The sequence below is a fragment of the Phaenicophaeus curvirostris genome, chromosome 13, assembly GCF_032191515.1.
Source record: "Phaenicophaeus curvirostris isolate KB17595 chromosome 13, BPBGC_Pcur_1.0, whole genome shotgun sequence".
Classification (NCBI taxonomy): domain Eukaryota; kingdom Metazoa; phylum Chordata; class Aves; order Cuculiformes; family Cuculidae; genus Phaenicophaeus; species Phaenicophaeus curvirostris.
The window spans coordinates 14,790,144-15,226,633 of NC_091404.1; the positions used below are offsets into that span (position 1 = coordinate 14,790,144).

At 43.7% G+C, this 436,490-nt stretch overlaps 9 protein-coding genes and 1 non-coding gene across 17 annotated transcripts; 7 read left to right on the plus strand and 3 right to left on the minus strand.

Moving 5' to 3' along the window:
* Nucleotides 1–30,300: 30,300 nt before the first annotated feature.
* On the plus strand, nucleotides 30,301–46,744 carry ADGRG4 (adhesion G protein-coupled receptor G4). Its single transcript, XM_069867955.1, has 17 exons — nucleotides 30,301–30,804; nucleotides 32,003–32,151; nucleotides 32,976–33,108; nucleotides 33,251–33,369; nucleotides 34,429–34,639; nucleotides 34,811–34,976; nucleotides 35,100–35,249; nucleotides 36,067–36,189; nucleotides 37,912–37,957; nucleotides 38,825–38,928; nucleotides 40,088–40,209; nucleotides 41,009–41,277; nucleotides 42,194–42,287; nucleotides 43,342–43,631; nucleotides 43,831–43,932; nucleotides 44,434–44,589; nucleotides 45,238–46,744. The coding sequence occupies exons 1-17, from the start codon at nucleotides 30,779–30,781 to the stop codon at nucleotides 45,363–45,365; spliced, it is 2,388 nt and encodes a 795-aa protein (XP_069724056.1). The 5' UTR covers nucleotides 30,301–30,778; the 3' UTR covers nucleotides 45,366–46,744.
* Nucleotides 46,745–53,915: 7,171 nt separating this feature from the next.
* Nucleotides 53,916–58,660, plus strand: BRS3 (bombesin receptor subtype 3). Its single transcript, XM_069867956.1, has 3 exons — nucleotides 53,916–54,535; nucleotides 57,216–57,567; nucleotides 58,148–58,660. Exons 1-3 carry the CDS (start codon nucleotides 54,105–54,107, stop codon nucleotides 58,553–58,555), a joined length of 1,191 nt encoding a protein of 396 aa, XP_069724057.1. The 5' UTR covers nucleotides 53,916–54,104; the 3' UTR covers nucleotides 58,556–58,660.
* A 5,090-nt stretch (nucleotides 58,661–63,750) lies between these two features.
* HTATSF1 (HIV-1 Tat specific factor 1) lies at nucleotides 63,751–76,547 on the plus strand. The gene is made up of 9 exons (XM_069867318.1): nucleotides 63,751–63,983; nucleotides 67,687–67,891; nucleotides 68,157–68,204; nucleotides 69,157–69,311; nucleotides 69,652–69,815; nucleotides 71,383–71,482; nucleotides 71,924–72,013; nucleotides 72,460–72,597; nucleotides 72,989–76,547. The coding sequence occupies exons 1-9, from the start codon at nucleotides 63,810–63,812 to the stop codon at nucleotides 73,265–73,267; spliced, it is 1,353 nt and encodes a 450-aa protein (XP_069723419.1). The 5' UTR covers nucleotides 63,751–63,809; the 3' UTR covers nucleotides 73,268–76,547.
* A 1,904-nt stretch (nucleotides 76,548–78,451) lies between these two features.
* Nucleotides 78,452–86,677, plus strand: VGLL1 (vestigial like family member 1). Of its 2 annotated transcripts, none has more exons than XM_069867375.1 (6): nucleotides 78,452–78,652; nucleotides 81,143–81,206; nucleotides 82,357–82,586; nucleotides 83,129–83,548; nucleotides 85,386–85,445; nucleotides 85,885–86,677. In XM_069867375.1, exons 3-6 carry the CDS (start codon nucleotides 82,376–82,378, stop codon nucleotides 85,923–85,925), a joined length of 732 nt encoding a protein of 243 aa, XP_069723476.1. In that variant the 5' UTR covers nucleotides 78,452–78,652; nucleotides 81,143–81,206; nucleotides 82,357–82,375; the 3' UTR covers nucleotides 85,926–86,677. The 2 variants fall into 2 exon arrangements, with proteins under 2 accessions (XP_069723476.1, XP_069723477.1); XM_069867376.1 differs by having other exon boundaries at nucleotides 78,463–78,652; nucleotides 83,132–83,548.
* Nucleotides 86,678–99,633: 12,956 nt separating this feature from the next.
* On the plus strand, nucleotides 99,634–108,599 carry CD40LG (CD40 ligand). Of its 3 annotated transcripts, XM_069867680.1 has the most exons (8): nucleotides 99,634–99,967; nucleotides 100,245–100,337; nucleotides 102,458–103,199; nucleotides 104,965–105,102; nucleotides 106,030–106,075; nucleotides 106,364–106,420; nucleotides 106,723–106,785; nucleotides 107,930–108,599. In XM_069867680.1, the coding sequence occupies exons 3-8, from the start codon at nucleotides 103,044–103,046 to the stop codon at nucleotides 108,298–108,300; spliced, it is 831 nt and encodes a 276-aa protein (XP_069723781.1). In that variant the 5' UTR covers nucleotides 99,634–99,967; nucleotides 100,245–100,337; nucleotides 102,458–103,043; the 3' UTR covers nucleotides 108,301–108,599. The 3 variants fall into 3 exon arrangements, with proteins under 3 accessions (XP_069723781.1, XP_069723782.1, XP_069723780.1); XM_069867681.1 differs by lacking the exon at nucleotides 102,458–103,199 and having other exon boundaries at nucleotides 99,634–100,337; XM_069867679.1 differs by lacking the exons at nucleotides 99,634–99,967; nucleotides 100,245–100,337 and having other exon boundaries at nucleotides 102,156–103,199.
* Nucleotides 108,600–112,741: 4,142 nt separating this feature from the next.
* Nucleotides 112,742–150,333, minus strand: ARHGEF6 (Rac/Cdc42 guanine nucleotide exchange factor 6). 3 transcript variants are annotated; one of them, XM_069868016.1, is made up of 22 exons: nucleotides 150,027–150,332; nucleotides 148,904–148,987; nucleotides 140,556–140,640; nucleotides 135,574–135,701; nucleotides 134,961–135,162; nucleotides 132,314–132,384; nucleotides 130,804–130,898; nucleotides 129,192–129,287; nucleotides 128,196–128,318; nucleotides 126,723–126,861; nucleotides 124,736–124,795; nucleotides 123,014–123,160; nucleotides 122,344–122,430; nucleotides 121,285–121,363; nucleotides 120,454–120,587; nucleotides 120,033–120,158; nucleotides 117,276–117,296; nucleotides 116,381–116,474; nucleotides 115,341–115,430; nucleotides 114,458–114,557; nucleotides 113,514–113,568; nucleotides 112,742–113,218 (listed from the first exon to the last, which is right to left on the minus strand). In XM_069868016.1, the coding sequence occupies exons 1-22, from the start codon at nucleotides 150,189–150,191 to the stop codon at nucleotides 113,078–113,080; spliced, it is 2,322 nt and encodes a 773-aa protein (XP_069724117.1). In that variant the 5' UTR covers nucleotides 150,192–150,332; the 3' UTR covers nucleotides 112,742–113,077. The 3 variants fall into 3 exon arrangements, with proteins under 3 accessions (XP_069724117.1, XP_069724118.1, XP_069724119.1); XM_069868017.1 differs by lacking the exon at nucleotides 117,276–117,296 and having other exon boundaries at nucleotides 150,027–150,333; XM_069868018.1 differs by lacking the exons at nucleotides 148,904–148,987; nucleotides 150,027–150,332.
* A 6,986-nt stretch (nucleotides 150,334–157,319) lies between these two features.
* RBMX (RNA binding motif protein X-linked) lies at nucleotides 157,320–409,380 on the minus strand. 3 transcript variants are annotated; one of them, XM_069867958.1, is made up of 9 exons: nucleotides 409,377–409,380; nucleotides 167,346–167,472; nucleotides 167,055–167,161; nucleotides 161,565–161,736; nucleotides 160,370–160,486; nucleotides 158,870–158,984; nucleotides 158,625–158,750; nucleotides 158,443–158,549; nucleotides 157,320–157,946 (listed from the first exon to the last, which is right to left on the minus strand). In XM_069867958.1, the coding sequence occupies exons 2-9, from the start codon at nucleotides 167,452–167,454 to the stop codon at nucleotides 157,639–157,641; spliced, it is 1,161 nt and encodes a 386-aa protein (XP_069724059.1). In that variant the 5' UTR covers nucleotides 167,455–167,472; nucleotides 409,377–409,380; the 3' UTR covers nucleotides 157,320–157,638. The 3 variants fall into 3 exon arrangements, with proteins under 3 accessions (XP_069724059.1, XP_069724060.1, XP_069724058.1); XM_069867959.1 differs by lacking the exon at nucleotides 409,377–409,380 and adding an exon at nucleotides 168,671–168,750 and having other exon boundaries at nucleotides 158,443–158,534; XM_069867957.1 differs by lacking the exon at nucleotides 409,377–409,380 and adding an exon at nucleotides 168,671–168,743.
* LOC138726393 (small nucleolar RNA SNORD61) lies at nucleotides 167,236–167,308 on the minus strand. The gene has a single exon (XR_011338437.1). It is a non-coding gene; the product is annotated as a small nucleolar RNA SNORD61 (small nucleolar RNA).
* LOC138726376 (transmembrane 9 superfamily member 2-like) lies at nucleotides 172,943–199,130 on the plus strand. The gene is made up of 17 exons (XM_069868090.1): nucleotides 172,943–173,152; nucleotides 173,972–174,039; nucleotides 174,933–175,026; nucleotides 176,723–176,850; nucleotides 177,073–177,202; nucleotides 178,231–178,358; nucleotides 179,781–179,892; nucleotides 181,952–182,031; nucleotides 182,955–183,063; nucleotides 185,115–185,247; nucleotides 186,717–186,836; nucleotides 187,006–187,063; nucleotides 188,831–188,990; nucleotides 189,497–189,648; nucleotides 190,434–190,545; nucleotides 190,961–191,132; nucleotides 198,515–199,130. Exons 1-17 carry the CDS (start codon nucleotides 173,036–173,038, stop codon nucleotides 198,580–198,582), a joined length of 1,941 nt encoding a protein of 646 aa, XP_069724191.1. The 5' UTR covers nucleotides 172,943–173,035; the 3' UTR covers nucleotides 198,583–199,130.
* ZIC3 (Zic family member 3) lies at nucleotides 314,718–317,719 on the plus strand. The gene is made up of 3 exons (XM_069867402.1): nucleotides 314,718–315,832; nucleotides 316,316–316,479; nucleotides 316,638–317,719. Exons 1-3 carry the CDS (start codon nucleotides 314,776–314,778, stop codon nucleotides 316,818–316,820), a joined length of 1,404 nt encoding a protein of 467 aa, XP_069723503.1. The 5' UTR covers nucleotides 314,718–314,775; the 3' UTR covers nucleotides 316,821–317,719.
* Nucleotides 409,381–436,490: the final 27,110 nt, after the last annotated feature.

Here is a 436,490-nt window from a genome sequence, read left to right on the forward strand (position 1 = left end):
CTAACAGTGAAATGTTCGTGTGTATTCAACCTCACTTATGTGCAAGTCTTGCTAAGAGCTAAAAAAAGAAAACAGGAAAATTAGATGTATCTGTATACTTACATCCATGCACAGAATTTTGAAATCTTATGAAAAAGTATTTTAAAATAGTCTAAATCCAAAAGTGTAAGGCATATATTGTGGCAGATTACAGTGGGTTTCCTGTGGTGAATGTAACTGCCATGGCCAATGGAGAGAAAATTGGTGGCATGAAAACTACTGTAGCTGTCCAACCGTCTTTCCAAATGGGCTTTAACTGCACATTCTTGTTTATTACTCCCCTGCTGGGACAAGTACCTGCAACAATCTGTGTCACTAGTACATCTATACCAAAAGGACCTCGTTTCTCAGTTTTGGCTCAAGCTGGCTTGTATTTATCTGTGTGAGTAACTCCTTAGATGTAAAGTTATTAGGCTATATTGCTTAATATAAGACATACAGAATGAATCCTTTTCTTTGTCCTCGGACCAGTATGTTTATTAGTTCCCTGGATGATGGAATGGAAAGCATCCTTATAACATTTGTAAACACTGTTAGAGGATAAGCTCAGAATTCAAAATGATCTGGAAAGCTAGAAATGTAGTCCAGAAGAAAATGAGGAAAAATGGGAACTAATGCAAGATAAAACATTTAGACAGGCATAATTAATTGCAGAAAGACAAGACAGAGAACGGCTTGCTAAATAGCAGATAGAGCAGAAAATAATCTTGGATGTCACAAGCTGAGGATGAGTCAGTGGTGGCATGGTATTGTGAAAAGGGAAGTGCCCTGCCTGAGAGCAGGGACAGAAGTGCAGCCTCTCGGACATACAGCAGTCCTCCACTCAGCTCAGCTATGGGAAGGCATCAGCAAGACTTCTGCTGGGGCACTGCACTAGGAGATACAAGCCACTTGGAGAAGATCTAGAGGAAGACAACAAAAATAATGAGAAGATGAATGAGGAAAGTTAAAGAATGGGGATTTTTTTTGTTTTAGTTTGAAGAAGCGGCAAATGAAGCCTTCTTTGACAGAAGGAGAGAGAATAAAAGGCAATAGTTGAATGCTTCATTTTAAGGAAAACATTGTCAGATAGGGATGGGGAAGCACAGTGGGATAGATCACTGAGGAAATGGTAAAGCTCTAGTGCTGGAGATCTGTGCTGCATAAGTATCGACCCAGAAAGGCAGGTCTTATCAGAGGGAGGACTGCATGACCTCTTGAGGTCTCTTCCAGCTCAGTGTTTCTGTGGATCTACAATTTCTGCTTGTGTGTTTGGAGCTATTGGCCAGAACAAGGATTATTCAATGCAAGGATTGCAGAACTGCCTTCTAAATTTAGATAGAGCATACTAGGCAGTGACAAAAGATAAATGAGTTCAAGGGAAGGCACCGTGATCATGTGGCTGCCTTGGACAGCTGGCGGAAAAGGTTTGATGCTTCAGTGCATGACAGCAGTTCTGTATCTTAGATCATCCTTAGCTCATATCTTAGCTCTACAACAGTTTTGTAAGGACTGGAGACCAATTTATACAGAAAGGGACAAAGTGAGAAAGAACATACACATGTAATACAAGTGGAAAAAGGTCCAGTCTTTTCCTGTCTGTAGTCCCCTGCATGCCCACTCGTTCTCATTTCATAGAATAGCACCTACGTGTTGCCTTACCATACATATTCCCCAGGAAATCAATATTTTCGTTGTTGCTGGCGTCAAAATAGGGCTGTAGAAGTCTGACCTCACCATCTTTTGCCTTTTCAGCATTTATGTATCTTATTTATTCTATGGCTTTGCTCTCTCTGAGTTTGACAGTTGTGTGTGTGTGTGTCTGGTAAGTTGAGAACACTGGAGACAGTAAACAAGTACCGGTAAATAATGAAAGTTAAGTTTTTGGGCCAATTTAATGAAAGTGACTGCCTAAACAGTGAGTGTAAAAGCTGCATCTGTTCAACTAAACCGAGCTGCTCTGCTCTCAAGTGCTCACTGCATGTGTAAACACCTAATGCTGTCATCACCAGCTATTTATTTGTATTGCCACGGTGTCTAGGAGCTTGCAGTAATAGTGGTTAAACAGAGGCAGCAGTTGGCTACTCCCTGCCCTAAAGAGCCCAAAACTGGCCCAGAATTTATTGCAGAATCTTTGGAGAAGCTGTCTAGTTTTTAAAATAAATCTCTTACTTGCTTCTTTCTTGTCCTGCTCTGATTTGGAGCTCTACACTTCCCAAAGAAACGATTAAGGTGAATCAGCTTGGTCATTTTTCTTAAAGTACAAATCCCATCACACTGAGTCATTGAGCAAATGCTGCACTGGCTGTGTAGATTCCAGAATTTCACTCTGCCTGCAGCATAATCTGGTAATTATTAGTGAATCATTTGAAATTATCTAGAATTTTGATGTGATTACTGTCAATGGCACTAAGTAATACAATTCCAGCAAGCTAAACACTGATATGGTAATCCTTATCACTTCTAAGACCAAACAATTTAATCTTATCTTCATGTGCTGATGAGATAATGTATTCCAGCAGTGACTTTTTAGGAATATTGTGTTGTTCCAAGTGGTGTTGAGATAAAACACTGTTGTGGAGAGTTACAATATTATCCTAAGAGTGCTGCATGTCTGACTGAGAGGACCTTTTTTGAAGACTCTTAGATGACTAGAAGATTCCTCAAATCTATGTAATGATCTAAAAATCCTGCTGATTGACCCCTGCCTAGAAGCAAGTACTTACGGGAAATTTGAGAATACAGAATAATATCTATTATCTGAGTATGAAAATATTTCTGAGACTCAACGCTGCTTAGATGTTTTCTTTTCTAACAGCTCAAAGGTAGATTCTTTTGAAGATCAGTTTTCAAAGAGATCTCCTTGGACAAAAAAGAAAGACAGTCAGTCATGCTAATTCTGTTATGTGCAAAGCACCTTGGCAGAGCAGAGGAGAGTCCCTGATAACTGCCTCACTGCTTTTGGTGAAAGCAGAAATGAGGAGCAGGTTGTAGTGAGGATGAGGAAGGTTCTTATCTACCTGAGAATCCCTCCTTGAACCCAGTGCCATCTAGCTACCATTCCAAGCAGCTTGGAAGGGGAAGCTCCCCTGTGCCTGTGAGCGGGCACTAACAAGTGGTGTTTTAGGATGACTGCGTCCAATATGTTTTCCTCTCTGTTGGAGGCCAAAGATGCTTTTGGTGTGAGATGGATGCTGTGAGGGCTGCACGATAAAAGACCATATGCGTGTCTGGCATGGATAGGTGCTGGCTGCGTTCACAGCATTGAGAAGCTGTGGTTCCTTTTCTTGTCTGGGAGTTAAAATCTGTTAGTTCTGCTGCTGAATCTGCCTCTTCCCATTTGATTAAGCCAAACTTACCAAGCTCAATATGGGGTAAAAACCCTGGGTCCAATTCAGCAAGAAAGATTTTAGCTCTTGGATTACTTAAGCGGTTTTGAAAGTCCAATCACATACTGAAATAATGTTTAGGCAAACACAGAGTAGTTCCTTTTTGTAGGAAAAGCGTTTAGAGAAGAGGCTTTAGCAGGATAGCTGTTACTGAAATCTACAGTGTTCCTTCCTGTTTTGGCTTGGAAATTGCTGCTTTGGCAATTCCTACTGGCTTCTTGCATGGCTTGGAAAAACCCTGGGCCACAGGCTGCTTTTCCATAGACCCTGCCTTGTCCTGCCATGAAATGGACCCGCTACTCCTGACCAGCTGAACGGACTGAAGCGGGATTCTGCAGATGAGCTCGGCAGGGCCAGCGGGTTAGACTGTAACACTGTGAAGCTCCTGTATTCCAGCACGAAAAAAAAGAGGGCAAGGAGATAAATGACTCCAGTGTTTGTTTGTTTGTTTTGCCTCAAGAAGCTTCTTTGTAAGCGTATTCCACATGAGTATTCTTCTGTCCACGTAAAATAGATCCCTTGTGTCTGAATTTAAGTCTCTGTATATTGTTACTTGTGCAATGGCTTGGAAATACTTTGGAGGCATTATCTAGGAGCTGTTATGACTTCTCTCACATATTTCCTCTGCCTCCCTGCACCCACACATCCATGCACACATAGTGAAAAAGGCACGTTCAGATTCTGATCAGACTTCTGCTCGTTTTGCACAAATAAAACTCTCTTTTTACACATTTTTTTTCTGAATTTAAACCAAAAGTGATTTTTGGACCCATTAGACAGCCACTGGTAAACACTAGTCCAACAAGAGTCATGCTGCTGAGGAAATCAGGACCTCAAACTCTGGAAGGAGTGATAAGTGGCTAGATTTGGAGCCGAGAGCCTTGAAACACAAGCATCAGTCCATTTGTGGCCAGTTTCCCTACCTGGGAGGGTTGTTTTGTGAAATTGCTGCTACAGAATCACAGTAGTGCCATTTATTCTGGAAACTGGATTGCATTAAGAAAACATTAACATTTGTCATAAATGCATTTCATGCTTTCCTATTTGGATTACTCTTCATTTAAGGTTCTGAATAGAGACATGGAGCAGGAAAAGAAAGCCCAGATGTTTCTCCTGGATCATTTTCTAATTGTCTCTTCTCCAGAAGTTAACCATTCCATGATTCCTTTGGCTTCACATCTGTATTTGACTTCAGTTTTGGGAATTCTTCAAGGTTAAAATTTCAGCATTTCAGCTTCGAAGCAATAAACCAAGGAGGGCTGCACTGCTTGACGAATCACCGAGCACTAGGGAATGTGCATGCAGAGTATTCCTAGCAGAAATCATTTTCAAAGTATGGCTGTGAGCTGTAATAGCAGGAGGCTTTCCACCGCAGAAAAGGGATATGTGCTGCATTTATGAAAAAGGAAATTAATTAATTAAAATGACTGTTATAAAATGATCAGGTTTTAACAGGCAGCTAACAAGATGTCACTGACTGGAATATGTGAAGGTGGTATATGCGAGGCATGTCCACAGTAACTAGAGTTTTCTAAATGAGAGATGCAGATCATGTAGATGCTGAAAGTATGCCAGTTCCACTTTGCATGCACAGCCAATCAGTTATTGCACCCCCGTCTAATGTAATTAGTGGTGTGCTCTGCAATTAGGCCTCCAGTGTAGCTGTCTGTAATGAACACCGGCTCAGTTCTTTGTAGCACTGTGAGGGTAAAATAACAGGTAAGTGCATCATGATGAGTAAATTGATGCTGTGGGTAGTGGATTCAGCAACACGAACAATTGCAGCCCCCCAAGAAGTCCACTCTATCCAGTCTGTCACCCTCTAATGTCACATTTATTTACATCTTTGCAAAGTACAGACAGATTTCTTTCTTCTAGAAGTTTAAGGGTCAAACTAGCAAGATTTCTGTAAATGAGACATAACATGTCTGAACAGGAATAACGTGGGAATTCTTTAGATACATTTTGTGGTGATGCTGGTTCATCATATAAGTGGTATTAACTCCAGGATTGCCCTGCAGAGTACTCACTGTAATTCTCTCCCATACCCATGCACAGCAAGCCACGCACAGCAGCAGCCACCAACTGTCCCAACACCCAGTAGGCAGCGAAACAGCTTCAGTAGAGCAATGAACGCATAATCTAGTCAGCTTTTCAGCACCTTCTTCAGTTTTGGTACTCTCCAAACCTCTTACCCTGTTAACAGAAACTTCTATGGCTCTCGTTTTCTGGGAGTTAATGGCTTTCAGAATGAGTGCTGTTAGCACAGATCATGGGGTTGCTAACAGAGTTATTACTAGCTTATTTGCCGTGACTTCTGCTTTCACCTGTGAAGGTTTCTGGCTTGGAATCCTGTAGTAAGTAAGTGGCCTATTAAAAATTACTGTGAACACAGTGTGATAATACCTGGATGTGTATAAACTCTGTTGCAACTGTGTTTTTGAGGTTGCATGGTTTGCCTGGTGAAGAAGAAAGAGGGAGAAAAGTTTGAAAAGCCCTGGAGATTCTCCTTTGCCTTACTGTGGTGGTGCAGCACCTACTTTGGTATCTGAGATTCCCAGTTTCAAGGTGTTTTAGCACTGCATCAAGCAGGTGGCTCACACAGAGGCCCCTTGAAGCTTCCTCTGCTATGGGAAATGGAAAAGAAACACCCAATGCCTTGGTAGGTCTGCATGTGAGGTGCTTGCTTTCCACCAGCAATTCTGGTTCTTCTTAGTATGACAACAACCTGCTCAGTCTACTAGGTCTGCAGCCTGATCTTGGGGGATTCCCAAGGGCATGATTTTCAGAAAGCCTGGACCCCACTGACTCATGGTGGTATCGGGGCTGTGTAACTTGTGGAAAGGAGTTGTGAAAAGTTCTGCGATGGTAGCACTTTAGCTGTGCAACTTTTGCTGTGCAGCTTTTGCTGGTAAGTGGGTGGAAGGGTGGATGGGGGTTTCCATTTGAAGTTTCCATTTAAATACCGACATTTTCTAGTTATTACTGTGCAGCAGCATCTGAACAAACTCATTATTTTACTGTCCCACACCTGGAAAAATAGCTACTGTAGTTCAGACCTCAGGGTAATAAGCATTGGCTGCTACTTACTTTTCAGTGGTAGTTCCTTATCTGCTTAAAGGGGGTGCCATGAAGCTCAATTAGTAAGTGGTTATTCAGCACTTTGAAATTCTGAGACACTACCTACCTTTTAAGTATTATAATGTTTCTATAACATATTGTAACAAGTACATGCTTCAGTTCACAGCAGTGCCCTCAGCTGCAGGCCAGAAATGCTTCATAAGTGAAATAATCTGGGATTTTGTGTCCAAATGACACAAGGAAAGCAAGGAAAATCTTCATCAGTCCTAAATTTACCATGTACGCATCTTGAGCATGTTGACAGTCCAGCTAAAAAAAGCAAGCACAGTACAAATAGCTGTCAAATATGAGTGGTGGGTGTACTGCAAAAACCTGTGTACAATCCAGTCAGACAGCAGAGTGCTTTGTAGAGTGGGAGCAAAGGAGGAAGGAACAGGCACAACCTCTTCTACTTCCAATTATTTCCTTCAGCGCCCAGCCCAGGAGCTCATGGTTGCTCTGAGCATGACCATGCAGTGCTATAGATGAGTTTGTTTATTTTGAAACATGGGAGTCAAGGATGAATCTGATTTCCTCATTTTGCTCTTCATCCAATGCTGCCAGTTGTAAATAAAATCCATTGCTAAATTAATAAGTCATAACATTTTTGGGCTTGGGCCACTAAGCTGTCTCTCTCTGCTTTGCATGCGAGTATGGGAGATATGTTTGCCTGGGGATAGAGTAACAGCTCCAAAAGGCTGCAGTGAAATGCAATCTGGTTCTGACACAATGCAGCCAGTCAGGCCATCTGTGGGAAGCAGCACCCAAAAAGGTAACTGGGGAAGCTTGATAATCCCCAACTGAGCCTCGAAAACTCAAAGCACCCGGCCAAGCTTCAATTTGCAAATTTGAGATTTGTAACTGTGGCACTAAAGTTTTCCAGTGATGGCAATAGGTTAGGGATAAGGATAGTTAGTTTATATTTCTTGGCCAGGGTGCACTTTTCGTCCTGGGTCTTTCCCTGATTCATCAAATCAGTGTTTGTGTGCAGGTTAGCCAGAGCTGTCATGGAGCAGGATCCTCTGGTGTGGTGTGACCACCTGGCTGTGCAGCCTCACGGCTCAAAGGAAAGGGTGCCCCAGCCATGCGGTACCTGCCCTTCAGTGTCTCTGTTTCTGCAGGGTTAAATCAGCAGCAAATTGACCCTGTGGAAGGAATCTGAGCAGTGGCTTGGGCAAGGCCGGGTGGATGGTGTGAGGTGTGGGTAGGACAGCAGGGGTGGGAGGGGGGGCTCGTCAGTGATACTCGGGTGCAGCGAGGCACCGGTTTGCCTCAGCTGTGATCCCACACTCACTCATGCCACTGGCTCCTGGCCAGTCTTCCCCCTGGCTGGGGCTATCTGTGCCTCACACCTCGATTCCCATTGCAGTCCCGGAGACAACAAAGATTGATGGGTGGTACGTGGGGTCCCAGAGCCAGGGAGAGGCCGTGTGCTGTGCAGCCACTGAGAATGTGCAGCTGAGCAGGCTAGTTAGCTACAAGAGCCTCTGTGCAGCGCAGTACAACAATCTTCCCTCCAAACGTCCTTATAATGTGGTTTCTCTGCCCTATTTGCGTGCTTTGTATTGCACAGGTACCATCGTTCCTCCCCTTGTGACCTTCGTTCCTCTCCTCGACTAATGTCAGTGTGAGGTTTTGATCAAGCTACAGCAAAGCAGGTTTCACTGTGACACTTCTGCACCTGCTGAGTGACACATCCCAGCTGCTGTGATGTTCCTTGGCTGGGGAAGTACTTCTTGTGGAGATTAAGTGTTAGGTGTGCAGCAGAGGGCTGCAACCACCTAGGGATGAGGATCAAACCAGACCCTGTTACTTTGGTTATGCATCATTCTAGTATCTGGGTTGTGAGATGGGAAGGATTGGTAGCATAGCATAGAGAACATCTTTTAGCTATTCAAAATAGCTTTAAAGGAACAAATCTGTCTCAGAACTAAATGCTTGGTGCCATCTGCAGAAATAAAGACAGAACTACTCATGCTGGTTGGCTGCTTTTCTATGACAAATACCTCATTTCCGGAGAGAAGTGGTACAAGCACAAAACTGTGTTCTGCATTCAGATTTCATCCTGCTTCCATGGGACAATTTTCCTTAAAAGCCTTTGATGCAGTACAGCCCTTGAGAAACCAACAACTCACTTGAAGACACTACACTGTTTAACACTAGAAATTAAGTAAAGTGCATGCATATGTTGAGTAACTAAATGTAAGATGCACCACTGAAGGATGCTCTGTAGCATCTGATCTGGGATTCATCTCTAGCAGGCTGTGGGAGAACAGAATAAATCAGGAATTATGACTTCTTCTTGCTGTGGAGGATGCATGAACTACAGAGTTGGTTAAAGCTGGTGGTTCACTTACCACTGTGCTCTTGGAAATAGAATAGAAAGACCTAATTCTGTAATTAAATACTCCTATTTACTACCTATTTCTGTAATGGCAGCTAAGTGTCCATGTTTTTCTTTGGTTTCCTAGCCAAAGAGATAGGCTGCATGTCAAAGCTTGTACTTGCAAAGGTAGAGACTGGAGGATTTGAAGCAAGCCGGATGGTTTGTGTGTCAGTGAGAAAAGGAGTCATCTAATGTTCTCCTGAAATAACAGGAGGACAGACTGCCTTGGGCATAGGCCTAGCCAATGATCCTGATTTAGAAGCAGTAAATAGGAGAAACCCTGCTTGGTTTTCTTCTCCTGGTTCAAGGAAACAAAGCTCAGTATTGTAAATATCTGACTTGTGGTTTTAACCTCTCAGCCCAATGGGAACAACCCAGGGAGATCCTAGTTATTCCCTGCTATAAATCAGCTGAAAATACACACTCTTGTCTTGAGCAGGGTCTCCTCCCTTTCAACTCACTCCTCTTCATGTACAAAGATTAAAGCAAAATTCAATTAGAAATGAGCTGGGAGAGTTCAATTAAAATCTAGCTCCAGCTCCCAAACACCCTGAGCAGAGCAGATGCAATGTTCTGAGGGGCTGCAAAGGTACGTTCCTTCAGCAAAGTTCAGAATGAGGTTGAGATTTGAGCCTCTCCTGGGCCCCAGGAGTTCCAGAGACACTTGTGGCAGGGACAGGCTGAATGTGATGCTCCTGGAAGAGATGCTTCCTTGACCATTCCTGCGTGGGTTTGTGTGTATTAGAGTTTCGGTATCTCTTTATAGCAAAATATTAACTCTGCATTAGGATAGTTCTAAGTGACGATGTAAACTAGAGTAGAAGAGTGCATTGAAAACCAGTCTATCCTGCAGGCACCTGGGGAAAATACAATGGCAAAAAGCTTTCATCCCTTATGTCTGTTTTTCCTACTCTGGCAAGACTGTTAATGTCAGTATTATTTCAGAAGTATTTCAAAGCATAACACTGAATTATATTGAACAAGCTTAATGGATCATAAAGAATTTTTTTTCTGGACTACTAAGATGCATCCCTTTTCTTGCCTCAAGACTTTACAGTAATTGTACAACTGAAAATGGGAAGATTCTGAGAAAGGGCTTGAGAAGATCTCTGGGTGGTAGAATTGATTTTCCAAACACACGGTGCAAGCCTGTTGCTATTTTTAATGGCCTGCCTCAGCTAAAAAAGGAAAGATATCAGAAGATGTAGAAAATGCAAAGAGGAAGTACTGCCGAGTGAACCCAGGGGGCTGCTTAGAGAGGAAATGAGTCAGGCAGTTGCTAAGTAAAGACAGTTGCCTATTTACAGAGGGATTAAAAGAGTTAAAAGGCTGTATTATGAAATTCCCAATCAAAATTTTCCGAACAGAGTGCGGATGGCATGAGGATGCACTTAGAATAAACACGTATGGATCAAACCACTGAATTGCCTGAGGTTTGCCTGGTTCTAGCAGACACAAACCAGCCGTGGACAGGAGTCAGAAGGCACAGGGCAAACCCATTTCTGCCCTCAGCAAAGACTGGAGATGTGAGCACTGTTGTGACTGTAGTCTGGTCATCGTGGGGAGGGAAGGAAGACCTCTGGTAGCCAGGACCTCAGCCCTCCTGCTGACCACCCCCTGGGCCCCTTTGCCCTGCAGGATGGTGAGCGTGGGTTGAGATACAGCTGGAGGATGACCAACTCCCAGGCCTTCATCCACTCATCCTGCAGCAGGGCACCACTTCTTTTTTTGCTTTGCAGATCACTTGCAGCCCCAGCCTAGAGAAAATTCTGGTGGGAAGGGATAGGTACGACTCATTTTTTCGACTCATGAAATAAGGAGTCACCGGGATCTGCAGTTTATATGTTTGATGCACACTACCTGCCAAAATCACCAGCATCAAGGCAAACCGCAGAGCAATGTTTCCATCTACCTGTCTCTACCTCTGCCTGACTGTTTTTCCTTCTCACCAGCTACATGTGGTTAACTAGCTGGAATGGAGTGAAAACAAAAACTTGTCCTCCCACACACATCTAGGACCCGTAATTAAGGGGAGAAATACATTTCTACTTGTTAAGCAAGAGGCTAAGTAAAAAGAATCCCAGCATTGCTTGGCAACAAAATAAGTTCTAGTAATAAATCCTAGCCTATAAGACACGTTACAGAGAAGAGTTGTTGCCTCTTAGCAGCTCAGTCTGTCCTGGGGGAACCAAAGCCTGATGTGACAGTCTGTGTTTTGGGTCCCTGACTGCACAACCACATCTAGTGTAAACAGAGGGACAAATTACATCCACTTCTTTGAGATGTGAATCTCACCTTCCTGTGATTAACCACAAAGCTTTTACAGGTTTTTGGTTCACATCTAGTGAAAATGTTATCACTTTAAGAAATTCCCCAGTCACAGGGAATGAGAAAAACAGTGATGATGTGTCACAGTGAATTCAGGCTGTGGAAAAACTCTTGGCTATGGCTCTTATCTGTTTGAGTTTCTGTGTCATCCCTGCTTTCTGAGCAGAGTAATTCGCATAGCTCAGGCAGCTCCATCTCCCCAGCTGGATACAGTGGCTATGGAGGAAATCCTGCCACTAATTTTTAGGAAAAAATTCTTTACAGAAAGGGTCATTGGGCACTGGCAGAGGCTGCCCAGGGAGGGAGTTGAGTCACCTTCCCTGGAGGGGTTTAAGGCACAGGTGGACGAGGTGCTGAGGGATATGGTTTAGTGTTTGATAGGAATGGTTGGACTCGATGATCCGGTGGGTCTCTTCCGACCTGGTTATTCTGTGATTCTGTGATTCTGTGATTCTGTAATGTGCTGCTTTCTTTCATGTTTGCAGCCCATGAGCTATTATGGAACAAGATTGTCTGGTTTTGGCCCCAGCTGACTCTGAAATACTTAGTCTGTTATCAGTCCTGAACTGCCCAGTTTTGGTGGCTCTCGGGATAACTGGAGCTTTCATATTTTTGACCAGCAGCATCACAACAACACTGGAAAATTTGAGTTGTGAACAGTAAGTTTCCAGCCTTTAGGTGACTTCTAAATGTGCGTGCGTGTATCGGGAAACTTGGGACCAGGTTTTCCTCTGTTCACATGCAGCGAGGGAAGCTGCAAATACAGGAGAATTCAGGAATGCCAGCGGGATCCCTGTTTAGGAATACTGCTGATCAGAAATGTCATTCTGCACAGTTGGTGGAGCAGTCTGAATGAAAGGAGCAGGAGGGAAAGTCCCTTTGCATGTGTAGAGGAACAGTCAGAAAGCAGGTCCAGGGCATGTTTCCAGTGCAAATGGTCCAATGCAAAAGTCAGAGCAGGAAATCGTTTTTCCACAACCAACAGGCATGAAAAAGTCAAAGAGAAGAATCAGACCTCAGTAACTTGAAGGAAGATACTTGTGCAGTATTGTGGAGGTCATTGTCTTTCTGAACTCCTGCCTGGGCAGCGGTGTTTGGCTCAGAAGAGAACCTTTACTCCATCATATTTACATGAATATCACTAAGATTTTACCAAGGAAGAGGGGATTTAAAGTGTAACCTGGCACAGATTAAAGGCACAGGGCAAATCTCTGGTTTGTAATTTTGGTGGTCTTGTTCAAGAGGGACTCTACCTCACTGGCACAAATGGTAACTTTAAAGGTAAACTTTAAAGGTAACTTTAAGAAATATCTGAGCCCAGCTTACAGTTCTTATTTTTCTTCCAGGGGGTGTTTCTGGCTTGTGGAAGAATGGCAGTGGAAATTATTAACCATGGGACAGTGCTTTTGTTACATTTGATTTCCTGGTTTTGTTCCTGCACTGTACATATGCCCAGGATCTGGACAGGAGCATATTTAAAAAGGGGCTGAAGGAGAGGTGGAGGACTAACCGATGCTGCAGATCAGCTCTCCTGTTCCACAGATGGATTACAGTATACTGCGAGCTGTGCTTAACAGCCTTTTCAGTCTCTTGGGCTCATACATTAAGTGGTAATGCATAGCTGACAGGGATGCAATCCGCGCCTCATTCCAGCATGTGTCAGCTTGGCACACGATGCCTTCTGCAGGGCTGTCTGTGTGTCCGTCTGGGCTCTGAACTGATGCTGCTGTAAACCCCAAGGAGATGAGCTTATGTCACCCTGAGTGGACGGCAATGAACCCTAAGCAAAATTCACTCCCTGTTTCTTGCAATTCTTCTCTTTCTTTTTAATGCTGCTTTTGAAGTATAAGCAGCTTGCTTCTTTTTGTATTGCTTTTCCTCTTGCTTCAAGGACAGCATTTTCTTTGGAAGAGCCACCTGCTGTGTGCCCAGGAAAAGGCCCACCAGCAAAACTTGTGTGGGGCAACAGTGACATCCAGTGGTCCCAACTCAGCCCATGATTTGTAAACCTTCTCATGCATCAGTCTGCCAGGGCTCAGCTCTGACTGTGATGAGCAAACTGGATCTCCACCGAAGTCAGTGGATGCTTGTCAATTCTTTTTAGAGTAATTAAATTAAGTTCTTTAAATTTTACCAGGTGTAATAAAGACTTTCCATGCCTTGCCCGGGCTGTAACATGATCGCACCCTTGAAACTGGAAGGACAAGAACTTGTTCAGAATAAGATATAAATGAAATACTACAAGAATTGTTTCCTCCTATGTAGCACGAATACTTTAAAAAAGAAAAGCTGTATCAGTAGCTTATCTGCATAACCATTCTTGTATGCGACTTTGTGTCCTTCTGTGGTCACCTAGTAGGAGATCTAGTAAGGCTGAACCTTTACTTTAATGACCCATTCTTCATGCTTCTCAAGCCAAAGTTTAAAGTCACAGAGTTCTGCAGGTAAAAATTGTTTTGGGATGTATTCAATTAAGTTTCTTTTGCAGCAGAAAGAACCACTACTACTTCTTATTGCCTCATAGGCAGATGCCTAGGATTGAGATTCCAGCGGGGAAAATTGAAGAGGTCAGAAAAAGTAGGGAATATTCCCTCCATCTCACCAAGTCCAAAGCCCTGTGCCCATCAGTCTGCTCCCCAGGATAATTTGTGTGTGTATGTCTATAAGCATCCCCTTCTCCTGGTGAGGTGGGGGAAGCATCTGAGGCAAAGCTGCCTTCATCAAGGGCAGCTAAATGCAATCAAGCACTTTACAGTGGTGAAGACTGCTGTGATAGAGGTGAAGGGATTTGATCAGAGTCCCTATTAGGGGCTCACATTAGTCTTTTGGATATGCTTGGGACTTCTGATCTGTCCTGTGCTCCAGGCAGAAATGGGGTAAATCAGCTTGTGTCGAGCAGTGCAACTGAACTGCCTCTTTCAGAACAGACCAGGTGTCTTTAATTGTACCATGTTGTGCAGACAAGCCAGGTTTCAAGAGGTCATTTTAGAATCTGTCTTTTCATTTCACACCAGTTTTGCTACAAATCTGTCAATCATTTAAACATTCACTCATATCTACCTCCGCTTTCCTTCTCGTTCCTCTTTCATTACTTAAATGTTCCATAACATGAGACTAATACGATGTTAACCACTCAAGCCATAAAGGTCCCGTTCCAAAGTCTCATAACATCAAATTACTTTAAAGGCAATTTTCATAATCCATAATTCCAGAGGACTAGGAGGTGATGCTACTAATAAAATCAGTTATGAGATTGACATTGCAATTTGTGCCTGTCTCTGTGCTGCAGTCACTCTGAGGCCAGTAAGCCAGGGTGTGGAGTGTAGGTGCGTTGCATGGAAGCAGCACTTTCCGTCCCAGCAATTATGTGTTGTGTCTGTAACAGCAATAACTGACTGGATCGATGAACCACCTGTTAGGTGCTGCAGAGAGATTCATGGGTTGTGCAGAAGGTTCTCGGCTTTATTTGCTTTGAGAAACGTTGGTGAGGCTTGATCTTGGGGGGTAATGCAGTATTTTTTGACAGATGAAAGCCCAGATGATGAGCCACTGCAGCTGACAGGAGCCATCAGGAGCTTCCCATGAGATGCAGCGTGCTGTGGCCATGCCCTGGCACAAACGCCTGGAAAGATATGTGGCTGAGGGGAGAGGAATAGTCCTGAGCTCAGTGCCTGGACACTAGCTGGAGATCCCTTACATTGCGGGACCTGGGAGGGTTTCAGGGGTGGAGCAAGATACAATTTTCCAGATATAATTTTCACAGTTGTGCCTTTCGTGGTCATGGAGAAAAAAATATGGGCTGCTAAGAGACTGCTCATGTGTGGTTACATGAGCTGGTACATGCAGGCTGCTGCACCCAGTGCTCCAGCTGTAATACCTGGTGAGCAAAGTGGTCGCAGTATCTCAGTAATCGCATGGGGATGTGCTGGATGCAAGTGGATAAACAACTGGGATGTATTCTTCCTAGTGAGGGCTACACAGGTAGGCATTCAAGAGCCCATGCCCAGGGAATTTGGCTAAAAATCAGTAGGGAGTGAAGACGAGCAGCTGTGATCCCGTTGTACATCGTGTTCTGGAGGTTCACCCAGCGTTTCTGCTGTGTTGAAAGGCAACGTGAGGTGATGGCACAGCAGACTGCAACAAAGAAAGCGCAGAATGTTTGCTGACACTAGGCTTCTTTTAGGAGCCCTTCATAACTGCGTAGGGGAGGAACAGGATTTTGATTTCAATAAAATATCTACTACTTCTCACGTTGAAACGTAACCAAGAGAGAAAAAGGAAAACGTGTTTCAGAACATGTTCTTTTAGGTCACTTGTTCCAATTTGTATTTTAAAAGTATAAGACTTTTAAAATAAAACATGCGTGTAGAAATTTTGTTATATTTTTTCCTTCTAAAAATATCTGCTTGGGATATGTACGTCATTCTAGAATCAGCCTGTAGCAAAGCACCCAAGTAAATCTGAAGGTGTGATTGTATTCTTTAAGGTATATTTCTTGAATGCCTACACCTAAATACCTACTACAGGATTCAATAAATCACGTTGAAAAATGTTTTCTCCTAGCTTTGAAATTAAAAGGGAATGAAAAAAGTCAACTTTAATTCAAAAACGATTTGTAACCTAGAAGTTTGTACGCGCTAGCTGTCAGCTGTCTCAAAAAATACTGTAGTATTTATGTCTTTCAAGGTTTTTGAAAGAGAAGATTAACACCCTGCTAATCTTATCCTGCCCTTGTTTAGTGAATTAATCTAATATTTCACAATAACATTCGCAGGATTATGGGTTATGACTAAGCATGTTATAGAGGTCAGTGTCCAGAGGGCAGTTCCAGCCCCGTGCAGCCAGGTCTTTGTGCTGTGGCCGTGCAAGGTGTCCTGATGCTTCTGTTCTGAAGAAAAAAAAGATAAAAATCGTGACTTGAAACACTACACTGGTTCCTTTTGCTATTAAATATTTTATACTCTTCATTTTGAACAATGGTGGTCTGAATGCTTCTGATTCAAAGGATTTATATTTTGTGTTTAACTCTCTTTTAACAGCGTGTTATCACAGGGGAGCTGTGCAGAACTGGATAGATCTGTAGACTAGAAAATGCAGAGGTTATTTGTACAGCTTCTGTGTTCTCAGCACTCAGTGACAACTGAAGTAAATAACAAAAGCTGAGGAAATGCAAAATACTCCTGTCACTATGCGTGTTTCAGTTTAGGGACCAAATTTAAATGTCCAGTGATATAAAGAAAGCTCAGTCCAACTGGGAGCTAAACATCCTCTAAATAACCTTTGCTGATGCATAATGCAGGGCTGAGGTGTTCTGAAAAGGAAGCCTTTCAGTTAAAAGTAAGATCTTAGGAGGATGGCAGCCAGTGAGGCCAGAAGGTTTCATAGAAACTGTAAGCAGCTGTTAAAAGCACAAGTATATGAATCTTTTTGTTTTGTTTTAGAATAAAAATGGCTGGTTGAAAAACATCCTAAAGAGTCAGCCACCCACATTCTTCCTCTAAAGAATCAAAGATTCCCAGCTCACAGGCTTTGAGATGTAATTACAGTATGAGGAGGTTTGGGAGAGCTGAAGAGTCACCATAGCAACCTCCTGGCAAAAATCTTTGCACATCCAAAGTAAAGCAAAATTCCTTTTTATCTGAACGGCCCCAGTGAGTCTGAGTTCGTTCTGTCTTCATATTTTGCTTCTGTTCATTTCATTGTAGTCTTTAATCACAGAGGATTTTCCTACTCTGAGTTCTAGGTGTCCTCTTCTAAAACTTACCAGGAAAGCTTTGACCAGAAATGGATGCAGGATGCTAGTTACTATGTCAGGATCTGCCAGTGTTAAAGAGGAGACACCCTCACATGGCCTTCCATACCCTTCGCAATGATCTCTAGCAAAGAAGACAAACAGCTTGCACTGAATAATTAAAAACATCAAACAGTTGCAGTAATAAGTCCTTCCATACCATGGTGCCCTGACACTGGTTTACTGGGTCTGAAATGTTGGCAGGTAGAAAAAGATGAATTCCGAAGCACCCGCCCTTGAAAAGTCCTGTTCAGTCCCATGCTTGCAGAAAGGCTCTCCATGCAAGGTAACTGAGCTCCTGGGAAACACTGCCAAAATATTTAAGATGACACTTCTGCAGGAGACAGGAGCAAGCCTTCCAGGGGCCTGCAAAAAAAAAAAAAATTGCTCCAGACCTAGCTTACAAAATTCAAGACTCGGCCTCCAGCTAAGGTGCCAGTGCTGCTGCTCATTGCTCACTCTTAACTTACAAAGTCTTTCTCAGCAACAAGCAATATCTGATATTTTCTTAACTTGGCAATGACTGATTAATATCTTGCAGGAAGGAAGGAAGATACTGTTTGTTCTTTACATTATAGCACTGCATAATACGAATAAAGGCTAGACAGCTGTTGTGGGAAAACTACAGTGTCTGTTCTTCAGAGCAGTCACTTTTGAATCAGAAACAAGTGGAACTCTGCAGTTCAGTTGTTCTTTCTAATTTGTGTTTTATAATGCTCTTGTGTTCTGGACTTTGCACTGGACAAAACTTAATACAACCCTGTGACGTACCTCAGGCTGGAAGCATAATGATTTGTTTCTTAAATGTTATTGCAAAACTCGACAAATCATTATTGGAGCAATAAAAGAGAATGTCGGGAGCAGAGATTTGTTATCACAACAGGTTTTCCAGGACCTAAGAAATGTTGTTTCAGAACAGAAATCAGTTGCTTTTCATTGCCTGACCCACTGAAAACATCACAACATCCCACCTGATTTTCTCTTCATATTTCTCTTCACTGGTCTTTTGGCATCTGACGGAGGAAGCAGTGTGGAGCACTCGGCAAAAATCTACCTTGATTTCTGTGCTACACGGTGAGGTGAGTTTTTAGGAGAAAATATGAATCACCTGAAATAGGTAAGAAGTCCTATTTACGTACCAGAGGCTGGAAGCATAATGATTTGTTCTTTAAATGTTACTGCAAAAGTAAATCACTGCTGGAGTAATAAAGGAGAGGGCTGGGAGAAGAGTTTTGTTGTCACAGCAATGAATGGAAAGCTGGATGAAATTTCCTAACGTTGTAAGTTTGGTGAAGTTCAGTTTTAAAAGGAAATTGGGAAAGTTGTTATTAACTAAGGCTTTAAACACTTTCCTAATGTTTATTTTACATGTCTGAACACAAAGGGACAATTTCCATTTTGCTGGTGGTCAGACTGTAGTAACACTCACTGGGGAGCCCCGGGCAGGGGTTGTGTCTGATGTGAAGCCAGGTGACTCAACCGAATGGAGTTTGGCCGACTGGGACAATCTGATGATCTTGTCCATCCCTTACAGCCATTCTGTACACATTATTATTAGTTGAAGATTTAATCCAGCATGGTCCTAAAACAAGAATAAGCCCTTGTCTTTGATGCTCAGGAAAGAGTGAAGCAAGTAGAGAAAGGAAAGCACTGCAGGGGAGCGTGCAAGGCACTAGGAGTGAGCCTGGGGCTCTCGGGCATCGAGCCTATCTGTCCACTCAGCTGCTCTGTTTTAACTACAGTTGTCCTTGGAGCAAATTTATTCAAACTGAAGCATAAAATAGGACAAAATCCTTCTGATTTAGAGTGACACATTTGGATTTAGCTTTAAGCGTTCAATATATGTTTACAGCCCAGAACCAGCCTTTGCTCAATTATGACTATGTCCACAGGGCTCAATTACACTGATGAAAGTTTGTTTGTAGACAAAGCCCAGCAGTGAGAATAAATAGTTTGTTTGATTGTGCTGTCTGTGAGCAGCCCTATGTCCTGCTTCTCTGCGTGCTCCTCTGCTGCTCTGCGGTCTCCCATACCATGAGAGTCCGTGGGGTGTAGATGTGTAAGCACATCTAGCTGAACTACACTGGAAGGGCTTTCTCTTCTTGTTTCCCCCACATTTGTAGGAACTTCACCACTTTAGACACAGACTCTTTTCATCAAAGCACACTGAAAGTTCCTAACAGGTCTGCAGAGCTGCTACAGATGGACAAAACATGCACAGAGAATATGATTGTGTAGACCTCAACTCTTTTAGAAACAAGCAGAAACTGGAGGGTTTGTATGGCTGTGACCTTTCTAGAGATTACTGATCTAATCACTCAGCTCAGTCACAGGGAGTGAGGACTTCTGGGCTCCTGTGGTGTGAATGCCACTGCAGCAATCACAGAAAGCAGTTTGAATTTCTCAGCTGAGTGTGTGGTAAGGGAGTGATCACTGACATCTTTCTTTCAGAACATGCCTAAAGAATGAAGAGGTTCACATGTGGCCCTGGACAGCACTCTTCTTACAAGGCTCTTTGTACCTTGGTGGTTGCTGCTTGTCTTTTCCTCCTGGCAGGTACAGTAATTCCCCTCAGGATTAAGCATAGGGATGCATCCCCCAGCCCAGGGCACATCTGCTGCTTTCCTGGCTTGTACACACACAGTACACCTGTGCAGGAGCCCTCTTCCCTCTTGTTCTGCCCCAGTGCAGTAGTTATTCCAGACCTCCCCCTTCTCACTGCAACTGGTGCTAGATTCTTGTCCATCCCTAAGAACACGTTGGCCTGCAGACCTACACATCTGGAAAAGATGCACACCCCCTCCTGGGATGCTGCTTCAGTCTGGGCCACAGATGAGTCAGTAGAAATGAGAAAAGGAGTGAAATGTCAGGTTTTGGTTGCATCACAACTGTTGTCCATATCTGGAGGTGAACAATCTCTTGTTTTTATCATTATTTACTTGTTTCCTTTATGGGTGTCTTCCTGCATTTCTGTATGGTTTTTTCTAGTTTTACTTTGATCACTGTAAAATAAAAGCTGTGCATTTACTTGCTTCATGTTATTCTGGGAAAAGCCCAAAGGTACTGGCAGAACTAAATTCCCTAATAATAATTACGGCTCTGATTCAAACATAGTAAGGTGTCCTTCACACACTCAGCACCCTTTTGCTCTGCTGTAAATCCCAGCAAAACAATAATTCGCTCTATGTTGGGTTTTGTATTTCTTTCTTGACTTCTCCTCAAGAACAATGCAGGGCACACAGATAACTCATGCTTCCAAAATGTGCCCTGTTGCACTGAGGTCACCTCCAGCACACAGTGCAGTCAAGAAAGAGATGAACTCTTTCCAAGTAAAGCCTCCATAATAAAAAGCTACGTCTTGCCAAATTTATCCACCTTCTCTCAGTTTTGGCCAGAAGCTCCTAGTGTATCTACTGTGAGACTCAGGTGCTCTGGTCACTCATGGGATGGGCACCGTTCTCCCAACCGTACATCCCACAAGTGTTTCCATCTCTTGGACAAATCCATGGGAAGTGGTTTCTTAACCTTTTAGGCCCTAGAGCTGCAGAGAAGCACAGCTGAAGACGGCTGCTGCATTTTCTTGTGCTGTAATGAATTACTCACCCCTTGAGCTGTAATTGAGTACCTACACCCACCTCTCTGCATACCCTAAAGCTCCACCATGGATCTGCTCCTGTAGCCCCTGCACTAGCCTTGTGATTTCATGCATAAGTGCTTGCTCCCACTAAGGCAGAGGCTGTTGTGTTAGTACAGAGGTGCTAAACTCCTACCCCACCTAGGAGCCCCCGCTATACTGCTGTTACACTGCTGTTTTGAGTCCTAAGTGCTTCCACTCAAGAGGAAAATAATTATCTTGGGCACAAAAAACTGTCTTAGCTGAGCTGCAGTGGGAAGCTAAAACCAGGATGTGGGTGCATGCTCCATGACACACTGAGGTGTTCAGTGATTTTAGAGCCAAGACAGGCAGAGAAGATAGCAGAGCACTGTAATGAAGAAAAACCATGCCCAAACAAATTCTATGGAGGCTGAGAAAAGGACAGTTCTTATGGTTTTTATTTTTAGCAGAAACCTTGACCTAAAACCTGAAGGCTGGGGGTGTGATATGTCAGCTGGAAGTGAAAGCTGCAAACAAATCTTTCCCCAGAGTGTGCCAACCAAAGCTTTTGCACTGGACATCCGTGATACTGGATGACATGTACCCTAGACCTCAATTGTGTGTTGATTCCCATCTGGCATTTCTCGAGGACTTAAACTTTTCCTTTGCAGAATTAAACTTACCTTCTCTTTACTGGTAGTGTGGGTGGTCTCAAAATTAAATTTCAGAGGCAGCAGAAACCAGAAATGGAAGAAAACTAACTTTTTAAAATCATCATTCAGGAAAGTACCCAAATGAGGTGATATTGCAGCTTTTTCCCTTGGGTGTGACTCTTTATTTACCTTCTTTACCCTCTTTCCTAATGATGTTTGCTTAAAGAAACGCGTTATCTGCATGGAGAAAGACTGGATTTACTGGGAAGGACCGATAAGTATGTGTCTCTGATCAACTACAGCATCCCTCAGCTCTGTCAGTTCACTGTCTGCATCGATCTAAACCGGACAGCTAACGTCAGCTCTTGGGCAGCATTTTCATATGACACTAATGCCACCTCCGCTGATATAAATGACCTAGAGCTTGGACTGTCTGGAGAAAACAAGCAGTTGAGACTGTACCTTTTTGGCACCAGATGGGACATTGAGATTGATCCAGGCCTTTTTGAGTGGTATAGCGTGTGCTGCTTGTGGGACAGCAGTAAACAACTCCTGGAGGTCTACTGCAATGGTAATCATGTGTATATGGAAAACGTGAGCACTGCTGAGTGCCTGAAACCCAACGGTAGCCTGGTGTTGGGTCATCTGCACAAAAGAAAGGATGGCTTTATTGTTGGGCTAAGCAACAGCTTCATTGGCAGCTTGTACTACTTCCAAATGTGGGACCGAGTGATGGGTCAAGAAGAGCTGCTGAACTGTACCATGGGCAATATTGTCAGCTGGAAGGAAGAGTACTGGAGCTTCAGCAGCATCCTTCCCATTGCAGACCGTCACCTGCGCTGTGGTGAGTCTCTGCAATATTTTCTCTCCTTGGGGCTTGTGTTTTGCTGGGTATCACACAGAGAGAACAGGGAACCCTCCCCTGCTCAGGACTCAGGGATTATCTAATAGCCTTCCAGTCACTGCTACTGTGATTGAGACCACAAGCACACAGTGCTGTAGCCATGCACATGACATTGCCTAATCACTCCACGCAGGCTTTTCTTGAAGCAGATACAGAGGTGGTGGGTGAGGGAAAGCTGGCAGCTGCAGGCTCTGCCACAAAAATCCCCTGGGGGCTCCTGGCAGGCGACATCTTTTAGATGAACCTTCTAGTGGTTCATCCTTCTGCTGGGGTACCACCCTGCTACTCAGCTGGCCTGGCACTGAGTGAGGTAGGTTGGACACAGGAATTTTCTTCTGATATGCTTGACAATATTTAGCTAGAGCCATTAGTTAGATAATAATAATCACTTTTACGCAAGACTCCTGTCTGTTTTGTGCCCTAGGCGGATGTTTCTTCATTGAAAACCACTCTAGCAGTGGTTTGTGTTATCTCATTGTTTGATTTTGACATCTGTGTGTATTTAAATGGCACTGTATTAAAACAGAGGACTGAGATTGACTAATTGACTGATTGACTAACTTACATGCAGCTAACGACATGCCATTTATTAATTGCTCTGCAAGAATAACAAATGCATCCTTACTTATCCTCTGCAAGCTGATAGCTTCACAAGAAAAGCAGAGTCACAGGCAGAAGTGATTGGTCATTTTTAGTGTTCAGTTTGAGAATCCAAGGAGCATCCCATCAGACAGCACATCTCCATCACGTGCAGCGCTCATTGACTTCAATACATTCCCACTGCACTTGCCCTTCTGCTCCAGGTTTCATGGAACCAGGGCCCAAGGCAGTGAGAAAAGCATGAGGAAATCACTGACTACTGCTGAAACTTGTGCTCAGAGGGATTTCCCCCACCTCTCTCATTGTACACACACACATACCCCTGCTCCACACCAAAGAACGTGGGTAGCAATAACAATTGCTGTGAATGACAACCTTCCCATCTGTTTCTTGGCTCCCTGCCCCGCTGCCTTTATCTAGACAGTCCTCTCCCTGCACTGCCCGTTGCTGGAGTTATTTCCTTACTTGTGTCCCTGACTGGAGGAGGGACACGATCTGATAAGGATGGAGGAAGAAGGCTCAGTTTCCTTTTTCCAATGAAGACCTCTGCCCTTGGGCCCGTTTGCTCTGTGGGAAAGGTGTGTGCTTGGCTTGGCAAGGAGTTGTGAGAAGCTTAATCATATTTGCTGATGAAAAGTTTAGCACTTAAAATCAAGGCCTTTGTTCACTGTTCCTGGACTTTGATTTTTCAAAAAAACCCAACCTGGATGAGTTTGAGCAGCTTTTTAGTGAGACAAAGCACATTAGAGAGGGGCTTTCAATGGCCAAAGCATTTTTTCCCTCCAAAGCAGTCCCAAGAACCAGACGATTTCCTCTAGATAGGATTCTCCAGTGCAGCCTGAATTGGACATCCAGGCTGGAAAACGCTGGCCCAAATATTCAAGGATTATCAGCAAGGACAAAGAGCAGCGTGTCTCACAAATGATAAACTACACCAACAGGTACTGAGGTCCATCTTGCCTGTGCTGGATCCACACTGAGAGAAGGGTTATTGGGGTCTGACATTTTTCACAAAAGCAATAATTAAGACGACTGTTGTGAAGTCCTAGTTATAGAGATGTTCATAAAATTAAATCGTGTTTAAGAATCTGTCGTGTGTCAGATCACAGTAAGACCTTTGCTTCCACCATAGATTTTCTCCTTACTTTAATTAACTGATTATGAGCTAGCTGTTGCATAGAGATATACTGATTGTATACTAGATAGGGATAACAGTGAGCGGTATGAATATATACTGAGCTTTATGTCCTGTTTGTCAGAGAGGGGAAGCTGCACTTGGCTGTAGTTTGTATGGACTGTCCATTTGGGATCATGTGTACTGAGTATATGTGACAACATCTGAAGCATCTGTAAAAGAAATAGCTTTGCCAAAGTGTTGCTATTTAATGAGATATCACAGGGAAGAGCCATTTAAATGCTGATGTTCCAACTCAAATTATGCCTTATGCCCTGTGACAATTACTAGCTGCAAGGTTTGCTTCTTGTGTTTACATATGGTGCTTATAGACCTGAGCATTTCTTCAGTTTGTAGGGTTTGATTCATCTTGATGGTAGGCAGTTTATGCCATTGTGCTGGGAAGTTAGGCAACCTGTTTTGTTTTGAAAATCCTGTATTAGTTTTGGAAAGCCAGGGCTTGTGTAGGCAAAATGAGTGGAACTTCTCATATCAATGCATCAGGAAGCAGCCTTAAGAAGGTGTGTTGACTTCTCATGAGTGATAGAGCTATCATAGCAATTGCACCAGGTTTCCTTTACAGCAGGAATAAAGTTCTGCCTTCGTTTTTTTCCCAGAGGTCTTGAAGATGCTTCTTTACTTTTCCAGCCCAGCTGGGACTTTGCTCTTTGTTAAAAGTGTAGAAGTAAGAGTGTGAGTTCTTATCCTCTCAATGACTCACAGTCTTCATCTCTTCTTCCCCCTACCCCACCCACACACCGATTTCTGATTTTCTTCTTAGTTTTAAATAACTTGGGAGAGGGATGAATATACAATATATGGAAATGACTGCTAATAATACAGAAATATATTTATTGCAGTTCTCTTGTCGGCTGGTCTATTTTTTGCTGCTCTTCTATTGGAAACAATACATATTTACTGGATACTGAATAAACCATTTATTAAATTATCAAATCAGAATCCATGACTAGGATTTTAAAAATGTCAGTGGTACAGTATTTTTCTGCTTCAGATCACATCTGTCATCATGTCTTGGCCCTCATTTCCTAAATGGAATTACATGCGGGCTAATTAAAGCAAATGAGGTTACAGGATGCAGGTGGTTAGTCCCACACCTGCCTGCTAGTAATGAACCTTGACACATGAGAGTAAACAGAATTTTTTCTTCTTCAGGTGATAATGAGAAAGAGAAAGAAAGAAATTTAAATCTGTGAAACTGTAACTATGCTTCATTTGTCAGGAGATGAAAATGGCATTGTGAGTTACGTTCCTGGTTAGAATGGCTTTGAGTTTTGCCTGGCCTCTTCTCTGTTATTTTTCTTTCCTTAGCAGATATTTCTGATTCATTCTGGCTGACACTGGGTGATATCATACATTAACCTCGAGGCAATGGGTTTAGAAACATGACACTGATAACAGGAACAGAGTGGAGCCTGTAATCACCCAGGTATATGCAGATTCCTCCTATCTGGAGAGGATCTGCAGTGCTCTAACATTCAGGATCACAAGTTAAACCCTAGGTGTACAAACAATTTGGCTTACGGCTTGATGCATCATAGTCTAATATCATGTCTGGTTTTCTGTAAGGAAAGAAATAAGTATTAATTCCAGTGATAGGGCACGTCTGCCCAGCATTGGCCCTTCTAAGTTCTCATGCACCTCCTCTGTGACAGCAGTTCTTAAAAAAAAGCTTATAATGAGACATTTTTCATCAGCTTGAAACCAGGGACTACTTGTAGCATCACACCGGGGCTCACGGAACCCACCTCTGTGGCTTCATACCACAGGAAGGCATACAAGTTTCCCCTAGAAATTTAAGCTGTGGGATTAAAGTCACTGGGGATGCTGGAATAGCTGCCACTCTGCAGCACTGGGGGTCAGGTACTCTGGGTTTTTCTCTTCATATTCTCATGGTATTGTGTTGTGAGGATGGGGAGGGCTTGGTGTGTGCAGGCGCTGAAGGAAAAAGCACATTCCCTGTTTCAGGTCCTGTTTTCTTTAGAGGAGTTGTTTTCCTTTGTCTCCAGGGATTTACCTTTAATTCAATAGGTATTTCTAGTTACTTGCTTTCTGCGTATTCATGTGTACATCAAACAGAGTTAGTGGCTATTGGTAGGAGGTTTGTGTGTTGAAAATCTAGATCTGTCTTGCAGCTAGATGATCTAACCCTGCGGATCATTTCCAAATAAAAATCAGCAAATACCCATTATGTCAGGTCATGTTTCTGATCTGCTGCAGGCAAAGGATATGAAATGGCAGTGTGGCAGCTTTCTCATGGACTTGCTAGTGTTTTAGTGGAAAAGTAAAGCAGAGTAAATTAGTCCTCTTTTTTTTTTTTTTTCTCCAGCAGTTTAGTACTATCTCAGAAGAAAACAGCCTGAGTAAAGAGGAGAGATGTCCAAATTAATGTCTAAGGTTTATCAAGCATCATAGGAAAAGCAGGCTTGCTATTTTTACGTCTTTCTGTACCCTCTGGGAGCAGCAGGGACTGTGCTACAAAGAGCACTGCTCTGCAAAAGCAGGTTGCTGGACATTTTGATCTCTGGAGCAGGCAAATGCATCTTTCCTGCTCCCCATCCCACTACCTCTGAGCATGCTGCTTCTGCTGATGATACTACAGGGGCTGAAACTGCTGTTTTCTAGATCATGAGATGACACCAAAACACAGACTGGCACTGCTGAGGAGCATTTGGAGGCTGAAGGTCTGTGCTGAAATCTAAAGGGTCTGAGCTCGTTCTGCAAGAGCCAATCTGGACAACTCAGAGCTGGAATTTCAATAGTCTTATTGCCCTCTCGTTCATGAGCTGGAACTCAGAAATTGCTCTGGTTTTACTTTGTGCTGAGTGCACAGCCTGTGGCTTAATGCAAAGGGTGGAATTGCTCGTTTGTCTAGGAAGTAGAAGCTTGTGTAGTGTTGCGTGCCTGTTCAGAAGGTGCTTTTGACTTCAGTTGTCGTTTCAACTTCTCCAAATAATTTGAAGCTATTCAGGATAATAATAGGAGGCCTCAAGTTTTTAACAGCTCCTGTTTCTGTTATTGTCCATGGAGCTATTGGCATTGATCTGAATGGGTCAGAGATGGAGTTACATTTTAAGCATGAGTGATTCTCCTTACCCTGGACTACAGAAGAGAAAACAATGTTTTATGATGTTTGAATGGTTGGACTCGATGATCCGGTGTGTCTCTTCCAACCTGGTTATTCTATGATTCTACGATCATGGCCTTATCCTGCTTATTGCTGATCACACTCCTTATTCATAGACGTTTGGCTTTGTATTCATCTGTTAAGTTTATCTCTATTAGTCAGAGCTATTATCGAATGTCAAGTCTCTGACAGTCATGTGAGTGAAGAAAAAATTACCAGCATAGCAAGGAAGCGGTACCTCTAGAGCAAAATGTTGTGATCCTGCTTTTGTTTCATCACTAAGGCCTGTAATGTTACACGGTGATTCGGATCACTGCAATTTTCTGTAGTACGTGTGACGAGCATCACTTGTTTTGTCCCTGTCTGTCGGGTGATGTGGCAGATTGCGTGTGAAATGCAAAAACCGTATTGGGTTTGACAAGGTGATTCACTTCAAGGAAAATTAGCTACGGACGAATTCTTGGAATTCTTTTCTTTGAGGACAACAGACAGGATGGCCAGCAGTTATAGCGATAATCCTTATGCCAGGTTATCATTAAACCACAGACCATGAATATCAATGTTCATCTCAAAGCGTTACTGCGTGTTAACCCATTAGCACTCGATGTCCGACAAATGCCTTTTCCTGAAGGCTGGCACAGGTTACAGGAGCAAAAAGGGAACAGAGAGGTAACTGCTCTTCAACACAAACAATGAAAAAGATAATGTTGCATAAACTCTGGTCTTCCTTGTGATCTAAACTCTGCAAATCCCATTTTCTCCCTTTTTATGCTGTAGTCACCTCTGAGGAAATTAAAAACCCCACGCACAGGTGTATTTTCCCTCCTTTGCCTTTCCTGCACAGGTGTGTGGGACAACAGCAGCTCTTTGTTATGAGGACCTTTGCTGAAAGACTCGTACCCCTCTCTCACTCGGACTATGTTCTTCCTTATTTTTTTGCCGCTGCGGGTTCTTAGGCTTTTTGATGTTCTTTTCAGCTGGCTTGAGCGAAGCATCTTCAACAAGGGCTCCTACGCTGTCCCCATTGCCTCCGACCGGTAGTACCAATGGTACCATTCCACGTAAGTGCTAAACGAGGCCATTTTAAATGCTGATGTGATCATTACTGACACCTACACCAAACACGTGACAATTTAAGACTCAGTCAGATGTTGAAGCTATTCCTCCTTACCCAGGTGCTCTATGTCAGCAGATCCTCCTATCTCTTCTTAGTAGGCAGTAAAAGCCACCTTACTGCACCCACAGGTGTGAACCATGGCTTGTTTGTTAAGCTGTGATATCTTGACCATGTGTTTGGGCCCTTAGGCTCTTTAATAAAATCTGTAGCGATGCAGCAGTAATCCAGACTCAGACACGCAGAGTGTGGGATTTCCCAAAGAGCTTTGGTGAATGGGAAAAACAATTATAGTGGAATGGAAGAGTCAGTAGATTGGAAGGGGTGTAGGCACCTTTCTCTGCAGACTACAGGATGCACCTCACTTATGTTCTCATTTTACAGTCAGCTTCTTTAACATCAACATGAACTTTTCTCTTGTCTACAAGACTGAGAGAGCTCCTGATTACTACGAGGCAAGGAGGCTTCTTGAAAACTGGGTAAGTAGCTTTCTTTTCTCATTCTCATGTATTTCTAGCAAGTATCAGATGATGAGGACAGCTGGTAGGGAATGCAAACTTATGGGACAGCGCAGAAATTAGTATCCATGTAACAATGTTATGGCGTTTCAGCATCATGTTATCCAACGCCTTTTTAACAAGATAAAATTAAATTCAGAAGGAAAGGCAAAGCGTTGACATCTTGCAAGAATTTTTAGCTGTTTTCATCAGGATTTAGAATTTTTGTGACAATTTTAAATTTAAAAGCAGGTCTTGATAAAGTACTGATAAATCAAGTTAACAAAAATGTTACTGTTTTCTTTCCAGTTTAGTATCATATTTACTGGAGAAGAATTCATCGTGACAAACTTTAAAGTCAGGTAAGCCTCTGGCTGCAGAGTGGTGGCATTACCTTGACCCTCTGTCCTTTAAGCTAATTTGCTGCCAGGTTCCAAATACCCATTTCACAAGTGGCCAGGCCCGTGACAATGGTGTAAACCAAAGCCCCTGGTCTGTATAACTGCAACCATGGGGAACACCCACAGTTTGTTCACTGGTCTCGTTCACCTGGAAATATATATCTTGCCTAAAGCACAGTAAATAGTTGCTGCCAAACTGAGATGTCATCTTTGGCCATGTAAATTGGTTCACGATGAAGATGAAGCCTTTGCTGCCTCTGCAGTGTGTGAGCAATGCTTCATGTGGGCTGATATATCTGGTATGTTATCCTGGCAATTCAAATAGTACAGAAATTGGTACTTGTGGGAGATGAAAAGTAGAGCAGAGTGCTGGTACCTGTAGGGTTCATCCACATTAGTACCGCTGAAGCCCTGTTTCAGCCATTGCACCTGAGTGTAAAGGAGTTTAAGGGTCACATCCATCCACAGAGTGAGGGTCACAGACCCATGGGGGCTGTCTAGTTTGTGTAAGTAGGTACACGCTGGCGCTTGTGTGGCAGTGTCCAATGAAACGATATTATAATTACAAACTCCTGCTCAGAAACAATGCTTTTTGCCCAAGACTACTCTGTTTCATACCTTTTAGCCCAATCCAGCTGTATTCATATTTGAACTGTGAGCAGCTGAGAGGGATATTTAGCAATTCCTAGAAGTATCACTTGTACAGACATGGAGATTTATCATTTTACGCATATTTCAAATTCCTACTTTCTTCTCTGACTTCCAGAGTTACTGCATACTTTGCAAATGACAATACAATAACGCCCTGCACTCTTTACATCAGGTAAATCCAACTCAGAAAACTGTAAGAGAAGAAGAGTAGGTGCCATTCTGGAAGAAGCAGGTTTTGCCAGGGTGCATACCTGTTACAGCACTTTTCATTGTGATTTATGTACATGCACCTTTGCTGAATTCAAGATGACTTCTGTGGCAGAGTCTGGCTCATTGTGGTCATAAGATATTTTCTGTGTGATAGCAGAATAAGGAGTGTTATATATAAATACTTACTATGAAATAACAATTCTAATCTGTTTCATTTGCAGGGGTAATTATCCACAAAGGAGCATCTGTAAGAGGGTTCATGTATGTAATCTGTTATTTTCTCATTTAAAAACTTACTTTTTCTTATCCCTGTGTAGAGGATATAGATGTTGCATGGTCTCAATGCAGATATTGTCGTGTATTGTTGAAATTATTAAATATTGACCTTCAGCCTGGTAGGTGTACCCCATGTAAATAGTTGGAGAGTCACTGTGTCTCAATAGATATCTATGTTCTGCACAGACAGAGGAATGCTGGGTGCACCCAGCACTACTTGTAAGCAGTCTCCTTTGCAATAGCTTTCTGGTGAGCACGCTCACTGAGCAGCGTTAGGTGTAGCTATGCTCTGCTCTCTCCATGAGGCAGGATCAACGTACTATGATGCTCTGTTTTATCCTGATGTACCTCTAGAAATACCGCTAGACAAAGGCTACTCTAGAGAGTAAGTTTTGAATAACATTTAAAGCAATAGGCTCTGTTTTAATAAGCATGCTGAATTTCTGCTATTTGCTTTCCTTAAATCTAATTTGCAGTTGGTTTTAACCAGCTTCTAACTTTTTGTGTCCTTCTATGCAAACTGAAGATGAAGGTAAAGCAGATGTCGCAAAGGTAAGACCCATGGTTATGAAATGGGCTTCCATAGTTCATGCTGATTTTGGTTTTAGTATGAGGATTAATCATAACCCACCTCAGCTGTTTTAGTTTCAGAGCAACTGTGGAACCTTTAGTTGCCTAAAACAGAAAAGCACATGTCAAGTCAGATCCACAATAATGCTTGATTTGGGGAAATATATATGAGCATTCAAGGTTCCCCTTTCATACCCTGTATTTTGGGAGCTTCGAAATACTTTCATGGCAAGCCAGGAGGTTTGTACTGCACTGACTGTGAGCAGTGTCCTTCACTGGCATCAGAAGAGTGAGTGGACATTGCCCAAGAAAGCTGCCAGGAAGAATCCTGCACCTCTTCTGCAGGAAATCCTAATTACCTTCTGATCTCAGGCCAGAAGTGGAAGGAGAGCTGGGTTCCCATCACCTTCAAGGGGTTGCAAGTGGTTTACAAAAGCCATGCTGAGTCGGGGACAGCTGTGTAGAAACAGGAGTGAGCTGGAAGCACTTGAAACATCCCAGACCAAAGGAAATCCCACTCATTAGCCCTCAGTTAAACAAGAGGTCCATTTAGGTGACCCACCTACAACTGAAAGATGGCTTCTTGCTTTCTTCTGCTGTGTCTGAAGCCACTCAAAGATTGAGACACAGTCTGTCCAAACCTCCTAAAGTCAGCAAACGTAGTTATCCAGAAAAATAGCTGTTTTGAGGAGAAAAAAGCTGAAATCCAGCTGAGCCACTGGAAGCACTTAATTAAACGTCAGTTTTCCAGGAAGCCTTGGAGTCTCCCACCTGTGTTTCGACACAGAGGTACCCAAGTACCTCATTGTTGTATAACTGGCTCACTCCAAACTTTAAAACATGATTGACAAATGGTTACTTGTGACAGAGATGTTCCTTTGCCAAGATAATGCGATTAGGAAATCTTATGAGGTATTTACTATGAAACTATAAATAGATTCTTGTACCCTTTTTCCCAATAATTTGTACTTTACAAAGCGTTTCCAGCTGTAAGGTACTAGTGTACATCAGAAGTGGCATTTGGTTACACTTACTATAGGACTGCGCTTATGATGAACAAAATACGCATATAAATTACCCAAATCAATATTATTTGCTGAATTACTCCTTAATTTTGTGACCATTTATAATTGTAAAATGTTACTAATATGGTAGCCTTGTTTGTATATTATATCTATAGCTATGCTTGTAAGGCCATTATAAAAGCTGCATCACTTGAAAAGCAAGAAATGCTAAGTCTCAAGATCAAAGAGTTGTTGAATGGCACTTATGAAGAGGGACCGTTGTCCTTATATGTGAAACCTGAAGATGCGGCTGTCAAGCCTATAGGTAATAATTCATTAAAACCTCATTGAAATCTCATGCTTTGCAATTCTGGTTGCAAGTGTTTAATCTAATTGGAACTCTGGGGAAAGCTTAGGGCTAGAAAACATCCCTACAAGTAGCCACATTGACCTCGTCTGATGCACAAGCTGTAGAACATCATACAATGACACCAAGATCAAAACCTTAAGTTCTAGACAAACAGGGGTAAGCTCAAACTGAAATCCTGGTGCCAAGATGGGTCTGAAACCAAACCCATTGCTGACATTTGCTTAATGCCAGTGCTTATTGATCAAGCCTCAAAGGGCAAATAATCTCTTTGTTGGTTTGGTGACAATATCCATTTCTCCTTAAAATGCAGAAGCAAACCCGAGAGAAGAGCTGACAGACTGTACCTGAAATTCAAACCCACATTTTATACCAAAGACATACAAAAGATTAGCTGCAGACAATAAAAACTACAAGCCCAAAGGAAAGACATTGATGGGATAATGAGGGGCAGTGTGAAAGCACCTTCAGATAGATTAGAGAAGCCTGCAGGATGTGCTGTCATTAGATACAGTTTGTGATGCTGAGAAACTAGCACTTTACCTGAGAACTGACCTTGTCAAACAAAAGAGAAAAAGAGTTGTAGAAGAACAGGTGAAATATTAAAACAAAAGGATTTCTTGCAGCCAATAAACCTGTAAAATACTTCAGTCTGCATGCTACAACTCAGCCCTGTCAGGAAAGGAGGCCCTGAGAACAGCTGGGTCCCCCCTGGGTGTCAGCAGGGTCTTCTTTTTGACTACTAAATCTTTTTAAAGAGCTTTTATGCGTTTCTTCCACAGCACTAATGGATTGTCCAGAAAGCTTTACACAGACAACTGGCAAGGGGAATTATTTCTGGCCACTAACAAGTCCAGCTGCCGAAGCAGAGGTCAGCTGCAGGAAAAACCCTCTGCAGTCTGCTCGAAGGAGCTGGTGAGTGATGAGATTAGCTCATTTCAGTTCTTGCATGGGAAACAGGAGGGAGCACCAGGCTTTGTGTGACGGGGAGCTAGATGGTAGTCTGCCGTGTCACATATTTTTTCTTGTAATAATGTACACTGTTTCCATTTTTCAGTGCAATCAATATTGAACTTGAGCAAGCCTTCTGGAAGAAACCAATCATGACTGAATGTAATTTACTGGAAGACCTTCCAGATAACATTTTAGACCTCCATGATATCACGATAACAGAAGGTGAGGCATCAGATGCTTCAGTGCCACAGTAAACCAAAGTAAAAATAGCTGTACTCGGATGATGCTTATGTTGGACATCTGAAGAACTGGAGTGATAAGGTTGTTTAATGTGCATCCTACTCATCTGGTCATCTTAAAGAGTTTCTAGTGTAGATGAATTTTGCAGATGCTTCGAAATTCTCTAGCTGTCAATTTGAAGCCTTGTCTCAAATCCTACACTTAGATTTAGAACAAAGTAAATAACCAGTGAATAATGTGGCAGGTTTTGCCTGTCTATACTGTCTCTATTACCACAACAAAGTAGTTTGTAGTTCATGTTCTGCAGATCTCATACAAAGAAGCACAAATCAGTGTACGGAACTGAAAAGTTTGTGCTGTGATTCATGTAAGCTAGAAAGTGACTGTTACCACCTGATTCTATCTTTATTTTAAGCTATACCAAACAGTGCAAATTGTCTCAATGATGAACAAAACCAGTACCATAGCTTATTCACCTGCTCAGCAGTGACATCAAATAATTATCATTGAAAGTCATCTACAGTTGTACACATTCTTCCTGACTCCCAGGGTGTAAAACTCTGCTTCTATAAAAAAAAAACACATAGAAGGATGATGAGATGATGAATGGCAATCACAACTTTCCAAACTTGCTTTTGCTTCTATATCAGTTAAGCATTATTTGGGGGGAGGGGTGGATGTTGTGTAATTTTCAGTTCACAAACGCTTGTAAATGTGACTAAAGTTAAACCCAAATATTACCTACAGATCATCATTATAATCCAGAAGCAGACCATAATATTCTTATGAAAAGTACATTGTTTTCTTATTTTAAAGTACAACTGGAGATATCCAGTTTCAAGTTTTTGCCAGTTTCATTGACATGATGAGAGCATATTGACTTATTTGTGGGTGATAATTTTGTAGTAGACCAGAAGCATTAAGGCCATATGGAAGGAGAGGAGAAGCAGATGAACTTCTTGCTTTTACACAGAGACATGTAGCTCTATAGCTAGACATGTCACTATTCCACAGACATTATCTATACTTTCTTTTTTTCAGAGAATGCACAAGATGTCGTACAGCATATTTTACACCTCTTGCCAGATGCAGCGCTGCATATGGAAGAATTAGAAATCATTGCAATTAAAATTTCTGATATTGTAAGGCTTGCAGATATAAGCATGACACTTGCAGAGAACGTGTTGTCTATACTAAACTACATTTTGCTGCAAGAAATAGAAGATCAGAACATTAGAAAAATGACCAATAGGTAAGTAAGATAACTTGCACAGAAGTGGCCCATTCTGCTCTAGTGATTGCTGTTTGTGATGATAAATTAGAACAATTTTTATCTGATTGTCTCCTGACTGCGTATTATGAAGCCAGGAGAGCGTTTCAAGAGATGTATCTTTTCTTTTCCATGCTGTTGCTGTTGGTGAAGTTTCCTGAAGACAGCTGAGGAGATTGGCTATAAAGTGACTTATACAGGAAAAAATACGTCGGTCATAACCAGTTCCCTGGCTTTGTTGGTGACGCGTCCAGATCCCAGCATGTTTGGAGGACTGGCCTTTGGCATTACCACCTACGACAGAGGCGTGGATCTCAAGGTGAGAGCAGAGTATCACTTCTGGGGCCATGGACTAAACCAGACAATCCTCCTGCTAATTGTACCGTTGTATATTTGACCTGAGGAAGCAGCCCTGAGCACGTCCCCTCTCTCTCTCCTGCAGATCAATGTTCAAGAAGACCCTTTCCAAAAGGCCTTGGCCTCAGTGTTTTTGCCAACAACCCTGAAGGAATTCCTTGGGATTGAGCACACTGACCCAGAGAAGCATTCGAAGATCCAGTTTAATTTTTTTGGCACTACTTCCCTCTTTGTGGTAACTAGGACTCCTAACAAATGCTAACAGGGCAGCAATCGGTTCCGTGTAAAAGAAAAATCCTGATAGCATCCTGTGTTCTGGGCACGTTTTGCATCAGACTGATGGAGTACTATGAAATGTGCAGGGAAAATGTATCCAGGCAGCAAACCCTTCTCTGTAGCAGTGGTGCTCTGAGAGTTTCTGCAGACCTTAGACTTTTTATTCATTTTCTATAGCAGATATTATTCTAATGCTTCGCTCCTGCAGTAGAAGAACATACCATGATTTTCCTCTAAAAGTAAGCTCTTGCTTAAGGAACATGTGTAGTACATGTCAAATATCATGAAAATAATTTCAAGATTTACATCTCCACTAAAATAAGAGGAACATTGATATCCAGCATTTAGAACTGTTCTAGTACTTGCCTCATTTTCTTAACTCGGGGGTGTGGGTGACTGTAATTTAAAGGGAGACGTTTCTCTTGGTATAGTGGAGCATACAGTGTGCTCAGCAATGCTTTCTCACAGAATCAACATTCACAATTGTGTCTACTGTCTAATGAGCTTAATGATGTACAACTGGATATTTTGATGTACTGAAACGATTATACAGCTTTCTCAATCCAGCTGATGCGACTGAAACTCTGTACTGCTTCAGCTGGTGTCGAGACTGTCCCTGAATTTGCACCTAACTGCATTTTCTAATGAAGTCACAAGTAGCTAAATTACATCAGGCATCTCATGGTATTTAGCTGATTGTCATTTCCAAGTAATGCAATTTATTATAAAATATGGAGCTTGGAACTTTTTGGCATGTGTGTATTTTTCCACTGCAGGATGACAGTTTAACGAAGGAGAGATTGAATACTTATGTTGTGGGTGCCAGTATTGAAAATGCATCAATTCAGAACCTTAATGAGCCTGTGACCATTACTCTTCAGCATATAGACCAAAATACGGTAGGATTTGTTCATTTCATCAGGGGATTGTTGAAGCAGAGCCTATTTCACTTACCCTTACAATAAATTGGCAAGAGGACAAATAAACTTCAAAATGTTTTGCTGCCTGACCTCTCCATGATACATCAACCTAAACACTGTCAGACCACACAGATCTCGGTGTTTAATTCCTACACATTAGTAAAGCCTATGTGTCCACTCTATATCCATGCTTAGTAGCAAAGGACCTTTTCTATATTTCCTTGTTTTGACCTAGACTATTTTTTTCAAGGAAGAGTTTGCTAAAAAAAATTGTCAGGTTTTGGATTTCACTGAAATCATTTACAGTTGCTCCAAATTCAACAAACTGTTTTAGTCACCAAAAAGTTAAATTTCAAAAAAAGCAAAACATTGCATAGATGTTTTAAAAATTAATTTGCTTTGTTTTGTTTAAAAATGATGCTTCAAAACTAGATCGTGCCTTAAATTCTTTTTCAGTTGGCGTGGGTCAAACTTGCACCTTTGCATTTTTGTGTTGCAAATGTTTATGGTCCACCCTCCACAATAATTTGTTGCAAACCCAGGGCAAAACAAAATTATTCAAGAAGATTAATTTGGTTAAAGTTCAGGTTAATGAGAGCTTGAAAACACTGTGTTTATGGCAATATGCTCTTTCCATTCTAGCAATTAATATATACCCAGAAATTTCATCTAGATATCATCTCTTTTCCATCCTTTTTGTGCCACCAGGCCATCTGGCACCTCTCAGATTTTTTAACTTGACCTTTTAAAAATATCCTTATTAAATATTTAATGAGATACCATCCTAACCTACATCTTTGGCTCTGTGCCTACTTATATTTGACAGCCTACAGATCAAATATCTTATCAGCTTATCTGTTAGGGTGGCTTCCTGTAAACACTGTGCTTTATTAAAATTTATTAATAATAAAAGAAAATGAATCTGTGCCTTGGGAAAGTTTGCTGCAGCATTACAAGTAACAAACTAGAATGTCCCCAAGAGAAAACATTGCATTGAAAACCGACTTAAATCTGTTCAGCTGTTTGCAATATGCAGGCAAGCTTTCTTTTCTCTAAGGTGTCTTCCCTGCCTGGTTTCAGAGGGAGAGAGGAAAAAAACCATTGACATTCTAAAACAGAGATTTCCTTGTGTAGAGAATTGATAGAGGGTTTTTTTTTTTTATTATATAAAATCTCAGGTTGTTATTCTAGGTCTGACTCATAACTTTTGAGTTTCACCAGTAATTCACTATGACATCTCAGATCCCACGTGAAGCCAATGAGATCAGACATGGGAATCAGTCTAAGCCGGACAATTTGTCTGATTGTCTTCTGTCCTTAAAAGACAGCAAAAGATACAGAATAACTGGTGAGACTGAGAAAATCACTGACTCCTAGGACTTCCCTAGGGGAAGGCAAAAACTGGGTCTTCCTTCTGGTTTTCAGTGCCGTGGATGACATGGCTGATATCCCAGCTGATTCTCAATGGCCAAGTGTCCAGCTCCCCTGAACTGCCGGCATCTCCAGCGACCTATTGCGGCACCACCATGCAATAATCACAGCGATGAGCGGGCTTCCTTGTAGAGCAGTGCAGAGGAAATGAAATCAAGCAACTGCCTTAATTATAAACCCTGATTACAAGCAAGATAAACCATTTGTGAGTGCAGGCAGTGTCCAGATGTAAAAAATAAATATCACAGCCTCTTTTTTCTCTGCTTTTAGGGCAATGCAGCAGTGCACTGTGCTTTTTGGGACTTTCAGAGGAACAGTAAGTGTTATTTACAGTGCTGCCATATTTGGCTCTCTCACTGACCTCACAGAGCCTTTGGCACCTTGACATTCTGGCTTGAAGTTTGACACTGTCCTGTTGGGTCTGTGTTGCTGGTTTCCATTGACGTTGATGCCACAGTAATCAGTGTTACTACTAGAGCTTACATATCCAGCATTGTATAATGGTGCATCTCCATGTATAAGAAGACAGTGTAAGAAAAAAGCAGAAATGCAATGAAATGTCAGATGACTTCTCACAGTTACTTCAGGGAAGTCAGTGGGGGCTTTGCTGTGCTCAGGTCTTGAATATGGCTCAGTCAACAGACAAAGAAAGGTAACTCTGTGTTGAGTTATCTCAGCTCACGTGAGAGAAGTTTTCTCTGCGATTGTTGGTGTTAGAGTGTATGTATTTTAAGTCAGAAGCTTAGCTTCTGAATATGTCTTGCATGGCACATAAACAGGGTCATAAGTTTCATCTTATGGGGGTAGATCTGAGTTTTTCAATGCCACATTCTGCCTAAACAAACCCTCTGCCTTGTAAATGTTTCTTGCCTTCTGTGTTTCCACACCCTGTAGTGTAATCTAGTCCAGTGCACTTTTCCTTACCTTCCTGCTTTCTCTGTGTGCAGGCATATAACTGACTTTAAATATTTCTTCCTTCCACCGAAGGCTTTCATCCAAGTTTTGATGTTCTCAGGCAGTATATAAGATGTGTTCCTGTGTGAAATCTCACTTCTGTGCTGCTAAATGACCCTGCAATCTGTACTAACTTGAGCTCATATTCACACATTCTGTATGATGCAGAGCTATAAATGACTGAGCATGACTAACTCTGCTTAAAAATCTCTTTTTCTCTATTACACAGATGGACTGGGTGGTTGGAATACATCAGGGTGTGAAATAGAATATACAGATATGAATTACACAATCTGTTTTTGTAACCATCTTACCCATTTTGGAGTCCTACTGGTAAGCACTCTGTGAATCATCTCCAAAAAAGTCCCAAGGCACTAAACAAAGTCATCAGTAGTTTTGGGGAGAAATGGGAGATTCGTATCTATACGAGCTGTTGGATATCTGCAATTTTGCCAAAATCAGTAATAACAAACAAAAAAGTTATAATAATTTTTATGGTATAAAGTTCTCTAAATGTCACTTGCTTCAAGGCAAATTCATTTTACAGATGTGGTTTGTACTTCTTTGCAATGTAACTTAATCAACGTTAATGTGCTCTTTGCTGCGGTGGAAATACTGTATTAAATCTATTGCCTGCCAGTGGCGACTTATGACATTACATCTTTCTGGAAGTTTTATCAACAACCCATCAGAAAGAGAGTTTAATATAAATATGGGAGATGGTATTAACTATGGTCTCTTATTTATAGGGCAGAAAAGGCAGCCAGTATTTTAATACAGAGAGAACTGCCTCTAAAAGATGAATATCAGAAAGTGAGAGTGCAGAGATGACCGAGATTGCCATTGTAGCAGCCTGAGAATTCAGTTTGAATTTAGGATCATGCCTCTTCTGCACTGCCACTTTTGTACTCAGCACGGTTATTTAACAGCCCAAAGTCACTTTTACGCTGGCTACTAGACATAGGCTACTAGCCTGAGGTTCAAAGTTTCACCAGACTGTGGTAGGGAACAACAAAATGCTCTCATGTCACTCCTGGCAGCAGCTGTAGAGAAGCAGAGCCCAGCATCCCACCTGAGTTTTGCACTGTGATGTTTTCTGGATGTGAAGGGTCCTCCCACTCTCTAAGATGTTTAGTAGGTTTGTGTGGTTCCCAAGCGTGGCAACTGCCGTTGGAATAAAGCAGAGTTTCTTCTACAAAGAGAGCTCCCAGTGGAATAACTTTGGCAACATACTTGAATCCTTGTTGAACTGGTGACTTCTCAAGTAATGGTTCACAACTGAACACTGGGTGCTTAAAATACTGTGTATTTTTACTAGGTTGGATATTCTAGAGGACTATGCAATAGAAACATGTAAAAATATTAAAGGAAACCCTCCAGAATCAGCAGTAAGCAGAAGAGAAATTGATTTCTTTATGAATGTGAAAGTGTGGAAAGCAATTTTCTTCATCTATTATGGCAAACAACAGTGATTCTTTACCTTGTAACACAGGACTTGTCCCGGACAGAGATAGATCCCACAAACGATCGTATATTAACTCTGATAAGCTATGCAGGATGTGGTGCTTCTTCCATTTTTTTGGGTGTAACACTGGTGACATACCTAGCCCTTGAGTAAGTCCAATCTTTTTCTTATAACATTTCATATTTTAGCAATAATTAATTTGCAGCAACGATTAGAATGTTTGGTAATATTTAATGCTGTGATGCAGAGCTGACAGCGTCAATATTGCTTTATTTTAACCTGTGACTGTGGTGAAGTAAGAGGATTCAAATACTCATGCTTCAGTACGAGTGCTGGTCTGAACTGTTCAGCAACTTCTATATTCCTACATTTCTGTTGTTTTATGAAATTATCCATGGATGTGGGTAAGATAGCAGGTCAGAAGTATGGGGTATTCCATGTATATATGTGTGTGTAGACTATACATCGGATGTTATCAGCAATCTGGAATACTCCGTTTATATAGACTGTACGTTGGATGGTATCAACAGTAAAAGAGAGAAACGTTTTTTCTTTCTGGTGTTGTTCCCTTTTGGATAGATTTCCTTTTATACTGCACATACCAGTAGCTGCTTGGGTAACTGTGAATGCTTTGATAATCCAGTAATATTGCAATAACGATCTTGCTTGATGCAGTAGTAAAAATGTTGCTAAGTCTGTCTCTCCCCAGCCAAGTGTGAAAAACCTGGCAGGTCTCCATGTATGTAGAAGCTCTGCTTTTTAAGGCTGAGAGCTGTGCTTCAAAAACACATTAGTGACATGCTATAAAACACTAAAGAAGATACAACTCATACCACGAGAAGCCAATCGATAATACGACAAAGACACATTTGTGGTACTTTGCATTAGTGAATGCACCCAGCACAACTCACGCAATGATAACCTTGTGGACTTTCCCCTTCTCTTTAGAAAGCTGAGGAGAGACAACCCTTCAAAAATCCTGCTCAATCTTTGTGCTGCACTGCTGATGCTGAACATGGCCTTCCTCATCAATTCCTGGCTGTCCTCGTTCAACCAGCCAGGTCTCTGTATCTCTGTGGCCGTGCTCCTTCACTATTTCCTTCTTGCGGCTTTCACGTGGATGTGCCTGGAGTCTGTCCACTTGTACTTGGCTCTTGTCAAAGTTTTCAATGTTTATGTCCCCAAGTACATCCTAAAATGCTGCATTGCAGGCTGGGGTAAGCAGATTTCTTCTCCACTTCAGTGTTTGTTAACTTCTCTAAGCTAGGGGCATATTTGCTAAAGTAAGTTAAGACACTGAGCTAGCAGAAATGTGGTGCACCTCCTGAGCTGTAAAGATGGATTTGACTTTCATTCATAGTTCTCCTGAGGACTTCGCTGACTCACCTTTCCTCCAGGCTCTGAGCATCAGAGACTTGTTTGGGAGTAATATAACAAGAAGGACCCAAAATAAATGCTGGCTCAGCTGTTAGAAAACGTTTTATCAGAGGCACTGACTCAGAGCAGAATTTGGCCTGTATTTTTTGGGTCACCATTAGATGCTGTTTTAAAGTGGGTTTTTTTAGGCTTTTGAATAGTGTACAGTGCATCATCATCTCTGTCCTGAGACTTGATGTTGCACACAATTGTTCTCAGGGGCAGCCATCCATGATGATGTTTGTGGCATCTGTTCTCAATAGAAAAGCCAGAACTGAAAGAAATATGGGAAATGAGAAATGAATGGAAAGGAAGACTGATAAAACACTGGCTGGAAAATGTCTGTCTCTATCAGATCTTAGCATAAAATGCTGTGGTCTGCTTATCTTTTGACACTATGCTCGTTGGAGTAATCAGTTGGTTTTATTTTACCAGATTGGATCCCTTCTGGAGATGTTTGAACATTCACAAACATTTTGCAAACACAAATATTTTTATGCCTACTCATTTGTAATTTACATAAATAATAAGATTAAAAACCTGCTATGCCACACATTTAATTACACTCGTTTTGGAAGGAGCTTTAGGGGTACAGTTTGAACCTAAGATGTATGTGTCTGCTGTAATTATTCACCAGAGATTATCTGACATCTCTTCATACTCTCCATTTTTTCTTTTTAATCTAAATATCTCTTTTTCTCTTCCCTTTCCTATTAGGAATACCAGCTATTGTAATTACTATCGTGCTCATTATAAACAAAGATTTCTATGGCAATGGATCACATTCAGAGAACAATCCGTTCAGCAATTTGTAAGTATAATACTTTAAGCTTCTTGATGGTCACCAGGGCATCTTAAAAATACAAGAAATAATGAGAAGACAACTTCTTTCTTGCTTTTGTCTTTTCTCCCCCATCTTAACCCTCTCCTTCTACTGTTTCTGGTTCAGTGACTCATTTTGGATGTATGGCTACTACGTGGAATAACTCTCACATCAGTGGGGTGGGTTTGGGGACCAGGAGGGCCTCTGCCAGTCAACTCTGTATCTACTTTCTGGAAAATCGCTTTCTTTACCTGACATGAACTAAGACTAATTTTTATATGCTCCTGCATGTTCTAGTTTTCTGGTAAAACCTAAAGGCAGAATAATTGCTCTGGTATTTTGCACATTTGCTACTTTTTTTTTTTTTTATGTCAATTCACACCCTTCTCTCTTCCTCATTTCAAATTCTTTTATTCAATTCATCTTTAGCTCCTCTCTTTTCCAGTGGGAAAACACTGCACTCTTCCATCCTTTTTTAAATAAAGGGTTTTATAGCAAAGAATGCTTCCTCCTTTTTTTTTCCACCTGCTTTCTGTTTACCACAACCTGATCACTTGTTGGTGAAGATTACCTGGAATATTTGAATTCTATCCTGTCAGAGAGGCAGCACACACCCATGACGCCTCAGAGGGAAAACTATTACCCGTCTTTATCAATAGGCAGGAAAACTCACTAAGATGTCTGAGGAAAAGCTAACCAGTGCCTACCTCTGTTCTATACTGTTATTTTGACTCCTAATTAAGACATATTTAACCCATTTTCCTCAAGTCAGTGTGTCTTTGTGTGCATTATTAAGTTTTGAAACAATTCTTAGGTTTATTTGAATGTGACAGAAATAGTAAAATCTCAAGTTAATAACATCCATAAAAAGGCAAGTGGAGAGATTCATTGAATGTCCTCACTGAGGGAAAGTTATGGGGGTTAGGTAATGCCCCTTATGAGGTATTGTAGAGCCATATGGGAGACTTACTTTGGATACCAGGTTTCATTCATTTCATGCTTGCAAAACTCCCTATTAAATATATCCTTCCTTTTCTTGCAGCTGCTGGATTCAAGAGAACTTAGTGTTTTACACCTCTGTTGTGGCCTATGTGTTCTTAATATTTTTGATGAATACAGCCATATTCATCACTGTCCTCCTGCAAATCCAGTCCATGAAATCAAGGACACGAGAGAGATCAACGTGCTGGAAAAGAGGTTTTCTCCAAGACCTCAAAAGTGCTTTCAGCTTGATGTTCCTTTTAGGCTTAACTTGGGGCTTTGTCTTTTTTGCCTGGGGAGCAGTAAGGATATTCTTCTTGTATCTCTTCAGCATTTTTAACACCTTGCAAGGTAATTTCTTAATGGATATTGCTATAAATACAGTACTTTAGGGCTGTGGAATATAAATAAATTTGTAACGTCATGTAAAGCAAGCAAGGGGGAAGAGGAGTGCTCATGGAGCTTTTGTGTTAGAGTGTTTAGCTACTTTAATAGGAAAGCTCTGGAGAACTCACCTGAAAACTATGAATTTCTCTTCCTACTTCTTTAGGGCTCTTCATCTTTGTGTTTCATTGCCTAATGAAGGAAGAAGTAGTGAAGCAGTGCCGAATACACTTTTGCTGTGGAAGATTTCGTCTGAGTAATTATTCTGGTAAGCATCGAAGAGTTTTGTTTAGCTTGACTCATAAGTATTTGCCTGCTACTTCACCTGTTACTGGTGTCACATTTGTTCTACATTAAGAAACAAGGCTCCTCTCAACAAGCCTTTCTGTATGGCATTGGATAAATGTTCCATAACAGGTCTTTATCTTTCTCTATTAACTGTTTATATTATATGACGATGGGGTGAGACCATGCAGAAAAAAAATAGATTTGCAAAACAGATTTGGTCTCTAATTCTATTCTCATGTGCCATTCAGTATGAGATTACATGAGCTATGGTTTTGGTGGCCTTCCAGTCTCCAAAAAGGAGAGATTCAGAAATGTATGTAGGATATTGGACATACTATAAGCTATTTTTTATGCTCAGGAGCTGGGTTTGCTCAGCCTAATCCAAGAAGCAAGCACAGATCTTTCTTCTCAGTCTCCAGTAGTGTGAGATGTGACACTTGTACAGAATTTTATTCCTGTGCCTTCCACTGTCTGATTTCAGACTGGAGTGGGTCAGGTGCAACTTCTGATTCTACACCAAGGAATTCAAGCCACAAATCACCATCCCAGGCTTTGTGGAATCTAAATTATAATGGAACAAGTTCAACTTTCAATGGTTCAGATTTCCCCTCCAGGACTCCTCTGGATTTTAGGACTGGTAAGAAAAACAGTATGAGCTGCATAGACTAGAATGTAATAGGTTCCATATGGTGACTGTCAAATCCCAAACAATGGAAATGGATGGGAAATCTTTCACTGCTTTGCCTGTACCAGGCCAATCTGGGGTTAGTGGCCATGTTACAGATGGGTTTTGCTGTACTAAGGAGAGTAAGAAAGCCCTTAAGATCCTGGTATGGTTCACCAGAAAAAGGGAACTCTCTGCTCAGCTTCCTTCTTAGGCACCTGAGAGATATTCTACCCTGGGCCAGCTGGCTTCATTCTCACAGGAGCCAATTGCAGTTAGGGAACATTATAGTCCATCATCTCGTGCATTCCCAAAAGAGCAAAGATCTGAGGCTTACTGGAACCTGAACAGGACCTGCTGTGAGACTGTTTAACCCAGAAGAATCCCAGCAAGAGGTTTTTCCTTCCAAGATGAAGAATTCTTGCAGACCCATATTCTGAAAAAGGAACACCTTTGTAGGAATTCTGACCTCAGCACCAAACATTCGTAGGTGTTTCTGGAAATGTGCTGATTTATGTTATTTCCCCAAAGAATTTAAATCAATGTGTTATGCAGGTTTCTTCCTAGATGTATTTAAAAAAATTCTTATCATGGAAATTATTCCCTAATTCTTTTCCATAGCTGAAGTTCATTACAACCCCAGTGCTGTTACTCCAGAAGATGATGAGACCAAACATCCTTGTTCACGAAGAATACTGCCCATGGAGACAGGGCTGCACTCTCCGCAGAAAGCAAGAGTTTTTCGTTGATAATGGATCTATTTTCTTCTGATTGTCTAATGTTGGTTCTCTTTTGTGGCATGCAGAAATAAACATTGATCTAGATAATTACTTCTAAAGCACAATTATTACTCTGAACTCAATTATAGAGCTAAAACATCCCATGATTTCACTCTAAGCTTCAGTGGAGTGAAGGTGCTGACTACATAAGGATTTTGTGTTTCCACAATTAGCCCTCACATGCAACAGAGACTGGAAACATTGTCTTTCTCATCCTTAGACCTTCTCATAGTTTGTCCTCTTTTTTTAATCTTTACACCCTCCTGCCATCCCTCTGTTCTTTCTTCATCTGATACTTATCCTCAGAACCTAATACCCACTATACTGTTTTTCAAGTTTTTGAGCCTGTTGGCTGACTGTTTCGGGCATGGATGTCTAAGTTCCGCAGTCAATACCTCTCCTTAATTTTTCTGAGATGGACTTTGATCAACTTATTCATTCAGAAATTGGAGCCAGCTTTCCAAGATATTCCTTTCAGTTTTAAGGTTTTATTTTCAGGTGTGCTGGCACTGCTGACTTGGACTTGGATCTCTAATAAGACGTAAATGCATGTTTAAGTGTTTGAAAATGTTGCCCAGTACCTTCAAAGGGCATGTGGAAACAAGGAAAAAATTAAATCCCACCTATTATGGGTACCCATCTGTATGACATAGGGTTCAAATTATCTCTCCTGCAAAACAAAAACGACCTAGAACACCAGCAGATAAAATCCTACTGCCTTTGGAGGTGGTGATTAAGAAGTTTGCCCTTTAGTAAAACTTACCTGTGAATACAGAAAGAGGTAAACTCCATTTCATAACACCACAAGAGAGATTTAACTTTCCTCTCCTACTAAAGAGGGGCTTCCTTTCAGCAAACGTTTGAATTGGTAAGTTGTCTGCTCAACTGAAACCTAGCTTGAGTTTTGAATGCCTTTCTCTGTGTCATTCAAGCAAAGATTTTTTGATGATTACTAATACAGTAAGATGCTAACCTGAACTGATGACAGAGAAGTAAAAAATGTAATAGCGATGTCTTACAGCTGGTACGTACAATAGCAACTACAAAAGGTTCTTTCATTCTGTGAATAACTCCCACACAGCAATTAGTGGGAAAAGATGAATATTCCAATGTACAGTAGCTACAACCAGCCTACTTGAAATTAGACAGATCACCTTCAGTGCCTTGGCTTTTTGGGAGAAATGTTAGCATTGAAAACATGCAAACAAGTTCCACCTCATACCTACTTCTAACTTGAAACTGCTTTCAATGGGAAAGAAACGTAATACAAAATATAGTGCAGTATGTCATACACTCGAGCTATCATTTTCTGCTGTATTCTTCATTTTCATTAGTAACCTCTTTGTTCTACAATCTCCTGCTGAATACGAGTTCTCCCTGTGGTGCAATGTGAAACAGGACATGCTGTGCTGTAGTGCTGGAGGGGTAAAGCTTTGCCTGGCTCCTCCTGCACCTCTAACCTGGCTGCTGGTCCTGGGAGAGGAAGGAACAAAGCTGAGGAGGAACTGGAGGTTTAGTCCTCCCTCGAGTCCCTTTTTCATCAGTTTGTCTCTGCTATGACACTGATAAGCCTACGTGGATGGACAGCGACCCTGTCTCCTTGACTACCCTGCTTTGAACCTCATCATCTTCCTTTGTGCAGTAATCCTTTCTGCGTATACTCTGTAGGACAGAAGCTAATAGGCCTAGATTTAAACTAGGCATTAGGTATCAATTTCTAATTTTAAGGAACATGGAATTGCCGTCGTTGCAGGTCTTAAAAAACCCTCACGGTGATAAGACGAATATCTGCCAGAATTGGTATAAGTAAGTTGAATTTACCTTAGTGCAAAAGATGGACTGGAAAACGTGTTGAAAGTCCTCCCAAGTCTATTTTCTACTGCTGTAATTTAAAATAAAAATGCAATTAAAGATAATCAATATGAGAGCAACAGGAGACTGGCCATGTCTCCATAGCATAGACCTTAACTGTCATGTTACATTCCTGATAAAAGATGAAACATGCCTTGATTTTTCCAAAGTTTTTGTTAAATGCCCTCATAATATTTTTAAATTATTAAGAGCAACAAAGATTTTCATAAAAGCTGGACAAGTAGCAAGAAAAGTGCTGGAATACTTAAGACTTCTCAGGTTGCCCGGAAATGGCTGGAAATGTCAACGCGTTTCCTGCTTTGGAGGTGTAACAGCAGAAGAGCAAACTGCACCGTGCAGTGATGTCAGGTTCCCATTCTTTCTTTTGTTTCTTTTTCTATTCCAAAAGCAAAATCTGTAGGTAAATTTTTAAAAACCTGTCAACTTGCTCATGTAAAATGCAAAGCGCTATTTGTTCTAGGAAGGCGGTTAGCTCACTTCCACTCTCCATCATATGCCTAATGGCTTTTCCACCTAACCAGTGTATCATTTGTGTTTCAAGTGTGGCATTGTTTAGGTTGTCAGCCAGAATGAAGATCTGTAATTTTCTTTGCACTGAAGCATTATCTTCCGCACCAGCACCATTTCATTTGCTCCTCTCCGACATATCTGCGCTGGCATTCTGTCACGGAATTGTGCATTGATGGTTTTCACAGTGAGAGGATATGCACAAAGACAGATCCAATAAAAAATTGCTATTTGCTTGTGATTCACATCCTAATAATTTTAAGTGATGGGAACAGCTTCGGCAGCTCTGGCTTGAACGTGACCTGATGGGCAGAGGTGAGTTACTGATATGAACGCCCCCTCCTCCCTGTGGTTTTGATTGTACCAGTTGACTCTGCTTGCTCTCTGAGAAAGCAGCAATCGAAAAGCTCCTTTGATTTCTAAGTCATTCTCATCTACTCCTAGATTACTTATTTTTAGCAATGCATACACCAGGAGATGTGTGCTCTATTTTAAACCAACGAAAGAAGAATTTCTGGAAGTATATTTATCTATGAAGACAATTATTTGATGTCAGATCTCAGTGGGTTGTTAACAATAGATTAAACAATGCAAAAGAAATAATAAGTGATAGTAAAATCACTGCAGCAGTGACTTGGGCAAAACTCTCCTCACTCCCATGCTGCTAGTTAGACTGGCACAAACCTCCCTCACCCTTCGTACCAAGTAAACCATTGGATGCACATCCAAGGTCCCTGCAGAGTTTTAATGTCTCCATGTGCACAAGTGGCTAAAGCTGCCTCTTAGCTCAGCGCCTACACAGCTCTTTGATTACCACGTGGTAGATCAGAGAATGACAGTTAAAGGTCAGGGCAACTTGTTAAAGTTTTCTTCTGACAGTTTATGAACCTACAATACTGGCTAGCAATACAAGTTAGCAATACTTATGCCCCAAGGTGTATAATTCATTCCAAATTTAGCAGGCAGCTATTATTGGGACGACGAAAGAAATGTCATCGTGGGAAATGATTTGAGATTAAGAATCAAAATACTGGCAAGATAATTACCTGTTGCGTAAGGCGATTGTTAAGCCTTAATGCACAATACTCCGTGCTTTTAGGTATCAGAAAGTATTTAGCATGTAATGGCACTGTAATGGTTCTAAATTAAATGTATCATTAAGAGTTTCAAGGATGCCCAAAGGAATATATTACTTCATTGCCTGATTGTTCCTGTAATGGAAGAAATTCAAGGATACATTTGAGTGTTTATTTTTCTTTCTTTTCTGAGAAGTAACACTGGTATTTCTCAGGCCACTCCCATACTGAAACTGGCTGAGGAAACTCTTGGAAAAGGAGGTTGGAAGGGATGCAAGAATGGTGAAACAGGATAAAAGGTATCTGGAGCCATTGATTAATGACGGCATTTGAGATCTTATGGCAGGCAGACTAAGTCCACTGGATAGTCTCGATTTAGACATTGTAACCAAATCAGAAGCTATTTTCTTAGACTTTAAGCAAGCAGATATCCCTTCTGCTGCTGTATTACTGAACGCTGCTCCTGACAGCTCATGTGAACTGCCCTTTGTAACACTGAGGGCTTGGATGGCGTTAGTTTTGCTCCTAGGCGTAGTGGTAAGTCTTGAGGTAACCTGCCTCCCCATTGCCTGACACTTGCAGCTCTGAAATGGATGCCTGGCAAGATGGGGAAGTGATATTCTCTCTGTTTAGGGAGGGACTCAGGTTTAGCACAGCAATCGCTCATTCTGGTTCTTGTAGAAGGACAGAGCAGAACTGGAAACAGCCTTGAATGTGCTAGTAATTTGCTCTAAATGTGGACCACTGCCTCTGACACCAACACTCACTCCAGGTGTGCATTCAGGCTTTCTTATTTAATACCTGCCTGTTGGAATACTAGAAAATGGACTGGAAACAGCGACACAAGTCATACAGCCCCTTAAATGACTGTTCGATAAAAGCTTCATTCTTACTATTGACGTGAGTTATGGTGCTCTTTATCTCCTCATCTTGTGATTGTTTGTCCTGCTGTTGGCAATTTCAATTTAAAGAGAAGATACCAAAGCTGCAATACAGATGCAAGTCAGAAACGAGAGAATTACATGCATCCACCCCTGAGAATGCTACCTCCGGAGCAGGGAATCCTCTCAACACAAAGGTGGCAAAGCCAGCTCAGAAAACATTGCGAAGAAAATTATATTTCAGGTAACATAATTCTAGTTCTAACTGCAGAGCCTAGCTTATAAGTGGGAGTCGTTCAAGGACTCCAGGTGGGGACTGCTTGTTAGAGGAGCAAAAAACCTTCATAGAATCACAAATTATCATAGAATCACCAGGTTGGAAGAGACCCACCGGATCATCGAGTCCAACCATTCCCACCAATCTCTAAACCATGTCCCTCAGCACCTCATCCACCCGCACCTTAAACCCCTCCAGGGAAGGCGAGTCAACCCCCTCCCTGGGCAGACCGTTCCATTGCCTAATGACCTTCATCTTTATGTTAAAAGAAGGTGACCTAAAAGGAAGGCTACTGAGACTTGCTGGAACAGAAAGATTTACATTTATTTGGGCAGACTGCTAGACTTCACTCCAGGTAGGAGCAAGAGGAATGTGCCTGTGGTGACCCAGCAGCAGAGTCCTGCTCTGTGCTGAGCAACAATCAGGCTTGTCTGTAGAAGAGAACTTGACCTGATAAAAGCCTTTTGTAAGAGAGGATGCCGCAACAGAGTCTACCAAAATTAGAGACTAGGAGAGACAAGCTCTTCGGTATCTCTCTACCGTTAATACTTGAAGAACATAAACGTCAGTTCACTCAGCAGAGAGACAGAAAAGATACACCAGCCAGAAACAAACAGATGGCAAAATTGCTACGAGAGACAATTAAAGAAGGGGCTGAAAATCAGTGTGTGGCATAAAATAAGAATTAAGACAACCAAATAGTTCTATGTAGAAATTATAGAAATAAGGACCTAAGAAAGGAAGTTGAAATAATCCTAAAAAAAACCCAGGCTAGCTAATACAGCCATAGTTCATGCTTATCAGTTTCCTACCACTCCAGCCACATGGGATTTTGACCTATTTGTATAACTAACAATCAAGGTTGTAGGACCAATGTATACTGAAATAACAAAAATACACTATACAAAATAATTACAGTCTTGGAAAATCAACGTCTTTAATGGGAGTTGAGATTTTGGCTGATTTCTCCATGTTTTGGCTTGGTGCAGAACGAATGGTTCTGAAAGAGATTCTTCTGAGTGGGTGACACTATGCAGCACATGGAAATGACTTTAGTCACCAGTCACACTGCATTAAAACAGAAAATTTGCATTAAAAATACAGCTAAATGATACAGTCTTGAGTATTTTACTTCGGGTTCTTTTTCAGCATGGAGTTCAAAAGGAACATTCATTTTCTGTGAATGTTTTGTGTGTTTTCCAGTATTTTATCAATTGTCAGAATTACCCAAATTGCTTTTCTCTTAGAACCAGAAGACAGAGCTCTAAAATAACACCTTGGAGTTGTTTACTGTTTGAGATAATGAAGCCATTCTCTTCCTTTTCAGCTGGATTTCCAAAACTGAAAGCTATCAGAATCTGTGTTAAAAACGCGGTGTGTTTTCTCCTGCCTGGTTTCCACCCAGGACACCAATGAAGGGCACACAAAACTAACAAACAGAAACACTGAAATTCTACTGTTGTAAACAAATCCCTTATTGTATGTTTACTACCTGTCCTCCAGGCTCTTATTTGGTGTAGAGAATGTTATTTTGTGTGCTTCAAAACAATATTTTTCACCTTCTAATGAGCAATCAAGACTATGTTACGATCTATAAAAAGAGAACCTGGCCAAAACCTGCAGTAATACAAGGACTGCAGGAAGAATTGTGAGAAATGAAGGAGCTTCCTTCTGCTAGATTCCCCAAAGGAGGCAGAAAGCTGGGGAAAAAATACAACCTCTCAGCAGAAAGAGAAAACCAAGTAGAATGCTGCTGTGAGCTGGGTTAGGTATTGAGAGAAAGCAGAGAAAATGTGTCTGTGTTTCCAGGTAATGTGCACTTCTGAAGAGCAAAGCATCAGTCTGAGCATCCAAGTTCAGATGAATGAATTCAGGGCCAGTTTGAAACAAACAGGACATGAAACACCAGGAGTAAACAGAATTTTAAGCCTTTAATGCTTTCCGGAATTGCCTTCATCTGTGGCACAGGTTGATGTCCTCAAGAGTTGTAAATATGGGTTGTCACCTTTTTCTTCATACCTCAGTCATCCCTCAAACCAACTGCTGGTAGCATCTCATAACTCAAGAGTCTCCAGTCCTATTGAACAGCTCTTACACAGAGGGCTATCAGTCCAGGTCCTCTCTCTTACTGTACAAAATGATTGAGTGGCAGAATGAACCAAAGCCTCAGATTTCAGGTTGCCAGCCCTAATCTCTCAGATGGCTCTGAAAGCTCTGGGACTGTAAGAGGTTGGATCTACAATGCTACGTGAACTTCGGTGCATCAGTCAACCTTTAGTGCAACTCAAAGCAAGTAACAAGTGTCTCTTGGCTAAATTCCGATTTCAGCTAAACACCTAATGTTTCATTCAGATGATGCCCTTTAGTATTCAGCACTTGGTGGATCACAATTAGTTCCTCTTGTTTGGTGATGCCCTACTTCTTCTGTACCGGAAATCTAAACATTTTATGTAACTATCTGACATTAAGCTGTCACAATCCGTTACAGTTGCTGAACTCTGTATTAAATATAATGCACGGTACCACGCCAGTGTGGGTGGACAACATAATCTGGCATCCTCCAAGGCACCTAAATCTGTGAGCAACCTACATACTGTGCCTGCATAAAAGGACATATTATGGTTGATCGTGACAAGAACTTCTCTTCTAAAAGCACTTTCAAAAAACGTAATTGAAATTTTTAACCCATGCATCAATTTTGTATCAATGGCTCCTTCTTCCAGCTGGCCACAGCACTGGTTTTCCATCTGATCTACTGTCTGGTCTGTTGCCATCTGATATCCATGGCACAGTTGTGCTTGCAAGGATTGGGAGTGGGAAAATTAGAATTTTCAGGTGTAGTACTTAGAGGAGGTTTTTTTTTGAATAAATGAAACAAACCTGATTTTGTGTTTCTGTGTGTGTGCAGATAAAGAGAAAGGGATTTGGCTACAAGATTGCTTTTGTGATTTGAGCAGGGTACTTTTTCTACTTGAACATCTCAACTGAAGAGCCATCTGGAGGAAAAAATACTGCAGCTACTGATCTTCATTTTCAAGGCATAAAGCTCAGTCTTTTGATATCCTTTCCATTTCCATTATTTAGAAACGAGATCTTGGGTTTCATCATGTCAGGAGATTTAATGTGCACGTTCCTCGTACCTTAGTTTACATTAAAGTTAGCCAGGGGTGCATCACAGAGCAGTTTCAGATTTGACTGTTGACTAATCTAAAGATAAAAAACCCTATAATATTAACATGTTTGATTGATAGCATCGTGAAAAGTTATTTTTCTCCCAGAAGTTCTGAATGATCAGTTGTACCATACAAAGCAAATAACTACATGGGATATTGAAGGGAGAGCCGGTTTCTGTACTGTATCAATCTATAAACCTGTTCAAACTTCAGCATAAGTTGTGGGTTTGATGGCAAAGGGACCATTTCAAGGGACAAACCTAAGCTTTAACATAAATGTTCATAAGATTATGGCCATAAGTTTCTGTCCTCTCTTTCCTTTTGGATGGTCTCTGCCTTTCTGTGATAAATTAATCAGAGCAGACAGGCACAGGCTGTCCCCATGGCTTTTTTAGCAAATACTACCTGAAGTATACTGTAGTTTTATATTAAATCAGTATATTCTATGCTTACCTGTACTATTGAGGAAACAATTTCAGGTTTTCATCTTATTTCCTTTTTTTAGAATATTTTGAAAACTTTTAACAACCATTTGCTAGGTCATATGCAAACCCTAATGCTACAGTGATTACAGTACAATATTTACTTGCCAGCTACCTCCGAGAAAAACACTCATCATACCTAATATGCCAATATCTTTAAAGAAGCCTCTTTTCCTCCTCCCTCTCTGCTCCACTAGCTGAAAAGCCAGTAAAAAAATTCTCCACCTCCTACACAGTTCAGAAGAAGATCTGTGTGCGTTTCTCCTAGGCATGTTTTGAGACCCAGAAGGGGATGAATGTTTTTAATGTGCAATGGGAATCTTAATTTCAGACACAAATTTGTATCTTTTTATTCACCTCACTGATATGCTTCAAGCTAAATACTAAGCATTTTTTTTGATCAATTTAAGTCCAGCCTGGGGAGAAGAAATAGTTAAAGAAATGTCTCAAATATATTTGCCTTCAGCTAATCAGACTTTGCGTGAAACTACAAATGGTACAGAATTGAAATCAGTCATTGATAATGAAACCATAAATGAAAAATGGACCGAAGACTCCTTTCCAGGATTAGAAATACTGTGCACAATTTACGTTACGTATGCTGTGATCATTTCTGTGGGTCTCCTTGGAAATGCTATACTCATCAAAGTCTTTTTCAAGATTAAATCAATGCAGACGGTTCCAAACATCTTCATCACCAGCCTGGCATTTGGAGACCTAGTGCTTTTATTAACTTGTGTGCCTGTAGATGCAACACGCTACATTGTGGATACCTGGCTCTTCGGAAGAATCGGGTGCAAGCTGCTGTCTTTTATCCAGTTAACCTCAGTTGGAGTATCAGTGTTTACCTTGACTGTTCTCAGTGCTGACAGGTGGGTCTGATGCGACTGCTTTGCTAGGAGATACTGCAGGTGTGAAGGTAGAAATGAATAAAAGAGTAGAAATGTTCATTTTGCACAATATTAAATGCATTGCACATTGTAACAGATGAAAAAAACTTATTGAGCCAACGACTCATTTAATTTCAAGATGCATGTTAAAAAATTGGAGCAGTTCATTTTAATGTAGTGAAGCGAGAAAGACTCTAAGTCTTTTGACCTTCTATTAGCTTGAAGTACAGTACAAGGGTTTTTTTCTCAGTTGCACAGAAAACGAATTGCTGAAGGCAGGGAAAAGACAGTGCATTGGTGCTATCTAGTGGTGCACTACAGCAGTCAGGGAAGATGAAAAATAAAACTGAAAATGACTGAGTGGAAATCCTTTATCATATGCACTCGGTGAGGCTCTAAAATCCTGGAATGCAAGAGACTGGCACGTAAGTAAAAAAGCAAAAAACCCACCATAGAACAGACTGGGGGACAAACAAATTAGTTTTGTGATTTGATTGTTACTGCAATACTGTAGTAATTTTCAGGGTGTTAAGTGCTTAGCGTGACATGACGCAATTTGAATAGTTTTTCTTATATCTTTTCCAGAGATATTTTAGCCCAGAGGTCCTGAAATTAAACTCAAATTACAATGGCAGCACTGTTAGTAGGGATCAGTGCTCCCATCTGACTGCTGTCAGGAGTTGCTGAACAATCAGTTTTCCATGCACTTTTATGAATGAATAAAACAAAAATGAGATTTTGGGTTGATCAGCATAAGCGTGTCAAGGAGCAGAAAAATCCAAATTATTTTTAGTATTAAGAGAGAAAATTCTGCTCACCTTGTATGTCAGCAATTGTGAATTGTATGCAATAACAAGTAGATTGTGTGTCCAGAGTTTAATCAATGATGCTGTTACTGTACTAAAAAAAAAATTAGCCAATAAAGGAATGGCCACACTGGGTCCATGGAGACAAAAAACAGCCTCCAGCAGTGGCAGCATAAGGACAAGAAAAGACATACAGGAAGAATAAAACCCATTATCCAACACACTCCTCCTATCCTAAGCCTTTAGATGACCTCCTGAGCAGACGTGGTTTTAATTACCTCAATGGATTTCTCTCCTTGTTCAGTCTCTTCTTGAACTTGTTTAACAATGACTTTCACTGTTGCATGAACAAGTCCTTTGTTTTTCGCTTTGCACGTGGCTTCATTTGATGGTCCCAGCTCTTGTGCTGGAAGATAGTGTTTCCTATCCATCTCTGCCTATTCATGTTAGTTCCCATCCTTAGTATGTTGTTCTTTTTTTTAAAATTAAGCTATGCAGACCCACACATGGTGTTCAAGAGTTGCACAAACCAGAGATACATATAATTGCACAACAGTTTCTTTTGCTCTCCATTGTTTTCCTAGTAATTCCTAATATTGTGCTTTTTCGGTTGTGGGGGTTTTTTTTTAGGGTTTGCTATGGATTTTTTGCTATTGATGAATATTAAGCTGATGTTTTCACTGTTCCATCTCTCATAGCTCCAAGATCTTGGTCCTGTATTTTGTCAATTCAGAATCCATCATGGACTAGATAGCCTTTAAAGGTCCCTTACAACCCCAACTAGTCCATGATTCTGTGATTTAGACATTCTTCTGCATTTAATTCTTCATGGTAGCTATAACATAAACACTCCATTCTACATTTTCACAGGGTAACTATATTGTAAACTTACTGAGAAAACTCAGTCTGTGCAATGCCAGGCTATCATGCTCCAGTATGCTAGAAGAGCTCAAAGTCAATAAAAATGGTATTTATTTGACAAATAGCAGTCCAGCTTGTGGCTTTCTATTTAAATTTGCCTAGAGAAGAAAAAGACTAGATCCCCAGGTTGGTACAGCTACTCTGTCTTGTCCTCTGGATCCTTTTCACTGCCTTGCCTTTCCTGCCACTCTTGTGCCCCCCAGAAGGGTCTCTTGTTTCTTCATTTTCTCAGGAATCCATGACACTTTGCGAGCAGCGTATACTGTGCTTCATCCGCTTTCACAGAATCACAGAATTGTTTAGGTTGGAAAAGACCTGTTGGTCCTTTCACCACGTACCATTTCCACACAGAGTTTTACTGATCTATAGATTTTCCCAGATTTTTCTCATAGGTCTGACTCAGTCCACGTGCTGTGGAATCACAGCTACTAAATCAACAGCAGTGTTAGCTCCTGTTTTATAAACATGAATGAATACCAGAGCATTATTTTGAGTTAGACCGCTCTGCTCAGCTGGGTTCTTAAGAGTGCAGAAGAAAGGAGGCGCGTACATGTTGATTTCATGTATTTGTAAAATAGCTAACCTGTTTCCCACGTTATTGCATACTAATTCCCTCATTTACCTTTCTAGGCAGTGCCATAGGAATAGGAGAAATGACTGCCCTTACTGATCCTAATCCAAACAGCAGAAGACGTCTTTACTTATGAAGGTTTAATGACAAGTCCTGCCAGCCAGTTCATTAAAATTCATGCTTAGAATTAACTGTTACATTTCCATCTTAATTAGAAAGAGCTAGAATCTGTCATCATTTCCAAGACGATTCTACCACCCCTAGTTTAGTGAGAACAGAGATGGCTTTATCCTCTATAAGTTTGCATTGTAAGCACTGGCATTATTTCTCTCTTTATTCTGACAGTGATGTCGGTTGGTTTTAGGTACAGAGCCATCGTTAAGCCCTTGGAACTGCAGACTTCGGATGCGCTCCTGAAGACATGCTGTAAAGCTGGCTGTGTTTGGATTGTCTCCATGATACTGGCTATCCCAGAGGCTGTTTTTTCAGATTTGTATTCTTTCAGCAATCCTGAGAAAAATGTAACTTTTGAGGCATGTGCCCCCTACCCTGTATCTGAGAAGATCCTGCAAGAAGCTCACTCCCTGGTTTGCTTCTTGGTGTTCTATATTGTACCCTTAGCTGTCATTTCTGTCTACTATTTTCTTATCGCCAGAACTTTATATAGAAGTACATCCAACATGCCAGCAGAAGAACATGGCCATGCCCGTAAGCAGGTAAGCTACGACCATGCACTGAAGAGTCAAATTTTCCAAAATCTATCACGCTGATGAAGTCTGAATCCTTGACTGCAAAACCTTCACCTGACAATAGAGTAAAAAGCTCCATGAACTCAGCCCATATTAGCAATCCAAATTCAGCTACACACTTAAGCACATGCTCATGACTCATTAACTTAACTGTGAGTGTGCATGTTTCCTAAAGAGGGATGAGGTTTGTTTTGTTTTGTTACTACCCTATTAAACTTAGGAGTGAATTGTAGACACTGAGACCTCATCCATGTGAGCTGTCACATTAACTATTGTACTTTTAAATCCTGGTCTAGATGAGATCACTACGTGACTTATAACAGAAAGGGAATGTGCTCTGCACTGGAAATACCTTGTTAAAACACTATGAAACAGATTTATTTTTCTATTGGTTTCTTGTTTAGTTTGGTTTGGGTTTTCTTTCCATTTTGTTTTTTTTGGTTACTAATGCATTTAGACTTTTAGACCCCTTTGAAAATCAGCCCAAACTACATAAACCTGTGTTACTAATTGCTATTAATACCAGAAATGCATTATTTTCTCGTAGATTGAATCCCGCAAGAGAGTTGCAAAAACAGTGCTGGTGCTTGTTGCTCTGTTTGCCTTTTGCTGGTTGCCTAACCACATCCTCTACCTATACCGCTCTTTCACGTACCACGCTTCTGTAGATGCTTCCACCTTTCATCTGATAGCTACTATTTTTTCCCGTGCCTTGGCCTTCAGCAATTCCTGCATCAATCCTTTTGCTCTTTATTGGCTGAGTAAAAGTTTCCGGCAACATTTTAAAAAGCAAGTCTCGTGCTGCAAGGCAAAATTTCGTACAAAGCCTCCCAGTGCTCCCCCCAGTACTACGCCTACCAGAGCCCTGTCAGTCACGGGCAGCACACATGGTTCAGAAATCAGTGTTACGCTGCTGACAGATTATAGTATCACAAAAGAAGAGGAAAGCGTTTAGCCTGCCTGGGATGAAAAAGGACAGAAACTGAGCCTTTGCAATTAAGTCACTATTACTGCGATTCTGGAAAGAGGTGCCTTGCCTTGCCCTGCCTGTGAAAGAGTTTTCATCCTAATTTTTTAAAAATATACAATGAGGAAATCAATCTGTGTGGGAGAAGAAGCTGCAAAAGCTGACCTTCCAGCATAAACTCAAGGGGATTGTTCACGTTCCCAAGCATAAGCACAGATCCCCAGCCAGAATTCCTGGACTGGGCAGGACAGGAGTCAGCAGACTTGGTGCAAGAATTGTCTGAGTGTGGTTTTGTTCTTGGTGACTTCTTTGACTTGTGACCGCGAGCTGCTTCTGTCAAGAACTGCATCTACAGCAAGCAAGCGAAACCACAGATTTTCATAACACTGCCAACCAGGCAGATTTTGGATTTATTTCTTTTCTTGTTCCAAATATTAAAAATGGGTAAACATATCAGAAATCATGGTAAAATGAAAGAAAGGGCTGTAGTATGGTGAAGTAAAAAAGGAAAAAGTATTATGGATCAGATCCACACTAGCTTTTGCTCTGTCAGTGACTTTCTCTGAAGCTCTGGGTAAGAGCTGACTGCTGTGTGGAGAGATGCTCTCCTCAGTTCCTAAGGAAGCCAAGGCAACCTGCGGGTCATCATCTCTCTTAAAAAGCTGTAATCACCTTTAACCACACTTGTAAAATTCTTTGCCACCTATGGGTAAACTATCTCCACAATGCAGAATCTTTGATTATTACAGTGATATAACATCATGAAATTGGGATGGATCTGTATTAGAGTTCTATTTTGGATTTACTATGCACTTTTGAAGATAACTGCTTGATCGTCCCTTCCTGCCTTACTTTGCTTTGCCTCCCAGAGTGGTCTTGAGTGCACAACCTGGATTTCTCTCAGATTTCTGTGTCCCCCATTCATGGAAGTGAATTTGAAGTATAAGCCCCCAGAAGTGTACAACGTGGGGTGTCAGACCAACCGTTGCCCTCCACAGATCCCCTCCTGCTGTAGCGTACGTGGTCTTATCCATACAGTCTGTACATTTTCAAGCATGCTGGGAGAGGTGGATTTTTCTTTTGCACTAATTTTCTATTCTTTGAGTTACTCACATAAAATTCCTTGTTAATATTGAGGTGGATTGTCTTTATGAGACGGGCCTTCTAATCTCAAAGCCACTGATTTTATGACTGCATGGAGAGGCATGTCAGTGACAGCCTGTGCATCCCTGCAAAGCTCAGCAGCACTGCCGGCAGGGACCATCTTCCCATTGGGACATACAAGCAGTAAGTCTTCCTACCCCACGTTACAAAAATGTTGAATGACACTTACTTTTATGAAGTTTGTGTACCCCGAATGAAAATTTTGTTCTGTGGGAGTTGGTGATAGAAAACACAATAGATTTTCCCGTGCTTAAAACAAGGGAGTCCTAGCTCAAAAAAAAGCATTTCTGTGTTCAAGTATAGAAGGTTGCAACTATTTAAATTAAACAAAATAGTGCTCTCAGTCACAGAAGTCTGAGTTTTAATTAACCCTTGAAGACACAAGGCCCCCTTCAGCTACACAGAGCCCCTGACAACACATGGCTGGAAATCCATCCATCCGTGCACCATTACTGGAGTTCATTATGAGATGAGAAAAATGTATTCGCAGTCTCTCTCTGTTGACCGCCCCAGTCAGAATAATAAAACCAAACTATAAATACCAAGGGCATTGAAATACAATTTGTCGTCATTTTGAACCACTTTAATGACAGTCCATTTTAATCCCATCAGGCCTGACCTTATTTTACTACACTCATCATGTTACAAGCTGCAAGGCTAGAAGCACTAATTTTCAAATGGATTCTCCCTTTTATTGTACCAGTTGTACACCAGGATAGGATGACTGAAATCAATGGAAATGTAATTGCACAGAAACGCAATTTATGGCAAAATACACCAGGACAGGACCACTGAAATAAACAGAAATACAACAGCACAGAAATGTAATTTATGGCAAAGCAGACTCCAGAGACCTTATTGTACTCTTTGTCTCAATATAACACATTCCCTGGTAGTGAATTACATGCGAATGTAATTTTTCCCTTAATGGAGCTGCAAGGTGAGACTGAAATGGGTAAATAAGCCTACACACTTATGAGCCTACCTTTATCTTCCTGGATCTTACTGTAGGGAATTCTAAATGAAGGAAAAATTAATGAACATTACAGTTCCTTACAGTATTCTTTATTCTAGCTTATGAAAGCCATTGAAAAACAAATTTGCCACATGTTTCTAGACCTCACAATTTGTCTTTGGTGGAGACCAAATCTCCCATGGCAAAATCCTTGGGTACACCTCACAGTAGCCCTTAAAACCCACAATCTCCTATTTCACCATTTTCCTTGCTTTGCATGCAGCTACTTTTTGCGTGTGTAACTCCTCTAAGTGGATGATCTATTGCTACTATATCCTGTTACAAAATTGATGGGTTTGCTGTATGCTGCACATGTTTTTGTTAAAGACTGGCTATATTTCAAGTCATCATTTAACTATTCTGCGTGCTTTACGTTTTTATAATTCTGTACTTTCAAATCTTCATGGCATGTTGTATTGGAGTGATATATTGGTCAACATTTATTTTTATCTAAACAATCTCCTGTTATTGATCCAATCCATTCCCCCGATTATGTATACAATGTCTCCACACGACCATAACTGGATTTAGGGAAAATTTGTTGTTTCCTTTGCAATCTTTTCTCAGTGTTCCAAAACCCAGTTCTTTTACCTGTAGGTAATACAAATGTAATTCTATAAGAGTGTGCGGGAATAACATCTATTTATAGAAGTACTGAGTGTTATTTAGCAAAACAAAAAAAAAGATTTAGGTACTTTACATTTAGGTAGGTGGTATCTCTAGACCAACAATCAGCTCTGATGAACCAAGGTTGCCTTTCATCCCACAGAAGAGTCAGACACAGATGCAAAATCACCATGCGAATCCCTTCTTTTAATATTTATTTTGAGACATTTTCGTAGAAACATAGAATCATCAGGTTAGAAAAGACCCATCAGATCATCGAGTCAGGATCATTTTGTCGGGACGTAAAATGCCATTTATTGATAGCTTTGATCTGAGCTATGTTAACACTCCAGCTCTTTGCACCATCCCCAGAACAAGCAGCTTGAAGCAGCAGTGGATATGCAGCCACAAATTCTATCATTTCCAGGATGTGATGAAGAAGAAAGCTGTCTTGACCCTTGTTTCCAGCGGAATCAGCTCTCTGAGCTGGCTCACTGTGCTGTCTTTACTGAAGAGGGATAGAACAGATGGTGTTGATGGGGTAAGAAGCTGTGCTGCAGTAGCTGCTGTCACGCATGCTGTTATCAGCGCAAAGTGAGAGGGAATTTCAGGTAGTTTGTCCTCATAGCTACATTCCAGTGTGCAGATTTACCATGCACTAACATATACCCAATTCCCATTTTATAACTGACCACAGTTTATGACAAGCCTCTCATGCTCCTCACCAAAATCCAATGCCTATTTGAGAGCTAATACAAATATCTGGTAAGCTGTCAGTTTATAAGTGACCATAAAACAATCCTTGGACAACTAACAGAATAGCCCTCCCAAGAGAAAATTTTTGAAGCATGAAAGATGTTGTTAACTAGGCTTGGTGTTCTTTGTGTAACAGCCAAAGGTTACTAGAAGTCTGTATTTATATCCTCAGCAATTTCATCTGACCAGCCAGTGAGCTGATGTTGGTGTCTCTTACAGAGCTTTACAAGCTCAGGATTGTGTCTCCAATTTTATTTTCATTCCAGCCTGTATGACAGCAAAGATATATTTGTTCCAGGAATACTAATTTCCAGAAAACGTCTGTACTGACTATCACTTTCATTTCGGAGTGAAAAGATGGCTTTGCCACTGGCAACCAGCCACTGCCAGCTTTGATGGGCTGTCCAGCTAAATTTTCATTTAAAACATGTGCACTGTTTTAATACCTGGGTTTTATAGCTTTAGGTTAAATTTTGCAAAACAGTGTGCTGCTGCATCTTGTAAATAAAACTACTTTTAAATACATACTTTAGCAATTATATTTGGTTTTGATGTAATGCTATCTGGTTTACACTGTGAAAAACACTAGTTGGCCCCAAATGAAGGTCTTTTAAAAGAACTGATTTGAATGAGAGAATGTTATTTAGAACGTTTCAGGCATTCACAGATGGAATACTACACCAATGAATAACTAATTGCAGACTTCATTAGTGCAAACTAAATCAAAACTTTGAAGACAAGCCTCATCCTTTCCATTGTGCCAATGCACCAGCCCTTTCTGCTAAGAGCACAACAGCTGTAGCTGGCCACCCTCCGCCCATCACACCTCATCCCATGGAAAACAGGTACCTGTGCCACTTGGGCAGATCTGATGCTTAATTGTCCAGACCATTTGCACGGCAAAAGAGGAGACCAAGAACTGGTATGATCATCAAGTCCAACTGTACCTGAACCGTATCCCTCAGTGCCCCATCTACCCGTCCTTTAAACACCTCCAGGGACGGTGACTCAGCCCCTTCCACAGTGCCCAAGAACACTTTAAGTGAAGAAATTGTTCCCAGTATCTAATGTGAAACTCTCCTGGCACAAGTTGAGGCCAATTCCTCTCATCCTATCGCTCGTTACTTGGGAGAAGAGACCAACATCTTCCTCGCTACGACCTCTCTCAGGGCTGGCCAGCCTCATGGCCTCACGTGCTAAAACAGAGCTGCAGCCTGAGGGAAAGGAGCGAGACAGGTCTGGAGCAGGCAGGAGGCCAACTCCCAGTTCAACTGCCTCTATTCCAGCTCCAACTCCAGCTCCAGCTCCAGCTCCAGCTCCAGCTCCAGCTCCAGCTCCAGCTCCAGGCCTACCCCTGGCCCTGCCCCCCACAACAATGGCTGCACCCCTCGCCCCGCCCAGAGGCGGGACTCAAGCCCCGCCCCACAGCAAACCCCGCCCCCTCCATCGAGGCCCCGCCCCTTCCTCCATCCCATTGGCTCCTCCGCTCACCACGTGACCGGCGGGCCCGCGGTTCCTTGGCTGCGGCGCGGGAGGGGGCGCTTCCGCTTCCGGTCCTGCGCGGCGCGGGGGCTGCGCGGTGGCCGCGTGAAGCCGGCGGGGGGGGCCGCGCGCTCCCGGCGCCGCCGAGAGGGGCGGGACGAGGCCGGGCCCGCAGCGGGCGTCTGCCCCGCCACCCCCCGCCCCGCCGAACGGGCCAGGATGAGCGGCGAGGACGGCAACGAGGAGTTCTACCGGCAGCTGCAGCTGCAGCAGCAGTGTGAGGCCGAGGCCGAGCCCGGCGGCGAGGGCCAGGCCGACCCCTTCACCTACGTAGACCCGGCCGACGGGGCCGCCTACGAGTGGGACCGGGAGAAGAAGGCCTGGTTCCCCAAGGTGGGTGTGAGGGGAGCGGCGCTTCCCTGTGCGGCGGCTGCCCCCTTCGTGGAGGTGTCCGAGGTTGGATGGGGCTTGGGTGTCCCTGCCCGTGGCAGAGGTGGAACTGGATGGGCTTTGAGGTCCTTTCCAACCCAAACCGTCCCGTTGTTTACCACGGGGGTGATTCGGCCAGGCAGGTGTGTGCTGCAAAGGCTCTGACACCGAAACAACCCTGTTTTACAGGCAAGTGCGCGGCAGCTGGCTGGTCTCTGTAACCCTGCTGGCTGCTCTTTTGTTGTGAATAGCTGTGGGTTGGCTTTTCTCCTTGGCTCTGAATCTGTGGAATTACTCAGGCCTGGTGTGAAGTCATGGTTATATTTGGGATCTTGATGAGTTGATACTGCCTTTGACATGTTTGGGCTGCTTTTTCACAGTGGCTGTGGTGATCTTGGCCTTTCTGTTGGCAGTGAAGAAGTGAACTAGTCTGTTAGGAGTTTGAGAGGAAAATGGAATAGCATCTTTTCTCTTTTATTATTATCCGAAAGTAGTGCACACATAAAGATGAATTTTCCCATCTCCTTAGATCTTGGAAATACACTTGAAAATTAAATGTGTTTGGTTTAGAGGCATTCCACAGAATGGAAATGTAGTGCAGTTTTTCATTTTGGCTTTTTTAATTAAATAGTTGTAATATGCAAAACGAACTTGGAGTAACAATGTGGCTCTTCAAGATGAGGGGCAACATAGATTCAATGTGTTGAGCTGGTCTGCTGATCTGCAAAAGAAATAGCTTTGTCAGTATATAATAATAGCGTAGTTACTTAATTTGGATGTACTATAACACTTTATATTCTATACTTGATAAATCTAGTATTGCAGTTCTTGTGACTCTGAGTTCATTGCAATTCAGAGGATCTGAGTGAGAACCAAGCCTGTAGTGACAAGTTTGTGTGTGAGCCTAGTAAGGTGTCCATCTAACAGATGGCTTACGGAGGGGTAAAAACATGTGACAAATACAGTGGAGCTGTGGAGAACTGAGTTTCCCTGTCTCCCTGTGGAATCCTATATCCAGTAAGCACAGTAACTTTTAATGGAATTCTTCCTTTTTCCCCCCCTTATCCTACCCCTCTTTCTCACCTTTCTTTAAATTTATCTCTTCTTTTCAGGAGAATTGGTCTTTTCTAAACACCTTTCTTGTCTAAACTGCTGCCTTGGAGAGGAGATAACATTAAGAGTTGGATAGATTATATAGGAACAGGAACGTTCACTGGTGAATATGGTGTGTAGTAGGAGTTGGTAAGGAATCATGAAGCACTGTTTCATAGATAGATCACCAAGCTAGAGATCATAATATCTCAGGTTACTTCGTTTAGCTGATGGTTATTCAACAGAATGTTTTATCAAAATAGATCTAAGAGTCTGCAGGAGCCAGAAGTTGTTTTTATATTACTGCTCATGGAGTAGAGAAATTCCTGGCCTCTGTTCTCTGTCAAAACACTAAAATACTCTGACTGGTCTAAGTAATCATCTACAGACAAGTATTGCACTGCTGCTTTGCTTTGAGAATGGAGTGTCTGCTGAACTTCTACTGAAGCATATTTCAAAGCAGTGCAAAAAGTTAATGATATTAACTGTCAGAATTCCTCTGAAAAATTTTGAGACAGATATTTAATAAAAGTGATTGCAGCTTTCTGTATTATTTAATGATTTTTTTCTTTCAATGGTACTGTATTGATGGATACCAACCTTTTATAGTGCTTCCCAGACATAGCACAAAATTGCATGCTGAATTCCTCTGTCTTCCTTCATAAATTGCTATGAAAAGGCAGATGCTGGTTGTCTTCCGTAAGGGTACAGTATTGGTTCTTCATTTGGTTAATCTATTCCTTTCCATTTCGGTCTAACTGGTAGTTAATTACATGCTAGCATGTCCTGTAGTTTTGTATTTCTTTTCCTATAAGATGAGTTGCCTCAAACTATACAGCTGTGTGGGTATGGGGATAGAACTGACCTCTTTCTGTGTCCTCTATCAGAACTGGATTGACACCCCAAATAAGAAATTGTGGTGGTTTCTTTTCCATACAAGCGTGGTATGACATAAATTCCAATAAAAGCACTTATACTTGTATAATTTTCCTTATGCTTGCAAAAGCTCATTTTAAATTGAAGTAGTTGTAATGGTATATATGGTGGGATGATAGCTTATTATGGGGTTAAAGTCTTTGTTATTGACTGGCAAAATTTGATGGTCCGTGGTAGGAAATTTGCTAAGAATAAATTTAGCTTTACCTGAGAACATGGTTCCTCTTGAAGCTGAAAAACAATACTGCTGCAGGAAGGTGGCTAGTTGTTGCAGGTTTAATTACTAATTTATCAGTAGATTCTCTGATGAAAATGAATAATACTGTTCACCAGAAAGTTTAAAAGCTGCTTAATTCTCTGGATGTCATCAACTGTGAAACTTGAGGATTTGCGAAGAATGCATGTGTCAAATACAATGAACACAATTAGAAAGTACAGCTTTTTCTTTGCTAAAGGTGGTTGTGCTCTTCTTGTCTCTTGATGTTGTGTTATGTCACGTCTGCAGGAGCAGCTCCTTACATTCCTGATTGAGGTTGTTTAGTGTAGGATCTGTTTCATGCTAAAGTTTTAAGTTATGTGGGTTTCCACAGCATCTTGTGTTATTCATGAGAGGGCTGTCACTGTCAGTTCTGTATTTGTCATAATAAAAGCTTAGAGCTGAAACATCAAGTCTCACAACCCTACAGAAGATAGGAGGTTGCATTATCATCATTGACGCGTATTCTGTCTGTTGTGCCACTCTCTTAGAATAGCTTAATGAGATGAAGTTTTATTCCCCTTTGAATACAGATAAGCAAGTGCAGCACAGGTCAGAGCTGGGTAAAATTTTCAGCGGCAAAGGCTCAGCTTTGGGAATAAATCAGTGTGTGTAACTTCAGAAAATCCTTCATGGTGCAGTGATGCTAGCAAAAGATGCTATGATGTATTACCTCTTTGCATTTTATTGCTAGTGGCTAGCATCAAAATGTATCCTGCTGGAAATACTGGATGTAATTTGTAAAGTGTTTTTTGTTTTGTTTTCCAAAAGACAGACATTAGCCAGTCTTGTATTTTACTCAAATATAGTCAGTCTCTAGAAGAGAGCCAGCTAATTATTAACCTATGAATAGGGTATAAAGTAGAGTGTACAGCCGTATAATCATTGTGTTAAAATACATCTCTGTCTAAGTGCAATATTTATTGTCTGTCAACACAAATACATGTCATGTCTGAAAATGTTTCTGTGAAAAGGCAGATGCCTACAAATGTCAGTCATTGATCATCTGTGGGAAGTTGTTGGCTTACCTTCAGCGTCATTTTCTCTCTTCAACATGGTTAGGACCACTTGGTTTCTGCCCTTCAGGCAAGTCCAATTTGTGTGGAAAGCAGAAAGCTTTGCTTGAAAAAATGCAGAACTTGTGAAAAGTTTGTTTAAAAACTTTGTGTGCTGAGTGGAATTAGTCTAGTTCAGGTAATGTCTGAACTGCTTGTTCTTCTTGTGCATATGGCTTTACAAAGGTGATTTTAAAACAGTTTTAAAATACTCTTATTCCCTGTGTTGCCAGATTAGAAAATGACCATTGTCTAACATTAAAATGCTGATAAATGTAGATTTGTACTTCTTCAAAATTTTGGATTAACATTCTGAATTTCTTTTTAGATAACAGAAGATTTCCTGGCAACGTATCATGCCAATTATGGCTTCCACGCAGACGATACAGACAGTTCATCTGCTTCTGCCACAGCAACTGAAAGTAAGCAAGCAGTAAGCTCTAAGACATCAGGAACACAACCATCAGCAAGTGAGAAAGGACCACAACAAACAGATCCAAAACAAAAAGGGGAAAAGAGGAAGCTTGAGCCAGGTAAGTGACAAAGTGTTTTCCTCTGTGTAGGCTGCAACCTGTACTGAGTGGAAGCAGAGTTATGGAGTGTTGTGAAAATTTCCAGAATGGTTTTGAAATTGTGTGGTACTTGAGAGGTATCCTCTTAAGTCTGTATACAAAGTGGGGAAAAAAAAACAAATTAAGGGATGTTCAGAGCTGTTCCTGTGTGCAAGCAAACATTCTTAGAAGTCTTATGCTCCCGTGTTTAGTATATTGGCATAACTAAATTAAAACTCTGTTTTAGGATGGTTTCATGTGGAAGAAGACAGAAACACGAATGTTTATGTGACTGGTAAGTAATACCATTTATGTATATGCTTTGAGCTAAAGACAGTAAAAGACTCATGTTTGTCCTGCTGACTTCCAGTGTGCTGCTTGCAAGCTATTTAATGTTGTGTTCCTGACTGCATAATGTATTTGACCTTTAAATTGCAGATGTGCCAACATAATGTAGGGCATGTATTCTGTGCTTCTGTCTTTTAAAAGTGCTATTCTGTGAGTGGTGTCAGGCAAGCCAGTATTTTCTTTAAGTAAGCTATAGCCAAGAAAAACATTTCTCCAAACTCCTACGGAATTACATAGTGAGAACAAGTTTATAATAAGAGGGTGTGTTGACTATATGTATCACCTAATGTTTTAATCTTTAATTTTTATTTTATAAGTACATAAATTATTAGATGAGAAGGCAGAAACAATAACTACAAAAAAAAAAAAACAAACTGGGAATGGAATGAACAAGTGATAGGGAAGCTCAAATCAAAGTTCAGGCTTTAAAAACTCCATACACTAGCAGTTGTTTTTTTTACTGAATTTGGGTGGAATTAATGGTCATCTGTTTAGGGACTGGGTTGGTTTTCTTTTTTTTGGTCTCTAGTCCCTAGAGGTGCACTGGAACTTAAAGCTTGGGCAGGATAGTTACATTCACATGGGCCACTGTATCCACTGCAATATCAATATCATGTGTAGCACTAAAGCTCTAGGTCTGCGTATTAGGAAGCAGAAGGATGTTGCTCTATGTTATGCTTATTAAAAAGTAGAAGCATTTTCAGAATGCCAGAATGAAGTAGCGTTTAAAAGATAATAGCAAAAATATTGGTCCCAAGGGCCAATATTTTTTACAGAGTATGTAAAATTTTGTTCTTAAATTTGATATCTGTCATTTAAGGAAACACTGTGGAGTTTGTTCTAATGAGGATGTTCAGGTTTTAAAAACCTCAAGCCTTCTGTTTTAATTTATTTTGCAGGTTTACCTCCAGACATTACAAAAGATGAATTTGTACAAGTCATGTCAAAATGTGGTATCATTATGCGAGATCCTCAGACAGAAGAACACAAAATCAAGCTGTACAAAGATAAGGAGGGAAATCTTAAAGGAGATGGCCTCTGTTGCTATCTAAAGGTCAGTGGTACAGTGAAATGCAGTTTTCCTTCCCGTTGAAGATGCTTGTAGCCACTGTTTCAGAATCATGTTCAGAAGACTCTTGGAATATCTTAAGTATGACTTAGAATGTAGGTATATCTTCTAAAGATTTGTTTCAGAAATGCCCACTTACCTGCTTATGCGCTTTGTTTGGTTCTTCTTATCCACCCCCCACCGCAGCCCTGAAAATAGTGTATGGCATTATGGTTTTCAGTGACAGGGAGTTGATTCTTAGCACAATATTCATAATTAAATGTTTTGGAATAATTTGACCGTGCCATGTGCTTTAAAGCTTGTGTTCTGTTTTGTCTTCAAATAGAGAGAATCAGTCCAACTTGCATTGAGACTTCTGGATGAGGCAGAGATTAGAGGCTATAAATTGCATGTTGAAGTTGCAAAGTTTCAACTGAAGGGGGAGTATGATGCAAGCAAAAAAAGGAAGAAATGTAAAGACTACAAGAAGAAATTGTCTCAACAGCAGAAGTTTGTATTTTTTATTTCAGTAAACCATTGCTTGAATTCTAAGTGCTACTAGTAATACACTGCTTTCTTTCAAATGTAAAGCTAAGATTTGTGGAAAAAATCAAAGTCTTATCTGACAGTGAAATAGCTTAAATGATACACACTTGGAGGGGAGGGAGCTCCTAGATTAAATGTTGACAACGAACTACTTTGTGATTGATACATTACTATAATACATAGGGAACCAAGTCCTTCTAGTTGTAGAAGAAAATATTACAACTCTGGGGAAAGAAAAGACTTTTTCTCAGTGTATGAGAGTGTACAAGTCCTGTTACCATATATAGGCTTAATTTTATAGGGTAATAACACTCTGGCTCTCCACATACTGTTTATATCGTACTTTACTGGTAGCAAAGGGCAAGAGATACTAGCTTCTGTAGGAGCCAATACTAAAATATCTCTGCAGATTCCCTCAGATGTCTCTCTGATATAAAGTTAACTAGTTGTATGTAAATCATGGCTTCTGTCACTTAAAAACTGTTTTTCTGCTTTTTGGAACCAAGAAGATGCAGATTAAAGAAGAAAGAAGTTTGAGTATATAGCAGTCAATATTTGAATTAAAGTAGTATTCCACTAAAAGTTTCAAACAGTAATGCAGAAGTATTTTGCCATAATTAAAGGGAACAAAGACTGCTTGACATCTTACCAGTTAAAAGTAGTTTGAAATTTATCTGCCTCAGACATATATTGCCAGTTCTTGCTATAAGAAGTCTCCAGTGTGATGAGAGAAGTATGAAAACAGTGAACTTGCATTTGAAAGCAGTTTGTGTGAATAAACTATCTTCAGTTGGTGTTCCTTTTGAATTGAAGAGTGTAATTTACTTGCTACTGTCTTCATTGGAAATCCATGTTCTCTTCAGCTGTAGTAGCAGAAGCATGAAGGAACATAAAAGATTTTTTTTTTACCCCCTACAGATACAAGATTTTGAGATTTAGAAGTGTAAGTGAATGTGTCCTTTTTTTGTAATAGGATATGAAGTAGGCATTTTTATGAAAAGTAACATTTTTCCTCAGAAGGCAAAGTCATAGAATGGATGTCCTGAGTCATCTTGTGAGTCTGTGGCAGTGGCTCTGCACACTGTGGAGCAAAATACGTCTTGTAGCAATCTCTGAGTAAGACTTGAGGTGTTCTTGCATGTTTATTTACATAAATGTAGTTACATTTTACCAAAGGGAATAGTGGATCTCCCTTTTACAAATAAGTTAGGAAGAGATGGTAAAATATTGACATTCATGTTATACTTGGCAGCAACTGATTCCTGTATCTGAGCAGATATTAGAAAGGCATGAAACTTTGAAGATGAATTTTTCAGTGTTTAAGAAAATGCTTTGTTTTTTGAGGTAATTTACATTCCCTCTGTGAGCATTTAAGTACCTTAAAAGAGAAACTTAACCCTTTGTGTCAAAATACATGTTGTAGTTGATATTTTGCAAGAAATGCCAAATTAATGATTTTTTTTCAACAAATACTTGTAGAAACTGAAGAGAGCCGCAACAATATCTTCTTACTGTTGCTTCATTTCATTAGACAGCTGGATTGGAGGCCTGAGAAGAAAGATGGTGTAACTCGAATGCGACATGAGCGCATCGTTATTATCAGGAATATGTTTCACCCAAAAGACTTTGAGGTAGGAAGGTGCAGTTTGGTAGTGTGATTTGTGCTGTTATATTTAACATTGTCTGAGCTTTCTGCCACAGGAATTTTAGTAAAATTCTAAGCAGATGAGTACAAAATTAAACTTAATGTTTGGGCTGGCTGTTTTCCTGTGTCAAGAATCTGCTTAAAATTCATTCATCTGTTTCCAAAATGCAAGACAAAGGGGTTTGTATCTGTTTTTCAAATTGGCCTTTTTTAGTGTGTATCCTGACAATAATTCTTTTTTTGGGATGGAAGGAGGAGGAGTCTTATAAATAAGTAGCATTTATTAAATTCCAATAAAGGCTGTCTGTCAGCTCCCAGGGGGCTCTGAAAATGGAGTACAACACTTAATTTATGAACTTCTAATAGACTGGCAGGCGCTGAGAGAAGTAAGTGCTTCTATTTAATTTAACCTGTGATTGCATTGCAGGAGGATCCCTTAGTGCTAAATGAGATCAGAGAAGATCTGCGGACAGAGTGTGAAAAATTCGGTCAAGTAAAGAAGGTTCTCATATTTGATGTAAGTATGTTTTTGAAGCTTGTGTTGGTGGAATTGATGCAGTGTGTGCAAAATATTCAGGATGTTTTAAATAGGGGTGGAGCATTTATTTGGTTTTGTATATTTATTACATGGAAACTTGACCTAATCTTCACTATTTTAAAAACAACTGTTTCAGAAATTGTTATAAGCACTTATGTACTTTGGTGTTTGTGAAGGCAGACTAGCTCTTCCCAGTAACTTGGGTACTTGTCACAAGTGTGAAAGTTGGATTTGTTTGTAGCTAAACTAGCTGAAACGTTTGTTTAGTGTTCAAAAAGTCTATGTACCAGTAGAACAAAAAGTGTACATAATTATGTATGATCAGGATAGAGCTATATCCTGATTGATTTTGTAAGACAATCTAAAATATGTTGGAATAAAAACACTGTTCAGAAAACTATTAAATGAAATTTGTCTCCTTACAGCGACACCCTGATGGTGTGGCTTCTGTGTCATTTAAAGAAGCAACAGAAGCTGATCTCTGCAAGCAAACTCTAAATGGAAGGTGGTTTGGTGGACGTCAGCTCAGTGCTGAAACATGGGATGGTGTAACAGATTATCAGGTAGCTTTTCATGGTCCAATTTCATGGAATATTTCTTCCAAACTGTGAATCTGTCTCAATTTGAGAAGTGCTTGATGTTCCCATCCCCATACCTTCTCCTGTCCCATCCTGCTTCTCCTCAAAGTACTAGAATGTCTACAAAAATCATCTTTAGTTATTCTATTTAGCAAAAATTTCAAGGATCCGTTTGATATTAACAAGCTTTTTGTGTTGGAGATGTAAATTTAAAGGACCAGTCAGTGGATGCATATATAGATCAGTGGTTCACAGTTAACGGGGCCTAGTGAAGTCCTGAGGTATTGCTGCAATAGAAATGTTGATATTATTTTGTTTGTGTAAATATTCATTTTACAAGACTTTAAAATTATGAGTATAAACATATCTTTAATAGGTGGAGGAGACTGCAAGGGAAAGGGAAGAAAGGCTCAAGGTGTGGGGATCATTTTTGGAGGATCCTGATGCAAAGGAGCAGCAAACTACATCTGATTCGGCCACAAGCAGCATTAAACTGCCTGAGGGCAGACAACCTTCAGAAGTAAATGATGCATCTAAGGAGGATGTAAATGATGAAGCCACTAAGAGGGAGAATAATGGTGAGGGCATTAACGAAGATGGTGCTCCATCGACAGACAGCAGCCTTGCAGGCAGTGATGCTGAAACAGATACATAACATCTTTGCTTTATGAAAGCATGTGTGTTTAGGGTGGTGTTTGAGTTTATCCCCTTCTTCAGGGTGACTGCAGACAGTGTTCATATGAATATATGCATATTGAAATGTCGTCAACTCTGTGCTTTGAAGTTTTCATTAAAAGCAGTATTTAATGAAGTTCTGGAAGTTTGTATTAATTGGCTATTCAGGTAAAGTAACTCAAGTTGCCAAGAACGTGGTAAAACTCATCAGGCTTCTTTTGTTCTAACTATGCTCGTCAGTGTTTCATTATGTAAGTGTGAAATAAGTTCCAACCCTTACATTTATGTAACTCTCTGTAACTTAAGTAATGCAAAGCTATTACAAGATTTGTGGATTTTAATGCAAATTTTCCTGTACCCCTTGGAACTTGGTATCTCATCCTTACAAGTTCCTCTTGTTCTGAGTACTTTGGATCATTTTATGGAACAGATGCTGTGATATTTATGGGGTGAATGCATTGGGTATGTTGCTACGCACAGTGTAGCAAGTCATACCAAGTCACAAACTGAAAGGAAGTTGAAAACAAACAAGGTTGCCATAGCCAACATAAGGCAAACTGAATGAAGGTAGATTATTAAATCACAGCATTCAGTAAATTGTTTTTCTTCCCCCATTTAGATTTTCCGTTGAGGCTGGAATTATGTCAAGGAGACTAGAAGTGCATGAGCACATGCATTCTAGGCCATAATGAAATAAGACTGATCTTAATCTCTGATGGTGTGGTGGAGTATGTGTGCAAAATGGACTTTTGATTGATGGGTTGACTTTTAGCTTTTTGCTTTAGTAACAGAGATTTTTGTTGAACTTTATTAGAATGGTGAGTGTGAGTTCTCTTCAACAGTTTAGCCTTACGTGCTCTTCAAAGTGGGGATCTCCTGTGCTTCGTAAAAATATAAAGGCTTTTGGCAACTTGAACTACAGTTCGTTGTGCAAAAGTTAGAGTACTTCAAAACAGGCTTTCAAATAATATTCTTTTATATGGATAAAGCAAATGCTAGCCCTCCTAGAAATATTTCCAAAACCAAGTATTTAGAAGACATTCTATCTTTAGATATCTTAAGTGGCAGGCTTTAAAAAAATGACTTGGGGGAGCCGTTTGGGGAATAGTAATTCTTAATTTAGAATATTGTAATTTTGATATCTAAGGATAGAAGACCTTTTCCTCATCTTTCAAAGTGTGTGATTTGTATGTTTCTGCAAAAGAGATGTTTGAACAGTTCAGGGAATCTGAAACACTGCCTGGTTTGTAGCTGCACATGGGGACATAGTCAGATGACATCTGAGTTTTGTTGGTTCTACCATAGTTATTTTTATTGGTGATAAGCACCACAGACCTTTGATGGCTGAAAGTTTTGTTGTATGAGGAGTGTAATCTAGTGTGGTGAGTATGGCTTTCAGTGCTCCTTTTTTTCTTCCAGCTTCTAGACTCCAGGCTTTAGATCTGTCAGACTATTGTGTTTTGTTAGATTTTTATTTTAAAAAAGCCTAATCATATAATACTCTTTAGAGTTAAATCATCTGTTTTACAGTGGAATTGCTTGATAAAAGAAAACTGCTGACAAATGTGTAAACATTGTACAGTTCTATGAAGCCTTACCATGGTGTCGGATATAAAAAAATAAGGTTAGTGTTAGTGTTTGAAAAAAGACTTCGAAAAATAAAGCATTGTTATATGTGCAGTAACCTTCCTCTCTCCAATTGATGTACTAATTTGATTGGCTTGCTTCAAAAGTCAAACGTGATGTTACTCTGCTTACTGTTTCCTCTAGACTTCACACTGAAGTACAACACCAACAAAAGACTGAGACCAAATGCTTCACTGGCTTTCTTATTAACTAGGATTCTTAAGAAAATAAAAGCTTTTTCCATGAAAATATGTTGTTCTGAAGTATGGCGTTACACCCAAACTGATATTTTCCTTTTGTCTACCTCTGTTATTCCCCAGTAAAATGTAAAAATATATTTTTATAAACTACTTTCTGAGTTCTTGCAGCATTTAATAGTCTATGGAGAGGTTAACGCAGCAATGACTTTCTTTTCAGCAGACCTTCATTGAGACTGAATTCTTTTGATGTTTTCCTTAAATAATGCAAATTTTTATAAATTAATCTGAACACAAATTCTTTCACAAAAGTTAAAATTACTATTTTGAAATGTTATTATAGAACTATTGTAGGATAGAGCAGTAATGTTTACCCAAATTTTAGCAATCTGAACAAGCAGAGTTGCTTTTTAAACTTTTTTTTTTTTCTGACTAAGCAACATCATGAATGATAAGAAGTTAAAACCCCATTTCAGTATGTTTATTCCTTAACTGAAGTGCTTTATAATGACTTACCTTGCTCATTAGATGTGACAAAATCAAACTTTTTGCTTGATTTCTAATTGTTCTTAAGCTCCACTGAAGCGTTGCAGTATAATGCATGTTCCTTTATCCCTAGCCTTTCAGCTAGAGGTTAGTTTTAAGAAAGCCTGTCTTCTTCCCTCTGTATGAGTACAATAACTAGTAGCAGGTTGAAACAATTTGTGGGTAATCATTGTTGCTCATTTTTGAACTAGAGAAATATCTGTTTCTACTAATTCACAGTGTGTCAAAGTGGATGTGAAGCCACTTAAATATGAGTATTGGCTAACTGGAAGTAATTTACCATAGATAATCACTTTCTTAACCATGCAATACAGAATCACTTGCTTAGCTTCAAGATGTTGGTAGTTTGCTTTACAATCACATACCATTTAGTGGTTTGTTGGCAAGGTAATTGTATGGAGTTCCAAGTATCCATCAGAGATTATATGGTTTGAGGAGCGTGGCCAAGGTAGACAAAACAAAAAGCCCCAAAAGAAAAGGCATGTAAGTAGTAGCAGGTTCTTGAATGTTTATATGCAGCTGTAAAGAGAGAATTAGTTTCATTTTGCATCAAAATGTTTATCTGTTTCTCCTGATGACTTTTTTAAATTACTTTTTTAATTGAATTTCAGTCCATTGTACAACTTACATTTTGTATAAGGATTGCAATTCACTTAAAATCATTAGTATGTTAAATGCAGTGCATTTCTAGCTAGAACATGTCCTAGACATTATTCAGTTAAGATTAACCTATTTACAATTACAAATACTTAGCTTGATTCACTTAAGAAAATGCAAAGTTATAGGATGCTTCATAGAAACCCAAACTTTTGTTTAAATTTTCCAGTAAAATCAGTAGCTGTACCCTAAATTCTTGAACTGTATAAACTAACCCAATTCTTAAAAACAAAATCAATCCACAAAGCATAGCCACAGATTTTAATTGGATTTTAAATTCTTATTTTAATTTCTGAATTTGAGGAAGCATACTGCGGTGTGGTAACTGAATTTTGTAAGTTGTGTTCTGGTGTTGATTTGACTTGTGTGTATTTCATTAAACGAGGCTTCAAGTCTTGCTGTCAGGATGCTCTGAAAGTTCTGTAAAATATAGAATTATGAAATCTTTTGCAGCAAATTGTTTTTTGCTCATTCTGTAATATGGAAGTATATTGTTAGATTAAACTTTTCGGTAAGATGACTTGGAATTTTTCTGGCAGGTTATTTTCTTTCCATAAGTGGGATTGATCATTTTCCTTTATCCTTTAGAAAACAGATACTAAAAAAAAAGAAAAAAAAAAGTCGTATTTGAATAGTATCCAGACTTGTGGCAGCATCTGGGAATCCCTTGATTTGTCTTCAGTTTTGTTTCTTAAAGGGGTTGTGTTTTATACTACCTTTTTAATAAACAAATTCGTGAACAAAACCAAGTCTATTCTGATTAGTTTGAGATAATTTATTTGCCTGATTTTTTTTCCTTAGTAAAAGATACCATAGCATTTGGTGCACAGCGAGTTCCATTTATACAGAGTATGTGTTAACATGCCAGAGCTTTTCCAGCTGGGAATCCAGTACTTGTTGCTAGAACTGTATTTACTGGGGACATGGCATTTGTTCCCTCTTTGCGCTTTGTCTCAGGCTTCATCCTGGCTTGGTGTGTGGATGGGACCTTGTGTGAAGACAATAGGAGGAGGAGCAGTTATAATGGAGACTGGGGGGGGGTGTTTTGTTTGTTAAGGACAAGCACAATTTAAATTTTTATTCTTGGAAATGAAGTTTAAACTTTGTTGAAAAAGCACTGGAAATCAGTTCTTTCAATTCCTGTACTGCAAAGGATGAAGAATAATCCCATTGTTACCCAGTAGTTCTCTGAGGTGTTCATCTGGGAGATTTAAACTAATGCCATCTACCAACCTTACCAGTGCTTCAACTGCCAACCTGAGAAGAAACTCTTGAATGAGGTCTTGAAAAGCTTCAGCAGAGGAAATCTCTGCTATAGAAAAGGGGATCACAGAGGGAGTGACTGAGATGAGCACCGGCTCTGCTGATAGCCCAGAACCCAGTCTGTCTTGCAATAAAAACATGCTTATGTGAAGAGTGTGTCAATAAAAGACTAAGCACCCTCCCGGGAAATCTTACAGCCTGGTAGTTAAGTTGTTCTGGGAGATGGCAGAGGGTGGATTCATACATTATTAGGCAGAGGGAATTGGATTGTGCTCTCTGCTTTCTGGGTGAGTAAACAACCTCTTAAGTTATTGCATAAAAGACATAATGTCACCAGTTTAGCGGCTCCAGTTCCCCAGTGCATTTTTCCAGCTGAGAGTGGCACATTTGACCCCAAATCAGCATTTCTGGTATTACTGTAATTTGGTAAACTTACCCCAACCGAACCCAAACCAAGCTGTTTCTTGTTGTGACCCTTACAGAACAAGAATGGCATTTTTACTTTTTGAAGATTTCTGTAGTAATTTAAATAGACCCAGCAAAGGAGAGAGAGAAAACTGTTTATCCAGTTTATCTGGGATGGAGACAGGTGATCTTTTCCTCCTTATAGGTGTCTGTACTTACCCACTTAACACTGAATATGCTAGACCCTCGTGTAGAAAAGTCCTTTATGATCCTGGCCAAGTTTGGTTCCCTATCATAACTTATCACCCTACTCTAAACTCTTCTGAAGTCCAGAGCTGTCATCTTTATTGTGTACACATTGTCATTAAAAAAAAAAAAGGTCTGCTTACAATCCTATTTTCCTCATTCCTGAAACCTCCTAACCTGGTTGACTTGTTGGAGTGCATTTCACGCATTCCTAGCAGATAGGCTGAAGGAAACGCCTAGTTCACTGGCAGCTGGAGGCTAGAAAGCATGTAGGGAGTTCATGAACAGAGCTTGTCTCCTTCCTCAGTGATAGCAGCCGTGCTCCCAGCCTGCTGGGAGAAGGATCCCAAACTGCTGGACACAGCATGACCCTCTGCAGCTGGAAAATCTTACTGGTGCGACACCACTCATGACAGTGAGTTAAGGTAGGAGAATTCAGTGATCGTTTCAACATATGTTCACTGACATGTTCAAATGTTCCCTTGTTTGAAAGGTACTTGATGAAAAATAATGCCTGCTTGTTAAATTATTGCTTAATACTTGGGAAGCGGATTTTTTTTTTATTATTGTATGGATTTTTAAAACTGGTTTGGGCTGTGTGAAATGGAGACCAGATTACCCTGGGAAATGAATGGTGCTGGTAAGGGTGGGGAATGTGCAAAATAGTGTAAAGTATTGTCACTTGTAAGCGGTCAACAACCGTGTCTCTTGAGCCTCTGTTGACCATGTGCCCTTGTCCATCTGAAGGACAAATAACTTGAACAATTACATGCATTATTTTGCCATAATTAACCCCTTCTGAGTGGTGTGGGGTGAGCCAAGAGTTTCATCTTCCTGCTGGAAGACAGAAGAATGGGGCTTTCAGGTAATGAAGACCACAGTACTGCAAATCCAAGTCCTGACTATCAGGATATTAAGTTCCTCACGTCCACTGAAAGGACTGTGATATAATCTAGATTATATCCAGCCTCTTTGTGACTGCTTGTTGAAAAGCACAAGAGGTTTTTAAGAGAAATGGGGAAAAAAACGGATAATTGATCATTCTTTCTTTAAGAAAACTTTTTTTTCTTGCACTGTAACTACTGTGGATTCACACGAGCCTAACAGCTGCCGCACGCAGATAAATGGTGCTAAAGGAGCTTACAATTAACGTCACAAGCAAGTTGAACGTGTTAATAAAGAGGTTCAAAGGTGCAGTGGCTGGTTTGCACCTAGAGAAGAACAGGAAAATAGACCTCTGGGCCAGAGCTAATGCTTTTTAAATTGTATGTTGATGTCTAGTGGTGGAGCGGTGTAGGAAGAGCTGGTTTGCTGCTTGCTGTCGAAGTGACCTGGTAAAGTCCTTTCTCAAGCCTTATGGTTGCTGAGGACTTCGCCAAGCTCGCACCGCTTGAGTTGGAATTTTCAATGGCAAGAATTGGCCTCCAGCTAAGCAACCAGAAAGTTTAAGCAACCCACTGTTTAGGTTTCCAAAACAAGACTGTGGAAAAAAATAGTGTCTCTTCCTGTACTCAAATTTCTTCCAGTTATTTGGTGAGATTGTGCTAGGTCCAGCTTCCCTCATGGGCTTTGGGAAGTCACCTGTAAATTAGGAAGGTTTTCAATTAGTTTTCTGTGTTTGGGAAAGGTTTTGGGTTTTATTTTTCAGTTTTAAAGTTCTAAATGCTTGTTTTGAATCAGAACTGAATCAGACAACAGTTACAGAGCATCCCTAACTGGTGACCAGCCTGTGTGTGTCCCATCCCTAGCACTGTGTTTAAGGTTATTAAGGCTGGAGCTGGGGAAAGGATATAAAAAGGGCAAAGCAATAGAAATCCTAAGATGAGGATTGAGGAACTCCTGAGTTTGAACATAAATTGGTAGTTGATGACAGGGGATCAGGGCTAGCTGAGCAAGGGACCGTGGCGGAGAGAATCGAACAGAGAATGTGGGGAAGGTAAAAGGTAACAAGCAAAACACGACATAGAAGCAAGTAGTAAACATGGACAAGAAGATTGCAGATGAAGGCTTAAGCATAAAAGGGGGATGGATTATGGCTGGATAACCTTAATCCTCCAATTTCTTAATGTCCAAGTACTTGGTTTTGCAGCCTGAACAGTCTTTTCATGTGTAAGACATACTGAGAGGCTGTTTGAAGGCAGCCTTTGCAAATACTTCAGAACAACTTTTGAGACATAGATGAGGACAATGTTTATTAGGAAGCTTCTGAGTGCTGGAGGGCTTATGATTAGAAAAGAATCCGATAAATGTATTGGAATAGATTAAGCAACACTGTAATGTAGGGTGAGTTGGATGGAAAGACATATCTAATAATTCATTAAGTTTTATGTGATATAATTGACTATCAGCCAAAGTTTTCCCTGGTCTCAAACTAACAGCAGCCTTTTTGCTACCAAGGTAATTCTGTTATGCAGCATCAGGAGCTGACAATGAGACATAAAAAATTGAATAGAAACAGAAGGCACTTCTCACTGCATTCATAGGCTGAGCAGAGCTAAATATGATTTTGATTACAGCAGAACGTATGAGCTCTGGTTGTAGAACAAGCTCCCCTGCGGCCAGAAACTGCACAAATGCATAAAAATGATGCTTCTCCAGGGCAAGCAGTGACATTCCTTGTCCTACTCTTACCATATCTGGCAGCAGAGATTTTTAAGGAGAATGAAAAGAAGACTCACATTCTTCTTTTGACTTCCTGAAAACTATTTTAGAGTAATTACTGCCTTAAAACCATAACTTCTGCTTGAGCTACAGTGTGTGTTTTAGCAGTCTTTCTAACAAAGTTTAAAGCAATTGGCAGACCTACAACGTGCCTAGGTAAGTTGTTTCAAACAAAAAAAGGTCTTTTGTTTGCTTATTTGAATTTGACATAATTTGTATTTCCAATAATTTAGTCTTGGTGTCTTTTCTAACAGGGGAAGCAGCTAACTACTCTCAGAAGTCTTTTCCTTGTGGGTCTCTGTGCTGACAGTGATTAAGGTACTTTGAACTTTACCTTTTCTAAAGTTGTTATTTTACGCCCCGGTTAGTATTTGTTCTCTCTTTCCTGCACTGAGTCAGTATGTTTTTTGAGCAATACAAACCCCAGAATTGATCAAAGCATTTTGATAAGTTCATGTGAGCTTCACCTAGGGCTAACGCCACCTCTGTGTTGTCTGAATTTTGTCCAAGTGCTTCAATTCTGTAGCATATTCCATCCCCAGGGTATGTTTGCATCATGCTGGGTCCTAAGCCCAGGGTTAGAAAGACTTCTGAAGGCAGGAGTGAGAAATTTCAGCTAGAGGATAAATATGCCCACTTTATTCTTCAGGAGGCTGAGTGGAGACCTCATTGCTCTCTACAACTACCTGAAAGGAGGTTGTAGAGAGGAGGGTGCTGGCCTCTTCTCCCAAGTGACAGGGGACAGGACAAGAGGGAATGGCCTCAAGCTCTGCCAGGGGAGATTTAGGCTGGACATTAGGAAAAAATTCTTCACGGAAAGGGTCATTGGGCACTGGCAGAGGCTGCCCAGGGAGGGGGTTGAGTCACCTTCCCTGGAGGTGTTTAAGGCATGGGTGGACGAGGTGTTGAGGGGCATGGTTTAGTGTTTGATAGGAATGGTTGGACTCGATGATCCGGTGGTCTCTTCCAACCTGGTTGTTCTATGATTCTATGAATAGAGCCAAAGCTATGGCATTGATAAGGAGCTCGTACAAGGTTGGTATCCGTCAGGGCCTCGGAATCTCTGAGCCGTTCACTGCTCTCAGGATGTAGGATCTCTTACTAACTTGGAATATTGTACAGTTATATGACTTAGAGCCTGCATGCAAAAGATACTGCATGGAACGAGTTGGACTAATGGGATTCAATTTGTCAGACTGGGAAAAATGGACTCCCATCACAACTCTGAAAAACATTGTACATACGTATTGAAGACTTTCTCCTTTTGTTTTGTATGTAAATATTTCACATTAGAAGTACAGAATAAGGAAATGGGTAGAGAAAAAGTGTATGGAAGAAGCAGAAACACAGAAAAAGAATCTAATCTTACTGGTAACGGTTCTTCTGGCCCTACCAGTTTCAGGAGGAAGGCAGGCTCTGCACTTAAAGTTTAACAGTATTTCTTTGACTGGTCTATTTTTTTTGGCAGGGGCTGTCGGTTATTGAAAATGGAAGAAACAAGGAGGCTCTCCCCAAAGCCATGTAAAAGCAAAGAACCTGTGAAAACAGAATGGGGATCTCAGAGTGTTGTATTTACGTATTTCCAAGGGGATATTAACAGCGTGGTAGATGAACATTTTTCTAGAGCTCTAAGCAATGCGAAGAACCCACAAGATCTGAGTGTAAAGCAGAAGGGTGAGACAGTTGTCCTGAAGAACGGTGAGCCGCTGTGATCATGGTGTTGGACGGGGGTGACTAGCTTTCGCTAACAAATTTAAAATGCAGCGTGCTTAGACTTGGAATTGTGTGCAAATGGAAAGCAAGAAAATCATTGCTTGCAAAGCCGTGTATTATATAGCTGGGACTTCCTGCGTAAATCCCTGTGTTCACTGAGGTGCTTTCCAAGCCCTGCCTGGGCCTGTTGGCAGGACCAGGTCCTCGTTTTCCAGCCAAGAGCCTCTATCACTGTCAGATATATTAAGTGCATTACAAATTAATTTGTTGTCTTTGCAAAAATACATTTGTCTAAGTTTGCAACTGTTAAAACGTGTAATATTTATTTGCAAGTACTGGTGGTGGTTTAGACTGCTTTTAGTATGAATTTGTTGTTGATTTTTAAGATAAACAGCACTAAAGTGAATGTAATTTCTTTTAAAAATGCACGGGCAATCTGGTAGCATTCCTTTAGAAGTCTGTTGGAATTTACCTTGGAAAAAAAAAAGAATTGATGAGACTTCAGACGCTTTCTTTCTCTTTTAAAGTAGATAGCATGTCTCCCCATCAGTGGAATTTCTCTTCACATTGCTCCAAACCATATCCGTCATCTTCTGCTACGAGCATGTCAAATTCTGGCCTGAATTTTTCTGCCGCTGGTGTGGCAGGTCAATACCAGCCATCAGCTCTGCGGAGTCATCCAACTCAGCCTGCAGATTTATGGCCTTTCCCTTCGCTTGGGACTCCCAGTCTTACCAGTTCGGTGTATCATCATGACTTGCCTGACCTGCACGCGGTAGATGAGCCGATCTCTGACAGGAAATACGGTTCTCTTCTTGGTCTTCTGCAACAGGAAAGGTGCCTAGCGTCCATGCAAGAATGTACCATGAAGCAACACTTAAGTTCTGCTTGTGTGACTGGACCGGCTAGGTTACAAAATATAAGCCAAAGTTCAGCTCCTGGGGGAGGTAAGAAAATACTATCACTTTATTCTTTGATAGCATCTTATGCAAAGAGACAAAACAACACAGGCTGCTCCGAAGGTTCTCAAATTGGAGCCATCTTCAGCCCAGCTCATAGATTATTTTTTTTTTTTCAATGACTGACCCATGCTGTGTACTGTGGTACTCGGGGTTTATTAGAATTATAGAATCCCCAGGTTGGAAAAGACCCACCGGATCACCGAGACCAACCATTCATAGAATCATAGAATAACCAGGTTGAAAGAGACCCACTGGATCATCGAGTCCAACCATTCCTATCAAACACTAAACCATGTCCCTCAGCACCTCGTCCACCCATGCCTTAAACTCCTTCAGGGAATATGACTCAACCACCTCCCTGGGCAGCCTCTGCCAGTGCCCAATGACCCTTTCTGTGAAAATTAGTAGGAATTCTAACTCTAGGTACCACCAGCATGCAGAATAAACATGGCTGGTGGGTGAAGTCCCTTTCCCAGGAGCTTAAGTCCCCATAGCTTCTAGGTCTGCTGGATAAAATTGCTCCTTAGTGAGTAATTTCTGCCTTTGAGAAGTTCTCTGGGACCAAGCCTCCTGGCCAGAACCTGATGCCCTGTTAGGGTACGCCTGCATTGCTGTTCCTGGGCGTTACCCAGATAGTCAACTTGGCACTGGCCTCCAAGAAAAAGGGTTGTGAAATTGTTTAGGGAGTCTGCTGGAAAATACAGAGTGTCCTGCCCGGTGCTTCTAGATAAAATAGACCAGACATGAAGAAGCAATCCTGAGTCTTAGGTTTTGGAAAATAACCAGCTGTGAAATATCTCCTGGTTACCCAGTTTTTAATCTGCAACAGCAGGAATTTGGCTGAACATGGGCTAAAACTATCACTCATATCTGCAGGGAGCCTTATCCACAGGTCCTCTTTTGGGGTTGTATGGAAGCTGTGCTGCTATGAAGCCCCCAGCTGTAGGTGGTTTGCTAACTTCTTCCTGCTAGTGTCTAATGCCTGTCTGTGTCTGTGCATGGAAAGGGCAAGTCTGTATGTCTGCAGCTGGAATGCAAACTTTCTGCTCATGCTACATGGGCTGAGCTGAGATGGTGTGTCTGTGCTGCACAGGCAGGCACCCTAGTCTTTTTGCAGCTAGTAAATGACAGTCTAATTACTTTAAAGACACTGGACTTCTAGGATTTAAGAATGAGATTAGATGCCCTCTTCTCCCAAGGGGGAATGTGAGCCTATCGAGGCTTGGGAGCTGCAGAACCGAGTCCTTCAAAAAAGATGTTTCATGAAACAGGTCTTGGGATTGAGAAAGGAAAGCAGTGCTAACACCAACTGAGTTTTGTTCAAAATGTCAGAAAGAAAAGGAGTGGGGAAAAATTGAAAAGGAAATGAAACAGCTCCATGTTCCCCAGGCATCTCCAATTAAAGCCTTTTCCATCAGGATGTTTCCAGGGCCTCTCTGAATGTTTGTGGAGCTTCATAACACAACATGTAGTGCTGTGCATGTGCTTATCAAGCAAAAAGAACAGAAAAGAAATGACTGGCCTGTGTTCCCAGTGAGGCTTTGGCAAGTCCCTAGGATGTGTGCATCTAGTCTGGCTGTGGGAGTCCCTGCTTCTTGGCGCTATCTGTTAAATATACTTCTCGTTGTGTTGTGTCATGTTTAAGAACAGCTGATGTTTATATTTATGGAAGTGTATATTGCTGTGCCAGACAGCACAGAGCTCCTCAGCACCTGTGCTATAGGCTAGGCTGCAAAAGCACAAGGTTTCTGCAGGAACTACTGCTTATTTTTAGTTCTGTGTTGAATCTATGCTCATCTCCAGTATTTTATTTCTTTTTAAGAGAGGAAAGCAAGCTCTTACCAAGGCTCAGAAAATCCCAGTGTAAGCCATGCCACTGCAGGTAAGTAATGAAGCAGGAGGTTTGAAACAAATTAATACTCGCCTATGAGGGATAGCTGCCTTGCACGTGCACGCAGAATTAAAGATGCTCCCTTGCTTACTTCCAGACTGTATTTGAAAAGTTTGCTTTTCCCCAAATGTACACACCCTCTCCCATAACTACAACAAACCCACCTCACTGCTGACAGAGCTCTTCTAAGACGTTATTCCCAAAGTATTCAGGATTCCATGTTTTTATTAGTCTCTTGACACCGTGTCATACCCTGGTGTTGGTTCTTTGATGTGCAATGTTTTGGGGCTACTTTGGATGGGTCATTCTGGTTGTTCTAGTATGGGGCCCTCTTGCATCAGACCCAAAGGTGCAATTTTGTTTGCACAACATCTTAAGGGATTGCATGGACTCTGCTCTTTGACTGTCCTGATACTGCTGTGTCTTCCAGGTATTCAGATTCACGACAGAAGACAAGATTTGTACTTTTAGCAACTGGATGTTTCTACTGCTTCTGAAAGTTCCTGCTGTGAACTTCTATTCTTTACAACTGTGAATCAAGAAGGAATGAACTGCAGATATTCTGTGCTTTTTCTCTCAGCTGGAAGAATACTTGTACTATTTACTATTTGAGGAAAGAAAAATGATCTTTTTCTATTGAGTAAATAATTTCTAATAGTTGCATATTAAACCTGAGAGTATATTTGTTGTGAAGAAATACTCTCTACTTGGGGCTTTTCAAGTAGCCCTTTTGAAAGGACTATTAGCACTTTTTAATCTTTCTGTGTTTATTCATTTACCATCTCTTCATAAGAAGCACAAGTCTTGCCAATGCAGCTTATAACTGGTAAATGCAGGGATGCAGTTAGCATAAAATCAGTGCTGTAGCTTCTTAGCTTGTTTTGATATCTCCATATTGTTCAAAATAGTCTTAGACCACGGGCAAGAGACTTCAAGATAACCACAGGTCAGCAGAGAGTGTTATCAGATTTATGTTTTGGAAGTACAGTAATTTATAACCATACTTGCAATTCACGGGATCTCTTCAGAACCTATACAATATGCATATGGCCAAGGTCTCTGTTTTGCCCTCTTATAATGTATAATTATCCTCTAGAAAACAGTGAATTAACACTATACCTAGGAGAAAGTCTGGATCTTCACTAGGTGCAATTAAAACAGCATTGATCCAAAAGCTGGAGGTGGAAATGGTCTATTTTCACAACCTCTCTGCAGATGTAAAAGTTTTTCTTCCTGAATCAATCCTGCTGGGTTGAATTTTTAATTATTGAGCTCGAAGTTCTTGGCCACCACTAGGGAAAAATCAGTCCTGTCTTGGTAGCTGCATCCCTCGGAGCGGCTGAACTGGAGGGGACCCTGATTCTCCACCGTGCACAGTTCAGAGCTGCCACTTCTGCAGCATCGACACTGCGCCTTGCTTCACCCCTCACCCTTGGCAAATCTGTTTGCTGAAGCTACTGTGAGTAAAAACTCATGTGACTGGTGTTTAGGTTTGTGTATGTATTCCCCATAGTAAGAGAGACTGCTTAGCCTTTATTGTAAATCCGAAGGATAAAAATTATTTGGGTTTATTTTTTCCTTCTTCATTAGCTATACATTAATTTAATACAAAGGAGCACAATTAATGCAGTTGCTTAAGGAAATTTGACCTTTGAGATCTGGAGCTTGTGATTTATAGGGCAAAATCATTAGCTGATGCATTTGTGGCTCTGTTTACACCAGATATCTATGTTGCCACTGGTCTACTTCACTTACAACGCTGTGTAATTTTATAAATAAATTGAGTTCAGCAATTTTAGATGTTTATGGTACTAATTTAAAAAATTCCAGTTTGTATCCCACAAGTTTGATCTAGAATATGCATGAGTTAGACTATCCTGAGATCACGGGCAGAGAGAACATTTTATCTAAATTGAAAGGTAGCCCAACATCCTGTCTCCCTGTCCATCAGCGCAGAAAAATCACTCATATTAATTTTTTCTACAAAGTTGCCTTTCTTCTCTTTCAACTCTAGGAATACCTCTCAAAGTATTTTGATTTTGTCATCCCAAATCGCTTAGTTCCCTGATTTTTAAGGCTATGTGGCAATATAATCTGGCTTCCTCTATGAGCCAAAGCAAAGATTTCCAAGCTGTGCTCTCTACATCTGTCTTACTAACACGTGCTGTGAATTCCAGTGAAGTTACAGCTTCAGAATAGTGAAGTATTATTTTTGTCTTCCTCTACCATCCAACCTGAAAGAAAACGCTTCAATAATTTCCCTCTAAGGTCTGAAAAGATGGGGGATCGAGGCTCTGCTGTTCTGTTGATTTGCCTTGCACACTGTGTTGACGTGCACCAGAGCACCCCTGGGTTTATAAGCACCTTTTCTTCTGCAATAAACATAGTTAATCTATCAGTGCAATCTGCCTTTAATGATTTAGTATTAATAGAGGTTTGAACATTTTGCAGCAGTTCTCTGCAAGAGGTAGGCTTTTATATACACATGTATGTAATATATACACACATGTATATACACACATATATAAATATGCATATATACTCTTTTTATAGTATTGTTGGCCCAGGATGGAGTGTTTCTTGCTTTTCTACTCAGGCTAGCGCCGTGTTCCTGCTGCTGCCATACCGCGGTCGTGCTTCGATGATGGCATCTTCATTCCCATTCAGTACGTGCGCTCTTTTGCTGGGAAGGATTTGGCAGTCAGCGCGCTGCACTCAGCAGCTGCCATCTGGTACTTCCCACGGTTATTTTCAGTTCCTTCTCTGAAGGCAGTAATGATAGTGGTGACGGGAGGAGAAGGTGTGCGGGATGTACCCATTGCAGCAGTTTCTGACTCTCCAAATCCTAGTGCATCTCTTCAGAGAGTGCTCCAAAGGACGGGAGGACAAACATGGGCTGGGTGTGACGTTTTCTGGTAATTTACTGACCCTGCGGGAATCTGCTGTTTGTCTTCGTTTGAGCACCATTTCTAAAGCTCTGTCTAGTCTAGGAATAACTTCTTTGCACAGACAAGTTTTCTCATCTTTTCCTGATGGGCAGCAGAGATGCTCTGTGAGCTCTGTTCAGAGATCAATGCAGAGAAAAATACTCAAGCGTTTGTGCCTACCCCGTGAGGAGTCTGGGTTTTTATTTAATAAGCCACAGGAACTGTTGTACATTTTTTCACCATGCCTGTTCCTGGAGACAGACTTTTTCTTCTGCATGTCTCGTGTTTGCTGGTGCCACTTTCTGCCTTCTCATGCAGGATGGCCCTGGTCCAGTTCCTCCTCTGATGGTCAGATAAGCCTTGTGGGTGGCTGGGAGCAGCGTGCCTGGCTTAGCTACTCCACCCCATTTTAGTCATTCATTAGCAATGTTAAAAATAGTCCCGGACTCCAGTGACAAACAAGAGAAATTCTTCTGCTATTAAAAAACCCCTAAAGGTTAAAAAACAAGGGCAGGAATGCTATGTCACCTAGGAAAATGATATAGCTAGTGACCCTCACCCTGAATCTGATACCACTCCATCCCTTCAAAGAAGGGAACTCAAGCTGCTGTTGCTTTAATTTTTATTCAGGTGGGCCAATTTGCCTCATCACAGGTGGGAAAGGAACACCTTGTGTACCCAGGTGGTATGTAGCCTCCTCATCTCTTGTGTTTTCCGCATCTCTTTCTCCTCCTGTCAAACGCTAGATACAACACAGGGCTATATAAATATTATCAGGTGGTATTTCATACTGAAATACAGCAGTATTTCATCTCCTGCTCGCTACCTTTCCACCTGAGACAGGGATAAAGTAACAGCTCTCTCCCATGCAATGTGATTAAGATAATTTTCTACACTCAGCATTATAAATCGATCAATTGGCTCCTAAAACTGGGTATTTACCCGAGAGAAGTGTCACTCCAGGTAAATCCTTCTGACAAATGGAAAAACAAATTGAGCGGATGGAAGGAAATTTATATACTGAACATCCAAAGGACACATCTCTGACAACTGAGCACAGGCTGAAATAATCCTTTTCGGGCTGCCTGTCTCACGCTGTGTCCCTGTGCCTGGATGGCTGTGAGCGACTCCATCAGCAGCGAAGAAGCACCCATGCAGACGTGGGCTGCTTCTGCTGCTCCTTATTTGTAGGTTCAGAGGTGACACAAGTCTTGCAGATACCACTGAATGATGTAGACAAGAGACAATTATTTGTTTAGGTTTTGTGGAGATTAACCATTTCTTGGTCTTTTAAGGATCGGCTGCCATCAAAGACTTGACAGTCTGTTTGTCTCAAAGTTTTGTGGACTCCATCCAGCCACTGACCCCAAAGAGCACCCCCCACACCTGTCTGGGTCTAGTTGTGGCTCTGGAAACCAGAACCTCTGGATATGCGGAGGCTGTAGAGCAGTACAGACTGATTCAGAAAAGCTGGGCTCTCAGGAGGGCAGGGAGGAAAGATGCTGCTTCTTAGGAACTACCCAAAATGTCATCAAGTCTTATGTGTGTGCCGGATAAATGATATTTAACAAAAGTCAGCATGTGCAGCTCACTAATGTGAGGAACATCGTGTGCAATCTGGGTACTGGACTCAAATCACTCCAGAGAAAAACACTAATTAAAAGTGATGGGCAATTAGGAAAGTCCTCCAGCTGGGCTTCTTGATGCACAAAGGAGTTGGATTTTTAAAGGTACAATAAGTAGATTTTAAAGAATATCTCCTGGCTTTAGTCAAGCTGTCACAGAATAAAGACATTGGAGATGTGATGCTATCATCCTTCCATCTACCACGCATTGTTTGTTGGTGCTGGATTTATGCCATGTTTTCAGAAAAGATTAATGTCAAAATACTCTTCTTTTCCCTGCCTGAGTTTGCACCAGAGACTGTTGATCATGAGTGTGCAAAGAGCAGCCAGGAATTATTTTGCTTGCAAATCATAAAGTAACTTTGCTAGAACAACAGCATCAAGACTGCACCGTGCTGCAGATCTACAGCACCCGAGGTCTGTGTAGCATGAAGGTGAGTGATTTACTCTGAATAAAAGACCTGGGGCAGGAGGGGAAGGGTCTTTTTTTCTACTCTGCTCCGTGCAGGATCTAAGCACCCTCTCCATGATCTCCGTATTTGCTGACAGACCGTGAAATGATTGCCCATCACTTGCCCTGGGCAACTTGAACTGTTTTTCTGGGTTTGTCTAAATATATAAGACCAGAATCATGGTTGCACCATTTATCCTGTTTCTTGAAAAAAAACCAAAAAAAATATTGATGATTCAGTTTATTAGATGGATTTGAGGTGTAAAATCTCTATGTGTTATCTATAAGATAGCATACTGGACAAAGCTGGTCAGCGTGAGACTAACAACTTCCTGCAGGTGCAGGGCTGGAGGATAAGCCAGGTCTGAGGGGGAGGTTTCTGGGTCTGTCATTCAAAACATGCTGTTACAGACCTCTTGCCTCACAGGAACACCCTCAGGATAGCGTTATACTGGGGAAGATCAGGAGGCAAAGCCACGCTGGAGCTCACAGCCATGGGCAGAGTGCAAGTTGAGGGATGCACCATGTATCGTCATCATGCAAGGCAGCACCCTCCCAGCACAGGCACAAGCAGTGACCCCGTCCCTGCAAAGAAATCTGCCCACAGATTGTGTAGTGACATCCCCAAAAGCATCTTTTTAAAAAAATTATTACTTTCCTTGCTTACACAGGAAAGCAGCCTGGAAATGCTGGTGAGAAATGGCAGTTTGGGACGTAGCCCTGGCATCGTCCCACAGCAGCTGCCAGACTGGTCTTATTTATTCTAGGCATATTTCCCAGGCTGGCAGGCTCTAGGGCACAAAACCACGGTGTAATAATGACTAAGGAAAATTACTGCCCATCTCTATGCAGAAACGCTAAGAAAGTGAGGGGGTTTCAGGGAAATAGAATCTTCTTTACTGGTTCTTCCTTGCCTGGGAAAAATGTGGCTTTGCAAACTGGGGAGTGCAAGGAACCAAGAGCCGGGTTTATTCTTCTATGCGTATCCACCCCTGTTGTCTCTCACATACATAGCTGCAGCAGGCAGAGAAATTTGCTTTAATGCAGACTGAAAACCCAAGGATCTTCTGGCTTTTATGCTAAGAAGACAGCTGCACGCTTCCCCGCATGCAGCGCTGCATCAGGAGCGCAAGCAGCAGCTGCCCTGCCTGTGCCACACAGTGTTTGTGTCAATAAGAGCAGAAATGTTGTGCATCTCTGCAGGCACAACCAAAGGGAAAAATTAGTGCATCTAGTCAATCTGACTCAGTTTGAGCAGTTCTGGGATTGTGTTCTGAATTTTTTTTATCAATCTTGAAAGGAGGGAGAGAAATCTGTAATTAAATCAATGCATATGGAAACAAGCATCTGCCACAGAGGCAGTTTAACTTCTTTGTGTTTAATATGTATTGCTGTTGGCACGTTATTTGTGACATATTCTTTGTATATAAGGGCGTTATTAAATTGGGTTTGTGCTTGATTTAAGTAATTAAATGAGTCAAGTTATTTGAAGGATTTTTTTTAAGCTGTTATATTGGCTCTTGAGGTGCATTCTTGAAACTGCCTCTCAGCTGACAGCTACCTTTATCATTTACGATTATTCAGAAGTAGGTTTGGGTAAATCATGCAGCTGATAAACTGTCAGTGTTCAGGTTTTCACTGACCAAATGTGAAACTAAAAGCCCTTCTTGTAAAGCTGCATTTGGATTTGGTTTGGGTTTTTAGGTACTTCTTTAAGAGCCCTTCTGAAACCTCAGTATCTTCAATCTAATTCTTTGGTGGATTTAAACTCAAGTAGCTCTATTTCAGCCGTCTGGCACACGGTAAAAATGCTGAGGGCCTGAAGTTTTTATAGCATGAAAGAAGATATTGTTATTTTCCATGCAGGAAATTAGTCTGGTCTTGCATTTCCTGAATGCTCAGCGCTCCCATTTACTCCCTGGATAAGACAAACACGATCCATTATTCTTTGTTTCTTTTCAGACCCTGGTTCAGAGCTTAGACCTCCCTAAATCTCTCTTAATATATATATATTTATAGCTGTTGTCTTTGAAAAAAAACCATCACAGTGGTGATTTTGCTGTCTGTGATCATTCATTCTGCAGGGACGTTCCACCGTGTACAGGGCTTGTGCATTGGACTTGAATGCTTGCTGCCATGTGGGTGGCAAGGTCAGAGGATGAGCATCTCTTCTTCCTGAGGTGTACACTCATTTCTTCTTGAACTGGGAAATCCAGCTGTGTCAATATGGCTCAATCAGGAAGGATGCTTGGTTCTGGCATCATTACATGTATATTTTTGGCTGCAGAGGGTTTTCACCATGTGTGTAGAGTCCTCTGAGTCTTTGCAAATTACAGGATATTATATCCTGCTTTGTGTTGCTTCTAGTGCTGCAGCTGAAGAGGCAAATGAGAGCAGATCAAACAGCAAGGGTCACCTTTGGCTGCTTTTGTGTATTATAGCACTTTGTGATTAGTGCTATTAGTGCTACTTTACATGCCTGAGGACATGTAATGTGTTTGCACCTATGCAATTAAGTTTGTCACTTGTTTGTGGGTGGATTCATCAGGCTGCTGGTGATTGCAATAGATAAGTGGTGCAGCTCCTGCATGACAAATGCCATGTCACAATGCTAGTCTAGTAATTTCAGGAGGCTCCATCAGGACAAGGCTCATCTGCTGTGTAGATGCCCAGAATGAAATGATGCTCCCTGATCCCAAAGACTTAACATTTGTCACACTCTGCTTCTGCTGCAGTCTTTGAGCATTACGTTTGCTGTATAGACATCCACTGTCTAATGTTAATCCAGACATGGCCCTTCCATGTGATTCTTAAGGCTCTGTGGACCTCAGTTTTCAACCTCCTGGGAGATGCCCATCATCCTTGCCATGCAGGGATGGAAACTTGCTTCACATTTTCCCCCTTTGAGTTCAGGCATGTGAGGGACGGTGGTATGAGAGCTCTGGGTTTCTACCGCAAGTGTTTTAAGTACTTGCAGGATTTTCTGAAGACTGATGCTCGTTCTTAGAGACCTGAATAATGTGCTTCTGCCCTCTAGGACAAGCTTAGTGGTTTTTCTGGCAACAGCAGATCAGGAGGTATTTTCTACCATGAAACTATTCTGACCCTTTTTTTTCAGCAGCAGCCAGTGCTCAGAAAATGAGCCTGATAAACATTAGAAGATGATTGTGTAACTGCCTGGTTTTGTGGTTCTTTATCATTTTGCAGGGGTGGGCACTGTGGTGTGAACCTACTTTCAGTTCAATTGATGTTCTCACCTTGCAAAACTTAAGAAAAGAACCGAGTCCCCTTTTCAAAGATCCTGATGACCACCCTAGAGAAGTCACACTCTGCTATCATTTCATGTACCACAGGAAGGAATTTAGGGGAATTCTAATTTCTGCACCAAATCAAGGCTGTCACTTAGAAACTGCCTCTACTTTGTGTGGCACTGCCAGACGTCTTCACAATCCAGGAGGCTGGTTAGTAGAGAGGGGGTGGGAGGTAGGGCTGGGACTCGATGCTGCACTATGTAATTATCAGCTGTAGTGATTCAGCTCGGTTCCATGAAAATAATGGTGAATTCACTGGTCAGAAGCCAGGAAAAGCAGCGATGCTCCACAGCAATTTCATTGCAGAGTGGGAACCAAACAGGGATGCGGGAGGGATAGGGTCTTGTGATGGGTTGACCTTGGCTGGCTCCCAGATGGAGATCTAGATCTCTCCACCTGGCAGAAGGAAAGATGAAAACCTGGGAAGGATGAAAACAGCAGACACACTCAGTGTGCTTCCTGGGGGGTTTCGCCATCACTGCTTGAGCATGGTGGGACAGGAGCTATCACAGAGCTCCCACATCACAAACCAGTCCTGTGAGAGGGACCAGGGCGGGCGTGGGACTCCTAGCACTGCAGCCTCTCTGCAGGAGCTGTCTGGGTGCCTGCCTGGCCTCTGTGGTAAAAGTGAGATGAGCTGAGTCTCTCAGCCCTCTGCAAACAGGCTGCAGGATCCGAGAAGCACCGTGCATCTGCCAGTAAGTGTGACTTGTACCTAGAAACTGCAGTGGATTTGCTGTCAGCTTCAGCGGGATGCAGGACCTGGGGCTGCAGCATCTTCTGCTTGCTTGTTCCTTGAAGGATGGGAGATGCCCTACTCATGCATTGGGCTTGTGGTTTAACTGGGCTGGAGCTGCTTCTTGGAAAGGCCTTTTCTCTGGGCTGAAAAGGGTGGAGGGGAGTGCTGAAGATGGCATGTCCAATGTCATACCACCACCTGGCACTATGCACGGCCACTTCTATGAACCTCATTACTGATTTTCGAGTGTGCAGCTGGAAAAGATGCATAGCACAGGCAGCTCAGCAAAGTGTTTGGAGACCTGCGTGTCCCTGAGCAGTCACTAAGAAAAGTTCAAAGTGGGTCTTCCTGGTGACAAGTGTGTCCGGCTCTGGTGAGTGGGCAGGAAAGCTTGAGCCTTTTGCCACTGATACCTGTGTTGAAAAGGAAATATCTCCCTTGGGAAAATAAAGTGTGGAACAGCTTATCTACACAGTGACCATGGTTTTAGCTTTCTCACTCTTTAGAAAGAGAAATATTTGTGATCATGCTGCTGCCACCATTTTCCTCTACAGAAGCCCCCCGAGCTGCCGGGACCACTGGTGTGGAGGTGGGAGCCTGGGTGTGAGGCTGTGGAACTCCCATCATGGTGCGCTGGCCCACCAGCCACCTCTGGCCACGGAGGTCCTATATGCATGGTACATCCCAGGGCTCCACTTCAGGGGAAAACCAGAGAGACAAATTAATTCCTGGTGTGTTTAAACACTCCCACTTATTACATACAGCTGCCTCTGCAATGCTTAGGCATGAACTTAGACAGGTGTGAGATGAGGCTGGGGTACCAGTGATTTCCTTGTCCTTATGGCTGGATGTCTCCTCAGTTTCTGTAGCCAAACCTCCTTCATAATCATAGAATCACAGAATCACCAGGTTGGAAGAGACCCACCGGATCATCGAGTCCAACTATTCCTATCAACCACTAAACCATGTCCCTCAGCACCTCGTCCACCCGTCCCTTAAACACCTTCAGGGAAGGTGACTCGACCACCTCCCTGGGCAGAGGGATCTGCCTCAGTAGCCAGGATTTATCCAGGGAGGTGCCATCCTGCATTGGCAGGTCCCCATAGCACCTGGGGCATTCTCCTATTTCCCCTTCTATGTGTGTTTTTTCATTTTAATTTTACTAGTGAGGTGGCATGGAGCTGATCTTGCTGCTTCTCAGGTTTCTGCACACAGGTGGAAGTTCCTACAAAAGGAACTACTGCTTGGCTGCAGGGCTTCTCCTTGGCCCCGCATCCCATCGCAGAGACCCTTCATTTTTAGCAACAACTTTCCAGGTAAGTGAGCAGCAGGGATGGACAGGGCAGGGTGGGGGAGACAGAGGAGTCAGTAGATGGCAGAGTTGTTTAGCGTCTGCTCTCTGCCATGTCTCTTGCAGGCTCACAACGATTTTATGGTGGATTTGTTAGTAAGGTGATGCCCCAAAGCTCAAGCCATTGCAGCCTGGCCCAGCAGCAAGCTGAGCCTGGGGCTGCTGCAAACCAACTGTTGGAGCAGATGTTCCTGCTGTGGGGAGCTGGCACTGAGCAGGGAGAGGGCTCCTTGCAACACCCACGTGCCTGGCTCAGCATCATGGTTTATGCCGAGACAAAGGACTGTGGGTTGTTGTTGCATTATCTATTAAAGGCTGTGCTGCTCTGCCTCTGCATCACTTTGCAAGCGATTCAATATCCGTTTTGCTGCCTCCAGTTGTGTGCGCATCATCTTGGTCAGGATTTCCACCTCAGCACAGACCCTTCCTACCCCAGGAGCTGCCTTCTCCATGGAGATGGTTTCTCCTGGACAGGGGCTGAGGATTTTCTCCCCAAAGCCCTCAGGTCAGGGCAGTATTCCCTGTCTGCCCCTTACCCTTTCGGTGGCTCACCCTTGCTGCCTGAGCTCCTGCCAGCAGCATCACTTTCTTGTGCTCACCTTGGGGCTGTGCATGACCCAAAGCGAGAGCCCAGTGATCCTGGGGGATGAGCACAGCATCCCAGGCACTTCAGAGGTCAACAGAGAGAAAGGAGAGAAATGACAGTCAAGACTGAAAGGGGATGCAGTGAAGAGCTGTGGAAGTGATTCTAGTACTGGTGAAGAAAGCCCTCTTGATGAGAGTGTTGTGGAGGTCGCTGTGTGTAAGGTTTTGAAAGAGATGAGTAATTTGCATTAATATTGTCTTGGCAGGGGGAGCGTCGTTTACTGCAGGAGTGAAAGGCAGAAGATTAAATTAGTGGTTGCCAAATCAGCGCTGGAAGATTGCCCATCTCTCGGTAATTTCCAATCAGGGTACAGATAATTTGCTGCGAGACATGTCAGTGCCATGCAGCCCCGAGGGGTAACCAGGGCCAGCCTGGGGCTCAGGCAGCACGAGGGCTCCCTACAGACCTCTGGCTATGGAAGGAAAGGTTGTGCAGGGTAGCAGCTGATCCCGGTTGCATCTCACCCGTTACAGGACCCCCCAAAATCCTTGGGGTCCTATCCAGCCCAGGGCTGCACGTGGCATCCCCTCCTGAACATTGGCCCAGAGCAGTGAAAAACTCCGTAGGGGCTCTACGCAAACCTTGACCTACAGGCGTTTCCCACCCACGTCGCTGGGGAGCCTCGTGGCATGGTGGGAGCTGGTGTTTGGGTGGCCCTGCTGTGACAAGGCAAGGGCTTGGAGCCTGCAGTGTAGGGAGGAACGGTGGCATCCGCCTTCTCCTCCTTTTGTTTTGTTCGTGAGGATGCAGAAGATGCAGTCCTGACTGAATCTCGTCCTGACAGGGCAGGTGGGGGAGGAAGGAGCGATGCAAACGTGATGTTGGGACCCTCCCCACCCACCTCCTCGTGCCGTGCTGGGGGAGGCAGCCTCGCAGCCTCCCGCGCCTTCTGCTTTTCCCTGCTTCTGCCCTCTCCCTTTGCAACATGAAAGGGCAGAGCCTCACTGGGCTGTTTCGCTGCAGCTTTGATGGTTGCAGGCCCCCGCACCCTGTGCCGCTTTCAGCATCCAGCCAAGTGCGGGGGAACACACGGGATGCTCCCGCTCCCACCTGCTGTGACTCAAGCAGCAGGGGCTTGTTTGCCTGAGCAGGGGCTGCGATGCTCCCCGTGCCAGGATCTATTTTTAGGAGGCCGGGAGAAGTAGGTACGGCTGCCCCAGCAAGAAGTTTCTAGTGCGATTTGCGGTTTCACAGCTTCAGAAAGGCTTAGCATCAGCACGGCTTAGCATCAGCACTTTAGAGTCTGGGTGCTCTCTGTGCCTCAGCACAGCAAGGCTGGCATCGCCCCCAAGATGTGGTGCAAGAGCCCTTCCTTCATCATCTGTGGCACCGCTGGGGCTTGTTGGTCTGCCTTTCCCTGCTCGCCACCCACCTCCATCGCCTTTGGAAAGGCTGGCTCGGGACGCATCCATGGGTGGTACAGCACGGCAGTTCAGAGGGACAGCAGCAGTTCAGTGTCATCCCCTGCAGCTGCCTCCCGTTGCTTTTTGCTGCTCTGGAGGGTGGTGGAGAAGGGGCAGGCGTCCCTTTGCATCTCTGAGGAAAACGCAGTTGAGATGGTGCTCTATACCCTGCTCTGATCTCCCTGCTGGGCAGCAGGAGCCTGAGGCATCTGCTGGAGATTGAAACTTCTGCTGATGCCTGCATGGCTGGACTCGATGATCTGGTGGGTCTCTTCCAACCTGGTTATTCTATTATTCTATGGATGTCTCAATGGCTGATGGCCATGGCAAGCAATGGGACTGAATCCTGCTGTTACCATAGTGGCTACAACAACCATCTTCTGTTCTTTTCTTCCACAGAGAGATGTGGCCATCACAAATATTGGCAACTTATTCTATGCCTGAGGCTGCTTCTTGCTGCTCTGGACTTCAAGAGCTTTCTCTCATTCATATCAACGTAAAAATGAACGGAAACTGCAACGCAACTTTTCCTTCTCCGGATGCTGGTGATGTTTTCTGTGGTGTTCTGGCTGTGTCTCTTGTCTCTTCCTCTCTGGTGATGGGGTTGTCCCGGAGATACAAAAGCTCAGAGGATGCATGAGAGGGAAAAATCAAAAGAAGTGAAAAAGCAAATGGTGGAAAAGCTTGAATTTCCTTTCTGCCCCTGGCCCTGTGCTGAAGGGACTTAATATAGCTTTCTCTCATAGGTTCCCTTCTGCATCCCTCCCATAGCATCACAGGTAAACTCTTTGTGACTCAGAATAATATCTTCTTTTTATTGTATTTACTGTATCATTCTTAGTACTGCACAGCACCCAGCTTTTGTTAATTGTAAAGAGCATGTGGGGTAAGCAGCACATTTTAAAGAGCTAGTCATGAAACCACAGCAGGCACCCAAAAATATTCACTCTCTTCTCATCAGCTTTCACCTTGCTGCCTTCAGAAATTCTCCCAGCCTTTGACAGATCACCCGGGCAGGCAACCGGATATTTTCTCAGTAAACAAAACTCTGAACACTGAGTACAAATGGAGACAATTTGCTGATCAGCGGAAATACCACAACTAGGTCAATAGGAATGCAAGTGATGGATCACATTTTCCCATTGTCTTACCCGAGGGTTATCTGGCTGAAGGAACAGTGCCAGGTTGGGTTCACAAATACATGGTCATAGTTGGGTTTAGAAGATTTAGAGGTGTTAAAGAAAACCCTGTTGGTTTCCCGTTGGTGGGTTCGTCACCAGGTGAAGATGTGGCTTCACCTTCCCTAGGGTTATCCCATACAGGCAGACTCTCCTCTCTGGTGCTGTGTCCTCCCTTCCTTGCCCATCATTCCCCTTTCCCCAGGGTTGTGTCCACCCTCTGCTTTGCCCCCTTCCATGTTCCTTCAGCTGCTAAGTGGTCAAAGATGTGCAGCCATGGTCCTGGCAGGGGATAATGTGTGTTGAGGATTTCGAGTCTTTCTCCCAACCACGTGAAGCCATGAGTGGGCAACAGGCTATGTCCCTGTGGGTCACCACCACTGCACACCCTGTGGCAACTCTGTCCATCTTCTTGGCTCTGAACAGCAAGGGTGAGGTGGCCTGATGGGGCTCTGCCTTCCCCAGAGCTCAACTGGTGTCTCTTGGTGCTACTACTATCAATTCCTGGCTTGAGCTGGAGAACCCACAGAACCTGGTGGTGTTGGGGTGGAGGAAACAGCTCCCGAGGGCTTTCTCCTTGTCAGCCAGGGCAGTAAGGGTCCAGATTACTGTGGAGCAATGGTTTCCTGAAAAGGAGCTGCCAGCCTGCCCTCCCCACTGATGAACCTCTGCCAGGATTCCTGCTGTCATATTTTCCACACGGTTTCTCCCGTTACGGTGCCGGTGACTAGTGACTCTCAGTTTCCTGGTTTGCAGCACACGTTGGCCAGCCCTATGGTGATGTTTTATGTTGGGTACCCAAAACTGGAGCCTTTCCCCATTCTCCTCATCGAATTGGGCAGCCCCGCCGAGGCTGCCGCCAGCTCCAGCTTCCCCGGCAAGGTACGTGTGACGGGGCTGGTGATGCACTTGGGGTTTCCGGCATTACCTGCAGGTTCTTCTCATTTCAGCGAAATGGTGACGAGTGGCTATTTCAGAAATGGCTTTGAAAAGGTTTCATCTGCCGGGGACAGCCAGGGCTCGGGAATAGTTGTGCAAAACCTCACTTGCTGCTCTCTGCAATGCTCATCGTTGCAGTTTCATGTTGCCTCTCAGTCCCGACACTCAGGATTCGGGGAAAGTGTGAAGTGACGACTTCTCATGTTGTTTTGTTTCTCAGGTAGAGGCTACCCCCAACGTGACTGTTACATTCAGAGGAAACTCTGAAAAGCCCTGAAAAATGATGGTGAGCACCATGGGGTTGAGGCATGAGGTGAGGATATCGGGGAGCAGGTGCCGTGCCCTGCCGCGGCCTCATGGCCTTCAACTATATAGAATCATAGAATCATAGAATAACCAGGTTGGAAGAGACCCACCGGATCATCGAGTCCAACCATTCCTATCAAACACTAAACCATGTCCCTCAGCACCTCGTCCACCCGTGCCTTAAACACCTCCAGGGAAGGTGAATCAACCCCCTCCCTGGGCAGCCTCTGCCAGTGCCCAATGATCCTTTCTGTGAAAAATTTTTTCCTAATGTTAAGCCTGAACCTCCCCTGGCAGAGCTTGAGGCCATTCCCTCTGTCCTGTCCCCTGTCCCTTGGGAGAAGAGGCCAGCTCCCTCCTCTCCACAACCTCCTTTCAGGTAGTTGTAGAGAGCAATGAGGTCTCCCCTCAGCCTCCTCTTCTCCAGGCTAAACACCCCCAGCTCTCTCAGCCGTTCCTTATTAGGCCTGTTCTCCAGCCCCTTCCCCAGCTTTGTTGCTCTTCTCTGGACTCGCTCCAGAGCCTCAACATCCTTCTTGTGGTGAGGGGCCCAGAACTGACCCCAGGATTCGAGGAGCAGTCTCACCAGTGCCGAGTACAGAGGGAGAAGAACCTCCCTGGACCTGCTGGTCACGCCGTTTCTGATACAAGCCAAGAGATGTCCCTCACAAAATGACTTTTTTGCCTGTGACAAGCTCACCATGGCAGGGATGCTGTGTAGGAACTCAGCGTGAAACCTGTTGAGGAGGCCAGGACTGGCCTTTCTACAGATAATGCAAATTTTAAGATGAAAAGGAATAAAAGCAGTGGCTTGGCTGTGCCCCTAGGCTGAACGTGGGCTTGGTCCGTGTCCAAATCCCTGCTGATGCCAGGGAACTCCCTTTTGCCAGTCAACTCGGCACATCCCCAGCACCATTTGGGTCACACCGCTCCTGCCAGGAGGATGCTCCTGTGGGGGCTGGGAAGCCCCAGTGACATGAAGAACCTTTGGATGGCAAGGGTGTGGGCTGCCATCAGGGCACAGGCACCCAGGGGCAGAGATCCCAGGGACCATTCGCTCCTCTAGAAGGCAGAAGTGACACTGAGGGGTTGGTCTTGGAGCTGACTGCTCTGTCCCACATCTCCTCTTGTCACAGAAGGGTTATGTGGCTCCAAGGTAGCAGCAAAGCCTCAGCCCTGGGCTGTCTGTCCTCTGCCCGGCTGCTGAATTGCTGCCCACGAAGGCCCTGGTGCCATCCCACACTTGTGACTTGGATGCTATATTTAGGAACAGTGCGACCTGCCGAGGTCAGACACTTAACTTGGTTGCAGAGATGTTCATGTTTTGTTATCAGCTTTTGCATTTGCAGCTCACAGCGCCCTAACCACACAGGACAGGATGCAAGAGTGGGTAGAGAGCAAAAGCGAATGCTGGACTCCATCCTGCAGTGCTCTGAGCAGGGTGCTGCTCAGCACCCTGCTGCTTCTAGCAGGATCCAGCCTTTTATTTGCTTCGTGCACATCTGATAAGAGCATTACCTTTGGCATGCTACTTTCAAAACAACTTTACTTGATGATTGCCTTCAAAACAGCTCTTCAGCCCTCCTCACAGTACATCGTCACAGTCCTTCTCCTCTGCACCCCAGCAGAAACCCAGATTTATTCTCTTTACATGGAGAAAAGGAGGTCTGTTACAAGCAGTGAGGACTCCTCTACTTTTACCCTAAATTATTTTATTGGCAATGCATAACTGCCCATGTATCAGATGCATGAAGAGCTTAGGGGCAGCCCCAGCCTCCCTGCTTGAGAGACATGGGGGCATGGAGGGGACGTGGGCTGCCAAAGTTACTCAAAGGTGACTCTGGTAGGTCAGCAGCTGGCAGGAGCACCCAGAATCCCCAACAACCCTCTTCGTACCCAGATATGTAGAGGTAGGTATCGTGGGCAAGTGGGCTCAAGGTCTGAGATGGCTTGTGCCCTTGGGTACCCAGTGAGAGTCTCACCAGGGTACCAAGAAAACCGTTTAAAACTTGTCTCTCAAAAATGGCGGCCAAGCACCAAGACCCAAAGTCCTTCTGTCTGTCAAGGACAATGAAATCTGTGCTCACACTGGGGTTGCAGAGCCCGTAGAGATGGTCCTTTCTCCAGGACCTAGGCAGAGACTTCACCAATAGGGAGCACAAGGTAAGGTCAGAAAACAGCACAACTTGCCTACCTCAGCCAAGTGCCTCCACTGCCAAATCATCCTTCTCATGAAGGAAACAGAGGACAAAAAGCATTTCTTCCCCTTTTGAGAGGCAACTGACTTTCAGAGTGCTTCCTAGCCCTTAGTAGCCCACAGTGCTGTTCAACATCTCTGTCCGTATAGTCATGATCTTCATTTCTTTGAAGACAGCTCACCATTAAACTTTAATCCACAGCAGGGAAAAAAACACTGGGGCGTAGTTTGGAGGGTTTTGTGGGCAAATATGAATATATGGAATAAGAACCTCTCTCTGCTTCTGGTAGAACGGTAGGAAAAAGCATGGAAGTGCACTAGAGAAGAAAGTCTAAGCAATCTTTTTTTTTTGTTGTGGGAGACGGTAGTGAACAAACCTACCCACTATGAAGAGTTTTTTCCAGGAAGTGTAGGTTGCTGCAACCTGTATCCCTTGAGCAGCGGGTGCTCAGGCAATAGTTCTCATGCTACTTGCAAGCAGCGCATTTGACGGAGACCCAGCAACGTGCACAGAGGATGGACGAACCCTATAGCCCTGCAACACCCCGACCCATCAGTAGCACCTCTCCCAGCACCATGAAAATGCTCATAGGCTTCCTCGCTGTATTTATTTTAGCACAGACAATTGGGACCGTACTCTTCTGTTTGTATCTTCACATGAAGATGGATAAGGTAAGTGGAGAAATAAGGTTATCTCCGCCAGATTGGTATTGAGATTTGCCTCCAGCCGTGGTGAGATGTGCTCACCAAATGGATGAATGGATGAACATGGTAGAAGATGGTGCTGGCCACTGGATGGATGCAAGAGTGGTATTTATTACACCTATGTTCTCATTTCTGTTTTAATTTGCCACTAAGATGTACGCTGAGGAAGAGATCTGTTCCCTTCACTAACAAAACGAGAATGGATCAATCAAGAAGGGTTGTTAATAGCAACCCTGGCAGCTGGTGGTCAGTCTGGGGAGTAGAGAGTGTAGCTTAAACACACAAGTGGCTATTTTAGGCTTGGTGGTGGTTTTTCTGTTGCTATAGCACTTCGCCGCACTGTGACACTAATCGTGAGGGTGGAGAGTCCAGAAATTAGAATCTTTTTAGTGTTTGCATGTATGAACTTTACCAGCCTCTCACTTTAGATGCTGCCTTTCTGTTCAGGGAAGAAAAGAGTGAATCTTAGTATTTGTCTTTTTTTCTGAAGAGACAAAGTGCCAGTGATCCTGTGCTGTACTTGGAGTGATATTTGCCAAAAAATTAAAGATTGAAAAGCTTGTTTTGGGGTTGTTGTGACTGCAGCCACATTGCACAAGGCTTGAAATCACTGATCTAAAGTTACTTTCCTGCAAAGCAGAAAAGACCACAAGCTAAAGAAGTAAAACATGTCTCAACCCCAGAATACGTTATCCTTACCAGATACAGTGATAAGATCATCACTACTGATTTTTAAGCATGTTGTCTCAACTTAAATCGAAATTTAATTGACTTCTGACTTTAAAGCGTGGAGAGCAAACCTGAGCTAGATGGGCTTAAAAGTCAGAAGGAGGGAAGGGGACTCTGCTTCATGGAGGTTGCAGCCTGGGGAGAAGGGGGGAGCAGAAAGTTCCTGGCAGAGCAAAACACAACTGCATGGGACGGTGGCAGAGGCTCAGGGGCAGCTAAAACGCAGTCACTGGTGACAGAAGAATTTCAGCTGCCTCTAGAGCTCACAGCAGGGCTTCAGCCCTGACCCTCCACATCAGTGCTCTGCTAGGCTATGTCCTCACGTCCATCTGCACTACCCTTTACTGTTTAGCCAAATGTTAGGTTTTTACAAAAAAAAAACAGGTGTGATTTTCTTTAAAAAAAAAAGTATTTTTATCTATGTATATTTACACTTATTGTTTTTTATGGTTTTCTGACTTTTTTTAATCTGAAGCTTTTGGCAGAATTCAGACCTGACCCACAAGTCATTTTGGTCTCTTGGCAGCTCTATTACTCAATAAGCTGGCCAAAAAAATGAAAAGCCATCCTGCACGGGCACAGCAGCTCGGGTCTGAGTGAGCACATCAGCTCTTTGGCTACCGGGGCAGCAACAGTGAGCCCTGAGCCACTTGCTGAGACTTCTGTCTTGCTGCCTGTAAATGCAGGCAGGTGGATATTTGCCTTTTGGAAAAGGCAGAGCGGGAAATCTCAATTCATCGTCAAGATGATAGAAAATGGGGAGGGATCCTGAGCAGTCCTCCTCTCATCCAGCGTTGCCAGCCAGGGTCAGCCCATGGATGCGATTCCTGCTGGCTGCTGGGAGCGCTTGGTACCTGCAGCTCATCCCGATGCTGAACAAGCAACATTGGGCTCTGCAGGCTGCAATTCATTACTGGCAGGAAAAGAGCGTGGCTCTGCTGCCAGTCATCCCAGGTTTCCAACTAACATTCCAGTCACTCTCTTTTCTCTACCCCACCGGCAGATGGAAGAAGTGCTAAGCTTCAATGAAGATTACGTCTTCCTGAAGAAAGTACAGAAGTGTCAGACAGCAGAAGGTCAGAAGTCAACGTTATTGGACTGTGAAAAGATTTTAAAGGGCTTCCAGGACATCCAGTGCAAGGTACACTGCTGTTAGGTGGATAAAAACCCTGCTGAAGGTGGAGGGGGGCTCTCAGGTGCACACACAGCTTCAGCCCAGGGGTTGTTTAAAACCATGGATGTCTTTTACCTTGGGGCTGCACAGCACATGCCTTTTTTTTTTACACTATATTCTTTTTACACTGTCTTTTTACATTATATTGATATCATTGAAAAAGAAGTCATCCAGCTTGGGCCAGGCGGCATGGTTCCTGGCAGCCAGAGAGGAGGAGGAGGATGCTGTGCAAGCGTCACCCCGCGGGCTCTGGGATGGCACCTCCAGCTGGATGTGTTTGTGTGCAAAAGAGCCAATCTACTCTGCAATGTCCTGCTGGCGTGTCTGAGAGCTGCCCAGCCAGGGATGAGGTGCTCACAGCCTGCTCAGCCCTTGAATTCCCTGTTTAGGAGGGGCTGTGCTGGTTAGGGCAGGTAGGAGAGGGATATTTCGTCCTTGTCATCAGTGCCCAATGATCCAAATGCCTCAGCTAAACCTTCGGCTTTGCATCAATATGCAATGACACCCGAAAATTGTGTCTGAGACAGACTCTGCTCAGCAGTCCTGAAAATCTCTTCTTGCCGGGGCAGGGACTTGCCTGGCTTGCTGGGCAGCATCTACAGCAAGGCAAGAGAAGGGTTTCTCCTGGGTTTGTTTTGATGGTTTTTCCAAATAATCATTTTAATTGAGTAAAACTGAACATAAACTCTACAGAACTCCTCCTGCAAACAGCCTGTTAGCTGTATACGATGCTGGGAAGGTACCTGGGAGGGCTCTGGGGTGTCAGGTACCCTCTGCTGAGAGCTGACAGGGCTGTAGGGGCAAACCAGTGCCAAACCAAGCTGTGACTTTACACAGAAGCTTTCAAACCCATTGATTTGTACATCGTAACGATATTTTTTGCTGTCTTTTCAGGATGAGGGAGCCAGAAAGGGGCAGCCCAAGTTCGAAATGCAGAAAGGTGAGTTTCCTGGTGTTACCAGTGCACCTTCAGATTTGCTGGGGACAGGAGGAGTAGCTTGGTCTGGGAAGGGGTTTCCTTCACCCTACAACAGCCCCCTGCAAGGCACAGGGTCAGGGAATGAGCTCAGGGTCTGGAGCATCCCCATGGCTGTAGGAGTGTGCACAGTGTGGGGCTGGCAAGGGGGGGACACGAAGCATGGCAGTTTCAGGTGGCCCTGGGTGCTACACTGCTTGAAGTAAATTAAAATGAATCCAAAATTAAATACGTGGCCTTTTCACATTGCAGGCCACAAGCACCATGAGCCTCTCCATCTGATGCACAAGAATGAAACACCAGCGGAAGGTAAGAAGAGGGCACATCCAGGTCTGTCGCCACGGTGGGCAAGGGTACAGTCTCCTCCATGGGCTTAATCCCTCAGAGGCTACACCCTGAAAGCCACTGAGCATCTTTGTTGAGCAGAGGCCAGACCCTGCCTCGCTCAGAGCTGTGGGGGGGACTATGGAGGCTGTGTCTCCAAGCTGGATTTGGCCCATGAAGAAATACCAAGGGTGTGAGATGCTGCGGTCCCTGCGGAGGGGCTGTGCTGCCCAGGGCAGGACAGAGGGTGCCGAGGCGTGGGTAACACCGACCTTTCCAAATTGCAGCAGAGAAGAGGCAGCCGATTGCAGCCCACCTGGCAGGTCTGGATCGCAACAAGACAGTCTCAGGTAAGCCATACACGCTCGACACTGCTAGAGGGCCAGCAGGACGCAGCCGTGCGCGCCCCCCGGCTGGACCCTGAAATCCTGCCCCACGGCTCTGTAAGGGAAGGGACCGGGATAATACAACTCCAGCACAAAATTGAGTCCTCAAAGCACAGCAAACCTGCCAGCCGTCACGTCACCACAGGCACCTGTGCCTCACAGGATCTGGACATCCCATGCCAGCTCTCCTCATTAGCCTTCCTAGGAATTCACCACAATGGCTTAATCTTTATGGTGTTTTTTATGAGGGGAAAACTATTTCTCTTTATATTTAAGGAAACCAGCCTCTCGCTTTCCTTTTGCACTCAAAACACGATGCTTTTGCTCTCCTGGCCATGCCTTGCTGGGATGGCTTCTGCAGGAAGGCTGTGCTGGCATGTTGTGTCTGCTGACACAATAATCATCTCAACAGCAGCGTTACTGCTAGCAATGCGGGGTGACAGCCTTACAGTCACAACGTAGATGGGTGCAAACTGTTTTCAAGATGTCATACTTATTCACAGCCATGGCTCTGTTAGGCCTGAGGAACGTACGTGACCTATTCTATTTGCATTTGTGCATCCCGTGATTGCTCTCATGGTTGCGTCCCCCAGTGTAGCTCGAGCTAAGGGACATCCTGCAAGAGCAAGGAAGAACCTGCAAGGTTGGTCTCTCAAGGATTTCATAATCTGAGAACGTTTGATTTAATTCTGGAGCCACTGCCAGTAATCGGCAACTGCTCTTTCCATCTCTGACGCAGCATTTCACCCAGAGCTCAGTCTACCTATGGAAAGCTTAGTGTTAGATAAGATCAAAGAAGTGAGAAGATCACTGCATTTTAAAACTCCCTGCTTAAGCATTTGTTGAGTTTATAAAGCAGGTTGAAATTGCCCAGAGAGGAGCAGCTGCCTGGAGCTTGGCTCTGCACCCCAGCAGTGGGGAACAGAGGAAATGTTCCCGTGGGATGCGTGGACCTGATGACCCTGTTCCCCTGGGCTGAGGATGTTGTCTTGGGTGGGCAGGATCCACCCCCGAATCCCACATCAGACAGAGGCTGCAATGCCCAAAATCAGGCTGACAAACTGGACGCGTCCTCCTCGCAGCTCACCTGCCGTGCTTTCCCCTACAGTGCTAGAGTGGAAGACAACAATGTACGGCCCCATGAACAACAGCTGGATATCCTACCATGAGGGGAAACTGAAGGTGAAGGAAGCAGGGCTCTACTACATCTACTCCCAAGTCAGCTTCTGCACCAAGGCAGCAAATTCGGCACCCTTCACCCTCTATATTTATTTGTATCTCCCCATGGAAGAGGACCGACTCTTGCTGAAGGGACTAGACACACACAGCACGTCCACGTCTCACTGTGACCTCCAGTCCATCCGGGAGGGAGGTGTCTTCAAGCTCCGGGAGGGTGACATGGTCTTTGTTAACGTGACAGACTCTACACGAGTGAACTACAACCCCGGCAGCACCTACTTCGGCATCTTCAAGCTGTAGTGAGGAGGGGGCCACCCCAAGCTGGGGATCCAGCCCACCTTTGTTGAGCAAAGTGGCTTTCCCTGTTTCCCCTATTTATGTTCCTCTGCCTCTTCGGTTTTCTTGTTTCTTAATTTGTATATTTTGTTATTTATTGATGAGGGCCAAAGGGTCCTGAGAACACAAATGGAACTAAGTTTGAAGCTGTTGTCTGTTTCAGTTTGGTTTTTTTTCTTTGGTTGCCAATGGTTTGGCATGTGCTGCTCTTGTGTGTCTGGATCCACCTTGCCCTGCGCTGCCAGGGTTCTTGTCCCCATTATGTCACAAAACTTTTGTTTAGCAAACTCTACCATCAACGTTTCTTTCCTAACAACGTAGGCTGGCTGAGGGCACTCCATACGTATCTCCTGTACCAATCTGCTCACAAAACATCAGTGGAAAAAAAACATTAAAAGGCTTAGGAACATCTCATCTAAAGGAATCAATCAGCCAAGCGCTCTCCTTATGTGCTAGCAGGTGGTGATGCATCCTTGCCACCCTAACTGTTCGTTTTATCTTGAGAACCCCTTTTTATTCCACCTATTCCTCTCTATCACCCTCAAGCAGCCTTGGCTGGGTTCACACTTGGTGACAATCACCCTGCATCAGAGTTGGCCCCTCGATCAGCGGCCGGGGGGCACTGCTGATTCAAGCCAGCAGTGCTCTGCTCTCAGTGACTCGAATCCACTGGCCGTGCTCCTCCTCCCACCTCTGCAGGTAGGGGCCCATGTGCCTGTGGACTGTTTCCCTTCCCTGTGGAACGAGCCACCAGCATCAATTCTGCACCTGCAAACTGGTCTGAGGAAGGAAAAAGCTGTCTGGGAGCAGGTGGATGGGGAGAGGTGCAAGAGGAAGCGCATGGCTTTTCTCAGGTGCCCAAAACTTTCAGGGGAAGAAACACTGTCTCACAGGTGAGGTGAAATCATAATTGGTGCTCAGCCCTGAAACCCCTCACAGCCTCCCAGTTCAAGTGGCCAGGACCACCAGCTTGAGGGTTTGGGCTTGGCTGCAATTCCCAGCCCAAATCACCAAGAGGGGATCCACGAGCTGAAAGATGCATGAAGAAATAGATCTTCATGCATGGCTGGGGAAGCAAATAAAGAGGGGAGGAAAAAATAGGCGTGAAACAACTCAATAAATTCTGCAGCAAAAGCAGCCGATGCCAACAACCGCCTTCCCTGCCCACAGGCTGCCTGCTCGGTCCCAGCCCCCTGCCTGCGTTGCTGTCTTTTGCGGGGCTTTTGTTTCTTGCCTCTGTTTCTTCACGTGCCAAAAATAGCCTGTAGGATTCAGACGTGAGGTTGTGCGTGGGAAGGGAGGAGATGTGATTGCTGCCATCCAGCTGTGGCCTTCTCCTGGGCGCCTTTGTTCTCCTGCCTGGCCCCTGCCTGGTCCCGCAACGCGCGCAGGTTTCTTTTCTGTGTGGAAAGTTTGAAGGTCATCAATACATTGATTTTTCCCTTCACGTGGGACCTCTCTGTCACTCCTTGGGCTGTGGATCTTACGTTTTTTGAACTGATTTTTGTTCTTCTTTCTGAGTAAAGGAGGGAAGAGGGGAAGAGAGGGTAATGAGTACATGGGGCACATCAGCAGGACTGGCGCAGGGGGCCACGGATGAGCAGCAGCAGAGGGAAGGAGCAGCACGGTCACCTGCTGGGAGAGGGGCTTGCATGGCTCTAGACACACTGAGTTCATCGGAGACTATATTTTTGTATTTGCTTACTATAAGAAATGAGATTTTGTGTTTTGGGGTTTTTTTTCCCTGAAAAAATGTTTGGATACCAGTCCCCAAGTGGGGTCTCGTAAGCTCGTGCCTGAGCTCAGAGCTGCCAGGCAGCAGGAGCTGGAGGATATCTGTCCATGACTTCTCAAAGCACCACCTGGGTTCAAGGAAGCTCCCTTGCAAACTTCAGTGGTTTTCCACAATGTGCCAAAGACCACTATTTCTTTTTCATTTGTTTTTTTTTCCCCATTCCAACTGCTGTGTTTGGGGACGGGGAGTCAGGGTCCAGCCCTCCTGCCCTCGATCCTCCAGCTTGGGCTGCACATTGAGCGCAGCACGTCTCTACCAAAGAGTTAAAAATACCAAGTGTGCAGGAGAGGTCTTGTCCAAGCGGTAGACCAAAGGAAATCCTGTCACCACACCTAATCTCCAGGAAAAAAAACCCAACAAAAACCAAACATGCACCAACAAAAAAAAAAATCTCAAACAGGCAGGAAGTCATTTATCTACAGCAACCTGATAATGCAGCAGAGAACAGCTAGTTCTCCATAAAGTATCCTTGTTAATGGAGTGCAAACACAGCTTGAGGGATGGAAATGCATCTCCTTCCCCTAGGACCAAGTGCCCTCCCTGTCACAGGGCCAGCTGATGATGGGAGCAACAGCCCAAGTGCCAGCACCACTATTTAAACCAGTATCCCCACCAGCGTTCTATAAATCAGAGGGTGGATGATGCAGCCAGGGGCATTTTGAGCAAATCAGGGATGCCCAGAGCAAGGACTGGCTTCGCTTTCGCAGTGGAAACTAAGGAAGCAGCACCAAGAGCTAAGAAGCAATTTTTATCCTCCTTTATTTGTTGAAAATGTTAAAAAACTGTTCAAAATAAAAACATGTTAGAAAAGTGGAACTTGCATAAGTAGTTACAGTAAATAAACTTACATGACAAAGATAAACTGGAAGGCAGCTGACACAACATCCATCTAAAGACAGACTCACTGGAACCTATTTACAAAGCACTGTAAACAAAGTAAATATGGAAACATTGCTGTCCATCCGGCATGGCTTCTTTTCCTTTTTATTTTATTTTCTTGTCTTTTTTGGCGTCTAGCTCTTGACAAATGCTTAATCCAAAACGTCCCAGTGTGCCCCCTCATCACATTACTTCTTACAAACATGCATATGTACACAGCACAGGTTTCAACTAAATCGAAGGGCATCAGGGAAACAATTCTACCCTCTTCTCAGAGTGTAAATGGCTCTTGGTTTGCTTCCTTGCACTGGCTGCACTTCACAAGCTCACTCCCCAGCCCATCTTTGGGCCGGCAGCTGGCCCGGACAGTGCTGGGGTGTCTGGGCACGGCCTTCCAGAACAGCGGCATGAGCTGCTCAGCGTGCAGCAAAGGTTGTTATCCTGGAAAACAACTAACCTGCACAGCAGGGCCTGACTGCCGACCACAGCGCTCAGCTGCTCACCTGGGCAGGGATGGGGAGAGCTGCCACCCAGCTGGGATGCGCTGCAGATGGCAAATGTAGCCAGTACAAAAAAGACCTCTATTTTGTCCTGTAAAGAACTTAAAGTTTCTTTTTCTTTTTACACTCTTTTTGACGTTTTTGAGTCTAGCTCTCCCCATACACCATTTGCTACGTTCTGGCTAAACTTCAGTTGCAAGGACGGAGTTTTAAGTATTGCCTTTGTGATGTCCTTCATGACCAACATAACAGCTGTACCGAGCTGCAGTGTGTCCGCACACCCTGGGACCACGCTGCCCTGTGAGATATGTGAGACTTATCATTACCTTTAACAGAAGTTTACTTTTATAATGCTACTAAGGAAGGAAAACATCAGTTCTAAACTAGGATATAACACCAAATAAGATGAAGATAGCTGATACATATGCATGTTGCCTGCGTGCTGTGTTCGAGGAGCTGTGCAGGGATCTGCAAGGGTGTTGCATGTCCTTGCCCCAGAAGCGTTCTAGCTCTTGTCAAATGTCTATGCTTATAAACATAAATACATTTCCTATCCCAAGAGAAAGTTCCTTTCTCCTATCTGAAAGCCCCTTCGGGGCAATGGAGGGAGAACTGGCCATTGGTTACGTTCCTAGTCCTTGGGAAGGAGCGACAGAGAGTCTAACGTGGGCAAAAGGGAGCAGGGAACCAGCACACTTGGGGGTTGTTCTTGTTGTCAAGCAGTGCTTACATTTCATACAGAGAAGAGCATGTCCTGCAAGGGGAAGCACAGCAAAACTATAAACTTATACGATACCTGGACGCTCAATGTGAAAACAAAGCAGGTGGTAGGAGTCATGCATAAGAAAAGGGATGGGGGCAGAACAGCAGTTACCTGTTGTGCTGATCATGAGCTGTCAGGAGGCAGTACTGTGCAACATACCTTCCCATGCGCTCTGACAGGTGCTCCAGATCTGACTTCCCCAAGGAGTTCAAATGTCTTCATGTTAATTGCACATTTTAATCAGTATCAAGGCCACACGGGAACCACAGTATTGCTGGGCTCTAGTTCGCTACAGTCAATTAAAGGGGAAAAAGCAGGTGGATGGAAAAGCTTCCCCAGTTGTGATTATCTGAAGAGAGGAGCATGGTGCTTTTTGGTTTCTGCTCAATGCCACCTCAATAATGTTTTCATTCAATAAATAGGTACCGGTGCTTTTGAAAAGAATGAAAGCATTAAAAAGTGCTTAAGCTTCCTCTAGGAAACTGCTGCCAGACCCTTTGTGAGCAGCAATCACTAGCAGAGTTTGTATTTGCTCCCAGTAGCAGGTACGATGAGGTATTAGTTGCTGCAGATGAATTGTGAATCGTGGACCGCTCGCTTACTGGTTTTTGTGATTGATTGTTTCTGGTTTATTTCCTTACTGGATGGAAGAAAAACTATTTTTTTTTCTCTATGACTTATTGTTTTTGGTAACAAAATTCCCCAAACCAACAAAATAAGGAGCAAGAAGAGGCAAAGGATCCAGTTCCGCTTCCCCAAAAACACCTGAGTTCACACACAACTGCCAGCAGCTTCTGCCCATATTCAGGCAATCAAGGACGACTTGCGCCCCGTGTCCTCCCGACCACACTCGTCCGTTTGCTTTAGCAGCCTTCTAACCAGCTTCTCCAAGTCCTTCCTGGATTTAAGCTCTTCCTCCAAACACTGTTTCATCCTTTTGTTCTCCTGTGAAGTGAAAAATACAGGAATAAAGATGCAGTTAATGCCCAGGCACTTTATGCAATGAGGTGTTTCCACAGGCCTGGCTGCCTGATGGCTCAGAAATGATGAAATACCAGGGACATGTAATGTGTCAGCTTGTGAGGACAAATAACATGGGTTACTCGTGGTTTGATCTGCTCAAGCAGACCCCTACTACCTTACAAATCTCCATGAAAGTCCAAGTGACTTTGAGCAGGCAGAAGCATCCACCTGGGAATCTAACTTTAGCCAAAGCTGGAGGGCTCTTTTCTCAAATTACCTGCTTCAGTTCTTTGACTTCATCTTTCAGTGCGTATACCGTGTCAACAAGGCTCCTGAAAAACATAATGTAATAAAAAGAGCTGGAGAGCAGCAAAACAGCAACAGCATGGGAGCTTTTGGGAGGGAGGCACTGGTGGGGAAGTTTCTTCCAGTTTCTGCTTTGCTCTGCTGCCCACTGCAAGTATCAGGCTGCAGCTGTTGCTGCTCGCCTGGGAAGGGACCCTGGAAACACAGCCCAGGAGCATTTAGAGGCCATCAGTCCAAAATTCAGGGCTCGTTTCTCAAAACTCAAGAAAAATACCTTGTTCTGCAATCTTTATGTTATCAACAAAGGTCTGTGGCTTTGGTTTCCTTGTTTATGCTACTGCAATAAATAACGATGATTTTAAAACTGGAAATGCCTAAGCATCTTTTGTAAATTGGCCTTGATTCCTTGAAGTTATGCTGAAGAAAAACAAACAGGAAAGGAATGCACTGTCTGGGTTAGAAAAGGAGGGGAACAACACAGTCATCCAGACATTGAAGCTATGTAACAGGCTGGGAGCACTCACAGACAGGGTGCCAGACAGGCTCCCGAGGGGTAGCAGCTGCCCAGTATGTTGGTAGTTAAAAAGCCCAAAAGCACCACTTATTTGGTTCTGTCCTCCCTGACCCCATTAACTACATCCGGATAAACTCTGGGACTCGATCTGCCGGCTCGCAGACACAGCACACAGACTCCCAGAGGACTAGAGCCACAACAGAGCAGCTGGGAAAGTGACTCTGTTCTTAAAAAGAGACAAAATAGCAACTGAAATAGCCCAGGGTTCTTGCCAGGACTAAGGCAGCAGTTGGTGACCTGAGCCGTGCTCCTCTCCAGAGATGCAGAAGGGAAGTGCTTTAGTTTTTAGTGTCCTTCCAAAAAGCAACAAAGGAATCTAAGTGGAGAGCAGCTGTGCTTACTTTTCCTCCGTGACAGTCTGGCCGTTGCTTCGTGTTTCCTCTACGATGATTTTCTCTTCCTCGGGAAGAAGGACTTGGGGGATGGAGTCTTTACGGGAGCCTGTGCACAAGAATTACTCATCAGGAGGAAAAAGGGAGACCTCCGATTCTCACATCACTCTGGAGATAACAGCCCTTCTTTTCCCTGCTCTTACGCAAGCCTGGGACTGGCTGGGGTCACGGGGCCTTGAGCAGCCACTGACTACCTGCCACAGTTCAATACGGGCTAACCCGGAGCTAAGGCAGCAAGTGGAAAGTTTTCAAGAGTGCTCATTGCACCTAAAGCTACATCATGACTTATAAATGAAATAATTTGATTAGGGTCAAGAGCTCTCAGAAGAAACGTGGCCTCCCTTATTTAAATGCACCATTATTTGATAATTCAATTATTGAATTCATGTCACCAATAACGATAAATAGTTATATTTCCAGAGTTGAAGATGTTAAATAGGTTCTTACGAAGCAGCTTGTTCTTAAACAGGCAGCTGATTGAGAGATAATATTCATGCTTCCTTTCTAAAGCTATACGCAACCTGAGATTACCATCAGGTTTTCAGTACTGACAGCCACAGGCACTGACTAAGGTTGCTTAATTCCTAACAAGTGCTGGTGAAGTAGCTGTGTCTCATCTGCCCTCCTACCTGCTGCATTCTCTGTGTTTAGAAGAAAAACAATGACAACTAAACCACTAGGCAGATGAAGCTCCCTTATCTTGAAGATTGAACACCACACAGTTTCCTAGCATGAGTCTCGTTGCTATATGATGCAACCATCTGTTGTTTCCCAGAGAGGTTATCAGTGTTGCAGGCAGAATAAGAATTAAATAATCTGGTTACGTGCCCACCTGAGCTGAGAGCTTGCTGGAAGCCTGCCCCGGTACAGTATGCCTCGATCACCTTCAGGATCTGGGCATCTTCTTCCAGCGCAGCGGTACCTGTAAACATTGCAGACAACAGCTATCAAGCAAAGCGCTTTGGCTTCACCTCTCACAGCCTTTGCCCCAAATCCCTTCAGAGAAGGGTGTGCTCTTTCCTTGACTGATATGGGCTCTGGAACTTTGCCTAATTCCCTTTTGAGGTCCTTTACAATGTCCTGTGGCATTGAGTACCATGACTAAATGGCAAAAAAAAGCACTTCTAACTGCTCAGCTCAGCAAAACTCAGGGCATGATGCCTGACTTCAGGTATGGGCAACACCAGGAGATGGGCAGGCAGAGCAGCCCTTCTAGGAGCGGTTTGGTACAGCTGCATCAGAGCACGACTCAGAAACATAAAGTTTTCATTTCCAGCCTTAGCTCAGTGTTGTCTTCTAGAGGGAGACAACTGACCTTCAAGCCGGTCACCACCAATGGGTGACCGTGGCCTTTCCTGTGAAAGCAGCCCTGAGGAGTGCCCCAAGTGGACTTCACGGAGCTGTCAGTACATTCCTCTTGGCAGGTGAACACTGCTGCAGGGATAGGGCCTTTTTTTGTTCCCTGATACCCCATGGAAACAGTTCCAGGACCTGCTGACCAGGTAAGGGGTACGTGCCAGCTCAGACATATTTTGGTGACTGTTGATGTGCGGTTTTACTGCAGCTTTAACTACTTGGAAGTAGTTCCTTGGCTTCATACGCAGAACAAGACCACCCACAACCTGTGACCTTGTGCTAGCAATCACGAGGAAGGTGGCAGCATGTCTGGCAGTCATAAGTGGGAAGGGATCTGTTGGAGGCTGAGGACTGGCACACTTCCAGAAGCCTCCTGTGCTCAGCAGCACATAGCCTTGCTCACAATGTGAGCATCCTTTTCCAGTCTGCATTGTAAGAAAGGCTGTTCTCAAAGTCCCGTGGAGATCACCGAGTACACAGAAACCTCCAAAAATAAGAGAAAAATACAGCACTTACTTTTCCGAATAACAAACTCTTCATCAGATGGTTTTCTCTCAGTTTTTCTTTTTGGAAGAAATTTCTTCATTGTTTTTGGACTTTTGCTGGAATCCTACAGAGAAACAGACTCTTGTGTTTAACCAGAACCAAAAGCAGCACAAACAGCAGAACAGCGCAGCTGAATGCAGCTGTGTTATGCACAACACAAGAGAGAACTACAAAGCAGACAACGACAAAGTTGGGGAAAATGATGCATTTTGCCTTCCCACACGCTACTCCGCTGCTCCCTGAAACAGCACTGGGAATGGCACATGTAGGTCTGGGCCAGGACAAGCTCCTCTAGCAAATTCAACGCTTGGCAAAGATCCTTCAGCCAAAGAATTCAAACACACTCACAGCACTTTAGTCTGCTTACCAGCTCTAGGGTCTTTGTTAGAAAACCCTATAATGTTTTTTATTTCCTTGACTTAATTTGATTTCTAATATGAAACAGTTGGCAAATGACATGGTTTTCAAATATTTCGAAAGTATAAATCCCCTCTTTCCCCCCCACCCTGAGAACAAACAAATACACACAAAGTTAGTGTTTGCTATGACTTCAAAAGTAAGAAACACAAGCTTTTATCTTCTTCAAAGAGTTACAAGTCTTGCTGATTTGGAGAGAATTAGTGTATTAGTAGGTTACATGCAATATGGATTTTAAGCAGGAGAAGAGGTGTGCCAGGAAGTTTAAGTACCATAACACTAAATCCTTCTCAAGAGTTATCTCAAAACATATTTGCCAGTTGCTGTTGACTCTCACGATAAGTTACTGACACAGCCAGGCGAAATTGGGGTCATGCAAGCACGAGAAGCACGAACAGGAACAAGCATTCTCTGCCACGATAAGCCAAAGAGATGTATCTACCCTTACCTTTAAGATATAAGACATCCTCTACAATGAATATGCAAAGAAAGAGAAGATGAGTGTAAGAGATTGATGATTTTATTGACCAAGTCCATTAAATTCACAATTCTAAACCACATTTAAATGTTAGTCTTGTGATTAATGTGGCACACCCTCTGTACTGATTTTAGAGCACTATCAACATGCAAAGGAGCATGGTGTCATGCAACATTGAAAAAATTACTTGTGAAATGCATGGTAAGTGGGCATTAATACACTCTGAACACATCAGAATAGAGAACATGCCTCCTTTGTTAGTAGCAGGTTTCTGTAGATGTTGCTTGTCTAAGAGAACAGTGCTTAAAAACGCAGCATCCCTTGGTGCTAGACAAAGCTGCAGCCACCCCGTGCGCCTGGCTGTCTAAGCCCCAGGTAGCAGCTCGGGGTCTGGCAAAAGTCCTGAATCCTGATGCTATAAAACCCTTCACCTAAGGCAAAGCAGGTAGCTTAAAAAAAAGAAAAAAAAAAGGTAGAAGAAATCATCCGTAAATCACTTTGCTAATCTGGATCCGGACATAGCACTTTACCCACAGCACCTGCTCTGTCATTTGAAATGATTACTGGAAACAGAACAAGGAAAATGACCCAATTTAAATGGAAATAACAAGAGTGCTGTGCAGTACGCAAGCAGGTTCTGGGGTTTCCTGAGCACAGCTAGGTATGAGGAAACACACAAGACTGTGCCATCCCTTCCTACACTACTAGAAGCCAATTAAAGTAACATTGGATGTCTGAAAATCTCTAATCTTTTAATCAAACTCCCCCATTCCCTTCCCTGCAAATAACCTTTGAAATTTGTATTCCTTCATTATATCTTCATTATAAAGAGATGATTTGCACTGCACTCTCAGCGTAGGTTATTTTATGCCCTACTTTTAATTAAAAAAAAAAAAAGAATACAGTGAAATAGGAGTTCTGCTTAGTGGCTGTGCGCCCTGGAGGGAGGGACAAGGCAGATGCAGATTTGTTTGGGCCAACAAGCAAATTTACTTCATATTTGCCATTGCAGGCTCATGTCCATGAGTCCATCCCCTGAGAGGGGAGCTGCCCCCTAGCACAGGCTGGACTGACTGGGTACCAGGCTGTGCCTGCTTGATTCTGCTCCAGCTCTGGTGAACCCATTGGCCCTTAGGTTTCCATCGACATGGCCAGCACAGCCCCATCAAGTAGCGGCTGGTCCCAGTGAGCCTCCTCATCCATCACACTTTCAGCTGCGAGGGGTTTGCCATGGCCAAGCCCTGAGGTGACACTAAGCTTCTCTGCAATTGTCCCAGGTCTGGTCCTACCAGCTGCCTCTGTATCAAAGCAACCACACTTCCACACCTAACACAGGGACATGGCCTGATAAGTTTTTCACTGTCTGAGGACTTTCTAGCCTCCGCAGTGCCTTTGAATGAAGGCTTCTTTCAGTGCTTTTAGTGGCCCTGTGTTTCCACTGTTCCTGGGAAAACCACATTTTTGGCCCTTTAACACCTTGCACGCTACCGTCCCGCCTGCAGCATCATCCCGCCCCTTGGGGCTCCCTGCCTGCTCGGCCTCTAGGGCGAAAACCTCTCTTCCAGTTGGACCGTGGTATTAATGATATCGCTCCATCTGTGGTTTTGGTCTACCTTATGAACAAATATCAGCTTTGCACTATCACACAGAAAAATTTGTCCTCTAATTCTAATCTTTTCCTGTATTTTAATTCACCATGCAAGCAAGAAATGGTTTAATCTACATTAAGGATCTGGATCATGCAAAGATTAAGGGTCATTTCCAGTCTGCTTTGTTGGTTCAATGATTTAATTCCCAAACCAAAATGTGTTGTTTTACAAATTTTAAGAAATAAATGTTAAGAAAATGCCATGAGGCTACCTAAAATCTCTGCCTGGAGTAGCGGACCCACAGCCCCTACAGCGGCTAGGCTTTCCATCCCTGAGGGCTGGGAGGGTGCAAGCCCCCTCCTCATCCCCATCCCTCCCGGGCGGCAATGACACTCCCAGAGCTGCTGTACCAAGAAGGGCAGCTGACTCAGAACCGGAGTGCTCGTTCAGTAAAAGGAAAGTTACCCGTGTTACCGGTGAGTAATCCCAAAAGCTTAATGTGAGATAGGGAAGGAGAACACTGCAGTTACAGCAAGGGGTGAGAATCGGAGCTGGGTTGTATTTTGGGTTTCCCCACGCTGCTTGCTACCTCCCAGGCTTGGGGTTTCTGCAGGGAGAGCAATTCTTGGGGCTTGTGCCTCCCATCAGGGTGCAGGTATGTCAAACACTCAGGCAGGTGGCAAAGGAAGGTTGAGTCCCACACCTGCTGCAGGGAGCCCTGCTCCAGCCACCAAAACACAGGGTGGGAGACACAAGCCCAGCTCCCACCCACAGGTCAGACTAAAGCAGTAGGAGGAGGAGGAGGAGAAGGGGAGGCAGCTTCACCGCTGCACCAATGGGATACGCAAGGCTGTGGGACACCCCACTGCAGGACCAGTGACATCCAGCAGCCACGGGCACCGGCTACAGCAGCCAAGAGCAAACGTTGAGCCTGCCAATACACATGCTTGTGCTTCACTTGCAGCACAAAGCCAAACGCAGCAACAAGCACCCATTGTAGAATCGAGACAGAGTCAGTTCTCTCAACACCCCCACTAACCTAAGCTTCCGTGCCCTCACGATGGGATAATAACCCCAGACACGAGCACTAGGGATTGCCATGAAACCACAGTTCTCTGCAGGCAGGCAGGATGATTACCTCTTTGTAACTCAGTGCTGCTGATGGTCTGAGCGGAGGAGCAGGACGGAGGCAGCTCAAGCTCCAAGGCTTGAGGATTTTGGGAGGTTCCAGAGGCCCACGTATCTGTCCAGCTGAACTAAACGTCTGAGAAAGTAAACGAGATGCAAATGAAGACAGTTAGCCACTAAAAAATGTAGAGAAGCAGAGGGGGATGGACAAGGGTTCACTGTGAAATCCTTTGAGATTTCTAGGTTGCATCAAAAATAAGGCAGGAAACAAGTAAAATGGTACAACCATGACATGGTCAAAAGCAAAACTGCAGGATGGTCCTACAGCTGCACAGATCAGCTCAATAGCAAGGTGCATTGCTGAAACAGAGATATTAGAGAGTGCTGAGGAACCCTGGGCAGCAGAGAGGCTGAGGAGGTGAGACACTTACTGAATGAGCACTCCAGGACTGTGTTTTGGAAACAGTGTTGCACGTCCCTTTGGTCAGCCTTTGCAAGTGGTCAAGCCATTCGTGCAAGTCCTGGCTGGTGCTGCAGGACACTGTGATCCGCTCCATCATGTTCCCTGTGGCAGAGGGGTAAAGAACCATCTTTAGCAAGCAGCAGAGACACAGGTGGAGGATCAAGTGAGCTCAACTCAGCACAGCAGCAAGTGGCTCCTCAGTTTGCACAGTCCAGTGGCTCTGAAAAGGCCAGGGGACAGGTGAGATGAATGTGTGAGGAATTCTTTAACGTTGGAAGTAAGCAAATGCAACATTTCCATGATTAACAGGACACAAAATACCACCTCACACAAATAGCTGCACTGCAGCCAAAGAGCACTGAGCATGAACTGAGTGTGTATAGCTACAAGTAACGAGACAAACTGAAGTGCAAAACTGGAAGGAACATTAGGAAAACTACCTGATGACCAGAGCCAATAATCTGTCAATAAAGGAGGGTGCTCACAACTGCACCTGACAGAACCAGGGCATACACGGCACACAGTGGTGCTACTGGGACCACAACCATCCCTGGCAGGAGATTTGTCCCATATAGAACACTCCAGCCTCCCAAAAGCAGCCCAGCACCAGAAACAGAGCTCAAAGGAGCTGGGAGGAGGTTGCCTCAACCACGAAGGAGATGCTCAGGAACTCCAACCACACACAGTAAAATTAAAAAGAAAAGTGTGGTGCAGTAGTTGGGAGAAAGGAGGACCAGTACCTCCAGTAGCAGCTGCTGTTTGGACTTGGTGGATGGCTTCAGGCAAGGACCACACTAACCTGCGATTTCAAACACGTGCTCATTCCCTTCAGCATCTTCCAGCTTTGTCAGTGTCATTCCTGTTAAAGGCAGCTTTCCCTAGGAGAATTGATGAGGAGTCAGTGTCTGCATCTGCTTCCCAGCAGGCATTGTTCTGCTTGTTTCTGCTGATCCCTTTCTCTTTGGGAATTGCCATTAAAAACTAATTTATGAAGGCTTCAGACTGCAGGAAGAGTCTCCTTTAATGTATGGGTCTAGATTTCCCCGCACAACTAGGGAGAGAAGCCTCTCTGAGAAGAGGCTCCTGTGACAACTGAGTCATCCCTGGCTCATATTCTGCCCTTTCCTTCACTAGGTGCAAACTCTTTTTACAATCAAGTCAGGAGAATGAACTTCCTCTGTTTTTTTCTGAGAGCTTTCCCCATCCCTCCATGTTGCATGCTCACCTCACTCCTGCTGACTGGGTAAAATCTAAAAACCCAGCCAAATCCTTCCAAATCTTTCCTGTCTCCCTCATCACCCTTGTCTACTACAAATGACACATTAGTACGAGAGCATCTTTTCCTGGACAGTACTTACAGTTTCAGACAACTGGAAAAAAGCCAAGCTCTGAACAGTCTGATTACAACCATTCAAATGGTAAAACACAAGAAATGCAGTGTTTTGGGGGGCCTCATGGAGCGGAAATTTTGGCCTCTTTACAGTGGGCTTTATAAAAGTGAAATATTTTCCCGAGATGGCCCAACCCCGAGAGCCAGCTGGTTGGTTGTGTGGGGCAAAACCCTACAGCTGGGTCAGGACACCTTACACATACACACAAAAGTCTTGCGGACAACATGTTCTGAGGGCTGGTTTGTTTTTTTCCACAGCATTCATACTTACCAAATGCTGCTTAGTGAGGTGGCAGGGATAAAGACGCCAAGTATTCTGGCATCCATGGTAAAACCAAGGCCTGGCTGCCAGCCTAGGGCATTTGCATCATAACAGGTGTAAGAGCATAGAGGATTTGAATTTGGTAAGCGTTATCTGATTTCCTTTCTCACACCTAACCTTTGCAACTTCAAATTAAGGATGCCTACCTGATAGATGAACCCACTCATCCGTGGGCTTGCAGACAGCATCAGCAAAACATTTGAAAACAACAAGAAATATCGTTCTTCTTTCTCCTGTGGGGATAAGAATTTAGGTCAGTCCAGTTTGCAATGCGTCACAAGAACTTTTCTCCAGCAAATTTAACCTGGTGCAGCTGGAATCACAGCTTGCAAGAGAACACCTGCAAACCTATTATTTTGGCTTTTTTTTTCTTTACTGCATCTAATTTCTGTACTAGTTTTTCCTGCACACATTTACGTCTGCATCCTGCTAATCCTAACATTACTTACTTCCTCTTCCGATCACTTCGGAATGTCTCAGAAGACTAAGACCTTGCATGCCCCAGCGGTTCACATCCCAAACAAGACTTGAGGAATAGACTCTATAGGGCTTTGTTTTACAGGTCTTCCCTCTCCCCAGAAAAGCTGCTACATCTAGCAAGCAGGTCAGTGGTAGCAGGCATTTTCCTGCATGGCAAACACCAACCATGGCTTTAACACCACATTGCATGTGCACAGTGCTCAGCTCATCTCCGGGTAAAATTATTTATCAGCATTATTTGCGGTGAGAGTAGCTGCTGCCTTGCATCACTGATTCCATAAGGAAGGAGGTATTTGGACACTAAGCCTCTGCCAGGAGAGGGACCATCACACTTACCTCACTTCCCCCAAACTGTACCATAACCTGGGACATGTAGATGATGTTTCCCATAGTTTTTATATCCTCTCCTTCCCAGCGCTGGATGGATTCAGAAAGGATCTGCAGTTCGAGTTGTTTCCTCTTCCTCAGCTCCTGGCATTGCGACTGGGAATTACAACAAAGATCAAGAGCTGAAGAGCAGGCGCAAACTCAAACTGCCCCAATGAAGATGGTTTCACCATTAATGCTCCCACAGCCACGTAGGCTCAGGGCTGGTCACATCAAGGGACCAGCAAGAACTCAGTTTTCACCAGCTGTTTGTTTTATCCAGACCCCTGTTTCTGACAGAAAATTTCCTCCTTTCCAGCTCTTTGACTATCCCTGTCTTCAAAGCGAGAGGCTGCACTGGGTCTAATCTGAAAACACATAATTTTGAACAAGACTGTGTAAGCTTCCTTTGGTTTTGCAACTATTGTGTGATTTGATGGCTCCCTGGGTGTCCAAATTCAATGTTCCCAGGATGTAAATCCATATAAAATCCACTGCAATCCATCAAAACCTGTGCAGAGGCGCCACTGCAAATGACAGCAGCTCCATACTTCCTGCCCTGCTGCCACTCGGGAGCCTCCCTGATCCCACCATGGGGCCACAAATCCATTGCAAGGGGCATCTCTGCCCACCTAACCTCAAATCGGCACCAAACCTTACATCGTGATGACATCAAATTGCTCAGCACCCAAGTACACATTCCAAGTGAAACCATTCATCACTTACGAGCATTCCTAAAGATAAATGACACCCTGTAATTTAACTGAATCATTCCCCTATTATCTACCAGAATAAATGGAAAGGGAGCTGAGTTTCTAAGTAAATGTAACATGATCGCCCCTTCCTGTTTTCTATGAACTTTCTCCTCCTCATCTTTTATCTTCACTGCTAAGCACCGAAAACTTGCATCTGCTGTGCTAAGGAAGGAAGCTGGACCACATCTGGAGTGGTTTTAGTGAAAGGTATTCAGTGGCTACAAAGCGAGAAAGACTATAGCTTTTTGAATAACTGAAAAAAGTTTTTCTGGGTAAAACCTCTGCACATGTGGATGGCTTTTCCCCCTTCATTTTAATCTCACTGCAGGAGGACTTTAAAGGGCGTAGGTAACGGAGCTCACAGAAATAGGTTTGTTACCTCTGACTCATCCCTTCACTGCCTCTTGCTCCGTTCCCCACCGATGGCTGTGGCACCCGGTGCCACAAATTATCTGCAATGCAGTCAAAGCCTCCTGATGCCCGAGGAGAAAATCTCAACAAAATCAAGAGCTGCTCAACAGGATCAGTGGGGTTGAGGCAAGATGCCTAGGTTAAACTTTCACAGATCATGTGAATGAGTAAGGGGTGGTCCCGACTCAGGTGGCAAATGATTAGGGTATGGAGGCAAAAGGAGATAAAAGGAATTCTGACACCACCACTACCCACATGTGGTTTTTACAGTGGAGAAGAAAGCCAGGTACTCTGTTTCTGCTGCTGAGACCACAAAGCCAGCACGTAACGGCTGAAACACGCAGCCAGTGGGACAGCTCTAGCCTTGAAACTTGAAAATAAGATTCTCTATAACCCATCTTTTCCATTCCAAAAGGCCTTTCTTTTTTTTTTTTTTTCTAATGAGGAGAAAAATGTCAGGCTTGACTCATTCTTCAAGAAATGCAGCTCTGAAATGGAGTGCTCTATTTTAAGAACTGCCACCTACCACAAGGGACTTGAAGGATGTGATGGCTTTCAAAACCTCTTCGTGATCCGCATGCGCCTCCTAGTGAAGGGAGAGAAAAATCCTTCAGCCAGCAGCAGCACTGGGCAGCACCCACTGTCCCATCGCACCCAGGGCTGCAGAGCTGGCAGGGTGCTGGGGGATATTGGGCTCAGGCAGCATGGGCTGCAGGAGAGGGACAAACCCCCCAGGTATCTTGCCCACCACCCTGTTCAGTGTGACATGGTTTAAAGCAGCGACACAATTCTTCGATACCAATTTAACGAGTGTAAAGGGGCCACAGCGAAAGCAGATATGATTTTACTTTGAAAAATTCAGCTTGCAAAGGAAATAAATCAAAACAGGCAGAGGTGCGGGGTGGATTTCTGGTTTCACCTTCAGGAAGGTGAAGGAGATGGCATTGGCATGCAAAGTATTCCAACTACTGTCCCATTTAGGGTGCAGTTTCCATGAGCATCAATGGGAGATTCAGCTCTGAGTTTAAGGGAGGGCACGGCTGACCACAGAGCTCTTAGGCCCGGGAGTGGAAACAGGATGCTGCCCCTTATCTCTGACTGTAGCTGCTTTCTGCTGCTCTCCCAGCACCTCCTTCTGGGCATCTAAGGCCCTGCATCATAAGATCTTCATCATCCAGACCCCGTGTCAAACAAATCCTAAGGTGCCCAGGTTGTGATGGAGCTGTCCCTGCGGCTGTCTGGGATCGCTCACCTCTGAATCTAGGACAAGGGCTGCCCTAAACACACCTGTCCCATCACCAGCCATACAGCAGTGCAGGGAATGCTCTGGTATACACCCACACTGCATCAATCTACCTTGCATACATCCATACTCTTCCCACGGCATCGCAACTTAAACCTCAGCCCTTCTGTTTCATGCAACAAAACCCCCCCACTCAGCTTACAAACTAGAAGAAACAGCTGATGTGTGTGTTCCCAGATCCACTGCAGACCACATACAGCATCCAGCAAAGAGCACGCTGTCTCAGTACGGGCATGGTGGCTGCAGCCAAGCTCAGCTCAGTCCCTGCAGCTCAGCTACGCCAGGTGACAGCAGGACAGGGGCACCTCAGGTCTGCAGTGCACCTAGAGGGCAGGCTCTTACACCCTCTCCTACGCAGAAAAAAACCCTGGCTCAAGCACAGAGGTTTTAATCCTCTGGCTGGGATGCGGATTTGAATGCTCATGGCTAAGCATGCTGAGTAATTAACTGGTAATCAATACTGGAAGAAGGGAAAAGCAAACCTGCTTAAAAATAGACCTTTACTTCTGTTTTCTTCACCTTCTTGCATCACCCCCGAGGTCCGCATCCCCGTGGCTGGAGTGCACCAGCAAGTGAGTAGCAGAGCTCCAGCAGCAGAGCTCTTTAGAGTCCCCAGGTGGAGAAATGTCCTAAAGCAGATCTGCCACTCACCAAGGAAATCTCTATCCCCTTTCACCACTCTCCCTGCTCACAAGCACTTGCTCCTCTGCCCCCATGTCTGCTGGCTGCCAGATCGAGGTCTGCCTGTGTGGCTCTGCCTCCACCCAGGAGCATAAGCTGTGTGTGAGGGGTGGGGATGGGCCTGCAAACTGCAGGAGTGAGCAGCAAGGGATGGGAATCTCACAAAGTAATAATAAAAATACTGATTTTAAAAATACTTGCTGTGCAAATAAATACTGCTTGTAGTCAGACCCCGAACTCAGCTTTTATAAAGCTTGTGCTGAAACTGGCCCGTCTTCGAGGAAGGGCTGTGGTAAAGAGCAGGCAAAGCCTTCCCACAACATCCTCCAGATTCCACCGCTTTCCCACACTTTATCTGAAAAGCTGATAATGTCCCATGGAAGCGAACACCTCCTTGGATCGGTGGCAAGTACTTTTAGCAATGTGGTGCTCAAATACCAAGGGGCAGAGGTACCTCTTGCAGCTCAGGGGGGCAGCTCTTGCAGCACCAAGGGGCACAGCCTGCCCAGCAGTCTCGCATCCCACCTACCTCCATGTGCCGCTCCAGCTCTTGCAGCAGCGTCACATATTTATCCAGCCTCAGGAAGGGTTTGCTAAGGCTCGTGGTTAAGATGAGGATGCCTGGGTTTGCCGCACCCTGGCTCTCCATGAACTTCTCCAGCTCATCACTATAAATAGAGACAACAACAACAACAAGGGCTCGCCACCGCTGAGGGCTGTGTTTTGATGCCTCCCACGCTCTCCTGACGGCTGCTCCAAGCCATGCTGCTTTTAAGGCAGCTCAGCCTCCCCTCCCAGCACCCGCTGCTGCGAATCCAGCAAGGCAGGCAGGGAGCTGTGAGCTTCCAGCTGATCCAGACCCCGCTCCCCTGGTGATGCAGGGGAAGCTGCTGCGTGGTGGTGGGTGTTGGTGTGCGCAGCCTCTGGAGAGCACAGCAGGTGCCACTGGTGCCAGCAGCTAGTCCCCCCGCACAAGCAGGTGGCACAGGGCCAGGTGTCTAGTGGACAACGTGGGCTGCAGAGGCTGGTGCTGTGTTGGAGGATGCTGCAGCAACACAGCAGGACCTTGCTGGGAGCTGCGACGCAGGTGTGAGTGAGTACATCACTCCAGAAAACACGGTTTGTGTGTGTCAGCACATTTGCCAAAGCCGATTCTTTGCTTGATTTAAGAAAAGGGGTCAGACTGAAGAACCACATGAATGAGTCGTTTACAGGAGCCAGGCTTTTTGTTAGCCTGAATTAAAGCTGGATTTCAGCAGGTAAGTAAATATATTGTGAGTTCCTACTACAGAATGGGAAGATCTAAAGAGTATGGCCAGGGTCCTGGCTTTCCCATCACTGCAAGGAGGACACCTGAACTGCACTGGGAATGACACAGTTGTAGCCTTTTGGCTTGGCATGCTCTTTAGCATGACCTTACACAGATTCAGATGTCTACTCAAGCAGAACATGTAAAAGGAAGATGTTATTATTGTGACCTACCAGCAGCCCTGCACATCCACCATTTGGTTGAATGGCAGCTCAATTATTAAATTAGGTAACTCCAGGTGACTTGACAACCACCCTCTTGCAACGATGTGCCCCACACTGCAGTGCCTCAGGGGAACCCACTCCTATCTGCCATTGTGTGAGCATTTTGAAAGCGGGTCTGAACCAGCATGTGGGTCCTTCAGCAAATAACAATCATAGGAGATGCTACTGCTGAGATGCCTCTGTTTTACCCAAGGGAAGAGTCCTGTGAGACAGGACCTGTGAGACCAGCTCTGAAGGCAAGCAGCATGATTTGTCTTCATGCTGGAGCTGAGAGGCTACGTTGAAGAGCCCAAGGCCCCAGCAGTTTTAACAACAGCAGAATCCTATGTTATCTCCTTGCTCTATTGTAAAAAAAACATGTCAAAAGCCACGCTAAACCAGATATTAATAATAAAATTAATAATATTAATAATAAAAATAACTTTTTAAAGGAGGGATTTTAGTCTCAATCTCCTTCTCCATCACTCACCTGTGTTGCGTGAGGACGTTGACTGCAGATGGGTGGTTAGCACAGTACATCAGGTACAGGGACCTGAACTGGGGCATCAGGTTCATGAAACAGCCTCCCACGCGCTGCTGGTTCTCGGGGAGCCTATGAATGCCAACACATCAGCCACAATGTTAAACCCCTCAATCTGCATCTGCAGCTACGGCTCTCTCAAGCATCTACCCAGGAACCACCTGCTGCACGGGGACATTCCCAGGACACTGCATAACTGCAGCACCAAACAAAATACCCACGCCTACCACTTGGGGAGGAGAAAGAAGGATGTTCTCAGATGGGACTGGGTTTCCGTGGTGCATACAGTCAGTATCACAACCTGTTATCAGCCTGGAATAAGGTGTGACCCATCATGTCCTGTCCCACCAGTGGAGCTGCAGTTGGGACGCCGTATCCCACTGCAGCTGATGAGGACGTGTCAGAAAGCATTGGGAGCAACGGAGGGGTGGTATCGCTGTCTGGGCTGCCCATGAATATGAGTCAAGAGACAAAGGGAGAAAGGGAAGCCACAGCCTGAATACATTTCCAGTATCCAGTCTTCTTACCATCTCTTTTCAGCCTTCCAAAGGAGAGGCTGGGCTAAGGCTGAAAATGAGTGCCAGCCTCCCTGTGGGAAATGATTACCTCTAATAATCTGCTGTTTGCTCCCTGGCAATCCACATGTTAATGTCTGCCAGACCTCCTACCCTACATGTGTCTACATCTTTGGTCTAGTGAGACTTTTATGTCAGGTATAGTGACACACTCATTCAGCAGATGCCTTAGCAGTAGAAATGTCAGAGTTTCTTCCACCTCCCCTCCTACCAAAGCACTACCTGCTGCCTTCCTCCAATCCTGTTATTTTCTTCTATATTTAACCAGTCTAAGACAGCAGCCAGGAGGAGCATTAATGAATGTGTCTTTCTCTTATTTTTAGCTGCAGTTTAATCGCTTAACATCCTCAATGCTATGACACGAGCTTACTTTGCAACTTCTTCCAGGGCTTGGTTCAGTGTTTGCTGAAACGCAGAGATTTCTTCCACATTTCCCAGCAAGGATGCGATGTCCACAGCGCTGAGCCTAGAAGAGTCAAATTATCATTTAACATCAAAGAAATGTTGATCTCTGTTGGTCCTTCCAAAAAGGCCCAAGAATTTCTCTTTCACCAGGTGCAACATCCAGACAAGGGAAAACACAAAATCCATGATCTGTGAGCTACACGCCACAGCCTCATGGAGATGTCTGCTGTCAAGGATTATCTTAATTGGATTTTAATCACTTAATCATACTAATCTTCTCCAATCTTTAGCTGTCTAATAGACACAGACAGATGGGATTTCAGCCAGGAGTGGGGAGGAAGGTGCGTGCTCAGGCACAGAGACAGCTTTGTCCTCAGGGATTCATGCTGTGGGTTCTCCTATGGGAGGAAGGTCCTACAGAGCGGCCCCTTGAGCACAGTTGAATTTTCCAAAACTAGCCAAAACTAACACGTCTGCTTCTGTGATCCTCAGAGTCATTTTTGTACCACCCTCATTTAAGCCATTTTCCACCCTCAAGGCTGAGAGCATGAGAAATTTTCACAGCTGAATACATGCGATGGGAAGATAGAGGGAAGGAAGGAAAGAATTAAAATACAAGGACCTTAAAACATAGCTCTCCCATCTCTCCAGACTGCTCAATGCCTAAATATCTGCCCTCTGCCTCTGATGCCCGGCAGCTGCCCAATCCTCCCGCAGCGTTCTCAGCCAGAGGGACCTTGGCCCCTAATGCTGCCACACAGATGGAGTCACCGAACTAGCACTGTTTGAAAGAGGTAACTGAAAAGCTGAAGCAATAAGCAGAAGGCAAAGTGAACTGCACTGGGTCTTTTATGCAGGGTGAAACTATCAATAGGAATCTGCTGATAGGCACCAGCACCCTGCCAGCCACTGCCTGGATAAGGACAGGATGGCATGTGATGCCTTTGCACCACACAGACCAGTACAGATGAGAAACACATCAGCTTATTTCCACAGGTAAGACCTGGCAACACACCCCAGTCTCCCTGGTGTTGCTCGGGCTGTAAGGGATGGCAGCACGCTCTTCCTGAGCATGGAGGCACTCAGTGCCGATGGTCGCAGGGACGGGGAGATGTCTAGGGCAGTCATTTCTTGCTCAGCAGTAGTTTGGATTTAGCAAGAGGCAATTTAACCGCAGAGAATACGTGTCATGTGAAATGAAGAGATGACAAGGAGATGCCGCTTGAGGCTTAGAAGTCACAACAAAGCAAATTGCAAAGGAAGAAGCCATGCAAGGCATTCCGCTGGGAAACATGCATGCCAGGACAGCCACACAAGAGCTTGCAGATGGGTTGTAACAGCCAGCCCTCTACCAGATGGAAATGCCCATCTCTAACACAGCCCAGTGCCTGCATAATCACTGAGGAATAGGAAAGAGCAGAAACCTGTACAAAATAGGATGTTTTTTCTGGTTCACAGAAGCTGTGAGGCTTTACAAGAAGAGCAGTACCAGTCCCTAAACATTCAAAAGCAGGAAAGTAATGAACTATGGTCAATTTTACAGGGTTCTCTCCACCTCTGATGCCCTTATATCTTACTTATCATAAGACTGGAGGGGTCTTAAGTAAGTTCCCAGAAGTGACTGTAGTTCCTTCGCATAATCTCGTTCTGTTTCCAGAATATTTTGCAACACCTAGGGTAAGAGACAGAGCACTGAGTAGATCTTAGTACTAGTGACTAGTCAAAGGAACATGACATCAGCTTCCAAATGTTGAAAAGCATGGAAGTGTATTTTAAGTCCATAAATTACATTTGCTAATGCAGAACGCTCAAGAAAGCCTGGGGGGGTCCAATTTTGAGATTTTACTTTGCAAACTGAGGGAGGCCTGGAGAGCAGGTGTTAAGGGCTGCTTCTTCTTCTCTGGCAAAGCATGAAGACAATGTCAGTTCAGACCCGAGTTTAATATTCGACCCCTGAGAGGCTCATGTCTAACCCTGCATGCATAACTGGCTGCCAAGGTATGCAAACAAATTATTTGTGCATGCATCCTGGGAGCACTGTTTGCACGAAGGCAGGCAACAATTTAAATGCAACAGTGGCCGGATCAAGAACGGCTCCTGCAGCAGCTCAAGCCAGGGCAGAGCTCACTTGCCATTTTGAGGATGTGCCAAGTTGGGTTTGGTCCTGCTAATCCACTTGAGTAGCCAATTTGTCTCCAGCAGCAGGGTAGGCAAAGCCACTGCCTGCGCAGTCCCAGTTAGCATTCAAGTTTCTTTGTGTAGAAGAGCTTTGGAGACAGTGGAAGTGGTTCCCAGCTCCCTGGACATATTATTTCTGTTTTGCTTTGCTTGAAATATATTTACACATGCTGATGAGCGCATTTCACCTCTGGCACCAAGAGCCAGTGACGTTCACATGCAGGCATTTTAACTATCTTACATCTCAGGGCTCACTCTGGCCTGGACACAGCAGGAAGGTACTTGCCCCTCTTCACCAGACATCACCACTCTCGTAGCAAGATGGTAGAGGAGGTGATGTTTCTCCACCCCTCCTGCAGCCACAGTTCATAGCCTGGCAGGCTGACCTGCTCCAAAGCCAAGCCAAATTAACACGTCAGGCTGTGAGCTGCAGTGGCTTCCTCTTCTCTGAGGGTTACAGCTGCTGACAAGGGCATACAGCAGGCAACTCAGGGTGCAGCACCTCTAGCCAAACCCAAGGAAGGGATCACGGATCCTAATTTGTCTTGCTTCACAGCATGACATTATCATCCCATCTTTGTCAAAGAGAGAGAACTGGCAGTCAATGGCAAGGACTGGACACAGACATCATGCCTTATTCCCAACACTGATCTCAAAGCTGCCACCTTTGCTATGGTATCTCGGTTGCCTACTTTGAGTGTCTCCTTTTGACATCTTCCAGCAACTCCCATTTGTGGTTTAGTGTCTCAACAGCCCTGAATTAAGGAAACGGCAACAGCTGCATTTAAATACAGAGTCACATCCCCAATTGTTACAAATTGCTTCAATGATTTCTAAGGGAATGAGCCAGTTCAGAAGATTAATAACATGCTAGTTATTAAAATGTATGATCAGCACTTTAAAACTTACCACAGGGTAATAATTCTTTGTCAGCTGAGTGCTTTCAAGTCCTTTTAATGCTTTGGGAGAGAGTGGTTTATCTGTACAAAAAAATACATGAATAAATTACAGTGCACAGCTCTCATTATTCCAGCAGGAAAAGTCATTACAGCATCATGTCCAGTAAACCTAACTTCACCCTTGTGAACACAAAATTTCAATTGTAGGGTTTGTTTGCCTGCTTCAGAAAAATACAGGAGCAAACTGAAGGCGTGCACGACACCGAAGGCAGCTGAGCAAGTTGCACCAGAAGCACCACACAACCTCTGCCAACTAACTTAGAGGCTTGCTCTGAAATCCCTGGCAGCAGCCCAGTGTTTGGCACTGTTTGGAGCTACAGTGTGGCTCCACCCAGCTCACAAAATTTGGGTTTTAAAACTCAGTGTCTACCAGAAATGCTGGATACAGCGATTTTTTCCAGGTGATTCACAAGGCACTTGAAGCCAACGTCAATCAATATGCTGAACCTCAACCCTCACAGCTATCCGGAATGTAAAACCCTTCCCTAAATGAAGGTAGATTTGCATAAAAAGCTCACACAAACCTGGAAGTCAATTTTCATCATCTTCTGAGTTTGCTAAATCCCTGTGGATGCCTCCAGCATGGTGAATGTATACACACACGCATAAGTGTCTGCTCCATTCTTCCTTGCCCAGAGAAGCCCACTCCCCGCCAGCAACACGGCTTTGCCAGCTCTCCCGGCACCACAGCAGGATTTTCACCCCTCCACACCGGGACAGGTCAGCAGTGCTGCCCACTCCACACACCTCATACTGAAATGCCTCTGTGCTGTGAAGAGCAGCCCATCTCTGTTATCTCCCTGCAGTCACTCACAGAAGGCAATTACTTCCACACTAATAGCAGGGGAGATACTTGAAATTGATAAATTTAGCTCCTGGAAACCGCGGCTTGATGAATTGTCTAATTATTGCCCTTGTAGAGTTCCTTGTCACTTCCAGCCAGGAGCTCTGAACCTCATTTAAAGGCTTGGAGGAGCATTACTTCACACAGCTAGTTACTTCCACCCAAAGGATACACTTAGGACACAGTGGAAGTACAGACACTGCTGAGAAACAAGTAACTCCATTGAGAATGACAAGTCTTGCACTTTGGGAGTGAGGAAAACAGCTCCTGCTGCTTGGCGAGCAGCCTCCAGACAATGTTTCTGGGGCAGGAGAGGGCTACCCAGTGGTCCCTGCACCCATCCATTTGCATCTAGCCATGTGTCCTGAGCAAACAGAGACCAGAGGGATGAACCCACCCTCCCACTGAAATAGGTTCTGAAGGGAGGATTTGGAGGGAAAAGCTCTACAGATAAAAAAATCGGATGGGCTCCTACATCAGAATCAATAGGAGACTCTCTTTCCCTTCATTTCAATAAGGAGCTATTACTTTATGCAGCTCCCATCTCGTTTTCCCCACAGAACTGAAGTTTGCTCTCCTTTTTTAAAAAAACATTTCTCTTCTCCACTCACTGACTTAATTAGTGACTCCTGGGTTGTGACAGACAAGCCTACAATCCCTGCTACTGTGTCCTACTCCACCTCAGACATCATTTCCCAGAGGGAAATGAGACATCCGAACAATGAGGTTTTCTTTTAAAATTAAATAAAAATTGGCCTGATTCTGAACACTCGCTCATTAATTTTATTCTCCCCTCCTTTGCTTTTCTGCTTGCAAGTCTAACGGGAGTTGTACACTTTGCAGCCACTTTGCAGACCATCCTGGATGTCTCACAGCATTTAAGGCCAGGGCTGATCCTAAGCCCTAAAATCAGCACTGAGCACACAAGAGGGCTCTCTCTAAGGTAAGTCCTCTAGGCACATTAAGGAATTAAAGTTGGATTTTGTAAAAAAACAAGTCTACTGTCTCACACTGGCCTTGGAAGCACAAAGGAATGAGCTGCTTGGATGGGTATATAGCACTACAGGGCAGGTAGCCAGGGCCGTGCTTCATGTCATCACCACCCCACATCTGGTTAAAATCCCACCACAGAAAATGTTAAGGACACTCAAGACAAAGCTCAATAAAGGCAGATGTCATGAGATGGATCGTCCTCTTCCTTACTCAATATTGCCTGTAGCTTCACAGCAGAAGATGCATCTTGGAGGAAATGTGCTGTGTGAAATCAGCCATCGCTACAGACAAAAACGAGGGACTGTTCCCTGTGGCCATACAGGTTTTGTTGGTTTCCGGACTGAGATCATGAGCATCCACCACCGCCAGGATCATACACAAATATATCACCGAGGTCACTAACAAAAAGCTAATCTTGTGCTCAGACACTGGAACAACCTGGCAGCTCCCCAGGACAAAGAGGACCCACGCAGCCATCTCTGTCCTCACCCTCCGGCGACATCCCCACTTCTGCGCTGCTGGGGCTTGGGGGAGCAATAGAAAGGCACAATGCACTGGGGAAGAGGGAGAAGCAGCTCTCAAACAAGTCATGTGAAAGACTAGGCTTTACCCTTCTGGCCTCGCTCATCCTTCCATTAGCCCTGCTGCTTTAACAACACAAACGGTCCTTAATAAATAGCTGCAATCTCCCAAAGGCACAAGGATCTACAGTGCATTATACCGCTGTCATCCGATCAGCCTTTGAAAGCAATTTGCTTACCGGTGGATTTGATTTCTCTGACGTAGTTGCTTGGGAACCAGCCTGTTTTTCCATTCAAGGTCCCTTCCCACCAGCCCCCTTCTTCAACCCGAGTGACATAAATAATGTCTCCTTTGTTAACAGAGAGTTCATCCTCATTGGTCTGCTTAAAATTGAACTTGGCCTTTACCACCAGCTGATGACTGCCATTCTCGGTCATCTCCTAAGGAAAGAAACATGGAAAAACATCAGTAAATAGTCCAAAAAAGCAAAGCCACTGGGACAAGTCTATTGTTCTTTGTTGCAACAGCTGTTTTTTCAGTATTGCTCTTTATAACAGCAATCATGTCTTGCTTTTGTGTGAGCACTCCTGCAGAAGGACCACAAGATCCCTTCCAAGCATTAATTTAGTCTCACAGTGCAATGGAGGGCAGATAAGAATCATTCTTCTCATGTCACAGGGAGGAGCATCATGGTTTGAAGAAGCCACAAGACGTTCACCAGCCAGGGCAGCAAAGCCCTGCTGGAGACCAGGGGAGAACAAGCCCCTATGGTGTGCTCAACCCAGAGCTACCACTCATATCCTCTACTCCTAGAGCAATCAAACCCTTGAAGTGACGTTAAATAAACGTACCACAGGCTTGGACTGCCTCCTTAGCACCCTTGCTGGCTGCGAAGCTGTGCCGTTGGAGTCAGTGTGGGGACCTCCAGCCACAGAGCTAAGAGACGACAGATGCGAGCATGGCCCTTTTGATGGCTGATCTGGTGAGACAAAAGCAACATCTGAATTTTACCCAGCTGCCCACCATCCCTCTGCATCACAACAAAGCAAAGAGTAAAGCCTATAAAGAAAATAAGAACATAGAACAACAGCTGAAGGAGCATCTATCAGAGCAGAAGAACAAGTGCACTGCATCTCCTGTGTGGGTACTTCTAGTCAACAGTGAGGATGCTTTTGCTGGGCTGGGTTAACCCTTCCAAGATGGAAGAAGTTGAATTACACCCCAAGGCCCTCCTAGGTTGTGCCAGCTCTGCAGCCATACATCCAATCACAGTATTTTTTTTTTAAATCTCCCCTAGAATTGTTGAAAAATAGGATAATACTCAGCCCGATGCTGCCCAGCTGGGAACGCTTCTGGGATCCAAGTAAACACTGTTGAAGGTGTTTCAAAGTTTTGCTCTCAAGTGAGTGCTCTTACATCACCTCCGCAGCTGCAGCGTGGGCTTTCCCGCTGAGTGGGGAAGAATGCTGAACAGCTGGTCAACACAATTGCACCCCTATTTAGAGAAGTCCTTCTGGGTTCATTATACAGCTGAAAGAGGCTAGGCACTATTTTGATTACTGTTCGTGGACTGCTGCCATTAGCCATGTGAGGGGGATTCGGTCCACACGGAGGAAGGACAGAAGTCACCTCTAGGAAAGGCTCAGACCATCCCAGCAGCTCTTGGAGTTGCCTCCTTCACATGCTCAAAGCTCATCATTTTGCAAACTTGTCTCTGGGCTTATTCCTGCCACCATCTATCTGTTGCTGGAAATAATGCTGCTGCTCAGAGACCTGTTTTTCACAATTAGTGATTTGCTTCTACATTGACAGCAAAAAACTTGCCAGAGGGTAAAAGTTTCCTGGTCACAACTGCCCTGTGCTCAGATTGAGTCAGTGGCCTCATCACCAAGAGCAGTTCTTGCTCCTGCAGGACCTGGAAGTGCTCAGCCCCAGAATCCTGCCTGGATGCTGTAGAGCAGTAAAACTAACGATTCAAGCCATCCAGTAATTTCCAGTACTTCTCTGCTACTGTACCACATACCACACCACGGGAGAACACTCAGATCACCTCCTTTCTATGTGCCATGATGCTCAAATGAAGTAACAGCAGACATTGCCATTTCAGTAAACTGTGGAGTACTTTTGAGATTTGCCTTGCAGCTTCTTTTCAGATTGAAGAACACTTCTGTATCTCAGAACTGTTTTCCACCTGTGGTGTGGACCTAGCATGTCCATGGATCTCAAAAGAAGGACAGAGAAGAGCAGTCTGCAGGCGTCGCTTTCCTGGGTGTGTAAGTTCCCTGGACAATGTTTGGAGTTCTTCTTCGAAAACACTGCGAGAAGGTGATCAAGCCACCGAGTGTGTGCAGGAATCGGAACACACAAACTCCAAGGCTGCTGTTTCCCCATTCTTCTCCAGTCTGAATGTCAACATGGAAAAAATAATTCGGAAGGGGAAGTTTGGTGGGAGCTACAGGAACTCAGCTGGGCTTTTACTCTCCCCAGAGGATTTTTTTTTTAATAGGAAAACACCTCATCCTTAGCTTGGACTTGGAGCAACACATACTGTAAGCTCTTGGAGAACGGACTTGCTTTGTCTTTCTCCAGTGCCTTGCACAATGGGGACCGGGTCCATGCCTACAATTTCGAGGCGCCACGGCCTTACAAAACCCCAACCAGACCATACACATGCACCAGTTCACCCAATCCATGCCCCAGCGATGGACAACATTCACAGTGAATCTTGTGTGCTGTCAGTGAGTCTGTTTTCTCTCTTGCCCTGCTCGTTACACAACTGCCTGATGACCACACAGTGAATTCCCAGCTCCCTGGGCTGCAGCAACAGCAAAACCCCTCTGCAAGGAAACCCACTTTGCAAACACAGAGTGGTTTTTTGTTGTGGTTTTTTTTCCTCCGAAGCATTATGGTATTCGAGCAGGAGCAGTTTCGGCTGCCCCCAGCAACTCACAGGCCAGGAGGGGTGGCTGGCTGCCAGCATGGGATGTTCTTCCCCTGACTCCTTCTAAAAAGGGAGGGTGTAAACCGCGAGTTCAGTCTTCTCTGCCTGTTCAAACCATCAGCAACAACCTCATGGAAATGACTCGGTTACTGTAGATTTTATGCTTCTCCCTGCCCCTCCCAATCTTCCAAAGCTTTTATAAATATCTGCAGCAACCCAGAAACAAATGTAAAACTGACTTTGACAGTTTGGCAGGAAAGTGTATCATTTATATTGCATCATGACAGCATCTCATTTTATGCCTGGTCCAGCATGGAACACTGCTGCCATATGTTGCTTAAACTACGGTTAAAATAGCTGGGTTTTCTGCTCACATTCCTACACTATTTTTGGCAGAGGAGCCTCATCTGATCCAGCGCAGCTGGTTTTCCTCCCCTGCCCTGTCTTTCAGATAAAAGCATCAAGCTCTGTATTGCTGTTATTTGATGGACAACTGCTGAACTCTGAATTTATCCACTACAAATGATGCATCAAGTTATTTGCATAACAAAGATCCACAAAGACACAAGGATTTGGACATCAAATGGATGTTCAGAAACACCTTCTCACAGTGTTTCCTTAGCCGTCACCTCCTTCCCTCTGCCTCTGACAGGGGTGTGAGGATGCAGCAACTCTGTGGGTGTCGGGATGCGCAGGCAAGCCAGAGCCCTGACCATAGCAGGAGTTGCCGTAGCTGGTACCAGGCTTGGCCTGATGTTCCTTTCAGCCCTTGGCCTCTGGCAAGACAAACAAACCGGACCATCTGCAGCGGCGGTTTGTAGGACACAGGCTCTTGCTTCTCAGGAACTTGGCCAAGCCGCCAAAAAGCAAACATTTTAGACATGTATTTATTTTACCCTGTATTTTTCCCAAGGGTGCTCTCTGCCTGAACGGCTAATTATATCGCAGGCATTGCGCTTTTTAACATTTAAACAGAAAAAGCATATGTTCAAACAGACGCTGGCCATGAAACCAAGAGGATCTCAGCTTCCCTACAGCCCTGTGGTGATGTGTAATAGAAACTATTCCCCAGCAAAGCCACATCCAGAGCCTCACCCAGCGACTGCACAGCTGAGCTGGGACATGGGTGGCTGCAAGAACTAAGTTGGGCCTGTAAATAAGGGGACTGCAGAGGCAACAGCTCTGTGTCCTCGTCAGCCCTTCCACACACACCCCACCTCAACCCTCTGGTCCAGCAACTGGCAAGCACAGAGGCAGGAAAGCTTCTCACTCGTTTTACTTTTAGAATAATGAAGCTAACATCAATCATAATGACAGCATTTAGCAAAGGTTGCTCCTGGCTGAGGAAACCTGCATTTTATATCCCTGATCACATTGAACCACAAGAGCTTTCTACATGGGGTCAGCGAGTGCTGACATTTAATGGAGCGGTAAGAGGCTGTAAGGAGACATGCTGAGGCTGAGTTACCGTTCCCTCACTTCTAGGGAGCAAGCTAGCAGCAGAGCTGAATGTTGGCTGCAGAGAGGCAGTCTAAGAACCTGAATTTCTTCAGAATAGCATTATACATGCGTACACGTACATACTATTGTTATATACTATTATACATTATATACTATTACATTATTGTGTGTATATAGACATCTTGTGGCTTATATAATATATACATGATAATTTATATAACACTTTATATAATATATAAATTTAGTATATACATTTATATGTATATATATGATTTTATAAACCCTTGCATCAGAACAGAACAAAAAAAGAGGAAAAAGGGAGGAGCGGGTCCAGTCTCAGCCAAGAGATCGCTTCATTGAAGACCTGAACAGCTTCTGTACTAGCAGAAGGGAACCCAAAAGCAAAATCTCAGTTGAAAGCAAAGCAAAACAACTGAGAAAACCAATGCAAATCAAACCTATGAAAAATGGAGTAGGCCAACAGAAAAACCTTCCTATGAAAGGAAAATCTTGGGCTTGGGGTGTTAATTTTTCTTCTTTTAACCACCTAAAAGATGATCTGCAACAGGGAAATTGAACTCTGCTCCTGGTGCTGGACTTCAGTGGTTGTGCAGGACTCCCTGTGCTAAAGTGCTTGCATGAAAGGGAGCCATAAGGGCTTTCCACCCCACAAACTCTTCCAAGCTCCTTGCAGACCTGCTCTCCAATCCCCTCTGAAAAGAGACACTGGTCCTTCAGCCCTCCCTAGAGCACCAAGCTGTCATCGTCCGCCTGTTGAACTTCTCCTTTCACAGCCCATGTGACTGAGCACCAGTCTAAAGCAGCCTGGGAGGAACAGCTACATATTTGGGACCAAAACAAGTGGAGCTGATTTGCTTCACTTCAGCAGCCCCCTACTGCACCCAAGGAGGCAGGACAAGACATCAGCTTGATTGGCAAATCCAGGAGCCTTCTCCACAGACCCAGCAAGAGGATAAACATCAATAACAATTGACTGAGCATTTGGCAAGGGTGGTTGGTTTGACATTCAGTAAAGATACTACGCAGATGGATCTGGTTTTCTCTTCAGCTTTAAAACATGCTCTTTAAAATCTTGAGAATTTGTATTTGGGGAGGCGCACGCTCATTTACATCAAGGCTCCTTTATAATGACCTACTTTGAGGTCCCTTAATACTATCAAAATTGATCAGAGGTCCCTTAGTGTGAACCGATAATCAAGCTCTGCAGAGTGCACGCACAACTCTGAAATGCCACACTTAAACTCGGAGTTGGTAGAAGCACAAAATGTCAATCCCACCGTCCAGCATCAAGCATCAGAGCTGGCAGAAATCATCATAAACTAGGAATCATCAAAAAAACCCAAACCACATCCCAGTGCACATATGAGACAGAATTTGAAAAGATGAAAGAAAAAAAAACCTTTTTCTTACCTTCAGTAGCTCTATTTACAGCTGTTAATGTACTCAGGACCTTGGAGAACTGTTCTCCGGTGTACAAATCATGTGGATCAAACACCTGCAAAAAAAAGGAACCTAGTTGAGCCTGAAATCTCTCACTCCAGCTGCCTGGGCAGCCCACGTAGAGGCTGACAGTGAGGATTAAGCAGTCCATGTGTTTCTGTAGGGGAAGGGTGTTTATTCAGGGCTGCCAAGTCCTATTTCCTTTACAGCGACTGAATTCCTGGGGCATCGGTGGCAGGTGGCATGGGAAGGGCAGGGGGACCCAGCAGCAGTCAGAGCGGAACGGTGGGGACAGGGAAGGGAGAAATCAGTGCTGTCTGTAGAGAAGGGACTGTGAAAATTATGGGGAAGGTTACTGCTTGCCTTGGGGGAAGGAAAGATTTTGCTGCTATTTTTGCTACCGAATGCTGAAGAGATTGAGGCTGTACATAGATCTGTGTATAAACATGCACATATTTGCCACAGCAGAAAAAACAAATATACAGAATTTTCTGCTATGGCAATATGGCATACATAATACTTTTTTTAAAAATTATTATTATTTTTTACAGGAAGCCAAGCCCCATTATTTTATGTGCAAAAATTCCACTCTGAAGAATTTTGTGTTTCTAAGACTCAACGGCAAAACAGTTTGCAAGGGTTTATTTTCCATGACTGGTAACCTGGACCCTGAACATGCAGCCCTTCAGAAACCACCCTGAGCACAACAAGGGGCAATGCAAGTTATCAAAACACTGCAGTCCCTTCTAAAGCTTGAGAAATGCCCTCGAGTTCATACAGACTGTACAAATCCTACCATTAATGAGGCAAACATGAATGATACAAAAAGTCCCCGTTAGTGGTACCACCAAGGCACCATCTGCTAACCCCCAAACACACGTTGTGATGCAGATGGAGACGATAGCCCATAAACCCAACGAACGAGAAAGATAATTTTCAAGGTTTCCTTGCAGGCACCATCTACTTACAAACACTTCCAATGGACTAAAAAGTGTATCTGCTAAATAAGTACACAAGCCTTAACCACTTTTAGGGTAGTCCTGACCTTTAACGTGGCCCCTTCTTGCTTCCCACATACAGCTTCTTGATTATGTTTGGCATATTTCAAATAGGAAGGAGACTGGGACTGGCCTGGAAGCTCACCACGGCATCTCTTCCTCTCAACAGACACATCAATGCAGCAACAAAGTCCAACACGGGCAGTACAAAGGCTGCTCTTTGTTGAGAATATATTTCAAAATTGACTCAGCTACTCAATACTGGGAGAAAGGCTTTACCCTAAAGAAATATAATCTATGCTCAGAAAGGGAACAGCTTGCCATTGTTACAAATATTAACATCAGCAGCTCCACTTGCATCTATGGCTCTGCACATTTCGGGGACAAACGACACCTACCTTGGGCTGATCTACCGCCCAGGCTCGCTTGGGTCCCATCCTTTGGACCACACAGATCCCCATCCCCTCTGCCAACTGGGGCGTGAACTAGTTTTTGCTGCCTCGCAGTTGCAGGCAGCGCTATCTGAGCATTGCCTGCAGCCCTACGCAGCGACGGCAGCGTCTCGGTGGAAATGGAGATGGTAACAGAGAGCCTGGGTGTGCGCTGACCCTGCTGGCAGCCCTGGAGGACACAACATGACAGGAACATGCCTTCACCCTCCTGCCAAGCACCAGAGGAAAGGAAACAGCGAGGCTGGGATGCTTGCGTGCGTCTCTCTGGTGTGTCATTTTCTCAGTCATACCCTTTTTCTTCCACTTCAGTAAGTCCAGAAAAACAAGTCCTGCCTTGAATGAACAGCTTTTTTTTTTTTTTCCAAACAACTGAAGTGGTTGTTTAGCCTGGAGAAGAGGAGGCTGAGGGGAGACCTCATTGCTCTCTACAACTACCTGAAAGGAGGTTGTGGAGAGGAGGGAGCTGGGCTCTTCTCCCAAGTGACAGGGGACAGGATGAGAGGGAATGGCCTCAAGCGCCACCAGGGGAGGTTTAGGCTGGACATTAGGAAAAAATTTTTCACAGAAAGGGTCATTGGGCACTGGCAGAGGCTGCCCAGGGAGGGGGTTGAGTCACCTTCCCTGGAGGTGTTTAAGGGACGGGTGGATGAGGTGCTGAGGGACATGGTTTAGTGTTTGATAGGAATGGTTGGACTCGATGATCCGGTGGGTCTCTTCCAACCTGGTTATTCTATGATTCTATGATCCCTGATCCTTCAATGCACAGAACGATGCTGTAAGTTCGGAGTTACCACACTGACAAAGTCCAGAGGAAAACAGTGGTGGGAGGGATACGCAAAAAACCACGAGCACAAAAGCAAGCAATAACTTCTAGCACTTTTCTTCACGGAGAAATTGCCTGGAAAAGCTACTGTGAAACAACGGTGATGTGGAACACTCTTCTGGATGAGCTACCGCAACGTAAATAGACTGTACAGCTTGTGCCAGAACAAATTAATCAAACACGAAGTCCTCATTTCATCTAAAAGTTACTTTTCCCAGCACAATCCATGCATAATTCTGTTCCTTCCTAAAAGACAAGCTGCCAGGCTAGAAGAAAAAGAGGGAGAAAAAGGCTCTTTCACCCTCAGCACGCAGGAGGTAAATAAAACCCCGCTTAAAGCCACGGCTGCCGCCGTTAAGAGGCTTTTCCCACAACCGGGACCGCGGGCGGCGGCGGCTCCGCCGGGCTCCGAGCGGGCGAGGACGAACCCGCGCCGAGCAGCCGCTCCCGGAGCCCCCGGCGGGCCGGGAAGGACGGAAAACCAACCCCGGGCAGCGCAGCCCGAGCCCCGCGCCCCGGCCGGCACCCCCCGTACTCACGGCGGCGGCGGCAGCGCTGACCCGGAGCCGATCGCGGAGCGGGGACGGACGGAGGGAGGAGGGAGGGGAACGGGAAGTGACAGGAGGAGCCCGGGCCCGCCCCGCCCCGCAGGCCCTGAGGGAACAGCGCCCCCCGGCGGAGGCCCGGGGAACGGGGAGGGAGAAAAGGAGAGAGGAGGGGAAAGGGAAGAGAAAGGAGAAAAGGGGAAGGGAAAGGGAAAAGAAAAAGGGCAAAGGAAAAAGGAAAAAGGAAAGGAAAAAGGAAAAAGGAAAGGGAAAAAGGAAAAAGGAAAGGGAAAAAGGAAAAAGGAAAGGGAGAAAAGGAGAGAGGAGGGGAAAGGGGAGAGAAAGGAGAAAAGGGGAAGGGAAAGGGAAAAGAAAAAGGGCAAAGGGAAAGGAAAAAGGAAAGGAAAAAGGAAAGGGAAAAAGGGAGAAGGAAAGGGAAAAAGGAAAAAGGAAAGGGAGAAAAGGAGAGAGGAGGGGAAAGGGAAGAGAAAGGAGGAAAGGGGAAGGGAAAGGGAAAAGAAAAAGGGCAAAGGGAAAAGGAAAGGAAAAAGGAAAAAGGAAAGGGAAAGAGGAAAAAGGAAAGGGAGAAAAGGAGAGAGGAGGGGAAAGGGAAGAGAAAGGAGAAAAGGGGAAGGGAAAGGGAAAAGAAAAACGGCAAAGGGAAAGGGAAAAGAAAAACGGCAAAGGGAAAGGAAAAAGGAAAGGAAAAAGGAAAGGGAAAAAGGGAGAAGGAAAGGGAAAGGGAAAGGGAAAGGGAAAGGGAAAGGGAAAGGGAAAGGGAAAGGGAAAGGGAAGAGGGAAAGGGAAGAGGGAGAAGGGAAGAGGGAGAAGGGAAGAGGGAGAAGGGAAGAGGGAGAAGGGAAGAGGGAGAAGGGAAGAGGGAGAAGGGAAGAGGGAGAAGGGAAGAGGGAGAAGGGAAGAGGGAGAAGGGAAGAGGGAGAAGGGAAGAGGGAGAAGGGAAGAGGGAGAAGGGAAGAGGGAGAAGGGAAGAGGGAGAAGGGAAGGGTAAAGGACAAGGGAAATGGGAAAGGGAGAGGGAAGGAGAAAAGGAAAGAGGGAAAGAGGGAAAGATGGAAAAGGGAAAGATGGAAAAAGGACCGGGAGAATGGGAGGGAAAGGATAGGAAAAGAAAGGAAAATTCAGGCTGTTGAAATGGTAATTGTAGTGGTTTTGCACTGCTGAAAAGCGAAACGCTGCAGAAGGGCCTGCAGATAAGGCACAGTTCCGTGGAGGCAGTGAATTCTCAGAGACAGCATGTCCCTCTGCCGTGTGCCTCCATCTGTTGAGGGAACACTCCTACAGCGAGTGTGCAAATCCCCGGACGCTTCAACGCAACAGCAGCCTGGAGCATGGAGAGGGAACAAAGCACTGTACCGTCATCCAGGGTGCAGCCCAGCTGTAGGACTCAAACCCCATGCAGGGATGCCCTGCAGTGTCTCTGGGACACTTGGTCACTCTGAATTCAGACATACTCACTGCCCAGTGATTGCACTGCTCTGGTCTGGAGCTTTCACTTTTGACATCACCCAGCCAGGAAACCAAGAGGGAAGCCAAAGCAGAACAGGCTTGGAGAGCACGTGAATGAGTTCATGATTTTTCGTTTGCCTTCCCAAGACCTCCATCCAAGTATGAACAGATTGGTGAAGGTTGCAGGCGCCTCCAACTGCAGAAACAGCTTCAGTTCTGGCTGCGGTGGCAACAACGCACTGCACACTCTATGATCATTCTGTACAGTCAGGTTTAATCCAACTATTGATTTGTCTTGCAGATACCATTCTTAGTTCACAAAATTCAGCTCCTTGCCAGAAGTTTTGTGGTTTTATTAGCAATAAAATGCTGCTGAATGAAGATCTTGCACTTCTTCAGCACTAAGTGATGGTCAGCTATTGAGCAGCCTTGCCAATATGCACAGTGGTGTTAACAGCAAAAGCATAGGCTAACAGTTCCCATTTGTGCCCTTTATAACAAGCCAGGCCAGGAGCTTCCTATCTGAATTATCTCTCCCCATGACCTTTTTCTTGTATGTTCTGAACTAGACTCCACTTGGCCACCGGGCCTGAGCCTCTTGCCTTCCACTTTCCACCACAACATGCTTGCGCCCAGCTGTCACTGCCCTAGCACTACTCACTCAACTGGGCCGGGTATTGGGTTGCGTACACAGCTCGTATGTGTAAGACTCAGAGTAAATAAAGCACAACCAGGTTATCTGCACTGTTCCTCATTCCAAACCACCAAAGAATCCTCTAAGGAAAATTAAGTTCCAAAGGGGTGACCACGTCCTCTACCCAGTCTTTTGTTGCAGCAGACTTACGACATTCTTATGACTTGGATCAAATTCTAGTGCTGAAAAGCAGTCAGGAAATTTTACACACAGTCTCATTTGTTTCACCTAATTACGCCACTTGTATAGTTAGGAGAAGGTGTTGATTCCCCTTCTTTTTTAGGACTAAAACATTTGAAGTGGCAGATCTTTGCAGGCTTCGGTCCTGGACTGAAGCTAAGCAAGAGTTTGGTAGTTTATACCCTGCAATGAGATGAACTCTTCCAGCTCACATCAGCAGCCTGTAGAGCTGTTGCAGCTTAACAGAGCCACCTCAAAGCAGGAAGGTCACAGAGTGTCCTTCTCCCTCCCTTCCGTTATATCTAAGTCTTTCACAGTTCCTGTAAAATGGGAGAAGGTGCTTTTTGCCTTGCTGCGTCTTTCCTCCATTTCCCAAGACTGAGTTACCAGGACGACAAAGAGGAAGGGTAGGAGGGAAGCGCACATATGTAACTCTGCAGGAGTAACCTCTTCGCATGTCCTCCCACTGGAAGAGATTGGCAAGCAGTATCCATTCAGTGGAAGGTGGGACTTGGGTTTCAACTGAATGCTGTTGGAAACTCTGCCTTCCACCCTGATCACCTGCCCCCTGCGTACTAGCAATGCCCAAGTGAAGGGGTATGTTCAGCTCCAGATGGCAGCTGTACAAATGTCTATGACAAAACCAAATTCCAGGCACTGTATGAAGGCAGCTGCTGCTTTGGCAAAGTACAATGACACTATGGGATGCGAGCATGGGATACTAATACCATGTATGAAGATTTTCATGCTTAATATTCCCCAGAATGAGGCCCTTTTGTACAAGTCAGTGTCCAGAGTAGAAATTGTGAGATCTGAATTTCCCCAGAACATCCTCTTTTGCTCACATCTGCAACAGGAACAGAATCTCTGACCTCAACGTGCACTTTGTCAGTCTCAAGACAGATCCAGTCCCAAGCGACTTCTTCATATCTCTGTGGCATTTGGAGAAGGGCAGAATTTGACAGAATTGTTAGGGTTTTACTGTCAAATCCCAAGTCTGGGTAAGCAGCAGTCAGGGAATTCAAACTTATTAAGCCAGAAGCTTTACTGATGTTATTCTTTTCTCCAATTAGGTTACTGGAGCAGAACAGATTTTCTATCCTATGCTCCTCTTCCATAAACATAACACCATATCACTGCAACTTCTTTGCTGACAGATCTTGGAAGCAGAAGCCTCTTCTGATGCTTCAAACGTGCTTTCAGAATAAATGTGCTGCAGAGACCCCCTCTGAGGTGCCTTGCCCTTCCCAAGGCAAACTAAGCATCAGGCATGAGTAAGGACCACCTACACGTATGCTTCTTAAGAGTAACTTTGCCAAGAAGATCCAAACAGGGCAGCATATAGAAGGAACAGATGGCAGAGGGTTTTCATGTGTCCTCTGGCTTTGCCTTCAGAGCACACAGAAAAGCTGGCAATATGGGTGAAGAAGAGCCAGAGGGAAGGATAAGCACTCTGACTTGTGTCATGTCTTGCCCACCATCTCAGCTGTCCTAGATCGAGAGCGTTCCTCTACCCGAGGCTACGAAGATGAACCAGAAAGAAGCAAAATTCCTGTCTTGATGTTCTAATATGACTCCATATTTTGCAAAAAAAAATAAGAAAGAATAATTTTCATTTCACTGCCAAATTTAAACACAAAGGTGAGAGATTTGAGCTTTTATTCAGCTTTTGAGGTCAACTTTCACAGCAGCAAAGACAAGGGCAACCACATGAACATTAGGGAACTTACTGAAGAGTCAGAATATTTCAAAGATCAAGGAGGCCATAAATCAGCAGCCAGAAACCTTTCCTTAAATTAAAACCAAAGAAGAAAAGGCACAGGGAGGATCAGAGCAACATCCAGAGCAGGGCACACGATATTGCTAGTTCCTAGTATCTGAAAATCGCGGAGCATGCCTGCAGCACTACAGAACTGCCAGAGCTATGAGATGTTACAGCACAACAGCTGAGGGCTCTTCCCTTGTCCTATGTTTTAGCTGTTTAAGACTGTTATTTTAAAATATTTTGCACCACAACCATTATGATTAGTTTTCAAATAGAAAAATAAACCTTCTGAAAAATGGAGAAAATCACATGGTCAGTACCAGGAGACAGGCAACAACTGATTTCTGATGTGATAGGCCTTCAGTGGTTCTATATATATATATCTGCTCTCAAAACTGGGCTGCTGCAGCAGGCTCCGAGAAATGCATTACTGGGAAACAACAGGTTAGTGAAACCAGTCTGGAACAAGTGAATTTTCATGCTGGTTAGCGGAAAAGCTCTAAAGACAAGAAAGGCTTTTTGCTTGTCTAGACCTTCAAAGGAAGAGTGTGGAACTGAGCTACCACGGACTCAACTTCTCTCACTGTGGTGAATGAATATTCCGTGTAATGCCCAAGGATGCTGTCCCTGCTTCAGGCAGAATTTTTCTTCAGAGTATGTTTTTTTTTCCCACAATGTTAAGCTTATTTCAAATGAGATAGTGATGACTCTTAGTTACAGGTTTCTTTTTTTACTGTAGAAGTTTAAGTGTGATACAAAAGTCTTCACATTTTAAATCCGCAGGCACTTAATAAAAAATTGGATGACCAAACTAGACAGACTCTTGATTCGTTTAGACTCTGATTATGCAAGTATGAGCTATGCTTAAGAACCAGCATATAGACAGGATCAGGAATAGCCACTGAAAAGGTGTATTTTTGTTTTCATTAGGATTATTTTTATGTGTAAGGATCTATTTAATATCATGTGTTTGTCAGAATCTCACACAACTGTTGCAAGAGGATGAAAAATTACCACAATATTAAGATTTCACCTTCATATTAAAGCAAGGCTCAAACCTGCAACTCTCTTTCTCTCCAATAATGAAAAAAATCTAAACAGATCCACACTGCTTCACTCTGTTTAGACAGACTTGTTATTTCTCCACATAGTTCCACCTGACCACTTTGGTTTGTCTCAGAAGATGAGAAGGAATCTGTTCAGTTCACAGTACTACACTCTGTCTCCAAATTCTCCAGAGAGAATAAGAAATTACTCATGCTCTGATTTATGTTATTAATACAAAAGATGAGGAATGACTACTGATATTGTCCCTCTGGTATCTGGCTTCCTTTCAGAAGGCTGATTAAACAAGCATGTTATGACAATAAAAGAAAGGATCCAAGCTGACTTACCTCCACTTTCAGGAGAGCACAGCCTTTCAGGAACTCTTGAATGTTACTGATGCAATCAGCTTCATTTTTAGGCTCCAGGCAATACTAAAGAAAGAAAATCCACTGAGATCATTGCACTACCTTCCGTGTAGCCTCTGTTCAGAAGGCCTGCAAGAATATTGACATGTGCGTTTTATACTGAATTAGGGAAGCTTCTTGAGGGGGCGGATGGGGGTGGCAGGCAAGCTGTTGAGGCAGGAAGAAAGAGCCACTGGAGGAAGTGATGCACACATCGAAATGGTCGGCATCTTGTTTTGAATGTCAACATATGACAGTGACAGTGGGAAATCAATGACCTTTAAGAACACACTGCCCTCAACAAGCAAAAGATAAGAAGCTAGAAAAACTGATTTATGCATAATAAGTAAAGGTTCCTGTACTACAGGATGGAGAACCTGTTTTGTTTGGGTTTTTTTTTTTAAATTGAACAGCTTCTCTTCTGTGATGCCATTTTGTATCTCTCATTGGACTCCTTCCCTTTTTTCTCTTGCAGCTACTTAACAGTTTTGGACTGCCTGAATACACGCCTCATAAATCTGCAACAGGAGCTACTCACATAGCTTAAATGGCTTCAAAACCAACGGATTTGCAGCTATGGGACAGTTTGAAATGGCATGAATGCAAGGTTTATTATTTATTCCTAACCTAATCTGCTTCTCTAGCGTATTTCCCAAGTAACAAAGTACATTACAGTAAGAGTTCGGAAAGAGTAAATATATTCACAGTTGTAATTGATAATAATTACATACAGACAAATTGCATATCCTTCTATTAAAACCCAAGATATTTTGATCTCTGGTAGGGCCAGTATTTCCTGCCGCTGATGAACACGTGTAACTCAGCCAGCTGCAACCTTTCGGGGTTCTTTTATGGATGTAGAGACAAAATCAAATAACTAAACCTACAACTGTACTTTGCCCACCATTAGATATGACAAGTAACCAAAATGTAAAACATTCATCTGATGGTACTCACTCATTTATCTTCCCACAGAAACCCAGACCTCAAAATGCCCAGGGCAGGATTTCACAGAGCAGCACTACCAAAAGTTTCAAGCTACCAAAATACATCTTAGGAGAGTTACCTTTTCTACAGCTCCCGGAAGAAGTCGATTAATGAGTTTACAAAGCACAGTTCCATCTTTCAGAGAAGTTTTCAGGAACTCCTCTGGATCATCTACTATTTTCTTCGGGGAATTTAGAACTCCTAATGAAATAAGCCACGTTACGGTTTGTTCTTCTGGATTCATCGCGAAGGGTTGTCCTGCCAGCGCAGTTCTCCTGTGCAGCAGCTTGCTGGAACCCACATCCGTGATTACATCTTCCTGCCTCTGCTGCTGCTCGCACAGCTCATGTGTGAAACTACTTTTTTTTTTTCACTCTGCACAGAAACTCAGCAAATCTGAAGAAGCAGAAGTACTGTTAACCTAAGGTAAGCCTTTTTTTTTTTAAATAAAAGTTTCTAGTGCTGTTCCTTTAAAGGCTGACTGTGAAAGCAGACCTTTAACTACACATTTTCAACATAAACGAGAATAGAAGTATGTTATGTGGATATTTACTCCAGCAAAAAGCCTTCCTCCTTGTGGCAGCTGACATCCTACCATCTAGTAAAGTTGGCTTTCACCTGCAGCTATTGCCCAAACAAGTAAAAGCAAATTTGTCTTTAACAGTGTAATGAGGTCTTTACAGTATTAAGCTTCACCCTAAAAAATGGAACATCACACTAACTTTAAATAAACATTTTTCAACTTTATGTGGCAAACATAGTTACCAAATTATCTTTCATAGTAGCTTTCTACTTTGAAGATCTGGTTTTTGAAAATAAATTGTTCCTGTGCTTAACGTAGAAAAAAAAGACTTTATAATTTTCCAAAAATCCATTTTGGATTACATGTGGTCTTTTACAAAGTATTTGATAATCTCTGAAAACAAACATCCTGGAGAGAAGTTAAAGAATTTAAGTCATCTGTAATTGAGACTGAAACTTTCTAACTACTTTACTTGTCCTATTAAAATCTCCCTTTCTACCAGCTCTTCAGGATCCATAGTATGAAAACAGAATAGTATCAGGAACTTCTCACCCTACTCTGGGACAGCATTAACCATTGCTATTAGTCATACTAATTTAGAAAAGTCCAGTCATCTTACAGTTTTCTTATCATTTCTAATTGTTCTTTCACCACAACAGATGGAAAACAAAGCAATTTTCTCAGTTGATGATGCCAAAGTTAGCTAGAGCATCATGGATTGTAGCAATAAAACAGGAACAATTACCCAAGACCAGAATTTCTCAGCGACAACATTCTGAGCCAATTCCTAACCCTGGCACCTGAAGCAACCGTTTTCAAGACGTCAGCACTCTCGAACTGCTTAGGCTAGTAACTTAAAGAGTAGGGAGAATAGCGAAAAGATAAATAGCACACAATAAATATGCATGGGTTTGGGTCTCCACTTCCCTGGTTTTATGATTGGTTCTGAGACTTCGGTAAGAATCATTGCCTTTTTAGGGTTAGACAGACTTTTGACCTTTAGAAGGACACAGGGATGAGTTCCAGTTCCCTGTTGTGTGGAAATAGAGAGCTGCAGCCAGTGTGAATGATGAAGCTGGCTGAAGCTATATCACAAAACTCATCACTGCCATCTGTTGAAGTACACCTACAACTACCCATATGTGTGCAAAACATTTCAAATTTATGACTGATTACAAGAACTTTGGTGGAGTTTTATTCTTTTTCTACATCTCATGAGCGCTACTATTTTGTGTGAGTACTTGCAATCTGCCTATTTATACCTTGCTTTTTCTTTTCCCAAACCTGTATTAGGGAAGGCAACTGGCAATGCTCATTCACCTACTGGGGACAGCCATTTGTGTATGGAAGTCCACTTCAATCATCTAATCAGAGCACATTGATTTCTGACATAAAGAGAAATATTTCAGCACAAGCAAAATAACACATCTGCTTCACTAAACTCAGTGTTACAAACCCTAACACAAGAGCATTTCATCCTTTTCCTCCTCTAAAGCAAACCTTTTTTGGGCAGGTGGCCAGGTTGTTTCATGACTTTCACTTGCGGCTCGTGCACCCAAGTAGATGGTAATGGTTGCAACAACTAAACCACCTCCCTCCCCTTTTTGAACACTTGGGAAAAGCTTGAAAGACTGACCTGGAGACATGGAGAATTCAGAAAGCCAAAAATTTAAGGCATTTCTAATTAGCCACCTGAAGGCCAATCTTACACTTTGCAGAAATGACACAGCTAAATATATTCCAGCTTGTTCACCTACCTACATTAACCCAGAGTTTGAAGGTAGAGCCATCAGGCGAGGAAGTTTCTCGTCTGGTCTTTGGAAAACACTTCAACTTTGGTTATTTGTTGACAGGGATCAATCAAATGAATTGTCAATCATCTGTTGACAGTCAACCTCCATCCCCAAGTTACAAACACACCTTAATTTGCCAATTGATTTACACTGGTGGTGACTATATAGAATCATAGAATCACCAGGTTGTATAGCACAGTATTATTTTAAAAGTAACAAAAGGGAGGTGGGGGCAGTCCATACACAATTACCAAAGGACTGGGGTGGCACATGCATCAGTCGCACCACGGCAACAGCGCATACTGCAAACAGCCTTCACATGTTCAGATAACACTCTAGATTCTCCTCAGCATCACACACCAATGGAGTATTTTTCTGATGCAGAATCTACTGATGCTTTGAGTCAACACAAGCCAATTTACACTAGCGGTACATTCTCATTATTTAGCATTTTAGGCAGGTATACGTCTTTCATATGGTAGGTCATATGCTGGCATTAGATTTTAGTTAAGGATGATCTGGTCTAGCCTGAACAGCAGTACCTACACTATAAGCTGCTGCTGAAAAAGCAATCTCCTAATATTACAGCATGTTCTTTCTTGTAGAAGATGCACTCTCAGAGACCACTTTCTAACAATAAACCTCCATCAATACATAACTCTAGTTATCCTTTCCACCATCCAATAGCTGCTAAGTAACCAGTGTTTTATTTTAACTTTAAAAAAAAACAAAACAAAACTCAATGATTTTTTTAACAGTAAGTTTATTAGCTTGGGGAAATACTGCAATGCTACCCATCTGCTACCTACAGGCAGACTTACACCTTCAATCTGCTCTCCGTTACTCAATTGATATTCTTATCCCAAAGCCCAAACATCATTTTAAACCCCTACACAAAGTATGCATGCTTTTTCTTCTTCAGCTACTCATTATAAACTGTTAGTTGTTTAAATTACATCAGTTTATGTCTCCCACAGAAGTCAACATAAACTTTATTAGCTGTAATTGCTTAAGTATTTCTGTCAATCTGAAGCTAGTTTTCTACAGGAAATACTGGTGCCTGAGAAGTCCTCTCTCACAGGTTGGCACATCAATATATGTTAACATAAAAATGTATCAAAACCATGGCAAAGTTTTGAGAAAGCATCTTGTTGCAAGAAACGCATTGCTGTCTGCAGTTTTGCAAGAAGCTTGTAGAGAAAACACTAATTATTCTAGGGATTTATTACCAATATTGTCTCAGTACATCAGCATTTACTACCTTTCATCAAACAACCAGCGTCTATAACAATTTAGTTCTCTGTATTTCAGAGGTTAAAACTCACTTTTATACAAAACTTGCTCTTTTTTCAGCTTAAACAGAAAGCACCCCATGTGAAGGGCAACCTCGGAGTATTTTCCTGCTGCAGAATCTGCTGATGCATACACACTGACCAAAAAAAGGCTCACTCTTTGCTCTTGGAAGATGTTTGCTACGGCAGACAGCAACTGACTTTCACCAGAGAGTATTTTTTATATCCAAGAGATCAGTAGTGCTACTTTCAAAGGCAATTCCTGAATCATAACACAACCCTCTAAAACAAACACTGTGTGTAACACCACACTCAAAAGCCAAGCTTTATCAGTTGCAATTTGTTATCCTTCAATTTTCCAATGCATATCCACTGCTGCACTGCCACCTTGTAGCCACCAGGACTGGAAAAAAGGAAATACAAGTTAGTACAGTCTCAAAAACCAAGAGACAGACAAAACAGCTAAATTATCCTTGAACTGGTTTTTTTTTAATATATATGATGCATAGATTTGGACTATATTCAATTTGTCCCAACAGTATAAAAATACATCAATAGCTAAACTACAATAATCTAAGGACTACTTGCATTAATGCGCACTTCTAGAACAGTGTCTCCAGAGCAAGTACTAAATAAAGCCTCTGTAATTCCTGTGCACGTGCCCCTCCAATCTCTTGCCTACCACAAAACCCCACCAGCTCTTGATCATCTCAGCATGATACTGAGGAATCCTGTAATAAACTGGTGTATACACTGGTACAACTCTGTAAATAATGACGTGCTATAAATTAAGTAAAGAGATCTCGTGATCAAGAGAAGGAGAACAGCTTGCTGAATCTGCACAATTACATTCCTTATTTTTAACGAAGTTACCTTTCCTGGCATACAGTCAGTTTAGTTCTATTTACTGCTCTCTAGATTAACACTGGCACCATATCTATTAAGTATTTGGAAATGTTTATAAGCTGCAGAGTGGGCTGAGAAGGAGTGCTTTTACCTTTAATAGCTTTATTAATTACAACACGGCCCACCACCACCGAGGTTACAGTAGCAATTTATCAGGGGTATTTACAAAATATTACTGTCATATTCTGACAAAAGCATTACAGATATTTTCAGACTCTAAAAAAAATTAACTTTAAACCAACTGAGATTACCAACATCACACAATAGGCAACAGAAGCTATTCTTCACGCAAAATGGAACTTCTTGAAATCAGTGACCAGGTGTCAGATGAACACTACCACCTGCAGCTTTCTCTTCTCGCTATTTGGAAGCTAGCTCTCAAAAGCAGTATTTGAAACAGCACAATACCTTACAGACTACTTTGAAAACCAGTTAAAACATTACATAAAAAGTACACAGACTTCTTACATAAATATTTCCCTTAGAAAAGGGATTCATCCTTATCCTTCACTCTGCAGTATATTTTAACACATGGTGCACGTATCAGAAGTTTCCTAAAGTTTTTAAATAGCAATTATTTAATAAAAAAGTTTTCCAAAAAGCTGTATTAGCATGATAGCCACTACCACTTCCCCCTGACAGAGTTATCAGAGAAACAGAAGAGTAGGTCACTCTTCCCCATCAAGTCAGAAAAGATGCTACTACATCTATTTGAAAAATAATTTCAATAGGGTAGGCTTCAAAGTCATGAAAAACAACTGACATACAAAGCTTTCAACCACTGTGGGGATGCCTGGGAGTCTGCAATTTAATCCAATGGCCTCTGAAGAGATTAATTCCTAATCAAAAAACATACTCAGCATAATCATTAAATCCCATGTTCTGCACATCTAACAAGACTGAGTAAGTGTCTGTACTGACACAAATTATTCCTATTCAGATTTCTGCATTCTGGTCTTACAAAGATTCCTAGGCCAAGTATTCTGCAGTATGATTCAAAGTGCATTTATAATTGCAGCTTATGTTTAGCCATACCCAAACTGGACCAATTTCTGCAGATGAGAAATCTCTTTCTGTCTAGACTTAAGAAGCCTACTTAAACCTCCTCCTCCAAAATTTAAATAGGAAGTTGAAAATACAATTTAGCCAGTGAAAAAGTCCATCCAAATCTAGAAACACAGAACTACCAGAAAGCTTCCTTCCAGCTATTACACTAGTACAATATTTACCTTATCTATTGGGCAGGTCACACAGCACGGCACTCATCTCTGACATCAACACAGATGAACCACCATTACTTCAATATTGTCTTCCAGAAGTTATCATCCTGCAACTGAAAGATAAAACAAATTGAGAAAAGTAGATTTTACAGCACAAGTCAATCTACAGTGCTTCCCTCCCATTTCAAGTCAGAAGCTTGGGTTTGCAGATTATTCTGTTGCAAGTTTTACTACTTCTCTTTAAGTGGTGGAGTATTCACTGGCTTGGAATGGACTGGAATGGCTTAGTGATAGGTTGCATGGCTTATGGACGCTCATTCCTTTTCAATGGTGCACTGCCACGTTAAATCCGTTAAGTTGAACGACACAACTTACTGCAGACTAACAGTAGTATAAAGTTTTTGGGTTTGTGCTTGTGTTTTGGTTTTTTTAGTTGGAGGTCTTCTATATTCAAGAGCATCATTTTGAACTTCATGGCTTTACCTGAGTCATAACAGTTTGCCACAGGTTCTGCCACACATGCTAGACATCCCTCTAATGCAGCATAAAACTAAATAGAGTCAGGCATCCAACTAAACAGCATGTTTGCAATGGCTTGCTTCAAAGTCCCAATTGCCGAGCTGGTATTTGTCAATCTAAAGCAATTCCTGATTTCACAAGGCTTTAATGTTGTTTAATATAGTATAAGCAGCCTTGTTAAGCATCTTCACTGAAAGACACTGGGTACAAAATAACCCCCTCCCAACCTTACTTGGCAACATTCTCTCTACAGTGAGCTGGCATTAGGTCCTTAGTTCCAAAATTGGTACCGTAAATGCTCTTATCCAAGAAGAAATGTTGAATTTGGAGAACTTCTAATACACTGAAGTATTTATTTTCTTTTTTTTTTTTAAATTTAGACAGCACTTCCATTGCCATAGTGTGCAGCTTGTCTTATGGTACTAGAAGAAGATAACTTGGTTCAATTTTCACTTAGACTGAAAAACTAGTTTGCTTTGCTTACCATCTTTGCTGTTTCACAGGCATTTGATGCTTTAAAGCAGCTGTGGAATGCTGAAAGATTCACTTGTTTTTATGAAGCCATAAGCCTTTGAGAAGTTGGAGAGAAAGACTTCTTTGCTTATCTTATTTTCTCCTTTGGAATCAAAGATGTTCCTTTAAAAGTGAAACACTACAGAGTTGCAAAAATTTGAAACAGTGTGAGTAAGCATCCTTTTGCAGCTTCTTTGATGGAATTGGTCATTTTTTGTTTTTAATTTACAAAAGGTATTCTTGTAGCTGACTTACACGTACATGACCTATTTGGAAGGGAGATTTTTTTTTCAAACTCCCCATAAAACAGTAGGAAGGCAGAAAATAGTAATATCCACTTGCTTTTTTCAGGTTAAGTGAATGATATCCTCTTTTTCTTTACACAATTATCTGAAGGCATTTTGTACTGGCAACACCGTGACTTCAGATTCTACGCAAAACTGAACTTCGTGTGGAATATCCCCACCACCCTCCAAATCACAAGCAACACTTCGTTCAAGAATGAAATGCTGAACATGTAGAACAATCCACCTCCCTGACAGATGGTTGGATGTCGTGTGGAAGATCTTAAGAACCGCTTGTTCCATTCATGAGGAAAATCAGATGGAAGTGTGGCATTTCAGGGAAACTTTACTTTGAAAATTACAACACTAGTACACAGCTCAAGTTTTATACATTTAACATCTGCTTTTTGAAAGAAATGTTAACAATTTTGAAATGAAATTAAACATTGGTTTAACTTTTCCTCACAAAAGCATAAAAGTCATGGAGGGGAAAACTAAACAGGCAACAATAAAAAAAAAGGTGAAAACAACTTTTTCTTTTAGTAGTCCTCTGGTAGTAAAGATAGAACAACTTCCACTTCTCTTTTTTTTTTTTTTTTTTGAAAAGTAATCTGTCTTGGTCCAAAAGTTTAAGAGTGTTTTTAGTATCTGCTTCTGCCTCCACCTCTATCGGATCTGCTTCCGCCACGGCCACCACCTCTGGGCGCTCCGCGGCTTGAACTACTGTAAGAATCACGAGGAGGTGGATAGCCCCTTTCCATGGATGGGGGAAGACCCCTGTCTTGTCTTCCAACACGATCACGGCCACTTGAGTAGACATCACTTCTGCTGCTTGAGTAACTTTCTCGGCTTCCATATCCATCTCGTGTGCTGCCGTAATCATCATACCGACTGCTTCCACCATAAGATGGCGGGGGCCCTCGTGCAGGTGGAGCACTACGTGAGTTACCTGCAGGGTCAATGGTCAGGTAATATGGCAACACCATAAGTTATATATAACAATGTCATTCTGAATTTATAGAATTGCTGTATTAAATGTTTACTGCTACTCTTTTGTATGCACTGAGATGTTCTTAATATAATCTGCCACCCTAATGGTATTTAAAATGGGAATTGCATATCAGGCAGTGAGTGGATTTAAAGACTCTGAAGGAATGAAGACGGTGTTTATTCAGGAAGGCGCTCTACTGGGTATTCCAGAACAGCTTGTTATTTTAGAGAAGAAACTCAGCCATATTTTCCAGACAGCTGCAATTCTGGAGACTTTGCTTCTTTAGGTTATACCTTATTTAACAAGATGATCAAATGATAACCAAACAACTGTACGTTCACTGTAAGGGGTGGGGGGAAGTGTGCCATTTCCCCCTAAAACTTGAACAACCTAGTAAAAGTCAGGTTTTACTGACTGTAAAAATTATTAGATAATCCTCAAAATGGAGTCTTACCGTAACTCTCATACGAATCTCTGTAGGAGCCTCCACCACTGGGATGATCTGAGTAGTCTCTGTCCCGCCCACCACCGTATCCATCACGATCACTATAGGAGGAAAGACTACTAAGACTTAGTACAAATCAGTAAGATCACAGCAAGGATAAAATGACAGCAGAAAAATCCAACAGTAGGTACCTGTATCCCCTAGAGGGGTATTCATCACGTGAACTGGAATGACCATAATCACGATATGCGTAGTCTCGTGGAGGTGGTGCATAGTCCCGCGTATCCCTGGAACTGGGATAATCTCTGCTTGAGTACCTATAAAGAAGAAGAATTCAGATATTAGCTCTTTGACACGCTTCGAAAAAACACAGATCAAAATCTTACTCCAAACACACACACAAAAAAGAAAAAACTAAAATAGTAAAAGAATTTACCCATCTTTAGTGCTATAGCCATCATCTCTTGGTGACATGTAGACATCTCTTCTTGATGGCATTGGTTCTCTGCGGGGGGGACCACCGTAACTGTCTCTTCCACGTGACACAGGAGCTTAAGAGAAACAGTTAAATTTTTTTAACTTTAGTCACACAGAAGACTCCTCAAGGCAAGTATCAGCACACTGTTGATACCTATTTAAACATCTCTGTAGCCTGTATTTATAGTATTAGGTAGGTGCAAAAATAGCTGGTTTTAAGAATCAACTTTAAAGCAGTGTATCTCAGTAAAATTTATGAAGCAAAATAATAACAATGCATGTTTGCCAACAAGAAACAAGTCTATTTATTCTGTCAGCATAGAGTTCTAGAGCCCTGGAACAGATTACCTCTTTGAAGGCGCTCTGAGCTGCTGCTTGGTTGTGGAAAAACATCTCTTGCAGAAAGCAGAGATGTTTGAAAATGCTATCAGTGGGAGAGAGGTCTGCCAAATCAGCTGGGTGAAGTAGTTTTGTAGCCCAGTGTGCAGCTTCTGCACAGTCATTTGAGAGACACGCAGTTGTGCATTGTCATAGACAAGAGTTGAACCTTTTCAAATGGCCAATGTTATCGACACTACAGTTCTTGGTGCATTTTTTCCATTTCCCAGCAGTATTTCTCTGCTGTGATGGTTCCACCAGGATCCAGCAAGTTGTAATGGATGATTCTGCTTGCCAGCCAATAGTGACCACAGCCGCCTTCTGATGCAGCTTTGGTTTGAGGAACTGCTTTGGTGCTTTGCCTCAGCCCAGCCACTGCAGAACTGACACTGACTACATAGAATTAATTTTTTGTCAATGTCACAATGTGATCAAGAAATGGATCATTTATGTGGTGCAAAAGAGTAGCAGAGCAGAATCTAGTATCGACTTGTTTTCATTCAGCTCATGCAGTACCCATTTGTCAAGCTTTTTAATTTTCCAAATTGATGTAAACTGCTGAATTGACAACATTCAGTTCTAGAACCTTCCGAGCTGTTTTGGGTGGGTCCACTTCAATACTGGCCCTCATATGGTTGTTACCTATTGCAGAAGGACTTCTGCAACCCTCATCTTCAAGGCTCTTGTTTCCATTATGAAAAAAATTTGGAACCAATGTCAAGCTGGCCAAACGCTGGGTTGTTCCTGCTAGCAGTTTCTGCTGCTTTATATCCCCTTTTGAACTCGGAAAACAACACTGCTCAAATTCACTCTTTTCTTCTTTTATATGACAGTGTAAAATAGAAAAGATTGAACAGTGAAAACAAATAAGAGGGAATTTTCCTAATACTTCAAACTTCTACTTTTACAGTTTTAAAGCAGCACTGGAAGCAACATATTCAAATGGCGAGATTAGAAAAAAAACCCCAATATACTATTCCACCACAGACTTAAGTTAGGAACAATGACTTGCAACAGTTCCTGAAGAAAGGCTAAGGTGCTTCAGTTGACTAAGCAACAAAATAATTCATGAAGTCCTTACCTCTTCCTCCCATACTACTGCTGCGCACTGGTCCTGAAGGTGCGGATCTTTTTGGTGGAGGGCCCCCACTTCGTGGAGGTGGACCTCTTTTCATGGGAAGTGGACCTCGTGAAGACCCTAGAAGGATAAGACATGAAACAGCCTGTTATTTCTGTGATATTCACCTGTATGCCCCTACAGCCTAACTACTATAACCTAGGCACTATTACTACTATGTGATCAACCGTAAACCTTTAAAACTACACCTCAAAGCCTTCTCTTGTGTTTTGGCCATGACTAGATGATACTGGCAGAACTGAGAACCCAGCAAGTTAACTTTCACAGCCTAAATTGCTGTCAAGAACTGTATTCTAGAACTTATCCAAAAGCCACAATGTGACACAAGGGAGAAATCTGATATATGTATTCAGTCACAGCTTAAATGCTCAACAAGTTACTGTTCTCCAAAGACAAGAGCCATCTAGGAGGATATACTGGAGAAGATCCTACAGAGAGGCAACAGAGACACTGCAGTCTGTAGAACCTACTACAACAGACTCTTGAAGACAGGAGTTTTCACCACTTCCATCTTTTTTCTGCATTGCAGCTTTTACTGTTCTACCTCAGGCGCTACTTGCTTTTTCTTTCAGGTAACAGTTTTGATACTGAAAAGGCTGACTAAATAGCTGTATCTAAAACTAAAGAACATCCAGTATCAAGTAATGTGCCATCCTTCCACTTCAGAAAGCTTCAACTCAACACACTATTTTATAACAACAAACAAGTCTTAGCCTCTCTAACTCTCTCTACAATCTGCAAGGATCATTCCTAGAATTTATTAAGTTTAGATCTCTTGATAGTAAGAATGAAAGGCAGTTCCCTTTCCCTGGTGGAAGAGAATCGCTTTTTCAACTTCAATATCAGAAAGCTTCCTTTCTCACATGGAAGACAGGAGTTTTGCTTTTCTTTCACAGCCAAAAGTCAAGTGGAGTGTTAGTTGTAGAAGGGAATCTTCACATTGGAAAGCCTTCTCTTAAGGCGTACTTGCCTAATAAAAAATTGACTAAACTGCAGAGATCATATTTCATCATTTTAATAAGGAACAAGGAGTGCACTATTCGGCTGTTTGACTTTTTTCCAGTAGGATTACTGTCATCTTCCAATGGCATTGTCTTGTATGTTGTCCGAGTATATAATGAGAGAGGTAAATACATACCCAAGTGACTCCCTCTTGAAGGTGGTCCTCTCACGCCACTTCCGCCTCTTCCACCTCTAAGGCCCCTGGGAGGACCTCTGCTTCGTGGAGGGGGTGGCGGCCCACGCCTGCCACCACTTTCAAAGGATGGCTTGGTTGCTTGTTCCACTTTAATTGCCTTCCCATCTAATGACTAAAGAAGAAGCTGCTTTACTTACTGCTCAGTCATGTTTGTATTTCTTAAATTAAGCCCCTCTTGCTTCACTAATACGGGGCTTCCATTTTATAAAGTTAGAGCAACTCTAGAACTGATTTCAGTCTTCAGTATTAGTCCCCATGTACTCAGCAGCATGTTGGGCCTAACTTCTACAGCACTTCATTCTTGTGGTATTGATGAAAAAAAACAGAGCAGCATCAGAAAAGACTTTCAGTGAAAATACAAGTGTCCAATGATTACGGCAGCCCCATGTCATTTATTCTGTAAATGAAATATGATTTATGGTCTCCAATTTACTTTCAATTGCCATGGACTTTTGTACAAAACTAGGACCGCACCAGGAGTTACAGGGTTAAGCTGAAGATATCTTAGCTTCAGTTGGGGTTTCTGGCAATGGGGAGGCCGTTTAGTACATTTTCTTGATGTCCTGATAAAACGGTGATCACTGAAGTATTTAGAAGTAATTTCAGCATCTACAAAGCAGAACGAGTATGATAATTCACCCCTCCTTTCTACTGTTTCAAGACGGGTTTTCAACAAAGGTGAGTGTCACAATTTACTCTCATTACTTGCTTTTCCAGAGGTGAGGTGCTTTGTGATGTGGGGTTTTATTTGTGGAAAAAAGTGGAAGCTTTTTCTGGAATATAGGCCTGCAGTAACAGAAACTCTACAGCCAACTACTGTACCTCAAACATGAGCAGGTGGTTAAGACATATAGAGTACCTCAACCTAATTAATCAAATTTCTGTGTAATCTTTCAGACATCACACATTTGGTAGTTACAGCAGAGCCAAGATCTCAAGCTCCACTGAAGTCAGGTTACTGTGCATTTATCCTGGCAAACATGGTTTACGTGCCTTTTATAGCAGTTTAGTGTTAAACTCTGCTATGACAACTCATGAATTATACAGGCAGGAAGCGTTGTTTATTGCACCACTCCACTGCAAAAAATGAGCATGAACGTGACTTAGTGACTACCAACTCTGAACTGGTGATATGCTGTTTATTGAGGTACTGAGTCTTTTCGTTCTCCACTGAAATCTAGCCTTCTCTTAATTTATCCACCACAGTAGCTCATGTACTCTGTCACCATATGTAGTAGCAGCTACTGTTCGAAAAAACAATGTTTATATCCACAGGTTCAACTTGATCCATTGTGAGGAAAAAAGAAATACTAGCAGAACCATTTTGATCTTGGCTTTGACTTCATGAAAACATTTTACTTACGGAAGGTTCTTCAAAAAGCCTTTTAGCAGGACTAGCCAAAACATTCCAAGTTTGAGCATTAGTACCTCTCATTACTGAAACTTCTCAGTTTGCATCATTATTTTGCCATCATCACCATTGCCCTGTCTCAGCCATCCTTCTCAAAACAGGAACAGTGAGCTTGAAGCCTTTAGCTTTGCCATCATGACCACTGCTGTCAGTTTCATGGCAGATTCCCAACAGCTTATTTCAAGTTTAGAAACCACACACCATCCTGCTAGCATGGGTTCTGAACACTTGCATGCTAGGTCCAAGCTCTTTCTTTTTTATGTAGGAGGTAGGAGGAGAAATAAGGCAAACTATTTCCTTCTGCCTCACACTATAGGCGTTTTACCTAGGCAAAAGACAGGTTTCAATAGAAAGGGCTTTATACAAGTGGTCTTAAATAGCTACGCCCAAGGTCAAAAAAAGATGTTTCATGAAGTCAAAGAAGATTCTTTTTTGTTAACCAGAAGATATTTGTCAAAGTTTGTCATATTTTAAAGCAGAGGGGACAATTTTATAGAATCTTAAGTCAAAGAAGTGTCTCATCTCACTGAACAGATAAAATTCACACAAGCCATCCCAGAATAAGGATTTTTGTAAACGAGCCCGAAGCACCAGTTGTCAATACACTCATCAGTTGGTGTTTATAACCTTGATTCAGAGTGTAAACAGTAGCACTTTTACTATTATATGGGCACCATAAAGTGGAGTCACCTTGGTGCTAAAAAGTAGCAAAGTCATTTAAGGATAATAGACTGGCAATCAAAAACTCTTGTACGTGGAATGAGCCAGGGAACCTTAACCAAAGGGAATTACACAACCATCCTGCACACTGTTCCACATTCCAACAGAATAGATAAATTAAGTTCTTTGGAAGTTCTTGGTGCGGGGCAGCCATAAAGTATTTCAAGGACACTTACAGAAACTTGAATGGAACTGCAACCTAAGATCACAGAGGGCTTTCCTCTCACACGGATCATTTTACTGTTGATATTGCAGTGACTCCACCATTCCTGCTTCTTCCCTGATGGCATATCAAGTGGGCTTCCATATTCAGGAACTGAAGGTCATTTCTTATCACGCTGAGATCCTATGTATTGTGTCACTTCTTCACCAGAAGAACTAAAAACTCTTTCTGTTGATTAAAGGAAGACAGTCTTCTGTAGCGCTGAGTACAGTTTAAGACTGCTGTCCAGATTGTAATATTTGCTTCCAACTTCATAAGACAGTCCAGATGTCTGGGCAGGTCTACATTGCAATTCAATCTTTGGCTTGTCCCAGATGTTTCCTTTAATGCCACATTCTCTCTTTAGTTATCCATTTTGTCATCATGAGTTAGAGCCAAAAGATGATGAAAACAGCCTACTGCACAGAATGACCACTACAGACTTGGGAACAATCGCAGCCGCATCCAGGTAAGCACATGCATTTCATGATATCACGATGTAGACTTGGCCACCATGCAATTAAGGTTCTTCTTTAAGAAGGTTAATTATTTCTTACAATAAAGCACTTGTAACATTTCTTCAGTGATGCTCAGATTCACAAACAGGAAGATTCTGCAGATCAAGTAATTTAAGTGAAAAATCTCCACCCCTGTTCCAAATTTATTATCTCCTGACCTCCTTCTGCAGAATTGAAATTAATCTTCAACGAGCAAGCCTAGACTAGTCCATGCTTGTCCCATTTTAGAAGTGTAATTTACCCTCTTCCTCCCACCTAGAAAGGAGGGATATACATTTTTTATAAACGTTTGCAAAGCAAAAAAAAACAAGTCCAAGTTTACTCTTGCAGAATCCAAGTCAGCCTCTTCTACTGGCTGCAACTTTGAATTCTTCTGGAATGACAGAATGAGCAACACATAGGTGATGCAGAAGTCTTCCCCCTGGCTAGATAGGTCAAACTCCTTACAGACTCCTTGAACTATTGTCTGCACAGAGCTTCCGCTGCTTCTTAAGTGCCTGTAATTCTCATGAGCGCTCTGATCCATCATTTCCAAATGAAAAGAAAAATTTGGGAGTTCTGATGTGTTACAGTGATCTCTTCTCACAGCACGGCTCAAGCATCGTTTCTCTAGACTAGAGGAGCCTTTGAGGTAAGAGCAGTACTACTTGTCCAGAACTTTTTGAAGATGAGGACAAGAGCACACCTCATGAACATCATCCACATCCATCACTGAACCAAGCTAGGCCAGTACAGAACGAAAACTGTACACAGCAGCAGCACCAAATGGTCTACGTTAAGGTAGCATTCTAGGCCAAATCCCAAGTGAGAATGTCCTTTTCATACACTATTTGTTGTTCAAATTTCAAAGCAGATGATGACATTTTTAGATTTGTAGCGTTGAAGACAAACCAAGAGAATGATGAAGCAGTATTTTCTAGCACTTCTCGACTATGATGCAGATGGTGCATTCCATAACATGTAGACATTACCTCAGCCACAAACATTCAATCTCATTTAGCTACCACACTAAGCAATACTTTCCTAAATGTTTCCAACGTGACCAAACACATGCCACAACATTCGAGATTTAGAACAGCTGGTGATTATTTTCAGAGGGATTTTCATCTGCACGTTGCACTCCACAAACACTTACGATCAGTGACCAAACTCCTTTGTCTGATAATTAGCTGTTTGTGCAAAGTTACCTTAGAAGGTTCAGCGCATAAGTACTTGAGAGGAAATTAAGCGTTTAAGAACTGTGGTAAACAAGTCTTCAGAACTGCAGCAAACTACACAACAGAGAAACCGATTAAATGAAAAGAGCACCTTTAAGGATGTTCAGGCTGGTACAGAACAGACATTATCTGATTTGTCACTCTCTGCCTTGACAGATACTACTCACTTGTTCAAGAAGGAAGCAGGTCTCCAGAGAAACACTAACTGCATGAGGTTGTCCTGAAGCACCCAGAAACCAGGCAAACAGAAGAAAGCCTACTGCACAAATCAAGGACATTTCGCTATGTGTTCACTGAGAACACTATGAGCTCATTTTCTTATTTCTGAAGTGCAAACATTCATCATGTTTTACTTACTGACAGCAATGACTGACATTTTTCCTTCATGCCCACATCTTATACCAATAAGACATACAGCTATCAAGTTCCCAAGCATCAATCACAATCAATGGAGGCTTCTTCACCTTACCCATATGGCATCTCAGACACCACTCAAAGAGACCGATGCACTGTGACCTTAACACAACCATTCAGATTACACATGAAAGATAAGTCTGAAATCCAAGTTAACTGAGAAGACAGCTTTCACTGCCCAAGGAGACAGCACCACTATGAAGACAAGCGGCTGCTGACCATTAAGTTGCAAACCTGAATCTAGCTTTTCACGCATGTGCTGGAACAGACACAGGTGACAAGAGCCTACAATCCTTTGACAAACCATTCTGGTATTTATCTCAGAATTTTTGCTCCAAATTCTCAGGTTTTTCTTTTTGAAGACATTATATATGCATTCAATTTTTACTTCCCCTTGAAGTCATATCAGTGCCTCGTATGGTGTAAACAAACAAATCCACTTGCTGGCTAACTGCAAATCTATTCCACATTAACTGACAAGATGCTCCTCACATGCCAAGCAGACTGATGGTGCAACTCACCAATGTATGAGGATACCTAGAGATTACCAGAGAGCATCAACACAGTCAATGCTCCAACAGAGCAGGGAAGTCGCATTAAACCCATGTTAAGGGAAACATTAATCCTTTACAGGTTAAGTCACTTCCCTGAAGTGTAATTTACACAGTACTGCATAAAAATGCTGTAACAAAAACATTATAGGAGACATGCAAGAATGAAGAGCTGACTACTAGAAAGCTCTCCACCAATTTAAAGAGAACTAGAAAGGGATAGCAACTGACAGCCAGACATCTGTCAGGGACATGGAGACATTCAGCCAAATTATAATTTGCCTCCAGGATCCTCTAACCTGCTGCCTTTCCAATTTTTATTACTAGCTCATTTACCCTGAAGATCAATATTGCTGGTCAGTAACAACAGTGACATAGAATTAGTCTTCATTCCTACCTTTCCATTCATATCTCTGGCAGCATCTTTTGCATCTGCTGGGCTCTCAAATGTAACAAATGCAAATCCTCTGGACTTGTTGGTTTCACGATCTTTCATCAAAAGGACTGCAAGAAAAAAACCAAACATGTTACCCCTTCCTGTAATGGAGCGGTAACACTGAACCTTTATTTAACCTTTTAAGCTCAGGACTTCTTAGAGGACATGAAAGCACCATCATTTCAGATGATCAATGCCAAAAAAGTCATCACAGCTATATTGTTCCTTTTTATTTTTTAGTTTTCTTTTTACCTTCCACAATGCGTCCGTATTTGCCGAATACAGCCTCAAGGGCTTTTTCATTAGTCTCTGTGTTCAGGCCTCCAATGAACAGCTTCCCGGGACGATCTGCTTCAACCATTTTGATTCTGTAAATGACCTATTAAAAGCATGAGATTGTTACCGACAAAAGATCAGACTGCAGCCATGAATCCTGTTCCATCCCACAGGCTATAAATGACTTATTTCCTCAAAAGTACAAGTGAACACTCTTGAACAAGAGTCAATTAAGAGACACACAAATATAGGCATATATACTCATACATGATGGACGTAAATTTTCAAACTGACACAACTAGTACTGCCTTCAGTTACTTCTTCAGATTATTTCAAACAAGTTAACTTTAAGAGGAGTAACAAAGCACTGATGAGAACTCTCTTAGGATCAAGCAGTATCAGTGAACGCAAAGTCCTTCAGGATTAGTCTTTTTGCCCTCTATGGTAACCCTAGTACTCCCTCCCTCGAAATTCTGCCGCGTGTTTCGAGCGGCTTACTCATTAGGTCAAAATAATACCAAAATATTAAACTAAAAGTCAGCTTGGGCCAGTATTCCAAATTAAGCTCGTTCTTCAAAGCACTCAAACCGCAACGCCACTACGCCAAAGCCCTGTCCTACACCCCTCGTCAGCCTAATAGATCCCAGACCACCCCAGCAGCTCCGCACAGCAAGGCCGCGGCCAAGGCGCGGAGGGGGGAGGGAGGGGGGAAGCGCCAAGCACAAAGACAAAGCCAAGCCGCGCGGTACTGGCGGCGCGCCTGCGGCCGCATGGCGAGAACACGGGGCGGGACGTGCCTCCCCCCGCCCGCCCGGAGCGCGGGGACAAAGCGGCCCCCGGGGCGAGGACGGGGGTGGGGGAGACTCAGCCTCCCCGCGCTCGCCGGCCACCGCCACAAAATGGCGGCGGCCGCCTTCGGCAGGGGCCCCTCTCCCGGCGCGCAGCGGCCGCGCACCTCTCTCAACCTGGCTCCGACCTACCCGCCCGGCCCGTCCCGTCCGCGGCCGCCCGCCCTTCGTCCACGCCGGGGACGCGGAGCCCCGAGCGGCGGGACCCCGAACGCAGCCCCCCGCGCCTAAAATGGCGGCCGCCGCGCCTCACGCGGTCGGGACCCCCCGCTCGCCCCGTCGCGGCCACGCGGCGCCCTCCGCGGCCCCAGGCGCGTGGGAAGCCCGGCTGGGCTCCGCCGGCCCGCGGCCCCCTCGCCCCGGGCCGCCCTTTCGGCGCGCCGCCCCCCTCGGCAGCGCAGCCCGTCCCGCAGGGCCCCGCGCCCCCTCCCCGAGCCGCCCGGCCGCGCTCACCTCCACTCGGCCCGAAACGCAACTGCGCAATGGAGGGAACAAAGGCGCTGCGGGCCTTTATAGCGTGACGTCACCGCCGGCCGGGGACCCGGATGCAGGCGAGCGCGGCGGGGGGCGGGCGGCGCTGCCCTGCGGGAGGGCCGGGCCCTCGGTCCGCCGCCGCGGGAGAAACGCGGTTATAGTGTCTGTGCGGGGATCATAGAATCATAGACTCACCAGGTCGGGAAAGACCTCTTAGAGCATCGAGTCCAACCATTCCTATCTGCCACTAAACCAGGGTCAGCCCTGCTCGGACACAACTGTCTTCAGGCGGTTGTAGTTTAATTAATGAGGCCCTGACTGTACCCCTTCCTCAGAGGCTTCAGCTGAAAGAATCATAGAATCACCAGGTTGGAAAGGACCCACTGGATCATCGAGTCCAACCATTCCCATCAATCACTAAACCATGTTCCTCAGCGCCTCATCCACCCGTCTTTTAAACACCTCCAGGGAAGGTGACTCAACCCCCTCCCTGGGCAGCCTGTTCCAGTGCCCAATAAAAGTGTCATTTAAAATGAAATATGTCGGTAACACAAAGTGTTACCACTTTTTTGTTGGTAACAAACTTTTGTGTTTGTTCAACTTAACTGTTAATTATATCTGAAGTTCAGCTGCAGGTATTTCCTTTTGCTGACAAAATCTTATAGCTAGAAAGCAAGGACAAAGTCTGTGCATACCAAATCGGCTAAGTTTTCATAATTAGAATTTGTAGATTATCTAAATGGGAATTAATCAGTTGACAAGGCCTATTTTCTTAGAGTCAACCAGTCAAATCACCACTCAAGTCGTCTGATACAAAACCAAAACTGGATTTCTCTGTTCCTTTCTTAAAACCTAAGTGACAAAACCAGAAAGGAAGCTGCCTGACCATGGATTCTGTGTGGTTTTGGACAGGGTAGCTATTTTGCAAGTCTGTGTCCATTGATTACCTCTTTTTCCAGCAGCACAGTGAGTTTGGCATCTGAAAACTGGCAGCCAGGACCTGTAAATGATACCCATTCTGACTCCTTAAGAAGGCCCCCTTAGAGTTGATTTCTACAAGATGCAAAAGCTAAGGAACTGCAGGTTCCTTGAATATTTCAGGATTTCATGTAGCTCCTGACTCATCCTTGTGAGTGAAGGAACTGCCAAGTTGTATCACAAGTAAATTATTTAATACACCTGGTTCCCATGCTGAAATCTCACTAGGATTAACCAGAGGACGTAAAACAGAACCTCAAGGGAATCCCCTCATCCCTGGTTTGAGTAACTGGATGCCAACAGCCAGTCCTTGCCTGTTCCTGGGGATTTGCAGTGCTGAGGGATGTCTGCCAGGTCTTTGGAGCTGGTCTCCAGACCTGCTCCATGTTCCTGTACTGCACCGGGTTCCCGGGTGGTTTTTCCTAGGGCTTTTCAAAGGGCATCCATGCTGCTTAGTAGGCAGGGTGGGCTGGTACCTAGGCTCTTGCTTGTACATACTGGTCCTTTTCTTGCAGACACCATAGCATCCCTTCCTTGAGTAGTACCTACACTGAATCTGCTGGGAGTTAAAAGGCAAAGCCCGATACTTTTCCTAGCTATATCTACTGCCTTTCTGACTCCTTCCCATACCATTACTCATACCAGCGTTATGGAGGGGTAGAAGGGGATAGGTGGGGTTGAAGCAATTAGAAACAGTGATGTGGTTTCCTAGGCAGTGTTAGAGTCACAGGAGACAACGGATATCATCCACCAGCATGTTACCTTATGCATATTCTTAATGCATGGGCTGGACATTGCCCAGATCCTCTCTTGACTTCCATTCTCCCTGGTGGAACCCTGCAGAACATCATTTCTGGGAGGTGCCACAGAGTCCATAGACTACCGGTACTGCCCAGTGCCATTACTGTTGCAGAGCTACGCAACTGTTACATCCTGATAAAAGAACATCAGACCTCTATTCTTATCTTCATGTTTTCAGTCTCCTCTGTTCAAACACTGATATTCAACTGCTCTTTGTGTTAGGGAAAGCAGAAGGCAACATTGCTTCAGACGACCTCATAGATCTGTTGAGAATAGAAAAGAAGAAGGTAGCTCTCAAACAGTGCTCTAGACTGTAGTACATATTTAAAGATGATCACCTTTCCTGCACAGATGCTCAGAGTTTCCGGGTGCTGTTACTGTGTGTGGGAAAAGGGAAAGATGACCTTCGGTAACAAAGTGGGAGGGCACTGCTTGAGATAACAATGCAGCTGCCAAAGAACAGCATAGCTACATACTCATCCAATTATCATATGAAAAAAACATTCAACTTCTAGTTTCAATACAGAAGATTTTAAACCTCAGAGCCTCCCTGGAACGGAGAGTGAACAATAAAGTGAATTGTTAGTCCTGTAAGAAACATGCTAAAAATAGTCTCCACCTATGTGTGAAACCTCTGTGTGCTTCCGTGACCTACAGTAGTGTGTTTGCTGGCTGCCTCCCAAATAATTGGAGAGATAAGCAAATGCAAACTGAAATCTCTTTTTCTTCTTCTGATTAAAAGAGTAAAATATTCCATTGGTAGCTCCAGGCTTCATTTTATTAACATTCTGTTAACATGTGCTATACATGTAGCTAAATGGGGTTAGCCTAAACTTAATTGCATTTGAAACAGCATTTGAACATAACTGGTGTACCGTAATAGGGCCAAACTCTTCTATCCTTTGTCCTAAAAAAATATCTTCATCAGGCTTCTGATAAAACCTTGGTTCCATCTACACCACAAGCTGGAACAGTATTTTACTGTATTACTCTATATAGTTCATGTGTGGTCTTGTTTCACATTCAGCGAGACAGATCTTTTTCCTAGAGGATTAAAGGACATATAATTCTTTTTCTTTTTTTCCTTTTTTTTTTTTTTTAAAGTTTGAATTTGTGTAGAAAAACTATAGGGAACAAATTGCAGTCTGTATGGAAACAAATCCCTCTTATGCTTCATTGAGTAAAAAGTTCAAAGCTAAAGAGCCATGACAGTTTCTTTTGCAAATGATCTTTCAACTTTGAATTTTCTGATAGGAAATTAAGATAGTAATAAGAGGTCCCAATACTGGCTCCTACAGAATAGGAAACAGACCTAGATGGGATTACTCAATGATCCTGGAGGTCTTTTCCAACTTAGTGATTCTGAACTGGGCAAAGAGACCAGGAAAACTCCACCAACCTTTACACAGAAGGCAGTCGCTGTCTAACTAGCATAGATACACTTGTCCTTGCATTATCACAGCTTAGAAAATATTCCTTACATTTTTAAGAGTAGAAGAAAAGTCATTAAGTATGTTACTTACAATTCCACATACGTATAAACTGATCCCTTTGTGCCTTTTCATTGATAACTATAAAAGTGAGCCCACTAGACAGAAGATGTGAACAACATGCCAGAAGGGTAACATTTTATGATTTTTTTGTGATAGCTTTCACAGAATCACAGAATCACAGAATAACCAGGTTGGAAGAGACCCACCGGATCATCGAGTCCAACCGTTCCCATCAAACACTAAACCATATCCCTCAGCACCTCATCCACCCGTGCCTTAAACACCTCCAGGGAAGGTGACTCAACCACCTCCCTGGGCAGCCTGTTCCAGTGCCCAATGACCCTTTCTGTAAAGAATTTTTTCCTAATGTCCAGCCTAAACCTCCCCGGCGGAGCTTGAGGCCATTCCCTCTTGTCCTGTCCCCTGTCACTTGGGAGAAGAGCCCAGCTCCCTCCTCTCCACAACCTCCTTTCAGGTAGTTGTAGAGAGCAATGAGGTCTCCCCTCAGCCTCCTCTTCTCCATATCTCCTCTTCTCTAGTGCCTGAAGGGGCTGCAGGAAAGCTGGGGAGGGACTGTTTACAAGGGCATGGAGTGATAGGGCAAGAGGGAATGGCTTCAGATTGGAAGGGGAAGATTTAGATTGGACATTAGGAAGAAATTCTTCGCTATGTGAGCGGTGAGGCCCTGGCACAGGTTACCAGGGAAGCTGCGGCTGCCCCGTCCCTGGAGGTGTCCAAGGCTGGATGGGGCTCTGAGCAGCCTGGTCTGTGGGAGCTGTCAGTGGATGGGCTTTGGGGTCCCTTCCAACCCAAACCATTCTATCACTATTCCAACGTTCACAGAATCATAGAGTAGTTTAGCTCCAGCTGCTCTCACGGTGAAACACATCCCTGACGCAGCGGGCAGGGCTGAGTCCCCCTCCCTCTCCGCCCTGGCCCAAGATGGCGCGCGGCGCCTCAGCCCCTCCCCGCGCAGGCGCGGCCGCGCGTGACGCCGCCTCCGCCAGGCGCTGCCGGGGCAGTCGCGGCCGCCGCCTCGGCCGATGGTGCCTTCGCTCCTTCGCGCGGGAAGATGAGGCTGCTGGCGGCCGGCTTCGTGCTGGTGGCACCTCTCTGCGCCGCCTTCTACCTGCCCGGCTTGGCGCCCGTCAGCTTCTGCGAGGAGAGCGAGAAGAGCGAGGGCTGCAAGGTGAGGCCCGGGCAGGGTCTGCTGGAACCCGCCCGCTGCGCCCTGAGGTGTTCGGCCGCGCCGGGAGGGTCGTAGAATCGTGGAATGGTGCGAGGTAGAAGGGACCCCAAAGCCCATCCAGTGCCACCCCTGCCGCGGGCAGGGACACCTCCCACAGACCAGGCTGCTCCCAGCCCCATCCAGCCTTGGACACCTCCCGGGACGGGGCAGCCGCAGCTTCCCTGGTAACCTGTGCCAGGGCCTCACCACTCTCACTGTGAGGAATTTCTTCCTAATGTCTAATCCAAATCTCTCCCTCTCCAATTTCAAGCCATTCCCTCTTGCCCTATCACTCCATGCCCTTGTAAACAGTCCCTCCCCAGCTTTCCTGCAGCCCCTTCAGGCACTAGAAGCTGTTCTAAGGTCTCCTGAGAGCCTTCTCCAGGCTGAACAACCCCAACTCTCTCAGCCTGTCCTCATAGCAGAGGTCCCCCAGCCCTCGGATCATCTTTGTAGCCTCCTATGGACCCGTTCCAACAGTCCCATAGCCGCCTTATGTTGAGGATTCCAGAGCTGGACGTAGAACTCCAGGTGGGGTCCCAGCAGAGCGGAGCAGCGGGACAGAATCCCTTTCCTTGCCCTACGCTTCTTTTGATGCAGCTCCCATACAGCCCTCTGTGGCAGCAGCCCTCAGGGCTGTTGGAGGCTGTAGTGACTCCACCGTGGCACGGTGAGCTCCCAAACGTGCCACGGCTCTTGCCTGCCAGCCACATGTTCCGTGTGGGCCGCACCTTTGTTTTTACAAGTCTGTATTTTCTTTCTTTTACTTGCCTATTTCAGTCACTGATCGAGCTCTTTGTGAACAGACTGGACTCGGTTGAATCAGTTCTCCCATATGAATATGATGCGTAAGTACATTGCAACAGGCTTCTCTGAACCTTTGGAAAGGCTGGTTTCTATCCTCAGTGCAATGATGCAACTCCCGATAGAGTATGTCTTTTTCTGTTGAGCAGTGTTGTGGATGGAGGGGTGGAAAAGTAAATGGAGCGTTCAGTAGCTGGAATGAGGTACGAGAGGTTGGGAAGGATGAAGGCCACACCTGTGCCTCTGGATCATCCTCTTTTATTGTTGAAAGGCAAGGCTGCTGGGTTTCTAATTGGTGCATTTTTTTGAGCTGTGTACTAGATTTAGTGTTGAAACTCTGATATGATTGAAAGTTCTTCCTGGTAGTAAAATCTAGGAAGGCAGGAGCTTTGTGTTCCTTGTTCTTGGCAAATAAAAGAAATTGCAGGAAGAGTCATTATTTTACCTGTTTCCACCTTTGTATCTAGTTCGTGATTTATTTATTTTTTTTATTTTGATTCTCATCTGTGGAAACTATTATCTGCTTTGGCAGATATTTCTAGGCTTACTAAGGAATGATACACAGTATGATTTGCAGTCTTGCTGTTGGGCACAGAGAAAAGAGAAACTTACCAGTGTTGTAGGTCTTGTCTTGTATAGTGCAGTGGTATCAAATTGCTATTTGAAAAGGGTGCTTGAACTAAGCATCATGCATTTGGTTAAAGATACTTCAACTGTGATAAATCTTGGTTGAAATTGATACCGAAATAAAAATATTTCTAAATAAATGCCAAATTTCTTTGCAGAGGCTTTCAAATGTTTACTAGCGGTGATTGACTTGCAAAAGAGGCATGAAAACTGCCATATTAAGGGCATAACTTAAGAAATCGATTTAGGCTGGTATTTACAGTTATATGTCAATTAAAAATTAAAGGTAATCTTTTCCACTTTTTTCCAGGTTTGACTTCTGTCAAGATAAGGAAGAGAAAAGACCCTCAGAAAATCTTGGACAAGTGCTGTTTGGGGAGAGAATAGCATCGTCTCCGTATAAGGTTAATTTATCCCTTGAAGTTGATCCTGTTTGCTAGCAGTCATTCTGATGGCTGTAATCCATAGACATAGCTGAAGATTTGTTGATTATTTTTATTTGTTTTTCTAAATATAAGCTTTATAATATTTATGTAATAAAGCCAAAACCCTTATGCCCCCCACCTCCAAAGGCGTTTTAGGGTGGTTAATTAAAATTAGGAAGATAAACTTGTAATTATTCTTCTTTTCTGTTCCTTTGATAAAGACATCCAGAAACTGTCTTAAGTAGTTCTTTAGCAACTGGATGTGTAATGTGTTAGGAAATCTGAAATCATTAGGTTATTTAAGTGTAATGTTGTAGGCCTTAAACTGGTGGTCCACAAACTGTTTCATATACGTGGTCATACTGATAGGCAGCTTCCAGAGTGGGAAGGGAAGGTCAAGTTAGGGCTCATTTCCAGCTTTTCCCTGCTTGTACACACTTAACATCTGTTGTCTAAACCCAAGTTTTTCATTGTGAATGCATGCCACTTGAAGTCATCTACAAAATAAACATATGGAAGTATTTTGTGGTTTAGATGTGTGGTATTTTTCTGTATCATGCCCTGCATTAGCAATGACCAAATGTAGCATCTCTAAAAACCTGTCCAGTCAACTTGGGAAAAATATTAGCAGTAAAAGAGATATGATCAAGCACTGCACTTAACGCTTGAAAGCTGTATGTTGTTCAAGTGTAGCTTCTAGAATTGGATTTGTCGGTAAAATTGAAAACTGGACTATGTTTGTGTGGGAGGGTTGCTAGATAATACAAATCCCTGTGAGAAAAAGGCAGCAGAGTTTCCAAATCTACTGCTGCTCAGTCATTAGGGACTTGGTTGCATCTTTGTATAGGACTGTTGGGGAGGTGATGCTTCCTTCTAGGTGTAAGATGCACCTAGAAGTATTTTTTGGTTTTGAATCTCTGAGTTAATGTAAATCTTAGGACTACTGGCCACAAGAAGCTTTTAAACACGTAGCATAATGGGTCATTTGGGCTGGATACCCATTTAGTAGATGAGGTATTATAACAATTGCTTGTTTGAAATGGCTGTACACTACAGTAATTAGAAAATGCCATGTTATTGGTTAGCACTTAGGCCTTGATAATGTTAGAGTTTTCAGTCATGTTATAAGAATGTTAGCTCACTAACAGGTAAATCCTAGCTGGGTTGGAAGACAAGCTTGATAAACGTGCGCATGTCTCTCTTAGGTTGTGTCTGCACTTGAAGTATAGATGCTGTGCAGCTTGTTGCATTTTTGGAAACCTTGTCTAGTGACTTAATTGTGGGGCAAATGTAGCTGGAAGTGGTACGGAACTTTCAAAAAGGCTGTAGTTTAGTCTGGTTTAGCAAATGATGAACTTACCAAACCAAACAAAATGGTAAAAGGACAAAGAGTTGCCCTTTCTACTATTTTTCAGATTCCAGTCCTCAAATTTTATCTGGAGGTAGTTTATTTGGGCTATTGAAGAGATTTTTAGCAATAGAAATGGGGATTACTGCTGCTGGATATAAATAATCCTGCAATTTAAGTTAAAGGTGTTGTATAGGAAATTCTGGTTTTAGAAACTCGTATAGCAAGAAGATGAAGTATCTCAAAGACCTCTTTACATGAGAAAAAGGCTCTAAAGGATTTTTGAAGCAAAACTGAAATTACTCTTTTTGCGTTCTTTCTTAACAGTTCACTTTTAAAAAGCAAGAAACGTGCAAGAAGGTTTGTACAAGATCATATGACCCAGGAAACAGTGCTGATAAAACCAAATTGGCTTTTTTGAAGAAAGGAATGCAGCTGAATTATCAGCATCACTGGTGAGCTGTGTGCTTGAGGTTGGGTTTGGTTTTCCTTTTGCTGCTTTTTTTCATTGTTATCTGTGTTCTAAGTGGTTGCTTTCTTCCTTCTGCCTGAAAGTTGTCCTGTACTGTGTGTCTTGTCGGCACTATTGAAAATTGTATGCATTACATGAATGTTAAATGTCAGTGTGAACTAAGGTGCATCCCTTTCTGAGGACATGTTGTTTGACTTCACTCTAGGATTATTGATAACATGCCAGTAACGTGGTGCTATGATGTGGAAGATGGACAAAAATACTGCAATCCAGGATTTCCCATAGGGTGTTTTGTTACTCCAGATGGTAGAGTTAAAGATGCTTGTGTTATAAATGTAAGTGGTGGAACTTTTTTCATTACTATAGCAGGTGTAATTTCATTTGCAGTTTTATTTTTAAGCTTTCTTTTCCTGAAAAAGAACAGCTACCCTTGTAAACGTGGTTAATGTTCAGAATGTGGGCATGGACAAAGCTCAGTGCTGCCTCTGTATACGATGTCTCGCTGATACAATTGTGCAAAAAAAGTTTATATAGTTCTTTTGAACAATACAGGTAAAGCTGTAGAACAACTGTATTGGTGTCTAAAAGCCTTAGAAAATGATGTTTTGGTTTTGAAATTTCGTGTGTATCCTTCCTTGTACCTATTCATTCTTTGTCCATGCTGTATTTGCCTGCAAGACCTTTTTCTATCAATTTCAGATAGCAGTCTTCTAGTGAAGACCTAGAAATGAGTACAGTATTCTCCTTGCAAAAGTTATGTCTAGCACAATTTGGAAGTTAAACATGTCAGGAGTTTTCCAGGTGGCTGGAAGATAACACACAGCTGTGACAGGGAAGGAATTATATTGACAACAATTTGAAGTGTATCAGTCATCCTGGGAGTTCTATGGTGAACTAGTGCAGTTACAGATAATAGTGATACAGTTCTATCCCTCCTGGGGTGAGGGACCACACTGCTCTGACAGTGAGGAGAGAGCTCTGCTATGACTCTGCTCTGCCACATGGCTTACTGCTTCTATGCAGTGCAGTCAATTTATTTGTATTCAGCAGGTCTGATGCTTCTCGGAGGCGAAGCATTTACCATGCGTGTTCAGTTTACTGTCTGCAGTCACCTTCCAACTCCATTAGGCTCCCTAGACTATTGAAAATCGTCTGTGAATGGAATAACCTATTCTAGTTAGGTGTTCAGCTCTATTACTTTGTATGTGAGGTTGTTTTTATGTTAAATTAATACTGGTGTGTTGGAAGCTGTCTGGTACACAGAAAACTGTAGGAAAGTCAGCAGTCTCATTTTTAAAAGTTCTTGACTGCTTGCGCCCTCTCCTGTTGAAATTTCTCAATCTCTTGATGATATTTTTTGTAGTCAGAATTTAACAAGAAGAACACTTTCTACCTCTTCAACCACGTTGACATAACGATCATGTACCATAGTGGGAAGGATGAAAACTGGCCCGGTGCAAGACTGGTGATGGCGAGACTGAGACCGCAAAGGTAATTGTGCATTAAAGGAGCAGGTTCTAGTACTGGGGAGTCCTAACAGTAGTTGCAAGCTTAAAAGATGATACTTAGTGTCACTGAGTTCTGAGGAGCTGATTATTCAGAGTTCTTACAAAGCTCCAGTGTGCTTCTTCACAGCTGAAACTGTATTTACAAAGGGCAGTTCCACAATTCTAAGTGTCATTTAACTTCGATCAGAAAATGTTCCCCAAAGTACTTCCTGATTGGAAGACTTGTTATGCAGACCCTTAGAACCTGACACAAATTAATTATATTGGTTTGCATATGGGTGTGCATTACTTTCTTTTAAAAGATGTGTTTTCAGATACACTGAGAAACATTGTTTAATTGAGTGATGGTCTTCCATGTCATCTTTTATTGGTGCGTTGCCTCCTGAATGTATGTTGCATAAATGTGCAGTATTTGGTATCTGTAGGAGTGTACTCTTTCCTTTGTTAGTTTTGATACTGAGGCATAGTTAATGCTGGCATTCAGAACATCAAGAGATGACTGATTTTCTAAGGCAATTAACATATTTTCTTAAGCAGTAGCTTTTGCATTTCTGTGTTGACAAGAGGGGAGATGAAACACTTCAGAGATCAGAATCAGACTGAAGGTGTTACTTTGGCCTCTTGTCAGTTACCAAGTTAATTCTTACTTATGTTTGAAAACTGCAGAACATTTATAAGATTTCAAAGTAGATTGCTTTTTTTAACTAAATTCTTCCCTCTTTTCTACAGAGATTAAGTACGTTCTTAAATTACCTCAGTTTCTTAAGTCATACAGACGTGTATGGTACAACATGACTCAAGTATACTTTACATTCTTTTCTGTTGCAATGGAATGGTGTGGTTTTAGTGAATTATACTTGCTTTGCAAGTTTATTCCTTCCATTTACTTCTGGTCTGTGGTGATTGCAAGAAGATTCTGCCAACCTTCTCCTTTTTTCAGTTAACACTTCATCAGTTGCGTCCTTAGTGGTTGAAAGAGAAGAATTTGCTTTTTCACCAGTAATGCAGAACACAAGGGGGCACCGTTAGGTTGCGCATAAACTTGATTCTGTCATTCTCTGATCTGACGTTTTGCTTGGTGCTTTGCTTCAGCCTTGATGCTATCCTCATGAGGAAGGAGTATTTGTAGTTGCAGCACCCTAGACCTTTCATGAAAGTTTGTCTTGTGGCTTGGCTTAGTTCTTGATGTGTAATAGTGCATATAAGGTAGAATTGTTTCTTTAAATTGGGTAATTTTTTCTCTAAATGTGTGAGCGAGAAGCTATTTTCCAGTGAAATGATATACACAGCTCTCCTTATTTGGTTCTGTTTTAAATAAAAACTTGTTTTAATTGCCTTAGAAAAGAATTTGTGAAAATTCATCTTGTAGAGCATATAGAAATATATTTATTTATTTTCCCCTTAGCTACAAACACACAGATGAGAACAACTTAAGTTGTGAAGGTCCACCTATGGAGATTCCTGGAGAATTCACCAATAAACTGAATTTGATCTACACTTACTCTGTGACATTTGAAGTAAGTATTGAATCTGTTACATGAATGTGTAATTCCCCGAAAGAATGAAATCAAAGCAACTGAATAATTTGCTAAAAGCCATAACTGGATTAAAGCAGTGCAAATTCCGTAAGTATGGTTTTGTGAAGCAATTTTCCATCACTGTAGTTTAAATGACTCTTGAAATGTTTAAATAAAGATATTTTTTGCCCTGTTTTATTACTAACAGAAAGGCGGTAGACTGAATAACTGCAATAATTGTCTTCCTTGAAGTGTGCTCTGTTTTCAGAGTTCAGTCACCGTAGAGTCTCATGTTGAAGAAGTGTTTATAGCATACTTGAGATGCTTTTGTGTTGAATGTTGATTTTTTGCATATTGTAAAGCTGTTTTTTCTAGTGAAGTTGCAAGGTTTGTCTCATTTTATATGACTTTTGTTTTATTCTCTTGCTGTTTTTGAGTAGGAGGCCATTTATCTTTAGAGTTAATACTCTAATGTTTACTAATACTCTAATGCTTTATTCAGCCCTGTTTTGACTTAGACTGGAGGAAATTAGGCTTTCTTGCCGCTGGGACTTAACCCCAGCATGGAAGTGAGCCTCCTGTGGGGGTGAAAATAATTTGATTCAAGCTGCTTCAAACCTTGGTACCTTGGTTCCAGTTTGTCCTGAAAGCATGGTGGTTCTTCTGATGTAAGGCACCCATCTTTCAGAGCTTGGCTTGAGACCACCAGCTTATTTTGTGTAGGCAGTCAAGCAGCTGTCATATGGTAACAGCTTTCACTCTACCAAATTGAATTTGATTTGAACCAGTGACCTTGAGGTGCAAGGCTCTGTATCTTGTTACTTTTCCCTTGAGACGCCACATCCTCCTTAGACTCTCAAATTTTACTACAGGAATGAGCCTCCTGTCTATTAACATTTGTGTTGAGATCTTGATGATAAATTGCAATCTAGAATTGCAATGTGAACTTTGTCTGTTTTTTCACGCAGCGTGTTAGGCGTTTGGGCTACCGTTACCGTTTTCCCCGGGAGCAGAGCAGTTAAGGCTCTACTGCCGTGGGTTCAGGTGCTTCCAGCAGATGGCACCGGGCACCCCTCAGTCACCGGGTGCTGCAGAACTGCTTACTTTCTCTGATCTCTTTTCTCCTTGGTTAGTAATAACGCCTGGTTTGTTTTACTTTTTATTGGTAGTTTCAAAATAATGTAAAAGGAGAGTGTTTATCAGTGAAAAGTACTTTTTAAAGACGAGAATATTAGTTTTGGTAATCTTGAATGTATAAACCAGTAAAATGCGTAACTGTTTTATGGTCCTTTCTAATATGGCAGCTGACTTCTGATGAAAAAACTATGGTGTCTCTAATTAATTCAAATGGAACAAGGCATTTGGCTCTCTGGATGTGAAAAATACAGGGTCATGCCTCTAATTCTTTATACACAAGCATACAAAAATGTAAGCACGTGAGCAGTTTGGTACTCGAGTAATAAACTTTAGAACCACGCTTCTGAAACTCTCTCCCAGCTAGCTGGGATCAAATGATGAACTACTAATTGGGCATATAAACAGCAACTTATGGCAGTTTCAGCCACCTTGTCCTGTTAGTGCAATTCTTCACTGTTGCATGTTCCTTATGCAGAACATGAATAGGAACTTAAAAATTCTAGGCTGAAGACATAGTCTAAATTTTGAGAATTTGCTGTACAAACTTACCACCTGGTGAATAAGTGAAATTCAGCAGAACTTCATGCCAGTTGGGAAGTAGAACTTGGTAGCAGGACAGCAGATGTACATGACGTGAGACAGGCTGTAGAGGACAATGGTTGGAGGTCAGGAAGAATTATCACTTGTACAGCTCTCATATGGAGCGTTTGCAGGAGGAAAAAGAACATGGAAGCATCCTTCAAAGGTGGAAGCTGCTGCATGATGTCTTCTTAAATCCTTCACAGGGATCTCTGGAAATGAAAGTTGTCTGCCAGGAATCGTAGTGGAAAATAGGGTTTGTGAAAGAGATTTGAAGAGCTTATTCCTTCTTGGAGACTGCAACAAACTTGTATCTGTTAATTGCTATTTAATTTCTTTATAGGAAAAGAATAATATTAAGTGGGCATCCAGATGGGACTACATTTTGGAGTCCATGCCACATACAAACATCCAGTGGTTTAGGTAAGACTTGCATTATTCAGTGAATAGTCTTGCAGGGGAGCACAGAGATTTCTTATTTGTGCTTTTAGGGATGTATAACTTCTGCCATGGTGGAGCAAAGTCTGTTAGTTTTCAGGCAAGAAATCTTCCTTGTTTTCTGTATGTGAAGTAGCTTTTATCAGTCTTCCATCTCCTGGGAGCAACTGTAGTATTGTATTTCGCCAAAGGAATGCACTATTAGTGTCCAAAAATATAGCAGCTTCCATCATTCTACTTGATCATTTCCATTCTGTAGAACTTTTGAGACGTTGCTGCTCTGCAGTGTTCTTGCTGTCTGGCTTTCTCTAACTGCCAAGTGAGAGGTACAGATGCATACTGTGTGTTTTGTACTCAGAAACTGCTTACAGTTAAAAGAAGGGCTTTATTAATGAATAAAAGATATATATGAAAAGCTCTTATTTCCCCCTGTACCATGCAGATGATATCAAGTAAGTATATAACTTGTGTTGGAATGTTAATATTTTGCAATACGAAGTCTTTGAAAAGGCTGATCTTATGTCTCTACAAAATATAAATGGCATGATGTAGTTTTCATTGGTTGATAGATATAAAATCTACTTGACAGTCAAATCTGCTTTAAGAGCTGGAACTGTTTCACTAGGAAAGTGACTTCTGAGCTATGTGAGGAGTAAAAGAAAGAAAAAGCAATAAGTAACTGTCTCGAGAACAAAACATCATGAAACACTATTATTCTCACTTCTGTCTCCTAACTAATCATAAAGATTCACAACTTAAAACGGTTTCTGCTCTGGGTGGGAATGACTTAAATAAAGTGGTTATCTAAGGCTGTTCTTCAGACTTGAGCTGTACTTGGTATGAATTGAAGTGCATGTCACGAAAACTGAATAAGTGGACTGAAAGTTTGACTTTTTCTTTATCTACAGTATAATGAATTCCCTCGTAATTGTTCTCTTCTTATCTGGTATGGTGGCTATGATCATTCTGAGGACTCTTCATAAAGATATTGCAAGATACAACCAGATTGACTCTTCTGTGAGTAAGATTTACAGCTTTTACATGAGCATGTTCTTATGGCGATAGTGATGTCTGTCAATTAGTCTGTCTAAAGAGATCTATCACAAGAATTTGATATGTGCTAATATATCTAGTGGTTAAAAGTAGCTTTATTGCTATTTTGTCTTTTCTAACTGCAGAAATACATGGGCAGATGTGGCAGTTTTACTTTTTCAGCATTGTTTGATGAACTTGTAATATGCAAGGACAGACTTTGGGTTTTAGGAGTATGTGGAGAGATTCACAGGAACTTTTTGGTAGTGAACAAAATTGTTCCAAGGTCTCAAGGAAAGTGATTGTGAGTTAAAAAGACTTGACCAGCAGATTGAGTGAAAGGCTGAGTGAAAATTACTCTTTCTCACTGGTCAAAGTGGTTATCTGCTAGCCAAAGATGAGAAATAGTGTCAGCTACTACAAAGGTTTGAATTTTCACTGTTGCTGTCAGTCTAGATAAAGATGTACTTTAAAATGCACAAAAATGTTTCATATTGAAACTAAAACATCTGAAAGTACTTTTGTTCTTCTGTGTTTTTGATATTAAATATCTTCTGTTAATGCAAATTCAGACAGTAATTAAAGTGGAAGAATTTTTCCACATCCTTTAACTGATTGTTTTTGTGAAGCTCCTGTTTGATCTCTCAATTAAATTATGTTCAATATCTTATACTGTGTTGTCTTTATTAGTTGGTCATTCTTAATGTGATAAAGAGCAAGACTTGTAGAAGCTTGATGAGTTTTTACAGCTAACAGCAGGGATAGGTGTGACTTGAAAAAAACACTTTTTAATTTTCTTGCCAGTTGTAAGAAACTTAAAGGTCTGTTGCAGTTCAAGGAATTGCTGTAAAAAGGTGTGAAATAATTGTGCAAAAGAGGACCTGGTCTGAGGAAGCTGCAATGAAGCAAATTAGTATCTCACAGTTATGGAATGCTGGTGATGCTACTTGGAGAGAGATGCACAAGCCAGTGATTGAGTTCTTAGTGTGTTCGTTTAATGTTCTGCCAGTACCAACTGTTTTTTAGTGATGTGGACTCACTAGGACATACATTAATGAAGTGTTTAGAAATCATTAGATTACTTTTAAGGGTCTTATGGCTAAGAGAAGATTCCTGAACTGAGCTTAAGAGATTTCATGTCAGTATCTTTTCAACAATGACCGGTAAAACTCGTCTTCTTTCTTACATCTCTTTGATTGTGACTACTTCAGTGTAAGGGACTTAAATCTTTGTTAGAACATTTTCAGAACAGGGCTAAACTAATGGATGAGGAGATTTGAGACCATGTCAAGCTTTCTTACCATGTGTTGTTGTGTAATGTGATTCTAGTGATAGGCAATCCACTGAACCAAGCTTGATACTGCTAGGTTGAATAAAACCTGTAGCTTTTATGTTGTGAGGAAGAGAGTGGTCTTGAGAAGTGGGTTATTTGTGGTTGTGTGTGGGTTGTCTTTGTGAGGGAAGGTGTTTCTTTTGAGGGACTTCAATGGAAAGTTTTATTCTTCAGTGGCTCTAAGGAACCACAGCTGTACTGAGGATCCCATCATGCCACCCGTCTGTTCACTTCTGGCGGTGGAACAGAGAGTGTTGGTACTTGCTCCTAGTGACTCTTTCTTCTGGAGTACAAGGATCATTTAATTTTCTTCCAGTATTGTCATTGAGACTGATGTAACTTGTAGTGGAAGCAAAAAAGATAAATGCTTGAGCTGAATTGAAACGCTATAATCCAGGTTAAACTAAAATTAATGCTTTGTTTTAGTTTAAATTTAGAATGACGTTATATGGTGTGGCTAATTACATTTTGATTTTTCTTGCTTTAAGAGATGACGATTTTCTTGATTGATCCTGCTTTTTTCTTTCACTGCACCATTAGGGGGTTGTAAAATCAATGAGATATGTATCAGATGCAATTAGCCTGTCTTTGGATCTAAACTGGAAGTTAATACAACTTTTAAAATATGTATTTTGTATCTTGTTTGTGTTAATTCACTACTGCATTATGTATCTTGGCTAAATAGATTGTTGATTTTATATAGGAAGATGCCCAAGAGGAATTTGGCTGGAAACTGGTTCATGGAGATGTGTTTAGACCTCCAAGGAAGGGAATGTTACTGTCTGTCTTTTTGGGCCAAGGAACGCAGATTTTCATTATGACGTTTATCACTTTATGTAAGTAACTTTATTAAGGTGTTGTGTTTATAGTGTCACAGTGTAAGAAAAATGCAGTATCATTAAACAAATGATAGAAGCCTGCTTTTGGAAGCAAAGTCCTTCCTTTAGTAAAATAAAATATTAATATTGTTTCAGAACAATAATCTAGCTAGATTCAGTAACACTGTTGTAAGCAGTGCTGTTCAAGACATAATGGTACCCAGGCTAAATTTGATTCTTTACAATTGCAGAAATGAAGCTTCCTTGTTACAATTTTCTTTTTAAAAAACAAAAAAACAGTTTGTCATGGTGTAAATTATCCAAGGATCCAGTAATGCAAGTTCAAAGACATGTAATCAAAGCTTTAATATTTTCGGAACACTTCCTATCTAATATGTTTGACACAATGGCCTGCAGCCATGCAGAAATAAGAGCAAGAATGCGTGCCAGTGAAATAATTCTGACACAGCGTTGAGATATGAGAGCCATAAATAGCTCTGTATACATATGATGATGGAACCTGTCGCAAGTTGGTGTTTTATTGTATGTTATCTATAAAGTATATCGCCATTCCTTTTCTTATGGTACAGTAGAATTGGGTGAGATACTGATATTTATTACAAAAGAAGAATTCTTCAGATTCCGTTCTCCAGGTCTTATTCAGATTTTTTGATCTTTCATAGAGGAGGTGCCTTTTTTTCCTATTCATTACAGGACTGTAAGATAAATAGTGTTTTATTGATGGCCTCATCTTCCACTGTTGATCATAGCTCTTTGTAACTTACTTAGCTGCAGTAGCTTCCTGTGCAACCAGTGTAATATATAAAGAAATTGGGACAGGATCCTTTTTCTGTTTAAAACCAAAACTTTCCACTAGACGCCACTGACAAACTCTATTTCTAAGAATATCTCTAGGCTGGCTTCTACACTTTGTTCAGACACAGGCAGCCTTCAGAGGCTTTTTTTCAAGGTAGTGTATTCTTGAGTGTTGTTAACTGTTATGGTGGCTGAGAGCCTTTTGTGGAATTTCAAACAAGTGGCTCAGATCTTATGTCTGCACACTTCTATCTATAAAAACCCAAACAATTACAGCCCTCCCAAACTCCCCCAGAAAACCCCAGCAGCTTCCTCCCAACAAAAATTACCCTTCTTTTGTTACTTAAGCATGCTTAAGTATTGACTGTGTATGTTTAGAGGAGGACAGTATTGTTTTGGAAGCAGACTTGTTCAAGCTGAAATTAGGTTCAGGTTCGTTGTTCATCTCTGGCTTTTTATTTTACAGTCTCTTGGCTACAAGAAACTTTATATTTAAAAGATGAGGTTGAAATAACACTATTACGAATGAAACAGTGGTGTTAGGGCTATGGTTCTGTGATTGAGACATATGCGAGCTTATGCACATACTCTTTACTTAAATATGTGGTGGTGAAATGGATAAGCCTGAATTCTGACATGTGCACAAATGACTAAATCTCTGTTGTTTTTAGTCCTAGCTTGCCTTGGTTTTCTTTCTCCTGCCAACCGTGGTGCTTTGATGACCTGTGCAGTTGTATTGTGGGTCTTATTGGGAACTCCTGCTGGCTACGTGTCTGCTAGAATGTACAAGAGTAAGTACATGTATTTGTTTAATGCAGGTTAGATTTAGAATTGCAGGGCTTAATGTAAACCTCAGACTGGAGCTGGTGTCTCAGACAGCCAGTCTGTTTCTTGCTGCTGTACTGCAAAACAGTTGAAAAAAGTTCTGAACTCAAAATTGTTTTTACTTTTTCCCCGCAGCGTTTAGAGGCGAGAAGTGGAAGACGAATGTTTTGCTTACAGCTCTGCTTTGCCCAGGGTTGGTATTGTTTCCTCTTGTTCATTCCTTTACTCTTAAGGATAAATAAATCTGAGCTGGGAAGGAGGAGGAAAGTGAATTGTTGTGCTGGTACTTGTGGTGGGGATTATTTTCTTTCTTGTTCTCTCAGTTTTTGTTCCCTTTGAGTATTACCTATCTGTGAATATGAAGAAAAGTGAATTCTGAGGAGCTGGAGCCTGATACTCTGGAATGTAGCTTCTTAGTATCTTGTTATGAAATCAGCTGTGGAGTAGGAGGAATGATATGACCTTTCTGCAAGGTAGCTTCACAGCCTTTGAGAATCGCTGCACCAGAACATTGGGCATAGTGATGGGGTAATTTCGTAGCACAGAACCTGGTGCATTCCAGGTAATCCCATCTGAACTGTGAACACAGTCACTTTGTTAGGAAGTACATGGTTTTGTGGTAACTTTGGACTCCCTGTAGTTTTCTTTCATAAATAGCTGGAGACAGCCCTTTAGGCAGAACCTCTATTAATTTATCCATGTTATTGAGAAGGACACAGGAAATAATTTTTTTTTTTTTGAAGTTAATTGCTAGGTACTGCTGTCCTGAACAGGTGATCCTTATGGTCCCTTCCAACCCAAACCATTCTATGATTCTGATCCAATATAATCTTTTATATAAATGTAGGTAGTGTCCAGTTTCAGATATGACCAAAGCATATATCATACCGTGGCCAATACTGTTGTGCTTGGGAAGGATGATAGCTCTCCGGCCTTTTATTTTCTCATAGCTCTGAAGACCTTCTGTGAGAATTAGATCAGTGAAGAAAGGGAACAGGAACTAATTTCTGTGCAAGTCTTCTCCATTTCTTGGTTGCAAGTTTGGGTACATAACTTACCCTTTAACAAATGTCCTAGGCAAAAGTTGAGGAAAAGATTATAAATAATTTCTTAAGGTATCTCTCCCCTAAATAAGCCCAAAATGAATAAAACATGACTTGGTTTTGAGTACAGTAGTGTTTCAAGAAATGAAATGCATTTGATAACAACAGAGTATAGTTTTTCTATGAGGAAATCTTATTTCTAAACAAAATATGCTTCAGTCTCCATGCTGTTGCTTAGATATTATCTTGAGAGAGAAGAAAATATTTACCAGTGGAAGGAGTAATGTGCTGATCGTTTAAACTCCCAAATAAATTTAGTTTCACAGAGAAAGTAAAATGATTGGGGATGGTAGGATATGAACAGATGTCTTGATTATGCTATGCTAGATCAACGAATTTGCATAATATCATAAACACCCTAAGGCGTTACAGTCTCAGTAGACTGATGGGAGCTCATATATGCAGTATTTTTTTCTGACTTCGGAGGGGGGTAAGTGGAGTCTGTTTTATGAGCTTGGGCAGATGATTAAGTTTAGCAAGACTTCTAAAATGGATTTGATTTCTTATTTTTTGTTCAACAAATGCTTCCACCAGGGGTTATTTGTGTGTGCTTATTTAACAAATCTATTCCCTCAGTTTTGGCAAGTATAGGCCTCTCCTAGGAAAAAAAGGAGCCTGTCTATTGCTGTAATCCTCCCTCTTTGGTTGCATATGCAGTCTACTTTAAACAGTGGCTTTATCATAGATACCTGTGTTATAGGCATTGGATGTTGCAAGCATTTTTACATTAGTGGCACTATTGCTGAAAGTAACCATTCGGAATGAAAAAATTTTGTAATGCAGGCTTAAGTGGTCTATGTCTTTTAATATTAACTGATATTTATTCTTTACTGAATTGTTTTCCAATCTTTTTTCAGGATTGTCTTTGCTGATTTCTTTATTATGAATCTCATTCTGTGGGTGAAAGGATCCTCAGCAGCCATCCCTTTTGGCACTTTGGTTGCCATCCTAGCTATGTGGTTTGGAATTTCAGTCCCACTAACCTTTGTTGGTGCATACTTTGGCTTCAAAGAGAAGGTATGGCACTTCGAATACTGTTTTGAAATATATCTGTCTCCTGCAGTTGAGCCATTGAATCCCTAAGTGTGCGAGAAGTGATTGGATTGAAACATGTATGACCCTATGATTGTAAAATAATGTTTCACTTTGTCATGGTTTTGGAACTGAGTGTATGCTTGTAGTGTCGCACTAAATTTTTGTTGTCTGTTCTTTAGCATCAGATTTTAATAGTGCTCTTGGAGGCCTTGATTGCCTTTTGTGCTTCAGTACCTCAGCATTTCATGTCTGAAGTTGTACTTCAGAAGTACTTCAGTTTGTATTTCACTAGTTTGAGATAACGCCAGACAATTAAGGAAACAATTTTTTGTTAAGGACTGAACAGATTTCATGGTTTGGTAATTTCTGATGGTTTATGGATGAAAATAAAGTTATGTTATGTTATGTTTATCGAATCTTTAGATGTAAATATTATGGAAAAGCAATCTTAATTATGATGTAACAATTTATTTTAATTTCTTTTGCAGCCTATTGAACATCCAGTTCGTACAAACCAGATTCCTCGCCAAATTCCCGAACAGTCCTTTTTCACAAAGCCATTACCTGGTATTATAATGGGTGGGATCTTGCCCTTTGGCTGCATTTTTATTCAACTTTTTTTCATTCTGAATAGCATTTGGTGAGTGTAAGTTGTTTTTTTGGGTTTTTTTTCCCTATTGTTGTTATGCTGTTTTGATAATAAACACAGAGTTGCGTTTGAACATCCCAAACCAGTGAATGTAAGGAATAAACCAATTCTTAATTTTTTTTATCTTCTTGCAAACTTTCTTGGAATTTCCAGAATCTGTATATTTTGTTTTGTGTTTAGAAACTATGAAACTAGTTGTTCTTCTTGACAACTGCTAGATATGATATTTGAATTCTGTTTCCTTGTTGTAACTTTCTGGCTCTGAACAGCACAAGCAGGGCTTTATGTTGTTGTGGTTAGGTGCAGCCTAATCTGCTGTGCAAATGTTATGATTTATGAAATGAATATGATCTAGCAGTTTCAGCTGTTAAATCAGAATCAGGACAAGTATTTGGGATTGCATGTTCTGCAAAACAAAGACTCCACCCCCTGTGAAACATCCACACCGCTCCTAAATCTTGTCAAAATCTAGTCAAGCAAGTGCATGGTAAATTGAACCAGTGCAATCTTTCATAACTTTCACAACTTAAATATGAAATGTTTAATATATTTTTGTTCAATGGAAAACGCTAACCTGAAGATGCCAAGTTTTTAAGGTGTCCTCTGTTTATTTGGAGTTTCTTTACAGAACAATTTTCTAAATCAATTCTTAAATGCAAATATTTTGGATATAATGGCCTTTGACATTAGTCCTCAACTAAAGTATAAACCAGGAAGTACAGTGATGCTGATCCACCAAAAATGAGGCTCTTGTATTTATTTATTCTTTACTTTAGGTCTCATCAGATGTACTACATGTTTGGTTTCCTGTTCCTAGTTTTTATAATTCTTCTGATTACGTGTTCTGAGGCTACAGTTTTGCTGTGCTATTTCCATCTGTGTGCAGAGGTAAGAAGTACAGTTTTGATGCATATACCACTTGCAGCTGGAAGGTGTTAGAGTTGAGGTATTGGCATACACTGTAATGTGCGGGACATGATGAAGGGATTATATAGTCAGCTCTTGACGTGTCTGTCTTGGCCTCTCTTCTGAAAGGTGCCTTTTGCTTCGGAATCCACTGTTTGCAGCAGATAAGCAAAAATAAAAGTCTTGATCGTAGAATAATTTCATGTTCATAGTGGATGCAATACAGCTGACTTTGAGAAAGAAACAGGTAGCTACATGCATGTTGGAATTTTGATTTTTCAGATAAATTTTGAAGAATTAAATGTATTTTGTAAGACAATGTTGTTTTTTAACTGGCTTACTTATATTCTGTTTTCGATGGCATGTCTCTTACTGAATGGTTCATTATTTCTTTCAGGATTATCATTGGTGGTGGCGATCATTCTTGACAAGCAGCTTTACAGCAGTTTATCTTTTTATCTATGCAGTTCATTACTTCTTCTCTAAACTTCAGATAACAGGAACCGCTAGCACTATTTTATACTTTGGTTACACGATGATCATGGTCTTGATTTTTTTCCTTTTCACAGGTAAGTACATTGTTCAAACTGAAATGAATGGAGAGGTTTCCACTTTTGAGTTGCAAAAGATTAGGTGAAACAGACTATCTGAAACATTAAATACAAATTATGTCTCTTCAGGCAGTGTTACTTTTCTGGTTTGTGACACCGCACATCACAGTAAGATATTCTGTAAGGTTCTTTTTTCTGAATTGAAATTACAGTTATTTATAGTATAATTAATTTTCCCTTGTTGCATATTATATTAGCAGTAAGTTCAAACCATTATATTTTCAAAGTGCTGTTCTTTTTCACTTTGATATCAGGGGTGCTTAACTTGATTCTGGATTTCATAATTGGTTTTAGAAGCTCTATAGTTAGATATACTGCGCTCTGCATATGAAGAATAAAAGATGTTTTCAGCTTTCAGTCTTAAAAGTGAAGCAAGTTGGTGCTGGGGGGAAAAGGTGCATGTTGACAGTAGAGTTCTAGTACTGTTAGAGATGGTCATACCTGCTCATTAAATACTCCTCTTCTTGATGGCAGGGAATGTACCTTATCTGGAGGAATCTCAGAGCTGAAACATGGCTCTCCGCTTATACTAGTCCAACTTTTCTGGTGTTACTCATGCAGACTAGGTGTCTTCTGCAGAGTTAGTCTGGTGTTCGTAATCTCACTTGGCTCAGACTATGATTTTGAGGTTGATTTGATGTGAAATCTGTGCCAGATTTACTGTGTTAGATGACATTAGAAACTCTTCGAAGGGTACCGTCCCATTAAAAATAGCTAGGAGCTTTTGTGTTGGTGCTCATCATGCTGGTGCTGTTATATATGTGGTTTTCACAAATGAAATCAGATCTTCAATGCATTGCTCTGCTTAGCATCATGAAGTTCTGCAGTGATAGGCCTAGGGAAAATGCTAGTTTGTATACAATGGGCTGTTCCAAAAATAAACCTTTATGGATCTCTTTGGTTGTGATTGTTTGTATTGTTACCTCTTAACATCTTCTACTTGATTATTGAAACCTGCTGTAATTACTTTGTGTTGGCTTTATGAAATACATCGCTTAACTCCTTTGATGCATTTTAAAAAGAATGGCTAAAATAAGTTATGAAAGTCTCAGCATCAGGCTTCATGTTTGTTAGTTCAGCAGTGAGGGCCTCTTTCATCTTTATTGCCTCTAATACTGGTTGAGAATGAGGCAAAAAATGCACTGTTCATAATAAACACTAAAGAAAATTACTGAATGGGTTTGAACAAAGCAAGTACTATGTAGAAATTATATTTAACAACTGGCTCTTATTGCTGAATTTTTATTTTTGTTATTTAGACTTGTGTCTCTTCAAAAGAAAGTAACAAAATAGTTTTAAAGGAAGTGTGGCAGAAAAGGGAAGATTTAATTATTCTAATTTTTAATTATTAGGAGGCAAACATAGAAGTTGGCATATTGCCAGTTAAACCCCTGCTTAAATCCTGGCAAAACAGACAAGTTCCAGATGTCCTTTATAATAAATATACGTTTAAAAGAAAAACAACCCACAGCCCAACCCAAGAATCCCAAACAAACTATAGTGTAAAATGTTTTAATTACTTTGAAACTAAAGCAGTATGTTAACGTGTGTCTGGGTTTTAGCATAGGTTAGTTGCTATTCTGCCAATTTCAATTTTACTTACAAGATGCAAATTGGTGGAATTAAAAATATCCCTTTTGTATATGAAATGATAATTGAAATTGTCATGGCAGCTGCTGAAATGGTATTAAAAGCTTCAGATGTGCTGATCCTGGAGTTCTTGATGTGGAGGCCAGCGAGGCCCCAAAAGTACAATAATAAGCTGTGCTGCTGTTATTCTTGCAGTGTCTTTTTTTTTGTTTTTCAATAGAAACTGGATAGAGGTGGCTGTGCTGTGTTTGAAGAAAGCTGCTGCATGGTCACTTTAAGTTGAATAGACTAGCTGGTTGCTAGAAAGGCAGAATGTGTATGGAGTATGTGATAAATCCTCACTAATGTAAAACCCTGTGATAAATTCCTTTCTCGTATGTAGTTTGATTTTTGTGGGAGGCCCTGAAATTTAAGCTTCTACGGATAGATGACCCAAGCAAAGTTATGCTTCTCTGGCTTTGTTTTGTATAATATTCCTTAATAGCACTTGCTGTATAAATGAAGGGTTCAGTCCTTCAGAAGTTTATGGAGGTGAGGGAGTTTCCTAATGTAACTTCACACACTGTTCACAGTAACAGCGTTCCTGTATGTCTGTTCAGAAAGTGGGACCTTGATCTGTTCCACTTAAGTTAGCACTAGGTATTTTGGTTTTCTTTATTCTTGCCTATTAGGTCCCAGCAACTGTGACAGAAATATAAAGGACAGTGTTAATACCTCCTACATGGCAGTGTGTTGAGTTACTGTGGAAATCACAAAAGAGATCATAATGAATAAGTAAATAGGAACTGAGTGCTCGTATTGCAACAACGACAATAATATAATCTGACCGGTGAAATCTAACAATTAATGTGCACACCCAAACAAGACAAATTTATTTTAATGTACAAAGTGCAGCTAATCTTTCAAGAAATAATGAGCGTGGTTGAATGGGGATAGCTACATGATTACATGCATTTTATGCTAGGAGACGAAAAAATGCTGAACATAGTCAAAGCATGTTGGTTTACAATGACCTCTATTTTTGAACATCATTTTCACTTGTGAGTTAATGCCATTTTTAAAATTGAGTTTTGATCTTCTGGGTAGATTGTGTTTAGAATCCAGGATTCTGAAGCACCCACCACTGTGCGGTGATTGAAACCAGTATGATACAGAGAGCTTTTAAGGTACATAAGAAGTATCAGCCAAGTGCAGAGTGCTTTTCTATTTGCTTTCTTACAATCTGTTCGTGCTTTGAATTCTTTTTTCTTCATTAAACAATAAAGCTAACGGAAATGAATAGAGCACAACAGTCTGCTTAATATATTTTGGTGTTATTCTGTGCAATATTCCTTGGGTTTAATTTTGAATTTAAACTAGTTTACTAATAACTTTCCCTTACCCAATTAGCTGCTAGCCTGTGATCTTCTTTCTGTGCATAGGAAAACTGTTGCTGAGTGGTAGTAGGTATTGCAACCCAGGGTGTTTAGCAGTCTAGAAACTGGAGGACATAAAAATAAAGAAACAACTGGGGTGTCAGTGTCTCCCTAGTTAGTACAAATGGATGTATTGCATCTTGGCTAGAGACATGACTTGAGACATCTTCAGAGTTCTTGAATTTTAAAGAGCTCCTGCAAAAATTATCTAAGCTGTTAAGTGGTGTACAGTGGACTGCAGTGCACTAAGATGGCACCAACTTTGCAGGCTAGCAGGGCTTGTTTAGAAAGGCCGAATCTTAAAATATGAAGATCACCACATGGGCATATATAAAGGCCTGCCCCACAAAAGTAAGTCCTTAAATGTATTTCATTCGGTTGCTTTTTCATATAATTTAAGCTGGTGAGTCGTTAGGATTGGTTAAAGTAAGCATTAGGCATGAAACTAATTTTTACTGTTAGATTAAAACACACAGGTTTTACAGGCTGATTGGAGGAATTAGTGTCAGGGTTGGTATCTTTCTGCTGTTTCACTTCATGGAGATGTGCATATTAAAGCTGTATAAACCTTACAATGGGAGAGAGTTTAAACCAAACAGAAAATAATTCTAGAGTTCTCAACTTTCTGAACTGATGTCCTTTGGTTTGGGGTTTTTTTTTGGGGGGGACACACTATTGTGGTGGTGGTGTGTGGTTTGGTGGTGGTTTTCTTTTTAAGTACTTAGCTGTTTAAAAAGTTCTTAACAGTCAAAAAACCCCCACCTTTGGATATGTTTTCTGTTATTTTGTTTGTTGATGTCTGTCAGTGAGGCAGAAAGCCTAAGTATGCTCCTTGTTGATAGTGCTTCAAAACTTTGGTTTCAGTTTAAATGTGTTTCAAAAAAACCCAAATATAAGCAAGATCCTGAGGTAGCCTCATCTAAAGCTTGCCTAAGTAGTCCTGCTAGTCTAATGATGGGCACGTTTTAAGTAAGGGCTGATTCTGATTCTAATTTTGGTGCTTAGATGTGCTTAGAAAAATGCTCAGGATGCTGAGTATACCGTTCAAGAAAATACATTGCAAGCTGTGCTACTTGAGATGGCAAAGTCCTATTCTAACAGCTAGTAATGGCAATTTTACTGGGTAGAGCTGCAGCTGGAGGAAACTGATCACTCACTTGTCTGTGTTTTAAGATCAGCCTTAGTCAAAGTAGTTAAAAGGGGATTCTGAGAACCTGTTATGCAAGTCAGCATTAACCTAAAGATCCAGTGTAAGGATGCTTTTCTTTATGAAGTGCTAAAATTTGGAGCAAGAGGTAAACTTGTGAGATGGGCTAAAATGTAGAAAACGTCCTAGCTAGAATTTTCAAACAAGCCAAACTGGTTCAGAGTTATTTTCCCCAATCATTATTCATTTGCAGATCCCTTCTGATTGGAATGTTTACTCCTGTATAGGAAATTGGAAGCTATTTGACCTTCGTGGACCTCTTAGCAGTTCGTGGAATCACAAACACCCCTAGCTGGAAAAAGCACTGAATTTCGGTGCAGCTGGATCCCAGAGCTGGATTTTCAACCTAGTTGTGATTCCTCTGGGACCATTAAACCATTCTGATCTTTAAGTGTTAAGTATACTGTTTGGGAGCGGTACTTTTGGGGTTCTTAGTTTGATGCTCTTTTTAAAGTTTCTGGTCCATAGAGCTCTCCACATCTGGAATTTGTAGGATACATTTATTCATAGGAGGGAAGAAGAAATTACAACACCGGTAAGCCCTAATTATTGTTATCGAGGTAACTGCAGAATGAAACTGCTGACCAGGAAAAGTGCTTACCACATGACCTATATCTTGGTGATGAGTCCGACCTCTCTCTCACGAGCTTTGAAGTTTGTGGTTCAAATATGGAGCCTGACAAACAGTACCACTTGCTGCTTGTGTTAGAAAAAATAGTCTTACTTGACTTCCACCACATTAGCTACATCTCTGATAATGTTTTGAGACAGGAGCAGAGGGTACTTGGTCTTTGATTTTCTAAATAGGCTTTTTTTTAGGAGTGAAGTTGAAAATCAATGTTACTAAAACCTGCGAAAATCTTTTTATAGATGAAATGCTTGTTCTCAGTATGAAGTCTTCACATTCTGCTACGTATTAGGCCAAGGTTTATAGAAAGCTGCTGTATCAGAAAGATTTGGAGTGGCAAGGATTGGAGGAAAACATGGTAGCTTTAGAGTGTGTTTTCATATTGAGTTATCGCATGCTCAGAAAAGTGGAAAATCTCATTCTTGCTATAAAGTCATAGATTTTTGTTATAATATTAAAATTTTGTTCTAGAACAGCAGATAGGTTTTTAAGATAGCTCATCTGTTAAACATTTGGGAGAAACAGTGCTTTCAAAGCCATAAAAGGCTCAAAGCTGGCTATATTGTAAAAACAACTAGAAAGCAGATGCTGAGAACCATTATGAGGAAAAAAAACCATGAGGGTAAGGCTTAGAGTAACAATGCTGATATTGGAGTATTTGGCACAGTAGGAAAGAGTGAGAATTGACCATAAACTGCAAAGATTTAGCAATGCCAAGGCTACAGAGGAATTAAATTCCTTCTGTGGTTGGTGTCTGATCTCTTATCAGCAGCAGTAAATCTGCAGTCTCCTACTGTTTCAGAGGATGATAACTGCAAACTTACAGAGTAAGGGTAATCTGTGGCATATAATAGTAGGCTGTCAAAAAGCCTTTAACTGCAAATATACATGGAGGTATAAGGAGTACAAGAATTGGCATGTAGATAATAAGCATCCAAAGACAGGTTCCTCACTTACCAAATGTGTAGATGTGGTCTGAAGGACAGAAATGTAATGAATGTAGAAAAGACAAGTGCTTAATAAAGAACCTCCTAGTTACTACACCAGTCAAAATAAAATGATGAAAAAAAAATTGGAGCTGGTGTTAAACATGGGCTGTAGAAACAGAAAAGGATGAATGTAAAACTGGAGGAGCTGAGTGCTGATCTTGCAAGTGTAGTGTAGCTGTTAAAGGCTATCATGGGGCTGGCATGTGGCTCGGTCTTTGAGAGTGAATTCAGAGGAAATAGAGACCTTCCTTTATTTTCAGCTGGTAAGGCTTAATGTTGGTGTGGCAGTTTATTTCTAGGTAAAAGCATGAGGAACAATGCATTGTTTCCCTTAGAGCTTTAAGACGTAATTAATTGAATGATGCTCAATGTCTCCTTGCATGCAAAGTTCTTAAAGCAGTTTAAAAATAAATGTGATGGACAATGTCTTTGCAGTTTCCTCATGATAGCGACTGTGGGGTGCAAGTTACAGACTTGTACTTCAACTTATAAACAGAAAATTAGTGTAGACTAATCCTTTCAGTGTCATCGCCTCTCTCCGTCATCTTACTCTGCAGTCTACTAACTAGAACCACGGGATTTGACATGTGGTTTGAAGTCCCTGCAGGGGTAGTTTTGTGGGGTTTTTTTTCTCCTACCCTTGGTTTGGATGATGAAAGAACTGGTTTGGTAAGAAATCAAGGAAGTCCGTACCACACCAGACACCATGGATCTGCTGTCCAAGCAGTAGTACTCCCAGGAAGGGGTATGAGAACAGGGCAAGCATTTGCTGGTGCTTTCTCCCGGCCTCCCGTCAGCTGTGGCTCAAGGGCTCTTCTAGAACTTGAGACGGTGTCTCGCTAGTTAATGGCGTTTGGATTCCCTTGTTAATGAATCTGTTAAGTTGCACAAGCTAGTGTATGTTTTTATAGTGTCCTATGACAAGAAAATCTGCACCTTAAATAAGTTACACAAAATTGTGTGGTTTTGTTTGTGTCACTGCTAGTTTTATTTGATGCTTTCTTCTAGCTGCTGTAGCACTCAGCATTGCTTTAGCAAAAGGAAGTAACAGGATATACAGAGTAAGAAGTTCCCTGTTCTTCAGTATAAAGGGAGCACAATGAACAGAAAGCTGGGCCAGGTGACTTTTCTCAAGGCCTTGTATTGTGGCATAATTCTTAGGTGGCTGTGAGCTATTGCAGACCTGAAGAACCCAGTTAGGTGTTGACTCTCTGTGTGTATAAAAGTCAGTTTCTAAAATGGTGCTTGTGTGCCTGCTAGTGGCGATAGTAGCATCACTGTCAGTGGTTTAAATGTATATCAAGCAGCCTGGTCCTAAAAGTCATCTTTGATCTAAATCAATAACTTAGCTTGGGGATGAATGTGTGTGCTTAAATTTAACAAGTGCTGTTATTCTGGATAGTTAGCTGGATTACAATGTTATATTCTGTCCTGCTGGGAAGTATTTGTTACATTTTTTCTCTCAGAGCAAACTGGAAGGTAAACTAACCATTTTCACTTTCTCATTTTAGGGACTATTGGATTTTTTGCCTGCTTCTGGTTTGTAAGTAAGATTTACAGTGTTGTGAAAGTGGACTGAAAAGCTTCAAAGTGTCTTTTGAACATATCTCCCTTGCTCTTTGATAATTTTTACCATGTATTGAAAAACATCCTGTGTAATTACTCTAATTTCTAAAAGCTGAAAAGCAAATTGCAGCGTAAACCACCAATTTTTATGGAAGGAAATGGCACCGTTGGAAACATGTTTACATCAGTGTACTCATTGAAGATGTTAGTTCTGATCATTCTAAAAATTGTATCCAAAATTTGATTCAGGACAAATAAAAATTCTGTGAACTAGTTTATTTGAAAAATCAGTAAGTTGTACAGTCCTTCAGCTGAAATTCCTTGTGATTTATTTTTTGTTACCTCTTTTGGTTACCATTTATATACCATGAAAGCATAGGACTGTCAAGTAAATCCATGTTAAATGTGAATTTTTTTAACTTAACTCTGATTGTACATATTGTCCTGCACTTTCTCTCCGACTAGATATCTTCTTACAAATGTACATGCATTTACCGTATTGTAGACTTTATTAAAAATATCGACACTGGTTTTTTGTTCAAATAAAACTGCACAACTCTAGCTGACTTGTTTCCTTTCTTGTTAATTAGGCTTTCACTGCGTGGACACAGATCACGTTAGTTTCACCAGTTGATAGTTTTTGAGTTTTATGTTGTTTAAAAGCAGTTTAAAAGCTGTGACTTTTTTACCCCTCAGAAACGCACATCTCATTGCTCTTCATCCTGTGGAGATGGTGTGCAGCTTGTTGGGAAGTACAGCTGTGAATCTAGTGAGCTTGGAAGTGGGTGATTTGTAGAGGAGAAGTCTTTCTTCCTGCTCTGCAGAGCTTGTGCTTAAACGCTGGATTACACGAGATGGAATATCTTAATAGCCTCTTCAGTTATAAGATTTCAGGCATTCTTCTCTCAGAAATGTCAAGGCTTTAGAGAGGCTCCCCAAAATCTTGAATTGGACTTGAAGCTGAGCAGAGAGTCACTGCAGACACATAATTCAAATGGCTGTGTTACTAACCCCGTTGGAGTTGAATAAGGGGATATTCACTCAGATTAATGGGTGAAATACTCAAAGCTTATTAACTGGCATATGGAAACATTCATCGCTGGAAGCTGCTTTTCAGTGTCTAAGCCCGCAATTTAACAAGCCCCAGAATGACTCTGTATCTTTTTGTAGTCATACAAATACCAGGTAATTGTAGTTAATGTTTAATATCCTTTCTGAAATGTAATCTTTGGTATAAGGATTTTAAGTCTCACCTCTACATGTAGTTGTTCCTTCCAGGTTACTTAAGTGTGGGACAGATCACCTGGCTAAGCTGGGATGAGTACCGGTTTTTTGAACAGTACTTGTAGCATAAAAATGGGGCTTTAGACAACTTAATAAAAAGAGCCAAGCATTAGTGTACCAGGAGGAGCTGGCTACAATAAAGGTTGGTTCAGGTATGCTTTTGATGGCAACTTGGCCTTGCAGATGTGTTCCCCTCCTGCCACCAAAGTCTCCATTTCCCTCCTGGAGGTGGGAAACTAAAGGGCTGGCTTTAGAGAAATCAGTTTGTGATTGTTTATCTGCTGGTTTGGGACCACCATTCACTCTATTCATGCTTGTATTGAAATTGGTGCTGCTCTGTTTAAAAAGGTCCTTCCTATTAAATCTTCGGGGTGATTTTATGGGAGACTTTAAAAAAAGTCCCAGTTGGGTGAGGCTGCTTTTGACTTTTACACGTTCAAAGGGAAATAGATTCAGGAGAGAATTTGGAGCTACAGTGAGTATAAACTCCCAGCAGGAACTTTTACCAGATTAATAAATATGCTTTTCACAAGAGGCAATGTAAAACGAGTTGTAAAATGGTATTTATGGTGCTTTCTCTGCTTTTACTGTGTCTACTATTGTTGAGCTGAGAAGCAGAAACTGGGTTAAGCAATTTCGGGAGCTTGCCAGTAGTGCAGAGCCAAAGCCATGAAAGTAAAATCCATTGTTCTCATGCAGTTATCATCAGAGAACTTGGTTTGTTTTTTGTAATTCATGCAAATCTGGCATAATTCATAATTCAACAGTCTTTGTGGTGGAGACAAAGTGTTATGGAGCAAGAGAGTGTGTCCAAAACAATCCCCAAAAGGCTTGAGTTTGGGTCTCATTTCTTCAAAATATATCTATGCTATCACAGCAAAGGCCATTGTTCTCTTGTAGTGGTCTCTCATGGGCTGCATATTTGATTATAATTGAACTAAAATTTAAGGATGCTCTCTGTTTACAAGGTTTGGGGATGAGCTGGGCTAGGCAGCATCCTGACTGACTAATACCTGAGTAGTGGAAAGCTTTAAACTAGTGTGTCCATTGTTATTTTCCCATCTGTGGACACCTGTGAGATTTGCTGCTGTGCTGCTCCTGCCAAAGAGACAGCCACCCCTCACATCTCTTGAATTGCTCTACATCTAAATATTTCTGCTCACCCCAGATCTAGGATCTGTGCTGATTGCAGAGAAACTAGATGGGAGACCTCAGAATTTTCTGGCATCTCTGCTTGACTAAGGAAGAGCTGCAAGTTATCTTTTGGCTTTGCACTTCTAGAGAAGTGCACCCTGTTCTGGTGCAGATACTGAAGCCTTCCTGCCCTCTTTTTTAAAAAAAAAAAAGTAAAAAAAATAGGCTGTTCAGCTTTTCTGAGGTGTGTGTGTAGGCATCTACACTGTATTTTTGCAACATTCCCAGTGATGGACTTGTGGCAGATTAACTAAAGCATCTGCCGTGTAAAACTCCTCTTGTAATAACCACCCAAATCCAGCAGACTTTGTAGGATGTCATGTTTGTCACGTTGTAAATGGAACTTGTCAAGTTACAACTGAGCCTCAAAGGAAGGAGGGATTTCAGTGCTGATGTTTTACATTTCATTCCACTTGCTTGAACAGCGTTGAACAGATTGAGCTTTATCTTCGTTCCTGAGTGTAAATGCCAGAATAAGGCCATGCTGATGTATGGTGGGAGTCAGGTGCGGGGTGTTCCTTCTACCAATTGTGCTTTTTTGATAACACATTCCAAGTTTGCATTTAAAATTTGTCTTGGAATTAAACCTGCTATGCTGAGAGCTTGTATGTTTATGGAGATCTGCTGCAAAAGAGTGGGAGAGAGGAGGTTTAGACCAAGCTTTGTGTGCATTTAAATGCCCCTGTGACATGGGATCTCTTCTGGAACATGGGAGTGAGATCCTTAACAACAATCACTGCATGAAGATCCAGCTATGAAATCATACATAGAAGAAGGAATACTGGGCATTTTGCCTCAGGTGGCTTCCTAAGTGGATGAAGAAAGGTTAGGTCTGGCTTGTCAGAAACTGTAAGGAGAGGATAATTCTTGGACGTGTGATTTCCTAGCGGAGATTTGTTCTCCATAGTCTTATGCCAGATATTCAGTTCCATTCCCTTGAGCTCTACCACTGTAGCTAATAGATATAAAGCAATAAAGTTCAGCACTTGTCACTGTTTCTCTGACCAGTCTCCTGTTATTATACTTTGTGTTTTCACTTGCAAGCAGGAATGAAATTGCTGCATTTTTACAGAAGAGCTGCTGATGCTCCCAGAGTTAAGAGCAGAAAAGTGAAGCTGCTGTGCTCTTCACCTGCAGCTGTGACTTGTTTAATTCAACTAAATTTAGATCTAAGTCTTAGAAGCAGCGTCTGCTACAGTTATGTCATGGAGCGGAGTTGTTTCAATATTCCTGTTTTTATTAAATACGACCTGCGTGCACCAACCAGTCCTTCTTTTTAGAAAAGAAACTCAAGGCAGTGTGGGTGGCTTTGGGTTATATGGCCTTTGTTTGCCCTTTCTCTTTGACATCTGGGGACACCATGTTGTCCTGAGCAGAGCTCTTCCTGCCAGAGGACTGTGAAAAAGAGGGTTGGACCCCATTTCTCAGAGTTTTCCAGCACGCTCCTGTGGTGACAGAGGATCGTAGGGGGACACGGAGGGTGCAGCTCTTGCAGCGAGCACCTGAAGGCCAGCGTACCTGGGAAGAGATCAAAAATCGTTAAGGGTGAAGTCATGACTTGATCAAAGCGTGATTCACTTGTGGAGAATGGACTTTTTATGGCAAAGAGTAGGTGGGAAGGAACTTAACAGCAGCCTAGGCTTCCCCTTAGGATAATAACCAGTGATGCGACTCTCTTGGAGACAGTGCATCCTTCTTAGTACGGTTTCTTCACACCCAGGTGGCATGTCTAATTTTGCTGGAATAAAAGCAGGATGGATGCCTTTCACGCTCTGTTGAAGTGCTGCAAACCTGTACCCAAAATTTCACCATCTATTTTGTCATTCAAAGTCACAACAGTTAGAGAGTTCATGGTACAGTACTTTACCTTCCTATTCTCGATGCCGCTTAGTTACAGGCTAGGCACACTAATTAGCTTTGCTCCTACAAACGGGGAAGACCTTAGACTTTCTGTGACTTTATTAGTGCCAGGATTTTTACAGATAACATTAGCATCTGCGACATTTACCCAAGTTAATTTATGTTCTGTTTGCAACTAGGGGAAAACCCTTAGATGTTTGACATCATAAAACAGTAAAAGCAGGAGATTTATTACAGGGGCATAGAGAACAGGGCCCTTGAGCTGCTTTGTTTATCATAAAAAGCCAGGTTAATCAGACGTGCACATGTGCCTCCCATATTTTCTGGTTTCGTTTCCCTCCCGTGCTGCTCCTTGACAGGCTCTGCAGTAGATGAAAAGGCACGGGAGCCCTGGCAAGAACCTTTTGGACTCAACTGGATGAGGATTTTATTTGTACATCCAGAGGATGTTTACCTCTCTCTTGAGAAGAGGAACATGCAGCCGAACTCTCAATGAGGCTGTAACTTGTCCTGGAGAAGGACAATGCAGGAAATCCCAGTAGCGCGGTTGGGTGGATCGGCAGCCTGTGCTCCTGGACTGCGCTGGAGCTACCGGTATGACATCAGCACCTCAAAAACACTCACCCCAAAGGACAAGAAAGGCAGAAAGAGATACAGGTAAAGTACGTTTCAGGCACTGTAGCCAGACCGGGTGCCGGTGACTGTGGCCATCACAGCATCCTCAGCAGCGCAGCCAGCAGAGCAGGGCTGGGGAGGGCAGCCTGCATCCCAGTGTCCTGGCTGTGTTACTTGGCTTAAAAGACACTCCTTCTGCCTGGGGAGCTTCTCCCACTGCTATCCTGAGACCACCGTGGCTGCAACAACCCTGTCTCTTTCATATGGGTTTCAGCAATACCAATGTGAGTAACATCTGGGCATTTGGGGGGGAGGGGTTGCAGGGAAACACTGTCACTTGGGAAGTGCTGTGGGCAGCACATAGAAAGTAGTTTTCCCCAAACTGTGCAGAAGCTGTGGCTGCACTTGGCTCAGCTCATCCGACAGATGCTGCTCGTGTATTTACATTTGCTGGTCTTTGCTTTGTATGGCCCAGTCACACGCTTGGGGTCAAACTTAATCCAGATTAAGAGGCAATCCCTCAGATTGGCTGGGGCCAATGTGTTTCCCCTGTGGGCTACCATAGGGTACTTTTTCCAACAAATTTCCTCCTGATGCTGGCACTGGGCATCTCAGGATGATCCTCATCTTGACTGCTATAGCCTCTCACCTCTTGGTCTTTCTTGACTGCTTTGTTTGCCTTGGACACATTGAGTAAATGTCTTCTGATGCTCCTGGAGAGCTGTTTCTCAGTGGTGTTGGTCTGCAAGCAGAAAAATAAGTGTTGTTATTGTAGAGTGGATCCTGTGGTGTTCAGGAAGGGTGAAACGGCTGCACAAGTCCAGTCAAACCTCTGGAAGGGGTGTGGGGAGCAGCAGGGAGCTCCCAGCCAGGCTGGGGGACGTGGGGTCATGCAGGCAGCTGGAGTCCTCGGGCTCCACACAGGCTCAGCTGGCTTCCAGCTTTCTCCAGTCTCTCCTCTCCAAACACCACCTTTGGATGTTGCATGAGCAGGGAAACTTTTGTTAAAAGGAAGAAAAAAAAAATGATTAAAAAAAGTCAGATAATTGAGCTGAAACAACTGTCCACTACCCTTCATGCACTGCAGGGTGAGCCTGTGCTGCAGGAAGAAGTCCCATGGGAATTATGGAAGCTGCAGCAGAGGTAGAGGAAAAGCAGGTAAAATATTCTAATATATGTCTTGGGGAGCTGCAGGAACAGCTTTGTGAAGAGCAGCCTGGGGGAGCTGAGCTAGCTCCAACATCCAAGAGGGGCAGCAGTGAACTAGGTAACTGGTAGTAATTGTGCAGCTGAGAGTCGTTAAGCAGCAAAACCCATAAGACCCCGTAACTTTCTGAAGTTGTTAGGGCTTTCAGGTGTGGTGAGGAGTGAAGCTGGAGGAAGGACACGCGTGCTGGGCTGCTGCCTGGAGCTTGTGCTCATCCTTTAACCCAAGCAACAGGGCAAGATGTGAGTTAAGCAACAGTTGTTGAAATTCTTGTTTCTGAGGGGGCTTCATGGGGGTGGTGAAGGGGTGTTTGTGGCAGTAACAATGGTGACGTTGCCTTGCGATGGGGGTTTCTTGGGCAGATAGCGAGCTGTGCGGTCATCTGGGAGGTCAGAGCTTTCTGTATACTATATATAATTCTCTTTACTGACTGACTAGAAGCGTGCAGGCTTCAGAAACACACTCAGAAGCTACATGCCGGTGGTGACTTAATTAGCCAGCTCCTCAGGATCTTGCCACAGGATGTGCGGGACTGGGCCTGTTTTCTTCCCCCTTCTTCCAGCTCTGAATGGCTCCCAAGTTTCCTCTGCTCTTTCCCTTAATGAGTTGTGCTGTGCAGGGACAGACCTCTGCGGCTGGAAGAGTTTAATTGCCGGAGTAAGGATGAAATAGCCATTAGAGTGTTTGCTGCTAATTAATTATTGCTCGTTGCTGCTCAGAAGTGGAAGGGTACAAGTGCAATCTAACAGGCTTACTGGTGCTAAATAGCTCCCCTTCACAGCTACAGGGACATGCAGGCTGGTGGTGACTTGCTGTTTGTAGCACTGGTCTTCTGGGAATGTGGGGAGGGCTGAGCCCCATGTCTGTGTCACATCTTGTTTTTTGGCAAAGTTTTGTGATTTCTTGCTCATCCTAAATGTTTTTAGTTGGCTTAAAATGGTTGGTGTCTGCCTTACCAAACATAGCACTCTAGGAGACATCAAAGAACTAATTAACCTGCCAGTTTCTTAACAGCATTACAAAAAGATTTCTTGTAACTAAATGCAGGGCATATCTGCTGTCTGCTTTGCTCATTTTTAATATAGAAAAGGTGGAAGACTGCTGGGGAGAAGAGGAGAAATCTGCTAATCCAACAGGAGGACCAGTGGTTGACAACGAAGCAGCAGGGATTTATGGCTCAGTAATTTTCCAGCTGCCATAGTTTGTGTTGGTGCAAATGAGAACTGGTGGCAGTTTGAGTTAACAGCTGATGCAGTGAGGATCTGGCACATGGTAGCTTTGATCTCCTCTGCTGTGGGAGCAGTCACCTCTCAAACCACCCAGGTTCATCCGCTGAAACCTGCAGGAGCGGACGGGCTCTATTCGCGTGAAGGTGTTGTGCCGGGGGAAAGGGGTGGGTGGATTTGAGTCCCCTTCCCTGGAGGTGTTTAAGGCACGGGTGGACGAGGTGCTGAGGGACATGATTTAATGATTGATGGGAATGGTTGGACTCGATGATCCAGCATGTCTCTTCCAACCTGGTGATTCTAGGATTAGGGCAAGGTCTGGAAAGGGCTGTGAGCGGAGCAGCCCTGTGGGAGCAGAGCCCAGTGCATGCCCAGCATGGCTGGGGGAAAACTTTGGATTTCTGTTCGCTCCCCTTTTTTTAATGCCTTGCTGCTCTGCACCACAGACCCCGTTTGCATCCTGCTCTTGCTTTGGCATCTCGTGCTGCTCCTCCGGGCACTGATAAAACAGCAAAGGGCAGTACTTGGCTACCAAGGCATGATGGGCTATGCCACCAAGCATCATGATGGTGCTGAGACTACAGGTGAGGAGTCAGGGTGCTAGAGGATTGTTAAAAACCCGATAAGGTTTCTCTCTTCTCCCTTGCTTAATGCTCAGGGCACGCTAGGGCTGAGTGAGGGATCCCTGGTCTCCATCTCGCCCCACGCCAGAGGGATGCAGAGGTTGGGGCAGGAGCATTGTGCCTGTGGAGCTGGAGGAGAGGGAGAGAGGGTTGTCTGGCCTGAGGGAAATGCCAGTGGCCATCGGGGCAATGGAGAGATGATTAGTGGTGAAGAACCAAAGTGCACGCAGAGTGTTCACCATATGTGAAGCCCGTCAGAGCTGCCCTGTGAGCAGACACATCAGCATGTGGTCCCCAAACCAAGCGTTGTGCTCTTCATAAGGTGTTTTTAATTTTTCACTGAACTGTTTTCTCAACTCTAGCAGTGATAGAAAGAGGTTCTCATTTCAGTGTGGTTCATTGTCAATGGTTAAGGGGGATAATAAGACAATTGCTGGCAAAGTACATTGCTTATGGCATAAATAATCTTTGTTTAAGGGTTCTCCCCAGTGTCAAAGTTCTTCAGTGGCTCTCATTAGGAAGTGTAACGCACGCTAGTCTTTGACAAGCAGCAGCAAGGTCTGTGTAGCCTGGCAGGAAGAGTCTGAAATATTTAAATATAAATTATTTACCTCAAAAGTTGGCTTTCTGAGTGTTTCTTGCCACAGTATCTGACTAATTATCATGTTATCAAAGGAACGTGCAAACCTGTAAGCCTCGGTGTTTGGAGTGGTTTGACAGATAAGCCTTTCTGACAGAAATAGATGTAACTTTGCTATTATCAGTCTGGTTCACTTTTGAATTTTGAATTACTGTTTTTTTTTTAAAAAAACCTAATAGGCTGTTTTATGTAAACCGCACGGAGATTAGGATTTGATTTCAAAGATCATCCTCTGTAAAGTCTCTTGATCATATTTTATGGTTCCTGTGACTCACGGGTGTAATCTTGTATCCCTGGGATATTCATGACATGTTCGCCTAATTCCCTACGGTAGCTAATCTCACTTCTGTACCTTAAAAAAATATTAAAATATCTTTAAAGCAGGACTGGTAAAAAGGCAACTTTTATAGCCAATCTTCAGCTCCAATTGCTCCTGCTGGGGAAGTCATAATGATGAATTTGTGACATAATTTCTGTGGCAACATGCTGGGATTTCATAAATGGGGCTGGTGATTATAGAGCAGGATCAGGTGAAGCTGGATTGTGATGGAAAAAGCCCTGATTCAAATGCAAATTGTTCAATAATGGCATAGGGGATACCAGAAATTACTGGCAATTTATTTTATTTGGGTTAAGCTCCTCATTCAGTCTTCTCCACTTGGAAAGTCACTCTTTTAAGAATGTGAGCAAAAGAAATAGCTGAAAAACATATCTTTCTGCTCTCAGGAGAACAAAACTGCCCTAATTTAATAATAATTAATCAGTGTAATTAATAACAGTGTTCTGTGTTTCTGTGATTCCTCCCATTCAAGGCTCTCAGTGCTTCACAAACCCTAACTGATTCCTTGTAGCAGGAGCACATCGTTTACCCCATTTTCTGGAGAAGATGAGGTATGCGAGCGAGGCAAATCATTTTAGCTAAGGTAAATGATTTGTCCAAGGTCCAACAAGAAGCTGCAGTCAGGACAGGTCTGCATTTCAAAGATCAACCTCCACCCAGCTGGATTTTGGCTGTGGGACAGTACATGCAGCTATTGCTGGTGGCCATGGGAATGGTGGCCACCCAGCTGCAGCCTCAGAGCAATTTTAGCAGTTTTATAGTGTCCAGCACATGGAGTTGGGAAGAAGAACGAACCCTGTGGCTTGGTGTATTGGTGGTGAAATTATAGAATTGGCTTTTCATTAGTTATTCTCACTGAAATTGGAAGCAAGTTGGTTTGTTTTGGGGGGTTTTCTTTTCCTTTTTTTTTTTTCCCCTCTCCAAATCACTCGGAATTTAAACTGTTTAGCTGAGGATTAAACTAATTGCTTCTGTAAAACACTGTTGCCACACCATCTAGTGTGCATCTGCTAAGTGGGGAGGGATAACTGAACCAGTTGCCAGATGGTCTCTTGGATTTGTGTGGCCGGGAGCCAAGGGAGCTGCCAGTTGGCGGTTTGTGGGGTTCTAGCAAAGAAGTCACGCTACATGAACGTTCCCCTCTGTTACTCTTCTCTGTCTTAATGAAGATACTGCCTAATGCAATAAAGCAGCCATTAGCCCCCTCCCTGTGCTCCCCCCACCCCAAAAGCAGTGAGTTTATAAGTCTGATTTGTCTGACTGAAGCAGGCTTTTCCAGGAGCTCGGGTTCTCGGCACGCTATGCGTGCAAAGACACTACCTCAAGTACGCAAGTTACTGAGTCCTGTGCCCACCAGCTGCCTCTTTCCGTGAAAAGATGCCATTGCAGCAGAACTCCTATTTGAAAGTGGTTTTTATGTCTAGTGTCCTTTATAGTGAGTAACTCAAACTTCATTGTTTGGCCTTGATTCTTGAATGACATGTCTGTAATGTGTATCAGTTCAGGTGATGCAGTAAAATTTAAAAAATTCCAGCCTGAGGGCTAAATGCAGTGCTTTGTATTTGAAAAGCTTGCAGTGTTTACCCCTGCTTGGAAAGAGGACGCAGCCCGACTCTGCTGGAAAGAAGCGTCACGTTAAACTCTTCAGAGATTGTCCACCGTGGGGTAACGCAGGTGCCCTTGACTGAAACTCAGTCTTTCCTGGGACTGGGCCAGTGCTTAGGACCCTCAGAGGTGACAACTAGGTCATGGTTTAGTATTTGATAGGAATGGTTGGACTCGATGATCCAGCGGGTCTTTTCCAACCTGGTAATTCTATGATTCTATGTTTAGCAATGGACTGCTGACGGACCCAGAACCCAGCTAAGCCACAGACCTTGCTCTGTCTAGCACCGCGTGATCAGAAACAGGGATGAGAATTGCATCTGGTAGGTGGTGAAGGTGTGGGATGGTCACAGCCTGGGGTGGTTTGGAGTGGGGAGGAACACCCCATGCTCGCAGGTACAATGCGGAGGAGACTGAGAGCAGTACCTGGGCTAACGGCCAACCTAGACTGTACTCGCGCTTTGACTTTGTGCTGTGAGTTTTCCTTGTCATGGCGCTCGCCACTGATAGCCATGGAAATCCAAAGCTGCCTGCTGAGGTAGGAAAGGACAGAGCTCGGAGCAAATCCTGGTTTACAGCAATGTTTTCTTTTCAGCAGAGCATGTATTTACCAAGAAATATTAGGCTTATGTGACTTAACGCTGAATGCTGCAGTGTCAATACCCAGCTGGATCCCCTGCAGTGCAAATGCTTCCTAAGCTATGATGCTGCTGCTCTTCTACCTTGGCTGGAGCTGCATGCACTAATGTCCATATTTCTGGCCGGGTGAAGCATTGCTCTGTAAAAATAACTAATAAAGGCAGAGGTTGCACTTGGAGGCGATGATACAACCAATCCAACTGCTCTCAACAGGTAAAGCTCCATTCAGAGCCTGCTGTAGCCTGTGGGAAGATTCCCAGGGAAGCAGGTGGATTTTGGAGGTGGAACCTTCCAGCCCCTGCAGGTTTCATCTGCGTGCCTTGGCACAGGCTCTGGTGGCCGTAGTGGTCACAATGGATTGTGGAATGGAAGGCACTTAGGTTGAGATTGGGTATGTGAGCCCTTGAGATTGACCCATTCCTGCCCTGAGCTGGTAAACCCACTGCCCTGAATGCTGTATCTTCGGAGGCAGATCCCAGCAACAGCGCGAGGGAAAATCAACGGAGGGAGGAATTTATGGTTTCACTATTAAAAAAAAAAACAAACCAACCACTGCAGCAGCTGAAAACTTGGTGTTTGTTTCACTGTCAGAAAGGTGGTGGACATGGACAAGTTCCAACTAAAGCCATTGAGGGAAAGTTGAGTCAGCAATGGTTTCTTCTCTGCTCTATAAGTGCGATGGAGTGACAGCACCTCCAAACCCATCGGTGCCAGGGCCAGACCGTGGGACCTGCTCTCCCATCTCACCCTGGCTGCTCAACTGCCATGACTGGCACCAGCTGCAAACCTTGCTCTCTGCTGGTGTTGTGAGAGAAGGCAGCTCAGCTTGACAAGGACATTGAAGTCTTAGGCTTTGGAGGGTTGCCACCCTGCAGCAGCCCATGGGCTCTTTAGGATAACTGTGTGTTGTTGTTTCCCTTCAACACCTGTGGCAAAAGGGACTTTCTCTGGTTGTAGAGCAGAGTAGAGGAGAGAGGATGGCAGCACCTTTGGGTCTGCATCACCTGGAGGGTGACTGGGTCTACTTCTATACGTTTCTGAAAATATTTTTAGTTGTTGGAGTTAAAAACTACTTCCCATGGTCAATGACTGCCAACTTAGTGAATCTGTCTGGTGCACAACACGAAGCAAATAACACAAAAGCTACTGAATATCACTCTCCACCATCTCCTGTGCGCTTCTTTTTGCCAGGGCGGATTGAACCATTTTGCTCCATTAATGATGGCATTAAATGGACTGCTTAGCAAGTGCTATTGCTTTGAAAGGTGAATTTATTTTTCCATAAAAGGAAGGGGTTTGGTGAGGGACAGAAGTGGTGTGTGCCCCCAGTGCTGGTCTTGAACAGCCTGCAGAAATTCATGGGGTGGGTTGTGCTGGTGAGTGAACTGCCCAGTACTGCAAAGCAGCAGCTGTTTCCAGTTGTAATATGCAATGATGGAGAGACCCAAGACCCTGTCTGTGGGGAGCTGGGAGCTACCCTGTGTGTGTGGATGTCAAAAAGAGGTGCTTGGTCAAGTCAGGCCCAACCTCTGGTGGATCACTGCCTAGGCAGAGGTTCTCTGGAGAGGAGGCATCACCTGGTGAATGTTTGTGCGGCTGCTGGTGCAAGCAGGACTGGGATCTGTGAGGCACTGTGCTTAGGTATTGGAAAGAGCCCTGACCCCATGGAATTTTCTCCTGGCTTGCCTTGGTGCCCTGCTGCACGTTCTGGTGAGCCCTTGACTGTGCCTCTCGTGCAGCACGCAGGCACAGATTGGGCAGCAGCTTCCCCAGGCAGAGGCTGTGCAGGGATGAGAATAGCACACAGCTATATACGGAGATGTCTGTGCTGTTCAAACCCGCATCCTTTTGTTCTTCCTCTGGAGGGTTGGGATGTTCCCTGCCAAAGTGCTTTTCTCTGGAGGAATGACACCCTGTTCTGGGGCCTCTGTGCCAGGAGCAGGCACCTATGCATTTTCCCTTTGCTGTGAAAAAGTGTGAAAAGTCTTCTGGAAATACATGCTTAAACACCTGGGGCTTGGGCAGGAGCAGGGCAGGGAGGAGAAGAGTCTCTGGTGGGTATTTGTTGTCATTTGGGGTTGTTCCTGCTCCCTTGGAGCTCCTTCATCTGCTCCAGTCCTGGGACTGTCACGGAACTGGCTTACAGGTGCAGCCACCGCTGTTGTCCATCTGTTGCAGGCGCTACATGGTGCTGGATCTGTCCCTGGACCTCTTGGCATCTCATGGATTATGTAAGCATTGATGTATCTCAATGGTGAGGAAATAAAGTTAAAAAAAAGACCATTTCTGTTGCTGGAAGTGGCTGCTGGGAGACTGGGGATGCCTTGACACTCTCTTTTGAAAGCCTGTGTTTCTAGGGGTGTTTTGCTGGGCAGGAAGCAGAGGGGCCTCACAGAGGGGTAGTGGTTGGGACTGGATGCAGCAGAATTGCTGGAGTTGGGACTATTTCGCCTGGACCTTTTATATTTCCATGCAAAGAAGGATGTTGGACGAGTGCTTGATGGTGTTGGGGGCCAGTGATTTGAGTTACTTTTCTTCTTGTTCGGTTGCGAGCCTTGGGTGATGGATGAATGAGGAGATGAATAGATATGAGCTCAGAAGAGAGTTTGTCTTCTGCTTACAGACAGGGGTGTGCATAAGGTCTTGTCTGAAGTTCCCAAGGAATATAAAGTAGAAACCAGCATGTTTTGGGGGCAGTGGAGAAATAAAAGCAAAGCATCCTGAACAGCACCATCAAGAGTGCAGCGCTGCTGCTTGGATGTTCAAAGGACAGGGCCCAGAGGCTGCCCTTGGACCAATATTAGATACATCTCCAAATCAAGATAACGTGGATGTACAAACTCTGTTGGTACAGTTACACTCTTTCCTGACAACCCCTGAGAAGGGAGCTGATGCATCTGTCCTTGGAAGGCACTTCTGAGAAATGGGGGATGAAATGTGAAGCAAGCCTTTTTGGCTGTTTTTAAGGATGAATCAAAGAGATAAAGGCAAATTGAGATGCTGAGAAGGTGCACATATGGAAGAAGCTCCTTTATTGACATTACAGGCACACAAATCCAGAAAAGCCTCGTGGGTTGGGTCTAAGAAGCTTACCAAAATCAGCACCTAATCGGCATGATCCCTCCTTGCCCGGGCTACAGGGAAACTGACCTTCAGAAACCCAGGTCCAGGATGAGCATGGCAATCCCCAAGGCTGTGTGGTGGCACGCGAGGGGCCCCCACTCTGCGGGGCGGTTACACAGAGCAGAAGAGTGAAGGAGATGGTCAGGGACGGAGGACAAACCCTAACCCCTTGGAGTCCCAGTATCGCGAGATGAAACTGAGTTGCAGCGCTTATAGCGGCTCTTTGGAAATGAGCGATGGTGAGACGTTAGCTTTTGTTTCTGTATCCATCCACTGCATTTTTAGGAGAGCTGCTTTCTCGCCTGGTCCAGGAGCTCAGGTTTAGTGCAGCCTTTGTGCACAGAGGATCCTTGGAGATTACAAAACCCATAGGTAGCTTGGAAATGCCAGCCTGGCTTTAGAACGGTGCATGGCTTTGCATGGAGCCATCCCGCTGCAGAGTAGCATCGCTCCTTTGTGCATCCAAACCATTAATGTGCAAGGGAATTTGGGAGGAGATCATAATTCAAAACTCTGTATCTTCCCCATAATGGCCTTGGTTTCTCCAAGCTCATTTGGAATGTTTGGTGGGTCAGATGAGAAATGAAGTGGGATCAGATTTACCCTGAGGGAAGCTCCTATTTGCGTGCATTTCTCTCTTTCCAAAAAGAGGTTTTCAGCGTGTGCATGTGCAGCAGAAGGTGATCTGGGCAAAGAATGTGCCCTCAAAGCAATTCCAGTTCTGTCTTGGGGATGCGCTTTGCATTTCACAGGAACTGAACTCGGTCCAATATGCTCTGCATGTTAGATTATGGCTTCGTGAGCATGTTCAAATGTGAGACTAGTATTAATAGGCACTAGCACTTCAATTTTATGCTAAAAGCCACCAGATGGGGAAAGCAAATGCCAGGAAACCAGGCCCCGATCAGGTGGCTCGAGCTGTGCTCATACTGTATTTAGACAATAGGCTGTATTGCATATTTGGAGGCTGATCTTGTGAAAATGAAGCCCTGCTGGTGCTAACCCACAGAGGCTTTGCACACTGGGAAAATGGCCAAATTCCTGTGGAAAATGGTGAACCTCCAGCTGGGGGAATTAATGAAAATTCACCTTTGCCAAAAGCAGAATTTCATTTTTTTGCACGACAAAGATTGGCTCTCATCGATGGAGATTCCCTCTCTCCTGCCACCCCATCTTGCACACACACAGGAGGAAACATGTGGCAGTCAAATATCCAGAACAGCCGCAGGGAGGAAGAGTGATTTGTTCCCTAAAACTGCTAGAGCTAAGGCAAAAAGTCAGGGCTTTGTGCTGCATTAGGAATTGATAGGTTTCATGCTCAGAAACCCTTCCCAGATGTAAGGAGACACCTGGGGTGGGATTGCCCAGGGCATCTGTGGGTCTGGAGGGTTTGAGAACAGCATAGTAAGTGTGTTCACAGAGATGTGGGCTTACACAACCTTATCTTGAGGTGGAGTAACAGACTGGGGCATCTCTTCTAGCTCCATTTCCTATGATTTCTGGCATCTGCTACTTAAGCTGGGTATTGGGCAACCTGATCTCCATTGCTGGGGGAGAAGGCTAGCTGCACAGCTCTCCTGCTCCCAGTACTGTCCCTGTCCTGGAGTTTCTTTGCTTTTCAGAAGGCTTTGTAGTGGTTTGGCTGTTTGTGGGTTGAAGCTGGTTTTGCTGGGATGATTCCCTAACTCTTTCTCTCCATCTAAAGTGAGAGCAGGCTTTTGGGCTTTGCACCAGCTGTATGAGCTCCCCAAAATCCCCTGCTCTGTCCTATCTCCTTGCCCATGCTGACTTCAAGGAGACCAAATTCGCAAAGGCAACATGCATGAGGCAAGGTCTCTAGAGGACAACAGCTCTTCAATCCCTTTGGGTCAAGACTTTCAGGGAATTTTTGCATAAATAATTCTCCCAGACAGGTTTTCTCAAGTTTTTATCTCTGATTTCGAATGCCTTGTTTGAGGTGGATGCTCAGTTCCTCTCCTTCCCTGGCACAAGGTGCTGGATCTCTGGTGGTAGCACAGGCAAGATAACCAGCATCTCATATGGACCCTAATCCAGGCAGTATTCTGGCTTTTAAAGTGCAGTAAAGAGCATTTCAAGGATTTTGCTCTTCTAGCAGAGTTGTCTGCCTGTTTCTGAACAGAAACCTGATCTGAGTGCTCTTGTAAAGTCTTGTGCTATTTTCTTCAATAGCTCAGTGGTTAAGTTCCTTGACAATACCTCAGCCAAAACTGCTTGATAATCACAACTGGAGCAAGCAAGGTCAGTTTATCTTCAAATGAAATAATTACATGTGGAAGAAATAACTAGGGATATTGCCCTGCTGTATTTTTCTCCCCCTGTCTAAGGAGAACAGGCAGCAGAATGAGCTGGAGAATGGGACACTGCTGCATTGGTTTTCCTCTTGAAATCCAGCCTTTGTCCTTTCCACTGGATTTAGCTTATGGTGGGAAAAGGGGGACTTTCAGTATCTTTCCTCTTCTCTAACATGAAGAGAAAAAAAGATCCAGAATCGCTAATCACATCAAGCTTGGAGAACCTACAATGGGTTACGGTTGGGGAAATCTGCCTAACTTTAAAAGAAAAGCAGTATCTAGGCCTAAACTTTTAACCTCCTTAAATGTTGCTGCTCTCCGTGGAAAATAATCTGCAGAAGGATTTCTCTCCATTTAATAAAGGCAGAGAGCCACTCTGCAATGCCAAAGAAGTGTTGTTCTAGCCAGAGGTAGATGAGTTTACTGCTCCCAGTGCAGGTATGTAGCCATCACCCACTCCTTGCGTGGTGTCAGCAGGTGAGTTTGCCCAGCTATGTGGCTTTTGCTCACTCGAAGTTTCTGTGCTCATCTGAAAAGCTAAAGGAAGTTTTTGCAAGTGATGGAGAGGATTTTTTTGAAGCCTGTTGCCATTGGCACATAGAGAAATAGAGTGTTGGTGCAACAGTCTCAGAGGGTCAGGGTGGCCAGACGGGATCTCCTCTCATCATCTCCTTCTGCATGGAAGAAAACTGTTGCTGGCTGGCTGGCCTGAGTGGATGTACAGCACCTTGCTCTGGGGCTCCCTTGCAGGTCCTCGGCCACTGAAGACTTTGATGAGGTCACAGCATGAGCCCAGCTACAGCCCTGGCTCCTGTCACCCGCTCCCCAGGGACTGGCACCCTACTTAGAGCTTCAGCGCTGGTACCTCACTGCGTTCAACAAATATGGGCTGTAGGGAGAAATGAGAACATCTTTAACCACCCCGGAGAGAGCTGGGTCGTGCTTATGACTTGAATGTTTACTTGATGAAGAGTGAATTGATGCAGTCCCCCCTGCCCCCTCGAAGCCCTTGGGAACCCCTTGTGAAATGAATAGCAATTGTTCTCTGCTCAATTAGTCATATATAAGTGAATGCCTTGTGGTGGCCGTCCCCAGAATGCTGCGTAATTGATGCATTTCACTGATGGTTGCACCAGAAGGATCTCACTTTCTTTGCACGGCAAAGGATGGGGAAAAGATACAATGACGGCCGAGTTGTCCTCGGCCTCTGGAGAGGAAGCGTGCAGTTGTTGTATGGGATGCTATTGAGCTGAGCACAGTGCTCTTGGAACATATTGAGCTTATTAGAAGTGCATGTTGACTCTGGGACTTCAGTCTGACTGCGTGGCAAAACAGTTAGGCCGACGAATATGTGATAATGCTTTTTTATAAATGTGATAATTAGATAAAAGAAGGGGGAGTTGGAGTTTAGACTCGAAGACACTAATTAAATTCACATTGACAAATCAACATATTGGTCTCATATGGATTAAAGCAGCCCCGAAATACTTCTTTTGTTTAGATTACACTAATTAAATTCACACATTCTGCCAAACCACAACAGTTACCTTGAAACACAGAAGGCTGAAGCTGCAGCTCCAAAATGCACGTCGGTGAACACGACAAAGTAACAGTATTTGCAGAACTGATATCCAGGAATTTAAAGAAATTTGCAGGCTGATGTTTGTGAGATTTTTATACCCTCGCAACCAAACGCTGTCAGAATGATGCATGCCTTTACTTAAACGCTGAGTGCTTAACTGCAGTTCTAAATTATGCTCAGTGATGAGGTAATAAAGTATTTCAGTAAATACGTCTCGGAGGAGAACTTGGGAAGGAAAAAACTACCTCTATTCCCAGTAGCCAGTCTGTTCAGGTCAGTATTTAAAAACCATAGGTCACATGGCAGAGAATTATGGCCTGCTGCTGGCAATATTTTTGAAAGTTAGGACTTCATAAATACATCAATACTCGACGCAGGGCTGCCCCACAGCAGCCGCTGCTGGGCAAAAGCGAGGGGAAAGGAGTTTTAAAAAATAAAGCTAGTATTTGTGTACGGGAGTGAGTTTATATTAGGTTAAATCTTTAAAAACTGAGCTCACTGATGTGCACCAGAAATGAGAGAGGTGGTGCCAGACTGGGAGTACCCAGTGTTGAGCTGCTGGTGATGCTCTCCCTGTAGGGCAGGTAAGGTGGTTTGGGAAGATGCTTTTAGGATTGCAGGCTGCCTTTCCATCTCCCCTGGCTGGAGAAGACCCCAGTAGCAATGCAGGGTTGTGTTTTGTGCTGTACAGTCCAGACAAACCCCATCTTTCATCTTTAAAGACAAAAATCTCTCTCCGAGAGTTACTGCCTCATCTCCAAGGCCTTAGGTGTGAGGCCCCCGCAATAATCCTGAGTCATCACCATCTAGTCATTAGTGAATATTCTATTTTCTGTCAGTAAACACAATTTAAGCACTTAGCAGTTAAGCTTCTTAAGATTCATAGCTGATGAGGGAGCAATTAGGACAGGATTTTAATGAATACACACAAACTGGGGCGTTCCCGCCGGGGAAAAGGAGAGGTTCGAGCTTGGTCTAGAAAAGTGCTCAGACACACGGCAGTAAAACACGCTTAAATGGGAACGCTCTACTTTGGGGCTAATTATACTAATCTTTGCCATGTTTAAAATCTGACAGTCAAACAGGCAATTGGCCCTGTAGCTGTCTGAGTTGGGGGGGTTTGCACTGCACGTGGTGCCGCACTATCGCCATAATTTACTATATTTCCTTGATTAGAGGAACATTTTTGTTCATTCCTCCCAGAAGGTTTGCTAGTTACGGGGTTTAATCACTAGTACAGGGAGAGATGTGGGGCTTCATTTCAGTACAGGCTGCATTTGAAATGGAAGTGTTTCCAATGGAAAGTGAGTCAGTGTGTGAAGGCAAAGGGCTCTGCAAGGAGCAAGGGAAGCTGTGAAGGGTGACAGCACTTTTCACAAGTGATTTTTCATCTCTACTGTAGGCTTTTTTTTTTTTTTTTTTAAATTCAAAGCATTAAGATTCTGGTAGATGAAGAGATATAAATGCAAACTTCATCAACTTGTCTGCTGTCAGCTGGGGTGCAGACGAATCACAATTTCCAGGCTTGTGAGTGATGCAGGTGCGCGAGGATGAATGAGCATTGCAGGAGATAAAATTGGCACCTCTGAGCTCTGGTTTAAACAACTAGGGGGCGGCTGGGCAAGGGCTCATTCCTGGGAATGGCACTATGTCCCTGGAGCCCTCCCAGCTCCAGCGCAGCTTGTATCAGTGCTCACTGAGCACTGGAACAGGCTGCCCAGGGAGGGGGTTGAGTCCCCTTCCCTGGAGGGGTTTAAGGCACGGGTGGATGAGGTGCTAAGGGGAATGGTTTAGTGATTGATAGGAATGGTTGGACTCGATGATCCGGTGGGTCTCTTCCAACCTGGTTATTCTATGATTCTATGAAGGACCTACTTGTGTGAGAGATAGGGGATGGCGTGGTAGCTTTCCATGTAGTGGTCTTGAAGGTTGCACAGGAGTTCAACGCACAGCAGCTACAAATCCTCATCGTCTACAAACTCCTTTACAGATATTAATTAATTAATCCTACATAATTTAATCTGTTTGTCAATAACTTGCTCATCGCCAGCCTCACTGGGGAGCGGTTGTTTGCTGCTGCGCATGTAGGGTAAGAGCCAGCAACAGTAGAAGGCTGTTTGTTGGTGTTGTCTGAGAACAGTCCTTGTTTTTTGGGGAAAATATTTGTTTATTGAACCCAAGGTGGGATTTCTGGATTGTTCCTGCCCTGCAGCTGGGATGGTTGTACAGAGGCTTCAGCTTGCAGGATGCTTGGTGGGGAGGTGGCACTGGGTCCCTGAGCTGGACCCAGCAGGGAACGGTTGCCACGCATAGCTCTTGTTTTGCTAGGGTAGGTGAAGGTTTCTGTTTGAGCACTGAAAGCTCCTTAAAGCCTCTGGCTTTGTCTCGGTGCACCGCAGGGGTTGCTGCTGCTGAAGCTGCAGTTCTTGCTTGGCTCTGCTGGTGACAGTGTCGTCTGAGTAAAAACAAACCCACTGCAGCTCTCTAGGGTGGTGAAACCCTGAGTGCCTCTGTCCCAGCCCTGCTGGGATCTGGGGATCCAGCTGCTGGCTGCATCCCTGGGACGTGTGTGGCTGTGGATAAATGGATGGCAAGGGTGGGGAGAGGAGATCGGATTGGGATGGGAGGAAGCAGATGAGGAGGAAGGATGAAGTGCAGGAGGCTCGACTAAGTTTTAGTGAAACATCCAGATGCCTGACTTGCTCAAGATAGCTGAAGTTCAGACTAATACTGCCGCAATCAGTTTAAAAATGCCCATTGCCCTGTAGTGTGCTCAGGTCCTTAGCCTGTATCCAGTGATGTCCCCTGGGAGCTGGCTTGGTTCAGACCTCAGATTGCAGGGATTTCCCTGGGGCTGCACCAAGCTATCACCCCAAGATGGTTACACAATCCTTTGGAAATGGGAGGTAGCAACTGGCCAAGGCAGCTGCACCTCTGGAGCCATCCAACCTCTGGACAGCATGAACACAGTTTTGGGTTGTTTTTTTCTGTCAGATTGCAGCAGGTACATAGTCCTGTACCAAACAAGGTGCTTGGGTGAGTCCCTACCTTCCCCCTGCCTTGCCATGCACACGTACATCAGCTGTGTAATTGCATTTTGCAGAGCATCTACCAACTGCTACGTCCCCAGCCTGTTGCCGGTCTGTATGAGACAACCTGCTACTGGGGAAATGAGCTTGTGGGCTTGTGGTGACCAGTGTCCTTGAGAGGAGAAATGCTCAGCTGTGTCTAAGATCCATCAGAAAACTGCACGATAAATTAAGCCAAGTGGAAACTTGGATGAGAAAGCATTAATTGCACACTGCCAGTCTCCCTTCAAGTAAATGTAATGAGTGCGTAATTCAGGTAATGAGCAGAAACCAAGGGTCTGCCCTACCTGCTGGGGGGCTGCAAGTGCAGACGAGTACTTGGGACTCAGTGTGATGCTGGTGTTACTCAGGTTGTTGATGTCGCTCAGTGCTTCCAGTCCTCTGGAAAATCAGCTACTCTTAATTGTTGCCTGCCCCATCCTATGACAAGTGCCCCCTTCCTGTGATTACCCTCTCATTTTGAAAACAGAGCACCCACTTTTTGATGTGAGAATGATGGGTGCTGTTGTACCTCCAGCCCCTCTGGCAGGTGGCCGTGATGTCCCCAGGCTGCCTGTGTGCCAGGAATGCCATTTAGTGCTCAGCTCCCTGCTCATGGAGAGGAGCTGGGCTTGATTGCATGTAAAGCTCATTTTTCCTGGGGCTTTTCAGCTGCAATATGGCTCTAAAGATAAGTTTTCTCAACCTAAAGGAGCCTGGCAGGTATCTCAGATGTCTTTTGGGGGGCATAGCAACTCTCTTTTTTGGGGCTTTTTGCTGGCTTCCAATCCCAAAGCTGTCCTTTCTTTTTTAGAACAAGCTATTATCAGGGAAAAAAAAAAAAAAAAAGACCAACAGAATAATTTGCTTAAGACTCAGATTCACAGCAGCAAGTAAGATATAATTGCACCCTTTGATCTTCAAAGATCTCATCCAGTGTCTGCTGAAGTCAGTGAAAGCCACTCTGTTTGACTTCAATGAACACTTAAAATATACAACTCAAATATCCTTCCATTTTATCTACACATGTCTGATGCCTCTCCGGTGAAAATAAACTTCAGTGTGTAAGTTTGGGTGTTCTAACATAATTTTATGTGGCATGAAAGTGTTTCATTTTTGAACATGAAAGGAATAAAATTTGTTTGCCCAAACCCCACAACTGCTATTAAAGAAGCGCGTGGCGTCAAGCCCAGATCACCTAACAGGAGTTTATGCAACACTTGTTTTGGCAACGCTGATGCAGCTACAAGTGCTCGGTTGCTAATGAGCTGCCAGCCAAGCAGTGATGCTGTCATCTGAAAACCTTTCTGGTCCTTGACATCTGTCTGTAAAAGAGAGATGTGAAATATAAGCCGAGAAAATTATCTTCATCATGCCAGATTAATTCTGCACGTGTTTAGCCTGTTGTAAAACTGGAACTATCTCTATGTAAATGCACTAAATAATTATCTGAGATTTGCCTCTATGTGGGGGTTTGGCATTTTCTATCCTCTTCTCCATCCCTATATACATCCTCAGCAGTAAATGTTACGGACAAGTCCGGAGGGGAAGGTTTTAGCAGCATGAAGAATTTGTAATAGAAATCAAATATTAGTACAAGCAAGATGATATCTTGCCCAAATGAGACTTGATTGCATTATTAATCTTGATCGTTATACATGATTTTGTGTGCATGTGATTTGAATACTGGATTAAAAGCCAAGAGATGAGTCACTGAGATGATGTGGTTTCTTGGGAAATCCAGGCAAAAATGTGGATTTACCACTGAGCACAATTTCTGTGAGGTATAAGATAAGTTTGCAGGGTTTCATCCTGCTTAGATGCCAGCAGAGGCCTCTGCCTGCAGAAATCCCAGACCAGAGCTTTGAACTTTGCTGTTTAGGTACCTGCTAACTGTTAGTTAACTTCTGAGAGCTGAGCTTGAAGGTCTTCCACAGGACTAAACCATAAAAGGTGACTGCAAGCAATTATTTTCATTTTGTTTTAAATCGCCGAGTATTATTCCACTCTTCCTTTGCTCCTTAAAACCTAAGCTCATCATGGTGCAGCCACAGAGATGTTGATCCTCTGATATCTCCTACCTTGCTGACAGGCACTGTGGTTGCAATTTCCCCACCAGAAAGGTGCAGGCAGCAGAGGGGATGTAGAAAAGCTCAGAAGATAAAAAAAATGGTGAGAAACCATGTGCGCAGGTGCTGCAGGTAGCAGTGGTGTACGTGCAGCTGAGTAGGTTGGATTTAGTGCTTAAGGATGGTTTTGTGATTGGTGTTTCCGTCTTTCTGGTTTTGGAGGAGTTATTCTGGATGAGAGATTGTTATTGCATGACCTGTGGTCAGAGCGAGGCAAGAGGAGAGAAGATGGAGCAGCCGGTGCAGAAAGCAAAGTGCTCTCCACGGTGTTGGAGCTGAACGTGGCAGGGAGAGGAGCCTGTGTGGATGGGGTAGGAAGCAAAATTTAAGTGGCAGTTCTGCGTGACTTTTGTAAAGCTTACTCTTGCCACCATGCACATGAGACTTTGTTAGGAGAAACCTTCGGAGCCAGATCAACCGTGGTGCGATATGAAGACTGCGATGGAGGCTGTGCCCACTGGTGTCTGATCACTTCAAGACACAGACACCTGATCCGGCATTGCAACTGAAGAGTGTAAATTTCATCACGTTTTAAGGAATGTTTTTGAGCTCCTGCCATTGAAGATTCTCTTACGTACAGCTGGGATCAACTGGACATAGCTCAATTCTAATGGTGCAACAGTGACAACCAGTGGCCAGCTGGGCTAATCTGGGACAAGTGCCACCCCTCCAAACCAGGGCTGAGCTCCTGGAGGGAACTGAGAGACACTCCTGAGAGTGGCAGGCTTTGATGTTTCCTTCTTGCAGGGTCACGATACCATGGTGCTAATGCCTGAAACATCAGCATAGTGGGTTTGCGATGAATTTATGGTACTGGGTACTCCAACATATAGAGAGGACAATGTTTTGTGTGAACAGCAAAGCATATCCTCTGTGCTTCAGGGAGAAGGGTTCAGGTTGAGCCTTTGACAGCACCAATCTACATTTGGAGATGTACTTACCTCCAAACCCTTTATTTCTTTATCACACCCATATGTCCTGCCGATGCATGTGAACTCATGGTTGAATATCTCATGTGAGTCTTTGCTTTGTTTACCTGTGCCAGAGGGAAGCAGCAAATGCCTGTTCCCCAAAGGTCTGTTTGTAACCCAGAAGCTCTATCATCCACCACCTGAGATTTGGATCCTGTAAGTTTACAGCATGTGTTGGTCCAGGTGGCCTCTCCCTATGTATCTCTATTTTTCAGGAGGTGCTGGTCCTTGTGGCCAAGTGGGGTCTGCACTGGGAGTCATAGTCATAGAATCACAGAATCACCAGGTTGGAAAAGACCCACCGGGTCATTGAGTCCAACCATTCCTATCAACCACTAAACCATGTCCCTCAGCACCACATCCACCTGTCCCTTAAACACCTCCCGGGAAGGTGACTCAAACACCTCCCTGGGCAGCCTGTTCCGTGTGACCAGTCCTACTGGTGAAACCTTTCTGGAGGCTGTGATGGAACGTTGGCTCTGTGTGCCTGCTTTGTGCTGACCCCTCCAGGGGTCATGGACACTGGGTCATTCCAAGTGATGTACTCCCTCTGAGCCTTTGCACCGGGACATCCCAGAGCAAAGCTGCTGCCTCCAAGAGCTCAATTTTGACTCGAATTTGAACAGCATCCGCTCCTTTTCTGTTGGTGTGAGAGAGATGGTTTTGGGCAGGGGCAACGCAGCAGGCATCCTGCCTGTGCTGTGGCTCTCAGCAGCTTCTCTTTAGCCTCGGTTCACTCTTTGTTCACTCACTTTGTTTTTCCCTCCCCTCAGCCTCAAAGAGGTGTGATTTAGACCCCAAAGTGCTTGTCTTGTTCTTTGTGTGCAGAGGACCCCATCACTGGCCAAAAGCTTTTATTGTGGGACAAGCAGAAATCCCGCAGCGCATCTCCACCTGGGCACCGCTGCATCCCACTCGGTGTCGCTGAGCGCTCGGCGCAGTGTCTGCAGCTTTTCCCCTCCTGAGAGAAGTTGCTGTGTGGGAGCTGGTGGGGCTCGAGGTCCTCCTGCTCCGCGTTTGCCATCTGCTTTGGGCAGGCCTTGGTCCCTTTCCCAGGGAGGTGGCAGCATCCCTTCCCGGGGCCACCACAGGGCGGGTGCAGGGGGGAGGGCAGCCTTTGCTTTTCCCCTACACGTTTGGCAGTTCAAAGGCTGCTGATCTCCTCGTTGCTGCTCACAAATCAGTAGATGGTACAGATGTGTGTATCTGCTTATATCACAAAGGAAGCTGCAGTTTTGCAAGCGAGGGTACCGGCTCGAGGTATCGAGCCGAGTCGCGGGACTGCCAGTAAGTTGCCACTTGCAAGATCTGGACTGATTTTTGAGAATTTGAGACCAAGGTAAGCCCCTTACAAGCTGGCACACGCAGCCCAAGGGTGTCAACCCGTCTTGTGTGCTGGAACTAGCTGCCTCACGGGCATTTGTAATGCCCCTGTGGCTCCAGGCATCACTCTGGTTCCTCAGCAGGTGAACTGGGGGCATGGCGGGGGGTGGAACTATAAGATCTTTAAAGTACCTTCTAACCCCAACCATTCCATGATTCTATGATTTTGCTGAAATCAAAAAAAACTTCCAAGAAAACTCTTTATTTTTTTTCCTTGGCCCAGTGCAGTCCCAGTCTGGGATTTCTTGGGCGAGTTGCAGCTCCCAGTGCAGCGGTGCCAACTTCCAACTGCAGTGCTGGTTAACTAAACCTAATTTGTTCAGTTGCATTTTAATAGTTTGTAAGAACTTAAATTCTTGCCCCATTAGCTGTTTTGGTGTCTGGTGCCATTTTAAACAATTCTGCTGTGTGTGTTTTAGAGTGTTGGTTTTTGTTGATTTTTTTTTTTTTTTTAAATCTAATAATTATTTTATAAGTTTAAGAGTTTGGGGTATAAGAGTACCCGAGCATGAAGCTGAGTCGCTCCTCAGTGGGGAGAGGCAAGGCAAAGCCCAGCTGACATCGCGCTGTGCCCACGGGGACGGAGAGCTGAGACGGAGCCGATGACCCAGCAGCGCACACGGTCATCTTCTCCAGGGCGCCCTGGGTTAGGATCCGTCCTCCTCCAGCACCTCGTTTCCCTGATCACACTGGGCTAAAAGTAAAATGTAAAACAGGAGGTGAAATCCCTTATTTCTGTTTGTTAATCTTTCTTCTTCTATCTTTCTTTCTCCTTTCTTCCTCCCCCTTTCTTTCTTTTTTTTTCTTTTCTTTTTTTTTTTTTTTATTAGCAGGGCTCCTTTTTTCTCTCTCTTTTGCCTCAATAGAAAGAAAAAAAGTTTTGTCAGCACTCCTGTTTCTTTTGTTGTTTTCTTTTTCTCAGAAGTCTTTTCTGCTTTTATCCTAATCCCAGGCATGCATGAGGGAACAGTTGTGCTCTGTTGTTTGTCTGTTCTGCTAGTTTTGAACCAGTAGGGCTCCCGCTTTGTTCTCTTTATTTTCTGAACACAGAAAGGTAAAAGAGTAGGAATAGCGATTGAAACTCTTAAGAAGAGAAACCTTCGATATTTATTTAGATTTAATTCATTTTTTTGCAGTGTTGGTAAATAATTAAGGGATGATGACAAATTAAAAAAAAAAAGAACAGCAGAGGGTGGGGGGAAAAAAAAGAGAAAAGGAAAGAAACTTCTTTTCACCCCTCTGAGATCAGAATTTTGCTGCCCAGAACATTTTTAACTTGTACCCCTTGAGATGCTGCGTTTTTAATGGTGTTGTCCAATTTATTCACTCTCTGGAACCAGACAATGGTTTAACATATGCCAGGTTGTTTCTTTTCCTGCACATGCAGAATTACTCCTTTGTGGAGACGGTTTTATCATTGAAGTGCGTGTTTGAAAAGCAACGTTGGGCTGTTTTACCTGATGTAGTGTCAGCCTGATCTGGGTTTTAAGCCTTACATTTATGGCTTTAAATCCACTCTGGCACTTCTCAGTTTTCTGGAGCACGTGTTGCAGAACGGTCAGTAAAGCTTGTGCAGGTTTTTTTGATATTTCTTTAATAGTTGCGCAATACTGGCTGGTAAATTGCCTGGAATGTTTTAGCAAATTAAACTAAAACTAGACACGGATCCATCTGTTTCTGTTTCATCCCTGCAAAACAAACCTTTTATGATTTTGGTATCCAACATGTGCTTGTTCTCTGTTGCCATGGAGATGCTCTAGGCCCGAATTTTTTTTTTTCACAGGCTCTTACGATGAAGTTTTTTTTGAAAACTGTTTTGATTAATTTTTCCTCCACTTCAACTTCTCCCTCACTTAAACTGTTTTCCCCTTTTGTTTCCCACTTGATTTATGGCAGGTTGCTGTCATTTAAATAGATGCGCGTTTTGAAATTCCTTCTTTCTGTTCGAATGCAAAGGGAAAAAAAAAAAAAAAGAAAAAAAAATAACCCATGCAAGTCATGCTCAAAGACTTGGTTATTGTTGCTTGTTGGATTTCTGCTCTCTGTGGTTGTCGGGCCTAATTCAAAGTAATTCAGACTACTCAGTGGGGGCAGTGCATAGCTCCACAGGAAATTATGATAGCAAAAGTCTTCCTGTAGAGCTCTACACTTGGCACTACAAAGTGCCTCGGGCTGCAGTTACCTGAATAGGGTTGAATTAGACCAGACAACCGCATCATCCCACTTCTTAATCTATTAGAGCGATATACAAGTGGCAATTGTTGATTGCAAAAATGGGATTAAGAGGCTCTTCAAGTGAATTGATTTTCTTGTGAGAACAAAAAGAGGAAAGAGAAGGCTCGTTTGAATCACACAGCCAGAAAGTTTCGTGAATGGGTTCCACTCCAAATGTTAGAATTAAAGCAATCAGTGTTTCCCCATGGAGCACGCAGGTGAGAGGAATAAACTGCTGAAAAATAGAAAATGATGTCTAAAACTTAAAGTTTGCGTCGCCTTTGCAAAACTGCAACTCTTACCCACCCCTTCACCACCCCTCCCTCCCTCCCCGCCTGCTCCCAGCAGCAACAACAAATCCTTGTTTCAGCCCAAGACTTTGCTGCTCTTCGTCAGCCTCTGCTTATTATTCTTTACTTTTACCAAAACGTTTCATTTTTTTTGTTTTGCTTTAACTCGGGGAAGAAAAGGGGTCAAAAACTGCTTTGACTCCTCCTGGATTTCCCCAAACCTTTCCGCTTATTCCTTCCTCCACCAAGATCAAAGCAGTGCTGGGCCTCTCCCAAGGGACCCTGAAAATGTTGTGCCTGTGCTGCTCTCGGGGCGAGTCCTCAGGGGGCTCACCCAGCCCTGCTGGTGCTCGCTTTTACCCTCGGGGCTAGTATTTTCACTGCAACTACGAGTTCTGTGTGGTCAAGTGTCATAAATCTCCCCTTAACCTCAGTGTATCGTCCACCGGGAAGAGTAGACCCCAGCATTGGAGCCTCGCTGGGATGTCTCCCACTAACTATTTTTGGATGCCTCTCTGTGATGCTGGAAATCAGTCTACCTTGGCTGAAACACAAGGTGTGAAGCATGCAAGTTGTGGATATTGACCTGTGTGAGGAAGGTAGCGGTGAAGGCATGTCCCATGTCAGGCTTACCAGAAGATTGTGCTTGGGCAGGGCTGGCTGTCAGCAGTGTGGAGAATAGAAATGACACCCAGGGGGGAAAAGGAGCTGCTGGAGCAGATGGAGGAAGCCTGGTGCAAGTGCTGGCATGGAGACCAGCCAGGAGAATGTAGCAGGGAAGGTTGCTTCTCAGGCACAGGCGTGAGTAACCTCACCTCCCACCATAAAAGCATGAGAGCTCACCTTGGGAGCAGGGATGCAGGGCATGAGACACGTTCAAGTGGCTTCAAAGATTTTGGGAAGGGGAAGAAGTGGCTGAACTAGACCTTGCTCCGTGGTTTGAAGAGGATGTGTTCATCCTTTTCATGTCATAGTCAGCGTGGCTGCTCAGGGCTTGTCATAGAGTTTGCTTGCCTTTCTTTGCATTTGTCACTATAGTCTTGTTTTCTTGCCTGGCTCCTGCTTGGTTAGCAGCTCAGTTAGAAGCATCTTGGAACAAAAAGGGCTGATGGATTCACTGCTATGAACTGGGGCGGGGCTGCATGGCTACTAGCAGGGCTCTTCTTCCATCACTTTGGGAAAGCGCAGAAACACATTTGGAGCAAAAGCACTATTTCAATGCTTTACTTGTTGATTCTTTATTTCAAAAATAGTTAGGTTCCTGAAAAACCTTTCCTCTTGGGTAGGTGGTGCTAGAGGAGGGCTGGGTTTCTATGGCAGTAGAGGCACGTCTTACAATTAAAGCCTCTGTGCTTATTTGTAAGTGCTGAGAATCTAAAATAAACTAAAATGTGCCTCCTGCCAAAGGCTGCATTCGGACTTCTCTGAAGCCTTCAACAAGAGCAGCTACCTTATGACTCTTCCCAGCAAAATCCAGTCCTTCCTGCATTTCTCTTGTCTCTAACAGTTTCACAGGGTGTAATTTCCAAAGACCCAGTTGCATGGATTTTCCTCTTTCCTCTCTTCTCCCTCACGGAAGGATTTTCCCCCGAATCAGTCATGGGATATCAGGAGCACCCACCAGGTGCCAGCATCCCCAGGCAGCAAGCAGGCACAAATTCCCTCTTTGCAACAACATTTCTTTCTATAACTGGGGCCCATTAATTGTTCCATATTTAATTACCCAAGATTGCATCGGGTCCACGTAGTGCATTTGTGTGAACACTATCAATTATGTCACAATAAATGAATTTCCTTTTCAGGATTCCCTGCAGCCGATGGCCGGGCTTCTGTTCCTCCTTGACTGTTCTGACTTTGAACAGGTTTATTCAGCTGTTGTCTGCTAAGCCCTACAGAAAAGAACAATAGCTCTGATCTGCCTTTTATGGGTTATTGGGAACTGGTGGTCCGCACTACAGCTTTGGTCAGTGATTAACCAGAGTGAAAACAAACTACACAAGGCTAAGTTGATGTTGGAGGAGGAATGAACCCACTTCATTAAGGCTTTAAGAGGAAACCTTTTCTTCTTCAATGCTTGTTCACAACTTTTCAGGTCTCTATTTAATCACGTAATTCTCTCTAAGTAGGAAGAGAAGCTTGCCTCACAGCGAGAGGTCTTTTGCCACATGACAACTTAGAAAGATAAATTATATATAAATATCTTCATGGTGTTGTGGAGAGGAAACCAAATTCAGTTTTACTGTGTGCAGCTAATTTACTGTTTTCTTAGGTGCCATGGGCTTCCCAACATCCCGTTGCAGGAGGGGAAATATTTGCTGCAACTGCCTTAACTTCTGGCGTGTGTTTGTGTGTAGGGTGAGCAAATCATATCTGGCCAGCACCAGACACGGGCAGACGACAGGGGCCGAGGGGAGATGAAGAGGCAGCAATAACAGCAACCCTGCTTTTACAACACCACTGAGCCAAAAAGGGGATGCTCCTTAGGGTGGAGTTTTTATTCCATTGCCCAGAGAAATCGCACCCTTCTGCATCCTGGGGATCTCCTTGCAGCTGGCACTTCAGGGAGCTAAAAGAAAAGGCGGAAGATTTGGGCTAGATGGATTTGGTGCTGGTGAATGTGACGAGCGTCACTGGCCTGTGAGGTCCAGCCCTGGTGCTGCTCTGAGTAATCACACAGAGTGCATCACATTGGGGTGGCCCACGTGCTTTTGTTTAGTGTAATTTATTATTATTAATTTTTTTTTTTTTTTTAGCGTGGCAGTTAATTATGGTTTGGGGATCATATTTCTTTGCCCCAAAGCACAGCAGTAATAAATCAACCTGCCAGCTCCTCTGGGGGAATTCCACAGCAGCAAAGCCTGTATTTCCCGCAGCTCGGTGGTTCCAGCAGTGTGGGCAGTGAACTCTCCTGGGGCGTGGACTGGGCTGTGCAACACGGACATCCTGGGAAGTGCCAGGGAGCTCCTTGCTGGGCACTTTCGGCATCTTTACCGATCCTCAGCTAGACAGCGAAAATCTTCCTTGTGCAGGTGCCTGAAACGCAAAGGGATGCTTGTGAATCTGGTGCTTTGGGGATGGGTACAGCTGGTCCAGACTCCTACTCGGGTTCTGAGATAGATGGAGGCTGGCTCCGGGGCCAGGATGGGGAGAGTTATTGCTGGGTGGATGCAGGTCACCTGGTTTTCTCATTTTCCCCTCTGAGGGCTACAGTGGGTGGAGACATGTAGGTGATCCTGCTGAGCAGAGGTAACTGCGCTACTGGACACCCGAGACTGGCAAGGCTGTCTTCTGACCAACCTGAGTACAGCAATCTGCTTTCACTGAGGTTCATTCAGCACCCTGAGGCTCCCTGCCCAACACCCCAAAGTCAGTACAAAGCCTGGATTTGAACAGTCCAAATCCCCAGCTGCGGTTGTAGGGAGACCAAAGGTAGCATCCCAAGAGTGTGACACAGAGTATGGAGCGAGTGCCCACGTGCATCCCAACACCTGCAGCCTTTCCAGGGCTGCTCCCTTCTCCTGCTGTCCCCATGCCATAATCCTATTCCTAAACATCCCTCACTGATCTGTTGAACCCAGACCTTGTGGGGAATGAGAGACAAAGAGAGTAAAACATCTGTAGAGGAGATCTCCCACTTCTCATAAAGGAAAGTAGTAGGTGATGGTTTCTTCTTTAAAGTGATCCCTCCGGTGATGCACTGTGAAGCATTATTTTGCACAAAATTATAATTTTATTTTCTCAAGATGTTTTGTAAATTGATGAATTTCGAGTACAAAAATGTTTAAACACTTCATTAGCTGCTTTCTTTGAACTAGAATTAGAGGAGCTTGTTGAAATAATTTAATGAAATTCTTTGGTAGGAGAGGAGAGCAGAGAGGGAGGAAGGCTGGGGTTCTGGGACAGAAGCAGCAGGGGTTTGCAGCAGGTGAGGATCTGGCCCAGTGTAGAGTTTGGATCTTAAATGACAGCACTAAGTTGTCTCAATTAATAATTAAAATGTATGTTTAAATAATGCATCAAAGGAAATCGCTTAAACTGCAAACTTGAGATTTTTGGGGTAAGTTCATGTTCAGACTCAGGCTTCAAATGTGGAAGGAATTCAGATATCTACTGTACCAACATGAAACGGGCATTTCAAAAGCTTTAGCTTTTGTGTTAAAATGATGAAAAGAGAGTGGTAGGAAGAGAGGCTGCTGAGCTCCTCGGAGTGTTTGTGAACAAAATAGCACCTTTTTGGGGAAACAAAGGCAACCCTTCAGAGTCTATCAAACAGTTTATGCCCCGACTGCTGCAAAAAATTGGGCAGCAAAAGGTATGAGATATGCTTTAGATGATTCCTCAGGAGGGAAGGTAAGCTATAGATTGAACAGAGAGAGAGTAAAGAAGGGCAGATGTGCCTTGGAAAAAGGGATTATCAGGCTAGTGTCCATTTAGGAGTCTGCAGCTGAAAGAGGAGAAGAAACTGAAGCAGGATGAGACTTCCCACGATGTTTGATGTCTGGTGCAGAGCTCTCCTTTGAATCAGTGCAGGGTCTCGTGTCACCAACCTGGGATGTGCTGTGTACCTGGGCATGTGTGAAGACTCATGCATCCCTCTGCAACTGCGGTGGTAGCTGTCACTGGTCAGGGCATAGCTGCAATCAGCTCTCCCCATCCTTTGACTCTCTCTTGCTCAGCCCCACGTAAGATGTGTAGAAATTTGCTACCTCAGCCCACCCTGTACCCTCCACCTGCTGTGTCTGGCCCCTGAAGAAATGTGACTTTGCACTTGGAAACACGTCACAGCAGGACAGAGAGTGTGGGCAAAGAGCCCCAAGCCAACACGGCATTGCTCCAGTACGATGACACCCGTTTATCTTGCTTGCATCTCTCCTGCCAGCCACTGCCACCTCGCTGCACCGTCTGCATCCCCATGTGGAGCTTCTCATAGGTGGAGAAAAGCCTATTACTGCATGGGAAGCCTTTTCAGTAAAAAAGGCTGGAGACTAGGAGTAGCCACCAGCTGTTTAATCAGTGTCTGTGCTCTGGTGGAGGGGAGCTATCCCACTCTCAAGCAGAAAATCTGTCTGTCAGGGCTGAGCGACATCTTGTCAAAGGCTCAATGATGCTCTCAGACATGCAGCCAAATAACTGCATATCTTTCCTTTTCAGCACAGTGCGTGCTTTGAGGCTGAGGGAGGATGAGCCCCCTTCCAAGCATCGCCCCTGTGCCAGAATCCTGGGGAAGGGATGCTGCTGGTGGGGATGTGATAGACACAGCCGTGCTCCTGGTTCTGAGTCCCAGGGTGAGAAGGATAAACTGCACTGTAGGAGGTCAGTGCTGCTACCTTTCTTGACCTTGCAAAATGATGAGGATTATATCATCCTACAGCAACCAGGCTGGTTTGGATCTCATTAACAAGATCTGTTCTAAGGGAAGATGGACCTCAAATAAATTAGCAAAGGATTCACACACTCTTTGGCTTTGTCCTCTTGGCATCAGGGCATGTCCAGGGTTGGTTTGGGGATCAGAAATTACACAGTGTTGGATGTTTTGGAATCTCAGCTGTCTTTGCACCAGGGCAATGGTGGAACCTACTTGAGCAAGTGCAGCCTTTCTCTTGCCTGGTGAAGCAGTGAGGCTGAGTTCTCCCAGCATCTTGTCCCAACACTGGGGATGACGCAGCCTGGTTTCACCTACCCTGTGTGAGACTGGTTGGGGTCCTTCCCCCAGGGAAGCAATTCAACCTCCTGCTGCCCAACCCCAAATCCTTCTCTCCCTGCATCTCCCGGGGCTGGGTGGCTGTGGCATGTCCTGGCTGGTTGTCAGTGTTGTTTCACTCCTGTGGCTGTAGGATTTGGCTGTGTTGAGGTCTGTGTGGTTCAGCTCCAAACATAAACTTCTCCTGGGCTGAATAGAGGGGATTCCTTGGTGCAAGAGGCCGGCTTTCCCTTCACACATGAGGGGTTTGCTCCATTATGCTTTGACGTCCTGCAAAGAAGCTGCCTCGGCATCAATGGCATCTAACACGGTGACACATGTAGGGCCCGAGGGCTCCGGGAGCAGGTTTAAATAGGACCATTGAATCCATCCGCCCACATACGTGTGACTGTCAGTGGCAGGAGCCCAGCGATCGATTGAGCTGTCAATGTGTGCCCATGGACCAAATTCTGAACTTTCTGCCCTCTGTGAAATGATGGGTCTTGTTGCACTGGGTCTGATTGAAGCCTCGGCACGATATTTGGCTGCTCAGGAAGGGACCACGGGGTACAGGACAGTACAAGACTGCACCGTGACTTTCTCAAACCTGTTGAAAAGAAATAATTTATTCTGCAAATTGTTTCCCGCAGCACTGTGCAAAGGAAAAAGTCTCTCTTCAGAGTTTTTATTATTAGACCCTGGGGCTTTGGAGATGTTGTATCTAATGGAGCGATAAGTAGGTAGTGTTTAACCAACAGAGGAAATGGTGTTTAACCATAAGCATTTCTCTCTAATTTCTGCTTACAGTCCTAATCATGAGTGGGTCTAAGCATCAAAGGCAAATTTGCTGATGCTGATACCACAGGGAATTCATCCCTTTTACCAGAGTATGAGAAAGGCCCTGTTATCCGAGAAAAGGTTTTCTCCCAGGTTGCTACTGCTGCTCCAGGCTGCTCCAGATGGAGATGCCCTCGGAGGCAGTGGTTCAGGACTGGAGCATGAGGGATGCACGTAGGCATCTCTTCCTCCAGCCTACACCCTCTACCGAGCTCTCCAGCAGCAATCGAGTGCTACCGTAGGCTTTTTGTACAGCAAACATCTGAGTGTGCCTGGTTGGTCCAAAGACACCTCCTCCAGATTGTAACATGAGTTAGTGTGTCAGACAGCGATGGTGCTGATGCTTTTTCTCCTGTGTGCTGGTGTTTGCTCATCTGCAAGGTGCCCATCCGCAATTCTTAGAACATACAGATGTGATACTTGGCAAACTGCATCCATGGACTCAGCCTGTGAAATGATGCCCGAGTAGGTGCAAGCTCTATGGGGGATGTGGTTAAGACCTAGATCTGTCAAGGTTGTTTGGTGTCTTGTCTTGTTGGTTTTGGCTGCCAATTGTGGGTCCAGGACCCCACTTTTCACCTGGTAATGGCTGGATGAAGGTTCCTGGAAGAGGGGGTTGTTTTGCAGCAAGCAGCTTTTCGCACCTGCCTTTGTTGTTAGGATGACAGAACTGCTGGTCTAGGATGCAGTGACTCTGGGATGGAGAAGAAAAAGTGTATGGTAGCTTTGAATCATGCTGGGTCAGTGAGGTAACATGCATTCTCTGTTTCATTGTGAGTAGTAGCACTTTTTATTCAACATTTTCCTTTCCAGAACTACTTTAATGGATATATGTTGTGGACCATATTCAGGGAAGAGTTTGGATAATGCTTGTCTGAGAGATGAGCAGCAATGTTGGGCTTTTCTCACCATTGTGGGGAACCTTGAATCTTGCTGGGATGCTGCTGAGATGAGGCCTGGAGGGTGATGCCAAGGTCTGTGGGGACCATGGGGACAGCATTTCAAGGAGGCTCAGGAGATACAAGCAAGGCAGTCCCAGTAGTGTAACCCCTCCATGTGCAACCGGCCCTGAATTAAAACATGTGCTCACATGGCAGCTCCCTGCTCAGCAGACAATGACCTTGCGCTCATCCTGGCTCCCTGCACAGCCAAAGAGAACTGGCCTGGGGTGTTAGCACCCCTAGGATGGCCCTGCCCGTGCAACAGATCCCCATCAAAACCAGCTGCCCATGCAGGGATCTAAGGCTTCAATGGTGGGGACACCACAGGGAGACCCTGACCAGAGCTGGATTAACTTCAAATCCAAGAAAAAGGCGGGGGGGAGAGGGAAACCACTTCTCTGGCCATGCAAGGCGAGTTTCTGGCTCTGGTGACTCAGGATTAGTGCTCCACAAAAGGGAAGGGGTAGCAGCATTATAGTGAAACGTAGACTCTCCATAGGAGGCACCCATACATCCCGGCGGCGCGGGGAGGGGAGGCGGGGGGAAGGCATCTGTGGCCCGGCCAAGTTTGCCGAGGGAGCCAGATCGCCCCTCGCCGTTGCCCAGATGGGTGGAAAGCGCAGCATGGGTACCCACAGGTAACATCCCTCCCAGCTGCATCCTGGGGGATGCCTGGCTCCGGTACCTCACGGCACAGATGAAAGGACAGGAAAGAGAGGACATGCGGGAGGTGGGAAGAGAAAAATGTGTTTGTGTGTATGTTGGTGCATAGGGGTAGTGTCTACTGGGAACTGTAGTTAGTGGATGCACGGTTAAGTGTGAAACGAGAAACTAAGTTAATGCAGCAGAAAAGGTGGCACTGTTTTCTCTGTGCTGGTGTGTATGTGCAGTGTGACGTAGGCTGGTCCCCATCCTGTGGGCACAACGCCTGCAGGAACCCACTTGCACCATCCACGTGGGCTGGGGAAGAGGAGCCGGGGAAGAGTTTGTCATGGGAGAATGTTTTTCTCCTTGTTCTTAGCATTTAATTTCACCATGAGAGCGCTCTTCTTGAAAAGCTAACGGGGAACTTTTCCTGCTGGCTTGAATACTCCTGCTCCTCTGCTACTGCTCCTTGCAGGTTAAGTTTCCATCAACCTCTGGCATCAACAGGCAAAACACAGCGTTCCCTAATGAGATGCTCGTTGCTGGTAGTGCCTTGCTCTGGGACCTGGCACCTAAATAAAATCTCTGGCTTTCTGGAGGATGCTAAGGGGATGAGGGCTTTGAAGGGACTGGGGTCATGTAGGGTGCACAGCTTTGCAGCTGGGATGGGAGGAAAATGCTTGAGAGTGCTGGTGATGTCTCCTCGGGTGCTTCTCTGCACCCGCTGCTTTCTCCTAATGCTCTGGGGACATTGGGAAGCAGTGGTGGGGCTCTGGGAAATTAGTTAATTGGGTTTAACTCACTTCATCTTCCATTAGAAAAATGACACACACAAGCACATATGTAATTATCTATATAATTATATATGTGTACACATAGAAAGTCTGAACCCTTTTTGTGAATGGGGATCTTGGAGGGTAAATACAGGACTGAAACCCAAGAATCTTAATTTTGCCTCAAATTTTGGCTATACTGTTTCTATAGAGACCAAAAGGAAGCTTTGGCTCCCCCACTCAGCTATTAAAGTTTAGTGCATTGAAAACTGTCTTCATGCTGTGATAGCCTTTCACGGAGTAGAATAGGGTCTGAGCTAATCCATGAAAGTTGTCATGCTATGAACTAGTAGTCAAGCTTTTTCCTTTCAATTGAGTCTAAAACTATACTGTACTTCACACTTGATTGGCCCTTCAGATGGCAGGACTCAATATCCCTGCTGGAAATAAGCTCGTCTTCACACAGTGATGTTGAACGTGGAAAGATCTTTTTTTCTGTGGCATAATTGCTAGCGCTGCAGTATGAAAGTCATCAGGATGAGAATTTTTTTTTTTTGTTTAATTAATACATATTGAACTTTGCTTTCTCCTTAAAGATCGGCGAGGTTTGGGTGCGATGCTAGCAGCACACGGTCTCCTGAGATCCTGGACCTGAGCTAAGGCTCTCACTTGCTTGGGAGCTTTTCTCTCCTCAGTGTTTTACGCACAAACGTAACAAGGCAAAGTTATCATCCGCACACCAGCCTCAGCCTCCCCCCACTGAGGGTACTGTAGCAAAGGTAACGAATGGGTCTTTATTTTTTTTCCCCCTTTCTTCTTTTTTTTTATATTTTTTCTTCTCCCATAACTGTGTAAAAGCAGGATTTTGTGCTGGGGCAATTTTTCTGATTGAAGTCAGCCCCTTCCTTTGAGCTTAGCTGCTGCTTGTGCGTGTTCACTGGGGCTAAATCGATAGCGGGGACAGTGGATGGTCACTAGAGGTGGAGCAGCCACGAGACGCTCGACTAAGACTTCACTGGTGAAAAGTTACTGTATTTTTATGATTAAATTTTTTAATGGAGAATGCCTTGAACTGTATAGACCAAAAGGGGGCACCAAGGTATTAAAAAAAGTGATGCTGGTTTTGGTAGTTTACCTCTATAAACTGTGACCGTTTATACTGTAGCTTTCTTGCTTAGCGTAGTTACTAAACAACAAGAACAAAAATTCTCCTCAAAGTTTATGTGAATCTCTGGTATTTTTGCGGTGCTGATGTGACACTTTGAGTCAGTCAGGGGGGCTCCCTTGGGGATTTCTTTTGGTCTTTTATTTTGTTAACCTTCCTCAGTTAATTTTTTTTTAAGGTTTTGAGTTTTCCTCAATGTAGAGTTGGGTTGTGTGTGATTTCTTAATTCAGGAGCGATGCTTTAGAGAAGCAGCAGCAGATTACTTTAATTATATAAATCTTCAAAGTCCTATCTGCCTTTTCTGGAGTGCTCAGTATTACCTCTGCCACCACTTTTAAACACAAGTTTGCTGTTTCCTTTTGGCTGCATTTCTCCCCCTTACTGAGGGTAAGAGGATTTCTCCTTAGCTGGCTGTGGGATGAAATGGGGGGCACAGGTAGGGACAGTATTAGCTCCCTCTCTTCGTTTGGGAAAGCACCTTTAATTACAAACAGGCTAATTTATGGGTCGCTAAGCCCAGCGTCGCAATCAGGACAAGGCACAGACATTCGAAGAAATTCTGCCCTGGGACTAACACGACATCGAAGTTTTCATTCTCCCACCGCTGCGAGAGAGGGATGAAAGAGCAGAACAAACACATATTTCACCCATTTTCCATCCCCATCCTATAGACAGATTTGGTTAAAAACCTTAGTGTGAATGGCTGCGATGTAGCAAGAGCACAGAGCAATTTTGTTCTCCAGTCTGGGGGGGGGGGGTGTTCCTTCTCTCATCTACACATTGTTTTATGGTGCGCAGTGCACATTTATAATCTCGATTTTTTACAAGCATTAGCACGTAAAACGCCAGTCAGATGATTATAACTATTTTGTAATCACTTTTTTTTATTTGTGCCTTTGTAGCTCTGCACGTGTGAAGTCCTTTCGTAAAATTGTCAGATTCAATTATTTCTCACACCAAATTGGAGCAAGTTTGTTTTCCTTATTTTATTAAACCATTGTTATTAGTTTTTAAATTATAATTTAGAAATGAAACATGGAATGTTTTCAAGCACTGACTATAATGTTTTATAGTTTAATTTGTACTGAGAACTAAACCTTATTTTTTAGTTTTGTTACATTACCTAATTTATTGGATCATATATTATATAAAGCAAGGCAACTGAATAGCTGAGGTTACATTAATAATTTTGATACATGTGGCTAATTAGTTTGTGTTTTATATAGATCTCAATTTAAAAAAAAAATAATCTATCTGTTTTAGTTTTCAGCAGTAATGTTAAATGCAGCAGGTACCTAAGTAGAAATACCCATACAAAATTGTGAAATTTACTTTTTAAATATAAATCACTCCATTTTAAAAAAGTGACTATCCCTTTGGTATCTCACAATTTGTTCACAAAAGGATACACTCGTCTCATCTGTCCAGCATTTAGTAACAACACCTTCGAAACTGCAGGGCATGAACCTGGTTTGTTCTGAGGTTTGAGAAACGACATTTTGATCCCATCGGCTATTGCACAAGAAATGAAAAGTCGTTGCTGTTTGGGTTGCAAGTGCTTTATAAGCAAGTGTGAAAAGACGAAGAGAGACTTGAAATACCATAAAATAGCCCGAGTAATTTAGTTGAAAAACTCATTTGTTGAAAATCTAATTTTCCTCTTCCAGTTTTGTTGCCGTTTTAAATTACTCCATGCTTTGAGTCTATTATTACTATATTACTCTAATTTAGCTTTTCCAGGTAACATGTTCAAAATAGTTTCTGGATTTAAACAATTTCTTTCTGTTTCTACAGTTTACTTTTATAAACATTCACTGAACAACATTAAACTCCAGCTATTCTTTGGGGCTAATAATAATAACAACAACAACGAGTTCTATTGGAAACACTGAAATATTGTGCATTTACCTTCGGCTGCGCTGTTTGGCTGATCATAAATCTATCCTGTACAGCTCCAATCGGGTTTTAAAGGTCTGTCATAATTTATTAAACCAGTTAACAAAAATATGTCAGTAAAGAAAACCCATTCAAATGTGATCATGAAGCACTTCAATCACTATCTCTAGAAAGCTGATTTATCAGGTTAAATTCCCTTTCTGCGATGAATAGCATTTTGTTCTGGAGTAGACTTGCAATCTGATTTATTTTTTTTTATGGGAAGCAGAGAGGGGAGGAAAAAAGAAACAATAGGAAACATTCTTAGTTTTGCCTACGTTTCATGCTATAATTGCAAAATAAGGTTTTCTTTCTTCGCTTCAGAGGCGAGGAGGTAAACATTCTCTTTTGCTTCCATGAAAGTCAGATTAATCGAAAGTGCAGATGTATAACATGTGCAGGCAGAATTTGAAATCGTATTTTTCCCCTTATTTATGCTTATACCGTATAGAAAACATGGTGTGAAAATTGGCTATTACAAATGCCTCTGATTTTATTTTTTCCTTATCCCACGCCTGTCTGCTTTATAAGGGATGGAGGAACGGTGCTCCTGCTTTAGGTGCTGTGCTGCAGAGAAAGTTGTTGCCCGAATTTCCATTGCTTGTAGCACAGAGGAGGGGAAAAAATTTGTCTTTGCGCTACTCTGCGTTGCCATTTTACTGAATGCAGCCTCATTGCAGAAGGATATATTAGTGGATGAATTTACTGCTGATTTCCAGTGTGCTTTGTATAAACAGGAGCAGGTTTTTGATGTGTTAAAAAGCAAACCAAAAAGCAAAAAGCCAAGCAAACCATTTCCAGCTCCCCATCTGATTAAATGCTGAGGGTACAAGTTCTCTGTACCCGTGGCTGTGTGTTGTGAGGTTGTGAACCCTGTAAGAGCTGGCAAAGCACATCATTAGAGTAATAATCCAGCTGTATTTTAATTTTCAGGGTACAGCAGAGCACTTATTTGCTGTGTCTTTCTGTGTCTCCCTCCCTAACATTAATGCAGAAAGGAAACTTAATCTCTCCAGTGACCCTGCTTCTGTTCTTCAGCTCATAAAAGCCAAAAAAGTCAACCCAGAGACTCCTAAATGTTGGCAGATCCTGTAAATTACCCTGCAGCACTGACAGGATAACACCTTCCGGGCAGCAGATTTTTGCCTGCGCTCCGAGTTTTATTCCCTTTTGTGAGTTTAAGTGACGTGCTCAGTACCAATTCAACGTATCTGTACAGCATTTGATCTATAACAAATCATTTTATTATGCACAACAACTGGAGATAATTATGATGGAATACAAATTTTTAAATTAATTCCAAGGCATTGGATGCCTCATTACCTACACAGAGAGAAGAGCTTCTCTGTTTCTGGCTGCAGAAGCAGAGACACAAATGTAGTCAACGCATTTAGAAATAAAATCCTAATGTCTCATTCCAAAGTGGGCAAATTAAATGCACAACAGAGGAACAGTTTTAACATTGCCTTGTATAATTAGCGACTCAAATGTAAGCAGATATAGTTATATTGTTTTGCTTACCGCTGATTAACCTAATATTGATAGGGAATAAGGGAAGAAAAGGATTCTGGTGAGGCAGTTAGGACAGAAGCCTCGACTACGAGCTGGATTCAGTGGTTTTATAAAAATGTGCAAAGGAAGAAAAACACCATTCCTTTCTGCTCCTTGCTTTGACACTGCCTAAATTAAATGCAGAGTTGTGTTGGCTTTGCACATTGTTTTTTGCTCGTTTGACATTTAATACTGTTGTATCAGGACCGCTCATCTTAGCTGGGATACCCAATTTAGACCAAATGTGAGAGGGACTTGCTGAAGCCAATATCTGTGCGAGCCGCTGAGCAGGGAGGGAGTTTGCTCCGGCTGTAAAATGCAGATTTGCCCCCAGGATGGGGCTGGGGAGAAGATGGGGAGCGGTGCTGCCAGCACTGGGACCCGAGCAGGTCTCCGGCACCGCTCTCTGCAGCCTGCAAAGGCTCTTCTTTTGCTAATTGCTACTTCCTAACGAAGGTGGATAAAATGTGCTTTCTCCATAAAACTCTCATTAATCTGATGTATAAAATACATTTTAAAAGTTGACTGTAAATAAAGTGGTTCTCCAGGCTTTTAACTATCACTGCCACTGCAACACTAGCACGTTCAATAAATGTCATGTTATTGTATGTCTGAAGTTCAAAAAAAAAAAAAAAGCAGGGGTTGGGGGGGGAGTTAGTTGCAATCTGTAATTAAATCCAGCGGGAAGTATTTCCTGAATGGCAGAGACCTTTCACACTCTGTTACCTAATTCTTTACAGGTGATTCCCCCTCTTTTTTTGGCACTGGGCTGGCAGTCATAGCAAAACTGGTTGGATTTCAGAGCGAGAAAATGTTCTCTGCCGTCTCATAGGGAAATTGGTAAACGTGATGTCTAGTCCTCAGAGTGAGAAAAGTAATTTCACATTTTTATTTTTTTTTTCCTCCCCAAGAAGTAAAATGTGAATGAAAAGACTGGAAGAGATTGTTTTTATTCCAAAAAAATCTCTTTTGGTTTATGCTACATTTTCCCCTCTTGTGATAGAAATGATGGAGGGCAGTGCAGGGAAGGGGCTGCTCGCTCGCAGATATTCTTTGTGCCTCTATTTCCCCACCCATGGGTGCTTCCAGCCGCTGGGGACCAGGGAGGTTTTTCCTGGCTGGGGACTCTGTCCCTGCGACAGCAGCTGTGTAAACTCTGGCGCCGGCACAATAGGGAGCAGCCCATGAACAAGACGGCCTTTTCTCTCCCCAGGAAGAGTCCACCTCACCCCTCCAACCTGCTTTGCTAGAAAAAGGGCTTTCCCAGGCGAAATAACTTACATTAGGAAGAATGTTTTGTGGCCAGGCTCTCATATTGTTCTTTGAAAAATTGTCCCTTTTCTCCAGGCTGCCTAAAGAATAAAGCGATGCAAAGAAATACAAATGGCACCGCGATGACTTGGGCTGTTACACGCAGGTCTGATTTTATACACAAGATCAGTTCCTACAGTATAATTCTGCCCTGATTTCCTTCTGAGCTTTGTGCCGAGATTCTCGCCTGGTGTTTTGATAATAACTTCTGAAAAGCGAGCAACTCAAGAGTCAGTTAAAACCATATTTCTGCCAGGCAAATAAATGTATAAATGCTCCCCAAACACGCTTGCAAGCAGAAATGTCAGCTAGTGTTCTCCAGATATTTTGATGTTGATGAAACAACATTTTGCATTGACAAAGATGGAAATTTAAAGTAATGACTTGGTGCAGCAGCCTTCAAGAGAGTAGATAAAAATACAGAAAAAAAATCCTTACTGATGATAGAAAAGGCTGCAAAATTTTAAAACACCTAAATAAAAATCGTGGTTGCACTCAGTTTAACAATGTTCCCGGCCTCTCGGCAGCATCTCTTGTGCCAGAGGTTCACCTCCAGAACTTTGAGATATTGGTTGTCCTCAATGCTGTTCCTCTTGTTTCATGTTGTTCACCCAAACCCACTTGCATGGGAGTTATTGCAGATCCTTGGCTTGGGAGTCCCAAAGCAAAGCTGCCTCTTTGAATTCAAGAGCTCCTGGGGAAACCAAGCTGCACCATTTTTTTTATAATAAATGGTGAAAAAATTCCCTCTTGCCTCAACACCGTCATTACCACTTGCTCCATGGCTGTGTCTGGTGCTGCTAAAACAGGACTAGGAGTTCACAAGTAGAAGAGAATCATCACTCCCCGCATGGAAACCAGGAAAGCTGCTAGTTTGATATTGCCGTAGCTGATTTGGAGGGTAATTTTGCCCCTCGGGATGTTGATGAGTCCCAGAGCTTTGTAAGATCACAGGATGAATAGGATGTCAGTGCCTAGCAAGGGAGTTGCTTTGTGGTGACCAGTGCACAAGCAAAGGGACAGCTCAATCTTACAAACCGTGGCATTCGTGTGTGAGCAGGAGATCCCAGATGGCTGGGAGGAGAGGAAATCACATGGTGGAACAGGGACAGGCACTACCTTTTCTGCTTTCTTTTAGCTGTGGAGTGGCTGTAGCTGTGCACAACTCGGACTATGTCACTATCTGCTCCACTATAGCCACGTGCTTTCTGGAGGATTGTAGGTACATGAAAGCCTTTTTGTGGTGTTTCACACCATGAGTGGCCTATGCCCTCTAGGAGGTCTTGCCTGCACCTTGAGTTGAAGTTTGGTTGATAACGAATGTGGTCGTTGCTGTATGTATGGAAACAAATGACGGTCATGATGCTCTAATGAAAGTGACTTGTCTGGACTTAACCACGGTTTGGGTACGCGGTACTTCCTTCTGGTGGCTACAAAACAGAGTTCCCACTCTCTGGGGAGAAGCTGGACTCTTTGTTGTAACTGCAGAGCCCAAACAGCCTGACTAATGAACAAATATAGGAATGGAAATTACAACTGAGTGAGTCGGGTGCCTTGCCATTATCTGTTCTCGGCACAAAGTGGAAGTACCCTGTCTACACTAAACCTCACTCATTTACGCTTTGCTTATCTGCAAATTCTAAAATTTACATACACAAAACAGTGATCTCGCTACATTTATTAACACTTACTAATAACACAGCGCTGCAATGAGCCCTCCAATTTCATTATTTTTTACAAAGTAGACTACAACCCCCTTATCCAAAGACATTTTGCTCAGAAGAATTACCAATGATTAAAACCAAGCTGCACTTGTCAAAATAAATTACCCAACTGGATTTTGAGAGGCAACAGCCTTCCTCTTTATGGTGGTTCCCTGCCTTGCTAATTTGTGCTGAGAAGACTTGTGGTGGGACAGAGGCACTGGTGGAGGCCACGCAGTGCCATATATTAGCTTTTTGGTGCAGGAGGAGTTTGTGAAAATGAATTGGATTCTCTAATACATTAGATTCTCTCATACACTGGATTCTCTCATACCTCATACATTGCTGATATTACATCAGTTGTGGGTGTAATCAAACTCCTTTGATAGACGAGGGTAATTTGTTCATTGGCTCGCAGAGCTTGGGTTCCACAGGGTTGTCTCCAGCCTGCTCAGTGCCTCTGGCTGATGGACTTTGCGTGCAGATGTGGGATTCAGCTGGGAGCTGGATGGAGAAGTGGTGAAACTCCCTGTTGGCTGGGAGATGAGGTGACTCAGAAGTGCCTTTATTTTCATTGATGGTGTAGAATGAATTGCATTCATGAAATTTGCTCCAGATCTTTCTCTTTCAGAGGGTGATACGTAAACAAATGGGGCAGAATGCTGAAGCAGTCTACTTATCTTGCTAGGAGAAACTCTGTCAGTGGTGGAGATAAGATGCAATGGGGCATGCTGCAGATGCCCCTTGTGTCTGGGTATAGTGTGAGAACTTGTGACCTAGAGAGAAGCAGAAAGCAGCTGAAGACAGCTAGTGTGGGGGTGATGCAGGAACACAGGGAAGCTGCCTGGAGAGCTGTATTTAGGGACATCCCTCAAGTCTTTTTGTGGGTGTAACCAACTCAGTTTGCTTGGTGTAGGGTAGTCCCCCCAAACCTCAGAACGTGCCACCTTGCATCTACTTTGTGGCTTGCAGGATTTGTTTTTGGGTGAGCACTGACTTTGTTTCCCAGGTGCAGTGGTGGCGATGTGGAAACACGTATAAAATGACTTGTTTCCCAACTGACAGCATTGGGGCGTTTGCAGCAGTGTTTGGGGAAGGTATGACAGGGAAAGCAGAGCTTTCCAGACCAAGCTGCCTTTTCGGAAGCTAGTGCAAGGGAAGATACATTAACACTCGCAGATATCAACTGTGCTTTCAGTAGCTTTTTTGGGCCACAGGGTGAAAGCAGAGAACATTTCATAACCCAAACTGGACGGGAGGGAAAAAGGAGGCAAATATCTTCTGATGCTTAAGGCTTCAAAGCTGTGGTAGAGGAGGAAGAAGGTAAAACTCACTCCTGCCTTAGCTGAAGGTATCAAAAAGGGCGTAGGCAGAGAGATATTTTGGTGTTTCTACTTTGTACATGGAGCTGTGAAAGGCTGCCACAGGATAGTGGCAGGCTCGATAAGGGGAGCTTGGCTTTCTGCTGTGGATAAGATCCTTGCCCAAAGTGTTCTTCCTCATTATCAGACTCGCAGTAGGTGAAGGTCTGTTTTCCAGCCACCCTAGAAACTTGCTGTCAGGGTGCATGGCATCTCTGTGAAAAGGACGTCTGTTGCAGGCAGCGAATCCTTATCCTTGGGCTCTTGAGGGACCCTGCAATGGGAAATCATGGGAGTTCACATCTTGACTCGGTTATGACGACTCTTGGGGTCTGACTTCCCTCACTGGAGCAGCGGTGTAAATCCTCAGAGAGAGGAGAGTTATATGAAGAACCTCTCATTCCCCTGCAGAGAAGATCCTCTGGAAGGGTGTCTTAGGTGGACAGGATTCAGCAGCTTCCATGTTGCTGCAAAGCATCACAAACCCTGAGAAGTTCAAATTGCCTGTTTTGGCAGAAGGCAACCAAAACAATAAGTGTACCAATTATAAACAGAAATAGCAGATTGCAAGTGTTCAGAGCAGCACATTTTATTGAACAAAATTAAGCCTTTTTAAAAGAAATAGAAAAAAAGAGCAAAAAGCAAAGTAAGTGGTGTAGGGAATGGAGTGGAGGTAATGCAAAAGCTTAATTGAAAAATTAACTTGAATTGGTGGAGATGTGACTGCTGCTCTCTGGATTGAAAACTGGCTGGAGGAATGTAAACAAAAGACAACGAGAAACAGGATTTGGTTTGGAGGAGGCTCTGTGTTGCTGCAGACACACCAACATTGCATCTCCTCCGAGTGGCACCCCAAAGGTGGTACAGGATGATGAGCAGAGGGTGCCCCATCAGCAATTTCAAAATATCTAAAAAGGACCAAAGGAGTGTAGAACTTGGTATTAAAAACCACATTCTTGGGAAAATCTTAGCTAATGAGCTAAAGAAAACCAGTTCTGTGTGCGTGCACTCTGCAGGAGAAAGGCAAGAGAGGAGACACGAGCATTTGGGAGTGGTAGACAGAACTTAAAAACATAAGATAATGTTGAGTACAGGAGTGAGGGGTGGCTGGAGCCCTCCCAAAATATCCACCCTGGCAAGCCAGCCAACTGGCCCCGTCAGGACCCTTCCTCTCGGCAAGGCAGGATTTCACTGAAATGCCAGTCATGCCCATGGACCATCAGATCAAACAGACTCTTTTTTTTTTTCCCCTCCCAAACCCCAGTTATCTATTGGAACCAGATGCACTTTTTCCCGCAGGAATTTCCAAGAGGGGAAGACGAGGCTACCTTATTGCAATCAGAGAGGTGACAGTCTCCCTCTGAATTTTTGTTTTTCTCAGACATGGGCCGTGCAGCCTTTTTTTCCTTGTGATGAGAAAGGTTTGCCAGGAATCCTGTAAGAAGCGCGCAGCAGACACTTGTTGTTGAGTAGAGCTAGAGCTGGGCTTGCTTTGAGGGGCTGCAGCACAGCGCCTTGAGAACTTCACCCACTGTATTTAACGAGACGTTGCAGATTGGTTCGCCGGATTAATTCCATGTTCTCCTTTGTGTATCTTAGTAGCATTTATTTTTTTTTTTTAATCATGTTGAACGTGTGAGTTCGTTCCCCCCCCCTTTTTTTAATAACATTTATTTCATTTAGAGCCGGTTTGAAGTGATAGACACCTTTCTAGGTAGCGGCTTCTTACAACGTATAAGCCCGTTTATCAAAGGCAGGATTTGCTGCTGTTGTTTTTCTATTAGGGAGGAATTACACTAAGCCTGTAGCAGACATTTTGTGTTACCATGGCAGCCCATATTTCCTACAGGGTTGTGACCTCTAATGACTACAGTGGAAAGCTAGGAAAAATGGGGACCCTTTGAAGATTAGTAAATAAATGCATACTTATGCAAACTATCTGAGAGATGGCTAAACTATAGAGAGGGAATAGCACGATTCTGAATGCTGAGTAAATGGCTCTATGTAAATACCTGTGTGTTTTTTAAAAATCACCTTTCATTTCGCTGCGCTTTTAAAAGGTTGTTTTGTTTCCATCAAAGTGGCACATCGAACACGCTTTCTGCGTAGGGCCTGTATTATTTTTCATGTAATGAAACAAAAATACAGAGTTTGGAATTTCAGCAAAAGATGTTTCTTACCACATAAATCATTCTTTTTTTATAGCCTTTTCAAATATTATTGCCATCCTGATTGAATTTTCGCTGTTCTTTTAGTTCATCATTGCTAGATAAAATAAGGCAGCAGAATGTACTGAACTTTTAAACAGACATCTCAGTGGGAGCTGTCTTTATTCTTTTTAAAATAGCATAGTAAAAAAAAAAAGTCTGTTTTAAAAAGAGGGGATTGATTTTTACATATGGAATTTAGTAAAAAGGAAAAATTGCACCTATCGAGTAGTAGACGGTACTTGTTTTGGACCATTAAAATACCTACAAAGGTATTTATAGGATTTGTTTCTGAATTTTAAATGATCCTTCATTGTACCCTGCAATGATCTCCTAAATTGCATAAAGTCTCAGCAGACAGTCTGGTACTCTGTGCATCTTCAGTTAATGACCCTTTTCATGTAAGCACAGCTGTTGCAATGTAAAAAAATAAATTAGTGAAATGTGCCTCTTCTCCCTGCATCTTCACTTTTCTGTAGATTTCAGCATTTTTCCTCTTCGGTCAGTAACTTTCCCCAGACTCCTGCAGCCCTGATACGTGGTATGAAACCCTCCCATTCGTGCTGTCAGCAGAAACGGGGCAGATCAAGGTCTTAAAAACCAAAACCAACGTCTGCTGGATCCTGAGTATCTTCCTCTTGTGTCAGAAACAGCAGGGTCAAGACAATGTATGATGCAGGTTGTTTTAACCCTTTTCTCTTCCTTCAGAGAGTAAAACAAGACCCTTTGCAGGTAACCCCATAGCACTGGCTTTTGGGGAGAGCACTGGAGTCCCTGGAATTGAAGCCACATCTAATGAAGGTTGCAATGCTGCCAAACAGGTGTGGGTCCCCTCATCACAGGGTGAGGTCCATTGAAGTTACATTGCCCCAGCACTGAATCTACCTGTCATGGGAAGTCCTCTTTCTCTGGAAATCAAGTTTGGACTTGAGGACACCAGGATGGACTGGGGAGTAGTTTTGTTGCACCCTGGAAGGCACAAAATCTTTATCTGATCCCAGGCTCTCTGGAAATGTTGCAGTTGGCTTCCTGGGCTCCCACAGGACCTTCTCTACTTTCTTAGTCTCAAAAAAGCCCTGAGAGGATGGGGGCGATTGCGTGGCTTCCTTCTGTTTATTGTGGGTAGCCTGCCTCAACTGTGAAGCAACCCTACACTCCTGCCCATCCTTCAGTGCATAGTTTCCAGCCCAAACTATTTGACAAATCTGACCCAGACTAGCTAATAGTTTCAGGGTGACCGAAACCTCGTATCTGATGAATTTACAATTCAACTGAAAATTCTTGCTTTGCTGAAGTCCAAACATAGACGGGAAGCTAGTGGTTAAGGCAGCAGGGAGGAAGAGAGGAAAAAAAAGCTGGTAAGGAATGCTGGGGAGGCTGAAACGGGATCCTGATGTGATCTGTGGGGCTCCCTTTGGAAAGGGACTCTCCCTGGTGGAGGACCTGACCTTCAGTTTGCACGTGCTGGTGAAGACCCCCAGGTCCTGGCTAAGGGGAAATCCCTCCACCCCTTCTGGTGTTCTCATGAAATGGCTCTGCACCTCCTTTGATTAATATTGTCTTTCTTTTCGTTGTGGGGGTTTTTTTTCACTAGACTTTGGAAACAAATTTTTTTTTGTTGTCCCTGTTGATGTGAGGTTGGAGGGACGCGGGTTAAAAGAAATGGAGAGGGGGCACTTCTGAAAAGGAAAGTGGAATGATGTTACATCTGGTGGGGTGGAGCAGCACTAAATCATTACTGGTTTTGTAGTGTGGCAGCTGAGCAGACTGGTCTGTCCTACTCCCAAGCCACTGTCACTTAGAGCTGCTGCTGTTCCCAGCCGCCCCTGTGGGCTCTGCAGCTCCAGCCTTCTGCAGAGCTCCCTGGCTTGCCTGCTGTGCAGCTGTGGATCCGAAAAGCAATGAATTGTACGTGTCTTCCTCCTAGTCTCTGCCAGCTGAGAGCCTGCACACTTTAAGACAAAACCAGGTTTGGCCCAGCCTTGAGCTGAACATCCAGTGCTTTAGGCTGCTGAGCAAGTCCAAAAAACACAATGAAATTTGGAGAGTCCTTAGAATCCTAAATTTCTGCCTCTCCTGGGGCAAGCTGGGTGACTGGAAACCTCCTCCAAGAGAGTGCCTTGGTGTTACCTGCCTTTAAACCGAACCGAGCAGGAAAGCTCTGCACCCAGCCAAAGTTTTGTTGCCCTTGATATATTTCTCCTATTGAAACTGGTTGTCATGAAGTTGGTTCTAAGCAGGATTAAAAGTTCAAGTGAGGAAGAGGTGGACTGGTGTTTTGCAAAGCTTAGATATAAAGGAAAACAGGGCTGAATGGTAGTTCTAAACAAGGCTACCCTCAAAGAAAATATCGCTTCTGTTTTTTCCACGTGGGTCTGTGGTAGCAGAGATGAACCCTTGGCTGCTGCTGGTATCCCCGATCATGACCGGAGCAGTTCTGGAAGTCAGACAGCAAACAAATCACACTGTGCAGCCCAAACTGAAAGGCATTTTTCTTTTTTTAAAGACTGAATGTAAATGTAGTATTCTTTATACCCAGAGTACAGAGGAGACCATGGTGCAACTGTGACAAAGCTTTCTGCTTTCCCAAGTATTGCAGTGATTAAGGAGAGGTGAGTCCGAACACTGGTGGAAGTTGGGTGCTTCATTGCCATTTCAGCCTTTGAAAACCTCTCTCTGATTTAGCCAAGTAAACTCCTGTGCCAATTATTTTGCAGAAGTTTAAAAAGCCTGTCTGAGTCACAGAAAACTCAACATAGCCAGGGACTTAGGCTGCTGTGAGGACAAATCTATAAATCTCTCTCAGACAAACAAAGAAAGAAAATTAATTAAGATTGAGCTTGGAAGCTATATAATTCTATCATATGTATAAAATACATAAAATCATACCCAACTTGCATTCCAATTGCTTTCACCTAGATCTCTTGGAAATCAGAGACCAGGTCTGGCTGATGATCCCCCACTTGCATCCTTGCTGGCCCCCACCCCCAGTTTTAAATCTAAAATTTTGTTAAGGAAGTTCTCATTTAGGGAATGATCATGACTTTTAACTGGAACTAGCTTATATCTGGGTAACAGAACGTACCAGAAGAGACCTGTCTTTGCTGAGGATGGAGAGATGTCCCCAGATGAAGTATCTTCCTTACCTTTGCTGCACTGTTTCCAGACAAAGTGCTGCAGCAGGCTGCTAGCATTACCACAATTTCCTATGCTTTCAGAGGTGAGAAGCGTTCAAAAACTTTTTGATACGACCATCCACATGGCCATCGCCACCCCATGCAACCCTTTCCCACCCAGGTTTGCTCTGATGCCATTCCCTGTGCTGCTGCTGCTGCTGGGGGTGACTTGTCTGGTTTCCTTTGTCAGGTCTCCTCAGCTGAAAATCAAATATGTACGTCCAGTGTGCTTTTTATCTAGTTAACTAAACACAAATAATATGTTCTGCCTCTTCACTTTGAAAGCTTTCAACCCTTTCTCTTTTATCTCTGCCTGCATTGTTCTTTAGCAACCTGACAGTTGAGTATTAAATGCTTTCCCTTTTTCCTTTATACTCTGCCCATCATTCTCAGTGGTTTTTTACTGGGCATCGCTTCCCGAAGTGCCTTTGTGTATTCAGAGCTAGGCAATGTTGGACATTGATATGATCTAGACCTCTGAAACAGCACAGGTACTTGCAAAACGTGTTTCTTCTTCTTTGGGGCCGTGAATTTGATCCGATGACTTGAGATTTGTCTCCAAGCCTGCTGGAGAGGAATTTTGGAGAAATGTCATCAAGCTGAAGTGACATGTGCTTACACCCAGCCTGTTTTTCATATTGCATATTGTACTTCCTTATTGTATTTTTTTTTTAATTGTACTCTGACACCAACCCCCTGTTGTGTATCTGTGCTGCCTGATGAATAGGGGCAATCTCTTTGAGATTTAGATTGCTTTCCCGTGGCTTATTAGCTGCCATGAAGAGTGTCTTTGCCTGCCAGTACCTGTGATGGGCCTGTCCCCATTCATAAAGTCACCTTGTATACACCATTACTCTGATCTGCTCTCCCATACACCCAGCAGAATACACACAGTGGCAGATGTTTCTTGAGCTCCACTTGCCAGCCCAGGATTTTTGTTCAAAAATGCTGATATTCCTCCTAGACCTGTGTGCCTGTGCCTGGTTATACTGCAGACTAGTGCATTGTTCTTTGTTTATTTGCCCAGATCGGGATAAAACCAAGCTTTCCGCATGAAATAGTTGTGAATCTTGCAAAATATTTTTATTTCTCTATTTTGGATACTTTAGTGGTCTTATTTTTCTTTGTACATCCGTGTCACTGGTCTCAGTGACTTCTTCTGCTGTGTTTGGTTTGTTGATTGTAATAACCATATCTTACCATTTATTCTCAGTGAATAGTTGTATTGTGGTTATTGGTTCTCCGGTAAAACTGTAATTTTGATTACTGCAATAGCCATTTTCACATTAGGTCTTGAATTTGAACTGAACTAGAAACAATAGTCAAGAGAAACAACTTTGTGGAGATCATGCATTTTTCCAGCCATCTCCTAGTACAGAAGTTGCTAACACAACTATCGCATAGCTACATGTCAAATGTGGACAGAAGTATTTGTAGCAGCGATGGGAGCTGGAATGATATTATGGAATTTGTGCTATGCTGAGACACTAAAATATGGTTTAAATTAAAACTGAGGCTAAGTGTCTACTTTACTTAATGAGGTTTGTTCCACTCCTCCTCTTGGGATACCTAAAAGCTGGCTAATGTTTCTTTTTTCTTTTTTTTTTAATTCCTCTGAGACTGATGTCCTCTAAATCAAAATGACAATATTTGAAATTCACCTTCATTTAGTTGCTTTTGGTCATGTAAATCACATGATGGTATGGCTTCTGTTCCTTCAATGGCCATGAGTTTTTTCTTATAAGCAGGAAAGTGCATGAAGAACCAACAGGGAAGTTCAGCCTCCCAAGAAGATGTGGTACAAAGAACAGGGTCTTTAGCAAACATTGGTATTTTTCCCCTTGTTGGGGTGGTGCAGAGTTCCTAAGGGCATTGTGAGTGCCAGAAAGGACCGGCGGCTTGAGAGTTTCTAATCTGAAGGTGGGATCTGGATTTAATTTTCGCTCCTTACGAATGTATGCAGTAATTGGGTGTTTGTAAGTGCCTTGGGTAGTAAAAAGTATTGTTGCATCTCTCTGTCTGGCTTCTTTAGGAGGAATTTTAAGACTAAGACTGGATCTTCTGACCTTCCAGTCTGGTTCATGGCACAGCAGAGATTCAGGCTTTTTATCCAGGAGACTTCATCAGCTTTGGCTGCAATAAGAGCCACTGTCTTAAAAGTGATGCGGCCCTTAGGGACAGAGTCAATGTTATAAATCATTCTGCATGGCCCCTCCAGAAGCTGATTCACTGCTCAGTCACCCTCCCTTGAAGGTGAGCAGCTTTTTTCCAGTTTACAACTGTTTTAACCTCCAGGACTGAGCTGCCTGGGCAGGACTTCCCAGGTAGAGGGGGGTGGGTGTGCAGGGTGGGCCATGGGTGCAAGGAGTTGAGGCAACTCTGTGCTTTGCTGTGCACCTCTTCTGTGCAGTAAGTTTGACTCTTCCTGGGTGTTAGAACCAAGGACCTCGCTAGATTCACTCTCATGTACTACATTTGCAGAAAACATCGCCGTGGCTTCCCAATGGGTACTGGCCTCACTTTGTTTCTCAACAAAAATTTGAAGTGTAGTAATAAAGCACATCAGCTAATTTGAATGCACTGTGCTCTTGCTCTGCCTAATGGAGAAGTAACACTGTGCCCTGGCTCTTGCCAAGGTTGTGTATATGGAAACATTGCTGATATGAGAGCATTTTATGGGCAAGCGGGAGCCAGCCTTACGTTATATTTCACCTTTTTCTCAGCCCAGAAATGGTGCCAGTTTCTGCCTGTGTGAGCTCACTGTGCTAAACGTCTCCCTGGTGTACTGTTAGGATTTGTTTTGGATGGTACCGTGTGTCCTCCATCATTCGCTGGGCTCAGACCAAGCAAGTTAAAAAATATGGGTTTCTTCTGCGCGTTGTCAGAGAAAAATGTTCAACAGGTTTGATGTGAAACCACAGGCTGATTGAAGAACAAAGTAGGAGATTTTGATCTTGCCAAATCATGTGGCTTGTAAACAGAAATTATCGCACTCTTTCCACTAGTTGTAGGACAGAGAGAAGGCAATCCAAGTTGTAAATAAGTTACGATTAACCTGGGGTACAAGCTGGACGTGATACACAAGGACTCGTAGGACTCATTGTTCTTGGCCAACCCTGGGCCCAGACAGAGACTTCAAAACAAACCTGCTGGAAAAGCCTGACTGGAAATTTCAGCGCACACCCTGCCGTAGCAAACCGCAGGCTCTGCACTGTATTTATTTCAGAGATCTGGAAAAGGTCACATGTGAGCGTACAAAATGCCTGGCCACTGTATTTCTGGGCAGAGGAAGGGTCAGGGTTTGAAGCAAAGCTCTGATGATGATGATAAAGATGCGGATCCCCGATTCCCTCCACCGGCTCGAGGAAGGCAGTAGCCTCCAGACAGTTATCCTCTGTTCCCAGGATATATTTCTTCCACTTTTCAGGGATGTTCCTAATCCTCTGATTGCTAATTATCGGTTAATAATGAAGCTTTCAGAATGAGGTCAGAATAGTGTTTCTTTTTTATTTAGTTCTTTTGTTTTCACACACCAGTGTGCATAGCAGGGCTTGCTTCTGCTTGCTTGTAGCAAAGATGATGAACCCCACCTTCAACGGTGTGGAAGTGTTTGTTTAGGAGGGCAAATCTGTGCCAAGGGACAACAGGCCGGATTACAAATAACTTCTTCCGGAACGAATTCAGCATTATCATCACTGAGACCAGGGAGAAGAAAAATAAATAGAAATCTTTTCCTGCTAAGCTAAAACTTGTTTCTAGACTTCATAATTTTGCTAGGAGATACATTTGTAATTCTGCCTGGAAGCCAAAGAAGTTAGTGAGAGTGCATCATCAAACCTGAAGCTGCAGGAAAAGATATTGCTGAGATCAAGAAAAATGAATATCAAAGGAACGCGAAGGTTATGCCCAAGGGTGCTGTTCTAGGTCAGAATATTTGTTCTCTGGGTGCAGGACACCATTGCTCTGTTCCCTTCTACCTACAGCTCATACCTCAGTGCATACCCTGCACTAAGTCCCCATGCAGAACTACCTTTGCTCCTCCTGAGAGCTAGGACAGGACATTCAACACGGAGCCACAGCGCTGGCAGGGAGGGGGGAATTTTTGCCCAAGATATAAAGGAAAATATGCAAGATTTAGAACAAAGACTTTTTTTGCAGTTGCCAAAAGGTTTGTATTGGTGGGTTCCAGGATGCAAACTGGTTGTAGGAAGCATGAAGACATGGATATTTGTTTTCTTGAGCACTTAATTTACTTTCCATATGATTGTACATTTGACTTGTCTTCAGTGGCTGGGACTTTTGAGTCCGTAGAGGTGCTATGTTACCCAGCTGTCCTCGAGTTTCTGTTTGGAAGGGAAAACACCCATCTCTGCACTGATGGAGGCTAATTCACATAACCAACTGAACACCTAGCAGTGATGGGTTGACCTGACAGCTCCAGCTAATAAGCGCCCTGATTAGGTGTCCTTGATGTTCTCCCAAGAGCTTGTCAACCAGAGTTGTGGCAATGGGCTACAGGCAGGGCTACAGCGACACAGAGCTCCTCCAACTGCTCTGGCCCACTGTGGGCTTCAGAGCACAGGACCTGAATTTGAGACATCTTCATCTCTTCCTTAATCTGAGGTCAAGCAGAGGCTCAGCTTTGCATATGTCTAAGGCTGGAGGTGATTGCCATCTGGAGTTTCAGCCGACCACAACAACAAGCACCTTTCTCACCAAAATTATTTGCAAGGAGCAACCTGCGAAACTTTCCTGCGGTCAGCATGATCTGTCTCCTGTCTCTGCTAGATCTGAATATGTCTCGTGGGAGTCACAAAAGGGAATGTCACAGAGTCTTGAAACTATTTTTGCATTTTTTATGCAGCAGCAGAAGCAATATTGTGTCATGGGGATGCCCAATACACCTTGACCTGCTTGAAAGTTACCTATCTAGCTGAAGATCTGTTGGGAAGGGACTCTCCAGGGAACCATGAGGGACAACGATCCTTCTGCTTTCACTGAGAAGCTGTAAGGCAGCTTTTTTTTTTCTTCTATCTGCGAAACTATTAACTTTATGAACAGAGGAACTGTGGAGTGAAAGCAGCTGCAAGACATCAAGGCCATGGAAAACAGAATGGAAATCAGGCAGCTCTGAGCGGCTGGTATAGGATGAGTCTGTGTGGGTGGGCCCAGGGCTGGTCTGTGCTGGCAGGCTGAGATAACATCAGAAGTCACCGTTAGTCCCAGAAGTCGTGAGAACTCTGCAGAGGTAATACCTTCTCCAAATTTCTTTTTGCCTTGGCCAAGGCGGCCTAGGGTCTGAGCCTGCCTTCATTGGGTATTTATGAGATGCTCTCCCAGGTAGCCTGGCTGAGTTCAAAGGCTCTGCTGCAGTTGCCTGGGTAAGGATTATTCTCAGAAGCAATCCTCCACAGGATCAGGCCCTAGGTGTGTGTGATAATGTAGTTATACTTTGATTGATTTATTTTTTAAATGCCCACAGTTTAAGCCTACAAGTGCATTTATTCGACAAACCCTGCTTGCTAATGTTTTCTTGGCAAAAGCTGACTTGGAAAGGAAAAAGCAAACCAGCTAAAACCAAACCAAAAACATGGAAATGGACGGCTACCACTATAAAAAGTATGACCTGGAAGTATGACTCGGTGATCCGGTGGGTCTCTTCCAACCTGGTTATTCTATGATTCTAAGGCAACATCTTCAGCCAGCGCTGTCCTGAGAGCCCTGCCTCTGTCCTAGCATGAGATAAAAGCCCTGGTGGACAGATGGGCTCTGTCTGTGAGAGGTAAAAAAAACCTCTTGGGTTGGCTGGATCAAAAGGGACTTGAATATCTGAGCAGCAGACATCCTATAAAATCTTGCTCTTCCTCCAATGCTGGCACTGTGTCGTGTGCAGCTCTGTGCAACCTATTTCCCATGCTGTCCATCCAGGTGGGAAGCTCCTTGCAGGGCTATGATGGGTTTCCCCTCCCTCTGCTCCTGCCCAGTGGGGACCTGCTGCCCCTGGTGCCCTTGACCCCACTCCAGTGACAGTTAGTCCTATATAGAATCACAGAATCACTAGCTTGGAAAAGACCTTTGAGATCAAGCCCAATCATACCTGTCCTCTACTAAACCATATCCCTAAACACTTCATCTACCTGTCTTTTAAATATCTCCAGGGATAGTGACTCAGCCACCTCACTGGGCAGCCTGTTCCAGTGCCCGATAACCACTTTGGTTAAGAAATTTTTCCTGATGTCCAATCTGAACCTGCACTTGTGCAATTTGAGGCCGTAGAACTGGGATTGAGGGAGGCTGCTTTTCATGCACAGGCAGATGTGTACAGGGGTTCCAGGGTGGAGTGGAACCAGTGTGGGTCTCCCCACAAGCCTCATGGCATGGCACAGCATAGCCCCAGAGAAGATACTTCTTGGAGAGTGGTGCCTTTCTCTCATCCCACACCTCTGGAATGGTGGGCAGCACTAAGTGAAGCCCAGGTGAAGGACCATACCTGTTGTGTTGCTGGGCTGCCACCGTGCCGGGACTGTGGGACACCCTGTTGGGTTCCACCACTCTTCCTTTCCTCTAAACCCTCCTTTGGGGGGCACAGCCCATCAATCCCAGTCACTGGAGCAGGGTGGAAGGTGCCTGGGGCAGCAGGTCCCCACTGGGCAGAAGTAGAGGGAGAGTAAACCCATCACAGCCCTGCAAGGAGCCTCCCATCTGGATGGACAGCATGGGAAATAGGTTGCACAGAGATGCACATAACACAGTGCTAGCACCGGAGGAAGAGGTTTTATAGGTTGTCTGCTGCTCAGAGATTCAAGTCCCTTTTGCCCCGAGAGGGCAATTAGGGAAACAAATGATTTGGAGCAATTAGCCTACTTGCCTCTTTGCATATTAATATATTCTAAGGCTCCTGCTGGGGCAGAGGGACCATTGCTGGTGGCAAGGGGACTTAAAAATCCACGTGTAGGCACGCACAAAGGGAATTGTGCAGTGGTGTCGGCTCCTGCAGTGTGCCCTGAGGAACTGGGGTGCCCATGGAGGGGTGAGGATGCTGGGTGGGCTCCACGTGGATGCCACAGACCTCCTGGGGTTGCACTTCCCGGATTTCCAGGGGATCTGGCTGTTTCTATGGTCAAAGGGAAGAGGCAGAGGCGCACAGAAGGTGCTTTGCAAGTACAACCGGGATCAAATTTAGGAATGTAAGCGCTGTCCTGCACGCCCTCCCTGCTTGTTGCTGCATGGTTGTGCCTGGGCTTTTGGTACATGTGAGTGAACCCATAGCCGTGGAAAATACTTCTCCATAAAATTAATCTGAACTTAGAGGGGCTCTCCCTGACCACACCTTGTGCTTCGGGTAAAGTCCGATTTCCCCCCTGTTCTAGGATATTTATATCTTTCAAGCTGGTGCTATTTCAACCACCTGCTGAAATGCAGCTTTGGCTTTCAAAAGCAGAGTGCTGGAGAGGTTGTTTTGGTTTCCCCAAAGCGTGGGGCTCTCTGTCTGCCTCTGCTTTGTCTGCCCCTCTGCCGCCCTCCCTGGGCCTGACCCAACCATGTGGCCAGGAATTCATGCCTTGGTTGGAGTTCTCTCATTTAATTTTCATGCATCATTTATAGCTTGCTGCGGTGATTTCATAAAGTGAATGTATGTAGTTAACGCAGGGGGCCGGCTGGGAGCTGGTAATGCAGCTGTGACTGAATTGTTGCTCCCTGCCTTTGTCATTATTTTCTGTACTTGGAGTGTGTTGGCAAGAAACCACTTCTGGACCAAACACTCAGGCTTATTTTTCCCCATGAAACGTGATTGCTTTCCTGAGGAAAAAAAAAAAAGAGTCACCTTCCCTCTCCTGGCAATCTGGAAAATTTCCCCCACACAACATCTGCACACCCCATCACCATGGGGTGACACTGAGTAGGAGACCCAGAGGTGACTAATTTAAGGGGAGTGCAAGGACTCTGCTCCTGTGAAATGATGATAACTCCTGCAGCCAAGCTGAAAAACAACATCCAGCTGCCAGCAGGAGTTTATGGAGGAAACCTGCCTTCTGGGGTGGGCAGCTGTGCTTGTGGTCTTGTGTCGTCCCCTCGCTGGGGCACATATGGCCTCCAGTGGGCAAAGGTAGGCTTGGAGGAGAGTGGATAGAGAGATATGGAGATACAGTTGAGAGCAGGTGTCCTCCCTTCCCTGCCCTTTCCCTTTTCTTGGGCCAGCCCCTTCATTTTACTAGTTTATTTGAGATATGCAATAGAAATTCTTAGGCTGAGTATGCAGTATTTGCGTTTCTGCTCTGGCTGCTTGCATTAAGTTGTTTGCTGGGCTGATATGTATTCTGTCAGGCTAGAAATGACTAATGGGGAGAGAAGATCCAGCCCATCCTTATTGATTTCCATGTGGTTTGACTGGCAGGGGTTAGAAATGGCACAGGAACTGTGTCTGGTTTGAAATGCCACAGGTTCATGCATTTGTGCCACCAGTGGGATGGTAGTGGAGCAGTTGCACAGGTGGCCAAGCAGCCACCATGGACCCCAAAACAAAGGCTGAATATGAGTGGACGAGTTTGATTTGTTGTTTTTATTGGGCCGGTTCAATGGGACTCCCACCCCCGGGGTCCGTGGAGGTGGGGCACATCTTACAAGACGATCTTCATGTTTGAGGATGTGCAGGGAGTAGCGTGCAGAGGATGTAGGCAATGAGTCCCTGTGAGCAAGGATGGAGACTGGAAGTGATATGTAGCCTATGGTTTGCACCAAAGACCATGCCTGACCAGAAGGTTTAAACCCAGACGTGCAGCAATAGCTTTGAAGGTGATCCAAGGCCTGTGCTTCTGCCATGAATGCTGGGAATGGGAATCCTTTGAGAAGGCAAGAGGTTAACAAGTACATCCAATCTCTCTGCTGGATGACATGCAGTAAAACCTGGACTGGGATGCAGAACATTAAGCAGTGATAAGGAGGCATGTTATGACCTTGTCTGCTGTTAGCAGCTTACACAGCATGTCAAGGAGAAAACAGCCTGCGTTACAGGGGTCATACAGTATATTACTAACTCAGAGTACAAATCCCTAATACAATTAGAAGATCCAACTTCCATGCTGAATTAGAGCCTCTGTGCTGCTTTATCTGGAGGAATTTTTGGGTTGCTCAAGATTGTTGATATCAGGAAGGAAAAAAATGTATATGCATGGAAAATGGGCAGAAGTCCCTTCAGCCTCCTGAGTGGAATAGCCTTCTTTTTACTTATTCTGTGAAAAATCTGTGAAAATGAGGTTGCTCAGAGCTCCCTTGCATGGAAAAGACATGAAGGCATGGTACTGAGCACCACAGCTGAAGGAAGGAGAGCTGGGCTCTGGATCCTTTGTTCAGTTCTGTGGAATTCTTGGTGGGCTGTCTCATTTTCTGTACAATAGCAGCCTCCGTGTGCTAATATCATCCCTCTGACTGTAGACCCATCCTTAGCCTTGTGTACCTTTTTTCTTGTCTGTCTTGGAGAGCTTTACTAGAGTGTTATCCCTGCCTTCTCCAGTGGTTACTGAAAAGGCCTCCAGGAAGGTACAAATTTTCATCTTTATTCCAGTGTATGAACCTCTCCAAGAGACACCACGTCATTTGCAGATGAGAATGGAGATGACCAGCTTTTATTAATAAGCCTTGTCAAGTACTATGGAGGGACATGACTGTGCTTAATGATATCAGTATCAAAGGACAGCCTTGAAGCAGGTTGGGACAAACTATCTCATCTTCTCTACTATCGCAAGGCATTTCTCCCTGCCTTAATTTCTTCCTTTCATAAAGGTAACCAGGGAGTGTGTCCTGCCCTGCTTTGTGCTTCTCATGGAAAGATATTATTGCTCTTATTTTCTTTGCTGTTCAGTGCCAGCCAGGCATTCAGTGAAACAGCCTCCCTTTTATCGGGGTTGGAGGGAATATGGCTTTTGTCTGAATGGTTATAGTTGTTTAATCTGATCAGATGTCTTGAATGACTACATAAAGCCTGTTTTTTGGCCACACCGTCTCTCTTTCTCATGCATACCTATTTCCAAGTGAATCGCTCTGTGCTGGAGCATGTAATTGCAAAGTGCGGCGCTGGCTCTGCCCACCCGCTGGAGGAGACCAGGAGATGGGAGCGATTTAACGGGGGGCTTGTCAGGTGGTGGTTACCATCAATTTAGAGCCCGAAGGAGGAAAGTGCCGTGGAGTGATGCGTGTGAATAAGAAATATGCTTTTAGCAAGAGCTGGATCCTGCAGCCCAGACCTCAGCCCAGCAAATCCTGTGCCCCCACGTCCCCATTGCCAGAAGGGATGGGCTCATCTTGCTGGGATGGGAACTGCAGTCTCCAGAGGCATTTCACATCTTCTGGGTACCCACAGCAGTTCTGTGTTGGGATGGTGCAAAGGAGATGCCAGAGCACTTTCTCTGGCTCCCTGCAGCTCTGTGTGTGGTTGCCCTTGGGGCGGGTGCTGGATTAGGGGCAGCGATTTCTCTCTTGCTGTGACCACCTGGCAGCAGGTTTCTGTGCACAACTTCCATTTGATTTGAAGGCTGGAAATGCTTCGATTGCCTGAAGTTCCATGTAGATGAGAGTTTCAGAAGCCTCGTTTGTTGGTCCCTCCTGTAGTAATTACTGCTTGCTCAGAGCTTGGCTTCTCTGAGCCCACAGTCAGACTATCTAACATTTATTTTTAAAAACTGGAGTAGTTCTTGGATTCTGTTATAACCCCGGAGCATTTTTAACATTAGTTCAAGTATATTTACATAACATCAGGAATGAAATTGTTGAAAGCTCCTTCAATGAAATGGCCAATACGGTAGCAATAAATTCAGAGGAAATGGACATTATCTGCTGATTGACCTTCTTGGTACGTTAAACAGCTTTTGCTTTTGCCTTGAGGCATCTGGCTGCCTGACATGGCCAATTATCCTATGATAACATCAACTTCATTGGCTCTCATTGCTTCATTATGAAACTGCTTTAGCTGATAATGCATTGCGATTAGTGGGCAAGCATTCTTGGGAAGGAAAATTACTTCTTGCCCACTGTTCAGCCTTGGAGCGGCACAGTTACTGTGCAGTGTGGAAGGTCCTTTCCAGCTTCTGGGAGCAGCTTGTGTGGCTCGGACAGCACCAGGAGGTGAGATGTGGCTGGCAGAGCGGACAGACCCTGGGGAAAGTGGGCTCCTGCCTCTGTTGCTCACAGCTGGTTAGCACTTTGGAGGTTTGTGCTTCCCTGCCTGATTTTCCCGAAGAAGAAATAGGAGTAGAGATGGGAAGGGAAAGCTTTCTAGAGAAGAGAGCACCAATCACTTCTCTGGTGTGTACTGTCCTGACAGTAATCGCCTATTAATATTCTCTTTCTCATGTCTCTCCCCCTCATTCCCTCAAGCAATGTGTCTTCGCTTCCCAGTGCTGCTTGTTGTGGTGGGAATGCCTGAAAACGATGCTGAGATGTTGGGTCACCTTCCAGAGCCACAGGGATTTCTGGAGAGGGAGATGACTGAGAGTCTCTCCGCGTGCTCCTAAACCCGCTGACACTGGTTTTGGGATTGGTTGCTGGTGCTTCGATTAAAGGAATGGAGTTCTGGCTGCCTGGTGCTCTCGTCTTTGAAGGTGTCATCTTGGACCTTTCCCCATGGAAATGGCAGGGACAGTCTGTGTTGGCTCCTGCCAGCCCAGCCTTCAGTCTCCTCCAGGTGCTGGGCAGAGCTGTGGGTGGCCAGATGTAGGCAGTTTTATGGAGCACGGCTAATTGTTTCGTTGTGCCTTTCAAGCCCCGAAGGTGGACTCAGGCTCTGAAGACGCAGGGTTTGAAGGGAACGGAGTGGAGCAGGGCCATTCAGAGCAATCTTGGGTTTGGTTTTGTAGGCAAGATGTGGATGAACTTCGCGTGGTATTTTCTGATGTTTCTGTCCCCAACTGCTTTCTTGTGTTTCCAGCTTGTGTTTGATATTTTCTCATGTGTTACTGTCGTGGAAGATGTGCCAAGTGGAGATGGGGGTGCCCTGTGCTGGCACAAACCCTGCTACTGCAAGGTGAACTGGAGCCAGCAGGGCAGTGTCCTTCTGGACCTGCTTCATCCTGGCTGTTTGGGGTGGCCTTCTCTGCAGCCCTGGTTACATCATCTCTGCCACGCGGGAGGTGCAAAAGTGAATATGTCAGCACATGGCAAAATACTGAGGTGATGGACGCTGCAGTTTGGATGATGTATTCATCGCTCAGTCAGAATGGTTTGATAGCAGAGGAGGGAAAATATTTATGCACAGCTGATTTTGGAGACACAAGTAGCTGGAAGGAAGGCATTTTGCCTGGGTGAGGATGGCGGAGTTTTGGCTATGATGGATTCAGCATCTGAAAAGCTAAACCATACTTCTCATCCTGAGAGACTCGCATTTGGGAAGCTGATGTCCCCCTGCTTTGGTGACACACAGAGCTCCAGTCCGCATGCACAGGGCTCCTACAGCCACAACAGATCCTGCCGTGGGGAAGTGTCAAGTGACAGCTGCTGGGGGTTGAGGTGTGCTTGGAAGGTGGCTTAAATGGAAAACTAAGACAACCTCATGCTGAAAAGTAGCAGCTGAGAAAGCGCTAACCTGTAAAACCTTTGAGCCATGTTATTTGCTAACCTGATAAAAGGTAGAGCGCATAGATTTATGAACAGGGGAAATCCCTGCTGTATTCACATGGGCTGTTCACGGTTTCATAGTTAAGTAAATATAGTTCAGAGTAAGAACAGTTTGAAGGGAACATGAGAACATAATGAAGCTCAGAGAATTAGCTGAATAACTTTCATTTAAGATTACAAACCCACAGTGTAGTATAATGTTTAAATACCAGTGTGGCTTCAATATTACATAAAATAACCAAACAGAGATAAAGCCACTCTTCTGTCCTAGCATTGACTGGTAATCTTATTACTGGATTAATATAACCACATAGGTTACGATCACTGTTTTCCCCCTGACTTGACAGTCTGGCTGAAGGAATGAAAAATGTGAGTAAAGGACTGGTTTTGAAGCTTGCCAAGCTGCAAAGCCTGATGCAAAGCGAAGCCTCATGATGCAGGCTGCACTGTGCTGACAAAATGCTGTCATCTTCGCATTGGATGGGGCAGGAGAGAGGCCTTGATTTTGGAGCAGCTGGAAGAGGCTGGGAAGATGCTTCATGCTGCTGGTGTCAGTCTTCACATAGCCTGCGGAAGACTTTGTGTTTCTGGGTAGAGAACATGAGTTTGAACTATTGACTTCATTGCAGGAGGGAAGGGAGGTGAGAATGGTAAAGGCGTGTAGTGGCTGCTTGTTTTGCTAGGGAAAGCTCAGGTTTTTCATTCTCCTGTGGTGCCCATGGCGTTTGGGCTGAGGCATGACATCCTGCAGCCACCAGTGTAGAGAGTGACCATTCAGGCACGGTATGTCCAAAAATGGATATTGTCTGTGAAGAACTTAGGTTTTGTGGCTTTGCTCTGTCTGTTATTACCGCAAGATTGAACAATCTGCCTTGCTTGGCTGCTAGCATTCCCCCAACAATGGATCATTCTAACATAGCTGTCCTTGCTGTGGCACCCTGGGGTGACAAGGAGACACATGCAGGAGGAGAAAATGCTCCTTGGCCCCATCTGCGTCCTCACAGCATCACTGAAGGCGGCAGGGTCCCAGCACAAGGAAGTCAGGAGGAAGTAGTGAGCATCAGGAGGTTAGGAGGAAATAAGTTACGTGTAACAGTAATAAAAATGAACTATGTGTGCCTTTCTGAAAAGGAGTTTTGTCCATTTATGTCTGTGATTTGGGCTAAGAACTATACACTGTGGTCAAACCAGGGGCCACTGGGGCTGCAGTTGGCAACAGGGACCGTCACCAGGGAGACTTACTCATGGCATCTGCAGATGTGGTGCAATCAGGACACTGGCATAGCTCCTTTGGGACCATTTTTTCATGTTGTGGAGGAACGGTGGCCAGTATTTCCAGCACTTTGGCATTCTTGATGTCTCCCACTGGTACATACATCTTCTGGTTGCCTCGGTGAGGACTCAGCTGCAAAGGGTGTTGGAGCCCGTCACGAGTGTGGAGTCTTCAGTCACACACCCAGGTGTGTTGCAGACCTCGTAGCATCATTTGCAAAACATGCCAAGATGGCTTGGCCCAGGGAAAACAAATACCACGGCCAAAACTATTTGCTCAGCTTTGAATTATAGAACTGTTTCTCCAAATGTTTTGAACTCTGGAATAATGCTGCTCACCAAACCTCATACCTAAAAGGCCTCTTTTATGTGATGATTACTTTGGTGACCAAAGTGCCAGGGTTTTACAAGAGCTTCTTATCCTTTGATAGAACAAAATCAGTGAATTTATGCTGACAGCTTCAGATGCTGTGGAAACCTGAGCAACCTTTCACCAGCATATGTTCCTTGCCAGATCCTTCCGTAAGAACAAACCGCAGAAGTGTCTTTAGTAATTTAATGAGCAATAAAGAAGACTATAAAAAACCAAGGATAATTAAATGCAATGATAGATTTTAGCACCCTAAATGATTACCAGAAGTGCTTAATCAAAACTAAGATTTGTGCTAGGCAGAATGAATAGCTCTTTGTTGCCCCATAATAGAAAACATTTTAAAAATAAAATGGAAATAAAGATTTGGGATAGCATTGGAATGACAGAATCATTAAAAATCATCAGAGCCTGCTTCCTGATGCTGCTCTGATGCTTGAGTAAAACAAATAAAAGAAAGCAAAATTAGGAAGCTGTTTTGTATATTACTTTGATCTTTGTTTCACCTTTTGAAAATATTTATGAAGGGTGCTTTAACACGATTTGGCTTGTAATGTTTCAGTTTGGAAGAGGAACAAATAGATTGACAGTGTTAAAGGTTAGTCAGTGATGTGATGTTTTTTTTTTTCTCCTTCAGTCTACTGCTCTGAGAGGTAAATCCTAGAGCATGAAACATTGGCTGCCTTGGCGGAACGAAGGGCAGCGTGCGTGCATGTGTGCTGTCAGGATGGAGTGCACACGTGCTCCAGCCCCACCACTGCTTTCATTTCAACATCACAGACAGGAAACTAAGGAAGGCATCAGCATCACCACAGATTCTTTCTTAACACAATAGTCTTTAGGAAAATCTGTGGATTAATTACATATTTCATGCAATAACATGATGCTAATCGTTTACACTAAGCTACATTCACTTACGTAAATTATCTTAATTGGAAAATTCTTTACTGTATAATTATGATAGAGAATTACAGAAATAAGGAGATAGGATGGATATTAAGACAATCCTCTGCAGATGATACTCTGATGTGATTCAAGGTGAGCTAATCAGTTATCTCAGGCACTAATTACTGATTTCTCAGATAGGTAGAAAAGTGCTTGAAACGCATGGACTGTAATTCTAAATGTTATGGGCGTGCTCCTTCCTGCTTTCCATCTCCAGGTCTCCTCACGACCCAGGAGGGAGGGGATGAGGAGAGCTGCAGAGGGAACCTGACCCTGGTAGGACTCTCAGCTTGGTGGTACCTGAAGGAGTGCAGCAGCAGTTTTTATGAAAACGCCTTGTTTGCAAAGAAACCGAGAAGGATCTTTGCTCTGGGTCTGGGGTTCCGAGGCTGCATGACATTGGCCAGAATCACTTGCCTGTTGTTGGTTGCTGGGAATTTGTAGTTCTCAGTGAAAAACCATGATGTCAGAGAAGTCTTTGACCAAATAACCAGGACAGAGCTTAGGTACATAAAGAAAGAGCATGAACAGCCTTGCCTGCAAGTAGCGATGCATTCAGCACTGTGTTTGATGTAAGATGTGAATCAGATGGTGTTCCTCAGTTATATACCACCACTTTCTCGTCTTGGTGGGTTTAGCGAGTCAAAGAATCCCAGCAACAAGGAAATCTGCTGCCAACTTCTGCATATGTGACAGGTGAGGTGTTTGTGCTCTGCTCTCCCGGTTACCTCTTTGCTGCTTAGTTCGTACCCAGGCTAATTACCGTAGAGGTACTTTCCCGAGGCACCAGGTTGTCCCGGTTCCTTCAGTGTAAGCTGGAATATGGTCAGGAGCCTTCTTGGAAAAAGTTAGGGTAATGCTGTTGAGGACATCGGCTGGGCCTGTTAAATTGAGAGAGACCCAGGGAAAAACACAGAGCAGGAGCAGGTGTCAATGGGGGAGGCAGTTTCTCTTCTGGGAACATTTTTTTGTGAAGCCACTGGCATGGGAGGCTAGGATGGGCCCTCTCACCTCTCCAGGGCATGGCCCCTGTCCCCCTTGGATGAGGCTGTTCGGAGTCAGCAGGAGGGGAGGCTGCCTGGGCTGGAGCAGGGCGCTGAGCTGCATCACTGTGTACCTGTTATCATCACTTAATAGATGTTATCCAGGAGTGTGGAGTGTGTTTCTGGTCAGATGGGACTCCCGTACTGCTGCGCTTCAAATGTTTTTTTTCACTTTGATTCAGCAGGTCTTCTAATGGGAGGAGGAGCATCACTTTTTAAGGGCTGAGATCTAGTTCAGTCATTTCCAGCATAAAAAAAGAAATCCAAGCAATGTCATAATAATCTGATGTAATTATATTTTACTGTAGCGTATGCCTAGAAGAACTGTGTCCTGGATCACTATCAATGATCAGAATTTAGCCATACTTAAAGGGGGAATTCTTAATTTCACTTACTAGGAATCACATCATCTTTTCTTAAGAGAATCTACTCTTGATGCTATGTAAATATTGGCAATCTGGAGCATCATAAAGAAAATGTATCTGAAGTATTTGCTCCATTGAGTCTCAGAGGTGCTAGGCTGTCCAAAAGCGTTAATGCAGGCAGGCTGCAACTAAAGGGGCTTTTGCAGCGCCAACAGAGATATTAATTTTGAAGAGCGTTTCTTTAAGCATTAAGCCTTTCTCATGCAACATGCTGTTTGCGTTCTTTTGTCTTACAAACCTTTTAAAATTTATCCCAGGACACTTCAAGTGGAGACTTATGGTTTTTTTTGAGGTTATGGGGATTTTTTTTGTTGTTGCTGCCTGTTTTCTGTCTTGACTCAGTAAACTAAGAGCTGACGAAGGGCTGGGTGAGAATTTCAAACTCCCTGCAGGATAGTTTGGGAAAAGATGATAGGAAAAGAGGAAATGTTGCCAAATGTATGCATATTTTACATTGGTTTTTTTTTTTTTATTGTAAAAGTAGCTGCTTTGTGTATATTTTTAAGATGTACAGGGAATATGCTAAATGAAGTATTTGCATAGTTTGGCAACTCCTGCATGCATTGTTTTGGTTTTTTTTATCATAAAGCACTTGTTCTGTATCTGGGTGCGACATGTATTAAAGAATAGCAGGTTTACCAGTTCTCATAAACGATTTCCATGGTTACCAAGGTGGTGTGGCTAGGGAAATCAAAGCATTTTTTAATGTCTTAGAATCATAGAATGGTTTGGGTTTGGAAGGGACTTTAAAGATCAATTAAAGCAGAGGTGAACTGAGTAACTCTGTTTAAGCGTGTTGTTTTAGGAAGCTTAGGACTTGATCTGGTGCTGGTGCAAGCAGGTCCAGCAGCCCTGCAGCCAGGGATGCTTATGATATCGCATCTGCTTATAGCAGGGGAGAATCTCTGTGCTCAGGCTCTATGTCCGTTCACAACTCAGGTCTCAAGCACATCCCTCTGGGAATGAGAACGTCCATACAAACCCTGCTGACCTGCTTGCCCTTATGAATGGTTATAAGTGCCCAGCAAAGGCCACCAGAATCAACCGGAGCTGCTGGGCTTGTGGGGTTTTATGGGTTTTTTTAGGGATCCATTGCCTAAACTAATGCAAGTATTTCTAACATGCACTATTGCAAGTCCCAAAAGTATTTTCCGTGTCTGCTACCAGCAAATGTCACAAATGTATTCAACAAAAGAAAGAGACCTCATTTCTTATGATGGTACTTGAGAAACAGATTATGATATTGGTCACTCTTTGAAGTTTAGGGTTACTATAAGGTTCTGGGACATATATTAGAATCTCTACTTTTAGGGTCAAAACCATGATTTGGAGAACCAAAAAGCCAAGAACTTTAAAAAGGACTCAGTATGTTCTTAGGAAAGAGCTGTGTGATTTCCAAGCTTAACTTACAAGTCAGGAGAGATGAATTTTCGTTCCCAGGACATGCCACCCCCTGAGCACTCCTGGGTGTCTCTTGAACGTCAGGCAGTGGTTGCTGCAGAAGGGCAAAGATGGAATCTGCTTCCACAGGCTGTCCTCTTAGAGGGAAAATCTCAGCCTCCAGTATAACATCTGATATCTGAGAGGACCTGAAGGAGCTGTTGTGGAAAGACTGGCTGCTCGGTGTCTGCTCTATAAATAATGCTGTTAAATCTGATTTTTAAAAGCACTTAAAAGTCCTGTGAGATGAGACAGGCACTTGCAGTTGGGGTGTATCTGCCTATCAAGGTGAAATGCTGAGGCACCTGCTGCTCAGCTGCTCTGAGGCTACCACAAAGCCCAGAGAAATCACAAAAACTCCAGTCTCTGTAATGGGACTTCGCTTTCCTGCTGCTGGGGTGGTGGGACAGCACAGGAGGGCTGGCAGGCACCCACTCTGAATCCAGGCTGTATCTTCAGGGTTCAGGTCCTGGCCTCCCAGAAGCTGATGTATCCACGCTAATCAGCAACACCGTGTTTTAATATATACTGCAACAGGTTTTCCATGCTTTAGGTATAAAATGTTATAAGAACTTACTAATGTTCTTGAGCCAAGACTATTTGTGCAGGAAAATGCCAACAAAGTGTGATCAATCTACGTGAAAATGAAGTGTTTACTTGAAGGAATTAACGCAAATTTAAAATATGCAAGTTTGCTGGTTAGGAACATTATTACATCTCTCTGGTGGTGAAATAGCAAGCTGCAATTTCTGCTCCTTTCGTCACAGGCCCTGTGCTACCTTGAGGGGACTGAGAGGATTTGTGGACTGAAGGTGACAAAGGCAGAATGCGGAAAACTTCAGCTGCAATAAAGGTACCTGTGTGTGATTATTAGTTTAAATAAATATAAAAACATCAGTAGTGCATGTAGATCGTGTCTCAACCATAGACAGCGCTGCCTGTTTGGAGTTGGCAGTTTGCTTTCCAACTTCTTTATACCTTGCTTTTCTCAGACTTGTGTTTTGAGTATGTAGAGCTGCAGGACAGAGCCCTCTGCTTCTTTTCCAGCAAACACCACTGCATGGAGTGGGGAAAAGGGCATTAGAGAGAGACATGGGTTCATTAATCCTCATACATTTCCCTTTAAAAACCAGGAAACTCCGTGAGTTTCTTCTAAGGAAAGATGTGAATAGATAGGGAATGATTGTTAATATATTACTTTCTGAAGGTAAACAGTTTCTTGATACTAACCTGGAATTCTCCTTTATGTCACTATTTTGTATGGACTTTCTCTTCCCCCTGGGGAGCACATCCCTGTTTGAGCGTTTATCATCTCTGAGCTTCACTCATGAGGGGTTGTCACAAGTTGCTTAGTTGCAAAGAGCCTGGGAGGGCTCTTTGGACCAACTCAGGAGCAGGGAGGGATGAACCAGGGCTGGTCCCATCGCTCTTGCAGGCTCCCACCTGGGAGGCGGCTCTTTCTGTGCTTGCAGAGCCTCATAAAGGAAGGGGGCAATGCTATTTCTTTCCTTTCCGTTCCTGTGCTGCTTCCTGAGGCCCAACCAGCAGTTAGCTCCTCCTGACGCCCTCTCTCCCTGCTCTCTGGCAACTGTGTGGCTTTATGATGGCAAGAAAAAAAAAAAGTGCTCCCCAGATAACTATTTGGTATAGGCAAACTATGCGCTTTAATGGAATTACCTCAGCTCTGCTAGTAAATAATTTATAGGAGGCAGTAAATAAAATATGTTTCTGTGTTCTTAAATGAAAAAAGAGTTGTCAGCCAGCAAACGCCCGCTGCAGGGGGAGTTAACCCAGAACTTGTCCCACCACAGTGATTCTGGCCAGGAATGGGACCTAGTGAGGAAAGAATTCAAGCCCAGAAGAGCTGTGGGGAGAGGACTTCAGAAAAGTTGTGCTGCTGGGCAGGCACCCTGGCAGCACTGCTGACCGGCCACGGGCTGTGCGCATCTGTCTGTCTGTCCATCCAGTGGGACATTTCCGAGGTTGCCTCCCAGTAGCCTTGACCATGAAACCCGAGTCCGCACCGCTTGACCTGAATTCCCGAGGCACCCGCTGCAGCCCCGCAGTGTCACCAAGCCCCAATTGACACTCGACCTCTGTCACTAATGGCATTAACGGGAGCTGCGGGGCCAGGGCAGGTGGCAGCCTGGGGGTGCCCAGAGGACCCAGGCAGGGATGCTGGGAGAGGGATGTAGGATGCCTGGCGGAGAGGATAGAGGGTACCCAGAGGAAGATGGATGGATGGATGGATGGATGGATGGATGGATGGATGGATGGATGGATGGATGGATGGATAGATGCCCCTTCCAGGGCCTGGGTACCTCGTTTTATGGCAGCAGAATCTCCCCCAGCCCCTGGGGCTGCTCTGCCTGGTGGCACCATGGCTGGGGCTCAGCCCGGTGCAGCCCAGCCCTGGAGGGGCCACAGCTGGTCCCCCGCTGGCATGGGGAGTTTGGGCTGGGGAAGGCAGCAGCAGAGATTTACGATGCGGGAGGACAGAGCGTGAAAGCAGTATATCATCATCAGGTTGGGCTGAAAGAAAGAAAACATATCTTCAACAAAAAGCGGGGCTTTGCAATTCAGCTGCGTTGTTAGGACAACGCAAACTATCCTTGAAATGATTAGTTCCACTTCAAAGGCATTTACATTCAACAGGGTCAGACGCAGCCTCTTTTTATGTCGCCAAAGGAGGAGGAAAAAAAATAGTAATAATAATAAAAAAAAAAAAGACGACGAGGAGGTGGGGAGGTTTTGTGCTAAGGAGAGTCATATGTTTTCTTCTTCTATTTATTTTTCCTCATTCAGGGGATGCTTGTGTAAGATAAACAGAGCACTCACAGCCGCAGGGCTCAGGCCACAGAGCAGTGGCTGGGCAGGCGGGTCTGGGGACTGCGCTATAACTCCCCCGCCCCTTCCAAATGGGAAGTGAAAAGGCAACAGTAAAAAAAAAGGAAAAAAGAAGAGAAAAAAAAAGGAAAAAAAAAATTCCCTGACCTCAAGAGCTGTCATTCCTGGGACATCTGTTATTAACTTGAGGAAGCGTGACATACGTTTGGTTAGATCACAAAGAGTCAGGGTATCCTGACAGAGTTTGGGAAAGATTTGAAGACTGAGGTGTCCCCATGCTGCTCGGGAATTGGCTCCCATGGGATGGCCTGGGCTGGGAAAAAGTTTTTGCATCTGAGATCACGCACCTAAACCATTTCCCGGAGGCCTCTGCGTGGGGAAAACTCATTTGGTGTGTTCCAGGTTATCCTGAGCTGCAGAAGATTGAATGCTAAGGAGGAAATAAAATGCTGGGATTAGCCCAGAGGCAACATTTACCACACTGCTACCACCTTCCCAAAACTCAACCTGTCTTCTATTCTGCTGATCAAGTATTACATCCAAGTGAACTTAGTCTTATCTGCTATTTTAAAGCACGTCACTTATTTCAGCGCCCAAATTACCTATTCGTAGTGTTCCCATCATGTTTAGTGTCAGAAGTCAAAAAGCAAGAATAAAAAAATTAAAATGCAAACTTCGGAGCCTCTGTGCTAACAGAGGAATTCTCCATCACCTGAAACGTGTTGCACCAGCACATGTGCTTGTGTGTGTATGAGTTGGGATTTTTGCTCTTTCCCTCTGCTGCTGGTTTCTGCCTGATGTTTTGCAGCTCATCCTTGGATTAGACCTTATAATTCTGCAGGGGAAGAAAACTGAAATTGTAAAAGATCCTGAGCAACAGTTTTCTAAAATATTTTGTCTGCCACAGCTATCTCAACTCATATGAACTGAATTATTCTCAATACTGGTGCTGATCAAAAATCTTTCTTTCAAGTCGCTTTTGTGGGGAGGTTAACACTTTGCACATTTGAAACCTAACAACTATATCTGTTTTTTTAAAAAACATTTTCAAAGGTGTTGTGCATATTTTAATGCCTGCACCCACAAACTCGCTGCTTTAGCCCTGTCACAAAGCCAGAGATGGTGATGGGCTCAGCTTTACGGAACAAACAGCAGTGTGCAAATTAGTGTTTGGAAATGAAATCCTTATTCCATCTACGCTGAAGCTGAAGTCAAGGTTTAACTGTTCCATGATCTTTGTTTCAGGTTATGAGCATGCATGTGAGTCATTCCTGATCAATCCAAGAAGTTCCCTTCCCTTTTTCTTTTTTTTTCCTGTTTGCCCTTTCTCTCTTTTTCTTCAGTCTTTTCCTCACAGACATAGGAAGGCTGAAACAAGGAAAAGTCAGCATTTGCTTTCAGTTACTTTAGTCCAGGTTTTGGTCATCTCAGATATTTTGTTTGCTCTGGAGAGCTGTGGAGGACCAGTCCGGTGCTGGGTCTTGTTTGGATGACATGGGTTGAAGAATTGTGTGCTGCAACAACCAGCATATGGAAATTAGAAATGGGCCATTTGAAATCTGTTCTTATGGTGCTGTTGGTAACCAGAAGAAATGTGGCTAAAAGTGTGGCAGTGGCGTAGGAATAAAAGTGGTGACATTTTTTAATTATAAAGGACAAAAGCCAGAGAGTTTGTTTTCTGGAAAAAGAAAGAAAGAAAACTAGAAAGATTCTAATGAAAAGAAGATAATCTTTAAAATTAGTAAAAAAGAAATAGTCCTGAAATTAGTTTGAAATCAGAGAGGCAGATGGGAGAAGAATGGAAGTGGGGCAAGTACTGGCTGGTGTGTTGTGCGAGGGGCACCAGAGCTCAAAGATGAAGCTGCCAGCTTGAGACACATTAGCCAGTGGTATTATTTTTCATTCCTAAAGATAAAAAAATGTTTTCAGTCAGAAAAACGCATTTTTATTGAATTCCCTGCAACTTCATACTTAAAAAATGTGTTTTCCATTTCTGACCTTCTTGTTTTATAAAACACGAGAGCTTTCCAAATATCCTTGAGAATGATGGGGGTTATACATTTGTTCTGTCATTTACTCCGTCATTTATAGAGGTGTTATCGCCAGACTGAAGTTGATGTGTGTTTTAGCTGTGCAACCACTTCGATGTGGACCTTCCCCTTCTCTGAGTTTTGTTGTTCTTCTGCCACCCTGTTCCTAAAATCCTGGTGAGGCAGCTGTGGCTGCTTGGCTGCGGGAGGGAGGGGAGCATCTCCCCCTGGCACTCCCTGGTTTGGTGGGGTGCTGGTAAAGGAAAACACGCCAAGAATACTGTGTTCAGTTCTGGGCCCCTCACCACAAGAAGGATGTTGAGGCTCTGGAGCGAGTCCAGAGAAGAGCAACCAAGCTGGTGAGGGGGCTGGAGAACAGGCCTTATGAGGAGCGGCTGAGAGAGCTGGGGGTGTTTAGCCTGGAGGAGGCTGAGGGGAGACCTCATTGCTCTCTACAACTACCTGAAAGGAGGTTGTGGAGAGGAGGGAGCTGGGCTCTTCTCCCAAGTGACAGGGGACAGGACAAGAGGGAATGGCCTCAAGCTCTGCCAGGGGAGGTTCAGGCTGGACATCACGAAAAAATTCTTCACAGAAAGGGTTATTGGGCACTGGAACAGGCTGCCCAGGGAGGGGGTTGAGTCCCCTTCCCTGGAGGTGTTTAAGGCACGGGTAGACGAGGTGCTAAGGGGCATGGTTTAGTGTTTGATAGGAATGGTTGGACTCGATGATCCGGTGGGTCTCTTCCGACCTGGTTATTCTATGATTCTATGAAGTGAAAAGGTATTTTTCAGTTTGTTTGTGAGGCTGGGAGCCTTGAGGGGTGAGACTGAGTGAGACACAGTATGGCGTGTTCCCTAGGCTCGAGAGTAGTCTTGTTTGCCCTGGCTGATCCATGTCTGTGAACCGGCATTAACTAGGACCAGCTCTTGGTTTTGCAGGCAGGTGCTGGTGGCTGTGGCATCATCAAGGTGCATTTTAGGGAACAGGAATGAGAAATATGGCCATTGGTGAGAAGCACACCCAGGTCCCTTAGCAGTTTCTCTGATCGCAGCCTCACTGGTAGCGATGAAAATCTTGGATGAGCAGGAAAATCCTCTTGGATTTGGCTATTCAGCCCAAAGGTCTGATGCTCTGCTCTGATGTCCTTACACGGGGCAAGCAAAGAATCATAGAATCACCAGGTTGGAAAAGACCCACTGGATCATCGAGTCCAACCATAAGAGCGACAGGACAAGCACAGGGCAAGGATAGGGGCCGCGGGCCAGGTAAGGAACGCCCTTCCCCATGTGGTCTCTTCCCCCCTTGTTATCCCCTTGTCTTTCCTTTTCTCTGATTTTTGTGTGTGTGCGTGTCTCCCACCCCTCCTCTTGTCTGCATGGCTTCTCTCCCATTCTTGTCTCGTTCCACCCTCCATCTCTCTTGTCTGGCTGCCCTACACCCCTTTTGTCCCGCTTGCCTGCTCGGCCTGGCTTTTGTGTGCTAATAGCAGCCGACTGCCGCGACTCCAAGGATCCCAATGCTGCTGCCATTGCTGCCTGGCTTTTGATTCAACTGCTGAGGACCGAGGAGGCTCCTCTGTCCTGGCCCCCTCACATGGCTGATGCCCACTCCTGGGACGTGTTTGTGGGCCCTTTGTTGCTGGGCCATGACTGCCAAGACCTGGTGGGGAGGGTCCCAGAGATCAGTTCACCATGTCCCTTAGCTTGGGAAGCCCATGGAAAGGGTGGTGGCGAGACAAACTGGAGCTGCAGGAAGGTCTTCCAGGCTGCTTTGGGCCACACTAGGACTTTCTGGCAGTGCTCCACCCATGTGGCAGGAGTCAAGGGAAAGGACTTGCACGTTCTTCGCTGCTGAGACCCTTCAGCCCTTGTAGCTCCACCCCGCCTTTGAAGTCTTTCTTATTTTGTGCTATGTTCAACTTCAAACCTTCAGGGAAATAGTTTCCTGTGGGATTTTTCCCTTTGAGTATGTGAATTCGCTGTTTATTGTATGGCAGGAGCTGGTGGCCCCAAGCAGGCTCTGGGAATTGGCCTTTCCTGCCTCCTAGAATACCCCCATGAGGTGTGCAGGTGGCTAGTCCTTGGTCTCCCTGGGGCAGGAGCTCTCCCCTCCATCCAGGGATCGTTGTTGGTAGGACAGCAGGTAACCACGTGCAGCAGTGGCTCATTCCCACCCCACAATTCGCCTCTTACATCCCCTGGGCTGCCCCAGCAGTGGCTTTGCCAGGCTCTCCTCCCCGAATCCTGCAAACTGCAATTCTTGCAGGAGGCACCGTTGCGTGTTTTTTTCCCTGCAGCAACAGAATGTCACATGCTTTATTTCTCCTCTCTCTCCTGGAAAGCCTCTAATTCCTCTCAGGATCCACCACACTTGGCCAAGCACACCCTGCAGCTATCCTGGTGAGTTGCCCCTCTTGGAGCAGCGACAGGGGAGCAGGCTCTGGTTTGCACAGCAGCTGGATAATGTTAGTTGCAGCTCAGTGTCACATTCATTTTTCTAAGAGCCACACTCCCTGCCCTTGTTTTGTCCTGGGGAGCTCCAGGCTGGAGCCATGTGAATGTACCAAGGTTGGCAGAAACCTGCCTCATCGTCCAAGCCCCAGGATGCTGTGTGAGGATGTTGCATGTCAGCCAAGCGATGCTGAGACCTTTAGAACTGGCTGTGAGGGAGGCAACAAGGGGTGATGTAACTTGCCTACGGTAGATTCAAGAGAGTTCCACAAAATGCTAAGGAGGCTGAAAAAAAAAGCAGCAAGTTATCAGAATAATTCTTTCTAAAGAAACAAGCCAGTGTCTCTTCTAAAAGAAAAATCTGGAAAGTCAAGTGATGTTTCTCTGGGGCCACACATTTCCTTCAAAACTGCGAAGGGTTGTTTGTAAGTAGACCTTGCACTGCGACTGTGTCTACATTTAAAGTGGACAAGAATAAGAATGAGTGAATGCATTTTGCTTAATTACTTATCCTTTTCTTTTTTGAAATACTTTTCCCTGACACTGTGTTTTCTTTCCTCTGAAGAAAACGTGGAAAAAAATAATAGCAGAAATAGAGGGAATAAATGCTAATGAGAAGTTAAATGAAGTGTTTCTTTATATAGTGATGGGTTTCATTTGCACACCTAGAGTAAAAATACCTACAGTAAAAATAAAAGTAAATATATGTGTATATATAGAGAGAGAGATAGATTGTTTTGAGAGCTTAAGACAGAAATCCACCTGCTGTAGCTTTGATTTGCAGATGGGTTGACTGGATTGTGCAAGTCCCTCTGTCCCTGCTACACCCTATGGGCTGATCTTTATTTAAAAAATAAACAAGCCCCCTTTAAACCCACTATAGGCTGAGATAAAACAAGGCAGATGCTGGTGAACACCAAGAGGTTTGCAGCCCCCCAGGGAGGAGCTGTGTGCGGGTTTCCACAGCACACTGACGGGTTCCACAGCACACTGACCTTTTGCGTGAGAGCTTCACCCTGCCACAAAGTCAGCCTGTGTGACCTTCTGCAGCGTGCAGGAGTTGCAATGTCCTGAAGAGAAATCCTGACCCTGCCAAATCCGCCACAGCATCCTCATGGTAGCGAGAGCCAGAGATGGCATCGGCAGTGCTGGCTTTTCTGGATATCACACACCATCACTGCTGTCGGATAAGAATATAAAAATCCTGGTTTTATTAATCTAGTACAGCCTTCTACATATTAAAAAAATAGTTCTGCCATTAATAATGGATTTGTCACATTTCTCTGTCAGTTCCAATTTGTGTTACTTCCCAGCTGGCAGCAGGCTTTGTCACTGAGCACAGTGTGAGCTGGCAGAGCTCTTACCTGGCATCTCAGCATCTCCACTCTGCCCTGCACCGTGTCTGCAGCTACCTGGTAACCTAGATGCTGCTCACTCTATCCTCACCCCCTTCCAGAAAAGCATCCTTGTCTTTAACACCATAAGGAAGAGGAGACTGGGTTAGCTGGCAAATGTAGTCTGAGAAGTGTTTTCTGTTCCTAAGGTACTAAAAATAATCAGAATGGCTAAATACACAGGTTTTATAATGAAAAGACCTAGTAAAGTTTTTTTCACCCTGAGCAGTTAAGTAGTTGAACATGGGTGCCACTGGGTAACTGGTAAGGCAGCTCCTTAAGCATTCCCAAATAAATCTGCTTTTCCTCCACTGAGATCAGATTTGAAGTGGTGAAGCACAGGGAATTGCATCAAATAGCTGTTACAACCATCAGCATCTCCTGGCAGCATCCATTCTGGTGATGGGAATGGTGAGCTCCAGCTTATGACTGAAACCTCCTGTCAGGTAGCCGTTCCTTCAGCAGGTCTGTTGGACCTGATGTGTTGTGGGGCGCTGCCCAAACAGCATCCCAGGGAGCACAGAGCAGGCGTGTGGCTGCAGCCTGTCTCCATCTCTTTCAGTATTTGCTCTAGGACATCATACATGCCTTTTGCTTTGCTACCTCCTCCAGTTAATTTAAAAAATGAACAGTACATTAAGTCTGGAAGCCTTTAAGCTAAGGGTTGATTCTTGCGAAGAGATATTTTTGTTTGGTTTCAGAAGGAGATGAGCCTCTTTCTTCTGAGCTGCTTGTCTGTCCCTGTCCCCCTGCTTTGCTAACTCTGAACCTGTAAATCAGAGACACCCGGCTTCATTAGCTATGCTGATCCCAGGACTAATTGGCATTGCCCTTGAAATCACAAGTCAGCCTTCGCAACATCGTGGGAATAGCTTATAAAGCTTGAAACAGAGAAACAAAAAGAAGGAAAAAAATTGGATTGGGATTTAATTTTCTCTGGACCCTTTGAACCCATGGGGCTGCATTGCAAGGGGATATAATAAAGGGGTGATGAGAGAGGAAGGTGCCCTTAGCTGCAGAGCCAACAGGAGCCTTGATGGCTGGCATGGACGCGTTCAACTCGTGGCATTTCAGCTGTACTGCAAGTGCACTTGGGTTGCTTGGCACGGTGAGGGTATGGCAGCGTGTGAGGTACCGTTGAACAGACGTCATAGACTCGAGTTCAGTACGAGATGGGGGAAACACTTGAAAGTGACAGTGTGAATACATAGTGCTGGTGTTTAGCATGATGTAGGAGACAAGGGTTTTGAAGAAAACTTCTGTTATCAGAGGCGGGGGGGTGTCCTCAACTGTCACTGCTTGCTTGCTTTTCAGTCCCTAATCAAAACATTTGCTTATCCAGAGAACAGGCTCCTGAATGCCTTTATGGGGAGCACGGCAGTGGGCGATGCTGGCAGGGTCCCACGCCCCTTAGTGAGGGCAGCAGGAAGGGCACCAGTGGGTGCTGGTGTGGTGAGCACCTCCCTGAACATCCTCGTGCCCTGGCAGGGAACTCCTCGGTGGACCCTGATGGGTTTCACCCTTATCTGGGTGGATTCAGCCCCTCTGCTGCTTTTTGCAGCTCTGCTTGGCAAAGGGGCTGTGGCTGATGTCCAGCGAGGTGGAAGAGAGGGACAAGGAGTGACCCAGGGGCTGCAGGTGAAGCCCCGGGTGGAGGAGAATCTTTCTTTTCCCTGAGCCTCCCCAGGGCTGGCAGTACCCAGCACACTCATGATATCCCCATCCTGCCAGGGTAGGGATAGGGCACCTCCCCTCTGGTGGGAAGGGAGGGATGAAGTCTTCAAAGCTGTCATTACTGCATCTTTCAAAGCACTAAATTGTTTTTTAATGCTGTTTTGTATATGAGGTTTCTTTTACCGTCTGAGCTTTTTGGGCTTTGTCATTATTGCCTCTGCCATGTGCTTTTAAATTATTGCTCATGGTACAGTGTTTATAGCATCTGCTTTTGCATCACACTGTTGTAAAACCTTTTTTTATTTACGATCCCAAAGTCTACCTGATTGCTAGTGCAGGGACCGAGGCATTAGCTGTGCCGCCAACATCTGCCCCCCAAATCCAGCCCTCAGTGGGCACTATGGACAAAGACAAAATTTCCCCTTGTGTTTAGAGAAAAGCTACTCAAAAAGGAAGAGGAGGCCAGTGAGCTGTACCTATAAAGTGCTTTTACGCACACATCTGCCTGTATGTTGAACCATGGGTGCCAGCCAAATTGCTCTTGGGAAGTCCAGCACAAGGCAATTCCAGTTTAGAGTTACTTGAAATTGGTGTCATCAAAGGGCTGCAGGACTGAATATAAGCATTTGGTAGGAAAATATTATTCTGAATTTGTAATCTGAGACAGAGATGGCAATGTGCTAGAGGTATCTCTAGGCTGTACTGCACATAACACACACACAGTGTCTTTGCTTAACCCTTGTAAACGGTATGGGCCACGCTGAGAGGTATCCTGCCAGCAATGCTGCTGCACCTCTGGGCTCAAAGGACATAAAGAAAAAAGAGTGGAGGAATGATTTTTATTAGATGAACCGTTAAATGAGACCCAAATACTTTTAGCAAGCCATCCACGACAAATGTACTTGCAAAGACCTAGGCAATAACAAAAGATTTTTCTTGAATGATGGTTTCAAAGTTACCTTTGTAGGAAAAAATCTATAAAATACATGTGTCTGTGTACACACATCCATTCACAAAAAAACACCTGTCTGTAATTTGCTGGAGAAATATAAATGTAATGGTTGAGCTTTCTTTTTAACTGAATTGAATATTAGCATTCTAGGCTGACTTTTCCATTTGTGTCCTGCAAAAGATTATATAGGAACCTTCTTGGACTGTGATGTTGGTGAGTCTAATGAATGTGTGTGTTCAGCCTAGTAAATGAATGACATTTTTTTTTTAAAAATATGTGTTTTTCGAGAGCTTGTACTGAAGCACTCAGAAATTCTTATTAATCTATCGGAGTTAGCTTTGTAATTAATGTATGATTGCTATTTTATAGGGAATGCTAGTTGAATATTACAGGGTTTTTTTCCCAACAAATGACTCCCGGGCTCTGATAGAAGTTTAATGAGAATGTGCAGTTCTAAATAGGGGCAGAATTTGGCCCCCAAACACCAATTTTCTGAAAGAAAAAGCAAAGAAGGTTCTGAAAAGCAATGCTAAACGCTGCTTTAAAATTCATTTATTGTCCTAGTGATTGACTGCACTGACTGTATCCTGCCAGTAACGGTTGGCTTTTAAAATATATATTTGTGATTAGTTTAATTCATGGAGCCTTTTCCCTCTGAATTGATTTGATGAAATGAACTAGGCAAATAATAAATTTTTCACTGGAATGAATCTGCTTAATCAATTTAGACAATCATTTTGTTCTTTGCTTAATAACATTTGCAAAAAGAAAACAAAGTCTTTCATTAACAAGGATGGCCAGACATTCATAATGAAAGGTGGCATCTAACATCAGGTTATGTCTCCTGTATGAGCAGAAAACAGGATTAAACATCTGGTGCAAGTACCTGGCTCTAAAATGCCTCTCCTGCTACTCAGTACAGGATTCAACATTTGGTTTTTCCCATGGCACGAGTGCCATTCACATCCCTGGACATTTTGCCAGGGCAGGAGTTAATGACAGGTACATGGCTCCAGATATAAGCCAGCCTGAAAAAATATGGAGGTTTCCAGATTGCTTTTGGTGGGAGCTTACGAAATAATACAGAGACCAAACATGGTGTCGAGGTCCTGCATTCAATAAAATTCTCTCATTTGCTTTTTAGAGCAGGAATTTAACATGGAGTGTTATTAAATAACTGCTTCTTACAATAGGCTGCAAAGTAACAGCTTGCCGGAGAAGCCTGGGAGTTCAAAGCATCTCTGTACAGAGAAAACAAACATTACTAGCTGGAGAGTGATTATGCTTGTACCGCAGTGCAGAGGACTGTTTGGTCTAGTAATTTTAAAGACATTATCTCCTAATGTTTTATTTTCACTATGTTCTGGATTTTATGTTGATTTTAATTATACCTCTTAGGAATAATATCTGGTAAACTAATTTCAGTGAATGGCAATGAAAAAGCACTATTCACCTACGGTAATTACATATATTTCTTAGTCCCTAGATAAAATAGTTTTACTTAAACTCCACTACAGAATTTATAAACTCCTTTTTGCAGAGTCTGTCAGTGGAGTTTCAGATAATAGAAATCTAAAATACTAATCTCAGCATCCCAGATGGCTGCCTCCAGGAGCAGCATAAACTGTTTCCCACAACAAATTTCCTTTTACAGCATTCTCAGAAAAACACAGTGAGCCAAAGCAAAGACATTCAATATTTTCCCTCATGGTTCCTATAAATTTAATAACTCATGGGTTAATCCTTCTGCTTTTGAAACCAGAGGCTAGGGGTTTTTTTGCCACTGAGTTTTGCTGCTGAGCTTTGCTCATCTGATCACTCTCCCAGAGTGCAGTAAATGCCCAGCTGCCAGGTGATGGGCATTTTGTTGTGCTGCTCAATATACAAGAGAATTTTAATCATCCCTTCTTACTTCCAGCATAACACTCCACTGACACTTTTGCCTCTCTTCATTAAACCAAATGCCCTATTTAATAAACCGAATGCTCCAAAACACTATTCCTAATACGTGGTTGAAAAATATTTTAATACAATAGCATCTTCCTCCCCATGTCTTCACAGCATTTCCAAACAGAAGCTCAGAATGAGCAATTGTTTTCACTTGTGGCTGCTGTCTAATGACTGATAGCCTCCTCCTGGGACACCCTCCATCTCTCTCCACCACTGTCTCCTTCTTCTAACCTCTCCTCAGAGCATGTCCTTCACCCAGCATTTTGCTGGCAGATGTATGTAGATGTACTGGGCTAAAATAATAATGGAAGGAAGCTCTGGTGCCTGTCGAATGGGTCCTGGGACAACCTTTCCTCCTCCTGAGTGACTGCTGTGCCTCTGCCTTCGCCTTTGCCTCTCTCAGATCTCACTTGCTCCCAAAAGCACCATGAGGGTCTCTGGGGTGAAAAGTAAGTAGTCTGGGAAAATAACCCAACTGTGTGATGTTTTTCTGCCAAGTTTTCCTTTTATCTGCTTTTTTTTTTCCCCTTCCTTCTGAAATCCTTAAGGAAAACTAGGTCAGGAAGCCTGAGTTAATGCTAAAAGTCCAGCAGATTAATTTAGAGATGTTATGGAAATGATGTAAAAGATGCATAGCAAAAATTCAGAGAAGCCAAAGGCAGCAGCTTATAAAAGGAAATGAGCGGTCTTCTCCAAGGGTGGATGTCCTGACCAGCACGGCTGGGTGAGGGGCTGTGTCAAGCCCATCTTGGGGAAAATCCTGCTGGCTCATTAGCTCAACGCAGACCTCCTCAAAAGCCCCTCTGAGAGCCTCTGCCGCGGGTTAAGGTAGCAGTAATTCTACAGAGGTTATTTCCCTTAGCAGTGATTAGTACTGAAGACAAAGTTCCATCAGTATCTTTAAATGGTTTAATGAAAATTCACTTTACGGCCAGATTTTACCTCACTCTTGAAAACTGTGGCAAATCCCTGCAAGTGAGTCTTCTACATGGATATGTTCAAATCTGCTGTTTTATTTGGTGTTTGCTGTATTTTGAACAAGTGAAAAGCGGAAGCACAATACATCAGAACTTGGTTCCCTGTTTAATGCAGCATAGGCAGCATTTACGTTTTAGGCTAAACTTGGGCTATTATATGGTGGCAACGCTGGGCTTTTGTCGTATGTGACATCAAGCAGTGAAATAGCACTGCTCCTAATTCTTGTCCCTATCAGCTCACATTGTACCTTCTCCAGCAGAGATAAGACTGTGAAATGTTCCAACTTAGAATTTTTCCCCCATCTTTAAGCTCGTGCTTAAGGATGCTTATCTTTACCATAAAAGTGGCAATGCTGGCTATGGAAACTTCCTTTCTTTGCTCTTCTTGATGGTATCAGGGCTGGGCACGTGTGGGAGGGTTAGGGAAAGGGGTATTTTGTGCCTGTTTCTAGGATATCTGAAAAGCTTCTCTAAAGTGTGATTTTGACCTTAGTGAAGCCAGCAAAAGGCTGATCTTGATTAAGATTGACCGAAGGGCAGGTCTGTTGCTTTTCCTGAGCATTTTATATAGGATTTTCTACTTGATGAGAAGCTGAAATGACGTATGATTTATGTACAGGTCACTAGTGATCTGCAGTACCTGGTAGTCTGAAATAAAATACTGGACTGAGTACAGTGGCTCTGTGACTCCCTGTATGATGGATGCTTTATTGGGTCAGTCAAGAATTTTCAGTAACGAAAAGTATGGTGGTGGGGTTTTTTCCTATCCATTTAGTCAGTCTTTTCTTGACCTGTTTCTGCAGTGTTTGTGTCTTATTTTTTTCGTAATAGTTTAACTATCAGATACAAAAACATACATGAGATAAACAAACAAGGAGAAATGCCTTACTGCTGCCAATAGATGTCCTACAAATGAGTCAAATGTCTTTGTTTTAAAGAAAAAAAAATCACTTCACCAATTCATTTTGCAACATTCGATTATTCAGGTACTGAGAGATAAAGGTAAAATGTAATTGTTAGCAGAATTTATCAGAAAGTATGTTCCACTACTGAATTATGTATTGTGAGAAGAGCAGAATGCTGCAAATCTACAGTCTATACAAATCAAACTGGTTAAAAAGTGTAATATTTCATTCCACTTAGCAGCTTAGAAAGAAATATATAAGGAAATTTTAATGCTATCTGTACTGTGAAGAGGTGATATATGCTTTAATTTTAAAGGTATCTGTGCTGCTGGGAAGAACTGCTGTTAGCTGTTATGCTACTTCATTTTTTGGTTTAAAAAGTTATTTGTAATAATCCATTTCTTGTGTAGTATACTGAAATTTTTATTTAAACTCAAAGCTGGGTACAAAGCAGGACAGTCTGTGAACAGAAATTAATTTCATTTTGCTGTTTGTCTCTAATTGAGCATAAGGAACTTGTGTCTAACCTCATCCCAGGGACTTGGGACTTGTTCTAGTGCTCCGGCTTGGCTTTAGGGTAGGTTTATCGTGTGTGTGAGCAGAAGAAATATACAAATCACCAAGAAAAACTGCAGATGCTCTCCTTTCTGATCTGTATTGACTGCCCTCCCTGGAAGCCCCATGTTTCCCTGCTTCCTTGCCACCCTCCAGAAATCCTTTCAAATGGTTGTGTGTTCAAGCAGCAATTTGATGTAACATGGGGAAGAGGGGGGAGGCTGTTTAAGAGCAATTAAGTGAACACGTTTGCCTTTGTCAGCCACTGTAGCATTTCTCAGAAGACACTGGAAAAGAGATTAAGCCCTTTGTATGTTAAATATGTGTACGGCCAGTTGTTCTTGGTGGCTTTGGGTGACCTGGTTGCCTGTAAAATAAACACCAGAGCTGCGGACTTGCCATTTTGTGGGAGAAATGTAAATTCTAACATTGATAGTTTGCATCTTGGTACTTCATGGCTGCAACATTAATCACCTGTAATAGTATTTTATTTTTTTTGTTGAGTCTTTTTTGTGGTGTTTTCTTGTTTGTTTAAGCACTCGGAAATCAAATATTAACCTGATTAAGAATGCAGCGTTACATGCAAGGCGGAGAAGAGCTGCAGGTGGTGACAGACAACTGGATTGCGTTTGATCTGGCAGTTTTCATCTATGCCACCATTTTCTTCCTGCTGTGGGACTGCGGCAAAATGGTGGCTCACGTTTTCCGTACCTCAGTGATGAACAGGGTGTGTGAAATCCCAGCTCCCGCGTGCCAAGGACTGCGCTTGCTCTGGAAAGAGCACGCTGAGAGATGTACCCTTGCTAGTGTGTAATGTACAATAGGATCTCCTCCTGGGGAGCTCCTGGTATTGGAGCGGGGAAAGAGCGACATTAATTCTTCTCATGGGATGAGGATTTAGGAATTTCATCGTCCAGTGAGTTCTGCCCTCCCCCCACCATGTTTTCTTTGGGTAGAGGAGGGAGATAATCTCTTTGGAGTGTATGTACAGGGATGCCTCTTCGTGATGTCTCTAAGACAGACAAGTGCTAGGGAGAACTCCACATCTTCAAGCAGCCCCAGTCCTTTCTCCTATGGGCTCCAGGATGAGTTTTACTTGAGGATTTTGCTTGGAAGAGGCTGGGTGCAGAGGGAGCTGGCTGGACATGCAGAACCTGCCTTACCCAGGGAATACCACTGGGATAGCCCTGGTCATGGCAGGCTATGAGGACAGCGACACCCATGAGATGGCTGGGGCTCCACTTTGGGAAACCCTTGCCCAGCAGAGACTGCTGCAGTTCCTCTGCTGACCTAGGAGTGTGTCAGCCCTTCCCTGGCCATTCCTGGTGTCCCCTGACAGGGTGGCATCAAAGTTTGGTGTTCCCCTACACCAAATTGCTGTGCTCAGTGCTGGTTTCTTCGGCTAACCACAGCAAGCTCCATCTGCCAGGGATCTCCCAGAGCTATCTCAAATTCATCAATCTAGGCTCTCTTGAATGACCTTCAGGAGAGAAGTAGGGTGCTCTGTTCCCTGTCATTGTCCTGTCACCTGAAGACGTAATGCTTGGCCGATGCCTGAACCAGCAATTGGCCTCTAGAGACCATGGGGAACATCTACATTATTTCTAAGAGCTATTGTGTGACTTGGTTTCTCCACTCTCTCTGGAGCTGTGACCAGCTAAGGCTAAAGGAACTTACTTCTGCCTTGGGTAGGGACAAGAAGTTCTGCACCAAGCCCTGCCTCAGCCAGCCTCCACCATGGAGTGTGGCTGGGTCCACCCAAAAAATCTATAGAGACCAGGCAGCACCTGAGTAGACTTGCCTTAGGCAGAGACTGGAAACCAACTGCTCTCCCTGGCTTTGAGTTACTAGGAATCAAGAAAGGTAGGAAACATGAAAGTGGCATCAGTAGATCTCAAAAAAGGAGACCAGATGTGTTGGTAAACTCCTGTTAGACAATCTCTGTGTTGTGCCTTGTGAGAGAGGAGCACAGGCTGTGTGGTTCTTTTCATTCCACTTCAACTGAGGAACCTGGGCAACTGCTCTGCTCCAGCTGGTCGTGTCTGAACCCTACTATGAAAGCAGAGAGTTGGCTAGGATGAGTTCCCATTGTTTGGGGCTTATTGGGGAGCTAGACTGACCTGTGGAGTCACGTAGCCTGAAGGAATTTGCTATTCGTATGACCCAAAGCTCAAGTTGGTCTAAGTGTTAGGTTTCTTTTCTGGCAAAGAAGGGCATTCTCGTGAATGGTTGGCTGCACATGGTAGCCCTTAATACAGAGGATGGACCAGCTACAGGGTCCTACAGCCATCACTGGACAAAAAGGGGTCTTCTGGTCCAACTGTAGAATCTCTTGAGGAAATTCTGATTCTTGCTGTGGTCTGAAACAAGTAAAATTCTATGGACCAATAGTATTCAGATCCCACCGTTTCCTGTCCAAGCACTTCTGTAGGAGACACTGAATATGTGTCATGTGTGTTCATCTATACAGTGAGCTAGATGGGTCAGAGCAGGGATTTGCTCTCTTTCAAGCTTAGAAAGCACCTTGCACAGCTCTGGGCTGACTGACATAGTAGTAATCCATTGGGATTTCTTGTTCACTAGTAATTTAAAAAGGGATTTTTGTGCTGGGATAGACTTCAGAAGAGAAACTATTTCAGCAAGAAATTTTTTTTGGCCTCAAGTTTTCTGCATGCTGCAGCTCACAGTTGTGCTTAAAACTGTTGTGTATCGATAAGAATTTCCTTCCACCCATAATCTCTTCTCTCCTTCTGTTCCCTGCTGTAAACAAGCCATTAAAAATGTGTTTATGACATCACAGTTGGTGACCATGGAAATGACTTTGATGTTAGAAAGACAAATATAGCATCGTCATTTCATGGCAGGATCAAGGCAGGAGAAGACCCTTGTTCAAATGGTGGGTAATTAACAAAGGTGGTGGAAGGAAAGCTTGGAAAAAAAATGTGAAGAGCCAATTGACTGTATATGATACATTCTAAAGCTTTCCACAGTGTGAAAAATAAAATAAATTAAAAACCTCTTTCAATGAAAAATTGCAGCGCTATGGCTCTACTATTTTAAATAAAAGCCTATAGGGTAAACAGAGAACTGGAGGGAAAGCTTTGGAATAAGAATTATACATATGCAAAAAATTCAGCAGGCATCTTTCAAGCTAGAGTAGTCTGTGCATAAATAAGGCTTTGAGCATCAGGGCCAGACTAGACTGTGGGGCCAATCTTCCTCCAGTTTACACCAGTAACAAAGTCCTGCAGATGACAGCTACGAGTGGATGGAGCTGGGATATTTGTCTTGTAAAAACCCCATCCCTTGCTGTGTTATCTTCACAGTCATATCTTGCCTGCAGCCAGACTCCATGAAGGAGTCGGGGAGCTTAGTCTGGCAGTGAAACAAAAGTCTTTGGCTCCTGATTTCTCTGCAACTCCAACTCCTCCTCAATCCATTAGGCTAGCGCTCATGGCGTGGCTGCATCCATCATTTACACAGACTGTTGAAAATAAGCACTTGTTTTCACATATATCTTTATTAAATAGTTAGCATTACACACTTTGGAGGCAGCAGGACCAAGCCTGCTAGGAAAATATTATCAGAATCCTTTCTGGGCTCACTTTTCAAGCAGTTGTTCCAACATATGTAATTATGAATAAAATAGCCTCTGAAAAGGCCTCCTTGGATTCAGAGAGAGATGAGAACAATAGGGTAGAGATTAAAAAAGATGGTTCTTCTCAGCTAATTGTTTTTAATAAAACGGTAAAAGTGAAGAAAACGCCAGGAATCTGTAATTAGGATGATAATGCTTTGTTCTGCAGAAATATGTGCCCTGTTGCCTCTCCTATTACAGAGCAGAAAGGGAACGAAGTGGAAGGGAGAGGAAAAGTGGGGCTGAATGGGGTTTGTTAAATACTGGACTGGAAATGTCAATAATCTTGTCTTGAAGGTAAAGCTGGTATAAAAAGCCCTGCAGCAGGGCTTCCCCAAGCATTGCCCAGCCTGCTCAAAGGGTCATCGAAATGCTGGGACTGGTGGGTCTCCCTGGCTGCACCCCATGCCTGCTGGGAGCATGGCTTGCAAACGCTGCCCAGGATTTCCAGGTGCTGTTGCTGAAGTCCATGCTTCCTCCTGTGATGGGAAACCCCTGAGGTTTGGGGGATTTGCATGTTCTTCACGTCCAACTTCTCTCACAGCTGAAGGCTCAGCCCAGCAGGTACAGATGAGGACGCAACCCCTCCAGTGCGTGTCCCAGTGCTGCTGCCTCTCTTGTCTCTGCCTTACTGTATGTGCATCTCCCAGTCCCCCAAACATTCCTGATCCTGTCATTACAGAGCTGCCACAACTGTTTATAGCAAATAGCACGTACACCTGAATCTGCTGTTTTCTTGGCTCTGAGTGACGTGTAGGCAAACTTGGCTAGCTGATGGCTTGTCCACTGACACCGTGTGACACTCCTGGGCTGCTGTTGGTCTGTCTGATTCGTTAGTGGTTCGTGTTGTTTGTGGGTGAGATTGGTGTATGATTCACAGAATCACTAGGTTGGAAAAGACCTCCATAATCATCAAGTCCAAAAACTCACTCCATAAGCCACTGATAAATGGTTTTGCTTATGAACCAGGTAACGGTGTTTTAACCTTTCCCTATTTTGCTGTTGCAGAGATGCTGCGGTGCGTGTTTGTGCCTGTGATCTTGTGGCTGTTCTTCACTGTCTGTGAACTTGTGAATGAAACAGACCCTTATGCAGCTATCAGAAAGGATTTTTCTCACTAATATTTTGCAGTACTAACCTTCCTTTACCCCTGCACACTGCCATTTGGGGTATGAAACCCGCAGTTTTGGAATAGGAAAAGATGGCTTTGCCATTTTTGCATAGACTATAAGAGCACGTGGGTCTTCGCAGTGCCATGGCTGTTCCTGGGGCTGATGCTTCTTTCCTCCACTCTGGGATAGCAGCAAACTGCTACAGAGACTTGTGATTCAGAAAGCCCACGTGTGTGTTTGTGGCTGTCACCTGTTGAATGTAAGCTAGGGCTGCAGTTTTCAATTGTGTTTCTTTTTGTTATGCTGATATTCAGTGCTTAATTACCACTTTGGAAAAGGGAAGCATTTCTCATGCGATAGTCCCCTGCCTTCATCTCTTCTAGTGAGGTAGAAAAGAGCGAAGTTTACATCTAAGAAATCACTAAGGTAAATCAGAAAATAGTATATTCCCTAAAATAAGAAAAAATTTAGTTCTTTCAGTCTTGTACCAAGAAGCAAGAAAGACCATAAAATCAAAATATTTCAAAACATTCCTGGGTTGCATTCATGAGCTGGCACAGAGCAACAGGGAAGAGTGAGGTGTAGTTACTGGTTATTTTACGTACTTTTAAAATTTTTTTTTTGGGGGGGAGGGTAGGGTTCTTCCAAACTCTGTATAAAAAAATGATACAAGTTTGCCTTTTGAGAAGGGAAGAAAATTCTTGTTGATGGGTTGCTGAAGCACACCTGAGAAGCCAAGTGGGCTGGGGAGAGTTAAAGGCTCTTCCCTGGCTGGCAGACTTCTTTGACTGAATCATGTAGGAATCAAGTAGGAAAACCCTCTGTCCTCTGGCAGCAAAGTGCTGGTGATTTCAGATATATTGTTTGAACGTATCCGTTGGAGGACGGGCAGAGACCACCAACGCTCTCGTCCCAAACAGGCTTTTTCAAAAGGAAAAATGTTGGTGGATTCTCACCACGGTGATTATAGGGGATTATTCTAGGATTCTCAGACGTATCTGAAACCCAATCTTTCTAAGTTATTTCTGAATAGCTATTGAACGGATAATTTCCATACCCATTATCAAAATGATGTGCTGGCGGTGAAATTTAGCTGTATTGTATTTGATCAGTAATTGGTGAAATGTTTTCCAAGGGTTAAAAGTAGTGTCGGCAACAGCTCTGTGTAGGGATTTACAAGGTGTTTAGATACATTTTTATGTATTCAGTTGCTTTATGCTACCCAAATGCTTTGATGGTGTGGAGAAAGCTAACGGGATTTATCTGAGTATTTAAAGACAAAGTGAAAAGACTTTTACCTTCTGAGACCCAAGTTCAGAGTTGCATTGCTTCTGTTAGCTGTTGATGACACAACTAACATTTAAAACAACATACAAAGTTTAAGTCTTGATTGTTAATGGTTCTTAGGTCTGGAGAATAGAGCAGGCTGAAAAGAACTCAATGTAAATGCACTAGAGCAATTAGTAAAGAAAACCTCAATGAAAAAAAAAAAGAGTGAAAACTTTCCTTAGCTTAGATTGTTTCTTTCTGTCCATAGCAGTAATGATTAACATTATGTTGTATCTTTTATTTCATCTTGGACCATGTGAAATAAGAATCTGGTAAAATGTTCCCACTTTTTTCAACTGAAACAAAGAAAAGAGACAGAGTAAAAAAAAAAAAAAAAGAAATCTGTAAGGAAGAAAAACCCCCAAACCCTAATTTCCAGTTAAAGGTGAACTGAAAAGGAGAACTGCCATTTAACCTTGGTTTTCCATTTCAGTAATGTGACAAGCACACAGTGGATATGAGTGCATCAAAGCAGGGACAGGCAGGAGATAGGCAGCTCATCGTCCTGAGCTTTAAAAATGTTTCTGCATTGTAGCAGGTAGCTGGGGTCAAAAGTAATTTTCTGGAATTACATCTCTCCCATGAGCTCCTGGCAAAGGGACAGAGCTGAGCTCCTTCAGGACTGGAGAGAGCAATATATAAAAAATCAACACATCCATCACAACACAAAGGTACCTACACGTTCCCAATAGAAGCAAAACATCTTTCCTTTAGCCTCTGCATGGCTGGTGTATGTTAGTATACTGCTCTTCTTGCCTGCAGTTTGGATCAAAGCTGCTGGTTCATGATGGTGTCTAGAGACACGACGTTTTGCTGTGTGGACAGATGGTCAAGGTGGCCAGGAAAATCAGGGCACCTCATGGTTCCCACCTAAGGGATCTCTACAGCTCTCAAAATGTCACAAGAAAAAGTTGATTATTAGACCAATATTTAAATATTCCAAATTACCTGCTCACAAAAAAACCCCTCCCTCTGATCGCTAAATCTGACACATTCTAGACAAACACTTAAATGATGTTTGGTTTTCAAGCATTCTATCCTGGTGTCCCATGGCCCTCTTCAAGCCCTGCGTGGCTCAGCCCTTCTTGGATATTATTGTGCTGCTGCTCTCAGCATCCTTCAGAGAAAAGCTGAGTACTTTTGCAGCTGAAGGTGATGATGCACAAAGAGACTAAGTGACTTGCCCAAGGCCAGAAATTCTGTGGCTGAAGAAGGAATTGCAGCCTGGTTGCTCTGTTCTTGGTCTAGCAAGCTGGGTTCAGGACTGTCCTTCCTCCTTAAGCAAAGAGACAAGTTAGTCTACTTAGAAACAACCAAATAAAAAGTAAGAAAAAATTATTATAATATTCTTTGATATAATACATTGCTTACATTGGCTCCAGGTGCTATGAAATGAAGTGTTACAGATAAATGAAAGCTAGATAGTATAAAACCAGGCTTTGCATTAGCTAGATAGTGATTTGGACTGGTGTCAACACTTTGTTGTTGCATATTTCAGGTGAACTTATATAAATTCAAAACATTGTGCCTGCAGAGTATTTGTCCTCTTATTTTAAGGTGTATTTAGTGATGATGTCTCCTGTAAACCATGGGGGCGTGGTTTAGTGATTGATAGGAATGGTTGGACTCGATGATCCAGTGGATCTTTTCCAACCTGGTGATTCTGTAACAACCTCCTCTGGTTTCATCTGGAGCGGTTGTCTGTCATACTGCTCTGCTTGCTTTCACCCAGTGGCAACAGATCCTCATAGAGAGCCTCCTGACATGGCTGTTAAGGTCTGCCCCCAGCAGAAAAAAAAGTTGGAAAGGAGAGGAGGAAAAAAAAATGCAATCCATCCATCTTGGATGCCTTGAAACACGTAGAGCTGAGAGGAGCTGCCAAGGGGAATCCATTTACATACGCTCTCCCTGTCAGAAGAGCAAGCAGGCTGAAAAAGTTGGATGTGCACAGTAAATGGAAGCTGACCCGGGCAGCCTTGATTTACATAGCGCACACTTGGGACCTGCTCATTACCACAACATCCCCCTAATCATCACCTCTGCATGATGGGCACATGGATGTGAATATGCCCCAGGATTCCCAGTGCTTCATTTTCCTAGCAGCGCCCAGCCTTTTGCAGTTATTGTGATATGACAGATGCACATATCATTGAAAGCAGGTCTTGCATGGCATTACACAATGTAAATCAATAATGTGAAAATACAGCTGTTAACACAATGTACAGTTTTGCCTATTACTACAATGCCCTGCTTGTTCCAAAGGAAAAGCAATTTTATGCTCCACTGAAGCATGGTTTGCTTAGCCTTCAACTAGCGGCAAATGCCAGATACTGCAAAATGTTACTGTTACGCAAGCAGTGTCCTGGATTTATTTATACGTATCCATGCAAAGACTAATTTCAACAAGGACTAGGCCTGGAGTCCCTCTGAATACGGGGCTGAACTGCTCTGACCCTGCATTTCCAGCTCTGCTGCTTCTCAGCACCCAGTCCTGATCCAGCAAAGCTGCATGGCCCTGTGCAATTGTGTGCCTGTTCTTGTTTTCAGTTGTGATTAAATTCTTCCAGGCTTTAGGGTGTCCTAGCACCCAGTGTCATCTCTCAGTCAAAGAATTAGACCAAGATAACTGCCTGCTGTATACGTGTACCATGTACACAGATTCTAGGTGCCTGGCTCATAGGCTCTTCCTACTGCTTCCCCCTTACCTCACCAATATCCACTGCACTCCTTTCCTTGGCTATAAGGCATGATTTCCTTCCTGCATGGCAAGAAAATCAATACTTCTTGGTCATTTCTTATCCTTGTTGGCTGAGATGTGTGGATACTTTAGCACGAAGCCTCTGGCCCCATAATTATCACTATGAGCCTCATTGGCTGCTCCTGTCATTTTCAAGTCTGGTAGAAGTTAATTCCTTTTAGTTGAGGACACAAAATGAAGAGCTGTAGCAACAAAATGAGAAATTTACTTGGATCACTTGTGTAGCAAGGAAGAAGGTTCATGGCACTGTGTAAAGAGAAACCTTCCTAACCCTCTCTGAAGGCAGAAGTTGCTTCACGCTCACTTCAGAGCAAGGAAGCCTTGATGGGTTTAACCTGGTGTAGAAACTGAGTAGAAACAAAATTACCAGAAAAATTCTTGAGGTGGAAAAGCTGTAATTCCTGAGCTTATCAGCTCACCACAAGGCAGCATGGAGTGGCACTGCCACTTATTCTCTGTCTATGCAGCCGTCTTCAAGTATAAGAACTGGCCTGTGATCCACTCGGAGCTGGGGGTATGGATTTCTCATTGTGCTCACATGTGGCCAGCGTGGTCATGGGGGTAGGCGAGCACGGATCTAGCTGCAACTCACATCACAACTTCCATGTTTCCTGTTAGACTTGTTTTTTGCTGGAAAAAGGCAGGTTTGCTGGAGAGAGGCTGTTTAGCAGAAACAGATTAATTATTGTGGGTGTGGGCAGGAAGACAAGGAAAATGATAATGGATGGGAATCCAAATGAGCTTGTATTTTTCCCATGCTCTGTGCTCTAGGTCTTCTGTATGGAAGCAGTTGGGTAGCCTCAAGAGAAATTTTTTTATTTATGTTCATTGTGGGGCAGCTTCTGAATCTTGACTTGTCCTTGAGTTGGATGGGAAGTGTATTTCAAGATGTTTAATTATTGCACAGAACAGAAATTCTAGCATTGCTTAATTCTGTCTTCTGCCTGTAAGGTGAATCTAGGAATGGATTAAAAGCTCCTGCCCACTGAGCTGTGCTGGCATCCAGCCACCGCAGGTATTCTTCTTAATGAGGGATTAATTATGAACTGAGAACTTTGCTGGCAATGGAAGGGCGCAGATGTCAGCGCTTTCAATAAAGCAGTAGTCAAGACTTCATGTGCCTGCACTGTGGATGGAGGAGCTGGGGTATGGCATGCCTGTGCTGTGTAAAGAGTGGGGACCAAGGCACAGCCTCCTTCCTCCTCCCAACAACACGACATGGGAATACCTCAAAAATTACTCTTTTTTTTGTTCCACCTTTTTTTTCCCTCTGGAAATATTGGCCACGTTTGGCCAAAATTCATGAGTGTTTTGCTGCCCATCCCCTTCCTTTTGCTACTGCACTTACTGTTTGCAGGGGAGGGAAAATAAATGCCCTTTCTGTTGTGCTGCCCTGGTCATCCCCTTCCACTATGCTGTCGGTGTGGGTTGGTAAGCAGCTACTGCTTCTTGCCTTCCCCCTGCCTGCACCTCTGCTGGCTCCCATACCTTCTCTGATGCCTCAGGGTGGGCTTCGCTCCACTGTAACATGAGGCTTCAAGCCACTGCGATTGCTCTTGGGATTTGACCCAGGCCATGGTGCAGTACATCAGTGCTTCTCATGAGCCACAGCTTTGCTGACAGAGGTGAGAGGAAAACCCTCCCCTGAAGCTGAAGCTGTCCCTCAATGCCTGGGGGCTCTTGCTCATGGGGAAAAAGGAAGCCGATCCCATCAGCTTTAATATTTCTGTTATACAGCCTAGATTAATTTTAATTTTTCTCTTTTGACTCCTTTGTTGTGGTCTTTTTCAACTCATTTCTGTCACCTCCTAGTGTGCCTGAGAAATTTCAGTTGGGAGAGATTTTGTATGACTTGAAGAAAGTGCAGTTTTTAATATCTGAATTAACTTTAAAATCCCCACTGCTTTCTGTTCTTCTACTCTTATCCAAAGTAATGCATCTCTGAGCTGAAGCTTCTCCATCTAACAATGCTGTGCATGTTATTACTTCCACAAGACCTTTCCACCTCCAGGTTTCTCTCTCTTCCATTTCTTGCAATGAATATGAGATATGCAGGGAATTACCTCGTGCTGAACATTTGCATCACAGCCTGGGATGCTTCAAATAAGACTTCAGGGTGCTGAAACCAACTTTAGCCCAATCCAGAATACTCCAAATAAAATTCCCCAAGGTCATAAACAAATATTTCCAAACATGAGTATTTCCACCCTGGCAACTGTCTTTATTGCGACAGGCAGCTAGACAGACAGACAGACACTTACGTAGGGCTGACATTAGCATGTAGCTTCTGCTGTCACCCGCAGACAGGATGCGTGGCTGGAATGATGATGTTTCTGTCCTGACTTTGGGGAGTTTCACATATTAGAGAGTACTAAAAGAATTTTTAATTGGACTCATTTTACATTTTTTTTTATCAGAAATGAGACAATGTGTGTGAACCCCTGTGGTGTTACTGTAGTCTCAATCAGCTGCCAAATAATATTATAGAAGTTGTGATTGGATTAATGAAAAGCTTGTAACAAAATTATGGTTGTGAGGAAATTACCCTATTGGGGGCTTTAATTTAAACTGGTGGGACAAAATTAGTCCTAAATTAAAGAAAACATCTAATTGTCTAGATATTGCTTGGTTGATAAATGCACCAGTAGGATCCCATTCCCAGGGCGTTACTCTGCTGTTTATAGAGTTTTCGAGGGGAAAAATGCTTAGCAAATTTGTTCCTCTCTCTTTTTGCTTTTTCCACGGGTGTTCTGGGGTGCTGTGGGGTGTGACCTTCTCCTTGGCCCTGCTCCTGAAGGCACCGAGCCCTGGAGGTCCCGTAGGAACCAGCCTAGGGGCACCCTGTGCTTTCTTAGGGATCCCAACCCCTTGGCTGGGGTGACCCTGCACCCACGTGGGTTTCCACTAGTGGGACATACAGATAAGGTGAGGAGTCAGAGCTGCCTTGAGACAGGGATCCTCGTGCCAGTAAGGGGTGTTGGTAAGCAGATGTTAATCCCCTCATACTTGGGATCTGGTTAGACTGAGTTTTTCCTCTGTTTCTCAGGACCCATTAGATCCCAGTATTTTGCTGGGGGGTGTGGGGTTGGCTGAATTGCTGGATTGATTGTTTAAAGAAAAAGCTCAATTTCCTTCAGAAATCCTTCCACTCCTTTAGGAAACCGTTTCTGTTGCTTGCATCTGTCATTGGCCCTTGAGTGGTAAATCCCAGGAAAATAAATCTGTATTTAAAGCAATAAATTCAGTGCCTTTCCTCTGAGGCTTTATTTTCTCATTTAGTGACCTCTTGTTCCCCATGTCTTTGACACTTCTCCGATGTGCATTAAGCAAATATGCAATCATCCTTTCATTCTCTATCTTTGCTTTCATTATGATTTTTTACACTTCATTACATTTCCCTCTATAATTGCAACTCTTTGTTGTCCCGAAGTTTTATGGCTCTTTCCTCTCTTCTCTCACTTCTTGTGTTTCTTTGTTATTTGCGTTAGCTTTTCTTGACACTGTGTTCCTGGTACATTTTCTAGATGTCAAGCAAACTCTTAGGCCTAAACTCATTTATCTTTGAACACTTTCCATTTCCACTTCAGTGCTCTACCCCAATGAATTCCATCCAGAACTTCCTTTTCTTCTAAAATTGGCTGTGCTGCTTTTATTCAGCGTTCTTCCCTTTTTAGGCCTAATTATAAATCCGATTGTTCGGTCCTGAATGCTTCCACGAGCTCCATTCATTTCCAAGTGCGGTTCTGCCATAACTGCCGGGGGAAGTTGCATGACTGCCCTTTCAAAATCCTAATATGATCTAGATGAGAAAGAGTGATGTTATTTCTAACTTAATTTAAACCCTAGCACAAGATCAGGCTGTCGAGTCCCTCTGCTCTGCTCTCCCCTCACCTTATTTACCCACCCTGGAAAGTTTAGAAGAGCGCAAGGATGCTCTGCGGTGGGTTTAGGGGGTTTTCCCAGCCACTCTCAGAGAGTAACGGAGCTTCAGGGATGGCTGGTGGGCGCTGCCGTGGCTCCTGCTGGCATCAAGTGCAGGGGACTATTGAAATCTTAGTGTGCCAGCAAAAGCCGTTTGAAGTGGCAAAGGGCCGATTCCCACAAACACACACCGCTGCTTTCCTTAGGAATTTTTACCGGCTCCTTGAGTAGCGAGATGTTAATTTGTAAGCAGAAAGCATCACCCTTGCTGACTTCATTTTGAGCATCTCTGGGATAAGTGACCAAAGGGAAAGGCTTGGGGGTCTGCTGCAGCTCTCCAGCTGGGGATAGACAAGCAGTTTGGGCTGAATTTCAGCCTGGCAGCTGGGCAGGGACTGGCACGGGGTAGCAGGGGGCTTTGTGGGGAAAAACTACCTGTGGTTTGTGCGGCAAACCAAGGCAAACCGTGCGCACTGCTTCACAACCAAATGCATAAATTCAATCTGAAGTCTTACAGAGTCAGACTTCAGGAGGAGCTAAGTGACATGATGAGTTTGATGTACCTTCAGACTCTTCCGGAGCATTTGCCTTTAGGTAAGTTCAGGTGTTTAGGCTGCTTAGGTAATTTTGTTTGGGTTGAATATTTTCAGGAGTGGAACACAGGGCTGGGAGCACAGTCTGGAATAGAGAAGAAATAGAAATGTGATGCTCTTCCTGTGGAAATGTTGGCAGGATTGGCTAAGCTTTCAAAAGGGTGAGGCAGCACTCTTCTTTATCCTCCAAAACTGCCCTTGGAGAGAGGTGATGACAAAGAGAAGCGCTGCTATCCACTTACTGATTTAACCTGATTTCTTCTTGTTGTTTGAGCATCTGGATAAAACATGAGTAATGTGATGACAAAGTTCATTGTTTGCTCTGAGTTGAAGAGATTGTCAGTGATTTTGTAGACCTGGAGCACTCTGTCATCCCCAGCTAGTGTGGTGACTGCTCTGCTCTGTTTTCTAGGCATCACTTTCTTTCAAAAGCCTGAAAAAAGGCTGCTTCCTGGCCTATATTTTTGTGACCTTTCAGACTGGTGCTCAAGCATTGTCAGCAAACCCAGGTGATGTCTGAAATATTTATCTTAGTTTGCAAAACCATTAGTTTTTTGGAAGCTTTAACACATTTGTGCATGTGATCAAGGTATTTTCTCTCCTCTTAAGATATCTGACAGCGGGGAAAATAGGAAGACCTCTTGCAACAACTTCTCTGTATCAGACCAGCCGCAGGAGATGACCTGAAAAAATCAGCTATCATATACCGTATCATGTAAATAAATATATCTTGCAGTTTTTCTAAGTATCTACAGTTGGCTGTATATGCTGAATGGATATGACTAGATTATTATAGTCTGTCACTTCAGCATGAATTCAGACACAATTTTAAGTGAGTATATTTAATAGGCTGGAAGAAGCCTTTGGAACTGTTATTATCTCTCATGTAAATGCACGTTAAAGCAATTTGAATAGGCATATCGTCTTCCTGATGGGCTGTATTGCCGTTGTGAAAGGGCTGAAGATTTTGTACTGTGCAGCACCAGAGCTACCTACCCTCTGGGATGGCAAACAAGAGATGTACCAAACCTCAGGATGATAAATAGAAAGATGTCAGGATGTCAGTCCACTGTGAGGACTTGCCAAGCTGCTGCCTGGGCTGTAGCCACGTGCTTCAGGATGCAAAGTTAACAGGTTTTCTTGGAAGGAACAAGATAAATAAGTTTAACCCAAACTTTAGAGATATCAGCAAATCTGCATGGACTGCCCATATCAGTCACTCCTTTGCGGATGTGTTGGGAACTGGGAGCCTGCTGAGGGGCGGGAGAAGTTTCAAGGTCCAAGGAGCAACGTCTGGGTAACCACTGGCTTTGGAGGGGTGGAAAATATGGGGAGGGGGACTGCACGGCTCCACTATTCATTAACAGACAGAAAAGAGCCATGGAGAGCAAGCAGGGAGGAGGGATACAATCCCACACAGCACAAAAAAGCAGCTTGGTTTGGATGCTACTGTAAGAGACACCTATGGCAGGGGAAAACAGACCTTGAAAATGTCATGGGGTAGGTTATGTTTGTGCTCATTTCCATGCTTGCCCCAGCCCAGAAGCCCCTGCACCGTGCCCGGCTCTGGCCACAGCCGTCGGGCTGCCCTCGGAAGCAGGCAGCATCCCCAGCTGCCTCATGATATCATTATTTTTTTTATTCGCCTCAATAAAAATCTGTGATTCATTAAGTGCTTGTCATGTTTTGATACGTGGATCAGGAACTGATCAATAGCCAGCCAAATTTAATAAAAAGGAGCTCTATTCTTGGGAAATGAGCTTGTTACCATGCCAACTATCGATCTTTCCTGACAGGCTCTGTAAGTCGCAAAATGGGGTCCTGATGGGTAGGTCGGTCTCCCTGCCTGCCTGCCAGGAGCGAGGCTGATTGCAACCTCTGTATCTAAAAGACTTTGGAGACAGCCCTATTTTTTAACTTTGCCTCTGTGTAATACTTTGGCAAAGGTTCTAGATTGCCTGGAGCTAGCGGAAATTATCCAAAGGCTTTATTTTTCTTGTTGGCTCTAAGGCAGTGGAAATATCAGACAGAATGGGCAGAGCTCTGGTTCTGCAGTGAAGCCTCCTGGGGCAAGGAGGGATGGAGCCCGATGCCAGCCCACGTGCCCACCTTGTTGGTGCGTGATGTGCCAGTTGTCGCTTGGTCCTTGCTTGCCACTAGCATTGTTCCTTGAGATGTTAATAACTTAAAATGAGTCAGATAGTGTTTAAGGGCAGTGAACTGATCCCTCATCAGGTGTTTTTCCCCACCTGACCATGGGAAGAAGGACAGATTTGCCTCTCAATAAAAGGAGGGATGCTCTGTGGAGTCTCACAGGTCCCAGAGTCACTCCACTGAGCTTCCCATGTTAATCCCAAGCCCCTAAATTTGAAGTGTTGGCATTGTAGCTATTCTCTGTCGTGAGTGCCACCAAAAGATTCAGAAGCAAAAGCTGAATACGAACGAAGAGGAAGGGGTTTGTCACACGGAAATAATACATCCCAAGGTTTTGATTTGCCTGATCTCTTTTGCAAAGTTCCTAGATTTTTATTTGCACTTTATTCTCCTTTTATTTCTCAGAAAGAGGGCGGGCAGAGCCGTCTGCTGCCAGGGCAGGCTCTGCAGGGACCCGGGCCATGTCCCTATGCCTGCCAGGGGCTGTGTGGCAGCCCAGCACAAAGAGGGAGTGCTTTCCAAGTAAAAAAAGCACTCTGAGTATTAGGTCCATTGTTCTCCTTCAGGGCTTGGTCCAAAAGACACCAGAATCAGCAGAGACAGAATCCAACATCCTCTGGCCCTTTCCAAGTCCAAACCACTTAAACGTGGTGGCCCACGTCCTTCTCCAGGGCAGCCACTTAAATCAGTGGTTGAGAATTTAAAAATGGGCAGCGAATTGTACTTGGGGCAGCAAAAGCTTTATAGGATTAGAAAATCCAATTCTGTGTTCAGTACAGTTGCTGAGACTTCCCTACAATGGTTTATCCAATCAAAAGTGAGAAAAAGGTGGAATTTGATGTGGGAATTCTTACCAAAGTCACTTGGGGAGGGGGAGTGTGATGCAATTCCTTCATGGCTTGTCCAAATTGCATGCTGTAAAGCTTATTATGAATTGATATTGATGTTAGCCCTGCTAGTGGGGGGAGATTGGACTCAAGACCTCCAGAGGTCCCTTCTAACTAATGTTTTTCCATTCTTTATTTAAGAAATGTGATATGAAGTCTAACTCCAAAATGAGGATGCAACTGGCTTTTTTGGATGTTCAGGCTTGGAGGGCAATAAGAGCTGACATCAAAACCTGAATGTTTCTCAGAACTGTTTGTGTGTATGAGATTCCAGAACAGTCCTAGTCCCTCAGCTGGGTGAAACAGGTTATTGAACAGTGTTCTTCACTGCAGCTATCAGAAATGTTGCCAGCAGCAAGTGTCTGCCCTTATATCTGCTCTTGGCAATCCTCCTCCTTGTGCTTAGCTCATCCCAAACTTCTAGTTTCAGGTTTCCTTCTTTCAAAGATTTTTCTCTAGTAAAAATGAGCAGGCGTCTCCACAGCGTTCATTAACATGAGTCACTTAAAGGAAAGATCCTTTCAATATAAAAGAAAGGTGAAAGTCTTCACTGAGGTTTGATAACCCCCAGGCTCTCCCTGTCCCTGCAGTATTTCACAGTGGTGTGGCACGGCAGGGAGTGCTGAGCAGAGACAGGGTGGAGCAGTTCTTTCAGTCAAACATACGCATGCGAAATTGAGCCTAAACCAAAAGTCGTCTTAACATCCAGAGATGGTTGGTTTGGGGAATGGACTGACATCAAATCCTCACTGCCTGGGCAGAGCCTAGCCAGGTTTTAACGTAATACCGATTGCATATTCCTTCCTCTCTTGCAGTTTGTGTTAGAGCCTTGAAGACAAATGAGACCAGTTGGGTGCCAACAGCACTGTGATGCCAATGAGACAGAGGGGCCCCTCTGAAAGCAACAGGAGGAGGAAGGCCAGGAGTACAGTTTGCAGGAGCAGAGACGTGGTTCCTACTGATACTCCCGGGTGAGCAACCCCTGCCCCACTCCACCAGCCCAGCTATCCCCTTTCCACCAGCAGCCACCAACACAGCCCAGCAGGCTCAGAGGGAATGCAAGCAACAGCATAACCAACTTGGAAAATACCTCTTGCTTAAGAGAGAAAGGCTGCAAAGGTAAAGCCCAGCTCACCAATATTAGCACTGCAGGGAGCTGTCTTTCCCAGTGGCCAAGAGCAAGGGGCTCCACATCAGCACAAACCCAAGCAAGGGGAGAGAAAACAGGCTCGGGGTGCCAGAGGGTTTTTTCTCATTGTCAAGGAGCCTGCTCTGCAGTTTTTAAGATGGATCAGCAGCCTTGCATTGCATCGTGATTTGGCTGCAAGTTGAGCTGAAAGTGTATCATCTCTGCAGGCTTATGGTATGCTTCTCCTCCCCGCCTAATACATTAATATACAGCGAGTGTTTTACAGACCAGATAATGTGTTTTGGCTGCTTGAAGCAGTAATGTTCTTCCTATAGGAGAAAAAAAATTAATTTTGCTCTGAATTCCAGTGTAACTAGACAGATCTCCATTTATATCTTGGGTAATAAATCAAAGCAACATGAAGTCTCATGCACGGAGCTGAAGTGGTTTCTTAAAGCAAATTTGGCAGGAAATAAGTCATCATCTTAAAAAGTCAGCTCATTCTCCATACACAGTACACCACCAACTCTTTGCTAAAATGTGCAAATGGCTATGAAAAGTAATTTTGTGGAAAAAAAGAAAGGAGAAATCTGAGCTCTGGCATTACTGGATAGGCCAAAAGATTCTGTTATCAAAATCACACGTAACTTTGTTGGAGAAATCCCTCCATGAGTTCTCTCTGGCTCTCAGGTTTGCAGTGCCCAGGTACTCAAATATCACAAGGGTCATTAGTTTGGCTTTGTATAAAAATCAGGTCATGCTAGTATCACAACTTCCCTCCCTGTTTTTCTTCTTTCTTCTTGCCTCCTCAGCTAATGTTGTTATTTTTTTCTTAGGTTTTTTTTCCCTGCCGTCCTTTCTAGTCTCTGTTTCTATCGTGCAAACATGCCATGGCAAAGCGATGTAAGCAATGCATAATATATTTGCAGTAATGTATGATTCATTTACTAGCTTTCATAATTAATGCGGCTGTGTTTTACATACACAGTACTTCCTGCATGCATTTTATGATGTGAACACTCTTCAAAATCTAATGAAATGTAATCCATTAAAAACAATAGTACTATTCCTGTGATGAGATTTGTGTGCAGTTTTGCAGTAGCTACAGCAAGAATTTGGTGCCGTGTTTATATTCCAAATACTAATTTTATGCTGCTATTTTATGCAGCTCCTAATTCTCAAGGTGGAAATTATTATAATGATATATATTATAATAGTGATACTACAGCTGGTCTGGGTATCATCTGTTTTCACACCCTGAAAACTTTCCAACCCAAATAATTTTTCTATCTGCTCTCTGGAGTACAATAACAAATACAAAATTATGCTGAATTTATGAAGAAACATGTAAGAACTGTACAGCAGCATCTGTAAAATATCAGCTAAATAATGCCAACATCTGCACCTCTGAAAAACTTATCCTTGCTTGGGGTTTGGTGGGGCTGAGAGCCCCAAGACCCTGTTCCCGAAGATATTTATGCATCTAATTGCCATCAATATAAACAAGAGTTAGGAACTGCTGAAGACCTCAGGCCGTGCAGTTTATTTATACATTATTCTCCTCCTAGTGAGGACTTGAGGACACCAAATTATTTTGCACCCCATGGAGAAGAAAGCCTACATAGCCATTTGTGTGCTGTTCCTTGACACACTGTTCCAGGCGGATGGATTTGGGAGCTTTTAGTTTCCTATCTTCACACTAAAAAGGTGTGTAAAATAATTTCCAACAACGAAATCTACATTTCAGGACAAATCAATCTAATATGAATATGTCGAAAATTCAAAATGTATGTGAAAAAATGAGTACAATTTGCAGTGTAAGGCTAGGAATCTTCTCGTTCCCATCTCTCCAGATACCAGGCTGAAATTTTGCCTGCTGTTCTCCAGCCAAATCCTCATTAGAGCTGACGGGTGCAAACCATCCCAGCTTGGTGGTGGTGTGGGGCTGGGGGATTTACCTCTGCTGAGGCTCTGACCCTGAGCTCAGCCTCAGGCAGCCAAATCAGCCCAGTGCTGCTTATGCACCAGCTCCTCACCCCTGCACAGCACCTCAGCGCTGTTGGTGGGCAAGGTGCATCACTGGTTTGAATAAATTACATCTTGGCTTGTGTCTTATAGGGTGAGGGTTGTGGTGTGTGGGGTTGTGTAATAGAAAAACACAGTATTTTCCGAATGCTGCTGGTCAGGAGAGCAAGGGAATGGCTGCACCTTCAGCATGACTCCAGATTACTCTTTTTATTAGACTTGCGTCTGGCTTTCCCGGAAGTATTTGAAATGCAGATTTTTTTTCCAAAGGTATTCATGAATTTTGGACTTTGCTGTGTCCCTCCCAGTGGAATGTTTCCCTGCCAGGGCAGTTGCCTGTGCTGCGTGGTCAGCTTCAGTGTTTCTCTGCGTGTGGGATCTGTGCAAACCAAAAGGTAACTCGTGTAGTGGCTGATGCTGCTTGAAGATGGGGCGAGTGTGCTCCTGCTTGGCAGGGAGAGCTGCCACAGCTGGGAGAGCTTCCCTTCCCTAGCATGGCACTAGGGGAAAGGTGGAAAAACCTTTCACATGAAAAAATGCGCTAAAGACCTTAAGGCCCAAATCCTACCATTTAGAGGGATCAATACTGCTGTTATTGTTGGGAAGTGAAATCCAGCACCGCAGCAGCAGAGATCTGATGTGCTCTGCCCCTGTCTAGGGTGAATCCCCTGGCCCCTCACTTAGGCTCCTGGGCTGGACCCCCCCACACACACCCCAGTGCGCTGAGCCTAGTGCTTGGCCACCTCCTACTTCAGGTGCTGCGGGGAGGCAGTCGTGGCAGTGGCAGGGGATGCCCAGCACAGTGCCCTCCTGGCACCTCAGGAGGAAACTGATAAAACTGGTTATTTTGAATGTTTCCTAGTACCGATTGGAGAGCTGGATTGTTTTTCCCTGCCTTTGAGTAGGCTTATTAAGTTGCATGTGCTGCTTGGATCTTTGGGACTGGAGGTTGTCTTGTATTTTTTTTCCATGGATTTTGGTTTAGTTTTGAGTACTTCTTTCTACCTTTGCTCTTTTTAAAATATTTTTTGACAATTGCTAAATTCATTGTTTAGACAAGAAAAGCGCTATAAAGGTATCTATCTATGTGTCTTTTAAAGATTCAAGAATGTAAAGAAGTGGAGGGGGAAGTGATGACGCAGCGGTGCTGTTCTGAAGTGACAATATTTGAAAATTATTTAAAGTGTGTCTTTTTGATATCAGAGACCCAGTAATGATTTCTACCTTTGGCAGGCATGTGCAGGTGATGCTGAGGCTTTCCTAGCACCTGCAGCTGCACCTATCCTGCTGCAATCCCAGCAGGTACTTTTGCCACAGCATCTCTTCTCCTTCTATCAACAAAGATAGAAGTGAGCCCCAGGCATTGGGGATGATCCTACATCGTATCTGTGCAGAGCCCTGGGGGGTGGCAATAACGTGCAATATTTCCGAGTCAAGGCACGAGGGGCTGCTATATGGCCTGGCTTCAGGTTGGGCTGTGGCTCATGCCAGCACTCAAGAGGGGCTTGGCTTCTGTGTGGGGTGCTGCTCCTCAGCCCCAGCCTACTAAGAGCTCCAGCAGAGCTCTGCTCTCCAGTGTCAGGGCCTCTGATGTCCTAAATAGGTGAGAACCCGTGGGGACGCGTCTACTGAAGTGGCCTCCTGTCCCCAAAGACTGGAAGGTCTCTGCCCCTCCAGCCACCTCCTCTCAGCATGGTCCCTAGACAGACTCCGAATCTTCCTCCTGGCAGCTGGAATGAAGGGGCACCCAGTTCCCTTTGGGGGAGGTTTGGGAAGGGGGAATAGTCCATCCAGGCTTAGTGGGAGCCTCCTGGGAATGCAGCAGCAGCTCGAGCACACAGAGGGGGCTCCGGAAGGTCCCCTTACTGGCTTGATGCTGCAGCTAGGAAGGCTGAGACCCTGCTCGAAGCATTGATTATTGAGGAGGGTCAACGGGTGAGTTTGGGGGAAGGAAAGGGGAAAATGCAGGACAAATGCTGGACCTGGAAAACCACTACTCTGCCTGATGTGGAAGAAAACTCCCGGGGGCGTTCAAAGAAAACAACTAATTGCGGTCGTGTGGAGGGGGACACGACAGGACTGGGGTGAGGCTGGAAGCTGCAGAGCCCTTTGTGGGGTGGGGGGGAGCTGAGAGGGGCAGGGGGCTGGGCCACTGCCCCCAACACCCCCTGCTTACCCCAAGGACCGTGCCGGGGGCCCTGGGATGGGGGTCTGGGGGACAGGGAGGGTCCTGCTCGTGCTGCGGAGGGAGGGGGATGCGCACAGGGGTTTCCACGGACGCGGAGAGGCAGCGCGGGTGCCCGAGCGCTTTTTCCCGCAGGGCACTGGGTGCCTCCCGGCATCCGAAGTGTAATAAATATATATTTAACCTCTTTTTTTTTTTTTTTTTCCCTCGGCATCCGTAAGCCCCGGGTTCATTTACGCCTTTAGTTCTCGTTTCAAGGCGGGCTGCGTTCGTTCGTTAAACGGCAAAAAAAAAAAAAAAAAAAATAGAAATGAATGTCCACATCTGTCTTGGTTTTAAGGCAAACCGCACAATCATTTCGTATCTCTCGGTCCGGCCAGATTCCCCCCAAAGACCGTGGGAAGCCCCCAAAAGCTGCGGAAAACTCGCAGCCCCCTCCTGCAAACGAGGGGTGCGAAATCCTGTAAGATAAAATGATGGAGCAAAGGAGGGAGGGGGGGCGGAAATCTCTGTAAATAGGTTGAGCATCGGGAGCCTTTGTGCCCAGGTCGCCTTGGAAGGGTGTCGGGGGTGTCCATCCCTCCCTTTTCTGTGCTCTCTGACACAGTCACATCAAAGGACCCGCCGGGGAGGTCTGTGGGCAGCCGTGTCCCCGAAATTTGCGCCTGTGAAAAGGAGACAAACCCGGGCGATATTATTATATCACCGAACGGCGAAATAGGGAATATTTCTGTACGTGCGCGTTGCCAGAGGTTTGCACAGTTTGTCTGAAAACGCTCGGAGTTGGAGGCGGAGGAAAGGGAGGGAGATTTTAATAAAAACCATTTGTCACTTGACTTCAATTAGGGTGTAGAAATATAGCAAAAAGGAAAAAAAAAATGTCTGGGGTGTTTTGTTTGTTTTTTTTTTTCTCACTTGCCGTCGGGATTAAGAGTTAAACGCGGTGTTTTACGCAACGATTCCAGGTTTCGCGTTAAAAGGAGAGAGAAAACACGGGAGGGATCGTCGTGATCGGGGTGAGCGGCTGCGGGGAGAGGAGGGGGGGAACCCGGGTGACCACCCCCCCTCCGGTGTCTCATGTCCCTGCACGCACCTCCCTGTGTTCCAGCCTTTCCCCAGCCCCGGAACGAGCTTCTCCGCCCGGAGCCGGGACCCCCGACGGGCTGCGGGACCCCCGAGGGGCTCGGGAGCTGCGGGGCGGGGGGCTCAGCCCCGGGTCCTTGTGCAGCGAGGAAAGGGTGGGGGGGCTTGCAAGGCGGGGTGTCTTCATTTTTTTATTCCCAGAGGCATCGGGGGAGCCCCAAGCCGCAGGGGTTTGTCCCTCCCCGGGGCTGGGCAGCCGCGGAGCCTCCTGCCACTGCGTCCCAGGCAGGTGATGGGCACCTCGGAAGCTCGTTATCCCCCTCCCCGCCCCGATATTCCCGTGGATCTTAGTGCCCGTGACAAACAGAGGCAACGTGAGACAGGGAAGGTGGAGGAGGGAGAGAAAGACACAATAGCCAGGCAAATTGTTAGCAACTCGGGCGTTTGGGGGAGCCGGTACTGTAACTGCGCTCTCATCAGTCACCGCTCCTGAAGTGATAGTAAAAATGCATCTAAACATGCTGCGGTGTGATATATAAAAGCACAGCGGGATGAGCTGCTTTCCAAAAAGGGACTTGGTGATTGGATATGCCTTGGCATGATTGACAAGAGCTTAGTTTGGTAAAGAGAAGACACGCAAGCTTTCACAGCGGGATTTCTTTTCTAAAATATATCACACTAGCCTTTGAAAAGCGCCGCACACTATAAGGGAAATAAGGTTGCTTTATAGAGAGCTGACATTTCTTTAAAACACAACTAAGATCAAAAAAAGAAATAAAATGTGTTCCAAACACAATGTTTTAATTAGTTTATTCTGTGCATTTGCTTTTATCTGGTGTATATATCACGGATCCCCACCCTTTAATTAAAACAACTGGCTGCCTATACAACAGCAGAGACAAATGCCTAACTTTCTCCTTTGTAGCTACAAGCAAACGCAATTTACTACAGCTTTCAGAAGAGTTTTTAAAATAAACGTGGACGCCTTGAATGCTGTCGGGGAATGGGCGAAGGTAGCGGGAAATGGCTCTTTCCTGGCTTGGAAAACTTGGGAGGAGGCGAAGTCCCGCAGCCAGCCCTGCCCGCACCGCTCACCCTGCGGCTCGTAGCCCCGCAGAGGGATTTAAACACAGCGAGGGCAGAGCTGCCATCGGCTGCGAGCCGCAATTGAACGGCTGCCATGGGGCTTCCTGTTTGCTTGGTTGCTTTTTGCATTTGTTTTGGTTTCTTTCTCATTTTCTCTCTCCTTTTTTTTTTCCCTTCCTTCCCCTCCTCCTCCTTTCTTTTTTTTTTTTTTTTTAATTTCATTTTACTTATTTTTCTCAGCGAGGTCCCCGTCACAGCCCAGGTTAAAGCTTCCCCCCGGCACCGCCCGCTCCAAGGTTGATCACTCGAGGCACCTTTTCTACCGCGATCTGCCCCCTCGTCTCTCCCCGACAAAATTCTAGTTATGGAGCTGATCCCCCGGGCTGGGGAATAAAACTCCTTTAAAAGGCATCGACTCCTTCACCCCGTGGCAAGGGCGTCGTTTACAGGGGAGGGTTAATTGTGCGGGGGGTGGGGGGGAAACACACGACATCGCTGCCTAGGGGTGTTCGATAGCGAAAATAGGGAAGGGGGGAGTCAGACCCCCCGCCCCACTGTTTTTCACCCCGCTCTGGCCCCGGGGCTTCGAGGGGGGGTGGTTACCGGCCAAAGGGGCTCTCGTTGGGGGGCTGTTTAACCCGCAAGAGGCGAGAGAGGGCTGAGACAGGTCCCCCCCAACCCCCGCAGCCGGGCGCCGTCGGGGCTGCGGGTGGTGCCGCAGGAGCGCTTCGATCCCCGGGAGCGAATCCCACCCCGCAGCTCTGCGGAGGCACCGCTTAGCCCGAGAATCATTTAAAAATAAAATAAAATAAAAAAAAAAATAAGGAAAGAGGAGGATGAAATAGGCAGGTCACCCCAAGGGGACAGGCGGGGACGGTCCCCGGGGCGAAGGGGAGCTCGGTCCTCTCCCCCGGCCCTGGAGGGGAAGAGGCGATGAGGCCGGAGGGAGGGTGATGAAAAACGAGCCGCGTAAACGGCACGGTCTTCTTTTTTATTCTTTTGTGAAGACTTTAAATCGTTCAACACGTTGTTCCGAGGCGTTTTTAAGGGGCTGGCGGAATCGTCTGCGGCGGGTGCCCCGCGGTCGAAGGCAGAGAAGGTGAATCGCCCCGGTGGGGCGTTTGGCCCCCCGCCCCGCCGCCGTTATTCACCTCGAAGCCTCGCGGCGTTTCACCGGCCACAGCGGCTGTTTAACCCGCAAGAGGCGAGCGAGGGCTGAGCCGGGGGCCACTCGCGGTCCCCCCGGGGTCCCTCAGCCCCGCCGGGCAGCCCCGCGGTCCCCAGAGGGGCGGCACTAGACGGCTGCGCCCGGGGAGCCCCTTTGGGGAACCCTTTGGGGAGCAGGGTCTGCAGCTGCCGAGCCTCCGGCTGTGCCCAGGGCTGGGGAAGAAGAGCTGGAAGCGGGAGGAAACCCCGCGTTCCGTCCCACCGGGGCTCCCAGCGGCGAGGAGTGTCGCCGGTGTCCCCGCGGCCGCCCTGGGGACCTGCTGCAGGGTGAGGCGGGGGGGTGTGTGTCCCAGGACGGCTCCAGGCCGGGCCCCCCTGCAGCCTGGCGTCCTCCCCCTTGGCCCCCGGCAGCTAGAGACCGGGCTCTTCTGCTCCTAGAGGTGCCGGTTCAAACGGGGAGATTCGCACCCACGGGGTGGGTTCGTTTACACCTGCTGCGAGGCCCCGGGGACAGGCGGGTGAGCCCGCGAGCACCGACGGGGCCCCGGGGACGGGCAGGACCGGCGCTGGCTGAGGACGGAGCCGCACGTCCGTGCTCCGCCGGGGGCCGCGGGGCAGCGTGCGGGGTCCCCGCCGTGCCCGGGGGGTGCCCGCAGCCTCCCGGAGCCCCGGCAGCCGTCGGGGCGGGGCCGGGCCGCTCCGCAGCGCCGCCTCGTGCCGCCTCCGCTCCCGAGGCCCCGCCGGGCGGACAGGGGCGGGGGGGATCCCGCAGGTCCCGCAGCCCCGTCCCTCGGGCAGGGACGTTTCCCGAGGGGAGGGGCGAGGAAGCGGGGCTGGGGTGGGCGATCCGGGCACAAACCCCTCCTGCCCTTCTCCTCCCGTTATCCCCCATCGCTTCCCCGCAGCGCCGTGCCCCTCTCGTTATCCTCAGAGCATCCCCGCGCTCGCTGCAGGTCGAACCCCAGCGAGGCCGGGGGCACCCGGCGGGGTGTCTCCGTCCCACCTCGGCTTGGGAGGCTCTGCTCAGCCCCGCCTGGCTCCCATAGATCCATAGAAAGGTTTGGATCGGAAGCTAAGCCCATCCAGTTCCACGCCCCGTGCCACGGACAGGGTCCCCCCCACAGACCAGGCTGCTCCAAGCCCCATCCAACCTGCCCTTGGACACCTCCAGGGATGGGGCAGCCACAGCCTCCCTGGGCGACCTGTCGTGGCCCGGGGCAGGAGAGGGACGGGTAATAGCTCGGAAATAGCCCGGGAGCATCAGTCACGCCGGAGGAAGGGCGGCTCTGCCCCGGGCACCGGTACCGGGCGGGCGTTCCCCGGGGTCGGGATGCCTCCCCGGAGCCCGGCGCTCGCGGTTGCCCCTCAGGGCTCAGTCACGCAGAAAGGCTGCCTAAAGTCTGTGTCCCCCGCGAGAGCGGGACAATAGAGCCACCCTCCGGGTCACAGGTCGCCTCCTCGCTGATTGAGATATTCGCCGCTCCCCCCCACCTCCCCTCCGCTCCTCGGGGGCGCGGGGGGGATTTCAAAGGGGCTGCCGGAGGGCGAGGATGCTCCCGGCCGGGCCGGGGTGCCGAGGGCCCGGCTGCCTTCCCCGGCTGCTCTGGACCTCGTACGGTTGGCTTTCGTGGGGCTTTTTCTCTCTCCCAAAAAGCATCTTCCCCCGGGGCCGGGGCGCGGCCGTCCAGGTGCGCAGGCATCCCAGGGCTGGGGGGCAGGTATCCAGCACCCCCCGGGGCTGCGACTGCCGCCGCCTTGTACCCCTGGCTTTGCCTCAGCCGCCTTTGGGGCGACGGGACCCTTTTTTTTCTGCCCCAGATGTAACTCAGCCTCGTGGTTCTCCCACTCGCTCTGCAGCCCGAAGCGTGTTTCCCACGCAGCTGAAGGGCGATGTTCACTTTTTTTGGAGAGAACTTCTCCCCATCGCTCCAAAAACACGGCAAACCCCGCTCCGTGGGCAAGGATGCTGATGCCTGCCTGGATCCCGGGGCTGCAGAACGAAGCCCGCTGGCATTTCAGATTTCCTCGCCACTCGGGTCTCTCTGCTTGCCTGGCCTTCGCTATCCCTCCCCTTTGCTGAAGTTCAGACCTGTTTACTCCAGCCCCTATCTCTGAAGTTCAAATGTGCATGTGCTTCCCCCTCCGCTGAGTGACAGCGACAATGGGAACGTCCCGTTCGCTCCCGGTTTGCATTTAATTACACTGGGGACGCAATATGTTTATGGCAGGAGAAAAACTACTTGTCTTTACGCTTGTTAGGGACCTTCATTTATCCGCGATACAGCGTGGTTTAAAAGGTATTTAGGGTGTATGAAATATCCCCCTCACCAGCCGGCTCGGAGGCATTTTTTTTTAATTTAATTAATTTTATTTTATTTTTTCCGTTTCCCCGCTTTATTTTGCTTTTTCCTCACATCCTCGGTGGAAGGGATGAGGGAAACCCGCTCCCAGAGCCTTTGCCAAAACTTCACCTGCCTCTGCCCCGCTGCGAAATCCGCTGGAACAAGTGGGAACCCACCGGGGACCCTTTATTCCTCCTGCTCTGCGGGGCCCAGACCTTGTGGTCTTTCCCCTGGCACCCCGAGGTGCGGGGCACCGGCAGCGGAGGGACCCGCACCCCTTTCCAGGGGTTTTAGATATATTTGTGGCTGCGGAATTCCCAAATAACCCCAAAGGCAAGGGAGAAAAAAAAAAAAAAAGTGGGGGGAACTAAAAAAAAAAAGGAAAAAATAGGTGGTGTAGGAGAATTACAGGAATATCTGTTCTTGATGTAAAGCAGGGGGTCTTTCTCCGCCTTCTCGCACTGGGAACACGAAGGGAGAAGGGGAGCCTGCGAGAGCACTTTTCCGGTTGCTGTTGTTTGCACGTTTGCAATTGAGATAGAATTTAAAAAGCGAGAGACGCGATGGTCTCCCACTTGTGGAAAAATAAAATTGGGATCGGCCAGAAATGCTGCTAAATAGAAAGGAATTTCCTGAAGTGGGGAAATACGGACAAAATAGATAATACTTTTTTTTTTTTTTTAATTACGAATGTACGGAGGGAAGGGGGGGAATTCATAGGCCATACCGACAAGGTCCTTAAAAAGAATAAAAGCGTTTTATGCCGGTTTTGGTCCCCGAGCCGGCGAAGTCCAGCTAGGATCGTGTGTAAATCGTGGCTGCACACCGTGCGGGTAGCGCTGGGCACACACACACGGGGCAAAGTTAGCAGAGAAGAAACGGGAAACGTATAAAAAAAAGATTTATAGGTTCATTGCTGCAGCCCGATCCGCAAGCCCACCGAGGCACGGCGGGGCTGCGGGGCCACGAAACCCTTCCCGAAACGGAGACTCCCCGTCCGAAGCTAAGATCGCTTCTTTTTACACATGCCCCCTCCTCCCGGGATGCTTTTTCGGAACCTCACGGTGGCTCTGCCGCAGCGAGGGAATTTTTCTAGGCGAAAATCTCGAATTATTTAGTGAATTATATATATATATATTATTTTTTTAATTTTTTTTAAAGCTTCTCCGGCCACAGACCGTCGCTCGCCGCACCTCCCCGGGCCGGAGGACTGCTCAGCATCACCTCCCCCGCTGCCACCCCGCACGGATCCCGCTCTCCCTCGCCGCCACCGGCCCCGGTGCCTCCCATTAGGGGCAGACAATGAGCCGGGCTACACGTGAGGCCCCGCACAAGCCGGGGTCAGTCGCCCTCGGTAGCCCCAGGTCGGCGACTTCAGAGGCTTTGCCCTCCCAGCCGCTCAGCTGACGGGCTAATTGAATTATGCCCCCCCCCCTTTTTTTTTCTCCCCTTTTTTTTTCTTTATCTCTTTTTTAATTTTCTTTTTTTATGGGGGGTGGGAGGTTGTTGTGGCTGAGAAACCCCAACACGTGCGGGAGGTAATTAATTACCGCGCAGACAGGCAGGTAGAGCCTCCGCGGAGCTGCGGAACGAGGAACGCGGCCCCGGGAGCCACAGGTCGGGGACTACGAGAGGGGCTGGGAAAGGGCTAGGAGAGCGCTAGGAGAAGGCTGGGAAGGGGCTGCCATCCTGCATCCCCCCCATCCCCGCGCAAGAGCCCCCCGGCGGGTCCCCCCCCGCCCCGTCTCGGGTTGTTCTGCTGCGATCGGGCACGAACGGCAGCGAGGGACTCACCTTCCAACTTTGGGACTGTTCGCGGTGGCCGTGGCCTGGGAAATTTGAGTTTTTGACGGGCACCGGTGTTACCGCTCGGGGAGATTTTATATCGGCGACTTTTTTTTTTTTCTTTTCTTTTTTCTTTTTTTTTTTTTCCTCTTTTTCTCTCCTTTTTTTTTTCTTTTTTTTTTTTTTCTCTCCCCTAAAATAAAGAATGCGAAGCCTTTCCCGGGGATGATTGGGGGGAAGGATGTGAAAGGGCCGCGGTTATAAAGCGCTGCTTGAAACGGGCTCTCAATGCGTCTCTGAACTTGATCAGATTTTACGTTTCCTGCAGAGAAGCCGGCGGCGAGGCTGAGACCTGCCCAATAGCCAGACTTGGGGGCTCAGCAAATCTCAGGATATTACAATTACAGCCATCTTTCTTTCTGCCTTTTATTTCCACTCTTGCTCCCCATAGTTCTTTGCAAATGCTTTCCAGAACAGAAAATGAGTGGATTTATAGCGCTGTCTGCAACTGATAATTATTCCAAGGCAAGAACGTCGCCTTTGCAAAATAAAATTAAAAAGGAAAGGGGGAAAAAAAATAAAAAAAAGGAAAAGAGGAGGGAAGAAAGAGAGAGACGGGCAGGAAAGGAAAGATAAACGAGTGTGCGAACAACACGGGGCGGGAGCCGCGGGAGAGGGAAGGGACGGAGCCCCCGCTGCCCCCCGAGAGGCTGCGACCCCCGCAGGGGGAAAAGGGGCAGCGGAGCCCCCCCCCCGAGCCGCTCCCCGCGGGGCTGGGGGCGGGGTGGGGGGGGCAGAAGAAATAAAAACACAGAGCAGAGCCGCTGGTTTGGGGTTAAAAAGGGGTTTATTGTGGAAGGAGCGGCTTGGAGAGGGAAGTGGGGGGGGGGGCGGCCGCGCAGCGGGACACGGGGACAGCCACGGGGACAGGCAGCGAGGCGGGGGACACACGGGGCTCCCCGCCGCTGCCCCCCGTCCCGATCCCGCGTGTGTGTGTGTGTGTGTGTGTGTGTGTGTGTGTGTCCCCCGTCCCACGGCCCCCCCAGCTCCCCCCCCCCCCCCCCCCGCCGTGTTACCTGCCAGGCTCCCGCGGGCCAATCAGGGTCCCCGGCGGCGGGCGGCGCGCGCCAATCAAGCGGGCGGCGGCCAATGGGGCGGCGGGCGGCGGGTCACGTGAGGCGGCGGGTCCCCCCATTGGCGCGCGGCGCCGCCGTTGGTTTATGTGCGAGGCGCGGGCGGGCGCCCCGTCAGTGCCCCGACGGCGGCGAGCGGGAGCGGGGGCCGCGCTGCGCCTCGCCCTGCCCGGCCCGGCCCGGCCCGGCGCGGGGGGCGGGCGCCTCTTTGGGGCTGGGGTTTCATTTTTGGGTTTTTTTTTTTTTTTTTTTATTTAGGTCGGACGCGGGGGGTGGTGGTGTGGTGGGGGGGGGGGGGGGTTTGCTCTCCTCTCTGCCCGCCCGCGGGGTGGGGGTGGGGGGGGCGGCGGGGGGCGCGTTTTGGGGTGGTTTTGTACTTTTTTAGGGGCGGGAAGAGGAGGAGGAGGAGGAGGGGGAGCCGGCAGGCAGCCGCCGCGCCGACGGCCCCGCTCCCATGACGATGCTGCTGGACGGGGGGCCGCAGTTCCCGGCGCTGGGGGTGGGCGGCTTCCCGGCGCCCCGCCACCACGAGATGCCCGGCCGCGACGCCGCCGCCGCCGCGGGCGGCATGGGGCTGGGTCCCTTCGGGGACTCCTCGCACGCCGCCGCCGCCTTCAAGCTGAACGCGGCCCCGCACGACCTCGCCGCCGGGCAGAGCTCGGCGTTCACGCCTCAAGCGCCGGGCTACGCCAGCGCCCTGGGCCACCACCACCACCATCACCACCACCACCACGCCGGGCAGGTGCCCTCGTACGGCGGGGCCGCCGCTTTCAACTCCACCCGCGATTTTCTCTTCCGCAACCGCGGCTCCGGCATCGCGGACGCCGCCCCCGGCGCGGCGCAGCACGGGCTGTTCGGCGGCTCCCCCGGGGGGCTGCACGGCCCCGGCGGCATCCCGGACACCCCGGGCTACCTGCTCTTCCCGGGGCTCCACGAGCAGAGCCCCAGCCACACGTCTCCCACCGGGCACGTGGACAACGGGCAGATGCACCTGGGCCTGCGGGGGGATCTCTTCGGGAGGCCGGACCCCTACCGCGCCGTCTCCAGCCCTCGGACGGACCCTTACGGCGGCGCCCAGTTCCACAACTACAACCCCATGAACGTGAATATGGGCATGAACGTCGCTGCCCATCACCACCACCACCACCACCACGGGCCCGGCGCTTTCTTTCGGTACATGCGCCAGCCCATCAAGCAAGAATTGTCCTGCAAGTGGCTCGACGAGAGCCAGCTCAGCCGGCCCAAGAAGAGCTGCGACAGGACTTTCAGCACCATGCACGAACTGGTCACCCACGTCACCATGGAGCACGTCGGGGGGCCGGAGCAGAACAACCACATCTGCTACTGGGACGAGTGTCCGAGGGAGGGCAAGTCCTTCAAGGCGAAATACAAACTGGTGAACCACATTCGGGTGCACACGGGGGAGAAGCCTTTCCCCTGCCCCTTCCCTGGCTGCGGCAAGATCTTTGCCCGCTCCGAGAACCTCAAGATCCACAAGCGGACGCACACGGGTAAGGTTCGATTTTATTTCTAGGCCCGGTTGGCCTCTCTCCTAGTTAAATCGGCGAGACTTTTGTCAAGAAAGTATTTTTACTTGCAGCTCTGTCTTCTCTTCAGCCGTCTGCCCGGCTGGAGGGAAGAGGGAGGGAAAGGCAGGAAGAAAACGTATTTTAGCTTGTGCCCTTAAGTAAATCTCGTAAAAGTGTTTGAGCCGCTGAATTTGTCTCGGATCTTCTCCCTCCCTGAGCTCGCCCAGCCGCCGTCCCCACCGGAACGCAGCACGGGGCTGGTGGGAGGCGAATTAAAAGTAACAAAGGCTGACCTCAATTTATCCGGCACGTAACAAACCCTGCTGCCCTTCTTCATTTTTTTTTATGGGGTGCTCGTGCATCCCCAAAGCGGTGCAAAGGGGTAGGAGTTGTCCTGGGAGGAGGAGGCAGGCGGGGGATGGAGAAGGGACCCGGCCCTCCTTCACCCCTCTCTGAATTTCACAGGTGAGAAGCCCTTCAAGTGCGAGTTTGAGGGCTGCGACAGGCGCTTCGCCAACAGCAGCGACAGGAAGAAACACATGCACGTCCACACCTCGGACAAGCCCTACATCTGCAAGGTGTGCGACAAATCCTACACCCACCCCAGCTCACTTAGGAAACACATGAAGGTAAATCTCCCCCACCGCGCCCCAGCCCTTCGCTCCCCGAGCAGGGATGCTCAGCCGCTGGGATGCTCAGGGCTCGTTTCCCCGGCGCAGAGCAGAGCTGGAGCGTGCTCCCGGCACGGTCCCCGGAGCTCGCTCCCATCTCTGCCTCTCGGTTCTAGGTGCACGAATCGCAGGGCTCGGACTCTTCCCCTGCAGCCAGCTCGGGGTACGAGTCCTCCACGCCCCCCGCCGTGGGTTCCACCGGCGCTAAGGACTCCGCTAAAACGCCGCCGGCCGCCCTGCAGAGTAACCCCGGCCACAACCCTGGACTGCCCCCCAATTTTAATGAGTGGTATGTGTGAAGGCAGCTGCTGCCCGACCAGAGACTGGACCAAATGTGCTGGGAAGAAGGAAAAAAAAAAAAAAAAGGAGAAAAAAAGGACAAACCAAGCCAACTGCAGCTTGCTCCCACGGAAATGGAGTTTCCACACCGACGACCACATAGGGCTACACCTAGTTAACTGCCAGGATCCGGAGGGGGGTGTCTTTTATTATTATATTATAATTATTACTTTTTTTTTTTTTTGCAAGCCCAGACGCTGGACTAGCCATGTCCTTTTCTCAGGATTGGATTTCTTTTTTGTTTGTTTTCATTTTTTTGCAGTCGCAGTCCTTCCTTTGATATTTTTTTCCTACCCTGCCCGAGTCCCTCTTCCTCTGATTCCCCAGTTGTTTTTTTTTTTTTAATTATTATTCTTTTTATTTTATTTGTTTTGTTTTCTTTCTTTCGGTGGGATGTTGACATGAGGATGAAAATTCTCTTTCGCCTTAGTGGTGATTGTTTAAACTTACAGTCTTAAACCGTGCCAAAGTCCTGTTATGTCTTGAACTTTCCTCTCTAGCTCTCCTGCTGCTTCTTTCTCTGCTCTCCTCCTCTTTCTCCTTCTCTCTCTCTCTCTCCAAGCATTACACTTGTGAATGTATTCTCGTCTGATGGGGTCGGTCAGTATTTTTCAGGATGAGGATGTGGTGTTTATTCTACCCAGATTGTGACGTTTAGTATAACAGTTGCCTTTTTGTAATAACTTTTTTTTGTAAATACATATCCATGATGCCATATTTATCGTTCGTAATTTAATTATTGATACAAAGTGCCGGGAACTGAACAATATTTATGGGGAAGAAAAAATTGTTTTCTAACAAAAAAAAAAATACAAACAGCAAAAAAAAAAAATTCCAACTCTGTACAGCTTTTGGTTATAACTGCTTTAGCATTAAAAGTTTATTGTTTTGGAAAGAGCCGTTTGTGACCTCCTGGGGGACGGGGCAGCTCGGGTGCCGCCGCGGTCCCGGTTGGGCTCTGCCGCCGGTCTCGGGCCGTGGTTTTCGGGCTGGTGATGCCGGGGGAAGCTTCCTCCACGCCGCTGCTTTATTTTTTTTTTTATCTCCTATCCCTTTGTCCCCGCCCTCCGCCGCTCAACGGCTTCTCTTCCCCTTCTTCTCCTTCCCGAACGGACGGAGCCCGGGGCGCGGCGGCCCCGCCGAGCGAGAGGAACCGCGGGGGCAGCGACGGGGCGGCCCCGACGGTGAGTACCGGCCCGGGAGGCGGCCCTTGCAGGCATCACGGGGATGCGGGCACCGGTACCGCTGGCCTGGGGCTGCCTGCCGGCAGGATCCCGGGGCGACTTCGCGGCCCCCGGACTTGCTCCGTTATCGTCTGTTCGGTTTTTCGTTCTTTGTTTCTGACTAGGTTGTGGAAAAGCCTCCCCGTCCTCAGGAGAGGAAAAACCGGGTCGAGCAGAGACATCTCACCGGAGAAACTTCTCTGACGCCGCCGAGGAGCCCCGAGCATCCAGACCAACCGACAGCTGAAACCTCTGTGCCCCCGGTGACCGGGAGATGCTCACGGCCCCAGCTCCTGCGGGGATGCAGATCCAGCCTGGACACGGCTCCGCAGCTGCATCCTCCCTCGGCCCGCAGAGACCTGCTCGGGGGGCAGCAGGGACCCACACAGGGGCTCTGAGCCTCCTCTGACCGGGAGAGACCCTGGACGGGGCCGTCTTGAACTTGACTCGGGGCAATGCAGAGGGCAGGGGGGGGGTCCCATCCCCTCCGTCCTGTCGCGGGGTCCGCTCGGCCAAGCGACTCGCCAAACCTTGCATACTTTAAAAATTAGCTTTAAACGGATCTACCCTCTCCCCCCTCAAAAAAAAAAAAAAAAAAAACCAACAAAAAAAATCCCCAAAACACCAACCCACCAAAAAAGTTTATCAGGCAGGCAAAGATGTGCAGAGCAGGGGAGAGGGGAGGTGGTGCAGCCGCTGCACATCTTAACTAAAAAACTAAAAAAAAAAAAAAAAAAGAGCCCCGTGCAGGCAGGTTTCCCTGCTCCTCACTGCCCAGCCTGGTCCCTTAAAATAGTTCCCTTCGAGGTGCCCTGGCCAGACATGGATCTCTGCTTCTTTCACGCTGTGAAATGTTTTTCTCGCTGTGCGCAGAGCCGAGCTCGGGGCTGGACGCGGGGCGCTGCCCTCCCGGCTCCTTCCTGAGGGCGAGGAGGAGCGGAGCCGCTGGGGCCGTCGGTTTTTCCTCGGACACCCACCCGGGTCGTGTCTGCGTCGCTCCGGACCGCTCCAGGCTTGGAAACGTGCCGGTAGGCTCGGTGTCGTTACTGCTTTGCTGGGAACCGGGGAGGCGCGGGGTGCGCGCAGGGCTGGGGGTCCCGGGATGGGGCGCTACGGGGGTGTCTGCTGCTGTCGGTCCCCGAAACGACGTCCCAGAGCTGGGGGTGGGGGCTCTGTTGTGCCTGGGGTTTGGGGAGCCCCATCCTGCCCGCAGCCGGGCGCTGGGTTTGGGGACCCTTCCCAGCCGCACAGCGAGGTCCTTGGGGCTCTCGGATGGAGCCGGCGTACCTGCCCTCCTGCTTGTCCCCGCAGTTGCTCATTTAGGCTTGTGTCACAGCCCCAGATGTTTTTATAACGAGGGCTTAAAGCCAGCATCCTGGATCATTTGGCTTCCCCCAGCCTGGTGCCTCCCCATCCAAGCACCCGGGATGGGGAAGGAGGGAGCGAACTGCTGTCTGCACCCCGCTGAAGTCGGGGCACCCCCTCGGCACAGGCTGCTGGGGTTGGCACTCTACAAACCCTCCAAAAAAGACAGGGCGTTGGTGGGGCAGGGCCAGCTGGCGTGTGTATATGGTTTGGGCTTGGGATGGCTGCAGAAAAAGGGCTGGGGCCCTGTTTGGCAGTGAAATGATTGCAAAGGATGGGGTTCAGCACCAGCAGGGTGAGGTGGGGCAGCAGGGCCGTGACCCCGAGAATGGCAGCTGTCCTGGTGGACGCTGCCATTTGGGCTCTGCCCCACTGGCTGCTGTTGGCCCCGAGACCTCGGGAGCGAAGGCCAGCGAGGAGGCGTCTCACCCCGCTGCTGAGTCCTCTGCTCTCACGGACGTACAAGAGGAGGTTTTCTGTAAAAAAGAAGTGAAAAGGTTCTGTTCCTCGCTCTTGCTCATTACAGGGAGATGTGGAGAGTCCTAAAGCAGGAAAGATTGTGCCTTTTTCCTATATTTCTTTGGCTGTTTTTGTGAGCCAGCCCTTTCAATGTCAGGGACCTGTGGGCATTCCCCCTGCTCACAGCTTGGGCAAAAGCCTCACAGAGCCAGCCGGGGCAGGACAGTGCTGGCAGAGCAGGTGCCGTGTCAGCTCAGCTTTTAGTGTGTCATTAATAATGGATCTTGTGTCGCACCCTAGAAGAGTCCCAGGACTGTTCACAGAAAGGGGCTGCATTCTGCTGTCCTCTCCCAGCCTGGCAGCCCCCTTGAAGTTACTGTGCTTGCTTGTGTGAGCAGGATTAGGTGGATTTGTCCCCAGATAAACAGAACTCGGGATGGTTTTCTAGCAGGGGTAATGTTGATTCATTGTGCTATAAAGAATCTAAGCAGAGGCAGGCGATGAGCTGGAGCCATTCCTTCTCTACCACGCTTTATGAGCCATGAATATTTTGATTCCTTTGGTGTCATTGTTTTTGTATATCTGTCTCTGTGTCTGGTGTAATCCTATGAAAATAAATTCTTTTTTTTTTTCAAGCTTTGTGCGTGCCATTAGCAGCTAGTGGTTGCACACAGTGTGAGGCAGAGTCCTGAAGGCATTTGATCAGGTTGCGTTCGAGTGTCTCGGCGCTACGGCACCAGGAATTTAGTTTGTGTAGTAACTCTGTTGGCTGTAAAACTCTAGAGGAAACTTTAAATTCTTCGCAGAAATCTGATTTTTATTGTAGAGTGTGCAGAAGGAAATAATTTATGTCATAGTGACTAATCTGCATATGCCCTGAACTAAGACATTTGGCTACCCTTGCTGTGCTGTTTGTGTGGGTTAAAAATATAATCTATGTCTTGCAAGTGCCTACTCACCTGGACGTAAGTGCAGGCAGTAAAAAATGCTGGTGTAAGAGCTTACACTGGTGTGTGAGACTGGCAAAGCAAGGACTTGCTCTGCAGATTTAACAGGAGACAATTTAGGATGGGTTTGGAGACATCTGTTCTGTGCTTGCAACAGGAAAACCCTCTGCAGAAACCGGGGGAGGTAGTTGTCGAAGGAGGTGCAGACATATTTTAATATTAAGATCCGAATTTTTATTCTCAGTAAAGAAGTGCTGCTCTAGGTTTTCTTTTAGCTAACGCGTAGGTAATGTTTCTCAGTTTCAAATTTTTTTTTGTGAAAAGAAACTTTAATAAAAGGAGCTGGGGGAAAAAAAAAAGTTTAGCTGAATGATTTTGTTTTGGCGACTTAGTCAGTAGTGGCAACTTTGAAATTGCCAAAGCTTGACTTTGGAATGGTTGAATGAGTGATAGGTGAAGTTCCTATTGAGGGAACTTTGGGAATTCGTTCCTGTGCGTGCTGGGACAGCTGGGAAGCTTGGAAAAGGGAAAAGTAACCAGCACGCTGGGAAGAGGGTGAGGAAGCTGGAGAGGCTTAATGGCCAAGAGGCATAAAGGCTACATGCAGAAGAGGGCAATTCCCACGGTTTTGTCCTTTATCAGTGTTGGGCCGGTGGTAGCCTCGGAGATACAAAATGGCTCTTCGGCGTGTTTTTTTGGCACTTGGCACAGTGGAGCGAAGGGCTGGGCAGACATCCTGAAGCTTTTGAGGAGGCTGTGCCCTACCTGGCTTCCTGCGTCTCTGGTGTCGAGACAGAAACTGGTCTGTAGGCAGGAAAAGTGCAGAGCATCAGCAGGGTTTGATATGGGGGTAAACAAAAGTGTTTTGCTCTGCAGGATGCGCCCGAGCAGGTGCAGGGTTGTCGAGCTCCCTGTGCTTCAGAGGGAGCCGAGGGGATCTTTGGAGCAGAAATGAGTGTTGTGCTTTATTCACAGGCTGGGACGTGGCCTTTAGCTGGCAGGGTAGGAAACGTAAAGATGTGGGTTCTTGCTAGCCATAAGCTTGCTGCAGTTGTGTGCCTCTGGGAATAACCACTTTGGAAAATACAGCTACAGCCAAAAAATCTTTAGAGGCCGTGAAAGCAGCGTACAGTATTTGCTTGAAATAAAATTACCTACTTATCTATCTCTTCTCTAAATTCCTCCCAGTTTCTCCGAAAAATTATTTGGTGCAAAATCTTGTGGTGTTGGTTTTTTTTAAAGTATTTTTGCCACTTTCCGTAATTCATAAGCATAATTCTTTTACGGTTTTAGGCAAGAAGTCGTTGTTGTTCTTTTTGTTTGCTTTTCTCCTTATTTTCATTTGGTTTATGCTTGGGTTTTGTTTTTTTTTTTTACCTGTGTTTGAAGAACGCAGTTGAATTTAGGGTTTCCACCACTTCACCGTGTTCTTACGGAAAATAAACATTTCTTTTGTTTGCATTAGCACCCTATTAAATCCATGGCCTTGAGCTTCTCAGTAATTATTGAGAAAAAAGTAAAACTTATTGAGATTGGTGAGATAAACTCAGTCTTAACTATATGAAAAGTCTGGATTTGGACTCAAATACTACCTTTAATTGAGAGAGAAATCTCTACGCAGCAGATTATGGGACTAAAGTTCCTCTGATGCATGCAGAGTTTGCAGGGACTGGACGCTGGTTGCTCACTGGTGCTGAGGAAGGCAGGTGTTTCTCCGAAAACTCTTTTTTTCCCCACATATTTATTTTTACTGTAAAGAAGCAGCTGCAGGAACTTGCTGAACCTGCCAATCATAAATATTTAAAAATCGTGTTCAAGGTGCCTCTGAAATGGACTTGCTTAATTTGACAAAATTCAGAAAGAAAAAGAAAGTGGCGTTATTTTTTTCCTTTTTTCTCCCATCTTTTTCAGAGCTGTGAGCCTCAGTAGCCAGATTTTATTTTGCCATTTTTAATTTTTAATTTTTTTTTAATGCCATCTGTAAGGCCAAAGGGGCACATACCTGTGTTTTAAAGTGGAGCTTTAGTTTTCACTGATTCTGGAGCTTGATTTATATTTTTTTAAATGAGGCTATTCATAATACTGTAAGAATTGGCAACACTGCAGCAGTAAAATATATACTTAATTTTTAATCTCAGCCTGCAGAAATATTTTAAAATAATGCGGAGTGATTTGCTTTACTGGCTTTTTGCCACTCATTTTGTTTTAAAAAGTGATACCGATGTGACATTGCAATCTACTACTTTTTTTTTTCTGTTTCCTTTTCGTTCTTTGCTGATGTGAGTGGAGAAGGCAGGCAAAGTACCAGACAAGTGGTAACTGCACCTTGAAGATACTCCCTGTATCTTCAGGAGGATGCTGGGCTGAGATTAAAATAAAAACACGCTGTTGGTGCTCAGAGGAGTTCCCTCACTCTTTCAAAAATTTCAGGTTGGAGATGTTTAAGGGAAAATAAAAAAAAAGGAAGGAAAATTAAAAATAGAAGACCTGCATCGACATTAATTCCTTTTTGAAATTACAAGCTGACACAGGACATTTTAAGAATTATGATGTGATGAAGAAATTACTGGGTCCTGTGCTGGGTCTCTAGCTGTATGGCTGAGCCCTGCAAGTCTTCCCTTGCTGCGCTGCTTTCCCTGTATGTTTAATACACCAAAAGGGACTATGTAAGCTATATCATGATGTCTGTAACCAGAGGATGGAGAAGAATTCAGTGGGCTCTTATGTGGCCCTGGTTGGCATAATTGTCCCCATCCCAGGCTGTGGCCATTTGATCAACTTTTTAGAAATTTATAACACAAACTCAAGCAACTGCAGCATTAAAGCGAAATTCTTTGTTGTAATTTAAATTTCATCCAAGCTAGGGGAAAAAGAGAGAGCAATAGTTTATATCAGCATCATAGTTTTATCACACTTATATTTCAAGATTTCATTGTTTTGCCATAGTTTAAGAAATAGTTTCCTTCCCAATTGACAAGAAATTGTGGAGAGAGATTTAAGCCAGCATAAATGCCCCCTACAAAGTTTAAAATTATATATGCATCAGTGAAACATTAATGTCCTGAAAATATGTTTGCTTATTTTCAGTAATTTTCTGTTCTTAATCTTAACCAGCCTTTTACATAAAAGTGAGTCGTCAGTGCCACAGCGCGAGTAAATCGTGCCCGGCAGAGAAGATGACGCAAGGAAGGGGCATTGGAGAAATACTGCGTTTCATAAACACAATCACTAGAGCATTAGGAGAGCAAACATGTGGTTTTATGAACATAGTTATAAATATTTAAACATGCAAAATGAAAATGTTACTAAATGTCTGGTTTTCATTATCTTTCGATGAACATTTTCATTCTTGGAAGCATTGCTAGCTGTCTGCAGAAAATGATCACCACCCCCCTCCCAGAATGAATGATGTGTAACGCGAAAACGTGTTAAAATGTGCAGTTGTTTGTAATATCTTCTACCAAAGTGGAAGACGTTCTTCCAAATTTGGTATTCTACTGAATCACAAAGTATTCTTGCCCAACAAACAAGCAACTATCCTGCTTCTGTCAGCAACTTGCCTGCTAGATGTTATGAAAAATCTAAGAATGGTTTGGAAAATATAAGATGTCACTCAGCGTGCTTGGAGTTGCGTCCTGCCATCCTTTCTCCAGCAACATTCCTACAGAAGTCAAAGAAAGACGTGGCTACTGATTTTATCGTTATTAACGTATTATTTTGAGGCGTCAACAAGTGTTGAAGTGTCGTGAGCGCCTCTGAGGAAGGGCTAGGAGGCTGCACTTGGAAGTTTGAGGTGGGGAGCCCAGGGTCTTCCCCTTGGCTGGGCCGTCTCGGTGGGTGTGAGGCTGCGCCTTTAAGTAGGGCGGCAGCGGGCAGCGGTGGATACGGGTTGTGTAATTTAGCGTGCGTGAGTGGAGGCCTGTGAGAAAGCAGAGGCCACGCTGTGCATCACTGTTCATAATAAGGCAGGTGTCTGATCCCTTGGATCCCGCGTAGTCAGGCATCTCTCTTGGCTTCGGTTCTCCCACAGCAGTGCATCCCCACAACGCTCTGACTGTGCCACGTATGTCATGAAAGAAGATGCCAAATGATTTATTTAATTTTTTTAATGTACCAGGAAACACATTTTATATTGGTTACATATTTAATCCTGACTGTTGTGAGTTTCTGCTGCGCTTGGTGCACTGGCACACAGGCACGCACGCGCGTGCTGTTTACTATTCCTTCTGCAGTTGCTCCCACCAATAAATCTGCACTTGCTGTAGCCAGGATGGAAATCTTTAAGACAAAGGGCTTGAATGGGCAGTTTTTTTATTGCTGTGATAGAGTAGAAGGCCCCAAGCTGGGGACTGGTGCATGCATGAATGCTGCTCCCCTTGGCTTGGTGCAGGCTCCTACTAGGACTGCACCAGTACCAGAGTCTTGAAAGGGAGAGGGCCCCAAGGCTGGTATTTCCCCATTTCGATTCTTACTCCTGTGACTGCAGTGAATGCCAAAGAAATGATGGCTGAGAAGTAAACTTGGAGAAGAGCATGGAAGGGCAGCCTGCCGGGAAGAGCAGGGGATGCCTGGGAGGGCGGCACAAAAACGTGGGAAGGAGGAAAGGAGGAACAAAAGAGATGTGGGTTGGCGAACGAGGAATAGGGGAGTGAAAGGAGGCCAGGCTGGTGCAGCAGCGAGGAGCTGCTCCTTGTCCCTGTGTGGGAATACACCCAGCTGAGCCTTTCGCATTTGCAGGCTGTTCAGGCAGGGTCCCCACAAAAGTGTGTGAATCCCTGGAGACGCGTACAGGATTTGTCCTCTGGGAAGCAGTTTGCACTGCCTTGGGTGAGGTACCCTCCATGCTAGATGAGTTTTGCCTCCCATGATAATGCTGGGCACGGGCTGGGTGCTGGGCAGGGACATTGCTGGTGCTGGTCCCATGCCAGGGCTGCAGGACACGGCCGGTGACGGAACCTGCTGGCAGCTCAGACCTGAGCTCTAAGCGGGAAGGAGTGGGAAGGCTTTCTGAAGGCAGCTTCATGCCCACTGGGCTTGGGACCCTCAGGAAGCTGTTGTTGCCCTCCTGCTCCTCCGTTCTTGGAGGCCACAGCCTGGGTTCTGCTGCGGTGGGGACCGGGGCTGGTTTCTCAGCAGCAGGCTTGATGGTGCTGCTCTCTATCCGCTTACGTCAATGCAGACCTTTCCATGGACTCCGGTCTGGGTTGGATCAAGCATTGCATGATTGTGGCCCTTGTGCATTTCAAAACTCTGTTAATCTATATCTGGATCCCAATGGGGGCACTCGGGATGAGCCGAGCTCAAACAATCCTTGGCAGGAGGGACAGAATGGAGTTGGCAAGGATTTTTGTCCCATTATTAGTTACTTAGAGGAAAGAATGTATGCACCATTTTAATATACGACAACTTGTGGTCTGTCATCTTCAGCATATTAGAAAAGCCTCATTTTTAACAAATCCCAGGGCGTTCCCTAGGCATTGCACTGCAGCTGCATTGAGGCAGCACGCTGGTCGTGGGCCTTTTCTCCATCCTGTTAGGCACAGGGCAACTTTTCCTGCTATTGGGTTGGCCCCGTGGGCACCAGCAGGAGAACCCCTCTTCCTCATCTCTTGCTGCATTGGCAGGGGAGCTGGAAATATCAGGGCAAGAAAAAGCAGTAGCAGTGCAGCCTGTAGAGCAAACCATGCTTTTCCTGACTAGTTAAATCTGCTTGTATGTTCTCAGCAAATTTAGCCAGGGAGTCATTTACCAAGCCTGGAGGAAACTTGCTTCTCTGCAGTAAACCCTTCAAAATACGTCCCAAAGACTGTAGCAGAGATTTTACACTCTTCTTGATCAGTTTCCTCTTTTCTCTAGTGAAAAATCCAGGTGGGTGCTACTGTTGAAAATTGGCTTGTATAAAGTCACCCTTTCTGCTTTCTTGCTCTGGGTTTCTAAAGTATGAATATTCAACCTTGTAAAGGTTTTTCAACGAGATTTTTCTAGGGTTGTTGTATGACGATCAAAGAACTCTGTCCAGATAACTTAGAAATGGCTGGGAAGGATAGAGGAAATAGGTTTGGTTTTATCTTGTTTTGGGTTTCTTTTTTTTTTTTTTCATTGTTTTGGTTTTGTTTTGGAGGTGGGGAGAGTTTTGAAAATAGCCTTCTCTATTTTCACCAAGCATCATTTGTATTTTCATCAGTCAACAAACCACCTGAGTACTTTATGATCTGTTCCCTTCAGCAATGTTCCCATGAAGAGCAAGTTGAAATAATCAGCATAAGGAATAGGTGTCAGCTTTAGACAGACGACTGTGTTTCTGGGTAATCTAATGCCATTTTAATATCTTGCTTTTAATGCAGCTCTGAGGACAGTTTGATGGACGAGGCACTGATGCTCACGAGCTGAGTTCAGTTGTTAGGGGTATGTCAGAAATTATTTTTCACAGACAATAGTTGGAGCGTCAGCTCCCATTAAGTATAAGAAGGCCTCTGGAGTTCAGTGCTGGCACACCGTATTTTGTAGCCTTTGGTTTGCCTCTATGGCAACAAAACCAGAAGGTCTTTGGTTAACTTCTGACCATTGACATATTAAATGAAGATGCGCATTTCAGCAACATCAGTGATTTCAATTGACTCATCAATTGCCCTTGCGTAGCAGTCCTCATGTTTCACTTTGGTAACAAGCTGATCTGCCACATCTGATGCCAGCAATTCAGTCCTTCAAACAAATGACATGTTTGATAAAGAAATCTTTTTAAATTCATTATGCACTTTGGCTTTTGTCTTTCCTTTTAATACAGCATCTGTTGCAGCCGGGATACATTCCTGATCATTCCTGAGTCTGCAATTATTTTTATGTCTGCCCAGTGTCCCAGAGATGTGAAATGAAGCTGCCATGCAATGCTGCTGAGCCCTGAAACTCTGCACAGACATTCAATTTAATCTCTTGGAACAGACTGCATTAAAGTAGTTTCATCAGTGCACACTTGTGATAAAAAGATAACATGAAGAAAGACAGTGAACTAAAAGGGCCTGCTTTTTTTTCTGGGAAGACAATAGGATATCTGTCCCTTCATTTGTTTCATGGATTCCTTGCACAGCCATTTAAATTCAGCAGAAGGCTCCAAATGCCTAAACTTTACCCTGAGTACTTTTTCAGTGCCGGAAAGGAATACAGTTAAGTGTCCCAGGGGGAGTTTTCTAGAAAATGCTACGTACAATATTAATGAGTTGGGATGGGGTCATACGTTTTTCCATATAGAGCCAGTAGAGAAACAAATACTTGACTCAAGGAGAAATGATCTGCAGGGATCCAATAATCTGTGGCTTGGCATGGTCGTGTACTTCTGTAGCCTCCCCAAAGTCTGGCAGAGAGATCATGGGGGCTTTAACCCAAAGTGCCCCCATGTGCCTCCGTCCTGCTCCCTGACGGGGCTCCATGAATAGCTGGCGCTGGAAGAAATGACAAACTTCTTGGGTGCCACAAGCAATTGCATCAGCGTTACTGATCCTCACTCAGCTCGTTACTGAAAATGCATCAAGCAGTTATATGGGTCAGACCGCTAAATTTGTAGACACGGAGTGTCAGGAAGCCTTTTTGTCAACTTGGTACCATTTAGTATACGTGTCCTCAAGTTCAAAGCAATCCTGGCCTCAGACTTGTGATATTTTCTGCCCTTTCCCCTTTCTGTTGACTCAGACCTCTTCCCTTTGAGGTCAACATCAAAATAAAGATGTATGTTTCCTCAGCCTGACCACGGCTCTGACTCTTTAGATCAGCAATCCTATAGTCCATATGTCTTCCCATCTGTCAACTGGCATTTGAAGCCAGCCTGCTCCTCTATTCTTTCAGACAAGTGTGAGAATCAGGAGTTTCTTTAATGACGGTTTCAGGCCTTAAAGCGTTTGCTAAGATACTACCTATTAAGATCCCTTGATGGCACCTTGAATAGAGATCAAAAGCAACCGAGTTCACTCCACAAAACTAATTCCATCAGTCAGTTTAGGGCATTGAGAGAGGGGTGGGAAGGGCTCGGGAGGGCACCGCGCTCCCGCAGTTAGGAGACAGGCCTGGGAAGTCCGAGCCCTGGTGTCCAGGGAGTGATGTAAAACAGCAAACAAGAGCACTGCTAAATCCCTCCATTGGTGGCAGCGCTCGGACTGCCAGGGTTCCTCGTGTTTGAAAAGCCGATCTGTACAAAGTGGGCTGGTGGCTTTGCTTGTGCCGTGCTGTGGTGACAGCCTGCAGGATCTGAGCTGTGCCTGGATCAAACAAGTGCTTTTTGGTGCTGCTTTAGTACCTGTGTCTCTGCTCCTTCGGCTGGGAGATCTGAATTATCTTTTTGCAATGCAAGATTGTAAACAAGGATCTCCGAGTACAAAATATTCTTCTTGTTAACAATTATTGCCAGGCAATAATTTGTCTCTTGTTCTTTGGAGAGCTGGAATAATGGGAATCTGTGTCCTGCTTCACCACTGGGACTGCATGAAAGACGCTGTGGAGAGACACTGCCTGCATGGCATTATCACAGCAAAATGACTGCTCTTTCTGAGGGCATGGTTTTACTTTCATACCTCTCTATTTTTAATGATGATCAGGAGATGCTGCACAGCCCTTGAAATATTCAGGGAAGTGCATACCGTGGTGCTGCATTTCTCCAAGTGGCTGTCATAGAAGAATCGGTGGGAAGTCATGACCATTAATTCAAGCCCAAAGCCTGAAACCCAAGGCCCATTGGCTCTGGGAACTGGAAAGCGCGGGATGCCCACCGTGGGAAGGGTGATGGAGGGCGTTCCCCAGGGAGCCTCCACAGCCAGTGCTAACAAATGTTGCTGTTTGTTTATGGGACCCAAATGTCTGAGGAGAGCTGAAAAGCCCCAGGACATGGCTGAGTGCCAGGGGATGGTGTCACACTACTGACCGTCTAGTAAAACTTGACTCATTGGAGTCAAGGGCACCATATGTCCTGAGGTTTGCTTTGAAAACCTGTTGAAGTGTGAGCATGAACCTGAAGGCCAGATGCAGACTCTCTTTGGCCCTCAGTGCCTTTAACTTCAGTCATAATGTCACTGCTTCTCCCCTGAGAAAACAGCCTCTCTGGCTGCCTGTTCTGGAGCCTCACTGCTTTTGTTCAGCTGGTTAGGTAAAATGTGGGGCCAGTTTGTTTGCTTGTAAGAGGGGAACTAGAGATTACTTTGATGCAATTTTACATCTTCACCAAGAAGAATCGCCAGCTTCTCAATGCTGCAGTAAGCAAAACATCAAGATTCACTTTTTGTTCCCACTCCAAGCCAGCCCCCACCCAAAAGCAATCTCTATCTGAGATTGCCATTGGTCTTATTTAAATGGGTTTGGCTTTTTTCGCTTGTTCCGAGCCTGTACTCTTAGTCACCAGCCATTTTTCTTTTACAACCTCCACTCAGTCTATTCTGTCCCTTTTTTTACATGATGATACTCAGCCAAGTTTGTCTTCATCACAGTCAGTTTTAGTGTGAATCCATATCTGTCTTTTTAGGGGGTAGCGATGGTGGTGACGTATGCTTGTTGTTGAAGCAGAAGCTGCTATTGAGTTGGACAAAATAGGATGAATGCTGTATAAAAGCCTTCAGAGAGCTGTGAAATCTCCATCCTCTCTTCCTTGTTCTCCTGGGAGCACTTGCACAAAGAGTATTTTTAATGTGAAGCAAAAAGGATTCTGACGAATACTCATTAACATTTTGTTTCTGCAGAGATACATACATGATTATCACAAGGCTGCAAGGGACATGTATTCAGTAAAGCTCTTAGATGTATGCTTAGTTTTATGTATATGCATAAATCTTCCTGATGGCCCCCTATTTGCAGAATAGATGTATTAACTAAGATGAAGCCAGGTATTTGATGGAGCTTATTTGTACTGCTCAGGTATGAGGCCGTGTGCTGTGATGTAGGTCTCCAAACTCACTGCGTAATAGTGCTCTGTGAACAGTGAACCTTCTCAAATAATTGTTGTGATGGATTGACTGAAATACAAACCCACAAATAATTTGTATCATAATTGTGAACAGTAAACCATAAGAGGAGGATTTAACCAGGGGGGTTGCAAAGGGAAACATAGAATCATAGAATAACCAGGTCAGAAGAGACCCACCGGATCATCGAGTCCAACCATTCCTATCAAACACTAAACCATGCCCCTTAGCACCTCATCCACCCGTCCCTTAAACACCTCCAGCGAAGGTGAATCAACCCCCTCCCTGGGCAGCCTGTTCCAGTGCCCAATGACCCTTTCTGTGAAGAATTTTTTCCTAATGTCCAGCCTAAATCTCCCCTGGTGGAGCTTGAGGCCATTCCCTCTTGTCCTGTCCCCCGTCACTTGGGAGAAGAGGCCAGCACCCTCCTCTCCACAACCTCCTTTCAGGTAGTTGTAGAGAGCAGTGAGGTCTCCCCTCAGCCTCCTCTTCTCCAGGCTAAACACCCAGAGCTCTCTCAGCCGTTCCTCATAAGGCCTGTTCTCCAGCCCCTTCCCCAGCTTCGTTGCTCTTCTCTGGACTCGCTCCAGAGCCTCAACATCCTTCTTGTGGTGAGGGGCCCAGAACTGAACACAGGATTTGAGGAGCGGTCTCGCCAGGGCCGAGTCCAGAGGAAGAATAACCTCCCTGGACCTGCTGGTCACACCGTTTCTGATACAAGCCAAGATGCCATTGGCCTTCTTGGCCACCTGGGCCACTGCTGGCTCATGTTCAGTCCCTGTCAACCAACACCCCCAGGTCCCTCTCCTCCAGGCAGCTTTCTAGACAGACTTCTCCCAGTCTGTAGCACTGCACAGGGTTGTTGTGCCCCAAGTGCAGGACCCGGCATTTGGCCTTGTTAAACCTCATGCCATTGGACTCTGCCCAGTGGTCCAGCCTGTTCAGATCCCTTTGCAGAGCCTCCCTACCCTCCAGCAGATCGACACTTCCACCCAGCTTAGAGTCGTCCGCAAACTTGCTAAGGGTGCACTCGATGCCTTCATCCAGGTCATTGATAAAGACATTGAACAGGGCTGGACCCAGCACTGAGCCCTGGGGAACCCCACTTGTCACTGGCCTCCAGCTGGATTTCACACCATTACCCACCACTCTCTGGGCCCGGCCATCCAACCAGTTTTCCACCCAGGAGAGTGTGCGCCTGTCCAGGCCAGAGGTGACAGTTTCCAAAGCAGAATGCTGTGAGAAGCTGTGTCAAAGGCTTTACTGAAGTCCGGGAAGATACATCCACAGCCTTTCCCTCATCCAGCAGCCGAGTGACTTTGTCATAGAAGGCGATCAGGTTAGTTTGGCAAGACCTGCCTTTTGTGAACCCATGTTGACTGGGCCTGATCACCCGGTTCTCTTGCATGTGCTTCATGATCGCACTCAAGATCACCTGCTCCATGACTTTCCCTGGCATTGAGGTCAGACTGACAGGCCTGTAACTTCATCAGAGCCATCATATATCGTTGATTGTTTTCATCCTGTGACTTTCTACTGGGAGCCCAAGTAGGAATTGTCAGTTGAAGGTATCACTTCTCCACTTTAATGCCACTTTGGAAGCTCTAGTGCCATGAATGTAGGTCTGATGTGGACTGCAGCCTTTCTTAGATACTGGCTATATCCTTCAGGACATGTGCAGGCAGCCCCATTTCCTGCTGCCTGTTCTGAGGTGGTTAAACCCACGACAGCCTTGGTCAGGAAGAGTTAATGTAGCATGGTGCTGGCTCTCAGCAAGTGATCTTGTCTGAGGGACAGGAGAAAGTGTTTCCTGCAGACATACCACTGATGTGTTCATCTGTTGCACTAATGCCCTGTGGATGATGAAGTGCTGGGCTTGCTTGGCTACATCCTTAGATACTGCCCTAGATTCATTTAGGAGTAAAAATTTCCCATTTGTGCAAAAGAGAAACAGGTTTTGGGGGACTTATTTCGCAGCAGAGTTAACCAGATGTGACAGAAAGGTTTCCAGGCTTTGCTGGAATTCTCAGATTTTGTCACAGGGGGAACCATACACTCATTTTTCCTGAGGTCCTCATTCTTCTTATGGTTGTGATCAACTTTCGTGTCGCTCTTTCTATGTGAAACCTTGGGTTCCTTTTAGCAGCTCTTTGGGTGAAATAACGAAGTCTAACAGTTTGAAACAAAAAAAAAGGTTTTATAGTCCTAGCTATTTCTCTTGTGACTATCCAGAAATGTGCTGAAGATGACTGTGTTTTATGGCTGGGTGTCATTTTGACTCACTTGAAACCCACCAAAGCTTTGACACTGTGTCACCAGGGACTGGAGATTCTGCCACCATGCAATGGACGGTTTGCTAAGAAGTTCATTCATGTAATATTTGTAAATATTGCTGGAGCCTCAGAATGTGGTCCGGTGTGGTCTCAAAAGCCCAAGTATCTCTCCTGAGATGGGGAAGCTCCAGGTTCTGGTCCTTAATTGCAGGATTTTTTGTTTACATAGAACGAGAGTTGAGAAGCAGGGGCCTCGCTGAAGGACTCCATGACTACAAGGTCTAGGTGCTACAACCCAACAAGCTCATCAGGGTGGTGAATTAGCACTGGTTCTGTACTCCAGGGCAGGAGGGCAACAGAGTCAGGCTCCCACTGTTTGGACACAAATACTAATTTGAGAGGGCCTCTTATCCCTGGAGGGCAGGGTGAGCAACTTCAGAATGCCGTGACTACTTAGGAATTGTCACTAAAAATCAGTCACCCAAGAAGAGTGCTGACTTCCTTAGACAAGTGGGCCAAAGCATCCTGGTTTAACTTCAGGACAGCCAGGGGAGTTATACTGCTGGTTTTTGCATCTGTATTAATTTTGGCCATACTGCAACAGCAAATTACTTAGTATGTGTCTGTAACTGGGGGTATTTTTTTTTCTAGCTGATAGAAAGATAGTTGTGTAATTAATGGAATGGATAATTTGCTTTAACAATAGGCCATACTGTGACATTGACTTGTAAACAGAATTCTCCCTTAGCAGAAAAAATATCGCATTAAGTCTGTTAGCATAATAGCTCAGTATTTTTGAGCTGTGTTTGACCTTTGATGGAGACTAGAGATGGTAGCACCTGTTACCAGTGAAGCAAATGAAGATGATGTATCGCTTCTACTTACATGACCGATGCCAAGCATTGTAAACATGCTGCTTCTTGGATTAGCACATCCTTAAAGTACATAGAGCTGGTCTAAAAAATATGGAAATCCAAATGGTTAAAATCATACCCGTCACTTGACGTAAGTGCTATTCTTCAGCACGTAAGTAGCGTGAATGTTATGTTGCACAAATGTTTAGAGCTTCATTTACCTTCATCTTCTTTTCATTATTTGCAGGAGGTCTTGTTCTCTGATGGCATCCTGAAAAATACAAACTGGATATTATTCTTATCTCTGCTGTTGATATTTACTGTCAATAAATAGACTCAGTTAAGTGGGAACAAATGTTTGTTTGTAATCCTCCTGCAACTGCAGACTTCATTATGTGTGAAGAATACAGAGATTAATTCTGCCATTTGCCAACAGCATGTTTCCAGTTTCCTAGTATATGGAATTCCCATGCAACTGCATAATAACATTAACCTGAATCTGAGCTGAATTTTCCCCCCCTACTTCTTGGGTAAGATATAAGGATTAATTAGTGATGTATTCACTCTAGCCTTTCAACCTGGCTGGGACTGCCATTTTTTTTTCTCATGCTGTAGTGCCTGAAGTATTTCTGCTCCTCAGTGGAGGTGAGATTGTTTTGTACTGCAGTGAACCGGTCCATCAGACCAATGTACATTGGACTCTTTACCTCTTTAGAAATGTTTGGGTTTTTAAAAATATTTTCTAAGCACGTGGTTGATGTCCTTTTTTCCAAAATTGGATTTCTTTTTATCACAAAATGAAAAATACCACATCTCAAGAGTTAAAGTTTTATCGTAGGCAGATTCTATTTTCAGATAGCATCATGTGGAGACTATGTTTTCAAAAGCATTAACTCAAACCACACGGATGCACAACTGTTTTAAAATATGAGCATTCACACATGCTTTTTATTATAACACACATAAAACTGAAGTATAATACAGTAGGCTTTGGCAATAAAATGGAGTAGTCAATATATAAATTTTATGCCTAGTTCTTAGATTAATGAACTGCTTTTCTTGATGAATTGAGCATGAATGAGTAAAAACACAATGATCTGATTAGATATTAAATCAATGGTTTTCTGACAATTCAAAAATTGCACCTCTAGTTCAGAGTTCATGTTTTTTTTTCTGGGACAACTTGATAACCTTCTTCTGCTAGCCAAACCGCTAAAGAGGCATTGTCAGTCTCTTCAAGTTCACTATTGTTCTCAGAAAATCACTTCCTTAAGAAATATCCATATGTTGAGTTGTAATTTGTGGGAAACAAAATTACGGTTCAAAGTAATTTACTCTGTAACTGCATTGAGGTCGGATTCAGCTGGTACAAATATCTCCGAATGGTGTTAGAGCAGGGGTAAGTCTGGCTTCACCTCCTCTCTGCTGGCACAAGAAATGGGGAGAGGTCTGGAGTCTGCAGGGACAGTTAGAGGAGATTCCTCAAGGCTGAGATTTCGAGTTGAACCACTTCATGCATTTGGAAGCTCAGATTTGTATTTAGGAATATAAATGAAGTTAATGGTTTGCCAAATGAAGTGAACAGCCAGATGACCTGCTTTTGTAGACAGGCACCCATAGGTGGTTATGGGAGGGAGAGAGCTCTTTCATCTTAGAGGTGTTGGGAAAAAGAAATGTGAATGGGGAGCTATCATAGGCTGGTCCAAACCTCTAGTGGCTGGCAGGGAAGACCGAGTAAACGAAGACCTGTGCAGCAAGTAGTGATTTGTAGGCAAGTAGAGATGGGCCAGCTGGGAGCAATGAACCAGTTGCTTTGGGGTGGGGTCTGTATATAAGGCTGCCTTAGCTGAAGGATCTATTGGAGAGGCAGCTTTGCTGCTTAGGGGGTTTTGGTTGCAAGAAGTTATGTCTCAGGCTGTTATGGATTTGGGTGAAGCAAGTCTAGGCTTTGCTCTTTTCTTTGGAGTGCTGGTGTTGCTTCTAAAAGGGGCTGAGCTGCTGCTTTGCAATGAATGGCTCCTCTCTACAAGGTAAGAACGAAGTGGTTTTGGTTCTCAGGCTCTGTGGCATCCCCTTTTGGTACTGCAGTTCCCTACTGAGAAGGCAGGCTGGTCAGCTTGGGTGATGGAGCTATACAAACGGAGCTATGTCAGAAGATGGTAAAACTTCACTGGAAAAGATGCTGAGCCTGCTTCTCTGTTCTTTTACAGCCTTCTGTAGTTGCTGGTCTAGTGCAAAAGTGGAAACGCTGAGCCAATGTACAATTCCCAGAGGGGCAGAGGAATAGCAGCATCCTATGTCTGGAGGGAAGCTCTGGTGGGACGTGCAGCCCCTCCATCCAAAGGGTGAGTGTTGTGGGAAATGAGAATGCCAGTATCTGAGGCTGCAAGGGCTGAATCTGGTAAAGATGGTGAATCATCCAAAGTGGAAGCAGCAGATGCTGTAGACATGGTTGGAAAAAGCAGAGAGTACTTCCAGTCTTTTGCCTGGGCTGTGGGAGAGTCATGTGCTTGTTGTGGCTGGCAGAAAGGACAGGGAACAGGGCAGCCCAGGGTGTTTTTAATGTTTGCAGCTGTACCCTGGCTCCCAGCAGAGGACTGAAATGGAGGGGGAGAGAGAGAGAGAAAACAAGTGGTGGAATTGAAGAAGGTGGCAGCACTGATGCAGTGGTGAGCTGGTGCGTGTGTCTCAGATGGACTGGAAGAAAGGAAAGGAGATGTATGTGGTGTGCCAAGAAAAAAAAAAATAATGGAATAAATTAAAAATTAAAAAAAGCTCAGTCAGGGAGGTCAGCTCTTGAAATGGGCATGCCAGGGGTGGGGGTCCTGTCCCGGGGATCCTTTACATCCAGAATGTGCCATGGCATTCACAGACCTCTGTCTGGTCCCTTTTCTTCCTCACCAGTCTTTCCCCTCCTCCTCCTTTGTCAGACAACTCGTTAACACTTATTAGCAAGCATCTTCAAAAGGCCAGGAGGGGGGAAAGGATGGGAGGGGAGCTGAGATGGCTAAAGGAAATGATTAGGAGATTCCTTTTCCTTTCTGCCTATTCAAGCTTTAATGACCAGCTCTTGCTCTGTCTGTGCCCTGCATTGTTATCCAGCCCTACCCCGGGATCGCAGCTCCCCTGCTACCCCCAGCACTGATCTGCTCTGACATCTGGGGCACTGCGAGTGCCCAGAGCATCTAACCTTTCTCATGCTGGGGGAGCCCACTGGGTCTTGGTCTTCCCGATGCACTTGGCATTGGTGCCGGTGCTATGTCAGCCCTGGTTTAGTCTCTTGCTGGGTTCACTCCTCTGAGTATACGGTGGCTTCAGTCCTGGGCTGCCTGCTTGGTCTGCCCTTGTGTGATCCTGCTTAGAGACTGATTTCTGTTTATGTCTAAACACGTCTTGTAAATCCCTGGTATCGAACATCAAGGACCAAGAATCTGCAAGGCAGCAGACGGGCTGTTCTCAGTGGCCAGGGTTGTGCTTGCTTGAGGTGGAGGAAGGAGGGTTGAATAAAGGTTATGGGATTTGGCCTATAGCTTTTTATTTCTGCCTTGAAGTTCCAGTGGCTTCAGTTGCAGTGCGTGTTCTGTGGTTTCCACTTGAGCTGGTTATCTAGAGCTGAGCCCTAATCCCATCCAAGCGGCTGGCAGAGCTCTTGTTGGCACTGGGAGGAGGCTGGATTAACAGCGTCTGCTCTGGGCAGTTCTGTTGTTGAATGCGAGTTATATTTATGCATTGTTTTGTTTTGTCCATCGGAGTCTTCAGACTGGTATTTCTTCACCCTTTCCAAGCTATGATACTAGAACTGCAGATCCTGGGTGGTTTTCTATGTGCGAGTGAACTTCTCAAGGAAGGATTTTCTTATCAAAAGACTGCTGTAACTTGGTTATGACAACACTCCCCTCCTACCTGGCAGACCAAGAATGGAGAAGTTTTCAGAAGCAGCTTAACTTCTGTGTCTGCTGAAGACTCTGTAGGCATAAAATACCAGCAAGTGGATGTCATCTTTTCACAGAACTCTTGTCTTTTCCTGCAGGAACAGCAGCTTTGGCCACAGGCGAGCTGGATGCCAGCCCTCTCAGCAGCGCATTCCATAGCAGGCAGGTGACCTTCAATGCACAGTTCCTGCCTGGCAGAGGAGAGAAAGCTTCACAGATTTCCTGTGCTCTTTAACCTTGTGGTACATGTGTAATCCTACGTACAGGGAAAAGCCTCCATCCCAGGAACAGGTGCTTAGAGATGGTGCCTTGAAATGAAAAAAAACTTTATTTGAATATATGTGTTTTTGACAGAGCTTAGTTGTACAGTGATTCTTTATATTCAGTCATTTGCTCCAAAAGGTGATTCTCTGAGGGCTCTGGCTTGCTCTCTTGGGACGTGAATTCTTTGGAGTAGTGACTGTGTGGAAAGAAATAGAGGCTTGCTGAAACTGGGGTAGGGGGATGTTTTACTACTGAATCCAAGCTCTACTTGTTTGGAACAGTGACATGCACAGCTTGTCTCGGTAATTCAGTGACTTTTGTGTCAGCATTAAAGATGAGTACAAATTTGAAACAAAAATGGGGAGAGAAAATGTAGTGATTTTGCTTGTTCTCTCTTCTAGCTGTTAGAACCAATCTTGGATAATGTAGAGGAAATTCAGGCTGGTGGCTGAATATTCCTGCTCATACACAGATTGTGCAGAGCCTGCTATGAGAACTAGGTGCCTTCGTTCACACCAGTTCATGCAAAGCGCCTTCTTTTAGCAGCTTCTTATTATGATCTGAGAGTGTGAGAGAATCTCCTCTGTGTCACTAGCTGAGGTTTTAATATTAAAAAAAAAACACCACGGAAAAGAGGATTTTGAGATTAATACTGGAAAATTGGAACTACATACAGAAAAAAACCACAAAAAGAATTGTTGAGCTGGAAAAAATAGACAAATATTACTATTTTTTAGTGTTTTTCAGAGTTTATATTCTTTATTACTTATTCCATGCTGCATTTTGGAAAGTATTTGGTAAAAGTATAAATGCAATCTGTAGAATACTTTATAGTCAGATGCCATAGCCTGGATTAATTTGACTATCTCTATAGAAATAGCCGCTAAGGAAATGCACTGATTTATATACCAGTTTAAAACTTGTTTGGGGAAACAGTTAGAGCTGTAGAATACAAAAGATATTTAGGACAGGCAGTGCAAAAGTTTTATAGCTTCTTATTATGAAAAGAAGGGTAAATTTCAATTATGTGTTTTATTAACACAGCCTTTTTAGCTCTATAAAGTGGTAACGTTGTTAAAATGCCCTCCTGGGAAATAATGTCACATATCTTACCACTGAGAGAGAGTACTTGGGGGAAGTTAGGAAATGCTGATGGAGTTAACCAGTTGTTAATCAGTTGTTCATTTGCAGCAGAGTCCACCTTCAGCTGAAACTGAAGATAATCAGATGATAATTTTGACTTGCAAGCAGTTTTGTTGCAAACAGAGTCTAACAAGATCTGTAAGGAGTTCATCTATTCAGTGATAAAAGCCTCTGGGGAGCATCTCTCACTGATGGCAGGTTGTATGACCAACAGCTGGACTGTCCTGGTTCATCATAGCCTCCTCTTCTGCTGTTTGTGATGGAGGCACCTGGTGTTGGTTCCCTGTGTCTTTCTCCTTGAAGCACGAACTCCAGACGGCAACGGGCAGCTGCACTGACTAGTTCGTTGTCTTCCTCTAACTGCTAGTTTTCTTCCAGTGGAAGTGAAAGTGTTTCAGTAATATAATCCCAACGAATGAAGGGGTTTTCTTAATTAAAGTAATAATCTGAAAGTTGTCATTGATAAGTGTGTAAACAAGCTGATTGCAGTGGGCGCATGAATAGCTCTAATGAGCACATGTGGGTATTAAATTAACCATGGTTCACAAGCCATGCATGGCTATGTTGTTATTTAGAAATAACCACTTTCCCCTTGTGCTCAACTTTGCCTACCACCCCAAAAATTTTTGTCTTTTAACTGTGTTGCACAACAGAAAGGAATGTGGCTCTCTCACAAGAGAGCTCTAAAGGAAATTGCTGCTGTTAAGGTGGCTGGGAATGCAGGCTGTGCTGTTGGCATTTTTCCCCTAGGTGCAGTGTAGCCTGGTGGGTAAAGCCTGAGCATTCAGCATCAGCCTCTCCTTGCTTGGAGGTTGTTCCAGGGCCCTTGGAGGAGGCGCTCCACTGCTGGCCATGGTCGAGGGCCCTATCTGTGAAATGGAAGAACAATGCCTCTTGCAAGGCTGTTGTGCCATTAACGAGCCCCTTGGAGGAAAGGCCCTACAGAAGTGCAAATCATGTTCTTATTTGCTGTTAATTATTGATATATTTATTCATTGCAATAAGCAGGATAATAGAAGGGCAATGGTAGGCTCAGCTGATCTGCAAGTTGGTGGAAGTACAGTGGCTTTTTGTTACAGTCCCCAGAAGGAGGTCCTGGATGTGCAGCTGTGTTGATGCTGGTGGGACTCTGGAAGAACCTCTTCTTTCCAGGCCTGGGAGCACCACTATGATTAGATGAAAAGGGGCATGGTTGTAGCTTCCATCTATTGGAGGGGAAACAGAATTAGAGTGCTAAATGTTCTGACTGGCTTTCCTGGGTGATCACATCTGCAACCTAAAATGGCAAAGCTGGACAAAACTTCAGGGTGCAGTTTGGCTTCCAGGGAGATAAGTACAGTTTCTTCCTTCATCTGGAGCAGGTCAAAGCTCATGTGTCACTGTGTACTGGAGGCAATTCATAGAATCATAGAATAACCAGGTCGGAAGAGACCCACCGGATCATCTAGTCCAACCATTCCTATCAAACACTAAACCATGTCCCTCAGCACCTCGTCCACCCATGCCTTAAACACCTCCAGGGAAGGTGACTCAACCCCCTCCCTGGGCAGCCTCTGCCAGTGCCCAATCACCCTTTCTGTGAAGAATTTTTTCCTAATGTCCAGCCTAAACCTCCCCTGGCGGAGCTTGAGGCCATTCCCTCTTGTCCTGTCCCCTGTCACTTGGGAGAAGAGCCCAGCTCCCTCCTCTCTACAACCTCCTTTCAGGTAGTTGTAGAGAGCAATGAGGTCTCCCCTCAGCCTCCTCTTCTCCAGGCTAAACACCCCCAGCTCTCTCAGCCGTTCCTCATAAGACTTGTTCTCCAGCCTCCTCACCAGGGGGACCTGATCTTCCATTTTAGTAGCAACTAAATCTCCTTTGCTGTCATTTCAGGACGTTTTTGCTGTCATATTATGAACTGGAAATTCAGCCTACTGTTAACCACTGTGTTGCTGCAAATAGCCTCCTTCCTTTTCAGTGCCTAGATTTAGCAGAGAATTAAGGTGGAGAGGAGATGCTGAATTGGTGATGCTTCCAAAGACAACTGTTGTTCTTTGTTTAAATAAACTGTGACTTGCATCATGAAACAAAAAAGAAGTAGGGTATTTATTGTGTGTGCCCCTCAACTTGTGACTTAATATTTCTCTGTTGGGATTAAAATAAGTGGCCTGATAAGCTGGTTTTAGTAGATCACCTTCGAGGAAACTGCTACAGCTTGCTGCGTATCTATTGCTCTGCATATTCATACATCTGTCATGGGATTTATGCTCTTCTGGACCTGCATGATCATCAAACAGATGAATGAACAACCAGGATAACCTTGGCTCTTGAAGGTATTTGTGTTTACCAAAGTGCCTGCCTTTATCTGCAAAATCTCAGGAGATTTCTGAGGGGCTAAATGTGTTTCCTTCCTTTCTGCAGCTAGCACTGTCTGATGTGGTGTTTGCATGTCCCTGTGCATCGCCTTTCACGTGTCAGTTTGGATTGTGTATCCATCTCCTGGCAAGCGTGCTGGACGATGGGAGCTGTCATGCTGTACAGCCCCATGTCCTGATTCCTGCCAAGGTGCTTCCAAATGTCTTGCGAATAGTTGCAGCACTTTGCTCTGCTGGGCCTTATCCTGTTTTGCAGGTCCCTGGAAAAACAACGGTGTCTTCGGGTGGACACAGGGTAGGGAAAGGATCAGGCGGCGGGGGGGGTTTGCATGCATAGGTAGCAATGTATGGATGTGAAACTGCTTTGATAAAGCCAGCTTCATGCAAATGGTTAGGTGTCTGTATGCCTCATAAACAGAAGGTCTGAAGAACGGGGGAAGGGGAGGGAGAGGTCATCCAGTAGGTCTTTGGAAGGAGATAGGTTACAGTCTTCATCCCTAAGCCCTTGCATTTCTTGTTCCTGTTGAGTGCCGTGAAGTGAGATAGGTGGGATGTGTAGAGGGCAGCTCAATCCTAAGTCAGAGCTGGCAGAGACCACAAGTGCCCCCTGCTTTTTCTATTACATAGTTAATGGTCCTGGTCCCTTGGGCTGCCTTTTTTTTTTTTTTTTTTTTTTTTTGCCTTAAAGCAGCACTCTGCAGTGGTGTGGGAGATCTTTTTTACTGTGTGGGACCTGCTCTTCCTGAGAGGCTTGGTACAAAACAACTCTCTTGAAAGAAATAACAAAACAAACAAACATCAACACCACCTCCATCCCTGGTAGGGTTGTTTCAGCAGAGCAGTGTGTGCTGTGCAGGCACAGTCACTTCCTTATGCATTTGAGTTAAAATAGGAAGTGCCAGGTGGAATTTCTACACTGGTGTGTGATCTGTCTGGATCACTTCCCTTTCCTGACAAAGAAAAGGGAGGGTTGCCCTGCTGTTTGTGAAGGGCTCTCCTGGCAGCATCAGGCCAGCTCAATTTGCACAAATCTGAACTAGCTATAGCAAGATCAACATATGTCCTGCAATAAGAGCAGAATTTGAGCGTCCAGGAGCTGTGGGGACTTGCAGCCTCCAGATATACTTCTGTCGAGTAGAGCAAGGCTTGCTCAAAATGTCTAGTTTCATGGTTTGGAAGGAATTGCCATTTCATGTTGCTAGTAAAAAGTCTACATATATGCTGTATAATTAACACCAGGAAATTCTGACTCCTGAGGCTATAGGGTTAAACAAATATATGTCCCCATTAAACTTGAATAATAAGAGGTTAACTCATTAGGAAAAGAACACTCTTGATGTGCTTAATGGAGGGAGAGAGCATTAACCCTTACAGTTCCTTGCCAGCCCTTATGCCAGTTTAACTTTCCTTTTTGAGTGTTAATTTTTCTTCTGTAGAATACTTTGCAACCCCCTCCCCAAGCTGATCTCCTGTGTAGTCTGTATGAGACATCTTTTGATTCCCAGATTATTGACATGCTTGGCTCCTTTGGAGTCTTTAAAAATTATGTCCTGCTGTGTTGATGGCTGGTTGCATACTTAAAAATAATATGCAGTGCAGAACTTCTGCAGAACAAAGGCAAAGCTGGAATACTGCTCATTTGAATGGCCAGTAGCAACAATTCATGTGCCTGTGTCTTTCCTATGTAATCCTTACATTCCTTGAAAAAAAAAAATACATTGTAGTAGCAGGAAAGAGCTGGAGATACTAAGTCACCAGAAAGTGGCCTGCAAATGTAACATTTTTCATCAAAGTGATTTTTTTTTTCAATTGTAGAAGTGCACAAAAAATAATTTTAAAGACCTTGTATTTGCATCTCCAAACCCCAGTTAATTTCTAACAGATGTATCAAGCTTGTAAAGCTCTGCTTGAAGTTGTTCTGGACCAGGGACTTGCTTGATGTGCTCGTACCTGGCTGGTTTCAGAGTTCAAGCCTCACTGACGTTTATTGCTGTAGAGTGGGCTTCTTGGGTCAGGCAAAAGATGCCAAATTTCTGAGGAAAACAGAGGAAGTATCCAGAAATGAATATAGCCAAGGCAGAAGCTTGCAAGCCTATTAGTTCTTTGATTGTGGCATAAGCAAAACTTATTCCAGTGGCTGTGGCTCTGGAATGCCTTTGGTGTTACCAAATGCTGTTGTCAATCGAAGAAAGCATATATTGTTGCCTGAAATGATAATGCTCGCAGAGCTGATGACTCCCTTCACCATGGACAGTGATTCATATAAGTTAACTGTTGCTTTGTCAGTTGTTTCCTCCAGATCTTCTTCCTTGCTGAGCACCGACCAGGCATCCTAGGGCACTATTGTAGGGTGGAAGTGTAGGTGGGAAACAGGTGAAAGTGGTGCTTTTTTGGGAGATTCTCCTGGAGAATATTTTCTGTCTCCAGACATCCTTAAGTGTTGTTCTTTTCAATGGAGTGAGTCTGGATCCTTAGGAAATTCTGGCACTATGAAGACAATAATGCTATTGCTGGTCATGCTTCTGTCAGAGTGATTAACCCAAGGGTTGGCTCCATGTGGTATAATTGGAATATTGATTTGCGCAGCTTGGTCCAAACAGGGACAGAAGAGTGATCCTTTGCACAGCTTTTCTGGAACTGAGAGACTGATTTGTCTTTCTGAGATTACTTTTCTAAACAGAAACAGATTTACCTAAATAATCGATTTCTGGTAAATTGAGGTCAGGGACCATCTGATTCTGCTATAAGCAAATAAACTTGTTTTCTGCATTGATACTTGCATTCTGGATCTTTCGTAACAAACATCTGGCTGTCTCTGGCCTTGGATTCCTTAGACTTGGCAGTTAAATCTTCTCTGGATTTTTTTTTTTTAAGTTAGAGGCCCATGGGGTGAGAAAGGGAACCCAAAGTATTCCTGACCTTTGATGACCCAGTTAAGAAATGAGATTTGCTGATGGAACAGTTACATGTTTGAAGCAGCTCTAGCTGGGAACGGTTCTAGCCACGAAAAAGACAAACTGTAGCCTCAGATTCTGTAATATTGCTTTTCAAGGCAGAAATAATAAATCATAGTGCATGCAGCTGTATAAGTTCTCAGCAGAATCAATTGTGGACCATTTTATTTTGTGGACCACCTGAGAATAGCCTGTCTTCCCAAAGCTTGCAGAGAAGAGATGCAAGAAGTCTGGGAAACACTTCCAGGCAAGGAGGTTTCCAATAGCAAATAGTAAACCAACCATGTCAGCCAAAGAGAGGAAATCAACTTTTTGGCTCCTGTATCCTCCATGGTTCTGCCTCTTTCCCATATGTGTGAGCATGTATGTGGAACTGTATAAATAATAACATGCCAGCATGTTTCATGTGGTGTAGAGACTGCCCTGGAGTGGCTGGCTTCTGGGAATTGTAGGTACTTAGCATAAATACTCCTGTGTTCTGAGAAAAGTGGAAGAACCTGTTTCAATGGTGTCCCATGGAACAATCCTGAGATTCAAGCTTTCCCATATGCTGCAGCAAGGCAGAGGAAATAGCACCTTTTTTTTTTTAAGTGACATTTTTGTTGAATTTACTCTCTATTATATGAGCAAATTATTCTCTCTGCTTTTGTCAGGTGTTTCATCCAAGACTTCTGGTGCAGCAGCCCAAACGTTTAGGTTTTAGTCTTTATTTTTATTGGCCTGGTTTCCACTTTAACAAATTCACAGCTTGTGAGCTATTGCTGGAAGATTCTAATGCGTAAAACATTAAAGAAGCACTAAGCCATCCTCTTAATTTGTGCCCTGTCTTCGCTACTAATAGTGTGTAACATCTGAGTACAGTGATGCCTAGAGCAGCAGCTCCTGTGCAGCCCCACTGTGGTGGGTGCCACATGGGTGGGAGAGGGAATTCCTGCCTTCTGGGGTCTTGAGTGGGAACTGAGATGGGCTGGGGGGGAATTGCCAGGGTAGGGAAAGAGAAGAAGTGACTTGATCACACAGCAGATCAGCGGCAGAGCAGGGAGTAGAATTAGGTCTCTGCTAGGATATTTAGTCACATCTAAACTCATTTTTCACGTTGCCTGGAGGCAGACTGGGTGACTTCTTACAGTACTTATTTGCCCCACTTTATTACAAGCCCGTGGACGAATTAGCTGGTACCTGCTAATTAGTGAATGCAGACCAGGATGAATCCTGCTCAGGCTCAACTCAGCTTGCCTGGGGTAAACTTAATGTGGCCATGACTTTTTCTGCTTTCCACTGACCAGTTAGATGCTGTGCCAATCTTGATTAACCGGGTAGTTTTAAAAACTGAATTCAATTAATTTCATCATGGAGACAAGCCCTCTGGCCATGCTAGTTTGCAGGGAGAGGCACAGAAAATAGGCTTGGATCACTACCTGCATTTCTCTGGAGTCGTTGAAATCATATCCATTAATTTGTAACCTGAAAGTGCAAAAATAAAGCTGATAGATGTGGCAAAAGAAATCATGATATGGTGTTTCACAGAATGCTATGATAGAAAAAATATGCTTTAAGTGGCAATGCTGAGTTCTTGATATGAAAGAAAGAGCCTCTTCTGTGGATCCAACACATTAGTAATGATAAACAGATTTTTCAATGGATGTTGATTCGGGAAAAATAAGATGGATTAATACAGACATTCATCTTCACTGTCAGTTCAGTATCAAGATCATTTTATTTGATAGTTCAATGTAATAAACTGTCCTTTTCCTTAATACATATTTGGGAAAAGTAGGCAATATTGTAATACAGTAATTAGCCGTATTTGCCTTTACTATGTGTGAATAAGATTAATATACTAGAGTGTTCAACCTAATTGATCTATTATGTGATAGGGGTTCACAACCAGACTGCAAATTACAGTTTAACCCCCCAAAGGGCTAGACTTGTTTAGAAAATGTGCGAGTCTTTAAGAGATAAAATTAATAGAACTGACGTTGACCTAAATATTCAGTGTTATTAATTGTATCAGTGGATTGTGCTGCTTTTATGTGCAGCTAGGAAGGCAGCGTGTTTAGAAAGGGACTGGGTTTATGACAGCAGTGGGAAGGGTGGCTAACAAAAAACATGACAATTATTACAAACTAGGTTTCCTGGTTAAAAAAGTGATTGTCACAGGCCCTTAAAATTGCTATTCCATGTGGTTGTGATTAAACAAATCATCCGTGCAGCGCATTTGGAACATAATGGCTCTGTGGGAAAAAAAATGTAAATCAGGTTTTTGTATTAATGAAAACAGTTTAATATGGTTTTAATGACCCATTTTTCAGTCTTCACCAGAAAGTAATTACCAGTTAGATAGTTAGTGCTCTGGGCTTTGTTCTGGCTCTCAGAACTCCTTCAGCCGGTCACCCGGGGGAGTCCTGCGGTGCTTTTGGGCAGCTGTGGGCTGGTGACCCAGCAGCAACGGGTCCCTTCTCCACTGCAGCTCCCTGCCCTCTGCTTCATGAGGTGTATGAGGGACAGGGGGGGCTGTGCCCCAGAGTTCCATATTTTTTGCTGATAAGGCCAAGGGTAAACCCCTAATGAGAGACAGCAGCTGCCTTGAAAACAAAAAGTGGGGAGAGCTGGTGGTGCCTGATTAATAAGTTATCTCTGGGAGAAGGCCAGGGTCTGGCAGCTGCAAGAGTGAGCATCTGGGCACAGGGACAGGGTGGGGAGTAGCGCATAGACCCGAATGTGCACAGCTTTGCTTCTGAGGGAAGGTGCAGCCCAAAGGTGTATGGTTAGAGGGGATGGCCAGCAGGTTCAACTGGCCACGACTTGTTCATCTCCAGCAGAGATGTCAGTTGCCAAGGAAACTGGGACCAGGACCCAGGATTTGTGCGTTCCTCCTCACCTGCCAACCCAGTAAACCCCACTGCCTCTCTGCTCTTGTGTATAGAGGCAGAGGTCTGACTGTAAATGACTGAGGTCTTTGCGTGTTTCTAATGCTTGGAAAGGGCTACCAGCCAGCAGCTATTTATTCAGAACAGAGGATTACAGTGTTAGTTCCTGCTGTGATGCTGCCAGTGCTGATGTTCGCCTTTGAAGGGTGGCACTGCAGTGGGATTGGAGCAGCCACGAGAGCAGGTAAGGCAGCATTATAGTAGTTGCTATTGAATTTGGAGCAGGAAAAGGGTTCAGAGAAGTCCTTTGTGCTACGTCAGAGTGGAGGCTGGGCTATCATGATGGTCTGTGCCTTCAGTGCTTGTCTTTCTGAGCCTTCTGATGGAAAGAAGACCAATGCTACCTCCTACTCATATGGACTAAAAAATAATGGCTTTTAAGGTTCAGGTGAAGTCTAGAAGTTGGAAAATTTCTTGTTTCTGGATGTTGGGCTTGCTGCACTAGGTTAGCAGAGTTGCGTATGCTTGCTGAAGCTCAAGCACATCTGAAATGTCTCTTGTTTGGAAGTAAAGACAAGAATCTTCCTGGTACTGTCCCTTCCCCTCTCAACGAGAAGTGGAAGGTCAGTCTGTTCAGTGTCTAGTGCCCTGCTCAACGTACTTCAGACTATACCCTGTGGTGAAGCACTGCAGCAGGGTAGCATCTGCAGAACCTGTGCAAGTTGTTACTGCAGGTGCTGGGGCCAGGAGCATCAGAACTGGCCTTTTATTGTAAGTCAGACATTAATACTGGACACTCCTAAATGCTTGAGAGAAAGATACACTTTGACTTCACATTCCTAACACTTCCTTCAACTGGGAAACACCACAATATGTGTGTAAGACCAGTCAATATAGAGGGATGAGACTTCATTCAGTGTTCCTGATACACCTGAGAAGTAGTAAAGTAGATTGAGGACAGTGAGTGAGAACAGAAGGAGGTTTGCAGGGAGGGGAGGATCCTTCGGACTTTATTTATCCATTGCAAAGAAATATATGAAAGTAAACAGAAATCAATTTCCTTCAAAACCCTCCCAGGTCACCTGCAAGGGAAATAATGTGACACAACTCAATGCCATGCACTGCAGATTTTGTCAAGAACATAAAGAAACCTAGTGCTTTATTTTTATTTTTGAAGTGGTAGTGGTTCACAAGGTATACCATGGAGATGATTCAGTGCTTACAGTTGTGACATGTCAGAGCCTCATAAGCTCAAAGACGACTCTTTATTGTAGTTTCCTTTTCATCTTCCAAACTTTGAGCCCTTGTGTTCCTATCATTTTCCATTTCCAGTGTGAAATAAGGAGCATATTCTAAACAATGGTGCTCTTTTGATACATGCGATAATAAAGAAACACTGACTTGGGGAACAGCAGATCATAGCTGTCCACAAAGAAGTACAGAGAAGTGCTAATCCTTTTGGCATGGTGCTGCAGCAGTTGCTCCTGCTGGCTGATGGAAAGCCAACAATTATTTTTCTCTTCTAACATATCAAGGACAAAGGAGCTTCCCTTAGCAGCCCATCTCTGCCCTAATTTATGTTGCGGCTTTTTAGGGAAAGGAGCAAAAGTCATTTTAGGAGCTATTGAAGGATATCTTCCTCTTTTATAGCTCCTGTATGTTTTTGGTAAGTGAAGTAGAATACATTTATGGGCCACATCAATGGCAGCAGCCTGCAAAAGGTTCAGGAAGGGCCTAATCACCTCCTCGGAGGTGGCACAGCTGCTTTGAGATCCTACTGAACAGGGAAGGTAGGAGGCACCTTGTGGCCCCAAGGGAGGGTGGCTCAGTGGATGGGACTGCGGGGCTGGTGGGGCTGTCGCCTGCTTAAAGGGAGGTGGCAGCGTGGCATTAGGAAGCCAGAGCTCAGGGCTTGTGGTGCTGTGTGTTGGATTATGGCTTGTGGCAGGTTCTTCCTGAGACAACTCTGTTCTCTGCTGCTACAGAGACCTTGGGGGATAATGCTATGGGGAGCTGGTTACAATATTGCTGAGGAAAGGCTCTGGGGACTGTCACCCTTGCTCCTGCAGACAGGTAGTTGAAACTCATAAAGGGCTCTGGTGCCTCATCTCACTCCTGGGAGCTGCTGCGAGGTTTGTCTTTGGAAGGACTTTGTAATTTAGATGTTTTTGTGCCTCATATAGAATGACTTTTGTTGTCCTGTTCTGTGTTGAGTGTGGTGGCAGCTCCCTGCTGAAAGCTGTTCTGTGATGGGAGCCTTAAGATGAGTAACACATGTGTAGCAGAAGCTATTTAAAAAGCTTTGTGGAGATCATTCACATGATTAGTAAGCATACGTGATCAGATCCAAGCTGACTGACCCTGACGAGATCACTACTGCCAGGTGGGATTCCTTGTGGAATCCCACAAGGGACAGAAAATTCCCCAAAGAAGGCAGAAAATCTGCTTGCTTTTTCTACTATATGTGGCTCAGGATGAAGCAAGGACTTGCCAACACATGGCCCTGGATACGGGGGGAATGAAGGGCTAGAGCCCAGAGGTGGCACAGTGTTTCCCTGAAAACTTACAGAGTGAACAAATCCTGCCAGTGCCCAACTGGAGTATTTTGCTTAATGCCGGATTGACCCGAAGGGCCTATTCTGATCAGGACAAAGTAGCTGAGAGTTGGCTCCTACATATTACGATTTGCACTGCCTGTGTATTTTGACTATGAAATCGTTTATCTCCTCTTGTTCTTCCTGAAGGATCTCTGGACTTTGAGGAAGTCACGGGAGAGTCACACAACCTATGCCTCATACTGGAGAGGCAGGTGCTTAGGTCAAAGACTGGCTTTTCCTATATGAGTGCAGTGGTATTTAGTGCATATTTGCTCTGGTTTCTGACTAAAACCTCTCTAGGCTTTCAGGAATAAAACGCAATGAGATTGGCCAGGAATAAGAGCCCCAGGAATTTTGATTTTTCTACCAGACTGAGCTGCCTAAAGCACCCCATCCCTTGAAGACTGGCGGGTGGGAGTATTTCCACAGCCAGTGGGGTGGCTAAGTGGGAAGCACATGGCAAGCCTCTGCAGAATGAGGGTTTAACCCCTCCATGACCTGCTGGCTAATACAGTGTTTGGCACTTGAACAAACTGGCTGCTGCTGTAACCGGTGTGATGTTTCAGCCGCATTAACCCAGAAGGGACACTGCTGTCTCAGGCTCAGTTGCTTCTGCTGATGGTGCTGTGCCAATGTGCGTGTGATTTGCACACTTATCACTCTGCTGGGACTACCAGATTTTGTCAAAGGAATCTGAAATGAATGTGCCAATGCCTGTGAATGGCTTTGGATTTTGGTATTTGTAAGCTCCTGGTCCAAAAACCTCCTTCAACTTTTTCATTCTTTTCTCCTTTCCAACTGCAGTAATGCTTTCTTCTCAGGAAGCTGCATTCATCCTTTTATTTGTCCTTTTAAATGCTGCTTTGTCCTGCTCTGACATCTATCCCTCTGTTGTCTTGTCTCTGTGTTTGATGGCCAGATGGTTGGGATAAGCTCTGCGTCTGGAGACACTTGGGGACACCAAAAAGCAGGGTTCTTAATTTTTGGCTGGGCAATACTTGATTTATCTTGTTCCTTTTGCTGTGATATTGTTTTATGTGTTTTTAATGTCTGCTTTCTTTAAAAACAAATGTTGGGGGAGGGTCAAGCTCTGAGTTGGATGACTGTTGCAGATTCCTGAGCTCATCGCTGGGTCCTTTTCTCTCTGGGGTCCTTTTCTCTCTGGAGTCCTTTTCTCTCTGGGGTCCTTTGCTGTACCCCAAAGTTGAGTCCATGCTTACTTAGCTTGGTAGCCCTGCCTGTGCCAGGTTTGTGCTCTCCTGACTGTGGTGTGGGCAAAGTGGGAAGGAGGGAGTTGCTGTGGTGGATATGCAGAACTTGCAGGGAAAGGGGTAAACTCACAGAAGGTGTCTGTTCTCCATCTGAAGATTTTTACAGACTGGCTTTCTGGAGCTGGGAGTTGGTCTGGGGAGGTGGGGATCTCCTGCAAGCCAAGTCCTGTGCCTTCCCAAGGAGGCTTGCTTGGCTGCCTTCTTAGAGGAGCTTGAGGAGTTTCAGAGTAGCTGTGTAGGAGAAGAGGGGTTTGTGGTTGAGCTTCTGGGAATTAAAAAGGGTTGTAATCTTGCAAATCAAAAATGAGATCCCCTTGATAGGAATGGTTGGACTCGATCCAGTGGGTCCTTTCCAGCCTAGTGATTCTGTGATTCTGTAAAACTAAGGTGAAATTCAGGCACAACTCAAGTCACTGTTCTGAACTTCAGTTGCATCAGGATTTTAGCTGTGTGGAGAACAAGCTGGAGTTCTGTCCTCTGAGGTGTTTGCTACTGAAGCTCTATAGCACGAACACCTTCATAGGAAATAAATGTCACAGCTGTAGTGCCAGAGCACTCAAACTCACATGTGCATGTTGAGACTACAGAGGAAAAACCTATGGCGGTGTTTGTAGGGTTAAATTGCCTGTGCTCCTTTTTATAGTCAGGAGAGAGTGTGCTCCAGCATGGACCATTCCTTGACTTTAAATGTGGCTTTTCCTCTAGAGGAAAGAATCTGTTTAATCTCCACAGGATTGTGTGACCTGCCTGATATGTTGGTGCAGTGAACAAATGCTTCTTATCCATACATGAAAATCAAATGACAATTCAAAGGAGCCAAATGAAAATGCATGAATTAATTTTATAAGAATAACAAGGACTTGCAGAAGTCCCTGTATGGGGTTGATTTGTAAGCATACACCAAAAAAAGTTAAATTGATCCAATTGCTTTTTTTTGTTGTTATAATGTATGATTTTTAATTGGGTACTTTGGTCAGGAGATGGTGCTGTAAATATGTCCAGTTGTCTTTTACACTCCTTTAAGCATGCCTAGCGCTATGCAATATTGAACTCTGAAAGCAGATTGCCCTGAAGATCTGCCCTGCTGTGAGATCTGCCCTGTGTAGCTCTGGGAAGAGGAATGAATTACATGGCTGAGGAGCTGTCAAGCAGTTTTTGTACCTCAGATGTGGTCTCCTGGTGATTTGCTATCACCTGATCTTTCCTAGCAATGAGACTTTGTCTCGTCCTTTGCCTTTACCCCCTCCCCTGCCCAAGGGTGTGTTATGTGGGCAACTGGTATCAAGTCTCAAGCACTGAGTTGTTGGACCATCTGAAATAGAACTATAGCAAAGTTCCTTTTAGTGAAGTGGAATCCTGCTGACCTTAGCAGTTATATCTTATGCCTTGCATGCTTGAGGTGGCTTGGATAACTACCCAGTAGGGAAAGCCATCTGCAGACGTGCCTTCACAAGGCTTTTTGTCTCAAATCTGAGCTCCAAATACAGAATCTAATAGGATCCGGTGTGTCCACTAATGATTCCTGAAGGATCACTAGAGAGATAACAATTAATTGTCTTTAATTTGTATAGTCTTCACACAGACTTTTGTACGTGCTTAACAGTAAGAAAATATTATGCAGGTAAAGCGTCTGGAGAGAAAAATAAGCTCCAAAAGAAACTGCAGCTAAATGGCAATGTGCATGTGACTGTAGATAAAATACGTGTGCTAACAGACCACTGCCAGGCCAGGTAGTATTTTTGCCTTGTAATGCCAAGAAATAGACAATGGCTTTGGGATAAAGCATTCCGTCTCTGGTTTTTCAGATTGCTAAAGCCAAGCATGCTTTAGCTGAGCTGAGCGATCTTGCAGCTCTTGCTGCCTCATCATACAGCGCTAACTGCATTGGCTAAATTAGCACAGGGTTATACCTGGCAGACTAATGACTGGGAAACCCGTCCTGGGGTAGCTGCCCAACCAGGTGACAATACAAGAATGCTTCTTGTGTGATGTGGTATATAGACTAACATCGGCTGTGGGGCATGACTGCTCTGAATCTGAAAACCTGCTGCTCGTTGGCTTGGGAGAGCAGGCTGATAGTGGACTACCCTCTGACAGCAGTGCTGGAGCTCAGGTCTTGGTGGCATGTTTAACAGCATTGCTGCTTTGGCTTGTGTCTTCTGCAGAATGGTTTGTTTTGCTTAACAGTTTTGGTGGTGCCTTTTTGCAAATAAAGAGTTAATGACTAGAGTGGTAAATACTTTAAATTCTTTTTGATAACTTCAAAAATGTTTTCGGTAGCAGCTGAGTTGTCAGAAAATATTTACATAAGTGCATCTGTGAAACTCGCTACAATATCTTAAGATCTGCAGCAGCTTTGTCACTTCCTTACAAATAGCTGTGAGCGATCTATTATGTAAAAAGGTTCAGTTTAATTTACAGGAAGCCTTACATTTTTCTCCAAGTACTATGTTTAGTTTATTTATTTTTTTTTAAATAACTACTGTGGCTTTTTTTAATGCTTCTCTGCAGAAGTCTGAATGATTTGTAGGGGAACACAATACCTTTTTATTAGCTAGCTGATGCAGAGAGGGAGGAGAGAAGAGAGAAATCCTTGTGTAGGTGAACTGTTCTCAAAGCTGCCCTTGGCACTCCTGGCCCAACATGGAGGTGACACTGGTAGTCATTTAACTCAAAACTTTTCCTGTTGAGGACCTCTGAGGTGATGCCAGCATCAGCAATGCCCAGAGGAGTGCATGTTCCACCCCGCTTCAGAGCTCAGTGGAAGCCTTTAGGGCTGGTGGTGACTGATCCAGCTCAGCACCTGGTACAGACACTTCTGGTGGTTCTGCTGGGAAGACCAACAACCTGGAAAATGCCTTCTACCTCCTGTGAAGCTTTTGGAAGTTTAATTTATCCAGCAAACTTTAGATTTTAGTGCAGTGACTTTTGAAAAAAAAAAAAGTAACAGGCAGAATCTTTGTTCAAAGACCTGATGTTCATGTCAGCTTTATGCTGTTTTCTAAAAGTGCTGTTACTGCTTGAAGTCTGTGTGTGTTTTGATTCTGAAACAAATGGCTGACGTTAATGTAAATTGGCTATTTACATTAGGTAAGCTGACTTTCAATCTCTTCCCCCTCTTTTAACCTGAAAGATAAAGCTGTCCCTTGGTTGAACTGGTCCCAAACAACAAAATTGTCTTAAACTTGCACCTTGCATTGTTCTGAATGCAAGTTTGATATAGACCCGAACCTTTCAATATCTTGAAATGCGTTATGTAAATTTGACCTACCCAAGTTGCAAAGCTTTCCTGAACAACTAGGGACTTGTTGGCATATGTCCTTAATCAGCCGAAAACAATCAGGGACACTTCCTGAGGTTGCTTTGTTCTTCTCCACTGTGATGTGTATTGTGTGTGGTCACGTTCTCTAAGTGTGTGAAGACTTACTCACACTGTGGGAATTTCTTCTCTATCTGCATTGCTGATGTAACCAGTTATTCAGACATATTTCTCTTTAAGTGTAAAGCTAGAGACAATGATGTTAATGGGACCAATTATTTTTTCCTAGTGTAGTGTCCCAGATCTGACTTCTCCTCAGAGAATACGATGTTTCTCTCTCGCTTTATTTTCTCCCAACACTAGATGATAAATTACCAAGGAGAAGATTGAAAGAGATGAGGGATCTTTCTCTCAAATTTAGTAATATTGAAAGAATTACACGTTGCTATCCAGAGAACTGAAATAACATGGCAATGAAGGCAGACTTTGAGCTGGTGCAGCGCTCCCTGGAGAAAGGGGATATATTGGCAGAAATTTCTGTTAACTTTCCTGTGTGCTTTCTTTCAGTGGAGGACTGAGGTCACTATATGAGCATGCCGATAGAAATTTGCACTGGAATTGTGAGATTTCCAGAAATATCCTGCAGGGTTATTGAAATTTCTCAGGAAAATATGTCTTTGAAGCCATTTAACGAGAAAACATTCTATCCTTTGAGAAGGAGAAAACAACCCTATATTAGACTTGGTCATTTGCTATTTGTTTTTTTGGGTTTTTTTTTTGTTTCTTCTTTGAAAAAAAGGCCTGTCCAAAGAAACTCTGGAAACTTAATTTTCTTGAGTTAGTGTTTGAAAATATTTGGTTTAGGGTTTCTTGCTGAATAGCCAGAAAGCTGTCAGAACTGACCGAGTTAAAATGTCAGGAATTAACAGAGAAATATTCCTGTACAGCTTAATAATCAAGCATAGTTTTACTCCTCTCAATTTGCCAAGTACAGTGAGTAGTGCTGTTATGTAGTTGTGTATATATATTTTTTCTTCCTAAAAATCAGTAAATAAATGCACTCTTTCAAGATGGAGAGGTCCAGAGAAGACAGGACTAAACAGAGTTTGGTGATTTAAAACACAGTGATTGCAGTTGGGCTAGGAGGATAGCTTAATGCTGCCAGTGAAAAGCGCAGTCCACTAACACACTCTTTCAAAACATTTGGTGCAATCTCAGTTTCCTATTTCAGTTTATTTGGCTCTTACCTCACTACATCCCAAGAGCTGCAGTGGGAGGCACTTCCTAGTCTTTGCTCCAGAGGCATGAAAAAAAAATTCAGTTCTCATAAGAGTAGAATACAGTGTTTTCTCAAACATGGTTAGCTTTTTGCTCTGATCACTATGGTGACCTCCAAATTAATGCAGTAGCAATCTGATCCGCTGGGTGAACCCTATTCCCTCCTCTTATACTTCTGACCTTTATGACAAGTTCTCCTAAAACACGGCCAAAAAAGAATCTCTGATTGCACAATGAGAACAAATCAAATTTGATTGCTGTGTCGTGATGGTATGTAAAGCCCATTGGGTGGGAGTATAATTCAATATTTTCTTTTAAATTATTGGAAGAACTTGCTGCAATTCAGGCAACTCTTGGATTGTGAGAAAGGCTGTTTTCCAGCCTTGTAGAGCCATCCCATTTGGCGAGACTGTATCGCTCTCCCCATGTCTCAAAGAATCTGAACTTCATTATGAGTTTTCATTTTCTTTGTCCTGCACAAACTTCATGGTTCCCAGGGTGCAGCTTCCTGTCTAGCCTTGTTGCTGTGCAAATGTCTTCTTCCACCTCAGCTTTTCTTTTGCGCGCAGGGTTAACTCTTCTAAAGGTCGCAGCTTCACAGTGTGCATATCTTCAGCTGCTCTGCATTAGTGAATCTGCTCTCACAGTATTTTTAGGTTTTGAAATTCTAATATCATTCTGTGCACCTCCAAAGAGCTTGTATCTGCTCACTCTGCTTTAAGACTTAGAGTACTTTTGTCTCTAATTTCCCAAGGGAAGAAAACATTCTCTAGACTCTTGAAATATTGATTTGGGCTCAGATAATAAAAGGACAAATGTTTAGGTAGCTTACTAAGTGTATGACTTCACAACTTATTTCCTACTGTGAAATGCAGTACGAATCTGAAGCCATTGGCTGGGATAGCCGTGAGGGTTCTTTAGGTACCCTTCTTATACTGTCTTGAGTTTTCTGAAAATTTAGGCAACTCAGTTGTTGATGTCATGCTCCTGGACAATTTAATAATTGCTCCTATTCTATTCCCAGGGGTTTAATAATTTTTTTCTAAGTTGTGACCACCAGTGAAGCATAATACTGCCGCTGCCTGCACTTGCATGTAATGTTTCTTTTTTTTTTTTCTAAAGTGCCTGTTTAAGGATAGATGTCAGTGCTTCTTGAACTTGAATATGTAAGTAATTTGCTTGTAGTAGGCCAGTCCTTTGAATCCTCTTTCTTTTTAGCAGAGCTTCCTTTTTTGGGCACTCTATTTTCTTGGTAAAGTAAGTGCTGTGTACTCTGGTCCAGTTCCGTGCGCACTACCAGCATTTGTATTAAGCAGCCAGATTGCTTTTGGGCTCTCCTACCTTAAGAAACTTTTCAAATAGTAACACAGAAGCAGAAGCCTTTGTATTCCCTCAGCGGGGCTGTCCTGAGACACCAAGCCCCATTGTAGTCTGTTATTCTTTATAATTTAGCCTTCCATTTACTCTTTTGGAGAGGGATTCTTTCTCCATTTGGCAGTAATTACGTGGTAATACACAAATAAACTTTGACTTATGAAATGTAATTTATCAACAAGGACTTGTATCTTCTCTTCCCATGCCCTACACAGCTCTGAGCAAGCCTGCTCTGTTCTCCTCTTCCTCCTGAAGCTGCTGTTGATCGCCCCTTGAGTCTTCTTTCCATCTTCTTTCTCCTTAGCCTCCATACTTCCTGCAGCAACTTCCCTTCCTTCACCTATCAAACATCTTCAGATTGCTCTTTTGCTGCTTAACTAGATGTGATATTGAGCAATGATGTGTGAATTAAATACTGGGATGGAGACTTGAATCTGGGATCCATTCCCAGATCTGCCATTTCTTTGAGTAACTTGTTTGAATCACTGAGTCTTCTGGTGCCCCACTTCCCCTTTATAAAAAAAGGGGACAACAATACTACTTTTATCTTGGGCTGTGAGGCCTCTGGGGCAGGAAAGGCCTGTTACTTTGAGCATGTGTAGAATTTAGCACAATGGGGTCCTCCTCTTGGAGATAATAGCAACAACATGTGCAACGTTCACATAACACGATTTATCTTTCATCTTCCAATGCACTGGATTTCCCAGATTGCCATAGTATTTTTTTTTTAGATGTGAGAGATCTTTTTATTTTGTTTGGTTGGTTGGTTGGTTTGTTTTTGGTTCGTTTAGGGGTTCTTGTAAGCATGCAGACATGCTTTTTGGCTCTCTGTCCTCTTGCCATCTGAGAGGAGGGAGATGTGTGGCATAAACATGGTGGCATTTTGCACATTTTTCTGAAAAGTTTCCTTGGGTAGGTTGTCGAGATGACTTACCAGTTTCAAAAATTCCACCCTGGTAAGGGGAATCATTTGTGATATACAAGGAGAAATGTGTCTGGATTCCGTGCCATATGATGCAACACACGCTAAGAGCAAGCCAGAAAGAATATCTTGAGCGTTGATGTACTCCAAAGTAGACTACTCAGCTTAGATATATTTTCTTTTTTTCCCCAGTGTTAGGACAGCCTCAGAAAATAAAAGTCTTAACAACAGGAGGAAAGAAGTGATTGCCAAAAATCAAACTCATGAAATCAGTACATACAGAGTAATATGGCTGTGCAGAGGGTGCAGTGTGGGGTAAGGTCTGTTTATTGTAAATGGTATTGGGTGGACTGTCAGGAAGAAAAATATATTTTTTAAGGTAAGTATTAAATGGCAAAAAGCTGTTCTGGATGCCTGTTATGTAGTGCTTAGGAGAAGTGCGAAGCTTCTTAGGGTATAGTTGACGTGAAAAAAACATTTGGCTTTGCAAGTATCTCAAAGTATGAAGCAGAACTGAGTTAGAAGGATCATATCATTAAAGACTGAGAAATTTATCTGGTTTATAGATGTAGAAATCATGGTCCAGTGCGTCTGAAGGGTGTAGATGGGCAAAGTTCCCTTTCAGCAGTTCTATTGTACCATTTATTGTGCTTTATAGGTTTGTGCTTTGAAACACAACTCGGTGGACTATGAAAACATCCTTGATTTTGTTTAGCATCTCTGCAGGACAGTGTAAAATTGTTAGCTTCTCCTTGAAGCTGGAAAGGCTACTATGAATAAGTGAAGCTTTTGTAGAACCACGTGTTGAACAGTTTTAGCAACTTAGTGCAGCTAGTATTAACAGAAGACACTTGTGCTCTTTTGAATTAGAAAGGCTCATCAAGAGTTATAGGATGATTTCAAATAAGGAAAATGGCAATTGTGTCAAGGAAAATATTCTTCTAAAAGATCCTTAATAGAGAATTAAATAGGGAATGTTTATTTGCTCTGCTATACTGAGCCAAAGTTCCCACTAGCCAAAGCCTTGTTTCTAGCACTGTCCATTGCAAAATGCATCTGAAGCAGTTGTGAGAGACCCCTGAAAGATGTGGGGATGCTGTGTTTCAAGTAATGACAGGACAGTGTGAACTTAGAAACATGACTAGTTTTTCAGAATACTTGATTATATATGGGGAGAATTGCTTAACATATACACTTTGGTCTGTTCTGGAAACCCAGGACATGTAGAAGCAGAGAATAGTGGTAAATATACTCCACAGAGGAATCTCTCAGAAACGTTTACAAATGAACAAATTTACTTTCTCTAACTTCCCAGAATGTTCTAAGAAATCTCTTTGCACTTATTAGCTGTTCTTAAACTGTTGTCTAGACTTGTACCCTGACTGTTCACAAGCAAAGCTGCTGGACTCTTAACTTCCAAGCAGTGTGTACAAATGGAGACACCGTATATACATCCTCTTCAAACACCTAGCTGGCAGCTGTATAATTTCAGCCCGTGATTGATCAATGTGCCACTGTTGAGGTGCAGCTGCTCTAAGAGATGTGCCATTATGCAATATTACTGGAACTGGCTGCTGCAAATACAGGCAATGATAAAGCACCATGGCAAAGCAGCGTGGTGTTTTCATACAGAAAGACAGATTCCATCACAGTCCCAGACCGCAGTCAGCAAGCGTTAGACAGTGTGTTGCTATCGGGTACAGTCGTCCTAGCCAAGATGCAAGATTTAGCAGATGTTTAGCAAAAAGTTCCATTCTTCTTGCCACAGACACATGTGGAGCTGTCAAGAGTCTAGTAAAGATTTTACAAGTTTTATAAGTCATAGTTTATTGAGCTTGGGAAAGAATTTAATATGGCATCGTGATCTTGGAAGCTGTATTTTTTTTCTGAAATAATATCTTTTAATTTTTTTTTTTTTAAAGGTAAGTTCTGCTTTTGTTATAACTAGTCAGGGAAGCTAAGTAGATTTTGTAAATGTTGCTTCTCTTCCTCTTTGGAGTGTCCTCCTGCAATATCTTCTTAGGTTACACAATAGTGTTTTCCTCTGAGGGATAAATTACTAGCAAGCTGAATCAGCACTCTTGAAGCAGCTTAGATCTGGCTTAACTTTGCTCTTGAGAAAGTTCTTTACCAAGTCTCATAATCACTATGGAGTAGTACCAATAAACGGAATGCAATTTATCAGCCATTGTTGGCCATGGAAACTTGTTATATTTAGATTAGCAGTTTATGTAAGTGAAGGACTTTTTAGGACATGAAACAGTGCTGCACATCACAGGAGGCATTCTTAGAGCAGGATCTAGTTTGGACAAGGAGATGCAGCCATGGAAGTCAGTGCTGTTTCTATCTGCTGGGCACAGAGCCTACTAATAAAAGTGAAAAATTAAGTGTGATAATTTTATAATAGCTTGGTACTTGTGCTACAATTATATTTAAAGCCATCTACAGTAACTCTGAAGCGTCTCACTTCCCACTGAATTTCTGTTGATTTCATTAAGCCCTATGAAGTTTACTGCTGGATATGCTTGCTGGAGATTGTGCTCTCTTTCAGCCTTACTGATGTGAGCTGGAGCCGCAGGGATTTGGGTGTGAAATAAAAGCAAGGGGCTGGGCAGGCATTGTAAGGAATTTTAAAAAAGCCCTAGTGCAGACGCACAAGGTTAGCAAGTACTCCAGCTTTCTACATGTCGTTCACAAAGACAGTCTGCCTTCTCAGGACTCCTGTATGGGTTTGAGAAGTAGCTCAGTCACTGTTTTGGAGGCTGAGAGACCAACAAAAAAAGGTTTCCTTCCCTACAAGAAAAGCTGAGTATAGAGCTCAAAGCCCCTAATGGACACGCCTCTGCTCTGACAGTGACACCACCATCTTCCATCTCTTGGAGCTCCTGCTGAATTATAAACAGGAATGAGGCTTGTATAGACATGGAAATGTATCTTCCTTACCAGCATAGCTGAGAACAGCTTGTTCAGTACTCTGCAGTTGTGACAGGGCTGCAGTGCTGTCTCAGGGTGAGAGGGCTGCTACTCTTGTGTGGAAAAGCATTAGTGCTTTTGCTCTCCTTTGCATGCGTCAATTCTGAAGGCTAACACCACACAAGAATGATGATGTCAAATGACATACCCGAACAGAAAGTGCTGGCAAAACCAGCTGGCTGTGGTGCCGTGTTTGCTAGTGGGCTCAACATTTGGAAAGGACCAATATAAAACCTACTATCTGGAAATCTGGATCTGAACCACTAGTTGAATATGAGAAGCAGGATCCGCAGGCAGTAAGTGATTCTCACTCACTCCCAACAATGTGGAGGGAATGTGAGTTTGTCCAGCCTAACCTGGAGCAGAACCAGCTCGGGGAAGCAGAGGTGCAGTGGGAGAGGAGAGGAGTGTGATGAGTAGAACCACAGCAATGTTTCATAAGGAGCTGGGGAGCAGTAAGTGATAAGAAATGGTGGGAGTCAGTCATGGGATTTCAGTGACTGAATCCTCCTTGATTTAGGGTCTGCCTTTGTCACATTTTCATTGTTTCCTCAGACAAGGCATGATGAACACAGAGATTCTCAAGAGATCTACTGTCCATCCTGTACATGGGAGTAGCTCTCATTAATGTTAATGGGAGTTGCATGTGCTCAAAATGTGAAGACACCCTTGCAATGACTTGAGGAGGAAGACTAATACCTAAATGAGGTGTAATTATTTGTGCAAAGTTATAATATGTGATACCTTTGCTAGGCCATAGTTGTTCAGAGAATTGTTCCGATAACATTTTCCTTTAGAAAAATGACCACACACAAGAAGTAACAGACTGTTTTAATTTCTGCTTTGTTTTACTTAAACTCTGTGTGCTCCTTTCCTGTTTTATAAACAAAAATTAGTGTTTCTGTAATTTTCCTCCCCCAGCAAAGTATCTTTGAAAACTAGTGTTTTCTAGAGGAGAATGAAACGTCTATATCTTGAACTGCTAGCTTTCAGACGGTGGCTAAGGAAAGTGGGAGTTTGGTGTGTGCCTGAGCATAGTCTTTAAAGGGCAAGATTAATACTTTTCCTGACCCTTGCACTGTGAACAGCTACTAAAGTCAATGGGAACTAGGGAGGTTCAGGATCATGATTCTACCTACTTCTTCCACCCAATGCCTGATGGAAGGGGCATTTTGTTTGTAACCCATTTAAAAGAAAATTCACTTAAGAAACCTTGTGTTAAAGGCCAGCTACATTGTGGGCAAAGTGGCTCTTTTGGCTGGAGAAAGTGTTTGCTCCCCAGTGTGAGACTACACTGGAGATACCTATATGTCTAAACAGTCTTGTGTGAAAATTGTTTTATAGTCAAAAAAACCCATTAGTTGGATGCTGTGAAGTGCTCTATGTTTCCTTTTGGTTATTGTAAAATGGGTGTTCATACACCAAACTACTGAAAGTTTCTGATATCTTGTAAAAACTCTCAGTCTTGACTCTGTTTCTTGCTCAAGACTTGAATAGAGTTGGATTAGTGAAGAAGTGAGTTAGAGCCTCTGCATGGCTAAGACCAATTCTGGAAATCCCTCCATTACGTGACCAGGCTGAACAGCAATGTTGAAGTATCACAGGTGAAATATTCCTAAGAAAAAAACCCAGCATTTTTAAAGAATAAAATTGCTCCCTTTTGTCTGTGTCACTTCTGACTTATCATGAAGCTGATCTTTGCTGATCTTTAACCTGGTGTGTGCCCTGACTGTACTCAGGGTGCTGTTAGGCACGTGCTGGTTAGTTGAAGCACAAGATGAGTTTGATCAGAAGATCCAACACATTTCTCAAGGAAGAAACTTCTTGGTTCCATTGCAGCTGTTGGAGGACAGGGAGCATGCAGAGAGTGGAAAGGCCACTAACCCCTCATCCTTGAGGATATAAACAAAACTCTCATGAAGGAGATGTTTAAGGGATGGGATGAGGCGCTGAGGGGCATGGTTTAGGGTTTAGTGATTGTTAGGAATGGTTGGACTCGATGATCCGATGGGTCTTTTCCAGCCTGGTGATTCTATGATTCTATGACTGTAAGTTTTTGCAGTTGTTTGGCAGAGGGGTTCTTGGCATCTCCAAGTTCAACCCTGATTTGTTTCAGAGATACTAAGTAAACCTAATATAGGGGGTGGCAAATCCTTTACCCTTTGCCAGAACAGGCAAGGCCAATGAAGTTGTCATGCTTTGCCTTTTCTTCCTTCTCCTCTATGTAGCAGACAGGTCTTTAGGTCTTTCCTGTCCTCAGGGTTTCAGCTGGCTCGTGGTGTTAGACTTACAGCTGATGCCCCTTGGCCAATCATGCATTGCTGATCACCATTCAAGGTAAGAAACAAAGGACAGAGCTTAGCAGTCAAGAGGATACTGATGAGAGGGGAAATTGCTTATTTGAAAGGCTTTTTAAGCGCTCTTCTCTTTCTTGACAACAACAGTTCATCGCTCTCCTTTTATCCCTCTATATAGAGTCAGACACTGTTCATTATGAAGAAGCTCTTAAGAAATCCTGCTCTCCTCTTTGTTAATCTCTGTTCTAGTTTCTGTGTGCTAAGGAGAGAGGCTGGGGCATCTGCATGGCAGGGTGCAATATTTCGCAGAGAAGTGAGCAGTGGTCAGCACAAACCTTGTCCTCAGAGATGATGTTAGCAGTGTGCGTTTTAAATTTTAATAAAATGGAGATGATGGTGAAGGAAGGAGAAGAAATACCAAAGAAACTACACAACTGTGTTTTGAAATATGTTGACTGCCTATAATATTGGCTTTCTTTTATTACATAAACCAGCCTGGACTCCTCAGTTATACAGCTGTGCTGTTAGCTGGAAAATCACAGAATTTCTTGGAAAGTAGCTCAATTGTTCTCCCCCTCCACTTCTGGCTGCCTATTGGTGAAGTTTACTGCGGGCAGTTAACATTGCTTGCATGCCATTTGTCTGATACCAATGGCAAAGTTTAGACTTAAGGTAATGCAGCTGCTTTCAGATTTCTGCTCCCTTCCAAGGGGTCCTCAGTCTTTCACTACCTCCTATGTACAAAATTTTTTAGTTATATTTGTTATTCCTAAAGGCCACAACTCCAATGTAAGGCCTTATCTGCAGTTCTTTTACCCCAAAAAGCTTGCAGTCACATAGACAAGTGGGCAATGTGTGAGACAGGGATAAAGCTGCTTTTATTTTTCAGGTGGGGGTTTGAGGCACAGGGAAACTAACTCTTTAAGGGACTGAGAAGGAACGTTGGGGGCAGTCCTTTAGAAACAGGGCTTTGTGGAAGACTTGCAACTGAACATAATCCATAGTGTACTCTTCTGGCTTCTTTCTGTAGGGATGAAGGTGCTGGTTTCCAAGTTTCAGATGCTGTCATTTCCACCTGATTGCTTTACCTTATCCTTACGCAGAGCTGTGCTAATTTGTAGTCTTTTAGACAGACCCACGGGTTGTGTATAACATTTTTGGCTATCATGGAATCAGATTCAAAAGGCTTAAGTTAGGTTAACTGTCAGTTCTTGTATTTGAATGCTTTTGTGTTCACTGTCAGCAATGCCAGTAACTGTTGCTCTGAAAAGCCATGACTGGGTACAGTCATAGTACTTGATTTCAAAGTCTTTGAAATGTTTCATTACATGTTTCTAAGTCAACCTAAGCTGTTTTCTTTCTGGGCAGCTCAGCTATTAAGTGCTGCTTCTCCTGGTGCTTTACTCCATAGGGACGTGAGTTGAGAGGCAACTGTCCTTGTTCCTCATGGATTGTGGGGTGGGGGTGTGTGACTACACAGAGCCTGGCCATGGGCAAGAACAGGGACTGGATTCTCCTACATTTCTGATAGGAGAAATGCACTTCAATGTATGGATAATGCCTGAGCAAAGTATCTTGTGTTTCCCAAAGATCACCTTTTTTTTTCAGTGATCTCCTACAGAAACCAACTTTTTTTTTTTTAGGGAAAAAAAAAAAGTTCTCTATACTTCTGCATAGTCCCTACAGGGTTGTGGGGATTTGTCTCTGGTAGTAGTAAAGATTCTTCCTGTTTTGAAAGGGGAATATCAAAAGTCATAATTGAAATCCTGATATTGATGTGTTAAGTACAAAAATGTATTAGGTCAATAAATGTGGGTTCAGAACTGTAACTCTCTCAAACTGCTCCTTGCTGTGATCAGAAAGGATGCGAAATGGCATTTTTATCAGTCAGTGAAAGCTTAGTTTAATTGGCTCCAGTCAAGTTTCTGTATTGTTCTGCGTAATCTGAATTAAACATTGGTTTGACTACATATGTGGCTTTATCTTCCTTGAAGACATAGGGTGTTCAGTCAGACAGTAGCATCAGCTTTGAAGTTAAGTTATTCATAGCTCAAGGATTGATTCTGACATTAACACTATTTCCCTACATTCCTCCTTGAAAAGGCATCCCACTACCCCATTCTTTCAGTTCCTGATTTAGTATTAATTTTAAATATCTGCAATTTTGTAGTAAAAAAAAAAGCTCTCCTTCCACTCTACAAATAAACGACCAAAAAATCAAAATTGGTGGGATTAACAGGGAACGTCGCTTTGTACACAATAACTTCTTGTTCATGTTTATAAGCTACCATCATATGCTTTAATGTAGAGTTGTTTTGCCATTTCTGTCTGAACAGTTTCTGTCACTTAACCAGAGAGCTGGGGCAGAAATGCCAGTAGTGGATATAGTGAAGGCTTAACCATACCTAAATAAATGTTTTGCTTGTACCTTGCAAACCCATTTTTATTAATGATATACATGCCTAATAGCTTAGAGTCACTCACTTAAGTAGCCTTTGCTTTTAGCTGGCAGGTACAATTGAGTTAAGTGACATTTCCTTCTCTCTCTTTTCTCTCTTTTTTAAAGGGGACATGTGGGGGAGGAAGCATGACTTTATTCTGAACTTTCTTCTTGTTTCTTTAAGGAACTTTTTGTGTGAGAAAGACTTGATGTCAGTGCACAAAAAAATGACTTAAGATTTGCATTCTTTTGCCACAAGAATAAATGAACAAAGTTTGCAACTGAAAAGGCATTTTTACACCTTTTGTTGTTTAGGAACATAGAAATCCCATTATGCTTCATGCATAGCCCTAAGGAATGTGCAAACAAGTATTAGATCAATGGCATGTCTCTGCAGCTTCTTTTATCATGAGTATTTAAAACTGAATATTCAAACATTCATTCATATTTCAAACATCTGTCTCAAATAGTGCATTTGTGTTGGAGTATGTTTTATTGCCAATAGATAGGTTAAATGTAAAGCTTCTAAATGTTTTATAACTTGCAGATGCTTAGCTATGGTCTGTAATAGTGTTTGCAGAGTTTTTTTTTTTTGATGCAACAGAGTGGAAAATCAGCAATAAGCTTTAAAAGGTAGCCAGGAAAAAAATACAGTACCCACCTGAAAGAAGTTGTGTTTAAAAGGTTGGTCTGTAATTCTTAGAACTCAGCTCAGCTTTAAGCAATAATAGTGCAGTCTGCATCATTTTTGGACACTGCTAAACCATCTTTCCTCCCAGGGTAATCCATACAAGGCTCATTCATGCTCCTACTTGCAGTAATCACCCCACACAATCTGACAGCAGCCTTGTCAGTGCCAAGATTGTTGGTTGTCCAAGCTGGATAACCAAGGTCTGATATCCTATGGGCTTATCCTTCCCATCACATCCTTTCTCCTTGTTCTGGGGGAGGTTTTATGGAGAGGCTGGGTGGCCCGGGAGTGCAGTGGTGTGCAGTTCGTGCTCTCATGCATCAGTGCTGTGCCTGCCCTCAGCACTAGTGCTCATGGACCTTGTATGAAGCTGTCTTTCCCGTTTCAGTATGTTGCTTTTGAATCTGAACTTAAAAAGTCCTTCGGAAAGTACACAAAAAAGTTCTTGTGCAGAACATATTCGTAAGTGTCATGTTAAGGGAAGGGGAGTTAAGTGGTTACCTCCCTGTCCTACTAAATCAAATTCGACCTTAGTGTATGTGTGTGTGCAAAGACTATCTATGACTTTTGAGCTCTACTGCTTGCTTTACCTAGACTGATAAAATCACTGTAATGAGAGCCCCTGTTGCAAATATGCTGTACTGCTGTAAGGTGAAGCTCACCTGGGTAGTTTCCGCAGTGCTTGAGCAGATGGGGTCACTGTGAGAAATGAGTCCATGCTAAGGGTTCACTCAAAGGCAAACATGCCCCTTTTGAAGAGACGCTCAACATTATAAATAAAAAACCCATTTCTTCTTGTGGTGAAAATATTTTCCAATGACATGAAATCTTTTATCTGTTACTAAAGCTTTCCTGGTTTTGGTGAGATTTTTGCTGCCTCTCTGGTGAGGCTGTAGCGGGGAAATACAGAAAGACCCTAGTCCTTTAAAGACCTTTTCATAGGTTCGAGCTGTGAATTTTGACTTTCAGGCATAAAAAAGAACTTTTGCAGAGCTATGACTTTAAAAACAAATTAATATTCAAACAAACCAAATAAAAATCAAAGATAATGCATGCCTTTAAAAGAAAAAAAGGAACCTCTCCTCTCCTTTTTGTTGAGCACAGTATATCTGGAATTATTATACTGGATATTTTATAGTTCATTTTTCAAAATTAACAGTGTCTTAACAAGGCCTCTCTTCTGGCAGTAATCTCCTGGGAACCAGATTTTTTTTTTTTTGTCAGGACACTAATAACTCTTTTTGCACCTCCTTATCTTGTCCACATCTTGTTTGCAGTTAAACTTGAGGAGCTGACTTCCATTTTTTGTGGTTGCAAGTACTTCAGCATTTGAGCATCTGGCCTTCTTTCCTTTACTGAAGTATGCTGGCAAAAACATTCTTGCTTGTGGATTGCCTACATGTGTATTTTCACTTTTAAATCAAAAGACTGGCTGGAATGGTCCAGCAGAGATCTTAAATTTAACCTGTTCCTAATCTGTTTAAGATAGGCATGAATAAGACTTAGCTTAAACAAAACCATTGTTTGTTTAGCTTTCTGCTTTTGTTGGCTGAACTGATTTAAGATTGCATATTGTTAAGCCAGCAACACTACTGGGATAAACAAGCCATGCATGTGAAATGTGGTCCTCATCACCCTGTCCTCTTGTCTGGCTAATTGTTTCTCTAGCAGTGGATGCAGCTAGACTGGTGTGTAGAAGTGTCCAGATTTGGAGCTGGACTGTAGTAAGATCCTGATATTGAATGAAGCACCTACATGAATTAAAAAAAAAAAAGGAAAAGAAAAAATAAACTTCGTTGTTATTTGTATGGGAGTAAAGCAGTGTTGATGTTGGAGCTATCTGTGTGGTACTGACATGGCCTCTGCACAAGGCACCGCCGTGGTTTTCAGGGGATAAGGCTTCTTTTTCTCTGGGGTCCATATTTGACACATTTGCATCAAAGTATTGCAAAAGTTTGTAGTAATCAAGATTTCAGTATCCTGACAAAGTTCATGTGTTTCCTGTAGTTCTAATAGAACAAACAAAACCATGGAAATTACTTCAGGTGTGAACCGTTCAAGGAGGACTGAAACCTTTTAGGAACACAATATACTTTGTTGATGGAGGAGTCTCTGGTAAAGTGGTCTTATTGCAGTCCCTGCCTCTTTGACCATGGCATCTTCTTTCTAGGATTCTTCCCTGTGCCGGTCCTGTCCCATGCTTTCTCCTGTCCTCTTCACATCAGTACCAAGCCCTGCACATGCTGTTTCTGCCCCTGTCTTCAATCACCTTCAGGGACTTCGCCACTCCATGGTGGCTTTTCCAGTTCCTATCTCTCTGCTTCTCATGACTGTCATGTGTACTAAGGCAATGTTCCCCTGTCCCAGCCCCAGCATCAGTCCTTTATCTGCTGTTATCAGCTTCCAGCTTCTCCCAATCTGTGTTTCTTCCTGATTTGTTCTCTCCCAGATGTAGTTCTCACTGCCCATATTTTCTGCAGCCTGTTCATGTTGTGCTGGTAACAGAAGCAGCAGGATGTTGGGAGTGGCAGCATCCCAAATCTTTGCTCTTCTATGTGGTGGTTTGGGGAGCAGTGGAAGAGAAAATAAAGCTGAGCCCCTGTTGAGCCAGGCTGGAGACTGCTCTGTGCATGTGTGTTTAAAGAGAACTATGCTGACTCTCTCTTCCCCAAAGATTTACAGCCTGGCCAAATGTGATTATTTTTTTCTTTTTCTTTCTTTTAAATTAGTGAAAGGCATGCTTTGCTGATGTATGAGGGGCTACATTCTTGGGAAGCTATTTGTGCCTTTAACTGGTCAGCAAGAATTTATTGTCATGTTTATGGAATGATATCTATTCCTTGAGCCATTTTCCTAAAAGTACCTTAATATCCCTTGCAGGAAACTATCAAAAGAGAATGCAAAAATTTAGTCCAAGGAAGGTAACTGGCATGAAATTTCCAGTCCAAAGTTTTGCAAAGCTATAAGTAACTGAAGACAAGACTTGTAAAACATGTTATTGCTAGCTTTGTCTTTAATAATAGTTAATGTAAACAGAAAGTGTTGCAATGTATTTGGAAAGATACTCAACCTTCTGCTTCAGGTTTTAAGGGATTAGGAAGACACCCGTGGTGTGAGGCAGATTATCTCACATCTGTCTAATTCAAGGCTTCTTGTGTCTTCCTCTGAAACATCTGGCACAGGCTGCTGTCAGAACAAGAATATAAACTAATTTATATGTGCATGTGTTTTTCATAGCTCGTTAGCATGGGCTGGTACTTTTTTTTCAGTGAATTTTTGGTGAATAGGTGAATTTATTTTTTTGGTTTTAGGTGAATCAAAACTAATGGCTTGTTGTACCTCAGAACACTCAAAGTATGTTCCTGACTTTAAAAAGATCTGTCCAAGCAACTGATTTTCTTTTTTTCTTTGGAAGTTATTTGGCATCTGAAAAAAGTAAGATCTCTTTTTTTTTAAGATGTGATTTGTCACAGCAAGGAGTTGTAAGTAATTTCATTTTGAAGGAAATAAAAATGTTGGTGTTTTTTTTATTTTAAGTGAGACAAAAGGATTTCACTTAGCTCTTGAATATATTTCAAGTGTGAAAATTATAATAGAAGGAAACTTGAAGAAATGTGATATATTGATGTGTGGCTAAGATCCTGAACTTTGTTGTTGGAAAAGTTAGTAATAAGAGAAAGTTGATTGTGCTAGTATTTTGATTTTTCTGAAGACACTATGCTCTAATTTTGAATGTTCTATGGCCTTAAGCAGTGGCCATTAGAGATGCACCTCTGCTGCATGGTCATAAACCCTTTGTTATGCTGAAGTGGAACCCAGGGTCTTCTAAATAAAGGGTCTAATCAGGTAAGGGAGAAGGGTGCACAGGAGACAGAGGTGGCTCAGCACTCTGCAGGGCAGCGATCAGTTGTGTGGTTCAGTGCTAGAAGCACCTGGAGTAAAAATGAAATCTATAAGACAGGACTCACTGGAGCCAGTGATGGAGCTGCCTGTTGAGATTCAGGGTTTGCTGCTCCTGAGCCCAGTGGAACCAAATGGCAGCTTCTTAGAAACAGAGGAAAAGAAGCCAGTGTCTCAGGTGAAGGCAGAGTTTTTACCTGCAACAAAACTCCTGAGGTGATGGTGGACGCACGACAAAGCCAATATTGGGTGATTTTGAAAACCTAGCCCTGGGTGCAGACTGCATCCCAAATGCTTAGCCTTGTTGGCCCAGAGGCTTTGAACACTGCTGCTCTTTTTCTCAAGCAGGGAAAAAAAGACCCCAAAGCCTCAAACCTTTGAACATCTTTGAATATCTTTACTGACAGGCATCCCTGCTATGACCAAATGTACAAATCAAATGTAACAAATAGTAAAGTTAATTAGTCAGCTACTTTTCCACTCTTCCTTTGTGCAGAGAAGTGATAAAGACAAATATGAAAGCACGATCTAAGGTCCATGAATTTAATAGTAAGAGGTAATTTTAAAAAATAAAGCTCTTCTCACAGTGGTTTTCTTTCTTCAGGCTTCAGTCTCCTATCTGAAAGGCTGACCTCTACTTGGATGAGGGAATCTATTTAGTTAATGTAAACGGATGAGCTGAATTTGAAAGTGTTTGAGGCAAGGGATGGAACATCTAAAGGCTTACATTGTCATTAGTTTTATTTTAGTTAAAATAATTGTAAATGTTTAGTTTAAAATGGAAGAGGAAAAATACTTTGAAATATAATTGCATTTAACAGTCTTGTAGCTTTGTACTTTGTGCTATAAATTGCGTTCCCAGCTGTTTTTCATCTCCTGTAATTTAAATAAGTAAACCTTTTGTTCTTAAACTTACTTAGTTCCTTCTAATTCTGTTGATGGACATCCATTTCTACTGCTTTATTTTATGTTAATATTTAACAATGGCATGCAGTTACCCCCCTGCCAGCCACAACTCCACCTCATTTGTTTTTGGAAGGCTTCTTTTTGCCTTGGTCTTTAGTTTTATTGAAGAATCCAAACTTCCTGTCCCTGCATCTAGCAGGAGCAAGGTTTCTGCATAAACTTTCAGAAAATCCTTCCGAAGGGCTCTAGCCCCCAAGTGGGGAAGGTGGTGCTGGGCTGTCAGCCTCTTTTGTTCCTTGCTCAGATGGAAGTATGAAGTGGATGATGCTTTGTGGGCTAGAGTAAAGCTGTGCCAAGGGAATGCAAATCCACTAGGTGTGCCCAGGTAATTTAAAATGGTCATGCTGGCAGCTTTTCTGCATGAGTAAAGCTGTTTAATTAATGCGTTTTCTCCACTTTCTTTTCTTGACAAGTTGATTCGAATTGAAATGGTCTGTAACAAGCTTGTCATGGGTCTTGAGGACAAATAAACCCTTTCCTGGAGGTGGAAAATAAAGAGTCTGTGTGTTTTGCATTTCTTTCTGACCAGAATGGTTGGTGACAGGTGTGTCAGGCTGAGTGACAGTGTTGGTTGGACTGCAGGCACCCACTTAGAGCCCAGACTGCGTCCTGGCTTCACACTAGTGCCTATAAAGTCAGGCACAGGACTCAAGTTAGGAGAACTGGCATCTCTTGTAGCTTTTCTGCTTCTCCTACTTTTACACAAGCAACCTGAGAGTAGTGTGAATGTAGTGGGCACTGTGTGTAGGCCTCCATCCCTCCAGAAAAAGCTTGTTTTTGGTTCACTCAGCCTTGCATTTTGATGAAAGTGCAACGTGGAGGAGACCTGAGTCCGAGATCAACAAAGGCAGCACTGGGCATTTCAGCCACTGCCTTTGAAGCTGGCCTTGACAATAATGGAGTTGGGAAGCCCCACTGTTCAGCCGTCTTTATAGTGTTAATATACTGTCCAGAAAGAAGAGAAGCAAGAAATTGCTCAGATCTCATCTCTCAGATTTCATCTTGCATCTAGAGTGCTGCAACAAATTGAACTGAAATGGGCCCCTTCGTAGCTTCTGAGCTCCCATGCAAAGCTGTCCTGGGCCCCTTCTCCCCCCGCGTTGCTGAAGGTTATAATGCCAAGTGAGTGCTTGAAGCAGGCTGGTTGGGCACAAACACGTGTGCTTCTGAATTGCACAAGTGTCCTGCTAAGGATGGACTCTGCTCCCAAATGAATTAGTTTATAGCGTTTCAAGCTGGAGGCTGAGGTAGGTAGCGAGTGCCTGCTGATACAGGATGAGGTGAGAAGAGATGTTTGCTCTGCCTGGTCACTAACTGGTTGTCCTCAGGACCCATCTTGCTTCATTTGAACACGCAGGGGCAGTTCTTGCTGAAGGATCAGCAGGATGAAGAGAGGTGGGCTTGCGGGAAGCAGAGTTCCTGGCTGGCCACCCCTTCTAGTCCAGGCTTTAGTGGAAGAGGGTCCCACTGGTGACAGCAATATTTTGTCACTGCTGCAAGAAAGGAAATATTGATTATCATATCACATGTGCAAACTTTTCAACACCAGTAACAAGTAATGCTATTTTTTACTATTTCATAATATTAGTGGAGTTCAGAGTTGTACAGCTCATCCTCAGCGATACTTTGGGAAGAGTGCTGAAAGTCTAGGAGGGCAAATGTGGGTATCATGTATCAAGTTACACTTTGAGAAGAGTTGCAAAAATATTTGACTTCCAGAAAAAAAAGAAAACAACAGTAAAATGCACGAAGGACCTCATTGTTTTATAGTGCAGTAATGATAATCAAAAGAAATTAATCTCAGATCTGCATAGTAGAAAAATTCTGGCACCTGCATTAATTTAAAGGCTGCTTGCATCACTAGTCTCCACTCAATACATTGAAGCAGCTGGAATGCATTCTCATGTTGCAAAAGACCAAGCATTCAACAATTTCCTTATCTTTCATAATTAGCAAACCAATTTTTTTTGTCTTTAACCCTTTTGCATCCAGGGATATTTTGTGCTCAGAAGACTGGGAAGCATGTGCTAGTAGATTGTCTTGCCAGTTGGAATTCCCCAGGGCACCAAGGGAAATGCTGAGGAATAGGGACTTCTGGTTCCAGGTCTGCCACTAGTTTTGCTGATTGTCTGAGTATTTGGTGCTGCAGTGTTACAGCATCCTTTCTCAAGAAATGCAGCACGGCAGAGAGTGAACGCGTGCTAGGGTGTTCACATCTGGCATTAACATATAAAATTTGAGGTATATAAGCTTTCTTCCAGTACCACTAAATTAAAAACCTGTGGCATAAGGTAAACTGACAAGTGCAAAACTTCTTGGGTGGGAAATTTTAAATGGTTACAAATGCCTCCCGAAAGCTGCTTCTGGAAGAATGTTGCTGAGCAGGGCTGTCTGCAGGCACACTGCCTAACCTTATCAGGGACAGCTGTCCCATTGCTGTCATGGGTATCATTTTTTGGAGGAAATGTCCTGTTCTGGTCGCTAAAACAGCACCACTGCATGGAACATGAGTCAGCATCCAGTCTGCAGAGCTGCCGTGTGAAATAAGTACATCTCTGCTCTTGTTGGAGGAGAGGACTGGACAGCTGCAGTTCACTGCTGCTCTGCTGAGTAAGGACGTGCATGCTGATACCTACTGGCTTCCATATACATTATCTCTGTGTTGGGCAATGTGTTTCTAATCTGAATTTGTAGCTCCTGGGATGTCTCAGCTGGGGTAATGCAGTGGATTCTCTTCTCTGGAGACCTTGTTTCTTACTTAATTTGAGGTACTTATTCATTTTTTCAGGAACAGGACTTGGTCTAAATAACAGACTTTCTGCTGGACTCTGAGGTAGGTCAACAGTAGTTTTGCTGGTCATCTAAGCTGCTGTGCTGTCAGATTATGGGCTCTTAAGTTTTTGATCATACAGACTGCATTGAAGGAGCATCGAAAAAAGGTAGTGGAGAGCTTGACTTCCAAGTTGCCACCTGCTAACAACACCCCTTCAAAGCAGTAGAAGCTGGAGTGTACAGCATTTCTGCAACAGCAGGTGTCCTGTGAGATGTAAACCTCTTGCCTGCTGTAGATCCTGTGTGGGACTCCAGTCCTGATGGCTAGAGTAGAAAAGCAAAAATGTTTGCAGGGTTTTGTGAACCACAGATAAAGTAGAACTGCTGGAGCAGAATGAGACCATCTTGGTCTCTCCAGCAGTGATACTTGTCTGCTCAGGTAGGGGCAAGCTTAACTAGTGTGTGTCCAGGCTTAGGTTTTTGTTCATTTTGAAGTCAGGTTGCAGCCTATGTTGTGTTCAAAGAGAAATGTAACTTCTATCATAGTGACTATACTTGTTCCCTCTCGATGTTGGCATCTGTTGGCCCTTGTCCATGCTGCATCACTATGCAAGTGTTACATCTCTATTAATATCTTTGTTGATTGCATGAGATATCCTGCCATTTATAGTACTTATGTTGCAAATATAGTCCTGCATGAAGGCACTTAGAAAGATGTGTTATGGCTGTAGAGACCCAAGTGATCAATAGCTTTTAGATTACTGTGTCACTAAACAGCAGGCTGAGACATGGAGAGGCACTGTTACTTTAGGGATGAGAGATTTTTAGAAAATAAATCAATAGTGAATACAGGCTGATTGGTTTCCAGTTCAAATAATTCCAAGAAACATGGAGCCCAGGGGAAATAATGCTGTTCATACTTGGAAATAAACAACCCGTGCTTGCTTTCATTTATGTATTTGGGTCACTACTCTTGAAAATGGAGAGGAAGCCATGGGGCAGGGTGTTGGACTGGAAATGGGGAACTTGCGTTCTGCTTTGGGTGCTCCCAGAGAATCTTTCTCTATATCTTGCCCAGGTTCCCTTTGCTGCTGACAGCCTTCCCTCTGTCTCTGCGTACACAAAACCTTCAGCACATGGGGACTGGCAGGTATGATTCCCAGTGATGGCCCTTTTGGGCTTAACAGAAATGTAATCAATAACAAAGATTCAGGAAGGGGATTTAGCCTTCAAAATGCCTTCCTTTTTAATACTCAATTGGCCCTGAGCTAAAGGACCATTAGTAGCTGTCAGTGTGCTGGATGGTTTATAGACAGATATGACATAAAGCTGCCAGGGAAGCACATCCTGCTGCCTCTCCAGGAGGCTGCTGCGATGTCTTGCAGGTGTGTTTACAAGGTATGGGCTTGCTATGCTGGTGTGAGAGTCCCTGGAGCAACTTGCTTCCTGCAGAATTGCTGTTCCCCGCTGCCTGACCCCATCCTGGCTCTCATCCCTGGAGACCTGAGGTGAGACTGTCAATGCGTGGTGGCTGGAGGAACACACCTGTCCCTTGGAAGTGGGGACAAAGGAAGTTTTCTGGAGGTCTTCCAGCACTTCAGGGATTTTGTGGTTTTCACTGACTAGGGACACTTCTGTGTGAGCTTGAGGCACCTTTAGTTACTTTTTGTTCCAGTCTAGGACCTGCCTCCTTCTCTGCCCTGAATCTTCCTGAAAGGTCATTTGTGTGAGTTCTTCAAGGACAAGTTGGTGACAATGCACTGTTGCCTGCTGCTTCTGGGACACTGTGAACAGTGAATGAAGGTCCCTGACATTTTGCTATAGTGCTGGTTTTATACCTACTGGTTTTCAAGGGCACTGTTGATCTTGGGGTGCACTGCTAAGCTGGGAAATCCTGGAAAGCTGCCACTGGAGATGCGCAAGTTGTGCAGGACGTTTCCTGGAACTGCAGCACAGCTCAGCAGCTGAGGGCTGGCTCCTGTTCATGCACTAGTGGCTGAGGAAGGGCAGGGACATCCTACCTTAAGGGGACCAGTTGAAAACATTTGAAAGAAAAAGTGAGAGGAACTTGAATGTTGTGCTTTCATGGGGTTCTGTGTCCAAACAGGTGAAGGAAGCTGGCTGCTCTGATCTGACTTCAGTGTTTCCACTTAGCTTGTTGTGGTGGCAGGGTAAGGGATAGTACTTTGGTCTAAGTTTTATGAGACTTGGAGTTAAGTCACTTTTTCTGACACACGCAACTACATCACCTGGCTGTAGACTGTGTGCCACGTGGAGAAAATAGTATTCCCCTGCCTCGAAAAGAATGAAAAGTAACTGTTTTGAGGCACTGAGATAAGGGAAGCTCTATAAGCATCTAAGACAAATAGATCTGCTCCCACTGAATTCAGTGGCAGAACTTTTAATGGGAGCAAGATCCGGGCCCCATCTGATAAAGAATTTCATCTGGATTGCATATGGGGGCAGGCATTAAAGGACCCATCTAAGGATCTCCCCTCTGGAGTACATCTATAAAAGACCCTCTGTAGTTGTGTTCAAAGCTCACAGCAATGCCAGTCTCCTTAGGACAATTCACTTAGATCATTCAGAAACTCTTTCTTGTCTAAGCCCTGATGCTCTCCCCCAGTGGAAGAATGTGGTTGAAACTCCCATGCAGGGAAGACTGGAGATTTGTTTTTTATTTGATCCCAAAACATTAACAAATTGGACACACGTGCTTTGAGACTGGAACCCGCTCTTATTTAAGCCAATGCAGAACTCTCCTTGATCGCAGCAGGATCAAGCTCTTAAACATTTCTTGTACCTTTTTGGAATACCTGCCTCTAAATGAAACTGACAGGGACAAAATCATTCTGGGTTTATCATCCTTGACTGATTTGTAGCCAGAGAAGTTTGCAGACCCTCCCTCTTATGGCAAGAGAGTTCATAGTCTAGTTGCTGAATGAAAGACCCAGGGCAGGTATCACTGTGCCCTCTCTTGAGACACGTGAAACTCAATGCCGTATGTTACCATTTTTTAGCATTTAAATGTCTTTAATTCTCTCACGAGACCAGTGCTGCAGTCAGTGCATTGCTTCTCATGTAGTGTGATTTTCTTCCTCTTCAGGCTCAAGTACTGACAGGTGAGTGTAGGAAGCTATTCAGCAGAAACATATGCCTCGAATATGTTAAAATTCCTTGTAAGTCACTTGATCAATGTGCAGTATTTGTGTCCCCTCTGTAACTTTGCCCTAAATTCATATTCATCAACAGAGGTTGCTCGGTACTTAATGGGACACTTGGGCATTGAGTGAAGGGAAGGGACAATAAGCAAACAGGGTGAAGAATGAGGACAAATGTAGATGAACTTCCTCAAACAGGCACAAAATGCTCATTCCTGAATAAAAAATGTGAAAAGGTCAAGTGCCCCCAGAGGTTTCTATTGTGACAGGCACTTAACCCCTTCACTCCTGGTTATCTGCTTCAGCTGCTGGGCCACTCAGTGCACAAGTGCCATTAGCATCAGTGGAATGTGGGGCCAGGGAGCTACACAGGATAAGGGCTGGATGAGACCCACCTCCCTTCCAGGCACTGGGTTAGCAGGAAATAATCCTTGTGGACACTGACCGTGTCAGTAGCTGTGTCTAGAGATAATTATTTCCTAACATGTAACCTTTTCATGGTCAATTGCTCCAGTATATTAGACAGAAATGTGATTTCCTTCTATCTTCAGACACACACGAGTTCTCGTCCTTCCCACTTTAAGAGCATAAGGTATCAAGTGCACAGACAACCCAGTGCTCTCTGACAAATATTATTTCTATTTTGCTTAAAGAAAAAAAGAGGTTTGCTGCTCTTCCTTGCTGTTGGGCAGAAGGGGATATAGGGCATACGCCCACTCCCATGGTTTTTTTGGCAGACAGTTATTTCCCTTTAAGAATCTAATACTAATTAGGCAACTGTCAGTGTTTCGCAGTCTTCTGCTCCACCAGATTTGCTGCTTGTTGACTGATTTTGGTTTACCTTTCCCTGCCTTCTGATGCTTCACTGTGTGCCCCTTGACACATCACCAAGGCATCTGAAGAGGCAAGATCAGCAGAGTATGTCAGTACAGCCACTCAGAAAGCATCAGGTTTTATATTGTCAGGGACATCAAAATAAGCAGCCAGGGGTGAAGACAGTTCTCTTGCGTGACCCTATGAGCCCTGCCTGCTCTTGCCTGAAGTACGTCCCACAAAGGAAGCTTCACTGGTTGCGACTGGCATGAGGAGTGTGAGGGAGTACGTTGTTCCTCCTCCTTCAGCTAAATATTCCTTCTTGCATCCCTGTGCTGCAGCCTGTTCAGAAGAGACTTGGGCACACCACCCAGAATCCTTGTGTTTGAGACGGTCCCTTTTGGGAATGACATAAACAAACTTACTCATCTAACCCCTTGGAGACAGCTTGTGTGGACTGTGCTGAGCAAAACAATGACACAAACCCAGCGAGTGCTGCTAAGCATGATTCATAGCCAATATTTTTTACAACCTGCTTCTTGTTTTGTAACAGTATCTAATTGGTTTAAAAAAATAGAGAACTAGGTCAATTTACTATTGGGCCTTGTAAGACTGTTTAGCTAAATTTCCAGACTTCAGCTGGAAGTTAATTGGAGCCGAACTTAGGAAAAATATATATTAATATACCCACAGTCTCATGTGAGGAACTTGTAGGCAACGATTTGGGATTCAGAGCCATACTCCTATCTCTAAGACTAAATTCAAAGCCGTCGTTTAAAACCAAGCTTGCACACGCGTATGTCCTGATCTTTAATTAGGCAAAACTCCCACTGACATCAATAGGAGTTTGACTTGAATAAGAACTGCAGGATCAGGTCCATAATTTGGTACCTGGGATTTGATTAAGCAGCTGAATTACTAGAACAGTTTCCCCATGAGTATAATTGCCTAATTAATTTTTAAAATAGCTAAGTTCAGCACTGAATATGGTGTACCTCTTGCTGCATGAAATGTATGCTGTTTAATCCAAATTGATAAAACTGTTTGCAAGGGCCTGTAGAGTTTATTTTACAGTTTAGTAGCACTGTTTATTTAAAGTTCAAAACCAGCCACCGTTATGTTAAAACATCATGTTTTAGAAAATATGCTCCTTTACTCATGTCTAGTTTAGCTATTAGCATTTCAAATGTATTTTAAAGAGCGGTGCCCTGTTGCTCCCTAATTCTTGAGTTCTGGCTACTGCAACTTATATTGCAGGTGGGAAACACTCTGGAGGCTGATGAAGAAGTTATTCTCTAATGGGATTTTTAATTTCAATGCTTTGAAAAAATTCTTTTTCTTATCAATAGTCTTATTTTATGGTTTATGGTGACACAACATAATCCCTGTGATAGATATATATATATATTTAAAGGCAGTGTATATTGTCTGCTTTTTGCTGAATTTTCAGTCTAGTGCTATAGTTGATGTATTTGCTGAGGAAGGACTTGTTTTCACAACTGAAAGGTTTTATTTTTTTGTTTTAATAGATCTTGTTATGTCAAAGGAATAGAGAGATCATACATGGGTTTCCTAGGTGGAAAAAAATTGCAGAAGGAACTGCAATACCAAAAATGAGAAGCTGTTCTCCCTAAATGTATGCCTGTGCCTATGTGTGTTTATATATATGTATGTGTATAGAAATAAATAATTAGACTTGCAGGTGGCATAACTACTCGTGCTGTTGACAGTTACTTAATAATACACATTCTCCTATTCTCTCCAGTTGAATTCTTAAGGCATTACCATGGGAATTTTCACTTTCTGGGGATGGTAGCATTGCTCTAGGACTAGCTGGTTTTGTGATGTGTTTCTTGACTGGCTGGAGTGGCCCTTATTCAGGAACTCCATCCAAGCATCTCCTGCAGAGAATGAAACTATCAGCTGTCCTCAAAGTAGTGCTCCGCACTGCAGCAGCGCCTAATGGTGAGTCCTGCATCTTTGGTGAATCTTTCAGGGTGATGGGATCTTAGATTTTAACATGCACAAAACATGGCTAGGAATTTAAATTCCAGCATATAATCGTGTAAGTGGGATACAGTCAAATGTGCTCTTTGGAGAGGTAGACTTGAAGCGTTTAACAATATTTCTGCTCCTTTTTAAGCCTCTGAAGACACTGGAAAGGTAAACAAGATGCAACTCTGAAACTGCAGCCACAATCTGAAATTGGCTGAGGTCTGCAGTCTTCTATCTTTCAAAATGATAGCCTTTTCTTTGTTCCTCCAATGTCAGAGCCTTGCCCACAAAATAAGCAGTCCTGTACCCTTGAAAATTAGCAATTGGGTCCACCCAAAATGATGAGATGGTTTTCAAAATGGGAAGATTATCTTTTATGTTTAAATTGGAGTTCTTTTGAAGGCTATCCTGCTGTCTTGGTTTGCCAACTTTTATTTTGCATTCAGTTCATGTTTTGAAGATTTTCTGTGAGGATAATAGAAAGGAATAGAAAGAAAGAAATAGAATAGAAACTTTCAGCTTTTGTTTAAAAAGAACATAGATAACTGTCTGTCTTGCAGCCTTTTGATTCCTGCAGCTGAAATTCTCTGAAACATCATTATTTAGTATCGTTAGTAAGGACTATTGTCTAGAAGCGATGACTCCTGGTTTGGGATCTAGATTTTAAATAAAATTTGGAGGTGTCTTGGGTTGCCCCTGCCCTCATTAACTAGTACTGAAACTCACAGAGGAGACTGCAGTGTCTGGAAGTGTAAAAGGTAAGAAGGGAGGCAAAGTCTGTTTATGATAATTTGGGCTGTGATTTGTCTCCCAAAGCTTTGTGAAGCGTCGCACCCCTTCTCTCTGTGGCACTCTGACCTCCTCTAGCGGTGGCTGGGCAACAAGAGAGCCCCTCGCAGCTGCTGGGCAGGGGTGACTTGTTCTGGGACCTGGAGATTGTGCTCTCAAGGATCTGCTGGAATGGGAGGTTTGCAGTTCCCTCAGCTGAGTTTTCACCTTCTGCCTTGACTTTTCCTTTGGACGATGCCAGGAGCTCCTTGTTGATGTTTGTCGCTCGGGAGCCCGAGGGATGTGATAGTGGAAGGCTGATAGCTCCTATTAGCCATGCTTATTTTTTAGTCTGGTTTTCTAAAATATAAAACCAGCAAAGAACAAATACCAAGAGCTTTGTATGTCTCCTCCCTGCCCTCTTTTTAAAATGCAAACATGGGGAAAAGAGCCAAGTTTCAATTTCTCCTCAGATTTACATTTTTCTTTCTGCAACTGCGGATGCTTGAAAAATCAAGAGTAACACCACAAAGGGGAGAGATGTCCGCGTATCTCGTTCTCTTTATTGTCTTGGCTCACTTGACCCTGTTGGGGATGTGCCCTTTCATTGTATGCTGCTGTTGGTCCTGTGAGGGCAAACAAAGGCAAATAAGCTCTGTATAAGGCAGCTTGATGAGGGACCAGCTGTGTTAACTGGACCAGCCCTTGACTCAGTGTGGCGGTGTAGGGATGCAGTTCTAGTGTGCCAGGGAACATCTTTTTCCTTTGGCTGGGAGCACTTCTTGCCTTGAGGCTGAGTCTTGTGTGGAGGATGCAGTTAGTGGTGGGGATACTTTCCTCTGAGTCATGGACAAATGGGCGCAGACTTGCTGGTCTAGAGGGAAGAGAAAAACTGAACTAAAACTATTAAGAGCTGCTGAATCACATCCTACTATAACAGGAGGGCAAGAGATGGTTTCTCCTGTGGTCCCTTTCACTGGGCAGAAGGCAAAAATGTGCAGTCCAGTGGTCCTCACCACAGGCTCTGGCATGCCATGTTGTAATACATTCAAGGAAGCGGAGATGGATTTAATCAAAATTGTGCAGAGGTAGGACTGGATCTAGGGGGCTCTGCCTCCCAGCACACTGGACTCAATTTTCAGGATTATTAACAAAGGACCAACTCCAAGAGGGTGGTACATACAGTATCTTTCTCTCTGAAACCCTAATGGCCTTCCAGTTACTGCCCTGGAGTGGTTTGTTTGTCAAAGATCTCCTTTCTAGCTGGCAGTCCTTTCTCCTTCCTCCTTGTAAAAACTCGATGCTTTCCCTAGTCAGTGAAGGCATCATTGTTTTAACAGCATAAATGTCTCCTGAAGATAAAACAACTATTTATTTGTTTTTTTCCTAAACTTTTTTTTGGCCAAACTTAGGTGAAATGTATGTTTTAAAAAGTAAGGGTAGCTGTTGGGTTTTATTACTGTGATTTCTTCCACCTCAGATGATTTTTACACTGCAGAAATGCTGGAAACAACAAGAACGCAACAGATTTCAGCTGTATGTGTGACTGCGGGGAAAACAGTTTACTGTGGTAAATAGGGGCTTCATTCTGCTTTTGTTGCTTTAGCATTGCAACTCAGGAAAATATTTAATACAAGAGCACAGGTGAGGTAAAGACTATGAAAGACCTGTAACATGTTTAAGGCCTGCCCTAAAAATGACTTCTTGTGTTGAAGCTACACTCTTCGTAAGCTTCCACGTTAATGTTAGGTTTGGTAGCTAGATAGAGCTGAGAGCTGATATCCTCCAGTCTCTGAAGCCAGCCTCAAGCAGGCTAAAATCATCTGCGTTATCGGTGCCTAAATTCTGCCATCATCCTCTATGCATGTGTGGGGATATTGACATTCCTACATTAGTTTCTTCGAAGAGAGCAAAAGGGAAGAATAATTCTCCTAGAAAAAGTTTCCTTTGCTGTGCATCCATATCGGTTTCAGTGAATTCAGATCTCTTTCCTTTTCTTTGGAGACTGGAGGCAGTGTTTAAACTGAAGACTTATCGAGCATGGCAGTCCTGGGAAATTTTCTAAGCCCCCATCAAAAACTAAATATCAGTACATTTCAGTCTGCTTGTCTGGAATATTTGGGGAACTTGCTTTTTTTTCTTAGAGAAGTTGAAGACCCTGGAGAAAAATACAAAATTCATCCTTCTTCCTGTGAAATAAACAGGAGCAAATACATATTGTTGCTGCATTCTAGTACTTTTTTTTGCCATCCTTTATTGCACTATTAAATATCTTTCGGTCTGATTAATCCTTGGAGTTCAGAGAAATTTGTTTTTCATTCTGTTGTCATCACCCTGTCTGATCACCCCTCCAGAAGAGGCAATACGCTTATCCTGAAATGCATGAATTTGTTTGAACGAGGGTGCTTTTCTAAACAGTTTGCTTTGTCTTCATTGAAAAAACTGTAGTGATGGATCTGCATCACTGACACCTGTGGTGAATGACTTACTTCCAGCCTAGTTAGACTGTGTTTAACTTCAGTTTCTGTTAGGCCCTTGCTAGACTGGGAAACTCCCTTATCACAGTTTGGTTCCCATGTAGGTGTGTATGAACCTAGGCTTTGATAAGCTAATTAGATTGAAGTCTCTCACTAAAATGCATCTCTCATGCTTTAATCAGCTGTGTGACTCTGTTCTCAGCTGCTCTGAATTTAAAGAGGTATATTCTGCTATACCCCTCTGCCAGTTCCTTCTTTCTTGCTGTGCTCTGTGGTTTACCTTTAAATACATTTGGAGGTGGGACTATCTGCATATTTGTACATTATTGAGGTCCTGGGAGGGCCTCTAGATACTGCCTTCATAAATGTGTTAAATAATAAAGCCCAGAAGAGATGCTGCTTTAACAGTATTTGCGTGTACCAGTGAAGAAATCGAGAGCAGATGCTGCTAGTCTCTCACCTTGCTTAGCCAGCTGGAGGCATGGGAGGTACTTTAAAGACCCGCTGTTGCAAAATCATCATATTTCTTTTATAAATACATAGATGGTGAGAATCTGTGGCCCTTCGATGTTGTGGGTTTTTTTCCCCTGCAAAATGCTGCTGCCTTCTTCTTGAAAGCTGTGAGAGATCCCCAAATCTTGCAAGGCAGAAAAGCTCAGGGAGCTCTCAGAAGATGTTGCTGCTTTTCCCTCTAACCTCTTACAGTCTCTGCCTTTCCTCTGTTCTTTTTTCTTTCTTTGCCAGCAAGACGCTGTGTGCAGTCTTCTGTGAACCTTTGTGGACCAGATTTCTCCCAGGTGCCTTTTTTCCTCCTCGGTAGCTGCAGAAGAGGCAGTGGATCTGAGGGTGAGATGTGTTTTATGATTTTTGACACTTTATAAAGTGCATTTCACAGCAGGATTGACAGAGCTGGAGACTGAAGTCCACCCAAGACCAGGGAAACAGGGGCAGGTAAGGGATGGATGTGGCCCTGGAGACTATCCGGGTGCCTTGGAGGCACCTGTGGAGTGGGGACCCCTCTGCTTGTTCAGTCCTTCTTCCCCACACAAACTGTCTGCTGTAAGGGAGGGATCAGTGCCAGGTGAGCCCAGGATCTGTCTCTGCCGAGAGCTGTTTTGAATGCAGTGGTTTCGTTTACATCACTGGTATCTCTTCAGAAGCCATGGGAGGGCTTGTGCATGTGATGGGCTCCGTTATCCAGCTGTTGATCTAAAGCCAGGCTTATTTTGACAGCCTCACATCCTTCTCCATGGGCTGCCTCCTGAAGGCAGGGGTGTCAGCAGTTTCCCAGTGTGAGGGAGCTGGGCTTTATTCCATGTTCCCTTGGCACTTGGGTGCTCTGTTAGATACTTCAAACAGGGCTCTTTCCCACGGTTCTCCTGTGCTGGTCACTGCCTCTGCTCCTTTCTTGCCTGTGGCCTCAGGGCTGCAGCTCTCCAGCCATCTATTTATATGGCCCTCATTTGTCTTAGTTTTTTTGGCACTTATATGGCTCCCATTGGCCCAGGACCTGAATGCCTCCCAATCTTTAATATATTTATCTTTACACATGCAGGCACACATGGCATACCTGTGAGGTCAGGAAGTAGCTTTGCTCCTATTGTACAGATGGAGAGAATTAAATGGTAACGGGCTATACTGGGAGCAGGTGGTGGTGGCAATGGAGAAAATGGCAACACAAGAAATGGTTCATCAGTCACAGTGCAGCAGTGGGAATGCAGGTAGCTCCATGCGTACACGAGTGTTGTAGTCAGTGAACTGTGAGGTCCCAGTCATGTCCTATCCCTCTTCTGGCCTCTTCCATCTTGAATCTTGTTTTAAAATATTTTTGTCCTGGTGATTTCATAGGTAAAACTTCTTTCAAATAGCCCAGCTGGGATGGAGAGGGAAGTTGGAGTCCTCTTAGTCTGACTGTGGAAGCAAAGGATCTTTTAATGGTAGGATCCTTCCCTCTTGCTCACTGTGTTTGCTGTTCTCAGAGGGGGTTTGTACCCCTCTTTTCCATGGCTTCAATGTAGGCGGAGGACCAGCAGTCTAAAATGCAGCCATCAGCTCAGGGTTCGCTTTGCTGTGCTAGAGCCCTCTGAACAGCCTCTCTGCTGGGGTCGGAATTTTTGGCAGCTCATACACAGCAACCCTATTCCTTGGCAGTAGCTTTCCATTAGCATTTCCCAAAGATGGCAATGCTGCCAAGCATATCTCCAAACGCTCTGCAAACTCGAACAATTAGCGGTGTCTTCAGGATAGAGAAAACGTTTATTGCATTTAAGGAGATAAATCAAAATCTGTTGGGGTCAGTGGTGATGCAGTTTTCTTGAAGTCAACAGTGTCTTCTCCTATGCTTAAAGCTGAGCAAGTGCAAAGCATCTGGCTGAGCATGAGCCGGAGCCACATGCCTGGAGCTGCTGTGTGTGAATTGCGAGCGGAGAAGTCAGGTGGCTGGTTCCTGGGCCCATGCCTGGCCAACAGACCACGGTGCTTAATTAGTGCAGCAGCTGTTCTCCGTTAGCAATGCTTTCCTTAGGCGCCTGCACTAATGTTTGTGATAGCAGCTAAGGAGAAAAAGGAGGAGGAAATTGCATCTATATTTAATTAATGCTGCATTCATATTTTATTGTGGAGAGCCCTTAGGTGCGGGAAGATTCTCAGCGAGAACAATTGCTTTTGAGTGCTGAAGATATTGTATGGTGCTGAGGAGGTGAACTTTGGTCTTAAAAACAAACCCAAATTCCTCCCAGGGTAACCTGGGAAAGCCCAGAAACCCTCTGCCACTCACTCCCCAGCCCCAGGCTGAAAAGCAAGTGGCAAATTTGCTGATAAATCGTATTTGGTTAGGTTTAATATCTTCTAATATTGTGAGTGAGAAAGGCTCGGTGGGCTGCAGACAAACATCGCACTGATTATTTTTTCCTTTTGATAAGCTGCCAGGCTTGGAGGGGTTTGCTCTTCGATTCTCTGAGCTTACTCCCCTCTTCCAGCTGCATGCTGTGTTTCTTCTCTTCTGGCTCTGAATCCCAGCAAGGAGATGCAACGTGTCGTTAAAATGGACATCACGTTCCTGTCCTGCACGGTTGGATTGTTGTGGCTGATGGTGGGTCCGAGGTGGCCCATGGAGCTGGTAGGATTGGTGTTGGCAGCCAGTCAAGCTTAGAGTGTGTGTGAGAGATGCCTGTTTCCTGGAGTGGCCTTGGCTGCTTTTGAAGCCACCTCGAGGCATCGCTCGCAGGGGGCGTCTGGGTGATGCTGCATGGGTGTAAAACTGAGAAGAGCCAAGCCAGAGGTGCAGCAGCAACGCCAGCACGTGATTTTCTTGCTGGAGGCTCTGATCCTGCACGCAGAGGGGTTGCTGCTGCTGTCGCTTGCTGCAGCAGCGAGGCAAGGGCAGAACTGCTGTCAGCGCTCACCCCTCTGTCCTCATTAGGAGCAGGCTTGGGCCAGGAAGGAGACGTTTTATAGTCCAGTCAGAGAAACATAAAAAATAGCCTTTGAAAGACCGTGTGTCATAATAGCTCAAGCCTTTTAAACAAATTATGTACACACCCTTCATGCACCATTAAGTATCACTGTTTCCTTTAGTTAGTGTGCGGTATAGTTCTGCTTGTACTTTACAAAACACATTACATCTCATCCTGCAAAACGTTGTTATAGCCTGTGGTTTTCATTATAATAAGAATATGCAAACAATTATTATCCAAACATAACTAAATATGACTTAATCTTTAAATCCTCCTCTTCCTCCTTTCACTGATTTTGCATTTTTTTCTTGGTAGTGTCAGAAATTCAGAGGGAAAGGAAAGCTGAAGTCAGAAGTGTTTACAGAAAGGAGCTATTCTGCCTTCCTAAAACTACAAAAGAAACATTTGTTGCCTCAGATAACTCCTAAGCAAACTGCTGTCAAAACAATTAGTGTTATTTTTCTATTATCCTCCTATTTGAGAGTAAATAGCCATTTCATGAATATGTTAATTACCTGGCAGGTTCAGAAGATAAGTGGATGGTATATCTCCAGAAGTGATAATAAAGCTTCTATTGTATACAAAAATTGCCAACAATGATTTTTTCCATGTTCTTGGGGTCAGGTGATTGCGGTTAAACTGCTCACAACTGGACCCATTCTGCTTTGATAACTTAAATATTTAACAAAAGTAACATGATTGTGCAAATGGAGATTCTTTTTTTCTCCTTCTGTTCTTTTTTTTCCCTTCTGTTCTTTTTTTTTCCTTTTTTTTTTTCTTTTAAGAAAAGCAAATGGGCGAGCAGTCAGAACCACAGAGCTACAATAGCTGAACATTTAAATCCTGTCTTATTTCTGTATTAAGTTTTAAAGTCTAACAGAGAGATCCTGGAAAAAAAATATTCACTTATAAAGGTACTGAAAGATGACGTGTGTGTGTACTGTTGAATACATCATGTTTTCAAATGTAAAGTAATATTGGGCTATTCCATTTAAATGGGACTAGAAATTATTTGAGAGTTTGTCAGTCGGAACTGCAGGTTACTAGGTAGGTATGTTTGTTTATTTTTTAAAATAATCCAAATATTTATTTTAGTGAGAATGTCTGGAGAAGCAGAAAAGTGCTGGGTTTCCTTTTGGAGATGTGTACATTTAGGACAAAAATTCAATATTCTGCAAAGTTGAATGCGCCATTGTGCCAGATAATTAAAATGTAAATTTAAGTATCTATGCCCGCTTTGTGATTTTTTTAATACTTTTAAGTTAGTTGTCTTTTAAAACATGTGGTCAGCTGTTGTATTCACATATGGTCAAATGATCAAAGTCTGAACTCCTCTCTAATTGTCCCCTGCTGCTTGTCTGCTCTGTCCATGATCAAGGCCTCAGCAGGTGATAAGAAAGGCATGAGAACAGGCTGGAAGGAGAATGAACTACTGAGGGGCCCAAGCTGAAAGAAATAAAGACTTCCAGTACATCACCCTGACAGTAAAGAACCAAGAAAAAGTGAAGTCTGGTTAGTTCTTATTTTTTCTTTCTTTCTTGCCTTTCCCCCCCTCCTCGCTCACCAATCTGCATATATTTTTTTAAAGGCAAAATGCAAATGGAGATAGTCTCTGTGTATTCTCAGCTCATATAAAAGACAGAACCAAACAGCCTACTGCAGACATGTTTATTTACTTGCTGGGAGGAGGAAGCTGCTAAGTCACACAGTTTATAGTATTTCACATGTTTGTGGAAATCATTGCAATTCTTTTCACTTGTGCTTGTCATTGTTTGCCTGGAGTTCACTTTGCCAGATGGTTCTTTATTGTCACTGGTGTCCACACCTCGCTCTTGCATCACTTCAAGACCAAATGGTGTGAAGAGCTTTAATACTTAGAGGATTTAGTAAAAGTAAACCCACACTTTGTGGAAGGTTCATTCTCAGCTATTCAAGCAGGTCTAGCACTGATTCAGAGGGAATAGCTGACCCAAGGAATGAAGAAAGGGTGAAATAAATGAATTGCCTTTGCCATTCCTGTTTGTCCCCTGCTCTCTTGCAGTCAAAACACCAATGGAAAAATAAGGATTGATATTAGATTTAGAATGAGGAGTTAACAGTTAAAGAGAGGAAGGTGCATTGTCAGATTCCTCCCCCTCCCCCAGCCAGTGTAGAAAACAGTTGGCTGCATTTCTTAAGCTAAATTTCTTAAGCTTCCTGTAATGTATTTGTATGCATCATGTTTCTGTAACCACGTGAGGATTAATTTTTTACATGAATTTGCATGCAAATAGAGTACTCCCTTTTGGCTTCTGTAGAGTCATTTCTTGATGTTTGCAAACACTGTCACTCAGATGCAAGAAGTGCGATTGCCCCATTTTACAGATGAGGAGGCAGTGGCTGGCTGAGAAAGAAGTGAGTAATGTGCACACTGTCATTCAAATACACAGGGTTGGGGAGCAATTTGTATTACATTATTAAAAATAGGTTTGAGTACCTATTTCTCGTAATTTTCAGATGTCTGAAGACTATTTGTCCAGGAATGAGAGTGGACAGACACTGTGTGTGTCTCTGCATGGATAGGGAGTACTTTAGCAGGAGGCAGGTGTGAGAGGATTTAGAGGTTATTATGGAAAAATCCGTGTGGTGATCAGACTATTACTTGGCTGCTGTAAAATAGGCAAACAGGTTAATGGGGTGTATCCACACAAGAATGAGCACACTCCACACCTCTGATGCAGGCCCTACAAGGAGGCAGAGCTGCGTCCAATGTCATAAGTTTTTTTTCTAGGGACACTGGCCAGTTCCAAAGGCTTCTCCAAATGGCCTCTGTGGATTTTGGGAAGACATCTCTTGGAGCGGGCTCATGGTAGAAGGGGAGACATCTCATAACTTCAAGGAGGGTAGCGGGGAAAGAGGAATATGATCATGTCTCTGCACAGGGCAAAGGGTGAGAGAGACTTGAAACAAAGGGTTCGGAGCATTTTGACCGTGAAGATTTGTGGAAGGGAGGGCCCCAGTCCTGCCGGGAGCTCTGCTGGAGAGTGTCTGCCTCAGCAGTGACCCACAGAAATGAAGTGCCCCATGGAAATCTCGGTGCTTTCCTTTTCTCCCTCCTGTGTTCCCTTCTGGGGTGTGAGCTGGTTCCACTTGGTCATGCTCAGGTGACTGCCTGAGCTGGGGTCGGTGGAAGTGCATTGCTGAGGAGGTGAAGCGCCCACCACGAGCTACGTTTAACGCGAGAATCGGTGGAGCTGTTTGCCTCTGAGTGCACTAAACAGGGAAGCTGCCAAGTGAGGGCAGTGAAGCAGGGTGTATGAATGAGCTTAAGAGACAGCTAGAGGGTTTTATGAAGGGTTGGGTGGGGAGGTGGAAGGATGTGGTGACAGAAGAGAGAGGAGAGGGTAAACAGAGCAGTTAGGCAGAGTGATTTTTTTCTGCTACTAGTTCTTCATAGGAAGGCTGTGGCATAGTAAATGTAAGGATGTATATTCTTTATGCTTCATTTGCACACTCAGGCTCTGTTTTTTATAAAATAGGCAATGCTGGGCTATCCAAGTTCCTCTCGCTCGTCCAGCCCGTGGCTAATGTGAACGGAACCTGAAAGAATAGTGCTGCGGTTCCTGCTATTTGCTCTACAGCCCACAGTGACTGGAGAGCAAGCTGTGGAAGGAGCCCCAACCTGGCTCCTGTGGCTTCCACCACTCCACCTTGATCACTGCTGAGTCATTGCAGCTTCTTATCTGCGGTGTGAATGATGAAAGATTTTGTTATTAAGGGGAACTGTTGTGTTTGCTGTGCTTCTCTCTAGCATTCCTATCACATATGCTCATCTGCTTGTTAAACACCGCTGCCTAGGGAAGGCTGCTTGGTCTGAGAGATGAGATGAGATGGGGTTTCGTCAGCTGGAACAGTTCTTGCTTGGTGAGTTTGGATGTTTCTCTCGAGGTGGGTTTGACTACAGCTGCTTCTGTCTCATGCCCTTTGAGCACAATTTCAGAAAAGACAGGGTGGGCACACAGCTCCCCTACCCTTGTGCCGGTATCTAAGACGATATCTCCAGAAGGTGTGAATTAGCAGAGCTGAGTATTGGGAATTCACCCTTGCCTGTTTAGGGTATCTCACACATCCCGTGTACTACTAGATCGATCCCTCTGTGGGGTGCTGCTAGATGAGGGATGACATATAACCCTTCTGTCAGGATTTGCCATGCCCTAATGACCTTCCTGTAAATATTTATTGTCCAGAACATCTAGAAATAGGAAAGATCTACCATGATGGCAGACACACAATGGGAACAGAGGCAGCCCAAGTTAATCAGCTTACAAATTTTATCTTCTGCCATTTGTTCCCTTGAGAATAAAACTGGCAGTGTCCAAAGAAAGCTGTGGAAGGTCATCTTTGCATTTGGAACTTTCTAAGCTATTGTGTCCTGTCTACCTTCAACACAGCTGAGAGGTTTATTTTTTCATAGAGAAGACGTAGCCTTGGTTGTAGACACTAACGGGAATGTAGAAACGTATTCTATTTCTCTAATGGTACTTTTTGTAGAACACATTGATTTGCTACACATGCAACAACAGAATACAGCAATACATTAAAAATCCCCAAATACATGTCGGGAATGTTGAGAAGCAATGGATGGAAATATCTTGTATGTAATACTTCATTAGCCGTGCATACTTAAAAGGTTCAGTGAGGAGTTACTGGTCATAGCTACACAGTAACTGTGAATAAGCTCACACATTCTTATTTTTGTATTGGTTCAGGTTCCTTTACCGGCAAAAGCTTGTCTTTCTGCCAGCCTATGGAAAGTTCCTGAGCAAAGAGCTCTCCACACCTGCCACTGATGGTAGTTAGTGTCATGCTGTTTTCTTGGAAAATGTGTTTGGATGCTATTTTCTAGAATAAACAAGTTAAAGTGGTCAGCAAATAAAATAGATTCCTCCCACTTCTCTCCATCCCCCATGTGCTCATAATAAGTGGCTGAGAAAAAAAAAAGAGATAAGTGGTTGGGTGTCACTCCTGAAAATGGTCAAGAAAATTACAGAGCCAACAAAATCAATTTCCAGCTTTAATAGTCCACAAGCCTGAGGAGTTCTGCACAGCACTCCTGGGGGTTGAAGTAGGCTTTTAAACTCTGAAGTTCTGTACAGAGGAGGAATGTTGAAAACAAGGAGTTTTTGGAGGAATCACGTGCTTCGGGATGTTTGGGATCAACAGGAGGTGTGTGGTTTGTTTTCTCATAGCAGTTTCGGATGGGACCTGTGAGCAGTGGGTTTGGTGGGAGGAGGTGAGGTGCCAGGCTCCCCTTCACATCTCCTTGCTCCGTTGTACCTCCTGTGATGTGGTGGGCTGTGATGCAGCCATCCCGCTGCTACCTCCCAGCGCTGTGGGTCCCAGTTCCAGCACCCAGCTGGAAGGCAGTTGCTCCAGAGGCTCATTTTATGCTGCTTTATGGGTAACTGAAGGGGGCAGGGCACCCTTGTGTAGGAAGTGGAGTTAGGTTTATTGCCATGCCTGCCTCTCAAGGACTGTTGGGAGAGCTCTTTGCTGTAATAGATTAAGGGAGCAGCTTTGTGCTGTGGTACTTGTTCCTTGTAGTGCCCAATCCTGTAAGATGCTCCTGGCTGGGCTTGGGTGGAAGACAGTGTGAGCCCACCCTGTCCGTGCCTGGGGCCTCCAGATGACCAAAAAGAAAGGAGTGAGTGGAGTGGTCACTCCTGTGGTGTGGATTGTTATAGGAGAAGAGAAGCAGGAGACTTCAGCAGGGACTCCCAGGAGGATTTTGGCTGTCGGAAGGAGGAAGGTGCTTTCTCTGTGCTGTAGGTCAAGTGGTAGGGTAATGAAGAGAATAGTCCTAATGTGCATGAATGCTGCCTGTCAAAATGACTTTCTCCTCTGCAAATCTACTTAAAAATAATTGCCCATGTGCCACCCTGAAACGTATCTAGCAATTAAATGATAAGGTTAATATGTTACATGCACGGAGGCCAGGAAATTTGGAGGCAGCGTTGCCATAGCAACCGTAACTCTGTCCTCCTGGGCATCGGCATTCCGGTGGGGTCGGTCAGGGCACGGTTGTAGGGGTGGGAAACGCCGCCAGCGTGGTAGCAAAGGGGTGGGAAAAGTCATAAAAATGTAAAAATAAACCAAACTCTTTCATCTCATTTTGTGGTGTCAGTGGAAAAGCAGTAAAAGGTGAAGCTCCTCTGCATTATGCGCATTAGAGGGAGGGCTGCGGTGCTCGCCGTCAGGTCCTGCCAGGGACTCTGAGCCTTTGCGAGGGCAGAGGCAACTTTGCTGGTTTGAGCCTCAACAGATTTCGGCTGCTCTCGGCTCTCTGGGAACACCGTGTTAAGTAGGGAAAGGGTATCTTCAAAATCATACCACTATTTGATACCTACAGCTAAAATCATAGAATCATAGAATAACCAGGTCAGAAGAGACCCACCGGATCATCGAGTCCAACCATTCCTATCAAACACTAAACCATGCCCTTTAGCACCTCGTCCACCCGTGCCTTAAACACCTCCAGGGAAGGTGACTCAACCATCTCCCTGGGCAGCCTGTTCCAGTGCCCAATGATCCTTTCTGTGAAAAATTTTTTCCTAATGTCCAGCCTAAACCTCCCCTGGCGGAGCTTGAGGCCATTCCCTCTTGTCCTGTCCCCTGTCACTTGGGAGAAGAGGCCAGCACCCTCCTCTCTACAACCTCCTCTCAGGTAGCCGTAGAGAGCAATGAGGTCTCCCCTCATAGTCCATAAGGGAGGTGTCTGCTCCAAAGAATTGTGCTTCCGAAAATGCTGCTCAGGCCTGGCCCACCAAGGAGAACATAAAATCAAATAGACTCAAAATAATACTGTGCCGTTAAGAGTGAGCCTTTGGCTCCCAAAGGGTTGTCCCGCTCTTCCAAACTTTGAAGCCACCTAATTTTGGTCTGAGAATTACAGAAGGTTTGCTTTGGTGCATGTTTGAGAGCGTTTGTATTGGTGCAAAGTGGCTGCTTGTTCTTGGTGTCGGAGCTCTGCCCTCACCTCCGGCAGGTTTGGACTGTGACTAGCAGTGATTGGGTGTCACCACCCTTTGTGAGTCCCCCTTTCTTATGTCTGCAGTGTCACTTCCAGATTTTGTTGGTCCAGATGATTTAAGGCTAACAGAAACCCCAGCTGTGAATGATGTGACTTCTCTTGCCTACAAAATATAAAAGGAATTTGGTGAGGAAATGACAGCTTGGCTTTCTCTGATTTAATGAACTGAGCGCTTAAACCTCAGTATTTTTGCAGACATGATGATCCTTGATTCAGTATCCAGGCCTCACTCCTCAATAATCTCTGAATCTATTGTTTCACTTTTGTGAAATGATTTTTTTTTTTTAATTCTATTTTTTTGTTGCTGTCTTCTCAGAATAGATCTGTGCTTAGGTATTACTGCAAAAAACAGGTAATTTTTTTAAATGAAAAAATGTCAGCTGGTTGCTGGCAGATACCTCTCATCTGGAAAAGGCTCTTGGCTCATATGCTGGTTATCCCTGCTGAGATAAAGCGAGCAACTGGAGCAAATGAAGCACTTGTGAAGTGTGCTACAGCTTCTCCCTGTAGTATGCAAACAAACTGCAAATCATCTGTGTTTCTGCAGGAGGTCCTTTATGAAAAGCAATGGGATGGAGAAGGAAATGGAGGGCCTGGGCACTGGTGAGATTATTTTCAGTGGAGGGCAACGTGCATTTGCTTTATGGTTGGGATATGATAATAGAAATCTGCTTTCCGTGGAATGTTGTGGCTCTCAGAGACAGGAGATGAAAGACGTAGAACGATATGGTGGTACAACTCAGGGCATTTTATTTTATATTAAACCATCTATTTTTTTTTTTTTTTGTAGCAAATGCATACCAAATGTGAGAAAGAAAGCCTATTGTGTTACCAACTTTAAAATTAAAACATGCACAGAGATCATGCAATTATTTTTATTGTACTGAGACATCATCCTAATATCACTTTGGTTTATGTGAATAAATTACATGTATTTGGCAATCATGTAGTAGGAATTTGACACGAGAAAGTCAGCAAAGGTACATGCTGACAATACCATGAAAGGCAATGTTTAGAGAGAAGATATTTTTTATATACCATTGTTCAACGTCGAAACATGTTTCTTCAATTTAGATTTTTTTTTTTTTAAGGGTGCATAATAACTTAGTGGAGCATTGGGAACTCGGGATAGATATAACTTAAGCAGATTATCTAACTACATACAGTACTTTGTTGTTTGACACACAAGCAGCTGCCATAGCAACTATAAGATCACAAACTGTTACGATACCTCTGAGAAACGAGTTGTCTTTTAAAAAAGTGCAAGCATGTGGATTTGCATGTCAGCTTTATTTGACAGTAGCCATGACTTTTGAGGAGAAATGGTATCTCCAAATGCGTGCTTCTCTCCCTGTGGGATCTCTGTGGTTTATTGCAATAATGCTATTTTTTTTTGCTTTACAGTAGTATTTTTCATTATTTTATCTTTTTTTTCTGAACTAAAGGAATAGCATGTCTTTTAAAATGCTTATTATTATTTCTGTATGCCATGATAGTGCTTAAGGACCCTTATAAACTTTGAGATCTTCTTCCTGCCTCCACTTAAAGAGAGAGAAGCAAGTCCTGTCCCAAAGAGCTTAGGATTGAAAAAGATGGAAACGCAACTGGTGGCACAGAGAAGCGAAATTGGTTGTCCTAGCCACACAGCGGGTTGGTGGCAGAGCTGGCAGAGAGCCTGCTGAGAGAAGGGACAGATGTCCTGTCACATACATAGCTGGGGCTGCTAACTGGCCATTAGGGTAATGATGCTGTGGGCTCATTTTGCATGTTCAGTGTGTCACTTCCTGCATGCAGCTAAATATGTTACTTCGTTAGATAAGGTGGAAACAGGACAAAAACCCTCAAAAAACAGGGAGAGAGAGTTGATGGCAGTTTTTTTTCCCCTCCTGTTGTTTTGACATCATAATAGTAGATCCCAAACGGAGGTGAAGTTACCTTCCTAACATCCATGAGTGAGATACTGTCCTTGCTCAACAGGTGGATGAACTGCTCCACTGAGGAGTTAACAGACTCCTATGAGACTTAAGATGAACTGGTTGAGAGGTGGGGATAGGTCTCATGAGTGATTAGTAGAACAGTGATGTAAGTGACAAAATAAAATATGGAATATTTTGTAGCCGTGTCATTGTCCTGTAGACACACCTGTATCAAAAACTAGCTGTATCAGTGGTAGCTCACTTGTGTATAGCACTTGGCCCATTAAACACACAAATGTTTTTATTTTGTGACTCCAAATTTACTCTCTTCTCTTTGTTTTGAAAAGGTCATGGTGACGTGTCCCAAGTTGTGCCATATATTAGTTGAAGAATTACCACGTGTCTGTGAAAATAAGAACAAATCAAGAGAGTCTCCCAGTTTTTATTAATAACACACAGATGGTCTACAGACATTCAGAGATCACTCTTAATGGGTGCATTTTCTTAGGATTTGTTACTTGCTTTGTGAAGCCAATGAGTCTTAATCATGGATGTCAGGGAATGCATTGAAACAAAACAAAACGGTCCTATCCTCAGACCACTTCAAACGCAAGCCCAAGACAAGAGGTAACAGAAATAGATGGGGGTATGTAAGGAGCTGATGAGAACATTGGTCTACGGACCTCTCTCAGGAAAACAGCTATTTAAGTGATGACAAGCTGTTTGTTTGCATGATGGTTTGGGAGACTTTGAAGGCTGGTTTGAAGGCAAACAATGAAGTTGCTTTGCAGATGGTTGTTGGGACCTCTTCATAGCAGGAGGGACAGCAGGGGAAAAAAGCACAAAAGGGATTTTGTTTGAAAACATAAGATAGTGGCTATGGACGTGTCCGAAAGAAGGAGCTGATGCTGCAGATTCATCACACTGTGTAAAACAAACCTTTATCAAACTGTTCACATTGTTTATCATACTTGCTATGAAGAGGAATCTATGGGTCTCTCCCAAATGTGACTGTGTTTTTTGAATAGTTAAAAATATGGCATTGCTGACTTCAGGTGGGTTTTCCCACCCTTCCTTCCTGGTAAATCCTTGTTTTCTTAAGTGAATGGTCAGCTCCTTTCCTCCTCCAGGAAAAGGGCTGTGATGGAGCACTGCCATACCCTACTGGGGATGTATCAACAAGAGACTTGTATCAAGGCCTCCACCTTAATACAGCAGCACATGCCAGAAGTGGGAAGGAATTGTGGAAAGAAGCATGCAGAAAAGGATGCATTTTCTGCTTGTTGGAGCCTGACTGGGATCTGTGACTTGGTAGTTCCAAGGTCTACTTGCTGTGCACCTTTACAATGAGTTTTTACATCTTTGCCAGCCTTAAATGCTCAAAATTCTTGAGTTTTAACTTGGAAGGTTCATGAAGATGGGTTTTTTTGCTTGTTTGCGTTTTTAAATTGTTGGATCTGTTGTCGTATTTATGAGATTTTACGACCATCTTTGTTCCTTATTTCAAGGTTTTCTTTGGAACTGAGAATTAGAAACTTATTTTTATGGTGCATGTTATTTTTTTTAATACAGAATCTAGATTTGGGTGAGTCACGTGCCTGCAGGTTCTGAGGCTTCCTGAAAAGCACCGGCTGTTGCCAGACTTGGGATGAAACCACCAGAGTGTGCAGCACTGCTTGTACAGTGAGGCCAATTTATACAGCATCCTTTTTTGGATTGCTTGGATATAAAATTTGGCTGAATTATATCCCTCTCCCCTTACATTTGTGCTGAATGGGAGACTGATTTCTGATTTGATATCAGAAATCATTTGGTAACATCATTTTCTCTCAGATTTCACACGTAACCTACCCATATAATTGCTAGGTTTTTATTCCTCTTGTGGCTGCAGTGGATACAACACCAGAGTCTTCAGGATACACTTAATATCCATGGTGGGAAATGGGCTGTTTGCAAACTATTAACAAACTATTATAATTAGTTTGCTTTCCACTTGAAATGCTGATTTGAAGCTCTGACTGCCACAAAATTCCCACGTGAAGCCACATAGATTTTCAGCTGCTTTTGTTGGACCTATTTAGATCCCTGCTTGGTTTCTAAAAGTGGGAATAAAGTCTGTGGACATCACTAGCCACTTCCTCCCACACATTGCCTGGCATGAGCTACTGTCTACTTGGGTATCTATATACAGCATAACTGTAGGTGTGACTTGCTGTGGTTTGACTAGCTTCCATCAGTTAAAGTTGCTAAAGATGACTGTAATGATAACTTAATATGAAATACTGTAAAGAAATGCTGAGCCAGCAGTCAATTTTCTAGAAAGATCTGCAAAGAAAAGAGCAAGCTTTTGAAAATTCAGAAGGAAAAGTATAAATTTTGAGGACTAGAAGATGTGACAGGAAAAGCAGTTCATGAACTCTTACCCCTGTTGCTCAGTGTTGTAGAAATAGAAGTTTAATCATGATCAAAAAGTTTGTGGTAATGTGAATACTCTTGATGAACAAATCTTGCAATTATTTGGAATCAAACTGGAAACCTTCATTCTTTCTTGGTGTTCTTCATTCTTTCTTCAGTTCTTCTACAAAAATTGTACCTTTATGTTTCTCTATTGGATAATATTTGAACACAGCCAAAAAAAACCCAGTTTAATTAGGTTGTTTTCCAGTCTTGAAATTCACTCTTGATTTTTGCAGCTTTCAGAAAGACTTATAGAGAAGGAAGTGTCATTAACTTTGTTTTGTAAAAGAGAAGGAACGTGGTAGAAGTGTTTATTGGGTAGCAGGAGGCAGTGGCTGTGTTAGGCACTTGGATAAGGTCTAAAGCAACTCAGATGGACTCAAACGTGCTTCAATCTTTTCCTCTGTGCAGCACTAGCAACCGAATCAGTAGGCATTAACGGCAGCAAGACTTGGTTAAAATATCTTCAGATGATAAGGGGCTTACACCCACCTTCCCTTCCTGTTCCAATCTGTCCCTCATAAGTCTGAACCTCTGTTTAGACTTGTTCACAGACTACCCTAGTGTCACTTCTAGAAAGCAACTGGAAGACCTGAGGTCTAACACTGTCTCACAGCATTTCAAAGCTTTGCTGGTTCTCTGACCTCAAAGCACAGTGCCAATATGAGTCACTAAACCTTTTCTATGAGGTGGAGGAGAGGCAAGTGAAATGTAATGAGCTGACTTCTCCAGGAACATATAATGCATGCTGGGTATGTGATCCTCCTCTCCTGATCCTGACCTTTGCACTTGGTGACTGGATTGGCTTTTCTGTAATCCTTGTGAAAAATTTGGGTAGACTTTCTTTTCACAGCTACTGCTCCTGCTTGTTCTCTGGTAGAAAGCCATTTAAATATCCCTTTTATTGTTTTTCTGGGCTCTACCACATAGATAGAACTTGTGGAAAAGGCATAACTGGGATTTCCACTGGAAGGAAGGAGGTGCCAGCAAGGGAGCAAAAGTAGAATGCTCATGAAGAAAGCCTTGTCATCCTGCAGCCTCCTTCATCTCAGGCATGCTATGGCTGAGGTTAAACAAGTTCAAAGAACCACACGGGAGAGGGCAGCTGCTCACACAAACATTACCGTGCCAGGGTTTTTCAACCCTCCTTCTGTATTTAGCATCTGCTAGCAAGAGAAACAGTTGAGAGGATGGAGATTTTGATGTCCTGTGAGCCAGTACAAAGGAGCCGTTGGGATGGGGGTGCTCTGGTATTGGTTACAGCTGGAGTCAACCTTGGAGGAAAGCAAACAGTGGGAATAAAGGTCACAGAGGAACGTGAGGATATCATCTTAAAGACAACCTCTGCTGCGCAGGATTGCCATGTGCAGTGCTGCTGAGCATCTTGGAAAGCAAACCAATAGCATTAGGGTCAGAATTCCCACTGCATCCCCCTCTTCTGTCTCAAGATCAAAAAGGCAGAGCCTGTGGAAGGGAGCTGCCGCATGGGAATGCTGCTCTGCAAAGATGCTTGAAAAATAAACAATGGAGCATCAGCCAGCAGCTAGCTGGCACTCCCAGAGAAGAGAGAAAGAAGAAACCGTTTGTGCTTGGGATAGGCAAGAGCCTGCAGTCCACTCTCATTTGAATGGCAAAGTCTTAATTTCCATGTATTTTCAGACCCAGGGTGATGTTTACAGGGAAGGCAGTTTGGTAGAGGTAGGTGCTGCTGGCAAAGTAACGCTTGGGGGAATGCATTTTGTCAGATTGTGCTTTCTGCTTATTGAAGGCTAAAATGCCCCAGCACAAAACATCTTGCAGTTTGCACTGGGGAGCAGGATGTTAATGGGAATGTGCCAGCAGTGTTTCCTCATCTTGAACAAATGACAGAAAAGATTGGGAGAACTCAATGTTTTCCTGTCCCAAAATTCTTGTCATTAGCCTGACAAAATCTTCCCCAATGATATGGTTTTAATGCAACGAGGTGATAGTTAAGGAGAAGATCAAAGTGATGACCTGTTCCTGAAAGACACACTTGTGCCAGGTGCCTGTAAGGACACGCATGGGGCTTTTTTTTTCATCTTTCACTGTCTAGGTTTCCCAGGAAGTCATTTTGCTGCATGTCTAGTGTTCCTGACCCACCGCATGGGAAGCCTTGAGTAATCCCACACTGCACTGAGCATGTCTGAGAAGTTTTGTATGACAAGATCACTAAGTGTCCTGCCCTTTGCCCCCTCTTGTGTTTGTCACATCTAATAATGGGCAGAAATGTGATGTGTGCCACTGAACACGGGGAATTTGTTTGTATTCCATGTTTGCCACAGCCTTTTAATTTGAAGAAGGAGCGTGGGAGCAGGGAATGGCTAAAAGCATATCTCGTTGGTACCTCTCTACCATAAGCCACATACAACTCTTAGGAAATGATGTGAACTTCAGCTGAAGCTTTGGGCTTTAGAGTGGCAGACCTATCTCAAGGGGCAGTCTTGAATGCTATAACATGTTGTATCTGTTTCAGTGCATGGTGAAGGGTGTCTAAGATACACCAGTATCTGTGCTTTGTTGTCTGCAGCAGGGATATTGGGCACTGAAATTTCCAATGAGGATGTTGTCACGCTTTATTTTGTAAGGGAAGTGCTGTAGAGAGATCAGGCAGGCTGTCCTCAGCCCTTAGCACATGTGAATGTTGGAGGACTTTTCCCTCAAGATGTGTGAAACAAAAACTAAAGAGGTTTTAAAACTAGTTTTGAAGTCACAGAGGGAAGTTGCTAATAATATTGGTGGAGTTTTTATGAGGAGGAGGGGAGAAATTAAGGCCTGCTTGGAAACAGTGGAAAAGATAAGGTGGGAGGTAATTTGTGGCCAGCTTCATATTAGCCATTTTGGAAGGGTGAGATCAAGATTAGGTTGACAGATGCAATTGTCTTTATTGCCTAGTGCAAAGGAAAATGTGGCTGGTTTAGCTGGGCTGTTGGCAGGAAAGGAAGACATATATAAGAAATTATTTCTCATGTGATGCATTCATTCCTGCCTTAGTCGGTATAAATGGGGACACGATCTACTTTTGGATATGTATGAGTATTCAGCAGTCAGCAGGGAAACTTCCAGAAGGCGGATAAAGGCCCTGACAAATCAGAAAGGCATCTGCCTTCTTCTATAGGCTATGTAAGAAGTGTGTGATATTAAATGAGACATGGAAATTAGGTGGATTGTGCCAGTAGGATAACAGTTTTGAGAAGCATCTGGTTCAAGATTATACAATGTCTAGCACGGATGCTTTCTGGGACAATTCCCCATCCAAGGCTCAGTTCCATTTGCTTTATGTCTAGCCCCTTCCAGGAGCATATTGCAGAGGTTTGTGAAATGATGGCAATCAGACAAGAGTGGAATTCTGGAGCATGAGTGCTTTGTCAGTGTGATATCGCACCCAAGTGAGGAGCCCTGCCGACAAGATAATTTCACTGCTTCTGGGACCTGTCTAGGATTTCCAAAGGAAGTTTTGTGTATGCACTGTCTCCGTGCACAGGAGGAACATCCTCTGAGGTGGTCGAAAGCCAGGATTAGTGCTGCTCTTGAGTAAAACCTGATGGTTGCCTATTATCCAGAATACATTAATAATGTCTTCAGGGTATTTCTTCTGAGACACAGATTTTTGGATGACTATTCTTATCTTTATTTATGTTTTCCTAAGCGTTCTCAATATCTTTTTCACTTCTGTCTGTGAACTTGAAATACAAAGTTATTCTGTCTTTTTGTTTTGCCTTAGGCAATTGTTGTGGGTTAACTTTGTTATCTCTGCTGTGCTTTCTGTGGCAATGACTTTCGATATCAAGTAATTTAATTGCAGAAATGCAGAAAAAACACCAGACAAAACCACCAAAACCACACTGCAAACCCAATACTGCTGTGCCAATGAATACACAATAAAGCAGCAAGGTGGGAAAATAAGTAGGGAAAGGAATGTCTTTCGGTGGTCCAAGCTACGTATTATGAAGAGTTTTTTAGATTTTTTCCCCTTTCAGTTTTTTCCCCTTCCAGTTTTTTACTTTTAATCATCAGAGCTGTTAGGCTTCACTTAGTATGAGCTTCTGCAATGGGCTAGCCTCACTCATAGATAAACTGGCTTCATATCAAGCTGAGATTCTCTTTTTTTTCTGGATGATGCAGATATTTATTTTGGAATTTAAAGCCTTTCTATAAAGGTGGAGGGGAAGGAAAGCTTAAAAACCGTGAAATGCTTCATAAACTTAAGCAAATTAACCTTGGCACATGGGTATAAAGTATCAGTACCGTGAACTAGAGCCCAAGAGGAGGTTTCATTCTGAACTGGCAGTACTTGGCATCATGGAATAAATCCCCAAACTTGGCTGAGTCCCTGTGAAGTTCCCAGAGTCCTGTTGCCACCCCAGCAGCTGAGAGTCTGACACACGGAGTGTTTGTTCTAGGAGAGTGAAGAAGACAAGGGCAGTAGATGGCAGAAAGGCTGCATCGGTGCATTTAGATCAGAGGAAAAACCCCTGCTTTTATTCCAAAATGCATTTTTCTCAGGTATTTAGAAGGCTTCAGCATCAACTTTCTGCTGGAGGGAGGGTTAGTGAGCTGTGACTCAAAGGTGAATATATGCCATAGCCTCTACAGGTCTGAGCCCCGTGTAACACAGTCAGTTTGGAAGGGAGAAGAAAGCGGATGCCAAATCTGCTGCCTGGTTTATGTTGTCCAGTTTTTATAGTAACAGCTGATAACATTATTTTTCTTGGTTTTGGTATTATCAGCAGAATGTGTCAGATGTTTTGTCATAAAATAACTTTCTGCCAAGATAATGTTGGTTTGACAAATTCTAGGGGGATTTCTTTTTGAATTGTGCTCTTTCTGCTGAATGTTTCTCTATCTGTGGATGCACACAGATTAGCTTCTGTAAAATTATTCAAATGTTCAGTAGAACATGAATGGGATGAGGAAGGGAAAACTTTGAAGTAATGTGTTTTAAGTTTATCAAAAGCTTGAAGCCTGATAAAGTTCTCCATTTTTAAAAAACAAGATAAACAGTAGACATTGGATTCAAATTTGGGACGAAACTGTGCATCAACATTTTAAAGTCTCCCATAGCAGCTGGGAATTCTTATGATGGAGGAAAATTGTCTAATATTTGTAATTGTTATTTTGGTATAAAGGGAAAGAAAATCAGCATTAGATCGAAATAATTGATGCTGCAGTCAGTATTGCTACAAAAACCTGGTGCATCATCAAAAGAAACTTCGAGAAACACCTCTTACTTGCAATTAACTGTCTGAATCTGTCTCTTAGCAGTACCTTAGGGAGGTAAAGCAAATAACTGAGGGCGGCTGTTAGGCAGCTGATTTTAACGCTACTGGTTTGATTGCACTGGAGATTGGGCGAGGCCTTAGTGCACTGTTACACCTTTTTTTTTAATAATGAACTTCACCTGTTTGAAAAGTAGTTATATTTTTTGAGAGGAAATATGGATTTTTGGTTTGCATTTTGTCACTTGTCTTCTCTTCCAAAGGAAAAGTGGCACTCTGAACTTGCTAACTCCAGCAGGCATCCAACATGTGCTTTTGAGAAGGTGATTATTCTCTGTCACTGGGGCAGGTGTCTTTTCCTGTGAAGATTTCTGCTGCCATTAAGGAATGATGTCCTAAAGGGGTCTGTATTTTTAGCAGCAGTGATTTATGTCCTTTGGGCTCTGTCTTTAAACCATGCCTCAAAGAGGGATAGGTTATTTTACAGAGAAACCCATGAAGTAATATATGCTTCTGGTGTGACTTGCTTTAAAGCTCTGCATTAATTCTTGAGAACTGAGGTCAGCCTGCCTGTGCAGAGATCTGCACGATGACATTTCCATGCTGTGGCTCATTTCATGCTGATGTGGGTAGCAGGAAGTAATACTTACCATATGAAGATGTATTGTGCAATTATTAATAATAACTATCAAATACCAAGGTAGTGCTTTTTTTTTTTTTTTTTAATTTATTCTTTTCGTCCTTAAGTCTCAAAGTGCTTCACAGGACTTTCTCCAATTTACAAAAACGTAATGGGAGTGCTAATGAGAACTCAGGTTTTGTAAGAACCAGTATCAGATGCCAGTACAGACACAAATCCTTCATTGCAGCTTGGTGGAAAGCTGCCGTATTGCTTTGGAGTTCTTGCTTTTGAGCTGGAAACATACTTGGTCTAGTGGTCTGGAGATGCCTTCTCTGCAGAGTGAGGAACCACTGCAATGCAAACTGTCTTTGGGGCTTCCCTCCGTGCCTCCTTCTGTAAGTAGCAGTGCAGATCCAATTGAGAATGAATGAAGAGCAGGTGGCTTATTTTTAGCTCCAGTTACCAAGTGATGTTGTTGTACAGAAAGCCTTAGCCTGGACTGGGCTTTAAGTGCAAGATAAAATCGTCATCAAAATCAAAAGAGCAATTTTGCCGCTGCTCTAACCCAGGTGCCTTGGGTTTGCCAGTCAAATGAGGAGAACTGCTCCTACTCTCAACTCACACTTTTTTGAATTTCCAGGAATTTTGTATACCTTCTAAGGTGTCATCACAAAAAAGAATGAGATAGAAATATTCAGAAGAGTTGAAGGTGATGATAGATTCCAGGCATAGGAAGATGTCTTCTTTGCTTGGTGTTGGGCTTTAGACAGATTTATCATAACTCACGTACTTTCTCATGGAGAAACATCTGGAAGCAGAAAATGTGTCTTCATTAATTTCACGTATGAAGACTATCCCAAGAATTCTTCTTGGGAAACCATAGTCTCTCCTTCATGGTGGATGACATAAAAATTGGTCAGGACCACAACAAGAGCAAATACGCTTAATCCCAGTGCCTTTAAGCCCCGAAATAATCTTATGCATAACAGTCCAGATGAAACAAAGATATTACTATTGTTGATATTGTTACACTATTGTAGTATTTCCTCCAATCCCCAGCGCTCCGTACATTAAGTCATAATTTACAGCTCTCCATAGTCTGAACAGGATATAAACCTACTTTTATGGTGAAGATTTATAGGTAAATGGTAGATACCAAAGCTTAGTGCTGTGTACTTTTCAATGATGTTACAACTGGTGGTAATGATTCAACAAACAGACTGTGGATTTAAGAAAATGGTGATGTATCTCTGATGTTTAAGACATATATGGAGCAATATAAGAAGGCTGTAATTTTTTTCATGTGTAGCTATGGAGGCTTGCTTTGATATCAGAAAATTGCTTTGTAAATGAAATTGTAAGAAGCGTTTAAATGTCAAGCATCCTTCATCTTGTTCATTCACACAGAGAATATTTATGAGGATACTGTTAATAAAGCATCTTTTCCTCTCTGACAGAGACTGGACTTAGGCAGAGTGTTTAACAGCAGAAAGGACTAAAAATGTGAGAAAAGGATGTTTTCAATGAGTTACTTTGAATTTCTTTTGGGTGCCCTTTTCTTTTAAGGGTTTTGTGAATTGCTACAGCAATTTGCTAGGTATTAAAGGGAACAAATGAACAGGGCCCTCTTTTTTGCAAGACAAAGAAACAAATGTTTTAAGATTTTCAGATTGCTTCAAAAATAGCTTGATGAAGATGGACGTTATAACAAATGAAATATTTAACTAGAGTGACCCTCACTGAAGTGATGTCAAGGGTAATAAGTAATACAATTGTCACATTGTATGTAATCATTCCTTTGTAAACTACTGAGACACAATTATTTTAAGTAAATTGAAATGTCTAATAGGGACAATGCTGTTTTTCTTTGGCTAAAAATAATATATAAAATCCTTATTTAATCTTTTAAATGTTGCAGACTTTTAACATCAAGGCTGGAGAATTTTGTTCTTTTGGTTTTATTCTTTTGAGCTAATATCTTTACTCTGAAGTTTCCTTATGATACAAGTATTTACCAGTTTCAGCTCAAATGTCAAAGAATAGTTATCCACTTAAGTTTATTTTCCTACTGAAAAGAGTAAGGAGGTTTATTTTTTTTTTTAAAGGCACTCTTGAGACTTGGTTGAAGTGTTTGTGATTTGTAGTAGCTGCAAAATTGTCGTAAGAAATGTGATTCAAGAAAAACCTCCTAAATTACCTAGACATCCAGGAAAGAGCTTTGGGTCCCGAGTTGTTTCTGCTGATGCAGACTGCAAACATTACATCCCTTGTCCTGATCTTCTGTGTAGCCCGTGGGTTCTCTTTGCCATCCCCCGTGGTATGTCAGGGAAAAGGTCAAGCAGATGCCACATGAGTGTTCAGCACAGTCAGAGCTTGCTGCGAGAGTCACTGAGATGATGCTAGTGTTACGGTCTCCCTCAACATTTCTTTTCTTCTTCATAGACTGTAGGCTCTTTGGGTTGTAGGAGCTGAGCATAAACAACTTCTTTCAGAACTCTGGGCTTTGCTTTTATGCGTGGCCTCCCAAAACCTTAATCTTTAAGCCCCCTTACCTGATGTTGCACTGGATTATTGTGTTTCTGCTTTTGACAAGTTATCTTCTCTTTATTAAACAGGCACGCAAATATTGGAGGAAGTGCCAAGCAGTGTCTGGGCTATTTGTATTTCTACCTTATTGCTGGGGATGCAACAGAGAACTGTTTTAGATGCATCAAGGAAGATGCCAAATTACGAGTTAATTTTCTCCTTAGATGATCAGAGTGGAGTCGTCTTGTATTCTTTCAGTGTAATTTTTAAAATTTCATCCTTAATTATTTTAAAACTTTGTTTACTTCTGAAGCTGTTGCTACAATTTGGAATCAAATTATTCAAAAGTAACACATTTGGCCCTGGTTCTGAAGGGAAACTGGTACCATTGTTTTCAAGATAGCAGAGGAAGTGGCTAGCGGCTACTCCTGCCACCAAGCCCCGTAAGCGCTGACTTACACTTTTGGATCAGTTGAGTGCCACGTGTTGATGACAGCAAAATTGCCTGAAAGCTCTTATCGTAAATGTCTTGAATATACCACAGTGAGCTGGAAAATAATGTAGCCTCGTGGATGAATTTGCCGTGGACTAACTCAGCATATTGCCCTGCTGCCTTTAGCAGCAGGAATCAGAACTTTGACCTTTGAGTGTAAAAGAAAGAAACATCACTACCTGAGCTTGAAAAAAAGAAAAATCTTAGAAACAACCTTCATAGCATTACTGTCTTTTCTTAGAGGTCCCATCACCAGTAGAGAGGTGCAGTAAGAGCCTATGGAGCTCTATTACCGCAGTAGAGTACCTTGATGTCATTCTGAGGACTCCGTCTGAAGGAATGTCTGTAGCTGCTGCCTAAATAGGAGAGATTTCCCTTTAAGAATCATGGGGAACGTGTGGACCAGCAGCTATCCCTGAACCTCTGCCCTTGTCTTGTTCATAGTTCAACAGGACCTTTTGTGATTCCTGTTTTCAAGTTAGCAGGAAGCAGGCACTGAAAACATTGTGCATCAGCTGGGAAGTTTCTTCCCTGATGAGTACTGAGCTAGCAGCTTCTGAGCTTCTGGTATCAGAAGTGAAGCTGATGCTGAGTGACCAAATTTGGAGTGTGTCCTTTTTAGCTATGCATCACCACTACCTTTGAAAGCCCACACAGAAGAGTCTGTAGGTCTTTGGGAGGTGCTGGCTATAAAAGCCAGTGCCTGACCTTGATGAGCTGTACATACCCAGATCCTCTGGTATCTTAGCATGACCCTGAGTTAGCAGAGGCTTTCTAAGCCCTGCCAGCCTGAGCCTTGCAATGTCCTAACTAATCAGATTAATCCAAAAGCCTGAAGCTTGTTCTTTCTCCTACCAGGTAAAGAATACCTTTTTTTTCTTGAGGTATGTTATTTCTGAATACTCATTTATGAGCAAGAGTTGAATAACTAAAAAACATTCATATTATCATCAGACATTAAGATAAATATTAGATAGTAGTATCATTTGATTGAAGAACAGTTTATGCAGGTTCTGAATTTTTCCAAAGAAGTTCAAAACGTGTCAAATCTCAGCCTGGATCCTTAACTTGTCCAGATGGAAGTCTCAGACCTATGTTACTAAAGCTTTTGCAAGCTTTTCTTACAAGCACTTTAAGCGCTAGTGTTGCTATATTTCATATGGCAATAATTATGTCCTTTGCCTCCATGCTGGATAATGTTTAGCTTTATTATCATTATTAGTTGCTACTCTTCTGCTGGGAGCACTAGTTTGCATTTAATTATGGATCACTTGCAAATAACCTTTATAGCCCCGATTCATCAAACATTTCTAGCAGGTGTGTAATTTTAAAGCATGTGAAAGAGCCCATTTAAGTCTGTGTAGCTCAGACATTCAGTTATATTTTGTGCCTAGCATCCACTGATTTCATGAACCACGGATCTGAAAAATGCCTGCATGCAGGTTGGAACTGTGTGTATTGTTCTGGCTTCATGACCTACTTAGTAGGTGTGACACCAAGGCCCAAAATTGCCGAGCATGTCCTATCTTAAGTTAACACCTTCAACGAGACTGGAGCTACACCTGGCACTCATTAGTGTTGTATAGGATCCTAGGAGTTTGAAACTTCTTTGGAAGAACACCAAAACTTTTTGTCAACTTCTGACAAAGTAGGAATCCCTGTGTTGCATGCTTTCCTTGGCTCAATATAAATTTTAGTAAGAAGCATCTATGCCAGAGGTGATATTTGGCTAAATTATATACCATGGAGCAGGATATGCAAGGTACATTCAGAATATTGTATAACTTAATTGGCTGGTTGGAAATGCATAATGAAATACAGGGTGTTTGAGTTATTAGTTAGCTGCCTATGTAATTACTTCTGTTTAATATTTAATTGTGTTGATCTTTCTGTCTTGTCTTTGTTCCACTCAGAAAATAGATCGCTCTTTTTTTATTTTTTTCTATTTACAGGCACGGAGCTAGTGGGTAGTGGGCTTTGCAGCTAATCTTTCCGATTGTTCAAATGTCACCATAAAATACGTAGCATCTTGATAACTCTAAAGCTATCACAACAGATTGGATGGTAACAATTAAAATTATGCTAACATCACTAAAACAGATATAACAGAGTGATGCTTGTTAAGTACTTAATGATCCTTTTCTCCAAGGAATTCCATTTCAATTTCTTTATGCTCCCTGATTGCTTTACTGCATCCTGCAGGTTTTTGTGCACTGCCGCTCGGTGTAATACATATTCAAGCCCCTCTTTGCAGCTCTCATCATGCCAATCAAGGATGCAAATGGAGGCTTGTATGACTGTGTGATCAGAATTTCTTGCTTGTTTGCAAGCCTGTAAATAATGGAGTGAATAAGGATCTGATATGCAACAGTATAAAAGTAATCAGACCTTGTATCTGGCTTCTAGTAGACATCAGTATGGCCCCGATCCAACTGCTACTGTAATCAATGGGAGGCTTTTATTGACATGAACGGGAGTTGAATTAGGCCTTTTCTGCGGTTTGAAAATTCGGCTGCAGATATTGGTGCAGACCCTTGGCTGGTGTAAACTGGCTTTGTGTTCCTGACAATCAGAGGGCTGTTTTGACTTACTCCACTGACGATGTGGCAAGCAGTACCCTATGCTGCACTCCTGCTCTAGTCCCGTGTGTGTGTTAGCAAAGCTTTCTATTCAAGGGGGAACTCTGGGTTTTGCTTCATTCAGCTGTTCACTTAGAAGCTTAAATGGCTCTGTGAACAGTGTTTAAAATGTATAATTATCTTTGGAAAAAATGTTTCACTTGAAAGGAATTCTAATAATCATTATTTTGAACTTCAGTAGTTTGACATTTTCATTGTTTATAAAGGAACAATATCTTTTCCTTTTACTTTATTTTGGCTGCAAGGGAAAAATGAGCTTAATTAGGAAAAATAAAAATAAACTAAGTTGATAGAAAAAGCAGTTCTTACAAATTTGCAGACCTTTTCCTGCAAATGCAAATATGAAAAACTATGAAGGTTTTTATGAAGTGTCCTTGCTTTGGGGTTTTGTTGGGTTGTAACGGGCAGAGAGGATGACTATGTGGATGGAGGGCTTTTTGAATGTAATTTTGTGGATCGTCTTTATTATGATCCACTCAGACCTGTGATACCCTTCCTGTTTATTAAGTACTACGAGGAGTATGAAAGACCCTGTAAAATTCTTTGATCTGAGACTTATTCTCACTTCTCTGCTTTGAAAGGATATAGAAAATACATCCCTTGGGAAGTCTTCTGGCCAGCTGAGGTCTCCAAGGACAGGCTTGAGAGTGTGCTGGGCTGATGTTCTGGAGCAGCTCCAAGCCTGCTTGGCCAATATGTGACAGCAAGTATACCTACCCTGGAAATCAGGGAAACAAATGTGTTCCTGCTTCTGAGTTGTGTATTTGTTTACAGCCTTACTCCACAACAGTGAACATCAGCATAGTGCTGTTTCCTTCAACGCAGTGATACTGATTTATGCCAGCTGAAAATCTGAGTCTCCAGCTCCTTATCTATGCATGGGCACCACCGTTAGTTTTTCTTGTGATTTTTCTTTTTTCCTCACTTGAGTGTTATTTCCAACACAGACAGTGGAAGCAAGTTGGTTGCAGTTATTTTGGTGAGAAATCTGTTCTGCGTGTAGGGAAGTACCTGGCTGTGTTGGGAAGCAGGGATATAGTGACCTTGCAATCTCTCAGCATACTGGGTAGCGGCAGTACTGTGGTTTGGCTCTCAGCAAGCTGGACGTTTCCTCAGCCTGGGAGTCAGCTGGGGTGAGTGCTTGACCAGGTGAATGTGTGCCCAGAGAAGCACCTCTGTCCCAGCTCGGGATCCTGTGCATCCTGTTAGCTTTTTTCTGCTCTCCACTGACCCATTTGCCTTTATATGAGACAGAACAATTGGTGGAGTTAGGGTGCATTTATGGGTCCTGCTGTGCTCATGGCAGGTTCTGATACAGACTTGTTTAGAAGGGACCTCCTTCCAGGTCTAAAAATGCTTCAGAGCTTTAAGATTCATATGAGAAATCTCCCTTTTAATCTGCCCTTTGAGTGTTGCTATAAATAAATTCTCTGCTGCTCCAGTTCACAAGAAGAAGCCTTGTTTGCATGGCACTACCAGGCTTTTTTTGCTTTTCAGACCTAAGCTGGGAAACAACAGGCTCTGCTGGCCTTTACAGGAGACTTTAGTTTCTCTTTTGTTCTGAAAAATCCTGTCTTCAGAGATAAGTTCTATGAGGTTGTCGATGATAACCCCCTTATAAAAATGGTGCTTGCCACTTAGCTGTTTTCTAAGTTCTGTGAGTTTTATTTAGAGTAAATTAAATCAAGAAGATAAAATTCTTCTTATTTTCCTAGTTTCCTGTGTTGTATATTCATCGGCTTTAACATCTGCCCTCCGTCCACTTCCTGTGTTCTTTCGATTGCAAACCACGCACCAATAGTATGGATGTTGTAGCCCAACTTTGGTAAACATTATTTGTAGGTCAAAATTGTCCAGAGTTTTTCACTTTTTTTTTGTGATGACTTCAGAATTGCACCTTTTCTCTTATTTTTAAGGATTTTGGTTCATGGTGATATTGGATGAGTCTAGGAAATAAAACCAAACTCAGCCAAAACACAGAGGAGGAACACAGAGGCTCAGAGAACCATCATCAGAGAGAAAAGGCCAGACAGGTCTGCACAACAAGTGAGGTGGTAAAATTATGTTACTTGATTTCAACTAAACATCTGTATATTCTTATCCACTCATGTTCTATTACTGTGCCAAGAAGTAGAGAGATTTCTTCAATGATGCTGTTTACTTATGTTCTTTAGTATTTGAGCCTATGAATTGTTTGAAAGAGATTTAACTTTTCACATTGAAATTTCATACAGGCGAAGGATTCTCTCTGCTAGAGAAAATGTGAACAGAATTTACATTGCAATGTTGATTTTAAAATCCCGAAGTGTTGAAGCCCTCAGAACTACCCCTTGCTAATGTGGGAGCAGTTCTTCCACCTGTTTACCTCCTCATTTTCCACATTATTTTTTTACCAGCCAGATACTGTGTTAGCTCCTATCTATTTCCTGGGAAATAGTTGGTTCTCTTTCCCATTAACTTCCTATGTCTGTTGGTCCTTCACCTCTTTGTGGATCTCTGCTTAGAACCTCTCTGACCCAGTCTGTTTGGTCTTACTCTGTCACTGTTAAAAGTTCAGGCCACAAAGACTTTGCCCTTGTCATCTTCATGTGCAATTAGCACAGACTGCTAGACCGTAGACATAAATCCTGCTGCTGCTAAGGGTGCTGGGAGCCTGGCCATTGAGTTCAGTGGGGTTAGCGTTTGGGCACATCAGAGCCTTTCAGTGCAGCGTAGCTTACAATTAATTTGGAATATTAGATTGAATCATATTGATATTAACAAACATGTAATGATTAAGCCCTCGGAGCCTTTAAGAAGCTGTTTTTATGCAACCGTTCCTGGTGTGTTGAGATTAAACGTCCTGTCAAGCTGGACATGTGTACACTTTCAGGCATGAGATGACCTCTCCAGTAGCAGTAATTAGAAACAATTTTCAGATTTATATGATGATTTTTATTTCATAGTGTGCACATACACACAATCCACCTAGAGAAGAAAAACCTCTTCTCCTTGAATACATCTCCAGCTGTCTTCAGAATAGTCTGCAGTGTCTGTAAGAACCATAAAGTAACTGTAAGCCTCTAAAATCACTTTTTTTTCAGTTATTAAATGTGCTCTATTCATTCCAGCCTGTTGCTGTGGAGATAGGTACAATATAGGAACCTTGGCAGTATGACAGGCAATTAAAATACCAAGATGTTTAGCCATGTATGAGTATTTTCACACAGTGAGACCTCTAAGCTGAGCCTGCTACTGACATTGTTAGTTATTGAATCAATTGCATGAGATGAGGTTGACAGGTGTAATTATATATTTCTATGGTGATTATGTATGGCCTGTCATAAAGACCAACACGCCTGTAACTTTGTACTCATTTAGTAGCCATTTATTGAGTGAAGTATTGAAGTTGGCATGCCATTTACAAGGGAAGGAAATGTAAAGCAAAACAGAAGTCCATTTTGAAATATAATTGATTCATTAAAACATTGACCATTGCTTGCTTTCAGTACACTGAAATATGTCTTTCCATGTTTCCTACAGATCTCTCGGTTATTTAAGCATATTCTTGCACCCTGCATGTAACAAAAGAATAAAACTGATGCAATGAGTTAATGGGAACCTGGGTCAGGTCTAGAGCTGCTGTATATTGGGAGAAGTTATGGAGCTGGCTGGAACCAGCTGAGCACAGGGCTGTTTTAAATATCTGGCTGCTTGCTAAAGCAGCTTATGTTATGTCTTAGTCTTTCAAAATAAACTTCTGTCCATATACATACTTATGTACAATCTTCTTCTTTGTAATAAGTGTTTGAAATGTGCTTAAAGTTATACAAATATCTTAGGAATGCATTAAAGTGAGATATGGGCTGTTGCTGAAATTCCTCATCCACTCTTCTAGATAAAAATTCCTCTGTGCAGGGACATCACCCAAAATCTTACTCTATTATGTCCCATATAGTTCTCTCTGGCTTTTTGGGCCACCCTGATGGTATGAATGAAAAGTCTGTTTCTCAAAATGAGAGGAGGCAGAGAGAAAGTAAACACTAGCCTCAGTTTATTAAGAAGTCCTTTAACCTGGCTGAAGTCAAGCAACAAATCTGAGTCATTTTCCCTAGCTGTATCTCTCTGCAATACAACTCTTACCTTATTCACAGCAGTTTGGATGTGCGAGATAGATATCTGAGCTGTGGTGGTTTTATTTTTCTTTTTTTATGTAAGTAAAACAGGATCTGTTTTCAGTGACTGTTTTAACAAGAAGAGCCCACAGTCTTTTGTGAAAAACCAGGATTCATGTTTTCCCTGGTCACCTAGAACTGGCTGAAAAAATGCAATAGGACTTCATGGACAATAAAAAAAAATCCCCTTCGTTTTACGGGATAGAAAGAGAACCTTTTTCTATGCTTAATAAAAAATTTCCTTATGTTCTTAATTAAACATTATAATTTAAACTTTAGCCAAGTTCACATCTTAGAAGCTGGTCTCGTAATAATGAGAGGAAAAACACCTGTTTTCTACGTGATGGAGAGATCGCTTGTTATTTGGTTAAGGTATTGCAGTTTTGTACGAGACTCCATCATGTTGAAGAATCTTTCCTTAGCGTGTCCATGAGTGGGTCTTGTTCAGCAATGGGGTTTTATCAACACTTTGGAATTAGGAATCAACTTTGATGGTAGAGCTGGGTTAGAGTGCAGCTGCAGCAGCTTAATTTCCAGTCCGTGTGCGCTTGCAAATCCTGAAATCTTTTGCCTTCCCCAGTTGCACTGTGCAGTGTTCCTGCACCAGCCCAACTCAACTGTATAGCAGAGGGTTGCTGTGCTGCTCTTTTCCTTTCAAACCTTTCCCTCCTGGTAGAAGTTCTTCTAAACAATGGGAGGAAATGGGATTACTGGGAGGAGTTTGTGTGTTTTGCAAATTGCAAGTGGTCCCTGTGTTTCTTCTCATTGCCTTATCCTCCTGGCCACCCTGGTAGCTCTGGGTGTTTTTTTAAGTCTTATTGCTCCTGACGCTGACGTTTCTCTTCCCAGTGTTGTCTCAACTCTGCAGTCCCCAGGTGTCCTAGCATCCTTGTCTTGAGTCAGCTGATGGTACAAATGGCTCAGCAAATATATATGTTGGATTAGTATAAAGACAACCAGATGTCTGAATTCTTGAGCATCAGTAGCACAAGGAGACTTACAATGCCTACAAAAAGTTGTAATGAGCTTTCCTTTGCATGGTGACTTGTTCTGGTTTCCTTTCCTATTTTTGACCTGCTCTGCCTCATCTTAAGCCTCTAAAGTTTTGAGTGTTTTGAAGTGGGCTGAGCCTGCAAAGTGCATGCAAGCCCTTAGCAGGGTGCAATTGGCCTTCTGTGGAACAGAGATGAGTGCATCTCAACTGAGAGCTCAGGGGCTGGTGAATACCAATGCCTGAAGGCAGATGTGAATATATATAACAGGAAAATATATAATGGGGGAAAAGAAGGGGTGCATCTCACAGAGCTTCATGAATCTAAGCCTTGTTTGTCCTGGTCATTTCATTTCCTCCAGCAATGTGCCTCCTTGGTGTTACGGCAGAATTCTTTGCGTGAGTTTCTCTTCCCAGATGACTGTACGCCTCATTGCCAAAGAGTGGGCAATGTATTTTCCTAATATGTAGCTTCAATGCCCCTTTGGATAGTCCTAAAACTAATCAAGCTCTACGCAGAGGATAGGAAACAGACAAAGATTTCACAGGCCAATCAGGGCTACACATCCACTTATTGTCATTGCAATACGGCCACCTTGGATGTAGCAGGGAAATGTAACTGGGATATGAAAGGGGAGAATTTGCTTTTTCCACCTACCTCACTTTTTGTTTTCATACAGTGTTTATTTCTGACTTTAAAGCAATTCCTTGAGTTTTGTTCCAGTCTTGACCACATGGCTCCAACAGCTTCCATAACTCCTGTTGCTGATATCCTAACGTAGCCATAAACCAAATCTTTTTTACTTTTTTTGTACTCTTTTTAATTGGTGTAAAGGCAAAACTTTTGAATGCCATTGTTCATTTGCACACTGAACTTGATGGTAGAAAGTAAGTTTGCTTATTTAATATTTGTTTTGATTTGGTGATTAGTCATTGCTTTTAATTATTTTTTACCATTTCCACATGAGTAATCAGGAAATGAACTGCTGTCTCACACTTTCAGCAAGTTAAAAAGAGCCTAACTATGGTATTTCCTTATTGACTTTTTACTTGCCCCCGTGCAGAATGTTTTAAGATGTCGCTCCTCTTGAGTCGCCCACTCACAGCTTGAGTAGTGCCACAGCTTTTAAAAATGTTTCCCTGCTGACTTGCTGAGGTGATGAAGACAAGTAGTCATCCAGCATAAAAGGTATATACGAACAAAACATGAATTGAAGGTGAGGGTCATGTTACAATCCAAACAAGAAAAGTATTAGAACCAGTTTTGGAGACTGAGGAGACCAGTTTTGTGGTGCACATCTGCAATGAGAAACGATACCATCCCAGGATTCTGTCTGTTTATACACTGGTAGCAAATCTACTTAAAAAAATAAAAATAAATGGCTTACCCTACCCCTTTTTCTGCTGATGTTTTTCTTTCATCTTTTCATTCCTTTTCAATCAGTAATGATTGTAAATCACTCCTTGCCACAAAAAAATACTGTTTTCATAGAGCAGTGATTTGATTCTTGTAATCTTATTTATTAGTTTTATTCAATAAGTGCCTAGCCTATGCTCTAAATGCCTTTTAAAAATAAACTAATAAACAGACCTTGATTGCTGTTTGATTGAGTTGCAGATACCCCACTGATGATATAAATATCATTAAGTTAATCAACCTTCCTACAGAGGCTCTTCCAGTGCAGACACCAAGCTCCAGTGTCTCCGTCTGTTGCAGATGTTAGAGAAGATGAAGACGAGCTGGATGGTGGCCTTCCCTCTACTCCTGCCAACTCAGGCTTTCTGGGCTTTAACTAACTGTCTGGCTTCACTGCAGTTATTTGATAATTATGAGAGTGTCGTGGAGGAGACTTATTTGTGCAAATAGTAAGGTTTGGCAGAGTTTGACCAGAAACTGTTAGGGCTTATTGAATTTGTGGTGCTGAGCGAAGAAAAATGGTACCAGAACTTTTAACTTAACATGCTTTCCTGCATGTTTATAGACCTGAATCCCGGTTTCTTGGATGTCATGGCCATTTTTCCTTTAAGGGTTGGGATTTGGGCACTGCAAAGCAGAATTGGAGTCATTGCTTGATACAATATGGATGGTTGGACTCGATGATCCGGTGGGTCTCTTCCAACCTGGTTATTCTATGATTCTATGATTTTGCAGCACTTAATAGATCTCATTTTCGATTGGTTTGAAGAGAGGTAACTAATGAACCGAGTGTGACTATGATATTCCCGTCATGCTTAGGAAAATGCCTGAGGAATATCCTGCAAGGTCTTTGGCAAAACCAGCTGTAGAGTGACACAGCAAGAGGGAGGACGCAGGAATTCCTCTGCATTATACCGGCATGTTTTAAAAGGCTCCCAGGCCTTCTGCAAGGCACAGGGCAGTATTTTCTATTTGGATGACACAATAGCCACAGACCTCTCCAGAAAGTGACATCTTTTGACCCACGCTGGAGGTCAATGTAACACAGGCAGGCCACATTCCACAAAGGTGATAATTGCTGGTTTTCTCTGCATGGGGTACGCTAATAGGAAAACAACTGTGATGTTGTGTGGCTTTCTAAATCTTACAGCTCTTGAAAGATTACATCAGTTCGAAAGGGTAAGAAATAAAGTACCTTGGAAACGTTGCTGCAGGCAGATTGTTTCTTAATAGCCAAACCTTGATGATTTCTCCTGTTTATTGTATTCTTTAAATCAGTATACTAATGGCATGATGTTGCTTATAAAAACTGTTTCTAATAGGGTTGCCTTAGTCTAATCAAGAACTTAGAGTAATTTAAAATCAAAGGGAGTCTTTATTTAACTGCCGAACAGCAGAAGGATGAACTCTTAACATCACTCTGTCACATCCCAACCTGAAGTGGGAAGGCAGCTTACACGCCCCGTGGGCTTTCGTCTGAGATTTGAGCAGACTGGTGCTGTAGCTGTGTTCCACTGATAATTCCCGTTAATCCATCTTTTGAACTGACACTATTCTGGTGAGGCATCAAACCCTGTGAAATCCTGTAGGTGACATATCCTTGCAATTTGTGACCTTCAACAAGGTTTACACACAGGTAAGACAAAACTTTTTAGTTTTAAGGCTGAAGTTTTACCTGCATCTCTCACTTGCTGAAAACTGGAAGTGCTGCCTTCTTGCTTCTGATTTAAGGACTGGTGACTTTGACTTCAGATGGTTTGGATGCGATAGCAAAAGGCTAATACATTCTTACAGCTGCCTTGTCGCTGAGCTGGGGTGTAATTGGACTAGTTTTTCCGTGGTTCAGATGTCAGCTGGGTGTGGGCTGAAGTTCACTGCTACAATTTAGTTCAAAGGTTTTCAGAGCTGGGTTTGGAGGCCTTATTTAGGCATTGAAGTCAGTGCAGTGATTTTTTTTTTTTTTTTAGTGTGCTGTTCCTGCTGCATTTGCAGTTGATTCAAAGATCCTGGGAGAACTATTGGGAGAAGCATGACCTCTGGAGCCTCAATTCTGTGTACCCCGTGTAGCGGAGCTGGAAGGATTTCTTCTAATGGTTGGGAAGAGTATTTCTCAGGGCCAAGATAACATATAATGCTTTTCTCAGCTTCGTATTAATTGAAAATTAGGAACTCTGAGCATTTTAATGTTTACTACGTTTTTTTCATTTGACTTGAAAATATTACTGTGGATGTGCTGAATCTTCTCTCTCTCTTTCTCTACATTCCCCCTAAAGGAAATGGGAGCTTTTAACATGCTCTCACAAGGGTCTGATTTACACTAGAATTTGCAGATTGAGGCATGATTCTAATCTACTGCTGTGCTCTGGAGTCTCTTCTGCAGATGTACCGTGGAAAGATATGGTGACTCTTTCTGCTTGAGGAAAGCAATGAATGGCAGCAGAGGTGCTCGTGATCTGCCAGCAGACTCAGAAAGGCAACAGTTTTCCAGTTCATATTTACAAATAGACTTTACAGCTGTCATAATAGCAAAATATTATTTTTAAGGGAAAAATGGATTTCCAAACGACAGAGAAAATAGTCTAATATAAACCAAAACTGGACCATTGTTCTGTTTTACATCTATCCATTAAAAATTGTACTTACTACTTTTCAAAATTATTTTGATACAAAAAAATCTGTATGCCAGGCTAAGTATAATCTAAGAGCCACCCAACTCTGGGGCTCCTCCTGGTGGTTACACCCTCCACCTCTTTGGGGAAGCCTGGAACCGCATACCATGATTTCTCCCTGGGTAACTGAACTTGGACCTTCTCTGATCAATTTGTAAGTGCTTCAGTTGACAAAAAAACATCTAAAACTTTTGAGAATTCTATAAATGTGTAAATAGAAAGGAAATATTTTTCACAGTATTGCTTTTAACTATTATAGTGGAAATGCTCCCAAAATCAGAAGGCAGGACACACAACACATGTTTTGTTTTTATGTTCTCATTTAAAAATACTTACATAGTTGCAGGAGTGACTGAAAGAATACAGATGAATGGAAGCAATCTATACACGTAACATGTGGCTTAATGTACATGTAAGCTCATTTTTTGAGAAGTAAAGAGCTAAATGAACTTTGTGTAAAGCAACAAGTGGAGAAGCCTTCCATGCTCCATTTGGGGTTACCCACCTGTAATGAAACTGCCTCTTGTTCAACTCAGTGGGGTGACTGATGGCAGACGTGCTGGGCTCATGAATGAAATGCTGCTGCCAGTGTAGCCGATGTCCTCTCTTTCCTCCATTTAACACAGCAGTTTGGGGCTGGGTTGGAATTGTGCTGCACAACTGGGTTGTTTTGGTTTGCCCTAATCCTGACTTACCCAAAAGAGAATTGCCTTTGAAATGCTGGGTTTTTCAGAAGGACACTGAAATACAGAACTACCTCTGTGTGAGGAGCAGCCGCAGTAGCTTCCATACCAAGTTATGATGAAAACCAGATTCCATTGCAACTGATCCACTGCTAGAAATAGGAATCATATCTCTTTCTACCGGTGGTTTTTCATACCATTTCTGGCTCTTCATTGTATTATCTTGTTTGACAAATACCCTGAGACTATAAAATGAATGCTTTATGGAATTCATGGTACAGCTTTTAGGAAATAAAAAGCATACTTATAAAATCTTCTTTTGCACATGCAAAGTACGTGCCTAGATATGGGTGGATGAGCACGTAACATTTGCACGTGTTTTGAACATGCACATGAAACTTCATTAAAGATTAATTATCTGCCTTGAGTGTGGTGCAGGGGTATGTTTACGCTGCACAGTGTGGTGGAGTCTGGAAGGAGGGTGCTGTTATGGAGTCTGGAGTTCCCTCTGGCCTCCTCATTGCTCTGGAAATGAGTCTACATTGATTACAGTCCTACAAGCATGCTGATACATGGGGTGTTTTTTTGCCAGGGACTTAAATCTGCAGTCAATTTTACTTCCATCCATTGAAAGGTTTATGGAGTTGTCCAAACTTTACTGCGTTCGTGGTGTTGTGGTGATACTGCAGTGACTAAAGGTAGGTTGTATAATATTTCTATATTTCTATCTTCATCTGCATACCTCACTTGGTTATTGTTTGTAAATGTTCAAGCATCTTCGCGTTTTAAATTTCCCTACTTTAAAAGTAGCAGTAAGGGCATGTACAAGTTGAAAACTATTATTGATTAATCTTCTTGGAAAAAAGAGGCATCTAGCTTTGGTACAGCACAGTACCTAATGGCAGGACCACGTTAGGTCTGTGCAACACTTCTGTTCTACACCTGCAAGTTCTAAGAAAATATGTATCATGGTATCAATCTAATGAGAATCTAATTTGGAAAATTTCATCTAGCTAATCAGTTTATCTTACTCTGTTAATTTTGTGACAAGGATTATTTAAAGAATTATTTGTGTTTGAAGAGCCTAAAAATAGTTCTATAACTACAATGCAGACTTTTATACATATAGGTTAACCTGCCTTGTTTTGTAATCAAACAAATATCTAGATCTTTGAGGATGACTAGAGCTTACCCAGCTCCCTGAAAGCAGAGGTAAAAGTATTCATGCTTTTCAGTTATCTGTTTATGTATTTTATAGTTATTTATTATTTACTTTTATTTATTATCCATATGCAGCTGACTTCAGATACCTCAATTGCAAGAATCAGCATTTTTGAGGGGTTGTTTCTGTTATAAAAAGAACGGCGGTTTTAAATACCTTCAAAGCCAAAGGTCTTATTCAACTTTCTGACCTGGGTGTAATTTAAAGTGAATTATGATATTCTGTGACTTCTTAGATTTTGGCTCATAGTCTTTAGATGCTTTCATTCCTGCACCTGTCATCCATTAGGAGACCTCCTTCTGTGATCTTTCATCATTCAGAATATATGATGATTTTCTTAAACACTTTAGCTAATTGGGAATGACTCTTACTTTAAAATATATGGTAGTATTTGTAAATACCAGACGTTGGGCAAGCTTTAAATAAATACATACGGCTTGACAAGAATTGGTGAAAAATGTAAAGACACTATAAATTTAAATGGCTAACATAAGGGCCCTGTTGTATACAGGACAGACTAAGCACACTGTGTTCCCTGAGTAAGCTTGCTGGTAAAAATTGTTGAATGTTCTTCTTTACAAAAGAGATCTGTTGATGTCAGTCTTTGCCTTTCAACATGCTACCTGCCTTTACACCTGAATGGCAAAGTGCACTGGCTATAGTTTAGTAAAAAGAGCACCATTTGAATTTAATATCAATAGATCTCTCCTAATGTAAGATCTCAGCTACTGTGCATACTGCTCTGCATAGTGACATCAAGAGATGGAGGTGGGTTTGTGTCCTTTAAATCAATACATGAGCCCCACAAATGTTTTTATGAATTAAAATACCTGTATGTGCCCTTTCATTGTGTTTCTTATTAGAATACAAGCTCAGTATTTGTTGCATGTGTACTTTCTAATAATCTAACTTGAATTTCCATATTCACATCACAAGAGAATTCTTTGAGAACCGTGACTAGCTGACTGGAAACCCAGAAATTAAAAGAAAGATATAGTTTTGGTTAGAGTAGTGGTACCTCACACAGTGTGAACTCACCCATTATTTGTAGCCAACCACAACATCTGTCATACCTAGATAGAAAATCCTGAGTCAAGCATTGACTTACATCCTTAAATCTCCAATGGGTTTTATTGCTTTGTAGGTAACACCTTTTTCAAATACCACAGGACATCAGCATATATAAGAATGCTACCATTCCCTGGTGGATTTCGTTGGAGATTTTTATTGTTAGCTTTAAGGAACGGCATGGGGAAAAAGTCCCTCTCATTCAAACTTTTTGAAGGTTCAGGCCAATTTTAAAATAGAATTGTGAAAAGGTTCGTGTAGCTGCTAACAGTTATTCTGAAAGTGTAAATTCTATCCCATAGACACAAATGTAGCAAATTTTTTGGAAGGTGACTTTTGATCCAATTACTATTACAGTCTCTCTTGTGAAGAGTATTTATGGATTCTTAAATGCTCGTATCATTTGACAGCTGTCCACACAAAACAATTCTGCATGATAAAAATTTCTTTTTTAAATTTTTTTCCTGGGTAAAGTGTTGTTCCTTGGTCAGATATTCCTTCACCCCCCATGCACATGGAGCTCTCCGAGAAGTCACAGATGTATTATTTCTGGCTTTTTTTCTTATGGGAAGAGTCATTAACTTGATTACTAATGAGGCCAAAAAATGCAAAAATTTTTCAGTTGGTTGAACCAATAATAAAAGTTTCACAGTTCATAGAATCATGGAATGATTTGAGTTGCAAGGATCCCTAAACATCATTCAGTTCCTACCCCCTGCCATGGAACAGGTTGCTCAAAGCCCCATCCAACCTTTGCCTTAAACACCTCCAGGGATGGGGCAGCCATGACTTCACTGGGAAACCTGGGCAAAGGACCCCACGATAGAACTAACTTTGCTCAGATGAAAAATAAGCCACAGGGCAAAAATACTTCTATTGGAAAAAATAGTTAATACTACAAAAATGCATATGGGAATAAATAGCTCAAGTGGTGATTTGTTGAAGGCAAAGTGTATGGAATTGGGAGGTAAAGTTGGTAAACTGAAAACAGCTCTTAAAACCTAATGAGGTCCCAAAGATATTTGCTGCTCTATAGCTGATGGCCAGGATAGTTTATCTCCTCTGACTCCACCTGTAGAAAAAGTCCTTCAGTAAAACAAGTGGTACTTTCAACCAGCAATGTGTGCTGATAATAATAAAGTCTATTAACAACTCCGTATCAGAAAAAAACCCTTAAGATCTCCAGTAATAAACGGTGATAAATGTGTGGTTTTAACAGATGCATTTATATGTGTCTTTTTGGGGTGCTGGTTTGGACAGTCCCTTGGCAGTGTAAGAGGTTCTATATGCCACAAATCAGATTTTATTCAGGGGAAGGTACCATCTCAGACAGAAATCCAAACTAATAAACATCCTGGAGGCTCCCCATGACAACCCAGTCCTTCCAAGGCTGCTCAGCAGAGCCTGGGTGTCCTATTAATATATCTGGGATAGCTTGAGGGTGCTTCCTGTTTACAAGGTAGTAGCCTTGTTCTTGGTTAAATAAACACTTCAGTGTTTAAGTTTATGCAGCCTGTGTTACAGTTGTTAACAAGAGGCACCCTTGAGCTATATAGTAGGTTTATACCAAGATTTCCCACGATTAGATCTTTTACTGTTTTTTACGGAGTTCCGCAGGGAGGTGGGATGGCCCCATTGATAAGGAGCATGGACCTGAGTAGAGATCTCCCTGCACGGCCACAGACCCCTCAGATGAGCTGTGCCCAAAGAGCTAAGGCATTTTGGCATTTTGGTACCTAATTTCTTAAGCAGCTAAACACACTCATGCTCCTTTCTTGGCTTTCCTTGCTGTAGCTCTGTATGATGAGAGGGAATATGAAGAGGGGATCAGCATGTTGCTGCTTGCGTGGGCTGTAATAAAATAAACGTGCTGAAAAATTAGAGGATGTCTCAGCTCTAGTTGGCATACCTGAGGTACCCGCATGCTTGGTTATATTATATTGTGAGATCTGACAAATTGCAGGAAGGTAGTGTAATAAAAAATGCAGTATGGAGTCATCTAAGAGATGCCAAGCACGAGTTGAGGTGGTTGATTCTGCGTGCATCTCTTGTCTATTTCTTGCTCACGCCAGCACCTGATACAAGCTTTGTATGAACCTGGGACACAGACTGTGCTTATGAGCTCTAGGCTCCAGAAAGCTGCATGAGCTCACTGAACAAACCTTTAAGTCTGTTTTCAAAATGTGGTAATTTACATTCATTTTCAGACCAATTTTTTCATGTTATTATAGAAACTGCTTGGCCTTCAGAAGACACAAAAAGAGGAAAAGGCAAGAGGACTGGAATGGGATGTGGACACAGAAGAATCAAAAAAAGCCGCATGGGGTTGGAATAGCAGTTTTCAAAGGCTGATTCTGCAGCCAAGGGAAATGGAGCTGCCAAATCTGTACCCTTTAATGTCATTAACATGAACTGTAATGACTCAAGCCCCTTTCATAGCAGAGCAAACTGGGCAACTCTGTCTTTGGCATCTGGGTATGAAGGCTTTTAAGACAGCATCTGACAAACCATCCTGGTAGTGTGGTGGGTAATAGGAGAGACCTACTGGGTTCAAAGCTCAAGTTGCTCCTGTCTGAAACACCATCTACACAGCTGAACCCTCTGCCTTCTCAAATAGTCACTTTGAGCTGGGCACTGTGCAAGAAAAGCAGCTGCTCTTTAGTCTGTCGGTACTTTTTTGTCACCTGTTTGGGATGGATTTTAGAAAGTGCTGAACCTGGCTTTCTTTGCACTGCTTCACTTGTTATTGTTTTCTTAATTCATGTCCTGTGCACTCAACAGACTCAAAACAAGGCATGAAAATGAGCCATCTTGCCCTTTTGCTTGGTCTAGCAGGATGCTGACCAAGTGCTCTTCATTCTGAAGCACGCAAAAAGCTGCATGAGAGGATAGGCATTAAGGCTTGGAACACCAGGGAAATGGCAAGGCTTTGACTGTCTAGAAAATAATCAGCCTCCTTCAGAGGAGCACACTTACATCTGTAACTGTGGTGCTCTGTGTCTAAACAAAATACGTGCTTATTTTTCTCTCTCCACTCCCCTTCCCTCCCTCCATGCACACATTTTTTTTTTTTTTTTTTTTAAGTAATTGCTAATAGTTTAAAACAGGTTTTTAGCCAAAACTTTTAAGAGCTGCAAACAGACTTGCTGGCAGGTTTTCAGATCTCTTATGGCAATCAAAAGCAGCTGATGCATGTTTTGAAATCTGTTTGCAGACTGCCAGAACTTATGACTCAATTAATAAAACAAATGTGCCTATGAACTGCAGTGAAACCCTTTTGACCTTAATAAAATCCTAAATCTTTAGCGAATCTGTTTCAAGATTTCAAATCTACACACAGTTAGTATTTGCAAAGACTTGCATGGTAGTTTATTGCCTTGCCACACTACTAATATATCCTTGGCTAAATTTATGACACTTGCACGCTCTCACCCTTTCAAGATGACTGGTAATTTGGAAAAGCTCCTCAGAAAAAAAGGTTACATTTCTGTGCCCTGTTACTTTATATAACTTCTGTCTGACTAATTACCACTTAGGGCAAGCTGCTTCTGCTCCTTGCATAGTGTGAACACTGGTGATGTGGTGGAGTTGACCATCTCTATGTTGTCCTGTGTGCAAAGCCAGTTCCATCCTTGTTCAGCTGCCTTGCAGAAGAGAGTGCAGAATGGCAGAAGACATCTGGCACAAGTTTAAGGTCAGTATATTTGTTCCCCAGCCTCAGAGACTCTTCTGGGGTAGAGTGACACCAACATTTTAAGCCGCTGTGGGAGTATCACCTGCCTAGTGTGTGATGTTGCTGAGTTTGATGCCCAGTCTCCAAACAATTACTCTTTAGCTAGCGGAGAGATGAGTATCTAAGCACGGAGCTAGGCTAAAGCTGGTTTGCATTTCTGTGCAGGCACCCATTGGTCTTGTGTCTATACCAATATGTGCACTGCAGACACTCAAGGAGGGATTCCTAGCATTTGAAATAGGTACGAAAATACTGCTGTTTGAAAAGGCACCTCCAAGGTTTTGAGTCATTAGTGTTTTGGTTTTTTTTTATTTTCCAAAAAGGGGATAAAAGATCAAGAGGAAGGTACAGCTCTTGCAAGGGATTCTGCCAGCCTCCTTCACTCTTTAAAAACCTTTTTCTAGCTAAGTGTTCAGCATGTTAAAGGTGAGGAGCATCAGTTATTTGCTGCATTACTCAAGTCCTGAAGTCATGTCAATGCAAAGTGCTCAGGAAAGGAGGTTGATGAAGCAATTTTGAGATTCAGATGAGCCTTCAGGAGAAGAGGGTGTGGAAGCCTGAGCTTTCCCAGCTGCAGCTCAACTGGTCTCTGCTGTGTCCATGGACCAGAACAACGATAGCGGTTTCCCTAGAGATACTGCTGCCAGTTCTCAAGGTGATGGAGGTCATCTGAAGGGGAACACTTATGTGTTCGTTCCACAGCCTCTTCAGCTGGAGGGTTTGGGTGAAATTCTAGAAGACAACTTAATAACTGAGTAGTCAGTATCAACACATACTGTTAAAATCTGAATTGTAGAGTATCCAGTCTCTCAAGGACTTTAATGAAAGGAAAGGCATTACTTCCTAGGAACGCTGAGCAGGCTGGAACAGAAAATTAAGTGTAACAACACTGCTGTTTGCACTTTGTCTCCTTTTCCTCATGGTAAGTGCTCTCCTTACAAGTCTTCCACCCTAACTTCTATGCAAATATGTGAAACAGTTCAGCTTGCCAGGGATACTTACAGTACTGACAACGCCAGTGAGGTTAGATAATTCACTGGGGTTAGTAGATAGTATTCTTGTTAACATGTTATCCTAATAGGAATTAGCTTTTGTAGTCAGATCATAAGAATGTTTTGGTGTTCAATCTAAGGGGAAGGAAGATGCTTTAAGGATTGAAGGAGGAACCTAAATGAGCTGCAACTATGACTAAGTTATTTTACTGTTTTGTTTCAGATCAGTTCTCATTCTTAGCTTCATTTTATGCATGGATTGAATAGAGAGTTTGGCCTGCAGAGGTACACTGGGTTTGGCTCAGTTATCCAAGGTGGCTGAAAACAACCTCTTGCAACGTCCTTCAATCATTTTTCTAACCAAGAAGAGGCTGGGCAGTTTTCCATGAGTACAGGCTGCATTTGTGCCTTGGCAAATGAGCTGTCAGGTAAAAGAAACTTTTCTTCCTTACGAGCTCATTCCTCAGGACCTCTTCTGACCAAACTGCAAGGGGTGAACTTAAGAATCGCTCAGTGTGGTGCTGGGCAGGGACTGAACAAGGGCAGTTGTTACTGGCTGAGGGCAGCAAACATTCCCAGGCCAACTTCTGAAAGGGGCTTCTCTGGGGTTTCCGAGATGCAATAGCAGAAAGGCAATAAAGGGCAGATCCACTCCTAATCCTCTGTATCTAAGCATCTTAAGGTGTAACTGGTTCTGGGAAAGGAATGGAGGCGTCCAACCTGGCCAGCGATACATGTGAGGATCACATCCTGTGGAGCTTGTCTTCAACTGTGCAGGGTTTTTTCAGATCTCTCTTTAGTCCTAAATTGTAAAAACTGTATAAGCAGCAGCAATGGGCTCAGCATCCTGTAAGGTCAAGGGGATAGGTGGCTAGCTCAGAGTCTGTAAAGAGTTTATTGCTTTCTGAATAAAGCAGAGCAAAATGGAAAATTAGATGGTTCTGAGAAGCTGAAGTTCTACTTTGATTATTTTAATTTTACTGAAAGTAAAAGTCTGATTTGGAGACAGAGGCTTCCCAGGAAAATAAAACGTACGGTTATCTAGTGCATGCATAAGAACACGCTGTAATTCAGATCAGACAGGACCTCCAGTATGTGTACAAACCCAAGTCCTTCCCTATTCTCTTTGTAGGAATATTTTGAATGAAACGACCAAGTAATAGTAATAATAATAGTAGTAGTAATAATAGTAGTCGTAGTAATAATAATAATAATAATAATAATAATAATAATAATAATAATAATAATAATAATAATAATAATAATAATAATCCGAGTTAATTTCCATGCAAGTTCTGAACAAGATGTTTCTGCCACATGTCCATAGGGACCCTCCTGGGGCAAGGGGAGGCATCTGGGTGCCAATGCCCCCTGGCAGAGGAGGCAGCCGCAGGCAAACAGACCTCGAGCAATGCTGCCCTCTCGTGCTGACACGGGAATGAGCCCATCACCGTGCCAGCCCCGTTTGTTTCATTCTTACTTGAGGGAAACCTCAGCTCTAAAACGGGTACAATAACCATTATCTTTTCTCTACCACTTCCTTAGCTGCTTTGACTGTAAGTACTTTGGATTTCATAAATAGATGTACAGTACCAAGCACCGTGAACTGCAATTCTGACTGGGGACTCCTAACAGTCTAATAATTAAAATACAACTGTTTGCAGTGCAGTGGGTTGATTATAGTGTCTTAAGCAATTAAAACCTTGAGGCAGTTTAAAGAGAAGTACTGAAGTATAAATTGAACTAGCTCATTTGCAGCTATAGTGAGTCAAATCAGTCCTGCCAGCTCTGAGCTTCCATAGGTGTCTGCTTGGAAAAGCACTGAGCAACTGCTTTATTTTTACAAGTTGTGGTTTCCAATGATCCTGAACTCTTCATAGAAGTAGGCTAGCAATATTTTATGTATGTCTTTGGGGATGATAATTATAAAAATAAAATGGTATTTTACAAACTAAACAACTACTTAAAGAATCCCCTGAACTGTATATTAAAAAAAAAAAGGAGTAAAAAGTCAAGCTTGATCCATAAGCTGACAATAGTAAGGAAATTCAGACATGAGCAGGGAAGTGTTCCATATGTTCTCCAATACCTAGGCACAACTGGGTGCCTCTTTAATGATGAGCTGAATGCTCCCTGTTGTTCCTAGGTACTGCAGAACATATGGTGTGTTTTCCTCTTTAACTGTGAATTTCCTTGCTTTTGTCAGTAGGTGTCTTAACTCTATTGTATTTTAATATAGTGTTTGTGCCTCTGAACATCATCCAAATTTGATCTTAGGCAAATAGGAGGGCAGATACAGCTGTTGATTAGCTCATATTCTTCTTGAAACTGTATTTCAATACATAATCTGTATCTATATAGACACACCTTGTAATTGTTAATAAGGGCTCTCTGAGAGTTTAAAAATCATTTCACTGTGCTCCAAACTTAGCATGGATGATAAATGACCGTTTAGTTGCCAATATAGCACAATATTTCAATTTCCTGCCTTCACAGAGGTATTCCAAAGGTTGAATGGAGTTCATACTCACAGTATGTGTTGTCTAGAACTCTATGATCTCTTGCTGGCAAACTTTAACCAAAACCTTTTCAATTAACTAAACGCATTCCTCATGGAAGTCAGCCAACCCAATGCTGGACAAATAGAGTTACTGCAATATTTTGCAATAACCTCCCCCTGTTCTGACTCTGAGTGAGTGTAGCCAGAGTGAGTTTATTACCTGACATGTAAGCTATGTGATTGGTAAAAAGATTAATGTAACACTGAACTAGATTTTGCTCTATGACAGTGATATCACTTCCGTGTAGTTTCCTTCGGTTCTGCTGGAATCCTGATTTACATGGTATAACCATGAATAAAGTTTAGCCTACAATCAGTAAAGCAGAGATCACACTAACAAAAGCACAGGACACTGAACTATTGACTTTAACCGGGTCGGATCCGAGTCTGAGGTTTGGTTCTGGTTACATTTAGTAATATTCACATTGGGGAATTGTTTTAGTAGCTACACTGTTGATTACTGGAACTATAAGCAACAAAGGGGACTGAGAAATACCTGTTCCTTATGAAAAAGCGGGAGCAAAATGCTCGCAGAGCTTTTTGTATAAGGCATGGCCTTTGCCACTGGAATTCCCCAAGCACAGCCTTGGAGGAATATTCTGGATAAATACTACTGTGTGCTTGCCCTGTGCATGTACTCTTGTGCTGCACATCTTTTGATGGACCCCTTTTAAGAGACAAGTAACTGTGCTGACAGCACCTTTTGTCTGAGCTGTTGCAGCCATTTTTATACTCAATATTTGAGTTCAGTGTTAACCAGAAATATTTATAAAAGCTTACTCTGAAGACAGACAGAAACCCCGGATTTTTTTCATGTGAGTCCTCATTAAATTCATTTCCATCAATATGAAAGTGTCAGCTCAAGTAGATCCTCATTCAGACAATACCTTTAACTGAATGTTTATCAGTGGAAGAGGACATGAGGATATTAAGTAGCATGTACTGATGGAGGACATGCCCCTGTCTCTGGAATAAACTGTTCATTACTTTTGCTTTGTCTTTTAGTGTCATAACCTGGACCTACCATGGCTTATGGACTCAGATGGTTGATCTTTTCCAACCAAGAAATGAAGACTGGTGCTACTTAAGACAAGAAATTAGAAGACTTTCCAGGAAAAAATGCATTGCACTTGGCAACGCAGGAACAACACTTTGAGAAGCCAGCAGAGCCCAGCTGGACAGGTAACATGCAGCTGCCTGCAGAGGATTACCTGTTTTCTGTGCAATCACCTTATTTGCTGTTATTACCTCTGGAAATCTTCTAGTATCCATTTCTTTTTTCCTTAGCTATTCTCTCCTTAAACCACTCCGCAGCCTAGCTCATTTCTCAGTCACCACAACTTTTGAAACGTGCCTGCATGATGGGGAGAACCTTCCCTGGTTTGTGTTCCTTCACACTGCCTTCCCTTAAGGTAGGTTTTCACTTCTTTTTGAATGCTACCTGTTTGGATTAAATAACCCCTTGAACCTTGCTGTTTTCCCATGCTAATTTTATTTTTCCTGCCTTCCATGTTTCTTTGAAAAGCTGCGCATTCCTTCTGGGACTCTATTATGGTTGCTTAAGTAGCCTTCATGCTGAGTTGAAGGATTTTAATTTCCTTACTTCTGACTTCAGGGCCTTTTTGACTAGCTTCCTCATTTTTTTTTTTTTAAATCCCCTTTCTAAAGCTTAATGTCACAGTGCTAGGTTTTGTTGCATTCCCTCCCACAAGGACACTGAACTTAATTACACTATGCCCCTTTGTATTTAGTGATTCAGCTATAGTTAGTTCTTCAACTCCTATGTGTCTTTTTCACTGCTAGTGGAGTACCACGTTGGGTTTTTTAAGCAAGAAAGAAACTTTCAACAGTTATCTCAGTTCATAATCCAAATGGGACATTTCTACAAAATGCCCTTGTCCAGTGCACTTCTCTAAAACTACATGACCATAGAATCACCAGGTTGGAAGAGACCCACCTTGTCAAGGTGTTGTAAGAGCAGAGTTGTTGTAAGAGAGCTGATAGTTCAGGAAGAAGAAGAGTTTGGGGGTTCTGTAGAGAAGACCTAGAACTAGAATTAGTAGGTAGAATGACTGTGGAGAAGACCATCTCTTCCGCAGTTCTATATCTTAGTGGTACATGTCGGATTTCTACAGGTTCTTCCCCTGAGTCTACTCATGCCTGCAGATCAGACCATTTGTTCTGTGGGCTGCTTGAAGTTTAAAGCCTTTCCCATGACTCTAAGGATAAAGTCTGATATCACGGCCATGCCTGCCTTTTCACACAGTGTGACTGTGAGATGTATGTGACTAGATTCTCACTTTAAGTCCTCCACATCCAGTCTTGCTGCATTCTCCTCTGCAAGTCCCTGTGACAGAAACAGAGATGGGTGACGTTCCCAATGTAATGGTTCCTCAATATTTAGCCTGTACATCTTAGAAACATCAGAAAAATCTCCAGGCATGTGACTTCAGGTATTAGTAATAAATCGCTTGAAAGGCTGGCTCATCCACTTCTGTCCTATAATCCTGTCTCACCAGTCTGTCTTATTGAAGCTCATAGAATGTTGACAAGGCTTTTCTGTTTTAGCTACCCTTCCCCCTGTGCCCCCAGCAAAAAGCCCCCTCTGTTCTTATTTGGGATGTCCAATCCCTCCTGGAGTTCAGCTAAATGGCAGTGTAAGGAAGAGCGATTGCTGGCATTTGTTTGACCACTGCGCTCTGTTTTATTGACCACCTTTTGTGATGCTGAGTTGCATTGCTGGAACATCCCCCAAGGAGGCCGCCTGCCTATTTCAGGGCTCAGCTGTAATTTTTGCCCTCTCCTTTACAACTAGATATCTTGTTACCTACACATAAATGACCGCCTGTCTCTCTCTGTCTTGTATGCTCAGTTTTCCTCTTTTATAGTTCAAATAACACCCTTGTGCCTTGCCAGTTTTCTTATAACAAAGTTTTGATCCTGTTTAGCATTTTCCTACCCCAAAAGTTGCCTAGTATGTGCTATGGGGAAAAGGTTGCCTAGTATGTGCTATTTTGCTCTGTTCATAACCTTTACACACACTTAAAAATCTTCAGTTTCCTCTACTCTGGCTGGATCTAGGAGGATATTTGAGAAATCTGTTGAGGTGTCAGTTTCCCACTTATTATTATACAAATAACTCTCAGTTAGTACAATAATCTTAGTACAATCATCGTGGCAAGCAGCAACTTTTGGAAGAGGAGGGTCAATCTAGAGCACCTTTGGGGGACCCTAGGCTAAGGAGGTAGAAAGGGTCCAACTTGATCAAGACGGACATCAACACAGGACATCCATAAAATGGTCTGGAGGAGAAGAGGACTTGTATCCCAGAATCTGCTTATGGCATCCAGGCATATGTTCACACTCCAAAACCAAGTTGGCAGGCTCCTGCTTTAAGGAGCTGAAACCCAGGGCAGAATTACTAAAGATAAGTTTTTTTCTCCTGCAGGAAAGGCCCTATCCTTGGTGGTGTTTGATGCTCCTGGAGTTTTGGATCAGACCTGTAGTTCTTTAGCTTTCTCCTTTCTTGTAGGAGATTGATATTTCCTACAGACATCAGCTTGATGGCACTTCTCTTCCCATCCATCTCCCTGCAGTGGTCTATCTGTTGGTTTGTTCTTCCCAGTCCAGTTCTGACAGTCATTGCTTACCATACTGGTTTTCAGCCCTTGCACTGTGCTGGGAACCAAATGTTGAAGTGCAGAGGGATACCCAAGGGAAGAGGTGAATCCAGAGTACTCATTGTTGGAAACCTGTGTATCTTGCCTCTGTTCATTACCTGTGTCATTCTCTTCCATCCTGAACAAGAAAGTTGTTTCTTTTGCATTTTGCTAATACTGTTTTGACCTTCTCTGCACCAACAACAGAGACACCTTGGCCCCTGTCATGGACATAAGCTTGTTTTCTTTTTCTTCAAGGGAAGAAGCTGACATGGCTCCTTTTGAGTAAAAGTTTAACAAACTTTCCTGATTGTGCTTCATGGTGAAGTTGTAGGAGAAGGTATCTTCTCCTACTCTATGATAAATGCTGTCTGGATTCCCAGGACCCACAGCTAAACCTCTGTATGAGAGAATTGCAGATTGAGAACTTGGATAATTTGCTGTTTTAGTGAATGTTCCCGAGAAAGGTTAGCCACCCACCTGATTGTAATCTCCTGTAAAGGAGATTCCATCCTTGGTCAAAACTAGCTTTGCAAAACTGATTTTGCCCCTTCATATCAATGGTCCAATTAATTTAATGGAAGTTTTTTTGCTTGTTCAGGTTGGAAACTAGACAGAGCCCCACAAATCAGACAGAGGAATGAAATCCAGCAGCAAAAATTTCAGTGTAAAGGCCAACTCAGAGATCTCATCATAGGTACTTTGGAAGCAACATCAGGCTGCTGAATTACTTCACTATGACAATTTTCTGCAACTGATAATTAGCATGAAGGAAATTACTTTAGCATGTCTTCGGGACATTTTTAGGATTTGCCTTCTGGGTTGTAGAATGTGGTCCAAGTAGCCATGTTGTAAATTCATCTCTGTTGTAAATAATCTGCTGCCAAAAAGATAATATTTGTAGTATTGTAATATTTTCAGGTGGGAAAAAATGAAAATTTAGGGGATGAATTGTAAGAACAAGAAGTTTTGTTTTTTGTGAATTTTGAAAAACGTTCTTTTGGGAATGTCTTACATTTGCAAGGTGTCATTATTATAATCACTTGGAATGTGGAAGTGAAGAAAGCTTTAAAAATGGAAGATAAATGTGGCTTAAAATCACATCCTGACCCCATTTTCATGCCACTTGTCTTCCAAAATGTTCAGGATAGTGGCAAATACTTCCAAAATAGTTCAACACTCTAGACATTACCTGCTTTTGGAAGGGAAAAAAATTCACTTAGCAGAGGCAAGCCTTTATTTAATTAGCCACAGTGTAAAGGTTTCTTGTATTCCTTTGCAGTTACACGGCCATGAGAGACTGTGGAGTACCTGAAGGGTAACTCCTACTGGGACTAATTCAGTCCAGACAGCTCCAAGTATGTTCATTAAGCTCTGGCTGGGTTTCACACAGGTGGAGAAGGTTAGAAGGCAACAGATAGAGAATGGTACTGATTGTGTTAAGCATAAAACACCATCTGTTACACAAGTAAGAGGGGAACAAAATCTGCACGTCTTGAGGGATACTATCCCGCTGCTAGAAGTCAGCTCTCTTTTTTTTATTTATTTTTTTTTATTTTCTTGCTACATTTTTTTAAGCTTCAGTGTAAAGCAGCTAGAATGTAGAAACTAAGCTCATAAATCAGGGGACTGCTGAAAAGATGCTGATGTTTAAATTGCCTTTGGGGCTTTCGGACCTGTAATACGTCAGGAAAAGAGGGAATTTTAAATAAGTGTTATGTTTGGCATGGAAGAGGGAAAGGATAGAATGATGTTTAATTCCAAATATTTTAAAATAGAGCAGTATAGGCTAAACAATCAATTGATGTAAGAATGAAAACGCTTTTCCTTGACTACTGCTTTTTCTTCACTTTCTAGGGACCCACTGAAAAAAACTCAAATACGTGTTTGGAATGGCATAGTAAATATGTAAACATATTAACCACTTTCTTGTCGAAGTAGAAGACTTTCTTGAGGGTTGCTGGTTAAGAAGAAACATTACGAGCAGATGTCAGTGGCTGAATGTAGATGTGCCTGGGTGCCATGGGGTTTGTGGACACAGTGAGCCTTGACTGTGGCCATATGAGGAAAGAGACAACTTTCCTCCTTGCTCTGCTTTTAGAAAACTCTGCGTGGGAAAAGCTGTGGGTGGGAGCAGGTAGCTGCAGGGCTTCAAACTTCTGGTGCCTTGGAAAATCAAAATGCAAGACTAAGTTTTCTGCAGATCTCAAGGGTGGTGATGTGCTTACCCCTTCAGAAATCACCTGTCCATGTGAAGGGCTTCATTGTGAATCCAGGGACTGACCTTGTAAGTCTCATTTTTTGTAATTTTGGCTTACTATGTATAATCCCCAAACTCTGCATTTGTTTTAGTTAAAGTGAAAATAGTTAAATAAAGTGTAAATCTTAATTGTCACAGTTTATTGAAAGTGCAGTGGTTTTTGGTATTTTTGTTAAAACCCCAAGTCCTGAAATCAGGTGGAACTGGGAGCCTCTTGTTTCTCTTTCTATGATTCTCTCTCCCCTTTTATTCTTTTTATTTTGTTTTCTGTGTTTTTAATATAGTTCCATTACTTGAACAAAACTAATTTCCTGACCCATTAGATCAATAATGGCTTTGCCAGTTCTCTAGCTGTTAAATGCTGACCTAGTCTTGACTTGTACTAACAAATTGTTCACATTAAAAATAGGATTTCCAGGATGTGAGCCAGAACTTTTACAGGAGAGAGCAACATGAGTGTGAACACATCTCTGGTGCCCAGTAGTGCATTTGAGGAGGTAGAAACTACTGACATCCAGGCTGGCATGTATCCCTCAGACACACAGGTTATGTGTAGTGGTAGAGAAAAAACCCTAAGCAAATGTTTATTGGTTGTTTCAGCTTTGCTCACATGAGGAGAAGTGTCATTGATAGTCACCTTGTAGTCTTTGCAAAAGCCTGTGCTCTTCAGCTTTCAACATCTGTCTTGCAAGATTAGTGATTTCAAGAGCTTTATTTTTTTATGTTTAGAAAAGGTTGGTCTAGCCAGTTTAGCTTTCATCCCCTAGAGAAGATTGTAATGGTGTCAATCTACTTGGTGTGTGGTTTTGGTTTGCTTCTTTTAAAACAAGAACTTTTGGTTTGTTTGATGTCTTTCTCATTTTATTTTGCAATATTCAATAAAGGAAGTGCAGAAGAAAATTTCTGTGTTAAATGTATGGGAGTCCAAGCAAGGATGGTAGGTAAAATCTCCACATCCATTCAGGGCCTGACTTTGCACTATGGGGGTGTCTTCTTCTCTGATGTAGTTTTGGAGTTCAGTCATCTTTGGACCACCTTGAACAACCCCCCTGCACCAACTAGGGCATTTCTCAGCCTATCATAGAATCATAGAATCACCAGGTTGGAAGAGACCCACCAGATCATCGAGTCCAACCATTCCTATCAAACACTAAACCATGTCCCTTAGCACCTCGTCCACCCGTCCCTTAAACACCTCCAGGGAAGGTGACTCAACCACCTCCCTGGGCAGCCTCTGCCAGTGCCCAATGACCCTTGCTGTGAAAAATTTTTTCCTAATGT

Bases quoted from the DNA above. Each gene is read 5' to 3' on its own strand.
- ADGRG4 (XM_069867955.1), top strand. From the start codon at position 30,779: ATGAAGGTAAAGCAGATGTCGCAAAG. The intron at 33,109-33,250 runs GTGAGTGATGAG...TCCATTTTTCAG, and splicing joins CAGTCTGCTCGAAGGAGCTG to TGCAATCAATATTGAACTTG. The intron at 33,370-34,428 runs GTGAGGCATCAG...TCTTTTTTTCAG, and splicing joins TGATATCACGATAACAGAAG to AGAATGCACAAGATGTCGTA.
- BRS3 (XM_069867956.1), top strand. From the start codon at position 54,105: ATGTCTCAAATATATTTGCCTTCAGCTAATCAGACTTTGCGTGAAACT. The intron at 54,536-57,215 runs GTGGGTCTGATG...GGTTGGTTTTAG, and splicing joins ACTGTTCTCAGTGCTGACAG to GTACAGAGCCATCGTTAAGC. The intron at 57,568-58,147 runs GTAAGCTACGAC...ATTTTCTCGTAG, and splicing joins ATGGCCATGCCCGTAAGCAG to ATTGAATCCCGCAAGAGAGT.
- HTATSF1 (XM_069867318.1), top strand. From the start codon at position 63,810: ATGAGCGGCGAGGACGGCAACGAGGAGTTCTACCGGCAGCTGCAGCTG. The intron at 69,816-71,382 runs GTTTGTATTTTT...TCATTTCATTAG, and splicing joins AAATTGTCTCAACAGCAGAA to ACAGCTGGATTGGAGGCCTG. The intron at 72,598-72,988 runs GTAGCTTTTCAT...TATCTTTAATAG, and splicing joins ATGGTGTAACAGATTATCAG to GTGGAGGAGACTGCAAGGGA.
- VGLL1 (XM_069867375.1), top strand. From the start codon at position 82,376: ATGGAAGAAACAAGGAGGCTCTCCCCAAAGCCATGTAAAAGCAAAGAA. The intron at 83,549-85,385 runs GTAAGAAAATAC...TTTCTTTTTAAG, and splicing joins AAGTTCAGCTCCTGGGGGAG to AGAGGAAAGCAAGCTCTTAC. The intron at 85,446-85,884 runs GTAAGTAATGAA...TGTGTCTTCCAG, and splicing joins TGTAAGCCATGCCACTGCAG to GTATTCAGATTCACGACAGA.
- CD40LG (XM_069867680.1), top strand. From the start codon at position 103,044: ATGGACGAACCCTATAGCCCTGCAACACCCCGACCCATCAGTAGCACC. The intron at 106,076-106,363 runs GTGAGTTTCCTG...TTCACATTGCAG, and splicing joins CAAGTTCGAAATGCAGAAAG to GCCACAAGCACCATGAGCCT. The intron at 106,421-106,722 runs GTAAGAAGAGGG...TCCAAATTGCAG, and splicing joins GAATGAAACACCAGCGGAAG to CAGAGAAGAGGCAGCCGATT.
- ARHGEF6 (XM_069868016.1), bottom strand. From the start codon at position 150,191: ATGAATCCAGAAGAACAAACCGTAACGTGGCTTATTTCATTAGGAGTT. The intron at 121,364-122,343 runs GTAGGCATCCTT...CAATTCTCCTAG, and splicing joins TGAGTGGGTTCATCTATCAG to GGAAAGCTGCCTTTAACAGG. The intron at 120,588-121,284 runs GTTAGTGTGGTC...CCTCTGCCACAG, and splicing joins GCACGTGTTTGAAATCGCAG to GGAACATGATGGAGCGGATC.
- RBMX (XM_069867958.1), bottom strand. From the start codon at position 167,454: ATGGTTGAAGCAGATCGTCCCGGGAAGCTGTTCATTGGAGGCCTGAAC. The intron at 158,985-160,369 runs GTAAGGACTTCA...GTTTCTCTTAAG, and splicing joins CAGTAGTATGGGAGGAAGAG to CTCCTGTGTCACGTGGAAGA. The intron at 158,550-158,624 runs GTACCTACTGTT...AAGTCTTAGTAG, and splicing joins TACCCCTCTAGGGGATACAG to TCTTTCCTCCTATAGTGATC.
- LOC138726376 (XM_069868090.1), top strand. From the start codon at position 173,036: ATGAGGCTGCTGGCGGCCGGCTTCGTGCTGGTGGCACCTCTCTGCGCC. The intron at 174,040-174,932 runs GTAAGTACATTG...ACTTTTTTCCAG, and splicing joins CTCCCATATGAATATGATGC to GTTTGACTTCTGTCAAGATA. The intron at 185,248-186,716 runs GTAAGTAACTTT...TGTTGTTTTTAG, and splicing joins TATGACGTTTATCACTTTAT to TCCTAGCTTGCCTTGGTTTT.
- ZIC3 (XM_069867402.1), top strand. From the start codon at position 314,776: ATGACGATGCTGCTGGACGGGGGGCCGCAGTTCCCGGCGCTGGGGGTG. The intron at 315,833-316,315 runs GTAAGGTTCGAT...TGAATTTCACAG, and splicing joins CCACAAGCGGACGCACACGG to GTGAGAAGCCCTTCAAGTGC. The intron at 316,480-316,637 runs GTAAATCTCCCC...TCTCGGTTCTAG, and splicing joins CACTTAGGAAACACATGAAG to GTGCACGAATCGCAGGGCTC.